Here is a 576,716-nt window from a genome sequence, read left to right on the forward strand (position 1 = left end):
CACTAGTGCATTTAGTTAGCCAGATAATGCATGTGCATTTCCAAATTGATCTGCAAATTATTCTTTCTTCTAACTATAAACCTATCTCACTAACCTTATAGATGGGGCAAAAGTGGAACGCTGGGTCTGAATGGCCCTTCCTGAACTTTGGATCCAGGTCAGTATAAGAATTTATTAGCTTGGGCCTAACTATACAATAGACAATCAGGAAAGCAGATAAGAAATGTGGATTGGGTTCTGCACTGGGACTAACTCTCTGCAGGCCAAGCCATCTTTGGCCATGTCTACATCTAAAATTTTGCAGCGCTGGTTGTTACAGCTGTATTAGTACAGCTGTATAGGGCCAGCGCTGCAGAGTGGCCACACTTACAGCAACCAGCGCTGCAAGTGGTGTTAGATGTGACCACACTGCAGCGCTGTTGAGTGGCTTCAAGGGGGGTTCAGGGAACGCGAGAGCAAGCCGGGGAAGGAGACCAGCTTGATTACCAGAGGCTTCCTCAGGTATGCTGGGATACCTGCTTATTCCACGGAGGTCAAGAAAAGCGCTGGTAAGTGTCTATACTTGATTACCAGCGCTGGATCACCAGCGCTGGATCCTCTACACCCGAGACAAAACGGGAGTACGGCCAGCGCTGCAAACAGGGAGTTGCAGCGCTGGTGGTGCCCTGCAGATGTGTACACCTCCTAAGTTGCAGCGCTGTAACTCCCTCACCAGCGCTGCAACTTTCTGATGTAGACAAGCCCTTTAGGTGTTTTACTTTAGTCACAAATAAATAAATAATTCTCTTAAAACGAGTGAGTATGATAGGTTTGGGCTACTTGGACTTAGGGTATTTATTATTGAAATTAATGGCACAACAATAGGAGTGGGAGGTATTCCAATAAAGACTTTTGATTTGCACACCAAAGATACAAAGAAAACTGAATATTTACATTTATATTTTAATCTCTGATCAGAAATCCAGGGTATGGTAATGACTTAGTACTAAGTTGTTAGTTCCTTTTTCAATTCTCTTCCATGCACACCAATACACAGAACCTCTCCTCATATATATTTTCCACTGCCTCCTCCCTGCCCCCCCCCCCACACTTTATATTCTTTTCTCTTCTCCAGTTGCAGAGGGAGTGGAATGAAGGATTTACAGCTTTTTTTTTTTTAAGGTTTAGTTATAAAATGCAATTTGGGCATCAGGATTTAATGGGATAGACTTTGGTTACCAGGTTCCCTTCCCAGCTCCCTCCACCTAATCTGGATTTGAGAGGGGTGGGAGTGGGGATGAGAGAGAGGGAGACTAGTGCTGGGGAATGAATGGAGCAATGCAGGGAAGGGACGGTTTTGACCGGCAGTAACCCTGGAGCACACAGGAGCTGGGGACAGAAAAAGGGCAGAGAAGGTGCATATGCTGGGCAGGGACACTGACCTGGCTAAAGGATCTGATGGGAGCTGTGGCAAATGGAGTGCATCCTATTGTTGGGATTCCTTCTGAGACCTCTTTCCACTCAATTTCCCAAGAACTCAGTCTGACTACACTTACCAGCTCCCCGTGTGTCAGGTACATCTGTGCAGACACTGACTCCGTTACACTGTTATATGATCTTGCACAGGGCACTTAGTGTATCTCCAAAGAAAGCACCACAGCACACACAATGCACTGCTCCCTGCTTTATACAAAAGAATAGCAGTTTTCCTTCTGACTCTTTTCCAGAGCATCCTCCTCTCCAAACCCAAGGGTCCTACTTCTCCTCCTGGGTTCAGCAAAAGCCTTTCACTAGCCCAGGGGAAATGTTGTCTGTTACACATCTTGGGCCAGATTCAGATGTCAGGTTCAACACCATTGAAGTCCATGGGGCTACTTGTGGAGTAAGAGTAGCCAATAAGGGTAAGGGCATGTGATCTGACCCTTGTCATTAAGTTATACAGTCTAGTAGTTGACTGAGCACAAGTCAGGAGCCCTGGGTGGTTGCTAATTACTATTTTCACAGTGTCAGTTGTGTGCTGGATGTTCTGTAGATCGGATGGAGATAAGATCCCCCTGTGATAACTTTGAACAAAATGTTCCATGTTTCACAGGACTATTACAATAAGAAAGGGAATTTCCAGTTTATCTGCATTGCTTTAGCAGCTGGAAGCCCCAGTCATGGACCAGAAACCCACTGTACATAGTACAAAGAGAGAGTTTCCGCTCCAGAGAGCTTACAGTCTAAGTATAATGCTAGCTTTGACATTTATTTTTCTTAGAAGTAATGCATGGGACCTACAGGCCTGTATCCTGTAAGACATTAGCTTCAGCAGTTAGCATAATGCTTGAGGCCTAAGAACTTTGGCACAGATAAATGGCCCAATGGTCACCCATGTGTTTTGGAGAACTGGGAACAGAGTGCTTAAGGGTGAAGTTGGTACAATTATACCAGGCAACCACAGGAATATTGAACTGATCCTAGGCTTGGATATTTTAGAATAGAGTCATTGGCAAATGCTTAACCACAAATTTGCCTTTGCAACAATTTAAAGTATATGTTAATAAACTACATTTATTATTATACTAACCTATAGGATAAGGGCACCCCAACATTAGTAAGGTGAGGAAATACAAATAAGGCAGAGGGGAGAAACCCCTATTGAATATGCATTAGGCATAGTGGTATCAGCATAACATATTATGAAAGTTGCATCTCAGCCTGTGCGTTTGGGGAGAGAGAGATGAAGCAGTTGTTGGGAGGTGCCAGGTGGAGTTGGCAATGGTGAAGAGGGAGACGATGGTGATGAGGAAGACCATGACTAACATTTCAGGTTGTTGTAAACATTCATATACTCACACCAGCCTGTGCAGATGGAAATTCGGTACTATTTCTAGCTACTTTGCTGGGCTTGCGTGTTGGTGACTTTGTGAAGCGCATTAATAAAACTACTACAAATTCAGAAGTGTTTTCCTAACTGTGAGTGTTGCAACCGTGCATATCACGGTTCCCAAATGAGCAGTAATGTTAATCATACTGGGCCTGTTCTTGGGACAAAAACCTATTAAACCTCAAGGTGTTAACTGAGAATTTTTAAGAAATCAGTATAACACATACACCAGCCATCGATTTTAAGAAATCAGTATAACACATACACCAGGCAACAACATCTAGCTTGCTCCTGTAACTGTCCTGGCCAATGACAGCAGGAGCAATATCGCACACATTGATTTATCATCACACAGTTCTGTGCCTATTCAGGCCAAGTTTATTTCTTGTATTATAACATGCAGCTCAATGTTCTGTCATGAAGCAGAATATATCCCAGTATTTGCTATCAGTGGAGGAGAAGTTGCCAATGCAGATGCATTGGCAAGTGATTTTTTAAAAAGCTCTAATGCTTTAAGGGGTTTCTCTTCCTGATGCTAACTGTGGAATAAAGAAAACTGATCATACTCCCTTGTGCTGTCACTGTGTCTGATTCTGTGATGCTGTCCTGAATCTGTGCTGCTCCTTCTGCCTGAGTGTGTCATTGTGTGTGTGTCATGAGTGTGTCACTGGACTATAAGGGGAATAGAAAGCTGGCTAGATCGTCGGGCAGCTCAGCAGGTAGTGATCAACTGCTCAATGTCTAATTGGCAGCCAGTATCAAGCAGAGAGCCAAAGGGGTCAGTCCTGGGGCCAGTTTTGTTCAACATCCTCATTAATGATCTGAATGATGGGACAGGTTGCACCCTCAGCAAGTTCGCAGATGGCACTAAGCTTGTGGGAGAGGTAGATATGCTATAATTGAGTTGGGCAAACTACGGCCCATGGGACCGTCCTGCATATCCCTTGAGCTCCTGGCCGGGGGACTAGTCCTCCGCCCCTCCCCTGGATAGGGGTCGGGAGGGCAGTCGGAGACAAGGAGCAGGGGAGTTGGATGGGGTGGGGGTCCCAGGAGGCAGCAGTTAGAGGACAAGGAGCAGGGAGGGTTGGATGGGTTAGAGGTTCTGAGGGGGGCAGTAAGGGAGTGGGAAGTGGGAGGGGCCAGGGGCCAGGCTGTTTGGGGAGGCACAGCCTTCCCTACCAGGCCCTCCATGCAGTTTCGCACCCTGATGTGGCCCTCGGGCAAAAAAGTTTGCCCACCACTGTGCTATAGGGTAGGGATAGGGTCCAGAGTGACCTAGACAAATTGGAGGATTAGGCCAAAAGAAATCTGATGAGGTTCAACAAGGACAAGTGCAGAGTCCTGCTCTTAGGATGGAAGACTCCTATGCACTGCTACAAACTGGAGACCAACACTAAGTGGCAATTCTGCAGAAAAGGGCCTCGGGATTACAGTGGATGAGAAGCTGGATATGAGTCAGCAGTGTGCCCTTGTTGCCAAGAAGGCTAACAGCTTATTGTGCTGCATTAGTAGGAGCATTGCCAGCAGATTGAAGGACGTGATCATTTCCCTCTATTCGGCACTGGTGAGGCCACACCTGGAGTATTTGCGTCCAGTTTTAGGCCCCCCAGTACTGGAGGGATGTGGACAAATTGGAGAGAGTCCAGCAGAGGGCAACAAAAATGATTAGGGGGCTGGGGCACAAGACTTATGAGGAGAGGCTGAGGGAACTGGGCTTATTTGGTCTGCAGAAGGGAAGAGTGAGGGGGGGATTTGATAGCAACCTTCAACTACCTGAAGGGGTGTTCCAAAGAGGATGGCACTCAGCTGTTCTCAGTGGTGGCAGGTGACAGAACAAGGAGCAATGGTCTCAAGTTGCAGTGGGGGAGGTCTAGGTTGGATATTAGGAAAAACATTTTCACTAGGAGAGTGGTGAAGCACTGGAATGGGTTACCTAGGGAGGTAGTGGACTCTCCATCCTTAGAGGTTTTTAAGGCCTGTCTTGACAAAGCCCTGGCTGGGATGATTTAGTTGGGGTTGGTCCTGCTTTGAGCAGGGGGCTAGACTAGATGATCTCCTGAGATCTCTTCCAACCCTAACCTTCTATGATTATACAAAATGGAGAGAGGTGTATGAAATGAAGGTAGAGTTGTAAGACTGGACCCAGCAGGACTGAACCAGCGTTACCCACCCATCATTTCTGATAAAAACTGCATTTTGGGACAGAGAGTGCCCCTTATAGTTAGAAATACAAAGCATTTGAGCACAGCCAACACAGGGATGAGATTTGAGCGTTGCTTGGTGGTTTTCTTTCTTTTGTTTTTTGAAGGGAAAGGACAGTTTGGTTTTTGGTGAATGGAAGGGAGGAAGAGTACAGAAAGACCAAAGACAAAGGAATAGGGTGAGGAGGCTAGACTGTGATTAAGACTATGTCTACACTGCAGACCGTAGAGCAGCACAGCTGTCCCGATGCAGCTGCACTGCTGTAAGTTCTCTCGTGTAGCCGCTCTATGCCAATGGAAGAGAGCTTTCCCACTAGCATAATTAAACCATCCCCAATGAGTAGTGGTAGCTCTGTTGATTAAGAGCTTGACATAGTGCTGTGCACAGTGGCGCTTTTGTCAATGAAACTTATGTCGGTCAGGGGTGTGTTTTTTCACACACTTGACCATCAAACGTTTTGCCAACAAAAATGCTAGTGTAGACAAAGCTTTGAGGGGGAAATGTATGAGTGGCGTAAAGGAAAGGAACGCAGAAAATTCTGCATAATTGGCAGGTGGCCCTAATGGCATTGTCTCCTTTTACTTACACATACACAGTAGATTCATGACCAAAGAGCAGAATGTAGAGATGGAAAAAGCTTATAAAATCCTTCATACCAATGATTCTCATCCAGGGGTATGGAGAAGTCTTCCAAGGGGTACATCAGCTTATCTAGGTATTTGCCTAGTTTTATAACTGGCTACATAAAAAGCACTAGTGAAGTCAGTACAAACTAAAATTTCATATAGACAAATGAGAAAGTAAGCAATTTTTCAGTAATAGGGTGCTGTGACACTTTTCTATGTTTATGTCTGATATTGTAAGCAAATAGTTTTTAAGTGAGGTGAGACATATCAGACTCCTGAAGGTTGAGAACCACTGCTTCAGACCATTTCCACAGCCAATGCAGGATTGTTCTCTGCTTAACATTTTCAAGTGTTTTCCATAGTCAGCACCTGCCTACCTCCAGCCAGTTAACCTTCCTGGCTCTAGCTCTGATTACTTCCAGCAACTGGGATTCTACCACGTTTTCCACAGGGCTGGCCCACAGTCTAGGTCACTGTTGGAATCTCACCACCATTGAAATTAGGTCAGGCTTTTCCATTAGGTCACCTAGTTACCTATCAGGGCAGGATCATTCCCTAAAGCTCCCATTCTTATGACTTGTCAAGTTCAGTTTTACATGTCTCAGGCAATAGGACTTCCACTCTGGATCCTTTCACTAGCTCAGGACTTGTCTGCACTGAGGATTTGCCCTGGTCACAGCCATCGGTAGCTGGCCACCAGCATACCTCTATAAATCCGTATTTGCACTGATGTGTGTGGTTTGCCCCAGTTTCAAGCAGGGTTAAGCTGCACTAGTGTCAATCATGACATTGGCTATATATACTAGGAGTTTGCACAGAGGCAGTTACACTAGCAGCTGTGGCTGGAAATCCCAGCTTAAACAAGGCCTCAGTTCCATCCCATTTATTTCAAAGCCATTCCTCTGTGAACCACCCCAAACACATTTCTTCTCTCCTTCCCCTCACCCCTGTAGTGATTCCTTTCAAACACTGAATGGCTATGAGGACAACACTTCGGTTCCTTCATGTTCTTTGATAAACAAGTCCTTTTGCTTACAGAATAAGCTAATCGCCTGGAGGTTTGGTAAAGCCAGGCCACAGTCTTCCATAGCATTGTCCTCTCTTGAAGGCCCAGTTTGATCTCTGCCAAGCTGTCTTTGCTAAAGGTAACTCCCCTCCTCCCCGCATATTTCTCCTAATTTGTTTTTTATGCAGCATCATTCAGGTTCAATATCCCCACTGATATTTAGATGCAGTAAAAGTGATCAAGGATGATAAATTGCAGCTAGATGGCCAGCTAAACTGTCTGGCCACTAAGTGTTCTGTTAGCCTCAAATTTATTTTACCACAGCACATAATCCTTAAATGAATGCCTCTAACTGTCAATAAATATTTTCAACAGACCTTGCCAGGGATCTGAAAACCTGCAATGGGCCTCCACTAAATCCCCCAGCATCTGTTCGCATGTTCTTATCAAGCACATGCTCCCCTGGTGCAGTGTTCAGGCCCACTGTAGCCCTAAGAGCTGCAGTCTAAAGAGTAAATCCATGCATTCCTGGAAAATGTTAAGTTATTCATGTTGTCAGACAGTGAGGAGAGTTACAGGGTATACCTGCCTCCAGGCATCTCTGTAGGCAGTGAAATTTTCAGAATGGTTTGAACTGAATCCACCCCCTCTCCCCAGGGGCAGTTCCCTATTCTGTGGTGGGCTGACCCTTAACCAAAGAGATGCTCTTTGCCTGTGATCCCTCCCTGCTCCCGCTGGCCTTCTTAACCAGTGTTGGCCAAGCTAGATCCTTATTTTTAGTTGCTTTCTCCCTGAGACCTCTGACTTGCCTTAATGTTCAGATTGTTCTTGACTCACACAGTGTTCTTCCAGAGTGTCTCAGGTAAGAGTTTCCTCTTTCTAGCTACTGGGTTTCCAGATAGATATCTGCTTGCTATTGCTCCTCTCCAACACCTAGGGTGACCAGATGTCCCGATTTTATAGGGACAGTTCCATTTTTTGTGTCTTTTTCTTATATAGGCTCCTATTATTCCCCACCCCTGTCCTGATTTTTCACATTTGCTGTTTGGTCACCCGACCAACACCTGTTCTTTGTCTCAAAGACCCCAGGTACTGACTCGGTCCTTACAGTAGCCCTCACCCTTTGAAGGTGTGGGTGAGAGGGATGAATACTCAACGGTGTTTTTTCTGGCTTCTCTAGCTTCACTTTTCTCCTCATCCAGTAACAGGAACAAGATTTTTTTTTTAAAGAATAATATTTCTTCTCTTTCCCTGTTTTCTAAATGCACCAGCTGCCTTCCCCATCCCTGCCGAAATTCTGATACCTTGCTACTTATCTAAGTATGTTTATAGCTCCCTTGAACTAGACTGGACCTCTCACTCTCTTCCTCCAGATCTCTGGGGATGATTTGCCCAGTCCTGGAGGATAGTGTGTGTGAGTGCCAAACTAACCTTTGGGTGGGGTAGAGTTTACTTCACTGCCCTTCTCCAGGGCCTAAAAAAACCCAACTCCCACAGAAAAGCACACAGAGACCCACAATTCATCACTGGGAATTTTCAGCAAGGATTGCACAGGATCAGCCTCCCATAATCAAGTCCAAAAAGAACAAAATAAATTTACTTAATTATTAAATACCAACTTTATCAAATTGTGTAATGATAAAGAAACATCATAACTTAATTTCTGTAACATAACATGGATACTTTATAACCCACATATATTACCTTCAGCGATACATAAACATAAATAAAGAACACAATATTGAATCTAAACAGGTCAGTCTGCACAGAAATACAGTGAGAAGTAACTGAGTTCCCAAAATCTTAGATTGAGTTCACCTGAGTCTCAGTTACAGTCTTTGATCACCAAAATCTATACAGGCTGCTGGTCAAAAGCACTGCAATAGTAACTTCCCTCCACTTGCTCGTAGAAAACTTCAGCTGGAATCCATGCAGACTTTTCCTCCTCCTCTGCTGAAATCACTCTCTTAGCTAGTTAGCTAACTAATTAACCAATTACTCAGTTTAAATATATAGATTTAAAAAAAAAAACCTGTAACAAGAAAAATACAAAACTGAGACTAGCAAAATATAAATGACTCTTTCCACATCATCACATCTTAAATAAGAGAAGAGTTGGTGAATCATAGTAGTTGAGACCATTTAACTAAAACAGTTTGGCTAAAAGCAAGCAACATTCGAAGTGTACAATTAAAATTAAATAAAATAAATTAGTTTTCCCTCCCAATTTCCTCTTTCCATAACTAACAGTGCCAGGGCTTCCCTGTTGGAGAGTTAACATCACTAAACTGCTGCAAAATGCTGCAGAGTTAGGGAAAACAGCCTGCTTTCTGCTCCTCTGGCTCAGCTTCTCCTAACCCATGCAGGGCACGTGGCCGTTTGTGCTCTCATGGAGTCTGAGTCCAGCTGCGGGGAAACTATTGAGCATACCCAGAACTGCCACACACAATCCAGAAACTTCTGGGTGCGGAGTGCTAATTGTAGATCAGCCTAGCACAGTGGTTTTCAGTTTGTGCTCTGCAGACCCCTGGAGTTCTGCAGATTATGTCTAAGGCATCCGTGAAAGGTGACTATGAAAATAGTTTCAGATCCCAGAAAAGGCATTCTGTTTTTTCCAATCAATCAAAAGTATGTGAATATCCCCTCCTACTGGTCAAAACCCAGAAGTGTTCTTATTACCATAGCAGCCCACAGTTTAGTGCCCTTTCCCACGCTGCATCAAAGGCCATACCCAGCACATGTTGAATTCTAGTTGAATTCTGTTCACTCAATTTTCAGTCTAAGGCTTCTATGGTAGGGGTCCATAGACCAGAGGTTGAAATTCCAAAGGGATCCGGACCTCCATTTGAAATTTTCTGGAAATGGAAAATGTTGCTAGGCCAGTGGTTATCTATCAGCCATCACTCAGGGCAGGTCTACATTACAGCCAGGATTGATGCTCTGAGATCAATCCACTGGTGGTCAATTTAGCGGGTCTAGTGAATACCCGCCAAATCGACAGCAGATTGCTCTCCAGGCAACCCCTGTACTCTACCCCCAATGAGAAGATTAAGGTAAGTTGACGGGAGATTTTCTCCTGTCGATCCCCCACGGTGTAGACCCCACAGTAACTCGACCTAAGGTACGTCAACTCCAGCTACATTATTCACATATCTGGAGTTGCATAGCGTAGGTCGACTTACCACGGTAGTGTACACATAGCCTTAGACACTACTCATTCCCATTCCTCCTTCTCTATAGAGCTCTTAAAGAGATATCTACCATTAGGCACATGCGTTACACCAATGAACGTTCAAACTGAGGCTCAAAATAGACTGCAGTACATTGTTCAAATGAGCATCCACTTGCCCTGGTTCTGTGACTGTATATGTGGCTATCAGACATACCATTTGATGACGGGGTACATTTCTTAAGAGGATGACATGAATTCCATGGAGTATGGAAAGGTAGAATTAAATAGAGATAGAGGATTTATAAAACTGCTATTCTTGTCTACATCCTTAGGTTTTGTAATAGGCTCAGACAGTCCACACTGAGTTCTGAGTGTGGGTAGTGAGAGTCTCTGCTACCCGGTGATGTCACCAAGAGCTGAAATCACAAAAGACCTGGGTTAAGTGGTGGAACATCGAACATGGCATTGCAGAAGGGGCAGTGAGTATCCGACAGCGGCAGCATGCCACCAGTGGCAGGAGAGAAAAGCAGCGGAGAGGCAGCAACAACCAGCCAGTTGCAGAGGCGCACAGCAACCACAGACATGGCTCTATGTATCCCTCCCCCACTGGACCTTCCCTCCTGTGAACCCTGCATCTTCGCTAACCAAGGACTGCCAGTGACAAGTGGGATGCCGTGGAGGAAGACGGGAGTGATGTGTTAAAGGGACATTCATTCGTTGGATTTTCCCATTGCAAGGTAAGAGACTAGGCAAAGGGCACTGCCCAACGCACTGTGGGGTTGGGTTTTTGCTTATGGTGACAGACTTTTGAATGTGGTTGTGATGTTTTCCCAAACTAATGCTTGGTTCTTTTCCCTTGTATTAAAAGTTCTCTTTTGTTACCACAGACTCTGTGCTTGCAAGTGGGGAAATATTGCCTCTTCGAGGTGCCTGTGGTGGGGTCAAGTGTTCCCAAATTACTGGGTGGGGGCTCAAACTGGTTCTATTTTTTATTGTTAAGAGGAACCCCTAGATATTGAACCTAGCCCTTGTTGCTGGCAAAAGGGTTACACTGGATTGCTACACTCCCTGTCACGCATATTAGTGGATATGTGTTGATATTTTGAACTACAAATGAACTTAACACGGTTTCTTCTATTTCAATAAGAGCAAGGCAGAGAGGTATAAATTCAGCTCTTGGAAATACACAGTACAAGGCTGTACTACATACCAGCTCCTCTCTTAAATGACTATCTTGCTCTTCTGAATTCCAACTTTCCTTTGCTATATATAAAATATGCCTTTAATTGTTAGGGTTGCAAAGAGAACCTCAGAAATATGAACCAAGGATAAATTAATGCAGAGACATCTACTGGAGTCTGCAGATTGCCTGGAACAATACCTCTGAGAGATATGAGCTCTCCCATTCTTCTCAGTGAGGTCTTAACTCAGACATTAGTTTACAATGGTGACATTTTAAATTATTTCATTTCTCACGGATTTGCACAATTTGCTCCGACTCTCATTTTGTTGCCACAAGTAGGTGGTATTTAGGGGAATCCATCATTTCCCTCCCCACCCCCAGTTAACATGGAGCCTGACAGAGCCCAGTATGGACACATTCAGCCTCACTGAAGATGGGCCAGTGACATTTCAGAGACTGTGCATTATCATATCTTAAGCATCTGCCTAACATACTGTGTGTGGCATCTCATGCTAACAACTCATTTGGGTGAAGCTTAGAAGAGCCTCACCACCTTTCTCCTCCCTGCAGCCTGACCCCTAGCTGTACAATCAAAAGTTAATATAAATAAATCTACACACTAACTGCGTGTGAAATGTGAAGAACCTCTTGTTATGTGCAGGAAGAAAAGGATCAGGATGGATCTGAAAATGGTACCCCAGCACAGAACTCTTGTTTGCACTTTGGCTATTTACCATTTATTGCTTAACTTTTATCCTCTTAATTACTCACTCCCTTTATCAGTCGCTTGTGTGTGAATAAAATATGGATATTATTAGAATGAGCAAGTTTACTATAAGGAACAGGGGTATGTATTGTATCAGAGGGGTAGCCGTGTTAGTCTGGATCTGTAAAAGCAGCAAAGAATCCTGTGGCACCTTATAGACTTAACAGACATGCATCCGACGAAGTGGGTATTCACCCACAAAAGCTCATGCTCCCAAACATGTTAGTCTATAAGGTGCCACAGGATTCTTTGCTGCTTGGGGTATGTATTATTAATTATTTATTTGTGTTTCCCCGTTGAAGTGCTAGATGCTTGCTAGACATTCAGGAAGGCTCAGTCCATACCCCAAGAAGCTCACAGACTAAGGACAGGCAGGCAGACAAGTAGTTAGCGGTCAGGGTATGGGAGCAATGAAAAGAATTTTCTATACAAATCAGTTACAGGCAGCAAGCAGAAGTGGGTTCTTAAGAAGTTAAAAGCAGGAGAGAATAGGGGCCTGGTGGATGAGTTCAGAGAAATCATAGCGTTCAATAACCAGAGGCCCGCTGGGTCACCTTGTGCATGGCACTTCACTTCCTTGTGTCTGTTTCCACATCTGTAAACCGAGGATAATGATACTGACCTCCTTTGTAAAGCACTTTGAAATCTACTGATGAAAAGTGCTATTTGAGAGCTAGGTATTATTGTTATTTATTATTCTAATAATTATTCTAATGTTATTTATTATTCTAATGTCATGTGGAAGGAAGCATAGTTGGACTATAAGGTGGATAGAAAGCAGGTTAGATTGTCGGGCTCAATAGGTATTGATCAACGGCTTGATGTCTAGCTGGCAGCTGGTATCAAGCAGAGTGCCCCAGGGGACGATTCTGAAACCAGTTTTGTTCAACATCTTTATTAATCATCTGGATGATGGGATTAATTGCACCGTCAGCAAGTTTGCAGATGACACTAAAATGCGGTGAGAGGTAGATATGCTGGAGGGTAGGGATAGGGTCCAGAGTGACCTAGACAAATTGGAGGATTGGGACGAAAGAAATCTGATGAGGTTCAACAAGGACAAGTGCAGAATCCTGCTCTTAGGATGGAGCATTGCCAGCAGATTGAGGGAAGTGATTATTCCCCTCTATTCGGCACTGCTGAGGCCACAGCTGGAGTATTGCGTCCAATTTTGGTCCCCTCACTACAAGAGGGATGTGGACAAATTGGAGAGAGCCCAGCGGAGAGCAACGAAAATGATTAGTGGGCTGGGGCACATGACTTATGAGGAGAGGCTGAGGGAACTGGGGTTATTTAGTCTGCAGAAGAGAAGAATGAGGTGGATTTGATAGCAGCCTTCAACTACCTGAAGGTAGGTTTCAAAGAGGATGGAGCTAGGCTGTTCTCCATGGTGGCAGATGACAGAACAAGGAGCAATGGTCTCAAGTTGCAATGCGGAAGGTCTAGGTTGGATATTAGGAAACACTATTTGACAAGGAGGGTGGTGAAGCACTATTTCATGAGGAGGTGATGGATCTTCATCCTTAGAGATTTTTAAGGCCCGGCTTGACAAAGCCCAACTCCACCAGAGTGGTCCTTTGGGGCCATCTGCCTGTCCCAAGTCAAGATAAAGGAGGAGGGTTGGGTATGGGGCTAGCAACTCCACCTCATAAAAAATCAACCTGCTACAGAAACGCCAACAATAGAGACAACAGAGACTTTTACCCTGGAAAAAGAACAGTCTTCAACTCGAAGATGCATGACGCTGGGTGGTAAAAGCTGTGAGGAAGCCACTAAGCCGATTACCCTTCTTGCAACCAGGAGGATTACCATAGGCACATGGAACGTGAGGACCATGTACGAGTCAGGAAAGATGGTGCAGGTTGCAGCAAAGATGAGGAGCAACAACCTGACCCTATTAGGCATTAGCGAGACAAGATGGATGCAAGCGGGACAGAGACGACTGTTGACAGGAGAGCTGTTGCTGTATTCAGGACATGAAGAGAGCAACGCACCCCACACACAGCGAGTAGGCTTCATGTTGTCCAAGCAGGTACAGAGAGCACTGATTGGTTGGGAGGCACATGGTCCCAGGGTCATCACAGCATCCTTCAGAACTAAAATAAAGAGGATTAAGATGAATGTTGTTCAGTGCTATGCTCCAACTAATGACAGCGAAGAGGAGGACAAAGATTATTTTTACAACAGACTCCAGAAAATATTAGAGATTCTCCCAGACAAAGACATCATCATCCTTATGGGAGACATTAATGCCAAAATTGAACCTGACAACACAGGATACGAACAGGTCATGGGGACCCACGCTCTGGGAGAGATGAGTGAGAATGGAGAGAGATTTGTGGATCTGTGTGCACTTAACAACCTGGTCATAGGAGGTAGCATCTTTCCTCACAAGCGGATTCACAAGAGTACCTGGGTATCACCAGCAGGCATGACAGAAAATCAGATCGATCATGTCTGCATTAGCAAGAAGTTCAGAAGATCCTTGCAGGACGTTAGCGTTAGAAGAAGAGCAGACGCGGTGTCCGACCATCACTTAGTGGTGGCCAGATTGAAGCTGAAGCTGAAAAAGAACTGGATAGACGCGTCAGACAGAAGAGTGAAGTACAACGTCAGCCTTCTGAAGGACCACAGGACCAAGGAAGATTTTGGACTGACGCTGAAGAATAAGTTTTCAGTATTACAGGATCGGTCTGAGGAAGAGGAAGACAGTGTACTAAACAGATGGCAGAAAGTGAGAGAGACACTTAGGTCAGTATGCCAGGAAGTGCTTGGAATTAAGAAACACCAGCAGAAAGAGTGGATCACAACAGAGAACTTGTTCAAGATAGAAGATAGAAAGAAGAAGAAGGCAGCAGTCAATAACAGCAGGACTAGAGCAGCAAAGGCCAAAGCTCAAAAAGAGTATGCTGAAGCCCATAGAGCAGTGAAGAGGAATATCAGGAAGGACAAGAGAGAGTATGTGGATGAACTGGCAGCAGAAGCAGAGCAGGCAGCATACAGCGGTAATATAAAACAGCTGTATGATACTACCAAGCAACTGTCTGGAAAGTTCAGCAAGCCAGAACGTCCCGTTAAAGACAAGCAGGGAAAATCTATAACAGGAATAGAACAACAGATGAACAGATGGGCAGAGCACTTTGAGGAACTCCTGAACAGACCAGCACCACCAAATCCACCAGATATCAACCCAGCCAATGAGGACCTCCCAATTAATTGCGATAAACCAACCAGAGATGAGATCAGAAAAGCCATCACCATGATGAAGAATAGGAAGGCGGCTGGACCTGATGACATCCCAGCAGAGGCCCTGAAAGCAGACCTGGATGCTTCAGTGGAAATGCTGTACCCCCTCTTTGAGGAGATATGGGAAGAAGAAGTGATTCCGGTAGACTGGAAAGAGGGATATCTCATCAAAATCCCCAAGAAAGGAGATCTTAGCAACTGTGCCAATTATAGAGGAATCACACTCCTGTTGGTGCCAGGGAAGGTCTTCAACTGAGTCCTCTTAGAGAGAATGAAGGATGCCGTCGATCCACAGCTACGAGATGAACAGGCAGGTTTCCGGCAGAATAGATCATGCATGGACCAGATAGCAACGCTTCGCATCATAGCCGAGCAGTCTATGGAGTGGAACTCCTCGTTGTACATCAGCTTTGTTGATTATGAGAAAGCATTCGATAGTGTGGATCGAGAGACCCTCTGGAAGCTCCTTCGGCACTACGGCATCCCAGCAAAGGTGGTCAACCTGATCAAGAACTCATATGACGGTATACACTGTAGAGTGATCCATGGAGGGCAGCTTACTAACAGCTTCCAGGTGCAAACTGGAGTCAGGCAAGGATGCTTATTGTCACCACTTCTCTTTCTCCTCGTCATCGATTGGATTATGAAGACATCCACTTATGAGCGTAGGAACGGAATCCAGTGGACGTTGTGGACCCAGCTTGATGACCTGGACTTTGCTGACAACCTTGCACTCCTTTCGCACAGTAAACAGCAGATGCAAGAGAAGACCAACGTAGTGGCAGCCACGTCATCGCAGGTTGGCCTCAACATTCACAAGGACAAGACCAAGATCCTTAGGATTAACTCCATCAGCAATGACCCAGTCACACTGAATGGAAGCCCCCTGGAAGAAGTGCAGTCCTTCATCTACCTAGGTAGCATCATCGACCAGCAAGGTGGCACAGAAGCAGACATCAAAGTAAGGATTGGTAAGGCAAGAGCAGCCTTCTTACAGCTCAAGAACATCTGGAGCTCCAGAGAGCTGTCTTTGGCAATAAAAATTCGACTGTTCAACTCCAATGTGAAATCAGTCCTACTGTATGGAGCTGAAACCTGGAGGACAACCAAAACCACCATCAGGAAGATCCAGACCTTCATTAATAGCTGCCTCAGAAGGATTCTCCAGATCCGCTGGCCAGACACCATCAGTAACATCCACCTCTTGGAGAGGACCTGTCAACTCCCACCAGAGGAAGAAATCAGAAGGAGAAGGTGGGGTTGGATAGGACATACACTACATAAGCAGCCAACTAACATCACCAGACAGGCACTGCGGTGGAACCCCCAAGGCAAGCGGAAAAGAGGCCGTCCAAGAAACACCTGGTGACGCGACCTTCAGGCTGATAGCAAAAAAATGGGCTATACCTGGAACCAGCTAGAGCGAATGGCCCAGGATAGAGGACTCTGGAGATCTGTGGTTGGCGGCCCATACCCCGATTGGGGTGATGGGCATGAGTGAGTGAGTGAGTGGACAAAGCCCTGGCTGGGATGATTTAGTTGGGGTTGGCTTTGAGCAGGAGATTGGACTAGATGACCTCCTGAGGTCCCTTTCCAACCCTGATATTCTATGATTGCCTATATTTCCATGCTTGTCTGTCTGTCTTTCAAGCAGAGCGGAGGGGCTGGAGAGGGAGAAGGAGGGAACGATGTGAAAGTCATCCAAGGAGGACAAGTTAACAAGGATAGATGACTTTGAAGGAGGTGACTAGTAGTTTATATTTCATGCATCAGCAGATAGTGAGCCAGCTGTGGCTGGGATTCAAAAAGTGGAGTGACATGATTAAATCCATAAGCAAATAAAATAACTTTAAAGCTGCATTTTATGTGGACTGCAGTGTGTGTGTTTTAGAGAAAAGAATGTGGTAGCAGTCAGGGCAGGCTACAGTGAGGGCCCAGACAAGGGATTTGGCTGTGGGAATGGAAAAAAACCACACATCTTGGAGATGTTGCAGAGGAATAAATTGCTGAACTTGGACCTCCAGCTGTCAGCCTGAATGACAGGAAGAAAGGGTAATGTCCACAATGATGAAGAAGAGGGGAAGTGGAGAAGGTTTGAGAGGGAAGGTCAGGAGTTTGGTTATGTGCATGCTCAGTTTAATCTGACAGTAAGTGGAAACCACTGAGCCGGAGAGTGAATGACTCCATAGCCCACTGGTTAGGGAAGTGAGAGACCCTGGGTCCAGTCATTCTGCTCCAACCACTCTTTCATTATTTATTCACAGTGGAACAACTTCAACAGGAGAGAATGAGGAAGTCCCACATCAGAATATCCCATGGATTAGTGATCAGAGTACTGTCTTTAAAATCCTTTCTCTCCTCCTTGCAGAGAGGGGAATTGAACCTGGGTCTCCCATCTCCCAGGTGAGTGTTCTAACCAGGGGATAAAAGTTATAAGGTTGGCACTGGTGGCATCACCAGTGGGTGTGGAGCAAGGCAGGCAGCTAACTCATTCCGGAAAGAAGTGGCTCAGGCATCTAAACTGCCTGACTCCAGGCCTGGGTTCCAGGGCTGCCCGGGGGGACAAGTGGGGCAATTTACCTCAGGTCCTGGGTCTTGCAGTGGTCCCCCCACAAGAATATAGCATTCTATAGTATTACAACTTTTTTTTATGGAAGGGGCCCCCAAAATTGCTTTGCCGGGTTCTCATTTGTGGATTGCTAAGCACAGATGCCTGACTCAGGCATCTCCATGAGAGGGGCTGGGCAGGAGCAGGGCTCAGCACATACCCTCGTTGGCTGGCTTAGGTGGCTCCCTGCTTTGTGTGCTGGCTTTTGTGGATCGCATTCTAAGGTGCCTATCACTGCCATTCATTGTACATGGAGCCTTATCTCTTAGCTCAGGCTTTGTGGCTTGCACTGATGTTTCTGTGATTTTTCTAGACACCTAAAACGTAGGCTCAGCGTTGCAACACCTAAGGCCCCTTGTGGTTATAGGCCTATGTAAGTCCCTGATATGTAACTTCTATCTACAGCTCTCAAATTGCATTATAGCCTTAATTAAGTAAATTTTCCAGCATTCCTAGACATTAGCATTGTTCACATTTTACAGAAGAGGAAATTGAGACACTGGGAGATCCAGGTTACATTTTCAAAAGTTGCTTCTGATCTTTGAATGACTCTCACATTTTTCAGAGCTCAACATAAGACACTTAAAGGCAGATTTTCAGAGGAGCTGAATACCTCTTTTTTGATAGTTTTTGTTTGCTGATCTATAGGTATGTCCTGTTTACAAAGAACTGTGATTCCAGATATCTTGACAACAAGCCATTAGGACCTGCCTACAGCAATCTTGTCTGGAACTACCATCACCTTGATCCAACTGTTAGATATGTATACAGCTCTTTTGTACCAAATATGTATACATGATTTACAATTTAATACCCTGAGTCACAGAAGTTTAGTTATAAATCCTCATTTGAGATCACTTATGTGACCTTCAAAGTCATTTAGGCTGGAATTTAACAAATGCCCACTAATTTGGGAGCCTCCATTTTAGAAAGTCCAACTAGGACCTTCCTGTCAAAGGTGTAGAGCAACCTGAGCTCCAGTTAAAGCTGATGCACGATGGAGGTGCTCAATACCTCTGAGGTCTGGATAATAGGTATTTCAAACTGGACCCCCAAATATTTAAGTGCCAAAAGTTAGTGGGAATTTCTGAAAATATGGGCTGCTGCTTCTCTCTGCCTCAATTTCCTCATCCATAGAATGGGGATGATAATAATTCCCCACTATGAGGATTAATTCATCAGCACTTGCAAATTACTTTGTGATCCTGCAGAGAGACTGTGCTTAGATGCCAGGGTACAAGGCACCTTATAAAGATAGGTGGATGAAATGCACTCTAGAAGTCCACATCATCACTATTAACATACAGCCATTCACCTTTCTCTTCTTTTATTCTGAAGCTTTTAATTTATTTATCACTTGCAGTTTATAAAAGAAATTATTCTCGAAAAATTATTATCCTTGCTCCATCTCTCAGATTGGTTTATTTTATCCTGTTGAAACACTTTCCCGTTCAGTTTTTATTCTCATCCTAATCTGCCACCTAGCTGCTGCTCTCTGATTTGCTCCCTATTCTTTTCTCATGCTTAAAATTTAATTGTTTCCTACTGTAACTAGAAGTGGTCTTGAGCCAGTAGTTAATAAAACTAGTTTGAATGTGTCATTGCTACAATAACCAGGCATATGCAAACAAAACACAAGGCACCGTTCATGTCTTCAACATGTGACTGAGAATCTACCATGCTTATTTCTGATTTCATGCATTAAGAAGTTTGGCACACAAGTGTGTTGCACGCTGAGATGTAAACAGCTGGCATGTCTTAATTGGCCTGTAGGGTTTAAGTATTCCTTGTAGTTAGGGAAGACATCTCTTTCTAAGTACAAACAAGTCTGTCAGGAGTTAGTCTCCACACAAGCTAAGACTTCTCCAAAATACTGTTATTGCACGATAGCTCCTGATTTTCATATATATATTCCTTTATACATGGTATCTATGTGTACACCAGGCATGTTGCTTCCTGAAAGTCAGGTAGGCTGTTCCAAATTATTCACATTCAGTGTGCATCTCACCAAAATTACTGGAGCAAATTTGTTTTAAATTGAAACAAGTCTGTGTGTTCTGTCATCTACTGTGTTTTATTTATATATAGGGTCACAGCCTAAACTTTAGACCTACATACTGTTATGTAGCACTCCAGTATCTAGTAAACTTTACTTGCACTTTTTGTTCCATGGTATAAAATAATTTACATAAAAGTCACAGTGGTGCAGTATACAGCTATTGTCCCACAGTCTGCAAAACACACCAGTCTAACCTGCAAATGATATGTAGATCAGTAATTCTCCACTACGGGTCTGGGGACCCCTATGGAGCCTCAAGCAGGTTTCAGGGGGGGCCTCTAAGCAGGACCAGCATTAGACTTGCTGGGGCCCAGGGCAGAAAGCCAAAGCCCCACCACCTGGGGCTGAAGCCCAGGTTCCTGAGCCCCGCCACCCGGGGCTGATGCTGAAGCCTTAGCAAAGTCACTTCGTGGGGGCCCCTGTGGCATGGGGCCCCAGGCAATTGCCCTGCTTGCTACCCCCTAATGCCATCCCTGGCTTTTATATGCAGAAAACCAGGTACTGTGGCACAGGTGTGCTGTGGAGTTTTTATAGCATGTTGGGGGGACCTCTGGCCTGGTCCACACTACAGTGTTAAATCGATTTAAACAGCGTTAAATCGATTTAACGCTGTACCCGTCCACACTACAAGGCACTTTAAATCGATTTTAAGGGCTCTTAAAATCGATTTCTGTACTCCTCCCCAACGAGAGGAGTAACCCTAAAATCGATATTACTATATCGATTTAGGGTTAGTGTGGATGGAAATCGAAGTTATTGGTCTCATTCTTTTACTGAGCTACCCAGAGTGCACCGCTCCGGAAATCGATGGTAGCCTAGGACCATGGACACACACCACCGAATTAATGTGCCCTAGTGTGGACGCGTAAAATTGATTTTTTAAAACCAGTTTTATGAAACCGGTTTTAATAATTTCGATTTTATGCTGTAGTGTAGACGTGGCCTCTGAAAGAAAAAGTTTGGAACCTCTGATGTATAGTTAGTTGATTTTATAGGGCTACTAACCAGCTCCACCTAGTGGCATCTGTGCTTTATTTTTCTTTTTTCAAGTTTTTCATTTGCAGTGTGGATGATCTGCTTTGGATCAAGGACATGGTATGGCCATTAATGAAGGGAAGGAAAGCAAAGACCACAAGTTCTGTTACTTTGGTATATTTCCTTTCATATACTTTCTCCTGTATGTTGGGAGTGAAAAGGCATATTTAGGGCTGACAGAAGCCTGCTGTGGCTCTGAAGAGTTTGTTCTGATAACATTTAATAGAATAAGCATAAGTAGAGCTATGCATGTGTAAGAAATTGCAGAGTAATCATGTTTATGAGAAAAAGAAAAGATAAAGTAACTAAAAAGCTAGAAAAGACTGGTTTGAACTAACACTAAACCTGAACTGATAGGGAGAAGAGTTAATGTGGAAAGGAGATACTAATATATATGTATAGGAAAAGATAACAAAGACATAAATAAGTCTATGTAACAAAGAAAGCTTGAAGCTGTATTGTCTGGTGCTAGAATCGACTATGATGAGATTGTCCCATTGAGTTCCCGCTTGTGGGTAATTGATCACTGCCTGCTAAGTGTTTTGCCTTAATAAAGATTTGTTCCACCTATCTGCTAAGTGAGTGCTCTTTTCCCCATGTGGAACGTCCCCTCTGTCCCCCGAACCGCACTCCCCGCCAACACTCACCATGCTTTGGGTGTTCACAGAGATGCGTGCTTAGCAAGCAAGCAAGGGTCAGTGAGAAAGTGATTACGTTACAAAAGGTGTATTTTACTGAAATGTTTCAGTGCTGTGCATGAATTTAACAATCATGCTTCTGTGCATTGTTCCTTGTGCTTTGGCAGATGCGGCCTTCAGGAACACCCTCACACACACCAGCTGAGCATCCCGGCCAGGGAAGAAAGTGCCCAAGATGGAGCAGTGAAGACATGTTCCGGGAGATACTGCACTTCTCCAATGCAGAGAAAAGGGAATGCAAGGAGTGGAAGGAAGCCAAAAGACAGGACAGAAAAGAAAATAAGGAGTTCTTTAAGGATGCTACTGAGTGCATGATTAAAGCAATGGAGGAGCATACGCAGATGCTGAAGTCCCTAATAATGCTGCAGACTAAGCAGATCTGTGCCCGCACTCCCTTGCAGCACATTCAGAACTCTTTTCCATGCCCCACCAAAACTCCGCCCGCTCAGTCTTTCTGCTTTCTGGGACTTCTCGGTTTCCCTTTCACTGCACCCCCTCGGACAACTTTCAAAATGATAGCTGGACCTACACATAGCTCTGAAAGTGTGCCCTTCCCTGGTGCCTCATTTCCCACCAAGTATCTTTGTGTGTGTGAGTTGTTTCTTGTGCAACAAAAGCAAAGTTTTTGAATGGTAACTCATCTTTATTTGTTTCCTACAAATTGAGATAGCAGCCACTACCAATACATACACAAGAAGTTTAATCATCTAATTACTGGAATGTAAAACCCCAAATTTCACCACTGCTTTCTAGGAAAACTACATGTAATGTAACATTGCAGCCCCAATCACAGAGATATACGTTACTGGTTCTCATTTTCAAAGTGTTGCCTCAAAGCTTCCCTGAATCGAATTGCCCTCCTTTGGGTCCCTCTGATAGCCCTGGTATTGGACTTCTCAAAATAAGCAACCAAGCTGTCTGCCTCAATACTATACTGAGCAAACCTTTCACCCTTAGCATCACAGAGATTATGCAACGTACAGCACGCGGCTATGACCATGGGAATATTATCCTTATAGAGGTCTAACCTGCCATAAAGGCCTCGCCAGCACGCCTTTAATCTGTCAAAGGCACATTCCACTGTCGTCCGGCACCTACTCAGCCTGTTGTTGAACCGCTCCTTACTGCTGTCCAGGTTTCCTGTATAAGGTTTCATGAGCCACCGCTGTAAGGGGTATGCCAGGTCTCCCAGGATCACTATGGGCATTTCAACATCCCCCACTGAAATCTAGTTTGGAAATAAAGTCCCCACTTGTAGATTTCTATACAGGCCAGTGTTCCTGAACAGGGCCGGCTCCAGCTCTTATGCCGCCCCAAGCAGCGAAGTGAAAAAAATAAAAAATAAAATAAAGCCGCGGCACTTCATTCTTTGGCAGCAATTTGGCAGCGGGTCCTTCCCTCCAAGAGGGACTGAGAAACCTGCTGCCAAATTGCTGCCGAAGATCTGGACATGCTGCCCTTTTCCATTGGCCGCCCCAAGCACCTGCTTCCTTCGCTGGTGCCTGGAGCCGGTCCTGTTCCTGCAGATGCATGCCTCATGCACCATCCTGGACCACGCTGCGTTGATGTCGGTGAAATTCCCACAATCATCCACAAGCACCTGCAACACCATGAAGAAGTATCCCTTCCTATTGATGTACTCCGTTGCTAGGTAGTCTGGTGCCAAAATTGGAATGTGTGTGCCATCTATTGTCCCTCTCACCATGAGAGGCATAAAATTAATTACATAAATTACACGGGGGTCTATGCAGAGGAACAAGGCAGTGACCATGCATGAGGGGAGAAATGTCACCCTAGTGTTATGATTCCCGGGTTATCATGAAGGAAAGCCTACAGTGTTCTGGTATAGACTGGACCACAGCCAAGGTCGGGGATCCTGCAGCATAAGCAGCTCTCAGGAGCAGGGACTTAGACTAGGAGACCTAGAGAGACCAGTGGGTTTTAAATGGGACGGTAGTGGCTAACCTAACCATTCATAGCATACAGTTAACACATGCGGGAAGTATTTTATTCCCAATAATTTATTTAAACAGATCACTGACCTGCTGCCCACGTACCATGCCAGGAAAGTGATTGAGACTTTGACCTTCTCTCCGAATATAATTAAGGACTGGCAGAGTACCACAACCGCTCCTGAGCATACTGGAGTTACAATGCCTCCTATGCCAGAATTAAAGCAAAATGATGAACCATGCCCACAAATGGAAGCACGATCTGAAAATGACTTAGTGATAAATCATGAATATCAAATGATGTATAATAATGTACAGTACCAACTGATACTGTAGAATTTAATCAATTTGGCATTACTACAGCAGCTCTGTCATGCAAAATATGTGCCCTTCTATATGCAAGTGATAGCAAAAGTGGTGCAAAATTGGAGGTGGTGGTGGGGTGGAATTGAAGGAAATTTGGTCGCCTGAGAAGGGAAACAGTCAGGGGAAGAGAGATAAGAGATATAGGAACAGTACTAGGAGATAGGGCAGTGGTTGCCAAACTTTTCAGGGTTACAGTCCCCTGTACCACTCTCTGCATTCCCCCCACACTGGAGCTGGGGCCAGGCTCCCAAGGTGTGTGGGGGGGATGCAAACAGGGGTAAGTGGGCCACAGCTGGGGCCACAGCTGGAGGTGGGTCTGCTGCTGGGAACACAAATGCAGTCAGGGGTGGAGGTTGGGGGTGGGGCCAGGGGCAGGGCTGGGAGCCAGGGCTGCTGCTGTGGGTGGAGCCAGAGCAGAGTTGAGAACAAAGGGGAGCTAGGTGGCATTCCTTCCCCACTCCCTGTGGGGGTTGGATGGCATTCCCTCCCCTCTGTGGGGGCTGACCTGGGCCCTGCTGTAGCCCTCTGTATGTTCCTTTGGGCTCTCCTAGCTGGGTGCATCCCACAGTTTGGGGACCTCTGAGCTAGGGGGTTGCAAACATCAACATGGATATCACAGTATTGTGGGAGGAAAATCAGAAAATGAAAGTTCAGTTACAATACCTGTTAACCAAGCTAAACAAACAACACAATGAGGATATAAGGGAGGATTGAAAGGGTAACAAGACAGCTGTTTAGGGAAAGCAGCAAAGAATCCTGTGGCACCTTATAGACTAACAGACGTTTTGGAGCATGAGCTTTCGTGGGTGAATACCCACTTCCTCAGATGCATGTCTGTTTAGGGAAGTGGAAACAGCAATCAGTGAAATGGGAAAAATCATGAACCATCCTAATATATCAAAGGCAGTTACTATTTATAGTATGGCAGCTGCTTAATAGAGTAACTCCTCACTTAACGTTGTAGTTATGTTCCTGAAAAATGTGACTTTTAAGCGAAATGAAGTTAAGCTAATCCAATTTCTCCATAAGAATTAATGTAAATGAGGGGGTTAGGGACGTGGAGGAGTCAGAGGGTGAGATATTTCCCTTACTGCTAAAGGATGAACAAGCAATTGGCTGAGCCCTCAAGGATTAACTCTCTACAAGGCAGCAGGAATGGAGGAATGCATTTCCCCTTTAAGTACACTGCCTTGTTAATTAGATCAGCTTGCTGAGACTGCAGCTGCTGCAAGCTCCCTCCATCCTGAGTTCTAGTGTGTCTCTCCTGCTCTATGGAAGATGGGGTAAGCAGGGTGCAGGGGGGAGGGTGACAACCCTGATATTAGCCCCCCTCTTCCTTCTCTTTCCTCCCCCACACAGCAAGCAGGAATCTTGGGGAGCAGCTCCAAGGCAGAAGGCAGGAGCAGCACATGGCAGTGTGGGGAGAAAGCTACAATTGCTAGTCTGCTGGGCAGCTGCTGCACAGGAAACTTAGGGGAGAGGGGAGCTGATGGAGGGCTTCTGGTCCACCCAGGGCCAGTGCAAGGATGTTTCGTGCCCTAGGCGAAACTTCTACCTTGCGCCCTTCCCCCTGCACGCCCCCTCCCTGAGGCATTAAAAGAATTTGTTCTGATAACATTTAACAGTGCAGGCATAAGCAGAGCTGCATATTTGTAAGAAATTGCAAAGTAATCATGTTTGTGAGAAAAAGAAAGGTAAAGTAACTAAAAAGCTAGAAAAGACTGCTCTGAACTAACAGTAAACCTGTACTGACAGGGGAGGAGAGTTAGTCTCTCATTTCCAGGTTAATATACATGTATAAAAAGATAGCAAAAAGTTATAAATAAGTGTGTAATGAAGATAGGTTGAAGCTCTATTGTCAGATGCTGGAGGCTACTGTGATGAGATCATACTGATGAGCTTCCCAATTGTGCATAATTGATCACTATTTACTGAGTCACATGCGTCTGACAAACGAAAGCTTATGCTCCCATATGTCTGTTAGTTTATAAGATGCCGCAGGACTCTTTGTTGCTATTTGCTGAGTGTTTTGCCTTAATAAAGATTTGTTAGACATATCTTCTGAGTAAGTGAATCTCAATCTCAATCTTCTTTCTCCCCTCTATGCTGGACAAGACCATCATTACGGATGTGTCCCTAAGTTGAGGAGCCCTAGGGACAGAGCCCTACAAATCTGTGGATATCTGTTTTATATCCAGATGCAGATATCTGCAGACCATGTTTGAGGATCGCGGATCGGATGTTGATACAAATTTTGTATCAGCGCAGGGCTCTACATATGGGCAACCACACTGCACAAGAAACGCTGATAATTTGAGAGGCCAGAATGCACATCAATATCCACACATTACAGGTAGCAAGGAACACATGCGAGTCCTTTGTTCTGCTCATCTGCTCTCACCATATCCTGATAATGTCAGACAATACTGCAACAATCATCTTCTACATCAACAAGCAGGGGGAAGCAAGATCATCCTTCCAGTGTGCAGGAGCAGTCCATCTCTGAAATTGATTAATTCTAATCCTGTCTTCCACATTGCTTGCAACCGTTCCAAGCTTAATGTCATCTGCACATTTTATAAGCATACATTCCATTAGCCAAGACATTAATGAAAATATTGAATAATGCTGGACCCAGGACAGACCGCTCCAAGACTCCACTAGATATGTTCTCCCACTATGACAGTAAAGCATTAATTAGTATTTGTTGAGAAGTTGCAACCACTTATGCACTCATTTTATAGTAATTTAATCTATATCATATTTCTCTCGTTTCCTTTTGAGCATGTCATGTGAAATTGTGTCAAAAGCCTTATTAACGTCCTAATATATCACATCTACTGCTTCACCCCATCCAGTATTCCAGTTGTCCTGACTAAAAGAAAATGAGATGTACTGAACAAAGAACAGAATCCATTTTCCAAGAGATATACAATCTATGCATATGAATAGATACAATTAGTGACACCAAATTATCATGTATCAGAGGGGTAGCCGTGTTACTCTGGAGCTGTAAAAAGTGACAAAGAGTCCTGTGGCACCTTATAGACTAACAGAAGTATTGGAGCTTAAGCTTTTGTGGGTGAATACTCACTTCCCCGAAATGGGTATTCACCCACGTAAGCTTATGCTCCAATACTGCTGTTAGTTTATAAGGTGCCACAGGACTCTTTGTCGCTTTTTACAAATTATCATGGGGAGTCTGAAAGTCATTTAATGACAGGGACAGTTTATGACCACATACCTACTTTCTGCAAGAGTGCCACAGAATTCTTCTTGCAGTAGCCCGTTAGGATTTTTGTGATTGATGTATAATGTGGGGGGAGCTTTTTATTAATTGCTGTTGTTAATGAATTATTATTAAATTATTATATTTTATAGTCTGGTACTGCCCAGGGCCCTCAGTCCAGGATTCAGATAAGTAACAAAAAAAATCTGGGGTTTTAGTTCTGGCCCACTTGCCGTGGTTATACCTGGTACCCTCCACATCCCCAGAATTGGCTGCATTTCAGGCACTGTGGGATTCTTTGACATGAAAGACGTTACATAAATATATCAAGTATCAGAGGAGTAGCTGTGTTAGTCTGGATCTCTAAAAAGCAACAAAGAATCCTGTGGCACCTTATAGACCAACAGAAGTATTGGAGCATAAGCTTTTGAGGGTGAATACCCACTTTGTCAGGCTTTTTACATAAATGTATATTAATTATAAGTTTGATTTCACACAATTGACAGTTTTGTCATTTTCTTAAAAGCTGGAGATCTCAATATTGGGGGAAAAAACAACTCCTTTAGTTTTAATGTTTTGCAGCACACTTTGAATTACCCAAATACATGTTATTTGCAGACGGTCCCTTAGCGCCCTGCTCGTCTATCGCTCAGCTCAGCACCACCACACCTCTCCCTAACTAAAATCCCATCCCACCTCCTATACTCTCGCGAGACTTCGAGATTTCACGAAATCTCCCAGCAGGCCTTGTTCTTTCTTTTCCCCGGTGCGGGCGGTCCCTGAGGTGAGTCTGTTACGGCTGGTGCGCTCGGCTGTCCCGGATCCGGTTTCAATCCCTCGCCCCTCGGCGCCATCCTGCCCTGGGAGTTCCGGAGCCGGCACCGGGCGGCGAGGGGACGGGCTCAGCCGCCTGTTGGCACCGATATTTCCGTGCCCGGGGGCCGCCACAGGGAGGACGAGGGAGGGGGAGCAAAATGGCGGACTCTGAGAGCCCCCGCAGGGAGGCTTCGAATGACCCGGATGTGCCAGCTCGAGTGAGGAGCTGGGGTGGGGATGCGGATGCGGGGCGACAGAGTCCGTATGTCGGGGCCAGACTTCGCGGTGAGGGGCTCGGACGTGGCGGTGAGCGGGGGACTGGGCCGGCTCACTGCAGCGGGGGGGGGAGTTGGGGGACTGGGCCGGCTCACTGCAGCGGGGAGGGGGGGGAGTTGGGGGACTGGGCCGGCTCACTGCAGCTGGGTGGGGGGGGAGTTGGGGGACTGGGCTGGCTCACTGCAGCCGGACGCGCGTTCTGTACGTGGCTCGCTAATCGCTGCCCCTGCCTCTCCCAGTAGAGTGTGGGTAAGAGCCCTAGTTACCGATGGGCTGAGCAGGGAAGAGAGGCTGTTGCATGCCGAAAGGAACCCACTCGCTGCCTGGGCTATTTGCATGCTCGTTCTTCTGCCCGCGCTCATTGTTGTAGTATCTTTATTTAAATATTCTTTAATAAACTTTTAAATCTGAGCACCGGTGCCCTGTGCACTGGGGCTAAAATGTAAAAGCAATGGCTAGATTTCTCTCTGAAACTGTTTAGGATTAATGTTTTCGGTAACGAGTTATAATTATGAGTTCTCTCTGTGGGTGCATGTATGTATATATGGTTTATATAACGATTTTTCAGTATGGAAATCCAAAGAATGATTCTATGTAAAACACGTACATATGTATGTGTGATCTTCTAGACGTCCTGATAGATGAAGGATGTTTTACTGTTGTGTTGCAACAGGCCACACACAATGTGAACGGTTTGTGAAAGGAGTAGGCTTTAAGATCAAATGTATAGTGTGTTCATCCTCTGCTAAACGGTACAAGAACTGTTCTTAAAAACAGCTTTCATGAGAAGGTTGTGGCTGCAGTGATGACTTTCTTAGGACACCTTTGGATTAATCATGAAAATAAAAGTGATTTCTGAGCAGCTGCTTCTTTCTATCTCAGCCAAACTAAGAAATAACAGCGTATTGGACATACATGTGATAGGACTTTGAAATCTAACTCTTAATTACTGTTTTCCACAGTTAAGCTCTGAAAATGGTCCGCTACTCACTTGATCCAGAGAATCCCACCAAATGTAAGTGATTTTTCAAGTATTGGTGGCACTTCTCAGGAATCAATCAGTTTCTGTAATTTCAAAATGTTATTTTGTGTTTCCATAGCATGCAAATCAAGGGGTTCTAACCTTCGAGTCCACTTCAAGGTAAGCAGAGTGTATGTTTGGCATTATTTTTTTTTTGAGACTATAAGCAGTAGAAAAAACAATTTTAGAAGAAAATGCATTCTCCCTTTATATTTCATGAATTCATTAAAGTTACTACTTATACAAGTACAGTAGTATAAAGTAGTGTTAGCACATGGGTAGTTTTACTGTGTAAAACAATGGTCTCTTTTGGCCTTGGAATCTATTAAATCTATTTGTAGTGGTTGTGTTCATAAATATAGAAACAAGACAGTCTGTGTCCCAAGGAGTTTGCTGCCTAACAGATTATACAGCACAGTGGGAAAAGTAGTTGCTCATAAGGGGAACATAGGAATTGATATATATCAGGTCAGATCAGTGTTTCATCTAGTCCTATTTTTTTTTCAGCCAATGGAAAAGTGCTCAAACATGTTGGTTTTAATGCTTTGTTGTTTGTATGCTTAGGGATAGAGATGTCTGAGGAGTTCTGTTACATTTCATTAAATTATTTTTGACTGTTAGTAAAGACCATTATGCCAATCTTACCATGTCATACTGACCATCAGAGAAAAATATTTGAATAATTGCTGTGTAATATCTGCCTACATATGAAAGGGTGCATCTTTTCATAGATTCATAGACTCTAGGACTGGAAGGGACCTCGAGAGGTCATCGAGTCCAGTCCCCTGCCCTCATGGCAGGACCAAATATTGTCTAGACCATCCCTAATAGACATTTATCTAACCTACTCTTAAATATCTCCAGAGATGGAGATTCCACAACTTCCCTAGGCAATCTATTCCAGTGTTTAACTACCCTGACAGTTAGGAACTTTTTCCTAATGTCCAACCTAAATCTCCCTTGCTGCAGTTTAAGCCCATTGCTTCTTGTTCTATCATTGGAGGCTAAGGTGAACAAGTTTTCTCCCTCCTCCTGATGACACCCTTTTAGATAGCAGTTTTTCAGGTGTCGTGTCCCCTCTGTCTTCTCTTTTCCAAACTAAACAAACCCAATTCCTTCAGCCTTCCTTCATAGGTCATGTTCTCAAGACCTTTCATCATTCTTGTTGCTCTTCTCTGGACCCTCTCCAAATTCTCCACATCTTTCTTGAAATGCGGTGCCCAGAACTGGACACAATACTCCAGCTGAGGTCTGACCAGCGCAGAGTAAAGCGGAAGAATGACTTCTCGTGTCTTGTTTACAACACACCTGTTAATGCATCCCAGAATCACGTTTGCTTTTTTTGCAACAGTATCACACTGTTGACTCATATTAAGCTTGTGGTCTACTATGACCCCTAGATCTCTTTCTGCCATACTCCTTCCTAGACAGTCTCTTCCCATTCTGTATGTGTGAAACTGATTGTTCCTTCCTAAGTGGAGCACTTTGCATTTATCTTTATTGAACTTCATCCTGTTTACCTCAGACCATTTCTCCAGTTTGTCCAGATCATTTTGAATTTTGACCCTGTCCTCCAAAGCAGTTGCAATCCCTCCCAGTTTGGTATCGTCCGCAAACTTAATAAGCGTACTTTCTATGCCAGCATCTAAATCATTGATGAAGATATTGAACAGAACCGGTCCCAAAACAGACCCGTGCGGAACCCCATTTGTTATACCTTTCCAGCAGGATTGGGAGCCATTGACAACTACTCTCTGAGTACGGTTATCCAGCCAGTTATGCACCCACCTTATAGTAGCCCCATCTAAATTGTACTTTCCTAGTTTATCTATAAGAATATCATGCGAGACCGTATTTTACTGTTGGACAAACAGTGTTGTGTGGCTGCAGTGATGACTTTCTTAGGACACCTTTGGATTAATCATGAAAAGAAAATGGAGTTCTGAGCAGCTACTTTTTCAGAGGTTAAATTTCGTCTATCATGCATCTGCTTTCATTTGATAGCTATTAATTAATCTCCCTCTTTTCAGTTTTCTTATATGGCTTTGAAATTAATGACTCTTTTTTTGTTTCCTTGATTTTTCTTGTTTTTGGTACAGTTCTGAGAATAGCCTTTACCGGCTATTTGGCTCTGAAGTAGTGGATGAAATAGTATTAAATTAGCCCAATCCCCACCATAATACAAGAGTGTATTATGTCAGTATTTTGTGTCTGAAGTAGCTGAATATTTGTAATTTTTTATGCCCTTGATTTTGGCAAACATTGTCTGAATATCAGTAGTGGGGTAATTAATAGGAAGTGTAGTCAAGGGTTTGGTTACTGCTACTTGAAAGATCTGGTCTCCCCCCCTACCCCCCCCCCCCCCGACCTCAAGGAGCAGGTAGATTATATGAGAACCACAAAACTGTCAGTTGAAGTGGCGAGTGGATGGGGCTTATGGGTGCAGGAAGCACAACATTCAAAGTTAGTCCATGATTATGGAATTCACTGCCAGACAGATGATGTCTGCTAACCTCATTGAATTCAGAACTAAATAAAAAATAATCTTTCTTTGCATTCATTAAGGTCTGCAGTCACAAATTAAGCAACAAAACATAAAACTAATCAGCTATTTTCCTTTCTCTGCTGAGAAGCAAGAGAAATATTATTTCTATTTTTAAATAAACTGTTATAATGAGGGTGGCCTAAGTTGTGCCTAAATAGAAGAATACTTAAATTGTCAGTAAAAAAAAACTTCAATTATTTAATTTATAGAAAATTAATTGATAATTTTCTCCAAGGATAATTAACAGTGTGTTCATTTTCATCACTTTGAGAAACCATGGAAGAGGTATGTAAGTATCCATGAATGTACAATGTTTTGTTTTGTTGCTAGAACACTCGTGAGACAGCTCAAGCTATCAAGGGCATGCATATCCGGAAAGCCACTAAATACTTAAAGGATGTGACCCTAAAAAAGCAGTGTGTTCCCTTCCGTCGTTACAATGGTGGAGTTGGCAGGTGCGCTCAGGTAAGAGTCAGACTGAAATTTGGAAAGACTCTTTGAATAATTGATTCTCATGGTAGAAGGGGGCTAGGTTGCATTGTATGTATCCCACCACGGATGACAAGCAAAAAATGGTTTATTTAGATCAGGAGTGGGAAAACTTTTTGGCCCGAGGGCCACATCTGGGTATGGATTTGTATGGCGGGTCATGAATGCTCACAAAATTAGGGGTTGTGCTGTGTGAAGGGGGGTTTCGGGCTCTGGGCTGAGGCCAGAAATGAGTTCAGGGTGCAGGAGGATGCCCCAGTCTGGGATGGAGGGGTTTGGAGGGCAGGAGAGGGAACAGGGCTGGGTTGGGGTCTGGGAGGGGGTTAGAGTGCAGGCTCTGGGTGGTGCTGTTGCTTCTGGAAGCTGCTTGAAGTGAGCATCTCCCCCTGTCCAGCTCCCTGTGGATCCTGGCTATGTGAGCTGCGGGGGAAGCACTTGGGGTGGGGACAGTGTGCAGAGCCCACTGGCTGCCCCCTACATGTGGGAGCCAGAGGGGGAAATGCTGCTGCTTCTGGGAGCCATGCAGAGTGGGGCAAGCCACTGATCCCGCTCCCCGGCAAAAACTCAAGGGCTGGATGAAAACACCTGGAGGGCCAGATGCAGCCCTTGGGCCATAGTTTTCCCACCCCTGATTTAGATCATAAGCAAAAAATAAGTATGAGTCCAGTTTATTCTAATGAATGTAAACCTCCATATAACTTCACATAGTTGGCAGCCTTTGCTTAGAAGGTCCAGGGTAGCAGTCATTAGCGATACTGTGAGTCAGAACCGATGTGTTCAGACATGCATTGGGAAGGCTGACATTATAGCACTCATATCTTTTAAAAACAAAACAAAAAATAAGCCCACAAAGTCAACTTGGGCATGTATGTAAAATGAGAAGACAGATGTATTTTGGTTGATGCTGAACACTGTTAAAGGGGAATGGAGAGTTTGTGGTGGGCTAGTTGCGTTTGGAAAGCACGAAATTATCAACCTGACTACATAAAGAATGAATACAGTCATTTTGGTGTGTTAGCTAAAAAAGCAGAAAGGGATTTCATCCTATATTTTTGGGTAAGAATTGCTTGTAGAGTCATGTGCATTTGTGGTTGCTATGATGACTTTCTTAGGACACCTTTGGATTAACCATGAAAAGAAATGTGTATTCTGAGCAACCTTTGTAAAAGAAAGGTGATTGTTTTTGTTTTGAGTAAAATTAAAACTAAACTCTTAAACGTTCCAGGCCAAGCAGTGGGGCTGGACACAGGGACGTTGGCCTAAAAAGAGTGCAGAGTTCCTACTGCACATGCTCAAAAATGCTGAGAGTAATGCTGAACTCAAGGTACGTTAAAAATGCAAATAGACATGTACAGTTTAACACAGTGGTCCCCAAACTGTGGGTCATGTTATTTGGAGGAATGGGGGGAGGGGGTGCAGTGGGACCTGGACCAGCCTCTTGGTGGGGCGGGGTGGGGGCGTGTGGCTCGGCTGCATCTTGGCTGCTGGCCCTAGCTCCTGGCTACAGGTCTGCCCCTGGCTTGGGGCGGCATAGGGGGAGATGTGGACACATTCCATTATTGTTAAGGGGGAATGCGAGAGGAAAGGTTTGGGTACCACTGATTTAAAGCAGCTCAAAACCTTGGATCCAAATACTCTAAATGGTGGTTAAAAAATCTGAAAGGTCAGGGGAGCCTGGAGAGCTTTGAGTTGTCTACTGAGGCATGGATCTGGGGTTTTGGTTTGGCACCATATCTCTTAAAATATTTAAATTTATGCACATCTTTGGAGCACAAAACATGGTGGGAAGTCTTATAAATTATACCTAGTTCATACACTAAATTATCAACTTGACTACATAAAGAATGAATACATGTGTCAAAAATGAGTCTTTTAAGATCCACCGTTAGGTCCATGTTTTTTTGCAGGGGTGGGGGTTACACATGGAAAACTTGCATTTTGTTTATAATGTAACACTAAATTGTAGTGATCTGTGGTGGCAGTGATGACTATCTTAGGACACCTTTCGAATAACAATGAAACAAACTTCATTTCTGAGCCATCATAATGATTTTGAATATTTTTTTATAAAAGGCAGTCTGAAATTTTTAGGCTTCCTGGGCTATTAGTTGACTCTTCAACTTATAAATGCCTAAAAATGCTGTGTACTTTTGTGAGATTTGCCATGATACATGGGAACATATGCTAGTTTAATAACTTTCCAGTTTTCATGTTCTGCCATTTTTTGGTACAAATAAAAATATTTTGTTCATAGAGGAAAATAAACCTAGAATAAATCTTACATGTTTCTGTTGCATTTTTTCAGGGTCTTGATGTGGATTCTCTGGTAATTGAGCACATCCAGGTCAATAAGGCCCCCAAAATGCGCAGGCGTACCTACAGAGCTCATGGTCGTATCAACCCCTACATGAGCTCCCCCTGTCATATTGAGATGATCCTCACTGAGAAGGAGCAGATTGTTCCAAAGCCAGAAGAGGAAGTTGCTCAGAAGAAAAAGGTAAGAAAAGTTTAGTAGTGGTATTATTGAGTGGTTTTGCTCTGAACTTGTGTATTACAGACTTGTTCATTTGTCAGTGTGTTTTAAACATATCTGAATTTTTTAACTTGCATTTTTCAGATTAAATTGTTGCTATTATGATTATCTTAAGACACCTTTGGAAATAACCATGGGAAAAAAATGCATTCTAAGCAACCTTAATAGTGTTATAATGTAAATGTAGTGTTCAGAATATGAAAGGATGCTCTATAAATAAGTTCACTGAAAGGAATGGCTTTCATTTGTAGGCTTTCCAGTCCCTGATTAAAAAAATAATACTTATACTGTATATTCTCGTTCAATAGCCCATTCGTTTATAAGCCGCACACCCCTCCCACCCCACCCCAAATGGATAGGTAAAAACTGTATGACCCTTTCATAAGCTGACCTTATATTTCAGGGGTTGGAAAACTTTGGCTCACGGTCTGTCAGGGTAAGCCACTGGTGGGTTGGGATGTTTTGTTTACCTGGAGTGTTCACAGGCACGGAGCCCCCAGCTCCCTGTGGCCATGGTTTGCTGTTCCCAGCCAGTGGGAGTTGTGGGAAGTGGTGCTACTTCCCGCAGCTCCCATTGCCTGGGAACAGCGATCCATGGCCACAGGGAGCTGAGGGGCTCCATGCCTGCAGATGCTCCAGGTAAACAAAATGACAATGTATTAGATATTCAATAATTCCATAGTGTTTTTAAAATTATCAAATTTTGGTGTAGACCTGTTTATAAGCTGACCTCCGCTCTTTGAGGTGTCACTTCTTTACCAAAAATATTCGGCTTATGAAGAGCATATACGGTAATTGTTCCTGAAGAAAAATTCACATGATAACGTCAAGGTAAAAAGAGTTGTTCCATTATATTAAAATGGGCTATTAAAATAGCCACACTAAGAGGAAAACTGGTGAAATAGTACACACTTAAGGCGGTCCCATTTCTAAGGTTTCCAAACTCTTATGTGAAACTGAGAATGACAATGGCCTAATTGTAGGCTATGTTGTAGCTGTGTTGATCCCCAGATAGTACGCAAGGTGGGTGAGTTAATACCTTTTATTGGTCTAACTTCTGTTGAGAGAGCCCTTGACCCCAGGAAGTCTAATGCGAACCCTGGCGATCCCATTAAAATGGGGTTGTGACCTGCTTTGGGCTCTGGAGTCAGTTCGAGAACCGCTTAAGTAGTTAGCACATGTATTAAGGGATGACTCAAGGTGAAATGGTCTTTTAGAATACCCATGTAGTTATAGGACAAAAGGGGGGGGGGTTGTAATAACCATAAATTCAGTGTATTTATTGAGACCATGATTTTTAGTGTCTAGCAGACTTACGGATTTAAACTCCCATGCTTGTCTTTCAAAAGTGTTTCGCAGGTTTTCTTTGAGGATGAGGACGGATAGGTCACATATAGAGTGGTGATATAATCTGCTTGGTAGATGCAGATTTTCATTCTTTCCTTTTTATTTTTCAGATCTCTCAAAAGAAGCTGAAGAAGCAAAAACTTATGGCTCGGGAGTAAATCTGACATAAGATGTACATAAATAAAAAAGAAAATGGATATTATCATGTGTGCTTCTTTTCCTGAGTAATTAACTTTTCCAGGGTTTTTGCTTTGTTGAACATAACTTATTTGTAATATTTAACTGGGATTTTTTTACCTATTTAAATATTTTGCATGTTACTATTTGAGATTGTTCAAATCTTTAAACATGTGCTGCTTTCCCTACTTTTTCCTAAGCAGTTATTTGTAAATTATCTCCAGAATTTGAAAATTCTGTTTGGATTATCAGATATGGCCTTCATGAGAAGACACATCACAAAAGTTTCAGTAAAATCAACTGGGGTAGTGTAAACTTTTTACACAAGTGTTTTGACTGCTTTTTAATTAACTTATCTTTGAAAGTTGTGCAATGTCCAGAGCCATGCCTGTTCTTTCATTTCTACCCCTACTACATCACTTTGGAAACAATATTGTTTTAGCTTTCATAAAGGAGAACAGTAGATACATAGCATTGGATTGAATAACTTGTAGTTGTTTTAGGTGAGGCAGGAAATTAGTTTAGCAGATACTGAATTTATTACTGAAAGATGGCTATACATTACAGTAGATTTTAATCTTTCGTTGTATCAACAGTTTGTCCCATCAGTTTTTCAGTCCCGCTCTGCGGGAAGACCGCTTTTAGGAGGTGACTGATGCCCATTTGATCCTTGGCATCTGGGGAGTACATAGGTACATTATGATGGTTTTCTGTGTGGATAGCTCGTCCACCATGAGCATGGACTGAGTCCAGCCATTCATTTCACCTAGGCTGCTAAACAGTTCTCATTAGTTATGTTGGTCACCATTGACTAGGGCTGGATTTGAGGTGATAATAGTTGAAAGGCTTCCAGTCCCCTGATCACTCTTGTCCCTGGTGTATTTGTATTCTTCTCTGAATAAATTAATTTGCCTGTTAACCTGCGGGGTTACTCTAAATAGCACCATCTTTCATGTAGCAAAGTTTGAGGAGTATATTTGATCTAAAAACCCTGTGCTCAAACTGATATTCTGAGTTGTACTGAAGTAATTGTGTGGACAAAATTGAACTGATTGCTATTAGATCTATTTCTTCTACAAAATATAAAAATTACAAGTCAGTGTTTAAGGTGAAATCCTCATTTTAAAGCAGAGATAGGCAACTTTAAGGTAGTAAAGGGCCAAAAAATCCACTAAAACCCTTTGGTGGACTATATAATCAGTATTGATTTATTTTTAGTTTATTGCATAACTCAAATGTTCTACAGTGTATAGCATGTTTGCATACAGCTAACCAGTATAAAATCAAAGCTTTTTCTTAAATACAGCACTACCTTTAAATTAAGAAAAAATGTAAGCGTCTTTCACTAAACTCAGTATGCAGAAGAGCAGGGGATTAATAAATGAAAATAGTAAATGTTTTTTCTTTGCTGCTTATTACAGTATTTTACAGTGTGAAACGTGAGGGTGAGCCTCAATGTATATATCAGTTTAGTGTATCTAACTCATTAAGATGGGAGTGTGTTTTCATTTGTCAGTCAGTTCCTTTTCTTTGACTTCAGATGATTCAGTGTAGAGAATTTACTTTCAAAGATGTAAGTGCTTCCAAACATAGAACACAATTTCAGCAACCAGTTTTTCAGATTTGGGAAACAGGACTCAAAGCAGTTTCCAAAACTGAATATCACTTCCATTGGCTGCAATCAAGAAAAGTTCAGCTTGCAGTTACTGTTCCAGTTCAGAAGGCTGGTCATTAACAACAGCTGCAAATGGATCATTAAAGGATCAGGTAAGGCTGAAAACTTATAAAATTTGTTGATACTAAGCATCATTTCAACATCAGTAGTGTTCCTGCTAAACTGACTTGCATTCGTGCCATGCTGGGCAAAAGTGGGTAAAATGGGCAAAATCCAAATGCAACAAGTGAGTCTTTTCAAAAGTCCAACTTTGCTTCTGAAACTATCCAGGTGATCAGTGAGGTCTGGTCCATGCCTTGCAATGGCAGATTCAAATAATTCAGAGGTTGGGTTGTCAATAAAAAATGCCATATTAAAAAGAAAAATGGAATATTCCAGCTCTTCCAAGAACAACTGGGTGTCAAAACTTGCAGTGTTTTTCAGAAGGGCACTTACCTCTTTGAAGCACAAATAATCTCTCAAAAAGCATTTCCTACAAATCTGTCATGATGCAGTGATCTGTTGTTACTTCCAATCAAGTTTGTAACTTTCACAACCCCATTCATGACATGATCTGAGTTGAGCAATTTTTCTACACAACCCCACTGCTTTGATACATGTTGAACCCTGATCTTTCGTTCACTCACAGCAGGTGCTCCATCTGTAACAACAGCCAACAACTTTTAAAAAATCTGCAACCGCCTCAGCTACATCAAAAATAGCTGGACCCTTTGTTGTGTGCAATACTGCTTACACCATCAGGGCCTGTATCAGGCATGTGCATCCCTGGTCAATGTCCTGGACCCTGGGCAGCAGGCAGAGCCACGGGCTGTTCCTGAGCATCCTGATCCCCCACCGAGGGCAGGTGGGCAGGGCCAGCTTTAGGCCGATTTTCCCCAAGTTGGGCCCCGTGCCAAAGAGGACCTTGTGCCCTAAAGAAGAGCGCCTAACTTTTTAATTTTTACTCACCTGGCGGAGGTCTGGGACTTTGGTGGAGAGTCCTTCACTCTCTGGGGGTGGGTCCTTCAGTGCCGTGGAAGACCTGGAGCGAGAGAAGGAAGTGCTCCTGCACTTTTGCATTTTGAAAGGGTGGTAACCCTATTCCCATTTCCCAAGCATTGAACAGCACTACTGATAATGGGGCTAATGATATTGACCACCTTTAGAAAAGTGCTTTAAGACAGAGGTGGTTAAACCAGTCCACGGACAGTTCCCTCTAAGGTGCATGCGTGGGCGACTGCACAGAGAGACTGAAGGGCTACCCACTTAATTAGTGGAGCCATGCAGGCATGGCTCTATTAAGTTAGGTGGCTGGACCCTGGAGAAGATGCACAAGGGAGGTGAGGTGGTGGTCTTTGGGGGAATATGGGGTAGATGGGAGGGGGCATTGGGGTGAGACTAGGGGGTAGAGGGAATTTGGGATGTGCAGGGCTGCAGTGGCCAGAGAAAAAGGCGACTTTTCCTAGCTCCAGGGCTGTGGCTGACAGGGAGAGACCCCTCTTCTTCCCAGCCCCAGCCCAGGGGCTGCTGTGGTGGGGGGGAGAGGGCACATGCTTTTCATTATAATGGTAAGACTGCTAATATTAAAATATCAGTGGTGTGCTTTTATTTGTTTTTTTTAATAGCCTTTATCCAAAGTGCTTTACAATAGTTAGCTAACAGTACAAATGTTTGGAAAGATCATTAAGAGATCTGCTGAGACCCTCAGGAATTTTCAAGTGGTTTGTGGGGAAAAAGAGAACCACTGCTTTAAGACATACGGCTGAAAAGGGCCTTCGAGCTCGGTGTTGGCTCTGTGGGTTTTCAGCGAATCTAGTAATACCTGTGTTCTCTGCAAGCAGAAGTTTTTGCTGCTCAAGGTGAGCACGTGGACCTCCCCTTCCCCCCCCCCCCCGAAAAAAGTCTTGTGATGCAACCAAAATCATTTCATGGGCTTAGCAAAATCCCCTGGCACGTGTTGCCCGTGAGCTACTGCTCTAGCTTTGCACACTCAGAGGTAGGTGACTCCTGTTTGAAAGAGCCAACTCTCCCCACCCCCGGCTCCCCTCCTTTGGCTTCTAATGCTTTGCCTCTGGTGTCATGGCGGTTGGAGTCAACTCCCACCCCTTAGTTTTGAGCACGTGACCAACGATGCTCCTTTTCCCATTGGCGCCGGGCCAGTACGTCATCAATCCCGTCCGGAAGGCGGAAGTGAAGAGGCGGCTTCCGGCGCGGCGTCGGTCCACAGCTCGGGTGGTGCCGTTGGTGCTTGGTTACGGTTGGGTCGTTGCGGGAGGAGGAGCCGGCAGGTGGGTCCGTTACGGTTAGGGAATTCTTTCCCCCCCCGCTCTTAAGGGGGGGTGTTCCATCTATCTCCTCGCGCCTCCTGCTGGGCGTCGCGCGCCGCCCCTGCGGGTAGGGGGCAGCTGTTCCCCGAGGGGAGCTGGTGGCTGCCCCTGGTGAAGGGCGAACCCGCAGCCGCCACCCCCCCCCCCCCGCTTGTCCCCGGACTGATCCTCTCCTACCCTGCCTGCGTTCCAAGACCCCCTCATGTCTGGTGCCCTGGACACCTCCCCGCCGCGTGTGCCCTTGGGCTTGGTGGAGGCAGTGAAAGACGGGAGGCCCTTCCTTTCCCTATGCCCAGGGTTGCCTCTGGCCTGGTGGAGGTGGCTGGGCCCCTGGGGTTCTTGCGCTCACCATTTCCCTCCAGCTCCTGGAAATAAATCCTTTCAGGAATCTGTGTGTCATAAACGGGAAAAGAGTTCCAGTTTTTGTTGCTTGGTTTAAATCCTTTGTGATGGGGTACCCCTGAAAGGCTGCCTGTCATTCAGAGACTATTGCTTTTCCATATAAAAACTTCTCACTCAACAATTCCAGCTTTGTGGCTGCAAAATGAACACACTTTTATGTAAAAAGAATACAGACCTTGGAAACCATCTGGCTATTGACATGTCATGTGTGCCAGTTCTGGTCTTTGCTGGAAGACTTGGGGAGAAGAGGTATCTTGACATACATTGTTTGCTTGCATAACTTAATGGGAGAGTTAGGATCGATTGAAGTTTTAACAAAGATTTCCTATCCACAATGTTAAATAGATTTTATGAAAACAAAGAATTTAACACTAACTAAAATCCCTTCCCCTCTCCATTGCTCAGCCTTCACTTTCTTATTCGCTTGTTTCAAGAAATCTCCATTCTTAGTCTCTTAGCACCTGAATTTCTAATGCAAAGAAATAAGCAGGAAAACTTTCAGGTTCCCTTTATACAACATGAAGAGGCAGAACTGGATGACTAGTTTAAGATCTTCATTATCTTGACTGAAGTTTTTTCTTAAGTCCTTATTTTAAGTTACATACCTTGAATACTGTATATGGTTCAGCTTTACCAAGAGGATGTTCCTGCTCCCAGTGAAGTCAATGTGAGTTTTGCTGTGGTCCTTAGGCAAAGCAGAATTGGACAACACAAAGGCAATTTCAGATAGTTCAGGTCCAAAAGTTTGGGTAAATGTTTACAAAAATTAACATGAATTTCTAAATAATTTCACTAGTTCTGAATGTTTTAATGAAAAGAGTATTTAGCTGAGGGCTGATATTTTTTCCCCCCTCGTGCATTGTTTGCAACCCAAACACTGTATTATAGAAACAAATCCACTGCTTCTATTGTTTAAGCTGTTCAAAGGATGAAGAGCAAGCGGCAGACATGTTGATGTAAATTACAGACTTAGTGATTTCTTAAACCGCTGCAAAGTTTTTTATAAGTAAGATTTTTTTAAGACTTTTAAAAAAAATTTTAGTCCCTTGGTTTTCAATGCTATTTAATTGCCTCTTATATCAACAGATTCTGTCAGAGGATTGGAAAGAACTATGGTGTGCATTCCTTGTATCGTCATTCCAGTTCTGCTCTGGGTCTATAAGAAATTCCTTGAGCCATATGTCTACCCTATAATTTCACCTTTCATTAAGGGCATATGGCCTAGGAAAGCTGTGCAGGGAACACTGGCCACCAAACAAGGCCAAGGAGACAGTACTGGAACTAGTCTGGGGACTTCAACCACAAACCTAGGCCCAACCGATGATTCTGGAATGTATAAGGTAAGCAATATATTCTAAAGCATGTTGGAGGGAGGGATGGAGGTAGCTAAGCAAGGAATACCCAAGTAGAGCACCCTATAACAATCCAACCTGGAAGTCACAAGGACATGGTGGATTATTTTGGAGGAAATTCACATATGACAGAAAAGAGTGTGACTGTATAACCAGGTACAGTTTACTTAAGTAGGGAGAACAATTGCGCCAAATCAACCTCTGAGACCTCTTAGAACAACAGAATCATCCTAGAATGGCATGCTCTATCCCAGCTATAGCTAATAGTTCTGCTTAAGAGCTTTTCTGATTCCTTACTTTTCCACTACAAAAAATTGAGTAATTAAATCCTAAATGACAATTCATCTGATGCATTAAGCAGAACAGAAGCCAGTTTCTTGTGCTGGCTCTGCAGTCCCAGTAAACAATTGTGTTTACTGACAAACATGTTTCAGGTGGTTTTTTATATAACATGGTAACCTTTTTTTTTAACCATAATTACACTTTAATATCCAAAGAAATGGGCATAAACTCTTCCCCCCCCCCGCCTTTTAAAAAGTAAGAATTGTATATAAGGCTTTACCTAACTTCTTTAAATTTCACTCTGTTAGTGTCCGAGGGGTAGCTGTGTTAGTGTGAATCTGTAAAAAGCAGCAGAGAGTCCTGTGGCACCTTAAAGACTAACAGACGTATTGGAGCATAAGCTTTCATGGGTGAATGTCCACTTCATCAGACACATGTAATGGAAATTTCCAGAGGCAGGTAAAAATATGCAGGCAAGAATCAGTCTGGAGATAATGAGGTTAGTTCAATCAGGGAGGGTGAGACCCTCTTCTAGCAATTGAGGTGTGAACACCAAGGGAGGAGAAGCTGCTTTTGTAGCTGGCTAGCCATTCACAGTCTTTGTTTAATCCTGAGCTGATAGTGTCAAACTTGCAAATGAACTGAAGCTCAGCAGTTTCTCTTTGAAGTCTGATCCTGAAGTTTTTTTGGCTGTAAGATGACTACCTTTACAGCTGCTATTGTGTGGCCAGGGAGGCTGAAGTGTTCTTCTACAGGTTTTTGTATATTGCCATTCCTAATATCTGACTTGTGTCCATTTATCCTTTTATGTAGGGACTGTCCAGTTTGGCCGACGTACATAGCAGAGGGGCATTGCTGGCACATGCTTGTGCTCTAATACATCTGTTAGTGCAAATTTCTCAGACCTGAGGCAGATGTTCTGAACTCCTCTCTTCATTCTTTCCTCCCCAACTAAACTCTAGGCTTCTGAATGTAGTGAATGTTTTTCTTTGATATTGGTTCATGGTCTATCTCTTACTTCCAATTTCAGATTGAAAGCAATGGGGTCACAAATGGAATCACTGCAACGAGACCAACGGAAGTTTCTGACAAGAAGACTGATTAAAGGAACTTGTTCATTAGGAACTTTTCTTTGTTGTACAATGTGAACTGGTGATACTGTTCCCACTTTGAGATTTGGTGGCCCTTCTACCTGAAAGGAAGCATGAATTGTTTATAGCAGAGGGTTTCCTCTGCCGCTGAAATGGGTGAATTTAGCAGCTTTCTCTTTAAGATGTTTGTTTTAAATTATTCTTATTCCTTACTACATGTTCCTCACTGAAATTCTTTGCAGCTGTTATGCAGTTCAGATAAGGTTAGATATCCTAGATTAATTTATTTTTATCAATAAATGAAGCTTTACATGGTAAATGTGTCAGATTCTTATAGTTGTCTTGTAAAACACATGGATTTTAGATGCATTACAACAGTTCCTGAAACTTGGACTTTATTGTAGCTCATTACTCTGCTCTCAGCCTCATGCAAAAGGTTAGGGTTTCATCCAATATAGTTCGATGGAGTAACGTGCAATCTCTTGCTCTAAGAGCTATAACTCTCCCATCCCTGCTAAAGATGTTATGGATTGTATTGAGGACACCAACGTGTTTCTTGGCAATGCTATGAAGAAAATTTATAAATGGAGATCTCCACCTGGTAACCAATAAGCTAGAATAGGTGCAATATTTACAGGATTTGTTTAGTTTACTGGAAGCAGAAGGCAAGCCCTGAGGAATGGCAGGGACGTAGCATGAGAGAATTACTATGTTGTGTGTAAGCTGCAGTAGTTGTCAGAACTGTAAAATTCAGAATGAGTTCAGAAAAATCTGGTTAACCTGCTTGTGTAACTTAATTAAAACAAACTGGCATTTTATTAAAACATTTTTTCTTATAAAAATGTTTCTAGTTTTTTCTTCCTATTTTAAAATTTAGTTCTTGGAATGGAAAAGTCTCAAAGCTTGAGAATATCATATAGACCAGGACCCCAACACCAGGATGGCATCTGAACTGCTTGCTTTATTTGTGATTGACTTCCTGACTTCTCATCCCATGCCAGGTCTGGCCCCCAATAGAAAAAGCTGCTTTCTGTCCTGCTCTGCTCCTTAAGTCAAGCAGAGAGATTTGAATCTATACCTTCTACCACAGGAGCTTGATCTGCATAATGTGTAAAAATACCACTTATGAAGAACCAGCAAGTCCACATAGAAGTCAATAACTTTTCATGTATAGGCAGGTCCAAATGCAGCATATTATCCTTCCATGGGTTGATTCAAGACTCTAGTTGGGTGCCCATATCTTGTAATGAGCGTTCTTACTACATGGGGTGCAGGTGGTGTTATCTCTGATCGTTCTGGTGAAGGGTAGGGGCCCAGGCAGAGACAGATGCATCCTGGAGGTGTATGCCTGGCTGCGAGGATGGCGTCGCCAGAGGGCTTTGGCTTTCTTGACCATGGGATGTTGTTTTGAGAAGAACTGCTGAGCCATTACACACACACAATCTATTTCCCCATATTAAGTATCCTCACATCTTCTTGTCAAAGAGTCTGAAATGGGCCATCTTGATTATCACTACAAAAGTTTTTTTTCTCCTGATAATTGCTCATCTTAATTAATTAGCCTCTTAGAGTTGATAGGGGAACTCCCACTTCATTGATTTGAGATCTATCATACCATTCTCTGACTAGAAGGGAAAACCTATAATGGCAGCAGTCGTAAAAAAGACCCAGTTTGGGTCTCATCTATCTTTGAGTTATGAAGAATAAGTATTAAGGTTCTAACAACCAACAAGAATGCCCTTTTATGTAGAAATCCATGATTAAATCGAATCTTCCTCACTAGTGGTTTAAATCAAAGCCACCCTGCCTAGGGTTTGTCTTCATCACCAGCTAAACTGGCGCTACTCTGATTGATGCAACGGTGTCGATTTAGTGGGTCTGGTGAAGATGCGATAATTTGATGGGAGAGCGCTCTCCTGGTGACTTCCATACTCTACCTACCTGAGGGGTAGAAGCTATGTTGACAGGAGAGCATCAACGTAGCACAGAGTAGACACCGCTGTAAGTCGAACTAAGCTATGTCGCCTTAAGTTATGTAACTTAACTGGCGCAATTTAGATCAACTTTCCTCGTTAGTGTTGACCATGCTCCAGCCATCTGTTGGGAAAATAACACAGCATGGCACAGATCATCCAACAAGTGTATTGGAGACAATTTTTTATTTCAGAATGTGGAGAAAGGGGAGAGGCTGTTCTAGATTTGATTTTAACAGATAGGAAGGAACTCACTGAGAATTTGAAAGTGGAAGGCAGCTTAGCTGAAAGTGATCATGAAATGATAGAGTTCCCAATTCTAAGAAATGGTAGGAGAGAAAACAGCACAATGAAGATGATGGATTTCAAGAAGGCAGACTTTAGCAAACTCAGGGAGTTGGCAGTTTTTCAAGGAGACAGTATTAAGGGCACAACAGCAAACTATCCCACTGCATAGGAATGAGAGGAAGTATGGAATGAGACCACCCTGGCTTAACCAGGAGATCTTCTCTGAGTGTACCAGCTCCAAACCATCTCTCTCCTCCCTATTCCTAGGGAGTGACTGCTAACTACCTCCCACAGTCCCCAAACACTCCTCCTACTACAACAAATTACAGTCTCCACCCCAAATCACTTACTATTGCATAAATAAACAATAATTTATATATTGTGCTTATGTTCTAAGGCAGATTATGTTGCTTTGTCATATATTGTCTGCCTGTAGCAAGGTTAAAATACTATTGCTTACATTTGCATTACTCGAATTTTATATATAATGTTGTGCACACAGATAACAGGATTCGGCTCATGACACTATGAGGGCTTTCATCTTCAGTGGAAGAATGAGATACTTAATTGAATAGATATTGATGACACAATAGAAAACCTTAAAATTCCATGCTAGATAGCTATATACACACACATATACTGGATGTTGCCAGAAGCAGGGTAAGTGATCTGATAACCTAAGAGTCTGATGTAGTATGCCAAATCCTATGTTCCTATTGCTGTAACAGTTGCTTTTCTTTCAACATTTTATATTTATCTGAGTTCCCCTTAATTGAAAGTACTGTACTAATATCAGAAAATGAAATTAGGCCAAGACATTAGGGAATATCTCAGAATATCTCAACAGGTAATGAGAAAAGCCTCTGGCTATAAGCAGAATTAATCAGAAGGATAACAACTGCAATATTATAGTTCTGTTTCTAGTCTTATAGGAAAGTGGTGTCATATGAATCCATGAATAGACCCAAGTTCTGTGAGTCAAGGTTATAAATGTCCCAATGTAAAGGGGGATTTAAATGTAAATAATTATTTAAAAACTAAAATCTAAACGGGTCAAATAGACATTGACTGATAGAGTCATACCACATTGGATTGTAAACATATCAGATCTTATAAGCTAAGCATGGATGCAGTTAGTTAGCAATTAAATATCAGACAACCAAAGAAAACCCAAATCCTGCAGGTAGTAGTGTATGTGATGCAGTAGGTAATATCTGCAGTGTTTTTGTAACCGTATTGGTCCCAGAATATTAGAGACACAAAGTGGGTGAAGTAATCTCTTTTATTGGATCAATTTCTGTTAGTGAAAGAGACAAAAACTTTTGAGCTTACACAGAGCTCTTCAGGTCTGGAAAAGGTACTCGGAGTGTCACAGTTAAATACGTGGTGGAAGCTCGAAAGCTTGTTTCTTACCCCAGCAGAAGTTGGCCCAATAAAAAGATATTATCTCATCCATCTTGGCTAAGTAGGTGATAGTCTAGTGGTTTTGGAGGAGACCTAAAATTGGGACTCCAACCACACGAGATCATTAAGATCCCATAGTACTTTTTGCATGTTTGCCAAGTTTATATTAATTCTGATGTCATGACTAAATTAGCTATATTCTACCTACTTAAATTCCCCTGTAGAATCAAGGGGATACAATTTTTTTCTTTCCATCCTAAAATATTGTTATGCACTGTTAAACAACTGCTATGTTCCACTCCTGAGGCAATGGCATTTATTAGTGGATGAAGCAATCCACAGTTATAGTTTGAGTATTTGAGAATCATTTAACTAACAAGAACAGGAGTACTTATGGTACCTTAGAGACTAACAAATTTATTTCAGTCTCTAAGGTGCCAGAAGTACTCCTGTTCTTTTTACGGATACAGACTAACATGGCTGCTACTCTGAAACCTTTTAACTAACAGGTACTAAGTGAATGTAACTTATCATCATGGATCTTATTATCTGGGATCTCACTCTACTCTTGGGAGTATTTATTAAACGAAACACACCTTGGCTATAGGATGACCAGAGGTCTCAATTTTATAGGGACAGTCCCGATTTTGGGGTTCTTTTTCTTATATAGACTCCTATTACCCCCCACCCCCTCTCCCAATTTTTCACACTTGCTGTCTGGTCAGCCTACTTGGTTGCTCTCCTGCCAGCATCGATACTGCTGCTTCTTGAGGATGGTTAAATTATGCTGAGGAGAGAGCTCTCTCCCATTGGCATAGTGTGGCTACATGGGAGACCTTACAGTGGTGCAGCTGCAGCTGCATAGCTGTGCCGCTGTAAGATCTGTAGTGTAGACGCAGCCCAAGCCCCTGTGCCTCAGCTCCCTATCTGTAAAATCAGGATAACGGCACTTTCCTACCTCACAGGGCTGTTGTGATTGTGAAGTGCTCTGGTACTATAGTGCTGAGAGCTGTGTAAGTACTTTAGATAGAAGATTCGATAGTCTTTCTTAAAACTCCAGCTCCTGGAACCACATGGTAAATGAGAATATTGGCATTTGTTTAATAGAAAGTTTCTAGTAAACTTTTCATGGTTGTGAAAGAAAAACATGAAAATGTAGATTCTGAGGCCAGAAGGGACCATTATGATCATCTAGTTTAACCTCTTATATAACCCAGGCCATAGCCCTGCATTAATTCCTGTTTGAAATAGAACCCATCTTTTAGAAAACACCTAATCTTGACTTTAAAATTGCCAGCAATAGAGAATCCACCACAAGCCTTGGTAACTTTCTCTGTTAAAAAGTCCAATATGAACACTAACAGTTTCAAAAAACAGAATGCTAATAAAACAAGTGTATTCTTTAAATCTAATGAACCCATTCTCTTGGGCTTGTCTTAGTATTTTTTAACACATCAGGTTGTTAATACTGCCTCTATCTTGTTAGGTTTTTATACCAGGCCTCTCTGGATGACTTGTGCTGTCTTATATACCTTGAACATTAAATGCAAGTTTAAAATTCAGGCCTGAGCCTTTCCCTTTTCTCTCGGCTTATGCCTCTGTTGCAGGTACAGAGGATGCCCGAGGCAAGCAACAGTGGTTCATTGCCCAGAGTGCGTAGCGCCAATAAACACACTACGGTGGAGAAGCAAGAAAAGTTTATTTGAGATCTCAAAGCGGTGCAAGGAGACGAACGCCTCAAATCATGCCCACCTACACAAGCGGCTTTTCCCTTTTTAAAGCTTTTTTTCCCTCTTTCTCCCCCCCCTTCCTCCTCCTGTAGCAGTTAAGTAAGCACAGGTGCATTAAGTAATCTTGGCCGTGGCAGCTTGTTAGTAAGTTTTCCTTCTGCAAGTTATCTTGTCCTTCTGCTAAAGGTGCACAGGCCTTATCACCACTGCTTTAGACCGGTTTTAGCTGTGCTGCAACTGATAACTTACTGTTACTCATTTAATTTCACAGCTGCTAGCTTTCTAGATCAAGCAGAGTTCCACAGGGAGGAGCTTTAGTTCACTGAGGCCTAGATTTATGCCTAGTGACACCAACACCTCTACCCTGTGACTTAATAACCAACCCTTAATCAACCTTTAAAGCATCTTATATTAAGGGTAAATTACACCACATCCCGGAGATAAACTTTAAGGCACCGGGAGTAAGTCAGCACACTCTGTGACACAGCAACACTCAGAACAGAGCAAGAAAACACAGCTGCATAGCGTGGTAGGAAAAGGTCAGGTCGTGCCCCTGAGGCCAGGACAGTCCTCTCCCCCCACTACAAGGGAGACATGCCAGTTTCAAGCCCCTCTCTTGCCCTCCAATGAATGGTAACGGGGGTACATTTCCTCCCCTTGTGGGCACTACCTGGGGCAGGTCCGGCCCCTCCCACTTCGGCGTCGCGCTCTGCAGGCGATGGGCAACTTGCGCCACCCGCTCCCACGTAGAGTCCCCCACAGAACTACATTTCCCAGCATGCTCCTCCTCGCCGGTCGTTGGCCGCGGACGGACGCAGCCGGGGGAGGGGAAGCTGCTGCGGTGACGACGTGGAAAGATGGACGAGGCCTGATCCCGGCAGAGCCAAGGGGTGTGTGGGGCGTCCGGAGAGCCAGCCCGCCCGCCAGCCAGCCGCGCGGGGAGGGGAGCGACAGCCGCTGCCCCTCACCCCCTCCCGCAGGAGCCAGGTGAGTCTCCGCCCTCCCCCCCCCCCCGGTGCGGGGCTGAGCATCTCTGGGGAGAGGGGGTGGTGCCTGGAGGGGAGGCTTGGGGTTGGCTGGGGCTCGAGCCGCGGGGCTGGCGGTTGGTTGTGTCGGGCGGGGGTCGCTGCTGCCCGGGCGATGGCGGTTTGGGAGGGGCGGGGGGAGTAGGACTGGGTGTTGCGAGGGAAGGGTGGGGATGGGGGGTGGCAGGTGGAGGGAGAATTGGTGTAGCGCCGGTGTAGAGTCCGAGTCTGCTCCCTGTAGCAGTGTTCTCTGGTGTAGCTACTTCCTACAGAGAGCAGCGTCTCACCCTCTGTAGGGTGCGTGAAACCGCTCGCTGTAGGAGTTTGCTACCTGTAGTAGGGAGGGGGAGTGCAGGTTGTTACCATTCACCGTTTCTGATACATATGGTTGTTCTTATGTGCTGGCTTGTCCTAATTTGCTAAAACTTGACTGCGGTGTGGGACGGAAGCATAAAGTGTTCAGCTTCCAAACGAGCCTGCCTGGATTCATTGTAGTGGGACGCGGGACACATGGATAATTTCAACTCTTAATTTCATTAGGGTTCGCCTTCAATATACTTCTATGCTTGTGCGATCTCTCACCGTTGTAGTTCATCAACTCAGCAGGGAGCAATCCCCTTGTCCTATTGCCTTGACTGAGAAAGGTTTCTGATCAAAGGGAGTGTAGATTCCAGCAAGCTCCTGGGGTAATGTTTCATTAGAGATGAAAAGGTTGTTCAGAAAGAGATTTTGAAGTCGGTATGGTAAAGATGAGCCAGAGTGGTTTGTTTCCGTGCAGCTATATTTTATTCCCCAGGGGCTGGGTAGAAAGGGCAGAGAGAAGTATTTTGGATTTCCACTTTCCATTACTGAACGCCATCTATGCTCACCTGAAACTTTTCCTGGCAGAAACAATTCCTGTCTATTTATTACAGGTCAAAATATGGCTGCCATCACACAGAGGCATTGGTGGTGGTGGTGGTAGTCATGAGAAGAGGGACAAAAAGTCCTTTCCCTCTCCCAAACAGTCCCATGCATGTGGAAGCCATAATGTTGCTGCTGCCTAAATACACTGATGGGTAGGGGCAGAAGGCACGGCCAGCTGTACTGAGTACCCCAGAGAAGCCATGCGCTGTGCGGAATGTATGCTGCTACATCTATTCTATACTGGTGAGGGCAACCCTCACTCCACTGTGCTCCTGGTGGCCCCAGGGCTTCCCCTGGCTTCCACCAGCACAAACGTGCCTGCTACCACCACTGCTTGAAGATGTATCACCTTCTCCTCCTCCACCCCATTGCTCAAGCTTTAGAGCCATAACTGAGCCTGCAGTTGGTGAAGTGCTGATGATCTCTGTAAAACATGACAGAGGATTATTATAACTGTTACTACTGAGGATCTCAAACTCAGACAAACCTAGTGGGGAGGCAAAGAGTTTTAGTGAAAAACTGATGTGGTGTTTTCGGTGAGGTGAACAGCTCTTTAGAGGTTCGCGCTTCTCCCATGAACACACAAATGAGCCAGTGAAGCAGCCTAGCAAAATAAACCTATCCTGCTACTTACATTAGGAGCATAATACTGCAGCTGACAGAATCTGATATAAACAAGTATCACACAGATCTCTCTATCATTCCCAGAGCTTTCGGCTCAGCTCGCACATGCCCGGCCCAGTCACACTCCCCACTTTCATCTGTCTTCTCTCACTCAGCACAAAATGAAATACACACAAGATGACATTTGGAAAGATGAGAGTTTCAGTTGATGAACCTGCCAGGTAATAGCTGCTGCTGGAAATACAGCAGGGGAGTATACCAGAGAGGCCTTTGGAGAATTTACAGGGGGAATCCAGAAAGTTTATAACTTGGGAATCTGCAAAAAGTACAGGGACCTGAGAGCTAGGATTTCCACTGACCTGGTGTGTAACCTTGGGCAAGTCACATCACCTTGTGTGCCTCCAGTTTCTCCTCTCAACTTTCTCCTCCTCTGGTCCAGGGGAAGCACAGTGTGATCGAGGGGGATACCTCTGGTATGAGTGTGACAGAGCACAGCATGAGAAAGTTCAGAGGTAACAAACCTTTATGGATGATTGATGCCCTGTCACAATTTGTTACCGTTGTGAAATCTCCATTGTAAATGTGGACACAAGTACAGAGAGGTATTTTTCAAAATATATAACCTTTATTATTGTAACAAGGTACATAAACAAGAACATTTTAGTTTTCATTTCAACAGTTTTTAAAAAACAAACATCTGGACATATTTAGAGATACAGTTATTACCACTCTTTACTGAAATGTACAATAATGTTATAATTCTACTTCTCATTTATATTTCAGCAGTGTTGTTTGAAGAAAACAAAAATACTTCTCTTAACTAAATCATTATACAATATACATTTTAGTTAAATAACTGAACTATGCACACTTGTTGCATCTGTACTCTTTCTTCTCATTAGTCAGCTTTTCTTCATTGATTCCCTCTGGAAGGCAGGGCACATGTGCCCACCTCTTACAGGAGTTGCACTGCACCTTTGATAAATAATAGATTAGAAAATGAAATCATAAAGCTACCAATTGTACAGATAATTTCAACTAACTGGTAAAAGTTACAAAATAATATTCTTTCCACATAGTCATATCTTGAGTGATGATTCTATCAGCAGCAGTGGAAAAAATTGCTACTGTGGAATTATTACAAGAATCGTGATCCTTAGGCAGGTTATTACGTTGGAACAATATGCAGCTGGCTACATCTTCGGCCATGTGCCTTGTTCTTGTATCGCACATAAAACTATTCTTAACCATTTTGTGTTTCTTACCATCATGTCATCTTTATTTAATTTTTTATTGCAAGTCACATAGTTGCAGTATAAGCAGTAGTCCTGTACACACTCTGAAAAAATCAATGAAATGTTGTCAAATGATGGTTACATTGTGACCAAAACTGTAAACAGAAATCTTGATTTATTCATTAGTGTCAGTTACGCCAAAAAATTAACTGATTTGCAAATACTTTTCCTTTTTGGGAGGTCATAGTTACATTTTGTTTGGAGCCCCCGTCTATGAGTCTCCAAATTTTGGTTTACTGTTCGTGGCTATAAAGATATCCAAACAGATTTAACTGCTTTATCAATAGCAACAATTCACTCCTGCCACATTTTTAACATTACTTATAGACATTATTCATACAGATTCACCATTAGAGAACCAAATCTGTACGTGTATTAAGATAACTCTTTGTGATATGACTTCATTCCACTCTTTCAGTTATCTTCCTATATGCTATGGGCCCATTAAGTATATCTAACAAATTTATTACCTGACTCTTTCATTAAAAGAATTGCTATTTTTCTTCTAAATGTAGTTAGAGCCTCTTGTGTGGTTTCTACACTACTTATGTCTTTATACTGTAAATATGTTTCTGCAAACTAATAACACTTCTAATTAGAGAAAAATCACAATCATATATCATTAACAATCAATACTAAACATTTGGCACTGAAAACCTTTAGGATTAGTGGTCCACAGTTGTGCTCATCACTTTGTCTTTTGTTTTCTACTATTTTGGTTTTCCAATTCCCTGACAGTTTTGCAGTTAGTTGGTGGAGGAAAGACCTGAAATTTGAAGGAAGTACAGTAGCTGACTGTATAAGAGGGATTTGATTTTTCTTGCAATTTCTGTACATGTTTTGTAACCCTTTCTTTCTCTACTTGCAATGATTGAATGATCACATGTATGCACTTGGTTTCCTATAATTGTATCTGAGTCTTATGCTACCTATATCACTTGCTTTGCTGTGGCCAGTATTGCTACTAACCTCATGACCCAAGCTAAATGCTAGTGTTTTGTGCCCACTTTCAAAGAAGTAGTTAGCTGTGCTCAAATCTCCCAGATTCACTCATTGTCCATTATTAAGCACAGTCAGCACAAGTGCATGGTGTTTCCATTTCTCTTTGTTGCTATCTGGAGAATATTATCCTCATTGTAATAGTTTTAAAAAAAAATTATTACCAACTCTTTGGTTTCCATTAGTGTTATCTATAAGTGAACATGAATCAACATATGTTATTGGAAATATGATAATTACAACAATTTTCTAATGATTTTTGCATGCAGATCTTATCATTTGTAATGTGTCACTAACACATAAGAGAAAATCATATTGTCAGTTCCTACAATACAATAGTGCAGACTATATTCCTTATATTTACATTGCCAACAGAATAACACAGTCTTCACACTAGCATTTTATTTTCTAAACTGCAGTCCTCAGAATTTCAAGACTTACATTACAGTTCCATTTTCATTTTCCATGTGTTGAAGTTATTAAAAACCCAGTATAACAGGAAATTATGTCACTGGTACACAGCAGTATTTGAATCCTATGTATAATATATTAAGTGCAGACAATCCCAAAATATAAATAATGGAAACCATCTTACCACAATAACCCAGTGATTTGGAGCATTGAAAGGAAGCAATGCTATATCACTTTGCAGAATTCCACTCTGTGATCATTGAAAAAAGAATAAAAAATGCAGTAATACTTGCCTGTGAAGCAAAGCAGTTAGTGTGGATTACATTGTATTTCCGAATTTCAGGACATGCTTACTATTACACATTCCCCAAAATAGCATAGTATGATGAGGTCAGGCCTGATGGCTATAGGAGAGTGGTGGAAGGCAGGTATATTAACCCCAGGATAAACAGACCCCTTTTCCCTTGGTAACTGAGCAGGGGTTACTCCATGTTAATTGGGAAACCTGGGGCCAATCAAGGGGCTTGTTAAGAGTCTCCGCTCCAGCCAGCTAGGGGTGCATGATAGGAGCTGTGGGAGAAAGGTGCTGTGGAAAGCTGGGCGTGCAGACGCTGATAAGCACCAGGAAGGAAACATCACTGGTACAGAGACAAAGGGCAGGGGAAACGCTGCCCAACAAGGCCAACAGCCCTTCCAAGCCCTGGAGGTCTGAGGGAAGAGTCCCCACCAGAGGGGAGAGACTGAACTGGGTGTCTGGTCTGTTGCCACCATATGCAGAGAGGCTACCACAGACTAAGAGCCTCCCCTCCTGCTCTCTCTCTCCCCCAGTCTGTTCCCCTCCTCTCCCCCTCCCTCAAGGAGGCTGAGAGGAACCCTGCCCAGGCAAGGTGTGCACAACAAGCCCAGGGGCATGGGGAAATTCTGAGGGAGAGAGGAATACCCCAGCCCACTGCTAAGCGGAAGCAAGGAACCCACCAAGGAACAGAATGAGCTCTGCCCTAATAGTTTTTTACTGTTTCTTAAGACTGTGCTTAATTGCCTTCCTGAAAATGGGAATTGTCCATGTTGAGCATGAAAGGTTGTTAACATTTACCTTCTCCATTTTCATTTGGCTTGCTCTGCCTGACAGAATGGTAGTAGCAACTACCGAGGAGATGGTTTGTACCTGTTAACACTCAAGGAAGTTGTTAATGTGGCACACAAAAAACACAATAGAATTCATAAAAAGAAAAAAAAAAAGGGCATGGAAAAGATCCTTACTGTTACAAAAAACATGTGTAAGATAGTTGACAAATCTTGTTTTTGAGACCGCATGTGGTCTGTTGTACTTAGTTTAAAAACTAACTAAGCAGTGCATATACTTGTGTTGATATCATGGTCTTACTGAGCTGTATATCAAAACGAATGTGGCTCTATACATGTTACGGATTGTATCTCGGGTATATACCTCAAATTACTTCTGAGTACATGTTTGGCAGCAGTAAGTACAGTGAGATGCAGCATTTAGAGGTTTGTATTCACAATTTCAGGGTCTGTGTGGTTAAATGTGTCTTAGCACATATTCATCTGATAGTTTGATTATTGATATAATTGTGATTTCCATGTAGCATCACAATAAGTGGCCTCCCTTGTGCTTGCTTTCTCAATCACACAATGCAAGTACGCATCAATAACCTACAACAGATGTTGAAAGAATAGTTAACATTTGAAAACATCTGAGTAATCAATCCGGTCACCTTCCATGTTTACAGCTATTTCAACTTACCTCATCAGTCAGCCATCTTTCTAGCATCAGGTCACAAAATGCAGTGTCATACAAACTGATTTTTCTTACTTTGGCCTCCAGTCTGTCTGTAATCTTGTGGGTCAGTACAAATTTTACTAGGGGAAAAAAAATAACGCATATTACATGCATGGTAACACAATTACTTTTTCCTCTGTTTGCCCATCCTTATTGCAGCCTTTATTACATGGAAACTATTGACATGCTTCATAAATGGAAGTGTGTTAACATATTCTTTAAAAACACATGTGTGGTAAGCAATTACCTTTGAGAAACCATTCTTTGTCTTCCTCCTCCTCCATAGGCATGTCATCAACATCACTTGAATGACTGCTTGAAACTTCTGCCACTACACACTCCTCTTCTTCCGTGTCTGTGATCTCCACCTTTATCATGTGCTGTCGTGAGGCTTGTGATATGCATTGCCTCCCATTTCTCCTACCTCTTCTGAGGCGACTGTTTTCACAGTGTCATCCACAGCAGTTTCCATGTCCATGTTTTCTTGTGATCTGTTTTCAGCAGCTAATGTTGGAGGCTCTTTAAATAGTTTTAAGTGGGATATACTGTACATAGATTCTAAGTTTCTAATGAGATGGTTTCTAATTTAACCTTTTTACCCTCTACAGTGGTAACTTTGTATGGTCCACAGTAGGTAGGTCGTAGTGGCCCGCCCTTTCTTGTTTTCCTTCTCGCATTCAGTAACATGACGCTGTCCCCAACTTTGAATGTTATTTTCCCATGTTTACAAGTCTTAGTTTTGGTATACTGTATTTGTTGCTTTTCTTGTGCTTTAGAAATATTACTAGTAGCCAGTTCAATGTCAGCATCACATCTAGATTTCATATTTATGCTGTTATCTTTGTAGTACTCCTCACCGAGTTCCTCAAAATCTGTTGGCTTTGTAAACAAATGGAGAGGTTGTGTTTGTAAAATGAACACTCACAGAATAACATATGCACCTGAAAGCTGATGGTCCTTAAAGACACTTACTGTGTAACTGTGTGAGACTTGGTCTGGGAATGTTGCTTCAAAGCCATACAGTAGTCAAAAGTGACATTTTGGAGGTTATGTTTGCTTTTGATTGCAAAGAAAATAAAATGTCACCAAGCAATTCCTCCCAGTTACTCCCAGTGTCATCAACCAGCTTCCGCAATGCTCTGTAACAAATAGTGATGGATTATTTGTGGTGGAGGGGAAAGGACTGTCTTTACTGAGAGAAATTATATGCAATCCAAAAGGCATAAAGAGGCCATCCTAGTTCATTGATATGATTTTTTTTCTTGAAATATAAGACCAGTGGATGTGCAATATACTAAAATTTTGAAGCAAATTGTAGCTTCTGTCATGGTGCATTCTCCTTGCTATTAATACTGTAATTTTCCCAGCCCTAAAGTTACCTTTCGATGGATTTGTTTGTGTTTTCAGCCAGTCCAATGGTTTGTGGGTGGTATGGGCTGATGTAGCGACATTGTATTCCCAATTTTTTGCAAATTTCTAGGTTATACTGAAAGAAAAAAGCTATGTCATAAACTTTCCTTTGGACAGGTTTGGTGGCTAAAAAGAGACCAAAGAATAAAATGTTATAGCCGCTCCGATGAGGTGACCAGCAGTAATCCTTGCCAAAGTTGAATGGGAGTTTAATAGAAACTTGTCAGTAAAAATGCCCATAAAGAAAACTCACAAGGGCAATGAAGCCCATGTTCACTGTCAGCTGTCTGTGATCTGAAAGCGTGATTGAAGACATAGTAAAAAAACAACCTTAGAAATAAGTATTTACCTCATTAATGAATTCTGACCCATGGTCTGTCAATATATGCTGTGGCCATCCAAATCGCTGAATAATTTTTTACATTTTCTTTGACATCTCAGATGCTGACTTATTTCGAAAGGGAAATGCTTCAACCCATCTTGTAAGATAGTCTGTGGCTGTCCGTATATACATCAGTGTCCCTTCTTTGTTGCCAGTAATGGCCCTATTAAATCCATTCCCACCAATTCAAAGGGCCGAATGACCTGTATGTAAGGGAACCGGTTGGAGTCATATTTTGGATTTCTCTTATTTCATATTCTCAGTAAGCCCATAAGTAGCAAGCATACTGATCACTATGGTGTGGGTTCCACAACTACACTGTCAGAATCTAATTTCCATTTGTAAAAACAGAACAAAAAGAAATAAACAGAAGGAAGTCAACAAAAAAGTAATACAGGAATACTTCTAAGAAAAATAATACAACAATAAACCTGCAGAAATATGGCAGTGCAAGGAGCAATAGAGCTCCTGTTGTGCCACTCTCATGCATTGCATTCGGTGGGAATTAAAGGCCTCATTGTGTAGCAGTGGTAAAAATGGATAATGATAAGCAATTATGTTTGACTCTCTATTTATAAGATTTCTTAACAGTTTTTAAGGGAAGAGAATGAGACTAGATATCATGTATATGGAGTCCACACTAAGAATGTTCCTAATACTTTGACACAGGAAGGAAGGTAAAAGGAAATTCTGAAGAAATTTAGTAGATGTCTGAGTCGAAAACTCACCCTTACGCTTTTCAAGGTGGTATCCAGATTTAATTCCTTTCCCACTTTCTGGCAACACAGACATCATGAAACCTAGTTTAGATGAAATAATTGGATCACATTAAAATTCTTGTATGAAAATATTATTGCAAGGGAAGGGATTGTACATTTTGCAGCAAATGTATAATTACTGTTTTTTTGCAATGTAAATGTAAAATTTTTATTTAAAATACAAAGTAAATATTTCAGGATTTAGTTTTATTTTGGAACAGAGCCAATCGGCGATGTCTTTTGTCATCTCAGGCCAATAGTATCTTGTGCCATTGTTGTTTGGACTATTTCTTGATGTCCACCCCGTGGACTCTCATGATACTGTTCAAAGAGTTGTAGGACTTGTGTCCACAATGACAATCTTTCTTCCTTTGGCAGAATGAAAAAGTGGCCCCTCTGATAATCAGAGAAGATGGAGATGTGATGATGACACATCATGTGATGATGCTTAAGCAATGATCAGATATTTTCAAAGTCATAGATTCATTATAAGGCATATGCATATACAAGATATCTGAATACTGAATGGGTCGTTCTGCCTTTGGTAAGGGGTGGGTGGGTGGCATTTCAATATATGACAATGAGTAGATGTTAAATAAAAATTTTAAACGAGAAGTCATTGCTCTGTGAACATTTATGGACTGTTGTTTGTAGGATACACTGGATAACATACTTAAGAAATATAAAATTTAGGCTTTTTGGTAATATTTATATTTCATACTCTTTTGTCATATAACTGAGAAATACCTTGTTACAGTGCCTACATATGTAGGTGCGACAGAGTGCTAAGTAAGAAACCCTGAGTCGGCACTCTGTTCCCAGCACCTCCAATCAGGCATATGAGGCAGACCTGTGCCTAATTTGTGGGTGGGGCAGGGCAGAAAGGCCAATTAAGCCATTAGCCAGAGCCCACAAATAGGCACAGGAAGGAAGAGAAAAGGGAGGAAAGCAGGCAGTGAGAACGAGAGAGAGATTGCTCTCCCTTTGCCTGTAAAGGTGCTAAGTATGCTGTGAAGGTGGTAGGACTAGGGTTACCAACTTTCTACTCTCACAGAACCAAACACCCTTGCCCTGCCCCTCCTCTGAGGCTCCACCCCTGCTGGGCCCCTTCTTCAAGGCCTTTCCCCTGCTCACTACATCACCCCTCCCTCTGTTGCTTGCTCTTGCCCACCCTCACTGGGCTCAAATTTTCAGTGGGGTGCAGGAGGGGGTACAAGCTCTGGGCTAGGGGTGTGAGTTCTGGGGTGAGGCCAGAAATGAGGGGTTCAAGATGGGGGGGGGCTCTGGGCTGGGGAAGGGGGTGGGATGTGTGTGGGGGTGCAGGCTCTGGGGTGGAGCTGGAGATGAGGGGTTTAGAATGCAGGAGGGTGCTCCAGGCTGGGGCTAAGGGGTTTGGAGGGTGGGAGGAGGATCAGGGCTGGGGTAAGGGGTTGGGGTGCAGGAGGGAGTGAGGAGTGCAGGTTTGGGGCGGTGCATACCTCAGGCGGTTTCCAGAAGCAGCAGCATGTCCCCCCTCCAGCTCCTATAAGGGGGTGCAGCCAGATGGCTCTACACGCTGCCCCATCCACGGGTGCCACCCCTCTGTCCCTCCCCACGGTTGCTTGGGAGCTTCAGAGCCGGTGACTGCGGAAGGGGCAGAGCGGTGCACAGAGCCACCTGCTACGTAGGAGCAAGAATGGAGGGACATGTCACTGCTTCTGGGAGGCATGCGGAGCCACAGAAGGCAGGGAGCCTGCCTTAGCCATGCTGTGCTACTAACTGAACTCTTACCGGCCCGGTCAGTGTTGCTGATCAGAGCTGCCAGGGTCAGTTTTTGACTGGCTGTTGCGGTAGAAAACTGGATAGCTGGCAGCTGTAGGTGGGACTCAATTATAAATAAACTGCACGGGGTGTTGAACCAGAACAAGGATCGATGCATGGTTTGTATACCGAGACAGAAGTGGGACCAAGGAGGCCCTGGTGCAGTAGGCAAAGGAAATTTTCTCAGAAATGTGAAGAAAATTAATCCTGGTCCCAGTGAAGGTAAATTTAACACTTCAAGTAATCCCAGTGTTGGGAGATCAGGACCATCATGTATATGCTGAAGATTCTATTGTGTTCTTTGTATTTATTACATGAGGAAAAGAATTGCTTACCTTCCAAAGAAAAGTTGGAAGCAAATCGACACAGTTTAAGTCTTCATGCTTTATTCATTCCTTCTGGATATGTGCTACTCCTTTTATATGCCAATACCTGTGCAATTTTTTCCTCAAAAGATTTCACTGAGAAGAGAACATTACACACTGTTAACTTTCACAACATTGCAAACATCAAAAATCTATGCATATAATAATCAGTTTATTTTGTAGATATAACATGAAAATTGCAGACACATACATAAGGAAAGCCGAACTCAACGAACTCCACAATGCAGCGTCAGTCATAGGCCAATCACAAGGTCTACATAAATAAATTTGAGCTATGTGCATAAGTTCAAAGTATTTCTGGTATACAAAGTCTGGCAGCATTTGATCCATGGAAATCACATTTCATTTGAAATAATGAGATCACCTGTAACATTTTATCAGAGTGAAATCATTGTAACTCAGGATACAGCACAAGAATGAGAATTTTGAAAAAGGCACAAGTAGCAGTGTTTGCAGACACTGTTCAATATATTGAGAAATCAACGAAAACCCTCTTCTTATCCACCTTATCTGCCATACTGATGTTTCCTAGTTCCTTTCCTAGTCAATGTGTTTTTGAAAAATCAGTTATCTGAAATACATAAACCCATGTAACACACATTTATGTATCATGATAACAGGCATGAAAAACCTTTAAAAAGCAAAAGCATGCATTTGTACAACATCTCATAATCATATGACAGTCCTTAATTAAGGGGTTCAGGGTCACAGCCTTATGTGTATGATGTCTATTACTCAAGAAATCATAAGTCACATATTAGCTGTATGACCAGATGTTAGTCAACATCCTCACAGTATCTATTAGACAGCACTTGATACCAAACACATTTTTGGAGTAGAGAGGACCAAGCCCACATTCCTTATCTTTTCAGGACTCTTTAAAACACTTTGCAAGTGGAATTTCATGGCTATTGTATGAAAACCCCTTAATGAAAGTCTGAGCATTTAAAAAGAAATCTTTATTAGTCCCTTTCCACTGCATAGTAGGTCATCCAGTCTATTAGTTCAGAAACATTGAATGCACACAAAATATTGAGAGTAGTGAAAAGCATTATAAATATTATGTGAAATACATATGAATTCCTTTTGAAAGCAAGCTCATAGGCAGAAAATCTACCCTTGTGCTTTATACAGACTTCCATTTTTGTCACTGTTACCTTTTTGCTCCATACGTGTGTGTATCACCAGAAAAATTACACTCAGAGCCGTGATGCTCACATGTTACCTCATTGCGCTCTCATTTAATTTGAGACATTTTTCTTGAACTTTGTCCTCACAGTTAAAACTGAACTTGTCTTGTGGTGTTCTCATTAAATTTTTAGCAGTGAGGAAAAGGCCTATGTCTGCATATGTAGACACAAGATATACTATACACACCTGGATTATTCTTCAGTGGCTGATATCAGATCCTTCTTCTTCTCAGTTTGCTGATCTGAGCTGAAGTGTCTGTCTTCCCAGAGTGAGGCCCCCTCATGTCATTGTCCCCCTTTTATATCTTCCCCCCCCCCCTTCTTTTGCTGTGATCTGAGTCAAAACAGTTCCCATTTTGTAGAGTTATCTCTGAGAGGTTTCTGTTGCACGCGGTTCCTGGGATAAGCCCTATGCTTCTGTGCATTTCCTCAATAAGCCACTCACATTGTCTGGCCTCATCCAACATAGCACATTTGAAATGCAGAGACATGATCAATATTCCCAGCTTCAGATACAAAAATGATACATGCATACAAATTGGATAAACACATTCAGTAGGTCAAATGTTATCAATGATCTTGTGTAAAGTATATCTTAGCTATGTCTTATCTATATCACAAGCATATTTTCATGAAGAACATGGAGTATAATCAGCAAAGAATCCTGTGGCACTTTATAGACTAACAGATGTTTTGGAGCATGAGCTTTCGCGGGTGAATACCTACTTTGTCAGATGCATGTAGTGGAAATTTCCAGGGGCAGGTGTGTGTGTGTGTGTGTGTGTGTGTGTGTGTGTATATATATATGCAAGCAAGCTAGAGATAACGAGGTTAGTTCAATCAGGTAGGATGAGGCCCTGTTCTAACAGTTGAGGTGTGAAAACCAAGGGAGGAGAAACTGGTTTTGTAGTTGGCAAGCCATTCACAGTCTTTGTTTAATCCTGAGCTGATGGTGTCAAATTTGCAGATGAACTGAAGCTCAGGCCTTGTCTACACTACAAAGTTGCAGCGCTGGTGAGGGAGTTACAGCGCTGCAACTTAGGATGTGTACACACCTGCAGGGCATTACCAGCGCTGCAACTCCCTGTTTGCAGCGCTGGCCGTACACCCGGTCGTGCCTCGGGTGTAGAGGATCCAGCGCTGGTCATCAGGTGTAGACACTCACCAGCGTTTTTGTTGACCTCCGTGGAATAAGCAGGTATCCCAGCATACCTGAGGAAGCCTCTCTGGTAATTAAGCAAACTCCACTGCCCTCCAAGCAGGTCTCCTTCCCCGCGGTGTGCTCTGGCGTTCCCCGACCCCCCCTCCAAGCAGGTCTCCTTCCCCGCGGTGTGCTCTGGCGTTCCCCGACCCCCCCCTCCAAGCAGGTATCCAGCCCCGCGGTGTGCAACAGCGCTGCAGCGTGGCCACATCTAACACCACTTGCAGCGCTGGTTGCTGTAAGTGTGGCCACTCGGCAGCGCTGGCCCTATACCGCTGTACTAATACAGCTGTAACAACCAGCGCTGCAAAATTGTAGATGTAGACATACCCTCAGCAGTGTAGAGCAAGGAAGTTTTCAGCTCATCAAGATATTGTGGTGAAAGGGGCTGCTTGTTCGAATGGCTAATGGAGCATGGGAATATTCTGTGCTGCCAAAGCATTAGTTGAACTGTTGCACAGGTAAAATGGGAAAAGGCCCTGGAGGCCTATTGAATTAATAAGAACAGAAACTGAACTGTGGACAAGACAATCATGACAATTGCCAGGGTGAATAAAAATCAGTGATTTTTAAAAAAAATTCCGATTTTTTAATTTAAATCGGATTTTTGTGATAAAATGCTTTTTGAGGAAAAAACCTATCTAAAGATATCTTTGAGTTATAATTTATCTTAGTTAAAACTATATCATAATGGAATAGGGATTATAAATACTAATTCTATAGTATGAGAGAATATATTCATGTAATGTTTAAGAAAAGTTTTGTAAATGAGTTCCAATAGTTCATGGATTAGGGACCCAATCTTATGGGGTTCCAGGGGCTTCTGTATAGATTATATAGGTTAATCTTTCCATCTACCCAATGGAACTCAGTTTTAAGACTAGAAGATATCATCAGAGATGCTTAGTTTTGCAATTCTCAAACTGTGGATTTCTGTTTCCAGAGGTAACATGCTTGTTAACAGTAAAAATGTTTTTAAATAAATAAATAAATATATATAAGTGAGAAATAAGACCTCAACCCTATTGTTCCTTTGCAAATTTGTGTACACAGAGTCAATCCCTTACCTCTCTCTAAAAGTGTGAAGTTTCAAAAAGTTCAATGAGTAGAAGATTGTTAGGGACGGAATAGATCTGGACAAGGAGAAGAAGTCTGGAGATAAATGAGAGAAGGCAGTAGAAACATAAGTGAAACTGTTTGAGCGGCATGTTCCAGAAGTCTTGAGGTCTTTCTGAGTGTAGCCTTCATTGATTTGAGATCTACTGTACCATTCTCTCACTAGAAGGGAAAACCTATAAAGGCAGCAAGCCATAAGAGAGACCCAGTTTGGGTCTTATCTATCTCTGAGTTGTGAAGAATACGTATTAAGGTTCTAACAACCAACAAGAATGCCCTTTTATGTAGAAATCCATCATTACATTGAATCTTCCTGACTAGTTATTTAAATCATGATTTAAATCAATTTGATTTAAATCAAATCCACTTTGACAGTTGCACAGACCCCTAACTACACTGCTTTCAGCATTTCACCACCTCTCCTGCTACTGCTGGAAAAGTGCATGAAGTTGGTTTGTAATGATTATCTCTAGCACAAGTTAGCAGCATCTACTAAGGGAAGAGAGTTTTCATTGAGATTCCTTCATCTTTCTTACTTGTTAATGGTGCCAGAAAGTCTCCCCCACCCCTTGGTCAAAAAAAACCAAAACCAAACTAAGCCTACATGCAAGAGTGGAGCACTGCAGAAGTTCAGTGTGTCAGACAAGTCCGCAGACAGCACTGATCAGGGGAACCATGACATTCACAGCTTTGCTGGAAAAGCAGTGGCATCAAGGACATGTGGGATGGGAGAGGGGTTCCTTTAGCTCTGATGAGCTGCCATAGACCTTGGGTTGTGACTTCTAGTTATTTTTGTGACACATTCTTTTCCCAATTTGCCGCATGTGGGAGTGAGCAGAAAGCAAATAGTGTAGTCTATCTAGTTTGAGATAAGCTGAAGCTCTGAATTGTACAGCCTTACAGCTGACAGTCAGTGTTCTTGTTAAAGCTTTACAGGGCCAAAATCCCTTTCTGTTGTAAACATCTCCCTACTTTGTCTTTTTAATGCCTATGGAACTCAGCAAACTGTTGTGTAGTGCACAGATCACCTGACAGTTCATTTCACTCTTAAGGGAGCCGGGCTGTAAAATTGTTCAGCATAAATGATACTGGTATTCCTCACCTCGAAGTGAGTTAAAAATTAGAGTAAGTCATTGCAGAGACTTCACTTCCAAAATCTAGAAGTGTTAGAAATGGAAGAAGAACAGCAACTAAAACTTGTGGATAATGAAACAAGTCACACCATGTCCGAAGGGGGCTAGATAGATGCTTTACTGATCACACAAAGTGATGTGGTCCCTGCTTGTGAAGAATTTTAGAGTCTAACTTCAAAATATGATGAGTCGGGCTGTGTAGAAAGGGGTGTTGGGGTGTGTACCAAGGGGCTGGGTTAAGAAAGCACAGAAGTTACAGCAATACAGTCATGTAGTCAGTCCTTGAGGCATTTATTCGTCTTGGTTCATTTAGACTATTTTTTTTTTAACTAATAATAATTATCTGTCTTCTTGTGAGAATAGTGAATCTTGAGAGTTTTTACTTGATGGATCACAATGAAGGACATTCCATATTTGAGGGTGTATGTGACTAAAGCATTGTTATGGTGAGAAGCAGACAAATGGAGCGTAGAAGCTGGCCTCGGTGGTGGAGTAGAAGTTTCAAGGATGCGTAAGGTGTGATGAGACTTGGTTGGCTATTTAGGCAGGGACAATTATACAGAAGCTTGTAGGCAAAGGCAAGAAGTTAAAACTTTATGCAATAGACTCGGGAGAGCCAGTAAACTATATACTTAGGCTCTGATTCTGCAAGCACTTACACATGTAACTATGCACCTGAGTAGTTTAAAGGAAGACGGTCAATTGTACTATTCTGTGAGATCTACTCTTGTTAGCTGTTTGGGATAGGGGCCATGTTTGTGTAGTACCTAACACAATGGATCCTGATCAAGGCATCTAGGTGCTATGGCAATACGAATAATCACAAGAAATTCTGAGTGAGATAATATGGTCATACTGGATGAGTACGATAATGTGAAGGAAAATACGAATGTCTGAACTGAGACCTCTAAATGCTCTTCTGGGCCTTCTGCTACCTGGGGAATTCTTTGTATTGTAACCTGCCACTGACTTGATGGCAAGGCTTGCATTAGGATTATATGATCATAAAATAGAATGCACTAGTGAATATAGAATGGTTATTCATTAACTGCATAATGTTTCCAGATGAAATGTGCTCCATAAAGTATAATTCTCAGAGTACCAATATGCTCACTTAGTGAATCAATACTTCGACGTCTTAATATAACTGCTTGATTAATGCTGAATACACAGTATTTAGAGACATCTTTTATTTTCTCATTTTTTGTATGCTCTATCTACCTTGCTTAAAGGAAAGGAACATCCGTTTGGCTCATTCTAGCAGTCTTCAAGTTCCAAAAGTAAGAAACACTTCTTATTATGTATAAACTGAAATTTTGATTAACTTCTGCATTTTAACTAAAGCTAGCACTTATTAATTTACTATGCCCTGGTCTACACTACAAGTTTAAGTAGAATTTAGCAGCGTTGGATTGATTTAACCCTGCACCCATCCACATGATGAAGCCATTTTTGTTGACTTAAAGGGCTCTTAAAATCGATTTCTGTACTCCTCCCTGACGAGGGGATTAGTGCTGAAATTGACAACCCTGGATCAAATTTGGGGTAGCGTGGATGCAATTTGACGGTATTGTGCTCTAGGAGCTACCCCAGAGTGCTCCATTGTCCTCTGGACAGCACTTTGGACTAGCACTAGCCAGTTACACATGAAAAGCCCTGGAAACTTTTGAATTTTATTTCCTGTTTGGCCAGCGTGGTGAACTCAGCAGCTCAGGTGACCATGCCGTCCACCCAGAATGCTTCTACGCTCCTCCTATCATCTCCGTCTCTGAGGTTATCTCAGATTAAAAGGTGAAAAAAAATGCCCTCACGATGACATGTTTTCCCAGCTCATGCAGTCCTCCTGCACTGATAGGGCACAGCGTAATGCATGGAGGCATTCAGCGGCAGAGGTCAGGAAGGAATTGCTGTATTTGCTTAATAGCAAAAGTATCGTGCCTCACTGGCGATCCTGCCTGAGCCAGGTCGCTGTGTCACATGCGCTACGCGCTGTGTCAGCCTTGGGCAGGGGCATGACCGTTTTGTGAGTAGAGAGGCCATAGATATAGACATTGTATTAGGTAGCTTCTGTAGCTAGAGAAAACATTCCTGTCCATTCGGCAAAGTCTGTGGCAAAAAAAAGAGAAGCCCCATAGTCTAGTGATTATCATGTTCACCTAACACGTGAAACATCCTTAGTTCGAAACTGAGCGGAAACAGGTCACTGTTCCTTTTTCTGACTCCCCTCCTGCATTTTTACTCTTAGAACAGACCACGCTGTGAAATTTTACTTTGAATTATATCAATTATGAGTTAAATAATAGTGGTAGGTATGACCTCACGGTGCTGCTGGCTGGGAGAGCAGCCTGAGGCAGAAGCCTCCAGCTCGCATGATATTTGAGGCAGGACTGAAGCTCCATGAGGCGAAACTTAGAGGAGGATGACCTGGAGTCACTCCCATTCGGTGCTATAAGAGGAGGATAGCCATATCTGTCCAGGCACCCCGATTGACCTCACCGAGGTCTGCCAGCTGAGTGGGTCCAGTGGACGGGACCCCGGAAAAAAGGCGTGAAATGATTGTCTGCCATTGCTTTCACGGAAAGAGAGAGGGAGGGGGACCTGACAACATGTACTCAAAACCACCCACAACAGTTTTTGCCCCGTCAGGCATTGGGAGCTTAACCCAGTATTCCAATGGGCAGCGGAGACTGTGGGCATTGTGGGATAACTACCCACAGTGCACTGCTCTGTAAGTTGATGCTAGCTGTGGTAGTGAGGATGCATTCCGCCGACTTAATGCTCTTAGTGTGGACATATGCAATAGACTGTATAAAATCAAAGTAAAAAAAATCAACTTCTATAAATTGACCTAATTTTGTAGTGTAGACCTACCCTATGTTTGGCAGCCACTTCAAATGTGGAAAAGTTAGTCTCTTATTAATAACAGTATTGCCTAGAGGCTCCAATCAGGGATGTGGTGGTACTGTTCTAGGTGATGTACAAACACACAGTACAATCTCTGCCCTTACCCTTCTTCCATCACTTCAGTTGTAAGAGATACAGTCAAAAATATACAATTTATATGCAATCTTTACATACATACCTGAACTTTTCCACCTAATGTATAATAATCAGCTGTTCCTGTTTGTCCCTCAGTCTTGCCCTCATTAGTTGACTGAAATCTTGTAGGTCTCTGACTAGAAGTGCAAGCCTAGTGTAAGAGTGCTGATCCAGTATTGCATTAGATTGGATGTTAGTTTATAATCATTATATGTTTAATATGCTAATAGAATTGCATCAAAACACGTGGCTTGGAGGCTAGATCCAGCCTTCATGTTGGAATGATAGACTCAAATTCAGATTGGTATTGGTGTGACCACTATGGTACAGTGTCCATGTCTGGTGTCTACAATTCAAGAAGGATCTTAATAGATTGGAGAGAGTTAAAAGAAGAGCCACGAGAATGACTGAAGGATTGGAAAACATGCCTTATAGTGATAGACCCAAGGAGCACAATCTATTTAGCATAACAAAGGGAAGGTTAAGAGGTGATTTAATCACTTAAGAACCTACACGGGAAACAGAAATTTGATAGTAGGCCGACTGTTCAATGTATCAGCCAAAAGGGAGCACCAAGCCCCAGCCACAGCTCTGTTGGCCCGCAGCTCAGCTTTGCTGTCATGTCCTCTCTGTCCCCTGGCCAGCTCCACCTCTAGCCCCAGTTCCACCCCCATCCCCAGTTCCACCCCAACCTCTGCCTTGAAACTAAGCTCCTCTGCTGAGGAAGCCTTGGCTGTGCAGTAATGGAGTGAGGGCACAGACAGATTCCATTACTGATAAAGGGAGGCACAACAGGAGAAGTTTGGGCCCACTGCTCTAAACATTGCTGCTGTGGCAAAGCTTGCGTGCATCCTCTGCCTCTGCTCTGCAGAGGGTGTTTACCAGTAATAACAACAAAGCTTAAGAGGGAAGAGGAAGATGGGGGAGAAAGAATGGGCCTGGGCATGTTTGGTGATGGCAGTGGCTGCGGGCCTGACCAAAGGACCCAAGTAAATATAGTGAAGGAGCAGAAAAGCCCTTTCCTTTTTTTTTTAAAGGAGGAAATGAAGACATGCTATTTGAGGGATACTCTACTAGAAAATTTTGCTGCTTGATGTCAGTACACAGACTGTTGAAGCAGGGCACATACAAAACTGTGGAAAGATCTTGCATGTATTGCTCCAGTATGTTTATAATTTATGGGAAGAAAAATTATTTACCTTTGCATTTATATAGATGTCAAATATTCAAAGTTTCAATAAGTAATACTAAAAAAATGTTGTGGAAGGGATTTTAAACCTCATGCTAAAGGCTTAAGCCAATCTTTAACTATTAGAGATCAGGATGGGACCTGGTCTGTCTGCTGTGGGGTTTTTACACCTTCCTCTGAGGCATCTGGTTCTGGCCACGTTTGGAGACAGTATACTGGACTAGCTGGGACCTTGAGTCTGGTCCAGTGTGACACTTCTTGTGTAGGTTAAGTTAGCTGGTTGGAGGCCAGCATTAAAGAAACGAAACCAGAAGCTAAAAGCATAAAGCAACAGATTTATGTTTGTATTTCTTTGTCCTGACACTGGTAATAATGATTGCTGTATTAATTTAAATGTCTTGTTAATTATATTGGTTTTGCTTTTATATTTTTTTTTTGAAAAAATAATAAAATTAAACAATTGTAATTTTATGAAGAAACTGACAATACCTTTTTACTTCTGCAAGGAGTCTTGCATCTATTTCATGTATTTGGGGAAACCTTATATAATATATTCCATCAGTTATTTATGTGTGTGGTGGGCAGCATCTCTCTTTGAGTTTGTCCTGCTGCAGTATGTGCCATGCCAGTATCTTTGCAAATGAAAGAGATTGGTGTTTCTGTTTTTATCTTTTATTTTGTATCGATTTCAAAACTAGTATTACTCTAGCAGTGAAAGTCTCTTAGTAGGAGGTATTGCCATGGTGATAGTTTAGAGAAGTTCATGGGCAAGTGACACAAACACAATAAAAATCCCATTACTGTTAAGTGAAATCATTCAAGATGCTGATCATCTCCTAATATCACTTATGCATATAAACTCTTACCTTGTTGCCACCCAACCAGCGTGCAGGATTCCACAATAGCACCTCTTAACCCAGAGGATGACAAACCAGTTTGCAAATATAAACAGTTATACATTCTGTACAGGGATCATTTTAGCACCCCTGAAGTGCACCCACTTCTGAAATGAAACATAGCAGGCGTTTAACAGTGCACTGGTTTAGGGCAGGACATGAATAGCATTTCCATTTGAAACTTCATGGGGAGTGTAGGTAGGCAGAATATAATTATCAGAGTTAACCTGCAGTGCCTTAACTGAATTCTGACATGCATACTCTTATTAAAGATCCATGAGATTCTTAATGAGGTTAAGACCTTGTTTTCCATCTCATATGAAAGATGGCACCTCCAGTAAAACACAGCGCCATGAACGTATGCTGGGCATTGGTTCAATGTGGAGTCAGAGGAAAGAGTGCCCTTACTGATTGCCAGTGTCTCTTTCTGCATCACCTATCCAGAGGTGTTCCTTGAAAGTCTCTTCTCCAAGTATGGACCCAGCTTTATTTAGCTTAGTTTGTGGAATTGTATGAAATTTCAAAGCTATGTCTATAAGGGTGGGGTGTTTTGTTAAATACTAATTCAGCTCTTAGAATGGTCTGGATTTCTGACTGACTGAGTTTAGTTTTATTGAGTCTTCATATGTTTCCTTTTTAATCCAAATATCTTCTTCTAAGCTTCAGTTGCACTTGGCTAGTTTCTTACTCCTCTAGTAGATTAATTAGTTAACGTTTGTAAAAATGGAAAAGCATAATTGGCAGTCTGGAAGAATGAAGTTCTCCCTTTATACACAGAACAGGTACAGCCCAGCCAATGACAGCGTGATTATTTCCCCATATAACCTACAGTGTGCTGCTACCTAGTTCTTCAGGTATCACCTCTGAAAAGGAGTTAATTCTTTATGAACATTTGGTCTTAGACCTTTCCACTAACAACTGGATTAGGGCTAACCAACTCACTTCACATAGGTCAGCCAATAGCTGTGAGACACTAATGACACTAGGGAGCTTGTCACCTGGTCTAGATTTAAATTATTCACCTAGAAGTGATGATGATATCTGTGACCGTGATGTGGTTTTGAACATAGAGAAAGGGAAAATGATCAGTGTTTCACAGGAACTTAGTTACCTGATTCCCATTCTTGCCAATGGCAGTCACATACCCAAGGGTTCGTCTACATTGCATGCAGCTTTCGGTGGTGCATAGCATGTGTATATATATCCCCTAGCACGGATATAAATAGCAGTGTAGACTGTGAGGCATGGCTTAGGTAGGTAAAGACACCCCGAAAGTGTGGGTATGTACTCGAGTACATATCCTATACAGCTTTCTACTTGCCCAAGCTATTCCTCCCCATCTACATTGCTATTTTTAGCAGTGTAGTGTCCCTCTGCCTCTCTGCTGCTTTCTTTGTTGCCTCCCTGTAGCTGGAGACTTTCCCCACAGCAGGGAAAGATTCTGGCAGTGGGGAAAGGCTCTGGCAGGGAAGCAGCAGTGAGGAAAATTTTAACCTTTTCCCATTTGATTACCCCCCCTCCCCTTGCCAGAGCCTTTTCTTGCCTCAGGGAAAGGCTTCTACTACAGGTTGCTGCTGAAGCCATTCTCTTTCACCTCTCCTGTGCTAGAGACTTTCACTGCCATGGGTAGCTACACAGTGCAATGTGATCGCAGACTGCTTTTCATTGCTGCGTGTAGAGACACGTACATCCTACATCTCTTCCAATATTGTAGTGTAGATGTACCCTGAGTATCTGTGCATGACTTTGAAAACGCTAAATTTTTGAATAGTGGTCTAACTAATGTGCCTGCTTAAATTGTAAATTTCCTGCTACTTTCCCTTTTGCTTTCAGCTGTTGTGTCAATGTGTTCTCTCTCTGACCACAGCTAATGAAAAATTCAGTGGAGAAGACTTGGAATGTAAGCCAATCAGTTTTTTAAAATTTGGATATTAACTATATCTTACTGTCCTAAACTGCTGAAAGCAAACTATTCCAGCCTGCTCCTGTGCTCTTCAGTTTTATGTATTTTCAGCAGCTGTTGTAGTTATGGAACTAGAGATTTATGGGTTTCTAGTTTAGTAAATTCTGTATATCCCTTACACGTGTCAAAGATGTGTATTCCTGTTACTAGGATTTAAATATTTCCTCTTTCTTTTTTGTAGGCTTCTGTTGAAGGAATGAAGCTTTAAAAAGGAACTTACAAAATAAGAAAATGGGTGCAAACAGTAGCAGCATTTGTGAGCTCCCAGAAAATGAGTACTTAAAAAGATTATCGGGAGCTGAGGCTGTCTCTGAGAATGACCCATTCTGGAATCAGCTGCTTTCTTTTAACTTTACTGCCCCAACAAGCAGGTAAGAGGATGCGTGCTGAAGGACTGAACATTTATGACAAATACATTAGCAATGGTGCCAAATAACTCTGAATGCAAAATAGATTTGTTTTTCCTCTCTTTTTGGGAGACGGTAAGCATGTGGAAAGTCCACCTGAGCATGGGCTGTTGCAGTACCATTCTACCATATTCTCTCATTCTTGCAGCTTCTTTTCCTCCTCATTGCTGCTGTAATTAGTCTTCATTCTGCTCACAGCCAAGAAAGGTCAGCAATAGGTTTAGAACACTGTTTTTCTAAATAGACCATTGGAAATGCTGAAGAACAGATGGTGCCCCCTTGGCAGGACCTATAGCTTCCAGCTCAAGCAAATTAAAGCAATGATGAGGTTATGGGGTTCATCCTGCCAGTGCTGAGCCCCTTAAACTCCCATTGAATTTAATGGGAGCTGAGGGTATTCAGCATCTCAGGTGATTAGGCTGTAAGTTTGTTACTGGATAGGGTTCTTTATAGTTTGTGTTCTTGTGACATACCAGGATATAATCCAGACTAATGAGTAGATAGCAACAGAGAGTCCTGTGGCACCTTTCAGACTAACAGATGTATTTGGAACATAAGCTTTTGTAGGTGAATACCCACTTTGTCAGACGCATGACCCACGAAAGCTTATGCTCCAATACATCTGTTAGTCTGAAAGGTGCCACCGGACTCTGTTGCATTTTACAGATCCAGACTAACAGGGCTACCCCTCTGACTAATGAGTAGCTGTCTCACTCCTGTCTTGTAAAAGGCTCCCCCAGGCTACAATGCTTTGCTGCTGTAGCCTCCAGCCTGGACAGCTCATAAATGGTCTCCAGCATGTCAGTCCCTCCCAGCTATGTCGGGGTGTGTTTTGCCAGCCAGCCAGCCACAACTCAGCTTTTACCAGCCTTGGTTATGCTGCAGGGTGATCCCATCACATCCTTGGTTCTAGATTTTCCCCCAGAAATGTATGTCCTGTACTTCACAGCTCTCTCCTGGACAGTACAAATAACTGAGTCTGTTATTTATTCAAGGGAATAATATGCACACAACAAGTGGAGTTACCCAGACACTTTAACTTGAACATACTGGATTAGATAAAACTGTAAAAGAAATTAACTACAAACAGGGAGATTTTAAGTGACTCCAAATAATGAGGCATAGAAGTGAGAAATAATTACAAGAAAAATAGAGCGAGAATGCTTACTGGTGCCTAATTTAACAGATTACATTGGATTCAAAACAAAGCTTTCTCACCACATGCTTTCAGCAGTCTTACTGACCAAACTCTTTAGGTCAGGACCCCTGCCCCAGAGTCCAACAGCTGCTTCTTTTGTCTTTTCATGTGCAGTAAATGCAATGTCAGAAAGAATGGGGGCGGAGAGGGTCTCTTGGGGTATTTATTCTCCCTATCAGTCCCCGCCCCCCCCACAGCCCACCCACTGGCAGTCCTGCCGATCAGCACCTCCTTCTCCCTCCCCCACCCCGATCAGCTGTTTCATGGCTTGCAGGAGGCTCTGGCGGGGAGAGGGGAGGAGCGAGCCCACTGCAGGCTTCGAGGAGGAGGCAGGAAGGAGTGGAGTGGAGGCAGGGCCTGTGGCAGAGCCAGGGGTTGAGCAGTGTGCACCCCGCGGCACATTGGAAAGTGGGCGCATGTACCTCCAGCCCTGGAGTCAGTGCCTATACAAGGAGCTGCATATTAACTTCTGAAGAGCCACACGTGGCTCCAGAGCCACAGGTTGGCCACCCCTGGTGTAGGGTGTGAGTACAAGGGAGTATTCATCACAGTTGTGTCCTAGCACTTAATCATGAAAAAATATTTTGATCTTTAGTGGCATTTTAAAATTTAAAGTTTCTTTTTGCTGGACAACTGGGAGCAGGGCAAAAAGTCTATCCTGGCTTTAGGGTAACAGTACAAAGCTTGGCTCTGCTGTTCTTCACTACTCCTATTTCAGACTTGTGGAGAATCACAGATGTATTGAAAGTGAATCCAGCCCTTTGGGTTCACATTTAGTCCCCAACACAAGGCCAATTGCTTTTTGTCTTCTGTCCATCTCTTTTTGCCTATTTTTAAGCATGTTTTTACCAATGCAACTGAAAGGATTGTCTCATCTCCACAAATATAAAAGATCTTGTCATGAGCTGTCTAACTGCATCTCAATCATACCATTGATCAGACACTTTCCTGGCTTCATGTTTGAGTAGCTTCCAAAGCCAGTTCCTTGTCATACTCAGTCCAGTGGAACACAATCTTATTTCAGGCTTTTCTGTGTATTTCTGTAAACTACTTGTGCTTATATACAAATGTATATATAAAAAGTCTAAATACGAAGGTGGGTGAACTTGAGTGCCTTGTATTGCATGAGGAAATTGATATAATAGGCATCACGAAACTTGGCAGGATAAGGATAATTATTGGGACATAGTAATACCAGAGTACAAAACGTATCAGAAGGACAGAACAGGTCGTGCTGGGTGAGGGTGTGGCACTGTATGTGAAAGAAAGCATAGAGTCAAATGAAGTAAAAATCTTAAATGAGCCAAACTGTACCATAGAATCTCTATGGATAGTAATTCAGTAATTCCCTTCTGCTTGAATAATGAGAATATAGCAGAAAGGATATACTACTGACCACCTAATCAGGATGGTGATAGTGATGGAAATCTTCAGATGATTATTTTATAAAAATAAAAAAATCAATAATAATGGGGGATTTCAGCTATCCCCCATATTGACCTGGTACATGTCACCTCAGGATGAGATGCAGAGATAAAGTTTCTCGACACCTTAAATGATGGCTTCATGGAGTAGATAGTCCTGGAACCCACAAGAGGAGAGGCAATTCTTGATTTAGTCCTAAGTGGAGCACAGGATCTAGTCCAAGAGGTGACTATAGCTGAACCGCTTGGTAATAATGACCATAGTATAATAAAATTTAACATCTCTGTGGGGGAGGGAAACCAATTTAGCCCACCATAGTAGCATTTAACTTCAGAAGGGGAACTACACAAGAATGAGGAAGTTAGGGAAACAGAAATTAAAAGTTATAGTGGCAAAAGTGAAATCCCTGCAAGCTGCATGGTAACTTTTTAAAGGCACCATAATAGAGGCTCAATTTAAATGTATACCCCAAATTAAAAAAACATAATGAGAGGAGCAAAAAAGTGCTACTGTGGCTAAACAACAAAGTAATAGAAGCTGTTAAAGTGGAAGTTAAATCCTTTTAAGGAAAAAAGAAAGGAGCATAAACTCTGGCAAGTGACTTGTAAAAATATAATTAGGAAGGTCAGAAAAGAATTAGAAGAACAGCTAACCAAAAACTCCAAAAGTTACAGCAAAACTTTTTTTTTTAAAGTACATCAGAAGCAAGAACCTGCTAAGCAACCAGTGGGGCCACTGGACAATCGATATGTTAAAGGAGCACTTGAGGATGATAAGGCCATTGTGGAGAAACTAAATGAATTCTTTGCATCGGTCTTCAGGGCTGAGGATGTGAGGGAAATTCACAAACCTGAGCCATTCTTTCTGGGTGACAAATCTGAGGAACTGCTGTGGATTGAGGTGTCATTAGAGGACGTTTTGGAACAAGTTGATACATTAAACAGAAATAAGTCACCAGGACCTGATGGTATTCATCCAAGGGTTCTGAAGGAACTCAAATGTGAAATTGCAGAACTACCAACTGTGATATGTAACCTATCACTTAAATCAGCTTCTGAACCAGATGACTGGAGGATAGCTAATGTGACACTTTTATTTAAAAGGCTCCAAAGGTGATCCCGGCAGTTACAGGCTGATAAACCTACCTTCAGTACCAGGCAAATTGATTGAAACTATAATGAAGAACAGAATTATCAGACACATAGATAAACACAATTTGTTGGGGAAGAGTCAACATGGCTTTTGTAAAGGGAAATCATGCCTCACCAATCTACAAGAATTCTTTGAGAGGGTCAACAAGAATGTGGACAAGGGGGATCCATTGGATATAATATACTTAAATTTTCAGAAAGCCTTTGACAAGGTCCCTTACCCAAGGCTCTTAAGCAATGTAAGCTGTCATGGGATAAGAGGGAAGGTTTTCTCCTGGATCAGTAACTGGTTAAAAGATAGGAAACCAAGGGTAGGAATAAAAGGTCAGTTTTCAGAATGGAGAGAGGTCAATAGTGGTGTCCCCCAAGTATCTGTATCAGTATCAGTACTGTTCAACATATTCATAAATGATCTGGGAAAAGAGGTAAACAGTGTGGTTGCAAAATTTGCAGGTGATACAGAACTACTCAAGATAGTTAAATCCAAAGCAGACTGAAGAGTTACAAAGGAATCGCACAAAACTGGGTGATTTGGTAACAAAATGGCAGATGAAGTTCAATATTGATAAATGAAAAGTAATGCACATTGGAAAACATAATCCCAACTGTACATATAAAATAGTGAGGTCTAAATTAGCTGTTATTAGTTAAAAAAGAGATCTTGGATTCATTGTGCATAGTTTTCTGAAAACATCCACTCAATGTGCAGTGGCAGTAAAAAAATCTAACAATGTTGGGAATCGTTAAGAAAGGCATAGATGAGAAGGCAGAAAATTTCATATTGCCTCTATATAAATCCATGATCTGCATGCAATATTTAAGATGTGGGCATATCTGCCCATCTCAAAAACGATACATTGGAATTCAAAAAGGTACAGAAAAAGGCAACAAAAATGATATTTGGGTTATGAAACAGCTTCCATATGAGGAGAGCTTAATAAAACGGGGACTTTTCAGCTTGGAAAGAGACGATTGAAGGGTGATATAATAGAGGTCTATAAAATCATGACTGATGTGGAGAAAGTAAATAAGGAAGTGTTATTTACTCATAAAACAAGAACTAAATGATATAGGTCAGTTTAAAACAAACAAAAGGAAGTATTTCCTCACACAACGCACAATCAAGCTGTGGAACTCTTTACCAGAGGATGTTGTGAAGGTCAAGAATATAACAGGGTTCAAAAAAAAACTAAATAAATTAATAGATGGGTCCATCAATGGCTATTAGCCAGGCTGGCCTGGGATAGTGTCCCTAGCCTCTGTTTGCTGGGAGCTGGGAATGGGCGACAGAATGGATCACTTGATGATTACCTGTTCTGTTCATTCCCTCTGGGGCATCTGGCATTGGCCACTGCTGGAAGACAGGATAATGGGCTAGATGGACCATTGGTCTGATCCAGTATGGCCATGCTTATGTTCTTGCTTTTTCCTCAGTAATGATTAATCTGGGTAGATTATTAGTGCACTGTCATAAATTTGGTTTTTCTTCTTGGCATGTTTTAATAATGATGCACCCATGATAGGATGCATGTGGTCTAGATTCTCCTTGAAGGTGTCTTACTTTATATCACTTTAAGGGTGAGAGGAGGGCCTGAAAGCTATGTCAGCCTCACAGAACAATGGTGCATCCTGACTGCCTCTTCCCCCTTTTCTGGGGTAATACAGTCTAGCTACCTAGCAGTGGGAATTTGTGCAGTATTTTTCAAAGTGTTTTGGGGTAACTTTGTCCATCTACCACTTAACCAAGGCTCTCACTATACTCATCTTCTGCATCACTGCATCTGCCCTCCTCCATCCACTCCGACAGGCTCTCCATCCTTGTTATCATCATCCCACTAAAGTTCCCAAGAGTTCTACCTACACCCTCCCACATTCTTACCACCATATCAAATCCAGAAACCACATTCACAGCCTTCTCGGCCTCCACCTCCTTACCGATGATGACATTTGGCACAACTCCACCCTTTCCACCTCCCACATCTTTCCCCATCACCGTCTCTTCCCCTCTCATGTCACCTTTCCTAACCTCATGCACATCTTCCCACTTGCTCTTCCCTTTCTCTTGCTGTCTCTGAAATGCCTGCTCCATCTCTAAAGAGATCTCCATTATTGATGATGTCGTCTTATCTTTCTCCCTCTAGTTCCTGACTCTCTGAGACCTGGATCCCTTTTGTTTTGTCTGACACTGCCTCTGCAACTTCCTTCTTATGAAGGCCTGTCCTTCTCTCACATTGCCTATACTGGATCAGACTTGCTGCTTCCAGCCCCTTCCTCCTCTTGGTTCTCACTCTTTCCCCTTTTGAACAGCGCTGCCTCTGACTCACCTCTCCATGTTGCTGTCATCTTCTGTCCACCCAGCTCTGCCCACTGATCCTCTTATTTTTGGTTCTTTTCTCTCTGTTCCTCACATCACAATCTCTTATGCATATTCTCGGTAACTTCCATGTTGATGATCCATCCAGTCCCCCATGGTTGCACATTTCCTTGTCCTAAGCTCTTCATTCGACCTTAGTCTTGGCTCAACTCTCCTGGTCACTCAAAGGGCTGTTCACTTGATTTGGTCTTGCCAAGCATTGCTCTGTCCCTGATTTCTCTGTTGCTGAGTTTGAAGATAGCAGGCTCTCTCTTAATTAGTGGAAGCATTGTCTGCTCCGAAGAAGTAATGCATCTGAAGCAACTACATCCAAACTATTTTATTGGCTATGCTGAGTGCACCAAACTGTTTGCAGTCTAAGATGACACATTTAGCTTTTACATGTTTTCACTGAAAACGTGCTGTATCCATTCTGGACTAATTTTTTCTGTCATCTTGAAAATACTTTTATTAATAAGGAGCTATTTTTCAAGTGAATTATAGAGAGAGTTTTGCTAATCTTCAAATATTAAGTTTTAAACATGAATGACAGACTGAATAAAGATGGGAAGATATTATATTAGAAATGTTAGTAAAATATAGATGTGATGTTACATCAGTCCAAACCTTATTTACTGTAGCTTCTAGGTGGTGGTTAGCTGTAAACTTGATGTTCCAAGGACTGGTATAAGACAGGTATGGGGTGCCTATTTGGAATTTTCAGTAGGGTTTCTTACAGTTGGCAGGTGGATTGAGCCTCGTGCCTGGGTGTAGGTGACAGTTCAGCCAACTGGGAGATGGATCATTTCAATGGTATTTGGTATGTGGGAGTTGGTCTTCAAGTGGATGTTCAGATGAGAAAAGTGGAGGAATTAGCATCCTGAAGGCATGCATTGTGGTCTTATCTAGAAAGATAAGGGAATGTTCTGTCTTCTGCGGAGAGGAGGGTTGAATGAGGGAATATCCAGGAGCCTAATGGAGGATCTAAAGGAGGGATATGAAGGGGTTGGTTTGCTTGTAGATGATCATAAGGGTTTGGGAGGTGGGAAGCGTAGTGAGAAGGAAGAATAAAGTTGTGACAAACTCACTTCTGTACTTTCGTGGTGCAATTGAATGAGGAAAAGCATACTTGTTTGCTAAGTATTAAGGGCTAGGTGCAATTGAATGAGGAAAAGCATACTAGTTTGCTAAGTATTAAGGGCTATGTACATAGTGTTAAAATTATATTGTGACTTTAGTATATTGTTTTAATATTTTGAAAATATTAAACAGTATATTGATTGATGGAGAAATGTTTTGTTTTTTTTTTCCTTGAGGGAAGTCTGTCTCTTGGGGTCTATTCAGCAACCTTTACTTGAGTGAATGTCACAGTGTCAGGCCCTGTCAATGTTTTGGTTCTGTATGAAAATCTGGAGTGATCGGATCAGGAATGGAGACTGATGTGAAGAATTCAGCGTACTGAACACCAGATGGTGCTCTTGCATGACAACTAGAATAGATATGTATTTTTAGAGACATAGTTCTGTCTTCTATGTGGCTTAATAATTAGGGGGAAACATGAGTGTTTCTAGTTAAGCTGTGCCTAAGAAGTTCTGCTGTTTTACAGATGGTGTCAAACATTGTTCCCTGCATGCCACCTTAATCCAGTGGCTGAGCTGGATAATCTTACTCACATGAGCAAAATAAGAGTTCAACTGTCATTGTAAAAATGCAAGGTCAACCTTGTTAAGAAATCAGGTGTTAACCATGCTTTATTACAGAGGGTATTAAATATAGCTATTCCTGTTCACCCCAGGGAATCAGTCGTTTTCAACAATGGCTTGAAGGGGTCAGGTTTGTCACTTGTCAAACATGGCAGATATTTTTTAGTTTATTCTAGAATTATACCTCTTCATTTTAGTCTTTTGCAGAATTGGATGGTTTATCAGTAGATGCTAGTTTTCAGGCTTTAATGAAAAACATATCAATGCTAAGTTGAGGTAACTAATGGTGACTCTTCAGGGGGATAGTTTTTCATAAGTGGTGTCAGGTTAAATTGGGCAAGCTCTTACAAAGTTCAAGTGGATGCCATCTCCCATGAGGATGTATATGTGATGTTAGCGTTGGCTTTTTTAGGTTTAGTCCTCTAGCTAGTAATGTCAGGAATGGGGAAGCTTAAGGGGAGTTTTCTTCTCTCTTCCTGACCTCTGAAACTTCCTGGGTGTTGGGGCCAACAAACTCTTATCTGTTACCTGCTCCAGTTGCTTCCTCCTCCCTCCCTCCCCCTCCACCAGCTATGTGTGCTTTTTGCCTCTTAGTCATAGGAGGAAGTACACTCTGGGTGATGCAACATGCCATCTGTGAGGAAAGTGGGTGATATCACCGTTGCTATAAGAAATATTATGTGTACCTTTGATTGTTATGATGGGGTTCTGCCATGTAGTGCTAAGGAGACAAGTGTGTAATAGCCAGAAGAAGAAACTGAAAGGGAAACTGCTCGCTACCTGCAGCCCCTTTGGCATGAGTGATAAGCAGCAGGGGCAAATGTGTGACTCACTCTGTACGAGTGACATTTGGCAGCTATTGCCAGTGGGACCTCAGCAGAGTTTATGGGTGATGAAAGGTGGGCACTGCATGTGTATGTGGTATTATAGGGGAGCAAGCAGTGACCTCTGTTAGGTTGCCCAACGCTTTCCATTATAGAGCATTCTGCATCCTTATTTTTGAGGCGCTCTAATACTTCTGTTTGTAGTCTGACTGTGGGTATTCATCAGGTGGACTCTCCTCAGGCTATAGAAGTGCCTTTTCTTTATCCCATGAAATTCCCTTTGTTTCAGCCCCGTTGTCATATACATCATGATAATCTTTAATTGCATGATCACGTGACTTTTTTTCCTAACGGACTCCTGGCTCGTTCAGTTCACAGGATGGACACACAAGGAGGCTGAATTAAGGTTGCATAAATTTGGCATTTCCTAACTTTCAGTTGCTTGACGTTGCAGCCTAAATAATGTTTTTGTGTGCAGAAAAACTGTTAACAGTCTGTAGGCCTTTATCTAGCTTTGCCTGGTTTTAGGCCAAGAGCCATGGGACATGACATGTGATGTGTGAGCTTTGCTCTCAAGTCAGGCACAGCAATGCATTGCTGAGGGGAATGTGGCCTTATTTTTAGTACTGTTGTTAGTTACAAAGCTTTCATGATGGAAACCTAAAACAGAATTAATTAAAGCATAACTTGCTGAAAATCATATGCTTAATACTTACCGTTCCACTTTGTTCTTTCCCTTGAGTTTTAGAAATGGCTGGTTGAAGAATAGTGTGCATGATTCTTAATGGAAAGACATAAAATGAACAACGCTTATGTTGCCTTAATATGGTACGTTTTTAAAATTGGTACAATAAATTATATGTAGCTTTTCATTCGACGTCTTTCTTATGAATAGTCCATTAAAGTCAGCATTCCCACAGTATGAATTTACTGAATGGGCTGATTCTTCTCAGTTTTGTGAATGATGGCAAGGGAAAAGCTTTGCTTAGTCAAGGGAAAAAGGACCAACACGGCTACAATAACACTGCATAAGGGAAAAAGCTGTCAGGAAAGCTTCCTCTTCTCCCCCTTTCCCCCCGGGTGGTTGTCTACTACAGTTGGGGTCTTATTTATGCCTTATGAAGACTCATCCAGTGTTGTAACGTGTGTAACTGCAACTTGTATGGGTGGTATTCTGACTGATGCTTTGAGCCACAGTGATTTTTTTTTTTAAGTAGAAATTCTTTTTCTGATGCTTTGACGTCATTAAATTAAAAGGAGAGTGGCTTCTTGAAAGAAGAATATTACAACCTGTCAATCTTTTCACATGGTCAGGCAGCAATTTTTACTCAGTCTCTGTTACTGTGATGCTTTTGCTGAAGTCTGTGGGCCAGATTCTGGGTCAGTTACACTGGTATAAATCCAAAATAACTGAGTTGAAACGAACTTTAGTTACTGTAGATTAAATGCATTGATGAGTGCTCTAACCACTTCTGGACTGGAATTATGCTATAATAATTGAGAACAGAATCTGGCCCTCTACTAATATTAATCTAGAGACGAGACCAAGCTGAATATAAAAACCTAAAAGGAATGATAACCATCAATTTTGGGCAATAAATTGCCTATCTTAGACCTTTCCCCAATCTTTGCTTTTTAAAAAGACTATTTCTTACTGGAAATTACTCATCAGTGAAAGAAACTCCTTGTGCTATAAGAAGTGATTACAGAAAGAGTAACACAAAATAAATTCCAAAAAAATAAAAACATAAATATTAGAAGGTGCTAATAGATTAAAAAGCCAGTTCAACAAAGCAAAACAAAATTCTGGATTGTCCAAACAAAATACTATGGATGAATAGTGATTAGTGTAATACAAGAGTCACTCAATCCGGATAATGGCTCATAATAAGAGTGAGAAATAATGGATATGTTTGGTTCACTGGCAGTTCTGAAAAATAATAATAATAAAATCATGTTTGGGCCTTTTAAACTGGTTTTAATAAAAGTTAAGGAAATTTGGAAACAAAGGGTGAGATTCACAAGGGAAATGAGCACATTTCAAAAGGGGTAATTGTCTCCTACCCACCATTAACTCAGTAGCCCAGTGGTTAGGGCACTCGCCCAGGATGTGGGAGGAAGGACTGGAACTTGGCTGTCTTCCCTCCCAGATTAGTGCCCGAACTACCAGGCTGTAGTCATTCTCTTGCTCTCTGACTTAATGAGTATTTAATTGTTTATACCAAGTGGAGCAGCTTTCACAGGAGAGAGTGAGGGCTTGTCTACACTGGCACTTTTACAGTGCTGCAAATTCCTTGCTATGGGGTATGAAAACCCACCTCCCTGAGCCCTGCAACTTTCAGCGCAGTAACGTGCCAGTATAGACGGTGCACCAGCACTAGGAGCTGCGCCCTTCATCGAGGTGTTTGTTTTTTTTTTTAGAGCACTGGGAGAGCTCTCTCTCAGTGCTGTGCCGAAACTACACCAGCCACATTAAAGCGCTGCCGCGGCAGCACTTTAACGTTGCCATTGTAGACAAGCCCTGAGACTTACCCAGAATACATTCCTAAAGCCTTGGTTAGGGCACTCACCTGAGAGGTGGGAGACAAGAGTTCAAGTCCCTGCCTCACGTCAGGCAAAAGGGAGTTTAGAACTTGGGTCACCAACGTCCTGGATGAGTGCTCTAACCGCTCGACCGTTGGATAAAATGAGGTCGTCATCCTCTTCGGTTTTGTGAATGGGACCTCAGGCTTTGTTAATCTAGCCAGAAACATCAAAATGTGTCATTTCAGAAATGAAAAAAACGAACCATGTCACAGTTCAGGGCTGCTGCCCCTATATTCTACCTCTATAGTCCAGCAAGGGCACCTACTCTCAGGTTTGCGGCTCCTCTGGTTGTCACCTCTCTTGGGTGGTGACTTGTCTTACCTCCTTCTGTCCAGAGTATTTCTAGGCTGCACAGCTTCCTGATTGTACTGTGAATTGCTTTCCTCCTCAGCAACAGTTAATAGTGCAGTTATCATAGTTATAAGTTACCACACAGTATTTCCTCTGCAAGTCTACTTTATTCTTAAGGTAAAAAAGCGTTACAGAGAAAACATTAATAAAAGAATCTACACACGTGCAGTTGTTCAACATTCTACCCAAAGAGTTCCCTTTATGGTCACCAGTTCATCACAGTCTTATGGGATCTCAGTAGGCCAATTCATCCATTTCTTCCCTAAGGATTGAGGCCCTCAATGGACTAGAGGTCTTGTCTGTGGCTGGTTCAGGAAGAAGACTCTGAGCAAGTTTAAAATCAATTTGGCTATTTCTCCAAAAATGCTTTCTTTGTTGGTTGGTCTGTGTAGAAAGCAGTCTGAAGTAGTTACTTACCTCTCCAGGGAGGTGGCTTCAAAGGGCTGATAATAGAGGAAATATATTAGCATCCCCCTCCTACTGGAGAAAATACAGACAATGTACAAGAATATATACACAATTGCATTTTGAATGCAATGGACCTCAATGGTATTGACCCTAATTCAGTAAGGTTTAACTTAACTCAGTAAACTTTATCTTAATTCCATAGGGTTTGATCAGGATATTGTCAGTCTGTCACAAACCATTTCAACATTTCTGATTTTTTTTGGCCAAACTTAATTGCTGAATCTGACACAAATTCATGAAAAGTTTTGGTTGATACAAAATTTTGCATTGCAGCAGATTAGTTTCATCTAAAAAATGTTGTCCAACTCTACTCGACATCCACTGCACTCTCTCACTTATGAGTTGTGAAAGGTTGACCTTGCCTTCCTATAATGTTTCTGAAATGCCTTTTGCTTTTTATGTGAACATATTAAATTAAAGCTCCCACCCTTCAAAAAACCCAAAATGTATGCAATGGTAAATTGTGCAGTGAATTCGAGTGGGTTTTTGCATGTTCAATGCACCGCTAAATTAGCTTCCCAAGCACGTATAAATCAACCTACATTTGCTTTGAATGTTGCTTAAAGTGCTACTGTTGTTTTTTAAAAATAAAGTACTGTGAAAATAAATTACCCCGCTCCCCACCCAGAAAGTGTTCACAACTTGGTAAAATCAAAACCACTGGAAGGTCCAAAGGCACTATCGAAAGGTAATATATTTTATTGGACCACCTTCAGTTGGTGAGAGACAGCTTTCTATCACAGAAGTTCTCTCACAGTAAAAGATACTATCTCACCCACCTTGTCTCTCCTTAGTAATACTGTGAAAGAACAGTGGTCATTGTACATGCTGCTGTTTGCTCATTACTAGCCATAGGCAGTTCTCCTTGAGCAAGGCTGGCTGAGAACAGTGCATGAATATTGGCATAGCATGTACTTTGGAATCACAAGCCTCAGTGCTCTTCCCCCCCACACTCTCAAAGTCCTGTTGACATGTTGGTGCTTGCTCTAAGCAGTATCAATCTATGGAGACTGTCTGGCTCAGTAAAAATTCATATTAACTGACCTGTTTTGCTAGAAGTAAAATATACAATTTGTTAATGATTAGTGTATGTATTGTTTGCCTCTTCCTCTTCAGTACGGTGTTAACACCTATTATATCCATATAGTGGACTTCTCTCTATTTATATCTGCCCATGTAATGTTAATCAGAATTAATTGAGAACTTCTTCACCTTGCGTTTATGACTTTGATACCCTGACTTTGAGGTAGTTGTTTTAGGCCTTGGCTCCACTTGAGAGTTACAGAGCAATAAAGCAGCCCCGGGCGCCCTAGTTCACTCCCCGTCCACACTGGCAAGGCACGTAGAGTGCTCTAACTCCGCAGCTACAGCGCTGCGGGTTCTCCACCTTGGCGAGTGGAATAACGTTTGCTGAGCCCCTGCTGGAGCGCTGCGGCGCCAGTGTGAACGAGGTGTTGCGTTACTGCGCTGTGATCAGCCTCCGGAAACGTCCAATAATCCCCTTAAGTCAAGCGTCCACTCTTGTCATTGTTGTGAAATCGGCTGCAGGAATGCGGAAATGCCCTTTCAAAGCTCCGTTTGGCGGGCTGCTTATCGGCTCAGAGAAAAGCTTTGAGTGAGTGTTTTAATAATAAGGATGTAACTTGGTAAAACAAGAATGAAAAAGTGTCTCTAGGACAATATTCTTAAATAAAGATGTAAATAAATTCTTCAAAAATTAACCTAGAAAAATATTCATATCCAGATTAATAACATAACTGATTTCAGTTAAATTTAAATATTGTTTGAGAATAGTCCGTGGAAAGCAATCCAGCTGTGACAGTGGATGCAGTGGTGTTGTAGCGATGTTGGTCCCACAATATTAGCAAGACAAGGTGGGTGAGGTAAGATCTTTTATTGGACCAACTTCTGTTGGTGAGAGAGAGAAGCTCTGTGCAAGCTCGAAAGTTTATCTTCAGCTCTGGGAAACTTACTCAGACCTTGTCTATACTACAGGTTACTTGGGTATAATTTACATTGCCCACGAAAGCTTATGCTCAAATAAATTTGTTAGTGTCTAAGGTGCCACAAGTACCCCTGTTCTTTTTGCTGATACAGACTAACACGGCTGCTCCTCTGAAACCTGTTGTAACTTATTGTAATTTATGTGATTTTTAAACCACGTGCTCCTGAGCAACATAAGTTATACCTACCTAAGTGCTGGTGTAGACAGCGTCTCCTGCTGACACAGCTACCGCCTCTGTTGGTGGCAGGAGTTAAGTTTCCTGTTAGCTTAAAGCGTCTCCACCACAAGCGCTACCGTGGCACTGTAAGTGCTGTAGTGTAGATGTAGCCTCAGGCTATCTCTGCACTGCACTTTTGTCATTTAAAACTTTTGTCGGTCAGGGGTGTGGGAAAAAAAACCACACACACACCCTGACCGACAAAAGTTTTAATGACAAAAAGTGTCTCATTGAGGGTGGTTTTATTTTGCCAACAGGAGATCTATCTCCTGCCAGCAAAGAGTGGCTACACTGTGTACCTTACAGCGGCATGGCTGTGCCACTGTAAAGTAGGCAGTATACATATATAGCTTCGGAAAGTTACACCTAAATGCAAGTTGGAACAGATTGTTTAGCATAAGTGGTTAACATATTTCAAGGCACCATTCAAGTTGAAGTGGTCCATTTACACCTCTCTAGTCATAGGGAAGAAAGGAGTAAGGAGGAGTAGCTGGCAGGAGGTTGTCAGTGGGTTATTGATTGTTTGTAATAAACCATAAATCGAGTGTTTCTATTCAGTCCATGATTTTTAGTGTCTAGTAAAGTTATAAATTTAAGATAATCTTTTGAAAGGGGTATTGTGCAAGTTTCCTTTGAGGATGAGGCCCAATAGGTCAGATATAGAGTGATAGCTTTGTGAAAAGTGATGGTGGAATCTAGCTTAGGTTCCTTTCATTCTGTGACAAACGTAGAGAGACTCTCAAAAGTTTACCTAATAAAGTTGAGGGCTCTTTGATTGTTCTTGTGTGTGTGTATAATGGCTTGGCTACACTCCAAATCCAAAGCGCTGCCGTGGCAGCGCTTTGAAGTGTGAGTGTGGTCGCTGCACCAGCGCTAGGAGAGAGCTCTCCCAGCACTGCAGGTAATCCACCTCCCCATGGGGATTAGCTTGCAGCGTCGGGAGCTGCGCTCCCAGTGCTGGGGCACTGTTTACATTGGCGCTTTACAGTGCTGTAGCTTGTTGCGCTCAGGGGTGTGTTTTTTCACACCCCCGAGCGAGAAAATTGCAGCGTTGTAAAGTGCCAGTGTAGCCAAGGCCCAAGACACATCTTCCTGGGATGAATTATTGCTTCAAACACACTTGATAGGTAGGTAGAGTGTATATTGCAACTCCTTTTGTGATTCTGGTTCATAGGTTACTTCTCAAATTTGTTCTCATGCATGGGTGAGTAATCTTCTGAATTACATGACTTTAAGCATATATTGAATACATCAAATCATAAATACTTTTTGAGAAAAGTCCTACCTGACAATAAGGCTGCCATTACTTTATGGGGAGACGTTTTTGGCAGGGTAGAGAGATTGGAATTCTTGAACTGCGGTCTGGATCAATCCACTAAATGAACTTTACTTCTTGAAAAATATTCTATCGTTGTTCATCAGTACTGGAAAACGGTTTGAAGTCTAACACTGCTACTCTGTGGATTAATGAAAGGATCCATGCTTAAGATAAGTTTCCATCTTTATATTCATTCATTAACTAAACAGCATCTCCGCGGGGACTGTGGTGCAAAGCAAATCCAATAGCTAGTGCTAGTGTTGTTGCTCTCATGTCACCTCATGAATCTTGGCTGATGACATGCAGAGACATTTTCTGCATAAGTGGTTAATATAGTCTATCTTCTGTCTTCATAACAGAAAAATTATTCAGGCAACTTTTTCCGCTTCTTGCATGTATTTTTTCCCCTCTGCTTAAGTTTAGCTGACTGTTACAGTTTACTTTGCATTTCCTGTTAAGCTTTGCCTCAGCTTCCTAAAATGGGCTGATTTTTTAGGTGTACACTGCACCCTCTTCATAAGGCATCCTTGAGGGCCTAATAATAATGTTGAGTCGTAAAGGAATAGTGTTACAATATTTGGGCACGGTAGCAATGCTGTACTTGTGGTGGAGGCACTTCCATTATAACCTTCCCCCTGGGTGCTTGTAACTCTTGTGCAGAGATTTTGCAGGCATGTTTTTACTTAAAGTGTAAAATTTTAAAATGGCAAAATACAATTCTGTGTTTTTCTTCTTGTTGTCTGAACTTGAGGAAATAGGGTGTGCCTGGTTTTCAAGATTTTAACTCTATATTTTATTCTCAGTGGAAAATGACTAAAGAGTTAGAGAAGTCCATGGTGTCTAACCGTTTTGACCAAAGAAGGAAGTTTGTCTGGTTCTGCAGAATGGTGGTAGTTTGAATTTTTTCAGTTTTGCTTTTCAAAATAACTAGGGAACAAAAACTAGTTAAAAGTGTTACGGTTGCAAAGACAAACATTCAGAAATTAGGAAATACAAGAGGTACGGTTATGAGATTATTGTCCCTTCATACTGAAAGTTTCAATCCTGGAGCAATTAAAAAAGCTAAATTAACCAGGTAATCTGAGTTACAAGAGTCTTTGGTATCTTTTAAAGCACCCCTATTTAAAAAAACAAACAAAAAAACCCACTCCTCCCTCCCTTTTTGTTGGATTCAGATTATATTGCATTCAAGGAGACCCCTCAAAGTGTAGTTAGAGTGCAATAAACATTCTCCCAGTCTGTCAGTGTCAGGAAGGAATACATCCTGATGACAAGCAGCCAGCTGGACAGATTTTTAGATAGAAGATTGAGAGAAGTCCCTGTTTCATTCAGACCCAGTAAATTGTAATGTCTGTAGGCGTTGATTCTGTTTTCCATTTTTATACCATTTGTCTTCAATTACAGCTGTGTTTCTAGAGCTGAAATAAGAGACCACCCCAGAGTTAAAATTTTAACATTTCAAAAAATATGTATTGGCAAGTAAATTTAGTCTTTCTGAAATTCAGCTACAGAAGCTACTATAAAGCAGGCGGCAGTGCAAATTTGCGTTTCTCTGTGTCAAACAAGCATAAACTAAAATTGAGGAGGGAGAGTATGAGACATTGTGCAAGATGACTGCTTTCTCTCTCATGCATGCAGTCAATTCACTGTGCTGCAAAATAGTCCAATGCACAGGATAATCTGCTGATTTTTTTTTTTTAATTAAATTTAGATGGCTCATCTCACTGGTGAAGTTACTCCGTCTTGGAGCATAAACACTGGCTTTACTACTGATAACCTTTTAAATAACTCCTTTGACTGATGATCCTACCAATACCCTATTCATTGGCTTTCATACAAAATTTATATTCGCAGCCGGGTCGGAGGGGCTGCCCATGCTGGGCGCTGGCTCCTGCAAGTGGCAACCTGACATGCTGCTGCTTTCACTGCTGTGGTTCTTGGCTGGTCGCAGACCATGGCCCTGCTGGTTTCGCTCATTGTTACTAGAGCCCTGCAGCTCCTTGGATATCTGAATCCATGGATATAAATTTTGTATCCGTGCAGGGATCTAACAGCCTGGTCTAAGCATCTTTAATTACTTTGATTTTGTTTGTCAGATTGCTTTATAGGAAAACACTCGCTAATATTTAGTAGAGATGGGGAGTGACTTAGCAAATTGATTATGATAAGACTTAATGCTTATTAAGGCTGTATACTAGGGTTACTAGGACAGAGAGATTTGCGGTAAACTTGGACACCGTCCTTGACTTCACTATGCCTTAGTTTCCCCATCTGTAAATTGGTGACAATGATATTCACTCACCTTTGAAGTGCCGTGAGATGTAGATGAAGGGTGCTGGAAGTACTTATTAAATGTTATGTAGCATTTCTCATCTTCAGATATTAAACTGGCTTGAGTGTATTTGTATTGTGAGAACTGCTAGAAAAATGCCGCTTAAAACAGTTGTCATTTCTACAGTTCAAACTCTGAATTAATTGCCTCTGCACAGAGACTGTAGATGCCTTCTTTGACATCCTGGGGTTTGGACCACTAAAACATTCCCAAATGAGTGCCCGCAAACTAAGGAAAACCCCTGTGTGGAAGCTGAGCTTCCTTTTTTAATTCAGTCCGAGCCACACTGGTAGCTGAGCCCCCAAGAAGGCAGAAACACCTGTGGGCAGCAGAAATACATTTGATGTGAATGTAGCCTTGAGTGTTGTGCAATTTGAGACCGTAATCTTGTCAGGAAGAGAGTGTGCAGCTAGTCTGTGTGTGCAGGTGGAGGAGACAAGGAAGTGAGAGTAAATCATCCATTTGGAACATGGAAGGGCTCTTCAGGATGTAAGAGGCTTCACTAGGAATCGCTGAAGTGATTTTTGAAGTTGATGGATATAGACGGGTTTGGCTTATCCTTAGCTGTACCTGAATGTTTACTATTTAGGAGTGTGTGACCCGGACATCATGCGCTGCCAGCGGGCAGGGGGCACAGTGTGTGCATATGGTTTTATAGGGATCTCTTGGGTCAGAGATCCCTATAAAACCATAATAATTCACGGAAGGGTGGCAGTGTGATCTCTGAGAGCCAGTAGCCCACTGGTCATCATAGTCATTGCAAAATGTAGGGATGGATAATATATTTAAGGCGTGATGTATCTATACAGGAAATTATGTTCTTAAGATTTTGAAGTTAAGGCAGGTCACCAGAAAGTGACATATATCAGCTGGGGATCTGACCCATGGCAGGCACAGACAAGGCTTCCTCACGTTAAAAGCAGGTGGTAGCAAGGTGCCTCACAACTCTGGGTATCTCCGGGAAGCATCACAGAGTGGATTTCTGCTTGTGATCATCCAGTAAATGAAAATGTATACATCTAGGAACAAAGAATGTAGACTATGCTTATAAGATGGAGGACTCTATTCTGGGAAGCAATGACTCTGAAAAAGATTTGGGGGCAGTGGTGTATAATCCTCTGAACATGAGCTCTGAGTGACACTGTGGCCAATAGAACCAATGCAACCCTGGGATTCATATAAAGAGGAATCTCGAATAGGAATTGAGAGGTTATTTTACCTCTGTGCTTGGAACTAATGCGTCCACTGCTGGAATACTGTGTCCAGATCTGGTATCACACTCCAAGAAGGATGTTGATACATCGGATGCAGTTCAGAGAAGAGCCAGGAGAATGATTAAAGGATTACACAACATGCTTTATAGTGATAGACTCAAAGAACTCAATCTATTTAGCTTAACAAAGAGAAGGTTAAACGGTGACTCAATTACAGTCTATAAGTACCTACATGGGGAATAAATGTGTAACTATAGGCTCTTCAGTCTAGCAGAGAAATGTATAACATGATCCAATGGCTGGAAACTGAAGCTAGGCATAAATTTTTAATGGCGAGAGTAATTAACCATGGGGAAAATTTACCAAGGGTCGTAGTGAAGTCTCCATCATTGACCATTTAAAATCATGATTGGATGTCTTTCTGAAAGATATTCTCTAGGAATTGTTTTGGAGATGTTCTGTGCTATACAGAAGGTCAGACTAGATGACCACAATGGTCCTTCTGGCCTTACAATCTATGGATCTTTCCTGCCCACTGGCCTCCCATTTTTCTCTCCTACTCCCACAAATATACTGCCATATTAAATGCTATGGCATTTAGTGAAGTGAAGTTTGGGGAAGTTTTTGGGGGATATAGATTTCTCCAGGCTTCGTTTTTGTCATTGCGCACAACCCAGCTGTGGAACTGAGTGCTCACTGCAGAAGCATTTGGGCCCAAGGTTTCTGCAAATATGGCTCTTACTTTGTCAAATTGTAGATGAAAGGGAGTACTTTTTCAGTCAACATATAATTAGTCTGTGGAATTTATTACCACAAGATGTCACTGAGACCAAGATTTCAGTAAGATTGGATGTTTATATGGATAACCAGAATATGTCCAGAGTTGCTATAGTTAATGGGTGGAATAAGAGTATTTGTAAGGGATATTTCAGGGTTTAAGACAAAAACTAACCCGTACGGATTAAGATTAGACCTTCATGGGGGCAAACTGTCTCACATCTTTCCACTGTACTGTAAAGGGTTATTGCATTTTCCTGTGAACTGTCTGCTTCTGACCACTGTCAAAGACGGAGTTCTGGACTGGATGGATCGTGGATCTGATGCAGCATAGCAGTTCCTATGGAATCTCAATCTGGAGGTCTTCTTGGAGTATGGTGATTGGTTTGGCTAATCCATTCAGTCCTATTTTTCTGTAGTTCTTTTGCCTGATTTGAGGGTGAGTGGGAGAGCCAGACCTCCCAGGAACTAATCTGTTTCATATTTAACCCACTGGAGAGGTTTGGGCTTCTGGATGCACCTCTCTTGGTTTTACAGGGAGGAATTCTATTGAGAACATGTGGGATGATATATAATTACTATATAAGAGTACAAACTGGGAAAACATTGTGAGCAAAATATCTCACAAGTAGAGGAGATTTGAGCTTTTAAGAAGGCTCTTGAGTCACTTTCTGCCAGAGAGAGAGTGCACTCCTGTCTTTGGTTGCCTCTGACTGCAAAAGAGATTGGCAACTAGATTAGTTTATGCTTGGTGATTCCTGAAACCATTAAAGTCAGTCTTTCCCCTAATTTCCCATTGTAAAGACTTTTTGAACGTAAATACTTTCCACTTTCATAACAGTTTCTGTCCAGGGACCTCAGAGTATTTTGCAAACACTAAGGATTGAATCCTCACTTTTCCCAGGCTTGCTAATACACCTGCATTGGCAGGTGATATTGGAATTTACTAACCTGCTCACCCTCCACATCCCTTTGGTAACCTGTGTTTCAGATAAGTAGAGGGAGGCTGCCTGCTTACCTTCTATATCAGTAGGGCAAAGATGTATAGGAAATGCACTAGGGAAAAGATGAACAAAATTGAGAAAATCTGCGGAGGCGAGAGAACTAGGTGAGGGTGTGTGCTGGAGCTGAGAGATAAAGTGCAGTAGGAAGAAATTAGTGCATGGAAGTCTTTGGGGCTGTGGAGAGAGAATGAAAATATGTTTCAAGACAGATGAAGCTTAGAAGAGGCAGAAACATAAGAGAATGAAAAAGCATAGTTTTCTATTCAACCCCTTTATGGTAAAGCAAACAAAAGCTCTCTAGATTTTTCCTCAGCCTTGGGCTAATATGATATCCTCCCCCTGGCCCAAATCCATTTAGGATGTTTGTGCCACCCTCATTTTCATTTTGAACAACTGACCACAATGCTCACTCCTGTATTGCTATGCCCATTTTATAGATGACAGCTTCAAATCACTAGAATTGTTTACACCAGCAATAAATTTGGCCTTGAGAGGATAAGTGTCTTGCCCAAGGATATTTGAGTGAGCTGGTGACAGAGCAAGAAGCAGAAATCTAGTCTCTTAACTGTCCTCTTCACTTGCGAGACTCAGTTCTGCCTCTAAAAATCTCTTGGTGCTTAGTGAAAATTCATGCTGTGATATTTACCTGATATGTATTCAGAAGGTGACAACTTGAAAAACAAAACCCCATTTCATAGTTACACTTGGTAAAATATGTCTAGCTCTTTTTGATGAGATAATAGGCAGTTACCTATAGACTGTCAGCTTGTCAGAAAACTCATTGAACTGCAAGTTATCCTAGGCTGGGGGTTTTGAAAATGGAAGTTTAATAGACTCCAGCTTTTCTACTGATTGTAGCATGTTACTTTGTACCAGGTTTCTTAAAACAGACAAGCTGGACCTGGAAGTGTAAAAGACATTTCCCCACCCAAAAAAACATATTGGCTTTGTATACATAGTGAAATACTTCTGTGATGGATTGTATTTACTGAGGGGCAGCCTATCTTAAATGCTCAATTACTGAGGGACAATCTACACTCATTGCTATATTTCCTTTCCACAAGCTACTCTCAGTATAACCTTTTATGAGTGATGTAGCTGAATATTTGGATGCTAATATCTAAACTGTATCATTAAATTTATTAACCTTAATTTGGGTTATTGCAGATTATGTACTACACCTCTACCTCAATATAATGCTGTCCTTGGGAGCCAAAAAATCTTACCGCATTATAGGTGAAACTATGTTATATTGAACTTGCTTTGATCCACCGGAGTGTGCAGCCCCACCCCCCTGGAGCACTGCTTTACCGCGTTATATCCAAATTCATGTTATATTGGGTGGTGTTATATCGAGGTAGCGGTGTATATGTATTTTATGACTTTTAAACCAAAATTTGTACTTTGGGATAAGTTAAGCATTATACCCAAATGTATAAACACTCTTTAACCTGTGTATTATATAATTTTAACGTTAGCTTTCATAAAAAATTTTAAATCTGTTCTTTTCAATGGAGTTTGTCAGGTTAATAACACTAAATTGGAAAAGGGAAAATTTACATTCTGTTAAGGAATCTTGTCTTCCCTTGGTACATATTGGCAGGATCCTTAAATATCTAATATAGAAGCAGTATGGAGGTGTCCTATTTAACGTGGTCTTGGGCAAGATGCCTGCATACTGTTTTTGTTTTTCCTGTGTCTAAAATGCAAATACTTGATTTACTTCACAAGGATTATACGAGGATTAGTTAATTTGTACAGTGCTTTTCAGGCCTATACATACACCACCACATGTATTTTATAGGGTTCACATAGTTGGGATTATTTTAAGGTTGTTTGATTCCTTTCCCTCTTCCTCCCTCTCCCCCTCCCTTTGCATTATAAAACCTTTGTAAGTAGATGTTTTGATATAGATATATCATCTGGCAGTTAGTGAACTTGTAAAAATCCTATCCTCTTGGCATATACATGATTTACAATTGCATCTGTTGTAACCACATGCAATAATTATTGAAACTGGGCTACAGTATTAAGTCTGAATTTAAATGTTTGCTTATGGAGGCACTTTCAGTTTTAGAAAAGGGTTAGAGTCTTGCTTTTATATCCACTCATGATGCAATGATATTCCTACTACAAAAGCAAACTTTTTCTACAAATTGAAACTGTAGACCTATATTTATTTTCAGGGGCTTATTCCAAAACAAGCCTGGGATGAGTGAAGTTTACGACATCGAAATGATGTTCCCACTTTAAATATGAATTGTTTGACAGAGTGAGATGAATGCTAATTGTCCATTGTATGGCCACACTACTTCAAATAGCGCGCACAGTCTATGTGAGTGAAGTAAATGGAGTAACTAAAATTACAAGGTCATAGGAATTGCAGTACTGCACTATAACAAATACATTTAAATGCAGTAATTGTATTCTACAAGCGGCAGGCATCTATAGGCTCAGGGATTGTTATTGCTCATATAACTAAATGCTTCCTTTCTTTGTCTTCAGTGCTGAGTTAAAGCTGTTGGAAGAAGCCACCATCTCAATCTTCAAGTCTTTAGGTGAGAGAGATTATTTTGATGGCTTCACATATTTCTTTGTTTGTTGTCAACTTTTCTGATAAATCACTGTTCATGTAAACTTCTGTGTCTATATTTATTTAATTTCGCTCATCTGCATTTTGGTAGTGAGATTTTTAAAATCATATTTGTCTTCCAAGTGGAAGATGAAAACAAATTCTTCTAATTTGTGCTGTTTAAATGTAACATTGTCACATTCTGTGTTACCAACAGAAGGAAGTGACTTGGGCACAATTATTTTAGTAATTGAACAGACTTCTTTTAAATGATGATTTTTAAAGCATTGCCTCTTTAGAAGTAGAATATCTGTGGGCAGATATGGAGTATAGCATGTGACACCTGTCATGTGGAATTGACACTGGAATTAGAAGATGAGTGCATATCCTGCTTCTCATTCTGAGTTATAATTTGATTCCCTGGATGTTTTAAGTTTTAACTTGCAATGTTAACTCTGTTCATTACATTATGGAAACTTCTAAAATATTGAAAGGATAGCAATGCTGATAGAGAGAGATTATGCAGGGCGGAACCAGGGATGGTAGAACAGTGAGGAATGAAGTGATATTATTGTCACAATCAGGCACACTTTCCTGATAGTGAGATCTATTGAGCTTTGGAATAGTCTCCTGAAAGAAATAGTGTGGCTCCATTGTTCAGAATGTTTTAAATTTAGGTTGGAAAATGCAGTGTAGTGAACAATCTTGCAATAGCAGAAACATGGACAGGAGCCATCTTTAACTATAGACTGTTTTAAAAAAAAAAACTATAAAAAAATAGCCTCTGTGTGTGTGTGTGTGTGTGTTAAATACATAAAATGTGCAATGAAGAGTAATTCCTGCTCTATATATCGTGTGTTTGAATTAATTATCATCATTTAAATTACAAATGTACTCTAATCTTTTCAATCCCTCATCTAGTTGAGAACAATCCTCGAACAGGAAATCTTGGGGCATTGATTAAAGTCTTCCTTTCTAGAACCAAAGAGTTAAAAATTTCGGCGGAATGTCAAAAGTAAGTTGGCAGTGAAATGCCAGGAGTTCCCTTTTATGTTTTAAATGTTCAACTTGTTGATAGCTGTTGGGTAATGCAACGATGGCTGCTCCATAAATACCTTAATCGGCAAGGTGAAAATTCAGGTTCTCTTAAAGTTTATTTTTGTTTTTAAAAGAAACTACTGTAATTTCAGAGGAACAAGTATCTTGTGTATTTCAAGCACTGGGATTGGAGTATAATATGTAAAGTTGTGCCATTACAGAAGAACAGAAATTTTCCATTTGCATTGCTTGTGTGAGTGGATCTAAATGTTGCAACAAACATATGTTTATATAATTTTGGATTAATCTCTGCCCTTCCCACTCTGCAGTCCTAGGCGCTGCTATCCCATTTCTTTCTGTGGATGTCTGTGCATGACAGACAATAAAAATGCTGTGCAAATACTCCTTTCCTAGGTTTATAGTCTGTGACTCAAAATTTCTTGGAATGTAAATAAAATTTAAGAGAACAACTGATGCTCTAGGGATTTTGTTTTCCTTAACCTGTAGTAGCAGTGGTGCTCATGCCATGCTACTGGCTGCTTATTTTGCAAAATAAACATTTATTTTTCAACTGAGATGCTTTTTTAAGGCATATTATAAATCATCTGATAAAGCTTTTTAGCTGATCTAAATTTATTTTAAAATCAGTGCATTATTACTAGAATACTTGAAACTCTGATGAGGCCAGAATAGAAAATGATATAAAATTACACTACTTTCAAATCGTATGATCAGATTGCCTTTCTAATCCTCTTCGCTCCCGGTGAGGGATGAAAACTTCAAGAAGTTACACTTTCAGAAATATAGTTTTCCAGGAAACTTTCCAAAGGTTTTTTTTCCCCCTGGAAATTTCTTTCCTGGCAGGGGAAGGAGGAGTTTGCAGACATTTTGAGGCCAACTCCTCTTCTAATCTAGGGATCCATTGAGAGAGAATCTCTATTATGTCCAGAGGAAATATAGCATCATTTTGGATGCTGCTGTGTTGGCCCCTCAGCCCCTTGACAGCGTGGCTTCAGCAGGAGCTGCATATATTGCTGTTGACTGGGTCCCCCTGAAGCTGCACGTAGGTACCCAGAGGGACATAATACAGTTCCCTGCCGGATTGCCTTCATGCCTAGAAATCTGGGGACAAAGTTGTGAAGAGTAACTGGACTTACTGCTGTTGCTCCTGAAATTCACTGAACGTCTTCCATCTCGAGTGTCATCCGAATAATATTTGTGCACGTAAAGGGATAAGATTGGAGATAAATTTCCATGCAGAAAGAGTGAGATTTAAAGAGGTCTCAATCCATTTGAGACTGCCCTGTAGTACGTAGCAGTGGGTCCCCAGACTTTTTACCTCACACCCCCCCTTTCCCCTGTCCAGTTGGGCCAGGAGTGGGTCCACAGCTATGGGAATGGAGGACACGGACAGGGATAAGGGGGCTGAGGCTGGGAGCGGAACTTTGGCCAGGGGCTGACCCAGCAGCCGCTGCCCCTAGCGCAGGTGCCGGGGGCTGAGGCTGGGGCCCCAACCATGCTCTCCTGCATGTTCCTCCATGCCCCCCTAGGGGTGCCCCACAGATTGGGGACCTCTGAGGTATAGAGATAAAAAAAGATAATAGGCTAGCTAGTTAATTTCCTGAAGAGAATGGCACTTAATGGTAACTGTGATGCTTTTAATAATAGTACTAAACTATATGTAGCAAGAAGTCTGCGTCTTCTTGAAAAGAAACTTTTTTTTTTAAATAAATTTTCTTTGCTATTGAGTGTCCACATTTTAGTCACTTGAGACTTGCCTTTGCCTCATATGGGCTACAGGAATCTTTCCATTCACTGTTACACACACCTAGTCACGACTATTGCGAAACATTAATAAGTAAAACGTTATTGACTCTTGTTTACTTTTCTGTTTCTCTTCTAGCCATCTTTTTATTTGGCAGGCCCACAATGCATTGTTCATTATCTGCTGTTTGTTAAAAGTGTTCATATGTCAGATGTCAGAAGAGGAACTGCAACTTCATTTTACTTACGAGGAGAGAATGCCAGGCTCATATGGTAGGTATTGAATATTATCGTGGAAACAAGCAATGCTCCATAGATGTGAATTTGTTGAAAAACGTTCTTTATTATTACTATAGCGCCCAGTTCAGCTTCAAGTCCAAACGTCACTTCAAAATTTGAAATAGTAAAGTAATTATGCTATATACCGAGGTGTTCATCAGCCATGGAAAAACCAGTTGGAGAAACTTTGAACCTGAGGAGCGCCTGAAAGCGTGTCTAGTGGGATTTTCAAAAGCACTCAGCATGGGCCTACCTCTGCTCTCACTGGAGATGAAAGCCATCTGATCAGAAGACTGCATCATCCATATTTGTGCTCCAAGAGCCCAACACCAAAGTATAAGTCCTGCCTCATCAGAGGACAAGGTTCCAAGCCTAGTAGAAGGGGGGAGGGAGGATGGGTGGAAAATAGGGGAATTCGGGAGAAATATCATCTGCCTTGTTGAGTACAGGGAGATGGTGAGAACCAAAAAGTCGTTTGCAAATATTCCTGGGATCAGCTCTGCATATTGTGCATCCATGATAGGAAAAAATTATTTTATAGTCGCTCAGGAAATTGCATGTTCTGTAATTTGGGGGAATTTGAAAACATTTGGTTTTCTTAAACTGGCCACTCATCGAGTTCACTAACATCTAGAGATCTTTTTCCTTAAATATTTGTGAGAATTGTGTATTTGATCCTCTTTGATATTACTAAGATGAAGCGAAGCAAAAATGTTGTCCTGTAAGGGATCTGTCCTAAATGTTTAGATCCATTATTTCTAATTTCTAGTGTCCTGCAGGATGCCTGCTGGCTTAGTAGCAATGCTTTGGACTTTTATATAAGACACCTGCATTTGATTCCCACTGTTGATGATTGTGCTCCCTAGTGCTTTAAAGAATGCACCAACAAAACCTTTGTCCCCCTCTGCCTATGCTGATGTGCTATGATCTCTGTCAAGATCACAAGTTAAATAGAAATAATTTTTGTCAGGACTTGGAAGGAAAGCCTCTAGGGATAGACACTCTGATGTGCCCTTCAGACTACAACTGCTGGAATCTCTTCCTGCAGTTGTATCTGAAATTCCTCCTCACTGTCTGTGTATTGTATCTTTCATCTTTTTTTATTTTTTTAAAGGAATGTACAATTTTATATGTAAAAGACAATATTTCATAAAAACCAGCAGCCAAAGTGAATAAAGGGCTTTTACTAATATATTAAGCGGAAAGAGCAGCTCTATGGATACAGTAGAACCATAAAGAAATGATGCAGGTAAAATTCACTTGTGGATAATAGTTGAATTCCATTTAAAAAACCAAATTGTCTGACTCAACAAGAAAAATACAGAAAAGTGAATGTAAGCTGAAAATTAGGAACAGCCTCCTCACAGTGAAACCAGTTAGAGTATGTTTCTCAAATGCGGCCACCAGAGGCTTTTCTTGCGGCCACAGCCTCCTGGGCAGTGATGGGGGAGAGGTGGAAAACAGTGGCCCCTCCCCTGGCGCTGCCCGCAGGGATTTGGGCCCTGCCCTCCTCTGCAGCCACAAATGCCAGAGGAGCAGGTAGCTGGTATGAATTTCCCAGGGGTGGTGGGGCTCGGGCTTCTGGCTTCAGCCCTGGGGTGACAGGTGCCAGACTGCAGCCGCAGGGCTTTAGGCTCCATCCCCCAGCGGGGAGGCTTCGGACTCCAGCCCTGGGCTCACAACCACCCCCATCACCTCTGGCCCCCACTGCCTCCCTACCCACCTCTCCATCCATGGCTTAATTTGTCCCCTGGCTTGCCGGGGCTGTGCAAGTCTGCTGTGAAAAGCAATATTTGTATGTTTGTTGATATCACTTTTCACTGCCTCCCAGCTAGCTAATAAGTCTGCTGTGAAAAGTGATACATACAAATATACATATATAATTTTTCATAGCAGCAGCCTTACTAGCTAGCAAGTCTTAAGAAAAAAAGAAGTATAAAAAGCATAAGAAACAACAAAATAGACAAGAATGTACACAGCACCTTATTTTGTTTCTATTCTGTTTAGGTCCAGAAAAGAATAGAGACAACTGCACATTATTTTTATTACTGAGTCTGCAAAAAACCCTACATAAATAAATTACAGTGATTTGGATATGTGCATATTTATTTGTTTTTCCTAAAGTTAATTAAGTATTTTAGGAAAAATTGTCAGAGCGGCCACCAGCAAGAGTTGGTGGCCGTGCTGTAAGGCCATCAAAATTTTTCTTGTGAGAACCCCTAGAGACTGTGGAATAGTCTTCCAGGTGAAGTGATGGAAGCCCAGTGCAAGGAGTGTTTAAATTTAAGATGGGCAAAAGACTGCACTGATAGGAAGATGGACTTCATGATCTCTTATATACAATCTCTTACAATTTTTCAGTGGTTCTGTTGCAAAAGTAGTAATAGAGTCATAAATGCATTTGATAATGCAACAGTTGGTTAGTGTAATATAAATGTTGAGGTATTATTATTTATATAGCAGTCACAGAACATGTTGTGTTGACAAATATCAGTTTCCTGCCCCAGACAGCTTAAAATGGACATAATTTTCATTGCAGAAGTAAGGAAATGAAGAGCTGAGCTTGCTTTAGCAACCTGAATAGTTACTTTCTCCTTATTACTTGCTGATGTGTATTACAAAAAGTCTTTTAAAAACATGAACACTGTGTATCCATTCCATTTACAATTATAAAAATATTCTTCATTATAATGCTTCATTTGCTGAGGATGGTTTTGAATAGTGTTGTCATCCTGAAATGAGACATTATTCTAGAGTGCGCACACAGGGAGGCAGAGTGAAGGTTAGTGCGCAAACCTTGCCTCTCAATTTCCTGGCTTTACAATAAAGTTTTGGTTAAGGTTCTAATCATATGTGGCTTATTGAATAAAACCAATTACTTTGCTTTCTTCAGCATGGATGGCTGGTGTCAGAATTCTAATACAATGTGTGTGGGTTATGGAAAAAAGAACTCACAAGCATCTGAATATGGGCTTCCTTCAAACAGTCAGCCCAGGCAAGGGCCTGTGTCTTGGAGTGCAGAATAATTGTTTGTGCATAGACTAGTGAAAACCATTCATTAAAATCTATTTAACTCCTTGGCGCCTGCTGTTCCTCTGGGGAAACCAGACTTCTGGTGCCAGAAGATTAACAGCTACGTGTTGAAATAGTTTAATGTCTTTAAGCTGTGATGAGTAATCTCTAAGAATGAGGTCAGCTAGCTGATACATTAAACAAGCAGTGCCTGATTATAATAAACTATTACTGCAGAGTGAACGTGGGTTTTCACCTGGTAAAGAAATATTGCTTAGTTGTCTAATACAGCATAGTAACAACACACAGGGAAATGCCACATGAGAAAAGTGACATTTAAGTGCTTTATTTTACCATCAGAACCACCATAATCTTTTTATTCTTAACAACGAGGGAATTCCATATTCTACAGTATTCAGAATAACTAATATCACTGAGCTATATGTCTGTAATAGATGTCTAGATATCTGTACAGTACTTAGTATTTAGCACCATTTGACTGTAATTCATAAAGATATTTATGAAGTTCAAGTATAAGTTTGTGCATATGGAGCAGTATAGACAAAGTTACTTAGCAATCATCTTAGATTAGTAGATTGTTAGTTGAATGCTATAAATTAAGAGGGTAACTGTGTGTGGTCTGTTGGTTAGAGCAGGGGACCGGATTTTTGAAAATCTGGGTTCCTTTTCAACTGTGTCACTGCTTTGCTGTGTACTTGGGCCAGTTTCTTCTGTGCCTCAGGTTCCGCCTCTGTAAAATGGGGTTATTTCCTACAAACCTCCCTGGAGTACTGGTTTATTGGAGGATCCTAAACAGTTTTACACAGTATTATGATTATACATCTAATATTGTAGTAGGCTGATGGATTTTTACAGTCTGTAAATTTAGGATATTGGAAAAATAAATGACTGAAGTGTCACCAAAGAATATAATAATTTAAAAAAGCTGTTGTATTTTGACCTAGTAAAGAGAGAGGAAAAAATTAAATGAATTTAAGGTCCCTTGTATAACTATACCAACAGTAGCTTCCCAAAGTAATTTTTTCCTTCCTGGTACCTTAGAGTTCCCCCTAGTGTCACAAAGTATATGCTGATTTATTATTGCATTTTGTATTTGCTCATTTACTTAGCACTACATACGATGAACTGTTTTCTTGTTAAAAAGAAACAGTTTGGCTTTTCAGCTGCTGCACTAGGCTATTGGTATTTCTCCCTCTTTCAGATGGCAGTGCGTTTGGGCAAATCTTATGAAATATATTTAATAAAAGTACAAATAATCTGTACATAAATGAAGACATTAGTTCCATATCTGGGTTCTGAGGAGGTTATCAGCTTTAGCTTTGTTATGGCTTATGAAGGACCTTTAGCATTACAGCCTGATGTACAGTTGGTCTTTTGTTATTCCTTATTGATTGTGCACACATGGCCCACATGGACTCCTTCTGCCCACAAAAATAACTTTATTTAATCAATAGAAATTATTGTTGAAAACTTAATTGTAATCCACTTGCAAAGAATCACCTTCTGTGGTCATTCAAAATAATCCATGCTTCCTGTGACTCCAGCCCTTATGTGTCAGTCACCTTGACATTGAGAGAGTAGCTACCTCTTTTCAGGGTCACCTTGGCAGAATTCTTCCAAGGTCCCCTAAAAGCCACTCTGTAAGTCAATATTGTGTACAGTCTGCTTTCCTACTCTCTCTTTTTTAGCATCTGTTCTCTAGTGTTTCTAGCCAGAGGCCCGTATTTGAGTAAAGCACCCTTTGATTTTAATGTGGCTAACTTAGATACCTGGGATCTTGGCACAAACTGAGAACATACTATTGCAGTGCATCACAGTCCTGCTAGAATGAACTAAAACATAACACCTTCTGCTAGAATGAACTAAAACATAACACCTTCTGCAAGATTTCCGCCATTTTTAAAGGAAAAGGATTGTACAATGTATTAGAGTGATGATGTGTGGGAAAATACTGAGTGCCCAATGGCAACAATATCTTTTATAAATATGTAAGCATTTTGTGTTTGGCAGTTCATTGATGGCACAGTTTTTACAGCAAACTATTAGTTAGAGGATAGTCGTGTCTCATCTGAAAGATGGTACCAACTCATTTTATGTATAGTGTGTAATCTATGCAAGTGAGTCCAGCTTGTGCTTTCTCAGCGGACTATATTTTAGGTTTAAAGAGCTTCATATTGTTGCATTTAGCATCAATTAAAGTGCCCAGTGGCAACTTTTGTGGTCCAAAAAGTGTATGAGGAGAAAGGCTGTTAGAGCATACTGTTGCAATTACAATGCTAGGCTTATAATGAGCAATGTTATAGAACCAAACAGAAGAGGGAAATTGAAACATAACAGTGGCATTTGTCCCCCTTCTATGGCTAGACCACATCAGGCAGGGCTCAGCAACCTACGGAACGCATGCCACCTTTGGCACGCAAGCTGATTTTGCCTGGCACGTGGCTGCCAACCGGGGTCCTGGACGCTGGCCCCGCTCAGCGCGTGGCCGGCTGAGTGAACGGAACCCCAGGCTAGCAGGAGGCTGAGTGGGGCCAGGACCCCATACCGGCAGCAGGCGCGCCTCCTGGCTCCCCCCTCACTGCACTCGGGTTCTGCGGCTCCCAGGAGTGCGAGCCACCAGGGTGCAGGGCCCTGAGCCTGCTGCGGGAGGGGCAGTGGCGGCTCACGCTCTTGGGAGCTGCAAAGCCCGAGCATGATGAGGAGAGAGCCGGGGGGCACATGGGGACTGTCGCCCGCATGCATTTGCTGCAGGAACCTCCACCCCCAGGGGCAGGCACTGGGCCACAGTCCGGGCAGGCGTGCCCCCTGGCTTCCCCCTCACCGCGCTCGGGTTCTGCAGTTCCCGGAAATGTGAGCCACCACTACCCCTCCTGCAGCTCCCCCCTTCCGGCTGCCTCAGCACTCCATGTGGAGTTTTGCCTTTACATGGAGCCAGCGTCTGACCGACATGGGCATGGTAAGGGGAGTACGAGGGTGTAGTTAGGGAGCTGGGGGAGGGTTGGATGGATTGGGAGTTCTGGGGGTCCTGTCAGGGTGGGGAGTGGTTGGATGGGGTGTGGGAGACCTGGGGCTCTGTCTGAGGTGGGGGTGTGGATAGGGTTGGGGTGGTCAGGGGAGAGGTAGGGGGTAGGGTCCTAGAGGGAAAGTTGGGGGGAGGTCTCAGGAGGAGTCAGTTAGGGGACAAGGAGCAGGGAGGCTTAGGTAGCGGGTAGGGCTCAGGGGGGCAATTAGGGGCAGGGGTCCCAGGAGGGGGCAGTCAGGGGACAAGGAGCGGGGGGGTTCTGACCGGGGCAATCGGGGTGGGAAATGGGAGGGAGTGGATGAGGGCGGAGCTGGGGCAGGGCTTTTCCCTCTTTTTTAGTTGTTGAAATATGGTAACCCTAGGCAAGGGGGAAGCCGGGTCTGCATGGGGGCTGGCACCCGCACACATCCACTGCAGCCTGCAGGAGCACCCGGGGGAGTGCCGGGCCACAGCCTGGGGAAGAGGGACGGGGGGGCACAGCTGTTCCCCGCTAGCGACGCCGCTGCCTTTTCAGGGCTGCTTCCTCCCTGCACCATGCCGGCTCCTCTATGGCCGGGGCTCGCTACTGCGGCACGTGGGACGCTCTGGCTCTCCAGTGCCTCCGGAAGGTGGCTCCTCCCTGCTGAGCTGCTGCAGCGGTCCAAGCCCAGCAAAACCAGTGAGTGGACTCAGGTCGGGGGCCACCTGGGTGGAGTGGGGAAGGCTTGTGGGGGCGGGAGGGCTGTGCACCCTCCAGAGGAGTTCAGGGGGTGAAACCTGGTCTGGGAAGCAGCCCTTGGGCATGGCTGGCCTCTGGGCAGGCTGGCCCCTGGGGTCTATAAAGGCTCATTGAGATTTGCCCCTCAATGAACCAATGTGCAAGTGGTGGTGGTGGGCGGGGGAGGTGCAAGGTGGAAGTTTCGCCTAGGGCACAAAATATCCTTGCACCGGCCCTGCCGCAGGGGGGGATGTGCATCCCAGATTAAGAACCACTGCACTAAACTGATAAGATCTTCATTTTAATTTAATTTTAAATGAAACTTCTTAAACATTTTAAAAAACTTGTTTACTTTACATAAAACAATAATTTATAGAGAGAGAACTTCTAAAAATGTTAAAATGTATTACCAGCACGCGAAACTTTAAATTAGAGTGAATAAATGAAGACTCGGCACACCACTTCTGAAATGTTGCTGACCCCTGACATAGAGTCTGTTACTGCACTCAGAAATTTCTATCTAATGCACTTGGTTATTTAGTACAAACAGAAGAGGCTCATGTTTCTAAGCCCAGAGGTCCTGGGTTCAATCTATGCAGATGACCTAGTCACTGGTGTTATTACTTAATGTTGTGGTGACCATAAAATTCAATCCTATATTATATTTTAAGAGTAAAATGAAATAAATATTATCCATTAGTTTAACGAGATTCTAAACTCGGTTGCTAATAATAATAATTTATTTTTCCTTTTGTTATCTGTGCCATGGCGTACTAGCCACTAAACATTCTACTTGGAATTAAATTCTAACATTGTATAGGGAATTGGATGACTTGTGAACTAATAATGGGGTAGTGAGTTTTTCATCTGTAGAGGTGAAATATTGGCACCATTGGAAGTGAGTTACAAAACTCCAGTTGACTTTAGTGGGATAGAGTATTCACCCTATGTTGCTGTTCTGTCTGGCCTGGAATTTTAAGTGAAAGTAGTTGATATCTGGTGGCTGTCCAGCATCCTGTGGAAATGAGTTGACTTCATTTGTTCTTTGTTGACAGCAGGTTAACCATATCTCAAAATCTTCTATCACATTTGTAGCTCCTTATTGTCAGTCTTAGCAGAGAAGCAGAGGACTGAACAGACGCATCTGAACCTAGAGAGTTAATCTTTCATCAATCAGATGCATTAGTGAAGTTTTCGCTGCCTGTACCGTGCTATTTCTATGGGTAGAAAATTTATCTTCATGGCCTTCAATCCAGTGCCATTCATGCACACAAAATTCATTTGACATAGATGTGTGTTGGTTTGTCCCCCCTAAGGATGCCACCCGATATGCTGAGATACCACTGAGCCTATCTGTTATGCCAGCCTGAGTATCTTTTTTTATCTGTCTTGCTGAGCCAAGCAATTCTATTAAGCCTCTGCCAGCGTGCACACAGGGAGGGCCACACCAAACTGCAGAATAAAACAGACACTGAGATCAGTTCTGTGAAGGCTCAGCTTAAGGGACTTGCCCCCAGCACTCAGGTGTCCACTTCCCTTGGGGTGCAGACCCAAAGATATATTATGAAATCCACCACCTCCCTCAGTGTGGAGGAAGGTATGCACAGCCTCTTAACCCCCCCCCCCGCTTTCCCCCGTATTGTGAATTGTATGATTTGTATAACAATTGTATTATAAACAAGAAATAAGTTTATTAACTACAAAAGGTGAATTTTAAGTGACTATAAGAGATAACAGACAGAACAAAGCAGATTACTGAGCAACTAAAATGAAATACGCAAGCTAAGCTTAATATACTTAAGAAACAGGTTACAAAATGTAATTTCTCACGCTAGATATTGTCACAGGTAGATAACAGAAAGACAGCTGCCCTGGCCTGCATCTGGAGATTTCAGGTATTTCCACTCACAGACTGGATGCCCTCCCAGCCTGGGTTCAGTCCGTTTCCCCTCAGTTCAGTTCTTGCTTCCAGGTGCTTTTTCAGTATCTCTTTGGGTGGGGAGGCAGAGGAGAACCATGATGATGTCACTCCCCTGCCTTATATAGCTCCTGTGTATGGCGGGAACCCTTTGTCTCCCAGTGGAAGAATACTGGCATTCCAAGGAGTGTGTCCAGTACCAGATGAGTCAGACCCATGTCTCTGCAGGGGTGTGGCAGCCATTACTTTTCAGCTGTCTGGAGCTTCCATAGGAAGACTAAGCTCTTTCACAGTCCATTGTCTCTGCTAATGGCCCATTAGCCCTGTCTGGCTTTTTCATTGTTGTACCTGAAGGGCTGATTGGGGGTGACACCCAAAGTAACACATTTATAATACAGATACATAGTTAGCTTTCGTAATGTCAGATACAGAAATGGCATACACATTGGATAATCACGTCCAGTACATCATAACCTTTCCAGTGATACCTTATAAGAGCCATCTTATCTAAAGTATATCTCAGTTATGTCAGATCCATATTTTCATAAAGAATATGGAAGGAAACCTCACAATATGTACCAACATAACCATAAATCCATTAAAAAAAAATTGGAGATATACCTATCTCCTAGAACTGGAAGGGACTTTGAAAAGTCATTGAGTCCAGCCCCCTGCCTTCACTAGCAGGACCAAGTATTGATTTTTGCCCCAGATCCCTAAGTGTCCACCTCAAGGATTGAACTCGCACCCCTGGGTTTAGCAGGCCAGTTCTCAAACGACTGAGCTATCCCTCCCCCCATGTAGCCCATTCCCTGACCTGCAGCAGAAACTCTTATTCTTTCTATATTAGCCAGTTACAGTTCATTGAGCTGCTAATCATAACTCTAAAATATTACAGTAAATGCAGAACCACACGCCCCTTCCCACTGCAACTACTCATGGAATGTGGCTGAGAATTTCAAGTGAAAAGACAGGAAATTAAAAGCTACAGTTTCTCCGAAAACACACTTGATCTTTTGCATATGTAATGCTTTCTGTTACTGCATATTTCCACACAAACAATTGTTTAATGGAAAAAAACCATTTTTTTTCAGCCATTAGAGGAATACTGAAACTTTCAGTAATCACACAGTGGAACTTAAGCATTGAAATTGCCAATGTGGAATCATGACTCAAGAAAATGCAGCCTGATGATACTGTGTCAGTTCAAGCAGATCAGACTGTGACCCAGAGAACAGCAGATTTCACAGCTTTTCTGGGGGTCTTTTTTACAGTAAACCAAATGGAAACATCTTCTCCCTCCCCCTCCGCCCGGGCATCAACAAAACACAGATTACTTTAAAAAAGAGCCATGGAAAACTATCTCTCTGCTTGCAGACCTTACCCATCAAGTTGACAACATGGCTGCTTTTTGCTTCATTTTATATTTACATTTTTGCATACAGGGGATTTTAAAGAAGTATTGTAATTATTTAGTCCTATTTCATATTTTATTACTTATTTTTAGACTTTCATCTGGGACTGCTGGAGGGGGAAGCCTGTGGGGTCTGGGGAGAAGCAGGCAGTAGCAGGGATTGAGGCTGCCTCCTGATTAGCTCCCTCACCAGTGACCTTCAGGCTGCAGCTAGCTGAGGCTGTGGTTTATCCTGTATGAGCTTCCTCAGATTTCACATGCTGCTGCCAGTGTAGGGGCAAGAAAGTTGCTCTACAAGGTGGCAGACACTCAGTGTGCATGCATACAGCTGGGAACAGACAGCCCAAGGAAATGACTAACCAGTCAGACACATGCCCGGTTGCCCAGCAGCTCAGGTTGAGCGTGAATTCTACAGCAACGTTCCCACTCCCTGTTGATGCATGCATGTGTGAGCTGTAGCAAGGAAACTTCTTGGATTGGTTGATTGAGTCAAACAACATATTTTCAAAATTGCAGCCATCATTTAGTGGAGCTGATAGGTTTTTTGGGGCCAAGAGGACAGTGCTAAATATTAATAAATAAAAGTGATTTGGACCATGTCTTTTTATGTAGTATAACAAGTACAGGCTAATGCTTTTCTTAACTTGTCCGCTGTTAATTGCAACCTTGCAGGTACTGTAGACATGATGTGAGTAAGTGACTATGTAGGGACCAGGTACAATTGAGTTGTAATCTGGGCTCTGTCATTGACTGGGTCTGCACTCGATTTGTCTTCCCAAAATTTTCCACCATTGCTACCACTCATGGTAACAACAGTAGGAGCACTAATGCACATCATCAACCAGCTGCTGCAGCAGCCCAGAGCAAGTGTAGAGAAAACAGTGGTTAAAATCCTGATGGTTGGTTGTCAGTGCTTTGTCTATGTAAGCTCTCAACCTTTCCAGACCACTATACCCCTTGCAGGAGTCTGATTTTTGTCTAGCATACCCCAAGTTTCACCTCACTTAAAAATTACTTGCTTGCAAAATCAGACCTAAAAATACAACAGTGTCATAGCACAGAATTACTGAAAAATTGTATCCTTTCTCATTTTTACCATATAATTATAAAATAAATCAATTGGAATATAAATATTGTACTTACATTTTGGTGTATGGTATATAGAGCAATATAAACAAGTCATTGAATGAAATTTGTTTGTACTGACTTCGCTAGTGCTTTTTATGGAGCCCAGGTGTAGGCAACCTATGGCACGAGCGTTGAAGGTGGCACTTGAGCTGATTTTCAGTGGCACTCACACTGCCCGGGTCCTGGCCACCAGTCCAGGGGACTCTGCATTTTAATTTAATTTTAAATGAAGCTTCTTAAACATTATGAAATCTTATTTACTTTACATACAACAATAGTTTAGTTATAAATTATAGACTTATAGAAGGAGACCTTTTACAAAGGTTAAAATGCGTTACTGGCACGCGAAACCTTAAATTAGAGTACATAAATGAAGACTCAGCACAGCACTTCTGAAAGATTGCCGACCCCTGATTTAGCCTACTGTAAAACTAGGCAAATATCTAGATGAGTTGATGTATCCCCTGGAAGACCTTTGCGTACCCCTAGGGATACACGTACTCCTGGTTGAGAATCACTGACCTAGTGCTCTTTCTGTGGCTGCCACTGTTGGAGCTGCACCAGTATTAGTAACAATATAGCACACTAAGAAAAATGCCTAATTGGCTTTGGGCAAGTCAGTTAGCCTCTCCAGTGTCTGTTTTTGCCATCTGCATCATGGGTGGCATTGAAAATATTAAGTGCTAAGTATTATAATAAAATAACTCATATTTTGAAGACATTATATAGCCAGTTGGTTAAATGGTGTTTCAGCCTTAAGTCTGAATTTTTTCATCTTTGTGTTATTGCTTATTACTTTAGCACTGTTACTTAGACTAGAAGATGTACCTCTGATTTCCATCCATGCAAATTGGTTCTAATCTTATCTGGATTCACCCATCCCTTGTTTGATTTGAGAGGGTATATCTCTCCTTTTAATCAAGCATCTAATCTGTTAATATGAATGAGTAGGGCGTATATTGTGTCTATCCTGCTATTGAAAAAACATTGTTTATGAAAATACACAGTGTTCCATTTTTATAGCTCTCTCTCACATTATAGATTTGTCATGCATCCATTTCATTGTCTCGGCAAGACAAGAATGCATATGTCCCAGTCTGGAAAAGGATACATAAATTGTTTTAGCTGAGTGCCATTGGTTACCGTTATTAACTAAAAAGTAGTAACGTCTTGCATAATTCGTGAACATGCTAGAGGCAGATGTGTATCCTTTAAGTTCAGTGGAGTAGAAAAAATGAAATCTTCATGTTTTGTATCACATTGAACTCTACCTAACAAAATGCGTTTACGACATGATGGAAAGATTCTTCTGATGTGCACTTGATCTTACTTTTATTTCCAATTGGTGAGAGGAATTTTTAGAATACTTTTCTAAGTTTTGGTCAGTTTAGCAATTTTGCAGCGTTAACATTTCCAAGATTCATAAAGTTAGGTAATTCCAAACTGAAACTTCTTAGATTACATTACCTAGGGTTCATTTTTGACTGTGGTTTTAAATCCAAGGTTAAGTATGCTCATTTACTAATTCTTGTTTGTTGCTAACAGGAGCTACATTGTGTTACTCATGGGGGATTCCATATAAAGGAAACCATGTTTCCCTGATAAAAAACTGATTTCCTTTAGAATGTGCAGTTCACTAGGTGACAATTTTAATGTGTTTTTAATAAACCAATTGTGGAAAGAAATAATTTTGCTTTATTGTTAGTAGTCCCTATAGTATGCTTCTTAAAGTTGAGTCCTGAAATTAGGAGCAAACTCAGGTTAAACAGAATAGCACTACTATAATTTGATTAAGTTGTGCTTATTGTAAGACATGTTTAATTGAACATATGAAGTATACCAAGGTTTGGGTCATTATTTTAATGCTCTGCTGCTCATTATCTGATATGCTGAAGGACAAGATTTGCCTGCTATGAAGCATTAAAAATAGAAAAATGTGAGTAAATTATGTTCCTAAGTATCTTTCTGTAATATGCAATGTTAAATTAAACATAGATGCACCTGCTGACTCAGGAATATATCTGAAACTTGCTTAGAGCTGTGACACTTTAATCTCTGATGGTTTGTAATCGAGTTTTGCTCCATAAGAGAACTTTTTTAAAATTATGCTGCAACATTCCCTGAAGGGCCATTGAGATTCAAAGGGGAGAAATGACTAGAAAAAGTGAAACTCACTACTAATCTTAATCACCCAAACTGAGTGAAATCAAACAGTTAGTAAGGAGTGGATGTTTAAGCACTCAGGAATCAGATTGACTGGACATAATTTTTAATTAGCTCAGGCTTTTAGTGTTCTTTGGGTTGGGGACTGTCTCTTTTAATTCTTTATTCAGGGCCTAGCATAATGGCATCCTGGTCCATGACTGAAACTTGTCAGAGCTACAATAATACACTTAATAAATAATAACTAGTTGCCACTGTGGCCTTGTTTGCCCACAGTTTTTGTACCATTGCTATCAGTTAGAGATGTGATCTTTCTACTGAAATACTTGTACCAATACAACTCCTGGTGTAGATGCAATTGTCAGTATAAATATAAAAGTGCCTTATACCATGATAGCTCATTAACCTTCCCTACAGAAATAACCGTATTGGTAAAAGGGACCTTTATTCAGATATAACTGTGACCAGAATAGGGGAGATTGGGAGTTGTACATCTTTGACTACACCAGTATGATTAGTATGTAGGCAAGGCACCAACATGCTTTGAGCTTAACACTGATATTGACATTATATCATTAACATTATATCATTTTATTTGCCTGGTTGCTTCCATGCCAGTAATTTGATACCTAACTTTTAAGAAGTTTCAGTGTGAGTTGAATCTGTGGTTTCTTTTCTTAGTTTGAAATTCCAGAGACAAACAGTGTTTCCTTTTATTCTGTTTCAGGAGTGGAATGTGAAGACCTGATAGAAGAGTTGCTGTGTTGCCTCATTCAGCTCATTGTTGAAATTCCCCTTCTGTAAGTACTTTTTACAGGATCTGTGTTTGAAACTTGTGTTCTGTGAAGGGAATGTGTTCATCATGATTCCCAAACTTACTGTTCAAAAAATAATTACTTTATTTGAGCGTTAGCCAATTGCAAGACCATCGTGTCTCATATAAATAGTGATATATTGCCCTCTGGATCTGATCTGAAGTATTTTACTGCCCTAGATAAACTGTAGGCATGCAGCCCTCCTCAATCTATCTATTCTGCCCTATTTCATTTTACTTTGTAGTTTCATTTCAGACCCTGCACACTACCTCTGGGAGTACACAGAAAGCACAGCTATTACACTCTGAAAAGGTGCTATGTACACCTATTTCTGGTGGGAACAGCTGCACTAATTGTTACTAAAACCTGAAACTTCTGAGTGACAAAATTGTACTTGTGCCTGCTGGCAGCATAAGGACACAACAAAGTGTGAGAGAATGGCTTTTTGCCTCCTGTACTTATGCAGGGTTCTGGGTTTTTCAATTAAAATTATGTTGCTCTTTTTAATCTAAAAGGTAATGGCGATAAGCTCTATTTCCAAACTGCAGCTGACTTGAAGTTTGAATAACAGAGAAATGATTGAGCAGACTGTTTCTATAGATCTCCAGAAATCAAACAGATTTTGTACCATGTTTATGTGGTGCTGCATTTTCACAGTTTCTACCATGTAAAAAACATACATTGATTACCTGTTCAGTCTGGGAGATGTACCCTGAAATATCCTTAACTAGGGACAGTCTTTTTGTTCTGTGTTTGTACAGTCCTAGCACAGTGGGGTCCTGGCCCAGGACTGGGACTCCTAGGCACTAGGATAATACAAATTATAGGTTCTTTATCTTCTAACCTCATTTTTCTGGAATGGTACTTGCTTTCTTTAATTCAAAATAATGTGTTCCCCACACCAGTCTCTCTCAATTTTAAACTTCATTTTTCCAGTATAAATTTTAAAAAGGCAGTTTTGGTCAACATTAACTTTTCATGTGTGTGATCACTTGGTAGCTTGTGCCTAAAATACGTATTGCCCAAATTGAATGTAGTCAATTCTGAAAGAACTTCAGTGGGATTCGTGTTTCTAACTTTTCTTAGATTATCTGTCACTGTATGCACTTCACTTTGTTGTTGCAGACTCAGGACTTGTCTTCACTACTGGGGTAGGTCGACCTAAATTACACTACGTTATTCATGAAGCTGGGGTCCACGTAGCTTAGGTTGACTTATCCCGATGTCTTCACTGTTCTGAATTGACAGGAGATGCTCTCCATCGACTTCCCTTACTCTTCTCTGAGAGCTGGAGTACTAGGGTCGACCAGAGAGTGCTCTGCCATTGATTTAGCAGGTGTTCACTAGACCCACTAAATCGATCCCTGCTGCAGCGTCGATCTCCCTGTAGTGGAGACCAGCCTTAGCGTTTACACTGCTAATTACTCCTCTGGTTGGAAAGCTGACAAATCTGTTTGCTGCCCTGATAAAGATACAACTGTTTCTGAAATGTTGTGCTCATTAAATAGAATTCTGTCTGCAGTACACATTGTCACTGTTTAATGAATTAATGGTATGATTTAGAGTGTCGGTCTGCAAAGCAAAGAGGCATTGTCAGAGGCTTCCTGAAACTGTTACACTTTTTGTTCGGAACTGATTAGAGGAAATACTAAGAGGTGGTAGGGCTGACACATGGAGACATTCATAAATCCTATATCTTTTTGTTGGAAGGCAGTCCAATGTCATATATTGTGTGGAGCGCAATGCCATGTATTCTGTCATTCTAGGTGAAAACACATTCTACAACCAAAGTTGACGTAACCCTTTTTAACAGTTGGACTCTAGTGTCAGCGTTTCCACATTTTCTGTGAATATACCTGTTGGGTATAGTAGTAGTTGAAAGCCACAACTGCACCAACAGCAATATAAAAAAAAAGATGCAGTGGGTTGGTGGAGTCTTTACATACTTCCAAAAAAACCACTTAGCTCTGTGGGAATAGGGGTGCCAGGTGTCTGGTTTTCAACCGGAACACCTGGTCAAAAAGGGACCATGGCATCTCTGGTCAGAATTACCGATTGAGCCGTTAAAAGTATGGTTGGCATGAGGCTGGCAGGCTCCCTACTGGGAAGCAGCCAGCATGTGTGGCCAATGGGAGTTACGGGGATGGCGCCTGCGGGTGGGGGCAGTGCGCAGAGACACCTGGCTGTGCCTCTGCCTAGAATCCAGAGAGACATGCTGGCCGCTTCCCGGGAGCTGCCTGAGGTAAGTGCCACCCAGAGCCTGCACCCCTCCCTCCCTCCCACACCATAGCCCTAAGCCCCCTCCCACATCCGAACTCCCTTCTGGTGCCCGCACCCCTTCCTGCACCACAACCCCCTGCCCTAGCCCTGAGCTTCCAAACCCAAACTCCCTCCTGGAGCCAGCATCCCCTCCTGTGCTCCAGCTCTGAGCCCCCTCCCAGACTCTGAACCCCTTGGCCCCAGCCTGGAGCCTCCTACTGCATCACAAACCTCTTATTCCTGGCCCCAGCCCAGAGCCCGCACCCCCAGCCAGAGCCCTTTCCGCCCTGCTACACAGCAACCCCCTGCCTCAGCCCAGAGCCCTCTCCTGCACCCTGAACCCCTCATTTCTGGCCCTACCCCAGAACCCGTACTCCCTCCCACCCTCCACCCCCCTGCTTCAGCCTGGAGCCCCCTCCCACACTCTGAACCCCTTGACCTCACCACCAAGCCCAGAGCCCCCTTCTGAACTCCAAACCTCTCATCCCCAGCCCCACCCCAGAGCCTGCACTGGGAGACCCTCCCCCGCACCCCAACATCCGTCCCAGCCCAGAAACTTCTCCCACACCCTGAATCCCTCATTTCTGGCTCCACCCCAGATCCCGCACCCCCAGCTGGAGCACTCACCCCCTCCCGCACCCCAACCCCCATCCTGGAGCCCCCTCCTGCACCATGAACCCCTCATTTCTGGCCACACCCTGGAACCCGCACCCCTTCCCACACCCCAACCCCTGCTCCAGCCTGGTGAAAATGAGCTAGTGAAGATGGGGGAGAGTGAGCAATGGAGGGATGGGGAATGGAGTGAGTGTGTTGCAGGCCTCACAGAAGGGGTGGGTCAGAGGCAGGACCTCGGGGAAGGGGCGCAGTAAGGGTATTCGGTTTTATGTGATTAGAAGGTTGGCAAGCCTATGTGAGAAACATTATAGTTTAGTTTCTCTTTAGGTATGTCTACTCTGCAATTAAAAATCTGTGGCTGGGCCATGTCAGCTGACTTGGGCTCGCAGGGCTGTTTTATAGCGGTGTAGATATTTGAGCTCTGGGACCCTCCCACCTCACAGGGTCCTGGAGCTCAGGCTCCAGGCTAAGCTCAAATGTCTACACTCCAGTTAAACAGCCCCTTTGCTTAAGCCCCATGAGCTTGAGTCAGCTGGCACGGGCCAGCTGCGAGTGTCTAATTGCAGTGTAAACTTACATTTTTTATATTGATACTCTTGGCTCTGTGAGTAATACATATGCAAAATATTTTTTCTTATAGATCACAGGTTTTCAAACTTTTTTTGCTGAGGCCCTCCCCCACCTTGAAAATATTTCAGGTGGTGGCAACCTCCTTCCTCCATACTATACCATACTATCCTTACTTTTGTGCTGTTGGTGGTGCTGCCATTATAGCTGGGCACCCAGCCAGCAGCTGCTTCTCTCTGGCCACCCAGCTCTGAAGGCAGTGCAGCTGTAAGGGTGGCAGTACCCTCATACAATAGCCTTGCGACTCCCTTGTGGGTCGGGACTTCCTATTTGAGAAATGCTGAGCTAGATTTTTTTAAGCCAAAATATTCCTCAGATAGTATGTTAAGATGCTGATGGTTTTGACACATCTTAAGTACAAATATGGATACTTAAGAAAATGTTTGTTTTGTTTACTTTTAACAATGTAAAACTGCTCCAGCCAACAAGTTCTTTTGCAGGTCATTTGGTGGAGGGGAATGCATGGAAAACTGCTCTCTGTAGTACACAATAAAAAAAGAAAATTCTCACTGAGGATTCGCTCTTAGTTTAGTCTTTTCAAACTCAACTGTTGCTGAAGGTTGTCTTCCTAGTAGCTATAATGTTATCCAGAAGGGGCCCAGAACTGCAAACTGTGTTGTGCTCTTTTTCAGAAAGATATTGTAGCGTTGAAAGATTTATTTTTTTTTGGATTATGGTAATTTCAGCTTTTTATCTAACTCATCAGTTTCTTTGCCAGTTAAATTTTTCTCTTCCTGCAAGCCAGATTTACCAAATCATTTTTATCCCTATTTTGGGCATAAGAGTGTAATTATTGCCTTGATAGAAATAAATCTAGAAAATCCACAAATTTGTATGTGAATTTTGGGAAGGCCAAGCCTTTTCAGTCCAGAGATTGTCTAAATGGACTCAGTTACATGTTCAGTCTTACTGTGACTTGTGTGGCCTTCCAATAGCAGAGGAGTTGGGGCCCATTCCACTAAAGGGTGGGCAGCTTCTCAACTTATATTCTTAATGTCTCTGTAGTTGTGGTCTGTAAACCTGCTTTTGGATTTAAAGTTTCACTTCCATAGGCCATCAGTGTTCCAATGGGGAGTCCAGATTGGAAGCTCTGCGCAGTAGAGCATCCATTAGTAGCAATCAGTATACCTCCAGAGGACTGTCACTGCTATCTAGTATCCTACTCTGGGGTTCTGAAGAGGCAATTTCATGAAGAAAAGGTTACTTACTGGTGACTGCTCTCTGAATGTATCCCATCTTTAGATCCTTACTTATACTGCATTCCTCCCCTCAGTAAAAGATTTTAATGAACTGTCTTGAAGAAGCTGACGGATAGTTATATAGTAGCCTCCTTGTTTCCAGAATGCAGGACTGGAGTAACATTTTCATGTCCCCCAGCTGCTTCACTACTTAAATGGTTCTGTGCCTCTCCTAGCAGGACATTTGACTCCTACAGAGGCAGTACATTCCTCCTAGTTGCCGGAAAGTAAGTTTGTTTTCTCTGTGACTGCATCATTTCAGTGTGTGTCAACGCAAATTATCTCTTGGAGAACCCATTATTCAGTAGAGAACCAGCCTGCTGTGAAGGGAGCTGTTCAGGAGCAGAGAGAACACTTGAATTACAGATCATGGTGAAATTATGATTGTAAAACAAACTGGGGAAAACTTCTTCACAGAGCTTCAGTCTTGGGTATCCCAGAGAGGTTCAGTTTGAATCAGATGTGGATGACTGAACAGACACTCTGAGGGCATGTAGGAGAGGAGTATGAAAATTGCAAATGGGCAGCGTAGCCTCCCAATTTTTTTGATTGATTTATTTATTTAGAAAGTTTTTATAGGTTTACAAATCATTGCCGTGTATCTTTCAGGAACAAAAAGATAATCATTAGAACCATGAGCTTTTGTTTAAAGAAATGTTTTACACTAATGTAATGATCAGATCTCTCTCCTTAAGGTGTTATCTACTTACAGAGTGAGCCTCTTTATGCTACGAGAATGTGATGTTTCCCGTGATTTTACTAATCGAGTGAAACTTCTGATTATACATTTATCAAACCAACCATATCTATCAAATGTTAATATTCAAAAACATTGGAGAGATTTGCTGGGTTTTGGTGCAGGCAAATGTACTTTTGTTTGAGTATTGAGTAAATGGCAACAAATATCTATTTGTCCTCTATTTTGGTGGATACATAATTGGTATTTTAATTTTTCCATAACAACTTACCAGAGTTTTATTAACCATTCCTCTATGACTGAATTTTTTTTTCCTAGTAGTCTAACAACTACTAGCAGATGAGAGATTAATTCTCTATTTCTTTTTGTGTGACCATTTCTACCGGGAAGCCCCAAGAGGATTAGAAAAAGATAATTTGGAATAGATGGCCAACAGTTTGGTTATGAATTGCATCCCAAGACCACTCTCTAATAACTGGACATGTCCACCATATGTGCATGAAATCTCCTCCTTCACAACAGTTTCTCCAACGTTTAACCCCATTAAATCTCTCTCTCTCTCTCGTAACCTGACTAGTGTGAAGTACCACTGAAACAGTATCTTAAGGAAATTTTGCTACAGATTGAGGTTGCTGGTCTTCTTTTTCCCATAAAATTCCATTCCGCTGGGGTAATTTGTCTATCCAGATCCTTTTTCTAGGGTGTCATATATGGCCGTCTTTTGTTAGGAAATTTGTATGCAGAGATTGATATAAATTAGTTATTTATTTTGTTTCCTAATTGACCAGACACCACCGTTTCTATTAAGTTAGCTTTCTGTAGAAAACAACTTTTCTAGAAAGTTGAGAGCCATAATTCCTAACTTAAAGGTACTGATACCATGTAGGAGTGGGCTGATTTAAAGTTAATTTTGATTTCTAAATAATTTAGAAAAGCTTTTTTCAGCCTAGCCTAGGGTTAATAATGTGTGTGCTCCAGCAAAAGACAAAACAGAAATCTGTACACATCTCATCTCAAGCATACAAAAGCCTCCCATGAAATGTAATTGAAGAAACAAAATGTTTTGAGCCTTGTCTGGAAAGGATCCAGAGATGTACTTTGGGGTATACTATGAGAGAACCTTTCAGAGTTGTAGCTGTGAATGGAGGAAGCCCCATTTTCTTGAAATTAGTATCTACCTGAGGACTGCTTGCTGCCCTGTGCCTCATCATGGAAGTTGCCATCAGCTGGGTTGGAGCAGGTGGCATAAGGATCATAGGACAGCACCCTTTATTATTTATGGCTTACTAATGAGACCTTGAATTACCCTTGCTGAATAATAGGCAGCCAGTGTCATTCACAAAACACTAAGTGGAAAAGCTTTTAACATTTAAAACTTATAATTTTAAAACATTAATATGGTTTAAAGAACATTATTGCTCTTTAAAAATCAGCACTGTGTAATCCCAGTAAGAGACAAGTTATTGTTCAATGCTGTTTGATTTATGGATGCTTCAGGTTGCAGATGTTGGTCTTCCTTTGGTCTTGTTACTGTGAGCACCCAAAGGTGTGCATTAACAAGTATTACTACACAGGCTGTTGTATAGCACTGCTTAAATATGTCATCCAATATGCTTTGTGTAGCAACTGTTACAAACATTTTGTTGTAAGATGGAGTTCCAAAAACAGTAAATTATAGAGGCATCTTTCAGCAGCTTGTTAGGAATTGGTATATGTAACAGAACATCTGGATGTTATTAGTACATTTTCACTTCATTAAGAACTATAAGTACGTGTTGGGAAAAGAATGAAATACTCTGATCCAGTTACACCATTGTTAAGCAGCACCCTGTAGTGCCACTGTAGGTTAGTGAACATTTCCATTACATTTTCTTATTTTCTGTGGTTTTGTTTTTTTTTTAAACCCTGCTGTTGGCTAAAATCTTCCAAATTTGAAAATAATTAGGACCATTTTCAGGTTAAAGGTTTAGGATGCTCTTTGCATTTCCTGGTACTTAAAAATGAAATGTAGCAACTGGCAGGTTCACAGCGTGATCCAGATCCAGAATCTTTTGAGAGAGTTATTGCAAAATTATAGTGTGTATAATAGCATTTATGTAGCACTTTATAATTTCATGGGACTGTACAAACCCTCCTCCCCCCCATAAATAAACAATAAAAAATAAAATTCCTTTTTTTCCCCTCACTAATTGTATGAAAGGGAGGAAGTTAAGCTTGCTTTTTCCTCCTTTACATTTTGAAAAGGTTGCTATATTGGATGCTAGTTTTGATACTCTCCAAAAATAATTTAAATACTTCAGTTTAGATAGAGAGCTACTCAAGAGACTTTACCAACATCATGATATTTGAAAATTGTTTGACCATAACCCTTTATTTAGGAAAATCTCTCTTAATTATAAAGGGAAAAAATCCTCCTAGTCTGTCTCATCTTTTGAATATAACCAAAATGTCCAAATCATGAGAGAGTTAGATTGTTCAGAACACAACCATCAGCATGCTGATTTCATACCTCCTTCCCAGGTCACCATGGTTTACCAATAACCTACTATAAAAACAGATAACAAAAGGCTAGAGTATTCGTGGTAGTGGTCTGGTAATTAATATGTAACGCATTTCTGTGATGCTGTGTCACAGGCTTGCCTGGCCTTTTAAGGAAAGCTGGGCTTAGCCTTGCCTGTGACCTAGCAGCTATCCCTCAGCTTCACCGGTGATCTAGCAATGTACTGATACTTAGTGATCCCAGCTGAGTGTGATGGAGCTTAATTATGATGCCAGATCTCAGCTTCAAGGGATGAGAGTGGGGACAACTTAAATAAAGCTGTGAACTCAGTAAAGAGGAGGGACCCTGGAAGGAGGAATAAGGGCAGTTCCCCCTCTGGGACAGGCCTAGGGAAGCCAAGCTGAAAGACCCACAGGGAGCAGGGTCGGCTTCTGTGGGGGAGCTCTGAGATAGGGCCTGCAAAAAGCAGAGAAACTTCTGAAGGAAACTGCTGGAGTCCCCAGAGAAAGTAGGCAGTGGGGGAAAAACCTGCTGGGAGGATGCAACATAGAAGAAGCAGAGAGTATCAATATAGCCTGAAAGGGGCAAAACAATTATTTTAATTCATTATAATTGGACCCTCTGTTACCCTGGAAATGACTTGGCAGGAGGGCTGAGTCACAGAAGACTTGAACAGGACAGGCCATTGTAGGGCAAAGGAAGTGGCCACCAGGAAGGGGCACTAGAGGCAAAGTCCCCTGCAATATAGCTCCCTGATGTCAGGTGGCACTACAGTGGTAAGAACAACCTATTACCCATGGCCACGTTGGGGAATAAGAAGTCTTCTCTGTCAACAACAGTTAAATCCCAACCTGTGGATACGTTCCAGGTGGTAGTAAGCAGTTCGCTCAACTTGGAATGACTCCAGAGGCATATCTCTTTGGCTATGAGGAATTTTTATTTTTCTGAAGAAAACTCTGATTAGATTCAGTGTGACCTTGCTGGAACTTGGCATTGCAACCTAAGGTTAAAAAGAACAGCTGCATCATCATCCCATAATGAATTTCAGTCATTGTCCCAGTGAAGGTCCCAACAATACTGCAAGTGATATGCCTGATGTAAACCCAGACCCAGTGCCCATACTGGATGTAGAAAGCCTCCATGAAAAGCGTGGGCTGTTTTCTGAAAGGGGATAGCCAATGTACCCATTGGTAATTCTCAACCAGGCTTGTTGTTTGGCTCCTTCAGAAACCAGCTCTGGGCACTAGTGTCTTGGCAGCCAGTCAGCTATTTTAAAAGTCCCTCTTTTGGAAATATATTTGAGAAATTGGTAACTGTCTGTTTCCAACATCTGACATCCTCAAAACCTTTGACCCTCCTTTGATTAGGCTTCAGACTGGAATCATCACTGGAATTGCATGGAAATTACACCAATTACTGTGGTCAACCTCCCCTTTGGGAACCTAAGTCAAACAGCTTTAAAAAGTCTTCATCTTTTAGCATCTTTTGACATCATATTGCTGTCACAGCTACATAACTTAGCAAGAGTGGATGGAATTTTGTAAAATCATGCCATTCATTCCCTTCTGATCTGTCCCAAGGAGTGATGGCCCTTTCCGAGGGCTCTTGGCTATCTGGTCCATCAGAGCTTAGTCTTGTCACCTCTTCTATTCAAACATCAGTATGAAGCCTCTTGGGGTGAATGTGAAATGATAAGGCTTACAGTTGCACTCGTACTTCAGTGATACGCAGCCTTGTCTCCTTTTGTCTGATCCAGAGAGTATCATCACCAAGTTTGTCTAATGCATGACAAAAGTTTACTCTTCCTATTGTTTCATATTGAGTAGTTTAGTACTGTGTGCCATTTAACATTAACGCACTATAGTTCTAAATGCATATGGTGGTCATCCTGTAGAGGATGAAGCCTGATCTTCTTTATTTAGCCTGCATTTCTTATCAAGGATGTTGAAAATGTCATTCAGAATTCAGTTTCCTTTTGTAGTAACTTTAATGTGTGATCATATATGGCAAGGTATTTAGGCATTTGTCTTAAGTCTTCTCTTACGTTAATGACAATATCTCAAATTTGGTTACAGCTAACATTTTCAGGAAAACCTGTCTTGTTGGTATGAAGGATCAGTTGAAGCATTTAAAAATGCTTCCATAGTGCTTTATATAGGGTTTTAATGAAATTCTCTCTTAAACTATCTCATCCTGGTAAAAATAGGTATTTCCCAGAGGGAAAAACTAAGGTACAGAGAAGCTGAGATTTATGCTCACCACACAAGTAGTCAGAGATGATCTGGGAATAGAACAAATAAATCTTGATTCCCAGTTCACTGCCCTGTTCATTAGACACTCTCCCTTCCTGTCTATGGAGATGGGAGAACTAGATGGGAATATTTCCTGTTCTTTCGTTTGAGAGAGAGTAGTAGAAAAGGCCAGTGGGTGCCCTTTGCTTTCAATTCATATTTCTTGAGTGCATATTCGAGAAATTTCTCAAATGTTTCTATTGCCAGTGTGTGTGTTTGCCATCATTAGGTATAAATTTGGAAGTGATTCCAAGAGGAAAGATTATGTTCACTTTGACCCGTTGTACTTGCATTTGGAGACCAATAATCAGCTTCTCTACTTCTTTTCAGTGTTCAAAACTGATCTATTCTCTGTGGTGACTCTTCTTTCACCTTTCTGGTGGGCCCCGAGGAAGCATTCTAATAAAATCTGGTTCTTGTATGATTTGAAATTTTTTGTAACTCAGCCCTTTTGGCGACCATCCTTAATTAGAAAATTAATTATACTTTAACCTTTTGATACTTAGAGGGTCCTAAATTGGTGTGGTGAAAGTCCAAGAAAATAATTAAAAGGTAGGGAGAGAGAGTTTGGGGTTCTTTGAGTGATATCTTTTGGGTGTTCCACTGTGTGTGGCAGCACCTCCATGCCTGGGATTGGAGATCTTTCTCAGCAGTGCCCTTCGGACTGCAAATGTGCACCTCCCCCCTCCCATGCTGTGAGCGGGATGTATACATAGTGCTGCGCAGTCTGACCGGCTCCAGTTCCTTCTCCTAACCCGTTTGGTCTGGGATGGAATCCACAGCAGAGCCTGCTTCTCCTGTTCCCTCAGTAGTTAGCGCCTTACTTTTTAGATGTAGTGTAGTTAGTATTTTCTTCTTTCTTTTTTATTTCTATTGTAAAAAAACCAAACCCAATTTTTTTGTTTTTCTTTACCTTTAAAGTTATGTCATAGCTTAGGTTTCATTTCCTCACTGCCCTTCCTGACTGGGAAGCTTTTTTCCCCTCACCCTTATGCTCAGGTTCCCTGGGTTTAAGAGGCACATCTCCTGCGAGGCTACCTTCCAGTAACGGATGACCACCTGCATTGTATTCGCTGTCTTGAAGACGGACACGTTCCACAAAAATGTTCTCACTGCCACAACCAGGGCCAGAAATGACTGGGACATTTGCTTGAAACGTCTCATCATGGAGAAATCACTGGGGCCTGCATCAGACCTGGGCCTGGACTCTCTTCCTGTGAGGTCCTCGTGTTCTGCCAGGATGAGGGTTGAGGGGAATGAGGATCAGTAGATGAAGACAGAGTCGTCCCTTTCTCACTTGGGTGAGAAGAAACAGACTTCCTCCTCACATTTTGAGGCACAGTCCACTAGAACACCGTCCCCTGCAAGGTCAGTTGCCTCAACAGCATCTGACAGGGGACATAGCTCTAGGGCCCACCCAAGTACCTCTGGTATCAGAATATAGAAATGGGATAAAGACTTTAACCTGGCAGTCCTACAGCGCTTGGCACAGTCAATCGCCTCTGGAGATTGAGACAAGCCGACTGCAGGAGCTATGGCACTGGCATCCTTTTTGGCACTGAGCAAGCCCTTAGAGCCAGCCAGGTCATCGGAGCCAGTCAAGTCTCCATCTACTGACACCTTAGGGGAATACATCACTCCTTTGGTACCGAGTCATACATTGGCACCAATGGTGCTCCCGCCCTTCCAGTAGACTTTAGTTAGTCTAAAGATCTCCTGGTAGCAGACACTCCTGAGTCACCTCTTCTTCGACATGACCTTGCCCCACTTCCACCTCCTCCAGGCTCACAACACTCCTCTTTTTCTCCTCCGAGTATGACACATCCCTTCCCCAGTGATCAGGAGGAGCAGGCTCCTCCTACATTACATTTCTTTTCCTGATGAGGCTATCATGCCTCCACCCCCTGCATCTGCCAGTAATTTCAGACATTTTCAAAGTTTGTTCTGAAGGATTGCAGATTCCCTGCAGAGTCCTTTGGAATTCAAGGAAGTCAAGGGTCAGCAGCATTACATTGCTTGATATTCTCGACGCATCTTCTTCCTCCAAGATCGTACTACTAATCAATGAAGCTCTTCTCGACTCTGCAAAAGTTCTCTGGCAGACCCCAGCGTCCATCCCTATGACTTGCAAATGCACCAACAAAAAGCACTGCATTCCAGCAAAAGATGCTGAATTGCTATTCTCTCACCCTACCCCAAATATTCTGGTGGTCAATGAGAGAGGCAAAAGAGAGGCCATCATTACCAATCCTGTGCTAGCCATCTAGAGAGAGCTTGGAAATGCCTAGACTTATTTGTACACAAGGCATATCCCTCAGCTGTGCTCCGGTTTTGAATCTTGAACTATGAGGCTCTGATGGCTAAGTATAACTGCTTAAAATCTAAATTGAAGGAACTCTGTCATGATCTCCTGGAGGCCGCAATTCCAGTCCCTAATGTTGGAAGGACACCTCCTAGCCTGTACAGCCTTACAAGCCTCATTACATTCTGCAGACATCATTGCCCAGTCCATTGCAGCTCCTGTAGTCATGAGGCGTGCATCACGGCTTCATCTCTTAGGTTTTCCTGAAGAGGTCCAAACCACTGTGGAAGACTTACCTTTTGAGGCCAAAAATTATTCTCGGAGCACATGGATGATTCCCTGCACTCTCTTTAAGACTCTCGAGTTACACTTCAATCACTTGGCATTCTATACACCTGCAGCAGAGAGACATCTCAGAAAGTACTATTTCTCCTCTCGCTCCCAACCACCGCAATATACTCCTCAATGGTGGTATGACTGCAGCGCTGTAAACAAAGGCGTCTCTCCAAGCATAGTACACCCACTCTTCAGGGACTACCTCTCATTCACCCCCCCGAAGCAACAATGTTGAAGGTGTGGTCAAGGCACCGAGAAGCCTTTCCCACTTCCAGTCATTCCCACCATCTTTGACATCCCACCAGTTGGCAATGGACTAGCTCAGTTTCTCCCATTATAGAGACTAATCACCTTGGACAAGTGGGTTCTAGAAATAATCAAGGAAGGACACTTCATCCCCTTCCTATCTATCCTGCCTGCTACCCTCTCTCTCCATTCTTCATCAGGGACCCTTCTCATGAACTCATTCTATGGGGAGAAATAAATCATCTTCTGCAGGTGAGAGCCATAGAACCAGTCCTTTTCCAACACGGGGGACAAGGTTTCTACTCCCATTATTTCTTCATTGAGAAGAAATCTGGCAGCTGGTGACCCATCCTGGACCTTTGCAATCTAAACAAGTTTGTCAAACTGCAATATTTCAAGATTGTTACCCTCTCCCTGTTACCCTCTCTCTATTATCCCAACGCTGGAACAGGGGGTCTGGTTCTTGGCCCTCAGCTTCCAAAACTTTGATATCGCAATACACTCTGCCCGCAGATGATTTCTCCAGTTGTCATGGGTGATGACCACTACCAGTACAAGGTGCTGCTTTTTGGTCTATCTACGGCCCCTTGGGTGTTCTCCAAGGTCCTGGCAGTCGTCACTGCCTACCTAAGAAAACAAGGTGTCATCATCTTTCCATACTTGGACCACTGTCTCCTCAAGGGCCCATCTGAAACCAATGCTCCCTGAGCCGTCCACATAACAATGGACCTGTTTACGAAGCTAGGCATCCTCCTGAACCTAGAAAAGTCCACTTTAACACCAGTACAGCACCTGGAATTCATTGGCACACAATTGGGCACATACAAGCCAGAGCCTTCCTACTGCCTCGCAGATTGTCGGCCATACTAGATCTGGTATCCAATGTATGGTTCTGCCCCCAGATGTCTGCAAGAATGTGCCTCCAACTTCTAGGCCACATGGGAGTGGCCACTTCCGTGATCAGGCACATAAGACTTCACATGCTGTGTCTTCAGGCATGGCTCCGTACAGTATGTCTCTCCCCACAAACACAGCCTCCACAAACTCTTATCCATGCCAATAAGTCAAGGACTCACTACTTTGGTGGGCACAGCCCAAAAACGTCTGTGTCCGAGTTCCTTCCTACAGCCGTCACCGATTATGATCCTAACCACTGATGCCTCCCTAATCGCTTGGGGAGTGCATCTATATGAACACGTAGTGCAGGGAAGATGGTCATCCACCAGATCCACCTTACAAATCAACCTCCTAGAGCTATGAGTGGTCTGCAATGCCTGCTGATATTTCCTACCTCTTCTCATACCATAAGAGTGATGACGGACAATCTTGCCTGCATGTATTACATCAAGAAGCATGGCACAGCAAAGTCCCACTCCTCATGGTTGAAGATGATTAAACTGTGGGACCGGTGTGTCCAGAACAACATCTCCATTTCAGCCTCATACCTCCCGGCTACCAGAACACCACTGGCGACATACACAGCAGGACATTCTCACATGGTCATGAGTGGGAGCTGGATAAGCAAGCAGTTCATCCCATTTTCAGCCAATGGGGCCATCCCACCGTAGATCTCTTGGCCACTCAACACAACGTCTGCTGCCCTCAATTCTGTTCCAAGGTGGGACTGGGGTGTGGATTGCTTGGAGACACATTCCTAATAACCTGGCATGCGCCATTGCTTTATGCTTTCCCTCTCTTTCCCTTCCTATTCTAAGTGCTTCGCAAAATACAGAAGGGCCGAGCTCATGTCATACTAATAGCTTCAACATGGCCATGAAAAGTCTGGTATACTTATCTTCTACGCATGAGGCATGATGGTATACTGACTGATCTCTTTCCACCTAACACTGTGGCTTCTCTCACAGGATGCATCCTCCATCCCAATCGACAGATGCTCCACCTCAGAGTCTGGCTCCTCTGTGGTTCCAGGATCTGGAAATAACCTGCTCAGACATAGTCAAACAGATACTTTTGAATAGCAGGTGTGACACAACGCGATGCACTTACATTCGTAAGTGAACTAGATTCACTGCTGGTGCGCCCCAGCCTTCCAATTAGAGGCATTGCTTTATAATCACCTACAGTGGAGGACCCATAGGGACATCACTCGAAGAAGAGAGGGTTACTCACCTGTGGAGTAACTGAAGTTCTTCGAAATGTGTGTTCCTATAGTTGCTCCACTACCCGCCCTCCTCCCCTCTGATTCGGAGCCAAAAACATAAGCTCTGTGTCAGATAAGGAACTGGGCACGGTCGAACTGCACAGTGCTATATATATATACATCCTGCGCACAGCACAAGAGAGGGAGGTGCGCATGTGCGGTCCAATAAGTACTGCTGGTGAAGCTCTCCGATCCCAAGCACAGGGGCACTGCCGCACCATAGGGAGAAGCATCTCAAAGAACCTCAATTAGTGTACAGGGGGAATAATCCTTTTTTCTGGAGGGGAAAAAAACAAAACACAACAACAAACCCTAACACAGGAGGAAGCCAGAGTCAGGAATAACATAGGTGTAACTTGATTAGCCAGATGTGCTGTGTGTATGAACTGACTGCCTCATGTTTTTTACCTTTTCTGTGTGCACTCAAGATTTTCTTTGAAAAGTTAAAAAAGATTGCTGCTAGAGTCATTGGGGCCTTTAGAAACACTTGAGTTAAGAACTTGCCCTCAGGACTGGCAGGCATTGGGCTCTCAAACCTCAAGCAGTGTTACTGAGCAGGTAACTTAAGAACAGCAGCTTGGAATAATGGAATACAGGGTTTTCATTGGAATTAGGAGAAAAGATTTAATTTAGATATTCTGTCCATGCTCTTCTGCAAGCTGAAAGTAAGGAACATACACTTAAACATCCCTTAATTATGGCAACACTGGGGATATGGGCTTGAATAAAAAAGAACATGGGACTAACACGTATAGTAACTCCAGTTACTGAATTTTATTATTTTTGCTTCTGAACAGTTAAATAATGTGAAAAGAAGCTTTTTAGAAAGTGGCATAATATATTACACTAACATCTTAGAACTTTCTTATTATTCAGATTAAAAAAAAAAGAGGAGGAAGGGACTTCCTAATTTCTCCTCAAACTTGCATTTCCACATTTAGTTTTGCCATGGGAAAAAAGTGCTAATTCATGGAAAAAATGAGTTGGAGACAGTTATATTGCTGGACTTTTTAATAGAAAAGAATTATAGGTAGAATATATAAAAATGTATATAATTTGAAATCTTAAATTCTCTGGGTATTTTTAAAACCTTTTTCTGTATTCTCCCAGTGAAAATACATGAGTGTCCTGGATTTTATGGTGGTTTCTGTAGCCAGGGCAAATCAGCCTCCCTGTTCATTCTGTCAATGTGTGTGCGAGTGAGAATCAATCTCCATATACCCTTCAGCCCTGGGGAAAGTGCACATTTGAATGTATTCTATTTTTATGGTCATTAAAAAAGCCAAACATAGTATGTTCTACATAGATGCCTCCTGTAAAGAGCCCTGGATATCTAATCCCTGTATGATGTAATGGGTTGCATAGTGCTCTAATTGGGACTGATGTAGATGAGAGTTACTATGCAGCACAATCTGGCGAGAACTTGGTAGCAGCTCCTAGCTCGGCATTGCTTCTGGCTTAGATAAATTTGCGGTGGAACTGGATCACAGTGTAATGTCTGATCTTGGATCTTATCAACATTTTCACTGCCTAACTTTCTGAGTAATGGGCAAAAAGTCAGGTGATTCACAGAAACTAAAACTAATTAAACTAGAGCCAGCAATTTTAAAGGAAGAATGTTATTAAAGCAGAAATATCTTGCCAATGTGTGCAATAAAAATGTGTGGATTAAAATGTTTTAAGGAAAATGTTAGTCTGTAAATAACCTTCCTGTAAAACGTGCTTCAGTGTTGGATGTAGCATAGTTGAGTGGACTGTGTATGAGACTGGGAGCCAGGAAAGTAATTTCACTTCTGCTATTAACTCTTTGACTTTGAGCAAATATTAACCTCTCGATTAATGTGTTTAATATTGACTACTGCTGGGATATTATGAGATTTGATTACTGAATATCTATGCAATATTGTATATGTTTTAAGTATTTAATAATGGCCATTCCTTATGATTTATAGTAATGCAAATTATTGGCAGGGCCGCCCAGAGGATTCAGGGGACTTGCGGTCCTCGGCAGCAGGGGGCCCCGCTTCGGTGGTATTTCAGTGGCAGGAGGTCCTTCCACTTTGAGACCCGCCGACGAAGTGCCTCGAAGACCCATGGTGGGAGTCCCCACCGACGAATTACCACCGAAGACCCAGCTCTTCAACGATAGGTCCTGGGGCGGAAGGACTCCCCGCTGTGGGTCTTTGGGGCACTTCAGCGGCGGGTCCTGGTGCAGAAGGACCCCCTGCCGCCAAATTACTGCCAAAGACCTGGAGCGGAAGAAGCTTCGGGGGTCTGGGCCACGCAAGAGTTTTGTGGGGCCCCGGAGCAAGTGAAGGACCTTGTTCCAGGGCCCCAAGGTCTGGGGCAAATTGCCCCACTTGCCCCCCCTCTGGGCGGCCCTGATTATTGCCAGTCTTTGAAATAGTACACTTGAGAATACCAAAAATTCTTAGGTGTAATAAACATCACATTTACTTTTTTCATAGAGAGAGAACTTGTGCAATTTTTAAATTGGATTGTTTCCAGTGTAATCTTGAGGCTAATTAGCAGAGCAATGGCTTTTAGTCCAGGCTGCTTTTAAATTCAATTGTCCATTACATTCAGTCCACTAGAGCATGACTTTTTTTTTTTAGTCATCATTATCTGAAAGAGCCTGACTTTACACTATAATTAATTGTTAAAGGAAGGAAAAATGTCACAGTATCTTTGACATTAAACTGTATATAGGTCAAGGCATAGGTCTACCATAATGTAAAGATTCTAGTTTTCAGAGAATAGTAACTATGGCAAAATTTTCAAAGTGACTAGTGACAGACCAGCCAAGTGCTATGCATTTTTTGGTGGTAGCACATCATGTGAGAGACTCATCGTTCCCCTCATGAAATACTTGTTGGCATACGGGAATGTCCATTGGTCTGGGAGTTAGAAGATCTTTGGTTCACATCTCACTCCTCTTACTAAGTGGTATTAATGTTCCTGTGAAGTTCACATCCAGGGCTTTAACTGTAGATAAATTTCCATGATCTGGGACATGGGTAGCCAAGTTGTTGCTGAAGATCTACAAATGGTTTAAATTGATCATTGTCAGTTAGCTGTGACACGGTGATAATTCCTCTCTTCATCTAATTCCTCCACATCAAATTTTTGCTTCTGATTTTAAGGGTAGGATTGCTCCATAGAATTGCCTCTACATGGAAGAATGGATGGAAACAGGACTTTCTAGCCAAGTTTGACCAAGCTTGCCTCACAACCATTGTTGTGGGAGCTCTGGAGCCATCAAATCTACAATAATTTGATCCTACAATGCCTGAAAGGGGGAGAGGGTACACCAATTCTCGTTCAGTCTGAACACAAAGTGGGGTCTGTACTGTCTTATCTAAAAGGCACAAAGATGCCTCCCTTAACAAAAAGGAGATATGATAACTTTCCAGCCTGGAAAAATGAAATCCTCCCAGAGATTGTGGGGGAGCTGTAATTTGTTCAAAGCCGGTCTAGGTTTCTTACCTGTGCCCCAAAGGGACTTGATGAAAATATTACTGAATTCCTTAAAATGAGTTTGAGAACAGAAATAGAGAGATCCCTCAGGACATACTGAAAATGAATGTCCTTCCCAGAATTATATATGTTAAGTTGACCCCTACAAACTCAGGGTTAATGAACTCCATCTCCCGAAGTCATTAGCCACATTGTCAGTCACTGGTTCTACATTTATATTAGGGATGTCCTGAATATTATTGGGAATCAGCATTCCCAAAGATTTCATGTAAGAGGATTGCCACCAATTTGAAAAAAGACATTTTTGGGCTTATTTGTTAATGCTTAAGATTTCTGATCTATCTCAGTTAATTTTATATTCTGTGAGATGTCCAAACTTATTAATTGTACTTAAGAGGTTAGGAATAGTAACCTTGGACTTTAAGATACAAATACAAGAGCATCATGAACACAGAGCATAATTCTGTGCTCTGTTTAGCCCTCCATGATACCTTTAAATATGTTGATTTGCTCACATGGCAATGGTTAAAGGTTCTAGAGCGTAATCAAACAGAAGAGGAGAAAGGGGACAATTCTGCTTAGTATCTCTCAGTAATAGAAACGGGGAAAAATAATACCATTGGTTACTACCATGGAAGTCGAATTAGATTATAAAAGCTTAATCCAAGCAATAGATTGGTAGCCAAATTTGGATTTGGTAACCAAACACATGAAAATGATAGTCCTAGGCTAGTGGTCACCAACCGGTCGATCACGATCAACTGATCAATCCTGGAGCCTCTACCAGTCAGTCGTGATCTCCGTCCACTAAAAGTCCGGTGACACAGCGGGGCTCAGGCAGGCTGTCTGCCTGCCCTGGCCCCACGCCACTCCCAGAAGTGGCTAGCTGCTGGCATGTCTCTGCGGCCTCCCAGCACCATCCCCACCATCCCAGCAGCTCCCATAGGCTGGGAGCCAGCCAATGGGAGCTGAGGGGGGCAGCGCTCGTGAGCACGGGCAGCACATGGAGACCCATTGCCTCCCCACCACCAGGGACGCAGAGATGTGCCAGCAGCCAACCACTTCTGGGAGTGGCATGGGGCTCTGGCAGGCAGGCAGCCTGGATCCCGGCTGGTAGGAGCTGCTCAGCCCACTACCAGTCTGGGGTCCTGGCTGCTGGTCCTGTACAGCCTACTGCTGGTCTGGGATTCTGGCTGCCAGACCCTTGCCAGCCAGAGTCCCAGCCACAGGCCCCGCTCAGCCCGCTGCCGGCCTACGTGAATAGAACTCCAGACCAGCAGCGGGCTGAGCGGGCCGGCAGTGTAAGATCCACATTTTAATTTAATTTTAAATGAAGCTTCTTAAACATTTTGAAAACCTTGTTTATTTTACAGTACACCAATAGTTTAGTTATATAATATATAGACTTATAGAGAGAGACCTTCTAAAAAACATTAAAATGTATTACTGGCGCGCGAAACCTTAAATTAAAGTGAATAAATGAAGACTCGGCACACCACTTTTGAAAGGTTGCTGACCTCTCCTCTAGCTGTAGGATTACCCAGCCTCTGCACATTCTGTAAACCTGAATCAGCCATATATGTATGAAGCACCTGATGAGTATTAATGTTCTTATATGGAGATAGAGAAGATTTATCAAAGACCTGGTCTAGAAGTTTAATGTCTCCAGCTTTACCAACAATATCGTGGGCCATGTAATTTATACTTATGAAAAAATTTGGGATCATCCTGATTTGGTGCATAGAGGTTAGCAAAGATGATTATAGAATTGCCAATTTCAGCCTTGAGGACAATAAATCTGCCTTCACTGTCAGACCTTGTGCTCAGAATATTAACATTCAACTTTGTATGTATTCAGTATGGCAGTGCCTCTTGCTTTAGAATTAAAGCTACTAGAAACTGAGAGGCCTACCTGATCTCTATTCAGTTTACAAGCTACAAGTTCTGTCAGATCTGTCTCTTGGAACACGGCCATGCCAACATTCTCGTTTTTAAGCATTGAGTATATTTTTTTCCTTTTAATAGGATTATTAAACCCCTTTATATTCTAGGAGACTTATTTAATTATGGGAGCCATCGTTGTTAAAATATACCGGATAAAACATAGTCACTTCATGAATAAATGAGAAATGGCACATTTTCCCAAGCAGCATACAGTTAAGCAGCAAAAGTTATATAATCCAGTGGTGGGTGTTACTTCACACAACATTTTCTACAGGAGTGGGAAGGAACTTATCTGCATGGGAGGGTAGTAGAAGGGGACAGAAAGAGGAATTAAGTAAGTTCTTTTTTTTTTTTTTTAAACCGAACACCCTGGAAAAGATAGTGGTGTGAGAAAAACACAGTAGTACCCTACAATCAGAAGTATCTGTTTAAACTGTCCAAAATTATCCACTTGACACCCAGAGGGGCAGTTGGATAAGGTGAAACTTGGGTATTCCCACATTCCCTGGGGCCCCAAACGTTACAACTATAATAATCATCTGTTACTAATAGAACATTGATACACTGGTCCATAAGGAAGCACCATCTAATAAAACCATGATATGTAATTACTAATTAAGTGATTTTACATCAATGCTCCTTTCCCATAAATTAAGGCAATAGGAAGTAAATTGTTGATAGCACTTCAACCCCACTCAGAGAGAGAAAAAAGAAAATAAACTAACATATCAGTATCAACCTAGCACTCATCAGCTTGTTTAGAGCAGACATATCAGAGCTCAGAGAGCAATACATAAATTCCATATGATTGGGTCATTCCCTAGATGTCTCCTCCTGTGAAAGAGGAGTTTGCAGATTTTTGAGATATTTTTCTGCCTCCTAAGGAGAACTGAATGATGATGTCTTGCCATTCGTATGATTGGAGCATTGCCAGATATTTAATAAAATAGTTAAAGTCCATCGTCCTGGCCAATTGTTTTGCTTGGTTAAAAGCTGACCTCATTGCAACCATATCATGGGCATAATCATGAAAGAGCTGTATTTTAGTTGCTGGTTCTCCCCATACTAGCTCTTTCTTTTCTCTGGATTTTTGCAATATAAGCTTCAGGAATTTCACAGTCAGTGCTCTAGGCTGACTTCTTAGACCTGACTTAGGGACAAGGGCCCACTGTGCCTGTTTTCTATCAAAACAAAAATCTACCGGCAGATGCAACGTATGTAGCAATTTAGGGACAAATTCAGAGTGTTTACCTTTCTCAGTTCCTTCAGGGACATCCACAAACCTGATGTTACATCGTTGTTAGTGGTTTTCTAGATCTATTAGCTTGGTCTTAATCATCTTGATATAATTATAGTTCTTCATAACCTGCAAATTGTTTTCTTTGAAGTCATCTTCCACTTCAGAAACTCTTGTGTTCTGCTTCACCCGTCCATCTGAATCTCTGTAATGATGGTCTGTAGGTTGGAAACTGTAGATTTAATTTCAACAGTATTTGTGGCCACCTGTTGTGCGACAGTCATCAGCTTCGTTCCATCAGGCTCAGGCACTATCTTGTTCGTAGAAGTGGGGGAGGCAGATCTTTGGGGTTTTTTTGGTGCTTTTGGAATCAGGAAGATTTGAGCTACAGGGCATCTTGGGGGTTTCAGTACTCTGGTGCAATATTTCTTGGGGTTAGATGTTGTGTTTTAGGGGACAATGTTTGGGGATTCCCTGTAGGCCTCTTTAGAGCTCAAGCAGCCTGCATCCACATTGGTCTCAGTGCCCTCTGTTGTCCCTAAATATTTCTTGTATCAGAGCTGGCCTCTCAGTTTTCTTTGTTCACTTTTAAAACAAATGCATATGTCATGGTATAAACCCCCACTTTGAACCTTAGTGTCCAAAAGATGGGGTACCAGCATGAATTTATCTAAGCTCAATTACCAGCTTAGTACTTGTAGCACTGCCACCAACCAGGAATTCCAGTGCCTGGTACACTCTGGTTCCCCCTCTGGTTCCCCCAAAACCTTGCCCGGGGACCCCTAAGACCCAGTCCCTCTGGATCTTAACACAAGGAAAGTAAACCCTTCCCCTCACCGTTGCCTCTCCCAGGCTTCTCCTCCTTGTGTTACCCTGGAAGATCACTGTGATTCAAACTCCTTGAATCTTAAAACAGAGAGGACAATCCACCTTCCCACCTCCTTCTCTCTCCCCCTCCCAGACTCTCCCTGAGAGAGAGAGAGTAATCCTAACACAGAGAGAAATTAAACTTTCTCTTTCCCTTCCCTCCTTTCTCCCCACCAATTCCCTGGTGGATCCAGACCCAGTCTCCTGGGGTCTCACCAGAATAAAAAAACAATCAGGTTCTTTAACAAAAAAAGCTTTTAATTAAAGAAAGACAAAGATAATTTTTACTGTTTTAAAATTTAAGATGGAATATGTTACAGGGTCTTTCAGCTATAGACACTGGGAATACCCTCCCAGCCTAAGTATACAAGTACAAATTAAAACCCTTTCAGCAAAATAAAAATGTGAACTCCTTCCAGCCAAATAGACATTTGCAAATAAAGAAAACAAACATAAGCCTAACTCACCTTATCTGCCTAGTGCTTACTATTCTGGACATATAAGAGACTGTGTCAAAGAGATTGGAGAGAAACCTGGTTGCACGTCTGGTCTCTCTGAGCCCCCAGAGTGAACAACAACCAAAATCTAACAGCACACACAAAAACTTCCCTCCCTCAAGATTTGAAAGTATCCTGTCCTCTGACTGGTCCTCTGGTCAGGTGACAGCCAGGCTCACTGATCTTGTTAACCCTTTATAGGTAAAAGAGATCTGAAGTACTTCTGTTCTATTAACTCTTACTTATCTGTTTATGACAGCATATGAAGTGCAAATGTCAGAGCAGTTTTTAAAAATATGTGCATTATTTTAGTGAGCAACTAAACTTGGTGAAAATTAAAAATTTTAGCCTGTGTATTTTGGGTAGTTAATTGTGATGGTTTTTTTTTGTTTTTGTTTTTAAAATACAGCCTCCTCTTTTTTTGGCGGGGTGGGGAGGCTTTTTTGGAAATAGGCATAGATTGGATACAGGCCCAATGTGCTAAGCATTGTATAAACAGGAATGTAGAGCATTTTCTCATAATGTAAAAGTCAGTTTGTAAGTAGAAACAATAGCTTAATCCTTATGACTATTCTCTCTTCTCCCTGCAGAGACATAACATACAGCATTTCCCTGGAAGCTGTGACGACACTTGTTGTCTTCCTTTCCTGCCAATTATTTCACAAGGAAATTCTGCGAGAGAGTGTCATTCATAAATACCTGATGCGTGGCCGATGGTACGTCACATTACAGTGCTGCATTCGACACAGAGAAAAGCAAATAGTTTTTCATGCTGTTGATAAACTTCTGTTTTGTGTTCATAGATTGTTGTACTTGTAGACAGTGTCAGGAGAGGAACATGTAATAAGTTTATTGCATTATTCTGCCACTTTAAAAAAACAAACCAAAACATTGCCAAATGTTAGTGAAATGTTTCACATTTAAGGTTCTCCACACCCTGGTTTCAGTACAGCTTTATTTTGGATCCCATTTGCCCGTATAACTTGATATATATCCTTTATAAATTTTATTCATTACTTAAAACTTTTATTTTAAAAGAAATAATTTTTTATTTTTTTAATCTGTGGGTTTTTTCTATAGTATTCCTCTCTCTAGTACCTGAGTGCATCAAAAATGCTTCTGAAATTATTCCCTGTTAGATAAGGAAGTATGAACCCTATTTGTATAGATGGGGAAGTGAAAGACAAAGGCTTAGGGTACGTCCAGACTACCCGCCGTATCGGCGGGTTAAAATCGATTGCTCGGGGATCGATATATCGATCCCCGAGCGCGCTTATATCGATTCCGGAACTCCATCAACCCGATCGGAGTTCCGGAATCGACACGGAGAGCCGCGGACATCGATCCCGCGCCGTCTGGACGGGTGAGTAATCCGATCTTAGATATTCGACTTCAGCTACGTTATTCACGTAGCTGAAGTTGCATATCTAAGATCGATTTCCCCCCCCGAGTCTGGACGAGCCCTTAGTTAGGCCCTGATCTTGTAAACACTGAATCATGTACTTAACTTTACTTACATTACTAGTCTCATTAGCTTTGGAGAATTTAGGTAATTAATTCTGAATTGTTTTTAAACATATTATGGTGGTTTCCCTTGCTTTAATTCATTTAGTTCCAACAACTCTCTTCTCTACCACTAAGAGTCACTGAGGTGAGGTCATGTGTTTCAGTAATCAATGTAAACTGGTCCCAACTAGTTTCATAACTAACTATAAATGTTGGAGAAAATACAGTCTCCCCGTTTTGTGTAGTCAAGATGCAGAGGAATAATGGAATAAGTACTGTATATTTCCTTTCACTGAATAAAAATGTTCTTCTTGGGGGGCAAAATATGATGGAGCAAATTGAAGGGACACGATCAGTTTAAAAATCGTACTGAAAACAAACATAAGTTTGTAGGCCCCAGTCCTGCAAGTGATTCCATACAGTGCTCTGCTGAAGTCAGTGGTGCTCTGCAGGAGTCCACTTGTGCAGAGCTGCTTGTTGCAGGATCACTAGATTACTGATAACATCATAGATTATTAAAAGTGAAAGAATATTTAAAAAATCCTACTTTCCTGAGTGCTATTTATGCTCTAGCTTTAAACTGTAAGAGAAACAAAAAATAAACGCTGGCAATATTAGCTGTAGATCAGGGGCAGGCAACCTATGGCACGCATGCCAAAGGCGGCACGCGAGCTGTTTTTAGCAGCACTCACAATGCCTGGGTCCTGGCCACTGGTCTAGGGGGCTCTGTATTTTAATTTAATTTTAAATGAAGCTTCTTAAACATTTTAAAAACTTTATTTACTTTACATAAAACAATAGTTTAGTTATATATTATGGACTTATAGAAAGAGACCTTCTAAAACGTTAAAATGTATTACCAGCACGCAAAACCTTAAATTAGAGTGAATAAATGAAGACTTGGCGCAGCACTTCTGAAAGGTTGCTGACCCCTGCTGTAGACAGTAATTCTCCTATAGACCTGCTGTTGCTGCTTGCTCCTTTTTATATACCTGATGGAGTGCTTGGCGCACATGTACAGCAATGGGCAAATCAACATAAGTGTCAGGATGGATAAAAATCAATGAATTTTTTAATCCCCTTCCCCGATTTTTTTAAATTTAAATTAAATAGAGATTTATTATTTAAAAATAGATCTATTAAAATTAAATTTGCAACTGACAACGTATGTTAAGACCTAAATTTATAATCTATTACAGTCATTGAAATTAAATACAAAAAACAAAGCAGTACATATTTGCTGCGAAGTTTCCAAGAGAGTCAAGCACTGAACTGATGGAAATCACTGCCTAAGCATGGGCAACCAGAGTTTGCTAAGGTGCTAAATCAGCTTTTGAAAGCAGTAACCTCATCTGCAGCTGCATAGAGAATATTTTCTTCATTTCAGGGTATTGAACTAGTTTATTCAAAGTTAATAAACCAAATGGGAGTTGAAAAAGCAAGACAGCTTGTTTTTCTCTTCCAATCTATGGATAAAAAACAATGTGAGAGGATGAGTGCTACTAATTCTGTAATCTTTAAGGATGTGGTGATCAGAAACAAACAGTGCAGTTCACTAACTACAAATACTTCCTTGGGTTACAAAAATTAATTTTAGATGAAAAATATGTTTTCATAAACGTTTTTCATATGTATTCAGCACATTTAAGGCAGTTTTATTTAATAAAAAAATGGTTTTTTGTGTATTTTCAAATTAATTTGATTTTCCATCCAAATAGAGCTTGACTCATATCACAAGTAAAATATTAGTCAACTAGTAAAAAGTTAAGCTATATAATTGCTTGAATAAATGAGTATACAGTGTATGCTCCTGGGTAGCAAGAAACAACACTAAATTTAGTGTAAACGTTCTATGTAGTTGCAAATCAAACATTTTAATGGTTATCAACCAGTGAGATTCAACCTGTCTTTGGGAAAATAACTAAAATGTAGAAATGCAAAACACAATTAAAATCAATTACTTAAATCATGGTTTCTTGCTTGTTGATTAAAATCAGTGTTTTAAATTGCTTTGGTTTAAATCAGTCCACTCTAATACATGTTAATGTCCTTAAGATGGAGAAAGTGATCAGCATCAGGAGAGGCTCTTTAAACAAGTGTCTGCAACCCTGGCTACTGTTTACATTCTGGAGAACAAAAGGAGGCATCAAACCTATAACTTTGTCAAGTTGCATACCTCACTAAGTTTCCTTATTAAAGAGAAGAATGATGGTCTTGTGGATGAAGCACTCGGCGGTGAGCGGAGATACCTGGGATCTATTCCTGGCTGTCTCTGCCACTCTATTCCAGTCTTTATCAATCTCAAATATTTCTGTAGAACCCATTGCCCTAGCACTTAAATAATAATAATCTGCCATAATTTCTACTTCCTTGGTTTTATGTTTAAGTAGTGAATATTGGGAAACCACTCTGAAGATGCAAGGCTCTAAGAATGTTACGACATTTATTTTTTTTCTCTTAAGTCACTATACTACAGGAAAAATTATATTAAACATACTTATGTCTTATATAACCTTAGGCAAGATACTTAATTTCATTGTGCCTCAGCTTCCCCCTCTGTAAAACAGAGATGTTTACGGAATAAAGCCTCTGTGGATTAGGTAATGTCAGCAGAGATCTCTAAGTTGCTTGGATAGAATGCACTATAGAGGTGCTAAATATTGCAGTTCTGAGTTTTTATTCACATGCTTAATACCTGCCCTCTTGTGCAAATGTATTTATATTAATCTCTCTTTTAAGTTCTAGTGCAGTTACCAATGTAGTTACTTCATGTACTTTGATAAATATTAGATTTTTTTCTTTTCAGTCTCCCATACACCAGCAGGCTTGTGAAAACATTATTATATAACTTCATTAGACAAGAGAGAAGCCCTCCCCCAGGTTCTCATGTCTTCCAGCAGCAGACAGATGGAGGAGGATTGCTTTATGGTTTTGCATCAGGGGTGGCAAGTAAGTCTTACCTTTCCTCTAAACAGCTATTCGAATCTGTAGTTTGTGTAATAAGTTTTTTTAATACATGCAATTCATTTCCTTTTGCAGCGATAATATCTGTACCTGTGATTGTGGGGACTTAGCCAGTAGCAGATAGGAGTGAGCAGGAGCAGGGCCCAGCAGCAGAGAGGAGGACTTTTTTTGCAGGTTTTAATAGGTTTGAGGACAGATCTGGAAGGTGGAGCCGGAACTGGGCAAAATTAGAAATATTTCAGAATCTCTGCCACTCTCAAGTATTCAAGTCGTTATCAATCTTGAATATTTCTATAGACTCCATCGCCATAGCACTTAAATAATAATAATCTGCCATAATTTCTACCTCTTTGGCTTTGTTTAAGCAGTGAATATTGAGAAACCACTCTGAAGATGTAAGACTCTAAGAGTTATGGCAGTTACTGTTTTCTTTTGAATTACTGTACTACAGGAAGAATTACATTAAATATATTAAGTGTAATAACAAGGGAAAGCTTCTCCCAAGACGTGATACGAATCATTCTTTTAAGCCATCCTTTTCTGGATGTCTGCTATAGTTTGAAGTAATCTTGTCTCTGCAAAGATTGCAGATAAGTCTTAACTGCATCATTGCACGTGGTAGGAGGGTTGTCACATGCATTTAATTTTCATTTTCCTCTTGTTTAGAAGTGTATTGAAGAAAAAATGAATTAGAAATAATTGTCTGTACTTCTGCCAAATTACACATTGCAAGATACGTAAAATGGTGACCATAAACTGATTGACCCTTTAACATCTCTGATTGTTTAATCTAGGATTATACATTCTTTTTGGTTGAATAGGAAGCAACAAACGTACATAATTATCTATTTGTTGTACTTGCTTGATGGAGCTGGAGAGATAGTGGCCTCGTCAGTTTTGCAACACTTTATCTGTGCCTCCACTGTGGGCACTATGTGGCTCTGTAACCCATACTGTAAACCTAGAATACAGCAATTTTAAAGGTTTTTTCCATCACTGTAACAGGTTTTTCCCTGAGCAACAGTAGCATTCTTCCCTTGACCTAGTCGAATCTGCGCTGATGATTAGTTCAACATAGCTATTGCACTCAGGACTGTGGAGCTATGTTAACCTAAGTTTGAAGTGTGGACCAGACTTATGCTCCAAGATGTCCGGATTCTAGAAGGTTAGTTAGTTACTTTCATCACAGGCACGGTATATAAACTGAGTACCATGTAGCTTGTTGTGGTTTGGTCTTCTGCTTAAAAACAGAGGTACTGTCTGAGACGATACTAAAGGTCCTATGTCATCTTCCTGAGAGTAGGGGTTTTTTCTACTGTCCTTGATAACAGTTTTCATCTGTCTTACTTTTGTGCGGAGTTCTGGCTTGTTGTTGCCCTCGTCAACCCACAAGGGGGGCTTGTATTTCTGTATATGTGTGTTCAGTGTATAGTATGCAAAGTCCTTTGAGATGAGTAGTGCTCCTTAATGGGAAGAAGAGAATATATCTACTATGTTAAATAAACATTGTACATTCCTTTTTTTTATTCTGACCAGTTAAACGATTACTCTGTGCAAGTGTGTTGGTACTGGAATGTAGACTTTCTGTTTTATTCTTTTGTGCAATCCATTCAGTGACAGCTTCTCTAAGGAGTATTAAAGTTCAGACCCTGAGTGATTTGGCAGGAAATACTTTACAGTCCAACTGGGAATGTGTATCTGGATCTCCTCATGGAGGCAGTAAAAGAGCATGTCTTTATAACACAGTGCATAGTGCTGTTTACACACACAGAGATATAGTCACACACATCTTTTTATCTGTTACCCCAGATTTCTTTTCTAATTTCAAATTCTGTTTACAGTTTTCTAATAGGGAAATATGCAGACACTGACAGCATTTGAATTGTGCCCAAAATCTGTCATAAAGCAGTTGTTTCCCTTGCAATATAATTTGACACTTCTTTTTTAAATAACCGAACATTTATGTATACATATATTGGTCATAAAATTAATGTTATTCTGACGGTCCTGACACCCAGTCCCTGTACTACCCACTAATCCACTCTTCTTCCTCTTATTTCAGTCTTAGAAGGATATAGTGATAACTACTTTAAAACTGTTTAAAAGGTGAGTTTCTGTGTGGTTTGTGATCTTGTTTACAACATGGAAAACCACCTTTACTTGATTCCTACTGTTCCTCCCAGTCTTTTTGTTTTTCTCCATGTCTTCCTCCATAGTCCCAGGCCTTTCAGTCATGCTCCAATATCTGCCCACTTCAAAGGGACAGCAGCTACCATGGACAAATTACGTAACCCTCCATACCTAGACCCCCCCACCTCCGAGCCTCACCCCCTGCACCTCCACTCTGCCTCTGCTGCATCTGGACTCCCTGTGAGCCCCTCCCCCTGCACTCAGATCACCTGCCACCGAGTCCCCCCTTGAATTTGCACCCCGATTTTGAATTTGCACCCTGCAACTGGGCTACCCCACCGAGCCTTCACCTCCCCCCCACACTGAGCCCCAACGAGCTGCACCTGGACCCCGCCCCACCAAGGCCCACTCTCCCAGCATCAGTATTCCCTCTAAGCTGTGTCCCCATGCAAAAGTCAATCAAGTGCCACACACTGGATTAGTCAAACCATGCACAGCAGTGATGTGTTCAGGTGCCCCTCCCACCACTGCCCTGCTGCCGTGCTGCTCCTGCCCTCCGCTTTGGAGCCCCTGGCTAGCTGCTCCAGGGACCCTTTTGCTTGCTGTGCAGAGAGGGGCAAGGGGAAGGGGTGCTGATGTCGGGGTGTCCTCTCCCCCCGCCTCGCCTCCTCTCATGTTCCCCATCTTCACAGAGCAGGTTAAAAACAAATACAAGGAAGTTATTCTTTACGCAGCGCACAGTCAACTTGTGGAACTCCTTGCCTGAAGAGGTTGTGAAGGCTAGGACTATAACAGCGTTTAAAAGAGAACTGGATAAATTCATGGTGGTTAAGTCCATTAATGGCTATTAGCCAGGATGTGTAAGGAATGGTGTCCCTAGCCTCTGTTTGTCAGTGGGTGGAGTTGGATGGCTGGAGAGAGGTCACTTGATCATTACCTGTTAGGTCCACTCCCTCTGGGGCACCTGGCATTGGCCACTGTCAGTGGACAGGGTACTGGGCTAGATGGACCTTTGGTCTGACCTCGTATGGCCGTTCTTATGTTCTTATTGTATGTGAGAAGGTAGACATGGCTTGGGAATTAGATGCGGCTGCTGCAGTCTGTATGAGCCTTCACTGGTGAGTGCCTCTCTGCACGGTCACTCATACGCTTCCGCAGCAGCCAGCGCGTCTTTCACTCACACGTGCACACACACACACGTGCACACACTCTGTCTCTTTCACGCTAACCTCCCAGTGCACGTGTGTGTTCTTGGTTTTGTTGTTACTTGATACTTCCTGCAATGCACATATATTCTCTGTAATTTTATTCTTTCAAGGTGTTGTTGTTTTAGTTTTTTGACTGGTCTTTGCATTTCATAATTTATTTCTCTCTTATGCTTAAATTTAATTCTTGGAGTACTGAGTTCTAAAATTCCTAACCTGTGTTAACTGGAGTAATTATCCCTGTGGTAACTTAAAAATATATATATATTGTGTGTGTATATATTATATCGATATATTATTACGTTTTTTGTTTCTACCGGTGGTGCACATCCACGCATTACCTTGATATTGGTGCACATAACAAAATTCATTCTGCCCATGGGTGGAAAAAATTAGAGGGAACATTGCCCAGCACCTGGACTCACCCCTGCTGAGCTGTATTTCCCCCCTCCTCCTTCCCCCCCTGAGACCCTCCCGCCACCAAGTCCCAACCCCCAATCACTTGGACTCCCCTGCACCTGGAATCTTCATCCAGATCTCACACCCATTCAGACCCTTCACCAAGCTGCCTGCACCCAGATTGCCCCACAATGAACCCTCACCCCCACACGAAACTTCTCTACACTTTGATCCTACTGGGCTAAGCCTACTTGCCCCACACCTGGATTGGGGGCCAAGTCTGGGCATGCATGGAAGACTGTCCCTCTCGCTTGTTGTTCTCGTGCGCCTGGCGCGGAGGGGCAGGGCCCCAGGCTGTTTCTGGGGCAGTGCACTGTCAAGAGTCAGGTGCAGCCTCACTGCAGAGTCTGTATCCTGGGGTGGGTGGGGGCCCTGCAGAGTGATCTCCCATCTCTGTACAGCCAGTGGCCTGTGCTCCCCACTGCCATGGTGGAGCCTCCACATTTAATTATTGACAAATAAAATATGCAGAATTTTGCAGAATTTGAAAATATTGTGCACAGATTTTTTTTTTTTTGGGTGCAGAATTTTTTGTTTATTGGTGCAAAATTCCCTCAGGAGTAAACAAGTACAGCACTTGTGTAGACTTGGCCTGTGTGCAATGGATGGGATTGCAGGAATACAGGAAAGTTAAGCATCACAAATTACAGTATTTGTGTACCCTCAAATCAGTGATATAGAGAATACAGCAATCTGCTTGCCTTGTTCCAATCTATTCAGATTGCCACTGTTACAGATTCTTTTTCACACACAGCTGTTATGACATGGTGCCTCTATGTGAATCCCTTTTTACTACTTTCCTTATCAAGTTCAAATTTTTTGTCCTCATCTCTGAAGTGCCGCACTCATGTGCTCTGTTCTCATCTTCTCCTATGCCTCTCTCCCCCCTTCACTTTTCCTAAACAAAATTTCTAACAGCTCCCTTGGTGTCCTCCCACACTAGTTTTCATGCTGCTTCTTTCATTGTCATTGTTGTATCTCATGATGAATCAGTCTTCATTTAAAATGTTCTTAAAACGCTATTTTCATAGACTCTAGAACTGGAAGGGACCTCGAGAGGTCATCGAGTCCAGTCCCCTGCCCTCATGGCAGGACCAAATACTGTCTAGACCATCCCTAATAGACATTTATCTAACCTACTCTTAAATATCTCCAGAGATGGAGATTCCACAACTTCCCTAGGCAATCTATTCCAGTGTTTAACTACCCTGACAGTTAGGAACTTTTTCCTAATGTCCAACCTAAATCTCCCTTGCTGCAGTTTAAGCCCATTGCTTCTTGTTCTATCATTGGAGGCTAAGGTGAACAAGTTTTCTCCCTCCTCCTGATGACACCCTTTTAGATACCTGAAAACTGCTGTCATGTCCCCTCTCAGTCTTCTCTTTTCCAAACTAAACAAACCCAATTCCTTCAGCCTTCCTTCATAGGTCATGTTCTCAAGACCTTTAATCATTCTCATTGCTCTTCTCTGGACCCTCTCCAATTTCTCCACATCTTTCTTGAAATGCGGTGCCCAGAACTGGACACAATACTCCAGTTGAGGCCTAACCAGCGCAGAGTAAAGCCGAAGAATGACTTCTCGTGTCTTGTTTACAACACACCTGTTAATGCATCCCAGAATCACGTTTGCTTTTTTTGCAACTAACTGTCTGTTAGTTTATAAGGTGCCACAGGATTCTTTGCTGCTTTTACAGATCCAGACTAACACGGCTACCCCTCTGATACTTTTTTGCAACAGTATCACACTGTTGACTCATATTAAGCTTGTGATCCACTATGACCCCTAGATCTCTTTCTGCCATACTCCTTCCTAGACAGTCTCCTCCCATTCTGTATGTGTGAAACTGATTGTTCCTTCCTAAGTGAAGCACTTTGCATTTCTCTTTATTGAACTTCATCCTGTTTACCTCAGACCATTTCTCCAATTTGTTCAGATCATTTTGAATTTTGACCCTGTCCTCCAAAGCAGTCGCAATCCCTCCCAGTTTGGTATCGTCCGCAAACTTAAAAGCATACTTTCTATGCCAACATCTAAATCGTTGATGAAAATATTGAACAGAGCCGGTCCCAAAACAGACCCTGCGGAACCCCATTTGTTATACCTTTCCAGCAGGATTGGGAGCCATTAATAACTACTTCTCTGAGTACAGTTATCCAGCCAGTTATGCACCCACCTTATAGTAGCCCCATCTAAATTGTACTTTCCTAGTTGATCTATAAGAATATCATGCGAGACCGTATCAAATGCCTTACTAAAGTCTAGGTATATCACATCCACCGCTTCTCCCTTATCCACAAGACTCGTTATCCTATCAAAGAATGCTGTCAGATTAGTTTGACACGATTTGTTCTTTACAAATCCATGCTGGCTATTCCTTATCACCTTACCACCTTCCAAGTGTTTGCAGATGATTTCTTTAATTACTTGCTCCATTATCTTCCCTGGCACAGAAGTTAAACTAACTGGTCTGTAGTTTCCTGGGTTGTTTTTATTTCCCTTTTTATAGATGGGCACAATATTTGCCCTTTTCCAGTCTTCTGGAATCTCCCCGTCTCCCATGATTTCCCAAAGATAATAGCTAGAGGCTCAGATACCTCCTCTATTAACTCCTTGAGTATTCTAGGATGCATTTCATTTCCATGAAACCATTGAAGATCCACCCCAGAAAAAAAAAAAAAGTACTTGTCTTGTCCTTTTTCTTTTAAAGTGTTGCTCTAGTTTACTTGTGGTGCAATTCTGCAACAAAAAATTAAAAATTCTGCACATAATATTTTAAAATTCTGCAAAATTCTGCATATTTTATTTGTCAAAATAACACAATATAATCACACCAGTTTCGATTATTTTGCCCATTTTTTTCAAAATACCTGTCAGCAAATATGTCTGTAACAATACAGATAACAAAAAAGATTCAGGAGCTGTTTTTTGACAAATAGATTCTATACTAGGTATATTAATACAGAACTCTGAGTAATAATTTATTTAACCTACAAAACAGAACCATATTTCCCACACCCCCAGAAGCAGTGCAAAGGCTTGGGGGATCGGGGGTAACAGAGGAGCTGAGGAAGAGGGAAGTAAATTGCTGGGAAGGAGTCTGGGTGTGAACTTGGAGGGTTGTTGGGTGTGGGTGGGAAAAGTATGGAACAGGTTTTTTGGGGGTGGTGGGGAGGGATTGTTACGGAGCTTCCCCCATGCAGACCCTGGCTGATCCCTAGCCTCTCCCATTCAGTCAGGCACATCTGCCTCTGTCCCATGTGTGTGTCTCCCCTCACCCAGCCACTCCCCTGTCCCTATGTCTCCCTGTCCCCCCTCCCCCATCCCATTGTGTCTCTGTGCCCTCACCCAGGCATTCTCCTGTTCCTGTGTCTCCCCGTACCCTATCCCGATGTCTCTGTGCCCCCACCGATCCTCTCTGTGTACCTGTACCCCTTCCCCCATCCTCATGTCTCTGTGCCCCCATCCAGCCACTGCCCTGTACCCCTTCTGCCATCCCAGTGTGTCTCTGTGCCACCACCCTGTGTCCCTGTACCCTTCCCCCCCCGTCCCCATATGTCTCTGTACCTCCCTCCCACCTGTGGCCCTGTGCCTCCACTCCCATTCAGCCCCTGCCCCAGTCTGTCCTCCCCAACTAGCCCTTATGAGCCCCTGGCTGATCCCCCAGAAGTCCCACACTGTCTGTCTCCCCATAGCCCCTGACTGCTGACCTGGCCCCCTGTGAAGAAGGCAGCTCTCTCTCTTCCCTCGCTGGTGGGGAGCTGCAGCTTTGTTCTATCACCACAGCACCCTCTGGTGGGCAAAAGGCGGAAGATGATTTAGTTGGGGGATTAGTCCTGCTTTGAGCAGAGGGTTGGACTAGATGACCTCCTGAGGTCCCTTCCAACCCTGATATTCTATGATTCTATACAGAAGTTATTTTCTTCGGGGAGCTGCTGCCATACTTGCACCACAGCACCCTGTCGTGGGCAAAAGGCGGAATTGCAGCAACATTTTGGCAGAAGCTTTTTTCTGTGCAAAAACTTAGAAATCTGTGGGGCTTATTAATTATACGCATGCGCAATAGTGCAGAATTCCCCCAGGAGTATCTTGTATTAATACGTGAGTCAGCTAGTGCTTTGTGTGCCAGAATTTATTCTTTGTCATTTTAGAATATTAAATTTCTTTGGGGTATGGATCATAAGGGAAAATAAGAGGCAATGTAGCGTTCATGTAAATTACATGTTGATCAGTTTCTGACACTTCTGAGTTAAGCCCTGTGTGCTCCTCTGTTTTACACAGCATCAAATACATTGGCAGGGCACAATAAATAAGGATTTTGAAAATGTAAGCAGAAGTTTGCTGGCATGTAAAATTTAAAAAGGTTGTAGAAGAGTTTTTAAATTAAGAGCTGGAGAAATACTGACAGAGACGTCCCTTAAAGAAAGATCTGTTAATGGGGATTCTCCATATCTGAGTAAGGAAGAGCGTATAGAAGTTCATAAAGCACAGGTAGGAACTGAAGGGAAACAGTCAAATGAAAAGAGTCCCATTCAATTACATTACTTAATGGCAGACAGCTAAAAAGTGACATATTTTATAAGTACTTGTATACAAATGCTGTAAGTTTAAATACTAAAATGGTGAAACCTGAGTACCTGGTATTAAAAAGAGATCAAACTAGCTAGAGACATAAAGGATAACAAGAAAACATTTTACAAATACATTAGAAGCAAGAGGAAGACCCTGGACAGGGTAGGCCATTACTCAGTGAAGGGGGAAACAACAGAAAATATGGAAATGGCAGAGGTGCTTAATGACTTTTGTTTCGGTTTCACCAAGAAGGTTGGTGGTGATTGGACGTCTACCATAGTGAACACCAGTGAAAATGAGGTAGGATCAGAAGAGGCTAAAATGGGGAAAGAACAAGTTAAAAATTATTTAGACAAATTAGATGTCTTCAGGTCACCAGGATGTGATGAAGTGCATCCTAGAATACTCAAGGAGCTGACCGAGGAGATATCTGAGCCATTAGTGATTTATCTTTGAAAAGTCTTGGACGATAGAAGAGATTCCAAAAGGGCGAATATAGTGCCAATCCATAAAAAGGGAAATAAGAACAACCCGGGGAATTACAGACCAGTCATCTTAACTTCTGTACTCGGAAAGATAATAGAGCAAATAATTAAGCAATCAGTTTGCAAACGTCTAGAAGATAATAAGGTAATAAGTAACAGCATGGATTTGTCAGGAACAGATCATGTCAAACCAACCTGATAGCATTCCTTGATGGGGTAACAAGCCTTGTGTATGTGGGGGAAGTGGTGGATGTGGTGTATCTTGACTTTAGTCAAACTTTTGATACTGTTTCGCATGACCTTCTCATAAACAAATGAGGGAAATGCAACCTAGATGGAGCTACTATAAGGTAGGTGCAAAACTGGTTGGAATACCATTCCCAGAGAGTGGTTATCAGTGGTTCACAGTCATGGTGGAAGGACATAATGAGTGGGGTCCTGCAGGGATCAGTTCTGGGTATGGTTCTGTTCAATATCTTCATTAATAATTTAGATAATGGCAGACAGAGTACAATTATAAAGTTTATGGAGGATACCAGGCTGGGAGGGGTTGCAAGTTCTTTGGCGGATAGAATTAAAATTCAAAATGATCTGGGCAAACTGGAGAAGTGGTCTGAAGCTAGCTGAAGTAAATGGTCTGAAGTAAACACTATGTCATATCCATACAGAAAGCTACTAAAAGGATCAGCCTCCATCGCCTAGTTGTTAAATTTTCTAACAAGTACTTTTGTGCTTTCTCCCATGCTGCCCTTCACACTTGGGAAAAGCTCCGTGTAAACATTCACAAAACTGATTGATTATCCTCCTTAAAATCCACCTTTTCCATGACGTCTGCAAAAATCTTGGCAGTGGTTAGGCTGCTGGTGTGCTGAGATCACTGCCTATAGTGCTGACCAATACTGTCTCATTGTTTCCTTGTGCTATGCTGTCTGTCTGTCTGTCTGTCCATTTGTGGTCTGTTGTCTTATATGTTATGCTTGTGGGGACAGGCATTTTTTTTTTGTTCTGTGTTTGTATAGCACTTAACACAGTGATGTCTTGATCTGTGATGGGTTGGAAACCTTTCAGCAGTGGTGTGCTGAGTCTTCATGTATACCGGGGGTAGGCAACCTATGGCACGTGTGCCGAAGGCGGCACGTGAGCTGATTTTCAGTGGCACTTACACTGCCCAGGTCCAGGTCACCAGTTCGGGGGGCTCTGCATTTTAATTTAATTTTAAATGAAGCTTCTTAAACATTTTAAAAACCTTATTTATTTTACATACAACAATAGTTTAGTTATTATATTATAGACTTATAGAAAGAGACCTTCTAAAAACGTTACAATGTATTACTGGCACCCTCCTCATGTCCCTAACCCCCTGCAAACCATATTCAGCATGGTGGGTGCTGTGACAGGCAGCATGGTGGGTGGTGTGCACCAGCAATCCCAAGCAGAGGTGAGAATGTAGTGCTTAAAACTTTAGGGGAGCAAGGGGAGTTAGTTCTACATCATAAGTTTAGCTTTCCATACTGAATAGACTGGCAAGGGCACCTCAGTGTGTGTTATCTGCAGCTGCTGCTATTGTGGCATTCAGTGTCTCTCCTTCCATTCCCATGGAATGTCTGAACCAGGTGAGGAGGAGAAAGAAGAGGACTCAGGATGACATGTTGAATGAGATCCTGCAAGCCTGTGCTGCACCGGGCTGTGAGCATAGGGCCTGGAGGATGAACGTTGAAGATAGCCTGGAGATGTAAAACGGTGGAGAAAAGCAAGGCGCAGGAAAAGGATTGGCCCAGTGGCTAATTTGCTATTGGCTTGATGCCAATGTATCTTGCATCAACAGAGCGCTATCTTTTGTGCATGTCTTGAATGGATGTCTGTGCGTATTTGCAATATGGTTCCCTGCAATATAGTCCAATTGCAATATTGTCTGTATGAACTAAAATGTTTGTTCTTCTCTTCAGCAATGTTAGTTCCTAGTGAACAAAGTTTTTTGTGGAGGAATAAAAAAGTTCTAAAATACTGGAAAATAACACATTGAATGTGGAAGCCTTCATTATATCCTTAATCTATGCTGTTGGTCCTAGAGATTGCAGCTGTGTTTCCTATCCATTGTGCACTTTCTTCATGAGTCCTCCAACATGTAGCTCCAATAAAGGGTGAGCTAAGGTTTTTACGAGGGCTTTGATTCTGAAAATTCCTGGCTTGGTTGGATTAGGATAAACCCTTCACATGATCATAGCAAACATATTTATTTTGTATTTAATGTTTTAAAAGAGCCAGCTCTAATTAAATGTGTTCTGCCAAACTTGAATTTTCAACACAAATATGAGATTTTTACATAACCTCTGATAAATGACTATTTTTCCTTTTGAACAAGCCATCGAAAACATTTTTTTCCTTATTTCTGTGAAAGAGTTTCCCAGCCAAATTAGAAGGCCAAAGTAGTGATCCTGTGCTTAGCAAAATAACAGTGTAGTGGTAAAACTAACTATTTAACTATTGCAGATTTATTTTATGCCCTCCTCCTGAAACCAGTGATTATTGATGAGTAGATTTGGGATTTTTTTTTCAGTGGCTGCAGCTGGGGGATGGTTGGTGTGTGGTAGTTATAATGTATAGCAACGATCATTATTTTTCATGACAGTTGGGTTAGCTTGTCAGTTTCCTCTCAAGTTCAAGTGAGTGGCATTTTCCAGAATGACTCATTTGGGGGAAAGAAAAACACTATTAACAGTAAAAGAATGTGGCACCTAGGAACAGACATCTTGTTGAAAAGAATGGATTTCCACTTAAAAAAATATATTTTTGAGTTATAGGGAAGTTTAACTAGTATCCCAACAGGAATTTGTTTTCACCTTCCAGTAATTTAACTCTCTTGTTGATTTGGAAATGATATACGGCCAGGTCTTTGCTACAAACTTTTGCTGGCATAACTGTGCCAGTCAGGGGTGTGCTGAGGGGTTATTTGTGACTGACACAGCTCTGTATAACATATTTTGATGGGAAGGAGAAAAGGGAAAGAAGCTTGGGCTATGCTAGCAAAAGCGCAGTTTTACAAATATAAGCTGTGTCCACACTAGAAGTATTTTGCTGATATAATGGTAGAGATGCCCTGGCAAAGCCTTCCCAGCGGTATAGACCGAGCCTAACAAAAACAGCTTTAAAGCTGGAGTTAACAAAACCAAGATGTACAGCTGTAATGGTTTTAAACTGTTTTTCACCTTTTAAGATGATAGTCTTGTTTTAAACTATTGCGTAATTAACCGTGCCGGCTTTTAAAATGCTTATTTGCAATTATGTTTAAATGTTTTATAACTTCAAATGTTTTCTAGAAAGGCCCAGTCCTGCTCCCACTGAAGTCAAGAGGAGTTTAGCCATCAATTTTAGTGGTAACAGGCTGAGGCGCTAAAAAGTGAAATCTATTTCTGAAGTATTATAGTTGTACTATAATTTTACCTGGTAGTTACCAACATCTAATCAGAGGTATTTAATTTTAAAGAAGTATAAATTTAAAGAGGAGTGTGGCAAGGAGAATGGTTGGATAGATGGAAGAGGCTGGAAGGAAGTATATATGAACCTTTTTCTTTCTCTCTCTCTCTCTCTCTCTCTCAGTTCCTTCCAGCCTGCCTCATTTCCCAGTTCTATAAAGTGGAACAGATGGAGAAGCATGCAACTGAGGCAGTGGTCTGAGGGAGGCAGGCTGAATGGCAAAGAGCCATGCTTCCTAGCTCCATTCCCTACTTCTCTGTAGCTCAGCTGCAGTCTGTCAGGTCATTCTTTATTACAGGCTGTTTATTTAAGGCGTGATCATCTTGCAAGGTGCTGAGTACACTGATCCAGCAAAGCACTTAAGCATGTGTCTTTATACAGCTAGCTAGTCCCCAGATCCTGCGTTTCTTTCTTCACCCCATGTATACCCCTTTTTCCCCCAACTTCTCATAGGGTTCATCAGTGACACCGCTGATCTGATGGACTTGCTACAGTTTAGTGAGCAGGGTTTCCATCTGGTAAACCATAAGAAGTTTGCCAGACAGAGAAGATATCTCTATATGGCAGAGATCCAAACTCTGCCTGTTGCACAAACTTGCCTTTTTGTCCCGCCTCTAACGGCAACACAGCTGAGATGTTGCCACTTTTCCTCTGAACAGTGTGTGTGGCAAATTTGGAGACTAAATTCAATGAACGAACTGTGGAAAAAAGGGGATTTGAATCCTACATCAAGTGAGAAGTTCAATACAATCTTAACTCTACAGTTGCTCCTGACACTTCCATAATAATCTTAAAATCTTGTTTGTTACAATAGCTTAATGTGCTTACATCTTTCCTGGTTTCATTAGTGTTTTGAAGCTATTTGTTCAGCATAATGAAAATTTGTAATCGGTGGATGTGCACATGGTAATAAGATCTCAACTTCAATGTAGTAAAATAACTTTCACTTTCCAACTAGAGTGCATATTAGTTCACAAAATAACATACCAATCTCATTTATTGGAATAACTTATTTTGGATCTTAACAACTATAACACAAAACACTTAATCAGTTCAATGTAAGTCCATTTATTTCAGACAGGAACATAAACTACTATTAATTTTTTTTATTAAACAGCTGTTGTTATACGTTACATAAGGCCTAATATGTGTCCTTGGAGTATATGTAGGTTTGTAATTCACTCAGGCTCTGCTGACAGCTTGTATATGGCAATAGAGCTACTCAAAACAGCTGCAGCTGGCATTCATTTTGAAGCCATATTATATTTATAATATAGAAGGCCAGATTCTCCAATCCATTTAATTCACTTTGCACCTCATAAGTGGCATAAAGTAAAACTTGAAAGAATGGAGAGTGACTTTGGAAAATGCCCACTATGTTGCCGCCTCCTGCATGAACATCCCCCACACCCTTCTTGGTAAGAGCACTGTGGGGATGGTGATGAAATTTAAAGGCCTATTCAGAAGGCAATCTTGCTCTTACTACTACAGGACCTCCCTTCTCTCTACTGGCTGGTCTCTGAAAACTCCTAGGAGAGCCCTTGAGTGAAGTATCTGGATGGATGTTCACATTTAGTATAGTGGCCCAAGAAAATTGGGGAAAATCTTAAATATTTCTCTTTCTCCCCTCTGGAGGATAAGGGAGCAGGCAGCTCAGGAGTCTTGTTTTTTCATCTTCTTGAGAGAGTTGTGGAATGAGCAAGCAGAGAAAAACATCATCCCTCCTCTTCCTGTTCAACCCCTGTCTCCACAACATAAGCATATCTTGCTGAAGTTGTGGTGTGGAGGAGGTATATTGAAACTGTCAAGTCTCTGGAACTACTTATTTAGGTCTAGTCCTTGTCATAATAGAGTATATCACCAGCATATAAGGTCTGGTTTACACTAGAAAAATTTAAACTGGTTAAAGCATTGTGATGATTATAATACACTGTTTAAACACTCAAAAATCCTCAGTTTATAGTTGTCTAGTAAGTGGGTAGAGCAGACTACTTTTCAGCAGGTGTGATAACCACTTAAAGGATAATTGGAACAGTCTGAATCAACTTAGTACCAGTGTGGATGCAGACTAAAGTAGTCTTCCTCCTAATATCCAACTCACAGGGCACCAGTGATTTTAGACAAATCTCCCTGAATGCACTGCTTTGGGAAACTGAGATGGAAATTGTGGGATGGATTGGCACATTGATCAACTTGAGAAAGGAATCATTTACTGAAAACCATGTTAGCTATTCTCCCCTCAGTATACTGTGGGGGAGTTGTAAAAGGTCCTTGTCTACACTGGTAAAGGAGCCATGTGAAAATTCTGTTTAAGCATATACAGTTCTGATCTTAAAGTGGGTAGGCCCCACTGTAGTTAATGAGCAATAGAACCAACCATTCTTGTATAAGATGTGCCATGTATGCCCCTCTAGGCAAACTACTCGGATGACAATGTGGGGTTAAGGGACCTAAACAAAGTAGGTCATGATCCTGTAATGCAGGGGTCGGCAACCTTTCAGAATTGCTGTGCCGAGTCTTCATTTATTCACTCTAATTTAAGGTTTCGCGTGCCGGTAATACATTTTAACTTTTTTAGAAGGTCTCTTTCTATAAGTCTATATTATATAACTAAACTATTGTATGTAAAGTAAACAAGGTTTTCAAAATGTTTAAGAAGCATCATTTAAAATTAAATTAAAGTGCTGATCTTACACCGCCAGCCTGCTCAGCTTGCTGCCAGCCTGGGGTTCTATTCACTTAGGCCGGCAGCGGGCTGAGCAGGGCCTGTGGGCGGGACCCCAGACCTTGGTGCGAGAGGTTCAGGGGTCAGGGCAGAGGGCTGGGGTGTGTAGAGGGTGTAGGGCAGAAGGCTGGGTGTGTGTGGGGGGGTCAAGGGTCAGGGAAGAGGGCTGGGTGTGTGGGGGAGTGTAAGGCAGAAGGCTGGGTGTGGGGAGGGTTCAAGGGTCACAGCAAAGGGCTGGGTCTGTGGTGGGGTGCAGGGCAGAAGGCTGAATGTGTGTGTGGGGAGTGCAGGGCAGAGGGCTGGGGCTGTGGGGGTGCTGGGCAGAGGGCTGGGTGTGTGTGGGGGGGTTCAGGGCAGAGGGATGGGGCTGTGGGGATGCAGGGCAGAAGGCTGTGTGTGTGAGGGGGTTCAAGGGTCAGGGCAGAGGACTAGGGGGCATGGGGGCTGCAGGGCATAAAGCTGAGTGTGTGTGGGGGTCAGGGCTGGGGGGTGTGGAGGGTGGAGGGCAGAAGGCTGGGTGTGGGGGGGTTTGAAGGTCAGAGCAGAGGGCTGGGGGGTATGGGAGCTGCAGGGCAGAATGCTGAGTGTAGGGGGGGTCAGGGCAGAGGGCTGGAGGGTGTGGGGGGTGCAGGGGCAGAATGCTGAGTGTAGCGGGGGTCAGAGCAGAGGGCTGGAGGGTGTGGGGGGTATAGGACAGAGGACTGAGTGTGGGGGGTGGTCAGGACAGAGGGCTGGAGGTGTAGGGGGGTGTAGGACAGAGGGCTGTGTATGTGTGGGGGTCAGGGCAGAGAGCTGGAGGTTGGGGGGGTGCAGGGCAGAATGCTGAGTGTGGGGGGGTCAGGGCAGAGGGCTGGAGGGTGTGGGGGGTGCAGGGCAGAATGCTAAGTGTGGGGAGGTCAGGGCAGAGGGCTGGAGGTGTGGGGAGGTGTAGGACAGAGGGCTGAGTGTGTAGGGGGGTCGGCAGAGGGTTGGAGGTGTGTGGGGTGTAGGACAGGGCTGAGTGTGTGGGGGGGTCGGTAGAGGGCTGGAGGTGTGGGGGGGTGTAGGACAGAGGGCTGTGTGGGGGGTCAGGGCAGGGGGCTGGAGGTGTGGGGGGGTGTACGACAGGGCTGAGTGTAGGGGGAGTCAGGGCAGAGGGCTGGAGGTGTGGGGGGGTGTAGGACAGAGGGCTGAGTGTGTGGGGGGGGTCAGAGCAGAGGGCTGGAGGGTGTGGGGGGTGTAGGACAGAGGGCTGTGGGGGGGGGTCAAGGCAGAGGGCTGGAGATGTGGGGGGGTGTAGGACAGAGGGCTGAGTGTGTGTGGGGGTCAGGGCAGAGGGCTGGAGGTGTGGGAGGGTGTAGGACAGAGGGCTGTGGGGGGGGTCAGGGCAGAGGGCGGTGTGGGGGGGTGTAGGACAGGGCTGAGTGTAGGGGGGGTCAGGGCAGAGGGCTGAGTGTAGGGGGGGTGTCGAACAGGGCTGAGTGTGTGGGGGGATGCAGGGCAGAGGGCTGGAGGTGTGGGGGGATGCAGGGCAGAGGGCTGGAGGTGTGGGGGGATGCAGGGCAAAGGGCTGAGTGTGTGGGGGAGTCAGGGCAGAGGGCTGAGTGTGTGTGGGGGTCAGGGCAGAGGGCTGGAGGTGTGGGAGGGTGTAGGACAGAGGGCTGTGGGGGGGGTCAGGGCAGAGGGCGGTGTGGGGGGGTGTAGGACAGGGCTGAGTGTAGGGGGGGTGTAGGACAGAGGGCTGAGTGTAGGGGGGGTGTAGGACAGAGGGCTGAGTGTAGGGGGGGTGTAGAACAGGGCTGAGTGTGTGGGGGGATGCAGGGCAGAGGGCTGGAGGTGTGGGGGGATGCAGGGCAAAGGGCTGAGTGTGTGTGGGGGTCAGGGCAGAGGGCTGGAGGTGGGGGGGGATGCAGGGCAGAGGGCTGAGTGTGTGTGGGGGTCAGGGCAGAGGGCTGGAGGTGGGGGGGATGCAGGGCAGAGGGCTGAGTGTGTGTGGGGGTCAGGGCAGAGGGCTGGAGGTGTGGGGGGTCAGAGCAGAGGGCTGGAGGGTGTGGGGGGTGTAGGACAGAGGGCTGTGGGGGGGGTCAAGGCAGAGGGCTGGAGATGTGGGGGGGTGTAGGACAGAGGGCTGTGGGGGGGGGTCAAGGCAGAGGGCTGGAGATGTGGGGGGGTGTAGGACAGAGGGCTGAGTGTTTGTGGGGGTCAGGGCAGAGGGCTGGAGGTGTGGGGGGGTATAGGACAGGGCTGAGTGTAGGGGGGGTCAGGGCAGAGGGCTGAGTGTAGGGGGGGTGTAGAACAGGGCTGAGTGTGTGTGGGGGTCAGGGCAGAGGGCTGGAGGTGTGGGGGGATGCAGGGCAAAGGGCTTAGTGTGTGGGTGGATGCAGGGCAGAGGGCTGGAGGTGTGGGGGGATGCAGGGCAGAGGGCTGAGTGTGGGGGGGGTCAGGGCAGAGGGCTGGAGGTGTGGGGGGATGCAGGGCAGAGGGCTGAGTGTGGGGGGGTCAGGGCAGAGGGCTGGAGGTGTGGGGGGATGCAGGGCAAAGGGCTGAGTGTGTGGGGGGATGCAGGGCAGAGGGCTGGAGGTGTGGGGGGATGCAGGGCAAAGGGCTGAGCGTGTGGGGGGATGCAGGGCAGAGGGCTGGAGGTGTGGGGGGATGCAGGGCAGAGGGCTGAGTGTGGGGGGGGTCAGGGCAGAGGGCTGGAGGTGTGGGGGGATGCAGGGCAGAGGGCTGAGTGTGGGGGGGTCAGGGCAGAGGGCTGGAGGTGTGGGGGGATGCAGGGCAGAGGGCTGGAGGTGTGGGGGGATGCAGGGCAGAGGGCTGTGTGTGGGGGGGGTCAGGGCAGAGGGCTGGAGGTGTGGGGGGATGCAGGGCAGAGGGCTGGAGGTGTGGGGGGTCAGGGCAAAGGGCTGGCGGGTGCTTGGCTCACGTGGGTGCTCCCAGCCCCCTGCCCTGAGCAGCTCATGGTGGGGGGCTGGAAGGGATGTGCCCTGTTCCACCCCCTTCCCCAAGGCTCCGTCCCTACCTCTCTCTGCCTCCTCTACGGAGCTGCCTGCACGCTGCCGCTCTTCCCCCTCCCCCTTGCTAGGGCCATCAACTGATTGGCGCAGGAGAGGGGGCGGGGCAGGAAAGCACCACGTTGGAGGAAGAAGCAGGGAAGGGGGAAGCTTGGCTGCCGCAGAACCAAGCTTCTGCCTCCTGCCCCCGCAGGGGAGACGGGTGGGCGGGGGCGCTGAGTGGGACTGATGGCCGTAAGCACGGCAGGCGACTGCGTGCCACTCAAAATCAGCTTGCGTGCCATGTTTGGCACGCGTGCCGCAGGTTGCCCACCCCTGCTGTAATGTGATGCACATAAACACACCCGTGTGCCCGTGCAGCATCCCAGTGACATTGAATGGGATCACCTTGTGAAGTGTGTGGGGTAGAGCTTTTAACTCTGTTGCAGAGGAATCTGCTCCAATCAGTTTTTTGCCAAAAACATTAGTTTTCTCATGGAAAAAGTTGAATACCAAAGGGCATTTCCTGATAATGTTTTTCATAATCTGTAATTTCTAGTAATGGAGGAAATAAGAACACACCTCCTTCATTGCTCATTTGCCTACCATACTGGGAGCAATGAAAAATACATTATATTTAACACTTACAAAAAAACAAATGTGTGATCAACAGTTGTCAGAGAATCAATAATCTCGCATTTCAGTTCCATCTCAACTAGATGGAAGATGAGGCAAGGTGTAGGCTAAACACAAGAAGATATGTTTAGTCCTATAATGCATGCATGCAATTTCATATGAATTCGTGTGTTAGGAGTCATGTCTCTAACTAACCCATAGCAGGCACCAATACATTACTCATATGTGCCTTGGAGAATGTTCATGATTTCATGAATTTCAGATGTTTAATTAAAAAACAACAACAACAAAACCCACACCTTTTCTGCACATCCCTTAGTCACTGGGGATGAGAATGGGACAAAAGTGGGAAGCAGGTTACCACCGTTGCAGAAATCATAATTTGTGCATTTAAAGAAATGTTCCATTTCCATGGAGAGTGTGTCCATGTAGTCTGTCATGTACCTCACATCAAGACTGGGGGTGCGTTTGCTGCAATTATCCCTTTGATCAGCTGCAGCCACTTTGCATGCCTGAGCAGATGTATATTTTGGTGAGTGTTTGCCTTTCACATCTGAATATACATTTATGTTCAGGATGTATTTTCTAAATGGTATTTTGCCTATTGAGGACAATTATCATGAAAATGTTTAGTATAAGTATTATTGATCAAATAGACCATATCAACATCTATAAATGTATTTTTCAACAGTTTCTGCTTAGAATTGATCAACTGCTGGTGCATGGAGCATGGTATAATGTACTTCATTAAACTAAAATACCAAACCTCAATACCTAGGACATTACTTAATCACATATAAAAAATTAATTTAATGATAGAATGTTTTAGGAACTACAGAAAGCCCTAAAAGCATCTGAAATCACTGTTTAACTGTTTTATCATTTATATGTAACTGAGTAAATTTCCTTACAAATTTATTTAAAAAACAAATAATTTAGCTTCTGGAATTCATTCCAGATTGAAATTTCCCCCCCAGCAGAGGTTTATAATGGAAATGCTAACACAATTGTAACTATACCCACATGAATACAGTCACTATGATTCTGTGCCTTGAAGTCATCCCTTTCCTACATGGTTTTAAGATATTTAATTTGATTTTTTGCTAAGATTTAGCAGATTTTTATGCATTAAAAAAATTACTGATCTTGGAGTCTGCAGTTGTTCCTTTATATGAGAGATTCAGCTTTTAATATTAAATGTAATTACTTATTTTTTTAAAGAAATGGAGAAAAAAGTGTACTCCTTTATTACACTGTGAAATGTTAATCTATTTTATCCTGTGAGAGTAGTTGTTGCATTTCTGCAGGATTTTGATATCAGATGTGTGTCTGTTTCAGGATTCATGTTGTTCTCTCGATCCCAATATAAATGAAAGGGATAGAGGTCAGATTTCTCCCAAGTGGCTGAGGGTTTGTCTACACTGCAGTTAAAAACTCATAGCTGGCCCGTGCCAGCTAACTTGGCCTCATGGGGCTAGGCTGAGGGGCTGTTTAATAACGGTGTAGATGTTTGGGCTCGGGCAGGAGCCCGGGCTCTAGGACTCTGTGGGGTGGGAGGCTCCCAGAGCTTGGGCTGCAGCCTGAGCCCAAATATCTACTCTGCAAATTAAACAGCCCCTTAGCCCGAGCCCTGCGAGCCCAAGACAGCTGGCATAGACTAGCTGCAGGTGTCTAACTGCAATGTAGACTTACCCTGAAACTTTATGTATTTTTTTTTTCAAGCCATTAGAAAACCTTGTTCCATCCTCTGCAGACGTGTTTCATGATGTTTGGCTATTGCGTTGAGAATCACTTGATATCTAGGTGATTAAATGGCACTTTGTGAAAGACTATGGGTCTCTGTGCACTATTGAAAAACACTTAACAGTGAAGGCTCAAATAAGTTTTACAATAATTGCTGTTAATTTCCTGCAAAGAATTATGGCAAACATTGAAATGGAAGTTGTAATAAAGTGTATCCAATGAGACAAATATTGTGTTACCAAACAGACGGTCTGATCCTGCTCTCATTGAAGCCAGTTGCAAAAATTTCCATTCACTTCAACAGTGCAGTATCAAGCCAAGGTATAGGAAAATGGATTAAATATTTTATTTTCATAGTAAATTATTATACTATCTGTAAGAAGAAAAATTCAATGCTAGTCATAGCTTTTTATGAGACTCTGGGTAAGAGATACGAAAAATAAAGAGTAGCAATAAATAGGCAATTTTCAAAATGTTAAGCGGCTAGCCATGGAATGCCCCAAGGATACATACTATATTAATATAGATACATTAGTAAACTGTGTTTATTAATATGGGGAAAAAGATGCCATCAGAATTGCTCTTCCCCTGGGGCATCTCTGCTCAATATTTTTGGCATCACACTTTACAAACTAATAGCTGCAGAACAAAAAAATCCCCGACAACTATTTTCAAAGCTGCATATCTGTAACAAAAATAGAACCAGTAAAGTAAATCAAGGTAGTTAAGCAAGGATTCCTTTGGGTTGGCAATTGTCTCTTTGGAGAAAAAATAGTTGTTGTAGGTAAGAGAAATTTTTTTCCTCTTGTAAACACATTTAAAACCATTGATCCGAAGGATATTGCTAGGATGTCATATGTCAGGGTTGGCCAGACTGGCTCGTGAGCCTACTCAGGGTTTCAGCCCCACTCCTGCTGAAGCCATGAGCCCCGGCAGGCACATCCCACTGTGCTGAAGCCCTGAGACCCCTACTCCCTGCAGGGCTGAAGCCCTAAGCCCCAGCAGGTGTACCCCAACTCTTGAACTTCTGAAGATTGTTGCATGAAGCTCACAGGGTCAGTAACTTTGGCCACCTCTGTCATATGCAGTAAAACAGGAAAGGAAAAAAGACAATTTAAGGTGGGAAGAATATTACCAATACAAGTTTAAAAAATTGGTGAATGGAGCTAAATAAAATATATAGCCTGCAGATCTACCAGTTACAGTCTAAGAAGATTGTCCCAGTGAATAACCACAGAATCATAGAAATGTAGGGCTGGAAGGGACCTCAGGATGTCAAGTCCAGCCCCCTGCACTGTAGTAGGACTGAGTAAGCCTAGACTATCCCAGACAGGTGTTTGGAGCTTTTTAAGATTAGTTGGACATTGATGGGGATTCCATAGCCTTCTGTGGAAGCCTATTTCGTGTTTAACTATCCTTATAGTTAGAAAGTTTTTCCTAATATCTAACCTAAATCTCCCTTGCTATGGATTAATCCCACTACTGCTTGTCCCCCATTCAGTAAACATGGAGAACAGTTGATCTGTGTCCTCTTTGTAACAACCCTTAATGTATCTGAGAACTGTCATATTTTTTTCCAGACTAAACGTGCCCAGTTTTTTAAACCTTTCCTCATAGGTCTGGTTTTCTAAACTTTTATAGTTTTTGTGGCTCTTTTTCCAATCTCTCCTCATCTTTCCTAAAGTGTGGTGCCCAGAATTGGACACAGTACTCCAGCTGTGGCCTCACCAGTGCTGAGTAGAGTCAGCCAGTTACCTCCCATATCTTACATATGATATTCCTGTTAATACGTCCTAGAATATTAGGCTTTTTCACAGCTGCAGCACGTTGTTGACTCATATTTAAATTTGTGATCCACTGTAACACCCAGATCCTTTTCAGCAGTACTGCCACCTCTCCTGTTGTTCCGCATTTTGTACTTATGCATTTGGTTTTTCCTTCCTAAGTAAAGTACTTTGCATTTATCTTAAATGAATTTCATTTTCCTGATTTCAGACAAGTTCTCTAATTTGTCAAGGTTATTTTGAATTGTAATCCTGTCCTCCAAAATGCTTGCAACATCTCCGAGCTTGGTGTCATCTGGAAATTTTATAAGGTTGCTGAGCAAGTGATTGACAGTCTGCTTTCATTACGGGAATATACCCAGCCATGAGAGAATGGGATAAGTGTATAGACTGAAGATTACTAGCTCTCAAAGACTGTCCCTTCTGTCTCAATTTTTCCCGCACTGGGAAGGCTCTTCCTGAGATTCTGCAGTCCATGAGACAGAGAATCAGAAACATGGGATAAGAATATCTATGTACTCAAGGGACTTATATGGCCCTTATCACTGTAATATCTGAGTATCTCACAAATATTTAGTTAATTTATTCTCTCAACACTGCTGTGAGGTAGGGAAGTTTTGTTTATCCCTGTTTTGCAATCGGGAACTGAGGCACAGAAAGATTAAGTGACTTACTCGAGTTCACATAGCTTGCCTTTGGTAGAATAGGAATTGAATTCAGGTCTACAGATTCCCAGTCCACAACATTAACAGCAAGGCCATGCTTCTTCTCGTGGTAGGAACCCAAATAAAGTGTTCAGTGAGTAGGGTGCAGATAATCTCTGTTTGGTGATGAGCTTTGAAAACTCCACCTGTAGGAACTGTGTTGTCCTTGAACTCTAGCTTCTGTGGCTCTGTTTTAAAGGGAAAAAGGGAATCTCCCCTTCAGGAAGAAATTTCCTTTTGGACCAAAGCCTTGGATTTGGCATGAAAATACCTTCACCTCAGAGGTTGCCATCTTGTGATCGCCAGGCAGCAGCTACGGTGTCCTTTTGCAGGCATGCTATTCACTCTCAAATGGGCAAAGATATAGAGCTGCCTGTTAGCGGTGTCATCTGACTCAGGTTCCCAAATCCCACATCCGGTAGGGAGTAAAATTTTTCAAGACGGTAACTCTTAAATTTAGGAGAAAACTGGCCTGTTCTTCTGGGAATAGCACTTCATCTGACTCATCACCAGAGGGTGCCAGAGCTAAAGGCTCTGCTCCCAAGATTTTCCTACACAGAAAGAAAAAGAATAGTAAAAATAATAGAATTTTTTGTGTCTGGTTCTTTTTCATCTTTATTGTCATTTAATTCATTTTCATCCTCATCTTCCTGGGCATTGCCAAAGGAGGAGAAAGTTAGGAAATCTGTTCAATCTAAGTCCAAAAGGGGAAAAAACAAAGTTAAGAGGAAAGTCCGGATCTTCTTCACAGGAGGAAAATGAACTCTTAATCTCAGAGTCTGAATTGCGGGATGAAGTGAAGTAGGGGGATCTTTTCTCCTACTAAATCATTTGAGATGTTACAAAAGGTGATTACACTTGAGTATTCTGTCAGATGAGCCCATTAGAAAAAGATTCTAAGAGGAAAAAGAGAGGATGGGTACAGAAATTACAAAAAACTGTTTTCCAACTGGTTCAAAATTTGAACCACTCATTTCCCTTCCTGTCTTTTTGGCATAAGTCTTTGAGACCAAATGGAGAACACCAGCACAGTCTGTCAGATTGTTCCAGTGTGCCAAGTAATTCTACAATATGCACCGTAGCAAAGCAGATTTTGTGCCTCTCCTGAAAGAGGATGGAGCAGTTTCAGCACTAGACAGACACTATACTGATGGAAGAGGACTTTTTCCCAAAAGAACCCAGTGACCACAGAATGAAAATATAACAGTGCCAAAAGTCTTCCTCTCTGAGGACTTCTGCTGTGGCAACATATTTGCAAGAGCAGTGCTGGCCTGGACTAACAGTTTGGCAGTCAGACTGCTAAAAAAAGGCTAAGAGATCATTGCAATTAGGTTTGAAGTTAAAGAAAATCTCTAGGGCTAGGGCATTCATAGCTGATGCAGTCAGGGATACTTTGATGTTTTCAGCACATGCCATAGCCACCAACATACCAGATGGCACCTCTGGTTATGAGCCTGGAAAGGAAATATACAGGCCAAAATCATGTTAGCGGCTTGGAACTATATAGGAAGTTCATTCTTGGGGAGCTGTTAGACAAAGTGGTGGCGGAATCCTCAGGTAAATAAAATAAGAGCTTACATCCGGAACACCCGGAAAATCTGGAAAAGGGGGTAGCCAGCCTTATTATAGGTCTAAATAGTTTTTTATATGGAAGGAAACTACAGCAGAAGCAAGTGGAACAAGTCTAAGCCTGGAAAGGGGAGAGACCAATCTTCCCACAATGAAAATTCCAACACTAGAAAAAAAATGCCTGACTGCTGTCTGGTGAGCAGCTCCTAGAGGAGAGACTATTAAAATTCAAGGACCTATAATCTCCCACTGTGTTGGACAGATGAGTTCTATATGTGGTTCAACAAGGGAATGCCATAGGATTTTCCAGCATTCCAATCTGTTGTTTTCTCCCTTCTCCAGTATCTTCTGCTCCGCATAAGAGCTGAAATATGTTAATTGTCATGAATGATTTTTTGTAAAGTGGTGCAATATAGAGAATATCTGAAGCAGAGATCATCTCTGGCCACTATTCAATCTTGTTTCTGGTACTCATGAGATCCAGGGAGGACAGAGCCGTGGTGGACTTAAAATACCTGAAAAAGTTCATAAGGAGGACCAGATTCAAGATGGAGACTCCCATCAGGGAGGTATGAGGTTCAAGGGATTTACAAAAGGAAGCATCATCGTTGATGTGATGTGTGGAGGCCCATCTACTGGCTATCAGGGCCTTATATATCAAGCAATGTGATGGCTGAGTGCCTGAGCAGAGAAAAATTGATAAGTCAGAGTGGACTCTTCACAACAAATCCTTCTGATTGATCATAAAAAATTTGGAGTTCCGATTCTGGATCTTTGTGCATCCAAGGCAAACTGGAAGGTTCACCAATATTTAGTAAGAAAAAGGGTACCAAGAGCCCAGGCCATAGATGCTCTAATGCTCAAGTGGCCAGAAGGCTTACTTTATGGTTTTCATTCAGTCCCCGTCATCACCAGGGTAATACAGAAGAACAGAAAGGAGGAAGCAGAAGTGATCTTACTGGTCCCTCAATGACACCCATCACAAGTTCTTTGACATGCTACACTCCTCCTCATCCTCTAAAATAGCCCTCCCTATTAATGAGGCTCTCCTGGACCATGCAAAAGCCATATGGCAGACCCCAGCATCAGTGGTGCCTAGCTGCAGGCAGGCCAACAAAAAGTATTGTGCCTCAGCTAGGGTGACAGAATTCCTCTTCTCCCACCTAACTCCGTCGTGGTGGACGCTGTAAACTTTTGTGGCCATCTACACCAAATGAGGTCCACTCTGTACGACAGGGATTGGAAATGTTTGGACCTCTTTGGGAGGAAAGCCTATTCCTCAGCCATGCTATAGTTTCCAATTGCCAATTACAAAGCCCTCGCAGCAAAATTTGACTCTGTCAACTATTCAAAACTTAATTTTATTGATCAGCTGCCTGAGTCGCACCACGATCAGTTCAGAGTCATCGTTCAGGAGAGTCAGCCAAGACAATGCTACAGTCTACTCTCGATGCAGCAACACAGTGGCCAGGTCTATCTCCACTGTGATAGTTATGCAGAGCGCATCATGGCTATGTCTGTTGGGTCTCCCTAAAGAGGTGCAGTCAACTGTTGAATACCTTCCCTTTGAAGGCACAAAGCTGTTCACAGAGAAGATGGATACCTTTCTTCATACCCTAAAAGAATCTAGGGCCACTCTCTGCTTGCTGGGCATCTACACGCCAGGACAAAAGAGAAAATTTAGTCCACTGCCCCAGCACAAACCACACACCTCCCACTACTGAGTGTGTTTTGACCAATAAAGTTAGTGGATTCGAAATTTGTTTTTCACTAAGAATTGAACAGTGCTTTAGAACAAGCACATGCCAACCACTGCAGATGGCAACCTTCAAACTTGTAATTATTGCACACACTGTATAAAGTTAGATTTTGACAATCCCTGCATTTTGTAGGCTTGACATTTTTGCTAACAATTTTTTCTCATTAGGAGGCAGATTGCAGAAAAGGAAGAAAGACTTTATAAAAGGTAATTTATACTTCTCTCTGGTAGTGTGGGTGTAGTGCTAGACATAATTCCTTATGAAGTGTGGTGTTCATTATGTAAATCATTATTGTATCCTTTCTCAAGCGTAGGAAGGGACATCATAATCTGCAAGAATGCCAAATGCTTTTGGCCAGAATTGAACATGATCCATCATCCATAAATTATAATCATGCATGTGGGCGACTCATCATTAAACTCTGTCTGTGTGAGAAATGTGGGAGGTAATAAAAGCTTGCGCCATAATGGTTAATATATTGAATATGTGTGTTCACAATTTTGTTCTGAATGTGTTTTTGGGTCCCTTTTAACTACAGCACTGATGTCTTAAATGAAAATTTTAGTCAATCAGTTAATGGAGCAGCAATTAAACATTACAGCATGTATTTCTTTCTTGCATATCTGCACCTAATACTGATCAGTCCACCTAGAGTGGCTTGCAGAAACTACTTGAATATCTAAGCCTGGTTTACACATGGTTTTGGTACCAATTTAATTATTTTCATTAGTAGCGTGAGACTTTCTGCTGAAGTAGATGAATTGGAAATCCGGACTGTGATGTACTCATATTGGTATAAACAGGGTCGGCTCCAGCATTTTTGCCGCCCCAAACGGTGGGTGCGGGGGGGGGGGGGGGGCCATGATCGGTGGTACTTCGGCCAGAGCTCTACTGGGGCAACTCGGCGGCAGGTCCTTCCCTCCGAGAGGGACTGAGGGACCCTCTGCCGAAGAGCCGGACTTTCCTCCCCAAGCACCTGCTTGCTGTGCTGGTGCCTGGAGCTGGCCCTGGGTATAAAGATGTTTTATACTGATATTGTAGTTTATCATCTTTCCCTTAAGGAAATAAGCTGTAACAGTGAAAGCACCCTTATATGGCTCTAACCATGTCTATTCTTAGTGTTGTGGGATCCTGGTTCATGACTAGGGCTTATAGATGCTACACTAATACAAATTAATAATTACAATGTATTGTTTTGATTATACCTGTATTGTTAGTGTTACATTATCTTTAGATTATCTTACTGGATCAATAACTGATTTACAGAGCGTCAGTATCGTAGCATCTGAGTATCTCATAATCTTTTATTGTATTTTTTTTCACATCATACACGTGTAATGTTCTGGACATACATCAAGTCAGTTTTGGGCGCACTATAAAAACACTCAATTAAAATATGACAAGATGCTTCGGGGCTGGATAAATCTTTTGTTCCTTGGATTAATTCACATTTTAATATATAATATTGGCGCAAGTGGATTTGTGTGTAAACAAAGGAAGGATACCAGGATCCTGTCCCGGAGAAGGGATTTTCTGCTTCTGAAAGAGAGAGAAATTGGTTGTCACAAGACTTCACATGTACAAAATTTGCAATCTTCAGGGAGAGAGTAGTCTGAGTCAGATTATTCGTGCCATGGATGGAGAAGGATGAAGTGGATCAGTTTAATTCTTCTTTTAAAAACAAATGCACCTAAAGCTTCTGAAAGGTGTATCTATGAATACATTGAAATAAATTATTTGACTGCTCGACCAATAAATAACTTGTAAGTTTATCAGACCAGTTTGGGTTTTGGGACATGATTGTAAGCTTCTGATATACACTTTCATAAAAGTCAGTGGCAAGTCCCTTTGAAAAAGAAAAGCTTTTGGAAAATATGAGATCTTGTGTTGAAAATTAAGGCACAAGCTATTCCTCATCTGAAGCCTATGGGTCTTTTCATTAATTTTTCAATGCTGACTGGAAGATGTACCTAATTTACTTGCCTTTTGGGGAAACTATAATATTTATTATTGAACAATCAGGTCTTGTCTTGGAAAATCTTGTGGCATGTTGAGAGCTAATGAAATTATATGTGACGAAGCTGAAAGGAGAAAGTTTTCAGTCTTACTAAAAATCCTATTTTTTTGATTGGTTCAGTTTCCATCCTGGCTTCAAAGTTGTTCATGCATTCACATATTACCTCTAAATTGGACACTGGCTGTTTTATGGAGCTGATTGTTTCTGTGCCTTGCTGATTATAATATTTCTGTTAATATGACCCATCTTTTTAATGGATTTTCATGCTTGCATTCATTTCTGCTTCAGAGCGAACTCTCAAAATTATTGTCATTGAAAGTTTCCATATCCATGGTGCTCTCCAAAATGTGGGTCTCTTCTACTCTTGTGGATCCATCCATAAATTGAGACTGGAACTCACTCACTCTTTCTCTAATGTTTCTCTAGAATCATTACAGGTTCTTAAAACCATTTGGAATCATGTACAAATAGTAGCTGTCTATAGCTTCTGCAAGATTAGTCTGTCAGCTGACTTGTACCATAGCCTCATGCTACTCTGCTTTTGTTTATATGAATAGCAATCTGGTAACTTGGACAGTTTATTTTACATGGCCTCTGTTCCATAGTCTTAATTCAGGATTTTTTTCTGGAAACCAGTCTTTCAGTCCCCAATTCAGCAAGGTATGTCAGCAGGTACAGAACTGTAAGCGTGGAAGTAGTAACATTAGAGACTATTCAGTGCTTGAAGTTACACTTGAAGTACCTTGCTGAATTACAGCTTCGATGAAGATGACTCGTGGTATGTTTATTGCTCTGTTGACTAAGTGACTTGCCCACGGTTGCACAGAAAGTCACAGAACCAGAAAATTAATCCATAGCTCCTGAATCTCAGTCCAGTGCCTTAAACCAAAATACCAAATATAGCACCTTCAATCCAAGGGCATCTAAATGTTTGACAGATAAGCCTGAATACACTTGTTGGGTATATTCTCCATTTTATAGATGGTGGGGAAAGAGAGGAAACAAAAAGGTTATGACCTGACTAAGATTACACAGTGAGTTGGCATTAGAACCAGCAATAGAATCCCAGAGTCCTAACTCCTAGTGCCATGTTGTAACCATTAGACCTTATTTCAAGATCTATAAAACATACTGCTGCGTGTGTAATAACTTACTATATAAGGTCCCCGTTTGAAGAACTAAAATGGTTAACTTGTAGGAGTGGCAATATTTTACATTTTAAGTGAAGTATAATATTTGGGTAATCAATTCATTTTTTCCCCTTCAGGGATGTTGGTAACATTACTATCTCAGAAAAACTTTTATTATGAGGTGTAAAAACCAGTCACGTCAAATGTAATTCTAATAGATGAAAATACAATTAAACATTTTAGCGTATGGCTCTTTAAATTTATGGAGTTGAAGTTGTTTGTTAAAAGTGACTAAATAAACAACCAACCTCAGTAAATGTGATTACAGGAGGTAAAAGGAACCAGCCAAGCAGAAGACAAAATGAAAGGAGAGCTGGAAGTTTGGAAATGTGCGAGTCAGTCAGGAAGTAGTCATGCCAAGACTTGGAGGCTGGAGCCTTGGTCTAGTCTCTCTGGTGCCAGTGATGTACAGGGGTCGGTCACAAGACCTTGCTATCTTAACTCACCCTGTCAGTTCTCTACACTGCAGCTGGAGATGGCTTATTAGACCGAGGATGTAAGTACTTGAAGAGCTTGGCAATGATACCAGTTTGTCTGGTTTTCATGAAGTTAACTGAAACTGACAATTGCACAAATATTAAGTGGACACTAGGACAAAATGCAGTATTTTCACAAATATTAAAATATTCATATCCAGCTACACAAAACCATTTATTCATTAAAAATCAGTGCTCTGTAAAAGCAACCACCACAGATTTTGAAGGCCTACAAAGGTTCTATATAATATACTGAAGGGTTTGTGTGGACAGGCTTTCAAAACAGTTCTGGCACAAGATAGAATTTAGCTAAAAACAGAAACATTCAGTTTATGAAAAGAAAGTGGATCAGGTAACTAGGAGAGCAGTGTGCAGTCTTTCAGTCTCGAAGACAATACTGTAACTTGAAGCAACACCCAGTGCCTGGTCTAGTCTGGTAGGGAATCAAAATTGTGGTAAGCTAGTAATTTCTGTTTCTCTAAGTGTAGGCTTAGAAATACCGTAAACAATATAATCTAAGACTGAGTCATAGAAAATACCCCATGTGTACTTCCAAACATCTCTCTCAGAGAGCTAACACCAGAGCTTTAATGACAACCGTCATTATGAAACTTTTATGAAGAGGAGACGCCAAAGGCATCCCTTGCCCTGTGGTAACAATTTGTGGACAGTGAAGGAAAGACAAGACCTTTAGGAGGTCTTGAGGTCTGAGAATGTATGTGAAAAAATGTTAAGACAAATATGACTTCAACACTATGGGGAAGTCCTATGGGGAAAATGCAAATCCTTCTATACAGTTAGACCTTACTCTTGATTAACATATTTAAGTGCAATTGGCAAATATTAAATTATTGCCCAGAACCAAAACTTTCTTTGTATTATTTTCTAACTCAAGTTTTAACTGCTGAAGTTGGTGAACATTAGCACACACTTTCCATGTTTTCAATGTTATGCTATTTTTCTTCTGTATTTTTGTTCATGTAAAATATATATAAAAATAATGCTTAGAATCAGATTCCATTTGGTCTAAGGGTCTGTACCCTACGGAGTTTTACATATTTAAATATGCCGCTGCAAATTCATTGAATGTTACCTCCCTTCTCTCTGCCCTCTACACCTGCCACCCACCCCAAAAGAAGGATTTTAATAGGATTTAGATGGATCAGAGGATTGGTAATGGGATATCATGTTTTACACCTCCATGTCACTGGTTTCAATCCAGCCTGGTTGACTAGTGACAGAAAGTTATGATCTGATGTCTGTGGCGTTGATTTCAGTTCTTAGAGCCAAGCCAGAGGCAGCTGTTAAAGAAAACAACCTATCGGCACTGGCAATAATTTAAATTCTTCTTGAAGAATCAACAGGGAGACCAAGGACTAGACTTCTCACTCAGTCTTAGAGGTAATCCCATGCAGTCAAGGTTGAGGCAAGTTGTCAAACTGTAGCGAAGATTGCACTCATTTGACCATGATATGCCTGTTCTAGGAATAGGTCCTCAGTCTGCAGGCCAATCACTTTTGCACCTTTGTCAGAACCAAAATCTCTCACACATACACACAAGTGCCATTTCCATCAACTTATTATTTGTATTACAGGCAGAACTAGTAGTGATTTCCATAGGCAGGGTTACCTGATACCTGGCATATCAGGGTCCCCTGGGCACGAGGATGTACCATTTGCTATCCCCACGAAAATCTACCCAAACTTGGCAAAATTATAAGCTTCTGAAAAATAGCTGTTTGCACATGCTCGGTTGAGGTTTGTTAGCTGGGAGAACCACATGAAGCATACTGTGCCCCTAGAGTTCACTGAGCATGCTCCAACCTCAGGGCTGCAGGAGCTTGGTAATTGCTCTTTCTGGTTAGTTGGGAACCTGTGGCTCCAGGCAGCAGAACTGAGACCATGGAGACTGTCTTTTCTGTACTCTTAATACCCCCTGCTGGTACCTGGTGTCATGGAAGAGGAAGTTGCCTGTGTGGAATATAGAGGGGTAAGGAGGAGAAGGGGAACAGGGTCAAGAGAATTAAGGCTGCACAAGCATTCTTAATTTTGGCATTTTGTAACGCATGAGTACTTGACTGTGGCACCTCAACCTCTTTTAGTATAGGTATTTTGCAGTGGATAGGCACTGCAGCGTAAGGGAAAGGGAGGGTTGTGCAGATTTGTTTTCAGCTGTGTCTTTAATCTTAGGGAAATCCATCAAATGCTTGCATAGGATCGAATAATTTTTCTGAGGCAGAATTCAGTTGCAGTGAGTGGGACTTCCTAGTAAGCAAAATTTGCTCACATGGAAGCCTTTCTACTGGTATTGCACTTGGATGCCCTTGAGATGGCTTTCAAAGATACTGTGTTTCATTTCCAGCTTTTCTGTCCAGTGATGTGAGAGAGCATCACTGTTTGAAGCAGGTATTGGTGCGTCCCAGGCTGTCCAGCAAGGACTGCTATAGTGAAATTCATCCATTAATTTACCCATGAAGGTCAACATAGTTTCTCAGCATCTTCCTCTTAAACCATGTGAAAAAAGATTCGCCACAAACTATTTTGGTTATAGGCTGACTTTGTCAATTGTCTGTCTGCCTTTTAAAAGTTTTTTGCAGTGTTGTTGTAGCCATGTGGATTCCAGGATGTTAGTGAGACAAGGTGGGTGAGGTAATATCTTGTTTGAGCTAACTTCTGTTTGGTGAAAGAGACAAGTACCTTTCCCAGTCCAAAAGAAGAGCTTTGTATAGGTTGAAAGCTTGTCTCTTTCACCCACAGAAGTTGGTTCAATAAAAGATATTACCTCACCCACCTTGTCTCGTTAATAAGTTACACTTGCTTGGTGGGAAGCCTGTTGGCAGTACTTCGGGAATCCTGCTTTCTTTCTTAGTGGAGACTAGAGCTTTTGCTGAGGGGAAGGCTCGTCTCCATTAAAGCATGCTGACTTACCCTACTTCTAGAGTATCCTGTATCAACCTATGCATTGAGAGTAACTAGTGGTGGTCATAAAAAGATGTTACATCTGCCCTCTCAAATGGGAACTGATGCAGTTCGCTGTGAATTTGTGATTTAGATAACAACATGCTTGGAGCACTGTAGGCCCACATTGTACCTTAAATAATTTGGGGGCAAGGGAATTGGGATAAATCCAGACCATCCTCTGAAGTAAGCCGAGGTTCTAAAACTTTTACCTGTGTGTAATTTAATAACAAGAGAGCAGACTTTCAGTACTGCTCAGCATCCAGCAGCGTTTGTTGTTCTGCAAATTTTAGGAAGATGATTGCTTGAAAATCCAGCCCAAACGGGGGCTGCTTGCTCTTGAAATCTGGTCCCACTTGTGGATGCTGAGCACTTTTGAAAATGTGGACCCAAAGAATTTTTAGTTTTCACTCTGAAGATTTAGAAAGATTCAAAATATTCCCTTAACTTTAGGAAGCCAAGTTATTTCAAAACATAAAACCTTGATACCTGATTTCAATTCATCACATTTCTCTAGCTATCTTTGATATGTTTACACTGGAATTGCTGTTGGGTGTAGTATAACATGATCACTGTGGTTATGTCCTAGACAGCTGCACGTTAATCTATTATCTCTCTCATAATTATTAAGCTACACTATTTGTAGTTGCCTTAGTGTAATAAAATCACGTAGGATAGTTGTATTCTGCTTTCCATAGCTGCCTTTTCTTGAGTGCTACTTAGTGAAACGAACAGGTTTATTATACTGTTACCTCCTTCCTTCCTCCAGTATATAGTCTCCACCCACACCCCCTCATCTATAGTCTTTTGTCATATGCTAAGATTGTGCACTCTTAGGGCAGACATTGGCTTTTTTCTTTATTACATGTGTAGAGATTGCCTAGCATTGGGGCTCCAGTTCCTGATAAGGACCTATAGATTCCACTGCAAATAATAAAACAATGTAATGGAGAGAAATTTGGCTTGCTATTTTTTGTTTTAACCAAAAATTTCTCTGGTGTTAATAGATTAAGTAAAATTGTCCTTTGAATTTTGAAATATACCAACAGTAGATCTGAAGTTATCTAGGGTCATTTAAAATATATCTTACACTTTGGTCATTAAATCATTTAAAAATCTTTCTGTAGCAATCCAATCCACATGACCTGTCACTTTAAATACCTTCTTAAATGAAAGTAAATGTGAAAAAAACAGATTTGACTTTAGTACCAATACTTCACAGTGTTTGCTAGAGAAAATAAGTAGCCTTTTTAAATATAGTTGGATTTTCTTCTGTCCTTCCCCTTGCCTCTGCTTTAAACACAAATTGGTGAAGGTGAATTTGGAAGGTAAAAGACTTGCAAATATTAGATATCAAGAACCTATTATAAAAACATTTCCTGACGTTTTACTGGGAAACAAGTTATTTATAGGTTATTATATACCATTACTCAGTTTACATGTTTGGATCCTTTTTCTTGTAAATTTATTGTCTGTACTTTTCCTCCTTTGTCCAGTCTCTGAGGCATATGTTGTTTTTGGTAGTATTTTTCTCCATCAGACCAACTGGATCATTTTGTTTTCACAATCAATACTACAAATAAATGCTGCTGTATTTTTTTGCTAGGAGCAATTTTTGGACGTTTTTCTATGTTTCTCTCTGATAACCATTGACAGATCATATTATTGATTCTAAATGTAGTTACACATAGCCACAATGTGCCCTCCCTCCCTGCCACTCCAAACCAAACCAAACCAAACAAAAAAAATGAAAAGGAGGAGTCACAAAGTAGGACACTGCGTAGAAGCCTGGGGAGTTCTCTATAAATTTTCCTCTTTCTTATGTCTCATTTTGTGGTTTTCTTTTTGGCTTGGGGTTTGCTGTTCTGAGACGTGATAGCTGATTGAGTCAGTTATTATGTAATTGAATCCAAAACTAGGTGGACTGCAGTCTTTCCCACATTTCTCTTAGGCTTTTAATCTCTATCAGCCCCACTTTCCCAGGTTTCTAAGGTTTAAAGCAGTCTTAATGCTGTGATATTATGTTTTTGTATAATGTTGTAAAACTTTCTTTATTATTTGTTTTTTGGTAGTAGCCATGGGCCTCAATTAAGGATCTTTGTGCTAGGCATTGTACAAATTTGTAACAAAAAGATAGTCCCTGCCACAAAGATCTTATTGCGTATAAGATGAGAGACAATAGGTGGATCCAACAAACAGATGGGGGAGCACAAAGAAACCATGACAAGATTGTGTGGTGTGATAAGCAATGGTCTAGCACATTAGCTGTTTCACCTTTGATGTATTTTTCTTCCTGTTACTATTAATTGTAAACTAAGATACAAAAAGATGAAACTAATTTAGGCCCAGTTCAACAAAGACACACAAGCATGTGTATAGTCCCTACATTGATGAATTAGGTCCTTTTTTGGAAAGAACAGCTGTTGTTACTCATCCTGTTGTCTTTTTGACTACACTGATTGAGGGTAAGTTGATGTTTTCACTGTTTGTTCCATATTCAGTTTTATAATTTGATAGTTTAAAAACTTTTTGAGTTGGAGTTTGTCCGATGCAGTTTTTTCAGATGGGTATCACATGATATGCCCACTACTCTGAAGTATGCTCTAGATAGGAAATGTGTTGGGGTTTGGGATTGTTACGGTATCTCTTGCATGACATTACGACTAGAATGAGGATCATCCTTCTCTGTGACTATGTGTAAACCAGAGATACAGGTCATGTTTAAAAATGGGTTAACTAACATGTTTTAAGTTACATCTTTAAGCACTAATATCGTCAGAAGGCCACAGTGGCAGCATGGAGAGTACTGAAGATCAGACCTCCCTTTCCTCCATAACAGGTTTCAGCTCCTTCTGGGGGATTCCCAAGTGTTCCCAGGCCAGCCAGAGATATTATCCCTCTAGCATGTCCTGGGTTGGCCTGAAGGCCTTCTGCCAACAAGTGAAATTGGACCAAAGAATTAACAGCCCAAAGAGACTATACTAGTATGTGCTGCATGCAGAGAAGAAGGAGGACCGAGGTACACCAGTTTGAGGCCCCCACAATGCCAGAGAAATGATTAAGTGAGATATACCCGAATAATCCTTGCAAGTGACCAACACCCACATGCTGCAAAGGAAGATGAAAATCCCACAAGGTCACTGCCAGTTTGACCTGGAGGAAAATTTATTCTCAGCCCCACATATGACAGTCAGTTAGACCCCAAGCATCTGAGAAAGAACCAGACAGCCAAGCACCTGAGAAAGGGAGAGAGAGAGAATGCTTGGTGCCCGTAAGAGCTCTGACCCTCCCCATCCAATGTCCCATCTCCAGCCATGGCCATGCCTGATGCTTCAGAGGAAGGGTATTTGAAAAATACTCTCAATTCATTAGTTGGGGAGGGTGGGAAATCCCTTTCTGGCCCTTGCATGTGGTCTTCTGAAACTCTGAAGTTGAGTTCTTAGACATGAAGGGAATGTGAGCTCAGGGCTGCCAAACCCTGCCCCCTACCATCACAAACAACCCTGTCATACAATCACACACACATTTGTCCAACTCTGATTAAGTTGTTAATCCTCTTGACTCCTTTTGGGAGGCTGTTCCAGAATCTCCCCCTTTGATGGCTAGAAACGTCTTCTAATTTCCAGCCTGAATTAGTCCCTGGACAGTTTATATCCATTTGTTTTTGTGCCATCATTGTTGTTTAGCTCTATCGTCTCTGGTATTCAGCCCCCTAATGTATCTAGAGAGAGAACAATCATATCCCCTCTAAGTAGGGTGACCAGATGTCCCGATTTTATAGGGACAGTCCTGATTTTTGGGTCTTTTTCTTGTATAGGCTCTTATTACTCCCCACTCCCTGTCCCGATTTTTCACACTTGCTGTCTGGTCATCCTACCTCTTAGCCTTCTTTTTGTTAGACTAAAGCCAAGGTCTTCCAGTCTCCTATCAAAAGATAGGCTTTCCATTCCCCTAGTCATCCTAATAGCTGTTTTTTGCATCTGTTCCAGTTTAAATTTGTCTTGAGCATGGATGACCAGAACTGTACACAGTATTTCAAATGTTGTCTTACCAGTGCCTTGTAGAAATGCATTAGTAGTTCTCTTTCTCTACTGGAAATGCCTGGCCTAATAGATCCTATGACTGCGTGCGCCTTTTTTGGAACCACATTACAGTCGTGGGTTATAGTCATCTTGTGATTGACCCAAACAGCCAGGTCCCTCTCCTCCTCTGTCACTTCCAGCTAATGAGCCCCACCTTGTAGCAGAAATTCTTATTATTATACCATACATGCATGACCTTGAACTTTGTACTAATGAATTTCATCCCATTTCTGTCATTCCGGTCTTCAAGTTCATTCAGATCTTCCATTATATTATTTTGATCCTTCCATTTATTGATGATGACTTCCAATGTTGTGTCACCAGCAACTTTCATTAGCACACTCCTAGTATTTGTGCCAAGGTCATTAATAAAAATATTGAATAAAATTGGATCCAAGACTGATCCTTGAGGAACTCCACTAGTAATCTTCCTCCAGTCCAATAGTTCATTTCTCAGCACAGCCTGTTGTCTTCTTCCTAACTGTGGCCACCTAGCACCGTTCCAAAGGAGTTAAATACAATAGTGTTTAAAAATGTTTTTGTTTGGGCTGTAGATTAATCACAGTTAATGCATGTGATTAACTCAAAAAATTAATTGCGATAAAAAAAATAATTGTAATTAATCGCACTGTTAAACAATAGAATGCAATTGAAATTTATTAAATAATTGTGGGTGTTTTTCTACATTTTTAAATATATCGATTTCAGTTACAACACAATACAAATTGTATAGTGCTCACTTCATATTAATTTTGCACTGTAAAATTGACAAAATAGTATTTTTTCAGTTCACCTCATACAAGTACTGTAGTGCAATCTTTGTCATGAAAGTGCAACTTACAAATGTAGATTTTTATAACTTCACTCAAAAGCAAAACAATATAAAACTTTAGAGCCTACAAGTCCACTCAGTCCTACTTTTTGTTCCACCAATTGCTAAGAGAAACAAGTTAGTTACATTTATGGGAAATAATGCTGCCCACTCTTATTTACAATGTCACATGAAAGTGAGAACAGTCATTCGCATGGCACTGTTGTAACTGGTGTCGCAATATATTTATGTGCCAGATACACTAAAGGTTCATATGCCTCTTCATGTGTTAATTAAATTTGTGACTGAACTCCTTGGGAGAGAATTGTATGTCTCCTTCTCTGTTTTACCCGCGTTCTGTTATGTGTAATAGCAGTCTCGGATGATGACCCAGCACACATTCGTTTTTAAGAACAGTTTTACTCCAAATGTAACAAAATGCAAAGAAGATACCAATGTGAAATTTCTAAAGACAGCTACAGCATTCGATTCAAGTTTTAAGAATCTGAAATGCCTTCCAAAATCTGAGAGGGATGAGGTGTTTAGATGTTTTCAGAAGTCTTAAAAGAGCAACTTTCTGATGTGCACACTACAGAACCCAAACTAACAAAAAAGAAAATCAACCTTCTGGTGATGGCATCTGACTTAGGCGATGAAAATGAACATGTGTCAATCCACACTGCTTTGGATCGTTATTGAGCAGAACCTGTCATCAGCATGGATGCATGTCCTCTGGAATGGTGGTTGAAACATAGAGACATATGAATATTTAGTACATCTGGCACATAAATATCTTGCAACGCTGGCTACAACAGTGCCATACAAACACCTGTTGTCACTTTCAGGTGGCATTGTAAACAAGAAGCAGGCACCATTATCTTTTGCTAATATAAACAAACTTCTTTAAGCAATTGGCTGAACAAGAAGTAGGACTGATTGGACTTGTAGGTTCTAAAGTTTACATTATTTTATTTTTGAATGTAGGTTTTTTTCCCTTTTTCTTTACATATTTCTACATTTGTAAGTTGAATTTTCATGATAAAGAGATTGCACTGCAGTAGTTATTAGGTGAATTGAAAAATTCTATTTTTGTTTTTTACAGTGTAAATATTTGTAATAAATATGAAGTGAACAATGTACACTTCGTATTCTGTTGTAATTGAAATCAATATATTTGAAAGCTCAGAAAACATCTCAAAATATTTAAATAAATGATATTCTATTATTGTTTAACAGCACAATTAATCATGATAAAAAATTTTAATCGCTTGACAGCCTTAGTTTTTGTAAAATGTGCTATTTGACTTTGATGAGGCTGCACCTAGAATGTGTATAATTGTGTATCTCAAGTTCCAGGAAGAGGTTGACCATTTGGAGGGAACTCAGACATCTGATTAAAAATTATTACTGACTGGGAAGGACTGACCAATTATCTTTATTCATTTAGTGAAAAAACGATGTTTGATTCTTTACAGACAAAACCAAGGTTCCTGTCTTGAAAAGCCTATTTTAAATTAGGTATTGTAATGAAATAAGGACAAATCATTGAGGACAGTGAGGAAGGAGAAAAGGTAGATGATGAAGGAAAATGAATGCAGCTATTGAGAGTGTACGCTTTACAAATAATTATGCTCATTTGTTTTGTCAAATGTATTGTTTATTATTTGTATTGCTATAGCACCTTGGAGCCTTTGTCATTGACCAGGACCCCATTGTGCAAGGTGCTGTATAAACACAGAACAAATGGAAAGTCCTTGCCCAAGGGGGTTTACAACGTAAATACAACTCAAAAGACAACAGATGGATATAAACAGACAAGGGAGTACAAGTAAACAATGAGGCAGTATAGGTCAGCATGGTACGCAGTGATCTCTACACACTAGCAGTTTATTTGTGATTTTTTTCATTGTGATGTTTGAGGTCACAGAGTGCTGGAGCTAGGATTAATCATAGGAAACAAAATGAAAAGTGACTGTAAAAGAAATGACTTAAAAGGAAAACCCTGTATGTGTAGTTTGCCTAAACAACAAAAGAGACAATGACTGTCTACCTTTATTCAAGGGGTCTGAACAGGAAAGGATGGGGGCTGTTATGGTATTACAGAGAGAGAATTACCTGTAGGAGTAAATGGATGAAGTTGAAGTTTATTAGATTATGGAACATTCTTCCTAAAGTTATTCAAGCTTCGTTGCCGTTGACTTAAAATTAGACTGGACCAAATAGCAGAATGTATTGTAGGGAATGCTTCTGCATTGGGAAGGGGAAAGATCATTTCTTGAAAAGCTGCTTCCAGAATATGTTAATGACATCAGAGCCTTGGTCTCTTCAAACACATTCATTCTTCTTAGTAACACCTTTTTCAGTAGTAATATACCCACACGTTGAAAAATCCACTCATCCAAGGATCTCTGAGTGCCATGATTTTCTGTATAATCTGAACTCTCATTTTAAATATGTTAAATTTTCTGCCCATTGTGATTGAGAGAATCTTCCAGTTGTAAATGAAGTGTAAATTGACGCTCTCCCACCTTGTTCAGATAGTTTCATTGTCTCTGCTGCTTCTCACAGCTTTTCCATGCTGCAGCTGCATTGGGTTATTGGGAACCATATGGACAGCAGTGAATCAGGTGACTCTTACTGTGCTGTTCCCAGGAAAGTTAGGATCAAAAGTGGGGACAGGCAATAGATTTCTAACTTCATAGTTTGACCTATTAGAAGTTTTTAGTTTGTTTCCCTTGGCAGCAGGGAAAGAGTACTTTTTTCTGCTTTTGAATGGTAGTATGTGTTAAAGAACTTTGATCCAAGAAAAATCTTCTGTATCAATAACCAAATTTCCTGTTGACAGTCAAATATTTGCATGTGACCCAATATTAATGGACTTGTTATGCTGATTTGATCAAAAGAATGGACACTGTGAAAAGTAGCTTTTCTGCAAATTGTCCGTTTAAAAAACCAAATCCCTTAATGTGCACTTGAAGTGAGATTTTTTTTAATTAATCTAGACCCAGAGAATTACATTTTTACAATGGTGTGTGGAGATTTAGTAATGCCACCCTTATTAATATCTTATGAGAGTCTCCTATTAAAGTTCATGAAAATCATGAGACCAAAATATTGCGCACACAGTACTTCAGATTTCAGAGTAAATGTTTGCTTGATATGATTCCGCTTATTAATGGTCCTGCTACCTCCATTTGATATGGACGTACATTGATATGTACAGTTATTGTGAGTGTTTATATTCCAAAAGGTAAAAACAAAATAAAGATTTGCTGGTATTTAGGTTTCATCTCAAAACCATTTAAAACTTTGCAAAAATTTCTTTAAATTCAGTATTTCTCTTGCATTCATTCTTGTTACACTGTGTCGATGTCTTAAAAATATGCCAGTCTACAAGTATTTGATAACTGAATTTACTTTGCCGGATTCTGAATATGCTAGAAACTAGCCTTTCATAATTAGTTTTAAAATGCTCTTTCTTTTATGTTGCAAGCTAGTTTTGGTTAATTATCTTATCCAAATGCTAGGCAGTGGATTAGCTAACACTTATGATTGCACAAAGCATATTAAATATGGCTGAAAATTAGAAATTCTGTTGCTGCTATTATTTTATATTAGTATTATTTTATATAGTGCCACATATATTGTCAGATTTTAAGATATGTTATTCTATTAAACCGTCTAAATATTTAAAAAAACTGTTGTCCCTCTGAAGTGTTATAATTTCACTGCATGAAAACTAGAATGCATGAAGGCTATAGCTATTCCTGTCTTAATTTGTGAGGCCTTGCTCTTAATTACTTTGTTTCATTGGATGAAGTAATCCCTCTGTATAGTTTGTATAACAGTGTGTTAAACTTATAAAAAGCAGTAAGGTAATTTTGAGGTCAAAGATTTTTGACCTATAAGATCACTATGCAGATTAAATTACCCCATGTTTCCTTTGTTTCAGCGTTGCCAGTTTCTCTCTAGGCTGAGTCTTTCAGAGACTTGTAATGGGAGTTTCCTAATTTTATTTGGCTGCAATGGTATCCAAATCGTTAATCAACAGGACAGGGTTAGGCTGGTGCTCCCCAATTTTAGCTTTATTTTAGTTCTTTAAAGTCTGTCTTAGGACTTAAAATTTTTCTAAGAAATTATAAAAACTTTGCTTTGATTTAAGACTGGGGTTCTCAAACCTTTTCATTATGGGAACCACAATTTGATACAGAGATGGCCTTGTGGATCTGTCCTCTCTCATTAGTGATTCCATGGACCACTTTTTCCTTTCCCATTTGTTATCACATAACATCCCTGTGGCCACTAGTGAAATTGCTTACAGGGAAAAGTAATATTAGGAAAATGTTTATGTATTTTTAGCTTTTGTCTAATACAATATAGCAGCTTGGAACAAGAATGAGAGCACCACGTCAACAGCCAGCTCTCCACAGGCCACTAGCAAGTGCTTCTTAGCCCACAATTTGAGAACCATTGATCTAAGAAATTTGGTATGCATGCTGCATATTAAACAAATACCCTGAAGTTCCTAAAGCTGCTGTCTGGACATAATAATTAAATATTAGTTCTATTGATTATTTTTTTTAAGAACAGTTAGTCATCGTTCTTGGTGGAAGAAGGACTTGTTAGCATTAGGTGAGTGTTTGAGGAAACTCCTTTTTGCTATTTTCCTTCACAATCAACTTTTACTTTCACAGTAAGCTTTTTGGGATGCAACAGAAAACAGCTGCCTGTATTCCAAAAGTTTCACCAAATGGTGGGATGTGACATGGAACTAGTTCTTGAGCTGTTGACGTGTTCAACTAGATGCCTGTTCATTTTTCCCCCCCAAGTCCAATCTGTAAATATTCTTCTTCTTTCTAGTTGGTAGCTAGGGATATGATTGCCAGGTTGGAAATGTTTAAAATGAGACCAAAACAAGTCACCAGCATTTCTAGGCCCTGCTGTCTCTAAAATTCCTACATCTCCTTCAGCCAAAAAGTGGCCAGAGGCTGCCAAATAAATCTGCTTTATGCAAGGCTCTGATGAAGGCTCTCAGAAAAAGTCTGATGGCCAGAAGCTGGCACTTAGTCAATTTTTTTTTTAAACCAATAAACTCAACTGCAGAGTGGAGAATGTGTAGTAGAGGTTGAGGCTGCTGGGAAGAAATGGATGTGCTATTCTGTCAGGCTCCAGTGATGAGAAGAATGAGCAATCCAAAAAGATTGTCAGCATAAATTAAAATAAAATGTTATGCTTTGACTTAAAATGATGGATAATCAATTTAATGGAAAATTGTTTGAGACTTTGGAAGCTGTGTAATTGACTGACCCATGTAAGTTCACTGAAAGTTTGTCTTGCATTCTGTCATAAATGTGGAGACTGATAATGTGTGGCTGAATGTTACAGGATCCTGCTCTGTAAGATTTTGATAATGAAGTAATATGGTGCCAGAACGTAAATCTTGAGCGTAGCAGTAGATGTTGGAACATGAATGGATTCTTGCAGCAACTAGGGAAAAAAATTCTAAAAGAATTTGAAAATTCCCCTCCCATATTTCTTTTCCAGTCAGAAACATGAAATAAACAACAAAGGAAATACATGCTGATTTAGTTCTTATTCCAGGAAGAAGGCTCAGAAGTGGCCGTTTTATCCCCTACTAAACTAAAGGTCATGAAATAGAAAAAGACATTCATTCTGAGACCATTAACTACTGAGTAGTTTAATCGCTATCCCAGGAAGAGCCCCAAACTCAATAGAACTGGTGCAATGAGGCCACTAATTTCCAGAGGGTGAAAACTTGTGGAAATATTGTGTATGTTGAAGTAATGTATGGTTCTAACGTGCGAGTCAGCTAAAATTAAATCAGTGCAACATTTTATATTGAATCTAAATATTTTAAAGTAGGCTCTCCATTCTGCCATCCCCATCCCCTATTCAAATGTAAAATCTTTCACCTTGAAACCAAGCCATTAACATTTTTCTTTAATCACATGAAAGCATGAATGTGTGCAGCAAAGTTTAAAACTTAACTGAGTGGAAGTACAAACATGCACATCGCCCAGATGTGTCCTATTTTTCCTGGATAATGGAAATTAGATCTTTAGCACTGAATTTCTTTAGTTTTCTGCTTATATAAAAGACTATGTAGGATGTTGAATGGAGGTTCCTTATTGTCATAAAATCTCATTTCATATATTTGATACTGTTCCATAAATTGTCATGCTAAATTAAAATCCCAAATTTGTTTTCACTGATACGGAAGGTGTTTCCAGGTAGTTCATAAAAGCCCTGAAATTCTCTGCTGAACAAATGTACCCTGCATCCCGAAGGTTTCTTCCCTTCTTATTCAAAGCATACCCGCATAGAAAGGGAGCTTCAGATTCTTTTATTAATTTATTTAACTGATGATCTTGAAGACAGGAATTGAAGCAATAAGGCCAAGGTTTTAGTAGGAGCAAATAATTAAGCAGTCAGTTTGCAAATACCTAGAAGATAATAAGGCAAGGGTCAGCAACGTTCAGCACAAGGCCCATCAGGGTAATCGGCTGGTGGGCTGTGAGACATTTTGTTCACGTTGACTGTCTGCAGGCATGGATCCCCGCAGCTCCTAGTGGCTGCGGTTTGCTGTTACTGGCCAATGAGAACTGTGGGAAGTGGCACAGGCCGCAGGGATATGCTAGCCGCCACTTCCCACAGCTCCCATTGACCGGGAACGGCAAACAGTGGCCACTGGGAGCTGTGGGGGGCCGTGCCTGCAGACACTCAACGTAAACAAAATTTCTTGTGGCCTGCCAGCAGATTACCCTGATGGGTCCCGTGCCAAAGGTTGCTGATGCCGGTAATAAGGTGATAAGTAACTGTGGATTTGTCAAGAACAAATCATGTCAGACCAACCTAATAGCTTTCGTTGACAGGGTAACAAACCTTGTGGATAGCAGGGTAGCAGTAGATGTGGTATATCTTGACTTTATTAAGGCTTTTAATACAATCTCACATGACCGTCTTTGACAGTGTGCTGAGTATGGAGGGCTTAATCAGCACTCTGCCACTCCAGCCCCAATCAAGGGGAATGGACTAGAGCTCGTTGAACGGCCCTGTGCCTGCCTAGCAATAAGAAACAGCTGCCAGCCTAATTAGCCAGAGGCTGTAAAGGTTGTGAGGAAGGAAGCTAGAGCAGGAGGAGGGAAGAGAAAGGCCAGGCACAAAGGTGGGGCCCTCTAGTCTGCCGCTGGCCAGGCCTGCTGCTGGCAGTTTGGCTGTGAAAAACCTGTGCATCAATAGTGAGGTGTGTGTGTGTGTGGATGGGGAACAACTGTAAATAAACAGCACTGGTGTTTGCATCAACCTGAGGTGTCCCTGACTGATTTGTGAGGGAAGCAGGGGCAGAAACCAGAGGGGCCCAGCTTACACCTCTTTACACCTCATAAACAAACTAGTGAAATAGAGCCTAGATGGAGCTACTATAAGGTGAGTGCATAACTGGTAAGAAAACAGTTTCCAGAGAGTAGTTATCAGTGGTTCACAGTCAAGCTGGAAGGGTATATCGAGTGGTGTCCCGCAGATATCAGTTCTGGGTCTGGTTCTGTTCTGTATCTCATCAATGATTTAGATAATGGCATAGAGAGGACACTTATAAAGTTTGTGGATGATTCCAAGCTGGGAGGGGTTGCAAGTGCTTTGGAGGATAGAATTAAAATTCAAAATGATCTGGACAAGCTGGAGAAATGGTTTGAAGTAAATAGGATGAAATTCAATAACGACAAATGCAAAGTACTCCACTTAGGAAGGAACAATCAGTTGTACATATATAAAATGGGAAATGACTGCCTAGGAAGGAGTAGTGCGGAAAGGGATCGGGGGGAGGAGGGTGTCAGTGGATCACAAGCTAAATATGAGTCAGCAATGTTAACACTGTTGCAAAAAAAAGCAGACATCGTTCTGTGATGTATTAGCAGCAGTGTTGTAAGCAAGACACAAGAAGTAATTCTTCTGCTTTACTCCGTGCTGATAGGACCTCAGCTGGAATATTGTGTCTGGTTCTCGGCACCACATTTCAGGGAGGGTGTGGACAAATTGGAGACGGTCCAAAAGAGAGCAACAAAAATGATTAGAAGTCTAGAAAATATGATCTATGAGGAAAAATTGGGTTTGTTTAGTCTGGAGTAGAGGGGGGACATGATGGTAGTTTTCAAGTACATAAAAGATTGGAGAAATTTGTTCTCCTTAACCTTTGAGGATAGGACAAGGAGCAGTGGACTTAAATTGTGGCAAGGGCGGTTTAGGTTGGACATTAGGAGAAACTTCCTAACTGTCAGGGTAGTTATGCACTAGCATAAATTGCCTAGGGGGGTTGTGGAATCTCCGTCATTGGAGGTTTCCAAGAGCAGGCTGGACAAACAACTGTTAGGGACAGTCTAGATATTACTTAGTCCTGCCACGAGTGCAGGGAACTGGGCTAGATGACCTCTCGGAGTGCCTTTCTGTCCTGTGATTCTGTGATTGTATTATCTCATGAGGGAATCAGAAGATATGACCTTGTTGGGTTTGTAAGCAAAACTCTCATCAGTATTTTGGATATAAACATAAAATGGCTGCTTAACACTGGAAAAAAGCAAGGAAAAGACGTTTGATTACATGCTATGTTTAACATTAAACTGATACTTTTAGATAATGTTTTCATCTCTTAGCTGAGAGAGCCGAAAAGCAAGTTAACAAGAGCAACCTCAGGCTCTGCAATATTCAAGAGACAAAGGGCTCTGTTATTAAGATATAGAATGTGGACACCGTTATAGCACCTCTTGCCAGGATTATGGATATTCACTCAGAGGGGGAGTTCTAGTTTGGAGACCCGACATGTAGAAAAGGCCTTTGACCCCACATGCTCAGAAAGGCCTTTGAAGCCTCCCCTGAGCATCCTAGGCAGCTACCTGTTTGGAAGAGTAACTCTTTCCTGACTGGAAGATCTCAAAGCCCTTAAGGACAGAACCAGCTTCTGGTTCAATTTTAAAGAAGTCTCCCTAGGAACAGTGTTTGTAGCTGGTGCCTCAATGAATGCAATGAGATTCTCAGCCCAAGCCGTGGCTTCCAGTTCAGTAGCAAGGTGCCACCTATGGTTCCGTCCCTGAAAGGTGGACACTCACTCTAAGCAGGTCCTATGCTCGGCCAACTTTACAGGTTCCTTTCTCTTTGGAGAAGAGCTGGAGAACGTGGTGGCAGACAATATGGAAAAATCCAAACAGTCTCTCCCTGCCCCAATAAGTATCCCTAGGAGAGGGTACAAACCGGCTTTCAGATAGAGACAGTCCTTTGCTCGCCCTAACAGAGGCACCAGTGAACGATAACAGATTCTCTGAGGAAAAACAGTGGCATTGAGGTGCAGGGAGACAATCTAGAGCAGTGGTTCTCAGACTTTTGTACTGGTGACCCCTTTCACATACCAAGCCTCTGAGTATGACCTCCTTATAAATTAAAAACATTTTTTGTATATTTAATACCATTATAAATGCTGGAGGCCAAGCAGGGTTTAGGGTGGAGGCTGACATCTCATGACCCCCCATGTAATAACCTTGTGACCCCCCTGAGGGGTCCCGACCCCCAGTTTGAGAACCCCTGATCTAGAGGGACCTCACTCCTCCACCCCCCACTTTGTCATCAAATTTACTTGATGACAAAGATCATATCCACCCAGAACTGAAGCTAGGAGGCAGAATTTCTCCATTCCTAGAGGAATGGTTTTCATCAACCACAGTCAAATGGACCAGGGAGGTAGTCAGCTAGGGGTCCTCCCTTGAGCTGAGGGCTCCATCACATCCATTTTTCATCCAGTCATCCAGTTCCAAGGACCCTGCAAAACACAATCGGATCCAGAATGAAATAACTCATCTTCTGGATATGGGAGTGGTGGAGAATGTTCCTTCGGAAGAAAGGTTCTCTGAGTTCTACTCCCTCTTTCTTCATTGTGCAGAATTCTTGACGTCAAAAGTCTCATTCTTGGCCATGGTCTAAATGCTGTCATCTCTGTCAAGGGAGGATTTACTGACTTTTGTAGGTCTACCAGATGCATATCTCCATATCCCTATCAGATTGTGCAACCACAGATTTGAGGTTTGCTCATGATGGGAACCTTTATCAGTACTGCACACTTCTGTTCAGCCTGTCCTGGGTCCCCAAGGTTTTTACAAAGATGTTGGTAATGATAATAGCCAGACTCAGGTCACAGAGAGCCTATCCTATCCCCTTTCCTGGTCAACGTTCTGATCAGAGCTCCATCGCGATTAGTACTGCACAGGGCCACATCTTGGATGTTGAATCTCCTTTAGGTACACGGCTTCATCAACAATGCCAGGAAAAGTTCTTTGGTTCTGTCCACCAGAATAATCCATCTGGGGGCAGAAATAGACACCTTGGTAGCAAGGATCTACCCATCATAAGAAAGATTTCAGGAAATCCTGAAATTTATCATCTTGCTCAAGAGCCACAGGAGACTCTACCATAGCATTATGCTTCCAACTGCTATGACTTCTGGTGTCGTGCATAGGGATCGCTTCATGGACACAGTCACTCATCAGATGTCTTCAAGCCTTCATTTTAAGGGTGTGGGAACACTCCCAGGATTGCAGGAAAAATCAACTCCTTACAGTGGAGGTCAATCCGTGACAACGTTTGCAAAACCATGCCCATCTGCCTTCCACATTAGTTAGTCTTCACAACTGGTGCCAGTCTGGAGGGCTGGCGAGCTCACTTGGAGACCTAGGGTCTCTAGAGCCAGGATGAAAAATCTCAGAGTATAAACTTCTAGGGTTGAGAGTGGTCGAATTAGCTCTGCAAAGGTTCCAGCCCACCCTAAGGTGAAACCATGTCCTGATTCAATCAGAAACTATTATTGTGATCACATATTTAAACAACCAAGCGGGAACAATGAGTCTGACACTACACTCAGAAGCACTGGAAATATTGAAGCAGGTGGAACAGTTCCTCCTTTCCCTCAGAATGATCCACATCAAAGAAGATCTGGACCAAAAGGCAGATTGGTTCAGAAGGCTCAGTTTAACAACTCAGTTATTCCTGAATCAAGAGGTTTTCAGTCTCATCTGTCAGATGATTAGTCTCCTTTCAACTGACCTGTTTGTGAATCATACAAATGCAAAGAGGCTGAAATACTTCACAAAGGAGGCAGACCCCTGTGTGCCTTATCATACAGTTGGGCGTGAGACCTATTTTGCCTGTTCCCTTGCTTTCCGCTACTGCGGAAGGTGGTTCAGAAAATAAGACAAGAACGGGTAACTAATTCTTATAATTCCTTATTGGCCAAGAAGACCTTGGTTTTCAGACCTGATAGAGCTGAAACCGGAATCCCCACTCCAGCTTCCATGGAGACTGAACATTCTCTCAGAAGGTCCTCTTCTTCATCTGGAACTGAAACTGCTTCAACTAACAGCTTGATTATTGAAAGGGAATCACTGTGAGGCATGTCTGTCCTCCACGGTCATCAGGACATTGCTTTCATCTAAGAGGGTATCAATACTAAAAGCATATTCCTCTATCTGGACCACATTCTGTAACTGGTGCCAAGAATACAGTGCTGATCCCAGAGTTCCTGGAATTCTAGCCATTCTGAATTTTCTCCAAGAAGGCCTAAACAGAGGCCTTCCTCCCAGCACCATTGCATGTAAGGTCCACTTTTTAGTATGCTATTTGTAGGATTTTCGAGCACCCAGGCATACAGTCCACAGGTAGCCAGGTTCCTTTGAGCAGTCTGACTAGCCACATCTGTGGTCAAACTACTTTCCAAAATGGGACCTACCTCTAGTTTTGAGGGCACTGACAAGCCATCCCTATGAACCTTTGCTTTCAGTGTTAGCTTTTTATTTATCCATTAAAACTTATTTCTTAGTAGCTGTCACATCCACCAGGTGAATGTCTGAATTGGCAGCCTTATCTATACAGAAGCCTTGTTGTGTTTTCCAGGAGGACAAGGTGGTTCTTAGGACACCAGAGTCCTTTCTTTCTAAGGTGAATTCTTCCTTCCACACTTCCCAAGAGGTTGTGCTTCCTTCATTTTATCCAAAACTACGATAGCCAACTGAAAAGGCATAGCTCACCTTAGATTTCGGAAGAGTGTTGAAAATCTTTCTCAAGTGTGCAAAATCCACGAGAAGATCGGACTTCCTATTTGCATCCTTCCACCTAAAGTGCTAGGGATATGGAGTTTCCAAATCCTCCTCCACTCAGTGGATTAGACAAATCATCAGAGGTTCCTGCCCCAGAAGGAATCAAGGCTAACTCCATGAGATCCTTAGTAGCCTCATGGTTGGCACGAGCAAGTTCGTCCACCTCAGAAATTTGCGAAGTGGTCCCTTGTTCTACAGCTAATGACTTCATTAAGCATTACAAAGTGGAATTTTGTCTTCTGCAGAGGCCTTCTTTGGCAGGAAGGTGATGAGGTGGCAAACTGGAAATAACATAGAACTTTGAGCAGTCTATATTAAAGGAGGGGTACTTATTTACTGAACTCTATTAGGGATGGTTATGAAAACATCTGCTCTCTGCTCAATATTTCCCCAATATCCAGAATTGAGGGAGAAGCTGGGCTACAGAATGGAAAATTTCTTACTGATGATTTCCTTTCTGCCAGCAGCATCTCCCAGAATCTACCCACCTAAGTGGCTTGTGAGCCAAAGGTCAAATATGAAGTGGAATTGTTACCATAGGATAGTTTTTCCTTAGTCTCATGTGCAGTTATTTCATTGTCTGGAATATTTTGTAAGTACTGATATTATGCAGGATTTACAGCTTTGGGAATAACTTATCTGGTGGCAAATGGGGCATGGCCTGAATGTGCAGAGTCAAAGCACTGATCTGCCTCCATGAAGCTGCAGAGAGAGAGCAGCAGCACAGAAGCTCAGAATTGTGGGAGATACTGCTTGCAGAAATGAAATTATCAGTAAGAAATTTTCCATTGTCTGAGCTGCCAGAGGAAAAAACGATTAATGTTTAAGATCAAAACAACATGTTCTCTCCAGACTCTTCTGTGTATTTGCCAAAACAAAATAATTTTTTTTAAATTTGTTGGCAATTTTATTGTTTAGAGGACAGAAATACAGGTAATAGGGTATCCTGTCGTTGAATGCATCAATAGAATCATATGAGAGAATTTCAATTATAGAATTCACTGCAAATATTCTTACGTGCAACATTAAGGCATAAATGTAAATAAAACACCCAAAATGTGCTTATTGAAAACACATGGAGAAATAATTTTTTGTGGCTGTGGGTTTGTTGTTTTTATAGACTGACAACTAGGGTAGTTGAAGCAAAGCCTTTTGTGTTAACTAATATACAGATCTTCAACAGGAAAAGGGTATTTTAGAGGCTGAGTCGCAGCTAGTGTTTGTCATGGAAACGGCCTTTAAGAAAACGTCAATCTAATTCTCATATTCTGGATCTTCGTAAGACAACTAATAGCAAATAAACTTTAAAGTGAAGATAATATTTAAAAATAAATCCAAACATGGTATGAAAATGCGCAGTTAAGTCATACAAACAACTTTCACTCTCTGCTGTAGTGAGTGTAGTATTTTACTGATGAACAGACCAATATCCAGATTAACCCTTTATTATGAACAGAACTAAATATGGAATAATATAGCAAACTTTCTACTACTCTGTCAAGTATCAGAGGGGTAGCCGTGTTAGTCTGGATCTGTAAAAGCGGCAAAGAGTTCTGTGGCACCTTATAGACTAACAAACATATTGGAGCATGAGCTTTCGTGGGTGAATACCCATTTCATCAGATGCAACTACTCTACTACTACTCCTTGTATCTGCAGCCTGGGACTTCCCCGTCCTGGGCTTTCTTGTTTCTTGTTTCTGCTCAGCAGGAATGGGTAATTGGGAAACCAAAGACTGCATGAAGAGTGTGTGTGTGACACAATCCAATAATAATATAGTACTGAATAGTGAATAATTATATTTATGGCCCCCAATTAGATTCAACTCTTTTTTTTTTTTTTAAAGATGCATTTTTTCCTTTTGGGAGGGGCAGGTTGTCACTACAGGGCAGAGTTAAGGTTATTTGGGTGCCTTAGTTGTGTATTTCCATACCTTTTATGTTTGAATTTCTTTAAAATTTAATCTTAGCTTTGCATTTCTTGGGTTTGCAGTGCTTACTTTGGGGATAATTGCAAAATCCCTTTGTAGTTCTACCATTAACTTACTGATGTACTGATGTTACATGTACACTCTCTCTCTCACTCAATTTTAATTCCAGTTTAACAAATTTGATATGAAAACTTTGTTGTCTCAAAATTATTAAATTATTACCTGACCCTAAATAAAAAAGACAAAGACAATGTTACAATTTGCTATTCTGATGATTTGAGGATATGGAATGTCCCTTAAATCTCTTTCTTTTACTTGTAGGGCCAGGTTAGTTTTAGGAATCAGAACTCGCTAATTAATATTTTCTCTTAAAATTTTGAGAACCGGTGTAAAGAACTATTTAACCTTTGACTGACGTATCTTGCCAGCCAGTGTTTTGAAAATGTCTGTTACAGCATATATGTGTTACATACAGTTCATCCTCTTGACAGCCCACACATTAACAGGATACCTTCCATATTTATTGGTCCTTGACAACCTTTTCTCTTTCACCAAATGTAGCATTCTTGATGTTCACCCTGTATGTCCGTCACCCTCATGACAAATGCACTGAACATTTAAGGTGGATATGAGACTGGTTTTGTTCCTATATTTAATTTTATATAGCCACTGTATCTGCTTTTCCAGCCTTTCCAAACTATTTTTGATTAGCTATTTATTTCAATATTTTGAGTTCATGATAATCCAGAAGGAATAGCTTAAGGTTTTCTGCTGGTTTAGGAGCAACCACTCATAACAGTCAGTGCCAACTTTTGAGATGCCTCGTGGCTCTGAAGTGAATGTTATATATCTCTTTTAGGATAATATTGCTCTTTCAGAATGAGAGAGTTGCCAACTGAGAGAGACAGCTTCAGGAGGATAGTCAGGTCATGAGTTTGGCTATGTACCTCCTTTTCCTAAATTCAGGGGAAAGGTGTAGTAATGGCTGATGCTATTACAGATGGTGGAAAATAAAAATGCTGGTTTAGCTGAGAATAATGAATGCATAATAGTTGTGGTTTAAAAGGGGGAAAATGTATTACAGTCTGATTCATTTAATGAGTGAAGATAAGATAAATGATTGTCAGGTTTTTTTAACCTTTGCAAAATGTGGCCAGCCAAATTACACTTCCAAATGGCTCTAATGTGAGTTAAAGGTATACTTCAGTGTTGAGGTTGAGCAGCATTTTTTATTCAGCTGCATTGTTTCAATTTGGGAGCAACTGATCAAAAATTTACTGATAAAGGGTGATTCATGTAACATGACTGTTTTAGTGAAGTATTTAATTATAATTGCTCTTCATTAAGGGGTCTCCTTCAAACTAATTAATGCTGAATGGCATTATTTCTCTTCCTTTTGGCATTGTAATAATTTCTTTGCAGTGAGCATGAGGAAGTGGGTGTTGATTTATTACAGAAGCTGAATGTATAACTATGTTTGAAGAAAAGTGCCATTCAGGTGGCTTGAGTTTAAACAAGGCCAACTATAGTTTAAGCTGTTTTTGGTGGACTTTAGCAAGGTGTTTGACACAGCCCCATATGACATTCTTATAAGTAAGCTGGCAAAACGTGGGCTCGGTGGAACTACCATTAAGTGGATATGTAATTGGATAAACAACTGCAAATAAAGAATAACTATTAATGGAATGATGTCAGATTGGAAGGAGATCTCAAAAGTGGAGTTCCACAGGGATCTGTTCTGGGTCTGGTGGTGTTTGACATATTAATAATGATCTGGATGTAGGAGTAGAGAGCATACTGATCACATTTTCAGATGACACAAAGCTGGGGGGATTGCAAACACTTTGGAGGTTAGAGCTAAAGTTAAAAAAGATCTTGATAAATTGGAGAACTGGGTTATAGACAAGAAAATGGAATTCAACAAAGACAAATATAAAGTGCTACTTTTAGGGAAATAAAACCAAATACACAGATACAGAATGGAGGATTACTGGCTTGGCACCAGCACTGCTGAGAAGGATCTGGGAGTTGGGTGGATCAAAACTCCAATAGCAGTCAACAATGCAATGCTGTTGCAAAAAAAATAAAGGCAATTTTTTGTTACATTAACAAGAGACATAGCATGCAAGTCAGAGGAGGTGATAGTACTGTGTAAGTCGACACTAGTTAGGCCTCAGCTGGAATACAGTGTCCAGTTTTGGTCACCAATGTATAGAAAGGGTGTAGAAAAACTGGAAAGGATCCATAGGCAAGTGACAAAGATGATCAAACAGACGGAATGCAAGCCATATGAGCAAAGGCTGAAGGAACTGGGTCTCTTTAGTTTGAAAAAGAGGAGACTGGGGGGTGGGGGGACATGATAGTGGTCTTCAAATACTAGGAAGAGTGCCTTTAAAAAAAAGGAAGAAAAATTGTTCTCTCTTGCCATAGAAGGCAGGATAAGAGGCAATGAGTTCAAAGTACAGCACAGCAAATTAAATCTCAGCAAAAAGTTCCTCACTGGAAGAACAGTAGGACAATGGAACAACTACATATGCTAGTCATGGAATCTCGTTCACTGGAGACTTTCAAAAGGAGGCTGGATAGCCATCTGTCTTGGATGATTTAGGCACACAACAAATCCTGTATCTTTGCAGGGAGTTAAACAAGCTGACCCTTACGGTGCCTTCTAAGCCTTTTGTTCTATGATTCTATCAGGTAGAGTACGTTTCTGCTTTAAATTCAAAAGGATCCATATAGGCTCTCATGTCCAATGTGTCTAGAGTCTGAAAGAAGACTAAATTGCCTTAAATTGTTTCTTTAAATTGGAGAAATACATTGTATTTATTGTAAATTAAAATTTTAGTTAACAGGTGATCAGTAAGAATTCCTAATGCTGGGATTGTTCCTTTCATGATCCTGAGTAATGAGTTTCAAGATTTTGCTGATCAAGCAGTTTCTGTCATACAATGTGTGGAAACAGGGAAGTGCTGGGAGATGTATTGAGTGCTAAACAGGGATGTAGTCATCAGTTAATCATCAGTACTTTAATAAGAAGTGGGCATTCAAGTATACTGGTTTAAGGTATTATTAACACATTTAATTTAAAACTAAACTATGATATGCAAATTAGCACTCTTAAGCATCCAAAGCTTGGAAAATATGGAAATTAAACTTAACGCATAATCTTAACTCTTTTACAGAAACTCTACAGCTACATGATGACATACTATTTTGTATAAGATAATTTCTACTATCTTAGATATACATGTATATTTATAGTAACGTGATTGTGTAATTAAAGACTGTATCATAGTAGCTTAAAGCAAGGGGCTAGAGTTAAGGTCCTTTGCTTTTCTTTCTTCTGAGTGCTTAATTGTGATAGCATTGCATTAATATAATTTTTTGTAATTAATTACTTACGGGGTTTTGTTTGAATGGGGAAGCTACCACTTTACTAAGAGGTACCAATCAATAAAGGTGACTGGTTCCCAACAGAATTACTAGTAAATTGTGTACTTTAAGCTTAACAGAAGCCAATTGGTCAAAGGTAAACTATTGTCTGCTAGTTTTGCAGGCTAAATTTGTATTTCCATAACTTCATGTGTTCTGTATAATCCATTAAAAATGCCTAAAGGTAGCATAAGTGTTTTCCACTGAAGTATTAGATTTTCTCAAGTTTCATTCATTTATTCTAAATCCTAACTTAAAAATCAAAGGGTGGATCTGATTAAAACAGAACTGAGGTTAACTATTGTTAATTTTGCCTAGTCCTCATTAAGAACATTGTTTGAAATTTGGAAGACATGACATATGTCCACAACGAAGTGTACAGTGCTGTTGTCTTTTGCATAACTGTAAATCTGGCTATTAAAGTTTAACAAGTTGTAGCAATTGTTATGTTCCCTGGTGATGAGCTAATTGTGTTTCTCCTAAAACAGATGAATTGTTTAAGAACACCTTACTAGATGCACAAAAAGCCACAATCGAAGAAGAAGCCTCTATTGGTTAAAAAACCAACCTGCTTTAGAGAGGAAGTGAAGGAAGCTATAGAATTAAAAAAATAAAATAAAATAAAAAGGAAGAAAGGGAAATTTGATGATAATAATAAATATAAATTAGAATCTAGGAATTGTAAAAAAAAACTGCTTAGGCAAGCAGAGATAAGGACAATACGATGTAGTTTTTAAAAGTATATTAGAAACAAACAAAAAAAATCCCAACAATGGTTTTGGTCCATTACTAGATGGAAATGGTAAAATTGTCATAAATAATTCAGAAAAGTTCTGTTCTGTATTTGGGGGGAAAAACATGTGAAGTAGTTATATTATGTGATAACACCCTTTCCATTCCACTGGTGTCTTAGGTGGATGTTAAACAGTAGCTACTAAAGTTAGACATTTTAAAATCAGTAGATCTGGATAACTTGCATATGAGAGTTTTAAAAGAGCTGGCTGAGGAGTTTGCTGCACTGTTAATGTTGGGTTTTCAATAAGTCTTGGAACAGTGGGAAAGTTCCTGAAGACTGGAAGAACGCTAATGTTGTGCCAATATTTAAGAAGAGTAAATGGGATGACCTGGGTAATTATAGGTTTGTCAGCCTGAGATTGATCTCAGGCAAAATAATGGAGTAGTTGATACGGTACTCGATTTAATCAAGAATTAAAGAAAGATAATATAATTAATACCAATCAATATCAGTTGAGTGGGCGTTGAATGACCATCACCAGCCATTGACCAGCAGGGGAATAGTAAACAAGGGATTTACAATTCAATGACAGTTGTGCAAGCACCACACAATGGGGACTGCTCAACTTTATGATTAAGTTGCACAAGTCCACACCAGGGGGATTGCTCAGCCCTGTGACTTAACAAAGCCCGCCAGGCATGCCTGAGCTAGTGTCTTCCTGGCACATAGACTGAAGATGTGAAAGAGGGGAAAGTGGCATCATGCTTTGGGCCTTTCTCCTCCCCCGCCTACACTGGAAGCAACAAGAATGCTGGGAAAACAAAGACTTGACCTGAGGAGACTGGTCCCAGGCTTAAAGGGGAACCCTGTGTACTAAGAACTGTAACACCTCATGGGGTGACAAAACTGCTTGATCCAAATACTGCCTAGTCTAATAAGGTTTAAGATTTAGACTGTGTGCTTACCTTTTATTTTCTTTGGTAACTATCTCTGACCTATTGTGCCTACCAATTATAATTTTAAATATTTTTTTATACTTAATAAATCTGTTTTATATTTTACCTAAAACAGTGTGTTTTGGCTGAAGTACTTTGGAAATCTCAGCTCAGGTTACAAAGGATGATGTGTGCCCTCTCCACATAGAGGGAGGGGCGCACTAGGTAATTAACTTATACTGGTCAGGCTTCTGACCAGGGCAAGACGGTAAAGTTGTGGAGTCCAAGGCTAGGGGCTTGGGAGATTTGGTGGTGCCTTTCTCTGTGTGTTTCGTGAGTGGCTCAAGCAGCATTCTTACAATCTAGCTGAGTGTGGGGCTCCACATGCGGTTGTGCTGAGTGATAACAACACCTGAAGGTGTTTGCTGCTTGTCACTAGCAAAGCATTGTGAGAGAAAGCCCAGGCTGGAGAGTTAAGGGGCACAGCGGTACACCAGTTCCAGGTTGTACTCTGGGGATCCTGTCACAATGACACAAATACGGGGAGTTGTAAATAACGAAGAGGACTGGTCACTGATACAGAGTGATCTGCATTACTTGTAGTGGGCACAACCAAACAACATGCATTTTAATAAGGCTAAATGTAAATTGTATGCACTTGGGAACAAAGAATGGGGCATGCTATCCTGCGAAGCAGTGACTCTGAAAAAGATCGGGTGTTGTGCTGGATAATCAGCTAAGTGTGACCTCCCAGTGCGATGCTGTAACTGAAAGGGCTAATGCAATCCTTGGATGGAAAAACTGGAACCTTGAGTAGGAGTAGAAAGGTTATTTTACTTCTCTGGATTTTGCACTGGTGTGACCTCGTCTGGAACACCACGTCCAGTTCTGGTGTCTCCAATTCAAGAAGGATGTTGATATGTTGGAAGGGGTTCAGAGAGGATCCACGAGAGTGAGTAAAGGCTTAAAAAGCATGCTTTATGGTGAGAGACTCCAAGAGCTAAATCTGTTTAGCTTTACAAAGAAAAGGTTAAGAGGTGACTTCGTTACAGTCTATAAGTACCTGCATGGGGAACAGATATTTAATAATGGGCTCTTCAGTGTAGCAGTGAAGGGTATAATACCGTCCACTAGCTGGAAGTTGAAGCTAGACAAATTCAGACTGGAAATAAGCCGTACATTTTTACAGTGAGAGTAATTAACCATTGGAACAACTTACCAGTGGTCATGGTAGATTCTCCATCACTACAAATTTTTAAATCAAGATTGGATGCTTTTCTAAAAGATCTGCACCAGGAATGATTTTAGGGAAGTTCTATGGCCTCTATTATATAGGAGGTCAGATTAGATCAGGGATCAGCAACCTCTGGCACGTGGCTCGCCAGGGTAAGCCCCCTGGCGAACCGGGCCGGTTTGTTTACCTGCCACGTCCGCAGGTTTGGCCAATCGCGGCTACCTCTGGCCACGATTCTCCGCTCCAGGCCAATGGGGGCTGCGGGAAGCGGCGCGGGCCAAGGGATGTGCTGGCTGCCACTTCCTGCAGCCCTCATTGGCCTGGAGTGGCGAATCGCAGCCCGTGGGAGCTGCGATTGGCTGACCCTGCAGATGCAGCAGGTAAACAAACCGGCCCGGCCCACCAAGGGGCTTACCCTGGTGGGCCATGTGCCAAAGGTTGCCGATCCTGGATTAGATGATCACAGTGATCCTTCTGGCCTTGGAATCTATTATAATATTCTGGGTTTAATAAAACACATTAAGAAATGCAGCATGTTGGAATCAATTTGCATTTTTAAAGGCGATTATCTCATTACAAAAATATTATACACATTTGTCTTCCTCTCCCTGTGCACCATGTCAGCGTCCCCTTCTTGAATCCCCTCACAGGCTTTGTGTCTTTTATCACATCAGGTTTAATCTCTTTACCTTCAGAGCCTTGCACCATTATGGCTCTGCCTCTTTCTCCTGATTGCACTTTCATCTCCTCCTGCACTATTGCCTCTTACACTTCCAGCAGCCTCCCTGTTCTCATCTGCTAAATGCTCTCCCCGCTACTCCTTTGAAATGTGCTTTCATGAATTCTTCCACCATCAAATTCATGATCAGTGTTGTCACTTTGTCTCTCTCAGGATGAACTGTTCTTCTCTGTATTGTAGATGTACTTTGGGGTAGACCAAAAGAAACATCTTACTCATTTGTAAAGATGGGTATGCCCTGAAAGCACGCCATAAATATTTAATAACATTTGCTAAGAGGAGTCTCTTCTTCAATTCTTCCCTTTAGCTGGCCTGTGGACAGTATTCACATTGGGTGGAGTAGGAAGTAAACCAGCACCACAGCAGGAACAGTCATCACCATTAGCTAATCAGAGCCTTCTGCTTCTGCTTGTGCTAGCTAATTTGACTGATGCTCCAGATACACCGAACCCATACAGACAAGCTATTATGTCCTTCAAGAACACACAAGGTTTGTACCTTTTCTTAATCTTCTAGTGTGAATTGAAGCAACTGAGGCATTGTGTTATCCTGGTTTCTTAACCATTGCTCTTACCAAGGTGTGCTAGAATAATCCTGTAAACCTAGGAAATGTACAGAAAGAGAGTTCCTCTTCCACAGATCCTGTGAACTTCCTGACCTGGCATGTCTCAGCCCATGAAACTTAAGACACTGTGGCGGGGGGAGGGGTGGTTTAAACACTGAAAGGTACTGTGCAATTCAGTTTTGGAAAATGGAGTTTCTATAGCTTGCTTTCTTGCAAAGTTTTAAAGACCTTTTCTCTTCTGCATAGCTCTGGAACTTCATAAGATAGAAATAGCAATAGGAAGGTGAGGGGGTGGGAACCAGGGGGCAAGTCAGGTAGCCAGAAGGATCCTGTTGGCTTTAGGAATGCTATAGGGCATTGGGGGATCAGGGCAGCCTGAACCATACTTAATTGTTTAGTTTTATATGTGTAGATGTGAACTTGTTTGTAGCTGAGCTGGTTTGACAGTTAAAGTTTTATACTCCTGAAACTTGAAGCATTGAAGGGATGAGCTTGAAACTAGTTTGCTCATTTAAGCAGGAAACTTTAATCAGCTCAGCTGGACCCAGAGCTGCTTTCATTCTCCAGAAAAGCTCTTAGTCCTGAGAGAGTCCTTGGGCTTCCGCTGCCCTCATTTCATAATGGTGGTGGTAGTGGCTAGTTGTAGTGTATGTGTAATTTATTTAGACTAATTTTTAAGTGTTGAGAAACAATGTATCTGCATTGAACAATTAGAACAGATGAATTCTGCTCTTCCCAATGTTAACCATACAATTCTTCAGATTAAATTTATTCCTGTGGAAAAACTGGGAGGCAGGGAAAACAAAAGGGAATGACAACACTGTTTACCCCTTTTTCCAGATCACCTATTCAACATATTCATAAATGATCTGGAAAAAGGGTAAACAGTGAGGTGGCAACATTTGAAGATGATACAAAACTACTCAAAATAGTTAAGTCCCAAGCAGACTGTGAAGAGCTGCAAAAGGATCGCACAAAACTGGGTAATTGGGCAACAAAATTGCAGATGAAATTCAATGTTGATAAATGCAAAATAATGTACATTGGAAAACATAATCCCAACTATACATATAAAATATAAATTAGCTGTTACCACTCAAGAAAGAGATTTTGGAGTCCATTGTGAATAGTTCTGTTCATTCGCTCTGGGGCACCTGGTTTTGGCCGGAAGACAGGATACTGAGCTATATGGACCTTTGGTCTGTTCCAATACGGCTGTTCTATGTTCTTAACAAGAATTATAATGGAAGCCTTGTTGCGACTTTAACTATATATAGGCTCTGAATATAATATGAGAATTAACTTAAAATATCTTATCTAATTTCTTGGGGATGAAACCAATAGTGTTCTAGAGAAATTACTCTGAAACCTGTAGAATTTAATAAAAAGTAACTACATCTTTTCTACAGAATTTTTAAAACCATTCTGTGGAATATAATACAGATGATATCCCTGCTATTGAAGTCCATAAATAGGTTTTGAAAGATTATCTGTCTTTATTAAATTCTTTAGGGCTCTTCTTCCATAATGTTTTTAAAAGATTTTTTTGCTAGTTTTTGTCAATTTTTAAAAAGGTTTGTAAGTCTCTCTCCAGCAAAACAGGTAAAAAAATGTTGCAACTCTTAGTGGGTTTGTTTAGTAATTCACACAGCTCGAGCCTTGAGACATGTAGAATTCTCAGCTGACTATAGCATCTAAGTGCTCCTTTAGTAGAGTATGTTGAATTAATCTACTTCACCATCTCTAGCTGCACATACATTTTAAAATTAAATCTAGCAGTTGTTTTGGATTAATGGAATGCACACTGACAATGGTTTAGAAGCTTTTCTGGGAATATGGAAGGAAAAGGAAGAGAAGAGTAGTGGCTTTTTTTAAAATAGGGGAGTGTTTTTGATGCATAGGAGTTTTTGCTGCAGACGCTGCACAGATATAAAGGTTGATTAAGAAAAGTTGAAAAGCATAGTAGAGAAGGGCAAGACTGCTCATTTAAAGGTTAAATTTGTATTGGCTTGCAATTCTTTTCCACAGGAGCACAGCTGGTGAGAATGTTAGTCGCCACTGTTCTTTATGGTGATATAATATGTATTATTTGATCATTATCTTGCTTTTATGCAAAATAGAGCATTCACATGCAAAGTATTAGCTGTTCTCCAGCACCGCTAATATGCTAACTCATGTCCTGGGGAGATTAAAAGTAGATTTTGAAGTTTTGAACACTTTGGAAACTCTATAGCTGATACGGTTACATTAACAAAGTTAAAACTGCTCAGTCCAGTTTTCAGCTTTTGAAAACTTATGGAAAGTAATCAACAAACCTGCCCAGACTCACACAATGTGCTTGCTTCCTACACTCACCATGGTGATCACAATTAAAAAAAAAAAAAGACAACAAAATAAACACCCCCTCCTCCATAGGTTTTCCATTCTGTCTTAAAAATTACTCTGTGCAGAAGAGCAAGTGTTATCTTGAAAGGCTGCTTTAATTTTTCCTGGTGCTCCGGACAGCTTACCTTCTCTGAAAATAAAGCTATGTCCAATTGACTTATTGCAGCATTCTGGAAGCTCATAAAGCAAGAAATATCTTTCTCTACTTACATGTTTTTTTATTTCAAAGGGACATTTTTGAGCTGCTTATGTCTCAAATACACTTGAAAAGTCACATAATTAGTTCCACAAACATCATAGAAACAAATAGAAACCAGTTTTCAACCAGTTTTACTGTTACTTTCATAATATTCTGTTCTGGTTCCATTTCTACCTTCATCCTAAGTTATGCCATACAGACCACAGCCACCTGACACGATTTTCAAGGAGTTAAACTGTGCTTAGCTAATGTGATTTGAAACATCACTTAGCTAATTTAAAACAACACACACCTTTCTTTCTAGTCTAACCAAGGCCTATATTATGGCCATTGAACATAGGTTACTTAGGATATGTCTACACTTAAAATGCTACAGCTTCAATACTGTAATTCTTGAGTGTAGACACTCACCACAGCAATGGAAGGGGTTCTCCCATTGCTGTAGTTACTCCACTTTCCTAAGAGGCAGCAGCTAAACTGAGAGAATTCTTCCGTTGACCTAGCACTGTCTGCACAGAGGGTTAGGTCGGCATAGCTAAGTCTCTTAGGGGTATGGATTTTTCACAACTCTCAGAGACGTAGCTAAGCCAATGTAAGTTTTCAATGTAGACTAGCCCTTTGAAGGACTAAAACTAACTAGCAAATACAGATCTGATACTCCTAGAGCACTGTAAACTAAACCCTGAAGTTGGGTCATTTTGGGACTGGAAACAAATGTAGTCCTTCATGTTCCCTTGGAATTCTAGCTGTCAAGGAAAGCCCTGTAGCTGCACCGTTACCCAGCATTTCCTGAGATGCCTTCTTTTCTTACCTTAAGAGTCATGGAGGGGAAGAAAGGGTGACAAGGCAGCTTTGTTACAGGCATGACTGACTGTGAGTTGGAGGGAGGAGCGAGAAAGATTAATATGGGTATAAGGAAGGGTCACCAGTTCTCATGTGGGAGAACAATTGTAACTTTTATGTAACAACTGACATTTTATGAGACTTGATTAAGGTTTATTGGCACCAGTAAAAGTTGAACCAAGACTGACTAAAGATTATTTCTGCAGGTATTTAGCTCCAGTTCTTTCTGTGGTGCTTGTGTCAGACATGAAAGTGTCTGTAAAACAAACAGAAACCTAGGCGGTAAATGGTTTTTTTTTTTCTTTTTTTTAAAACAAATATGTTTTTGGTTTCTTTATTCCAGATAGCACTGCTTTTCCTTCACCAAGTCCACATGCTTTCCAGATTAATTTTAACAGTTTGTACACAGCTTTGTGTGAACAGCAGAAATCTGATCAAGCAACTCTCCTTTTATACATATTACTGCATCAGAACAGCAATGTTCGGACATATATGTTGGCTCGCACTGATATGGAAAATCTTGTAAGTATCGTACTGCATATTTAATACTTAATATTTGGCAATTGGTGTTGATTTGTGGAGGTTTGTGTATGGTTGTGTAATGTTATTCAATACTTGTTCATATTATTATGCTCAGCATGTGACTGGATTAAGAGATAGCACTGATAAGAGTATAAATCTCTGGAATGTTGGCAAAATTTATAGGGAAACATAATATATTTAAAATGGGGGGTGGGAGGGAGAGGAGATTGGATAGAATAAGAGTAGCATGGGTGGGCCAAGATGGGAGGAGAGTTAGGACCGTAGGTGTTTAGTGGCCTGTGATATACAGGAGGTGTGGCTACATGATCTGGTGGTCCCTTTGCAACTTAAGCTCTATGACTCTGATATTTTTAACAGGGTTCCAAAAATGCATTTGCAAACTTGCATGTGCAAAACCCTGCATTTGCACAGACAGATTCAGTGTCAACATGCAGCTCAGCATGTGCTCGTATAATCAGACGTTGTTATAGGCCTATATAAATTTGGCCCTTAGTGACATGATGGTCTTCCATTCTTTTTTTATATATAAATATCATTAGTTGGTATTTTTTAATGAATAATGTGAAGAGAAATCAAAAGGAAAACTTTGAATTCTTATGAATTAAACTGTGTTCCAAGCTTTCATTAGCCAGGAAACTATTAGTCATTATATATCTAAATGTGTTACAGTGTCAACAGGTAAAAAATTGTGACTATTAGTTAAAAGTGTGATGAATTGTCCACTCTTCTTATGGTATTTCATAGAATAAGGAGCATAGCTTTGACAGTGGCCTCCAAACTGTTGGTGAGTTGTTATTTAACTGGGATAGCCTTTCCTCTCAGTCTTCATCTGACCATGGTAAAGCCACTTCTGCTTAAATTGCATCTTCTGAAGCCACTTACTAGCTTTATCCCTCTCCTGTTTCAGGTGTCCTAACTACGGGAGCATGAGAAGGTGGTGTCCACCCAGAACAGCTATTCTAAGATCACCATCTTTTCTCTTCTGCTCTTCCCTCCCCTGCCCTGTTTGTGTATGCACACAACCCATATTAAAATTGAGGAACAGACCTCTTTTGCTCTTTCCCCCCCTCTTTGTTAAGGATCAGTAGTGAGCAAAATGCTGTGATCTTCACTCCAGGATCTTAAACTATTCCTGCCTAATGATCCTTATTGGACAATTTCTCCTCATCCCGTCACACACCACAGTTGGTTTGATATAGCCCAAATCTGTTGACCTTCAGAGTATGCTCAAGAAACTTGATCAGTTTTATTATTTCCAGTTAATTATACTCAGACTGCAGAGCTAAGTAAGTTTTAAACAGCAAAGTGTAACTACTTTGCGTATTAATGTGATGAAAGTTGACCTGCTCTGGAGTACAGAAATAAAACAGGCAATTCTAAAGGTTCTGGGAGGGAGGCTAACAAAGTTTAGTTAGAAATGTTATGGCAGCAAAAACTTTCTTACTGCTTTGAATTGAGGTCATGACTTGGACTGATCTGGAACTTTTTTCAACAAAACATTTTTTAGTCAGGAAAATGCTGTGTCAAAATGGAAATATTTTGTGGAAACATTTTGTTGAGGAGGTTTCTTGGATCTAGGATTGGAGTGAGGATTAAAAGAGAGACCTTCCCCAGAATACCGAATAGCCAGGTGATTAGGACACTAACCTGAGATGTTGGAGAGACCTAGATTCAAGTCCCTGCTCTGCGCGATTCGGCTATTGGCTATTCTGGGGTTGAAGAAGTGTATCGCGCTCTCTTGTTTTTTCATGAAAAATTTCAAAAGGTCTGTCTCATTCCAATGCAAAGCTGAAACAAACGCCCAAACCTTGAGTTTTTTTATGAAATTAAATTTTTGTTTTCCAGCAGCCAGTTGTGGCTAATGGCCAGTGTGATCCTACCTGATCTGTGGTTCTGTAATATGACAGTTTACAGAACATCACTTTTTTAATATAATGCGGACATGCTGGCAATCTTTTATGCAAATCTTATTTTATAAAAATTCTTGTAAAGATGGAATTGGATGTCTCAGGGATTGGTAAAAGAAAAGAGAGCCTTTCATAGTTAGATAACCTAACAACCTAGGCTGGATTTTAGCTAGCATCTGAAGGCTGTTTGGGGACCTGTATGAAATGTGTTTGGTCTCAGTCTGATTCCTAGTGGACAGATAAGGACAGGATGAAAATTAACACTCATAGGCACACTTGTTGGCAAATTCAGGAAGGAGGCCAGCTACTGAACTGCCAGTGAAGACTGAACTCCTCTCTATCCCCCCATAGATGAACAGTGTAGGTCAGGGCTGAGACACTCTGGTGGATGAGTTCTGTGGATCTATAGCAGCATTAAGTTTCCAGGCTGTCAATATGACAGTAAGGCACTAAGTGTACTAGTTTTCTGTCTCTGGAGGGAAATATTCATAAGTTTGGGGGGTTTTGCTACTTTTTGCTGGGTTTTTTTAGTTATTGTATTTGGTATATTGTGAACTTCAGACCTTTCCTTAGGGATTATGAGAGTCAACAGTGCAGCACTGTTGCAAAAAAAGCAAAGATCTTTCTGGGATGTATTAGCAGGAGTGTTATAAGCAAGACACAAGAAATAATTCTTCCATTCTACTTTGCATTGATAAGGCCTCAAACTGGAGCATTGTATCCAGTTCTAGGTGCCACGTTTCAGGAAAGATGTGGACAAATTGGAGAAAGTCCAGAGGAGAGCAACAAAGGTGATTAAAGGTCTAGAAGACAAGACCTGTGAGGGAAGATTGAAAAAAGTGGGGTTGTTTTGTCTGGAGAAGAGAAGACGGGCGGGGGTGGGGAGAGGAGGCAGGGGGTAATATGACAGCATAGAAGGTTTTTACAAGGAGGAGGATGAAAAATTGTTCTTGTTAACCTCTTTGGTTAGGACAAGAAGCAATGGGCTTAAATTGCTGTAAGGGAGGTTTAGGAAAAACTTCCTTACTGTGAGGGTAGTAAAGCACTGGAATAAATTGCCCGGGGAGGCTATGAAATTCTATCCCCATCATTGGAGGTTTTTAAGAGCAGGTTAGACAAACACCTGTGAGGGATGCTCTAGTTATTACTGTAGTTCTGCCTTGAGTGCAGAGGTCTGGACTAGATGACTTATTGACGTCCCTTTCAATCCTACACTTTTATGATTGTATGATATTATTACTCCTTATTTAATATTACTTTGGGTCCATCTTTGGGTCCAGTGATCACAACAACAAAAGAAAAATTACACTTTATTTGCCACATCAAAACATCTGGTAATTCCCACCCCTCGTCTTCTTTTTAATACCCTTTCTTTGCCCAGGAAACATCACTGGCAGACTTACCAGTGTGATTTCCTTATTTTTGAGATTGATTTTTTGGACATCTGTCTCTGCTCTCTCATAACTTTTTAGTTACATTTTTTAATTAGTCCTGTATGTGTTAAACTATTTTAGATGAACTCATTTCCTAATTTAATTGTGTGTGAGCCTGCTTTTATCTATTAAGGGCTCTTTTTTTTTTTTCTAATCCCAAGTCATGATCATTCAGCTACAAGGTGGTGAATTGTGCTTACCTTGTATTAAAACACACTATGGTAATGCTAGCTTTACTTATATAAAAAACTTTATTTGTAAGAATATGACTCTCTTCTTTCTATAACAACAATCTGCTCACAAGAATAGTTCACTCATTTAATTATAACAATTTCTAGATCATCTCAGTGCATCAATGAGGGATTAGAAGTAATTTTTTAATGGTGAATTCTTTTTGTAAAAATGTCAGCTGGTTGAAGACTGCTCAGCGACAAGAAATGTAAGAAGTAGGCCCAGTAGAGATGATTTAGAGGGCAAAATGTGTGCAAGATGGGCCCATGGTGCAAAATAAATGGTTTATTACGTTTTCGCAGTTTATTTCATGTTTTGTAGAAGTAAAGGAGTTTATTCAATGAATATCAGTACCACATATACAGTAGAGTAGTATAAGACAAGATCTTTGAATGAAAGGAGCATGTTAATATCTTATTTTTAAATAATGGATTTATAAGCATAAATATATTTCATATAGAACATTTTTAATTAACTAGTATGTGAAAATGCATTTATTGAGAAATCTGGAAGTAGAATTTTGGTTATGCTTAAATGCAAGAGATCTCAACTGCACTTAAAATATTTTGTCAGTGTTTTGTGGAAACATCTTGGGTTCATGACCTTTCATCTAATCACATGCAGGTTTTTGTCAGAACCATGCCTGTTTCCTGGTAGGCTGCTGGGGACACCGGGCTTCCAGGTTCTGTGGCTCCAGGGCAGCTGTGCCATGTGGACTGCCTCGTGCATATAGTGATTTAGCAATTATTATTATTTTTATTATTAATGATGATAATAATATTTCGGTACGACCCACTGTGTGCCCGGTTCTGTCCACACACACAGATGCACACGTATAAAGATGGTCATTTCCCTGAAGTGCTTACAAACTAAAACATGATGTAGTATGTGAAGGGGAAAAGAGAGAGAGACAAAAATATTTATTTTAATTACCACATTAATCCCCATTTAATACCTGCAACCTAGCCAAAATTAGTTGGCTAATTTCTTATAAAAAATTATAGAACTGGCCCTTGAAGAGAGTTTGGAGAGGGAAATGGTATGAGTACAGCTGATGGAGAATTTTCCGACAAAATAAAGCTTCATCAGAAGATACTGATTCATCAAACCCAAAATGTTTTGTGGAAACATCTGGGTTCATGACCTTTCATCTAATCACATGCAGGTTTTTGTCAGAAACCTGCCTGTTTCCTGGTAGGCTGCTGGGGACACCAGGCTTCCAGGTTCTGTGGCTCCAGGGCAGCCGTGCCATGTGGACTGCGTCAGGATGGGGACTGTGGAATCCTGCACCCTACCCCCAGGTTGGACTGCATGGTTGGACTGCCCCAGAACTGTAAACCCTGGGAGCCCTAGAAGCTACTGACTGAAACTGATATGATTCTTGTCAATTTCACAACTGCAGCAGTAATACTGATCAGATACATGTTAATTTCAGTAGCAACTGGCAGGGTCCTGGGGGCTATATTTAGTTTTGCAAAGGCCATGTGTCAGTGTTTCAGAACAAAAATGTTTCAGAATTTCTGGTTCACAGGAAATTTCAAAATATCAAGTTTTGCAGTGAACCAGAAATCTCAAGGTTCAGATGATTCCACTTATGAATCATTTCAGGTTCAATATGCAAAGGGCAGCATGGAAGAGGGCACAACAGCAGTTGTTCGGGAAGCAAATGGGTGTTAAGTCTGACCTAATTCCCAGAGCAGAGGAGGCTTGGGCAAAATGCTGAGAGATAAGGGTATATACGTAAGGAAGGGCACAGATATGAAAAGCCTTGAAGGTGAGGACAAGCAAGTTAAGTTTGCAGTGAATTGGGGAACCTGTGAAGGGCTTCAAAGAGAAGGTGACATGAGTTGAATGATGATAAAGAAATCTGATTGTAGAAGCTGTGTTATAAATGGAGTGTGGGGTGGAAACAGGGGCATCTGGTTTATTTCCAAATTACTGCAGATTGAGCTGATATACAATATTTCACTCAGTGTCAGTAAGGGTGCTTTTAGTTCAGTTATCCCTGCACCTTTAGTGCCTTGGGTGCTTCTTGAACATTGAATACACTTCTCCAGCTACGGTTTATGAACTAACATCCTTTCAAATAGAGATAATACATATCTTGAGCAGCTCTGAAGCAACATGTGTCCCAGATGTGCTTGGTACGGTGTTATTCAGCACTAACAAGATTGCTTGACAAGTATTATAAGGCCCTATAACTTGCATGGCAATGTATTAAATTTTGATTAGTAATAAATATTAGTATTTTACTGTAATAAATCCTACAAGACTAAAAAGCTGATGTTCCCCCTTTTCTCCACTCAGCAGCCATCCAAGAAACTAAGTATATACCCACAGGGTAGACTTCAAAAAGCTTTTTGTTGTTTTCACTGCAAAGCAAAATTGTAAAAGAACCTCTGCAGTAGTTTTATATTGCTTTATGCTGTGCAAAGAGAATTATCATCTATTGGAGTTTATAACAGTCCTAGCACTAGGAAAGGATTTGGATTTGAACGTATGCAATGCAAAGCCATGTGCAATATACATACAGTAGAACCTCAGAGTTGTGAACACCAGAGTTATGAACTGACCTGTCAGCCACATGCCTCATTTGGAACCAGAAGTACACAATCAGGCCGCAGAGACCAAACACCCACCCCCACCCTCACACACAACTACTGTACAGCACAGTACTGTGTTAAATGTAAACTACTACAAGAATAAAGGAAAGTTTAAACAAAAATGTTTGACAAGGTAAAAAAACTGTTTCAGTGCTTGTTTCGTTTAAATTAAGATGGTTAACATCAGCATTTTTCTTCTGCATTGTAAAGCTTTAAAGCTGTATGAAGTCAATGTTCTGTTGTAAACTTCATCATAATCTTTTGTTCAGAGTACCGAACGTTTCAAAGTTACGAACAGCCTCCATTCCAACCTGTTTGTAACTCTGAGTTTCTACTGTATTTTAGTTGGAAGCAATTGGAGCTATGGGCTCAGGCAGTAAGCCTTGTGTGAGGTAGTTTTGAATTTTTTTTTCTTTTTCAGTTGAAAAACTTGTGAAAGACAGAACAAGCCAGTACAAAATAATAATACTGTAGAGTTGTAGGCTTCAAGTCAGAAAAACCAGTCTCTTTAGTCATTATCTGCTTTTCTTATGCTTAAAAATATCAAAGTAGGGATGATCTAGATGGCAGTGTTCTGCGCTACCATCCAGGAGAACTGGGTCCTCTAACCTTGTTCTCCTGGCTTCAAGGCAGGAGTTCCTGGGAATGCAACAGAGAGCGAGTGAGCACACATTGATTCTGATTGGAGCTGGGAGATGAGTATCTCTCATTCCTTAACAGAAATGCTGACTTTCTAATGAAGGAATTGTAGTGATGTCTAATGCTGATGAGAGTTGTGTCCATTTCAGCCATAACAATGGTGCTTATTGTATATAGGGATAGATGGAAATGAAGAGCTCAAGGATATGAGGAAAACCGCTTCCCACCGAGGGATGGGCGAAATAAATATCTTTTATTTTTAGCACAGATATTGTGCTATCTGTAATTCAAATGTTATTAAAAAAGTGGTCTTTGTCTTAGTGATCGTGTAGTTTAGAGAAAAAATCTCAATCCCTACAATTGCAGAATGTAGAAAAATTTATTCTTCTTAACAGCAAAGAAGTGGCTGTCTGAAATCCCTAACTTCTGAATTTGTAGAGAGAGATTTTTGGTTCTAATGATGGAAAAAAGTGTTTTTAAAAAATCTCATTCTTTCCTGTGGTGTTATCTTGATCCTGGTTAACGTGCCCCAGAAAAGGTATGTGCCAGAAGCACATAAAGACAAACCCACTGGTTTTATAAGAAACTGTAAAAATGTCTTTAATGTATCTAGCCAAAACAAACTGTTTTGGAACTTGGTGATTATAACAGAACATTTCTGGTAATTTTAGAGGCATATGATGCATTCAGAGTACTGGCTGGTCACCAGAAAAGGTCTCACATGATTCATTCTGCTATGTTCGGTTTGTTTTTTAAAACGTCAAGCTAAGTCTTTAAGCATCTATAATCTCTTGGGAAGAGTTTTCTGTGCCTCATTCAGTCTTGGAAATAAGAATTTTCTGAAGTCCTTTTACTATATTATTTTGTGATTTTAGAAATCATGGGAAGGGGAAATTTTACTGAGCCAGTGTAAAGCTAATATTCAAAGAGATGGTGAAGAGACAGTGTTTACGTCTGGATTAAGTTTAGGCTGGAGTTTGGGGACAAATCAAGACTAGAGTTCAGGTACTAATTCTGTGGCAATGAAATCTTGTCAGCTCGTCTTTCAGGGCTTTGGCTCAAGCTGGCCATCTTGGTGGAAATGTTGCAAGATCTTGGGCTGAACTCTCATAGGAGTGGGAACACTGAAATGCAGGCATTATATGAATTAAAATAGGAAAAAACAGGTTTTTACTGGTTTTGGATCCAACCCAGATTGGTTTTCAGATCTGGGGATTCTAATTTGATCACCTCCAGCCCTTGAAATTCAAAGAGGTTTGGATTCAAGTGTCAGTTTTGGCCCTCCTCTGATTTTTACAATGATTCTGAATAGTGCAGTACAAACACTGTCTAGCTATGATGGATGGAACATAACCATTTCAAACCTTTGTAAAACGTTGTGAGGAAGATGATTGAGCCCCATGTATTATAGCCAGGCAAACTGTGTTTCAACTGAGTTAGCTGTGAACTGGTATAAATTTGGTTCAGCAAACAGTTTTTCTGTCCGATGGGAGATGGAATTTTCAGAACCTTATAGTAACTGGTGTGGCTAGGAATTCCATTTATTAGGAATTAAAATTCAGTGTCTCACTACAAGAAAGAATATGTTTAGACTATTAATGACTCTCACAGAGACATAAAAAGCAGATGGAAGGTGTTTGAGCATTTTACATCAGTAGTTAGGGGTGGCTGTTTCAGGAGGGGAAGGAAGCTGTGATATTATGAAAGGACAGGGTGACACAAGTAGGGTTTAAAACCTGTTGTGTTGTTTGTGATATTTGAAAGGCTAAACTAATGTATTCATATTTTTCCCCTCAAGGTTTTGCCAATTCTTGAGATTCTCTATCATGTTGAAGAAAGGAATTCACACCATGTTTACATGGCTCTTATAATTTTGTTGATCCTTACAGAGGATGATGGCTTCAATCGATCCATTCATGAAGTGGTGAGTTACTGTTATGGTAAATAACTCTTAGAAAATAAAAATCATTTAGATGTTTATCTGAATAGAAATAAGCTTGCATGTTTTACTGCCTACTCCACTAGGACAATAATTGTCTCTTCAGCAGAACTGGTTTACAGATTAAATTTGCTCTTCAAGATTTGAGGATATATACTCATTTCCTACAGAACTAATTAAAACAGGGTTACAAGCTTCCTTTCAAGAATCTTTGTTTAGTGATGTGTACAAATGATTTTCCTGCCAGTAGGATAACTTTGTTCTTCTCTGTTGTTTCCTCTTTCCAACTAAGCATGGAAGTAGGCAGGCAGGTTACCTCAAGGATGCTGTTTGCCAAGGGAGAAAAAGAAATAGAATGATAGGTAAACAGTCTTATGCTTTCACAGCAACCTTACTTAAGCAGCATTTATTCCAACTGAAGGGACTTTATTGGGAGTTTTTATTTCTCAAACTGACTGTAACTTCCTTACTTGGCATCTCCAGTCTGTTTTTCGGCCAGATTAATATCTATTTTATATTAGCCGTATAACATGGTCCAAATTCTGATTAGATTTCATTTGGCCTTGACCAACCGTGCTGGAGCTTGTAAAACTATCATAAAGTAGAAGAAGTTTATACTAATTTTATCTGATTTTTGGCTCAGACATGCAAAGTATCTCTTGGGATTATGTGATGCATTGGTTCATACAGGAGATGTGAAAAGCTGAAAGCAAGTGTTCAGGTAGTTAAACAGAATCTTTCTCGCAGGTAAGTTTGTCCTGTCTTAGCAGGAATGTGACTTTTTCTCCAGGGTATCAAAGTGATAGAGGCTTGTAAAAACCCAAGAGAGAGAATTTTGGTCACAAATTTCTGTAGTTTCATAGGAGATTATGTAGGTCTATATGTAGAAAACAGGAGGACTTTGTGTGTATGTGAAGTTTCTTGAGACTAATAAGCAACTTTTGGGATGAAAATCGATGGCAAATATGCAAACTGCTGAAGCCAACATTTCTCTGGAGACTTTTCCTTCCGCCCCACACACCATGGGTGTATATATTTGGATGCAGTGTCTGTAGATTTAGTATCTCCTTAACGTTCAAGTTTTTTGCTCATGAATTGAGTTTATTGAACTATTGAGATACAGTATGCCCACCACCGCCACCATCACTTCCTTGCCTCATCTTTCTTCATTTATTTTAAAGGCTTTAAACATGCTCTGTCAACAGATCTCTCATTGTTTAGGCAAACAGGGCAGATTTTCCTAAAATGGCCAGTGTTGGTTAAGCCATGGGGTGAGAGCATAATTCACTTTCTGTGTCCATTTAATCCTTGTCCTCACTGCTGAGATTGCCAACATGGGTGTAATGGTGGCTTTATAATGTGAGTGATATTTACGATCTCCCTTTACTTAAAAAAAGTATTTGCCCTCCTTTTTCCTGCCAGTTTTCACATGCTTGCTCTTCTCTGCCTCTGTTTTCTTTTCTTTTCCATATTTTCTCTTTCAGTATTTTCTTTGCTTCCTTATTTTATGCCTTTGTTTCCCCCTTCAGCAGAGGATGCTTGGTGGGATATCCTTTGGTGGTTCCAGGCAGCCAGGACATACATATTTTTGTTCCTTAAATGAGTCCTATGGGAATGGGGGAGAGAATCCTGGACCTGTGGGCTGCTGCCTGAGCCCATAGTCCTGTGCATGTGAACTGCTCATGTGACCAGCTTCTCGCTGCATCTGGGAAGAGGGCCAAAAATGGATGACTTTCAAGGAGCTGCATGCTGCTGTATCAACAGCTGAAGGAACACATTGGCATTGAGTTAGAGGGCAAACCTGGGGGTCATCCAACCTTTTCCACTCTCCTTTGTTCCTTTCCTCTGTGCAGGCCTCTTTTCTACCCCTTCTTTCACACCCCATGAGTGGTCTGTACTTCCCTCTGTGCAAAAGGCCTAAAGTTGAACAAAATGCACCTTTGCTACTCCTGTAGCATTGCTTACATTGAACTCCAGGGCTTTTGTTTCCCCTTGCACTCCAAAACTTCGTCACAGAGATGAAGTGCAATGAAGAGGAGAAGAGGTTGGGTATCTCCTGCCCTCACCCAGAGAATTCAGCTATGGGTGTGCAGGAGAGGTCCCTGTCTAGACTACAACACTGCTTTAGCAGCCATGACATACTTGACTAGAAGTGGGTCAAGGACTATGACCCTGAGCCTCCAGGATTCCTGTGTTTCAAGAAAATTCCCCTCCAGTTATTTGCTTTACCCAGGACTCTGGGCAAACAGCATTTTCTGATTCTCTTGTTTCATTTCTAATTCTGAACATCCCTGAACTTTGTGGAAGAGGGGAAGAAAAGGAGGATTTCAAAATCCAGATCTGAATATTGCAGGTTAAGCCCAACTCTGTTCGGATGGACAGTTTGTGAAAGGATCTTCCTGATACCACTTCCTGAGGACCCACTCACCTGTGTATAGCTGCCAGAAGAAAATAAAAGGACAGATAAAGCCATGCTTTTTCTTTTCCTCTGGAAATCAGGTGTAGGAAGGCATTGGTGTATCTGACACCAGTTTACATCCTTTTCAGTGCTTTTAGGTGTGTATTCTCACTGTGAAAGGTGTGGGACTAGCTTCTAAATAGATTAGTTTTGTATAGTGTTAATTACTGAATTAGTTTAATTAAATGTCTTAAATCTCAAACACACAACTCCCCAAATGCTGAGAGACTCTCATAGGGAAGAAAAAAAACTTATCAATGGAGAGAAGGGAACTATCTAAATCAGGCTGTAAAATACGAATGTCTCGCACCAGTCATACAACCTGAATGAAGCTCTTATTCACTGTAAGTATTTATTGCATTTTAGCAATTTCAGCAGGAAGCTTCTTCCATCACTTGGCTGAAGTCTGAGAAAATAAGAGCATAATTTAATGTATTTTGAGTCGACCTGTTTTTCTCTGTGCTGATGCATATCCTGTAATGTTCTTATAACAGTCATTACTGTGTGATCCATTTATGGGCATATTTTCCTTTGTGGTATTACACCCACATTTATTTATTTATTGATTTTTAAGATTAATTTTAGTAAGCACAGTTTTATAAATCTCTGTGATTATACAGACTAGTAAAGAGCCCAGGAAACCACAGAAACTCTTCTAACTGCTAAAGGGTTTTTATTTAAAATAAATGTGGTCTTAGCTGCCTTGAAGAGGTGATCAAAAACATAGATCTTGTTCCTGCAACTGACTCCGTGCAGGCCGACCCCCAGGGCTCGCACAGAACCCAGTTTACTTCAGTAGTAACAGTGCAGTAAACTGGTAAATCTGGAGTTCCCTAACTGGAATGGGTCTTTGGTACATTGATCCCCTCCCACCCATCCCCAACCCCCAGCAATATGAAATCATAATTTAACTGAGATCTTCAAATGAGATGCAGTGTCACAAAACTTTTATGGTATTCTTTTCCTACAGGCAGCTGTATTTATTTTTAAATGTTATTTTATTTCCAAAGTGCCACAGTACTCTTAAAATTACCTCTTCAATGAATTTGTGCTGCCCATTAGCAAATGCTTCTGTAACTCTTCATAAAACTGTACCAATACTAACGAACACCTTCTTATAGCTCTCTAAATTAACATTCCCCAAACTGTGGGTTGTGGCCTCAGAGGAGTTGTGAGACATTGCAGGGAAATAAAGGAACCACGGGAAAGCCACAATGTCCCAGTTGAGCTGGCTCCTGTCCCGCAGGCTGGCTGGGCTTGGCTCCCTGCTCTGGGCATTGTGACCTGGCCTCTAGTGCATAAGGTTTGCATTGCCACTCACTCTGGGTATGTCTTCATTACCCAGATGGATCGGGGGGCAGCAATTGACCCAGCGGGGATCAATTTATTGCATCTAGTTAGATGCGATAAATCGACCCCCAAACGCTCTCCTGTCGACTCCTGTACTCCAGCTTGGTGAGAGGCACAGACGGAGTCGACGGGGGAGCGGCAGCAGTCGACTCACCACAGTGAAGATGCCACGGTAAATTGATCTAAGTACATCGACTTCAGCTACGTTATTCATGTAGCTGAAGTTGCGTAACTTAGATCGATTCTTCCTCCCTTTCCCCCCCATGTAGACTGGGCCTCAAATTTGACCCAGACACACCTCTTTCCTCTGCCCCCTACCCCACCACGGGGGGCTGAGCTAAACCTGAGTGGTGCTGTGACACTGTTATCCAGTAATAATAACTGGAAATACATTGTGTATGTTGCAGTTGAAAATTTTAACACTGAGTCAGTCTTCCTCAGATTCTGAAGAAATGCCTCATAATTGGAGCTGTGGGAAATTCTGAGGTTTCAATTCTCAGAGTTTCATGCAAACGCATTTTCGAAGTTCTGTTCTCTTGGGTCTACAGCCTTGGTTTCGCTTTGAGAAGTCAGAGCTACACTCAAGTCAAAATTTGCAGACTTTTCTCTAGGTGTTGTGTGCAAAGCTTCAGGTTTTATTTTCATTTTCAGTGCAAATCCATAAATCGTACCAGATTTGTTTGAAACTGGATCCGCATTCTCTTTTAAATTGTTTGACCCTTAGCAAAACTTTCTTAAAACCTTAACTAAATTTTGAATTTATGAAATCTTAAAACCTGGTAAATTTAATGTGTTTTGGGATTTTGTTGTGAGCATTTCATGCTGCTTACTTAGTCATGTTGCTTTTTGTGAGATTGTTTGCTAAAGAATAGTTGAACAATGCAAGAAAGCATACATGGTTGGGCTAGTAACTGCCTCTGTTTTGTAGCTCGTTGTCATTTTGATAAGAGATGTATTTTCTGTCATGACCACTCTTTCTGTCCATTAATTTGTAAGCTTCAGTGAGAATATAGAGGCAGACATGTCATAATTTATCTGATTAAATCTTAATTTAAAGTTCTTGTTTTTTACTGAGAGTTTGTGGATTTTTTTTTTGATGAAGCTACTTTGAAGCTGAACAGTCATGTAATGAAATTTGTTGTGTGTGAAAATAACACGTTTTGTCAAGCATAGACACAGAAAACCAATGCATTTTTAACGTAGAAACCCAGCATTGGAGGAATGTGCTAGAGCGTGGATCTCAATTACCCTCTTCTTTGCAAAGAATAATTTGCCTTTCCGGGGCTAGTCAGATAAGTTGTTCACTAAACATAATGGTAATTTCCTCAGTTTGGTAGAGCTCCTTGGGGAATAAGGGAAAATCATGGGTGAATACCTACATCAAGTAGTTTGTAATGAAACTATGGACTGTTATTGAAGCAGAACAATTCAAAACGAAGTGATTGACTTTATGGCAAGGAAACTGCTTGATTACATGCTGATGTGGCTCAGCAAAGCAAAATACTATGCTGTAATAATGAACTGCACTCCCAACATTAGTCACAGTGAAACGATGTCTTTTACAGTAAGATTTGTTAACAATGAGAGTGGTTGTATCCAAGTAAAGGAACACTTTATCTGTTTCCGGTCAGTGGATGACTCTGCTGGAAAAGGCCTAATAAAACTGTTTATGAACATTTTGAATGAGAATAAAATAAAGCTTCAGGATTGCCATGGCCAAGAGTACAACAGCAGTGTGAACATGAAGGGAAGAAACAGTGGTGTCAAGGCAAGAATCCTTATGCTGAATCCTAGAGCTTTCTTCATGCCTTGTGGCTGCCATTCCCTCAACTTGGTTGTGTCAGATGTAGCAGCAGCATCATTAGATTCAATATCTCTCTTCGGGAGTACTGCAAAGTGTATACATTGTGTTTTCAGCATCAACTATCAGGTGGAAGTTCCTCACGGACAATGTTACAAATCTGACTGTAAAGCTGCTAAGTGATGCTTGCTTGGAGAGCCGCATTGACAGCGTAAAGCCAGTGAAGTACCAAGTGACTGAGGTTTACTACACCCTGATGGAACTGGCACAGTCGAGTAAAGCCAAGGTCAGAATCCAAACCGATGCACAAAGCCTGGCAAACCAGATCACCTCACTTTACATTTCTGGTTTCAATTGTGGTTTGACATGATATCCTGTTCCAAGCAAACATTTGTAAGCTGAGCATTACAAACTCAGTCAATGGACATTGTGACCGCTACTACTTTAATGAGAAACTGCCTTGATTTCATTGTGGCCTACAGAGACAATGGATTTGAAGACACCATCACTGCTGCCAAAGAAATGGTGGAAAACCTAGGAGTTGAGCCTGTCTTCAAGGAAAGTCGTATTCTCCTAAAGAATAGTCAGTTTGGCTATGAGGGCAGAGATGAGAAGATGGGAAGCTCGGGAAAAAAAATTCAAGAGGGATATATTTTTTTTTTTGAACGCTCATTGATACTACTCTAGTGTCCATCAAAGAAGGGTTTGGACAAATGAAGCACCACAAAAAGACCTGGAGCGGTTTTGTATGACCATAGTAAGCTGCTGGCACACAGGAAAACACTCTTGAATAATTGTATGGGCCTTCACCAGATGCTGACACATGGGGAATGTTCAGACATCAGTGATAAAGATGTCTGTGTTGAATTAGACAACACTTCAAGTTCTCCAATTCATTCATGATGCAGAGCTCAAGGATGCTTTTCCTAATGTGTGGATAGCTTTGAGGATTCTGTTCATGCTGCCAGCCACTCATGAGTGGTGAGTGCAGCTTTTCGAAGCTCAGGCTCATTAAAACATATCTTCGATCGATGATAGCTGGCAAGAGACTGACATCGCTTGCTATTTTATCGCTTGAAAATACCATTGGCCAGTCTTTGGATCTCTGTGACACTGTGCTTCAATTCACAAGGGCAAAGGCGAGAAAAGCGACCTTTAGCACTAAAGGGCTAGGATTAACTGTCTAAGGCTGTTACCTACTGTAATACTATTTAACACTGGTCTACCTAGTGTTGGTGCACAGTTCAATTTCTTGACGTTAGTACATTTCAGTTATTCTTAAAATTAAGAAGTTTCTGTAAGCTTAGAGGACATTATTTTTATTTGCTTATATATGGTAGGAGTAAATAAAGGTTTACAGATCCTAGCATGCCAATTTTTTGTCTTCTGTGATGGGGTAAATCATGCATGCAAATCATACATCAAAGTCATGAAATGAGCTACAAATGCAAAAAAAAAAAAAGTATCCAAAAGTTTAACAGATGGGGAGGTGGGGCACAGAAGACGTTCCTCACCTGGGGAGTGATTCAGTCTAGGGTTGGCCCTGAATAGGTCTATTTTATACAATTTATCATGGTGTCTTTTTTCAATCTCTCATTATTAGTCCTCCCTACAGATACCATGGCGTTCATTTTCTGTGTGTAGTTCTCGTTTTCCAAAACTTCATGCATACCTTGCTTTAATGTTATAGCCCTGTCAATTTAATCTCAAACTAGTGGAAATGGCCACATAAAGCCTTAAATTTTACCTTTCCCTCATCCATTCATATACACTGCATCTGAAAATCTTTTTGTGGTACTTTCATTCTTCCCATTGGGTTCCTCAGCCTTCTTTATGCTTCCAATAAATATTAATTTCCCTTTAGTCTCCCTCCTTTAGAGTTTCTGAGCCTCTTCAGCATAAAATGCCTACCGGAAATGTTCACACTTAATCGCATCCGTAGCACCATCATCACTTTGTCCAGCACTACACAACTGTGCAACATAACATGAGGTCATGTGGGTTTTCCCCAATGTAGATTGCAATTGTTGCCTTCCCTTTCCTCCAATGTGGGAAATTAGAAGGTGCTGACAGAAGATGGCCTGCTCTTAACTACTGCTTCATTCTTTATTTGTTTTTGTGTCCTGTAGCATGGTCATGAAGGTTTATTTTTCAGGATTTTCTTGAAGTTCTACTCAAGTTTTCTGAACCATGTTAATATGTATTTTTTACTCACTTTTTCCTACTTAGTGACAAATCATCCTTTCCTTTTTACGGTATGCATTATCTTTACTTCTGTTTCACAAACTACAGTCTACCCCTTTTCTTCCTCCTCACTTATCCTGGGATACCTATCTCCTCTGTGTGTCTTCCATGTTCTGAACTACTATTAGTCTGACAAAGTGGGTATTCACCCACGAGGGCTCATGCTCCAATACTTCTGTTAGTTTATAAGGTGCCACAGGACTCTTTGTTGCTTTTTACAGGTCCAGACTAACACAACTACCCCTCTGATATTAGTCTGATGATGACCATTTCTTGCTTAGTCTAACCATGTTATTTCCTTGCTTCATTCTTTGAGCAGCTTGTTCTCATTACTGATTATGCTTACCTTGCATTTCTATCAGTGATAGCTGCATCTTTTATGACTTACTCATACAATAAGATTCACTATTTGTTAGCCAGATAGCATTCTTTAACATTTCCATTATGACTTTTGCAGCACATGGTTATTGAAAATGTGTCCCTGTTTTAGTGATCAATCACTTATTTTGTTTCCATATATGAAAGGAATCTCCTGTATCCAAGGCTGCAGTTTAAGTATTAACACACCACAATTATATTACTAGCACTACGTTTTCCTTTCCTGGCCGTACCTTTTCTAATTGTATCTAGTCTGTGATGGTATTTGTGGCATCGCTATTGTTGAATTGCTCTATATGGTGGTCTACAAAGTGTAAATGTATTAAACAGACAAGAATGTTTGCCTCCTAGAGGTTAGTCTAAAAGGCATTAGATGGTACAATGCAGAACAGTACAAACAGGGCCATCTAAGGAAGTGCATAGTCTATGTAGTGGGACTACATTATGAAAGAGATGGATCTTTAGGAAATTTTTGAAAGAGGTCTGAAGAGGGCCAAATTAGAGTGCTATTTCAGGCATATTTTATTGCATGAAAGAGAACATTAATTTGGGTGCAGACCAACAAGACATGGAAACAGTTAGAGAACAGTGAGTGCAGCACAGAAAGCAGATGGTGGTGTAAGAGGAAATAAATGCAAAGAGGGTAGGCAAGTGAGGAACTGCAGAGCCTTGAAAAATTAAAACATTCCTCTAAACAGTCATTTCTATTAACTTGATTCTTTCGCTTGGACTTTCAGTTGGAATCTGTTGACTAACATGTAGATAAAATGGATCACCTACTTCTTGATCGTTTATAATGTAATTTTGTATAGAACCCCATAACGTGTTCAGGGTAATACAACATTATCTGTCCTAGTATCAGTGACCCAATTAGTGCCCCTAGTATATGTGTCAGAGCTGCACTTCAGGTGCTCTGCAAAGGAGCCCTGTTCATAACCAAATCCCGAAAGCACATGCCTCAGTGTCTGTAAAATAGGTAAAACTAGTGGAGTAGATTGCACTGTGGACAGGGATCAGAGGGCTGGCCTGTACTGGAGGAGGTTGGTGCCTCAGGACGAGTTAGGCAAAGAGAGCAATGTGCATCATACAGTAGTAGGAGGAAGATACAGAGCTCAGTTGTGCAACAAAAGCAGAATTGTTTCATTGGCTTAAAATTGTGCACAGTTTTTCTACTTTGAAACACAAGAACAAATGTATATAAACTGGCCATCAACAAGTTTAGGCTTGAAATTCGATGAATGTTTCTAACCATCAGAGGAGTGAAGTTCCGGAACAGTCTTCCATGGGAGTCATGGTGGCAGAAAAACTAACTGGCTTCAAGACTGAGCTTAATAAGTTTATGGAAGAGATGGTATGTTTCTCTCTCTCAAAAAAAAAAAAAAAAAAAAAAAAAAAGAGTGAGAGAAAATTACTTACCTTCACAGCAACAGAATTATAACTATCTCACTCACCCCACATTTCCTAAATGTTTAAGGAGTTTGCCTTAGGAGGTCATATGTTGACTTTTAGAGTGATTATAGCATACGTTTTTAGGGATGGTGTTTTATATTTGGCTTTCATAGGGTAACTCTTACTTTCCCTTGTGGTTTGGAATTGGCAAGAATATCCTTAATGTCTTAGGTACTGGCATCTGGTGAATATTCAAAGAGGAAGTGGGAACCATGGCTAGCTAACAGAACTAAACCCCATTGATAAGAGATGCCTGGCTTGACTTGTACTTACAGTTTGAGACGTAAGGGTGCAAGTTCTGTGAGATGTCATTTGTCACTGTTCATGGTAACTGCACCTGTATTCCTTCTACATGGTTCAACAAGGCACCCACTCTAGACTCCTGGCTCCTCAGCCGTCACTTCTCTTGGGCAATGACTCGTGTTTCTCTGCCCCTGACTAGGGTTTTTCTGGGCTGCACAGTTCCCTGTCTGTACTGTGTTATTCCCAGCAATCTGAGTGCCCCCTGTGTATATAAAAATAGAAACAACACTAAAAATCTTTCTTCCTTCGCAGGCTGTAGAAGAAGTTAACTTGATTAGTTCATGGAGTTTCGTGCATGGAAGTATAGAGAGTACATGTAAAGACATACCGAGGAAAAGCTCTGGTCACTAACTGGAAAAAGGATGCTGCTTTAAAATACACACATACATTTTGAAAGATAAAACTCTTTTGCTGTTTGACATCCATTTGGAATTTGACCAGCAGAGTTCTACTGTCTTATAATGGCATTAGTGATGTCCCAAACTTTCACTCCAGGAAATGTAGGAAAATTCAAAGAAAAGAGAAGATTGGTGAATTCAGAAAGATGGATAAGAAGGGAGAATGAGAAGAGTCATCCTTTTAATATATTCTTTCTAAAAAATCCAGTCTTTTTCTTCGTCCCTCCCCAAAGAAATGTCTAAATTAAAAACAAAATAATGACTGTGTGTTGGTCTTTGGTTTTAAAGCCACTTGCACAGCCCTGACAATCTTTTTATAGTACTGATCACATATCCTATTGCTATTCTGTTGCATGAAAACTATCCTATGTTTGGGACTTAAAAAAATTACCATATTAAAAACTTGGGATTGTGAGTAAATGCTACCAATGCACAACTTATTTGTTTGGGGAGGAGAGAGTAGGTTGGTTTTTGTTTTTATAAAACAAAGAAAATGAGCAGTGGCAAAATACATAGTATTTAGCAGCCATGCATGGTCCTCAGTGTTTGTAAATTTGCAGACGACACACAGATTATGGGAGTGGTAAATACTGAAAAGGACAGGTCACTGATGCAGAGCAATCTGCATTGCTTGGTAAACTGGGCAAAAGCAAACAAAATGTATTTTAATATGGCTAAATGTAAATGTCTATATCTAGGAACAAAGAGTGTAGACCTTTCTTACAGGAAGGGAGGTTCCTCTTTTGGGAAGCAGGGACTGGAAAAGATTTAGGGATCATGATGGATAATCAGCGGAACATGAGCTCCCAATGTGACACTGTGGCCAAAAGAGGTAAAGTAATCCTAGGATGCAAGAGGAATCTTGAGTAGGAGTAGAGAGGTTATTTTACCTCTGCATTTGGCACTGCTGCTATCGGTGCTGAAATACTGTGTCAAGTTTTGTATCCACAGTTCAAGAAGGAATGTTGATAAATTGGAGAGGATTCGAAGAAGAGCCATGAGAATGATTAAAAGATTAGAAAAACATGCCTCATAGTGATAAATTGAGCTCTTTTAGTCTATTTTATTTAACACAATGAAAGTTAAGGGGTAGCTTGATTGCACTCTGTAAGTATCTACATGTGGAACAAATATTTAATAATGGGCTCGCCAATCTAGCAGAGAAAAGTATAACACAATCCAATGTCTGGAAATTGAAGCTAGACAAATTCAAACTGGAAATAGGACGTAAATTTTTAACAGTGACAGTTACTAGCCATTGGAGCAGCTTAACCAGGGTTGTGGTGGATTGTGCCATTATTGAGGATTTTTAAATCAAGATTGGATGTTTTTTAAAAGATCTGTTCTAGGAATTATTTTGGGGAAGTTCTATGAACTGAAGGTCAGATTAGATGATCAGAATGGTACCTTCTGCCCTTGGAATCTGTAAATCTGTGATGCAGCAATATATTTATGAGCAAAATATTCTGATTACTGCGTAAATTAGTCATTTATTTTTGGAAAAGATGTGGTTTGTTAAGTCTAGCTTTATTGGATAGAAAATATTAAGAAGGTTTTGTCTTAAGGCTTATCCTAGCTAAATCGGTACTATTGGCAACTCTGAGTTTTGGTGTTAGTGCAAGTACAAAATAAAGGAGGAGAGGTATCCAGGAGGTGCCTTGGTTTGGCATCTGGAAGAATGAGTAAAATAGTACATTAATCAAACAATTGGACTTAAAGGGTTTTACTTAAGAGGAGTGGGGGAGATACTTGCAGAGCAACAATAATGAAAGAGACCTCGGGCGATAATGAGCAGGAAATTGAATATGAGCCTCCTATGTGTCGATTATTTTTTTATTTTTTTTGAAAGATGGGGAGTTGATTTCATTTTGATCAGCCTGCAAATACATTGTGTTATGGACCAGGAAATTTATAAGAAGTCACTGTTGAGACTGCACCTAAAATATACCATAAGTTTCTCTGCACTTTGGTACTTAAAAAGTCTTTAAATTGGAAGTATGAAAAATTACAAGAACAAAAAATGTAAAGTGTGGCCAGGCGGAGACTAAAATAACTCGGGGAGGGGCGGGAGGAATATATGATTTATTTGGAGAGCATAAATCCTGACAGAAAGGAAATACCCGTGATAGTCCAGTGGAGTATAACTAATTAGAATTGGGATGAGATTGGGTAAAGAGGAAGATGTAGGCTGAAAATTAAGAAAAATTTCCTAGCATTGAGATCTTTTAGGCTGTAGAATAATGTTCCAAGGGAATTGATGGGAAGTTCAATTGTTTTAGTCACTGAAAACTGGACTGGACAAAAAGCACTTGAGAATGTACTGTATAGGAATAATCCTGTATTGGCAGTAGAGTGGGCAATATGTTTCTTTCCATCCCTAATACAATTATGTGATTCATAATTTCCATACTAAAGCTATGAAACAAATTGGATAAAAGTTGAAACACTGGCTTCCAGTGTATTACAGTAACTCCTTGCTTAATGTTATAGTTATGTTCCTGAAAAATGCTGAGTGAATCCAATTTCCCCGTAAGAATTCATGCAAATTGGGGTGGGGGAGTTAGGTTCCAGGGAAATTTTTTTCACCAGACAAAGGACACACACCCCCCCCCCCCCGTGACTGGTGTAAAAAGCCGATGCCCATCAGCTCCTCACGGTAGCTGTGCAGGTGCGAAACCCACATCAGCGACAAGTGTCGCATCTGTAAAGGCTTCAAACCTCGGACAAAAAAGGGAAAAGGACATACGTCTCTGGGCACTCCGTAAGGAGTCTGCGCTGGCCCCGGCACTGGAACCATCCAGATCAGACTTCGCTCCCAGCACCATCTTTGGACTGATGCCAGTCCCCCTTCCCCCCACCGGAAAGAAAGCAAAGAAAGGCCTGCAGAGGATAATCTCCTACATCCCATAAAGGGAAAGCTAGGGCCAGAGGGGAGCAAAGACCCAACAGGGGCAGGTCCTCACTTCCAAGTGGGAGTCGGGCCCCAGCTCAGGTGGAGTGGGTTAGCCCATACAGAGACGTGCCTGCCACCCCAGATAGAAGCGTGGGCACTCAGCACCTGGACATGCTGTCGAAGCCTTACGCCCTGCAGGCTACTCAGGGCATCCTAGTCCTACCAGTGCCTCCCACAGTGGCTACAGCGATGCCCCATTCCAGTGGTAAACCTGCCATGACCACCCTCCTTCCTCCTTCCCCACTGTCAGAGTTTCCAGCAAGAAGGAACTGAGGGTGGGGGGAACCACCAGCGCCCCTTATACTGAGTCATACAGGCACCACTCCAGAGGGCACCAGAGCCAGTCCCCAACAGATACCGCTGAGGGGAAACCTTCCAGCACCAGTGCATATGATGAACACACACACCTACAATGGAATGGACATGAGCAACACATCTCGAAGAACACCAGTTACAAAAAGGTAACTGTCTTTTCCATTCCATTAATGGTTGAATAGTTCAGGAGCTAGGAGTCCTGCAGGTCTCCACTAGATATGTCCTCCCAGTATGACAGTGAATCATTGATAACTGCTCTTTGAATATGTTTTTTCAACCAGTTGTGCACATACTTCTTCGTAGTAATTTCATCTACACCATGTTTTCCTAGTTTTCTTATGAGAATGTCATGTGGGATTATCAAAATCTTTAGTAACATCAAGATAAATCATGTTATCTGCTTATACGTATCCAGTTGGCCAGTAACTCTGTCAAAGAAGGAAATGGTGTGACTATCAGAGATGCTGCCTACAGTTTCTTCCACTATCTTGGGTGAGAAGTGTGAGTGCTACATACATCTAAAAATCAAGCCAGACATTTATTATTTAAATACCCATTGTGACAGACTGACAATATCTTGAAGAAATTTTATGGAATTAAGATAACCTTTATTGAGTTAAGTTACACCTTGCTGAGTTTGGATTAACATCTTTTGAGGTAAATCGTATTAAAAATACAACTGTGTATGTGTTGCTGTCACATTATATGTACCTTCTGTGGTAGGGAGAGGGGATGCTAATAAACTTCCTCCATTATTAGAAGTTCCTTTGCAGTTCCCCTGGAGAGAGATGTGTATATACTAATTCAACCTGGATTTTCCAGAGACCATCAGACAAAGAACAGACTTTTGGGTAAAAACCTTCATTTTCAGCTGACTCGGGGCCTTCTTTCTGGTCCAGCAAATGGACAGGACCCCTGATCCACAGAGGCTCCCAATCCTTAAGGGAGGACAGGAAGAACTTGGCCTACTGAGGCTTCGTAAGACTGTGTGCTTGTTCTAAGCTGAATCTTTGATGAACTTATTACCACAAGGATGCCCTTACGGTGGGTTATTAAAAGACTGCAGTTGTCAGAGCCCCTGTGAGAGTTGCTATGAACTCTGATAAGTTTATTAACATATATGTAGGTTCTTCTATTCTTTTTTAATGTCTTTTTCTGTAATGCTTTGTACCTTAAGAATAGAGTAGGCTTGCTTAGAAAGAACAGTGTTATAAATTATATCTGTTACTTGGGTCTGAAGAGAAAGCAAGCAGGAGGCCTAGGAAACCTATCTGTGCTGGGAATTACACAGTAGAGGCAAGGGAATAGGGCAGTCTGGGGGTACGTCTTCACTACCCGCCGTATCGGCGAGTAGCAATCGATTGCTCAGGGATCGATATATTGCGTCTCATCTAGACGCGATATATCGATGCCCGAACGCGCTTATATCGATTCCGTAACTCCTCCAACCCGAATGGAGTTGCGGAATCGACAGGGGGAGCCGCGTACATCGATCCTGCGCCGTGAGGACAGTGAGTAATTCGATCTTAGATACTTCGACTTCAGCTACGTGAAGTTGCGTATCTAAGATCGATTTTCCCCCGTAGTGTAGACCAGCCCTGGGAGTAGCCGGTCAGAAGGGGGAGAGATGTGCATCTCCACTCGAGAGGCAAGAGCTGGGGAGCTGAAAGCCTGAGAGTTAGATACTCTTGCTGAACCATTGAGTGAAAATACCAGTGCATTTGCCCCGAACTCTGACATCCACGTTTAGAGAGGTACATTCTTGCAGACTAACGTATGTCCTGGGATTACTATATCACCAGAGAATAATGAGCTCTATCTATTGAGGCATGGCCAATGCATTTATTTTCAAATGCATTTGCCCTGTAATAGTGTGGAATTACAATGCCATGATTTCTGGTATATCAAATTGCCGTTATATCCTACGTCACCCATTACACTAGTGTACTTTTTAATAACGACCTCCTATACTTTTTTGCTTTGGTTCCAAATGTTGTGGCAGATTTTTTGCAGAGTTAACAACCTTAGGGCTGCATTTCTCCAGAATCCCCTGTAGACTTCAGAACACAGGCTGCACTCTTTTTCTCGTAATTGTATATGTTAGGACTTCTGATTCACAAGACATTTTGTAACTTTTTTTAAAACATTCTGGAGTTTCACCAACTGCATTTTATTTTCTGAAACCTGGACGCTTCCTTTATAAAACGTTTTAAAGCCTTTCCCATATGACACTGTCTCTTGCTTTAGGTACCTCTTATAACTCCTGTTTGAAAGCCGGGGTGTATATGCAGGTCCTTGATCCACCCCATTAATCCCAGAGAGGAAGTGAATGTGAAGATGCCAGAACCTGAAGTAGTACCAGGTGTCACCTCCTCTCTTTGTCTGTGTATTGTAGTGACCACCCCTTCAGATCTTTGTTTCTTTCTGAGGATAGTGGCTGCCACCTCCCCATCCTTCTCTCTTCTGGAGGAAATATTTCCCTCTAAGTCTGTTACCCTAGAGGCTGTAAAAGTCAGCAGACCAGAGGACAGTTATTCATTGCTGCTTCTTTGGAATGGGTAAAGCTGTTTGCCATCTGAAGAGCCTTTACTTGGAAAAGAGAGAGTATTGGTCTGTCTTGGTGCTATCCAAAGGACAGATGAGAAGATGAACACAATCAGCCTGGAAGACAAGTTTCCCACCCTGCTATACCTTATGCTGGGGTTGGGCTCCACCCAATACAGTGAAAGTAGTTGTTAGGCTGGATTGGCTTTTAGGGAAGTCAACCAGTAGTAGTATCCCTCACTTTGAAGTAGGGTGTGGAACTTGGATACAGCTTGGATTCCCAGAAGAATAGCTGAAGACTCAGGAGTCACTGAAGTTCTGATACATTGGCAAAATATTCTAGTCCTGATGTACTTGGTCCATACCCGTCCAATTTGAGCTCTGCCAAGGGCTTTTAATTTGACTCTTAAGCTAGAAGTTTAATTATCGGAAGGAAGTGAATACTTGTGCATGGGGTGCAGTACAGTTGCACAAAATGTTATTTTTAAAAGGGGTGTTTGAGTCTGAAAGCTTTCTATTCAACACTTGATAAATGAGGGTCTGGTTCTGGAAATGTGGAAGGGGAACCTAGCTAACAAAATGAATCATAACAATTCCCTTACACTCCAACTGAAGAAGCAAAAGATAGCCATTGTCTCTGCTGTTCCTCTGACGTAGGCCTCTCCATGAACTCTTATCTCATAACTTGTAAATTGTACTCTGTCAGGATGCACATAGATTGAATTCCCTTTCTGAGGATATAAAATGGTGCAAAAAACTCAGTGAATCTGAGACCGACTGCCTTGAAAACTACATCTGCCACGAGGGTTTACTTATAATACTTACTCCTGAGGGAATTCTGTGCCAAAAAAATAAAAATTCTGTGCACAATATATAAAAATTCTGCAAATTTCTGCAAGTTTTATTGGTCAATAAATAAATGCAGAGGCTCCAACATGGCAGTGAGGAGCACAGGCGACTGGCTGCATGAAGGTGAGAGATCACCCGGCAGCCCCCCAACCCCCAGGACACGGACTCAGCGGTGAGACTGCACCCCACTCTGACACAGCATAAGGCCTGGGCCTGCTTCAGAAACACTCTGCGGCTCTGCCCAGGTATACCAGGTATGGGACAGGTAGGCTTAACCAGGCAGGATTCAAGTGTGGAGGGGCTCAGTGAGGGGTAAATGTGTCACGGGTTTTGAAATTCCGTCCATGCTAAGCGGATGTTTGGAGTTTTGTACTGGCTTTGTTAACAAGAGTCAGTTCCTTGCCTCATTTTATTGCTAATGTTGATTTAAACCTGCAACAAATGACCATTCGGAGGGCTGACAGATCTGTCCCTTAACAGGGTGGCTGTTTAATAAAAGTGAAGCAGAACAGTACCCTGTTAGTTTGAGGGTATTTTTGAATGGTCTCAAGACAGGAGGTTTGCTAATACATTTTTAAACTATTGCATAGGTTTTATTGTATATGCATTTTCATATTATACTTTTTTGTAAATCTCATATATTGCATTGAAACTTAACTCATACTAATATCTTTCATTTACGTAGAGTAAAATCTCTATATGAAACCACCCTTATTAGACAGTTTCCTGTTTCACTACTGTTCCCAAAGTATTCCCAGATGCACTGAGTACAGTTCTTCTCCACCTTTAGGGAGCTACCTCCATTATAAATTTATTTGTATTGCCCATAGAACCTAGGAGCTCTAGTCATGGTAAGCGTCCGATCTTTGCTGGTCTCTTAAATAATCTTTCAAGACAGGTTTCACTTTGCATAAGAACATAAGAACGGCCATACTGGGTCAGACCAAAGGTCCATCTAGCCCAGTATCCTGTCTTCCTACAGTGGCCAATGCCAGGTGCCCCAGAGGGAATGAACAGAACAGGTAATCATCAAGTGATCCATTCCCTGTCGCTCATTCCCAGCTTCTGGGAAACAGAGGCTAGGGACACCATTTTGCCCATCCTGGCTAATAGCCATTGATGGACCTATCCTCCATGAACTTATCTAGTTCTTTTTGGAACCCTGTTACAGTCTTGGCCTTCACAACATCCTCTGGCAGCAAAGAGTTCCACAGGTTGACTGTATGTATGTTGTGTGAAGAAATGCTTCCTTTGGTTTGTTTTAATTGCCTATTAATTTCATTTGGTGTCCCCTAGTTCTTGTGTTATGAGAAGGAGTAAACAACACTTCCTTATTTACTTTCTCCACACATATGTGCACGTGTGTGTGTGTGTGTTCACTCATACTAGTTCAGCACACCAGTAATTTTTTATTCACATATCTCCTCTTTGTGCCATTTTCACATGAGCTGCAAAACAAAGTTAATAAGATCTGCAAGTTGGATACTACTGCAGTATCCTTTGAAACTCTAGAACACAATAAAGTTTAGTGTATTGAACTTGGAGGGTAATTTATTTGTCTCAAGGGAAGCAAGAGCGCAGAGAACTGCATGATTTTATGTCATCTCATTCACAGTTGAAATGTGGTGTTGAAAGCTATTTTTTCTCCTCATTGCAGATATTGAAAAATATCACTTGGTACTCAGAGCGTGTTCTAACCGAGATTTCACTGGGGAGTCTCCTAATACTGGTGGTGATAAGAACCATTCAGTACAACATGACAAGGACAAGGGTAAGAGGTATATTTAGAACTTACGCATGTAGTGTATATATGTGGTTTTTATCAGCTGGCGTTCAGTTCCAAACAGTGGTAAAAAACAAAAGTGAACCTTTTTGCAGCAAATGAGCACCTAAACACAGTGGGGGAGGCAGAAAAAAAGTCAGTACTCAGGTACAGTACGAGATGCTTCTGAATGTGTAAAGCAATTTCTGTGATATCATTCAGTTCAGCTGCTTTGATTACTAACATACAAAGTCCAGTCACAGTAGTAGCTGCATGGTTCCTGAAATAAGTAATAGATTTCTGGTCAGAGAAAAAAAATATCAACATACCATATAATTAAATTATATGTGGGATTTTTCCCCTATATTAAATTATCCAGAAGTACAGATTTGGGTTCCTTGTTATTTGATAGTATAGTTTTATAAACAGGTGTGGAAATTGAGGTGGAAAAAAATTACTTCTACTTTTTTTCTGAAAAGAAGTTCATTTTTTTCTTATGAGTATAATTGAGAGATCTGTGGCAAAGCATGGTTGTTTCAGATACGTTCCCCATCATGCATTATTTCACTTCTGACTTCCCTAAATTCCATTAGGTTATATTTTGTGGATCTTCGAATTAGGGGAACTTCAAGTGTATCTCTCTAATGTGCGTAGCAGATATGTAAACTACATTAAAGACTTCTGTACGTTTCTTTCATTGCTGAAAATGTTGAGAAGTTTTTGCAATAAAATTAACTAAAACATGGTATTCTTTGTACTAGATCAAAGAATTTAAAACCAAATTGTTTTCACACCAAACAAATAGATGAGATAATTATATGGTAATAATACTAATACCACCCCCATTAACAACTTAAAACAGACTTAACTGGCTGTAATTTCTATTTCATGAGATAACAGACACAATGAGATGGAAGGAAAGGAAGCTGATACTGGTTGCAGAGTTTATATTGGATTAAATGTAAGCAATACTTTGTCAAGTAAGATTTATAAACAGGAATAAGGGTTTGCGAGCCATTTAACCAGTAAATGGTTTCTTGTAAATAGGCTGCATTTTCATATTAAATTCCAAATATTTATCAGATTTACCTCTGGTTTAAGTTAGAGCTTTACAGAATATTCAGCTGGAACCAGAAACTCTCCCCCCACAACCGCTCACCCCCATTCTTTCCTCCCTCTCCCTCCCCCTCCCCCCTTTTTTTGAGTCATGGCTAAGTTCTGGCAAACAATGCTCAATGAATCTTCTTGCTCACAAGAGGAACTTTATAGTTTGAACGTGGGAGCACAGGAATTCTATCTAGCCTGGTTCCAGGCAGGTGACATAGGAAATGGAATTTTGAATCTATGTCTGATTTCAGCCTACTATATTGATTGCCATAATATACAGATTCCCCAGGCACTGGCAGAATGAGTATTAGAAGGAGCCAGAGGCCACTCCATGTTTACATCAGTTAGACTGGAAGATACTTGGAATTTATATGTGGCACTAGGGGTCTGTGTTACTCTTAGGGAGAATAAATGCACATTTTAGTCCTGAGTAGGGAAGAGGAACTCTTAATGAAGGAAATGATTAAACAAATCATGCTTCATGTTGTAGAGGGGTTGGTCAAACATATGACTAGAGATAAAGCCTGGGAGTGGAGAATGTAATTTTCTGCAAAAGGTAAGGATACAATGAGCAACTCCTACCACTTTTAATATCTATTACAGCAAATTAATCCTTCCAATATGCTTCTTAAGATTTATTCTCTTCCCTTGAAGAATAGCACAATCCATGTTTACTTGCCTCTCCCCTGTGAGCAGGATCAGTAAATATGGCATAAGTCATAGGACTGTGGATTCCACCGTTTTGTCGGTGCTATGCAGTTCTCTGACTTTGAGTGAGCCAATGTTTAAACATTTATCTGGAAAGGTGTCAGTTAAAATGGGCTTCAGAAACTCCAACTATAGAGGAGCAGAACTTATGAAGTACCATATCAGTGGTAGTTGTGGAGAAGTTGAATGTTTTGAAATAATTAATATAAAGGTCAAAGAGTATAGGGCAAAAAGGATTGGATAAGGTTGGAGATAATTGGGGCAAAGGAAAGGAGAGAGAATTTAAAAGCAGTAGAGACTATTTTCTCTACCGTTTATCAGTTATATTTATGATCCCATTGTATATCAACTTTGATTTTAAAATATATACAAGAGACCACCCTTATTAAGCAAATTCATGTCTAAAGAGACCATTATTAAAGCATCTCTAAATATACAAAGTGCAATTCTGCTCCACCTTCATTAGAAGACCACCTCTGTTAAGCAATGGATGTTTGTAAGTCCTTGGAGTGGTTTCTTATGACAGGTCTCAGTGTATATGAAAAGGACAGTTTGATGTGTTTTTTCCCTCTCTTTTCCAACAGGACAAATACCTTCATACAAATTGTCTGGCAGCCTTAGCAAATATGTCAGCACAGTTCCGCTCACTTCATCAGTATGCTGCTCAGAGAATCATCAGGTAAATATAAGCCTTTTAAAAATATTTAAACTGGTCTTCCAGATAAATTCAGAGGGAGAGGGACTTGAATTTTCTATGACTGAATAGATATAAGTGAAATTGGAATTAAATTACACCAGATAAATCTTATTTCCCTTTATGGTCTGAGTTACATTTTGAGTTAGTGAAAAATATTATAAATCTTTATCAAAGAAACTTTTGATATTTTTCTGTTCTCCATAGAGCAGCCATAGCGATTGCTTTTAAACTGGAATATTTTTCAGTCACTTGTTCTGTTATGACAAAAATGCAATGGGTCATAGTTCTCCAGAACATTGCTAACTGGACTTTCAGCTTAGTATATTTCTGCCTTTATTTTTAATGTAGACAAAACATGGCCATTCCTTTGTGATGGGGTGTTGTGCACTTTTTGAATGGTCAAGTTCACTGCCTTTCTTGTAACAAGTCGGTTAATCTCAGCTTGTGTTCTAATAAAAAGGATACTGTTTTCATAGGCCTGGTCTACACTTGTGGGGGGAGGGGGAGTGTCGATCTAAGATACGCAACTTCAGCTATGAGAATAGCGTAGCTGAAGTCGACATATCGGATCAATTTAGAATCACTTACTTTGCATCCTTGCGGCGCGGGATCAACGGCCGCCACTCCTCCGTTGACTTTGCTTCTGCCTCTCACCGAGCTGGAGTTCAGCAGTCGATGGGAGAGCAATAGGGGATTGATTTATCATAGCTACACTACACGCGATAAATCAATCCCTGATGGATCGATTGTTACCCACCGATCCAGTGGGTAGTGTAGATGTACCCATAGAGTCTTAGATATAGAAGATGGGAAGGACCAAGTTCCAGAGGCCACCATGTAGGTGCAGGTACTGGCATGGGATGTGCCCACTTTATTTTAGCAGCTCATCTACTCAGTGCTCCAAAGGAAACCAAAAAGGTCCATGACATTACATCCTGGGGGAAAATTTTACAGTGCTTGACAAATACAGATTTTATGCCAAAAATAAGTTCAAAATATCACACATTTCTTTGATAAGTGTGTATGTACTTTGTAAAAGTCTAGACTAACAAGAAGTACAGTATTTTAAAAAAATATTGGTTTTGTGGGAGCGATTTCTGTGATGGTCCTACCTGCTCTTGAGGTGCTCACATCTATGTATGCCATCATCATCTCCCTGCTTGACACAAGTCATCTATTTACACACAATGGCTGCAGCCTACAGTACATGTTCAACTTAAATCTGAGCTCTCTTCCTTACATTCTTTACCAAGTGTGTAACTCTAATTGTTGCCTATATTTGATACTGTCTTAAATAACTCCTGTGCTGCTATTCCTGGTCTCTACATCCAACTTTCTTACATATTACCCTTCATGGTTTCCAAGTCCAACTTTCGAAGTATCAGCCTGTGAAATGTGAAATAATAATGAGGCTCATGGATGCCTTTGAAAGCAAGCATATATCACCTCAATCCTTGGAAAACTTGCAGACTTTTTACCCATTTCAGAATATGATATTTACAGCCTCTTCCATATTCTGTACAGAATTGCCTTTCCTATACTCCCAGTCTCTCTCTCCATCCCTTCCACTCTCCAATCCCTCTGGATTTCAAACATTTGTCACTGTCTCTCTACCAGTCACTCTCCCTGCACTCCACCAAAATCTTCTCTGCAGTGATCACTGGATCTTTCCTGCATGCTCTTCCCACTATCCAGGCAGCAGATTGACTCCCTGACATTTCTCAGATCCTATCTCAAGGCCCAGGCAAGGACATGTAATCAAATAATCTTACATGCTTCATACACAACAATTCACTATGAAGCTTGGGTTTTTTGTATCCAGTGCATCCATCTTGCCATATAAACTGCTCTGATATATTAACCTACTTGTTTTTATTTGGATGTGAAGACTAGTTGCTCTGTATTCTAATATGACAGGTGTGATACAAAATTACATTGTATTTCTCCTTCACGCATACAGAACTGTTTTGTATTTAAAGCCATGATGCTTAATGATGGAAAAAACAGCAAAATCTCTGTCATATTTAAATTAAATGCAGCAAATTGCATGTTGCACAATATTCTTGCATTGTATAAGGAACTAGTAAAGCCACATTTGAAATAGTTTGTCTAATTCTACTCATGCTAGAATAAAAATCGGAGTTGGAGCAACCAAAATAATACTAAAACCGAGGAGATTTGTTAGTCTCTAAGGTACCACAAGGGCTCCTTGTTGTTTTTGCTGATACATACTAACATGGCTACCACTCTGAAACCTGTCAAAATAATATTGGCATTCATAGAATTTCATAGAATACCGGGGTTGAAAGGGACCTCAGGAGGTCATCTAGCCTAACCTGCTGCTCAAGGCAGGACCAATCCCCAGACAGATTTTTGCCCCAATTCCTTAAATGGCCCCCTCAAGGATTGAGCTCTCAATCCTGGGTTTAGCAGGCTGATGCTCAAACTACTGAGCTATCCCTCCCCCTATTCAAAACCTTAGTTCTTCAAAAGAGTAGTCTCTTAGGAATAGGAATCATTTTTTGTTCTGTGTTTGTACAGTGCTTAACACACTGGGGTCCTGGTCCAAGTCTGGGGCTCTTGGGTGCTACTGCAATACAAATAATAACAATAAGGTCAAAACCACTAGAGACTGGACTTGCAGTCCTTATTCAGGCTTCAGTAGAAGTTATATCTGAGTAACAACTGCAGGACCATGCCTAAAGGTAGCAAGTTGGTGATCTTTCGGGGCAGGTGGAAAAATCAAGGAATCTGAGAACTCATTGCATTTACAGAATTCTTCACTACAGATTGTGCGGATTGTTCGCTAAGTGAGAGGTGGTGGTTATTCCAGTGGTGCCTGTGGGGTCCTGTCAGCATGGAGGCCATGCTTTGCTGGGTTGAAACACAGACGAAAAAGTGATTGCATTATCTAGCTTAGGACAGGACACAAGTGACAGTGCTCAACACTAGGAGGGAAGAGGAAATGAAGACAAGGGTAACAGTAATAATGTAATGTTTTTACATAGTCTTAATTTGTCGAGACAGGCAGGGCTTAATTTCTCAGAGACTATTGTCTGGAGCTCCCCGTGTCCCACCTCAATTCAGGGATCTTGGCTTCAGCTGCAGGGTGGGGCTCAGGCCTTTAGCCACACAGGGAGGCACCAGGATTGGGGTTTCAGCCATGCGGGCTGCCTCGGGGCTTCAGCGGCTCCCGCAGGTTTGAAAATGTTTACCGGAGCTCCACTCTGAATTTAAGCCCTGCTGGCAGGTTTTTGTCTAAACTGTTAAAAACTTACTGTCATGGGGATTCCAAAACCTGCCTGAGACACCTATATACTTACCTGTCTTTATAGTTAGAAAACTTTTTCCTAATATCTAACCTAAATCTCCCTTGCTTCAGATTAAGCCAATCACTTCCCGTTCTACCTTTAGTGGACATTGAGAATAATTGATCACCATCCTCTTTATAACAACTCTTCACATATTTGAAGACTATTATCGGGTTCCCCTTTAGTCTTCTTTTCTCAAAACTAAACAAGCCCAGTTTTACTAACCTTTCCCCATAGGTCAGGTTTTCTAAAGCTTTATCATTTTTGTTGCACTCCTCTGGACTCTCTCTCCAGTTTGTCCATTCCTAAAGCATGGTGCCTGGAACTGGGCACAGTACTCCAGCTGAGACCTCACCAGTGCCAAATAGAGTGGGAGAATTACCTCCAATGTCCTACATATGGCACTTGTGTTAACATATCCCAGAATGGTATTACACTCTTTTTTGCAACTGCATCACATTGTTGGCTTATATTCAATTTGTGATCCATTATAACCCCCAAATTCTTTTCAGAAGTACTACTGCCTAGCCAGTTACTCACTATTTTGTAGTTATGCATTTGATTTTGCCTTCCTCAGCATGTGTAGTACTTTGCACTTGTCTTTATTGAATTTCATCTGGTTGATTTCAGACAAGTTCTTCAATTTGTCAAGGTGGTTCTGAATCCTGATTTTTGTCCCCCAAAGGGCTTACAACCTCTCACAGATTGATGTCATCTGCGAATTTTATTAGCATACTCTCCACTCCGTTATCGAAGTCAAAAATGAAAATATTTAGTAGTAATGGACCCAGAAGTGAGTTCTGCGGGACTCCACAAAGATACATCTTCAGAGATTGACAGCAAATCATTGCTAACTATTCTTTGAGTACAGTCTTTCCACCGATGATGCACCCACCTTTGGTCTATTTGAAATACTGTTATTTCCCTAGGTTGCTTATAAGATTGTCATGTGGGATTATGTCAAAAGCCTTACTCCAATCAAAATATCATTTCTATGGTTTCTCCCTATCCACTAGGCCAGTAACCCTGTCAAAAAAGAAAATTAGGTTGGTTTGGCATGATTATTAAAAATCCAGGTTGGCTATTACTTATTGCCCTATTATCATTTAGGTGCTTACAAATTGATTAATAACACTGCTCTACAGGAAAAATGCTTCTGAAATAAATGTAGTCCAACTTCACTAATTCTGGGTCACTGAGAATGAAAATGATGCTTAAAATTGTTGATTGACTCTAGATTTCAAGATATGCTATTGGGTCAGTATATACGACCCTTGACTTGGGAATGGCGGAGGATAAGTGAGTTATAAAGGGAAGGGATCTCAATTTAAACAAGAAATGTCTAAAATATATCTTTGACTGGATCTATGAATAAATCTGACTAGGTTTGGACAGTACTTGCTTTTTAGGCAAAACAATGAATGATGCAATCTGAAGCTGGTATTGCATCATACATGATATGAATTGCATCATGTTATTCCTAGAAGTCATGGATGATGCAATCATAAGGACGCTTACATCACTCTGCTGAACAAATTGCCCTATATCAACTCTAGAAATCATTCAGTGTCATGCTCTCTTACTTGTCAGTGTTTGATTTTGCAAAGGGACACATTTCTGTTTAGCCAAAGTGAGCAGAGATGCCTCGTACTTGTGTGAACAGTGCAGATAACTTCTGCTATGTTTGTGGTGAAGTGACTTTTGCATCACAAAAGCACAGTATAACCACTATGGTTAAGAAAGCCTATCACCTTTCTTTTGGCTGCCAAATTGGAAATCAGGACAAGAGGTGGGCCCCACACATATGCTGCAAGACTTGTGCAACAAATCTTCGCCAGTGGTTGAACAGGAAAAGGAAATCTATGCCTTTTGCAGTGCCAATGATTTGGAGAGAGCCAACAGACCATACCAGCAATTTTTACTTCTGCATGGTGCCTCCAGTTGGGAAAGATGTGTCAAAGAAGAAAAAGTGGACTGTGCATTATCCAAACATTCCATCAGCTATACGCCCAATACCTCACGGAGAAGGACTGCCGGTTCCTGATGCACCAGAATCATTCTCACTTGAGTCAGACGAGGAAGAGGAAGAGGATGAAACTTCTGGTCCTGAACCATCAATGTCACAGGACCCACATTTTCTCCCATCCTCCTCCTCTGAACCACACCTCATAACACAAGGTAAACTGAAAGCCCTTGTCAGGGATTTGGAACTACCCAAGAGTAAGGCAGAGCTGTTGGGCTCCAGACTACAGCAATGGAATCTCCTGGCAGGCTGTCAGGGCAAATGGAGCCCATCAATGCTTGCAGACTATTGCTGGACAGTGACAAGAGATGCTCCATTTAATGAATACAAGAGACAAGCCAAGAAGCACCAAGTAGATACTGAATAGGACTAAACTATGTACAGAATAGTTTTTTGCCTTTTGTTTCATAATAAATTTTATTTATATAACCCTTTTGCTGATTTTTAAAGTGTTACATAAACAGGACAGGTGAAATATTATCATGTAAAGCAACCATAAACACCATGAAAAGACCTAGGTTTATAATTTATGATTAAAACTCTACTATCTACACAATATACGTAGACGTAAAATGTAAAAACTTAAATATCTTAGAAACAGTAGCCAATCAGTTGTTTTAATTGTCATATTTGAATTCAGCACATAATAAATATCACATTTTATCTCTGAAGCAGACGACTTCTCAAATTGTAGACCAGTGTAATTTGTTCCAGAATCTTTGCAGGTATTGAAGTTAGGCTGACTGGTCTATAATCCTCCAGGTCCTCTTTATTCTGCATTTTAAAGATAGGTACTGTGTTTGCCTTTCTCCAGTCCTTTGGGACCTCACCCATCCTCCATGAGTTCTCTAAGATAGTTGCTGACTGTTCCGAGATTGCTTCAGCTAGGTCCTTAAGTATCCTAGAGTGAATTTAGTCAGGTCCCACGGACTTGAATACATCTAAATATTTTTTTAACCTGTCCCTTCCATATTTGGCGTGAGTTACTATTAATTGTGTTATGTATCTGGTCACAACCTTTTTAGTGAAGACTGATGGAATATAAACAGAAAACACCTCAGTCTTCCTGATGTCATCTATTATTACCTCTCCTTTTCTGCTACACTTTCCTTTGTCTTTCCCTTATTCCTAATGTATTTATAGAACATCTTCTTAGTGCCTCTTATGTCCCTTGCTACATGTAACTCACTTCGTGCCATAGCCTTTCTGATTTTCTCCCTACATGCTTGTGCTGTTCTTTTGTACGCCTCCTTAGCAGTGTGTCCACGTTTCCACTTTTTGTAGGATTTCTTTTTGATTTTCATTATTAAAGAGATGCTGATGGAGCCATATTGGCCTCTTACCATTCTTCCTATCTTTCTTTTGCGCTGGGATAGTTTGCTGTTACACATCTGTCCAGAATATGGACCCTGAACTTCAGAAAAGCAGACTTTGACACCCTCAGGGAACTGATGGGCAAATAGAATAACATGAGGGGGAAAGGAGTCCAAGAGAGCTGGCTGTATTTTAAAGAATTCTTATTGAGATTGCAGGAACAAACCATCTTGATGTGTAGAAAGAATAGTAAATATGGCAGGCGACCAGCTTGGCTTAACAGTGAAATCCTTGCTGATCTTAAACACAAAAAAGAAGCTTACAAGAAGTGGAAGCTTGGACAAATGACAAGGGAGGGGTATAAAAATATTGCTCAGGCATGCAGGAGTGAAATCAGGAAGGCCAAATCACAATTGGAATTGCAGCTAGCAAGGAATGTTAAAAGAGTAACAAGAAGGGTTTCTACAGGTATGTTAGCAACAAAAAGGTCAAGGAAAGTGTGGGCCCCTTACTGAATGGGAGGGAGGCAACCTAGTGACAGAGGATGTGGAAAAAGCTAATGTACGCAGTGCTTGTTTGCCTCTGTCTTCACAAACAAGGTCAGTTCCCAGACTACTGCACTGGGCAACACAATATGAGGAGGAGGTGACCAGTCCTCTGTGGAGAAAGAAGTGGTTCAGGACTCTTTAGAAAAGCTGGACGAGCACAAGTCCATGGAGCCGGATGCACTGCATCTGAGGGTGCTAACAGAGTGGGCGGATGTGATTGCAGAGCCATTGGACATTATTTTTGAAAACTTATGGCGATCAGGGGAGGTCCCAGATGGCTGGAAAAAGGCTAATGTAGTGCCCATCTTTTAAAAAGAGGAGGAGGAGGATCCAGGGAACTACAGGCCAGTCAGCCTTACCTCAGTCCTTGGAAAAATCATGGAGCAGATCCTCAAGGAATCAATTTTGAAGCACTTTGAGGAGAAGAAAGTGATCGGGAACAGTCAGCATGGATTCACCAAGGGCAAGTCATGCCTGACTAACTTAAGTGCCTTCTGTGATGAGATAACTGGGTCTGTGGATGAGGGGAAAACAGTGGACATGTTATTCCTTGACTTTAGCAAAGCTTTTGATACGGTCTCCCATAGCATTCTTGCCAGCAAGTTAGAAGAATGGGCTGGATAAATGGACTATAAGGTGGATAGAAAGCTGACTAGATCATCGGGCAGCGATCAATGGCTCCATGTCTAGTTGGCAGTCGATATCAAGTGGAGTGCCCCAAGGGTCAGTCCTGTGGCCGGTTTTGTTCAATATCTTCATTAATAGAGCCTCAGCAAGTTTGCAGATGACACTAAACTGGGAGGAGTGGTAGATATGGTGGAGGGTAGGGATAGGATACAGAGGGACCTAGACAAATTAAGGGATTGGGCCAAAAGAAATCTGATGCAGTTCAACAAGGACAAGTGCAGAGTCCTGCACTTAGGGTGGAAGATCCAATGCACTGCTACAGACTAGGGACCGAGCGGCTAGGCAGCAGTTCTGCAGAAAAGGACCTAGGGGTTACAGTGGACAAGAAGCTGGATATGAGTCGACAGTGTGCCCTTGTTGCCGAGAAGGCTAATGGCATTTTGGGCTGTATAAGTAGGAGCATTGCCAGCAGATCGAGGAACGTGATCATTCCCCTCTATTTGGCATTGGTGAGGCCTCATTTGGAGTACTGTATCCAGTTTTTGGCCCCACACTACAAGAAGGATGTGGAAAAATTGGAAAGAGTCAAGCAGAGAGCAACAAAAATGATAGGGGGCTGGAGCACATGACTTATGAGGAGAGGCTGAGGGAACTGGGGTTATTTAGTCAGCAGAAGAGAAGAATGAGGGGGGATTTTTATAGCTGCTTTCAACTACCTGAAAGAGGGTTCCAAAGAGGATGGATCTAGACTGTTCTCAGTGGTGGCAGATGATAGAACAAGGAGTAATGGTCTCAAGTTGCAGTGGGGGAGGTTTAGGTTGGATATTAGGAAAAACGTTTTCACTAGAAGAGTGGTGGAGCACTGGAATGGGTTACCTGGGAAGGTGGTGGAATCTCCTTCCTTAGAGGTTTTTAAGGTCAGGCTTGACAAAGCCCTGTCTGGGATGATTTAGTTGGTGATTTGTCCTGCTTTGAGCAGGGGGTTGGACTAGATGACCTCCTGAGGTCCCTTCCAACCCTGATATTCTATGATTCTATGTCTATGAGAATCTGCCAGCTCTCCTGAACCCCTTTTATCCTTAGATTTTTTTTCCGAGGGGACCTGACCTTACCAGGTCTCTGAGTTTGTTAAAGCCTCCTTGTTGAAGTCCATTGTCTTTATTCTGCTGCTGTCACTCTTTCCTTTCCCTAGAATCATGAAGTGTATCATTTCATGCTCACTTTCACTCAAATTGACTTTCACCTCAGATTCGCAACCAGTTCCTCCCTGTTAGTCAGAATCAAGTCTAAGATGGGTGTCCCTTGGTTATTTCCTCCACTTCTGAAACAATAAATTGTTCCTGGTACATTCCAATAACCATTTTGTATTTTCCCACATTACTTTTCCAACAGATGTTTGGGTAGTTACAGTCCCCCATTATAATACCAGGTCTTGTGTTTTGGACGTTTATATGTTCTAAAAATGCCTCATCCACCACCTCCTCCTGATCTGGTGATCTGTAGTAGACTCTTATGATGACATCATCCCTGTTTTTTCCCCTTTTACTTTCAGCCAGACTTTCAGCTAGTTTGCCTCTCACCTCCCTCTGGACCACAGAACAAGTATATATATATATATTCTTGATGATTAATGCAACACTTCCTCTTTTTTTCCCTGTCTATTCTTCCTAAACAAACTATCCCCCAAATACCAATAATTCCAGTCATGAAATTTATCCCACCAAATCTCAGTGATGCCAGTTAAGTCCTAATTTAGCTTATGCCCTAATACTTGCATTTCTTCCCGTGTCTTCCTCATGCTCCTTCCATTTTTGTATAGACATCTAAGTCACTGAACAGATTCCCCCACTGTTTTCCCTCTCGCTGCTCCTGTGGCTCAATTGTAATTTTCCATTCTCAACTCCAGCATCTAGTCCTTTATTAAGGTCACTCTTTTTTGTATATACCTGTGTACTTTTGTCTTCTGGTCCCTTTGAACCTAGATTAAAGCCTTCCTCACTAGATTGGTGGTTCAGGATACATCTACACAGCAATTAAACACCCTTGGCTGGCTAGGGTCAGCTGACTTGGGCTCCTGGGGCTTGAGTTGTGGGGCTGTACAATTACTGTGAAGACGACTGGGTTTGAGTTGGAGCCCAAGCTCTGGTACTCTGCAAGGCGTGGACCGTTAGTGTCATCTCCAGGATATATGTGTTTCTGCCTGGGCCCCTACCCTTAATTGTGAGGATGGCAAGAATACAATCTGCACCCCCCCCCTCTCCTTCACCTTTGCTCACAGAGCCCTGTAGTCATTGCTGATATGCTCTGGGTCATAGGTAGTATCATTAGTTCTCACATGTATGAGCAGCATGGGGTAGTGGTCAGAAGGATGAACCTCGGCAACCTTTCTGTAATGTCTCGAACATGGGCTCCAGGCAGGCAGCACACCACCCAGACGTCATGTCAGGTCAGTAGATAAGATGCCTCCATTCCCCTCAGAAGGGAGTCCACAATCACAAACATCTTATTTCTTCTCCTCTTTGAGTGTGGAGTCAATGAGTCTCCTAGCCTCAGCGCAGGTGGCTCCTTTTCCCCAACCTTTAGGGTGCTCCTCTCCTCTTGTTGCCAGTACTGTATATAGGTTCTTGACCTCAATGGATCAGGGTGTTTGCCCAATGTGACCAGCAGGTAATCTCATCGCAGAGTAGCCTGTTCTTCATCCTCTGGTCCCTCTGTGCTCTGTGTGTCATATTGTATCACATGTATATCATAAAAGTTAAATAGTCGTAGGGGTACTCTTTCTGTTCATCTCTCTTTTCATACCCCACAATCGAATAGCCACTGTGATTAAACTGTTTCAGCACCCAGTGGACCCAACTGCTCCATGTTCTCTAATAAGAATAAAGCAGAATTATATTTATATCTGGATTCTTATTCTGAACCCATCGGAATACGAATGTCTCTCTGAAGGGAAATTAAGAAACTTGTCGTACCCATAATAAAAAGGTGCCCTGAATGAGGGCCACAGGAAAGCCCTAAAAAGCAGATAATACTTTACAACTACGTATTTTTTATTTTAGGATATGCAATTTTAAAATAAAATAGCTAATAGCTTAGCCATACAACAGAATGTACATAGTAATAATTCAAGTCTCACCAGATGCTCTAATAATTCCTTCTTTAATGTGAGAAGTAAATTCTGTTTCCATGCAAGCTTTTTCCTAATTCTCTTCTGAGCAGAGACTGCCAATTTTTTTTTAAATTTTGAAGACTATTGTCCATTAAAGACTGAGAATATCTAATATAGTGCATGTAGGATCTCAATAAGATGTAACTTTATAACATCAGAAAATTTACATCACATTCCTGTAAACATCAGACTTGACAGATTTGTGTAAATATTTTCATTATGTTCAGCTGCTGGAAAATAAACAGCTAGAGATAAAATAACCCACAAGAACTGAAAACAAAGAGGTACGGTGCAGATTGAGAAGTGATGTTTGATGCCTTGAGTATATGTATAGAGTTTGAATATTAATTTGGTTTTGTTTTATAGCAGTCTTTTGAAGTAAATCAGTCTTATAAGGACCAATCCTGCAATGTGCTTGGAACTTTCAATTCCCATTTCTTTCAGGAGGACTTGAAGGATATCTGCACCTTACAGGATCTAAAGCAGAAAGTAACTTCAGGGTAGCTTAATGTGTCTCATCAGTTCCTCAGAGGTGAATTGTATTAACGTGTTTTTTGGGGCATGTCTTTTTTACTCCAAACCCTAACTTTCTTTAAAAAGAATCTTTGTATTTAGAAGTGGAAGATGTTTTGAAGAAGAGCAGAACATTTTCCTTTCAAGTTTTGCACCCTGAAAAGTGCTGTTGATTGTGGGTAGCCCAATTTTACTGCATTCTGCCCTGTTTGTCCATTACGATGCCTATATGAAACAGGAAAGTTTATTCAATTAGTACAGTACATGTTTTCTGTTGAGAAGTAAAAACATTTGTGCGGCAGCAAGATGCATGTGATCTGAGCTGCTTATTAGGGGCCTTGTTGGATTTAGAATCCTGAAATTAATAGTCTAAAAATATGGTGGGAGATGAGAAATCTCTGGTTAATAAAGTTTCCAAACAGTGACATTACCAAAACATAATTATTAGTTCAGAACTCATTAGGCTGCTGGCACAGGAAGATAAACAAATGGGTATACCACACTGCTTTACCCAATGTGAGCATTCCAGTCTTCCTGCCTATTTATTTTTTTCTTGGTCACTATGCTAGAGGGAAACTTTTTTTAAAATATGGCTTCCTGTTTCATATAGTCATAGTATTCGACAAACAGGGCAGAAATGCAGTAAAATTGGGCTACTCACAATCAACAGCACTTTTCAGGGAGGAAAACTTAAAAGGAAAATGTTCTGCCCTTCAAATAAACGCAGCCATGTATTGCATGTGGGTGTATGCACACCAGAGCTAGAGAACTTTACCTAGCTGCACCTCTGGGGACGGCACTCATGACCTGTGGTCATATTCCCTCCCCTGGCCATATAAGAGCAGCACCACCTCCGACCCTCTTAGTTCCTTCTCACCATCCATGGCGAGAGTTGGAGCTCTGTGTGGCATGTTCATGTCACACTTTCACTCTTCTTTCTTAGCAATTTTCTTGTATATGGTAATAGTAGTACCTTAGGTTTAGTTTAAGTGTTAACAGAGTAGTTGGCTGCCCTGTATAGTGTCCTCACCAGGTTTCAAGCATTGTCCATTGTGGAGGGGGGGTCACTCCCAACAGTAGTGCCCACACAAGGTGCTTGTTGTAGCTTGGCGAGGGACACGTTAAAGAGAGTGCTCCATCTGCAACTCATTTACAAAGAGGACTCAGGTGACGAGAAACTTGTGGTTGAAGCAGAACCTTCTGGAGCAGGCCATGAGGCCTGCTTCGTCACCGAGGCCCTTGTCTATCAGCAGTTGCCTTCAGATCTGGCAAGTGATGCCTCCCCGCATTTGGGATCTGATATTCTCCCCAAGAGGAAGAGGTCATTCACCCTCCTCTGGTGTGGCGAGGAAGAGGTCCCATAAAATAAGTCTGAACCATTCTAGGGCTTTGGGAGACTCCTCTTCCTCTTCTAGGATGAATGCTGACCAACACCGTACTCCCTCTGGCATGTGAGATGGAGCAAGTCTGTCCAAGATCTGAAAGGGCCCGTATCATTGACTCTGGTTCTGGCCACAAGGCATCCACTAAGTCCAATACCAATGATGTCACCCACTGTGCTGTCTCCATTCCTTTGGCATGCCAGATGGCATCAGATCTGCTTTGCCTCTCAATCCCAGACTCTCTGCTGGTTCAGGAGTTCTCCGGTGCTATGGCTTCTACCAGCTAATCCTATATTGTGTCCTTGGCATCTTCTGCCCATGTTGCAGAGTTGATGGGTCCATCAGCACTGCAGCTCACGTCACCTGGGCCACAGACTGTGGATTCAAGGCCGGGCCCAACACCGAAGGCCCACTTAATACTCATGCTTCCCGTCATTGAGTTTGATACTGGCCTTGGTGCTGATACCTCTCCTGACACCAAGTGGGAATGTCTCATTCAGTGCTGCTGGTGCTGATTCCCCACTCCTCTTCAGCACTAATATCACCTCCTTATTGGGCTTCAGATGAGTCTGACTGGTTATTTGCCCCATCGGAGCTGGCTCCTCTGTTGTCACCACAGAACCTCCAGGATTCCTCAAGATCCAGTTCAAGGTTACCCTCCTTCTCCTCATTGGCTAGGCACCAATCCTTGGTTCGCTGTCGGTATTGAGATTGGCATGTGTCCTGCAGTCAAGACAAGGGCTCTTGGCCCAGTGTGTACTGGCCACCAGTGCCTTATTTGTATGCCCTATGGCCTCTTTGCAATCCCTAGGACGCTCCTCAGTCCCTGAGGTCCCACTCCAATGCAAGATCACTGGTTCTGACAGTGACGCCTGCTTTCCTGTCATCTCAGCTGCAAGTGACCACTGAGTCATTTCCCCTGGACCAATGGGGCTCTTCCAACCAGATCCTGTGGTACAAGAGAAGGATCTGTCACTGTTGCAGCAAACCACTTCCTCATCCTCTCTGGATGACTCTACTGTGCCTTCATCGTCCTCTCCCTCAGTGCCCACGGACTTTAAGTCATGTAAGGATCCCCTGAAGCATATGGCTACAATCTTGGGTATCCAAGCGGAATTCTTGCAGGAGAATATGCATAAGCTGCTGGATATTCTCCAACCATCATCTCCAGAGAGAATAACCCTCTTGATAAATGAGGCTCTCCTGGAGCCTACAAAAGCCCTCTGGAATGCCTGTGCTTCATTGCTCCCTGCTGCAAAGCATTCAGAGAAATAATGTTTTTCTCCCACGCAAGTGTTTGCGGATTTCTACTCTCACCTGGCCCCTAACTCCCTGATGGTGACTGCAGCAAATGACAGAGCTCGGCCGAGAAGTTATAAATCCACCCCCAAGGACAGAAAGTGCAAGAGGATGGACGTGATGGGCAAAAACAGCAATGAGCATCCCCAAGTTAACTAATGTGGGTTAGCAAACCTGAGTTAAGAATGTACCTGTGTTTTCAGTGTAGGCATACCCTTAGTTGCAAGAATGCACATGTTGTGTTGTGTGTCAGAGGAATGCAGAAACAATACATGAAAGTCTCGAGGTAATAATTAAAAAAAGAAACATATGCTGGCAGTATTAGTAGCTTGTTGACCTAGTTCAGCCATGAGGAGTTTGATAAGCTGATCAGCTATTCCATTATTGGGAGGTCACTGCAATTAATAAAAAGTAATGTAGCAAAAATGAGGATTCTATTGTTAAAATAGGGGAAAGATAAGACATTGAAAGGGGGCACAAATGTCTCCTGCAAATGTCTTTGCAAAGTAAAATGTAATTAAATTAATTAGTGAGTGAGTGACAGAGGAAAGACTTGAACAAATACCATTTATCTGATCCTGTCTTGCATATTCTCCTATCAGGTGGAAAACAATCTACAAATTCCTTCTGTTCTCCCTTTTTACAGAAGTAGTTAGCCTTATGTCTACCCCTCTCGATCATGCTAGAATAATTTACCAAGATATTCCAGTCTTTGATGGCAAGAAAGAACTTCCAAATAGAATAGCTTACGTTATATTTGCTTTGAAAATTGGCATTTAAACAACTGGCAGTTACTTTTAAACTTTTGGGAGAGGGTTAAATAAAGCTTAGGCTTGTATCCAGTCTTCAGCTTTTAACCTAAGGGAGATCTGAGACCTAACATCTCCTGTGTGGTGAGGTGCCAGCGTTTGTTCACTGGTCTTCAGTGAAGAGGGGGCTAACTCCAACTCAGCTTTCCACTCCCCTTGTGCTGGTTGCCTAGGCCTAGGTCTGTAAGAGTGAATGCGTAGGATACAGAGGAGAGAGACTACCTGACTCCATAGAGTTTAACCCCAACTTGGGCATCTTCTGACTCTGTTCTGCTGGATAGGCTGTTTTATTTGTTGTGAACATTCAATTTCTTACTTCAAGGACAGACCTTGAGGAAGATGATTGACTGACTGACTGTCTTTTGTTTTCTAGTTTTTGCTGCTGAGCAATTCTGTACTCTCTTGAGCCCCCAAAACTGGTGACATTAGGTTTCTCTCTTGTTAAACAGTTCTAGGAAGGAGAGTGGAAGAACTACCAGCAGTATGCATGTCCTGTAGACACTATACTTTCTCTCAGTTTAAGGAAAGCACAGTAGCATAGTTCAAAAGTGGTTACCATGTGTCCCATTATTTTACTTGGGATGTGTCTAATCTGCAGCATAGTGCTCTGAAAATGTAAATCCTGCATGTTAATGCATCATTTCCATTTAAAAAAAAATTAGGCGACCGTGTATGGTAATGATTGCCTTACACAGGGTTTTCTCTGAGCTTTAGAGAAAGAAAACCAAAAAAAAAAAGACATTTCAGTAGAATGTTAGAAACTATTCTGTTGTTCCAGTAGAACCTTAAAAACAACAGTCATTCCTGACCAGATCTTCTCAGTCTGTTCTAAGTTAAACATATTTATAAAACTATGAGCCACATTCTGTAACAAAGAAAGAAAGAGAGAGAAATTCAGGATAAGTGACGATTTGCTTCAGCCTGTCTGTCATCTCCAGTTGGGTGGTAGTTTGATTGTTGACTATTTCTGCAAGCATCAGTGAGGAGTTCTGTCACATAGCGCATGTGGTCTTAGTTCATGTCTGACACACAATGATTCCTGTTATAAATGTTCTTTTTGGGAGTGAAAATCTGATCTAAATTAGGAAATGAATATTGAGGCTTTAGGAATCATCTCTTTCCAGCTTAATTAAAGACTGTGTTACTGTTTCTGTGTAAAGAATAACACACAGTAAAATATTCAACTGCTTGTAAAACATGATATGTCTTGTGAGATTTGTTCTCTGCTCTTCACACTTTATTAATGGCATTATTTTTATTGCAACATTGCAGTACAGAGAGGGATATAATCACTGTGTCTAGGGATTATGGAGAGTGTGGGTAGTACAGGATCAGGATAGGTATGTGTGAGGAAGTAGCTGCTGAAGAGGAAATAAAAGAGGGTGGTAGAATTGCCAAATAAACTGTATCAGTCAGAGTCTAAGTGCCATAGCTTCCATCCCAAAGAAACCTACTCTGCCCCCAGGAATCTATAATTCTGACTCTGATGTCAACTTTATCCTAAGGATCCTGGCTGAGGATGGAATCTTGGAGCGATCTCAAATGAGAGAAGTCTGGATCTGTCTGTCCAGTTAAGCACTTCATCTAAGATATCTACTAACTCCATATGCTTATGTCTCAACTTGCCAAGTCCCCAAAGATGGAACGTTAGCTTTTAAAATCGCTAATGCAGATTTAAATGAAGGGTGAAGCTATAGCTGCAGAGGAAGGAAGCTTGAAATGAGGTAGGATTTGACAATTACAACGTGCATCAAGTTTTCTATAAGTCTTTTATGATTCAGCATTTCTAAAGCTAGTAGTCTACAGTGAATGTGAGAAATAACAGCAGGCTTTGTGTAGTGAAAACAAGTCTGAAATGAATGACTAACCTCGCAATGAGGTCATGTGAAGAGGTGTTACTGACTCATTAACTACTTTTTGGGTCCACAAGTGGATCTCTCCCCAAAGTCAGTGTGTATGTGTTAGGGCAAAGCTGGGAGGATGCTGGTAAAAGGGGTGATGGCTTAGAAAAACAGCTCTAAAGACTTGACAGGTTACAGTTGGAAGGCCTTCTTTTAGAAGCCAACTGGCTCATGCAAATACTTGTTCTCGTGACTGAGATTTCAGGTTCATACAGACTGCAAATTTGCAGCTTTGCACAAAAATGCTAGTGTCTATTAAATACCAGTGTATTAAGAAATTCCTTTAATCCTCTGTAGAATTTATGAATTATCACAAGTGTCTAACCGAAGCATATAAGTATAATACATTTCAAAGGTAGCATTCCAGTAGTAATATTCCTTAAGCTGCCCTGGATACATTCCTTCTAAATAGCCGGTCCATCTGCATGATTAAACATTTTTTGTGCTTTGTCTTTAACATTGGTACCATGTAAAACACCGCCTCCTGGCTCTTTCATATTTTTCTTCATATGGGTCATCAACTCCTTATGTCTGGTTCTAATCTACAAATCCTTTTGTTCAGAAAGGTAAGTGGACCCTATATAATGGAGAATCCTTCTTCTCGTAAATGTATGACTAGCATTTCAGTCTACCAAGGACAGCCAATGAATCACCAAATCTGTATCCATTTTCCATATTCCTCCATAATAAATGCTAGTAGTATGGAAATAATACCCATCTGATAAAACTTTTGTTTGTAGTTCATCATTAATCACATCATTAAATAAGAACATAAGAGTGGTCATACTGGATCAGAACAATGGTCCATCTATCTCAGTATCCGCTCTCTTACTATGGCCAATGCCAGATGCTTCAGAGGGAATGAACAGAACAGGGTAATTGCAAGTGATCCATCTGGAATCGTCCAGTCCCAGCTTCTGGCAGCTGGAGATGTAAGGACACTTGTATTCATGATCATCTTGGCTAATAGCCATTGATCGACGTATCCTCCAGGAATTTATATGATTTTCTTTTGAACCCAGTTATGGTTTTGGCCATCACAACATTCCTTTGACACTGCCTTGTGTAAAGAAGTACTTCTTTTTGTTTGTTTTAAACCTACTGCCTGTTACATTCCTTAAATAGGGATCTGCTGTGACAGAATGTTTCTTTAAGGTTGTGGGAACTCATGCTCATTATACATTAGCACAAGTTATTCCTTTTTCTGGAATTTAAATAATATTTTGCAGTGCTATAGGTCTTTTCCTCCCAGGACTTTTCAGTCATCATTAATTAAGCCTCACTACACCCCCTGTATGGCAGATAAAAATAAAGAGCTCAGGAAAGTGCTCTCCCATAGAGTGGGGTGTGTAAGTTGTTTAACAATATACAGAGAAATTACCTGATAATTTAGGATAAGAAGTGAAGAAAAATCCAGTATTCAACTGAAATTGTAGGGAGAGTGTATATAAGGAGAATATAATTACCATAGATTGGCCAGCAGACTAGGAATTAATACTCCAATTTTTTACAAAAAAAAAAAAAGTAAAAATTCAGAAACTACCATGGAATCTTTTCATGATCACAAACTGCCGGGGCCTTGATTTTACTTCTCATCCAGAAGAGAGCATTTCCAGCAGTGCCTTCTACCTTCATGCCAGGGCACTGGTTTCGTGCTGATTCCAAATAAAGTTACTACCTACTGAATTCTCAACACCAATTTTTGCAGTATTTGAATTGACCTGACTGTGCATGTGGGACTGCTGAGGCAGAATAGCAAAAAAGAGCTTGATACACCAACAAATATGCACTAAACTTTTATATCACTCTCAATGCTTAGATACCACTGCCAGTATGTATTAGTTGCAAGATGGAGGAGTATTATACGTAAATGAGCATTATGGTCAGAAATTTTATTTACCATACTGCAATGCCTCTTTCCAAGGCAGCATATACAACTTCAAGTCATCATGGTTTTATGCCAACTCCAGTAGCTGGAGGAAAGTGTTTATAGCACGTATATGAGCAAAATGACTCTTATGTGAATTGATAGTTTATAAAGCAGGGAAAAAATTGACTCTGTTTTGTAGTTGTATCATTAAACTTGAGCCTATGCCAATGTGAGATTATTTGTTTCCATAATAACAAAAGTACTCCATTTTGGGGAAGGGAGAACAAGACAAGCCTGAAAAACAGAAATGTAACAAATTAAGATGAAATGTAGCATTAATCTAATATGTGAAGATGTGGAACAATCCAGCATTTGCCCCTAGGCAATTGATTGGATGATCTAATAGGTCGTCATCATCCATATCCTCCTTGGGTCTACATGGTGTGCATTTTTACGGTCACTCTTTGGGAAAGTCTGAGTAAGTGACTGGTGGGTCACATTCTCGATACATATGTGTATAGTTTGGATGCCACAAACACTTGGGCATGTCCACAAACACTGTGGACTTTTGCAGTTCCTTTATCAAATCGTTTTAGCTGGGTTTTCCCACTGGGTCTCATGGTGGCATGATGACTGTCATTTAAAAAGATAAATGATTAGACCTTTAAGCTCTTTCTAACTCTTCATGTAGCAGACAGTGTTGTGTAGTGTATATTTTTCAGACTCTGCTGCAGAAACAATATGACCTAAATATTTAATCAGGCTTTGCAGAATTGGCTTTTTTTCATGACTCCAGATTAATCTAGCTTCTCTGAGCTAATATGCTTGGCATGCATGTCTTGAAGACTTAAAATCAAAACCTTACTTTTTCTTAGTAATTTTAAAGATTTATAACCTTCATAAAATCTCTCTGCCATTTGTTGAGAGCCAGATTATGAACTACAATAACTGAAATGTTAATCAATATTTGGAATTATTTCTTTTTTGAATACATCTGGATGTGCTGCTTTAGACTTTCTTGTGTTAACAGAAGGGGTGAAGCACAATATTCACAAACTGAAACACACTTTCTATGCCACATCTCAGTCATTTGGTGAGTTTGGGTCTGTGTACTCATAAGGACATTGGCTCAGTACAGTTTGCATTTGAGTCTTCTGTATATTTGTTATAAAACTTTAGCTGACTTGAGTAGAGGAAATATCTACTTTTGATTACTTCAACTCTTTGGAGGGATAGAAATGTAAATAAATAAGACGTTAAGCTGTTCTGTAGACTTTGTTGGATGCTGGGACCCAGGTCTTTAAATCTATCCTTGAAGTTTGACAAGAAAAGTCGTATAAGAATGTCACATGTTTAGCATTTTTGTATTTTTTCCTTCATATTTCTTGGGGCTCTAAAATATCTGTGTGATATTTTAAAAGTATAGGATTCAGGATAAAAATCTTAAATGACTTCTTCCAAATGAAAACCCAGCTCACACGATACAAATTGCACAACTTCCTTCATCCGACCACACTGTCTCACTAAGCCAGTTCCTGTGCTGTAGCCTATCTTTCCTTGTAACAGGGTGACAAGGTTTTCTGTTGACCCACCCTGTTAGCAGGTACTGGAGCACTGCATAAAGCTGCTGACTGATTCTGTTAACTGTTGTGACAAAGGAGGCTCATTAACTCTGCCTTGGATATAAGAGAAGTAGGACTTTTTGGTCACGGGGAGTTGGGGTTTAGAACTGAGAGGGCATCTTCATTGAAACTCTAGGAGCAGCCAGACTTAGGAGAAAGCTTAGTCTAAGGTTTATGTTTTCTTGTTTTGAGCTCCCACTAAAAGCTATGACCCAGAAAGAGGCTAAACAGAGTAAAGTGTGTGTAGATGCTGTCCAGAGAAGGGTGAGAATACCACTTACTTACTTACAACCCCCTAACACTTGCAGAACTTCAGTGAATGACACTGGCTAAAAACTGGAGAGAAGATATTAAATTTGTGCCCTTGAGATACTTCTATACAGTCACAGGGGTAGAGAGCTCATTTCAGAATTAAGAAATTTTTATCTTCAGAGTATCATGAAAATTCCTTTCAGCAAGAGAGACTGAGTAGATACAACTAGGCTTCAAGACAAAACAAAAAAACCTTCCCTGCCTCACAATAGCCTCACAATATAACCCTTGGCCTTCACAACATCCTCTGGCAAAGAGTTCCATGCTGGTTGGGATTTTGTAGACATTATGGAGAATAAACCTTTCTTTGCCTCCTTCAAAGCCACAATACACAATAAAAGTTGTTTGTTTTTTAACTCTTGGAAGTATTAATTTGTTTATTTGATAAATACCACAATCCAGTGCAGAAGTGTGCAATGTATAAAGTTGGCACAGATAACTTAAAAAATGCTGCCTGGTAGGTGTGATGGCTTAGTTAATAGTGTGAGCAACCTTAAGGTCTTGGTTCTGTGGGTTGAGAGTTTAGCTGAAATGCCAGCAGCTCGTTATAGAGAAGCACTAATGTGGATAAAGAGTTTTCTCTCTCTCCCAATCCCCCCAGGGAGAGTATATCTTTGGAGGAGAGCACAGGCAGCTTCTTTGTGGGTGTGGGAGGGAGAAATATGGTGAAGTAGGAGGGCTCATTGAAAGTTTAGTTGGAGAAAACCTACCGTATTAAGTCATCTTGTCCATCTCCATTCTAATATGGAATTGTTCTTTACAGTATACGCCCATGTGTTTTTGCACCCCAAAGACTACTCCATTTAGGGCCCATTAGAGTCAATTCTTGCAATCCAAACTAAAGAAAATAAATACCCTACGGTCTAAAATTTCATTGCAACTCTTTTTCCTCTTAGAAGTAGTTATGTTTTAGATAAAATTTTGAATTCTCAGAAACAGTCTCGACTTCCAGTAGGATCTAGTAGAGTGGTGTTCAGATGGTGTTTGTGGCAGAAGTTCTGAGGAGTCCATACAGACACAGTCCCTGCCTTTGCTGAAACACTGCATGAAGAGGGACTGTTTATCCTCTGCTTACTGCTAGTGATGCAGTGAAATTTTTTTAAAAGAATTGGGAGGAAGCGTAGGACTTGGTGTGAGAAGGCAATAATCCTGTAGCCATTGTGACGCTTTGTGGTTCAAAGCAGACCAGTAAGGGTCTGTGTCACTGCCTGCCCTGACACTAGTAGCATGCTCACAGCACCATAGCCTCACCCTGGCTTCCACAAACTTTGGTTACTCCTTCTAAGGTGACTCTCCCATCCCAGATTTCCCCAGAACAGTCTGCCCTTGAGTTTCCAGCCCTCTCCTGGAACACTGTCAGAAGTTCAGTTTCTGTGTTAAACTGTGTTTCTGTGTTAAAGAGACGGTAAAGCATGTCATTAATTTAACTGGGGTTTAACAAACAGTCTCATTTGGGTTTATATTACGTAAGAATATAAGAATAGCCATACTGGGTCAGACCAAAGGTCCATTTAGCCCAGTATCCTGTCTTCCGACAGTGGCCAATGCCAGGTGCCCCAGAGGGAATGAACAGAACAGGTAATCATCAAGTGATCGATCTCCTGTTGCCCATTCCCAGCTTCTGGCAAATAGAAGCTAGGGACACCATCCCTGCTCATCCTGGCTAATAGCCATTGATAGACCTATCCTCCATGAATTTATCTAGTGCTTTTTTGAACCCTGTTATAGCTTTGGCCTTCACAACATCCTCTGGCAAAAAGTTGCACGCGTTGACTGTGCATTATGTGAAAAAATACTTCCTTTTGTTTCATTTAAACCTGCTGCCTATTAATTTCATTTGGTAGCCCCTAGTTCTTGTGTTATGAGAAGGAGTAAATAACACTTCCTTATTTACTTCCTTCACACCAGTCATGATTTTATAGACCTCTGTCATATCCCCTCTTAGTCATCTCTTTTCCAGGCTGAAAAGTCAGTCTTTTTAATCTCTTCTCATACGGCAGCTGTCTCATACTCCTAATCATTTTTGTTGCCCTCTTCTGAACCTTTTCCAAGTCCAATATATCTTTTTTGAGATGGGATGGCCACATCTGCACACAGTATTCAAGATGTGGACATACCATGGATCTATATAGAGACGATATCATATTTTCTGTATTATTATCTACTTCTTTCTTAATGATTCCCAACATTCTGTTTGCTTTTTTGAATGCCACTGAACATTAGTGGATATTTTCACATAACTATCCACAATGACTCCAAGATCTCTTTCTTGAATGGTAACAGCTAATTTATGCCCCATCATTTTATATGTATAGTTTGGGATTATGTTTTCCAATGTGCATTACTTTGCATTTATCAACACTGAATTTCATCTGCCATTCTGTTGCCCAGTCACTAAGTTTTGAGAGATCCTTCTGTAGCTCTTTGCAGTCTGCCTGGACTTAATTATCTTGGGTAATTTTTGTATTAAAAATAAAACAAGTGTATTAATCAGAAGGACATAGATTTAAGTGATAGCAAGTATAAGTCATAAAGATAGAAAGGGTTACAAGTAAGCAAAAGCAAAATATGCTCCTAAGATTAAAACCTGATTTAACAATGTGGAGTCTTTTTTTATTCAAGAAAAAGGAGTGTTTCTCACCAAGTCTCTTTTCAGGCAGTGGATCACTAATTCTGGCTAGGATCCTTTACTGAGTCCAAAGTGTTCAGTTTTTCTCTCTCTTCAGGTAAAAGAACAACTTAGGGGTTTGCTCCCCCTCTCTTTATAGAACAGTAAGCCTTTGAAATGTATTCTTAAATCAAGTTCCTTTTCTCCTGCTGGGAGGAGATGCCATGTAGTCTGGTGAAGACTTCATGCTGGTTCCTCCCTTGCTGGTAATAGATGAGTGGTTGCAACCTCCTTTTAGCTTGATGGCTTTGTTTACTTTTTATGTAAATGCATGTCCAGTGTCTCTCGATTTACCTTGGAGACACATTCAAGCAGGTGGAACCACATTCCTTTGTCTGGAGAGGGGGTGGGTACAAGGTGTCCTATTTGGGACACATTTTAAGAACATAATGTTAGCACACGTTTGTAACTTTGCATATGTTATCCATACATACACCGTGCAATAATATTAATGATCAGTGAATTGTGAGTTTTTTCCAGTGATAAATTACATGCCCCTTTGGTTACGTATCATAACTGTGTGCCAGTTGGCATTGGGGTGCTTTTAGGATCACAGGATAAGGGGGATATCAAGAGGATAGTAAAAATACACTTATGCTTCTCACGTGTCTAGTGACTATAAGATAGGCTGGGGAGGCCCCTAAAATCTTCTGCTGGAGCTTTATGGAATGGGGAGGCAGTGGGTAATAGCAGTGACTGTTGCATGCTTCCTCCTCATCTCACATATGTCTCTGGGCCAGATTAAAAGAGGCCACAAGCAGGGGAGAGAGCGTTGCGGTAGATGTCAGAACTGTAGGTCAGAGATGGTAAATAAACCTCCAGCTAGAGCAGACAGGCATATCCAGGTGATGGAAGATTGCTTCAACTAACTCTGCTGCAGCCTGAACTTTTTAGGTACATTTTGGTTTAAAAGGCAACTACTGTTTTTGCAGTTAGCATATTATTAATTCTTTTCACCTTGATTTTAGTGTCTGTTAGATTCCTGTCTTCCCTTTCCTTCTATTTTCTGCAGCATTGCAGAACTACTAACTATAGTGTATAACCTATTGCTTAAATCAGCCTCTGTACCAGATAACTGGAGGATAGCTAATGTAATACCGATTTTTCAGTAAGGCTTCTGAGGCCATCCTGGCAGTTACAGGCCAGTAAACCTAACTACAGTACCAGCAGATTGCTTGAAACTGTAGAAAAGAAGAGAATTATCAGACACAGATGAACATGATATATTGTGAAAGAGTCAACACAGCTTTTCTAAAGGGAAGTCATGCCTCACCAATCTGTTAGAATTCTTTGAGGGTGTCAACCAACATGTGAACAAGGATGATCCAGTGGATATAGTGTACTTGATAAAGTCCCTCACTAAAGGCTCTTAAGCAAAGTAAGCAGTCGTGATAAGAGGGAAGGTCCTGTTATGAATAAGTAACTGGTTAAAACATAGGAAACAAAGGGTAGGAATAAATAGTCTGTTTTCACAGTGGAGAGAGGTAAATAGAGTGGTTCCCCCAAAGATCTGTACTGGGATCTGTGCTGTTTAACATATTCATAAATAATCTGGGGAAAGAGGTAAAAAAGTGAGGTGGCAAAGTTTGCAGACAATACAAAATTATTCAAGAGTGTTAAGTCCAAAGCAGACTGCCAAGAATTACAAAGGGATCTCATAAAACTAGATGACTGAGCAATAAAATGGCAGATGAAATTCAGTGTTGATAAATGCAAAGTAATGCATATTGGAAAACATAATCCCAACTATACAGACAAAGTAATGGGATCTAAGTTAACTATTACCATTCAAGAAAGGGACCTTGGAGTCATCGTGGATAGTTCTCTGAAAATGTCTGCTCAATGTGCAGCACCAGTTGGAAAAGTGAAAAATATTAGGAATGGGATAGATAATAAGACAATAAATATCATGGTGCCATTATATAAATCCTTGGTACACCCACACCGTGACTACTGTGTACAGTTCTGGTCACTCAAAGATGATGTATAGATTAGAATTAGAAAAAGTGGAAAGAATAGCAACAAAAATGATGAATGATATGGAACAGCTTCCATATGAGGAGAGATTAAAAAGACTAGGAGTGTTCATTTTAGAAAAGAGATGACTAGAGAGAGATATGATGGAGGTCTATATAATTAGGATTGGTGTGAAGAAAATGAATAAAGAAGTCTTATTTACCCCTTCACATAACCAAGAACCCCCAATGCAATTAACAGGCAGCACGTTTAAACAAACAAAAGGCAATATTTCTTCACACAACACAGAGTCAATTTGTGGAACTAGTTGCCAGGGGATGTTATGAAGGTCAAAAGTATAACTGGGTTCAAAAAAGAATTAGATATGTTCATGGAGGACAGGTCCATCAATGGCTATTAGCCGAGATGGTCAGGGCTTCATCCCCATTCTCTGGGTGTCTCTAAGCCTCTGATTGCCAGAAGATGGGGCTGGATGACAGGGGTGGATCACTTGATAATTGTTCTGTTCTGTTCATTCCCTCTGAATCTTCTGGCATTAGTCACTGTCAAATAACAGGATTCTGGGCTATATTGACTGTTGGTCTGATCCAGTATGGCCATTCTTATGTTCCTGTCACTTTGGTCTCTGAAATAGTAATGCTAATCTCTTATTTACATTACTTTCTCTATGCACATTTCATTTTCTTTTGGTTTGTCATTGTAAGGTCTTGGGCAGGGGTGGGCAAACTTTTTGGCCCAACGGGCACATCTGGGTGGGGAAATTGAATGCAGGATCATGAATGTAGGGCTGGGGCAGAGGGTTGGGGTGCGGGGTGTGGGAGGGGGTGGAGTGTGCAGGAAGGAGCTTGAGGCAAGGGGTTGGGGCAGAGAAGGGATGTGGGGTGTACAGGGGGGCTCAGGGAAGGGAGTTGGGGTGCGGGATGGGGCTCAGGGCAGGGATGCAGGGAGGGGTGCGGGAGGGGGCTCAGGGCAGGGGGTTGAGGTGCAGGCAGAGTGCGGCAGGGGCCTCAGAGCAGGGAGTTAGGGTGCAGGGTGCAGAAAGGGTTCAGGGTGCAGGCTCTGGCCAGGTGCTGCTTACCTGGAGTGGCTCTGGGGTGGCAGAGGCACGCACCGGGGCCAGAGCAGGCTCCTTGGCCCTGTGCCGCTCCCGGAAGCGGCCAGCATCGCATCCCTGTGGCCCCTGGGGGACGGGGGCACAGAGGGCTCCAAGCACTGTCCTCACCTGTGGGTACGTCCCCCGAAGCTCCCATTGGCCGCGGTTCCCCATTTCCAGCCCATGGGAGCTGCGGGGGGGCGGTGTGTGCAGGCGAGGACAGCACACAGAGCCCTCTGCTCCCCCTCCCACAGGGGCCGTAGGAACGTGGTGCCGGCCACTTCCGAGAGCGGCATGGGGCCAGGGTAGGCAGGGAGCTATGACGGGCCAAATCCAGCCCGTGGGCTGTAGTTTGCCCACCTCTGGTCTTGGGTCTTATTTTGATTCTTACAGAGAAGTAATTATTCCAGATCATTAAGAATTTGATATCTTTAGATTTAATGGAGCAGATGAGAATATTTTATTACTAATAACTTCTCAGATTTATGCATCATATAACCCTGGAAATATTTATATGGTGAGAAGACACTAGAGATGTTTTACTATTTTCATTATCTCAGAAAATGGCAAAGTTTCATCTTTTAAGTAAGAACAACTGTTTTTTATGGGGTAACTCCAGACCTCACTTAATGATTTCCCAGGCTACAGTTACCCAGAGGTTCCAAATTTGAACTATTGGAAGTTGATATTGATTCCTTAACATTTTACTATCAAATCTCAAGATACTCAGTTTGATGCTTTACTATTTAAAAGAGGAAAATGCACAAAACTAATTTGCTGTGCTTGTGCCTCTTTTTCTTTTTAAAGGATTTTAATAATAAATTGCAAATACAAAATAGGCATTGCTTTAAAATGAAAATAGTCAATCCAATAAAATTATTAAAAAGAACAAAATTTTCCATTGCATTTGATTGTAGTTTGAATGCCCATTGGAACACTAGTTTTTAGACTCTGGTTAAGATCCATGTTTAAACTGGTATTGGCTCTAGCTTCCAAATTTCACTGTTGTTTTTCTTTACATACACACACACTGAGAGAGTTATGCCTTGGTTATATACCGAGTTGGCCCAGTTTAATCTGAAGTCGTTTTTAAAAACTGATTTAGTTAAACTGGTGCAAAACAGTGTGGACATTCTTTAATTCAGTTTAATTTATATTACTCTTATATTTAAATTTACATTAATAGCTTAAATCAATTCAATGCTAAATTCAGTTAAATCCGTATAAGCCAGGTTTATATGATTGAGTGTTTATTCAGCAGTTTATAGGTTAAACTGGTTCAGCTTTGAATATAGATAAGGCCTTGCCATGCTATTTGGAACCATGGAAGTTGGGATAGCAGAGCAGTGCTGCCCACAGAAAGAGTCCCACAGCCACCTATTTATTTATTTATTTATTTATATTGCAGTGGTGCCCAGAGATCCCAATCAGAAATGAGGCTCTGCTGTGCCAGGAACTGTACAAACATACAAAGACATGGCCCATATTTTGAAGAATTTATAATCTAAACTGCAATCTGGTTCAGGGGAGGTTTGTACATTGAGAATATGACTATGCTTCAGAGTTAACTTGGGCTGTTCCTTGGGTGTTGTCCCTAACTTCTCTCCAGTCCACACGCACAAACCTCTCCTGAATTTGGTGGTGCTTTAAACCCAAGCTCACTGGCCCAGCTGGTGATATAGGCTAGAGCTCCGGTACTGCTTTCGCTTGAGCTAGTAACCCCACACGCTTTGCACTGAATATGCATGTTAAATCACTCAAGTGCTGATAATCCTCCAGTGCTTTTGCACAATCCCTCCGTGTGCTCAGAGAGATAGACAAGTTCTGTGTCAATTCACTAGGAAGGAACCATAGAGCAACTCAGCTTACCACAGGCGATGTGCCTGCAGAAGTCCTAGCAACACACACTGGTGAGTGCAGCACCAGAGAGGACACGTAACTTGGGTACAACTTTGCAGTATGGCTGCTCACACATGGGTTAGGCTAACACGGGGATCCCCCCTCACCCGCAGCGTGTAGCGTCCCTGCTCCTTTGCCCATTTCTAGGTGCTTCCTGACGCTGAACAGCTGTTTGGCGGTGCTTAGCGCTTTCCAGGAGGAAGAGGGGAAGAACGGGGAGCTGCATGCACAGGGAAGGAGGCGGAGAAGAAGCAGGGCAGGGGCAGGGATTTGGGGAAGGAGTTGGAATAGGGGGAAGGAGGGGGTGGAGTTGGGGTGGGGACTTGGGGGAAGGGGTTGGAATGGGGGCGGGGAAGAAGTGTGAAGAGGCGGGGCAGTGGTGAGGCCTCATGGAAGGAGTGGAGTGGGGACGGGGCTGTGGGGGGGCTTTTGTATCTTTATATGAAAAGGTGTCAGTGATGCGGCCCTCAGGCCAATGTACTAGTCCTCATGTGGCCTTTGTGGTGGTCTGATTTTGAGATCCCTGAGCTAACACATGTGATTGGCACATGGGTCTGAGCACTTGAATTAAATCTGCAATGAAAACACAACCTGAGTTGTACTTTATTGGTCCTTTTGAATGGTACTACCCCTCGCTACTTCTGTACACTGCAACATATGTGCTAGGGACAGGAAGACTGGCTATATGCCCATAAAGTGCCAGATTTGATTGTAAGCCATTTGAGGTAGGGACCATATCTATCTTCTATGAAATGTCTAGCACGCTTTTGGGGGATATTAAATAATTATAGTATGTAGCCCCATAAGGTTGTGGTCTAGTGTCCAGACTGAAAACCACTCTAGCACTTTGAGTGCTGAATTGCTGGGTGGGGGGGGGGGGGGCAGTAATAACAGTAGTTACTCTTTCTTTCTCCATCTAGTGTGCCCTGTAACAGAGGTCAGAATTTTACTCTCAGAACTTTAAACCAAAATAAAAGTAATTGGGTAAATAATCTTCAATTCTTCAGTAGAATACATGGAATACTATTCAGCATTTTATGCTGGGACCAAGTTTTTTCCTAAGATTTCCCCTTTTTTTAAATATTAGCATGAGCTAAAAGATAATTTAAGGAATTTTCTGGGCAATGTGCCACTTTCTGTACCCTGAGCAGATTGTCTGAGTCTTCTCTTTGGTCACTGCGTGTGTATGATCTAATCTGTCCGGTGCATACACTACTCCCTTACTATACAGTAACTGTAATGATATACATTTTTTGTGGATCTAAAGTGTGTACACATGGTAGTGTGAGAGCAGTACAGTATATTGCAGGTGAACTGTTCTATTGATCAGCTTGTCCTCCAGTAAATTCATGAGTTCGAGGACATTGTGTGAAACAGCATTGACACATACTGTATGAACTTTGACTCAAGAGTGATCAACATATTTTCAGGGTTTCTGTCCACATGTTGTATTATTAACACTAAAGCCAAACATCTCAGAGTGATTTCCCCAAACCTCTCGCCATCTGCCAACTCTAAGACAGAAGTGTATATTTCTTGAAAATAAATCCAAGCGGTTTCTCATGGAAGGACTGACCAACCCTGTTCTAATAACTAGAAATAACTGATAGGCTGTCTCCACTGCTGGAATTTTAGGGTGCATAAGTACTTCAAAGTAATGATTCAGTAATTCTACATGACTTTTTCACTTCTCAGGGGTAAGATGTCATTTTCTATGAAGCCAGTTAAATTCTATAAATATTCTCATTTTTTTCTGGTAACATTGTAAACCAGGTCCGCAGGCTCATGTGTTCATCTTCAAGCCAAGTTAAAAGTTAGCTTAAAATTTTATTTCTTTTTTTTGTGTGTTTACAAGCCTTCAAACTTGGCAGACTCCCCAGCATATGACCACAGACTATCAGTTCTTTCTGCCTTTCTAATTTTTTGTTGTTTTAGTTTGAACTGCTACTTTGCTCTGTTTGGCATCTTCTGCTAAGTGTCGGCACAAAACCTCTTTGCACATAAAACATTAATTGGCTTTCTTAAAGGAAAATTCCTCTTTCTGTTTTTCTCCCTTTACCCTTGTCTTTCAGTTATGCCTGCCGCCACTTGCGGAGATATGTATATGTCTTGGACAAACTGTATTTCCCTCACTCTCACTGCTCTACGCTGCAGCATTGCTTCTCGACCCTCAGTGACAATGGAGAGGAACTTTTGTCTTTAACTTGTTCTCACATTCTCAGATCCTATGCTTCCAGGTTATTAACCTCTGCTCTGCATTTATTGCATGCTGCATGCTGTGTGTGACTGATCTTTGCATGCTTAAGTGAACAGATGTAAAACATGAAATGGTCAAGTGGGTTATTTGTATCTTTAATATCATACAACTAATGGCATCCTGAATATTCATCATAACAAGTGTGGTATAAATAGAGGACCTATGGTTAGGTTTTGTGGCACACGACATAGTGTCTGTCTCCATAAGTCGAGCACAAGCTTTCATAAGTTGTGTGCAGCCTTTGGAAGCTTTAGATTTTTACAGTAGATATAAATTATGTTAATATTCTTCCAAAATTCCATAATATTTAAAATATAAGACTCATGGGCTATAATATTCAAACTACTGCATAATTATGTATTTGCTTTGCACTGCAGAGCTGGTATAGCGATGCATCTGTCTTAAACACAAGCCTGATTCCTGTTGTTGCAGATATTCTTTACAGCAATGTTGGTTTAGGGAATGGAGATAGAGCCTCCTCTCTTTTATTGCACCTTACTTCATTTCAGTTTCATGATCGCTCACACCTGAGAGCTGCCATTTTTTGACATATCGTAGATTAGATTAGATATAATGGGGAGAGTAATGAATAGCCATCAATGCCAAATAACAATAGACAGTCACCAGAATTGTTAGATCATACATAAAAACAGTAAAATAGAAAAAAAAATTAAAATCTCTACTAAGAAGGATAAAACATAAGGGTTTTTTTTAATAAAAATAGTTCTATGCATACTATCCTGTTTACTAGGTAGATAATTTAATGTATTATCCAAGATGCCGAGAGTTTTAGGAAAGCAAGGAAAAAATTGCATGACAAAATTTACCAGAACATGGAAAGAATCCAGAATGGAAATGCAGCTTCCCAGCAAAGCAAGCATACAATAGCAACAGACCACACAGTAAACATAAGTAAAACCAGCTTGATTATTCAGGGAAAAAGAAACTGTGGCATACAAGTTGAAATAGTTCTGTTTGTATGAATTTTATAGTAGTCCATAATGATGGGGAATCATGCCAAAGAATCCTAACAGGCAATGAAAATCTAGCAATCCCAGAAGCAATCACCAACTAATTAGGAAGAGAAGACACTATTTTAAAAAAATGTAAAGAATACAAAGGCATTGCTTAAAAGTAATAGTAATAATAATGAAGAAAAATTCACAGGCTAAATGTTATGCTGTGCTGGGGACTGAAATCATGTACATATAATGACATGGTTTAATATAAAATTATTCTGTGTATTCATTTGTTAGTTCTATATCTGTATTATTAGTAAATATATGTATTGTGGTAGTGCCCAAATGACCCATTTTGGCTTGAGGCCCCTGATTATAGTTTATGAACTAAAAATGCTAATTAATCTGCAGAACTCTAGAAAATCTATTAAAGTGAATATTGTTGAGCCAAGTTTTATTTAGGGTTTGGGGTATATATTTATTAAGCATTAGTTTTAAATTAAAGTAAGAAACCACTGAAAAACAAAAGAAACTAGTTTGTTCCACCTGGAGATAGAATTCCTCACCTCTAACCCCAAGCTACTACTGCAGCCACCACTTAGTACCATAGGGATATTTCCAAGACTCCTGCAATTAAGATGCAGGGGCAGAAAGATTACTTACGCTTGTGCTGGCAATTACAAGGATGGGTGGAAGAGTGGAGCACACACCCAACAGAAAATGCTCAGATAATACAGTGATGTGGGGCAATATAAAAACCTATGTAGAATAGAAGGAACCTTTCAGTCAGCACTCAGCACAACTGTAGAGCTCTTCTAAAATGGTGCAGTCAAAATGATCCAACACTGAGTGCTGGGATCATGAAAATCATCAGTGGTTCTTTCCAGTAAGTATACTTATGAATTACAATGTGTTGGGAAGGCCAAAAAATCTTGTGTTTTGTTTACAAAATGTGTGCACCTTTTTCCCTTCTAAACATATGTTCTTGAAAATAAATAAATACAAAAAGTGACAATAGCCCAGCACTTAAAGTAGCTTTACAATAACAAAGCATATAATTATGGATAGTGGAAGGAAAGAGCTTTGGTACTGGAATACTGTAAATAATGAATACATTTTTATAAACTATCAACTAACTTGACATTATTCTTTTATGAAATGTGACTTGTACACCAGTTGAGAGGTATCAGAATATATCACTCCAAGAAGTTTTGAGAATGTGATTTTCAGTTTAAAAAGCTATCTTTTTACAAGACAAACTGCGGTTGTTTAAACCAGAAATACTTCAAATAAAAAACAGTGCTCATGAAAATATTCAACTGCCTTTTTTGTGCTAGCTGTTTCTTTTTTATATGGATAATTAATGATTTGGGAATGGAAACCCTATCAATATGTGGGCTTTTCGCAGCTAAAAGTAAAACTCTGTATAAATCTGTAGATAAAAAAAATCAAGTTCTATGTGGTGGATATAAAAGGAGTTGAAGAAAAGCATCTAAAACTTAGGTGTTCTTACCGACAGTGTGGGTTCATGCACACATTCTGTACAAACATTACTGTAGTATTCATTATCGATACCTTTATCCTATCTTAGAGGTAGCAAATATTATTTATACTCCAAAAATCAGAAGTGAGCACAGAAAGCAATGAATTACACCAGTTCATTAACGCTGAGCCCAGCAGAACTCCCGCTGTGCTGTAGTACAGTTCCTACTGCGCTGCAGCACTGTGGTCCTCATTCCAGCAAAACTCTCACTGAAATATGTGGGACTTTTCCTTGAGTAAGGACAATAGAATCAGACTCCAAAAACTGTACAAATAGTGTGTTAATCTTCGGAAGCCGTGTATCTGCTCCTGTGAGGTGGTGTTCCCTCCATAGCACCACATGGGATCAGGCATTTTATTTGCGTATGTACTGTGAAGAGTAATACCATTTTAATTTTTTAAAAATGGAGAGGGGGAGAACATACGTCAAAGAAAAAAAGAGGGGGAGAAGGAAGGGCAACAGGGAACCTTTAGAGGTGACAGAGTTAAGAAAAATTAACACAGTTCATGCCTGCTCTTACTCATTGCAAGTTACGTTTAATTTTTTTTAAATGTACTTTAGTTGGTGGCTATTGAACACTATTTTCACATTTTGAGACTGGTAACTTGTAAAAGTTTCTGGTGACCTGTTGTTTCTTGGATCTGTAAACATGTTTATACCACATTTGTTGAACAACAAACACTGGTTAAAATGAATGGGCTTTTAAAAGAAGAAAAGGTGGGGATGGATGTATTTGGTTATCACTTTATTGCCTGAGCACTGTCAGCCTGTGGTACCTGTTCTCGAGCCATTTAAAGAGGAGAATGCAGTTTCAGCTCTGTCTTAATGACAGTGTCACTGTGGGGACACACACATTGTTTTTTTGTTATACCATACATTCATGTAGCATAAATACTTGAAGCTGGGATCACAGTCTTTAGATTTGTTTGATACTGGCTTAATTCTGTTGTGGCTGTACTATTTATTGATTTCCATGGTATTTCTAACTCATGAAATATATTAACTTCAACCTTTATGGTTTCCTTTTGGATTACATATTCATTGTGTGATGTTCTATTAGTCTTGCATACTTCACTTTCTATTTCAAACCTCTCTGAGCTCCAGTCATCCCTAGAGAATAACTCTAGAAAGTGAAACAGACTCCGTGATGTATGTATTAGCAAAAGGCAGCTAACAAGATAATGGTTTTGGGGATGCTAAACAAATTAAGGACAGTTTTTTATTTTCTGTGCGGGAGGAAGAGAGAGAGAGAAAACGAACAGGAAATAGGTTTTTGATGAGCCTGGTAAACTGAGTAAGCAAATTCATGAAGCAATAGAGCAGCTGTTCTCAAACTGTGGCTTGGGACTCCAAAGTGGATCACAATCCCATTTTAATAGGGTTGCTTGGACTAGTATTAGACTCACTGAGGCCTGGGGCTGGGGCTGAAGTAGAAGCCCGAGCCTCACCACCAGGGGGCTGAAGCCAAAGCCCAAGGGCTTCCGCCGGGGCAGCAGGGCTAAGGCTGTGGCTACCGCCTGACACAGAGGTGGTGGTGTGTAGTAATCTTTGTTGTCAGAAGAGGTTCACAGTGCAATGAAGTTTGAGAACCGCTGTAATAGAGTGAAAGAAAAAATTGCTGGAATTTATTTGAGTTGAGCTTTTGCTAGAGGAAGAAAAGGAAAGGAATATGTTGTCAAAATTTTAGTCTTAGCTATTGTGAATATTGTTTGTAATTTTATTTTGGGTTTGTATCACCATAGGAACCACACAGTAAGATTATGTAGGCCCTTTTTTTGGAGGCAAGCCCCAGTCCTGCGGAGACTTAACTATATGCTTAACTTTGCAGACCTGGGAAGTCCTAGTGCTACTGATGTCAGTGGGAATTATTCACTTCCATAAATTAAAGCACGTGTGCAGTCATTGCAGTTCTATGTTTTGTATCAAGACAAAAAATCACAGAGCCTTGTACTGTCGGAATTCAATCCCAATGTCTGATTAGAAGGAATTAAACAGAAGGAAAAGTCATTATAACTCCAGAATAAAAAACAATAACTTAAGAAGATCATGGTAGGAGTAAGAAGTCAGGTGTAAATTTTCAAAAATGACTAGTGATTTTAGGTACCCAACTTGAGACTGCATCAGCACTCTGAACATCAAGTCCCTTTAAGTTATCAAGTTGGGCATCCAAAATCTTTAGACACTTTTTAAAATGTAGATTTTTTTTTAAAGTGCAAAGTGCTCAGTTAGGCAAGAAACTGAGCATTCACTTTTACATCAGTGGGACTCGACTGAGCATTGAGGGAGATCACACTTTACAGGAGTGCACAGCATTTTGCTGATCAAGCCATCAATGAGAAATAAACTAAACTAATAGTTTGGGCTCATAAGATCGCAGTAGCAATGCTGCAGTTATAGTTGAAATGATGTGTGTATTTTAAGTTTGTATCCCAAGCAAAATAATGAAATGGCTGTTACAGGACTAAACAGAGAATTAAGAGAGTGCTATAATTAATGTCAATCAGCATGGGTTTATGGAAAATAGAGCTTGTCAAACCATCTTTTTTGGATGAGATTACACATTTGCTTGCTATAATAGACTTCTGTAAGGTATTTGACTTGGTACCACGTAACATTCTGAACTATACAAAATTAGAACCATACAAAGTGAACATTAGAGAGAGCAATTGGGTGAGGTAATATCTTTCTTTGGACCAACTTCTGTTGGTGAGAAATACAAGCTTTCGCGCTTACACAGAGCTCTTCTTCAGATCATGTATAAGCTCAAAGGCTTGACTCTCTCACCATCAGAAGTTGGTCCAATAAAAGATACTCACCGACCTTGTCTCTCTGATATCCAGGGACCAGCACAGCTACACCAATACTGCCTAAAAATCAGCCTGGCACATGAAATGAATTACAAACTGGCTAACCAATCTCAAAATTTAATTGTAACAATAAATTGAGAATTATCACTGAGCAGGTGTGTTTCTGATGGAGTCCTGTAAGGGTCAGTTCTTGTCCCTTTGCTATTTGATATTTTTATCAATGACCTGGAAGAAAACATAAAATCATTACTGATCAAGTTTGTAGATAGTACAAAGATTGGGAGAGTAGTAAATAATGAAGGTGACTGATTAATGACATAGACCTATCTGGGTTGCTTGGTGTCACAGGGTCCGCACACGCTTCCACCCTCTTGTGCCTGTGCCCTGTGTTGGCTGGTTAAATAAATAGTCCTCTCCTTTTTTGGTGTCTTTATTTACAGTGCAGCAGTGCAAGCCCTCTTTGTTCCCCCAACAGTTATCTGCATTTAGACCCTCCCCACCTGCTGGCCCACGAGGCTCCTTTCCTTGCGGGGGGAGACAGTGATATAGCCCTCCTGTCTCTTCCCAGGCTAGCCTCCAGGCTGAGCTTTCCTCAGGGCTTTTATAGCCCTCCCATCCTCAGCCCAGCTGCCGGCATTTAACTCCAGTCGTTGCTGTGAGTCAGTCCCCATTAGGGCCTGCAGCCCGGCCCTCTGCTGGCTACCCGAGCCGTGCACTTGGCCTCCTTACCAAACAGCAGGGCTTAGCCAGCATTTTAGCCTGGCATTCAAGGGGTTTACTCCTGTCACACTTGGTAAGCATAATGCAAGCAAACAATATGTGTTGCGATATGGTCAAATGTAAGGTCACGCATTTAGGAGCAAAGAGTGCAGGCTATATACTTACGGGATGGGGAACTCTATCCTGGGAAGCAATAATGGAAAAAGACTTGGGGGTCATGTAGGATAAACAAGAGTTCCCTGGACGATGGTGTAGCTGAAAGGGCTAATGTGATCCTTGGATGTGTGAACAGGGGAATTTCACATGGGAGTAGAAAGGTTACATTATCTCTATATTTGATACTGGTGCAATCATTGCTGGAGTACTGTGCCCAGTTCTGGTATCCACACTTCAAGAAGAATGTTGAAAAATTGGAGAGAGTTCAGAGAAGAGCCATGAGAATGATTAAAGGATTGGAAAGCATGCCTTAGAGCAGTAGTGCACAAACTTTTCCAGTCACACGCCCTTCCCCCTTATTATTAACAGAATCTATCTGTGCCCCTCTTCCCCCATTAGTGCACAGCCAAGGTTTCCTCAGCAGCAGAGCTGGGGATGGGAGAGAAGCTGGCCTGGGAGCGGAGAGGGAATGAGGGCAGAGCTGGGCTGCAGATGGAGGCAAAGCAGGGTTGGTGTTGGAGTGGGACTGGGGCTGGATCTGGCGTGGAGGCAGAGCAGGGCTGGAGGCTGAATGGGGTTCTGGGTGGTGCTTGTCTTTTATATTCCTTTTTGTTTTTATATATTATCTATATGTAAAAAAACCTAGAGCTTGGGTAGATGCTATTAAATACAAATATAAATCCAATTATTATTCTTTTGAAGGCTGGTCTGTTCTACACATATGGTAGATGGTTTAGATTTGCCAGTTTGTTTAGTATTCAGAGTAGTTTGAAGTAGAAATTAGTCCAAATTACTAATGCAGTGAAGGGAGCATTGTGGTATTTGCATAAATTTTGCTGTCTGCCGTGCAAATTAATGTCTGAGTATGAGACATATTAGCATGGTCTAGAAACCCATATTTCTTGTGTTCTCTGGGCAAAGGCTTTGCATCCTGTTGAGAATGCTATGGAGATCCAATGGGATTAAGATTCTTCATGGACCTATATAGCATACACTTAGTGTGCTGTAGTATACATTTTATAATATTGTGTCTGGAATCCCGTAGTTGCTGACTTTATCATTATGCCCAGTTCTACCCTTAGTTGTGTACCTGGGGCTCCCATTGGCTTTAATGAGGACACAATGTGATCTGGAGGATAGAATTTTCTTCTTAATTTGTAAATGGAGTAATCTAAGATACAGAATATAATAAATTTGGCGTTTTTTATTTGGTTGGTTGGGTTGGTTTTTGCATAAAGAAAGATTAAAATGCTGAAATAAAATGTGAAGGAACAAAGAGCAAACCCTGCTTCCTCTGTGGAAATTAGGTTAATTTCCATACAAACTGAAGACAATGTAAATTTAATTACTGTATTCTTCAAGGCCTGAGACTTTTTAAAAAAGAATGCCATGGTGGTTTTACAGATGGAAAAAACTTGCACAACTGCAAGTACATTAGTAAGAATCATAAGACTGACCAAATCTGTATTGATTTTCCCAGCAATCCAGAAGTTTGTATGTATTTGTTGAACGATTCCTTTTACTGACTTCTTAGAATATACATATTCCCATGGATTGTAACAAATATAAAATGAATAGTCTGCTGCAGAGATAGTATGTACATGGATTAGTAACTGTTCTCCTACTAGAAGGGTTATTTAAATTTAAAATATTTTATCTATTGTAAAGTCACCTTCTTCCTTTAATAGTATGCCTGTGAATGGATATTTGCTTGTATAGCTTTTATAAATCTTGAGATTGATGAAATCTGTAAAGAAACTTCTTTTAGAAAAATTTTAGTCCCTGACTACACTAGAAATATAACCACCTTAAAGACCTTGGATACACCATGGTCTGACCTCGCTCTTTTTTTAAAATAAGGTTAAGATCCATCCTATCCCAAAGAGTGAAACCTTGTATGTAACCTGCCTAGCGGATATTCTTGTAACAAAGTTCTTTGACATGGTTGTGTTTGTAATATGGACAATGGTTATCTGCTGAAATTACCTGATCTTTGTATTTTTGGGCTGAGTAAATGGAGGTTATGATTTCACTGCTGTCTTATGCTTTTTGTGTCTATTTTGCTGTATTTTAGCAGGAGATCATTTTTATTAGCTTTAATTAGCTGTTTTCAATACCTTCGCACTGAATCTGCTAATATCAATCATAATACTAGTGTATGATGCACATGTATGCTTTTTATTTACTTGTTTGAACTGAAATCCACTTGAGTGAATATATTTTGGATTGGTCTTATAATGCATTCATCACTGATGCCCCATTTACATCGAAACTAATGCCAAGTAAAGGAATCTATTTGTTTAATGAATAAAAAACAGTGGACTGAACTAATAACTGGAGGTGATTCATTTGTTTTGCAAAAGTTTAGATCAGAGAGACGAGGTGGGTGAGGTAATTTCTTTTATTTGATGAACTTCAGTTGGTGAAAGAGACCAGCTTTTTTGAAAGCAAAGCAATTGTCTGGTTTCAACCACAGTTGTTATTTGGGCACGTAGTGCGCTGTATGAGGTAGACCACATGCTGTGATAGGCATGCATAGGACCTATGAGATACATCATAATGTTTCCATCCTCTGATTACCTTGTCCAGACCTGAAGAGCTCTGTGCAGCTCTAATGCTCGTCTCTTTCACCAACAGCGGTTGATCCAATAAAAACTATTACCTCACCCACCTTGTCTCTCGAATATCTTGGAACCAACACAGCAACAGCAACACAGAAAACAACAAAGTTTAAAACAGTAAAACTTGGGAAATAATATTTTGATTGTGACTAATGAGCCAACAGAGAGAGAAGAAATTATTGTTTATAATGGGACCCTATGTAGATATTAACTTTCTTTCCGTGATGCATTAAACAGTAGCTCAAAAACAAAAGCTACAGCTGAAACATAGAGGACGTTCTCCATAAGGTTATCTTAACTTTAAAAAAGGTAAAATTTTGAGTCTAAGCTATTCTCATGTCTTTATATAAAGGGGTTCTTTTCTAATGGAATTATAATGGTGAAATATAAGCTGTAGAATGCCATTGTTTTAAGTGTGTTTCTATAATGTGTGGTCTTTATGGCCTGTATTTAATTCTGTAACTTTATTAGGTTTTTTAATTGAGGACAGTAATACACTTGGCATGTGAAAATGAGAGAGAAGAGAAACAATAATTCGGAGAATGTTAATGTAATATTAGAGTACATAACTACCCACGTGTGACCCAGGTATGCCCAGAGCAGCCCTCACTGGAAATGCCAAGGTCAGGGCAGGCTGCAAAAGGGAGAACAGATACTCCCAGGACTGGTGGGTAACACTAAAGTTAATCTCCCCAACCAGTCACAAACTGTGCTTCTGATCCCCTACACTGGTTATCAAGAAGCAAAAAAAGAAATCGCACTGCCCCCTTTATTGCATTCCAGTTCTCTGGCTCCTAATCAGTGTGTAGGTCCAGTACAGTGAGGAGTTATTTAAAAAACTCTGCTCACTATACAAAATGTTCTTCTGACCTCAAAGGGTCAGCCACATTACCAGGTCAGTATAGGTTTGGCTCTTACCCAAAATACCACGCTGCCAGCCAATCCTTTAGTCTCTAAAATGAAAGGTTCATTATAAAGAAAAAAGAAAGAACAAGAAGAGGAGGTTAAATGGTAAAGCAGTCACATATATACAGAGACTTCAAAGTCCTTATATCAGGTTCTTAGCAGTATTGGTGAGTTTGCTGGCTTGAAAGTCCCTCTGGAAGACTCCACAGCTTGGATGGAAGTCCTTTGCTCAGACTAGAGCTTCGTTTATAGAAAGGTTATTCCAGAGGTAAGAAGCAGGAATGATGAAGACATAATGAAGAAGATGCAGCTGCCTTTTATAGTCTTTTGCCATACAGTTTCTATTTTCTTTGTTCCAAATACAAGGTGCCCAGCACATGGCCTGGAAGCCTTAGGGCTTCGCTACACTTGCAGGTGTGCAGTGCTGGGAGTTACAGCTGTCTTCGTACAGCTGCGAAGGGAAAGCGCTGGAATGTGGCCACACTGACAGCTACCAACGCTGCAGTGTGGCCACATTTGCAGCATTTGCAGCGGTGTTGGGAGTGGTGCATTATGAGCAGCTATCCCACAGAGCATTTTGGCACCGTGGGTTGTAGGAAGGGGACGGAAGAGTGCGGGTCATTCTGCTTCCTGTCCTAATGCCCCGTGATGCATCGCTTCACATCCCAGCAGTCTCTGTTTTTCCGTCCACGTTTGGCGCCATTGTGACTCTCCCAGTGGTTTCTATGCAGCGCAATTTCTGTGGGAAATGGAGCCCAAACTGCTGAGGAATATGCTAACGAGTGTCGCCAGCACATCATGTTTGGCAGTTGAGCTAGTCCTTAAGTTCCAAAGTGGTGAGGAGTCCGACGATGATAGCGAGTTGCCTGACACATACGACATGACATTGCTTGTGGCATTCACGGAAATGCTCAGCACCATGGAACGCCGCTTTTGGGCTCGGGAAACAAGCACTGAGTGGTGGGATCACATCGTCATGGAAGTCTGGGATGATGAGCAGTGGCTGCAGAACTTTCGGGTGAGAAAAGCCACTTTTATGGAACTGTGTGAGGAACTCGCCCCCACCCTGCGGCGCAAGGACACGAGATTGAGATCTGCCCTGCTGATGGAGAAGCGGGTGGCTATTGCAGTCTGGAAGCTGGCAACTCCAGACAGCTACTGATCGGTCGGGAACCAGTTTGGAGTGGGAAAGTCGACCGTTGGAATCGTTTAATGCAAGTTTGCACGGCCATTAATCGCATCCTGCTAAGAAGAACTGTGACTCTGGGGAACGTGCAGGACATTGTGGATGGCTTTGCACAAATGGGTTTCCCTAACTGTGGAGGGGTGATAGATGGGACGCATATTCCTATTCTGTCACCACCCCACCTAGCATCCAAGTACGTTAATCGGAAGGGGTATTTCTCTGTGGTTCTCCAGGCGCTTGTGGATCACCGTGGGCATTTCATTGACATTAACACAGGCTGGCCTGGAAAGGTGCATAATGCACGTATCTTTCGGAACACTGGCCTGTTCCAGAAGATGCAGGCAGGGACTTTTTCCCCAGACCAGAAGATCACAGTAGGGGACGTTGAAATGCCCATTGTGATCCTTGAAGACCCTGCTTACCCGTTAATGCCTTGGCTCATGAAACTGTATACAGGGAAGCTTGACAGGAGCAAGGACTGGTTCAACTACAGGCTGAGCCGGTGCCGAATGACTGTGGAGTGTGCTTTTGGCCGTTTAAAAGGTCTCTGGAGATCTCTGTATGGGAGATTAGACTTGGGGGAAAGCAGCATCCCTGCGGTTATATCCACGTGCTGTACCTTCCCTAATATTTGTGAAGGGAAGGGTGAAACATTCAGTCAGGCATGGACCTCCGAGGTTCAATGCCTGGAGGCTGAATTTGCACAGCCAGAGAGCAGGGCTACTGGAGAGGCCCAACACAGGGCTTCAAGGATTAAGGATGCCTTGAGGGAGGAATTTGAGGCTGAAAACCAACAGTAATGTTTGGTGCCTTGCACGGGAGTGAAGTGCAGTGGTTACAATGTTAGCAGGAATCTGTTTTTCCTAAGCTGATTTGCAGTGCCTGTTTCTTTCCTGGGCTAAGGTATCTTTGACTTTCTGCAATAATAAAGACTGTTTTCAAAGCCAAGAATTCATTTATTGAAAAGAAAATAACTTTATTGACAGACACACAACATTTTGGGAACCTAAAAGGGCAGGCAGATGTGGTGGGGAACTGTACAGTCACAGGTTTGAATATGTCCTGTCTGGAGTGCTGTGCAATGACTGCTGCACTTCAGGATGCCTATACTGCATGGTGATAGGGGTTGAGTGCAGAGGGTAAGGGTCGTAGTTCTCAGGGCTGGTTGGTGAACATACAGGTGTTGGAGGCAGCTGGTGGAGGTAAGAACCTGGAGCTGGGGAAGGGGGTTTGGAGCTGACATTGGAGCACAAGGGAAAGAGCTTTGGGACGGCGGGGGCGGGGGTGTGCGGCATGGTAGTGCTCTGCCTGCATGGCTACAAGCGCCTGGATAGAGTCCACTTGGCACGCCAGGATGCTTATCAGCTGCTTTGTGCTTTTCTTCCTGGCCGCTGTGTTTCTCTGGCGGATCCTGATTTCCTTTTCCCTCCAGTCCTGCAGTTTTTTATTCTCTCTAGCAGAGTGATCCGTAACTGCTTGCAGCAGGTCGTCTTTGCTTTTTCGCAGCTTCTTCCGGAGGTTTTGGAGTCTTTGAGCTGTTGATAACACAGGCAGCTGAGAAATCAAGGTCACTTGTGGAAAGGCAAAAAAGGCAACAGTGAACAGAGGCAGCATTGTTTATATCTCAGACAGTTATTCCCACACAGTGAAGGAGCTTACAGTCTTCACTATCGCATAATTTTCCCATACCAAAGAGAGCGCACATAACCCACAGGAGCTCCGAAGTGGTGAGTAAGGGGGACTGATTGCTTCAAGGCTGTGCAGGGGTTTCTGTGCGTTGGGGAAAGTAAACAGCTGCAGGGGGCACCTACACTGAACACTCTCCCAACATTTTCCACAGGAGTTTATCCTGGAAAATATCTCACTGCAGCGGGTCACCTGGGAAGAGCGGGAGGGTCTTCTACAGCAATGCGGATTCCTCCCTGGCTCCTGTGCCGCTTGCCTGTGTGCAGCAATGGTCCCCCCACCCCTCGCGGCACAGTGGCGTGGACGCATTCGCCTGATTGAGACAAGGACCACAGTGGCTCTCCCTATAAACTTGCTCAAGTGCATTGCTGACGCTCTGGCTGAAACTTTTGAAGAGATTATCGAGGCCGATTACCGCAACGTGATAGACCACATCAATGGGCTGTTCCACATCTAGGCATGCATGCATGCAGCCCTAACCCTCCCTCCTCTCCCGAAACATTTCCATCCTGAAAGTAAAAGCCGCTTACTGGGAACCCGCTCCTCTGCTTGTCCTTCACCAAGTACTGGCTGCTGCGACTGGCTACCTTCCTCCTGGCTTGAGAAGAGCTCTTGGCTGCATGACTCCAGGGTGTCTCCCCCTACCCCAGTACCCTCACTCTCGGTTTCCTCCTCCCCCCCCCGCTCTGAAGTGTCCATCGTGGTCCTCAGATTGGCAGTAGGGTCACCCCCAAGTATCAGGTGGCAGGTCTTGGGGGCAGCGCCGGAGCGGCGGTTTCCCTCGCGGGCTTTGCAATAGGCACTCTGCAGCTCCTTCACTTTAACCCTGCACTGCACCGCGTCCTGGTCATGGCCCCTTTCCAGCATGGCCCTTGAGATCTGCCCATAGGTATCGTAATTCCTACAGCTGGAACGCAGCTGTGACTGCACAGCTTCCTCCCCCCCAAACACTGATGAGGTCCAGCAACTCAGCATTGCTCCATACTGGGGCTCGTTTGGCACGTGAAGTCATGGTCACCTGGAAAGATTCACTGATTGCTCTGCACACCTGGCTGAGCAAACAGGAAGGGGATTTTTAAAATTCCTGGGGCATGTAAAGGGCGGGTCACCTGAGGCCAGGGCAGTAGAGTTCAACCTGGTGAGCACAGTGGCTGAGCAGGCATTCTGGGATAACTCCAAATACCTCTGGAGACCAATAAAAGCGCTTTTGGTGGCCACACTGGCGGAGCAGCGCTGCATCACCAGCGCTGCAGTCGTTATTCCCCAGGCAGAGGTGGAGTACATGCAGCGCTGTAGCCAGGGAGATACAACGCTGTATGTGCCTTGCAAGTGTGGACAGTAAGTTGCAAGCGCTGTAAAGCCACCACCAGCGCTGCAACTCTCCAGTGTAGCCAAGACCTTAGAGTTCTATCCATAGGCAGGCCCTTGCATGCCTTGCTCAGTCATAAAGTGTAGCCCCTGGCCTTTCCAATGGGTTCATTGTACAGTTGCTGTTTCGTGATGGGCCATCAAGCAGGCAAGGCAGTGCTGATGCCAGTCTGTCTGGGGGTGTCACCCAGATGCACAGCACAAATTTGGAACTACAGACATACCATACATATAACTTACTATACACACACATATACAAGATTACCATACTTGGCAAATTATAACATTTTTGCAAATACCTTACACAGCATATCTGGCACAACTCATTGCTATTTTACAATATTCATAATATCCTAAAGTATCCCCCAAATTCCATACAGAGTCACACCATGTTCATCCAATTTCTGGCCCACTAGGCTGTGTTTTGTTTTGTGTTTAGCTGCTGCTCAGTTTATCATCATGTACTTCCTGAAAAGGGGATTACATGAGACCGCTGGGTCATCATAGATTAAGGGTTGGAAGGGACCTCAGAAGGTCATCTAGTCAACCCCCTGCTCAAAGCAGGACCAATCTCCAGACAGATTTTTACCCCAGTTCCTTAAATGGCCCCCTCAAGGTTTGAACTCACAACCCTGGGTTTAGCAGGCCAATGCTCAAACCACTGAGCTATCTCTTCCCCCCCCGCCCCACCCTGCCCCATAAACAATTCTAAACAATGCTAGAGTTCTTGAGTATTCCCATACTCAGAGATTTTACTAAATATTTTTAATTGGTCTGATAAATTAAAGTTAACCACTGTCCTTGAAAATTGGCGGGGGGAGGGGCGGGGAGGGAGTGTTTGTTTGGGAAGGAGAAGTTCTGTCCTTGGTCCCCTTCTCTTCTCTCTCTCATAGTTTCGTCTGTCTTCTCTGTTCCAGCAACTCTCAGTTTACCTTTCCTCCTCTGACCTTACCCCTTCCTTTCAACCTCTCACCTCTTCCTGGACATCCTAGCACCTGTTTAAACTCAATTTGGGGAACTCTGAGTTGCTCCTCTTCTCTCCGAAACCTTCTCTTCTTCCTCTCTTTTCTGTTGTTGCTAACACAACCATCTTCCCCCATCACCCAGGCTCTAAACTTCAGTGTCATTTTTGACTTCTCCTCTGACCATCAGAGGAGGCAGGGAACTTTAGAGTATTATGTCCCCAGGCCCCCAGTCCAACAGCCTTATTCACGCAGGAGTCCTGCTGACATGCATTCAGCTACAGGATTGGAGTCCTAATGTCACTGCCTGCTTGAATATTCAGTTAAACATTTTCAAATCAAAATAAATGTTTTGTGTAACTAAATATATTCATTAATCATTGCAGCTTTAATTACAAATAGGGTCATGGCTAATAGCAATACAGATCCAGTGCTAATATTGCCTTTCTATATGGTTGCACTGATCTGTGAGGGCGCTAATGCAAGAGTTTAGTTCTGCTGAGACATGGGCCAGTATACTCATTTTAATTATACTGATTTTCTTTATGCAAGAAAACCCATCTCCCACAAAGATTTGTTTGTCTTGTCTGCCTCTTTCTTTAGGTTATGTCTGATGGCAAACCACAAAATAAAAATGTATGCAAATTTTGCTGCAGCCTTTCCTCTCTCTATCTTTTCATTTAGTATTTGTTGTAGGACATTCCTTAGATTCATACTTTTTTTTTTTTTTGAGGCCAGAAGAGACCATTGTCATCATTTAACCTGATCTCCAGCAAAACAGAGGCCATAGAACTTCCCTGAATCAGTTCCTGTTTGATCTAGGGCATATCTATTAGAAAAACATCCAGTCTTGATCTAAAACATTTCCATTGATGGAGAATTCACCACAACCCTGGATAAGTTGTTCCAATGGTTAATTAGTCTCCTTGTAAAATTAGCACCTTATTTCCACTCTGTCTACCTTCAGCTTCCAGACATTGAATGTTAGTATATGTTTAGCTGTTAGATTATCAAATTTCTGTTCCTTTTATAGATATGTATAGGCTGTGATCAAGTCACCCCTTAACTTTCTCTTGGATAAGCTAAATAGACGGAACTCCTTGAAGCCTATCACCATAATGCACATTTTCCAATCCATTAATCGTTCTTGTGGCTCTTCTTTGAACCCTCTTCAGTTTTTCGGCATCCTCCTTGAAGTCTGATGCTAGAACTGAACACAGTATTTTAGTAGTGGTTGTACCATCAAAATGGTTATTGTTTGCATGTATCCCTCTTACAAAGCGATCAAGATTGTTCCATATCAGTGACCTGTGTTTGTCATTATTTGCTACTTTCCAATCTTTGTTCCACGGCAAATTTTATCAATAATGATTTTGGGGGGGTTTCCAGGGCATTGATAAAAATATTAAATGGTATAATGCCAAGAATTTATCTCTATGATTGACCAATAGAAACATACCTACTTGATCATGATTCTCCATTTACAATTACATTTTGAGGCATATTTGTAGCCAGTATTTAATCCATTTAGAGTATGGCATGTTGAATTTCTGTGACTTTAATTTCTTAATAAAAATGTCATGTGGAACCAAGCCAGATACCTTACAGAAGTCTTAGGTATATTACATCCAAAATGTATATTATATTAAGTGTCTAACTTTAGTAGCTGCTTTTTAACATTCTCTTTAGTTACTGTTGTAATGGAAAGTGTTTCATCATAAGATATAAATACATCATCTCTTTTTACCAAATACAGAACTGAAATATTTATTGACCACTTCTACCTTTTCTGCATTATTGATTTTTGTACCATTTCTAGTGTGGAACCAATACCATCATTAGGACTTGTTTGTTCTTTATATACTTTAAAAACTCCTTATTTTCTTTAGCTCTGTTAGCTCTTGATTTCTGCTTGTGTTCTTTTGCTTCCTTTATCAATATTCTGTAATTCCTAGCTTCTAATTTATATTCATTGCTATCAACAAAAAATAGCTGTTTTCATGTCCCTTCTAAGACAGGTTGTTGCTTCCCTTCTTTCTTAATTGTGGCATTGGGTGTCAAGTAAAATGTTTTTAAACAGTTTCCAATTATCAGTGACAGTTGTCTTTTTAAAATTATTTATCCCAGCTGATTTGGTTCATTATTGTTTTAATCCTTTTGAAATTGATCCTTTTAAAGCACCATATATATATTTTACTGGTTTGGACTTTACATTTGTTATACATAAACAAAATAATCAAGTCATGATCACTTGCAGCTATTCAACCACTAATTTTTAGTTTTGCTATGAAGAGGAATTGATCTGTCAAGATCAGGTCTAATATACAGTTCCGTCATGTTGGATTCAACACTTTGAGTTAGGAAATTGCCATAAAAATTTTTAGGAATTCTAAGGACACTTTAGGACTGGCAGCATGAAACTTTGAGGTCTCCCGTGATAACTCAGCTTTTTTTTTCTCCTACACGTTATAGTTGGTTTTCCTGTTCTCTAGTGTGATTTTGGAGGTCCATTGATTCATTAAAACATTGATCCATAAGAATGCTTATGAAAGGATGTGGTAAGGAGGTCCCTGTGTATTTGAGCTTTAACCGTTTTGAACTTGGGTACATTAATTATAATGATGGAAAACCCTACACTATCATCATCTCATTTAGTCTATCCACCCTGACCAGAAGGATTTTTTCCTACTATATATTTTTCCGTTGTTGTGTCCAGTCTAGTTTTAAATAGGCAGAAGTAGAAATGTGATTAAGGCATATGAATGGGAATTAGGAGATCTTTTTGTGACTCTGCCACAGATAAATGGGAATAACAATACAACCTTTAGGTGGTGCTCTGAGGCTAAATTAATATTTTACCAGTTGCTGTCAGATGCTCAGAGAGAGGCTGCTACACAACGTGCAAATTATTATTCTCTAATTTATTAAGTGTCTAGAGTGATGAGGCTCCCCCACACTTCCCTGTTCCACACTCCTTGAGACAAGTATTCAGCATTTATTCCTGATATTCAGCCTACATTTTCCTTCGCCTAATTTCATCGCATCCCAGGAATTCTGTGAAATTAATAGTTAGCTCACTTTATCACACACCCACCAATGCTTCAAAAGTAGAAATTGGTAGGGGAGGTTTCAGCAGCTAATCTCCTAACTAAATTCTTTGAGCTTTTAAATTTTATGAAGAAAAAGGAAAATCAGACAAGACGGAATTCTCTCTCTAACTCTGCTGTTCCTTTCCCTCTCCTCACTCATCCTCCTCTATTTTCTGGGGTGGGGTGGGGTATTTATTTTTCCATATGTTCTCGATGTCTGTGCAGGATTAATATTGTGCATGTTTCCATTCTCACATGTTGAAGAAATACATTACCCAAAACCCTGCTGCCTTATTCTGTGTTTTGTATTTAAATTCCCTTTGCAGCCAAAGCAGCTCATTGGGGTTTCCCAGAAAGGCTGCTTGTGGTGGAAGCCCTTCTTCCTTCCAGAGCTGTTTTCTTCCTCTTCATGAAATGAACTGTATCTTTCAAAATAGACGAGGTACTTGAGTGCAGTGAGTCCAAGTGCAGATTAAACAGACACTTCTAGATCAGTTTAAACCAATGATGCTGTCTGCACAGCACTAGATGGTGCTGACGACACTACTGAATTAGCAGTATTAATGGCAGCAGGAGTAACACTGCATTCCCCAGTGCAGGTAAACAACCAGTTTTCAAAGCCAAGCTTTAAACAAGCTGAAAATCTGTCCTCAAATGAGCAATTTGCTGTATAAATACATCATCTGGATTTGGGAAGGGAAAAGGAACTGTGCTGCTGTGTATTCCATTATCCTAGATCTTATTTTTGTTTTCTTATTCACTTTCAGTAGTCTTGTAGACTGAGGGTCTATTCCAGGGGTCAGCAACCTTTTTTAACATTTTTAGGTCTCTTTCTATAAGTCCATAATATATAACTAAACTATTGTTGTATGTAAAGTAAATAAGATTTTTAAAATGTTTAAGAAGCTTCATTTAAAATTAAATTTAAAATGCAGAGGCCCCCGAACCTGAGTGCCGCTGAAAATCAGGTCACGTGGTGCCTTCAGGCACGTGTGCCATAGGTTGCCTACCCCTCCTCTGTTCCGAGTGTTTCCAATTGTAAAGGTTGTAGATTGCTGGGAGGCTGATAGGAGGCCTAAGCAGGTAGATATCTTGATAAAAGACTGCAGATGGATCCACTTGAGGGGAAAAGAGGATGAGAGATTCCAGAGGCTAGGAAAGTGGTTGCTTTCTTCTGTACTTTTCTCTGGGATGCAGATTTTCACTGCCTTCAGATCTATTGAATTATTCTTAATGCTATATAGGTATTGATCACCACCTATAATTATCACAAAGGATTAGTATTTCTTAATCTTATTTACTGCTATATGTATATCAGACTAATTGAGAGAGGTGTGGTTCAGTGATAGTTTCATCCTGGGGCTTGCACTCAGGAAGCCATATTTCTAACATCAGCCCTGATCCTGATTCCCTCTGGTCTTGGGCATGTTACTTCATTATTCTGCTTCAGTTTCTCCATCTGTAACATAGGGAGGACAATATATAACTATCATAAAGGTAGCTGTGAGGATTAATGACTGATAAGGAATTTGAATGCGAAGTGTTATAGAAATCAAGCTATTAACACTATTCCTGAAATGACACAGACTGAAGAGATGTTGGGAACTGATAGGACATTGAATTGAATGTTAAAAGAAAAGGTAAGGTGTGGCTGTGAAAAACTAATTCATTCCTCTTGACTCCCTCAGAAGAGTATTGCAAAAATCTCTTGCCTTTTGCTGAGGTTTTTGGATAACAATAATCAGGATGTTAGTGTGAGGATATATTGTTAGTGTAAAAGATACTGAGGGCCTGGCTACACTGGAGAGTTGCAGCGCTGGTGGTGGCTTTACAGCGCTGCAACTCACTCACCGTCCACACTTGCAAGGCACATACAGCGCTGTATCTTCCTGGCTACAGCGCTGCATGTACTCCACCTCTGCCTGGGGAATAACGACTGCAGCGCTGGTGATGCAGCACTGCTCCGCCAGTGTGGCTGCCAAAAGCACTGTTGTTGGTCTCCAGAGGTATTCGAAGGTATCCCAGAATGCCTGTTCAGCCACTCTGCTCATCAGTTCAAACTCTACTGCCCTGGCCTCAAGTGACCTGCCCTTTAACTCTTATTTTAAGCAAATAAAGAACAAAGAAGACTTACTCAACCTCTGATCAACACTTTTGCAGAGAGAAAAGTTTTGAATTCTCTCTGCTCTTCAAAGCACTAAACCTCAGTCTCTCAGATCCCAAAAAGATTCTGTATCTATAGTATATTAACCCAGGAAATATTCTGCCTCTTGCATACTATTTTATGAAACTAGCTATATAAATGTGACATTTGAACAGAGTAGGCTCTGCCGCTGCACCCTGGTGCCTATCAAGAGAGAATACGAAGCATTCCCCAATTCTAACACCACCACTTCAGTGTTAGTGGGTGTCACTAGCTTTTATTTACCCTGTTTTGTGGTGTTGGTTTTATACTCACTAATAAATAGCTAAATAATATTGGTGATTTTTGTGAAATCTTAGGTCAGCTCTAAATCCTTATGAATGCTCTGAAAATGAGCCAGCAGGAGCTGATAAAAGAATGTACAACAGCAGACGTCTTCTACTTATGGCAAATCATGTCACCTCTTGGATATAGTCGACTGCACCAAGAAAAAAAGGTTTTTACAACTATGACCATCCAGAGCTGTGGGTGCATGTAGAAGAACTATAAAATAAAACATACAAATTAGGACACAAACCAATCCGAACTCTCCAACCATCCAGCTAAAACTCACTCAGTGCAAAATTCCAGAAAAACCTGGGGAGTGGCAGGGGAATATATGAGCTTAACAAATTCAAGTTCTGATGAACCAGTGTGAGGAAGCGGATTCGAAAACTGAGGTGGATTCTCTGGAAATGCTCTCTGCAATCAATCTAGCTTATATTATGCCTATTACCATACTATCTGAGTGCTTTATCTCCCGTTCCCCTCCCTTTTAAATCCAGGACTTAGTAGTTTAAGCAACTGAGAATATTTCAACAGACATGATATTACACAATTATAGAGCTATTGTCATCTGCAAATTGAAAGCACTGCAGCCTCAGATTGTGTCACTGTATTTTCTGATTGTCTAACAGGCTTGTTGAACCAGAGGAGCCCTGTGGTACCCTCCAAAAGAGGGATTTTTGGGGCAGTGCTACCATGTGGATTCTTTCAGAGATAAAAGAATGGAGCCACTCAAGCCACTCTGTCCTTGCCAAGAACTGCAGCCTTGTGGTCGCTGGTATCAGGGCCGGCTTTATGACCCGCGGAGCCTGACTGGAATACTCCGTGGTGGTCCGGGGCTTCAGCGGGATTTTGGCAGCGGGGGGTCCACTCTGGGTCTTCTGTGGCACCAGAAGACCCCCGGAATGGACCCCGCCACCACTGAAATGCTGCCTTAAGCGCAAGCATGGGGCCCTCTTCAGCTTGGGGCCCGATTCCAGGGAATCGGCCTAAAACCAGCCCCGACTGATATCAAAGGCAACTGAGAGATCTCAAAGAATCTGCATGGACATTTGTTTACCTCAAACCGGCTATAATTGACCAGGGAGACCAGTGTTGTCTGTGAGCCATATCCAGAACTAAAACATGGTTGACTTTAAAATGTCTTTTGAGTTTCTCTCTGACCTTGTGGTGGTGGCACGTCACACTTTCAGAATAGTTATAGCCATTGAAGAGAAGCAAAAGTGTCTGTACTTTGTCTCTGTGTGTAAAATATAATATATGGGGAGATTGAAAATAAAAGTGGTGAATGGATTTGAGGGTAAAAGTAGTACGCTAACTGTCTGAGAGACATAGAAAGGTTAGAAATTATAATAAACAGGTTGAGGAGCTTCATAAAGCAGGGATCCAGACAGTAATAAATTGTATGATTTGTGAGTTAGTAAATGTATAGTATAAGTAGGGCAATATAACACTTGTCAAGGCCAGAGGCTGAACACTTCCAGGCTGTACACAGTTCTGCTCCTGCATTCTTCTAGGCCAAGATTTTCAAAAGTGACTAGCAATTTTGGAGGTCTCCATTTTTTAAATACTCAACTCAACTTACAGGAGTTCTGATTGTCAGAAAGTGCTGAGCACTAACCCTAGTCTTTTATTTCCTACTGCTATCGATGTCAGGGCCTTCCCTCTGCCTTCACCTTCAGTTTACATCCTCCTACATTCACTGCCATGCTTCCTTACATAACTGCCCTGTATGCCTGGAATGACCTCTCATCTGCATCATTCAGGCAACTTTCCTCCTTCATATCCCTCCATCAAACATATGGTGCGTATGTTAAACAGACGATTTCTTGGCTTTCTGTTGTGCAACACTATTCCTTGCTTTTCCACTTCCTTGACTACATCCTGTCTCCTTATGCCTTGCTTCCCTTAGATTGTAAGATGCTCAGGGCAGGGACTTGTCTTTCTGTGTCTTTAAAGCACCATGCACATCTCTGTGTTAACATTAGACAAGGCAGTACAGTATCATGATGTCTTTGTGTTTATAATAAATATACAGCATAAAGATTACATTCACTATTAAATGTGTTCAGAATGTTGAGATTAATAGTCATGTTCTACTCAGTGTCCAGGAACATACCCATACATCTGAAAACGAAGCTGAACCTGTCAGTTTAATGTGACTGAGAGCTGAAGGCTAGATTTAAACTCTGCTTGAAAGGCCAGTGTTTTATCCATCAAACCACCCATCTTCTAAATCATCTATTAACCTTAATGAAAATAAATTTTGATTTAATTTTTGGGGGGTGCAATAGGGTAAAGTTTTAGAATCTGAAAAATTAACAGATAGATATCCTGGTGAAGGGACCTACATACAAGAAGTGAGAGTACGAAGCGGTCAACTGCCTGTGAATTATTTTTACGATAATGTAATAGATCAGGTTAAGCACACAAAACCCCATAATTCTTGGCCACTGTGTCACTTTGATACTGTATTATGTACAGTGTTCAGCTTTGATCAGCTCACCTAGAGAATGATTTACAGTAGCAGAGACCATCAAAGTCTTGAAGGGCAAAAAACAGTTTAGAGGTACGCAGGATTTACATATGAAGTCAGATTGTTGACGTTCTTTAGCCTGAAGAGAGAGAATAAGTGGTGTACAAAATAGTGAAGGGTATAGTGAGGACACTCAACAAAGGAATACCAGTGGCACTAAAGAGCAGTCTCTTTAAAATACATACCTTCTAAAGTAGTACTTTCATCTATGTAATTAACCTGAACCAGTAAAATCACTGCCAAGGAACTCATACAAATTCAGACTGAAAATAAGGTGCCCCTTTTTAACTGTAAGGGTAACTAACCACTGGTAATTTGCAAGGGTTAGATTCTCTATTACTAGCACTTTTTAAATCAAGATCGGATGTTTTTCTAAAAGATAGGCTCAAATGCAAATAGGAATTAATTCAGGGAAGTTTTATGACCTGTATTATGCGGGTCAGATTAGATGATCAAAGTGGTCCTTTCTGGGCTTGTCTATGAATCTGTACAGTAATGGACTGCATAATTTACATTTTTCTTCAGACTTAATACATCTGTTTAGCATCTTGTGGTACTAGGTACACCGAGTAGTACATGCAAAATAACTTATTTGGGGAATACACAGTGCTTACCCTAATTAGTAAAGATTAAGCACAGGACTTTTAAAAGATCCACAGTGACTTAGAAGCATAAGGGAATGTCCTTAGTGGGACTTTTTATGATGATGTAAGTAACTTATATGATTTTGAAATTTCCACCCAAAATATAAGAAGTTAAAAATAATCGAAAACAATGCAGACATACATAGCCCCTCTAAATTCACAGAGGAATTACCTATGTAATTCAGTTCCTCATCCTCTGAATTGCACCAGAAATCTCTGCTGCTCCTTGAAAAGAAAACGTATAGTACGGGAGTCCTGACTAAATTAGCAAAATACATATCTTTATTAACTTAGGGTTTTTTAATGTACTAGAACATTAACAAACTGAAACATAAAAAGTAGGGGGAAATGTAAAAGATACTACATGTACCCAAGGTTGTGGAAAATAAGTATATTGCATTGAGATAGTGAGCTTGAAGACTTAATTGTTATGGATACACATGAGCAGAATTTAAGTTGCACATACAGTCTTAACTTTGATTTCCCAGGCTTTTGAATATTTAAACATAACTTAACTTTCTTTCTCCATATTTTGTAGTATGGAATTCAGAGTTCTTTCTCATGTACCGAAGATTTAAAGCATATATTACCCGTGCAACTGATGTGCATTGTACTTTTCTTTACATCTCCCAATTCAAGGAAATATTATGGACAGTTTCTTTTAATTTAATAGTCTAGCTAACTGGAAGAAGAGGGTCGCTTGTGAATTCTTATTATAGTAAACATTTTCTGATTTTTGTGTTCTTTTTCAGTTTGTTTTCTTTGTTGTCTAAAAAACACAACAAAGTTTTGGAGCAAGCCACACAAACCTTGAGAGGTTCCCTCAGTTCAGATGACTCTCCACTTCCTGATTACGTGAGTATTGAATTTAATGTTTTAGTGAACTTCTCAAAATAGAAGCAGCAACATCCCTAAATCTGCAAAAGTTTATCAAAGTGTGTGACAGTGAGGCAACCACCAACACCAAAATATAGGAACCTCTCAAAATGACATCATGTCTGAAACTTTGTGAGAAAATGAAAAATATACTTACAAATGGCAAAACAAAACCACAGCTGTTCAAAGCTAAGAAACCTTCCATAGCCTGTCAGCTTGCAATTTTCAAGACAGTGCAATCAGATGCATTTGGGAGATATAGTTAAAACCATACTTAAAAAAAAAAAACAAAAAAAACTTTGGCATCTACCAATATTTTAAAAGGCCTAAAATATTATGCAGATCTGCTCTTGAAACAAACCCTAATACATATTTGAAACAGCAGTGCCCAATATATGACTGAAGTTGTAGACCAAACTGGTGTTTTCTGAACATGCGTACACATGCACTTCTAAGGATGGCTTCTCATCTGGTCTAAGCCAATATCTGCAGATGGGACAACAATTTGAAAATTGATTACATGACTGTCAGAAAACTTCTTGTTTACTATACTGTTAATTTATACAACAAAGAAACTTCCTCCCATGTCTTAAATGGTATTATTTATACATTCTTTTCAAATGTGACTGGTTTATATTGGTTTACATTGGTACATTTTATTTTATAAATCTATGCAACAATGTTTTTCCTAATTTATAAATTGCTATGTGTTTGATCATGGAAATATAACCATATTTTACCTTGAGTTTTAGTAAGCGTTTCAGGAAACCAAACGCTGAGGGATTACAAACTGTACAACTCCATCTTCACATATTTCAAGCTTTTAAAAGCTTATGTACCTTTTAGAAGATCTTTTATTATTATTATTATTATTATTATTATTATTATTATTATCTTAGAACCTAGGAGCTCCAGTCATGGATCAGAATCCAATGGTAGGCACTGTACAAATAGAAAAAAAAAAAGATAATCCTTGCCCTACAAATCCTAAGTATAAGACAAGAGACAACTGATGAATACAGGCAGACTAATAGGGGAATACACGGAAACAATATTGGTCAGCACAATAGGCTGTGGTCTCAACACACTAGCTAATATCTATTAAAACTATTACTTTTTATCTAGCAGGTTATATTTTGAGGGCTCAAAATGGTTAATTTAACTAGCAACATCGCTTGACTCACATATCCAGGGTTGGCTCCAAGTATTTTGCCACCCCAAGCACAGCAGGCATGCTGCCTTCTGCGGCTTGCCTGCAGAGGGTCCGAAGCTGCGGGACCAGCGGCCCCTCTGCAGGCATGCCACCAAAGGCAGCGTACCTGCTGCCCTCATGGCGACTGGCAGAGCGCCCCAAATGGCTTGCCGCCCCAAGCACGCTCTTGGCGTGCTGGTGCCTGGAGCTGGCCCTGCGCATATCCTGGCCAGAGTTGTTTATATGCAATACACAAACAATACCATTTTGCTATTCAAAAGCAGAGTGCTGGCTAAGGTTATTGAGTAAACAATCACCATTTTTTCCTATTTAGTCTTGCTACCTGTGATGTGATATATTTCAGAGTAAGTTCTTACAACACCAGTGATTTTATACTCTCCAATTTATGTCTGTTGTGCTTTTGAGAAGTAAAACTCTAACCTTTAACATATCAACTGATTTGTAACTCAAAACATGGTGTTAAACAAACAAAACAGAAAGTCACCTCTTAGCATAAGGAAAGAAACGTATCATGTGTTTTATTAAAAGAGAATATAACATAAGTCTAAAAGCTCTTTCAGTTCCGTAAGCATGGACAAACAAATGTCCTTTAGACTTTGCAAGGGTCTCAAAGGGTTGGTGCTCTTCATAAATGGTACTCTTTCCTTTGGGTCAGTTTTGAACCCATGTCCCAGTGTGCTCTAAGGGGGCACTACACTGCTAGAGGTGCCATTTTAAACCATTCCTGAGCACTTATCGTTACACATCTCAGATAGTTTTTTGTAGGGATAATTAACCTCAGTGCCTTGTCAAATTCCAACTTTGGGCAATTACAGCTCTACATATTCAAAGGCCTCTTTCAGTTACAGGAGTCTTCATGACCCGTCCTAAAATCTTGAATAGAGTTGCTTTGACTGATTTCAGCCCAGAATTGGCTGTGTTTCAGTGGCAGTGGCACAATCATTCTCTCGCTATCAAACCCATCTCACTGAAATGTAGTGGAGTTTAAATAGCTAATGTATGTAAAGCACTTTGAGATATTTGAATGAAAATCTGTATAGAAGGACAAAATATTTTACCGCTTGCACACATTCTTAACCAATGAATTATAGCTGTAATGGCCTCATCTCGTTGCTTGGAAGGTGGTAACTGTGCTGTCATGGAAAAGGGTGCTGATTTTAAGAAGAGACCCTTGGAATTCTGTCCTTTCCTTCCTCCCCCCCACCCCCAACCCAAGATAGGGGAAAGAGATGGTTGTGATTGGAAGCCTGGGGGATTACATCTAGTTTTTAAGATTAAAGATCTTTTTTATCTTTAGAATTCTCCCCCAAGTCTTGTGAAATAGTTGATTTTAGGTAGAAGTTGAAAAACTCACTAAGGAACAAAATTTAAATTGAAAAATAATTTTTTATTCTACTAAGTTGACATGCATCACTTGTGCATAGTCAGTGCACATTTAGTCATGCTGGTTTGTTCAATGTCTACATTAATTTTAACAGCAGTTATATGCAAAACTGGGATAGGGGCCTTATGGCAGCAGGTGCTTTACTTGCTGCTTATTAGTATTTGGCCTTAGATGTTGAGTGGCAAGTTGAAGGCCTTTTGGAGCAGACTTCTGGAAGTACCCAACACCCATAATTGGTGTCAGACTTCCAGAAGTTCTCAGCACTCAGAGGTACCTGGCTGCTGAATTCTTTTGAAAATCTGCCCCTTTATTTTCACACTAGCCAACTACCAGCACTGAAAATTTAAGCCACTGATCTTCTATATGGCTTGGTTATCCACAAACAGCCAAGGTAAATTGGTAACTGGCCACATGGGGAAACTTCTGTAACTCAGTTGAGTTTAAAATTTGACATTTATATTTGGGAGGTAGAAAATAAGTGGATGTTTTCCAAAGTGAACCCTAGAAATACATCCTCATACACATATCAATTAGGTGCTGGAGTTCTAAATTGTCCCATCTTTGGGGATGTCACCTAAATATAATTTCAAAGGCAATTAAAAGCTTGTCAGTGGCCTGAAGTACCCTTTAGCAATTAAACCTCTGGCTTATTTATATAGCATTTGGAAATCCCTCAGATGAAAGGTGCTGTACAAGTACAAATTTTTATTTTTTTTCATCCCACAAGATCTATAGAGTAGCTACACAGTTGGTCAATACATACTTTTACTAAACATTTATTTCTTGGATACATTTTAAAGTCAGTCTCAAGAAATTCCTAGTGTTTTAGAGCACTCTGGTGCTGTATATTGAAGGTCATGTGACCAAATCATATGAACTGTGCAAGAAAGTTCCTTTGCAACGCATCTTTCATATAGGGGTCATATGACCCCATCTTTGAAAATACAAAATGCTCTCATGATCCATCCTCCAAAGTACAGTCCAAAATGTGACGTTTCTGCATTAGTTAAGGGTTAGAATTGATCTACTTTTATAGTCAATAAGGAAAGTTTAAACGATATGAGCAAAGTAGCCCTGCATTTTGAGCCCAGTAGCAAAGCCTGATGGATTTGTGAGAACTGCTGATCAAAGCTGAATTTTTCCTGGCCAATTCCCCGTCTAGTGAATTATTTCTTACCTGCTGTGCAGCGCTAATGTTATTTGGAAGCCCAGGATTCTACAAATGTCACTGCATTTCCTCCTCCTTTGTTAATAATCTAAATAAAACTTTGTAATTGCTTGATGAGATGTTTCTTTCAATTCTTTTTCTTTCTCAGCTTGTGCTCTATAATGGTGGTAAATGAAGTCCACTATTTAGATTCTTCTTTGATTTATCCTTGATTTATATGGTAAATAGAAAGCAGCTGTCTATTTAAGCATCTAATTCTTGAAACCCTTAGGCCCCTCAAGCATCATCTGGAAATAATGTAGCTTGTAAAACAAAGCTAAGAAGAAAAAGCAAAGTTTGTTTTATGTGGGATGAATGACTTCAGTTGAGGTCCTTCTAATTCGGCCATTATGAGGGTTATTAAAAAGCAGTATTACAAAAGTGGTTTCAACAAAAAGAATTTTTTGTAACTTCTATCTTGTTATTACAGTTGATTATAGTCAAAGCTGAAAGTACTTTATTAATAGTCCTTCATTTCAGTTCCCCCAACTGAGAACCAAAGGATCCTGTAATCTTGGTCTCTTATATATGGGTGGATGTTAAATGGTTCCCTTATTTCATTTAATTCCTTAAAACAAATAGTGTGTTAGAAGTCAAATCTACATATTTGTCTTGTATGTCTTGGCATCTGTAAAGTCTAGATGAAGAAAGGTCTCTGAACAGAAATATTATTAGTTATCTTTTAAACAAGGTGAAACAACATAGAAAGCTACATATTTTATTCAGGATTTAATGACGTTGCTGTTGATAAAAAATGACTGTACTTGAGAATTAGACAAGCTTTATCTTCAGCATGTGTGATTTAATTTCAGTTTTATTTAACTGCTGAAGCAAAATTAATGCTCTATAATATAGATTATTTCACCCTACCATGCCACCATATCTCCTGTCCTGTCTTTGTCCTTTAGGAATAAATTTCTGTGGTGTTCTCTCAGCTGTGATCTCTTTAAACAATCACTTGATCTGTTAGCTGAGATTGCCAACAGTTGTATCAATTGAGGTGGTGGTTTTTGTGACCTGAACAAATGAGGAGTTAATCTGTCTACCAAACTGCCAACATATGAGACTTTCAGTCACTCAGTCTGGACAATATAAAAACTGTAACTAAGAGAGTGTAATGTTTTGGCACCATGTAAAGTCTTATATGTTTACATGGGTACAGCCTATAGGCAGCAGCTGTACCTAACAAAAGTTTGGTTATAGAGCTATATTAAGGTAGAACAGACTTTACTTGTGATATTCTCAGCATCTAAAGAAGAACTGCATCACAATTGGCAATAAGCATTTCTTGCAAAGGTGAGCTGCCTATCATTAAATGAATAGATTGAATAATGAGAAATAGAACTAAGAAAACAGTCTTCTGTGCTACCATCAAGTAACTTTAGTAGTGTTTTAGAGGTGAAACTAAACCAGTTAGCCATCCAGCTAGTAAGATATAGTTGTTAATGTCTAGACCAGTGATGGGCAGCCTGAGCCCACCAGGATAATAAACGAGACAGTTTGTTTACATTGACCATCCATAGGCACGGCCGCCCACAGATCCCAGTGGCCGTGGTTTGCCATTTCTGGCCAATGGGATCTGTGGGAAGCAGTGGCCAACACGTTCCTAAGGCCCGCACCGCTTCGTGCAGCTCCAGTTGGCCGGGAACAGCGAACCACGTCACTGGGAGCTGGGGGCAGCCATACCTGCAGAGGGTCAGTGTAAACAAACTGTCTCGCAGCCTGCCAGTGGATTACCCTGATGGACTGCAGATTGCCCACCACTGGTCTAGACAGTAGTCTGTCGATATACTGTCTAGCAGTAGTTACACAGTGACTGTATATTGCATTAGAGTTCCTTAATTGTATCCTTTATTATGCTAGCAGTAGAAGTTGAGTCATTTTTTGCTGAAGGAGAAAAGGCTTCTCATCATTGTGCAGTATATGCCTAATATATACAAAATTATAAAAAAGAAAGTAATCTTCCTGGCATAGTGTTTACTCAAGAGTCATATTTAAAATCTATTGTTTAGCTCTGTTCTTTCCATTGAAGCTCTGTCGGCTTCTTTCCAGAAATATTTTCCTGTATAGTTTCTTCCATTTTTACTTGTCAAGGTCCCTACTTAATTTAAGCTTTTCAGGGTTTGATTTACCAAAATGATAGTATTTAGTTACATAATGTTAATGAATGAATAGCATTGTTTAGTATTCACTTACTCCTAAATGTTTGAGTCCTTGAATTTTAGACCTTTTAGTGGCTGCACTTAATAAGCTTTTCTACTGTAATTATGAAATAAAATGACTTGTTATTATTGGAAGTTGCAGAACATAAAACAATATCAGATATTTGTGATTTTTTTTTAACTTGGCAATGTCTGTTTAAGGTATGCAAAATCTAGCAATTTAGACCCCCTCTCCTGTGATGGTTACCCAGTTTTGCACTAAATTATTTGTAAATTCTTAGGCCAGAAGGGACCACTGTGATCATCTAGTCTGAGCTCCTGTGTAGCAGAAGCCATGGAACTTCCCCAAAATAATTCCTAGAGAATATATTTTAGAAAAATATCCAATCTTTATTTAAAAACTGTCAGTGATAAAAAATCCACAGTGACTCTTGGTAAATTGTTCCAATGGTTAATTTACCCTCACTGTCAAATTTACACTGTATTTTTAGTTTGAATTTGTCTAGCTTCAACGTCCAGCTGTTGGGTTGTATTATACCTTTCTCTACTAGATTAAAGAACCCATTATTAAATAATTGTTCCACATCTAGTTACTTATAGACTGTAATCAAGTCACTCCTTAATCTTCTCTTTGTTAACTGAAATAGATTGAGCTCCTTTAGTCTACAAGTATATGGCATATTTTTTAATCCTTTAATCCTTCTCATGGCTCTTCTCTGAACTCACTCCAATTTATCAACATCCTTCTTGAATTGTTGGCACCAGAAATGGACACAGGATTCCAGCAGTGGTCTCACGAGTGCCAAATACAGAGGTAAAATAACCTCTCTACTCCTACTTGAAATTCCCATTTATGTATCTAAGGATCATGTTATCTCTTTGGGCCACAGCTTCACACTGGGAGTTCAATGTTCAGAGTCACTGTTTCCCACCATAGAGTCCTGCATTCTGTAAGTATGGCCTACCCTCTTTGTTTGTAGAGTGTGGCAGAGCTCCGACCTTGTCCCCGTCGGTCCCACGCTTCTAGGTGGTTTATGCTAGCCTCAGTGGCTCACTCGACCCTCCATGTAGCCCTTCTCTCTCTAGGGCCAGGGTTACAGTCTGCTGAGCCCTTTTCATCATAAGCCAGCAAGGAGGTTGGTGAGAGAACTCCCACCGTCTCTGTTGTCCCTCGGGACTTTTTTCAGAACAGTTTAGCCTCCTGTCCTGACAGGGGCCTGTCTTCTCCTCCCAGGAGGTGTTTCTGTAGTGGCAGATTGGGGGGAATCCGGGCCAGCCCGCAACCCCAGGTTCCAGCCCAGGGATCCTAGTGGCAGCAGCTGTCGGCAGCCGACCTTTCACTGCCAGAGTTGCTACATTTCCCTGGGCCACTTCCCCACAGCTCTCCCGCTTCTCTCTTCTTCATCCTTACCTTAGGGCTCTCTTACCGATGGCTTGAGGGTGTCTTCATTAACCAGCCCTTCAACCACACTTCCTCTCCTCTGACTCCCTGGCTTTCCCCAGCCTGACTAGAGTGAACCCTTTTATAATACAAAAGGGCCTTAATTAGAGTCGGGTGTTCACCTTACCTTAATGGCCTCACCTGACTCTTTGCAGGTTAATTGGAGTTAGATGTTCTCATTAGCCTGGAGTAGCCGCTGCTCTGGTCAGTCAGAAACAGAAAACTGTTCAGTGGCCTTCTACTACTTTGTTGTACCCAACTGGCCTGGGTCTATAACAAGAGATGTAGGTTTACATTTAGCCATATTAAAATGCATATTGTTTGCTTGCTCCCAGTTTACCAAGCGATGCAGATTGCTCTGAATTAGAGACCTGTCAGAGACCTTTTCTTCATTATTTACCATTCCCCCAATTTTTGTGTCATATGCAAACTTTATCAGTCATGATTTTATTTTTCTTCCAGGTCATTGATAAAAAATATTAAATAGAATAGGGCCAAGAACCAATGCCTGTGGAACCCCACTGGAAACAAACTTGCTGAATGACAATTCCCCATTTACAGTTTCATTTTGAGACCTATCAGTTAGTCATTTCTTAATCCATTTAATGTGTGCCAAGTTAATTTTATATTATTTTAGCTTTTTAATCAAAATGTGTGATATCAAATCTAACACCTTGCAAAAGTCTAAGTATATTACATCAACATGATTACTTTTATCAGCCAGTCTTGCAAGTTCATCAAAAAAAATATCAAGTTTTGGTATGATGGGATCCATTTTCCATAAATACATGTTGATTTGCATGAATTACATTACCTTCCTTTAGTTCTTTCTTAATTGAGTCCTGTATCAGCTACTCTATTTTCTTGCACAGGATTGATGTCAGGCTAACAAGCCTGTAATTACCTGGGTCGTTCCATTACCCTTTTTAAAAATTGGCACAACATTACCTTTCTTCCAGTCTTCTGGAATTTCCCAAATGCTCCAAGACTTATTGAAAATCATATTAATAGTCCAGTGACCTCTAAGCCAGCTCTTTTAAAACTCTTGGATGCAAGTTATTTGGACCTGTTGCTTTAAAAATGTCTAACTTTAGATAGTTTCTGTTTAACATCCTCCAGAGATACTAGTGGAATGGATTGAGTCTTGTCTTATCACCATATGATGAGACTATATCATGTTTTTTTCCGCAAATACAGAGCAGAAATATTTATTCCACATTTCTGCCTTTTCTGTATTATTATTGATAATTCTACCATTTCCATCTAGTAATGGACTAATATCATTGTCAGGATTCTTTTAGTTCCTAATATATTTTAAAACCGCCTTTTTACGGTCCTTTAATGTGCTAGCCATAGATTTCTCCGTGTGTCCCTTGTCAATTTTCTGCAGTTCCTAACTTCTTATTTATATTCATTACTATCAACTTCCCCTTTCTTCCATTTGTTGTATATTATTTTTTTAATTTGTACAGCTGCCTTCATTTCCCCCTAAACCAGATGTGTTTTTAAACCAGCATGGCCTTCTTCCTCAATTGTAGAATTGTGGCTTTTGAGGCATCTAGTAAGGTGTCCTTAAATGATTCCCAATTATCATTTACATTTTTCTGATTAAATTCTTCCTGCCATCTGATTTAGCTCGTAATTGTTTTCAGCTTTGTGAAATTGGCCCTTTGAAAGCACCAAGTATATAAATTACTGGTCTGTCCTTCATTGTGCTTGCACATTATAAATAGGATCAAGTCATGATCACTTGTACTTAAGCTACCACTTATTTCTAGTTCTGCTATCAGTTCGAGGTGGAAGTCAAATTCAAACAGCTTAATGGGCCAAATCAGAGGTTCCGGATAATCTCCATCCAAGAATATTAAAGGAACTGGTACATGAAATTGCAAACCCAATAGCAAGTATTCTTAATGAATCTGTAAACTTGGAGGTGGTACCCTATGACTGGAGAATCACTAATATGGTACCTTTTTTAAAAGAAATGAAAAAAGTGGTCTGTTAAACTACAGGCCCATAAGTTTGACCTCAACTGTATGCAATGTCTTGGAACAAATTTTGAAAGAAAAAGTAGTTAAGAACATCAAGATAACCAGCAATTGGGATAAAATACAACATTGTTTTTATAAAAGGTAGATTGTGCCACCAGATGAACCTAATCTCTTTGAGAAGATAACCGATTTTCTACACAAAGGAAATGCAGTGGATCTAATCTACATCGATTTCAGTAAGGCATTTGATACAGTTCCACATGGGAAACTGTTAGTTAAATTGGAGAAGCAGGGGATTAATATGAGAATTGAAAGGTGGGCAAGGAACTGGTTAAAGAGGAGACTATAATGGATCATATTGAAAGGTGAATTATCAGGCTTGAGGGAGGTCAGTACTGGAGTTCGACAAGGATAGGTCTTGGGACAAAGCTTATTCAACATTTTCATTAATGACCATGGCACAAAAGTGGGAGTGTGCTAATAAAATTTGCAAATGACACAAAATGGAGAGGTATTGCCGATATGGAGGAGGATCAGAATATCATACAAGAAGATTTGGATGACCTTTAAAACTGGAATCATAGAAATGGGATGAAATTTAATAGTGCAGAGTGCAAGGTAATGCACTTAAAGACTAACAACAAGAATTTTTGCTGTAAACTGGGGACATATAAATTGGAAGTGACAAAGGAGAGGAAAGGCTTGGGTGTATTGGGCGAGCACAGGATGACTATGAGCCGTTGATGTGATGTGGCCATGAAAAAAGGATAATGCAGTCCTAGGATGCATCAGGCAAGGTATTTCCATTAGAGATAAGGAAGTGTTAGTACCATTATACAAAGCACTGGTGAGACCTCATCTGGAATACTGTGCAATTCTGGTCTCCCATGCTTAAGAGAGGTGAATTCAAGCAACTGGTGCAGAGAAAGTCATCTAGGATGATCAGAGGAATGGAAAACCTACCTTACAAGAGGAGACTTAAGGAGCTTCGCTTGTTTAGCCTAACCAAATGAAAACTGAAGGGAAATATAATTGCTCTCTCTAAATACATTGGCAAGATAAACACAAGGGAGGGAGAGGAGTTATTTAAGTTAAGGGCCAATGTTGGCACAAGAACAAATGGATATAAACTGTCCATCAAGAAGTTTAGGCTTGAAATTACATGAACGTTTCTAACCATCAGAGTAGTGAAGTTGTGGAATGGCTTTTCAAGGGGACAGAAATTCTGTTTTCAGAACTGAGTTTGATAAGTTTATGGAGGAGATGGTATAATGAGATTGCCTACAATGGCATGTGACCCTGTTGCAATTGCTAGTAGCAAATATCTCCATCAGCCAGATATGGGACAATAGATTGGGAGGACTCTAAGGTACTACTGTGAATTCTTTCTCAGGTCCCAGGTCTGACTGGTGGGTCTCACTGACATGCTCAGGGTCTAACTGATCATTGTATTATGGGGTGGGAAAAGAATTTCCCCCCAGGTCAATTTAGTAGAGACCGTGGTGGGTTTTGCCTTCCTCTGCAGCATGGGACAAAGGTCACTTGCTAGTTTGAAGTAAACGGTGGATTCTCTATAACTTGAAGTCTTTATGGTTTGAGGACTTCAGTAACTCAGCTAGTCTATTACAGGCATGGGTGGCTGAGGTTCTGTGGCCTGCGATGTGCAGAAGGTCAAACTAGAGGATCGCCATTGTCTCTTCTGGCCTTAAAGTCTATAAATTCCTCTTTACCGATTAAGACAAGGTTTAATTATAGAATTCTCCTGTGTTGGTTGCAACACTTTTTGACTTAGGAAATTGTCATCTATAATGTTTAGAAATTCCAAGGATGTTTTAGTATTGGCAGCATGAGATCTCTACCATATGCCACTCAAACTGAAGTCCCCCATGATCACACAGGTTTTTTCCCCCTACACTTATAGATAGGTGTGTAAGGAGGCAGTTATCCTGTTCCCTAATGTGATTTGGCGGTCTGTAGCAGACACCTTAGTGCCCCATCTTGTGCTTTATCTGTTAGAACATTGATCCATAAACATTCAAGATCATTTTCTTGTGAGTTATCAGTGACTCGGAAACAGGTAATGCCATTTTTGAGAGTGCCACTTCCTCTCCCCTTTTGCGCACTCAGTCCTTTCTAAATAGGTAACTTATAACCATTGATCTTAACATTCCAATCATTCAAATCATACCAGCAGGTTTCAATGATACCAACTAGATAGAATTTCTGCTCATAAATGAGCAATTCCAATTCCTCTTGTTCGTTACCCATGCTCCTAGCACTGATGTATTAGCAATTCAGGTATTTCTTCTCTTTGTGTCCTTTGATTCCTTGATTAATTTTATTCTCTGCATTTCTGTATTGAGTACTTGTATTTTCCCTCTTTTTACCCTCTCTTTAGCTATTAGTTTAATCCCCTTCTGACTATTCTGGTTGCTCTCTGGATCTTGACAACCTACACTGTTAGCATATAAATGGAATTGCCATTTAACATCAGACTCTTTTTAGGGTGCTCTTCCCTCCACTGTGAATGCTGAGCTGCAGGCTATAAATATATTTTCTAAGTATTACTCATCCTCTCCCCCAGATGAATTATGTTTTAGCATGAGAGAAAATTACTCCTACCTAATTCCACAATTTTCATATAATCAAAAGGTAGCAATTTTTGGGTAGACTTTAATAACAGTCTAACTTAAGAGCCAGAATGAGCTCCTTTATTAAGTGCCAAATTTTGCAGTTCCTTCTGAATTCTTACTCAGCACCTCCCTTTGAAGTCTTTATTAAGTAAAGACTGCATGATTTACCCCTGAACAAAAAGAACAAATTAACCTAAAATTATGTGACAAAATGCTGGTATGGTTCAAACTGTTTAAACTACTGATTATTTGTACAGAAGACTGCAGTATGTTTTCTTTGGGGATTTTTATTTTTATTTTTTGCAGTTGCTCTTCACATTGTTTTTTGTTTAGTGACAAGTTTGTAGTTGAAGGATTTTTGGACAATTTTAAGTTCAAGAAAATACGTTTGGTGTATAACACGAGGAATTTCGTGAAAGTCTAATGTGCCATATGATCTATGTTTCATTCACTAGATATATCTTATGTTACGTAGAAATTGAGTTGTTTACAAACCAGGCATCAGGTTTAAAGTTATTTCAGTATCAACATTTGCTTTAAGGATATTCTGTGTAGTAGGAATGTTTCATGAACTTCTGGTCAAAAGAGCTGCATCCTTTGGATTTATGAGGCATGAAAATAAACTTTTTAAAATGGTGAGAACAATTAGCAATAGCAATTAGACTACATATATAATATTAATACCCATTGAAGTATAAAGATGCAATAACTCTACAATTTTTTGAAGAGACTTAAATAGTAAATGTGTGTGTTTTATTTTCCATTGAAATGTGGTGGTTATTGTTCCTTAGATTTCATTTTCATAATTCTAGAGAAAAAGGTATAGAAGATTTTTACTTTTATTTACACTCAGAAGAAATATATTGGGGAAGCAATTCATGTGAACATAATTAAAGGTGAAAGTGATTGGTTAGCTAAATAAATTGTGGAATAATTTCTTTAGAAACTACTGAGGCCATGGCTACACTGGAGAGTTGCAGCGCTGGTGAGGGGGTTACAGCGCTGCAACTTAGGATGTGGCCACACTTGCAAAACACGGCCAGCGCTGCAACTCCCTGGTTGCAGCGCTGGCTGTACACCCGCTCGTGCCTCGGGTCTAGCGATTCCACCGCTGGTGATCCAGCGCTGGTCAGCAAGTGTGGACCCCACCAGCGCTTTTATTGACCTCCGGGGTATAAGGAGGTATCCCAGCATACCTTTTAAGCCTCTCTGGTAATCCTGCACACTCCACTGCCCTGGGCTCAGCTGACCTCACCTTTAAATGCCCCGGGAATTTTAAAAATCCCCTTCCTGTTTGCTCAGCCAGGTGTGGAGTGCAATCAATCAATCAATCAGCGACCATGCCTCCACGCCCCAGACAAGCCCCAGCATGGAACAGTTCTGAGCTGCAGGACCTCATCAGTGTTTGGGGTGAGGAAGCTGTGCAAGCACAGCTGCGCTCCAGCCGGAGAAATTATGATACCTGTGGGCAGATATCACAGTCCTTGCTGATAAGGGGCCATGAACGGGACGCGTTGCAGTGCAGGGTAAAAATTAAGGAGCTGCGCAGTGCTTACTGCAAAGCCCATGAGGGAAATCGCCGCTCAGGAGCTGCCCCCATGACCTGCCATTTTTACAAGGAGCTGGATGCCATACTTGGGTGTGACCCCACTGCCAATCCTAGGAGCACGATGGAGAGTTCAGAGCAGGGAGAAGTGGGGGAGGGTGTAGAGGAAGCCGAGAGTGGGGCTACTGGGGTGGAGGGAGACACCCCGGAGTCCCAGGAGGCATGCAGCCAGGAGCTCTTCTCAAGCCAGGAGGAGGCTAGCCAGTCACAGCAGCTGGAAGTTGTTGGTGAAGAAGCAGCAGAGGAGCGTGTTCCGGGTAAGCAGATTTTATGTTTTGGGAGAGGACGGTTTGGGTTATGGCTGCCTGCATGCATGCCTAAACGTGGAATAGCCCATTGATTTGCTCTATCACGTCTCTGTAATCGGCCTCGGTAATCTCTTGAAAACTTGCAGCCAGAGCGTGGGCAATTTGCTTTCGCAAGTTTATAGGGAGAGCCACCGTGGTCCTTGTCCCGGTCAGGCTAACTCGTCCGATCCACTGTGCAGCGCGGGGTGAGGGGACCATGGCTGCACACAGGCAAGCTGCATAGGGGCCAAGGCGGAATCCACATTGCTGTAGAAGACCCTCCCTCTCTTCCCAGGTAACACGCAGCAGTGATATATCTGGCAGTAGGAAATCCTGTTGAGAATTTAGGGATACTTCAGTGCAGGGCGCCAGGTTCGCCCCCTCCCCCCCCCCGCCAGCAGGTCGTGAGCACCGTGTTGCGTTCCGGCCCCCTCCCCCCCACCAGCAGGTCGCCAGCACTGCGGTGCGTTTCGGTCTACCCCCCCCCCCCCCGCCAGCAGGTAGCCAGCACCGCGGTGCGTTCCGGTCTCCCCCCCACCCCCCGCCAGCAGGTAACCAGCACCGCGGTGCATTTCCCCCCCCCCCACCAGCAGGCCGGCAGTTCCACGGACCGCCCCCCCCGCCAGCAGCTCGCCAGCTTCATGTTCCCTACTGTCCCCTGTGCAGGCCACCAGCTCCCTCCTCTACCCAGTGCAGATAAACCCCAGTGACCCATCGGTCAGTTCCCCCTCCCAGGTGAAGTCGGGGCAGAAACACTCACCCCATTGCTCGCCATGCCTTCGCTTCCCTGGCCTCTCTGTGTTATGTTAGGTATGTGGGAATGATGCTACAAAAAGTCTACAAACTCCTTCACTGTGTGATAATAAACAATGTAGCCTCTGTGTATTACATGTTTCTATCTATGTTTTTTTTAGTGACCTTGACTAATGTAGCCGAATCACCGGCCTCACGTCGGTTGCAGAACTTGAGAAAAAATCCGCGAAAATCAAAAGAAGAATTGATCAAAGCAGTTATGAATCACTACAACAGAGAAAGTAGGAAGACGCAGGAATGGAGAGAAAAAATGTATGAGTGGAGGCAAACACAAAGCAGGAGAAAGGAATTGGCTACCAAAAAAACCTCAAAGCACATGATAAGCCTCCTGGCTCGCCAAACTGACTCTTTCAAGTCTCTCGTAGCCATGCAGGCAGATCTGTACCGTGGTAACCCACGACCCTCCCAAAGCTCTCTTTCTTGTTCCCCAGTATTTGCACAAAACACCTTTCTCCAGCGGCCAGTTTCTTATTACCCCCAGCTGCCCCCAACACCTGTACGATCACCTACCAGCCCTGATAACTACAATCTTTACCCTGTGCACTCCACCCCCATTACTCTGCAGCATAGTAATCCTGAAGTGCAGTAGACATTGAATAGCAATCCAAACAGGACATATTCAAACCTCTGAATGTACAGTCCACCACCCTAACCCCCCTGGCCTTTTATGTACTGTACTTTGAATAAAGGATTTTATTGCTTTTACAATACTTTTTATTATTGCAGAGAGTGGTAAATACTGTACCCCAAGGTAGAAAGGAGCACAGCAAACATTACTGTTGGCTCTCAGCATCAAATTGCTCCCTTAAGGCATTCCTAATCCTTGAAGCCCTTTCCTGGGCCTCTCTAGTAGCCCTGCTCTCTGGCTGTGCAAATTCAGCCTCTAGGCGTCGAACCTCGGAGGTCCATTCCTCACTGAATCTTTCACCCTTCCCTTCACAAATATTATGGAGGGTACAGCACGCGGATATAATAGCGGAGATGCTGCTTTCCCCCAAATCTAGCTTCCCATAAAGACACCTCCAGCGGGCTTTCAAACGGCCAAAAGCACACTCCACAGTCATTCTGCACCGGCTTAGCCTGTAGTTGAACCGGTCCTTGCTCCTGTCAAGCTTCCCTGTATACAGTTTCATGAGCCAAGGCATTAAGGGGTAAGCGAGGTCTCCAAGGATCACAGTGGGCATTTCGATGTCCCCTACTGTGATCTTGCGGTCTGGGAAAAAAGTCCCGGCCCTCATCTTCCTGAATAGGGCACTGTTCTGAAAGATGCATGCATCATGCACCTTTCCAGGCCATCCTGAGTAGATGTCAGTGAAACGCCCACGGTGATCCACAAGCACTTGCAGAACCATGGAGAAATACCCCCTTGCGATTAACGTACTCTGATGCCAGGTGGGGTGGTGACAGAATAGGAATATGCGTCCCATCTATTGCCCCTCCACAGTTAGGGAAACCCATTTCTGCAAAGCCATCCACAATGTCCTGCATGTTCCCCAGAGTCACGGTTCTTCTTAGCAGGGTGCAATTAATGGCTGTGCAAACTTGCATCAGCACCATTCCAATGGTAGACTTTCCCACTCCAAACTGGTTCGCCACCGATCGGTAGCAGTCTGGAGTTGCCAGCTTCCAGATTGCAATAGCCACCTGCTTCTCCACTAGCAGGGCAGCTCTCAATCTCGTGTCCCTGCACCGCAGGGTAGGGGCGAGCTCAGCACACAGTCCCATGAAAGTGGCTTTTCTCATCCGAAAGTTCTGCAGCCACTGCTCGTCATCCCAGGATTGCAGGACGATGTGATCCCACCACTGAGTGCTGGTTTCCCGAGCCCAAAGGCGCCGTTTCACGGTGCTGAGCACGTCTGTTACTGCCACAAGCAATTGAGTGTCAGGCGTTTCAATATCGTCAGACTCCTCACTGTCACTTTGCAGCTGAAGGAATAGCTCCACTGCCATGTGTGATGTGCTGGCAACATTCATCAGCAAGGTCCTCAGCAGCTCAGGCTCCATTTGTAACGGAAATCTCAGAAATCGCGCTGCAGACTCACAATGCCGCCAAACTGCTCGGAATGTGCAGCAAAGCACCACGGGGCGTTGGAACAGGAAGCAGAAAGAGCCGCACACTTCTTTCCCCTTCCCACAACCCACAGCGCCAAAATGGGACCAGGTCTCTGTGGGATAACTGCCCACAATGCACCACTCCCAACAGCGCTGCAAGTGCTGCAAATGTGGCCACACTGCAGCGCTGGTAGCTGTCAGTGTGGCCACACTGCAGCGCTGGCCCTACACAGCTGTACGAACACAGCTGTAACTACCAGCGCTGCAGAACTGTAAGTGTAGCCATGGCCTGAGTGTTCTCACATTGGACCCCAAAAAATCCCATTAAAAGGTACATTTTTGTGCACTGCCTTACACATCAATATTATAGTTGCCTGGGTTTAAAAAAGTGGATTTAGAACACTGAGGCAGTCCAGTGTTTAAAAAACCCAAGATGATTCTGTTTAAACTCTTGAGAGAAGGCACCGCCATTGTGGGGGAAGAGAATCTTCATAGGCTTTCTCTTTGTAAATTCAATTTACTGCTGGCTTGCAAGTGAAGGTGCTGACCTTTGTCAATAAGCCTCTGACTTGATTAATTTCTGTTAGTAAAGAATTTTTAATTCCTTGGATACAAATGCTATCCAAGTATTCATGTTCATGTTCCCCAACAAGCTTGTTACTCATTTTTACTTATTGATTGGTCTTTGACAAGTTTCTCCACTGCCATCCAAGAGAGAATTTATAGTAATAGACCTATAGATGAAAGCATCAGTGTAGGAGAGTCTGAATGCAACAGCCAGTTGCCAACAGCTGTTGGTTGAGAATATTTTAGTTGTCTGTGGTGTGACCTATTCCTCAGCCGGAATGGGTTGCTTCGGACGTTTTCTAAAAGGCTGATCAGTCTTTGTGGGGTTGAGCTTTATCAAGGATTCATGGGTAGTGAGAAATTCTGTATTCAATAGTTCTCCAAAATAGGGCTAAGTGTTTGCAGGAGTAGTTCCTAATTCTTCCAGCGTTTCTGGAAAGAGTCAGATTATTTATATGTATATTGCATCAGTTTAGTAAAACAGAGTGTTAACAGTCATGAAGCAGAGTTTGGAACAAAAAAATTAACCTTTAGAAAGCCGAAAGTATGTTTCCTTATTTTACAGATGTCTAAATACTTCTCTTTATAAACATACAAAGATGGGGGGAGAGGAAGTAGGTGACAGAGACACTGAAAGGCATATATATTACCTTTTCAAGCTTTTGTTAAAATAAATTCTTAAAAATTTGAAATATTTTGTTATCTTTTCTATATGAGATATTGGTGAAATTTCATAGCACAAAAGACCTTGCCCCCTTATTACTAATTACTCTTAGCTTTCCTTTAATCCCTATTTTATGGCCTATAGCGACTAACCAACAGAGTCTTTGAACTCTTCTAGTTGGATGACTGGCATTTTTAAACAATATCTGTATGCATTGAAAAGGAGTTACTCTGTTGTGTAAGGAGAGTAAAACAAGTTCTCTGGTGTTTCCTTCACTATCAAGTTGTATTATGGGGAGTGATTTGACTGGAAGTTGTGTGCAGTGAAGAGACCTCTCTCTAGAAGAAGTGGCCAGAAACAGAAAATAAGAAAGAGCTGCAGGTAAATGAGAGTTAGTAACATAGAGACAGAAAATATTCTGTGGTAGACTGAATGCTTAGGGCATGGATAAAAGAATACGTAAAGCCTTTCACATGTGGGTTGCTTGTTCAAATCCAGCCCACCTTGGAAGTGACCAGAAGTTACAATCTGATGACCATTTGATGGCCAACATGAAAATATTTGGTTTGACACCAAACATGCCCACATCACAAAAACCACCAGCATCACAACTGGCACTGACTGGCAAAACTCTGTCGCTAGGCATTTACACTATTTAAACCATACAAGGGATCTGATTGCCTTGTTAGCTAGCTAAGCAGAGATGCCAAGGATTCACTGGGACATGGAAGCTGAACTAACCACTCACTCTTAAAGCTGGTCTCGCCATTTGAAGATTTCAGTGCTAGGTACAAGAATGGTGGACAAGGTATAAATATTTGTAGGGATGGAGAGATGTATTGGTTGGATAAATTATAGTTCCTTTTCCTGCAAGGTCCAGCAGAGCTATGCACTGTACCAACAGCACAGTAACAGACATAAGGAAAACGTGCACTGCTCTCCATGAAGAAAGTTTTGGTCTCATATCTTCCAGCAGCAATCAATGTATCAAAATTTAGGAGAGCAGGGGGTAGAAACTAAACCCAACATGTAGATATTTGCTGGAATTATTCAGCTGTTCTTTTCTGTTTTTTCCTGGCCTCTTTTAAACAAACAAACAAAAAATTATCACCATTTCTTAAACTCTGTCACAGTTGGTAGGCCTGCAAATATATTCACCTTGATAGTAACCTGATATCTTGGTTGTTTGAGTGCCTGTGAGGGGAGGATTTTGTGTGTGAAAATATTTTGTAAACTCTGAGGTTCACGGTAGGTTGGATGTCCTAAAAAATAAAATAAAAGTAAGAATACTTGTAAACTCATTGGTTCTAAGGTTGTTGGTGTTTTTTTAATGGTACTCATCCCTGTAATATCACAGTGAGTGCACGTGCACTGGTTTGTTCGGTTTTTACTGGTAGTCAAATAGTTGTTTTCATGTAACTTTATAAAATTTCAATCCAAGCAGTAATCTGTTTAAAAAAATATAATGGTTTCATTTGAGGCTACAGGAAACATGGTCCATCACTACACATTCTTATCCCCTGGAACAACATTGCACACCGTCCCATTGAGAGCTATTAGTAGTGCTTCTCACATGAACGTCTGGTGCTAGTAGGATTTGCAGCATTACATGTGAACTATAGTTAATGTGTAAATGCTGGACTTGCTTGTAGTGTGAATGGCCAAGGGAACAGGTATAGAGGAGGACTATGGCCAAGGTTTGAGACAGAGGGAGGGAAATGTACTTAAAGGATCAGGCAAAATGGAAAAGATTGAAAGAATGAAGGAGTGGGAGAAGAAAGGGGAAGAAAGAGGAAAATGGAGAAGATAAGCAGAAATACAAGAAGACAAAACATCCCACCAAAGCCAGGTACTTTTGTCAGTTACATAGAAGCCCCGCTGCTTCAAGTGGAAAGCCAGGTAATTGATTGGAAAGTGGCTCACCCAGCAGAGGATTAAATCACCTGACCCAAGGGACAATATAAAGAAACAGAAAATGGGACATTTTAAAAAAATGTGTTCCTCTGTTTTTAGTCATCTGTGGACATTGTCTTCCTTTGACAAACCCACGAAAAGAACCCTACCAATATACTCATGTAAGAATTTACAGATAGGACCATTTTTAGGAGAAGCTAATCTTCATTCCCACTGCCCTTCTTAATGATACAGTTTCCCAAACATTGCAAGGACATGCTTCAGGTTTGTTTGTTTGCTCATTAAATTCTATCACATTTCTCATTTCTTTATGGTTTTATGTTCTAAATGAGGTATTAGAATAAGTTGTGCATTTCATGTGCTCAGTTCTTCTGCAAAATGAATTATTGCAAATACAGCAACTACTGAGCAACCCTGAAATGGGGACAAAGTAATGATTTTAAACAATTCTTTTGGAACTGGATAATAATTATAAGTGTCCCAGAATGACTGCAAGCACATGAATGTGATGTTCTGCATTCATAAGAGTAACTAGAATCCCCAGCTGGAATTTTCAGATCCCACTGAAATTCCATGGGAGTTGGATACCTAATTTCTTTAGGCTCCTTTAAAATCCCAGGCTGAATTTTGAAATAGTGCTTTACCTTTTCAAAATGCTACAAATACTATAAATTGTTCCTCACATCACCCCAATAAGGTAGGTAAATATTATTGCCCTCTTTTTAACTATGGGGAAGGTGAAGCATCATATTTGAGATAAGTATTATGTAATTAGACTGAATTGGGATGTATATACCCATTGGGCCAGAGTTAAGGTTGTGATTTCAACCTTTAATTTCTCATTTCCTGACTTTTGAGTGTTTTATCATGCAACTTAAATGTTTCCTTAACTTCATTTTTTTGCATGTAATTATAAATAACTGCTCATTGTCTCATTAATTCTTAGGTTGCCTGAGACTTCATAAAAGCACAAATATTTTCTAAAGCTAAACAAAATAAAAGGAGAAAGGATTTCAAAAGATGATTGGCCTGATTCTCACTTTTTTACACTGATTTTGTGCTGTGAAACTTCAGGTATAAAACCAATGGAACAAAGTGGAGACTCAGGTCCAAGAGCTTTTAAAACATGCATAAAGAGAATAGACTTTATTTTACTTCAAGTGATTTAATTCTGTCATATTCTTCTCCCCTGAACGTTTGGGAGTTGTATGTGATTGACCGACTGTTGGTAATGCTACTTCAAAAACAGAGTCGAGGCAAATAAGATTTTTATTACCCTTCAGATATGTTACTGGAATGTAGTGGAGCTTTTCCAAAATTGCTGCTGTTCATATTTAGACTTGAGCTGAAGCTTAGAGAGCTGTAGACTTCAACAGAAGTCTATGACATCTATTTCAAAGACACCCTGTTTTACGACATCTATTTCAAAGACACCCTGTTTTACTGCATCTCTTTGATTGATGCAAATATGGGATAGTGTGTACAGAATCTGTTCCACATGAGCACGTCTGTGTATGTTAACCTAGACATCAGAACTTAGACAATCTCTTCTTTGCTCTCAAAAAAAAGTAAATCTCCCTTTCTCTCCTACAGAATTGGATACAAATTAAAGTCTTTCCAGTTATATTTCCAAACTTTTATTACAATAGCAATTATTTTCTGCATTATAGGTAAACACCAAAGTTTAAATTGCAGTTGCTTAGGGCATGGCTTTGAGTTGCTCACCAGCAACCTGCCTCCACCCTGTAAAAAAATATATATTTTTTTTTCACAAAATCATCCACTGTTGCCAGCACTTGCCTGGAGAAAAACAAAAACTGTTTACTGAATCAGTAATTGTGAGTTTTCCCATTCTCACATTGTTCTTTCAACTTGCTGTGTATCAAAACCATGGAGAGACTCATGTTACATTGCCCTGGGAAAAAGCATAATTGAATTTTCCTGAAATATAAAGTCCAGTTTTTCTTCATAAAGTTATCTCACCTTGCTCTTGACTCCTATTATCTGTTAATTAAGGTTAATCAGAAAACTTAGCCTTGAGCTGTTGCTCTTAATTTGTAGGCAAATAATTATCACTGCTGACTGGGTTTCTGTTTAAGGCAATTAAATGACGCCAGTATGGATGTGCAGTATATATGGTCTACCTCTCTATTGTCTCATACAAACATCACTGTGCTACCCTACTTACATCTGTCAGTTCTATATTTTCTGAAACGTACTGCTTAGAATACGTTTCATATCCAAAACAGATGGTTCTTCGGAAATACTCTAAGATATTTTTTTGCACTTGATTGATATGACAATAACTTTATTTAAATGAAGAGATTTTAATTAAATATGGGGGCGGGAAATGTCAATTAAGACTATATAGTGCAGGATCAGTATAAATATCTCATTATTTTTTCATCCTGGCAAATAGGGATGTAATGGAACTGACATTTGAAAGCTGTTCTTATATCCTGCCTTTTGGAATCATATTGTGAAAAGTCCATTTTTCAGCATCATTTAATAATGCTGTCAGATGTTTGCTCCCAGTGCATTAGGCAGGAAGTTGAGTAGCGTCATCAGCTCCTGTGTTTATCAGAAATCATGCAGTGCTCTTATCCAGTGTCTAGGGGAATGCACTACGAAAGAAAAAAATGAAAAAGGAATGTAATAAAAGACAACATTTAATCTAAAAGTTGCCCTGCTCATTTGGCTTCCCTGCTATCAGCTCTCAGAAGTCTGTCTCCTGTCTCCTTCCTGTTTGCACTTTCCTTAATCTGTGAAGAGGTTCTTGGAGTTTCTTTTTGTTGTTATTTATGTTGCTTTTATATATATATTTCATACTAATCTATCAAGGCAGAGACTGGTGTGTGTGTGTGTGTGTGTGTGTGTGTGTGTGTGTGTGTGTGTGTGTGTGTGTGTGTGTGTGTGTGTGTGTGTGTGTGTGTGTGTGTGTGTACGTACACCAAGCTGCCTTGATAGATTAGTAGATGATGATGAAAACTGTAATTAGCATTAGGTTCATTTTAAAGAGAAAATAAGATATAGAAATAAACCCACTTTGGCGATTCTTTTAAAAGGCTTTACCTATGTGCACTTTAGGCTGCAGACCACTTCAAAGGCTAATATTGCCGTTTTGCTTCACAATACAGTATGTTTCTAACATCTGTGTCTGTCCAACTGTATTTTCTAAATATTTAATAATTTAACAACACTTAACAAATTAAGGTAGGTGCAGCGTGTATGCCAAAGTGTTGCACTGCTGAATTAACTTTCTGACCATGTTGTGGTTCCTCAGTTTATTAGAAGAAATAAAAGCACCTCTCATGATTTAGCTTCAGTTGCAGGATAAAATGATGGCTGTAAAGTAGCATATTTTTGCTCTTACAGTCTGGGCGTCTTGTACCATAATTCCTATCAAGTGCTTGTTATCTGGACCTGAACTCCTTGTAGTGCACTGCTAATATTTACAGAAACTGCACCTTCATTTAAAAGCTTTCTTGTGTATCCACTGTACCTTCCATGTGAAATGAAACTGTCTAAATTATAGTTCTGTTTTCAATATTGTTTAGTATTTTCAGGAGGCCTTTTATCAGAAGGTAATTGTGACGGGTTCAGTCACAGAGATCCCCTTCGGACTGTCACCTGATGTGCTGAAATTACATCTGAGCCCGTTTTCCCTGCCAGCTTGTGACTTCCAGAACCCTGTTTTGTTGAGCCAGACACACTAGACTGCTGCAAACACAGATCCATGGTCTGGTCCATGCCCCCAAAGCTGCAGATTTAACTTAAAACAGCTCAGCAGGTTACTTGTCTCCAATACCCAGACATCCAGTTGCCGATGGGATCCAAACCCCAGATAAACCCATTTTACTCTGTATAAAGCTTATGCAGGGTAAATTAATAAATTGTCTGCCCGCTATAACACTGATAGAGAGATATGCACAGCTGTTTGCTCCCCTGGGCATTAATCACTTACTCTGGGTTTATTAATAAACAAACGTGATTTTATTAAGTATAAAAAGTTGGATTTAAGTGGTTTCAAGTAATAATAGACAGAAGAAAGTAAGTCACAAAGGAAAATAAGACAAACGTGGAAGTCTAAGCCTAATACATTAAGAAACTGATTACAGGTAATATCTCACCCTCAAGGATATTCCAATAAGTTTCTTTCACAGACTAAACTCCTTCTTAGTCTGGGCCCAATCCTTTCCGCTGGTCCAGTCTTTGTTAGATCCAGCAAACATCTCAGGTAGTAAGCAGGGGTTTTCTCATGACTCCCTTTGTCCTGATCCACCCCCTTTTATAGCTTTGGCACAAGGTGAGAATCTTCTGTCTCTCTGGGTCCCCAACCCTCCTTCTAATGGAAAAGTACCAGATTTAAGATGGATTCCAGTTCAGGTGACATGGTCACATGTCACACTGTTAGACCCCTGGTCTCCATTACCTGTGGACTGGCTCACACATACACAGGAAGGTTTGCAGATAGATAAACCATTTACAATGAATTGTCCTAGTCAGTGGGAGTCATTAAGATTCTAAATCACCATTAATAGCCCACACTTTGCATAATTAAAATAGGACCTCAGAGTTATACTTTATATTTCTAGCTTCAGATACAAGAATGATACATGCATACAAATAAACCTCTATCCCGATATAATGTGACACGAAATTAGGATATAATGCGGTAAAGTGTGCTCGGGATGGGGTGGGACGGGGGCTGTGCACTCTGGTGGATCAAAGCAAGTTCGATATAACGTGGTTTCACCTATAACACGGTAAGATTTTTTGGCTCCCAAGGACAGCATTATATTGAGGTAGAGGTGTAGGAGAAATATGTTCAGTAGGTTATAACCTTTGTTATGATACCTTTCAAGAGACCTTTTGCATAAAACATATTCCAGTTACATCATATTCACACTTACAAGCATATTTTCGTAAAACGTATGGAGTGCAACATCACAGCAATGTTGCTTTATTCATTTGCCCACTGCAACGTTGATATATAGACTAAAGTGGTAGAAAAGCAGCTACTGAAAAAGAAGTCCTTAGGGTAGTTTGTATTATCAGTTAACTTTTAATTTGTGAAATTATTTTTAGGGAATCAGGATCACAAGCAACTATAAACTGTACTCAGTCATTTGGGCTACAACAAAGAGGTGGTGAAGTCCAGTGGTCAGAGCTCTGGACATGGACTCAGCAAACCTGGGTTCTATTCTCAGCTCTTAGCTAGCAATAAATAAATTGCAATGATTTGGACATGTATATGTGCATATTTATTTGGTTTTTCTAAAGCTAGTTAAGTATTTTAGGAAAAAGTATGTGAGCGGCCACCAGCAAGAATGGGTGGCCGCATTTTGAGTTCACCCAAAAATTTGTCCTGAGTTCCCTGGTTCTAGACAGTCTCAGAGCAAGAAAATTTTCATTTGTTTTTCTGGCGTCAAAAAAATTTCATAAAGGTTTGAAACTTCTGTTTTGTGAACTCGGTCTGACTTATTTATGCCACATACAATCACTTCAAAAATAATTTTCACCCTAAAGACAAAAACACTTAAAGGCTTTTTGGCTGCTGTGTGAAATCTGATAACTAATGTCTCTTAGGGTACTGAGACAGCATGCATTACAAGTGACAGAAGCTATCAAGCTACTAGTACTTCATATAAGATATTCTGTTTGCTATTTCTGTTGTTACTTCACGTTATAGAAACAGATAGATGCTGCATCACAAAAATACTTGTTCTTGTCTAACTGATCTACTTACATAGACCCCCATTATCCTTATAACATAGTATTTTAGTCCATTTAGTGATAATAACTATCTTTCTTCTCACCTTATATGAGAAATAACTTTGATTAGTCACTGTATAGTATTATGTATGTGTGACTTACTAAGAGAAAAGCTCAATCAAAGAAATGAGTTTTATTTAGATTAGTCCTGAAAGTGTTGAGGTCCATAGTCATTCTTACCTCCTGTGGGGAGTACATTCCATAGTCTCCAGCTTCTGTGAAACTTCCATTTCCTACACTCATACATTTTTTCCCCCAAATTCAAAATGGATTGACAGTTCAGTTGTGTAGTGGAATGTAGTTGGCATGGAAGGTCAGATAGTATCTGCTACTTAGGCCAATTCAATGAAGGACTTCAAATAGCAGGACAGTGATCTTAAAATTGTACTCTGCAGTCAATGAGGAGCTAGGCCAGAGAATCTGAAGCCTGACTCAGAGGAGTCCAGGATACTGGAAGTTGATAGGTGGTTGTGTTTTTGCTTGCTTCTCAAGTAAGCATGTTTAGACAGTAGTCCATCAGGTCTCTAACTGTTATGTTTCACATCCTAAATGTTTTACAGTAGACATTTTACAGTTGCTAAGCTATGTATGTAGAACTTGAATCTGAAACCATTGTGTAGCACTTGTGTAGGGTCATTTAAGTTATTGGCCTCATCAGTGGCTAGGCAGTTGGTTCTTTCTGTGATGTAGTTTACTAATCCATGAAAAGAATCTGCCAGTTATTTATATACCACCAGAAGCTTTATTTGTTGGTGTATAAGAGGAAAGTGGGATCAAACATATAACAGTTTTCCTGTTGCAAAAGCCTCAGACAATGAGGATAGAGTATGTTCAATACAAAGATGGACTAGTGGCTGGACATCATCATGGAAATATGTCACAGAATTGGTGGATTGTAAGAAGCTTTTTAGAGGAGGATGTCAAAAGAGTTTTGATTGCTTGGGACGCTATTTTATCATGAATAAAGAAAGCAACTGTTTAGAACTGTTTACTGGGACTAGTTTTAAAGTTCATGGGTTGAAAAGGAGAAGGCAGAGATGTGTCCAGGCATCAAGTTATGGATTAACTGGAAATTGAAGGGACACATAGCAGCTGATGTAGTAAATTGTATAAAAAGTACAGGTCAATTCATTTGACTTGCAGCGATGTGCTGTCCTGATGACAGAAGGTATGCACAGTGTTTGCGCAGTATGAACAGCTCAAAGAAGGGATTTGACTATTTATTATATAGAGAAAAAAAGTTAGTCATGTAAGGAATGATGAGATCAAACGCTCTGATACATTTTGTGAGAAGAGAAAGGCTGGCTGCGTCAGTTAAGATAATCTGTCATTGCTAAAGGTCATCTGCAGGAGACTCCAGTTCCAATTCAGATTTGTTACGATGCACTGGAGGAACAGTATGCCTTTTGGCATGGACTTCATCTTCCAACATGCATTGTAATTGCAGACTACCCACTTTACTTGAGCGGGAGTTCAACTTGGGTGTCATAAATCCTCACAGACAATTTTTGATTGAGCATTCTTGTCAGCATCTGTGGCTGTTAAACCCTCTCAAAGGGTTAGCAAAACTAACGTTGTTGGGGTCATCACCTTGCCAGTTTCCATTTGGCACATATTTTACTTTGGGTAAGGCTGGTTGCTGGCTGTTTTCTCTGGTATGGAACACAGATTGTGTTCTCTTCCCCCAGTTTTTCCCTTGCCGTTCTGAGTGACAGCTGTAGTTTTAAAAAGCTTGTGTCTTCCATCCCTGAAAGAGTTTTTCTGTCTGATGAAGAGTGACAGTATACATTGCTTGTTGAAGAATCTAATTTATCATGGTAGGATATAGGAGGTGTACACAATGGAGAAGGCAGCTGGACATCACTTCTTAAAAATGGCATTTTTTAATAATCGAATGACAGAAGGCAAATGATAGTGAAAGAGCCATAGTCCCAAGGATATTAAATTCATGTGGATGATGATTGATTCTTATTAACTTTGCTCCCAAAGTGACAATCCCGTTTTCAATTCTGAGTAATGCACATAGCACTCTGATTTAATCTTTTTTTGATGGTATATTTGTTTGCAAGCCATGTAATTTTTCTCTTAACAATGAAGTCCCCTTCTTTCTCCCCACGACAACTCAGCATTGTGGCTGAAAACTACTCAGGTTTTGAGGCATGAGAACCACAAAGTATTATATGTGCCAGTAAATTAGCTACACAAAGATAACAGAGCTGTATCACTAAATGACTGGCTTTGAAGGCCATTTGTGCATTAACTTTAAAAGCAGCTTTCTTGCGCACTTCCTTCTTTCCCCCAGCCCCCTATCCCTTTGGCAAAGCCACATAATTTTGTTAAAGGTTTTATTTTCTGCTGAAAATGCAGGAAATTCAGACAACCCTCTTGGAAGCTTCCCAAAGCTAATACAAACAAGATACATATGCTTCTCTTAAAGTAACTAAAAATAAAGTAAATGATTTGAAACCAGTTAACTTTATAAATTCCCCTCCGAAGAGGAAAAGGAAGTTTACATAATGAGAGCTGTGATTGTGGATGCTGTTAAATGATGTTATCAAACTAAAATTCCCCCAAGTGCCAACTTGTCTATTGGATGTAAAATAGCGCATTGATACCAGAGTTTCTGGTAGTTAAATTAGAAGTAGACAAGGAAGAACCAACTGCTAAATATCTGAAAACCTAATAATTTGCATTTATGAAGCTAGCTGCATTAAAATGTGGTGGTGAATTAGCCAAGGACATCCATCAAATATCAGTCTGGGTTTTCTATGGATAAAGGTGGATCCTAGCTACCAATTATCAAATTTCATTTGTTTGAGTATCTCTGGTGAGAGCAGAGTTTGGTTCAGGAGAAGATAGTTAATAGAAAAATGCCAGAGCTCTTTATCATAGAATAGAATCTCAGGAAATCATCTAGTTCAATCCTCTGCTTAAAGCAGGACAAATCCTCAGACTTTTTTTTTTTTTTTTTAACCCCAGTTCCCTAAATGGCCCCCTCAGGGATTGAGCTCACAGTCCTGGGTTTAGCAGGCCAATGCTCAAACCACTGAGCTATCCTTCCCCCCCCGAATAATCCTGGGTTTATTTTCAAGAAACAGCTGCTAGCTTGGAGTTAATACAACATACTCATATGCCTTTTGGTATATGTAATGGACATTTCCTTGTACTTTCCATTGTTGGCAATACCCACTTAGAACTGTATCTACATTATAATGGAAATGATCATGGTATGGTTCAGGCTGCAGATTTAAGTTTAATAGGAGTTGTAAATTTTTGTTTTGTAAAAATCTCATGTTGTTTACAATGTTGCATGCAAATAGCAATGTTAAAGGAACTTTAAGGTTGCAAAATTGAGCACTAAAAAGTTAGGAAAGTCCAGAACTAAGGTTGCTTAAAACACCTCTGATAATATGAGGGGGTATTATTATTCCAATTTTACAGATGGGGCACTGTGGCATGCAGGGTTCCACAGCCCCCGGAGCCCCAGCTCTGAAGCCGGGAGCAGCGCAGGGCTGAAGCCAGCGCCCCCCTCACACACACATACCTCGCCTCAGCCAGGAACGGCGTGCGGTTGAAGCTGGTGCCCCACCTTCCCTCCCCCCAGAGCTGAAGCCACCTCCCCCCGTTTAAGCTGGGAGCCACACTGGGACCCCGCCCCTGCCCGTACACAGCCCCTAACTACCCCCTGAACTACTCCCCCTGCCTGCACACAGCCACAGCTACCCCTTCCCTGCATCCTGAGCTACACCCTGCCCATACACAGCCCCTAGCTACCCTCTCCCTGCACCCTGAGCTGTTTTCAAACCTTTTGAACTGAGTCCCCCCCTTTGAGTTATATTTTTGATTGCAGTCCCCCACAGCCGAGACAGGCTGGGTGGCCTCCTGAGTGAGTCAGGGGGTGGAGGTGGTGTTCCTTCCCTGGACCCTGCTGTGTGGAGTTGGCTTGAGCCACACCAGCCCTTTGCTCCCCCCCCCCGAAGTAAAACTATGCCTATGCCCAAGAGTCTGCCCCCCCCGGAGCCCAGAGGGCCCTGTCACCCCCCCGCCTGGCCCTGGCGTTTTTATAGCATATTGAGGGACCTCAGCAAGAAAAAGGTTGAGAACCCTTGGTATAGAGACAGGAAGGTCAAAAGCGTCCACTGATTTGGGATGCCCAATTTGATGTGGGCCTGATTTTTCAGAGCACTTCGCATTATATAGCACTTTATAAATTCAAAATACTGCTCTCTTTTATTTCACTTGCAGCTCAGGCTTCTCTTCCCTCCCTTCACCTACTGGCTCCCAGTCTCAGGCTCCTGACCCAGCTATTTCCAGTCTCTCCCTCAGGCTCCATGTCAGTGTACCTCCCTCCCAATCTCTTGTCCCTTCTGCATTCAAGTTTAGCATCATGATGGAGGAGTGTGTGTCCCCGGTGTCGGTTCTGGTGCCTGGCACCACAGTGACCCACTCCACCTGAGAGTTGCAATTGCAGGGAAAGTCACTTTCAGCCCTTAGAGCTCTGAGATGGAGCATATTTATTCACTCTGTTGGGATGGCACAAGTACAGTCTAGTCAGCACGTGGGAGCTGGGAAGGGATGGCGAATGCTCAGAGCGGATGGAAAATTTCAGCCTGAGCAGGTAAAGTTTAGCAAAGTTATAAGCAACTGAAAACTGGGTCTTTGTAATGAAAGCTTCAGACGACCTTAAGTATAGAAGTTGCTAACTGCACCTCCTATAAGATATCCTTCTTGATTTTGTTCTCTCTGTTTTAGGGCTGTCCATTAATCACAGTTAATGCATGCAATTAATGCAAAAGAAATTAAGTAGATTTAAAAAATAGTTGCAATTAATCTCAGTTTTAATCGCACTGTTAAACAAGAATAGAATACCAATTTAAATTTATTATAAATATTTGTGGATGTTTTTCTACATTTTCAAATATATTGATTTCAGTTACAACAGAGAATATAGAGTTCACCGTGCTCACTGTATATTTTTATTACAAATATTTGCACTGTAAAAAAAGATAAAAGAAATAGTATTTTTCAGTTCACCTCAGACGTACTGTAGTGCAATCTCTTTATCATGAAAGTGCAATACATAACTGCACTCAAAATCAAAACAATGTAAAACTTTAGAGCCTACAAGTCGAAGCATGAAGGGGCATAGGAATGTTTAGCATGTCTGGCACATAAGTGTTTTGCAACACTGGCTACAACAGTGCCATGCGAACACCTGTTCTCATTTTCAGGTGACATTGTAAATAAGAAGCATCTGCATCTCAACTATCCACTTCAAAACATTTTTGAGAATTTGGTGGAGGTCCCAAGGTGCCTCCCCCAGACCTGTGTGCTGCAACAACCTGTCAATTTGATTTCCACAGTTCACACCAGCCTGCAGATATCAGCCAGAAGCTAGGGTATATGGAGAGCTCTGCAAATCTGTGGATATCCACTTTATATCCACGGACCTTGTTTGCGATCACGTATCGGACGAGGATACAAGTTTTGTATCCAGATTCACTACCCTAATCTAGAAGTTCTCCACGTGAAAACATAGTTCCTTAATGGTTTCAAAATGTTGAAATGACCTGTTCGGAAGATGTAAAAGAGACACAATTAAATAGCAGAAAAACAAATGGCAGAGATTCCAAATCTGGTGTGACAGTAGACATGTTATGGCTATATCCTTGCCTTTGCCACCGATGCTGGACTATATACTAGAATTTTAAAAACCAGGATTATCCTCAAGTTCACTGAGAGTACATCTCGCAGCCATTACAGCTTTTAACATTCATTAATATAGCTCCTTCTACATAATATCTGTGTAGAAAGTTACAGATAGAAATCTGAAATATGACATCTAACACTGTTCCCCCCATTCATTGATTATACTTGGAATTAAAATGTGGGGTCCATCCATTAAATACTAAAGTAACCTGAGACATTGTTACTGAGGAGTCACTTCATGTTCTTTAAGCTGTTTGATGCAGACTGTGTGCTTAGCCTTCCACAAGGTCAACAGACATTCAGTATTCACCCATCCTATAACAAAAAGGATTTTCAGAGATATTCGAAACCTCTACCCTGAAGTTTGAGATCCTACTCCATCTTTGGACGTTAACCTAGTGCTGAGACGCCTCTCTGGATCCCTTTTGAACCCATAGTGACCTGCTCATTCATGCATGTTTCTATGAAGGCTGCCTTTCTTGTGGCCATCATATCCCCTCAAAGAGTGAAGGAAATAGGGGCTTTTATGGCGTAACCCCCTTTACAGTTTTCTTCAGAGATAGTCACTTTCAGACTGCATTCAAAGTTCCTACGTAAAATACCTTCATCCTTCCACCTGAATCAGCCTATTCATCTTCCATTGTTCTTCGCCAAACCGCATGGGAATAAAAGGGAGGCGAAGTTTCACACACTAGATGTTAGAAGGGTATGAGCCTTGTATCTCGAAAGGACCAAACCCTTCAGGAAATTACTAAGGCTGTTCCTTTCAGTTGTGGCGTGATCTAAGGGATCAGCCATATCTAAATAAAGACTTTCAAAATCTATTTCCAAATGCATTAACCTTTGTTATCATCAACATGACCTGCAACCCTCACCGGGAACTTGAACGCACTCCACACAATCACTTTCCATCTCTGTAGCTTTCTTGAACAATATACCGATCACAGACATTTGGAGAGCAGGGACCTGGGGATCCACTCACACATTCACGTAACATTACACAGTCATTCAGCATCTGATGCAATACTGGGACTGACTGTTTTATCTCAGTAACGAATCCAACTCCAAATCCACATCTTTCTAACAAGAAGCACTGTTCTACAGTCACCTAAATTGCAGCACCTATTGGGATGTTACTAGAAGAAGTAGCTAGCTAGCTACCACTCTGTGCAGTAAGTGAGGTTCTGTGAGTGGTTTCCCCCCACGGGTTCTCCATTACCTACCCTCCTCCCATCTGCTTCAGAGTTTCTAGACACAAGCTCTGCAGTAGAGAAGGAACTGAAGACAGTTTGGCCACACAGCTCTATATAGCTGCCGAATATGGCGTGAGACAGGGAAAGCACATGTGCAGCTCAAACAGGCACTGCTACTAAAAATCTCTGATCCTAGGCTCAGGGACACAGATATCTCTAAAGTGTGGAGCAATCATAGGGACACACATCTTGAGGAACCTCAGTTACTACACAGGATGAATAACCTTCTCTTTAGCCTGTACCTCAAGACTAGCCAGCTACTCTGGGCTGGAAGCACCACCACATTTGAACGAGAGGGTTTTGTGTGTGGATGGGAGCTGGGTTAAGGGCAACACTTGAGTAAGAGCCCACGTTAGCTCAGCAGCGAAGACAAGCCCTGCGTGACTGCTGAAGGCTAACTGAAGTAAAAATGTAGTTGGCAAGTTGGTATAGGCTGAAAATGAACAGAGAATGGTTTCATCTAGAAATCTAGTATTCTTTAAAAGAACACTCTTCTCTCACATTCTGGAGCTTAGCACAAGCTGTATTTCAGCCTGTGAGATGGATTAATCAATCAGTGTCTCTTTGGATAAGGGAATGAACTCTCATAAATGACTGAAATTCTGATCTTATGTGACTAAAATTTCCCATCTAAAGTTAAATTAGAATCGTAGGAAAGGAACCAAGAAACAAAGTACCAGTAGTTTGTCTCAGTTCCTGTTGGATCCTTAAGTAGATCCTTAGTAGTATTTTTGGGGGTGAGGGGGGTGGGGAGCAAGAACAAAAAACCTACAAGGTAGGTCTAGACTGGCAAGGGAGACATCTTTTTCCTCAGAAATTGACTTTGGAATCAAAAAACTTTAGTGGTTGGCAGTTCACTCTCACTCACCATAGAATTTTTTAAGGTTTTTTTTAAGTGTTTAATATAAAATTAAAAAGACGAGCAATCAATAAATATTATGGCCAGAATATTAAAATATGGAAGCCAAAAGTTAGGCACTTAACTAAATGCGAGCAGATTTCCAAATGCATTGAGCTCTGTGTCTTCCACTTACTGAAAATCAGTCTACTTTTGTTCAGATGTCTAAAAATAGATTTAAGGAGCCTAGCTTTGGGTACCCAGTTTTGAATGTTTAGGCAGGTATTAATGTCATTTTAAGCAGTACACATTTGAACAATCATACTGCAGCTGGTGTTTTAAGGAACCAGACTTATGGGCCAAATGGCTTTAAACACTCCAGGATTGCATTGAATCCCCTGGAACGCAGTGCCTGGAGTGTTGTCCTGCTATTCATGAAATGGATTGTGTTAAGAAATAAGGAATTTGGTGATTTAGGATGGATGACGACTGGACCATCTAGGTTTGTCCACCAGTTTTTCTAATCTTTGCACCCTCATTTGTATCTTTTTCCTCAGTGATTATCTAGCTTGCTCATATATTGTGTTATCCTCCCATTTCTGTATCTGTCAGTTGCCTCTGTTTTCATTCTCTTCTCTTTTGGAGTCTCGTTTGCCTGTTCCTTTCTCTCTCTCTACACAAGAAGAACAGGCTGCAAAGAGCAGCACCAGGATCAGGGGACTCCAAAGTTGATCTTTCAGCCACCTTTTCACAGCACCGGCTGAATTGTGCCTCAGGCAGTTTGGCCTTAGCCAGGGTTCTAGTTAAAAAGTAAATATTTGCCAACAAATTTACCAAAGTTATTCCCTATCCTGAGTAAAAGGAAAAACCTGTGGTACATAAGGTTACCGCTCTGTGGGCTCTGTTGGCAAATGCTAACGGCAACTGTTGTTCCTACTTTCAGTGACCTATTTTAATATCCAGTCACAAGCATTTGCAAAGTGATTCTGTGCACTCTGAGAGTTTCACATCCTATTTCACTGGTAGATTATTTAAAAATAATCAAATCTCTTTTCTGATCTTTTTGTGTGAAAGGGCCCTACATAAATCTGATTTCACCAAGCATGTTTGGCAGCACAAATAAGGGTCATGGTCTAGTTGAGCCCTATGCATCTGAGATGTATACTGGTATCCTAATGAGTAATTAACAGTCAGCAAATGTGGGAACAAACTGAATTATGAAGAACTTGCAGAACTTGCACTCAGCCCTTTAGGCACTGTGGAAACCTCACTAATTCAAACTAGTGTCTTGTTTGGATTCACCATTACCACACAACAGCCAGACTGGTTGGCACATTTGCATAATTGTTTTCTTTTTCTTATGGATAGCATCTAATCTACTCAAGAAAAAAGCTCCTAAAATTTTGTTGTTTCTAGCCGTCATCTGACACACACGCTCTGTGTTTCACTTGTGGTGAAATTGGTCTGAAAGTTATTACACAAGGTGATAAAAACTTTTTTCTTTAACTATGAAATGTTTTTATAACCTTGTTTATATCTTTCCTGACGCCACATCTAGATGCAGAGGTGCCTTAGCTTGATACAAGTGATGCAAAGCAACAAAAGTGCAATATTTTATCAGCTCTGACAGCATGTCTGCCTTCTCCCATCCAAATGCTGTCCTTGGCTTTTAACTTGGTTTTTTTCCTCTTTGTAGAAATTTAAGATTTAAAGCTATTCGGAATGCTTTAATCAGAAATTATAGCAGCAAATTTGCAAATAGTATGTGCGGAATAATAGGATTATCAACCATTCTTTTCTTTAACGTTAGTTTATATAGCTCATTCTACATAATATCTATGTAGAAAGTTACAGATAGAAATCTGAAATATGACATCTAACACTGCTCCCCCTATTTGTTAATTATACTTGGAATTAAAATGTGTGGGGAAGGTCCATCCATTAAATTCTAAAGTAATCTGAGACGTTATTGCTGAGGAGTTACTTCATGTTCTTTTAGCTGTTTGATGCAGACTGTGTGCTTAGCAGTGAACAGGTTTGTTTTTCATTAAACATCATGCTGGTAGATACTAATATTTTTCTGTTTAAAATAGCTTTACTTCCCGTGTTTTAGGTGAGCATTTTTTATTTAAAAAAAAACTTTACTTGTGAGAATTAGGTGTGTGTCTAAGTCGGGTTTCAGGCAGCAGGATATATCTGCTATAGTAAGATCTACTTTCTTTCCATCCTGAACCCAAGGGTGCCGGTGTTTTGGAGAGGGCTTGAGGGTTACAATTCTGCCATGAAATTTGCTTTTGACTCAAAGCTTAGCAAACCAAATCCTTGACCCGGAAAATTTTTTAGTGACTGCTTTGGGATGCTTGATAGTTCATCAGTTTGGTAATGGGATGGGATACAAGGCTTTTCACCTCTTTGCTAATTAATTCAGTCCAGGTTGGTAGTGATTTAATGTTACCATGCAATAGCCATTTAGTGATTTTTACCTTGTTAAAGTCTTAGACAATTGGAGTCTTACTATCAGCTTTAACTATTTGCTTTAGGAATTTGTGTGGGTTCTATTACTGTCGTATCAGAGTGCCTCATGGTCTTTAATGTATTTATCCTCACAACACCGCTGTTGGTAGGGAAGTGCTGTTATCCCCATTTTGCAGATGGGAACTTGGGCACAGAGAGGTTAAGTGACTTGCCCAGGGTCAAACAGGGGGTCTGTGGTGGGACAGGGAATTGAACTCATATATCCCAAGTCCCAGCTAGTGTCCTAACTGCTGGATTATCCTTCCTCTTCTCCCCATTTCAGTGGGAGTAGAGTTAAACAAGCAAGGAGAGCTTTTGAAAATCCTACTGTAATACTTGATTTATCCTCCCATCATTCAAAAAATGTTGAAACAAATTCAAACCTAATTAAGCAGGTACAACTCAGCTGATGTCACGGGAGATGCACCTTACTTAGTCAGGTCTGAATTTTTCACTATAACTCATCTGAACTAATTACTCCATTTTCACTAAAATGCACTTTGTTACTCAAAACCTGGTACTGGGACTATTACAGAAAGAGCACATCTTGTCCAGAACGCCGGGAGTGCTTTCTGTCATACAACACTATGATCTCTTCGGCTGATTAAATAGCCGTAGTGATCATCTCTACAGTGAGTTTCTGCCAGGATTCTACTGGCCACCATACAAAAGGCCTTCAAGATGGGTGACACCAAAGCAGTAAAAATATGGGATATCCTCAGGACTGGAACAAGAACCATAACCCCCCTTCAAAAGAAATCTCTTGCATTAGAATTAAAAAGTCAAAACAGTTGGCATGCTGAGGATAAAAATGAATTTGAACATGTGCACAGTACAATGTTATTCCAACAAGCATTTCATAAGGACTCCATAATTTAGGCCTGCTTTGTATACATGGGAGACAAAGCACACATGAAAGACTGGAGTCTATCTGATCTACATTGCTTAGTTCACTGCAGAACAAAGTGGGGGCGGGGACATTGTTGCACAGGGAACTTGAAGCTGTGGAGGAGATGAAGGTGGGGGAAAAGAGGTAGACATATCTTCACTCCCAGTATAGAGAAGCTGCAGGGAGACTAACTTCTCTCCACTGTTGATAGGAAATAGCTGCTGTAGGATGGAACGAGGGTCGTCCTTACCCATACACAAAGTACGCAGCTGTGTAGGACACCAGGGAATTTGAGGCACCACATTTCCTAGTGCCATGCATAGCTGTGTGCTGCTCCAGCCCCTGCTCTGCCTCTTGCCAATGGCCCCTACCCTAGCCCAGCCTCTTCCAGCCCCTGCTCCGCTCCATCCCCGCCCCCACTCTCCTGAGGACTGCTGCAGGGAACGGGCCTGCACTCACCACATGGTAAGTAGAGTGACCTGAACCCTGCCTACTCCACTCCTCTGGCTCCCAGCCGTGCTGCTGGCGAGTTCTAGGGGGCGGTTCCCCCTTCCCTCCAAGGCTGGGAGCCGGGGGAGCAGAGCGGAGCGGGCTGGGGCTAGGGGGCAGTTTCCCCATTTTCCCCCAGCCCTCTCCCCGTGGAGGCCGGGAGCCAGCCCTGCACCCACCCCCACCCCCCCGGGACAGGCATGCATGGAAGTCATGAATTCCTTTTCCCACACTTGTCTTCCCCCAAGTGGAAAAGTGGCAACTTTTCTTCTCCTCAGCCTTGGCAAAGGAGGCAGTGTTAACTGATTTGTGATAATTGCTGCAATCTGACAGGATTTTAAAAAGTGGTATTCCTTTATACTGGAAAGAAACTTTACTATTTGCAGATTGAGAGTCCAGTAAAATGCATTGGAATGATTTTCACTCCCCACGCTGTCAGCAGAGTTCAGTTATGAAATAGGGAAATGCTACTGGGTAGTTAATGGCTTTTTCTGAAATGTAGAAGGCAAAACCAATGCTAGGCTCATGAGCTAATACTCTTAATCTTGTGTTCAGGATAATAAGAGAGGCTGAAACCATCTTGGGGTGATTTTGCTCTCCCTTACCAGGTCTGTAAAGTGTCTTGATCATCAGTGTCAAATGCTGCTAAGAAGTTGAACAATATGAGCAGGGAGGTTTGCCCATTGTCCACAGCCAAGAGAGGACTATTATCCAATGTAAAGACTGTATGCCATATCCTGGTGTGAAGGCCCAGTGAGAGGGATCCAGGATGTTGTCAGGTGGGGTTGGAGATGGAATTTTGCTAGCTTCTCTGAGATCTTGCTTAGAATGGAAGGTTGGATTATGGGTGGTCATTGTCTGGATTGGTTGTCAAATACATTAAGTGCAATTGATCTAAAGTATGTGGCCTAGTGCACTACCAGTGATTCAACTTCAGTAACCTAGAGTCCCAAAATAATGTGCAATAGACAAGTTTGGAGAAGGAGTGTGTTTTGGTCCAGATTGTCTTCCTACTTTTGGTTTCTTTCTCTTTTTCCCTGCCATCTTTTGTTTTCCTTCTTGCTCGCTTTTTCTGGCTGTCTGTTTACTCTTTCTCCTTTTTGTTTTCCACAATGAATGCTGAACAGAAAATAAAAAGCAGTGCACCTGTACTGAACTGCATTTACGTGCAGCACCTGCTAGGAGTGGAAATTGACTAAAATCAAATAACTTCAGTGAATTTAACTGGCTGCAGTTGCTGTGGTTAAAATTCTTTGGGGCAGGAGCATTCTGCAAAGTGGGCGCTAGAGTCCATTGACCTTTAAGGTAAAAGTTTGGATGTTAAAGGAGAAAACATAGCTATGTTACCAGACAAGCAAGAATGCAAGACTTTTTCACTATGGATGAGACATCAGCCAGCTAACAGCTACATTAGTAATAATACCTGAGTACTATAATTTCTGCCGAATATATAATGGAAGGGGCATGCTAACCTTTTGTTTGTTCCTTAAGGCACAAGACCTGAATGTGATTGAAGAAGTGATCAGAATGATGTTAGAGATTATCAATTCCTGCTTGACAAATTCTCTCCATCACAACCCCAACTTGGTGTATGCACTGCTTTACAAGCGGGATCTGTTTGAACAGTTTCGAACTCACCCTTCCTTCCAGGACATAATGCAAAATATAGACCTGGTAAGTAATATTTATTAATCACTTGCAAGCAGTAAAACAAGCCTCTTGAACACATTGTTAGCTGAATATGCTTTTGAGAGAAGTGATGATTTTTTTCACGTTTATATATCCCTTTCTTTTGCTAGATATTTTTAGACTCTATTAAAAATATTGAGCTTCTAAATCATGATTGTAGCTAAGAGAGGCGTGGAACTTGGAATGTTCTCAACTCCTCTGCCTTCCTTCAGTCTCTGGGATTCTACCATGAACCATACTGGATTCCATCCTTACTTAGCAAACACCATGACTTGTGCTATGAGATTTGGGGAGCCCACTGATGAGGATTTCCCCAAACTGCAACAAATCCTCTTCTGGAAGGAACTCCCTCCAAGTAGTTGCCTTTCAGTTTTCTAAAGGAGGCCAATGGCAGCCACTCCCGTCCCCCTCTGCAAGGGCACACCACAAGGACCCTCTTTCTTCAGACAAGCAGAAATTTCTTTTCCTACAGTAATCTCTCTTAATACTCCAGTGATGGAAATGGAATTAAAAACTAGCATAGGAGAGTTTCTCCTTCAGCTAACTGCAGGCAGGCAGTGTACCCTACCTGCACTTGTGTTGCTTTGACCTACAGAAGAGTCTGGTGAGTAGGAGTTTAGGAAAAGTATACAACAGAACTCTTAGCCCTAATTTCTCTCCTGCCACTCTCAAGTGGACCTGTGCTGGTTATTAGAAAGGATGAACTTCACTTTCTCTGTAGGTTTCAGAGTGGTAGCCTTGTTAGGCTGTATCCAGTGTTTGAAATGAGCCACCTTGATTACATTGGCCTTATTAGCACTACAAAAATGATTTTTCCTCCCTTGGTATTCACCTCTTTTTGTCAACTGTTGAGAATAGCCCACTTCCACCTTAATTGAATAGGCTCGTTAGCACTTGGTAAGGCAACTTCCATATTTTCATATGCAATGTATTTATACCTGCCTACTGTATTTTCTACTCCATACATCTGATGAACTGGGTTTTAGCCCACAAAAGCTTATGCCCAAATAAATTTGTTGGGCTTTAAGGTGCCACAAGGACTTCATTGTTTTTACTTTCTCTGTAGGGAGCCATGTTAGATCCTCATATGTATCTCCATACATAGCAGGCTGCTGTGATGGGGGAGTGATATACTGATATTTTAATTTAATATCACCAATGGTTTTTCTTCTTTACTAGAAGAGCCAAATTAGCATTAACAGCCTTATTTAGAAACTTATATGGTAATTCACCACATTTCAAATCCATCGCCCTCTTTCAGTTTGTGTAACCAAATGAGTGGATGAGTTATGCATCTGACGAAGTGGGTATTCACCCACGAAAGCTCATGCTCCAAAACGTCTGTTAGTCTATAAGGTGCCACAGGATTCTTTGCTGCTTTTACAGATCCAGACTAACCCGGCTACCCCTCTGACAAATGAGTGGGTATAGATTAGCAAATGGTACAGATTCATACTGGCCCTGATCATAGCAAGGGAGGACAGAGGATTAGTTGATTTAAAAAACAAAACAAAACAAAAACTATATTCTGCAAGAGCACTTGGCATTCATAAAAATTAGGCCAGAGTCCGTGGTATAGGAGGCAGCTGCTGTGCAGCCTTCTCTATCCAATCTTTTCCCTGGACCTGCAGCATTCCACTTTTGTGTCATTGTATCTGCTGCATACAATGGGGAACACACATGACCCACTGAAGCTTTAACTGCAATTAAGTGCTTTTTTTCTCATCTGCACCATATCTAAACCTGAGCATAATTGTTATCTTTCTATGGAAAAGTAAATGAAATAGAAACCATGAGTGTTTGCATATAAAACAAAACTTGTTTTCATTTTTCCCTTCAGTTTTAATTAAAGGTCTTTATAATTACAGATTGCTGTGTACCAAAATATTTTTCTTCTCCCACTTCTCTCTTAATTGCGCAATGCTGATATCCATTCCGTGTGCTCCTTTGATATTTGAGGTCACTAATCAGAAGGGGTGCACTAAAATTGTTAAAGCAGTTCTTGTCATATGAGACATTTCAATTACTGCATTTAAATACCCATAGTAATTCCAGGAGCTCCCTTTGACTTCAATAGGCATTCTACATGCACAGCATGGATTCCAAGATTAGGCTCCTAATGATCAGGACTTTACTGTGATTTTGTCCTACTACGAGCAATGGATTCAAGATGCTGGAGCCTTAAGCTCTACAGCACGTTATATTTCTTGCTGCAGTGGGTACCTAATTTTTCATGTGACATTACTAAAAGCCTGTTTGTGAGTCGTATATTGGTTTACTTTCTTTAAAATACTGGATGAGATTGACACGCTTCTAAAGATCCATAAGCAAAGCCATTTTTATCCTTATCTGAAGTGGCTGAATTGCTGTTCTTTCTCTTCCACTCACTGTTCTCATTTTGCTGCCTGCCAAAGATTTTTGAGGGGTAGAGTTCAGACCTCAAAATGCCCCAGGGTCTTTCGCAGCTACAGTGTTCAGATGATCTAATGATGCAGGATTGGCTAGGAGAGGTGACCTACAATACTTCATTGGCAGGTTGTGGGAAGGGGAACAATGTTCCATCTAGACAAACACTAACTGAATAACCAACTAACCTTCACAGTTCCCCAGTGAAGTGGGTAGCCTCTCTACTTATTTTATCAAGAGGTTTGACTTGTCTGTAACCATGCGAGTCAGAGGCAGAGCCAAGAATAGAGCCCTGGCATTGCTCTAGGCTACGCCTTCTGTGGAAGACAAAGGCGTTCTTCCCCATGTAACAGTTAAATGTGGATTTACTAATGTAACCATTTAAACAAAACCCTTTAATGTTAGGATATAGGATAATGCCAGGCAGGTTCTGAAGCCTTCTAACTATTTAAAGCCTTCCAAGGGAGTGTCTTGAAGTTTTAAATAACCTCTTTGTTAGGAAAACAAAGATGTCAAAAATTTTATTTTTAAAATATACCTGTCACCAGCTAGCAGGTGGTGAGAGCTGTCAGCTTTTCCATCTGAATAAATGATTGGACTCAATAGACTCCTCTCCTCACCCCCAATCCAGAAGTAGTGCCTGCACAGTTGCCATTCCCTGGAGAACAGAATCAGTCTTTTTTAGATTGCAGTTGCTAAAGCATATGGACAAGTCCTCCCAACACCTTCAAGAGAGTAGTAAGGAGTATTACCCCCACTTTACAGATGAAAACACTGAGGCAATGAGGTTAAGTATTTGTCTAAGACCACAGAAGGCATAATCATCTGAATAGAGCCCAAGTGTCCCTGACTCCCAGAACTGTGCTCATGCCGCTACATTTTCCTTCTCTGCTCTGTGGACTTGATCCTGCCAGTATATGGTTCTCAGGGTGCTGCAGAGTGCATGGAGTCCTGTGGGAGGATGCTGACCACCCCAGGGAGTGGCACACAATCTAAAGCCCATCTTTGTTCAGGGATTCCCCATGCAGCAGGAAACAGCCCCGCCTCCCTGGAAAGTTGGGGCCACGGATGATCTGATGGCTCTGCAACACTGCAGATTGGGATTCCATCTGGGGTGTGTCTCTGACTGGCTATGGTAGGGACACCATAGACTGGCCAGCCTTCAGACATGCCTCTCCTCCAGCAAGGCTGCCTGTATTCAGGTCTTTGTGCTTGTGATGCAGCTGCCAGGTCCCTGGCTACATGATGGCCCCTAAACTTCCAGGTGTAGGGATATTTGGCAGGGGGGGGGGCATCTTCCTCATGCCTTCTAAATCACTCGTCTAACTCTGCAGAAATTGTGATGCCAAATGCCGACTCCACCCATCACCACTCCTGTCTGACCCTTACCACATGGCAAACATGTGTAGCTCTCCACACCAGGTGCCACTGGGGACTCCTGCTAGAAGGGGTGCTGCACTCATCAGACCTCATTCGTGCAGTAGCACTGTTCCTTGCACAACTGGCAGGATCAGGAGTCATCAGCAAAATCCTGCTTACAGAGTGAAATCATTCTCCCTTTACACTGGACGTAGGATTTTTCCCACCCTAAACTGTTAAGCAGCATGCCAGCGTTCAGTGCAGAAAGTAGATGATGATTTATCCAATGTGAAAAATCTAAAGTTTTTCATACAGTTGTTACCCTTAAAAACTTACTCAGCTGCCTTAGATAACTCATAACTTTGCCTCAGTATTTGAAGTATTCAAGTTATTCCCTAGAGGTAATATTGCAGCTACTGATGTAACCTCTATATTTATGGCAAGTGTTTAAGGGTAACCAGAGTATAAAGCACTTTCCAGTGTAAATTGGACATTAGTTATATTTCCCTTCTCTGTATTTTTTACAAACAAACTAGTAATCACCATCACTGTGTAACTAGGAACACATAGGCACACTTAACACTGTAAACAGTAGACTGAAATCAAAATACCTTCCATTTCCTATTAATTTACTTTTAATTTTAGAAAGTCATCTTATTGGGATATTGTGTATCTTGTTGAGCTAAATGGGATATTCTTGCTCTGGCTCATCTAGCACAGAGGAATGGTATGATTTCTATTCTGGCTTACTACTCAAACCCCATAGTGCAGACTGTGTACCTGTCTTTATTCTGCAAATGATCTCTAATTTGGTAAACAGCCTCATATGTCCCAGGAGTTTGGTAGAGGCTCCTAACAGGTAATTGCTAGGGCTGGACCTGTGCCAGGAATGTCATGGAGCGGCATTGACTTCATTACTTTCACGACTGTTGTGAGAGTTGGATGGATGTGATAAGTAGTTGAACAAACTTCATTAGGAACTGCTAAAATCCTTGTTTGATAGGTAGGCTGATAGCGAGCAGGAGCTCAGCAGCAAGAGTGTGATGATGCAGAAGATCAGTGTTTCCTAGTGAGAACTTTAATTCCCCAGTGTGTCTCATGGCTCCCATCTCCGTCCCCAGTTAGAGACTTCCAAATGAGGAGATTTGGCTTGGCTCTAATATGGCAGTTTCTATTTTGGGGCCTGTTATTACAGAACTTACAGTGTTCATGAGCACTATTTTCCATTAAAAATGGAATGCAAAGGTTATTTTCAGCAGAGAGTCCTGTGGCACCTTATAGACTAACAGATGTATTGGAGCATGAGCTTTCGTGGGTGAATACCCACTTCGTCTCATGCATCCGACGAAGTGGGCATTCACCCACTTCGTCTCATGCTCCAATATGTCTGTTAGTCTATAAGGTGCCACAGGACTCTTTGCTGCTTTTACAGATCCAGACTAACACGGCTACCCTTCTGAAGGTTATTTTCGGTATCAAACACTGTAAATGGCTTGCAGGGTTTCTTTTGTTCAATTAGGGTTTTTTTAACTACATTTCCATGATTTTCTAAAAATGTCTGCTGGAAAATTTGCAGCCTTGCTAACTACAAGAGTCTGTTGAAATATTCCCAATGAAAGGTTTTTCATGATGATTTGCCTGGTTTTGAGTTTGTAAAACTTACCCAGTACTGTAGTATTCTTATAATATTTAATAATTTTCCGTGAAAGGATCATTTGAAAATGGTCCCAGAGTCCAAGGAAGGTTCTCAGATTCTTTAGTGAACCTACTTTTTGTTTTAAGGTTCTGCCAGGTGTGTTTACTGTTACTTTGGGTTTGTTGTTGAACCTTTTGGACAGTTCTCATGGCTGATGCCTGAAAGCCACTTTTGTTGGGGCTAAAGAGCTAGTCAGAGGGTCTGTTTCACCTGTGCTGCAGGCCAGTAGGGGCCAACAGCAGTCACCATACTCTACCCAAGTGTTGCTTGTATGTATTGATCTATGTCTTGCTAAGGAATCTGCTTAGGTGAGGTGCTGATGCTTATTGTCTGTTCTCATGAGAGGTTTGTTTTGTCCCCTTCTTCCTTTGATTTGCTTGTGGGTTTGGCATGTTACTCAGTGTGATGGCCCATGCTGCAAATCTAAAATAGCAAACCTCGGAATATATACACACCTTTCTGTTTTCACCATTTTAAAAAAGTCACAATTTTTGCATATATTGCAGGCTATTTTCCTCTTTCACAGAGTTAACCTTGAAAATTGTGGGCCGAGAAGGCAGCAATGAATCCTGCTGTTGTTTTTATCTATTAAAGAAAGTTAAGTTGTGAGTTTGCTAGTTAGACAGACAACGGTGCTGCACTGCAAAGGCTCACAGGCTCTGCATCACTTCAGCTTAACCTGAAATAGAATCCAAGCCGAGGAAATGCAGAGATGAGTAGATATGTTTTTAGAAGCTTTGGTTTTAAATACGCATTTTATAAATATTTATTTATTTCAAAATGTCAGATGACATCAGCAGACAGGCAAAATATTAGACATTTTGAATTCTCTGCCATTTCTTAAAATACACCAAAACACCTTTATCATAAATTATACTTGCATTCTTGTTGTGTGACATGAAAAGAGGAACTAAAGATGCAGCTCTACTGGGAAATTGACCAATTGGACAAAAATTGTTTAGGCACTATTGTCAACCAGGCCAAATTGCTTTCTGTAATAGGAGAGGGAAGCAGTTTTGCCCTGACTACACTGGTCGCCAAAGATTATTCAATCCCTTTTAAAGGTTGGGCCAGGGTGGAGGAGCAACCTTTTACCATGAGTCGTCTTCCTCCTGTAGACAGGATGCTTGTATATTTGAATTTGTAGGGCTTTAAATAATTCAGAGGGACCAGCTTTGGTTGCCCATTGTCATCTTTGTAGTTAACTTACTGTTTCCATCAGACCAGTTGCTCAAATGATTAGCAAGAACAATCACTTCCAAGATAGCAAAATGGACACTATGAAATATGTAAGTCCTCAATACGTGGAAACTGTGCTTCTTTTCGTCTCAATCCCTCCTTACAAAAGGTAGTAAAACTGTGTGTTTACCTTCAGGGTTTAAAATAACTATGATAAAACTGAAGCGCTTTCAATTTCACATGCCTTCTTTTAAGTGAGCATGAGTTTGAGTTGAGGTTTCAGTTAATATTCAGGATTTATTTAAATATAGTAATTTAGGAGTGGGATATAGTTGAGGATCTTGACCACTGAAAAATACTGTAAAAGCTGTTTTATCCAGCATGTTTGGGGAATGTGGGGGAGCCAATAAGTGAAAAATGCCGATTAACTAAGAGGGAGGGAGCTTTGGTGCGGGAGAGAGCATGGGATGTGGGACGGGATGCAGGGTGCCGGATCTGGGGGAGCGCTCACCTCAGACAGCTCCCCGCCAGCAGCAGCTTGTCCCGGCTGCTCCTGGGCAAAGGCACAGCAAGTATCTCTGCGCATTGCCTCTGCCTGCAGGCACTGCCCCCGCAGCTCCCATTGGCCATGGATCCCAGCCAATGGGAGCTGTGGAGCTAGTGCTCGGGCGGGATGGGGGCAGTACGCAGAGCTGCCTGCCACACCTTCACCTAGGTTCCCACTTGTGGGGAGTTGCCCGAGGTGAGCACCCCCTCCCGGATCCAGCACCCTGCATTCCTTCCTTTGCCCCAAACCCCCACCCACACCCACACCCACACTCCCTCCCAGAGCCCATGCTCCATGCCCTTTGCTGCGCCCCAACCCCCTGCCAGCCCTGCACCAACCGGACTATAAACCAGAATTTCAGTTAAGATCAGAAATGCTGGCTTATAGAGCTTTCTGGTTGGTGAAGTGCCGGATAAAATAACTTTTACTGGTCTTAGCTTTTATTGAAGAACTCTTAATTCTAAAAATGATTTTTCTGTCTGTAATGAATTATTTGTATCTGATTTTCCCAAGAGTATATTCCTTTTTTTTCTTAGACAAAAAAACAAACTAAACCACCCCCGAGAACATCTTACCATAATACGTCTCCAAGTTTGTTTGGACTAATAAACTGTATAAAATCAAGTATTAGGAGTAGCCGTGTTTGTCTGCATAAGCTTTCATGGATAAAAAACCTCACTTCTTCATCTTTTACCAAATAAATCTGTTAGTCTTTAAGGTGCTACCAGACGCCTTGTTGTTTTTGTATAAAATCAGTTACCTTGTGTTACAGCAGAGAAGTGGCTTGGAGAAAGAAAGGTGGTGTTCGTCTCTCCGTGGTTTTCTTCACCCATACAGGTTGAATATTGAACAATACCATACCACTGTTGTTGGTTTCTTAAGCATTCACCTCAACACAAGATATACCTATTCATTTCTCTGAGAAGCTGCCATCAACACAGGCCTTGGCTACGCTATAGAGTTGCAGCACTGGTGAGGGGGTTACAGCGCTGCAACTTAGGATGTGTACACACTTGCACAGCACGGCCAGCGCTGCAACTCCCTGGTTGCAGCACTGGCTGTACACCCGGTCGAGCCTCGGGTGTAGAGGATCCAGCGCTGGTGATCCAGCGCTGGTCAGCAAGTGTAGACACCCACCAGCGTTTTTATTGACCTCCGTGGCATAAGCAGGTATCCCAGCATACCTTAGAAGCCTCTCTGGTAATCAAGCAAACTCCACTGTCCTGGGCTCACCTGACCCCTCCTTTAAATGCCCCGGGAATTTTAAAAATCCCCTTCCTGTTTGCTCAGCCAGGTGTGGAGTGCAATTAATCAATCAATCAATCAATCAGCGACCATGTCTCCACGCACCAAACGAGCCCCAGCATGGACCAATGCAGAGCTGCAGGACCTCATAAGTGTTTGGGGAGAGGAAGCTGTGCAAGCACAGCTGCGCTCCAGAAGGAGAAATTATGATACCTATGGGCAGATATCACAGTCCTTGCTGAGAAGGGGCCGTGAACGGGACGCGTTGCAGTGCAGGGTCAAAATAAAAGAGCTGAGGAGTGCTTACTGCAAAGCTCGTGAGGGAAAACGCCGCTCAGGAGCTGCCTCCACAACCTGCCGTTTTTACCAGGAGCTGGATGCCATACTTGGGTGTGACCCCACTGCCAATCCGAGGAGCACGATGGAGAGTTCAGAGCAGGGAGAAGTGGGGGAGGGTGTAGAGGAAGCCGAGAGTGAGGCTACTGGCGTGGAGGGAGACACCCCGGAGTCCCAGGAGGCATGCAGCCAGGAGCTCTTCTCAAGCCAGGAGGAGGCTAGCCAGTCGCAGCAGCAGGAAGTTGATGGTGAGGAAGAAACTGAGGATCGTGCTCGGGGTAAGCAGATTTTTATGTTTTGGGAGAGGAGGGTTTGGGTTATGGCTGCCTGCATGCATGCCTAAACGTGGAATAGCCCATTGATTTGCTCTATCACGTCTCTGTAATCGGCCTCGGTAATCTCTTGAAAAGCTGCAGCAAGAGCGTTTGCAATTTGCTTTCTCAAGTTGATCGGGAGAGCCACCGTGGTCCCTGTCCCGGTCAGGCTAACTCGTCCGATCCACTGTGCAGCGAGGGGTGGGGGGACCATGGCTGCACACAGGCAAGCTGCATAGGGGCCAGGGCGGTATCCACATTGCTGTAGAAGACCCTCCCTCTCTTCCCAGGTAACACGCAGCAGTGATATGTCTGGCAGTAGGAAACCCTGTTGAGAATTTAGGGATACTTGAGTCCAGGGCGCCAGGTTCGCGTTTCCCCAGCCCATTGCGCTCTGTTGTTAAGCCCCCCCCTCCTAGCACGTAGCCAGCCACGCGGTGTGCTCTGGTGTTGCCCACCCCCCTCCCAGCACGTAGCTAGCCCCGCGGTGTGCTCCGGTGTTATGCACCCCCCTCCCAGCAGGCATCCAGCACCGCGGTGCGCTCCAGTGTTCCCCACCCCCCTCCCAGCATGTAGCTAGCCCCGCGGTGTGCTCCGGTGTTATGCATCCCCCTCCAAGCAGCCATCCAGCACCGCGGTGCGTTCCCCCCCACCACCAGCAGGACGGCGTGAACGTGTACCAAAGCCCAACTCCCCCACCCCCTCAGCAGCTCGCCACCTTCCTGTTCACTACTGTCCCCTGTTCAGGATACCAGCTACCTCCTGTACCCATTGCAGATAAACCCCAGTGACCCATCGGTCAATTCCCACTCCCAAGGGGAACTCAGGGGAAAACCACTCACCCCATTGCTTGTCATGACTTTAGCCTGCCCTGCCCTCTCTGTGTTATGTGAGGTATGTGAGAAGGATGCCACCAAAAGTCTAAAAAGTCCTTCACTGTGTGATAATAAACAATGTAGCCTCTGTGTATAACATGGTTCTATCTCTCTTTTTTCTAGTGACCTTGACTAATGCAGCCGGATCACCAGCCTCACATAGATTGCAGAACTTGAGACGAAATCCCAGAAAATTAAAAGAGGAATTGATCAAATCAGTTATGAGTCACTACAACAGAGAAAGTAGGAAGACACAGGAATGGAGAGCGAAAATATATGAATGGAGACAGAGTGTACATGAATGGAGGCAAACAGAAAGCAGGAGAAAGGAATTGTCTGCCAAAAAACCCACAAAGCAGATGATAAGCCTCCTGGCTCGCCAAACTGACTCTTTCGAGTCTCTCGTAGCAATGCAGACAAATATGTACCGTTGTAACCCACAGCCCTCCCAAAGCCCTCTTTCTTGTTCCCCAGTATTTCCACAAAACAACTTTCTCCAGCAGCCAGTTTCTTATTACCCCCAGCTGCCCCCAACACCTGTACGATCACCTACCAGCCCTGATAACTACAATTCTTACCCTGTTCACTCCACCCCCATTACCCTGCAGCATAGTAATCCTGAAGTGCAGCAAACATTGAATAGTGATCAAAATAGGACATATTCAAACCTGTGAATGTACAGTCCACCACCCCGACCCCCTTGCCTGTTATGTACTGTATGTTGAATAAAGGATTTTTTTTTCTTTTTCACTACATTATATTATTGCTGGAAGTGGTAAATATTATACCCCAAGGTACAGCAAAGCACATCAAATGCACCAAACATTACTGTTGGCTCTCAGCATCAAATTGCTCCCTTAAAGCATCTCTAATCCTTGAAGCCCTTTCCTGGGCCTCCCTATTAGCCCTGCTCTGTGGCTGAGCAAACTCATCCTCTAGGCGTCGAACCTCGGAGGTCCATTCCTCACTGAATCTTTCACCCTTCCCTTCACAAATATTATGGAGGGTACAGCACGCGGATATAACACTGGTGATGCTGCTTTCCCCCAAATCTAGCTTCCCATAAAGACACCTCTAGCGGGCTTTCAAACTTCCAAAAGCACACTCCACAGTCATTCTGCACCGGCTCAGCCTGTAGTTGAACCGGTCCTTGCTCCTGTCAAGCTTCCCTGTATACGGTTTCATGAGCCATGGCATTAAGGGGTAAGCGAGGTCTCCAAGTATCACAGTGGGCATTTCGACGTCCCCTACTATAATCTTGCGGTCTGGGAAAAAAGTCCCGGCCCTCAGCCTCCTGAACAGGGAACTGTTCCGAAAGATGCGTGCATCGTGCACCTTTCCAGGCCATCCTGAGTAAATGTCAGTGAAACGCCCACGGTGATCCACAAGCGCTTGCAGAACCACGGAGAAATACCCCTTGCGATTAACGTACTCTGATGCCAGGTGGGGTGGTGACAGAATAGGAATATGCGTCCCATCTATTGCCCCTCCACAGTTAGGGAAACCCATTTCTGCAAAGCCATCCACAATGTCCTGCACGTTCCCAAGAGTCATAGTTCTTCTTAGCAGGGTGCGATTAATGGCTGTGCAAACTTGCATCAGCACCATTCCAACTGTTGACTTTCCCACTCCAAACTGGTTCGCCACCGATCGGAAGCAGTCTGGAGTTGCCAGCTTCCAGATTGCAATAGCCACCCGCTTCTCCACTGGCAGGGCAGCTCTCAATCTCGTGTCCCTGCACCGCAGGGTAGGGGCGAGCTCAGCACACAGTGCCATGAAAGTGGCTTTTCTCATCCGAAAGTTCTGCAGCCACTGCTCGTCATCCCAGGATTGCAGGACGATGTGATCCCACCACTGAGTGCTGGTTTCCTGAGCCCAAAGGCGCCATTCCACGATGCTGAGCACGTCTGTTGCTGCCACAAGCAATTTAGTGTCTTCTCCGTCAGGCGATTCAATATCATCGTCTGACTCCTCACTGTCACTCTCACTTTGCAGCTGAAGGAATAGCTCCACTGCCATGCGTGATGTGCTGGCAACATTCATCAGCAAGGTCCTCAGTAGCTCAGACTCCATTTATAACAAAAACCGCAGAAATCGCGCTGCAGACTCACAATGCCGCCAAACTGCTCGGAATGTGCAGCAAAGCACCACGGGGCGTTGGAACAGGAAGCGGAAAGACCCGCACACTTCCTTCCCCTTCCCACAAGCCACAGCGCCAAAATGGGACGAGGTGCTCTGTGGGATAGCTGCCCACAATGCACCACTCCCAACAGCGCTGCAAGTGCTGTAAATGTGGCCACACTGCAGCACTGGTTGCTGTAAGTGTGGCCACTCTGCAGCGCTGACCCTACGCAGCTGTACTAACACAGCTGTAACTACCAGCGCTGCAAAACTGTAAGTGTAGCCATACCCTCAGACTTGAGCTATGTGGCTTGAAATACTTTGGATACAATGCCTTGTATGCATAGTATCTCCTTTTGCATGTGCATGTCCTTTTTTTGTAAACCCAACAGTTCACTTGGGAGGTTTTAATATTTGAATCAAAAGTGGTATTACTCAGCTATGCCATCTAATCGATAATTGTAAAGTCCTAATACCAAAACAATTGTATATTTTTATCTTTATATATCTGTTTATTTAGATTTCAGTCTTAAACTCCACACCAAAGAATACCCATCCAAAGCTCTGTTTGCCTTGACATACATTGAAAGCGCAATATAAAAGATAAAAGTAAAATATGACCAAAGCAGCAGCTCTTCCTCCCACTCACCTCTATATGAAATACAAGATTGCTTACCCATAGATTCTTTTCCTCAGTGTTTTACACAAAATGGTGCACCCAGTACCAAGATTGCCCACAATTCCTTCAACAGAAATCGTTTTGAGTGGAGTGATTTTATATAACTTGACTAGATGCATGAGGTAACTTTTTTGTTCAGTGAAGCCACAAACTACAGATATTAAAACATTTTATTGTATTTAGGCCAGACATATCAAGATTAAGTGTATTGATATCCACTTTATCAAGTGTTCACATGCTCCCAGTTTTTTTAGGTATTTCCCATTATTTAATTAAACTCCCATTTTAGCCAATGAACTGTTAGCATTATTTACTTGACAGAACATTTCAAACATAATAATTTCATGTCCTTTGCATAACACATTGTTTAAGGACAAGATATTTATGTGTGGTGTAGAAGATATGTCTGTTGGTTTGATGGGACTGCCTAAAAGTTAAAAGATTTTGTAGCTTTATAATGACATTTTCAAACCACATTTTTAACTGTATTATTTAAACCATTGCTTAAATTCTCTTGTGAAAGGATCCCTACCGTGATTGTAATATAATATTTTTGTATTTAATTTGTTTTGTACTTTGCAATTTCCAGAGAAGGTTACTCTGCAAACCTGGCAAATCTACCTGTTCTAAAAGGAGGCAGAGTTTACAGGCTCAGGGTAAAGGAGTGCCTAATTTGAATCTCAAAGTATTCAAACCATCAGCTGTCTTTGTTCTACTAACAGCAGCCCAGTTGTGAGGCATAATTAGGTTAATGGTTCCTGGCTCCAGCTGTGTGTCTCGCTCAACAGAACAAAGGCAGCTCCACTGAGATTTTTTAATACAGTACACTTCTTTTTTTAAACTTGGAGATGATTAACAAAGGTTACTTCAGTGTGTTAGGGTTGTAAAGCTTCAGATGCATAATGTGGAATTACTGCTTTTCTAAGATGACACACACGGTTTCACCCATCTAGACTGCATCCCCACGTAACAGGAACATGAACACCGACGTATTTGCATATGGAATATGTACACTGATTTGGGTATTTGCATATGGAGATAGTCCATCAGACATCCAGCTACTCACTTATGCATGCAGACTTGCAGTATTTCTGTAGGCCCAGTGAGTACGTGCAGTTGTGCTCTGGGAGTTGGGTTCTGAATTATCCCACTTCTTTGTGGAACTTCAGGCAGTATCTTGTGTCCTTGTCCAGAATTTCTCCTCTCTGCGCTCTTGTACGCTGTACAGTGCTTCATGGTTGCCACCATCTTCCAGATGAACTAATGTCATTTGCAAGGTGCGTTAGGTTCTTTGAGGATGAAAGGAGATAGAGAAATGTAGGATTATGGAATTATTGTTCCATGTTATTCCAGATCAGGAACTAGGGCCGTACCACCTGCTTCTACTGAAACCTGAGGGTGAATGATAGGGGTGAAGCCCTGACTGACAGGGGCAAGCTGGACCAGAGAAGGGAGAATAAAATATGGTGTGAACCCAGCCTGGCCTGGCCTGGCCAGTCGGTTGCATGAGGTGTTCAGAGCCTCGGGGGAGCAGCAACAGGAAGGAGGAACAAACAGGATAGACATGTGGGGAACCTGGGTGCATGCTTAGTTTTAATCACTGTGGTTTGGGTGCCCCTGAAGTCCCAACCTAGTGTTGCCAACTCTCCCAGTTTTATCACCATATTTCATGATTTTTTTAAATCCCCAGTTCTTGGAGTCGTGATTACATGCAGACCTCAGTTTCCATTTTTTAAAACAAAAGTACATTTCTGGCCATCATGGTGGAGAAAATCTTGAAAAGTTGGACCGTAAAGGCTCAAAATGTAGAGGTGCACACGTGAAATTTAAAAATAAATTCTGATTTGGGGGGACCTGAGTCGTGATATTTGGACACTTGGGGTTGGCAGTACTGCCAGCCCCCTGTCTATGGTCTGTGATTTGTGTGGGTTTTGGATCACTTCCTCCACACTCCACCTTTATTAACACTGAGTCCCAAACCCCGTACTCCCTGGGCGCCTTGTTTCTCTGCTCACTCTTCCTCTGGTTTAGCTATGTTGATGAGTTTATTCTATTTTTCTTTAACCCCAATAATCACCCCCTCCTTGGGGCTCAGCCAGCTATAGCTAGAGAGGCAGGGAGCCAGTGCAGTTGTTTTTTCAGTGATTGTTCTCAGTGTATGGGTCTGGGAAGAGTGCTCATTTCCCAATTTTCCAAGAGCAGCAAAATCTCAAGCCAGCACCAAGATACTACTTTGAATGTGAGAGCTGGCATCTCTGAATACTTGGGTCCAACTGTGATGGAAGCATTAATCTATCCCATTTTCTGAAATTGACGCTTTGCTTCAACCACAAGTTATTGGTTCTGAGGCAGGAATCACTGGATAACATTTTATGCTCTGTGTTATACTAGAGGTTGGACTGCCAAAGAAAGATTGTTCCCAACAATGCTTTTTCTAATGCTTTCTCCAGTCTATTTTTGAAATCTTTTTTAGCAATGTGACATCCACTGTGAAGTGTTAGGTAGTCGTGAATTTGTTTCAGTAGAAACTGACTCATTACAAGCCTGTTTCAGTCAAATATTACCCAAAAGTTTTCTTGTATATGTAACAGTGGAAGAAATAAATCTGGTATTACACAGATTTCTGTTGTTTAGGAAACTTTCTACTTGTACACATTAGTAACGTAATATATATATGAACGGAATGTCAACATATGTTGATACTGGCACGAGAAATTGTAAATCTATTAATTGAATTGCATTGCTAAATAAACTGTATTAAATTAATCAGCCATCAACCCTGACCCTTGAAGAATGTTGATAATTTTTATTAACTTGTCATAAATCAGCACATTTCTTGATGGTGGCATAAGTAATTACGAGTGCTTTGAAAAGAACAGTTTGAGGAAATTCTGATCAAGGGAAGGAGAGAAAATGATCGTTTCATTTGTAAATTGGTAAAATTATCTCTTTCTTGCACTTGTTTATATGTTATCACTTTCTGTTTCAGGTGATCAGCTTTTTCAGCTCACGGTTAGAGCAAGCTGGAGCCCAGCTGTCAGTGGAGAGAGTTCTGGAAATTATCAAGCAAGGAGCTGTTGCATTGCCCAAAGACAGACTAAGAGTAAGTGCTGGCAAAGACCTAGTCAATTCAAATGTAGTGTTTCAATTAATTATGTCAAAATGTCATTTTTCTTTTGAGATTAGGTCATATGGTACTGCATTATGGATTGTAGTATGTTTGTTTTAATTTAAAATACCTCATTAGTTTGGACTGTAAGCTTATGTTTTGTGTGTGTGTGTGTGTGTGTGTGTGTATGTGTGTGTGTGTGTGTAAAATGTGTTTTCGTGATTTGCTAATGAATTTTGGTGCCTATGATTTGGAGAAATTAGAACACGGCTGGAATGTGGGGTTTTCTCATAATGTCTCAGAAATGGAGTCTTTTCTCTCTGACCACAGTGTAGAAATTCTCAAGCAGGCCGGGGCGTGCTGGCCACCCTTCCGGAAGCCCCCATTGGCCTGGAGAGGCGAACTGCGGCCAGTGGGAGCTGCGATCGGCCAAACCTGCGGACGCGGCAGGTAAACAAACCGGCCTGGTCCGCCAGGGGCTTTCCCTGAACAAGCAGCAGCCCTAGTTTGAGAACCACTGCATTAGACAACACTCGCTCCCAAATACTGACTTTATTATTGTTGCCCCTTTGCTGACCAAAGGCCAGATCAGAGCAGGCCAGTTTCCGGAGCAGATATCAGTGATGCAGAATCAAGGTTTTCCTTAATGTGTGAGTGTTTGTTTGTAAAATATACACAAGCCTCATTTCCTCAAGTGGCTGGTAACAAACAGTAGCCCAAGCAACTGTCTCTTGCATAAATCTCAGGGCAGGCCCCTCAGCCCTGTCCCTCAGAAGAAGCTGTTTTGTGCCTCTGTCTCTCTCTGTCCATGGCACCTCATAGCTCTTCTTGCTCTAGCCCCTGACTTTTTCATCTGGGAAACTCCTAGCCCAGGGCTAGAGTAGATGCCTGAAGGGCAGCCTGAGCATCTGCCCTCTTTCTGTGCAGCAGTTCTGTGCTATAAAGGAACCTCAGAGCTTCAACTACCAGACAAAGGCCATGTCTACATCTAAAATTTTGCAGCGCTGGTTGTTACAGCTGTATTAGTACAGCTGTATAGGGCCAGCGCTGCAGAGTGGCCACACTTACAGCAACCAGCGCTGCAAGTGGTGTTAGATGTGGCCACACTGCAGCGCTGTTGGGCGGCTTCAAGGGGGGTTCGGGGAACGCGAGAGCAAACCGGGAAAGGAGACCAGCTTCGCCGCGGTTTGCTCTCGCGTTCCCCGAACCACCCTGCAAACCGCAGGGAAGGAGACCTGCTTGCTCGGGGGTTCGGGGAACGAGAGAGCAAACCGGGAAAGGAGACCAGCTTCGCCGCGGTTTGCTCTCGCGTTCCCCGAACCACCCTGCAAACCGCAGGGAAGGAGACCTGCTTGCTCGGGGGTTCGGGGAACGAGAGAGCAAACCGGGAAAGGAGACCAGCTTCGCCGCGGTTTGCTCTCGCGTTCCCCGAACCACCCTGCAAACCGCAGGGAAGGAGACCTGCTTGCTCGGGGGTTCGGGGAACGAGAGAGCAAACCGGGAAAGGAGACCAGCTTTGCCGCGGTTTGCTCTCGCGTTCCCCGAACCCCCCTGCAAACCGCAGGGAAGGAGACCTGCTTGTTCGGGGAATGAGAGAGCAAACCGGGAAAGGAGACCAGCTTCGCCGCGGTTTGCTCTCGCGTTCCCCGAACCACCCTGCAAACCTCAGGGAAGGAGACCTGCTTGTTCGGGGAACGAGAGAGCAAACCGGGAAAGGAGACCAGCTTCGCCGCGGTTTGCTCTCGCGTTCCCCGAACCACCCTGCAAACCGCAGGGAAGGAGACCTGCTTGCTCGGGGGTTCGGGGAACGAGAGAGCAAACCGGGAAAGGAGACCAGCTTCGCCGCGGTTTGCTCTCGCGTTCCCCGAACCACCCTGCAAACCTCAGGGAAGGAGACCTGCTTGTTCGGGGTTTGGGGAACGCGAGAGCAAGCCGGGGAAGGAGACCAGCTTGATTACCAGAGGCTTCCTCAGGTATGCTGGGATACCTGCTTATTCCACGGAGGTCAAGAAAAGCGCTGGTAAGTGTCTATACTTGATTACCAGCGCTGGATCCTCTACACCCGAGACAAAACGGGAGTACGGCCAGCGCTGCAAACAGGGAGTTGCAGCGCTGGTGGTGCCCTGCAGATGTGTACACCTCCTAAGTTGCAGCGCTGTAACTCCCTCACCAGCGCTGCAACTTTCTGATGTAGACAAGCCCAAAGAAGAGTGCCTTAATCCTATAATACCATGAATGACTCCTCTCTGGGTATGGTCACTGCATGCCATGGTTAGCTCTATCTATAGGGAGTTTCATCTTGAGTGCTCAAACATCAGCAATCCCCAATGTTGAGTGAGGTTGATGAACAGTAAACAGGCCATGGGGTGAAAGGATGAGAACTGAAGCCGTTCTTTCACTCACTGATTCAAGGCAGACATGCATCCTGGTAGCTCAATTCAGGGTTTGTTTTATTTATTAAAAAAGTAAGGAAAATATCTAAAAATAGTGAATGTTCTTGACAGTTATTGTGGGTTTAGTGGAAGAAATAACTTCAGATGAATTAGCTTTACTAGTACTTAGATTTTGAGCATATTGTTGGAGCCATGGTTAAAATATGAAAAAACGTAAACCAAAAAAAAGCACTTGCAGCCATGATCCTGATCTGCACAATGGTGCTTATGAGTTTCACTTCACTCCATGCCACTCCTTGTCACTTTCACACTGGGAAGTGGCGTGTGACTGACAGGACCATATACCTGTAGCTCAAATGCAAATCTCAAATTGCTAATTCAATTGACCTTTTTAGGTAAATATGTGAAAAATCATCCCTTGAATCTTTTTGGCAAATGCATGCCAAGAACTGGAAGCTCTGTGTCTTAGTATCCGTACAAGAAGCAACCTCACTGCTGTTTAAGATAAACATAGTGTAATTAACATTATTTTAAATCATGTGTTTTTAGCCATATACTGTGTAAGTCAGGGAAAGTCCATGCCGAGTAATTAACCTTTGAGAAGATTCCTGCATAAACAGAGATAAAGGGCAGGTGCTGAAATCGAGAGCTGGTTATTTCTCTTTCAGCCTGAGAGAGAAGATAAATGAAGCTAATAAGCTGGGACTGATGTGGAAACCACAGCTCATAGATAGAGCTGTCTCCTTTGCAGACAAGCAGCCCACAATCCAGGCTCCCTTTTTTATTGCAGAAGCTTATTAAGAGCAATTTAAAGATCATGGCGATAGGTGAAAATTGGCCTTAGCGTGTGTGTGTGTGTGTGTGTGTGTGTGTGTCTCTCTCTCTTAAATTCACAAGTTGTCTTTTCTTCCTTTCAGTGAATTATCTGTAGTTTGAGGATTAGGAGCGTGAGAGAAGTGAGACTGTGTCTGGAGTCTGGGATTTATCTCAGGATTTTCAATGGGAGTTAGCCAGCAGATAACTGCTATTTTACAATAAGTGGGAAAATTTGTTCTGACTGCCAGATATTAACTGGAAGCTGACATTTGGGTTCATGGAGTGAACACACTCGAGTGACCACATTTCTTGCTTTTGAAAGAAATTTCCCACTGGCTAAGCCATTTAAACTAAAAACGTTTTATTTTTACAAACACTTGCTTAAGTTGGATTTCCGCCCTGCCCGATTTTTTCCACTGTGTGTTGATTTGTATTTGCTGCTTTTTTCTGTTTCTTTATAATCTCTCACTGTGCTCGACAGAAGCAATTATGCTCTTATACACCGCCTCTTTGATATGAGTCAAGCATTTAACAGTCATTAAAACTTCTTCTAGTTTTATGAGCAATAAAATTCACTCAACAAAATGTAAAAGGAAAAAAACCTTTTTCCATCCAGTCTCTGGGTCCTGACTGAACAAAAAACCAGGGTTTGAATGTTCAGGGCACGTCTCAGGATATGACAACAAAGTATTTTGGAGCGAGCCTCCCAAGCCAGGTCGCTTCTGAGTCTGAACTCCATCCCATGCCTCAATTTCAAGGCACCATCTATACAGCTATTTTTAGGGAACTGGCATGAGCCCTGCTAGGCCAAGTCTATCAACTTGGGCTGGGCGGCTCGCTCCAAAATCCCTGTGTAAACATACCCTCTGAGGTTTGCTCTTCTCTTAGCTGAGCAGTTCCAGGTCCTTCCACTCCAGTTTGTTACATAGGAAGCAAGCCCTTAGTCACCAGACAGAAGGGGATAGGGAGGGAATGGAAAATTGGAGACAGGATTGTTCCTGAGTACTGCCTAATAGCTGTGCAGCCTTGGCATGCCTTCCAGCTGGTTGCAGGAGTACAGTCAACCCCAAAAGTTTATCCATCCATAGACAGAAAATGAAATCGATATAATTAAAATAAACCATGGCTTTGGGCCAAGGTAGTAATGGAGGACTCCGTCTTCTGGCCTTTAAATTGTAAGGCTTGTCTGCACTGCAGTGTTATCTCAAGTTATAGCTCAAGAGTTGCCCCTAACTTGACTCTTGTCCATGCACAACCCCCCTTAATTTGAATGCAGTGGTGCTTTTCACTGAGTTGACTGGCCCAAGAGAGGGGGTATAGACTTAAGCTAGAGTGAGCACAACTTTTCTGCTAATGACATAACCACTGCAGCATTGTTACAGGCTAGCATGACTCAACTGCCTCTAGTTCTCCAATGTTTTCCCACAAGTCCCCCCATGTGCTCAGAAAGGACAGACAACTTCTCCCACAATATAATGTGAAAGAATTCATAGAGCAGCTTAGCTTATTGCAGTCCTAAAAATCATGGCATGTGCCCTGAGAAATGTTAGCGGCATGCACAAGTGGGTGTAGCGCTAGTGTGGCTGTTGCAACTCAAGTGTGTTTTCACAGTGTGGCTACTCTCACTTTGAGCTAAGCTCACTTGAGAGGTGTAACTGGAATGTAAATAACTCAAGTTAGCTCCACAGTGAAGACATATCCTTTGAGGAAAGTGTCTTTGACCTCCCAGAAGCTGGCAGGAGGAAGCGCCTGAATTTACAATGCAGAGGGCAGGCAATTTGCTGGTTCTGCTGCTGACTTCTCAGAAGCCTGGAAGGGTTCTGTTCTCTCCTCCGGGGTGATCAGAAGGGCGTTGGCATCTTTTGTTCACTTCCTTGCCCCTTTATGAGGCTCATAAGCAGGAGCGGCGCCAGGGTTTTTGGCACCCTAGGCACAGGGCCAGCTCACCGGTCCCGCAGCTCCGGTGGACCTGCCACAGGCGTGCCTGCAGATGCTCCACTGGAGCCGCGGGACCAGCGGACCCTCCACCGGAGCAGTCTGCCGCTCTTCCAAATCCTGGCGCCCTAGGCGACTGCCTAGGTCGCTTAAATGGAAGCGCCGGCCCTGCTCATAGGTACTGCCTGAGCTCATGCAGATTGAGAGGAGTGCCATTCAGCAAATAAATACTGGCTGCATAAATCTTGTGCAGTATGAAATCAACCCCCACATTGGTGTCACTTGCAAATAATTGACATATATTGGCAACTGCAGTTTGATACTAGAGTCATCCTCGGTCTGCCATTGCACTGTGATTCTCAGATACTGGCCTTGGCCTGTAGAACATTTTTTCATCTAAGGCTGGTTAGACAGCTTGGCCCTTTGTTTGAATGCCGACACTGCCACAGTTATGCTTGCCTTTTCTATCTTCCCACTATATTACCGCAACATGCTCTTCAGTGTTTATTGTACATCTGGTGCAAAATGCAAAGACCCACATCTTGAGTACATTGAGTCACCAGTGCTCCATGCTCTGGATTGACCACCTATTTGCATTTGGGTCCAAGATCCAAGGATCTCTCAAAGCTAGGTGACTGGGCAACAAAATGACAGATGAAATTCAGTATTAATAAATGCAAAGTAATGCACACTGGAAAATACAATCCCAACTATACGTATAAAATGATGGGGTCTAAATTAGCTGTTACCACTCAAAAGAGAGATCTTGGTGTCATTGTGGGTAGTCTCTGAAAACGTCCACTCAGTGTGCAGTGGCAGTCAAAAAAGCAAACAGAATGTTGAGAATCATTAAGAAAGGGATAAATAATAAGATAGAAATTATCATATTGCCTCTATAAAAATCCATGGTATGCCCACATCTTGAATACTGTGTGCCGATGTGGTCACCCCATCTCTAAAAAGATAAATTGGAATTGGAAAGGGTTCGGAAAAGGGCAACAAAAATTATTAGGGGTACGAAATGGCTTTCGTATGAGGAGAGATTAATATGGCTGGGACTTTTCAGCTTGGAGAAGTGACGATTAAGGTGGGTATATGATAGAGGTCTGTGAAATCATGACTTGTGTGGAGAGAGTAAATAAGTAAGTGTTATTTACTACTACTCCTAACACAAGAACTAGGGGTCACCACATGAAATTAATAGGCATCAGGTTTAAAGCAAACCAAAGGAAGTATTTCTTCATACAACGCACAGTCAACCTATGGAACTCTTTGCCAGAGGATGTTGTGAAGGCCAAGGCTATAACAGGGTTCAAAAAAGCACTAGATAAATTCATGGAGGATGGGTCCATCAATGACTATTAGCCAGGATGGGCAGGGATGATGTCCCTAGCCTCTTTTTGCCCGAAGCTCGAAATGGATAATAGCGAATAGGTCACTTGATGATCACCTGATCTGTCCATTCTGTCTGGGGCACCTGGCATTGGTCACTGTTGGAAGACAGGATACTGGACCTTTGGTCTGACCCAGTATGGCCGTCCTTATGTAATTCAGGGTGTTGTTCAGCCTTACATGAGTGGTTTAGGGTGCAACTACATGAGAGATCATCCCTCACTCTGTGAGCTATGACACCAGTTAAGATCAGCTGGATTGCTCTTGCTGATGATTAATGGAGTTTCATTGTAGGAGTCCTTGCAACAACAGGGCATTCTCCAGTGAGTCTCCCAGTGCTTGGAGGTCATGCTGCTGTGCTGTGCCAGAACAAGACTTCGGCGAGCTGCGGGGCACAGTGCAAGGCACATTTATTTACACAGGCCTTTAATTAAGCCATTGCAGACATACGGTTTACTAACTTAAATGGGTTGTCTCTGCCTGTGACTGTTTTATGTTTGTTTTAATTGTTGTAATAGTGCCCAGCTGCCATGGACACTGGGCACTGCATAGGAATATGTAAATTAATGCCACATGGCATTGCAAAGGAAAAAATGGCAGATTAATGCTGGAAACTAGGGACTCTGGGACATAGTGCTGGGTGAGGGAGACAGAAAACTTCCTAAAATAAATTCATCAGATTTTTCTCCATATTTATGTTTTTCTGCTCCAAAAGGTCAAGGATCTGACAATACTGAAAACTGACTGTGTCTAATACATCCTTAGATCTGACATTATGCAGGCAGCTGTAATGCAAACTTCCCTTTACTAGCCCACAGCTGCTGTTAACCCTTAAGCTAAGGAATATCAAACTGGAATGAGGAATGTAGGATGTATTTTTGGCAAACTGCTTTTGTGGCTCTCCAGAACTGATGCTAAAAACAATATGTAGTGATTTTATTGGGGTCACATGGACCATGAATAAAAATGAAAACACGGTTCTAATGTACATCTGCAGACCAAAGCAATGCAACTCAGACGTTGGGCTGAATGTCATTGTTTCATAGTGAAAGAGACTAAGGCCTACAACGGCACCTACAACTTAGGTTCTTCTTCGAGTGATTGCTCACATCCATTCCAGTTAGGTGTGCGCGCCGCGCGTGCACGTTCGTCGGAAACTTTTTTACCCTAGCAACTCCAGTGGGCCGGCAGGTCGCCCCCTGGAGTGGCGCCGCCATGGCGCCCAATATATATCCCTGCCGGCCCGCCCGCTCCTCAGTTCCTTCTTACCGCCGTGTCGGTCGTTGGAACTGTGGAGCGCGGCATAGCTGTCCTCCACGTCCCTAGCTCTCCTAGTTATCTATCGTTATCTCTAGTTTCATTATAGTTGTTAATTAGTTTGTTAAGTTGATAGTTAAGTTAATTAGTTGTAAAGTACTTCTATCGCCGGGGGCTTAGCCCTTCCCGGCACCCGGCACCGGGCTCATGCCTGGTTCGCCGGGCTTCAAGCAGTGTGCGGCCTGCAAGAAGCCCATGCCTACCAGCGATCCCCACGAAGCGTGCCTGAAGTGCCTCGGGGAATCGCACAGATCCGACAAGTGCCGCATCTGTAAGGCCTTTAAGCCGAGGACAAAGAAGGAGAGGGATCAAAGGCTCCGAACTCTCCTAATGGAGGCGGCACTTGACCCGACGGCTTCGCAGGCCGTGGTATCAGCACCGGCACCGGATCGCTCCGGCACCGAGAAGACTCCTCGGCACCGACCCTCTCCGGCACTGGAGCCAGAGCCAAGGCCGTCGAAGTCTAATACTCCGGCCAGGCAGACCCGGCTAGAGCGCCCGGCCTCGACATCGGCCGCGGCGCCGCCGGCACCGTCAGCACCGTTGACTCCGGGCCCGGCGGGTCCGTTGAGTCCGGTGCCGCCGAGCTCCCCCATGAGATCTGGGGTTGAGATAGTGGTCCCGTCCACACCGGAGACCTTCGCCTCGGCTCGGGACCTTATTGCCCTGACGGAGCCTACTCGGCTGCCACCCCCGGTACCTCCGGTGCGGGTCGTGTCCAGAGGCAAGCCCATGATGTCGGCACCGCCCAGAGACAGTCGTTCCCGATCCAGGTCCCGACGTCTTGGGCGCTCCAGATCCCGACGCCGCTCGCAGTCCCGGCACCGCTCCCCTCAGCGGTACCGGTCGCACTCGCGGCACCGGTCGGCATCGAGAAGGTCGCGGTCAGGCTCCAGTCGACACCGGCACCGCGACTCCAGGAGCAGGTCCCGACGCTACTCGCCGCACCGGTCGACCTCCCGGCACCGAGCTGGTGGCAGGTCCCGGTCCCGGTCTCGCTCGACCTCCCGGCACCGAGCTGGTGGCAGGTCCCGGTCGACCTCCCGGCACCGAGCTGGTAGCAGGTCCCGGCACCGAAGCGGCGCCCGGCACCGAAGCGGCGCCCGGCACCGATCAGGATCACGGCACCGATCAGGATCACGGCACCGTGACAGATCCCGGTCCCGGTCCCGATCCCGGCACCGGTATGACTCCCGGTACCGGTCCCCGGCACCGAGACGATCCTCCGTGCCGGCCCGCGCAGACCCGTACCATCCAGGGTCGGCCCCACCGTGGCCCTCGAGACAGCCGTCCGTATCCTCCCAGACGGACAGCGGCTATGCGCTGGGCACCGACCGGCAGGCGGCGCTGTTTGGTGATCCGCCGCTGCAGGACCAAGGCCCACAACAGTGGGGATTCTGGACACCCTGGGCGTACCATCAGGCCCAGGGCCCCCAGCAGCTCCCTCCTAGGCCGGCGACTGCGGAGCGTAGGGCCCCGGAAGCCTCGTTGTCTCGCCCCCCTCCCTCCCCGGAAGGGGAGGAAGGGTCCAAGCAGCAGGACTCCGCTGTGGCTCCGGAGGCAGAGGCGAGGGCTGAGGAAGACCCTCAGTTAGACACTCTCGGGCCGGGGGTCTCATCATCCTCCTCCCCGGATGAGGCGGTGGCGGGTACCTCCTCCAACAGTCCCCCCCCGCTGGATCTCAGGGCGCACCAAGACCTCCTCAGGCGATTGGCTCAAAATCTGAGTCTGCAGGCGGAGGAGGTCTCGGAGATAGAGGATCCAATTGTAACCATCATCTCCTCTGATGCTCCCACCAGGGTCGCCCTGCCCTTTATACGAACCATCCAGGCCAACGCCAACACCATCTGGCAGTCTCCGGCCTCCATCCCTCCGACAGCAAAAGGCGTCGAGAGGAAGTACATGGCCCCTTCCAGGGGATACGAATATCTCCATGTACACCCGACCCCGTGTTCACTGGTGGTTCAATCGGTGAACGATAGGGAGCGTCATGGCCAGGAGGCTCCGGCCCCCAAATCAAGAGAGGCCAGGCGGATGGACCTCCTTGGCCGTAAGGTGTATTCGGCTGGGGCGCTGCAGCTCAGGGTCTCCAACCAGCAGGCCCTGCTGAGCAGATATGCCTTTGATTCCTGGGTGGCAGTGGACAAATTTAAGGAGCTGCTGCCACAGGATGCTCGCCAAGAGTTTACGGCCATCTTGGACGAAGGCAAGAAGGTCGCACGCACGGCCTTGCAAGCCTCCTTGGACGCTGCGGACTCGGCTGCCCGTACCCTTGCGTCAGGTGTTACGATGCGTCGCATCTCCTGGCTGCAGGTTTCCGGCCTTCCGCCGGAGCTCCAGCATACTATACAGGACCTTCCTTTCGAAGGCCAGGGCCTATTTTCTGACAAAACAGACCCCAGACTCAAGAGTCTGAAAGATAACCGAGTCGTTATGCGGTCCCTCGGGATGCACACTCCCGTGACGCAGCGTAGACCCTTCCGGCCGCAACAACAACAACAACAACAACGCAGGCCGTTTTCCCAGTTCCGCCAGCGGCAGGACCTTTACAGGCGCCGCGGCAGGAACGGGAGGCGCAGGCAGTCGGGGAACCAAGGGGGGCAGAACCAAGGCTCCTCAAAACCCCCGCCTGGTCCTAAACCTTCATTTTGAAGGTGCGCTCGAGGGCGCAGTAACAGTTTCCCCTATGGATCCTTCCCCCCCGTTTTCCAACCGCCTTTCGTTTTTCCTCCCGGCGTGGTCCCAAATAACATCGGACCGCTGGGTCTTAAGCGTGGTGCAGACGGGATACCGCCTGCAGTTTGTTTCGTTTCCTCCTTCCCGCCCTCCTTCCTCGTCCCTCTTCAGGGACCCCTCTCACGAGCAATTCCTTCGGCAGGAGGTGCAGACGCTCCTCAGCAAAGGAGCTATAGAGGCGGTTCCGGAAAACGAGAAAGGCAAGGGGTTTTATTCCCGCTACTTTCTGATCCCCAAGGCCAAGGGGGGCCTCAGGCCTATCCTCGACCTGCGAGAGCTCAACAAATACCTCGTGAAGTTGAAGTTCCGCATGGTATCCCTGGGGACCATTATTCCATCCCTGGATCCGGGAGACTGGTACGCCGCCCTCGACATGCAGGACGCGTATTTCCACATTGCCATTTGGCCGCGCCACAGACGCTTTCTCCGCTTCGTTGTGGGGGCTCTTCATTATCAATTTGCAGTCCTCCCGTTCGGCCTGTCCACGGCCCCGAGGGTGTTTACAAAATGCATGGCAGTTGTCGTGGCGCATCTTCGGCGCAACCGTGTCCACGTGTTCCCTTATCTGGACGATTGGTTGATTCGGGGCACGTCGGAACAGCAGGTGACCAGCCATGTCCGCGTGATCACCGGCATGTTTGCGAGTCTGGGCCTGTTGATAAACACAGACAAGTCCACCCTGAGGCCCTCTCAGAAGGTGGAATTTATCGGGGCCGTCCTGGACGCCACTGTGGGCAGGGCCTCGCTGCCTCTGCAGCGGTTCCAGACCATGGCGGCGATCGTTCAACGCTTGCGGTCAGCCCCGTTGACGTCAGTGAGGACATGTCTAACCCTGTTAGGCCACATGGCGGCGTGCACCTTTGTGACCGACTACGCTCGGCTCCGCATGAGACCTCTCCAGCTGTGGCTTATCAGTCATTACAGGCCGGCAAGGCAACCGTTAGACATGTTACTCACAATCCCCCAGAAGGTCTTAGATTCCCTCGGCTGGTGGTTGGACCAGTCCGTATTGTGTGCGGGTCTTCCCTTTCACCCGTCTCAGCCCTCGGTATCCCTGACAACGGATGCCTCAGATCTAGGCTGGGGGGCCCACCTAGGGACCCTGCGGACGCAGGGCCTGTGGTCTCAGGAGGAGGTGGGGCTACACATCAACATGAGGGAGTTGAGAGCGGTCCGCCTTGCTTGCCAAACGTTTTGTCATCAGCTTCAGGGTCGTTGTGTAGCCGTGTTCACGGACAACACGACGACCATGTATTATATCAACAAGCAGGGCGGCACCAGGTCCTCCTCCCTGTGCCTCGAGGCGATACGACTCTGGGACTTTTGCGTAGCCCACTCCATTCACCTCAGGGCTTCCTTCCTTCCCGGAGTACGGAACACGCTGGCGGATCGATTGAGCAGATCCTTCCTGTCACACGAGTGGTCCCTTCGCCCGGACGTCGCTCTCTCCATTTTCCGGAGGTGGGGTTATCCCCGAGTGGACCTCTTTGCGTCCAAGGGGAACAGGAAGTGCCAAGCGTTCTGCTCCTTTCAGGGCAGGGAGCCGGGGTCGATAGCGGATGCCTTCCTCATCCAGTGGTCGACCCACCTGTACTAGGCGTTTCCTCCGTTCCCTCTGGTTCACAAGGTCCTCCTGAAGGTGCGCAGAGACAGGGCTCGTGTGATCATGGTGGCCCCGGCATGGCCCAGACAGCACTGGTACACCATGCTGCTGGACTTGGCCGTAGCCGACCCAGTTCCTCTGCCCCTTCATCCGGACCTGATTACCCAGGACCACGGGTCTCTCTGTCACCCAGACCTGCAGTCGCTGCACCTAGCGGCGTGGCTCCTGCGTGGCTAACTGGTTCCGAGCTGCGCTGCTCCACGCCCGTGAGAGAGGTGCTCTTGAGCAGCAGGAAACCGTCCACAAGAGCCACGTATTCGGCGAAATGGAAACGCTTCTCCTGTTGGTGCGTAGAGAAAAATCTCCGCCCTATGGAAGTTTCGGTAACCGAAATCTTAGACTATGTTTGGTCCCTCAAAGAGCAAGGTCTGGCCTTATCGTCGTTGCGAGTCCATCTAGCAGCTATCTCCACCTTTCACCCGGGTGCGGACGGTCGCTCCGTTTTTTCTCACCCGACGGTGTCGAGATTCCTTAAAGGGCTGGAACGGTTATTCCCTAACGTCCGTCCCCCTGCTCCAACCTGGGATCTTAACCTGGTGTTGTCCCGGCTCATGGGGCCCCCCTTTGAGCCGTTAGCTACTTGCTCCCTGCTTTACCTCTCTTGGAAGGCTGCCTTTCTAGTAGCTATCACCTCAGCTAGACGGGTGTCGGAACTCCGAGCCCTTGTGGTAGACCCCCCATACACGGTCTTCCACAAAGACAAGGTGCAGCTTAGACCGCACCCTGCCTTTCTACCCAAGGTGGTCTCAACCTTCCACGTCAGCCAAGAGATTTTCCTCCCGGTTTTTTTCCCAAAACCTCACTCCTCAGGCAGGGAGCAGCAGCTCCACTCGCTGGATGTCCGTAGAGCTCTCGCGTTCTACATAGAGAGGACCAAACCCTTCCGCAAATCCCCCCAGCTTTTCGTGGCGGTAGCGGACCGTATGAAAGGGCTTCCTATCTCCTCCCAGAGGTTATCCTCGTGGGTTACGTCCTGTATCAGGACCTGTTATGACTTGGCCCATGTCCCTACGGGCCGTGTGACTGCGCATTCTACCAGGGCGCAGGCGTCGTCGCTGGCTTTCCTCGCCCGTGTACCCATCCAGGAAATCTGTCGGGCAGCGACCTGGTCATCGGTCCACACCTTTGCTTCCCACTACGCCCTGGTACAGCAGTCGAGAGAGGATGCGGCCTTCGGAACTGCAGTGCTCCATGCCGCGACTTCTCACTCCGACCCCACCGCCTAGGTATGGCTTGGGAGTCACCTAACTGGAATGGATGTGAGCAATCACTCGAAGAAGAAAAGACGGTTACTCACCTTTGTAACTGTTGTTCTTCGAGATGTGTTGCTCACATCCATTCCACACCCGCCCTCCTTCCCCACTGTCGGAGTAGCCGGCAAGAAGGAACTGAGGAGCGGGCGGGCCGGCAGGGATATATATTGGGCGCCATGGCGGTGCCACTCCAGGGGGCGACCTGCCGGCCCACTGGAGTTGCTAGGGTAAAAAAGTTTCCGACGAACGTGCACGCGCGGCGCGCACACCTAACTGGAATGGATGTGAGCAACACATCTCGAAGAACAACAGTTACAAAGGTGAGTAACCGTCTTTTCTCACAGCCGTGTGACATAGTTGAGTCAACCTAACCCCCATTGTAGCAGACAGAAGAATTCTTCTGTCATAGCTCACCATCTCTCGAGGGGATGGATTTACTGCAGTGACAGAAAAATCCCTTCTATTGCTGTAGTAAGTGCCTATGCTACAGCAGAGAAGCTGCAGCTGTGCCACTGTGACGCTTGTAGTGTAGACATACCCCTAGAGATGTCACTTTCTCACTTCTGAGCTTTTTAGAAGCAGTAAAGAATAATTCATGTTCCTTTTGAAAGCATTCATACCCAGAGGTCATATTCTCACAGGCTTTTGGCAGAGAAAAATGTGCTGCCTGTCCCTCAACAAATATGCTTTGGGACAGTCAGGTGTTCCAGGAACAGTTATGTGAAGTGTTGTGACAGGACTTGTGACAGTAGGTGGCCCCATTGAGGATGGTCCCCAAGGGCTTGTCTACGCACAAACTTGCACTGGTTTAATTAAATAGCCTTAGTTAAAGTGGTGAAAACCCTTGTGTGGACACTCTTATTTAATAGTGGCTTATTTCCATTTAGTTTAAACCTGTTCCTAATTGCCTTAAACTAAGGGTATGTTTACACTAGCTCTTTTGTCAGTCAGGGGTGTGAAAAAACCACATCCCTGACCAATGTAAATTTCACTGACAAAAGCACCGCCACAAACAGCGCCATGTCGGCGGGAGATGCTCTCCACTGCCATAGCTACCACCACTGTTTGTGGCCAATGGAAGAGCTCTCTCCTGTCGGCATAAAGCGGCTGCACAGGCTGTGCTGCTGCAAGGTCTGTAGTGTAGACATAGCCTAAATTGAAATAAGAGCCCACACAGGGATTTACACCAGTTTAACGAAACTGGTTTATAATCATAGGGCTTGGTTTAGTTAGTTTTAAGGGGAGTTATTAGTTTAGTTTAGTATCAGAGGGGTAGCTGTATTAGTCTGGATCTGTAAAAAGCAACAAAGAGTCCTGTGGCACCTTATAGACTAACAGACGTATTGGAACGTAAGCTTTTGTGGGTGAATACCCACTTTGTCAGATGGGTATTCACCCTGTTAGTCTATAAGGTGCCATAGGACTCTTTGTCACTAGTTTAGTTAAGTTCATTAGTTTAAGGGGAGTTAGTTTAGTTTAATTACTTAGTTTAAGGGGAGTTATTCTGGAATAGCTATTCCTGATTAACTCCATGTGTGGACACTCTTATTTTGGAATGAGAGTGCCTCAGGCCAGGTCTACACTACAGGTTCTACAACAGCACAGCTATGGCACCGTAACACAGGTATAAATAACAGCATAAATGGTGAGGCACTGCTTAAGTGAATGGAGTAAAGGCACACCAGATCCTGCAAGGCTCTCTACATGCCCAGTCAGTGCCGCCCCCATCTGTCCTGCTGCCTCCCCAATGCTGGAACCTTTCTCTGCTTCAGGGAAAGGCTCTGGCAGTGGGGAAAGACTCTGGCAGAGGGGGAGACAACGGGGAATGGCTATGTCAGCTCCCCGCTGCTGGAGCCTTTCCCTGCCATAGAGAGCTGCTGGAGCCTTTCTCCGCTGCCTCCTGCCTGCCTATCAGAGCCTTTCCCCATTGCTAGAGTCTTTCCCTGTGATGCTTCTCTTCATACCCTTGCTAGGGAGGCGAGCAGTGTGTGTGCTCTACGCGGTGCTGTAAGTATAGACATAGCCTACGGCACTATATCAACTTCGCTATGGCAAGTGCACGAAAATAATTCTTCAGCAGCAGTTTTCAGATCCGCAATGATTTGAAAAATGGGTTGACCTCAGAGTGCTCTCAAAAACCCATTGCTGAAACTTCCTTCATCTAAAAGGTATTTCAGCAGGCTCTGAAGAGATGAAACTATGGCCTGTTTCTATGTACATACAATATATATAATGCAAATGCTGCAGATGAGGGGGAATTGAGGTAGTGATCACAACTACTAACAAAACTGTTTTCCAAGCCATGTTTCCAGTATAAGTTGTAAGAATGCATATAAGTTGTAAGCTTTAAGGAAAGTGAAATAAATGTATACTGAGACTATTTGGAATGTAGTTCAGTTTGAAACATTCAGTAAGTGAGAAGCTTCATATTACTGAACCTCTAGACTTTTAAAATGTTTGCTTAATATGGTGAGTCATTTGTAAAGCATATTGATATAAAAAGATTGTTTTTGTGTTAGAATTTTTAAATCTAAAAAGCAACGAAAATGCCCAGTACAAATTACTGCTCCTCTAAACCTATATATGGAATTGTAAATGTTGCACATTCCAATATTTGGCTTCCTTTGGTGATGTAAGAAAAGTACTTTTGCACATAAGGTCCTAGTTACAGTCAAGTTATCAGTCAAAAGATTTCCAGGTCTAGCAGCAGTAGTGTATACCATGGCATCCACAACCTCTGTGTGGCACTCCCAACGAGAGTTAGTTAATGTTGTAACTGATACCATATTTATACATTACTTTCAAGATTGTTTGAAAAGGGGATGTGCAGTCCACCTCTCCCCAGGTGTCTTTTGGATATGAAAATTCTAGAATATATATTTTTATTAAATTATTTTTATAGGCTTATGTGCAAAAATAACCCTCTAGTGGCTTTAGGAAACACATTTAAAAAATGTGGCTGTTCTTGAGAACCCAAATAACTTAGGTTTGCTTTTATATTGCAGCTGTCAGTCATTTCTGGAATTAAAACAGGATTTTCGCTTAAATTTGTTTCAAGGGCCTGCTGTGGATTCTTCCAGTAGTGGTGGTGGAGAAACCTAGTAAATGGGAGGTGGGGTGCCAAGGGGAGAAATAAAAAGCAACTTATTGGCATTGCTAACCAAGGCTAGTAAGAAACAGCAATTTTAATTTACTTGTACTCCTGGCACAAAGTCAAAACTGTAGTAATGCTTTTCTGACACCTCCCTATCAAAGAGTAATATAAACATCACTACAGCATCAGCATAGGAAAATATGCATTAGCAAGCTCTTGAGTCTCTGCTCTTTAAACTCTTTCCCATGTAATATTAGATTCTCACTGTAAACGAGCCAGAATGTTTTCCAGCAGAAAATAATAATCATGCCTTCAACTTGGAAAGAGCACTCCATAAAACTTTTTCTTTGTAGATCAAGAGTAAACAGAGAACTTCAGCTCTGTTTCCCTCCTAAAACGTGCATTCCTATTTCTTAGCATTTTAAAGATTCGTGGTTGAACTACTGGCCCTATTTAAGTCAGTGGGGCCAGGATTTTGCCCTGTAGTTTTAAATGCTATGAACCGTTACTATTATTTTAATAATAGGAAACAAAGACTTTTCCAACTCCTAGTAAAGTTAACAGGAGTCTTCCGTGGGAGTAGATCAAGCCCCCAAATGGTATGGTGAATTGACTGCAGGGCTGGGATTCAGGTCTCCTGGGTTCTTTACTTGGCTCTTCCATTGGCTCATTGTGAAACTGTGAGTTTCAATCCCTTGGTTTCCCTGTTTGTAAAACAAGTTTAATTCTTGCCTACTTCACAAATCGAGGCCTGTTCTTTGTAAGGTGTTTTAAGATACTTAGATAAGTGATGCTATTTAAGCATGTGTTGTTCATTTTTATTATGACCACTATTTTGTAATAGTGGCACTGGTGCAATATTTTACCATAATATTTCACAATGAACATATATACATGTTGCTTTTCTAATCACGTGTCACTGTGGAGCAAACTTAGCAACAGTCATTTGCATTGCTGTCGCCTAGAGTAGGTGACCAATCTTACTCCCTGTATCAGCAGGGACTGAGGATGCTGTATAGCGATCGTGTTTGTTCTTTAGTAGAGGCAGGCATCCATCACCCTGATCAACAGGCCGATTAGAGAGCACTTGTTGGATTCGTGTCCCTTCTGCTTTGGCCTTATCCCTTCTCAGATAACTATTGAATCAGTAAATATTTCATTGTTATCCAGTCACATCATTACTCTTATACACTTGCTGTTCCCTCAGTTACCATTATCTGCTTTTAAATCCACACCTCTGTCCACCTTGCCATGCGTCTGGGGTCACAGGACTGATATCCTAGAACACCAACATGTTTTTCTTGTATGTATGTAAGTGGAGCAGCAAGGTGGAATTTAGGAGACCCCAGTGCTTCAAAAACGTTGCCAGTTTCACTTTTCTGCTCTGCAAGCTAATGGAGCTGAACAGCAGGGTTATGGAAGCAAAGTAATGTTGGGTGGGTGGGAAAAGATGGAATTAGTGGCATGGCTAATGAGGAAATCTCAGCGTGAGGGAGCTGTGGGTGAGTCTTGAGTACTATATTATCATGTTTCTCTCCCAGTCTAACTGTTGGGTGCCTGAGTGTTGAAGTTGCTGGTAAATCACATACTCCATAGAACCTGCCTAAGGAATCATCTCATTTGCATTGCATTATGCTTACAATGAAGGAGTGCTGACACGTATTCATTTTGCTTTGGCTAGTAATCTCAGAAGCTGTTTATAAATTTCTGTCCTTCAGCAGAGGTTTTCAGTTAAGTCACCCAGTTTACAATACACTATAACTTGTAGTATTGCTTTTCATTCTCATACCACAGCCAATGAGCTATGTTTTTTGCTGAAGAGAGAAGAAAATACACTTCCTATTTTCAATATCTTAAGTCTTGAATTGTGTGTGGACGGAGGTAGGGGAAGGAGAGAGATCACATATATGTAACGTATATAGCACTAACTGCTTTAACCAAAGGGTATTAGTAATACTTAGCATTTAGATACTCCTTTCTATCTTCAGAATGCGTTGCAAGCATAACTAAACCTCCCAGTGTCCAGGTAAGGTAAATAGTATCTTCCCCATTTTACAGATGGGGAATCTGAAGTACAGAGAATTTAAGTTACTTGACTAAGGCCACAGAAGGGAGTTGGTGTCTCCTGGAGTTCCTAGCTCTGTATTCTAAGCTTACACCACGCTGCTCTCTCCAAGGTGCATTCTGGTATTCATGCACCTTGCTTACAACCAGGGTTTGAATGGTAAATACTTAACATGGAGAACTTTCCTTTTTTTAATGTATCCACCCTGTGTTTATCAAACACAGAAGCATCCCTTCAGTTTGAACCTCAAGTTCAATATACCTTAGATCCCAGCAAATCAGTGCATGATTATATCATGATAAAGTGTAAAATGAATCAGATGGGCAAAATTTTCCTTTGAACTGAAGAATTTCTCCTATGGTTACTAGAGCAATAGAAGATGCAGGGAAAATGAGTTCTGACATTTGGGCTAAGAGCAAGCATATAATAATTCTCTGACTTGCCTGGTTTCCGTTTTTAATATTTTGTTGTTCATCAGTGAAATTGTGCTCTTCCTTGTAAACTCTGGAACTTATAGCATTTTTCCCTGTTACTGTGACATCTGTTTGTGAGGGTGTAGCTAATCAACTGCAGGCTCCACTGCTAATCTAAGCCTGCAAGCCACTTGAAAAGTTAGCCAGTATTTTGTAATGAAGGCCTGAAGTTATTATTTGAGCTATTTTTTTCTTTTATCTTCCCTTCAGGGGTCATCAGACTTGCAATTTATTTTTTTTACAAGCTCAGGCTTTGGACTTTTAAAAGTTAAATCTCTACATGTCGAGCTACATGAATTTCCTGTAAAAATGTTTGAGTTGTGAATTCAATTTGTAATAATATAAAAATGAACAAACATTCAGTTTAGCTCTGTTTTGAAAGATGTTCTTTAAATGTACTGTCATATCTAAAAACATACCACAGCTTGCCTAGCATGTTGAAGAGTTTGAGTTACTTTGCAGGTAGATCTAATATTTACTGTTAATGTTATGCTGTAAAATGATCACATATACTAGTTATGATAACTTTAAAAAAGAAAAGCACTCTGACAGGGTTTACTTAGATTAAAACCAGAAACTCCAAAATGCTAGAGAAATTGCTCAACTTTGCAAGCAATGTAGCTGGTCAATTCCTTTGAAAATTTTCCCTAGTCACTCTCTTGCCAAAATATATCCATACTTGAATTATTTATTTTCTGTACTTGTATTTCTCCAGTTAAAATACATAAATAAAATAAAAATCTAAACTCATTTTAAATACAGAGTAGCTTTTAGGGCTTGGCTTTAAAATGTATAAACAGTAAAGACAGTTAAAAGCCATATACCAGTGTGTGTTTTATACAATCATGTGTTTCCACGTCAGTGGCTTAAAGCATAGTATAGGAGGTGTACTATAGCCATTTCATTTTTTAAGGGGATACCACATGTTGATGAAGTACTATCATGTTGTGCTTCAGTAAGAGTTCTAAATGGAATCTGGCAGTTCCAATGTTTGCATGGTGCTATTTGGCTCAGCAGTGATAAGCAATAGACTGTCTGGCTCCTTCAAGGAGTCTTTCAGTAATGTCTGAGCACTCGACAGTTCCGAAACCCTCTGGCTGACTTTCCCCTGTGGACCGTTCATTTATCAGGAAATGAAATTGGTTACAGGATTTCTCACATTGCCAAACCTCACTGACGAAATCTGGTTTGTTCCTAATTTCAGAAGTAGCAAGAACACATTAACTGTTTACTTTTGTTAGGTTCTTTATGACTTTGCTAAGAAGACTCCATATCCTTTTTAACTTTAAATATTGTGTGAGGTTGCTGACATACATTCTCACTATATAAACTTATTGAAGATAGTGAACTAATAATTTGAACCCTTACGTTCAGGTTCTTTGCATTATAGTTAGAAATGATATTCAACCAATTCTCAGTTTTATCATACCTGAATGCTTTTAACTTGTGATTCAGTGTGATGGCAAAATAGGCATATTCTTCATGTCACTAATCAACTTGTGCATAAAGTAGAAGGAACAAAATTGAGAGAAGCATACGTTTGAAAAACACAGATAATGTTTTATTGTTTACTGGGAAGTTTAAGTTTTAAAATAGATAATCTAGTTTACGTGATCTTGGCCACAACTGGGCCAGATCATTTTTTAAAAAAAATTTATTCTGATGTACTGACCATGAAAAGTATAAACAGGATATGGTAATCTTTGGATGCACTTTACTTTTAACTTTGCATTTTACTTTTATTTACAAACCATTTGCCCCCTACTGGCTACAAACAATTTTTTAAAGGTATTTGGGGTATCATGATCTTTTATTATGTATATAGTTTCCATAGATTATACTAAACCTGTAAAATCAGATATACATATAAAAAGTCAAGTTAAATTAATAAAATAAAATTAAAGTACATCTTTTACTGGGAAATATCACATTATACTCAGATTTAAGGAGCAAAGAATCCTGTGGCACCTTATAGACTAACAGACGTTTTGGAGCATGAGCTTTCGTGGGTGAATACCCACTTCCTCAGATGCATGTAATGGAAATATCCAGGGGCAGGTATATATATGTGTGCTAGCAAGCAAGCTAGAGATAACGAGGTCAGTTCAATCGGGGGGGGGGGGAGGAATGAGGCCCTGTTCTAGCAGTTGAGGTGTGAAAACCAAGAGAGGAGAAACTGATTCTGTAATTGGCAAGCCATTCACAGTCTTTGTTCAATCCTGAGCTGATGGTGTCAAATTTGCAGATGAACTGAAGCTCAGCAGTTTCTCTTTGAAGTCTGGTCCTGAAGTTTTTTTGCTGCAGGATGGCCACCTTAAAAAAAACTTCAGGACCAGACTTCAAAGAGAAACTGCTGAGCTTCAGTTCATCTGCAAATTTGACACCATCAGCTCAGGATTGAACAAAGACTGTGAATGGCTTGCCAATTACAGAACCAGTTTCTCCTCTCTTGGTTTTCACACCTCAACTGCTAGAACAGGGTCTCATCCCCCCTGATTGAAATGACCTCGTTATCTCTAGCTTGCTTGCTAGCACACATATATATATACCTGCCCCTGGATATTTCCATTACATGCATCTGAGGAAGTGGGTATTCACCCACGAAAGCTCATGCTCCAAAACGTCTGTTAGTCTATAAGGTGCCACAGGATTCTTTGCTGCTTTTACAGATCCAGACTAACACGGCTACCCTCTGATATCAGATTTAAGGGTTGCTCTGTAGTTTATGTAGCACTTCTGTGTGGCACTTACTGCTGCTCTGAACATAAATCTATAATCTGGCAGATCGCAGTGAGGAGGGAGAGTCATTGATACAAAAGTTACTGGGAACAATGTTGCAACTATCTAGGAGACAGCATCTCTCTCTCAAGACTATGAAGGCTTTGTCTGCTAAACAGCTAAGTGAGCTATTGTCATTCTTCTGTTGCAATACTGTTTTTGTGTTTGAGGACAGATAGAGGAATGATCACCAGCAAGTTGTCTGGCGGTCAGAGTTGAGTCCTCTTTCCCTATCACTCAAATCATTTCAGTTTGTGTAACAGAATATTACAATAGGAGCATTTCTGTTGTGACATCAATGTGTTCTAATGCAGTCGCTGTATCCTCTTATGTATGGAATTAACAGGCCCAGAGGTAAAGCACAGTGCACATATGGTAATTATTATGATTGGAAGTGGTTCCCGCATTAATTGATGGTAGTAGCAACTAAAAACAGCCTTATTTAATTTTCATCCATTCTTATGACAAGATCCTGTAAACAGGATCCTTTGCAGTCTTATCATTATAGCTTTTTCTCTTTTTCATTTAGAATGGATCACAAGGAAAATATTTTAGAGTTCTTTAAGCTCAGCCTTTGTCAGTGTTTTGAATCCTTCTTTCATTAACAAATAGTTACTGAAAAGAGCTACCCAGCAACCTGCTATAGAGAATTGGATGTCTTGTCTACCACCTTCTGAGATTGACGTGGTGTCACGAGACCAGTCCTTGGCTGGTGCCAACTAGTGGCCTTGCTCATAGTCTGGACCCTGCAGGGACAAGCCGTTGCAAAAGAGAATTAAAAAATGATTCTTTCTCATCAAGTGAAGCCTTGTCACTGATGTAATTGAGAATCATAAAAATCATACATTTTCAAAGCTGTGTCTGAGGCTAAAATTGTACTTACAAGTCTTACAAAGGTAGCCATTTTGTTTTTATTATGATTGTATAAACAAAACGTTCCTGCTAACAAGCAACATTCTTAAAACACATACACAGTGTAGAGAACATGCGACTGAAAAGTTCAAACAGAGACTTCGTTCATCTTTTTTTCCCCTAGATACTCAAGCAAGAAAGTAAATAAAAGCCCTAAGTGCTTGCATTTGGCATCCTTCCTGTTACAAATGAAAGAATTAATGGTGAAAGGTGCCCCAGAAAACAAATGTCATTAGTCTTTCACCCATGGGTTCCTACATTCAAATACAGACTTGCCTCACAAGTGGAAAAATATTTGGTGGGCTCATAATGATCCCAAATGGATAGCTGCCATCATAAAACCACAATAGACCTTATTACTATTTGATCTGTAAGGACACTAACCTTTCCTCCTCCTCACAGTACAGTTCTGTCTTAACACCTGCAAAATATAGGCAGTTGAGAATGGACAGGTCCGGGGGCAGTAGGTTATAGTAATATAAGTATACAGTATGCATAAACATTATGGGAAAGATCTTCGAAGGCAAGGGTAACACTTCCATGGACTTCAGTGGAAGTCAGTAAGGCTGATTTTGCAAATCCCACCTTGTGTATATCTTGATTGCCTCCTTCTGCCCTACCCTTCATGAGCTGCTTTTATTCTTTGATTGTAAATTCTTTGAGGGCAGGGACAGTGTATTTCCTGTTCAAAGATGTCACTTTGCACATTGTAGGAATTACTGGTATGCAAATAAATGTTTGATGTGATTGGCAGTCCTTTGATGTGATTGGCAGAGGCCAAAGACTGGAATGGAATAGGTTGTTGCACAAAAGCATTGAAATGCATTAGCAGGGCTGGGTTTCAGGTGACACTTCAGGACTGAGATGTGTCAGTTTTATTCCAGAACAGAGTGTCTACATGGGGGATTTATTCCAGGATTGCTACATTATCCTGGAATAGTTATTCTGGAATAGCCGTGTGAGTCAGTTCCCTTCAGACAGACATGGTCTAAGTGTATCTTTTGACATCACTGTTGATGCTTCACATGCTACCTGTTGAGGCATGAAATACAAGCACTCAGACACTGCTGTGATAAGTGCAGTATAAAAGCCTGTATAGAATTGAATAGAAAAAACAGTGCAAATTAACTAACCTGTGATTGGCCCATAAAAACAAATTCTAACTTTTCAAATAATATTAAAACTTTTTAGTGTTCTACATCCAGTGGCCGAACTATTTGCTTGATTCTGGAGCTTTTTGTGATACTGGAGTTGGAGCTGGGAGTGTTTACAGTTTTGTTGTGCCGCTTGGTACATTGACTGTTACTGTAGCTGCTAATTTCCAATATTTTAAAACCAGTAGGGCTGTGCCAATGGTCTGTCTAGTCCAGTGTCCTGTCTTGGACAGTGATCAGTACCAGACACATCAGAGGAAAGAGTAGAACTCCCATAATGAGCAATCATGCAATAATTTGCCCATGGAGGATCTTACCTCCTCACCACTAGGCAGTTAACATTTGGTTTATGTGCTCAAATGTGTGGGGTGGCGGATGCTATAAAAATGCAAAATCGATATCATGAAAATTTCCATGTATCAGAACTTGATTATTTAATAATAATAATTAATAATGCATAGCTTATCCTGTGGTGAGCTTAGCAATAGTTGTCCTGCCACTGGAAGAGCCATTTCATTGGTTCTCTCTCCCTCAATCAAAAGGTAGCAAGCTTAGCCTTGAAAAGGGAAGGTTCAGTGCCTCATGACTCCTTCCGTTGAGTGTCATTGACTGGCTCCAGAGGGACTCTTCATCCATAAGGAAGAAGGCTGCACTGCGGGGATGTAAAGTGAGGGGATGTGGAGGGAAGGCTTGATCTGCAGGACTGTCAGGGACATTGTCAGGGTGGGGGTGGAGGGGCGTTTTCATATTTCCACCAACAAAGTTTTGTTTTCCTTCCTATTGAAGAACAGCCACTGATTGAGCAGTCCTAGCAAAAGCCAAGGCTTTGTGTTTGTTCTTAAGCTGTCATGATGAATGTGTGACCCGACCTTTAAAATTAGATGTTTTGAAAACCTTGTGGAGGAGGGGGCAGCCCGTTAAATACAAATTCCCGTCTTTAAAGGGAGTTTGAATGACCAAGAGAAATAAAGCAAATGTTTCTCTTTCTCTCTTTACACAAGCTACAGTCTAGACTAGACTTCTCATTGTAGTATGAAGTTCCACAACGAGATCGGCTGGAAATGAGTAAGGCAATAGAAAATCTGATTTTCTAGGCAGGCCTTGGGATGGCATAGCTTGTAAGTCAGTCTGCCTTGTTTGGCATTGATGCAGTAAAAAAAAAAAAAACAAAAAAAAACTAGTAGTTTAAGTAGGCCCTAAAAGTTCCTTCAACGCTGAAGAAAGATAGGAAGGTCTGACTTCACAGAAATGCAGTGATGAGCAAAAGACCTGATATACTACACACAAAGCATAGCATACTGTGTGGCCCATTGCAGTTTAGTTCCTCTTGGTTATCTGGCCCCAGTTGTATTAGATATGTTGCTTTGGTTAGGCATTGACTTAAAGAAACCGATGCAAAAACAAAAAAGATACTGTAAGATACAGAACAAAAGAAAACACTAAAGTAAATTATTTGACGTTAGAGGACTTTGTTCAAACAGGAAAATGGAGCATGAACAAGTCCCAAGTATTCACAAAATTGCTCTGACTTTGCAGGCCATTTAACCCCCGTGTCATTTAAACCATGTTTATTTTTAAGGATGATTCAAATATTTTTAAGAGCACATAAAAGGAATGTCACTATCCAGGACTTCAAAGCTCCCCTGGCTTTGCAACAAATTGTCAATAATCCAAAACTATCAAGCTAAACAAGCCCAGAACACCCTGTCCCTTACAAGCACTGTGGGGGAGAGCCCCTCTCTTACAAATCTTAGGAGCCACACAGTTGAGGAAGGTGACATCTCCCATGGATCCTTTCTTCCCGTGACACTTTTCTCTAGCTAAGCTAGTTCACCGTGCACTGTGCAGCCTCCCTTTGCTACACCCACTATTAGTGTAGTGAAAAGCCCTGTGCCAAATGCACTGCGCATGCATGACATGTTATTTCCAAAGGATTTGTAACTCAGGTCAAATCAAAGGAAAATTTCACAAGAATGCTCAAAGGCATTTCCTTTCAGTGAGAGCTACCTCCTTACCATGTGTTAACTTTTTACCCTCAGTTTTTTGGGTTGAAGAGCTTTTCAAAAAAATCTCATTTTTAATAATAATTTATATTATTGTATTTTATTATAATAAAGTTGGTGTTTTCTTTTCAGTCTTGTATTTAAAAATGGCTGAAATACTTTTTTCCAGACTTCAAAAAATAATATTAATAATTGAGCCGAGGCCAAGTCTAGAAAACTTTAGTCCAGAAGCTGCAAGATTTAGAAAATTATGAGCAACTGAATACAAGGTTAGAATGGAAACTATCATACAACCCTAACTACCATTCACTAACTCTCCTGCTATGACATTGTTAATGTTGAAAATGCCTTCTATATCAGTCTTTTCAGTTAAACTTCCAATAACATTTGGCATATTGAATAATATAATGTGTGGAACAGAGCTGCCTGGGCTGACAGATGGACTAGATAATAGAGTAGAAAATAAGACTTTTTCTGTGATTAGACAAATTTTCACTCCAGTGTTTTTGTTTAAATTAGGAAGCCTAAAATAAAGTTGAGATATGGCTTACGATTTCTAGGCAAGATTACAACTTTTGTTGCAATTTTGGTTTGTTTAACCACTAAGAACAATACAAATATCTTTCCTCTGAATGCTTAAGTAGAGATAAATTTTAGAATATTTACAGTAACCACCCAAAAAAAGAAAATAAGGAACAAATGTGCTTTGTTGAATGATAGTTGCTTCAACTGCATTCCAGTCAATGGGTTAAATTTTATAATAACTTTCAGTACAAGTTGCAAATGCTTTTATCAAGCTGATTTTGTTCTTTTTTAGAAAGGTTGTTTTTGTTGACTTCTTTCTTTAAGCCAGCTATGGGGTTCACTTTTTCAACTATTCTAGCAGTAGTAATAAAGATTCTGTAATTAGAATTTAGGGGGTAGTTTGTTTAGTGCTCCATAACTCTCCTCTAGCTATGCAATGGAGCTGGGATGAAGTGCTTATAGTGAACTTTGAATCGATGTGAATTTAGCCTGTGATTAAGGTCCATACATTTGAAGCGTCAGCCCATGATGCAGGTTTGCAAACAGGAGCTGAGGTCCTTGATCATGTTCACACACTTCTCCCTTGTCCCAACAAACTCTATGAATTCTGATGGCCCAAATAGCCAGTTTCTATCCCTCTGCCCTTGAGTCAGGTGGCAGTCTCATTGTTTTTAGGGGTGACAGCTGCTGCATTCCACAAGGCACCAAAGTTCTACTGGAGGAGTAAGCAGGGAAACACCATGAGTTTCACTGGATGTATCCCCAAATTCCTATTAACACACCTGCTAGAGAATCTATGGGAGTTGGCTTGCCACAGCAAGAGTTTAAGCTAAGACGTGTTGTGTCTGTTCCAGTTCAGCAAAGATCCAGATATGGCAGAGGGAATGTTTCCCAAGTCTTGTTGCTGTAAGGTGCAGACTACCCCTATACAGAGCCACTTTTTATGGGTAGGGTAATGGGACTCATCTCACTGAAGAGCCTGCTGCGCAAGTACAGTCAACTGGCATACCCAAAGACCAAGGCAGGCAATCTCCTGGCTAAAGAACAGGGCAAGTGGAGAGGGAGCCCAGCCCTCAAATTCGATCTCTTACTCAAGGTGAGAAGGGTGAAACCCTGGTGGCAGATGTAGTCCCAAGCCATGTGGACCAAACAACTGGGTACTGTTTATGAACTCCTCACTAACTGATCTCATTACAGTTTGTTTGCAATGTTTGCCACCGTGTCGATCCCAGGATATTAGAGAGCCAAGGTGGGAGAGGTAATATCTTTTATTGAACCAACTTCTGTTGGTGAGAGGGACAACAAAAGTTGGTCCAATAAAAGATACTAGCTCACCCTCCTTATCTCTCATTAGGGTTTGCACAGCTCTGTTCTTCAATGCTAACAGCAGCAAAAACTAGTTGTTGTCAGCAAGGTAGCAGAAGTGACTTGCATACACATAGAGAGCAGATTTGTGGAGTAATAAAGGGCCACAGTAATTCTTTTACCAAAACTGCTCTTTAAAAATCAGCAGCAGTAGGAAACAGCATCCTATGAACCACTTCCCTCATGCCATAGACATAAGATCTATGGGATAAGGGGACACATGGACTCTAAGCTCACTTAGGGTGAGTGGATATAGAGAAATTCCATCCTAGTGCAGCAAAACAGAAGGCCCAAATCGTTCCCATGCATTATCACAATGTGAAAAGAGCCTCTGTTTCCAGTGAAACCGTCACATAGCGTGCAGCTATTGTGTCAATAAAAAAATAGCTTCCCTATAAGCTTCCACTATACAAACCGATAAGTATGGGGAGATACGATGGAGAGCAATTCACTTGTAAGAGTGATCCAGTCACCAACTCAAGACCCTCCTGTACTCTGCTACTCACAAATGATGCAGTCACACAAACACAGATAAGTTTAAATGCCCTCCACCCTAAGCTAATGCATATTCTCCCTGTCTGTCTGTCTGTCTCTCTCGTTTATTCTCTCACTCAAAGTCTCTTTTCCACTATGTATTGAAGTTGCAGAGTCTTTGCTGTCATTACACTTCTATATTTTTCTTCTGAATACAAATTAATTTGATTTCCTACATTTTAGTGGGGGGCCTGCTTATCTCAAAGCACGATTCTCTGTTTGCTGAGCCTCTAGTTCAGAAGGGAGTATGTCAGTCATAGTGTACATTTTCCAGTTCACAAAGATTACAGAGCCAAAGGTCTGCAGACTGAATAGGGATGTTAGTCTGCATGTCCTGAACTTAAGACAGATAAGGGTCCACTTCCTAGGCTGCCCTGATCAGAAAGTTAACAGTTGGTGACAGTAAGTCTGTCTCTGTTCTTAAGTAATTGTTATCATTTTGTAATATTTACAGGTCTGGCTCCCTCAGATTAAAATGTAGAAAATCAAAAAGAACTTCTTCCTTCAGAGACATACACCACTGCTTTCTCCTAGACACTTTTTTTTAAGGGGGAGGATGTTGCAGGCTTGGCACGCCATGCAGGCGACATACTGTGGGGGCGGGGGTGGGGGAAGAGGATATCAGTTCTGTCTTCATCTCTGTGGGCTACTACTATGTAAAAGTAAAACTACAAAGTGAGTTGCACGGAGCCCTGTGATGCAGAAGTAAATCTGCTGTAAAAGCCAGCAATAAAAAGACAAATGGAGAACTTGTTCAACTTGGCTCTGCCATGGTGGGGTGGGGACAGAGATTGTATTTCTCCACTCAGTGCGTGAAACCAAGATTAGTTGGGGTTTGGGACCTGGATGGAGTGACATCAGGGATAGTTGCCCAAAGCAATGTCATTTGGCTGATTGAACCTTATGGATAGTGTCATAGCTTTACACCAACTTCCAGTGAAAGCACATCTGGGACCTCGTCACTAGAAAACTATGCAAACTGAATCACTGTGCTCCTCCTCTTGCCACCCTCGAGGACTTGGGAACATTACAGCTTTTACACAGCTAAAAAGAAAAAATTGTAAACGTCTGTTTTAACCTCCTAGACTTTTATTTTTTGGGAAGCTCATCTACTGAGTCCCTGGAGTTTGATGTCTGCTTTATTCCCTGCCTCTGTGGGGGAAACGGGAAGCCTCCATAACTAAATCCTGGGATAATGGTGAAGTCTCCAAAAAAAATCATGGAATCATAGGACTGGAAGGGACCTCGAGAGATCATCTAATCCAGTCCCCTGCACTCAAGGCATGGCTACGTATTATCTAGACCATCCCTGACTGTTTATCTAACATGTTTGTCTAACGTGCTCTTAAAAATCTCCAATGATGGAGATCCCACAACCTCCCTAGGCAGTTTATTCCTGTGGTTAACCACCCTGACAGTTAGGAAGTTTTTCCTAATGTCCAACGTAAACCTCCCTTGCTGCAGTTTAAATGGTAACTTTCAAAAGAAAACTCCATAAATGTGTTACCTAAGGCAGTAGTTCCCCCAGGAATTGAAATTAGGGGGAGGTGTTTGAATTTACAGGGGGGGTGTCAGGGCCAATGAAATATATAAAAGACATATGAATAAAGTAAATGTTTTGTTAGGATAATGCAAATTTAACATAAGGATAATGCAAGTTAGACATAACAGGCCTAGATTTCTAAAGAATGTATAATTTTTTTTTAAATGTATTTAATTTAAATTGACTTTTGAAAAGTAAGCCATCATGGGATAAGAGGGAAGTCCTCTCATGGATCAGTAACTGGTTAAAATATGGGAAACAAAGGGTAGGAATAAATTATCAGTTTTCAGAATAGAGAAAGACAAATAGTGGTATCCCTGAGGGGTTTGTACTGGGACCATTACTGTTCAACATATTCATAAATGATCTGGGAAAATGGATAAACAGTGAGGTGACAAAATTTTCAGATGATACAAAACTATTCAAGATAGTTAAGTCCCAGGCAGACTATGAAGAGTTACAAAGGGATCTCTCAAAAGTGGGAGACTGGGCAACAAAATGCCAGATGAAATTCAATGTTGATAAATGCAAAGTAATGCACATTGGAAAACAGTCTCAACTATGCACACAAAATGAAGGAGTCTGAATTAGCTGTTACCACTCAAGAAAGAGATCTTGGGAATCATTGTGGATAGTTCTCTGAAAACATCCACTCAATGTGCAGCGGCAGCCAAAAAAGCAAACAGAATGTTGAGAATCATTAAGAAAGGGATAGATAATAAGACAGAAAGTATCATAGTGCCTCTATATAAATCCATGGTATGTGTACACCTTGAATACTGTGCAGATCTCGTCACTCCATCCCAAAACAGAGATATTGGAAATGGAAAAGGTACAGAGATGAGCAACTGAAATGATCAGGGGTACGAAACAGGAGGAGAAATTAAAATGACTGGGAATTTTAAGCTTAGAAAAGAGATGACTAAGGGGGGATATGATAGAGGTCAATCAGCACAGGCTAAGTACAGTTTTACTGACCTTTACTCATACAATAAGAACAACATTTCATTTCCCACCCCACACCCCTTGCATTCAAGTGCTTTGTAACCCAACCCCAGCCAAAATCTATCACTTGGGCAACACAGCTCTGTTTGCTGGATACCTAGGTAGATTAGGTGTGAATGTAAATACAATCTGGTCCTAAAGCTTTTCCCCTCAGCCTCCAGCTCATCACTAGCTGTCAGGGAGAGCTCATTTAGACTTTGCTTACAAATCATCATTTGAAATTATTACGTTGGCCAACATCACTTAAATGAATGCACTGACATTGTCATAAAAAACAGCTGTATAAGGAAGCTGGTCTATGTTCATACTTTTGAAACCTATTATACTTTTTCAGATCTGTGTATTTTATCATACACTGTATATGCTTTTAAAGTGTGTGCTAATGTTTCAATTTCAATTCAAATTTCCAAACAGTCACTAAATTGGCATGTTTCAGAGTAGCAGCGGTGTTAGTCTGTATCCTCAGAAAGAACAGGCGTACGTGTGGCACCTTAGAAACTAACACATTTATTTGAGCATAAGCTTTCATGGGCTACAGTCCACTTCATCGGATGCATAGAATGGAACATATAGTGAGGATATATATATACACACATACAGAGAACATGAAAAGGTGGGAGTTGCCCAACCAGCTCTAAGAGGCTCATTAATTAAGATGAGCTATTCTCAGGAGAAGAAAAAAAACTTTTGTAGTGATCATCAAGATGACTCATTTAAGATAGTTTGATAAGAAGGTGTGAGGATACTTAACATGGGGAAATAGATTCAATGTGTGTAATGGCTCAGCCATTCCCAGTCTCTATTTAAGCCTAAATCGATTGTATCTAGTTTGCATATTAATTCAAGTTCAGCTGTTTCTCGTTGGAGTTTGTTTTTGAAGCTTTTCTGTTGCAAAATTGCCACCTTTAAATCTGTTACGGAATGGCCAGAGAGGTTGAAGTGTTCTCCTACTGGTGTTTGAATGTTATAATTCTCAATGTCTGATTCGCGTCCCATTTATTCTTTTGCAGAGACAGTCTGGTTTGGCCAGTGTACTTGGCAGAGGAGCATTGCTGGCACATGATGGCATATATCACATTGGTAGATGTGCAGGTGAACGAGCCCCTGATGTCATGGCTGATGTGATTAGGTCCTATGATCGTGTCATTTGAATAGATATGTGGACAGAGTTGGCATTGGGCTTTTTTGCAAGGATAGGTTCCTGGGTTAGTGTTTTTATTGTGTGGTGTGTGGTTGTTGGTGAGTATTTGCTTCAGGTTGGGGGAGCTGTCTGTAAGCGAGGACAGGTCTATCTCCCAAGATCTGAGAGAGTGAGGGATCATCTTTCAGGATAGGTTGTAGATCTTTGATGATGCTCTGGAGAGGTTTTAGTTGAGGGCTAGTGGCGTTCTGTTATTTTCTATGTTGGGCCTATCTTGTAGTAGGTGACTTCTGGGTACTCTTCTGGCTCTGTCAATCTGTTTTTTCACTTCAGCAGGTGGGCATTGTAGTTTTAAGAATGCTTGATAGAGATCCTATAGGTGTTTGTCTCTGTCTGAGGGATTGAAGCAAATGCAGTTGTAGCTTAGAGCTTGGCTGAAGACAATGGATTGTGTAGTGTGTCCTGGATGGAAGCTGGAGGCATGTAGGTAAGTACAGTGGTCAGTAGGTTTCTGGTATAGGGTGGTGTTTATGTGACCATCACTTATCAGCACAGTTGTGTCAAGGAAATGGATCGCTTGTGTGGATTGATCTAGGCTGAGGTTGATGGTGGGAGGAAAGTTGTTGAAATCATGGTGGAATGCCTCAAGGGCGTCTTTTCCATGGGTCCAGATGAAGATGTCATCAGTGTAGAGTAGGGACATTAGGGGACGAGAGCTAAGGAAGCGTTGTTCTAAATCAGTCATAAAAATGTTGGCATATTGTGGGGCCATGCGGGTACCCATAGCAGTGCTGCTGACCTGAAGGTATATATTGTCCCCAAATGTGAAATAGTTGTGGATGAAGACAAAGTCGCAAAGTTCAGCCTCCAGGTTTGGCATGTAACTAGTTCACAAAACTGGGGGGGTGTTGGGGAAATTCAGGGGAGGTGTCGGGAAATCACTGATCTAAAGTGTAGTTTATACTCCCAACTCCCTTTACCACTTCCGTTTCATTACGGGCACCAATCAGAAATAGGGGAAAGAAACACCAGAGGTTTCACAGGTGATTGGTGACTCTTCTTCATGATAAACAAAAAAGACACAATTTAATCGGAGTACAACAAACATTTCTCTTTTCTCCTCCCTAGAGAAAACTTCTGCAACCATAACAGTACCCAGAAAAAGAATTTGAAAATACAATAATGCTCCAAATTGTCCTGTTTGTAAATAACGCTTTAATAATGAGCCAGATCGGAATTTGCATTCCTACTTCCTGGCATATCTGAAGCACCTATCAGGAGCAGTAATCCATGCCCTGTTCTGGCTTATTGCTTAAACATAAAATGTTCGTCATGTTCTTGAAGCTTAATTGTTTCTTTTGTTGCTATGGAATGTAATAAACAAGCAGTATGATTATTTTATATTGCTGATCAGAACTCCCCGGTTCAGTCCTAGTCTGAATTTTATTTGCGCAGTTGTTGGATTACAGTATCTGAACGGGGGGGAGAGAGGAGGGTAGGTCAGCTTGTAATGAGAGCTTTTATCTGATTGTGCTCTTGTAGTAAAACATCACTCTTGTTATGGGGGAGCACTAGATGCGGGGCTTGTCTGTTAACATGGGTGGAGCAAGTTTAGAAGATGGTATCTCTAGCACAAAACAGTTCCACAGTAAACAACATTCCTTCTCTTTTATACCATTCATCTTTCAAAATCAAAATAGCAGTGAAAGCGTCATCACTTTGCTGTTGTGACTTTGAAGATACAAGTACAGTAGCTCTCTTTATATGAAGTTTATTTCCTATATTTTCATTAACGTGTGGATGGCTATAAAATTTATGTACAGGACATTGCAGTACATCCTCTTCTCGGAATGAATAACTAAATACAATGAGTGAATTCATTATTCAGCTGTTTCTGGCTCTCAGAACCTTGTTGTGTGTGTTTTACATTTAGAGATCCCTTTAAAACTTTTTGCGATTCTTTTTCTAGGCAGTTTAATTTTTCATAGGTAAGATTTATAACAAATCTGCTTAACAAGAGATAAAAGCATGTGATTAACTTTTGAGAAGATAATTGGCACCTTACTGTCCCTGACAAGACAATTGGAATATCTTTGTCATTGTTTGTAATATTGCATATTTTATGAGAGGTACAGAGTGAAGACATAACTGTAATTTTATCCATGGTATCCAGAGTGCATAGTTCTGTATATTGCTGGTGCCATTCTGTACACATATCCTCCAGGAACAGTATCCCCTGCTGAGGCATATAGGATAGCTGTCTAGATTTTTTCCAGAATGCACTGTGTGGCTGGTGTAAGTGCAGATGCAGAGAAACAGATGACACGTGGGTGTGTTGTAGAAAGCTGCTGTGGAGACACGATTCAGTTCTGTTTCCAGGCCAGATGAGTTTCATGCGCTCATTGCCAAAACATGGCTGTATTTGTAGTCTAGACAGGGTTTAATTGGATGGTACTTCCATCACAGTCCATTGTGGCCATTCCTAGCTCAGCAAGAGAGACTACTGCAGTGCAGTGCTCATTTCCCAAAAAACCCAAGGGTGCTATGTTCTAACACCCAGCAATTAGAAGGACAGACCCAGAAACTGAGCGCAGTGGTAGTAACCATGCAAAGATTAAAACATTAAGCTTGGGACAAAGTGAAAGCACTCTCACAGGAGTTGTTTAACCCTTTCCTTTGTGGTATCAGTTGCAACCTTCAAAGAGCATTTACCTGTTTATAAACTGTCATAATTTGAACATCAAAGTTCATGTTGTTGTACAAGGCTTGGACTGGACTGACTTTTTCTTCCTATGTACTAATAGATAATTAGTTTGTGCTGGATGCAACTCCCCTGAGAAAGCGAGCACCAGTCCCTTTATTGATGTTCACTTGCTTTAATAGCCATAAAATTGTGTTAAAAATCTACCTCGATGCTCATTTACACTCGATGCTCAAGTCCCTTAGGATTGAATGTGGTATCAGTGTTGCAGTATGGTCCCAGCCCATTTTTTTCATCTGTTATATTGGACATTTGTTCATGTTAGCATTGCACTTTGTCTGTCTAAAGTATTTATATGGCTCCCATCATCATACTGTATCTAAGTGCCTCATAATCTTTAATGCAGTTATCCTCACAACACTCGTCGGAGGTAGGAAAGTCCTCTTGTCTCCATATTACAGATTGGAACTGAGACAGACACACGCTAAGTAACTTCCCCAAGGTTACGGAGGAAGTTTGCTGTGAAACTAGGAATTGAAACCAGGAATCTTGAATCCCAAGGAAGCCCCTTAATGTGCAAATCTGTGTTGTGTATTCTGCACTCATTCGCCAAGTCAAATTCTCAATGTCAGTGCAAGCTCCAAACACAGAATACACAATAGAGAATCTACTGTGTGAGGAGTCAAAAGAAGATTTTTGCCCTGCGTTATATAGGTAAGTTCTTGGATTCAAAGCCAATCTTGTTATCTCTGACATGCTCCTCTGTAAATGTGCTCCTTCTGAAACCAAGCAGAAATATACCTCTATAAGCACAGAAGCACACACTGTGTAAAACCCTGGAAACCTCTGGCAAATCCTGAACTGTCCAATATTCCTTTTGTTTTGTATTTGCCCATTGTATAAATGCTAGCACTGCACATGTGAAACTATGGACTGAGGGCACTCTTAGCTTTGTCCAGGGCACTGAACTACAGTTACAGAAACGCCTGTGCTACTAATAAGTGTTGATCCACTGTGCTCAGGAACCCCAATCCCACTTTATGTAAACCCATGTGTAACACCAACAGACCCCGGTCATTGAGGGGTGGGATTGAACCAGGGACCTCTGGAGCTTACTGCATGAGCCTCTACCACATGTGCTGAAAGCTATATGCCTGGTAGCTAAGGCTGTAGAGCAGACTCATTTTATCTCTCTCAGTGGTCTCTGTGCCACTAGATGGAGCAGAACACCACGCCCAGGAGGTGTGTGGGTTACACAAAGTAATTTTTTCAATTTCCTATCTCTGGCATTATGATCTAGTTGCAATTTGGATTGAGAACAAATCCCGTTGGTATTCCAAGTCTAGACCTTTGAGGGGTTTTTCCCCTCTTTACCCGGCCTGCTTTGTGCACTTGGGATTCATGATTTCCTTAAGTCAATTTCTATTTTTTGAGTTTAGATGTAGCATATTTGAAAGGGAGCAGGTTTTAAACATGATCCGTTTACAAAAGCCAGAGATGAAAGACTTAGAAATCACTTTCTTTTTTTTTTTTAAAGATACAAGATTAATTTTGAACCATGTAAAAACACAGTATTTCTAGCCTGTATTATGTTGTTTAGCTTCCATTTTAATCCCTACACCTTGATCAGGGCTGGTCTTAAAACACATTTGTACTCAGAACAATAAAGTTATGAAAGGACTCTGCTTCCTGTGTATTCTGCAGAACACACAGGTCCTCTGGTTATAAAGTAAACTGCATGGAATTCATTTAAAATGTAACTAGAAGACGTTAAAACACTTGACAGATGGGAGTTCCTTAAGGTGAAATCCTGGCCTTAGTAACTTCAATAGGGGCAGGGTTTCACTCTTGGAGCAGGTCTACACTTAAAACACTGCAGCAGATGAAGACACTACTGTGCCAACAGGAGAGCTTCTCCCCTCGGCATAGTTAATCCACTCACATCACTTGCAGGTTTAAACTAGTGTAAATGGTGTAGTCTCTGTAACTTGAAGAGTTTAAATCGTGATTTGAGGACTTTAGTAACTCAGCCACAGGTTAGGGGTCTATTACAGAAGTGGGTGAATAAGGTTCTGTGGCCCGCAATGTGCAGGAGGTCAGGCTAGATTATCGTGATGGTCCCTTCTGACCTTAAAGTCTACAAGTCTGAGATGCAGTAGCTGTGTCGACGGAAGAACAGGCAAGTCTGAAGGCCTGATTCTATAGTCTTATACAGGCACAGCTCTTCCTGACTTTAGTGTGGGTTGTGCCTGAATAAGATTTGCAGAGTTTGTAAACCAGGAGCCATATTTTTGTACATTTGATCAAGTTACAAATATCAACAACTTGTCTGTATATTTGACAGTAAATCTATAGTTGCTTATGTGATATAAACAGTTCAAATTTATAATCAGAATAGTTTCTCCAAACACACTGCTTTTTCATTGTTGTGAAAAGCTTTACCCAGCATTCTACAGCTGTATGAGTTCTGAATGAAGAGCAAGAAGTTTGAGCTGTAAACTCATTTACCTTTTCTTTTACACTGACAAAAATAGCATTTGCTCATTACGAAATATGTGTTCTCTGCAAATCCCTAGTTAGGAAACAATATACATCCATTTCATGTCAATAAAGGTTATCTCTGTTAGTCCAATAGGCTCATCTCCATTTCTGCGGTTTGCAGTGATCTATTTTAATGCTAGAGAGAAACAGGTCTAGGGATTATTCTGTTTTTCAGTTTTTAATTTCCCAAATTCAGAAACATCCAAAGGATTTTACTTATCTGTCTGAGTAGTCTAACAGTTATTGGTATCACAAATGCTGCAGCAGAGTCAGAAGCTGGAACCATTTTATATAATTTTTTCAGTGGTTTGCTTGTTTGTTTATTCAAGTGGGTTTAAAAAATCCCCTGACTTATTTCCCAGGGTTTCAGTCGTGAAAACTTTCCTCAGCACTTTATGCTGTCATGAAGTTATTCATTATCATCTGCAGCAGCACCACCACTGTATTCTCCTCATTACAAGATAAAGACTACACATGTATCTTCAGGAAAACCTGTTATGGACCCAAACAGATCTTGCAATGGCTGACAATATTTTTCTTCTCTTTGTGGCTGTGGTTCTTCTTTTACAATCTACTGATTTCCATTCTTCGGGTATTTACACCTCTTTCAGGCTTATCGTCTTATAACATGTCACCCTTATTCCTACTGTACCTGCTTCTTCAACACTTAGCTCAGAGGTGGGCAAACTATGGCCCGCGGGCCACATCCAGCCAACGGGACTGCCCTGCCTGGCCCTTGAGCTCCATGCTGGGGAGGCTAGCCCCTGGCCCCTCCCCTGCAGTCTCCCTTCCCCCACTGCCTCAACTCACCATGCCGCCAGTACTCTGGGCAGCAGGGCTGCGAGCTCCTACTGGGCAGCGCGGTGGCGTGACTCTCTCCGGCTGGGCAGCATGGCTGCCAGACATGCTGCTCTGAGCAGCATGGTATGGGGGCGGGGAGCGGGAGGGTTGGAAAGGGGCAGGGAGTCCCAGGGGGCAGGCAGGGACAGGGGGCGGTTGGATGGGGCAGAGGGTCAGGGGACAGGGAGCAGTTGGATAGGCGTGGGAGTCCCGGGGGGCCTGTCAGAGGGTGGGGGTGTGGATAGGGGTTGGGGCAGTCAGGACAGGGAGCAAGGGGAATTGGATAGGTGGTGGGGTCCCCAGGGGACAGTTGGGGCAGGGTTCCCAGGAGGGGGAGGTCAGGGGACAGGGAGCAGGCGGGGGTTCGAGGTTCTGAGGGGGGTAGTCAGGGGGCAGGAAGTGGGAGGGGGCGGATACGGGGTAGGGGCCAGGCTGTTTGGGGAGGCACAGTCTTCCCTACCCGGCCCGCCATACAGTTTAGGAACCTGATGTGCCCCTGAGGCCAAAAAGTTTACTCACCCATGACTTAGCTGAACAGTTGGCCAAGCAATCATTCATCATTTGGTCCATTCCTGTGTGGCTTCAGGAAGGATACTATCAGTGACCTAAACTTATTGAAACATTTTGTCTCTTCAGATTGTAAATTCTACAGGGCAGGGAGTGTTGTACCTGGATTTGTAAAGGGCTATGTAAACTTACATGTTTTATTAGAGCTAACAGTAAATATGTGGCATAATTACAGTTACTTCACTTAAGATGAGCATGGGTTACCTGGACAATTGACTTACCCCACAAAAATACCATTTTCCCAAACTGATTTTCTGTACAGTCCATGCTATTGTTCAAACTACATCTCTACCCCGATATGACACAAATTCAGATATAGCACGGTAAAGCAGCGCTCCGGGGGGCAGTGCTGTGCACTCCGGCGGATCAAAGCAAGTTCGATATAACACGGTTCCACCTATAAGGCAGTAAGATTTTTTGGCTCCTGAGGACAGCGTTCTATCTGAGTAGAGGTGTCTATAAAATATTTAACCCAGGCAGACGTTTTCCAAGCCTTCCCTTTTTTTCACTCTTCGGTTTCCCTTTGTTCCTCATTCTCTAGACAGACTTCCCACTTGCAGCTTCCCTCCCTCCGTGATCATCCTCACCCAGCCCACACACAGAGATCCTTGCATAAAATCTACAAATCTTGCTTTGCCTAGTACATTTCCTGTGGCTTCCTCTGTCTCTCGCAACACGCGTTTTTCATAGTTGGTATCTATTCTGTAAATCTGAAAAAAATATTCTGAGGCAGATGTGGTGCACACCACACAGACACTTAACTGAACCACGTCAGATAGACTCTCTGTCAGCAGCAAAAAGAGAAATGATGCAAATATTGCTAGTGGAACCAAAGAGAGAGGAACACGATGGCCTCCCCAGAAAGAACTGAAGTACCATTTTCAGGGATATAATCTGGTATCCTAAAACTGCAGATGAGAAATGTCCTTCCAGAAATTATGGAAAACCAGACACCTCCTAAGCACATAGTCATCTTTTACATCTCAGGGAATGGGTACAAAGTACAGCTGTTGCATCACTTTGATTGGTCAGCTATTAGTTTGGCACAAATTGAGACTGTTGGGATAAAGCCCTGGAAAAGACCTCTTAGGTTTTTCTGAGCTGTTTAGCTGGTGGTCTTGTACAGATGAAATCTTTAACACCTTGTATATTGGCATATTTGTGGGGAACTGATATGTTATAAGAACAGATAAGCCTCTATTTCATTCCAGTACATTAATTAGCCATGTAAGGATACATTTTCATTGTGATGCATGTAACATTAGCAGTAAGGCTTCACTATCATGCTGAATCTTTAGCTAATTCTTTTTGCTAGTTTTGATGAATTGCTAATGCAGAGTCTGATCACACAGCTGCTCCCCACTCAGCACTCCTATTAGCAGAACCAATATCAAGCCCGTAATTTGACAATATGCCACAGGGCTGCTAAATGAAACTAAGGGTACAATTTTCAAAAGCACCTATGTCCCATATTCAAACTGATTTAAGAGTTTCAATTTCCCTGAAAGTCAACCGGAGTTTGGCTGCTAAGTGCCTAAGTCTCTTTTTAAAATGGGACTTAGGTTAATGTTTTCAAAAGCACCTAAATGACTTAGGAGCCTGCATCTCTTGCAGTTTCTCTCTAGAAACGATATACAGATACAATATTTGAGAAACGGAAGTGTCTCCAATGTCATGTAAGTAACCCATACTTTGATACTCTGCCTTTCCTCTGTTACTGCCCCAGTCCATTTGACTGGGCCAGCTTTTCATCCAAAGCAATATGTAGGCTACCATGAGACCACTTATACCAATCTACTCAGTCTTAGACCAGTTCCATCTGCCATTGCCTTTATGTTTTGTTTCTAAATGGAGATCATCCACTGGCCTGACATTGAGTCCTAAATCATAACTTCTTTTTTTTTAAATGTACTGAGGAGGTATTAAGTATCAGAGGGTAGCCGTGTTAGTCTGGATCTGTAAAAGCAGCAAAGAATCCTGTGGCACCTTATAGACTAACAGACGTTTTGGAGCATGAGCTTTCGTGGGTGAATACCCACTTCCTCAGATGCATGATTTCATGCATCTGAGGAAGTGGGTATTCACCCACGAAAGCTCATGCTCCAAAACGTCTGTTAGTCTATAAGGTGCCACAGGATTCTTTGCTTCTTGAGGAGGTATTGAATTTTAAATGGCATTAGCCCCTCTGGAGCAATGCCGGGGAAGTCAGCTACTCGTGATGCTGTCTTTCTCATTTTTAGATGCAGGAGAAAAATCTCGTTGAACTTTTGTGGTAGCAAAGTTATTGCAGTTTATTTCTACATCTGTTCATTTGGATTTCCTGTGGTTTTTCATCGAGTCGTATGATAGCTCAGACAGTCTGTAGCTCCTGGTCTGTCTAGTTATACCGCTGCTCCAACCAGTGGTAGGTTGATTCATCTGAGCTGATAAACTTGCTGTCTGCATTGAAGGCTGCAGTTGAAATCCTAGCATTGACCTTTAAAATTCAAAGCAACTGAATGTCTTTAGGATTGTTTCTGTTTTAAACTAGCTTGGGTTTATTGGATTGTCTTTGCTTAATGTGGTAGTGGCTACCTACAAATGCACAGAATGCACAGACTTATTTAGGGCAGGACAGCAAGTTCAAAGACTGATAGCAAAGGGGAAGGTGAATAATAATTGTTGTGTGTTCTACAGGCTTTCTCTTAGTCGAAGGGTGTAGCTGTTAGCCAGCTGAGAAAAAGCACAAGTGAATAGAGCTCAGGAGAAAGAACTAGGTACTAGTTTGTCCCTGGACGAGATTTTCAAAAGTTATTAGTGATTTTGGATGCATCCATTTTTGGGTGCAAAAACTGAAGTGTCCTAGTCTCAGCACCAGATTTTCAGAAAGCACCAAGCATCCACCCTCTGAAAATCAGGACACTTTGAAGTAATTCATCTTGAGTATCCAGAAATTGAACCATGCAGAATCAACAGCCATTTTTTAAAAATCTTGGCTTCCATGTTTGTTTTTCCGGTATTCAGTCAAATTAAACAGAACATAGAAGAAAATAGTTTCCCAGATAGTCTGAATAGCAGTATGTGGAATTTTGCTGACTATCGTACAAAGCTCTCTGTGTGTCTGTCGTTATGTTAGTGAATTTGTTTTTCTCGTGAGTGTTCTCACTTGTGACATGAGGTAGTTTTACAGCTTTCCTGGAATGCTGGTTTAGTACTGTCTCTCAGACCTATACTCCACTTGTCAAAGGATCCAGTTCATCCGTTTGGAAGTAGTACGTGTAAAAATAAATTGCACACGGTTGCAGACTGTACTTTGAACTACAGTATGTCAAAATTGTTAAACATTTATATCAACTGTCTGACCTTTTAGGGGATACTTAATCCCTGCTGTCATTTTAAACTGTTCTTAAATCAATCTAGTGAGTCAGGAGCAGCTCGTGTAAGAGAAGGCTTTACCTTAATATTTACCATAAATGTTCGATAAACAACCCCGACTTTTTTAAATGGAGCAATACAGGATTATTTTTCTTTCTTAAATATAAATATAAAAAGATGCTAGAATGGTAAATCTGGAGATTGGAGACCTTTGTTATCCACAGAACTAGGACAACATGGACAGTCCCCACCCTGGCCCTCCAGCATGCCTCAGGATTGAACTGGAGGGGGCCTCCATTAGGAACAAGATGGCTCAGTCTCCACACATGTTCAGTTCTTGGCCTCTTTGTTGAAACTGCCAGAAAGAGTGTCAGTTATGATAGCTTTCTGTGCATGATGTGGATACCTTTTCACATTAGGCCACCAATTAGTTTGACGCAGTCCACTAAACAGCCATGGATAATTATACTTCCCTTACGGAGGCCGGATTTGAATTAGTGAGCTAGAAGTGAAAAGCTTCATATCTCATCATCAACCCAGTGAGCCATCCAGTGTCCACTGCTTAGGTATTTAATCAAAGTTTGGTTACAGCTGTCATTACTTATACTCATTTTATGAAGACATAATGAAAATTGCATGCCGTAACTACAAACCATAGAGACACTGACAAAAAACATAGATATCTAAAAATCTCATCATTGACATCTAAATTTTCAAGCCAAACCTGAAAAGTTTTCAAGAAAAAAGTTCAGCATGACAATGAGACAAATGTGATTGCAATGGGTTATAATTCTAATCCTTAAATGGGTTATTTAATTGCTATAGTAGTCACAGTTGATGACAGCACTGATCAGTTTGAAGAAAGTCTTGATGAGAAGATCAACACAAGACAGCTATTGGCAGAAAAATTTAACACAATCAGGAATATTCTACACTTTCCTTTCAACTGAAAGAAAGTGGTACAGGGAAAGCTGAACATCTCAGGCATTGCTGTTGATATATCTTAAGCCATGACTTGGGGAGGGGGGGGAATATTGATATAGTTTTGTTTACCTCAGTAGAAGCATTTATAATATTTTCTGTTCTTATCCTTTCATTCCAAAGGCTCCCAAACCACTTTAATAACATACATACTCAACACTGAAGCCCAACCATCTCTGGCATGGCAGATGGCAGCCATTTAAGGAGTTGTCTATATTAGGAAATTTAATCATGCTTTAAATATGAGTTTTAAGCATTGAGTTAGCTGATGCAAAACTGAACATGATTTGGCCTTGTCTACACTGCCCACAAAATCAAGAAATAATTAGGGGGAGTGGAGAGAATCAGCAGGATGGAAATTTGGAGGAAGGTAATCCTTAGGATGAGAGATCAACATACCAGAAGAATCCTTGAGACACAGGATGCCAGGGATAAAGTAGATGAGGAAGACTTGAGAATTTGGATGTCAAGAGGGAAGGCAACACGGGATTGGTAAAAAAGTGAGGGGTGCTAATGGGCAAGAGATTAAGGGGGTAGTAGGACATGGAGGAGGCCAGTAGGTTTTGGGAGTGGGTGGGGAAGGGGTAACACTTCAGGGAACTGAGGATGGCATGAAAATTGGGGATACCAACTGAGAGTGAAGGAATTCCCAGGAATCCTGAGGGTAGAAAGGAAAAGAGAAGTGCCAGGAAGACTGTAGTAAAGAAGAGGAATGGGGGATGCCAGTAGTTGAAAGGAAACCTTGGGGAGCATCAAGGGAGGATGAAGAGGGGATGTGAGGCAGATGCCAGGTCAATGTGAAGTTCACCAAGAAAGCTCATGGGGGGATATCTATGGGAAGACATGAAAATAGGCACAGCAGAGGTTGTAAGCAAGCAGAACGTGGGTTGGGGATGATGGATGAAAGACAGAGCATTTGGAATTGAGGAAGGGGAGAGTGAAGTGGGAAAAGAAACACTGGGAAGAAGAAGTCTGGAATGCTTAGCTGAAGGAAGAAGAAAATTTTGGGTTAGCACAGACTGAAAGGATGTAGTAAGGAGGAGAGATTTCTGGGGCCTAGTGATGGCATTGGACAAAGTAGAAAGTGGATAATAAGTGGAGGAAACAGGAAGGAGAGGAGAGAGACGAGGATGAGAGATGAAAAGATTTGGACTGAACAGACTGGGAGGAGTAGAAGAGATTGGGGAGATTTAAGAGGAGATTGTTGGGGAGAGGAGGTGGAGGGAATGAGATTGGCCTGAGGCTGTGGGAGGGATTTGAGGAGGAAGCTGCTCTGCCACAGATTTCCTGAGTGAGCAAGTCACATAGGCCATGTCTACACTACAAAATTTTGTCAACATTTGTTACGTTGGCTTACAGCCATCGCAGTTTTTATATTGCTTGTGTGTGTACGCACTACGCACCTTGTTTCAGCAGTGTGCGTCCACCAGGAGCAATTGTATCAACACAGAGTACAGAGTACCGTGGGGAAGTAGCCCACTGTGCAACTCGCCACCATCCAGCTCAGAGTGTTTTGGGAAGTTCTTGCAATGCCTCAAGGGATCGAAACAGGTCACTCGGGGTGACTGGGAGTGTGAGGTCAACTTTACATAAGGTAGTATTCTCCATCCCATAATTTCAGCTAAGTCCCGTAATATTTCGCACCTCTTTTCAAAATCCCTGCAAAACTGCGTGTCCCTTCTCACTGTCTGCCATCTGTGACAGAAGCATAGAGCCTGCACGGCTCTGGACTATTGTCATGGGCGTCACAAGCACAAGGTGCCTGATCCTGCAGTATTTGCAGAGCTGCAAGAGGTGCTGTAGGAAACATGACAATTCCTTGGAGGCTAGATTGCTGGGGGACATAGAAAGAAACAATTCAAGATTGTTGATGGCCCTCACAGAGCAGCTGGAGATGGTGGAGTACTGGTTCTGGGTCTGAGAAACAAGCACTGACTGGTGGGATAGCAATATCATGCAAGTTTGGGATGACAATCAGTGGCTGCAGAACTTTCGGATACACAAGACACATTCCTGGACTGTGTGCCAGACTCACTCCAGCACAGGAACACCAAAATGAGAGCTTTAGTGACAGTTGAGAAGCAAGTGACGATTACACTGTGGAAACTTGCAATACCAGGTTGCTACCGGTCAGCTGGGATTCAATTTGGAGTCAGGAAATCCATTGCAGAGGCCATTATCATGCAAGTGTGCAGGGCCTTTAATTGCCTCCTGCTATGCAGGACTGAGACTCGCAGCAGCGTGGAGGACATAGTGGAGGGATTTGCAGCAAAGGGCTTACCGAACTGCAATGAGGCGATAGATGGCATTCATATCCCTATTTTAGCACCAGACACTTTGTCACAGAGTACATCAACAGAAACAGCCGTGGATCAGCGGGAATGCTTTACTGACATCAATGTGGGCTGGTCAGGAAGGGTGATTTACACACGCATCTTTAAGAGCTCAAGACTGTTCAGAAAGCTGCAAGCAAGGACTTTCTTTCCTGACCAGCAGATTACCACTGAGGATGTTGAAATGCTAATAGTCACCCTGGGAGATCCAGCCTACCCCTAGCTCCCATGGTTCATAAGCCATACGCTGGCCACCTTGACAGCACCAAGGAGCCCTTCAACTCCTGGCTCAGCAGGTGCAGAATGACAGTTGAATGTGCCTTTGGTCATTTGAGGAGTCGCTGGCATTGTTTACTACAAGACTGGACCTCACTGAAAAAAAATATCCCAGTGGTTATAACTACCTGCTGTGTCCTGCATAATATCTGTGAAGCAAAGAGGAAAAGTTTCTACCGGGATGGAGGTGGAGCAGCTGTCTATCTGAATTTGAATTATTAGAAGTATTCAGCAAGGAGCTATAAGGCTCAGGGAGGCTTTGAAAGACCATTTTAACAGTGAGCCAGAGTAGTGTGTGTTGCTATAGTATGCTATACCTGGCCTTGCTCCTTTGCAGCTAGGTATGAATCTTTTAGTGCTGTATAACATTGTTAATGCACTATTAATGTTGTGTGTGAATGATGTTATGGGTGCTGTTACAAAATGAAGTAACCGGAAATTGATGGGTGTCAGACCTGCTCAGCACCAGGCAGCATATGTTGTGAACTAGTAAAAATGAATTTTGTTCCAAAAAATAAAACTTTATTCTGTAATAAAATTTTATTCTGTAACCTGATTTAAATGTTTTTTTAAACTTAATAAATTAATGAAACATAACTTATAAATGGGAAGGAACACACATTTCCATTTCAGGTACACATACACTAACTGTGGCTTTCACAGGTAAGTATATGTGAAATGTCCCCCGCGGTGGAGTGGTAAGGGTAATGCATGAACTTCTGCTACCACATGGAACGTTTGGGCAGGGGGGAAGCATAGGGAGATCCTGATATAGAGGTCCTGCAGAGGGAAGCAAGCATGGGACTGTTGAACCTATCGCTCTACCAGAGTCTGCAGCATCTCAATTTGTTGGCTGAGAAGTGCAGTCATCTCCTACTGCATGTCCCTCTCTTTTTCCAGTATCTTTCTCCTCTCCACTCTATCCTCCTCCATCCTATCTGAATGAGTGATCTTCCAGGGCCTAGTCTAATTCTCTGATGCAGCACTGGCTTTCAGGATCTCCTGGAACATGTCATCCCAAGTCCTCTTCTTTCTCCTCCTTATCTGACTCTGGCGTTCCATGGATGTGGAGAGAGAGACCAGAAGGCCCCAGTGGCAGCGGCTGCAGATACAACATGCAGAGGTACCATTATCAGGAGGAAATCGAAACTTAGGATACTGAACTCACTCCCTTGAGCCCCACAAATTATGAGTACTAGTCTTGCTTCTCTTTGGGAGTGATACATCACAGAGCCAGTCATAGCACCAGTCATGGTGAGAGGGTGGGGGTGCGGAAATGGAAGACTTGCTCACAGGCATGAATATATTTGTATAGGGCAGTGGAACTGAAAACTGGCACCGTTTTCCACAGGCCATGGTGATGTTAGATGATATCTCGCTCCTGATAACAGGCTGCTTGTGTCCCGATGCCACCTGGGCCCATATGCTGCTTTCCTGTGTACTGCAGTAGTGCCTGCTGGAGTAACTGCTGAGTGACATGGGAAAGTGTTACCTGAAATTGGGCCAGCAAGTAAGCTTAGGGATTACTAATGACCCACCAGAGTTTGGCAGAGAGCAGCATGTTATATTATATTGATAGCTAAGCTCAAGGGGAGGGGGTTACATTCACACTCGCATACTCACACTCCCAGGACAGGCATGGCACTAGAGATGTCAGGATCCTTCAAGGTAAGTGTCCCATAGCACAGCGATAGGAGTAAGTCTTCCCGAGGTACAAAGGAATGCAACGCAGCAAGCCACTGGCCAGCTGGTCCAGGCGAAGGGCCTTCACAGGAGGTACAAGCTTGTGAGTGCACTCCTGAGCACATGGCCCCTTCCCCTTTTAAGGACCTGCTCCTCGTGGCCTGCGACTAGACATGACTTGGCTGCCTCTGGTTGGTCACATCCCACCTCACACAGTGTCCATGCATTGGGTGTGTGAGTGCTGCCTAATTAGAGTCCCAGACACCTTGTCTACGGGGGAGCTCCTCTGATCTTCCAGCTGTTCAACCAGCCCATTCATCCCACAGGCATTCCAGGAGGGAGGGGGAAGGAGAAAGCCACTTCACAGGTATTCAGAGAGGGAGAGGAGACAAGGGGGTGGGGGGGAGTGTAACAGACCTTTTGAGCATGCAGGTTATACATAGCATACAGATCACTGGTGCTCCTACAACATCCATCACAGAGGAAGAAACAAAGCAGCTCTTCCCAGAGACCTTCGGCAGAGGATTGCAGAGTACCTCCATGAAAGTTTCCTCGAGATCTCTATGGAGGATTCACGGAACATTCCAGTGCACATAAACTAACTGCTCCATGCGGCTCCCTCTGCCTAACTCTAGAGGGGAATGAAAAGCAGATCGCACCGCCACCTCTCTTGGTTGTTTCACTGCCTCTTCTACCACAAGTAAAAAAGGGCAAATCAGCAGATGTGTTCAGCTGCTTCGTGGGTTCCATCTCTGTAATTTCAAAGCAAAATGCATACTTACCAGAGGTTCCTTTCCCTACATCAGGTTTACCTATGCTCAACTGCTGGGCCTGGCTGGACTGCAGTGGGCTCAAAAACATGTCCTGGCTCATTGTGCAGCTGGATTTCCTGGTCTTGTCTCCCAAGCCCCTCCTCCTCTTCCACCTCTTCTCATTGCTGTTTGCAGCAGGGGGCGTGAGACTCATGGCACTTTGCAGTGGTGGTGCGGTCTCCACCAAGGATGGCATGCAGCTCTTTGCAAAGGTGGCAGGTCTGTGGCTCCTCACCAGATGAGTTATTGGCCTCCGTGGCCGCCTGGTACATCTGCCACAGCTCTTTGGCTTTCACAGGGCCCTGCTGCTGGTCCCTGTTGTAGCCCTTCTCCTGCATCCTCCAAGCAATCTGCTCATAGATATCCACCATTCTATGGCCAAATCAGAGCTGTGCCTGCACAGCCTCTTCTCCCCAGAGGCATAGGAGATGCAATACATCTTGTCTACTCCAGGCAGCAGCACATCTGGAGCATGTAGCCGGCATGATCAGCTGGGTGGTTGCACTGAACAGTAGAGAGAGCTGCTAGGTGTGCTTGCCAAGCTGGACAACCAGGAAAAGGAGTTCCAAAAATGCACAGAGTTTTAAAGAGGAGGGGCAGCTTCCTGTATACCTGACCCCTGGGCCACGGAGTTCACAACAATACCAGAGCGGTCAGCATGGGACATTACAGGACAGCTCCTGCAGGCCAGTAATAGTCAACATATGTAACACAGTGTCTACCCTGACGCTCCATCAACCTAATTACATCAACCCTGACTCTACACGCTCGAGGAAGTGGTGTTATTAAGTTGGTCCAGCAGGGCACTTACATCGGTGTGAGTTAAATTTAAGTGTAGAAACATTCACTGCTAGGTTGATGTAAGCTGCCTTGTGTTGACCTAACCATGTAGTGTAGACCAGGCCTTAGTCTCTCTGTGGCTCGATTCCCCATCTGCAAAATGGGGATAATACTGTCCAGCTAACAGGGGTATTGGGGAGAAAACTATGCCAGAGACTGTGGGGCACTCGAGTACTCCATATTGGGGACCATATAAGTACCGAAGATACTGTATCTTAGGCCTTATCTATACTAAGATCAGAACTGAACAGTGTTTAGGATTGTAGCTCTCTCCATCCTGATCCCACTGAGAGCAGAGCCATAGTGTGCCAGTCTCGAAGAGGGTGTCAGCACATTCTGACAAAGTGCAGCACACAGCGAGGTGGGATTGGCATTGCTTTGAATATACTAAACCTGACACATTATACAAGCCCAAGGGTATGGCTCTGAGTGGAGCTCTGGGAGGGCTGTTCACTTTTCTGTCCATCTACAAAATGTTCCTAATACAACACGCTTCAAGCCAAAGTCCGGACTAATTTGTGGCTTGTTGGGATCACAGTATAGGATGGCACTGCTTGCATCAAACTACTATATGACATTTACTATATGACAACACAGGGAAATATCTGAAATCATGATTTCCATGTTTTTGTTGCTCCCTAGAGCACAAATAAACAAGATGAATACATGTAAATAACCCTGAAAGCCAAGTGACCAAGAGAACTCCATTCAGTAGAGAGAAATTCCGGTGGGAAGAGACTGTTGGACCAACACGAGGAAGCACTGACAGTCTGAGCTAGAGAAAGGTGATAAGGTTCCCTTCATTATTAATGAGCAAAGAAGCTTCTAAGCCATTGCCATACTTGTTCTAATCGTGTTGCACCATGGCAGTTTATTCTTAGCCTTAGCCACATCCTTATAAATAATGAAATGGGCCCTGTTTTATATTACCCCAATGATTACAGTAATGTGGCTTTTATCTGCATCCTTGCAAGGCTGTTGACACAAGCAACATTTAGAAGCAGATAAAATGAATGAATTGCACAATATAAAAATAGGGTCGGCTCTTCCAAAAAAAAAACAAAACACCGATGCCTATTGATAGTCTGCTAATAGCTGCCTTGTTAGGAACTGTATATGCTGGCTTTTGGGTGGGCTGACTTCCTGTGCTGTACATTACACTATAGGAGAGAAAAGAGACTGGAGACTGTGGACACAGACTAACTGAGGACAGGCTGCATGGCACATCCATGCTATGTTAATTCTGGAAAGTGTTTTACCCACAGATGGTACAGCAGAGCCCCAGACATTGTGGAAATGATTGCATGCAGTGTAGTTGTAACTATGTTGGTCCCAGGATATTAGAGAGACAAGGTGGGTGAGATAATACACCTCTACCTTGATATAACACACGACCCAATATAACATGAATTCGGATATAACGTGGTAAAGTAGTGCTCCGGGGGGGCAGGGCTGTGCACTCCGGTGGATCAAAACAAGTTCAATATAACGCAGTTTCACCTATAACACGGTAAGATTTTTTGGCTCCCGAGGACAGCGTTATATCGGGGTAGAGGTGTATCTTTTAGTGGATCAACTTCTGTTGGTGAGAGAAACAAGCTTTCAAGCCACACACAGGTCGTCTTCAAGTCTAGGAAAGGTAGTCAAAGCATCACTCTGCCTTGAATGGTCCCTTACAATATGTCCTAACTACTTACGCTAAATGATCTGTTCCACCTTGCATTTACTGTGACCCTGAGTACCTGTCCCAGACCTGAAGAAGACCTGAGTATGCCTCAAAAGCTTTCTCTCACCAGCAGAAGTTAGTCCAATAACAGATATTACCTCACCTATCTTGTCTCTCTAATTGTGGAAATGATACAGTTTGGCCAGTAATCTGGGGGAGGAGGAGTTATCGATGTGTAAGGATAACACGGTAATAAGGCACTCAGATGGGAATAGTATGAGAACTTAGATTATAGAATGGAATACATGTTTAATGCATTTCAGCTGTAGGCCTCAAATGGCTTTACAAACAATTTAATTAAGCCTCACAGCAGCCCTGTAAAGCATCTCTCGCTAAAGATGGGGAAACTGAGGCACAGGAAATTAATGACTTGCCCAAAGCCATAAAGTGAGTTAGTGGCAAAGCTAGGAATAGTGTCCAGGAGTCCAGGCACCCAGCCCCTGTAATCTAATCACGCTTCTTTCCTCAGACCATACTTCCTGGAAGGAGAGAGCTAGCTTCTGTACTGGAGACATCTGTGTATAGAACAGTCGTTAAAAATTGGAGAAATGTCAGTTTATCAGAACATTCCTGAAATCAAATCATAAAGTGTCATACACATTCCTGAGGCCTGTCAAAATGAGTCTCATCCCAAGTTGCTGTGGACCATTATAGCATCATGCATTTTTGTATTGACTGAAATAGCCAGGTCTCCATGTGCATGGACAGCAGTGTTGACGGGGGGCTTCTGTGTCTTACAGTTTTCCTTTTCACAGCTTTTCATGTTTATAAGGTTCCATTTGCTTAGCATTAGTTAATGGCCCATCTCATGTGTGACTCTTGGAGATCTACTGAGCAGCCAGAGCGAGGTGTGTAACCAGCAGCAAAGGGCTTAATACAGCACGTGTCAATGTAGCATACATTTAAAAGGGAAACTCTGCTGGTCTCTTTATCCTCCTTGTTCAATGTATTTTCCTTTCAGGTCTGATGGTTCAGTTCCCTTAGAGCTCTTTTTATCACCACACCTTACTTGAGCTCTGATGCAGTCTCCCAGTTTCCAAACTGATGCAAACCCTCACTCAACAGACTTTTGTTTCTTGTTGCAGAAATTCCCAGAACTAAAGTTTAAGTATGTGGAGGAGGAGCAGCCTGAAGAATTCTTCATCCCCTATGTCTGGTCTCTGGTGTACAATTCTGCTGTGGCCCTGTACTGGAACCCACAGGACATCCAGCTTTTTACTATGGACTCTGGCTGAGGGAGAGCCAGCTCTGCTCTGTCTTATTACAGGCGAAGAAACTCAAAACTGCGTGTGAATATGTGACCCCTCCCAGCGTGCACCTCTAAACCCCAAGCTTAGTGAGAATGAAGCTTGCTACTATTGTACAGAGCGACTTTGACATTTTGGTACCAGACTGCAGCAGACACACTAGGAGCAGATTGTGGTGTGGGAGAGAAACTGGCAAGCTTGGTTGGAAACTTTTATTTCTATTTCATAAAACCTAGAGCTTATCCAAGGAAAATGAGGCCTTAGACATGCAGTGTGATGTTACCACCACCAAGAAAACTGATAGCTTTTAAAGCTGAAACAGGGAAAAGAGAAAATAGAGGGTGTTAGTTGATTTGGAAGTGGCATTTATATTCTTATTACCTTTGACTTCTTTGAGTCAAAGTCTTTGAACACAACCATTTTCTACAATGGACTTTTCATCTCACCAGTACCATGTCTCCTCTCATGGCCCTTTATTTTGGTGACATTGTAATGTCTACAGTCTCTAAAATATCCATATTAATGCCATCTGAGTGAACTAGGCCGCATTTTAATCAAATGATGTTTCTAGACAGAGAGGATACTGTGGTATGTGGGGGAGGGTTTTCAACTGGGAGACTTTTCTTTTGAAGAGCTATCAAAACACTTTTGATGGTTTAATACTCTTTGTGGGGCTTGAATCACTAGCTTCCAAAGGAAAGTCCCTCACAGACTCACATTATGGTACTTGTGCACAAAAGCTTTTCCTGGAAATTGACCACATAAACAAATCTCCAGAGAAAAGTGTTTAAGTTTATAAAAGTAGAGCTATACCACATAAAAAGTTTGTGCACTTTCAGCAGCGTCTGATGGGAATCCCTGGTGAAGCTTTATATTTAAAATCCCCTTTTTGCTGCTAAAGGGATTATAGCAGAGGTGTGGATTTAACAGAATGTGGAACGCTTCAAAATGAATGTTTTTGATGTATTCTTTTCTAGTGTATCTAGTGTAATGAAAACAATTAAAATACTCTCTCTGCAGGTAGAAAGCCAAAAGAAATAGGTGGACATTATTTTAGCAGAGTGTCTTTTCCCCCCCTGCATATCAAGGATCTGTTTGTCTCTGGGACAAGCTCCTGACAGTGTTCACTTCCACATGCTCACAGAAATTCCTGCTACACCTTGGGCTGCTTGGCGGAAGTCTCTGTCACTAAATCAAGTGTACTGCATGCCAAAATATAAAGATAAGGGAGTTTGTTCTTACACATATATGGCAAATCCCTCAATACACTGCCTGACCCAGCATGTTCTGATTACGGACTCGGAGGATAGTGCACATTCGCTTTCTCACACAATCCTCTGAGTGGCTTTAAACAGAGTTTCCTGTGCTCGTTTTTGTTTTGGTGAAGAAGCTGGCATTGTCCTTTTTTTTTTTTACCTGCTTGTTTGGAAGCAAAGTCCTTTTGGACAAATGGAACTGCTGGGTTTTCAAAAAACTCTTTTCCCTATGTAATTAAAACTGTACAAAGAGCCGTGCATAGCATAGGCATTCCTAGTGCTTTCGAGCAGCGGGAGTTTTGGGAAGAGGCAACATGAAGACAGGAGTTGCGACTCTTTTGAGTGTAAAATATAGGAAACAATTGAACTGTGACTGAAGATATGGGTGTTTGTGCTACATTTTGGGGTGGTTTGTTTTTTTTACCTCTCTGAACAAAAGTCGAAGGGGAATGAAGGCTTCTGTGTTTGTTGTAGTGATTTGTAATTTTACCTTTAAATAAAGGACTAGAGTGTTTGTGAGCCAGGAGAGGTGCACAGCCCTTAGAACGGTCATTCTAACGGTGCACTTTGAAACTGCGGATTCTGAGACTAACTGGATGGTTCAGTTCTTCAAGTGACTTAACCACACTGAGAGTCTGGTCTTGCCAAGTAAAGCGCATCCTCCAACCCCAGTGATTTCAGTGTAGCTGGGGACATCCAGGACCTCCCGGTTATTGGCTGGTGTGTCAACTTTTGAGATAATCCGATTTTCTTTAAAAGAACTTTGTATAAGCATAAAGCAGCAATCTGATATAGACAGGTCAGACAAGACACTGAGTCAGTGGATGAAGGAGTCACGTAATAATTTCAGTGTGTCCTCAGAATGACATTGCATTAACGTAAACGAGAAGCGTGCTGGTTCCAATGCCATCCTTTTCTTGTGCAGTTAATTTAAATGCAGTGCGTATGGAGCCAGCAGGTCTGTAACAGCGGGAGCCAGAATCCAGAGTTGAAGCAGTAGAGCAGGCCAAGGTTTATAGTGGAATCCGTCCTAGTATGATTGATTCTTTCAAGTTTCCGAACATTATACAGGTATAGAAATGTCTTGGAATCTGCAGTCTGTTGCATTCACAAATACTCCATTTTCCTTCTGATCTGTAAAGTATCACCTGAGGGATCCTTTTCGTTATTTTTGTGTGAAAGTTTTATTATGTAGTAATAAAAAAAAAACAAAAAACTAAACACAGACTGTTGTTCTATTTGTTTTGCATAGTAACTACATACTGCATGTAACACTTGGCCCCAGAGGGTTTGGATTTTCTTTTGAGACTTAACATGCATGCGGTTTTATAACATTATCAGTGGTTTCCAATACAGAGAACTAGAGTTAATTTTACTAAATAGGAGATCATTTAAATCCTGCATTTAATATGAGAAATTAAATTGTGGTTATTCTTTCCTATTGCTCCTGGACACACAGTTTCAATAGATGACCTCTCCCCTCCTTGCTGTCTTTTTACCAGAATCTCAAGCCATATCTACACTACAGAGTTAAGTCGACTTAAGTTTTGTCAAAGATCATAAGTTGCATTAGTAACATCGGTGGAGCACGTCCACACAACACTCCTTGTGTCAGCCGAGGGTGTCCACAGTCATTGCTCTTGCAAGGACAGAGAGAGTGTTGCATCGTGGCTAGCTATCTCACTGTGCGACTGGTCCCCCTTTGCCACTGGGAGCTCTGGGAACGGTGGGATCGCCGCCAAGGTTGGTGTGCTGCTTCTTATAAAAGTGGCATGTCTTCATCGCTGCATCAGAGTGCCAGTTGGCCTCCCTTGCCTTCTGGTACACCTGCATCAGCTCCTTGACTTTACCATGACACTGCTGTGTGCCCCTTTCATGCCCATTCTCCTGCGTGCTACTAGCAATCAGCCCATAGATAGGGAAATTCCTACCGCTGGTGTGAAGCTGTGACTGCACAGCATCCTCTCCCCGTATAGCTATGCTGTTTCTGGACAAGTGCTTTTCATATACTGGATTAGGTTTATATGGTTTTATTGCAAATGAATTCTTTCAAGTATCCATGCTTAAAAGTGGAAGGCATTGTAACCACCCACGCACTGTACATTCACTTGTAAGCACTCAGATAAATGAAAGTGTCATTATCAGTCAATCGCTCCAAGTCACAAATCAAATACACTCCAGAATAGCCAAGCTGGGACAATTTGAATGAAAGATTTAAAGAGAGAGAGATTTTAAATGCTGCTGAAACACTGCATTAATCCTTCATCATCACTTTAAAAACTGCCTTAAAATTAATCCAGAATGAACGAGACTTGGCAAGGCTGATGAAATGTTCAGTTGTACATGACGTTTTCACTGAATGGTTTGGCAAACTCAATGGCAGACTTCGATCTTTCTTAAATTAATATTTGTGCTGTTCAAAGGTGCCAGATTTGACAGCTCTGGGGAAAATGAGAGCCCTCTATTTCAGTGGTTTTCAAACTTTTTTTCTGGTGACCCAGTTGAAGAAAATTGTTGATGCCTGTGACCCAATGGAGCTGGGGATGAGAGTTTTGGGGTGTGGGAGGGGCTCAGGGCTGGGGTGCGGGGATGGAGGGCTGCAGGGTGAGGCCAGAAATGAGGGGTTCAGGCTGTGGCAGGGAGTTGCGGTGCGGAAGGGAGTCGGGGCTCTGGGCTTTGGGTTTAGGCTCTGGGGTGGAGTTTGGGGTGAAGGGGGCTCTGGGTTTAGGAGGCTATGGGTTGGGGCAGGAGGTTGGGGTGTGGGAGAGGGTCAAGGCTCTGGGGAGGGCTGGGGATGAGGTGTTTGGGGTGCAGGAGGGGGTTCTGGATTTGGGAGGGCTTGGCTGGGGCAAGAGGTTGGGGTGCAGGAGAGGGTCAGGGCTCTGGGTTGGGGGGTGCTGGCTGTGGGGTGAAGCTGGGGATGAGGGGCTTGGGGTGTAGGAGAGGGCTCCAGGTTGGGGGGGCTCTGGGCTGAGGCAGGGGGTCAGGACTCTAGTCTGGGGCCGGAGATGAGGGGTTTGGCAGTTCAGGAGGGGCTCCAGGTTTGAGGAGGGGGCTCAGGGCTGGGACAAGGGGTTGGGGTGTGGGGTTGGGTCCTGCCTGTCCTGGCACCGCAGACTGTGCTGTGCCCCGGAAGCAGCCAGCAGCAGGTCCGGCTCTTAGGTGGAAGCGCGCAAACAGCTCCACACCGCTCTCGCCCATAGGCACATATGTATGACACTTTATGGTTTGTTTTCAGGAATGTTCTGATAAACTGACTTATTTCTCCAATTTTTAAAGATTGTCCTATACGCAGATGTCTCCAGTACAGAAGGAGCCGGCCAATGGGAATGCAGAGCCAGTGCTCGGGTGGGGGCAGCTCGTGGAGCCCCATGGCCCTCCCACCTAGGAGCCGGACCTGCTGCTGGCCGCTTCCGGGACACAGCGCAGGGTCAAAACGGGTTGGAACTAGCCTGGCTTAACGAGGCAGCACTGCTGATGGAACTTTTAACTGCCCGGTCAGCGGTGCTGACCAGAGCTGCTGCGACCCATCTGGGTTACGACCCGCAGTTTGAAAACCACTGTTCTGTTTAGTCAGAGAGCAGCTTCAGACTGAGCAACAGCAGAATAAGATTGACTACACGCGTAGAATATTCAAGTGTGATTGTCTGACTCCTCCCAGGACTCTATGAAATCCTCGTGGTCCCCACTTCTAGCCTACAGCTCCACCCTAGAAAGATCTCCACTAGCAATGAGAAGATAGTTCAATCTATCCATGCCCAGTAATTTCTTGGCTTATTTAACGCTACATGCCAGCAAGGCTGCTACTGATCTATGATGAGGATGCTGCTCTTACCTGGACCAAGACCACCAACCTGAGGCACCAAAGAGTTGTCAGACGATTTTCATTCACTACCAACCTGGTCTGGATTCAAACTGTGACCTAAGAATAGCAAATGATCTTACCAGTTAATGCTTTTCATCCCAAAGTGTTTTATCAAGCAGTGTGCAAACTGAGGGGTCGCTCCATCCTGGACTGAACATCAGAGCAGTGAAGAGTGCCATGCAACCTTCAACCAGCACAAGGGGGCAGGACCTTACATTTACATTCATTTGAAAGCTCCGATCTCCTACTCCCCAGCCTTTACATTACATACATATGAAGACTTTAATTTTAAAAATCAGTCACTTAAGAGCTGACTGTGGAAGTGGCACTTGAACATTTATACTCTCAATACCAGGGGCGGTTTACACATTCTTCAGTACTGTAATGTTATAGGCTGCTTAGGATGCTAGGTGATCTACATCGCTGTGTTAAACATGCCCATTCATTGTTTTTGCAAAACTTGCACTTTTTGCTTTGGAGCCATTCCTCATTCCATTCTGTAAACACCTTGGCAGCAGGAGTCTAATTTGTATTCCCCCCGCCCCTCATTGCAAAAACATCCATTATGCTCCATCCCCTCAGCAGGACTGGACAGGAGAGCAGCACCACATCCCCTAACATCCCCCTCTGAACACTTCTAACCTATTGCAGCAAATTTGAAAAAAGACTGGAGAGACAGAAATGAAGCCACACTGAGGAAATGCAGGGAAGGAAACAACTTACCTTGGCATTTGTGTCGCCCATGCTTAATGTTACCAGTTTCTGTAGTCCTCTGCTACTGTGCAGGGTGATTGCAAATTCAGTTTGCAGGTTGCTGCTTATTTTTTATTTATATGTGTTATACAAGCATTTAGAGGCCTCAACAGGGATCGAGACCCCCTTGTCATATACACAATAAATACCATTTAAGTAGATAACACAGACAAAGGGTGGGAGAAAGGAAGGATTTTCTCTCTTTTATAGATGGGGAAATTGAGGCACAGAACAACTAATTGGTTTGCTCAAGGTCAAAGAGAGGAAGCCTGTTTCGCAGCCAGGAATTTAATCCAGATCTCCAAAGTCCTTAACCGCAAGATCGCCCTTCATTTTATTAACGCATTGACTTGCCCATCAGCTTTAAGGGGGAACAGGGGTTTTGTCTATGTACTGTAACTATCTTGGTTTTATAGAATCCTAGAAATATAGGGCTGGAAAGAACCTTGAGAGGTAGTTTAGTCCAGCCCCCTGTACTGAGGCAGGATCAAGTAAATCCTAGACCATCCATAGCTCTAATTTATTTGTCTAACCTGTTCTTAAAAACCTCAAATGAAGGGATTCCACAACCTGCTGCTCTTGTCATTGTATTTGTGACACGCACACACAGTGTATCTGTGTCTCACGCACGCACACATACTCCAACCATTCCCTCTTATATAGCTTCTCTTTGTCTCAATTGTTTGTTTAAAGAATAATCAGCCCACCAAGATGGGAGATGAACCTGTGCCCTAAGCAAGACTGGAATAAATTCTCATGGAAGCCATCTAGTCTGTTCTCCATGCACAGGCTCAGACCCTGCGTGCTGTAGCACTCTGAGCTACTAGCCTGGGGAAGAGCCTAGGTGCCAGGAAATCCTGGTAAACCAGCTCCTTGGCTACATTGTGATTCCTGGGGTGAAGTGCCTTCAGCACATTAGAAGTTCAGATTGCACTAGAAAACCATCTACCCGCAGGTCTGCGGACAAACCTCACCCGAAGGGCTTCCCTAATTTGCCACGTGAACTGCAGGACCAGTTCAAACGGTGCTGCCAAACTTGCAGCCATTGGGTCCCAAGCCAACAGGGATAGGTTGAAAGGATAGCCAGACATTTCCTATTCATGCATCAGTGCTGTGTAGTGTGGTGTAGGAGCTCTGAACTGCGGATACATTCAGCCCCCTGGCGAGTCAGGATGTCTCTCGCTTTATCTTAGCCCCACCTGGCACATGTTGCAGATTTCCCCCTTCTCCTGTTGAGCATGGACCTTCCATCCATTATTCCCCTGTCATCCACCCCCAATGTACACTGGCGCGGTAGTCCTCAACCTTTTTGTGCTGCAGCCCCTTTTTTCATATCAGGGCCCTGACCCTCTCCCCTTTATTGGTATGGAAAGGCAGGACAGTCTGAACCCTTGATGCCTCTTTGTGGCTGTGGGGCTGAGAACATCTGCACTAGTGTCAAGCAAGCTTGTGTCTATACTGTCTAGGCGGGAATTAAAATCTAAGGAGTTTATTCCAGGCACTTGAAGCAGTAAAGGAGGTAGCAGAGTGAGCAGCATGTGAGGGAGTTGTTCCTGTTCGAATCCACGGTGCACGTGCCTGGGAAACAAAGTAGGTTGTTGAGGCTGCTATTGGAAAATACGCACAGCAACTACGCCTTTTTGCTCTGAATTTCCCTGAATCCATTTATGAATTTATTTTAATTCAGACTATATCTGTTTTCTAGATCGTTCTGAATTATCTAGCTCTTTGAGCTCTTGCTCATGTCCATTCCAATGTAGGAGTGTGCTTGCCTAGTGTCCCTGTCCTCCCCTGTTCTGGGCCTGAAACTCTTGCAAATCCTGCAACGCTCCCACACATGGGCCTCACCCCGACACTTGAGGCAATGGAATGTAAGTCACTAACTGGCATCGGCTTACGACATGACACACATGGCTTGAAGGCACACCCCAGTGCAGGGAAAGGGCTAACCCTAGTAAACAGGGTCCACTACTAACTAACTACCTGAAACTTGAACGTTAGATAAATCAGCAAAGTCCACGGAGATAGGTACTTGCAGGAAAACACAAGGACAAGCAGCAGTTCCAGCAACCAGCACGGGCAGTAAGAGGGAACTGGGGAAGCGGTGGGGCCCTATATATCAGCACTATGAGGGCATGACTCCAGGTGGCACCAGAGCCGCCCTAACGGATACCACTGAGAGCAAAACTTTCCGGTGGCAGTGCTCGGGGCGTACAGACTTACATTGGAATGGACATGAGTAGGGTGACCAGATGTCCCGACTTTATAGGGACAGTCCTGATTTTTGGGTCCTTTTCTTATATAGGCTCCTATTACCCCCCACATTTGCTGTCTGGTCACTCTAGACATGAGCAACACCTGGGAAGTAACCAGTTTTTTAGTGCCCTGAGTGTGCTTCCACTGCTTCCATAGAACAGGGGAGGAGCATGCGGCAGGAGAGGGCCACTGTGTGCGTCACTTTCTCAGTGATGGAAACAACTGAATCCATAGGCAACCAGCTAAAGGGGAAGACGTGACCTCCCCACATGTCTCCTCCCTGCCCCGTCCCCAGCCCAGGACCCATGTCCCACATTACCTGAGGGGGGGAGAGGCTCTGTCCTCCCCTGTGCCGGCTCCCCGCCCCCCCCCAGCCCGGCACAGTCACGCAGCCAGGCCCTGGTGGGGAGTGAGACGGAGTCACTCCTGGTCACTGCTCTGACTATGCAGCTAAGCCAGCTGCCTGGGAGAGAACCGGGCTGGGGAGGGGTGGCTGGCTCATTGCCCAGGCTCAGCTTCTGGGGACAGAGGCCGACTCTGAGCATGCTGTAGGGAGCTACAACCGTGAGCAGAGCAACCCAGACGTCAAGAATTGTGGGAGGTGCTGCTATCAGTAAGAAATTTTCCAGTCCAGTACCTTGGCATTGGCCCTGGGGTGCACAGCAGCTCTCTCCAAATCTCTGACAATACAGGGGCATGGGAATCAGGCTGCCAGGGCTTCCCTCACCCCACCTAGTCACTGCCCCTGGAATCCCTAGAAAGAGGAGTCCTCCTCAGCATTACGGGGGTCTTGGAGAATTAATGTGTCTTCCCTTCCACCCAGGTGAATCTTCCCTAGCCTTCACCGTCCTGCTTCTGGTCGTCCCATTCCCCAGCCATAGCTCCCTGCCCTTCTAGAGGAGGCTTTGATGTATCTGGGTTGCTGGGATGGATGGTAGCTGGTACTACCTCACCCCACCCCACACACACATCTGTGAGCCTCATATTAGCTCCAAATGAACAAAATAAAAGTTAACATCAAAAAGAGCCTTCTAGGCAGCATGAGGAGCTGGAGCATCTCTAGGGAACAGCATGTAGGGACCCAGTGAGGCCAAGGTTTGAGAATTCAGAGTACATAATGGATCACCTCAGTCATTTCCCAAGCCAATAGGAATTAAAGATAGTTCAGAGTCACTAGAAAGAGACTTTTCCTTCATGAGCAGTAAAGTCTTGGTTTTCGCCTGTGACTTCCAATGTTATGTGCAGGCCCAAACCAAAACCCTGGATCCAAACTGTGGGGAATGGTGTATGCAGACGCTACCCATCTGGGCAGTCTGTGGGGCTCGGAACTGCTGCTCATTCTATAGGAGGAAAGCCCCACCCCTGGAATCCTTCCTGGGTTTCCACTGGATATGCCTGCCAGAGGGAGTGGTCTGAGCCCTGCCTGGCCACTTGGCCCATCTGTGGCATTACAGACGACTGTGCAATGTGGTGGCGACATAGCTAAAAAGTTCTTAATTTACAAGGGTAAACAGAGCTGCAATGGTGCAGCCTTAGCCATCTGCTTTCCTAGAGGGGCTGCCTGCCCTAAAGGCTGAGTCATTTGAATTCCTAGGAGAGAGAGACTTCCTTCTTGCGGGTGGGAATGTAGCATATGGGGTTACAGCAGAGAACCCCTTAATGCTTAGCCATGTGTTTGCCTCGTGGATTGTTCCTGCTCCTGTAATGTCATCTAAAAGTCAGACAGTGAGCTAGCATCCCAATAAGGGGAGCATTATGTGGAATTCTGAACAGGCATTCCTCACTTGTGACAGTGCACACAGATTATGGCTTGGAGCTCAGATGTGGGAAACATCTTCCTTTTATTTTGCCCTTTGGCTGGTGACGTTTCCAGCAACTTTATCCCCGGTTAGAAATGAATGTCCCCTCTGTTCATTTACAAAATTAAGTTACTACAAAAAAAGAACAAAAGAACTTTATTAAACACTGGGAGATTTAAACGGGAAACATCTGTCTACTTCCTGCTGCTGCTGTTTGCATCCCATAAGCCGATGTTCCATGACATCCTTGGAGATGCTTCTCTTCTTAAAAAGGATCTTCAGTCTGAAAAAGCAAGAGACGTACTATATGATGGCACGGTCATTACAGTAACTATGCACTGGGATGCCTGGGGTTGATCTCATGGCTAATCCGTCTCCATGCAAACACTGAGTGAGCCCAATCCTCTTCTGTTTTTATTGCTCATGAACTCAGACAAATACGGTAATTTCCTGCTGCCTTTGTTTTACACACACCAGGAGAGAAACCACTTCAGAGGCAAGCTGTAGTCATTAGCCATGAGAACTCAGGGCTTGGCCCTGTGGAGTGCTGAGCCACCTTCCAGTCTACTGAAGTCAACAGAGACAACTAACAAAATCATCCAAAGCCCAAGATTTGGTAGTGATGGGGGACTTCAACTATCCAGATATACGTTGGGAAAATAACACCGCGGGGCACAGACTATCTAATAAGTTCCTGGACTGCATTGCAGACAACTTTTTATTTCAGAAAGTTGAAAAAGCTACTAGGGGGGAAGCTGTTCTAGACTTGATTTTAACAAATAGGGAGGAACTTGTTGAGAATTTGAAAGTAGAAGGAAGCTTGGGTGAAAGTGATCATGAAATCATAGAATTTGCAATTCTAAGGAAGGGTAGAAGGGAGTACAGCAGAATAGAGACAATGGATTTCAGGAAGGCGGATTTTGGTAAGCTCAGAGAGCTGATAGGTAAGGTCCCATGGGAATTAAGACTGAGGGGAAAAACAACTGAGGAAAGTTGGCAGTTTTTCAAAGGGACACTATTAAGGGCCCAAAAGCAAATTATTCCGATGGTTAGGAAAGATAGAAAATGTGGCAAAAGACCACTTTGGCTTAACCACGAGATCTTGCATGACCTACAAAATAGAAAGGCGTCATATAAAAAATGGAAACTAGGTCAGATTACAAAGGATGAATATAGGCAAATAACACAGGAATGCAGAGGCAAGATTAGAAAGGCAAAGGCACAAAATGAACTCAAACTAGCTATGGGAATAAAGGGAAACAAGAAGACTTTTTATCAATACATTAGAAGCAAGAGGAAGACCAAGGACAGGGTAGGCCCACTGCTCAATGAGGAGGGGGAAACAGTAACGGGAGACTTGGATATGGCAGAGATGCTTAATGACTTCTTTGTTTCAGTCTTCACTGAGAAGTCTGAAGGAATATCTAGTATAGTGAATGCTTATGGGAAGAGGGTAGGTTTAGAAGAGAAAATAAAAAAAGAGCAAGTAAAAAATCACTTAGAAAAGTTAGATGCCTGCAAGTCACCAGGGCCTGATGAAATGCATCCTAGAATACTCAAGGAGTTAATAGAAGAGGTATCTGAGCCTCTAGCTATTATCTTTGGGAAATCACGGGAGACGGGGGAGATTGCAGAAGACTGGAAGGGGGCAAATGTAGTGCCCATCTATAAAAAGGGAAATAAAAACAACCCAGGAAATTACAGACCAGTTAGTTTAACTTCTGTGCCAGGGAAGATAATGGAGCAGGTAATCAAAGAAATCATCTGCAAACACTTGGAAGGTGGTAAGGTGATAGGGAATAGCCAGCATGGATTTGTAAAGAACAAATCGTGTCAAACTAATTTGATAGCGTTCTTTGATAGGATAACGAGCCTTGTGGATAAGGGAGAAGCGGTGGATGTGATATACCTAGACTTTAGTAAGGCATTTGATACAGTCTCGCATGATATTCTTATAGATAAACTAGGAAAGTACAATTTAGATTGGGCTACTATAAGGTGGGTGCATAACTGGCTGGATAACCGTACTCAGAGAGTAGTTGTTAATGGCTCCCAATCCTGCTGGAAAGGTATAACAAGTGGGGTTCCGCAGGGGTCTGTTTTGGGAACGGCTCTGTTCAATATCTTCATCAACGATTTAGATGTTGGCATAGAATGTACGCTTATTAAGTTTGCGGACGATACCAAACTGGGAGGGATTGCAACTGCTTTGGAGGACAGGGTCAAAATTCAAAACAATCTGGACAAATTGGAGAAATGGTCTGAGGTAAACAGGATGAAGTTCAATAAAGATAAATGCAAAGTGCTCCACTTAGGAAGGAACAATCAGTTTCACACATACAGAATGGGAAGACACTGTCTAGGAAGGAGTATGGCAGAAAGAGATCTAGGGGTCATAGTGGACCACAAGCTTAATATGAGTCAACAGTGTGATACTGTTGCAAAAAAAGCAAACGTGATTCTGGGATGCATTAACAGGTGTGTTGTAAACAAGACACGAGAAGTCATTCTTCCGCTTTACTCTGCGCTGGTTAGGCCTCAACTGGAGTATTGTGTCCAGTTCTGGGCACCGCATTTCAAGAAAGATGTGAAGAAATTGGAGAGGGTCCAGAGAAGAGCAACAAGAATGATGAAAGGTCTTGAGAACATGACCTATGAAGGAAGGCTGAAGGAATTGGGTTTGTTTAGTTTGGAAAAGAGAAGACTGAGAGGGGACATGATAGCAGTTTTCAGGTATCTAAAAGGGTGTCATCAGGAGGAGGGAGAAAACTTGTTCACCTTAGCCTCCAATGATAGAACAAGAAGCAATGGGCTTAAACTGCAGCAAGGGAGATTTAAGTTGGACATTAGGAAAAAGTTCCTAACTGTCAGGGTAGTTAAACACTGGAATAGATTGCCTAGGGAAGTTGTGGAATCTCCATCTCTGGAGATATTTAAGAGTAGGTTAGATAAATGTCTATTAGGGATGGTCGAGACAGTATTTGGTCCTGCCATGAGGGCAGGGGACTGGACTCGATGACCTCTCAAGGTCCCTTCCAGTCCTAGAGTCTGAGTCTATGAGGGGCATGGCCCTGCCCCCTTCTTCCTGCCGGTAATGTTGGGGTGTGCTCTCTGCCATGAGTCCATGCCTCCAACCACCCAGCTTCAACACTCTCCATTCTGCCCAAAACAGGTGCCCTGAGCTAAGAGCCAAGCCCCTCTGCTGAGCCCCTACCACCAGCTCCTCGCTTTGCCAGGAGGAGCAAGGCCAGGAATCATCTCAGATGTGGGGGGAACGTGCCAGGGCAGACAGTAGCTCTCCCATGCTGTTAGCAGGGTGTGGATGAGGAAGGAGTGCCAGGCAAAGCAGGTGACCAGTTTCAAATCTCCATCCATTCTTGTTAGGGTGACCAGATAGCAAGGATGACAAATTGGGACAGGAGGTAGGGGTAATTGGCACCTATATAAGACAAAGCCCCAAATATCAGGACTCTCCCTATAAAACTGGGACATCTGGTCACCCTAATTCCTGTATAATCTCCCTCCAGCCTATTGCTGAAACCTGGCGGATTTGCATCATCCAGAGCTTTACAATGGGAGATGCTGAAGAGGAACCCAGGGGCTGCAGAGAGTTAGAGATTGGTGCTACAGATTCTGGCATTTCCCCCTCTTGCTCAGTATTGACCCAATGCCCAAGACTTGCAGTAGGGGACATTGCGCTTGGTGGAGGCGGCATCTCTTAGAGGGAGAGGTAAATTAGCGATCCTGACTGTGTTCATAATAAAACTCCTATAGCCCTTTTCAGAAGAGATGTGGTACTAACCCCAGAATCCTGGCCAGCTCCCTCCACCATCCGTAATTTATATTCCACCTCCATTCATTCCACCTGCACTTTGTTAAAAGATCCTATGCCTGATTAGTATTGTTGAGGCAGAGGGGCTGACACAGTGTACCCCAGAGCCGGTTGCATTTCCGTGGTGGGGGAGTGATCTTTACATAGACATCGGTAAAGTGCTGTGGGAACCTTCAGGCAATATTACTGTTGTTCCTAAATAGAGCTGCGTGAATAATTCACAATGCCCTTGTCAAGCGCTTTGAGATCTACCAATGAAAAGTGCTTGCTGCTATTATTATTATTAATTCATTCCGGAAATTTTGCCTCTTGTTCTCTTCCTGAGTAGTCCATGAGCAGAGCATGATTTTATTTCTTGGAAATGATTTCCTGACAATTGCTTGGGCTGTAGCTGGTCTGCGAGTGGCAGCTTGTTGCAAATATTTGTTCTGAAATTTGAGCTCATGGTATTTTTTCTCTTTCCCGACCAAATGAGAGTAATTCTTCGAATCAGGTTTCTGATAGTGGCAATTCATTGTTGTTGTTGTTGTTCATGATTATCATGATTTAGTTGGTGTTGGTCCTGCTTTGAGCAGGGAGTTGGACTAGATGACCTCCTGAGGTCCCTTCCAACCCTGATATTCTATGATTGATTTATCTTATTATCTAATAGCACCAAAAGGAGTGTGGCATACTTCAGAGAAGATGGTCCTGTCTACATTAAGAATATTCATATTGGAGTAAACTGCAATGGTGTAAACCCTGCTTTACGCTGGTGCTACACATCTGCAGTTCCATTGTGCAGCACTGTAACTATAATGTTATAGTTATGCCAGTAGAAATGCCGTTAATGTAAGCAGAGCCTTAGAAAAATCAGTGGTCGCTGCCAGTCCCATCTTCACTAAAGGTACCACAATGAGCAGCAGTGATAAACAGGAGTAGATATATGGATGCAAAGGAAGAAAAATAGCTAATTTAATTGGCTTACACAGTTTTGGTGTAAAGTATTGGATTGACATCTCTGAAAACTGAAGTCCTCTCCTTCCAGGACAAGCATGGCCTAGGTGTTGATGAGGCAAGATTCCTATATGTTGCCTGGCTAATGTGCTTCAGCCCTGCTCTAGAGAGAACCCTGTCTGAAAGTGCCCATGTAGCTCTGTTTCTGCTCAGGCCTTAGTCATTCTGCTAGAACTCCCCCAAGGGTGAACAATTCATGTCTGAATGGTGTGGATCCACCATCTCATTTCATAGCCAAGCAATAAATTGGGTCAGATTTGAACCAAAGAGTTTGGAGACTCCACCTCCCATTGCCAACTTCTCTGACTTTTCAAGGGGTGGAGGGAGCCAAAACCCACTGAAATCAATGAGAGGATTTCCATGGACGTCAGTGGACTTTGGATTAGAACCCATAGCCCTCCAGTTTCTCTGTAGATTTCATGCAGGTTTTACAGTACAAGGAGTTACTCTTTTCGGACCACTACCTGAAATGTTCTGCTGAGTGGTGGGCCTTAACTGATCAAAACTTGCCACCCTTCAGATCAGTGTATTTTAAACCTAGTGGAGAGCATTAGGAGCCCAGCCTCACTATGATGTGTGTCTGTTCAGTGCTTCTCCATCCCATGCACAGTTGGTTTAGAACGATACGCCTGACTTCCAAGTAAAGCTTAGGAATAATTCCGTGTATAAAATAAGCTGTTGTCAAAATAGGTGGGTAAATAGTAACTATTTATGGAATGTTTGCCCTGAGCTTCAGCAGACTTTAACTGTACATACAGCCTGTGGTGAGAGGGGGAGACTATAAATAAGCCATTGCTTTGCGTGAGGCTTTGTAAAACAGGCTGAAGAAATGATGGAAATATAATTGGCCAATGAGAATTCCATACCTGGCTGGTTTCCATTATGCTGTCATGTGTCAGTGTTGTTCAATTTGTCCTGCTTGCCTTTAGATACCCGCGGGCTGTGTGGAAAAGGCAGGCCCCATTTACTGGCTAAATCACCTCCTACCTCCCAGGCCTTGTGTCCAGATCCTTCAGTTCTGTTTAGGACTCTTAACACTTCAGCTGAAAGGGGTCTTGCCTAATTGGGACGAGTAGGAGTAGGTTCAGGTCAGGCTGCCAGAGAGCACCATCAACCAACCAAGCGCACTTGGGCCCTCCTAACCGCTGCCTGCACACTGCTTTATGGAACTAGGCTGAAAATAGCTTTCAGCACCAGTTCTCCCTGAACCAAACGTGGAAATGGCTAATATTCTAGTGCAGTGTTTTCAGCTGTGTTTCACAGTGCGTCTCTCAGGCATAGGGAGGAGTTTTCTGTGATTGGTGCAGCGTTGCCAGCTCTCATGATTTTATTGCATGACTCCCAATATTTGGTACTTCCTCTTCAAGCCCCCAGCTCCTGGAGTCATATGATTAGGTGCAAATCTCAGCTTTCATTAAAATAAAAAGTAAGTTTCTAGCTCTCAGGGTTGTAGAGAAAAGCTTGAAGATGTGAATCCTAAAGACTGTGACACAAGAAGACAAAAAGAGCCCCAGAGGCACTCTGGCTTAGAAACCACATGATTTGAAAAAAACAAAAAACTCCTGCTATTTTGTGGGCTAGCTCATGGTTTTTGAACTCATTTTACAATGTGCCACTGAGCAGCATGTTCTCAACAAAGCAGGAACGTCTCGGTCTGAGTGACATGCTTTAGTTTATTATATCAACAACACAGTGTATTATACTGGATTTAGTGTCTACCATACTGCAGTCAAGGAGCTTTCTTCGAATTACATTGCCCCAGCAGAGTCACAACCACCGCTTGGTCCAACAGCCTCCATTGCCTGATGACAAATATCATCTCTGGAAAGGGTCAGTTCTGCAGAGAGGAGAGGAAGGTTGGACTTGAGGGTTTATATCAGCCCATGGCATCAGGGGCATCTGAAGTAATGAGGCAAAGGATGCCACATTGTCAAAACAAAAAAACGAAACAAACAAAAACTCCATCGTGGTTGGCTTATTCCCTGAAGCCCAGAGGCTTTATCCTCCTAGATAATGGAGGCACACATGTGCTCATCATTAAGAATATGGTTTGGTCCATGAAAGTCACAGGTTCCGTGACTTCACCAGACCTCTGTGACTTCTTTGGCTTCAGCTGTCAGTGGCTGGAGCCAAGGCTGTGTGCCCCTCCCATGGCTGGAGCTGGAGCTGTGTGTACCCACCCCGCTGCAGCAGGGCTTGGGCTGCCAGTCCCTCCCTATGGGACTCCAGCTGTCATTCCTTCTCCCCCAACCCCTTTCCTCCAGTTACTTTTAGTAAAAGTCTCAGACAGGTCACTGACTCCTTTGAATTTTTGTTTATTGCCCAGGACCTGTCCATGACTTTTACCTTAATGGTGACAAAACCTTAACCTTAGTCATCATGCATGTCAATGTCTGATCTTCCTTTGAATCCTCTTGGCTTTAAATATAACTTGTGGCAGTGAGTTCCATAGGTTAACTGCATGTTATAACAGACTATTTCCTTTTATTGGTTTAATATTCCTTGCCTGTCAGTTCTTGAATTTCTCCTTATTCACGTCTTATGAAAGAGGTATGGAAGAGGACAGAGTTTATTTTTTTTTACCCCTTTTAGTATATTGTACACCTCAATCACATCCCTGCTTATTTGTTCAATGAGCTCTCCTCATTCTAACTCAGAAGAGACCACTGTGGTCATCTGACCTCCTGTATAACACAGGCCATAAACCTTCCCCAAAACAATTCTCAGAGCAGATCTTTTAGGAAAAACATCCAATCTTAATTTGAAAATGTTCAGTGATGGAGAATCCACCACAACCCTTAGTGAATTGTTCCAATGGTTAATTACTCTCACGATTAAAAATTAGCACCATATTCCCAGGCTGAATTTGTCTAGCTTCAACGTCCAGCCAATGGATCGTGTTCTACCTTCCTCTGCTAGATTGAGGAGCCCATTATTAAATATTTGTTCTCCATGCAGGTACTTACAGACTATAATCAAGTCACTCCTCAACCTTCTCTTTGTTAAGCTAAAGAGAGTGAGCTCTGTCCAGCACTATAAGGCAGGTTTTCTAATCCTTAATCATTCTTGTGGCTCTTCTCTGAACCCTCTCCATCTTCTCAACATCCTTCTTGAATTATGGGCACCAGAATTGGACACAGTATTTCAGCAGTGCCAAAGACAGAGGTAAAATAACTTCTCTACTGCTACTTGAGATTCCCCTGTTCATGCATCCCAGGATCGCATTAGCTCTTTTGGCCACAGCGTCACACTGGGAGCTCATGTTAAGCTGTTTATCCACCAACCCCCAAAGCTTTTTCAGAGTCACTGCTCTCCAGGATAGATCCCCCATCCTGTAAGTATGGCCTATGTTCTTTGTCTGCATTTAAATTTAGCTGTGTTAAAACATACATTGTTTGCTTGCTCCCAGTTTACAAATGATCCAGATCGCTCTGAATCAGTGACCTGTCCTCTTCATTATTTACCACTTCTCCAATGTCTGTGTCATCTGCAAACCTTATCAGTGATGATTTTATATTTCTTGCCAAGCCAGGGATAAAAATGTTAAATAGCATAAGCCAAGTGCCAATCCCTGCGGGACCCCCCGAAACAAACCTGCTTGATGACAATTCTCTGTTTACATTTTTGAGACCTATCAGTTAGCCAGTTTTTAATCCATTTAATGTGTGTCAGGTTAATTTTATATAATTCTAGTTTTTTAATCAAATCGTCATGCAGTGCCAAGCCAAATACCTTACAGAAATCTAACTATATTACAGCAACACTGTTACCTTTATCAACCAAACTTGTAATCTCATCAAAACAAGATATCAAGTTAGTTTGACAGGATCTATTTGCCATAAATTCATGTCGATTTGCATTAATTACATTACCCACCTTTAGTTCTTTATCATTTGAGTCCCAATTAATAAAGCCATCAAGCCTCTAATCACTTTTATTACCCCCTTTCTGGACCCCTTTGATTTCTGCTGTATATTTTGGGAAGTGAAATGACCAGGGCTGTATGCAGTATTCCAGGCAGATTCTTGCCATTGCTTTATATAATGAGACACTGTTTAAAGACAGCCTGCATTAAACAGTTTGCCTGGTAACACAAAAATCTGAGCAGTTTGTACTGGATAATAGGGTAGAGCATCTTCCTCTTCTGTCACTGATTTCAATCCCACCCAGGTCAGTAGTGACCAACAGTTATTACGGGGGCCAATGTTTGATCTAGTGTTTGTATTCCACTAGGGCACAGTCTACTTGCTTGTGTTTAGTTGCTTGGGCTTTGTAAACTCCTTTGTACTGCTGGGAGGGAGAGCAGACCCAAGTGAGGTGGATCCACAGTGCAATTTTCTCTCTGAAGCAAGGCAGTTTGCTAGCACCTTTAAACCAGCTGAAGAGTCCTTGGCGTCTGCTCTCCTGCGAGTTTCTCCCAACCAAAACATGAAGTGAAAATTAATTTTAAATTATTTTCCTTCCCCTAAATCGAATCTTGCAGGCGCCAATTGCCATTTGAAGGATCAACCTTTCCACCTCAAAGTCTGTAATCAATAAATTATTGACCTAAAGAACATCCATAAACTTGAGCCTGTCTTTATCTTTTGCTCCCCTTACTTAAAGAATACATGTAGGGGTGGGAATGAGGAGGATGGAAGTCTACATAATCTCACGGCTGAGGAGCTCGTAAACGCAGGCATCCACAGCAGTCGGGGAGATATGTGAGCATCTTCAAAGCCACACTATTTTCCATGTCCTTTGGGCAATTTCAGATCAAGTTTGTAAAAGTGGAATTTTAATCGCTGACATGTTTTGTGTGTTTTTTCCTTCTGCTGCAGAGCAGAGTTCTGAGCGGACTATATTCCCGCAAACCAAATTAGATGAATAATTTTAAAGGATTTATCCTTTTTTTACACATAAGTACCATAAAAAGACATGATGCTGGCAGTATTCCCAGGCTGTGATTTCATCTCACAATGTTTGGAGCGTTTCTTACAGCCCCACGTTCTTTGGTCATCATTATAGTGTAAGAATCTCAGCTTGCTGGTTTTTGTTGTTTGTTGTTATTTTAAAATAAGTTTCTAGCCTTTGTCGTTGTGGAGAGCAGCTTGAAAATATGACCCACGAAGTTTCCAACAGCAGAGGCAAATAAAAAGAAACTTTGCTGTATTATGTTTAAAAACTCATGATTTATGAGCTGATCTCAGGATTTTGGGGGGCCTGATTCATGATTTTTGATTGATTGGGGTTAGCCAATACTGCACAGGATCCTTTTGTGTACATTTTTGTTACTTATTGATGGGAGGAAAGTTTTCAGTTGACATTTCTATTCACAGAGAGATAGCACTAACTTTAAGTCTAAAACACGTTTTCTTTTTGTACTAAGGAAAACATCAAGAAAGAACAAAACCCAAGTCTCCCACGGAGAACATACAGTGTATGTCCGTCTCCTCTTGTCTCTGTGCAGTAGCTCTGAGAAGAGGGACTAGCTGCTGAGTTTTGCAGACAGAGAGGGCTTTCAAAGATTTAAAGGTGCAGTACACAGAAGACTAAGGCATTTCAATTGCGTAGCTATAGCCACCATTGTTAACGGGAGCAGCTTTGCATGGCTTAAGACACAAAAAAAAAACCAAAACCCCTTCTTATAGTGGAACGGTGTGTTGAGATAAGAATTGGCCCATTACACTATGATGCAAAATCTTCTATTTCCATCTCTTTGGACAATAATGTTGTCAGACTGATTGAATCTTCCTAGATCAGGGCTGGACAATCTATGGCTCGGGGGCCACATCTGGCCCTTCAGACATTTTAATTCAGCCCTCGAGCTCCTGCCAGGGAGTGAGGTCTGGGGCTTGCCCCGTTCTGGCATCTAGCCTGGGGCTTGCCCTGCTCCACACATGCTATGGCTCCACGTGGCTCCCAGAAGCAGTGGCAAGTGCCCACTCTGGCTCCTATGCATAGGGTCAGCCAATGGGCTCCGCAGCTCCTATTGGCTGGGAAGCACTGCCAGGGGGAGCTTCAGGGGTGGTGCCTGCAGACAGGGCAGTGTGCCGAATCACCTGGCTGAGACTCCGCATAGGAGCTGGAGAGGGGACATGCCACTGCTTCTGGGAGCTGCTTGAGGTAAGCGCCGTCTGGCATTTGCACCCCTGATGCCCTCCCTCACCCCTACTCCTGCCCTGATCCCCTTCCCGCCCTCCGAACCCCTTGGTTCCAACCTGGAGCAACCTCCTGCACCCCCAACCCCTCATCTCCAGCCCCCCTGAGCCTGTACCCCCAGCCAGAGACTTCATCCCCTTCACACTCCATCCCCCGGCCCCAGCCTAGAGCCCCCACCTGCGCCCTCAACTCCTTATTTCTGGCCCCACCTCGGAGCCTGTACCCCCAGCCGGAGCCCTCAGCCCCTCCCACACCCCGATGCCCAATTGCGTGAGCATTCATGGCCCACCATACAATTTCCATACCCAAATGTGGCCCTTCGGCCAAAAAGTTTGCCCACCCCTGTCCTAGATGCCTCAGGATGAAAGGAAATGAGAATGTGCCTTTTCTGGCCCTTTTGAAGGAGACCTAGAACTATTGTTTAGTTTTTGTCTTTTAAAAAGAAATTGATTTTGCTGCTTGTGTTTTTTGCCTTAGAAACACCCGGAATTTCAAGTCTCTTCTTCCCTAGCTTTGCTTGAGGTTTCACTGGTGATTTGTGTGTTTTCCTGACCCCTACGTGCAAAGAGCATAGAAAGTTTACCAAAGATGCCTTTTCTCCCAACTGTTCATACAGCTGTTTGACTTAGGCCAGTTGTGCACTAGAAACTTTTCCTGCTACGGTAATATCAGTTTGGTGTGTGATTTTCGTGTGTGTGACATTTCTATGCTGGTAAAAGCCCTAGTGTTGGCTTTTGCCTTCAAGGTTTCAGCCTATGACGGGTCAGCAACCTTCACACACATCTGATCCTGACTGGCTGGAGATCGGGTGGCTCCATGTAGTTATCAGACCCAGCTAGGGAAGAGCTGGGGATTTTCCCAAAGAGCTAATTGGAGACAGAGGAGAGGAGGTGGAAACAGCCTGAAAGAAGGTTGAGAAGCAGAAAGCGGAGATAGGCTACACCCAGGGTGAGCTGTAAGCTTAAATAGAGGTAGAAACCCTGATGAGTGGAGCCTTCCTGAACCCCTGAGTAAGGCGAGAAGCATGCCAGCCCCTGAACAGTGGGGTTGATGGACGATGCCCAAGAATCTGGGGTGAGGCATGGGGACAGACGAGGAGTGGAGGTGCACCTGTGAGGAAGGGTCGGGCAATCATGAAAATCCAAAATACCTAAAAAGGGCACAAAGCTGCATTTTTTTCCCTCTTTGCAGGTCGCCTTCAATAAGTCCATGATCCTGCCAAGTAGTTTGCGTTCTCAGCTTCCCCCCACGTGCTAAGTGTTTCTTAGACCAGTGGTTCTCAACATTTTCCGACTACCCCTTTCAGGAGTCTGAAACATGAGCCCCATCGCCTGGGCTGCAAGCACGTAACAGTTTAGTGGGGCCCTGGGCAATTATCCTGCTTGCTACCCCCTAACACTGACCCTGCACTTGTGAACCCCCTAAACCTATTCTGCTACCCCCCTGGGGGTCACAACCCTCAGGCTGAGACACACTGATCTAGATGAGCTGACAGACCCCCTGGAAGAATTCTGCGAACACTCAGTGGTATGTGTACTCCTGGTTGAGAACCACTGTCTTAGACATTTCAGGCAACCATTCATCCCCAGCAGAGCTCCGAAACTGTCCTGCCCTCAAATCCTCAGCTGTTGGGGCCTGTAGTTTCTCCCTGTCTGCTCGCACACTTCCTACTGAGCACACAAAGCACCGTGAGGCTTTATAGGCATCATTAACTGTTAGGGCCTTGCGGGGACTTGACATGAATCCTCATACAACCATCACAGCCACGCACAAAAAACTGAAGCCAGCCACCCATGTTATCCATCTATGAATATGCACGCGGCGCATGGGTGTGTGTTACCATATGCATCTGAGTGTGTAAGAGTGCGTGCGTTGACCCAATACATCAAACATAGGTTAGTCTCTGACTAACTATGAGGGCTGATTTCATCCATTTTTACAACTGTTACAGACCCGTAATAAATCAAAGGAAATGCAACTGTGTCCTTTAATATTGAACTCTACCGGGCCTTTATAGTTCTGTTGGGAATCACGGGTATTTCACAGGCACAGACTTGATACTGCTCACTTAAAGTAACTGATGATTAAAGGTGCCAGTTTGACAGGTCTGTGCATTGCCAGTCATATGAATAGGCAACATGTAGGGAATTTCCAGGATACTTCCTTGCAAACACTATTATTAGGTGCATATTTCAAGAGGCGAGTATTGTCAGAGCAAGGAGGCAGCTGAGGTAATTCTAATGAACAGCAGGCAAGGTTTGTACAAGGAATTTATATTTGTAGGCCATTCCGGGAAAGGTTGAACTTAATTTCTCAATAGCTTTACACCTTCCGGGTTGGGAAGGGCAACATTTTTCTTCTGGCAAACATCAAGGAATGTCTCCCAGCCAAATACATTGTCTGTTATAATAGATGTGCCAAATAGGTTGGAACGTCATGCGAGGACTTCAGGCAGTGTCAGCAAATTCAACAGAGTTGAAGCTTTCCTTAAATAAATAGGAGCTGATCCAAAGTTTGCTAACGTCAGTGGCAAAGCTCCCATTGACTTTAGTGAGATTTGGCTCAGGTTTGTTTGTATTCCTTTATGATGGGGGGAGGAGGGGCAAAACCCTCCGGATATGAAACAAGGCAGGGCTGTGTGCCTGCGTCTGCAGACAGACAGACTGGAGGAAAATTGGGAGGCGTCCGCTTTGCCAGTCATCTCAATGAGGTGTAAGCTCTGAAGCGTAATGATGAATCACTTAAATGCCAACATTAATTGATCACACAGCAGAAGCATCCAGATATGCTGTGGATTGGGATTGGAAGAAGGAAATTGAGTAGGATACTACCTCTTTCCCCTCCCATTTGTGTCAGAATGGCCGAGCAACATGCTATGTACTGCAGCTGCTTTTAGGAGTAGGGAATTACAAAGACTCAAGGGCTATTGAGAACTGTAGTCTCTTTTTACAGAAAGTATGAAAAGCTGCTTGGATTGTGACTGAAAGTATCAGTAGGCATACCTTCAGCTAGACTCCCAGCAGCTTCTTCTGAGCTTTGGTAGCTCTTAGTTCCAAACATGCAATGAATTGAAAGAGTTTGAGTCCTGTCCCCAAGTGCTAAACCCCAAAAGGAAGAACTGTAGAGAACTTAAGCTGCTGAAGACACCATACCTCATCTTTCTGAAAGTGTTTTGGGAATGTTGCTAATACAGATATATTCTCTCTTGAGTTCCATAGAACTTTCCCATAGGGACAGGTTTAGCTGACACCCATTGCTCATGGATATATTCTCTCTTAAATTCTAGAAGTTGGTTTAAAAATCCAATAGAATGAAGAGCATTCTCATTAAATGCTATGAGCCAGGTCCTCTGCTGGTTTAAATTGGGGCTACTCTGATATGCACCAGCTATGGAGCTTGATCTAGAAGAGAAGAAGCATGGTCCAGTGGTTCAGGTAGTAGCCTGGGACTGGGAAACACGAGAAAGCAACTTTGTCTCTGTGCTTCAAGTTCTGCATCTGTAAAATGGGGATAATAGTACCACTCTATCTTGTTGTGAAGATAAATACATTGAAGATCGTGAAGCACTCAGATATTAGTGATGGAGGCCACATAAGTGTAATCAATAGAATAATTAAGTGTGTGCGTGAGGCATAGCCATTTTCATGTAATATTTTGTTTTACTGCTTGCAATTTATGAACACACACAATCCTATTCACGTAGCCATATGCAGTTATTATAGCATGCAGAAGTGTTCACAATCAGATATTAAATATGAAGTAGTGAGTGAGCATGAATAGTAAAAGGATGGGTTGAAAAAGGGCAAATTTATCTTGTAGTTACTTGGGCTAGACATGTGCACATCTGGCTCGGATAATGGTTTGCTTATAAAATGTGCAGATGACACCAACCTGAGAGGGCCTGCAAGCACTTTGGAGAACAGGATTAGAATTCAAAATGACCTTAATAAATTGGAGAACTGGTATGAAACCAACAAGAGAAAATCAGTAAAGACAAGTGCAAAGTACTGCACTTAAGAAGGAAAAATCAAATGCAGAACTATAACATGGGGAGATGGTAGTACTGCTGAAAAGGATCTGGGGGCTACGGTGGATCACACATTGACTAAGAATCAACAGTGTGATGCAGTTGCAAAAAGGCTGATGTCATTCTGGGTATATTAATAGGCACTGGAAAAAAATCTCAGCTGGAGTATTTTGTGCAGTTGTGGGCACCACACATTAAAAAGGATGTGGACTAATTGGACACAAGGAAAGCAACAAAAATTATGAAAGGTTTAGAAAACCTGACCTATGAGGAAAGGTTAAAAACTGGGCATGTTTAGCCTTGCGAAAAGACGACTTGGGGAGGGCATATGAGAACAATCTTCATATATGTTAAGGGTCTGGATGTTTTAAAGACGACAATGATAAATTGTTCTCTATGTCCATTGAAGGTAGGTCAAGAAGTAATGGGCTTAATTTTCAGCAAGGGAGATTTAGGTTCGATATTAGGGGAAACTTTCTAACTAGAAGGGTGGAAGAGGCTTACAAGGGACTCTGTGGAATCCCTGTCATTGGATGTTTTATTAGGAACAAGTTAGACAAACACCTGTCAGGGATGGTCGAGTTTCTTTTGTCCTGCTTCAGCTTAGGGGGTTGAACTTGATGACTTCTCAAGGTTCTATCCAGCCCTACATCTCTGAGTCTATGACTCTGTGGTATGGTACAATTATATGTATATAATGATCATCATTGATCCGCCCATAGTGGACATTGAGCCTAAAGGAAGGATGTGAGTGTAATGGTGAATACCTCTTATGGCACTGAACAATGAGTTATAGTCATGACATTTTGGGATCAGGAATGCCCTGAAGCCCTGGGGAAATCTGCATTTGCCTGAGATTTGTGATGTGGACCCACCTCTGTTTGTTGTGAACATTGGATTTGTCATTAAGATGTACAGTCTGGCTGATGGATGGGGAGCTGATTTGGATGCATCCATGTCAGATTGTTAATAACACTAATCTGCACGGGGAGGCAGAGCTGGGGGAAAGCTAATAACTATCTAGAAGCCATTTTCAACAGCAAACTGAAGGCTTCCGTGAAGACAATAAAATAAGCCATCCCCAAATCACCTTCATTAACAGCACTTTCCAAGTCATTCACAAGTATCAACAGCACATCAGTAAGTGATTGATGCCGGGGAAACCCAGGCAGATTAGGGGCCATCAAGGCCTCACGCTGTACATATCCTATCAATGCAGATAGAATCCATTAAGGTGATCATGACTGGATATCACAAATGGTCTCTGTTTTGGCTATTTGTTGCACTTGGGCCAATTTTAGGGGTTGTAAAGTATTGGTGATTAGAGCCCAGGACTGGAAGACAGGAAGGCTGGAGTCGCTGTCTGGTTCTGCCACTGGTCTGGGAGCCAGGATTCCCAGGCTTTATTACTGGTTCTGCCACTGTTAGCTCAGACAAGTGATTTAAATTCTCTGGCCCAGTCTGGAATATGGGTGTAATAGTATCAGCTGTGAGACTGAAGCAGTGCATGTAAAGTGCTGTGAGATCCTTGAGTGCAAGGTGCAATGTAGATTCAAAGTATTACTTACATAAAACCTCCCTTTTGTGGGGCTAATTTCTAGCTTTTGCATCAGGAGTACAAACTGAGTCACAGAGAACCTGTTTCTAGGCAGAGGATATTCCAGACTCTGAGCATTCCAGCTCTGGCTGACCCAGTCTGGTATTCTACATTATTCAGTTTACGTGTAGTGGAACATGTCTAGTTTCAGCAACCTCACGGTATTCTCAGTCTATCCAGTTTTCCAGGTGTAGTCCGGACAGTGAGGACAAGAAGTCACTAGTGCACATGACTGGAATTGTAGCCCAATGTAGTTGGAGCTTAGCAGAAACAGAAAGTGGGCGCAGTGTGCTAAGTATAATGAGGCCATTGATGATGGATTTACCTCCTCTATTACCTCGTGCAGTGTCTATGTCTGTTTATGTTGTGGCTACAAGCATTAGACAAGGGTAGATTAGCTGTGTTTGTGCAGCTGCCGAGCTCACTGTTGTGATGTTACCATGCGCTGTGCTGTTGTATAAATCTGTCCTCCCTTTTAAATTAAAACAAAGTATTCCTTCCTTTTCTGCTGTGAAAGTCAGAACAGAGAATTGCGAGCGTGTATTCTCCAAATACTTAGAAAACCTAGTAAACCCTGCGTTACAGAGAGGCCCATACCAAAACTCCAGAGCCAAGCACCTCCTGCACACTGGGGTCAAAGTCTCAAATCTGGACCTACATTTTGAAAAGGCTACATAGCTTCTCTCCAGCTTCTGCCAACCATAGGGCCTGCATATAGACAAGTATTGTGGAACCAAAGAATTCCATGACTCATTCCATAGCTGTTGTACTGGATTTCCTAACCAGCTCTGAAAGATATAATGAAACATTAGAGAACAAAAAAGAGTCTTCCTCAGTTATTGCCCCAAAACACTGAGGGTTTGTCTCCACTTGAAACGCAACTGCAGCACCATAGTGCTTGTGTAGACAGGCTTGCCTACACTTACATTTTATGGCGCTCTAACTTGCTGGCTCAGGAGTGTGAAAAATCAACCCCCTGAGCACAGCAAGTCTGAGTGCTTTAAAGTGCTAGTGTAGACAGGCTCCGAGTGCTGGGAGCTAATCCCCTCATGGAGGTGGATTACCAGGAGTGCTGGGAGAGCTAACTCCCAGCGCTCGCACGCGACCACACTTGGGGAGCGTTCCTGCGGCAGCGCTTTGAAGCTTCCAGTGTAGACATACCCTAGCTGTGCTGATGGGAAGCATTCTCCTCTTGGCATAGGTAATCCTCCTCCCTGAGAGGTAGTAGCTAGGTCAATGGAAGAATTCTTCCATCAGCCTCATGCTGTCTACACTGGGGGTTAGGTTGGTTTAACTAGGCCACTCGGGGAAGGATTTTTCACACCCCTGAGTGACGTAGCTGGACTGACCAAACTTTTTAGTGTAGACTAGGCCTGAGAGAGAGCAACATCCTCTAGTCCTTACACTCTGGGCTGAGCTACACTGAAAATTAACATCGGCATGACAATGTCTCTTAGGGGAGTGACAAATCGACGCCTGCCAGGCGTAGTTAAGCCGACCCAACCCCCAGTGTGGACAGTGCTAGGCCGACAAAAGAATTCTTCTGTTTACCTACCTACTTCCTCTTGCGGAGGTGGATTATGTACAGCAGTGGGCGAACCCCTCCCGTCACTGTAGGAAGTGTCTACGCTGAAGTCCCGCTGTAGCATTTTAAGTGTAGACATAGCCTTAGATGACATCACTTGTGTTCTGTCCCCACCCGCCGTGCAGCTTCTGATAGGAAGGGCTGGAAGTTGCCTTTTGAAATGCTGCTGATTTGAGAATCTCAAATAAGCACTTTCTGAAATGTTGGTGTGAGGATAATGTTTAGTATTTTTATTTGTAGCATTTGCCACAGATCTCTTCACCTTCAGAAGAAACGTTAGGAGCCCTCTCTTTGTATTAGCTTTCCCTCACTTCACTAATCGCCCTACAGGTGGCAGAAGGGGCCAGGGTGAGAAGGAGTTTGTACCAAACACAATTTCACTGATAGGGTGAAGAAGACAGTCCAAGGCCTTGGCTACAATTGTGAGCTGAAGCACATTAAATCAGACCCAGGCACCCTAACTCCTGAGGTGTCCACACTGGCAAGGCATGTAGAGTGCCTGGACTCCGTGTCTGGAGCATCCCTGGTAATCCACCTCCACGAGCAGCATAGAGCAGGGGTTCTCAAACCGGGAGTTGGGACCCCTCAGGGGGTCGCGAGGTTATTGCGTGGGGGGTTGTGAGCTGTCAGCCTCCACCCCAAACCCTGCTTGCCTCCAGCATTTATAAAGGTGTTAAATATATAAAAAAGTGTTTTTAATTTATTTGAGGGAGGTTGCACTCAGAGGCTTGCTATGTGAAAGGGATCACCAGGACAAAAGTTTGAGAACCACTAGCATAAAGCTTGCTGCACCCCGGCTGGAGTGGCGCGGTGCCAGTGTGGACACCCTGGTCTATTAATGTGCTCTGATCGGCCTCCAGGAAATATCCCACAATGCCTGTTCTAGCCACTCTGGTCATCACTTTTGAAGTCTACTGCCCTGCCCTCAGGTGACCAACTGTCAGACCCGCCCTTTAAATTCTCTCGGAATTTTGAAAGTCCGCTTCCTGTTTGCTCTCAGCACATCTTTCCAGGTGACCATGCCTCCATGCGCCAGGTGATCCCCAGTATAGAGCAATGGCAAGGTGCTGGACCTCATCAGTGTTTGGAAGGAGGAAGCTCTCCAGTCCCAGCCATAGGAATTATGATACTTATGGGCAGATATCAAGGGCCATGATAGAAAGGGGCCATGACCAGGACACAGTGCAGTTCAACAAGGCAGGAGAAGGAAGGCGTGAGCGAGGGTGCCAAGGAGGAGGGGGCCATTGGGGTGTAACAGCAGGAGACCAAAAGAAGGGTCCAGCAGGAGAATGCGGATCACCAGCAACAAACCATGGAGCAAACCCCCATCCCCATACATTTTAGCTAACCTGAAATGCAGCACTCATTGCACAGCACTCCAGACAGAAAGGCTGCATATGATAACAGGACCTTCGCAAATCTGTGATTGTTCCGTTCCCCACCACTGCCCCTTGCCTTCTCCCACCCAGCACAGATGTGTCATGCCATGTGTGTTTCTCCAGCAGTTGTGTTTCTTTTCAATAAGTGAATGTTTTGGTTTTGGAAACATGCTTTAGCGTTAAGTAAAAGATAGTGTAGCCCGGGAAAGCAACATGCTTATCACTGCATCCTAAGAGCAAACACAGATGCCTACTAGCATTGGAACCACTGCACTTCGCTCCCGTGCAGAGAGACCAAACCTTACTGGTGACTTCCAGCATCAAATTGCTGCCTCAAGGCATCCCTAATCCTTACAGCCCCGCGCTGGACCCCTCTAATAGCCCTGGTCTCTGGCTGTTCAAATTCAGCCTCCAGGCACTGAGCCTCAGCCGTCCAGCCCGGAGTGAAGCTTTCACCCTTCCCTTCACAAACGTTATGGAGAGTACAGCACACGGCTATAACCATAGGGATGTTGTCATCGGCCAGGTCCAAAAGCACACTCAACAGTCATTCTGCACCGGCTCAGCTTGTTGTTGAACCGCTCCTTGCTGCTGTCAAGGCTCCCTGTGTATGAGCCATGGCATTAAAGGGTAGACAAGGTCTTCAAGGATCACAATGGGCATTTCGACTTCCCCTACGGTGAGCTTCTGGTCCCAGAAGAAAGTCCCAGCTTGCTGCTTCCTGAACAGGCCAGTGTTCTGAAAGATATGTGTATCTTGCACCTTTCCAGGCCAGCCTGCGTTAATGTCCGTGAAACCCACGGTGATCCTGGAGACCCATCAAGAAATACCTCTTCCAATTTATGTACTCGGTGGCGAGGTGGTCTGGTGCCAGAATTGGAATATGACTGCCGTCTATCACCCCTCTGCAGTTAGGGAAACACATTTGTGCAAAGCCATCCACAATGTCACGCACATTGCCCAGAATCACAGTTCTTCTGAGCAAGATGCAATTAATTGCCCTGCACATTTGCATCAACACGATTCCAACGGTAGACTTGCCCACTACTAATTGGTTAGCAACCGATTGGTAGCTATCTGGAGTAGCCAGCTTCCAGACTGCAATTGCCATGCACCTCTCCACTGGCAGGACAGCTCTCAATCTCGCGTCCTTGCGCCACAGGGTAGGGGCGAGCTCAGCATAAAGTCCCATAAAAGTGGCTTTCCTCATCCGAAAGTTCTGCAGCCACTGCTCGTCATCCCAGACATGCATGAAGATGTGATCCCACCACTCAGTGCTTGTTTCCCAAGCCCAAAAGCGGCGTTCCATGGTGGTGACCGTGTCTACGAGTGCCACAAGCAATCTCGTGTTGTATGCGTTATGCATGGCGACATCATCGTCAGACTCCTCGCTGTCACTTTGGAGCTTAAGGAGTAACTCGACTGTAATTCGTGACGTGCTGGTGAGACCCATCAACATATTCCTCAGCGGTTCGGGATCCATTCCCGCAGACCGAAAGGGAAGACAGAGCATGCAATACAAAAATCGTTGGAAGATGGTGCCAAATGTGGATGGAAACACAGGGATTGCTGAAATGCGAAGCAATGAATCATGGGGCATTGAGACAGGACCCAGGATGCCCCGCGTTTCCCCTCCTCCTTCTCACAAGCCTCAGCACCAGAATGGGAAGAGGTGCTCTGTGGGGATAGCTGCCTATAATGCACCACTCCCAATGCCGCTGCAAGTGCCACAAATGTAGCCACGCCACTGCACTTGCAGCTGACAGTATGAGTACATGGCAGTGCATTCCCTGCTGCTGTCTACGCGGGCTGGTTTAACTCCTAGCACTCTACATCTGCAAGTGTAGCCATGCTCTAAGTGTCAGAATGTTGTGTACCTCACTGGGTTCCCCCTTGGAGCCAGTCTACAAAGGACATGAGTCTGTTACAGTCCCAGCTGGAAAGTGTTAGGTCAAACTGTAGCAGATCACGTTTTCAGCTCTGGAGATCCTGGTTCAATCCCTAGTGTGTTGGCCAAGATAGCAAACATCTGATTTGCTTAATACAATTTTATAACACTGCAGACACCACCATGATTGGGCATGTTAGAGAGGGACACTCAAGGAAGTGTCAGGTCTGTCATTGCCTTGCCATGTAATTGCATCATTTCATAGAAACTTTTCGTTCTTTGTACCATCCCAGCCATTTGCAAAGCTCATCTCACTTCAGAGTTTGGACACCCATCTCCACCCAAATTTGAGGGGGGTTGGATGTATCCACTTAGCTGTAAAGATGAGATCATTTAGTGTGGTTCCTGTAAGCATCCATTTTTTAAAACCTCGCTGAGACTCTTTAGTAGGTTCCTTAAGTAATTGTACTGCTTGGCATTTCTCCCAGTGCCTTTCATCAGAGCATGTCAAAGGAATGAATATAGCGTCTCAATAGACCCATGCTTTAGGGAAGTGGTGTTATTACCATTTCACAGAAGGAGAAACTGAGGAACAGGGAGGTGAGTTGGCCAATGTCATACATGAAGTCTGTGTCAATGTTCGGAATAGCACCCCGGTCTTCCGAGTCACAGTTCAATCCTTTAGCCATAAGATTATCCTTCCTCCTCCTCAACTTCCTGCAATACAGACCTTGGTTTATAAATGATGTCAGATGTAAACCTGACAATTTTCTCAGGGCATGTCTTTACCGAAGAGTTTTGCACTGGGGTAGTTACATCAATTCTAACCAGGGTAATCCACCCCAGTATCATATATCTGCACCATAGCAGCTACACTGGTGTAGGTACACCAGTACAAATAGCCCCAGCGTAGACAGATTTGTAGTGTTCACTTAGCTTGAGGATCAGATGTATCCTCAGATTCAGTGCTGAAGACAAAGGAACAGAGTGGAAGAGCTTAGTTTATTCAATAGTTCCTGTCCTGAATGTTGCCAACAGGAAATGGATTTCCCTTAAAGCAATCACTGTTACTGACTAGTTTGCTGGAGTGACTTGAGTGGTAATTGTGTTGCTCTAATATTCAAATATTTAAATAGTTTCCAAGTAAAATAAGAAATCCACCCTACAGATTTCTGTGGTGAGCTTTCACTTTGAACAATGGATTATCTGCATGGGAATGCCTTGTTTATTGTACAGCATTTCCAGATGTTTTACTGTTGTGCGCAGTGCACCGAGATGTGTTGACTATCGTATTAGAGATCTATGTGTGTGCATCTTGTAAGCCAGAAATATCATGTGAAATATCATTTGCGCTGGTTTATATGTAGTTCTGCTACTATACATGGGACACTTCCCATTCAGGACTTGATCTTGAGACTTATAACTCCCAGTGACTTCAGCCTCAGGACCTTGATATTTATTTTCCACTCTTTACCCATTGAGGGCCTGTCACATTTCCAGCAGAATTCTCAAGACATTGTCCTGGAACGGCAGCCAATGCATGGAGCATGGAGCCAATGCATGGAGCATTCTTATGCATGTCATGCATGAAGCATTCTTTTTAGTGCTACACAAGAAAGAGTATCCAAGATCAATCATCCAATGTTAAAATAGTGCAGAAAACCATACTGTTTGCTTCCCAAACCTTGCATGACAGCCTGGGTTCCAAGGCTTAAATTGGGCTTGGTCACCTGGAGCTGCAGATGATCATGAAAAAGAAGAAGAGAGAGAGACCTCACTAAGGGCATGCCTACACAACACACTTAAGTTGACCTATGTTAGGTTGACTTAGAGCCACCGCAGTAATTACTGCAGTGGTTCATGGCTGCTTCAATTTTCATGGTAGCCCAGTGATGCTGTCTCTCAACACCAGCAGCGTGTTGCTACCGTGAATGCTCAGCAGCAGCCAGTCTTCATACCCACTGCTGAGTACTGTCAGGAGCATCCTCACCCCAGAAAACCCTGGAAGACCCCACACCTCCAGCATGCAGGAGACACCCGTGTGGCTATAGGAGACAGAGTGAAGGGACCCGGGAGTGTGGAGATCTGCCCTTCCAGCGAGGGTGTGTAATCAAGGGGGGTTTGTCTGCCAGGGGAAATTACATCCTGTTCAAACAAAACCCTGTAGAGTTGTGGTAATTAACAGGATGATAAATGCAACTTAGCATAGAGGGGCCCTATTGTGTATCATTAATGTCATACCAGCTGGTTGTGGGTGACCCTTGGGTCTACAGGACCAGCTGATAGGATGTTAACCACGATAGCCCCTTGCCTACATGAGGCATTTAACATTGTGTTTGTTACCACAGCTCCTCTAGAACATGTTCCTACATCATGTAATACCTCAGGGTAGAGAAACCCAGGCTGCCTGCAGGAGAGACACAAACCGACTGCTGCCCTGGGAGAGTGGGGATGCTGCAGTCATGGTCTGAACATGGGCTCCCGAAGAAATGATGCCATAGGAAACAGTTGGGGCTGGGTTAATCCACTCCACATGGAGGCCTGCAATGTACTACCCCAGCAGATTCATTAAGGGCGTGGCAATGAGGAACAAACCCCAGGCTTCGCTGCTGGAGTGGTGTCAGCAGGGCCCTGCCCTGAGCACCAGGTTTCAGAGTGAGACTCATGCTGTCTGCAGACTCAGGGTGATGTCACTGCATTGGTTACACCCGGGTCATGTTTTTCAGCTTTTCTTTGCAACCAGGAAGGCTAAAACATATTTTTTGTTGCGCTTCTATCACCATCACATGATTCCAGGATCTAGGGGCCAGGGCATGTCCCTAATGTGCCTATATCTTAATCCAGCCTTGGAAACAATATGACTTTGCAGTGTACTGAACCAAAGCCATTCCACTAAAGTGTTGTACCAAGCGAGGTGGAAGGAATACTGCTAAATCTGTGACTCCACAGAATGTGCTCCCAGTGAACCCGTTCCTTTACCTGGCAATCTGACATCACAGATGTCCTCTCCATGCTTCCAGATGGTGTAGAGGACCAAGTCTGGCCAACAAATACATTCAGCTCTGTGAGCCAGAAGGTTGTATGAAAAAGTGTCTGTTACGAGGGCAGATCTTAGAAAAGACACTTTGTTGATGTTAAATGTTCTTTAAGGATTCCACGAGGGCCAGATTCTACCATACTTTACTCCAGGGTAGTTCACTGAGAGTACTCACAGAATAAGGTAATACTCACTGTCAACAAGGGTACCTAAGACCTCCTCTATATATAGTTTTTGGACTGATGTAACTATATCGGTTTAACCAGTATAGCAATACCAGTACAACCCCTAGTGCAGAAACAACCATCCCAGTATAAAAGTTCCTTCTACCAGTCTACTGTATTTCCCTCACAAAATAGGACTAGCTATACCAGAACAAGCACATTTATACCGGTGTAACTGTGTCCACACTAGGAAGGTTCTACTGCTTTATACTGTTACAGTTAATATGGTACAACTATGTTTACACAGAACTGGTGAAAATCACTTTGCTGTTTACACAGAGAGATGTACTGTATACAAACACCTTCTTTTTTTTTTATCATAATAGCTATTCCTGGCTCTGTGACCTTCAATGAGTCACTTAATCTCACTGTGCCTCATTTTGTTACTATCTGGAAAATAGCCTATGAATCTAGAGAGCTATATTAAATTCTAGGCATTATTTAAATATATTCTTTGGCGGTAACTAGAAAAGTCTCCTCCCACCCCGCAATATTCTGTCTCCATTTAGAAAGGACAGTCCCTATTCCCCCCCACAAAATATTCATAATTTTCATTTTCATTCATCCAAAAATCTCTTCTAGTTGCCTATAGTTAGAAGGTACATTTTTGTTTGTCTCACCAAAAAACACAAGTTTTAGCAGGGATGTATTAGCAGAGCTAAGTGCAAGCTCCAAGGAAAGCCAGCCTCAGAAATCCATGTAAATGGGCAGGTGGTGAAAATCTCTAAACAGAAGCCACATACAAGGGTTAGTGAGATGGGAAAACGAGGGCCTAATCAATCCGTTGATGCAAACATGGGTTCCTGAATCCGTTCTAAACCAAATAGAGCCACATGTTAATTCCGCTAACTATGGCGTTGCATTGCACATTACTAGTCTCCTGTTAGCTGTAATTTGATGACAGTAATACTCCGAGTACAACGTGCTTAAGCATATGGATCATCTCCCACTTGAATTCAATTTCTGCTCTTTATCGCAATGCGCTGTGAAGTGGGGATTGCTGGAGTCGGGGCTCTCAAGGTGTGTGGTTTGGGGGGAGGGACACTAATGCGAGTAAAGCACTCGGGAATCAAGTTGTGAAAAGCTTAAAGGCAACAACGCAGAAAGGCCCTTTTGTGTCTTTTTGGCATGGCCACGATTGCGCTATCAGTTTAGGGTGCTTACTGCCTATTACAACTGCTTACAGCATCAGGGGTTCCAGTTAATTAAGGCTCGTTGTGGAGTTGACAGGAACAATAATAATCTGGATTAACTCATCAGTGGCAAAACACTAAGTGTCTAAAGCAGAGCGAAAGGGCTCAGCATAAAGAGCAGTTGCCCAGGATAATGAGGACAAACATGAGATTACTCTTAGGCAGGCAGAGGAGAGGAAAGGAGACACTGTGCAGCAGGATGGGGGACAGGTTTTATACAGTTCTGTGCACACTGTTCTGATTTTATCTCTCTTATATTCCCCGCAGAGTACATGAGATGGTCATTAGTATTTCTTTGTGTTGCAGTGGTGCCTGGAGGCATAGGCGGTGGTTACTGTAGGCTGGGGGAGGCTGTGCCTCCTCAAACAGCCCGGTATGGCTTTGCCCATGCTCTGCCCCCAGGCTCCTTGCTACACTTCCCGGCACTTTGCCCTGGCCCAGGCTGGCTGGGGCTGGGACTGGCTGGCCTGCCTCCCACAGGGACTCGGGGTGGCAGGCGCTAGGGCTGCACTGCCCACCTGGCACTTGGACCCCGCCACTCCAGCACTCCAGGGCTGAGGGTGCGGCCGCCTGGTGCTCCAGGACTGATTGCCTGGTGCACCGGAAGCGCTGTGACTATACTGATGCACCTGCGCTGCTGTAACGCATCTGATGAAGATGCTCTATGCCGATGGGAGAGAGTTCTCCTGTCATCATAATAAAACCACCGTCCTGATCGGCAGAAGCTGTGTTGTGGAGGAAGCTGTCCTGCTGACATAGCACTGTGCACTCAAGCACTTATGTCAGCGTAACTTACGTTGCTCAGGAGGGTGGTTTATTCACACCCCTGAGCGACATAAATTATGCCAGCATAAGCTGTAGTGTAGACATAGCCTTACAGTTAAACAAAAGAAAGTCGCACAGCATTCATGGCAGCTGTATTGTCGCTGGCCTAGGATACTCTCATGCTCTCATTGCTACTTCTCTTGTCCTTCCTCTCCTTTTCTCCCCTCCCCTTTCTTATCTTCACTGTTGAGTCTTACCTTGGCTTCAGTTATGCCTTGATCCTTCAAATGGCCCTGCATGGGCTGACCCTCGCATTCACAGGACACCTCAGTATTTTCAGTGAGTCTCTGTGTGGGCACAAAGGTCTGTCCATACAGAGCAGCTTGCAGGACCATGGCTTTAGATCGTAAATTTATCACAGCAGGAACTCTCTTTCTGCTCTGTATTTGTCCAGCGCCTGGTGCAACATAATTCTGACCTGATGAGGACCAGGAGATGCTACTGTAATTCAGATACATTAATACATCAGGTGTAAGGAGACAGTCTTGTCTCAGTTCTGAGATGTCTGCTGGGTTTATAGGGAACACCATAAGAAACTTGTAATCTATTATGGCAATAGGGTCATATATGTACCTAGGTAGGTAGATATTGAGGTGATTGGTGGTCTAGTGGCAAGGCTGAGAGAAGGTGATGTGTTCAAAGTGGATGTTAAGGAAAGGGGAGATGACAGATGAGCTAGGCAAGATAGAAAGATGGTGATTAGACTGATGTGCTTGTTATGGAAAGGGGAGAAGATAGCTAAGGTATGGTTTTGTGAAAATCATGAATTTGAGTAAAGCCTGTGAAATCTTGGAAAAAGTTGTAAAAACACATTTGATTAGGCCTCCAAACCAAGTAGCATTGCAACCTAGCACGCAGAGTTGCAAAGCCACTCAGGTTCAGTTTGTCCGCCTCTCTGACTCCATCGATGGATGGGCAAATGAGGCAAACCTGAGTGGTGCTGCAACCCCATGCACTGGGTCCCAATGCCCATAGCGGGTAGCCAGGCCTAGCCCCATGTGACCGGAGCCACCATTGAGGTGAGCTCACGCTCCAAGGTGCTTCTCCTCTTTTGCTGACTTATCATTTTTTTCCTGCACCTCTGCCATGAAATTTACTAAAAATTTCCATGCCAAAATCATCGCCTTAGTGATAGATGGTCTATAGGTAAGTTAGAGAGATACATGTTAAGAAAAGAAGAATTGGCCCATGTAATGAACATATTACACATGCTTTTTTCTTTTCAAAATATTCAGAAATGTGGAGAAAATTAGGTGCATAAATTTAAAGCAACTGTTTCATGGCTGATAGGTAGCAAATCACATCATTTCTAAGTGACCAAGGCATATTATGAGGGGTGCTGTTGTTTCCACACAAGTGAACAAGTGAACTTGAAGAGTACCTCCAATGTGGTAGATGCAATCTTACTTTTCTATAGCATCCAGGACGCTACCCTTCTTTTTTTCTTCTGCAAAGAAAGAAGTCAAAATTCCTTCCACAGGGTCATAAGGCATGCTCACTCTACTGATATCGGGTTGTCCCCTCCAAGTGTGAAAGTTCCGTTCCTGCACTTGCAAAGAAAGCAGAGTATAGCAGTTGCTCTCCACCACAGCTCTGAGAGAAGAATCTTGTCCATAGTGGATGCTAACACTAAAATAAAAAGACCACTCCCACATCATATTTGAGCTCTTTTATCAGCCTGTATAGCGTCTCAGCACAGTAAAAGATTTGTCCCATCGCTGATGATGGGTTATTATTACTTGGAGTGACTTCTCTTCACAACTCTGGTGCCACAGAGCTGAAACATAGTAGTGATTGATCTTCTCCATCACTACTTCATTTTTTAGGGGAGGCTTGAAAAAGATTCTTTCTGAAGTGTGAAGATCCAGATTGTGTGTCTTGTCTATCATCCAAAAAGGGAGCACCGGGATCAATAGACAAACCTCCAAAATGTGCAGTGTTCTAGGTGGATGGTGACCAAAGATGTATCTGAATATGAATTTCAGGTGTGAGCCTGGGAAAGTCCCTTTTTTAATCTCTTAATGGAAGAGTCTAGTTCATAATAGGTGAAACTGGAAAGATAGCTAGCGATGGAACGGTGGTGACATGCAACAGATGTGCCATGTACTCTTTCCTGCCTGAAGACGGCAGGAATTTCATGTGCCTGAAGTACCAATTTAGTGGCTGTGTTGGAAGAAAAGTTCTTGGATTCGAGGAGCTGTGAATGAGAGAAGCTGAGGAGTTCCTAGACAGCTTGTTTCAGGAACCACCAGCACACCAGGTTCAAGGAAGAATGGAGCTGGCCACCAAGGATTTGGAGTGAGAGGAAGTCAGAAAGGAAGCCTAGCAGTTCATAACCACTAGTGGCAAGAGATCCCATGACAGTATTCTATATGGCTGGAGACAGACTGGCATGCTATGGCCACCAGAGAGCAGAGTAGGGGTCCCCAACATGGTGCCCGCAGGCACCATGGCACCTGCCGGGGCATCTATGTGTGCCCGCTTACTGGCCACCAGACAAACATCTGCTGAAATGCCACTGAGAAGCAGCAACGTCAAGAAGCACTGCTGCTGAAATCCCGCTGATTTTCTGCAGCATTTCGGCGGTGATGCCTCTTGATGACGCTGCTTCTTGGCGGAATTTAGACGGTGATGCTTCTTGTCATTGCAGCTTCTCGGCAGCATTTTGGTGTCTGCTTGTCTAGTGGCCACACTCCTCGGTGGCTAGTCGTCCGGCGCTCACCACACGGAAAGGTTGGGGACCACTGGATAGAGGATCAGGAGGAATTCCAGACAGCTAGAAGTTTTAAATCGATACCATGTCCTCAATGTGGAAACTTTTGAAGATACCTCTTGAGATCCAGTAGGTCCAAGGGAATGGAGAAATGTACAAGACACGCGTGGATGTCAGCTCAGCCCAACCTGTAAGAAAATCAAGTTTGCCCACAAAGAATTTTCCAAGCATCCAAGGCAGATGGACTTTTCCTTTTGGAGACTCAATATTCAGAAGAACCAAAAGAAATTCTGCAACGGACAGGTGGTCAACAGGATGATATGCTGCCTTCCCAGAGCCAAGACATGAGATATCACTCTAAGATTGGATAGGCTTCTGAATTTGACAGCCCAGGATCCATTGGTGATGGTTCATTTAGGTAATAATGACAATATGTCATGGGATATCTTCCAGATAGTAGATGACTTCAGGGAACACAGAAGCATGCTGAAGAAGAATGTCCAAGCAATCTTCTCTAAGATCCTCACTGTCCCACAAGCGAAGGAACCACTGGCTAGGTAAGTGGTGGTGGGTTTTAGTTTTGTGGAATGTTGGTCTGGCTTCTATAGGAAGAGGGGGCTATACAGTTGGGATGGCCTCCATCTCAGTAGAAGGGGAATCAATCTCCTGGGGACAGGCTGGCTAGAGTAGTGTGAAGAGTGTTAAACTATTCATTTAAACAAAAGAGGAGGGTAAAAAGAGGTAACATATGAGCACTCAGCACAAAATAAAGATGTTGAGAACAAAATTAATCAAGGAACCAAAGGACACGAAGAGAAGAAATACTTGAATTGCTTATACGCTAGGAGCATGGGTAACAAACAGAGGAATTGGAATTGCTCCTTTATTAGCATAAATTCAATCTAGCTGGTATTACTGAAACCTGTTGGGATGAGTCAAATGTTAAGATCAATGGTTATAACCTATTTAGGAAGGATAGAGTGCGCAAAAGGGGAGAGGGAGTGGCACTCTGTCAAAAATGACATTACCTGTTTCCTAATCACTGATTACTTGGAAGAAAATGATCTTGAATGCTTATGGATCAATTTCTAACTGATAAAGCACAAGATGGGGCACTAACTGGTGTCTGCTACAGACCGCCGAATCACATTAGGGAACAGGATAACTGCCTCCTTACACACCTATCTATAAGTGTGGGGGAAAAAAACCTGTGTGATCATGGGGGAGTTCAGTTTGAGTGGCATACGGTAGAGATCTTAACTGCCAATTCTAAAACATCCTTGGAATTTCTAAACATTATAGATGTCAATTTCCTGACTCAAAAAGTGTTGCAGCAAACACGGGGGGATTCTATATTAGACCTTGTCCTAACAGATAAATAGGAACTGATCACAGAACTAAAAATTAATGGTAGCTTAGGTACTTGTGATCATGACTTGATCACATTTATAACATGCGAGCAGAATGAAGTCCAGACCAGTAATATATATACTTGGTGCTTTAATAGAGCCAATTTCACAAAGCTGAAAACAATTATGAGACAAATCAGCTGGGAGGAAGAACTTAATCAGAAAAAAAATGTGAATGATAATTGGGAATAATTTAAGGATACCTTACTAAGTGCCCCAAAAGCCTTAGTCTAGGAAGAAGGCTGTCTTGATTAAAAAACTGATCTGGTTTAGAGGGGGAGTGAAGGCAGCTATAAAAAATGAATATATAACCAATGGAAGAAAGAGGAAGTTTATAATAATGAATGACCTGAAAGAAAACATAAAATCTTCACTGATAAAGTTTGCAGATGACCCAAAAAGTAGGCGAGTGGTAAATAATGAAGAGGACAGGTCACTGATTCAGAGCAATCTGGATTGCTTAGTAAACTGGGTGCAAGCAAACAACATATGTTTTAATACAACTAATTGTAAATGTTAACATCTAGGAACAATGAACGTAGGCCATACTTACAGGATGGGACACTCTGAAAAAGATTTGGGGTCATGGTGGATAATCAGCTGAACATGAGCTCCCAATGTGATGCTGTGGACAAAAGAGCTAATGTGATCCTGGAATGCGTGAACAGGCGAATCTCAAATAGGTGAATAGAGGTTATTTTACCTCTGTATTTGGCGCTGGCACGACTGCTGATGGAATACCGTGTCCAGTTCTGCCCATAATTCAAGAGGGAGGTTGATAAATTGGAGTGAGTTCAGAGAAGAGCCACAAGAATGAGTAAAGGATTAGAAAACCTGCCTTATAGTGATAGACTCAAGGAACTCAATCTGTTTAGTTTAACAAGGAGAAGGTTAAGGGGTGACTTGATTACAGTCTATAAGCATCTACATGGGAAACAAATATTTAACAATGGGCTCTTCAATCTAGCAGAGAAGGTTAGAACATGATTCAATAGCTGGAAGATGAAGCTAGACAAATTCAGACTGGAAATAAGGCGTAAATTTTTGACAGTGAGGGAGAGTAACCATTGAAACAATTTACCAAAGGTCATGGTGGATTCTTAATCAATGACCATTTTTTAAATCGAGAATGGATATTTTTCTGAAAAATCTGCTCTAGGAATTATTTTGGGGAAGGTTTAAGATCTACGTTACACAGGTCAGACTGGATGATCACAGTGGTCCCTTCCAGCCTTGGAATCTCTGAATCTATGATAAGGTCTATGGCATAGACCACAAAATCTTATTTTGGGGGGTTATGTGGTGTATGTGCTAGCTGTTAGCATAGGATTGTATTTCAACCGGCACCGGTAGGGTGACCAGATGTCCTGATTTTATGGGGACAAGTCCCAGTATTTGGGGCTTTGTCTTATACAGTCACTCCTCACTTAAAGTTGTCCCAGTTAACTTTGTTTCACTGTTACGTTGCTGATCAATTTGGGAACCGGCTCGTTTAAAGTTGTGCAATGCTCCCTTATAACATTGTTTGGCAGCCGCCTGCTTTGTCCCCTGCTTGCAGGAAGAGCAGCCCTTTGCAGCTAGCTGGTAGGGGCTTGGAACCAGGGTGGACTGGAAGCCCCCTATCAGCTCCCCACTCCCCAAAGTTCCCTGTGTGGCAGCAGCCCAGCAGGCTATCAATTGCCAACAGTTCAGCTGTCCCTCCCCTCACTGCCATGTGCTGCTCCTCACCTCTGCCTTGGAGCTGTTCCTGGGAGCCTCCTGCTTGCTGTGCAGGGAAGGGGGAAAGAGGAGGGCCAATGTCAAGGTGTCCCCCTCCTCCCTACTGCCCCCCACTTTCTCCATATAGAGCAGGGTGGGGACAGGACAGGGCTCAGGACCAAGAGAGCTTGCTGGCCGCAACTGCTGTCCCAATTTCCTGGTTTTTTTAAAGGCAATGTACTTAGAGTGGGGTCAGCATACTTAAAGGGGCAATGTGCATCTCTCTTTCTGCCACACACAGGGTGTCTCTGTCTCTGTCTGCCATGCTGTCTCTCCTCCCTCCATTTGTGTTGCCTTGTACAGTGTGAGGCTACATTAACAACAACGTGTTATCCCTTGAGGCTCAGCCAAATGCTAGTTCATCATTTAGCAGTAAGGCATTCCCTGAGAAATAAAATTTCCCTGGAACCTAATCCACCCTATTTACCTTAATTCTTATGGGGAAATTGGATTTGCTTAACATCGTTTCACTTAGTTGCATTTTTCAGAAACATAACTACAACGTTAAGCGAGGAGTTACTGTATTGGTGCCCATTACCGCCACCCCCATCCCGATTTTTCACACTTGCTGTCTGGTCACCCTAGGCACAGGGCACACTGTACACAGCCTTCTGCTTCCCAAAAAAGACACATGGCATCTTTCATCAGCAGGTGATGCACAGAACCTGTACTTGGATTCATGCACAATATGGGGAGGTAGAACACCCTGAACACAGTCCTGGTCGCAGGGGCGTATCTATAATGGTACAAGTGGTGCAGTTACACCAGGACCCATGAGGTTGTGGGGGCCAACCAGCAGAGAGCACCCACAGTTTGCCTAGAGGCAGACTATACAGCCACCATCTCCAGAGGCTCTGAGGAGCAGGAAGTGGCCACCAGCCCGGCTGCCACGAAGCACTCCTGCCTGTCTGCAGCCGCTCCTGTTGCAGGTACGGTTCCAGCTATGGTGCTGAGCAGCTTGGGGTGGTTCCTGGCAGCACTGCACTGCTGGGGCTTAGGCCACAAATGCACGTGGCTCTAGGTTTCTGCCTGGCCTACACCTGCCACGCTGGACTTGCACTGCGGCCGATGCTTCAGCAGCCTGAAACTCACCTGGAAAGGTGTGTGGGAGGGGTAGGGAGTTGCTGGGGGTCAGGTGGCGGGTAGTTGAGGGAGGAGGCTGGTGATGCAGAGTGTAGGGGATCAGGTGGGGGTGCAGGCTGGGATGCCTAGTGGTGTAGAGTGTAGAGGATCAGGCCGCAGTGCAGGCTGGGATGGGATGGGAGTATGGAATGCACGGGGGGGCACACAGAGGGTGCCCAGGCCCCTTGTGCTTGAGCTGAGCAGCTACAAGAGGAGGGTGAATGGGGTCCCTGGCCCTGTGGGCAGAGAGAACCTGGGGAGGTTGCTAAGCACTGGGCCTCATTTGGTACTTCTGTGCAGTGAATCAATGTGGCATAGGCAGTTCCAGTATTATTATTAATCCTGAGGCACTTCCATGGCACCTTTCCAACATTAACTAACATTAACAGCGTTGTCCTGGCAAAGGGATCTTTAGGCTCTTCCTTAAACCAAGACTTTAGATCTTGGTTTCTAGTTTCCATGCTTTGCATTGTTTTCAGAGATACTCAGAGGCACCTGTGGGAACATGCTATGCAGCCCAAGGGTTAAATATCCAGGGCCTTACTTACGGCAGGACAATAGCATTAGGCAGGAACCAGAGAAAGGGGAGGTGGATAACTCAGCTGCCTCAGGAGCATTGTGTCTCCAAGGCACTTTTGTTCTCCAGGATCAAAAGGCTGTGTGGTCCAGTGACTAGGCACTGCACTGGGAGCCAGGAGACCTAGATTCTACTTTTGGCTTTGCTGCTGATCTGATGAATGACCTTAGGCAAGCCACCTCCCATCTCTCTGCTTCTGTTTCCCTTTCCCCCCTTTGTCTGCCTTGTCTATGTAGATTGTGAGCTGTTTGCAGCAGGGATTGTCCCTCACTAAGGCTCTGCACCGCACCTCACTGTCAGCTGGGGCCTCTCCTACAATTAATAATCCTCTTCCACTGGAGGGGTGTCCTTTTTAGATGTAGCATGCTCCCTCTTGGGCACTCAGGCAGCTCTGCTGGCTGCCATGTAATGGGGCAGAGCCAGGGGGTGGGCGGGGATAACAGACACACAGCCCCTACTCTCCCTCCCCTCAATTCCCAGAGCCGCGATCAGGGAGGTCTTGTGCTGTCTCACTGGGAAGGAGGGGTACACCATGTAAGATGAAGGCCCCATCTACTCCTTAGCTTTTACTGAGTCCTTACTCAGTAAGGAGCGTTTTGTCTGAGAAGAAAGGTGATAAGTACCTGAGAAGTAAGCCCTGGGTTGTAATTAGAATCAAACACAAGTATCCTGATTGTTCCTGCTTCCAAAAATTGTATTTTAACAGGTCTTTTTAATCAAAATGCGGCTCTGCAAAGGTATCAGGACAGAGTACACAGCAGTACAAATTTCACTAATCAGCCTAGGTCTCTCTGTCTGTGGTACTTGTATGTCCCCCGATGCCATGGCACCTGAGCACCTTACAGTCTTTAACATCGTTACACTCACAACACCCCTGGGAGGCAGGGAAGTGCTATTTTACAGATGTCCATTATGCTACATTTATACCATGCTCATCACCAGTGGCTCCTGTTGTTTGTTGTGTCCCTTTCTATTTCCTCTCTTCTTTTCCCAAGGCGGGATCATGGGTTATCTGGTTTTGTATATGAAGGCTGGCATTGTTAAAGGAGTCTGGTGGCCACCTGCTAATGAAATTAGGCCTCTTTTTATAAATCCCACCCAAAAACTGGAACAGACCGAAACAGTAGGGGTGAAATCCTGGCTCTGTTGACATCAATGGCAAAACTCTCATTGACTTTAGTAGGGCCAGGACTTTATCCAAAGGATCCAGAAAAAAAGAGAATCCAGAGCTGGTATCCAAGCTAATGTGTCATGTTAAATCATTGTTCCTGAATGGAATTCCAGCAGTGTTAGACACAAAATGGTGGTTGATGCAAGATCTGAGCAGCTTGATATTTCATGTCTGATTTAAAAAAATTGTTTGTAGTATTGTTATAGCCGTGTTGGTTCCAGGAGACCAGAGACACAAGGTAGGTGAGGAAGTATATTTTATTGGACCAACTTTTGTTGGTGGGTGAGACAAGCTTTTGAGCTTCACAGAGCTCTTCCTCTGGTCTGGCGATGGTAACCAGAGAGTCCAAGCTAAATACAAGATGGGACAGAATGGGCATAAGGGGTTCACACATTGTGGGAGCCCACTTAAAAGGAAGTGGGCAATTAACACTTCTGCAATCCTTGGACAATGGAGGGTTAGAAGGCTGTAGGATGCATCAAAAATTGTTGTAATGTGTCATAAAACCAGTTTCTCTGTTAAGTTCCTGGTTTTTGGTGACTGGCAGAGTTATGAATTTACATTTCCAGGCTTGTCTTTTGCATATGTTGTGCATGTTTCCTTTGAAGGTGAGCACTGAGAGGTCAAACATTGAGGCCTGGTCTACACTACGCGTTTATACCGAATTTAGCAGAGTTAAACCAATTTAACCCTGCACCCATCCACACAACGAAGCCTTTTATATCGATATAAAACTATTTCTGTACTCCTCCCCAATGAGGGGAGTAGCGCTGAAATCGGTATTGCCATGTCGGATTAGGGTTAGTGTGGTATTGGTCTCCGGGTGGTATCCCACAGTGCACCATTGTGACCGCTTTGGAAAGCCATCTGAACTTGGATGCACTGGCCAGGTAGACAGGAAAAGCCCCACGAACTTTTGAATTTCATTTCCTGTTTGGCCAGCACGGAGAGCTCACCAGCACAGGTAACAATGCAGTCTCCTGAGAATCGAAAAGAGCTCCAGCATGGACCGCGCGAAAGGTACTGGATCTGATCGCTGTATGGGGAGAGGATTTCATGCTAACAGAACTCCGTTCCAAAAGATGAAATGAAAAAACATTTGAAAAAATTTCCAAGGCCATGATGCAGAGAGGCCTCACCAGGGACTCAGTACAGTGCCGTGTAAAAGTTAAGGAGCTCAGACAAGCCTACCAGAAAACCAAAGAAGCAAACAGAAGGTCTGGTGCAGGGCCGAAAACATGTCACTTCTACGCTGAGCTGCATGCAGTTCTTGGGGGGTCCGCCACCACTACCCCACCCCTGTCCATGGATTCCGAGGTGGGGGTGGTAATCTCAGCCATGGCTGAGGATTCTGCGGACGGGGAAGATGAGGAGGAGGAAGAGGAGGACAAGCTTGCCGAGAGCACACAGCACTCTGTTCTCCCCAACAGCCAGGAGCTTTTTCTCACCCTGACGGAATTACCCTCCCAGCCCTCCCAAGTCACTATCCCACACAATGAAGCCATGGAAGGGACCTCTGGTGAGCGTACCTTTGTAAATATAAAACATGGTTTAAAAGCAAGCATTTTTTAATGATTAATTTGCCCTGAGGACGTGGGATGCATTCACGGCCAGTAAAGTTACTGGAAAAGTGTTAATATGTCTGGGGATGGAGCGGAAATCCTCCAGGGACATCTCCATGAAGCTCTCCTGGAGGTACTCCAAAAGCCTTTGCAGAAGGTTTCTGGGCAGGGCAGCCTTATTCCATCCTCCATGGTAGGACACTTGACCACGCTATGCATGTAGCAAGTAATCTGGTATCATTGCATGACAAAGCCTAGCTGCGTATGGTCCCGGTGTTTGCTGGCATTGAAGCAACATCCATTCTTTATCTCGCTGTGTTATCCTCAGGAGAGTGATATCGTTCATGGTAACCTGGTTAAAATTCCAGAATTTAATTAAGAGGACAGAGATGGCCATTCCTACTGGGCTGTTTGCCTGTTGCTTAAAAGAAATCCTTTCTTGCAGGTAGCCAAGCGGGGAAGGGGGGTGGGTGATTGGCGCTGAGCTTTTTCGCGTTTGGCTAGCAGGGATCTTCCCTGCTACTAGCCACGCGGTAGGGGTGTGTGTGTGTGTTTTGCAGTGATCTTCCATGATACCAGCCACATGGTGGGAGGAGGGGTAAAGCGATCATCCCAGAGAATTGGATGGGAGAGGATGGTTTCTGCTGCTGCATGTTAACAGGAAAGAAGCAGCAGAGAACGGGCTTTGCTTGCTATTTGGGAAAGGAGGGTGCTGGATATATGAAGGCTACAGAAGACAATGGCTTACCATGGCCGCATGCAAGCTGAATTCTGCTGCCTGGACCTGCGTCTGCGAGATCTCTAACACCAGAGCTGCAGGCACTTAATATTAAGATGCAAAATGCGACCTTGTAGTCAAATCACATGTGCTATGTAAGATGAATTTTGTTGTTCACCATGAAAGGGCTTGGCTACACTGGAGAGTTGCAGCACTGGTGGTGGGTTTACAGTGCTGCAACTTAGTCACCGTCCACACCTGCAAGGCACATCCAGCACTGCAACTCCCTGGCTGCAGCGCTGGCTGTACACCTGGTCTGCTTGGGGTATAACAATTGCAGCGCCGGTGATGCAGGGCTGCTCGTCAAGTGTGGCCACCAAAAGCGCTGTTATTGGCCTCCAGAGTATTCGGAGGTATCCCAGAATGCCTGCTCAGCCACTCTGCTCATCAGTTCGAACTCTATTGCCCTGGCCTCAGGTGACCCGCCCTTTAAATGCCCTTGGAATTTTAAAAATCCCCTTCTTGTTTGCTCAGCCAGGTGTGGAGTGCTTATCTAAAAAACAAACATAGCACTTGTTTGCCCAAGCAGAGGCAGGCAGGGAATGTCTACAGCTGCTAGTGTTTGCTTGAGGAGAGAAACAGCATGGCGGGGAGAGGAGGGGAGGATGGGGAGGGAGTCCGTCGGAGAAGCTGCTTATCTGGTCTGAAGCCTTTTTGCATTTAAGAGTGATTGAGAGAGGGGTAGGGGAAATGGACGGAATTTGGAAGGCAGGGAGCTGTCACAGTGTCTGCTCCAAAAATCCACTCTCTCTTCCCTCCATGCTCCCTGTCACACTCCACCCCACCCCCCCTCTTTTGAAAAGCACGTTGCAGCCACTTGAACGCTGGGATAGCTGCCCATAATGCACCACTCCCAACAGCGCTGCAAATGTGGCCACACTGCAGCTCTTTCCCTACACAGCTGTATGAAGACAGCTGTAACTCCCAGCGCTGCACACCTGCAAGTGTAGCCAAGCCCAAAGAGAATAAGCATTGTTCTGTAAAATGTATCTTTTTAAATACTTCTCTCTCTTTTTTCCCTCTCTCATGCAGCTGCAAATTTTTCAAGCCTCTCTACTCCATCCCGATGGCTATCTCAGATAAGGCGGCGGAAAAAAAAGACGCGAGACGAAATGTTCTCGGAAATCATGGAAGTGACCCGCAATGAAAGAGCTCATCTGAATGAGTGGAAGGACGTGGTATCAAATTACAGGAAAGATGCCAGTGAACGTGAGGACAGGAGGGATGCTCGAGATGAGAGGTGGCGGCAAGAAGATTAGAGGTGTAGGCAGGAAGATCAGCGGTGGAGGGATGCAACTCGGGGGCTGCTGCGTGATCAAACTGACATGCTCCGGCGAATGGTGGAGCTTCAGGAACAGCAGCAGGATCACAGAGTGCTGCTGCAGCCCCTGTGTAACCACCCTCACCATGTTCCACATCCTCCTCACCCAGACGTGTAAGAACACGTCGAGGGAGGCTCCGTGCACCTGCCCACTCCACCCCCATGGACAGCCCAACCAAAAGGCTGTCATTACTTTGAAATATTTTTAGTGGCCTTTTCCTTCCCTCCTATTCTCCTCCCAAACCACACCCGGGATACCTTGTCAGTTCTCTCCCTCTTTTTATAATGAATTAATAAAGAATACATGATTTTTAAACGATAGTGACTTTATTTCCTTAAGCAAGCTGTAATCAAAGGGGGAGGGTGGGTTGTTTACAGGGAATGAGTCAATCAAGGGGGGGTGTTCATCAAGGGGAAACAAACACAGCAGTCACACCATACCCTGGCCTGTGATGAAACTCATTTTCAAAGCTTCTCTGATGCGCACCGCTTCCTGGTATGCTCTTCTAATCGCCCTGGTGTCTGGCTGCGCGTAATCAGCGGCCAGGTGATTTGCCTCAGCCTCCCATCCCACCATAAAGGTCTCCCCCTTACTCTCACAGAGATTGTGGAGCACACAGCAAGCAGCAATAACAAAGGGGACATTGGTTTGGCTGAGGTCTGACTGAGTCAGTAATGTGCGCCAGCACGCCTTTAAATGGCCAAATGCACATTCTACCACCATTCTGCACTTGCTCAGCCCGTAGCTGAACAACTCCTGACTACTGTCCAGGCTGCCTGTGTATGGCTTCATGAGCCATGGCATCAAGGGGTAGGCTGGGTCCCCCAGGATAACTACAGGCATTTCAACATCCCCAACTGTTACTTTCTGGTCTGGGAAGTAATTCCCTTGCTGCAGCCGTTTAAACAGAGAAGTGTTCCTGAAGACGCGAGCGTCATGAACTCTTCCTGGCCATCCCACGTGGATGTTGGTGAAACATCCCTTGTGATCCACCAGTGCTTGCAGCACCATTGAAAAGTACCCCTTGCGGTTTACGTACTGGGTGCCCTGGTGCTCCGGTGCCAAGATAGGGATATGGGTTCCATCTATCACCCCACCACAGTTAGGGAATCCCATTGCAGCAAAGCCATCCACTATGACCTGCACGTTTCCCAGAGTCACAACCTTTCGTAGCAGCAGCTTAGTGATTGCTTTGGCTACTTGCATCACAGCAGCCCCCACAGTAGATTTTGCCACTCCAAATTGATTCCCGACTGACCGGTAGCTGTCTGGTGTTGCAAGCTTCCAGAGGGCTATTGCCACTCGCTTCTCAACTGTGAAGGCTGTTCTCATCTTGGCATTCTGGCATTTCAGGGCAGGGGAAAGCAAGTCGCAAAGTTCCATGAAAGTGCCGTTATGCATGCGAAAGTTTGCAGCCACTGGGAATCGTCCCAAACCTGCAAAACTATGCGGTCCCACCAGTCTGTGCTTGTTTCCCAGGCTCAAAATTGGCGTTCAATGGCTAGAACATGCCCCATTACCAGCAGGATCTCCAAAGCGCAGGGGCCCGCGGTTTGAGAGAATTCTGTGTCCATGTCCTCATCACTCTCGTTGCCGCGCTGCCATAGCCGCCGCCTCCTCGCCTGTTTTTCAGGTCCTGGTTCAGCATAGACTGCACGAGAATGCGCGAAGTGTTTACAGCATCCATGATTGTTGTCTTGAGCTCAGCAGGGTCCATGCTTGCTGTGCTATGGTGTTTGCACAGTTCACCCAGGAAAAAAGACGCAAAATGGTTGTCTGCTGCTTTCACAGAGGGAGGGATGAGGCTTGTCATAAACGGATAGTTAAGAGTTAATGGAACAGAAGTGCTTCATATCTCTTTTGCCTGGAAAGGTTTAACAAGAACAGTGAGCCTGGCTGTCACCTGACCAGAGGACCAATCAGAGGACAGGATACTTTCAAATCTTGAGGGAGGGAAGTTTTTGTGTGTGCTGTTAGTTTTGGTTGTTGTTCATTCTGGGGGCTCAGAGGGATCAGACGTGCAACCAGGTTTCTCTCCAATCTCTCCGATACAGGCTCTTATAAGTTCAGACTAGTGAGTACTAGGTAGATAAAGCGAGTTAGGCTTATGGTTGTTTTCTTATTTTGCAAATGTGTATTTGGTTGGAAGAAGTTCAAATGTGTATTTGGCTGAAAGGAGTTCAAATTGGTATTTTGCTGAAAAGATTTTAATTTGTACTTGCATACTTAGGCTGGGAGAGTGTTCTCAGTGTCTATAGCTGAAAGACCCTGTATCTATTCCATTTTTTTAAAATTTACAAAGATAATTTTTACTGTTTTTTCTTTCTTTAATTAAAAGCTTTTCTTGTTTAAGAACCTGATTGTTGTTTTTTTTCTGGTGAGACTCCAGGGGACTGGGTCTGGATTCACCAGGGAATTGGTGGGGAGAAAGGAGGGAAGAGGGAGAAAGAGGCTGATTTCTCTCTGTGCCAGGATCACTTTCTCTCAGGAAGAGTCTGGGAGGGGGAAAGAGAAGGAGGGAGGAAGGTGAATTGTCCTCTCTGTTTTGTGATTCAAGGAGTTTGAATCACATAGTGATCTTCCAGGGTAACCCAGGGAGGGGAAGCCTGGGAGAGGCAACGGTGAGGGAAAGGGTTTTCTTTCCTTGTGTTAAGATCCAGAGGGTCTGGGTCTTGGGGTTCCCCGGGCAAGGTTTTGGGGGGACCAGAGTGTACCAGGCCCTGTAATTCCTGGTTGGTGGCAGCGCTACAGGTCCTAAGCTGGTAATTGAGCTTAGAGGAATTCATGCTGGTACCCCATCTCTTGGACGCTAAGGTTCAGAGTGGGGAATTGTACCATGACAAGGCTGTACCCAGAACCACTCGCGACAATGTTTTTTGCCCTATCAGGCACTGGGATCTCAAGCCAGAATTCCAAGGGTGGGGGAGACTGCGGGAACGATGGGATAGCTACCCACAGTGCAACGCTCCGGAAATCAACACCAGCCTTGGTACATGGACGCACACCGCCGAATTAATGTGCTTAGTGTGGCCACGTGCACTCGACTTTATACAATCTGTTTTTAAAAAATCGGTTTCTGTAAAATCAGTATAATCCCGTAGTGTAGACATACCCTGAGTCATAGCCCACTTTGTGACAAGTGTTTTCTCACAAGTGAGAGGACGTTTTTGTCTTTTATCATTTTTCTGTGTGAATTCATTTGAGAGTGAGAATTCATTGTCTGGTTTCACCCATATATTTGTTATTGGGGCATTTGATGCATTTGATAAGGTACACCATATGTTGTGATAGGCATGCGTAAGACCAATGGATAATGGATGGTGAGTGGAGCCCCCCTTTGGAGAGACTAGCCCCTTGCTCTGCCCCTTCTGCCTGTGTGCACATATATCCGTGGCCAGAGCCCCAAGACCACCCCACCCAGAGGAGCCCTGAGCTCTTCCACCCCCCCCCCCCGACTGGAGGAGCCCTGAGATGGCCAGAGGCCCGAAGAGCCCCAGGCTGGCCGGAGGCCTGAGTGCCCACCCCCGGCTGGAGTAGCCCAAGGTTGGCCAAAGCTCCAAGCCCCCGCACCTGCGTGGAGGTGCCCTGAGTCTCTCCCCCCCTGCCACGACCTTCCCGGAGGAGCCCTGGGCCAGCCGCTGCCACTGTGAACCTCCCCTCTACAGACCCCAAACTTCCCTAGGATAAAGCCTATCACTTTCATCTCGAAGGAGCTTTTGATATGTCCCATGCAGGTTCCGGGGCGGCTGAGGAGGTGGTATTTGCTACGTGGCCTCCTGAGTTCATCACTAATCTCTCTGAAGTCCAGAGAGATTAATGATGAACCCAGGAAGCTGAATAGCACATACTACTGCCTCAGTCATCCCACCTGCATGGGGCATAATAAAGCAAAAGCTTCCCCCACCAAACCTTGCAACTGGGGGGTCCAGAGGCAGCAGCAATACCACGAGAGGCTGAGCCTCCCCTGGCCTATTATACCCTCTGACCATGCAATGGATCTTGAAAGGTGTGTTGCAGAGGATACTGGTCCTGGTAGCAGTGGTGGAATGTCTGCAGGTTTTACATCTGTTGTTCTGGCAAGGTTTGGTGCCACTCTGAGTTAAGAACATAAGAACGGCCATACTGGGTCAGACCAAAGGTCCATCTAGACCAATATCCTGTTTTCTGAAAGTGGCCAATGCCAAGTGCCCCAGAGAGAATGAACAGAACAGGTAATCATCAAGTGATCCATCCCCTGTCGCCTGTTCCCAGCTTCTGGCAAACAGAGGCTAGGGACACCATCCTTGCCCATTCTGGCTAATAGCCATTGATAGACCTATCCTTCATGAATTTATCTAGTTCTGTTTTGAACCCTGTTATAGTCTTGGCCTTCACAACATCCTCTGGCAAACAGTTCCACAGGTTGATTGTGTGTTTTGTGAAGAAAGACTTCCTTTTGTTTGTTTTAAACCTGCTGCCTATTAACTGCATTGAGTGACCCCTAGTTCTTGTGTTAGGAGAAGTAAATAACACTTCTTTATTTACTTTCTCCACACCAGTCATGATTTTATAGACCTCTATCATATCCTCCCTTAGTTGCCTGTTTTCCAAGCTGAAAAGTTCCAGTCTTATTAATCTGTCTTCCTATGGAAGCTGTTCCGTACCCCTAATCATTTTTGTTTCCCTTTTCTGTACCTTTTCCAATTCAAATATATATATTTTGAGATGGAGCGACCAGATCTGTATGCAGTATTCAAGATGTGGGAGCAGATGATATTTTTCTGCCTTATTTTCTATCCCTTTCCTAATGATTCCCAATATTCTGTTAGCTTTTTTGACTGCCACTTCACACTGAGCAGATGTTTTCAGGGAACTATCCACAATGACTCCAAGATGTCTTTCTTGAGTGGTAAAAGCTAATTTAGATCCCAACATTTTATATGTATAGTTGGGATTATGTTTTCCAATGTGCATTACTCTGCATTTGTCAACACTGAATTGCATCTACCGTTTTGTTGCCCAGTCACTTTTTCGTGAGGTCCCTTTATAACTGTTCGCAGTCTACTTTGAATGTAATTCTCTGGGGTAGTTTTATATCCTGTGCAAAATTCGCCACCTCCCTCTTTACCCCTTTTTCCAGATCATTAATAAATATGTTGAATAGGACTGGTCCCAGTACAGACCCCTGGGGGACACCACTATTTACCTCTCCCTATTCTGAAAACTGACCATTTATTCCTACTTTTTGTTTCCTATCTTTTAACCAGTTACTGATCCATGGGAGGGTTTTCCCTCTTATCCCATGACAGCTTATTTTGTTTAAGAGCCTTTGGTGAGGGACCTTGTCATAGGCTTTCAGAAAATCTAAGTACACTGTATCCACTGGATCCCCCTTGTCCACACGCTAGTTGCTCCCCTCAACAAATTGTAGTAGATTGGTGAGGCATGATTTCCCTTTACAAAAACCATGTTGACTCTTCCCCAACAAATCATGTTCATCTATGTGTTTGATAAGTCTGCTTGATAATTCTGCTCTTTACTATAGTTTCAACCAATTTGCCCAGTACCGAAGTTAGGCTTCCCAGCCTGTAATTGCCGGGCTTGTCTCTAGAGCCTTTTTTTAGAAACTGGCATCACATTAGCTATCCTCCAGTCATCTGGTATGGAAGCTAATTTAAATGATAGATTATAATACCACAGTTAATAGTTCTGCAATTTTACATTTGAGTTCCTTCAGAACTCTTGGGTAAATACCATCTGGTCTTGGTGACTTATTTCTGTTTAATGTGTCAGTTTTTTCCAAAACCTCCTATAATGACACACCAGTCTGGGACAGTTCCTCAGATTTGTCACCTAAAAAGAATGGCTCAGCTTTGGGAATCTCCCTCACATCCACAGCCATGAAGACCAATGCAAAGAATTCATTTAGTTTCTCCAGTTGATGTGTCCTGGTCCATGAGTTTGGCAAGGTTGGGTTTTTTTTGTTTTTTTTTTTGGAGAGGGGGAGGAAGGGAGGGTGGATCTGAGGGCTAGAAGAGGGGTTTTGTGAAAGATTTATTTCAGAATTGTCCTCATCGAGTATGGGTTATAATTGTTTGATGATACCCTGTATGCAGTACCGGGTTTACCATGGCGCCACTCTATGGGTTTACCATGGGTTACTCCACTTCCTGCTGCCCTGTGAGTGGGATGTGGAGAAGGGGCATGGTATTGGGAAGAGAAGGAGGCAGGGGAAGCGGGGGCAGGGGGAAAGAGGCAGTGGGGAAGGAAGTGGATGGGATGAGGAGGAGATGGAACAGTGGGGAAGTGGCATGGGATGGGGAAGAGAAGGGGATGGGGCAAATGGGGGTAAGGGAGAAGCTGGAGCCCAGTATGCAAATCCCTTTGGCAGCAGCTGGGACTCCCCTGTTAAGCATGCCCATCAAACCCCTACCCTGACAAGCCCCACTTCCCCTGCATCTGTACCACCGCGATAAGCCCCCGCCATACACCCTCCCCACTAGGCCCCAACCACCTACACCAAGACTTCCCCCAATGAACCACATCTCCCCTGCACCCAGACCACCACCGTCCACTCCCAGCTGAGCTCCAACCACTTTCACTTGGTCCCCCCTGCAGACTCCTATTGCCTCTGCACCTGGAACCTCCCTGTGCATCCAAATCCCCCACAGAGCTGCCTGCACACAGAACCCTCTTACCTCCATCTGGATCCCCCTCCCCACACACACACTAAGTTCGTCTGCTGGATCCTGCTGCCCGCTGAGCCTTCCTTCCCACATCTGGTGTGCCTGGCACAGGGTGTTTCTGTGGCAGGCATGGCCCTGTGTCAGGGTCAGGTTCAGCCTCACTGCCAAGTCCCTGTCCAGGGGGTGGGGGAGGCTGCAGGGTATTCTTCCACCTCCATGCAGCTGGTGGCCTGTGCTCCCCACTGCCATGGTGGAGCTTCCACATTTATTTATTCTAAAAAATATAACTGCAGAATTTAAAAATATTATACACAGAATTTGATGCAGAATTCCCTCAGGAATATGGGTCACCGTACAGCTGTGATGGTGAGACTGTGAAGGGGGTGGACAGCAGGGGATCTGTGGGTGGGGGAGCTGGGCATGGGGTATGGTGTGCAGGGTGCTGTGTAGTTGTGGTGGGAGAGGTCTCTGGGCAGGGGGTGCTGGACATTGGGCATTCGGATCTGTCGGGGAGGTCTCTGGGTAAGTGGGCGCTGGGCATAGGGATCTGTGGGCGAAGTGTCTGGTGAGGGAATGCTGGGCACGGGGGCAGTGTAGAAGGGGCATGCTGGCAGCGCAGGACTGGGCAGACCAGTGTGCATCTAGCAGTTGTGGGTTTGCAAACCGTGCCCTTGTGCTGGGCTGAGTGAGGCCACTCCCACTGCGCTGCTCCTCATTGCCCTCAGCCGTCCCCTTGCTCTGCGGACCGCCCCCCATCACATGCCCTATTTCCCCAATGGGGGCCCACAAATATGTTTGACACCAGGCCCACAGAAAGTTAATCCGGCCTTGCACATATGGCTTCCAGGATGACGTATTGCATGACGAGCAGGTGTACAGTCAGTGGAGGGTTTTTTTATTGGAATATTTGATTGGCTCATTCCATGATGTCCACCACTTTTCTGGTGGAGTGTGCTTGTTCAGCAAGGCAGTTTTTAAGTGTTAAGGTGTGTTTCCTGGACTGTCTCTTTGAAGCATATTCTGTGGTATCTGCGTGCCTGGCTGTAGATAACAAATTCTTGGTATGTCTAGGAGGTTACCAGATCTGTGGAGGCAGGTCTGGTAATCTGTGGGTTTCTTGTATGTATTGTCTGTAGTGTTCCATTGTTGAAACTGTTCGTGGTGTCCAAGAAGTTGATGCTAATGTGGGAGTATTGTACAGAGTTCGATGGATGGGTGGTGGTTATTGCAGTTGAGGTGGAAAGCTAAGGGGAAGTTTAGGTCATTGGTCCAGAAGATGAAAAGATCATTGATGTATCTCAGGTATATCATTGGTTTCCTGGTGCATTTTTCCAGAAATTCTTCTTCAAGATGGCGGGCATATTGGGGAACCATCCTAGTACGCACAGCTGTTCCGATGGTTTGGACAAAGTGTTTCTTGTTAAAAGTAAAGTTGTTACAAGTGAAGATGAAATGGATGAGTATGGTGAAGCATTTGGGGTGGATTTTTGAGTTGTCTTAAAGATATTTCAGGCAGGCAGTGATGAAAAATGATCAAACAACTAAGTGACTGAATAGAGAGACTCTTTTTTCCTCTAATTAATAAACTCTGCTCTAATAAATAACTTCTCTTTAAGTAATACATCTCAGTGAAGGAAATTATACTCACTGGGATTTGGTCCCAGATGTCTGACGGGGATATACTACATGGATGGAAGGAAAAAACAACAAAAAGATCAAAAAAATCTATATTCCAGCTATCAGACATAATTTAAAGTGATTCCAAACATCTACATTTCACTCCCTGTAGACAAAACAAGGTGTAACATATATCACTTCGGAAGCACTTCAGATGACTGAGAGAACTTTACAATGAACACATTTCCTTGAATAAAGGCCAAATCTCCCTTCCCTTACGCATGCAAAAAGTCTCATTGAAGCCAACAGGATCTGGCCCTCAACTGGGCCCAGTCCTGCAAGGCAGGGAGCACTTCTTTTGCAGTCAGCACCTGGCAGGAGGTGCTCATCTCAGGAGCAAAAGAAGGTCCCTAAAAGTGTGTATGTGTGTGGGCATCATAAAAGCCCCTTGTGGTATCCCTTCCCCTGAGCCACCACCGCCCTCCCTGGCCCCCTACCTTGTCCTTTCCCCTGAGGCCCCACCCTCGCACCCGCCTTTCCCCCAAGGCCCCGCTCCTGTACCACCTCTTCCCCCAAGACCCCTCCTCTCCAGCGCCTCCTCCCTGTTGCTCGCCTTTACAACCCGTAAAAAGTGGGAGGGCATAGCCCCGTGTTCTAGTGCCCCTGGCTCAGCTCCTTACAGGATCAGACCCATTGTGTTTAAAGAAGAAATGATAACCTGTGTGGATTCCTTATATTGCACATAGTCAAGTCAGTGTGAGGTTCAATCCCCTTTGTCCTATGAGAGTCCCATTAAATGGAACTTTGCCTTGTCTGTGTCCTACAGCATTGTGGCTATTAGGTATAATATTTGTATGTATGGCTATGCAGCTAGCTTCACATTGGTCTAACGGGGAGCCCTACAGAGATCCATGAAGCTACTTGCATAAGTACTATCTGGCAGGAATGAGGGTTACATAACTGGCCCCTATGTGAACACCGTGACTGTAACTTGATTCATTCAAAACCAGCACTGCCCTAGTGGTTGCATTGGCATTTTACGTAATTATCAACCTTGGGCCTATAGACAGCTGTCAAAAACAGTAGATTTGCAGTGGTTAGAATTCCCAGTGCATTGGGGCGAAGGATCTTCCCTTGGAAGAGGTGCCATGAAAAGCAATTTCCTTTTCCAGGGGTATATGCTAAAACTTCAGAAATTCTGTAAGGTGCCTGACATCCCTTGCCCTGGAAAGCACTGTACATGCAGAGCATCTTGCCTGGTCATTCTTTAATATGGAGGCAGGTGTGGATTTTAACCAAAGCTCTCTAATGGAGATTAAACAGCTCCACAAACAGCTGCTATGTGGTGATAATAAGTGGAGACTGGATAAAGTTATCAATTCAGATTGAGCAGGGGAAGTTCTGCTAATGCACTTGAACAACAAAAGTGTACAGATGGCAACTGAAATACTTAGAGAACTTCTTAAGAAAAATCTAGCCGAGTCTAACAAACAAATATCCTTTCTACAGCCGGCAACTCAGCGAGGAAGATCCTTGTCTGAACTGCTTTTATGAAAATCCTTGCCATCAGGGAGCTACCTGAAATGTGAGAGGTGAAATTGTCAGTGGCATTGGGAGGGTCTCATTGCTGCCTTACTGCAGTGAGTGAAAGAGTAAAGCGTGCACTTGCAGACTGTCCTTTCAAGGGGCAGTATCTAGGGTGACCAGACAGCAGGTGTGAAAAATCAGGACGGGGGGGAGGTGGTAATAGGAGCCGATATAAGGAAAAAGACCCAAAAATGAGACTGTCCCTATAAAATCAGGACAGCTGGTCACCCTAGGCAGTGTCACTATTTGTTAAAGGAAAATCCAATTACATTCCCTTCACTTGTGGAAAAAATCTTCATACAATACCTTACCATCAACTGGTATGGGTCGTTTGCACTGCAGTATTATTGTATCTGTTCATGGAGGTCTCTGTGGGCCAAATTGTAGTTACACTGGTGTTATAATGTAGTCTGTGCAGGTACCCTGGATTTACATCAGAATATAGCCCATGCTTGCTTGATAGCTTTGAAACAATGCACATGCCTTCCAGTTATTTAAAATGCACAACAAGATCAACATCAATGTCATGAGCAAGAATAAATGATGTGTTATCCTGCTAGGGTCTATAGCTTGGCTTGTAATTTATTGAAGACACAGACCTCAGAGTTGTGCTACATTGTAACTGTTTGTGCCTTTAGACTCTCAGCTTGCTGGGTCAGGGACTTGTTTGGCATCTGTTGATTTTTATGAGGCTGTATAAATAATTGTTAGGTTAGAGTGACCCTGTGGTTAAAATGACTGTGAGCGTGCTTCAATGTCAAAGAACCTGTTCTTTTGATAGAAAGTCATTAACTGACAACAAAGTATTTATTTTTATTCCGATGAATCCAACATGATGTATTTATTGGCATCGCTTCTTATTTACTCCCCTGCCCCCACAGGTTTCACCTCCAGTTGCCTTGAACACTCAGATTTTTTAGAATTAGATGCACACACTTGGGTGCCCACATATGTACAACCGTAGCATTTTTGCGTGAATATTCACGCTATGCGTGTATGTCAGGTATTTGTGCATGCTCAAAGCCAACAAAGGACCCAGCTGGTAAGTTATGTATGCAAATACATGAGTTACACAAGCACATGGAGGGTTTACATGTATAAAACACTGGCAAGTGTGTGTTGTGTCCCACTCCAGGGAGGTGTTTAAGAGGATCAGAACCTACTTCTGCTACAACTGGTGGAGGTACTCCATTAGTTCAAGCAGAAGAGGGCAAGAGGCCAGTGCTATTAGTGCAAATGTGATGGCTGCCATCTTGGCTGACACAGGAGGTACTGAAATGGGGACTTCCAGAGCTAAAATCATGGGCTGCTACAGCTTGGCTATTTAGCTGGGACTGTAACAGATACTTATCCTCTGAGGATTGAGCACAGAGGATGTTACAGTACCTGTAACACACCAGTGGTTTATACCAGCGCAGAGGATCTTGTTTTTAAGTCCTATTTGTAACCCATCAGGGACTCATTCATTACACATGGATAAACGGGTCTACATTTAGCTGTGCATTCCTACCTTTGGAAATGTCCCCCCTGTTCTCTAGAACCCTTTTCTCATTTGGTCTCCTAGAACAACTTCTCCTACTCACCCGCACTGGATTTTATAGGGGGGTTTCCCCCATTTGCTGCCTCTCATTGTGTCCTGTGGCAGAGTGCAGTGTCACCTGTACCAGCATGAGACAGAACTCTGATGCCTCAGGAGACAGCTTATTTTGCTACAGCGTTTCTCAAACCCTGAGGCTCTGACCATTCCGTGAGTGGTTGTAGCGGTGCTGGCCCCGGGATATTAGAGACACAAGGTGAGGAGGTAATATCTTTTTTAAAAAGTTGTTCCAATAAAAGGTATTGCCTCACCCACCTTATCTCGCCAATAAAACGATAGACAAATAACATAGGCCAGTATTTCCAAATCTAGGGTTGAAATGCTGACTCCATTTAATTAATAGGGGCTTTGTCATTGAAATTCTGGCCTCAGTGAAATCACTCTGAGCGGCCTAGGTTATGCACCTAAATAGATAGATACAGATATAGATAGATTTGATTTTCAAAGGTATTGCGTTTCCCCAACGTCCATTAAAGAGGCCCAAACTTGACAACCTTTTGTATCAAATGCAAACAGCATTAATTCAACAGAGCTTTGGGGGAAGGCTGAGGGTGATGGTTTGTTTTGCTGCTTTGATTTATTGGCTAGCTGAATTAAATTATTTATATTTTATCTGTGATGCAGCGTGGCTGTCATTTGCCACTGTAAATCCAGCTTGTGATTAGGACACATACAACTTGTAGGGGCATTTTAAAATTGTGATTTAAATTTAAATTAAAAAGGTCAATGGGAGATGTAGGTGCTCCAGCCCTCTGAAAATCTGGCAACTTACTTAGGTGCCTTAAAAGGGATGTAGAGGTACATAACTTCAAGCCTCCAGGTCTGACCAATGGGAGTGTTCATTTTTCCTTTAGCAGTACTGTGATTACTCTGGAATAAAGTCATGTCCATAATCGAATGTCCACACAGGGGAGTTACACCAGCTATAGGGAAATAATTACTCTGCTATAACTACATTGGTCAATTTCCCCATACAGATAAAGGCCCTTTCCCCAGCATCCTGTTTAAAAACAAATGGTTTGGGTTACTTTTTGGCACATAGAGAAGAAATGTTTTGACAATGTTAGGGCAAGCCTTGCCCTAGACTGGCAGAGGAGCTCTTACTTCACGTGGGGCACTGGGATCAGTTTACAATCACTATACCCATCACAGCTGCCCTCAGATTGGTCCTATTGGTAGAAGGCTCCATATGAGACTAACATATCAGGACAATCTGATCTTTATCATAAAGAATTTTAAATCTTTGTAGTTTAGGAGTTTAGAGCTATTTTTCAGAATAGCTTTGAGACTCCTTTCACTGAAGATGAATTGGATATTAGTGTTCAACTTGCCTGATTTGTATATTGTGACAAAGTTACTCCTCTACCTTGGTGGGTCCTGCGCTTATTGGCAGATTTGCTCACCTCACAGATTCACCCTGTGGGTCAGGAAACATCCCGGAGACCTTCTCCTCTGGTAGAAGCCACAGTCCAGGTCAATTCCTCCTGTGTTTGATCAGGAGATGGGAGGTTTGGAGGGAACCCAGGCCCACCCTCTACTCCTGGTTCCAGCCCAGAGCGCTGTGGACTGCAGCTGTCTAGAGTGCCTCCTGGAACAGTTGTGCGACAGCTACAATGTCCTGGGCTACTTCCCCATGGCCTCCTCCCAACACCCCTTTTTTCCTCACCACCGGACCTTCCTCCTGATGTCTGATAACGCTTGTACTTCTCAGTCCTCCAGCACTATGCCTGCTCACTCTCAGCTTCTTGCATGCCTTTTGTTCCCAGTTACTCACACACACTTCCTCTCCCCTGACTCCCTTTGGCCTGACTAGAGTGAGCCCTTTTATAGCATCAGAGGGGCCTTAATTAGAGTCAGGTGCTTAACTGCCTAACCTGACTCTTAGCAGGTTAATTGGAGTCAGGTGTTCTTATGAGCCTGGAGCAGCCCCTGCTCTGGTCACTTAGGCAACAGAAAACTGCTTATCCAGTGGCCAGTATATCTCCATTCTACTACTCTGCTGTTCCCAACTGACCTGGGTCTGTCATAATATCTATAACAATATATTCAATGGCCTTGTCCTGCAAAGCTTGACTCAGATAAGAATGGGGCTACATGTGTGAGTAAAGACTACTTGCCTTGCCCGTATAAACATAATTCATAACACAAACCATTCAGAATGAAACTTTTAAAAATACCCCTTAAAGAAAAGCTTGATGCCAAATCAATAAAAACACCGTTTGCAAGAACAGCTGTCCCACCTACAACTTAGGAAAGGCTGCAGTGTGTCAATTTCTAGTTCAGCCCACCAATATTCCATATATCCACAAAGACGTGTTCACAGGCTGATGCTCAGTTTTTCACACTGGTCCATTTAATGGCTCCTTTTTGTGGGACACATTAACAAAAAATGTTAGATCTAAAAAAATGACAAGTATATTGAAAAGAACAATCAGCCTCTTATAATTAGGATTATAGTGCTGATATAAATTTTGTGGCAAATATTTCACCAGCATGTTACCAACAGTATTTCTCTATGCTCAGGGTCTAACTGGTTGCCATATTTAGGGTTGAGAAGGAATTTCCCCCCAGATCAGATTGGGGGACCCTGGTTTTTTTCGCCTTCCTCTGCAGCATGGGAAATAGGTCACTTGCAGGTTTAAATTAGTGTAAATAGTGGAGTCTCTGTAATGTGAAGTCTTTAAATCATGACTTGAAGACTTCAGTAACTCAGCCAGCGGTTATGGGTCTATTACAGGAGTGGGTGCGTGAGATTCTGTGGCCTGAAATGTGCAGGAGGTCAGACTAGATAATCATAATGGCCACTTCTGATGTTAGTCTATGAGAGTGTGTGTTTATTAGCAAATTGGATACTTAACCTGTCATCTCTGGTGCTATGTTATATAATTGGGAAATCAGAATAACACCAAACTCAGAAAAATTAGCATAACTGTTTAGTTCTTGCTGCTGTAGCTACTCCCTGGTAACTGTTCACCAAACCCTAATTCAGTATATTACAGAACTCCCATTAAGAACATAAGAACAGCCATACTGGATCAGACCAATGGTCCATCTAGCCCAGTATCCTATCTTCCAACAGTGGCCAATGCCGGTTGCTTCAGAGGGAATGAACAGAAAAGGCAATCATCAAGTGAGCCATCTTCTGTTGCTCATTCCCAGCTTCTGGCAAACAGAGGCTAGGGACACTTCAGAGCATGGTTTTGCATCCCTGCCCATCCTAGCTAATAGCCATTGATGGACCTATCCTCCATGAACTTATTTAGTTCTTTTTTGAACCCTGCTTTAGTCTTGGCCTTCACAGCATCCTCTGACAAGGAGTTCCACGGGTTGACTGTACGTTATGTGAAAAAAACACTTCCTTTTTTTGTTTTAAATCTGCTGTCCATTAATTTAATTTAATGACCCCTAGTTCTTGTGTTATGAGAAGGAGTAAATAACACTTCCTTATTTACTTTCTCCAGACCAGTCATGATTGTATAGACTCATAGACTCAAGGGTCAGAAAGGACCAGTGTGATCATCTAGTCTGACCTCCTGCACAAAGCAGGCCACAGAACTCTACCCATGCACTTCTATAACAAACCCCTAAACTATGTCCGAGTTACTGAAGTCTTCAAATTGTGGTTTGAAGACCTCAAGCTGCAGAGAATCCACCAGCAAGTGACCCATGGCGAAAAACCTCCAGGGCCTCTGCCAATCTGCCCCGGAGGAAAATTCCTTCCCGACCCCAAATATGGCGATCAGCTAAACCCTGAGCATGTGGGCAAGACTCACCAGCCAGCACTCAGGAAAGAATTCTCTGCAGTAACTCAGATCCCATCCCATCCAACATCCCATCACCAACCACTGGGCATACTTATCTGCTGATAATCAAAGATCAATTGCCAAAATTAAGCTATCCCATCATACCATCCCTTCCATAAACTTATCAAGCTTAGTCTTAAAGCCAGATATGTCTTTTGCCCCACTACTCCCCTTGGAAGGCTGTTCCAGAACTTCACTCCTCTAATGGTTAGAAACCTTCGTCTAATTTCAAGTCTAAACTTCCTAGTGTCCAGTTTATACCCATTTGTTCTTGTGTCTACATTGGTACTAAGCTTAAATAATTCCTCTTCCTCCCTAATGTTAATCCGTCTGATATATTTATAAAGAGCAAGCATATCCCCCCTCAGCCTTCTTTTGGCTAGACTAAACAAGCCAAGCTCTTTGAGTCTCCTTTCAAATGACAGGTTTTCCATTCCTCGGATCATCCTAGCAGCCCGTCTCTGAACCTGTTCCAGTTTGAATTCATCCTTCTTAAACATGAGAGACCAGAACTGCACACAGTATTCCAGGTGAGGTCTCACCAGTACCTTATATAACAGTACTAACACCTCCTTATCTTTGCTGGAAATACCTCGTCCGATGCATCCTAAAACCGCATTAGCTTTTTTAACGGCCATATCACATTGGCGGCTCATAATCATCCTGCGATCAACCAATACTCCAAGGTCCTTCTCCTCCTCTGTTGCTTCCAACTGATGCGTCCCCAATGTAGATCTAAAATTCTTATTATTAATCCCTAAGTGCATGACCTTGCACTTTTCACTATTAAATTTCATCCTATTACTATTACTCCAGTTTACAAGGTCATCCAAATCTTCCTGTATGATATCCTGGTCCTTCTCCGTGTTAGCAATACCCCCCAGCTTTGTGTCATCTGCAAACTTTATTAGCACATTCCTGCTTTTTGTGCCAAGGTCAGTAATAAAAAGGTTAAATAAGATTGGTCCAAGAACCGATCCTTGAGAAACTCCACTAGTAACCTCCTTCCAGCCTACGACCCGTTGTAGTCTCCCCTTTAACCAGTTCCTTATCCACCTTTCAATTTTCATATTGATCCCCATCTTTTCCAATTTAACTAATAATTCCCCATGTGGAACCGTGTCAAATGCCTTACTGAAATCGAGGTAAATTAGGTCTACTGCATTTCCTTTGTCTAAATAATCTGTCACCTTCTCAAAGAAGGAAATCAGGTTGGTTTGGCATGATCTACCCTTAGTAAAACCATGTTGTATTTGTCCCAATTACCATTGACCTCAATGTCCTTAACTACTTTCTCCTTCAAAATTTTTTCCAAGACCTTATATACTACAGATGTCAAACTAACAGGCCTATAGTTACTCGGATCACTTTTTTTCCCTTTCTTAAAGATAGGAACTACGTTAGTAATTCTCCAATCATATGGTACAACCCCTGAGTTTACCAATTCATTAAAAATTCTCGCTAATGGGCTTGCAATTTCATGCGCCAGTTCCTTTAATATTCTTGGATGAAGATTGTCTGGGCCCTCCGATTTTGTCCCATTAAGCTGTTCAAGTTTGGCTTCTACCTCAGATGTGGTAATATCCACCTCTATATCCTCATTCCCGTTTGTCATCCTTCCATTATCCCTAAGCTCCTTATTAAAGACTGAGGCAAAGTACTTATTTAGATATTGGGCCATGCCTAGGTTATCTTTAACCTCCTTTCCATCCTCAGTGTTTAGCCATTCCACTTCTTCTTTCTTTGTTTTCTTCTTATTTATATGGCTATAGAACCTTTTACTACTGGTTTTAATTCCCTTTGCAAGGTCCAACTCTACTTGGCTTTTAGCCTTTCTCACTTTATCCCTACATGTTCTGACCTCACTAAGGTAGCTTTCCTTGCTAATCCCACCCTTCTTCCACTCCTTGTAAGCTTTCTGCTTTTTCTTAATCACCTCTCTGAGATGCTTGCTCATCCAGCTTGGTCTACAACTCCTGCCTATGGTTTTTTCCCCCTTTCTTGGGATGCAGGCTTCTGATAGTTTCTGCAGCTGTGACTTAAAGTAATTCCAGGCCTCCTCCACATTTAGATCCACAAGTTCTTCAGTTCAGTCCACTTCCCTAACTAATTTCCTTAATTCTTTAATGTTAGCCCTTTTGAAGTAAAAAACCCTAGTCCCAGATCTATTTTTGTTTATCCTTCCATCTAGTTTGAACTGAATTAGCTCATGATCACTTGAACCAAGGTTGTCCCCTACAACCATTTCTTCTATGAGGTCCTCACTACTCACCAAAACCAAATCTAAAATGTCATCCCCTCTTGTTGGTTCTTCAACTACTTGGTGAAGAAATCCATCTGCTATCATATCCCCTCTGTCATCTCTTTTCCAAGCTGAAAAGTTCCAGTCTCATTAATTTCCTCTGATACAGAAGCTGTTCCATACTCCTAACTGAGTTTTGCATGAGTAGAAAGTGAAGGTCTGATCCTGCAAACACCAAGCTTCCTGTCGTGAGATTACTACTCATCACAGGACATACTATGCCTAGCGGTAAGTGGTCTGAGAAAGAACTGCAGAATTTGGCTCAGTAGTAGGGCCCATTCCTATGAATTACTGAAGACAATGGGAGGTGGGAATTCTCAGCACCTTGCAGGGTTAGGACCCTACCTTCCTTTCAGGTCAAGAGTGGAGTGAGAGAATATCTCCTATTAGGGAAAATAGGGTGGAGAGTGTTCATTGTGCCACAGGACTGGGTGCAATGTTTGTACCAAAGTACTGCCATTTTTTCCATTACATACATTCAAAGATTTCAGGCCCTTTGAATACTGAGCTGATTTAAAAGAGGAACCTAACACGTGCAGTGTTTACCGTGACCGTGGGTATGTCTATAATGCAAAGAAAAACCAGTGGCCCTGAGTCTCCACGCCTGGTGAGGGGAGAGGGTCTCAGAGAATAGGCTCCAGCATGAGCGGGAATGTATATGCTGCTATATTTAGCTCCATAGCCTGGGCCCTGCAAGCCCTAGTGAGTTGACCTGAGCTCTGAAACTCAGTGTCGTGGGGTTTTCTTTGCAGTGTGGACATACTCTGTATGTCCTCATTTTTCATGTCACATGGGTCACCTGAAATGTCCTGGGTTTTAATATTCTCAGTCAAAACATTCTGTTTTTTTTTATAGTTACCCAATATTTATTCAAAACCAAGTTGAATTTGCTCTCTGATTATCGGGAATAAACAACCCAATGAAAGGAGTGTTCAGCTCCAAGGAGCAGTATGTAGGGTGAAGAGATATTATCAAAGCTGTTCTTCGGCTCAAAATAAACTCTAATGACACTCCTTCGTGGTTTTATGACAAACTTGTTCAAAACAAATCGGATTCTTTTGATAAAATTCTTTTTGAGGGGAAAAACCTATCTAAAGATAGTTTTAATTAAGATATATTATAGCTCAAAAATATCTCATCATGGAATAGGGATTATAAATTCTAATTCTATAGTATGAGACAATATATTCATGTAATGTTTAAGAAAAGTTTTGTAAATAGTCCAATAGTTCATGGATTAGGGACCCAATCTTATGGGGTTCCACAGGCTTCTGTATAGATTATTTAGGTGAATCTTTCCATCTATCCAATGGGACTCAGTGCTCTGTCTAGAACAGGGGTCGGCAACCTTTCAGAGGTGGTGTGCTGAGTCTTCATTTATTTAAGGTTTCGTGTGCCAGTAATACATTTTAACATTTTTAGAAGGTCTCTTTCTATAAGTCTATAATATATAACTAAACTATTGTTATATGTAAAGTAAATAAGGTTTTTAAAATGTTTAAGAAGTTTCATTTAAAATTAAATTAAAATGCAGAGCCTCCCGGACCGGTGGCCAGGACCCAGACAGTGTGAGTGCCACTGAAAATCAGCTTGCTTGCTGCCTTTGGCATGCGTGCCATAGGTTGCCTACCCCTGGTCCAGAAGATACCATGAGAGATGCTTAGTTTTGCAGTTTTCAAACTTGTGGATTTGTGTCTCCAGAGAGAACATGCTTGTTAACAGCAAAAATGTTTTAAAATAAATAATATTTAGAGGTGAGAAATAACAGACCTCAACCCTATTGTCCCTCTGCAAATTTGTGTACACAGAGTCAATCTGTTACCTCTCTCTGAAAGTGCAAAGTTTCAAAAAGTTCAATGAGTAGAAGATTGTTAGGTGCGGAATAGATCTGGACAAGGAGAAGAAATCTGGAGATAAATGTGAGAAGCGAGGGACATATACTTGTTTTGTTAAAATATTATGTTTGCTTTTGAAGAAAAAAATCCAAAATACTTAACATTGTTGTTTTAGTTAAATAAAACAATTTAAATGTCTGTCTGGTGTTGTTCTCCTCCTAATACAGCATGGCAAGAAAGTCCTCCAGATATTAATGATTAACGTGTTGAATTGGAGGTAGTTCACCTCCCAGTGACTTCATAAATATCTGCTTCAATTACCTTTGGTAAATGAAATAACAAAACAATCATTCATTTTCTGATATAGCTGTAAAACTAATCTGAAAAGTTTTCAAAATAAATCACTGTTTAAAAATGTATCATGTGTACCTCCTAAAAATGAAACCTACATCTATCTCTGAGTTGTGAAGAATATGTATTAAGGTTATAACAACCAGCAAGAATGCACTTTTATGTAGAAAACCACGATTAAATCAAGTCTTCTTGACTAGTGATTTAAATCAAATCCACCCTGATGACTTCAGTTAAAAAATCCTCCACTCTGCCAAATCTGCACGTTTCACTGAGCCAGAAGCTGGCATCAGTGTCCACTTTTTTTCCAAAGCGCACTTTTCATGAGTATTTCATGACCCTAAAAAACGTCACAAGAAAAATGTGCCCCTTGTTGGTTTTGCAAACATGGTCACCTTAGCAATGCTGTCAATAACAAACAAATGTTCATGGAAGCAGACAGCAGGTGAGTTAGTCAGTGGTGGACTCTGGAATCCCGCACTCTGTAGAGAGAGTCTTGGTAGGTCTGTTGTAGCCCACCTTCCAGCCCACTAGGAGTGTCTGTGCTGAGGAGGAGGAGACTGAGCTGCATGAGTCCCTGGGGTACACAGGCTGGGAAAGGCAAAGAGTTAGGCCCTGAGGAATGTTGGGTTTTCTAGAGAGGAGAATTCTGGGAGCCAGTCCCACGGTGAGCAGACAAGGTCTCCCAGGGAGGCCATGTGAAATCGTCCTGGAGCTGTGTGTGCCAAAGAGCCACAGTGCCAAGCCTGATTGAAGACAGCACAAGTGTGAATGCTGGGCATAAGAGTTAGTCTTATGCAGGAAAAGCCAATGTGGATGCATTCAATTGTGTTAGCTTGAGTTCAGCTACAGAACTCGGGGTAGCTCTGTAATCCAGACAAACACAAGGAGTGTCTGTGGTGAGGAAGGGCTGACTGAGCTGTCTGAAACACAGTACATGGAGGTTGGAGATGTAAGTCATCATACTAGGTGGAGAGGCCTACCTGCCATCTGAGAGCTATTATTTCAGGCTGGCTGCACACTCAGGCAGACTCCTCTGTATTGGTTGCATTGGGTTCCTGTTTGGGAGCTTTTCTTCAAATCCATAAAGGCGAAAGACATTTTTTTAATGAAACTTTAGATTCTGGATCACTGTTATGACGCAACCTTAAAAATCTTCATAACTGGGTTATAAACAGTGCCCTGATCATAAATATATGTGACTCTTAGACAAGACAAAAATAACTCATCTATGACAGAGTGGGTATGTCAATATCAAATTATGACGTCCAGTTTTGGACCTTGTCTTCCATTTTGTGTGCTGACTTCCATTGTGTGTTCTGTGTTGAAAAGCCAGCCTGACTTTGATGAGGTCAGTCTGTTCTGCTGCATTCCAGAGAGGTGCCTGGACTTAGAAAGGGGCTTGATGCCTGCTTGAGTGACTGTGACTAAGAAGCCATCACTTTGACTGTCTCTTGACTGCTGGCCCAATTCCCTGGAACAATATACTGTCTACACCAGGGGTCGGCAGCCTTTCAGAAGTAGTGTGCCGAGTCTTCATTCATTCACTCTAATTTAAGATTTCAAGTGCCAATAATACATGTTAATGTTTTTAGAAGGTCTCTTTCTATAAGTCTATAATATATAACTAAACTATTGTTGTATGTGAAGTAAATAAGATTTTTAAAATGTTTAAGAAGCTTCATTTAAAATTAAATAAAATGCAGAGCCCCCCCGACCAGTGGCCAGAATCCAGGCACTGTGAGTGCCACTGAAAATCAGCTCACGTGCCGCCTTCAGCACCTGTGCCATAGGTTGCCTACCCCTGGTCTACACAGTAGCGTCACTGAGGAAAGAAACTGGATTTTTTCAGAAAGGGGACAGTGACTGTATTTATGAAGGAGTAATTTTGCTGTGGAGGTGATCCTTCCACTGCCACATGTAAGAAGAGCTGTCTGAAGAGAGAGAAGACAGGATGGACTCTGCCTAGCCTGAAAGGCTGACAAGGCCTCAGCAGGCCCAGCCCACAACATTTTGGCACCTGAGGCAGGGAGCTCAGTGATCCCATGCCTGCTCGCTTGGGCCAAAACTTTGAAAGGTCTCAAATCTGCCTTCTTCCTGTTCTACTCCTCTCATGGTACTGGACTAAATGACCTCTTGAGGTCCCTTCAAGTTCTGTGATTCTATCTGGAAGATTTAAAGGCATGTTGGCAGGCTTCAGAAGTTACTGTGTCCAAATGAGATCCAAAGAAACCTTACAGAAGCCTGCAGAATACGCAAAATCTGGATACAGCAGAGCATGCTGTCAGCCCCCTCTTCAGTATGGATGTGTTGTCTCCAAAGGGCAGACTGCATCTTTAGCTGGGAGGCCAGGCCCCAAAACTGCATATAGGGAAGTGTAGGTTCCATATGCAGCACCTCTAGATTCAAGCTGTGGGCAACTGTGAACTGCTGTATTTTGGCCTTGAGCCTACAGACCCCTGCATATTCTATTGCAAGGTGCATAGGTTTGCTGAACTCCAGCAAAGTTAAGTGCTATGTGTAGTCCATCCAGCTGCGCCACAGACTCAAGACTCTTACTGGCCTGCTCTCTTATTTGCAAGAGAGCGGATTTAACCAAGGATGGTGGAGATGAAGGTGGAGAACGACTGTGTGAGGAAACATGGATTTAAACCCTATCCATGCTAACGAAGGGTTTAGCTCTAATCTCTTTCTGGCACCCAACTCCTGCTACTAAATAGGAATAAATTGGTGGCCGCACAGTGTACTCTCATTAATAGGATCAGGTTCTCCTGTGCTCCCTAAGCACTGAGATCAAAGCCAATGGGAGTCTTTCATTAATTTAAGTGGCTCTTGGATCCAGTCCCGTGCCATGCTTATCACTTTTTAGCTTGGACTGTGCTGGATCAAGCTTTTTATGCGATGGTCTTGGCCAGATGCTGGGATCTTTAGATGATGCACCACATGCTGGGAACTGGATTTTATGTCAGGTCAGTCAAGATGGAGCCATGAATTTCGGGATCTTTATTTTCTGCATGTGACATCTTGTAACTCAAAGATAAGAATAGCTCTGGGTCTGATGGTAGACTGTGGTGGGATGCATTAGGGTCCCATATAGCCCTTGGGAAAGTCCTGACTTAATTTTTCTACTCTAGGCCTTCATTCCTGTGCTTTCTTTTTATATCTGTTTTGGAAATGTTTGAGGCTCACGTTTAATAATTTTAAAGGCATCAGTCTTGTGCTTTGCTAACTGTGATTGTAGTGTGTTAGTAAACACTGGCAATAGCGAAGATATTTATTTAGTTGTTGTTTTGAAAGCGTGGGTATGATATAGAAAAATGTATCAAATTACAGAAGATTGCTTTCCTCCTACAGATGAGTGGCGGCAAAATTGGTCACTTGATTCCAAAAGACTGAGAGGAAGGTGACAGTAAGTACTCAAATGTCATGGCAACAACAAATGTTAGAACTGTAAGGAAATCAACATCTTCAGCATGCAATTCTGATTGTTCTTCAGACTAATCCTACTCAGGCAGTTTAGCATCAATATCTGCCTTCAGTGGGAGCAGTGTTACGTAAGAAAGCATTATGACTATTATTAATACAGCATCATAAGTGCACGTAGTGCTTTTCAGTAAGAAAATATTAAATATCCATATGCCCAAGATAATTTAGCTTGAACAAAACCGTTTGATTGACTGGGGGCAGTACTACTCCCTTTAGATTCAATGGCAAAACTCCCATTGCCTTCACTGGGAGCAAGATGGGGGGTCAATTCTGGCCCAGTCCAGCTGCCATTGAACTCATTGGAGAGATTCCCATTGACTTCAAGGGGAAGTTGAATAAGGCCCTTACTGATTTACTGTGTGATCCCCGTCCTGATGTCAGTAACTGGATAACTTCACTCTCTGGTTTTAGGGGTTAGGATCAGATTAAACAATCATTTATTAATTGTTAATATTATTAGTTATTTGTATTGCAATAGCAGTAGGAACTTTGCACTAGGCACTGTAGAAACACAGAACAAAAAGACAGTCCCTGCCTCCAAGAGCTTACAATCAAATTTGTATTTTAAATAGTACAACTGTTGCTAAATACTAATAATACTAAAGATGTATGGTTGTCTGTTGTATCCAAAGATGACATCATGGCATCACACATTCTCATGTGGCTAGATAATCTGATTTGCGAGGAGCAAGATCACTAACAGATATCACACAGGAATGTGCAAACTCCCACTGAAGACTTAGCATGCGGCTTGGCCCTGTTTTCAAATTTTTTTTTTTTTTTTTGGATCTGTCTTCCTCAAAGTATTTACAACCTTTATTGACACTTGCTCTCCATTCAGATCTGTCTGTGGCTACATCTTCAAAGTTATCAATATTTATGCATCACAAGGTGAGATTCTGCCTAAGGAGATCTTGAAGTGTTTTCATTGACCACCCCTCTTGCTCTTTCTGAGTTTCAGTTTGTAATAGAAAATGTTTTTCAAGTGTCTGTCATCACCCATTCTGATAATGCGACCTGTCCATGTAAGCTTAGCTTTGATGATCATTGCCACGATGCAATTTTTCCCCTCCCGTTTCAAGGATGTTAATGTTTGAGACTTTGTCTCACCAGGGGATCTTCAGAATAGAATAGAGACAGTGCATGTGAAATTTTTCAAGGTTTTTAATGTGTCTGCAGTAAACTGTCTATGTTGCTGTCAGGGTTCCCTCCCCACTCTGAACTCTGGGATACAGATGTGGGGACCCACATGAAAGACCCCCTAAGCTTATATTCCACCATCTTAGGTTAAAAACTTCCCCCAAGGCACAAATTCCTTGCACTGGGATGGTATCGTTGCCACCACCAAGTGAGTTAGACAAAGATTCAGGAAAAGGACCACTTGGAGTTCCTGTTTCTCCAAAATATCCCCCCAAGTCCCTTCACCCCCTTTCCTGGGGAGGCTTGAGAACAATATATCAACCAAATAGGTACCCAAGGTGAGCACAGACCAGTACCTTGGGTTTTTAGGACATTAAAAACCTAATCAGATTCTTAAAAACCGAACTTTACTATAAAGAAAAAAGTAAAAGAAGCACCTCTGTAAAATCAGAATGGAAGGTAATTTTACAGGGTAATCAGATTCAAAACACAGAGGATTCCCCTCTAGGCAAAACTTTAAGGTTACACAAATTCACAAGCTAAAATAAAAGATAATCTAACGCATTTCCTTCCTATTACTTACAATTTGCAATCTTAGATGCTTAGTTGAGGTTTGGCTTTAGGAGATGTATTTTCCCTGCCCTGGTTCCTCACTGACCCAGAAAGAACACAAAAAAAACCCCAAACAAAAACCTTCCTCCACAGATTTGAAAGTATCTTTTCCCCTCATTGGTTGTTTTGGTCAGGTGCCAACCAGGTTATTTGAGCTTCTTAACCCTTTACAGGTAAAGGAGGGATTTTATGCTACCCTTAGCTGTATGTTTATGACAGTTTCCCACTGATGTAAAAGGGATGCTTTCAATGCTATATTGCATATCACCAGATTTGTTTTATGGAGTGCTGGTTGAGTATCCTATGGCAGAGTCTTCTCGCCTTTCATATTCTATTTGATATTTCTTGATCCAGGGAACCATTTCTTGACATAAGTACTTCCAAGGCACATAAACCATTTCTTATATCTAATGGGGTGAAGCAAGGATGTGTGCTGGCACCAGCCCTTTTGGGTCTCTTCTTTGCAGCCAGTCTGAATTATGCAATGGACAGCCTTCAAAAGGGCATCTACAGAAGGTACAGAGCAGGATGGAGAACTCCTCAATCTCTGAAGGTTTACTGCAAAGACAGAAGTTCTTGAGGCACTCAGATGTGAAGTCCTTTTTGTGGATGATGGTGCTTTACTTAGTCATAGTGAAAGGGACCAACAGTTTATCCTTGTCTGGTTCTCATCAGCAATAAACAGTTTGGATTTACCATCAGCCTGGAAAAAAAAACTTCCAACCAGCTCCATCAACTATTACCTCTGAGCTAAACATCACCATTGATGGTATAAAACTTAAGATCGTCAACCACTTCAAATACTGAAAATATCATGTAGTTATACTAGCTAAAATAAACCTTTATATGGTTAATAAACCACCATGCTTCACTACATAAGTCAACCACTAATGGCTTGGGGGTAGAAATAATCTGTCCTTTTAGGAATGATATTGGATGCTTGTCCCTTATGGGGTTTTTACACTTTCCTCTGAAGCATTTGGTACTGGCCATTACAAGAGACAGGTTACCAAGCTAGATAGACTCTGGTATAGCAATTCCTCTGTGTGTGTGTGTGTGTGTGTGTGTGTGTGTGTGTGTGTGTGTGTGTGTGTGTGTGTGTGTGTGTGTGTGTGTGTTTAATGGTCTTTAAAAACACCTTTAATAATGTGATGCCACATAATACAGTGTTAATTGATTCAGTAAAGGTACTAGACAGTCACTGTAAAACAGATGTGTGGGCAGTATTTACTAATTGTATTTGCTGAAGTAAAAAAATGTTATGCCTCCTAAGTACTGTGCAACAAATTTAGGGTTGTAAAGAATATTCTGCAGCAGAGGCTTACGTTGTCTTTCCATTCCCAGATAAGATACATGGCAGCGAAGGCTGAGACAATGCAGACTTTTACAACATGGTATCTCTTGCCTCACATTTAATGTTCATCACGTAGTCAGGAAACCCAGGGAAAAATAAACAAATCAGGCCTGTGCACCCTGAAATAAAGACTTAGAGAGGGTAAAAGGTTTAATTAAAAAAAAATCTTTGCAGATATTTTCACATCTCCGAATAGGTCTTTGGTCTTTAGCTTACAGTCCTTTATGAGAACATCTAGCAAAATATCAGGCGTTCTCAGTTATTTGTATTATTTGTGTGCGTGCTATTGTCAGTTGGCATGCATGTGTACTCTCTCTATGTTGAACCAGCTCTGCAGATAGCTGGCTCAGTAGTCCTGGATAGCATTACCCAGAAAGACTACAGACCAGGTTTATTATCAACAAAGCATGGTACTAGTACCTTGGGTCAATGATTGTAGGTACACTGATAACATATGCCCGTGACAATGGACTCAGCTCAATCAGCAGCAGGACTTTCTGCTGCCTGCTAGGCTGGACAAAGATGACTCTTCTATGATTCCTCTTTTACACATTGCTATAAACAAGTTATGTATTACACTCCTAATAGGATGACCAGACAGCAAATGTGAAAAATCAGGACAGGAAGTAGGGGGTAATAGGAGCCTATATAAGAAAAAGACCCAAAAATCGGGACTGTCCCTATAAAATCGGGACATCTGGTCACCTAACTCCTAATGTGTTACTAATGTGTAACTGACCCTATACTGTGTACCTGCTGGTTCGAACAAAACATCTCCATCTATTATCCTGTCATCCCGACCTTATCTTATGAGGGGTACAGGTGTCCCTGTGCCATCTTCAGGGAGTATGTTTATACTGTAACTTTATCTTGGGGTGTAGTTGCACTAGCCTTCTGGAATGTATTTACGTGAATACCTAGTGCCTACTACTTCTTTGGCATACCTGTGTTTTAAATGCCAGCCATGTTTTTGCCACGTTCATATATCAGACAGTGAACTCGTAAGCAGGCATTTGATCTATGACAAGGACCTGACATTTGCTCATAGCCAGGTCAGGCCTCAGGCCCTGCACCAGGCCCTGTTCTCCAGGCCCTCACTTTCTACCACAACAGTAAGAGCTAGAGGGCCCAGCTGTGATCTAGGGCCCATTGTGTGGGCATTGTACATACCCATACTATGAGACAGGTGTGATGATTCTCGAGGCACTCAGGACTGAGTCACCTTGTCTTGTCCCTCGTCTCCCCACCCTTCAGCGTGATGGAGTCTCGCCTGTGCCTGGCTGGGTGTCAGCTCCCTGACACTACCAGCCTTTTAGCCACTCAAACACTCTCCTCTGGGCTATGCCAGCCCTGTCTTCACTTCGTAGGTTAATAGCAAGTGCACCCCAGTCCCTTTGAATGGTTCCCCTGTGATATCTAGCCCGGTCACTACCTAACCATGGAAATTCTAAATCCTTTGCACCCAAAAGTGCAGTGTATCCCAGTTCACCACTTTTACCTTAAACCACTGCTCCTGTAAGCCACACAGCACTTCTGAGCACTTATAATCAAACAGAAGTAGGTTTATTTAGGAAAGATTTAACTTTCCTAAAAGTGAGAGAAAGCAATGGAAAGAACTGGTTACAATACAAAAAAAAAATGTGAACCTGGATCTAAACTTATTAATAGTTCCCTGTTCTATCTAACAAAGTAGGTTTTCCCCCTAGAGTTCAGTCTGTTGCAGAACTGGCTGGTTTCACAAGAACCAGAATCCAAACATTGATGAAAAACCCCTTGTGGAGTATGTCGGGGGAGCGTTCTTCAGTGAATGGCTGCAAAGTGCTTCTTCATCCTCTGTGTTATACTGAAACCAGACTTTTGTTTCAGGTTGAATCCCTCTCTCATTGTAAAGTTCCTTTTTTACATTCATGTGGTTTTGATTGTTTGCAGTTGCCTCTGATGTTTTCCCATTCAAAGTTCCAGTATTGCGCAAGATTCAACAACTAAGCCTTGCTCTGCAATGCTGGCTAAACACAGTGAGGTGACAACTCCCCCTGCATGAATGGGCCATAACTGAGACACACTAGCCCCTAGTGACTAATTTTTACTCCAAGTCTGTAAAGCATAGTTTCAGTATAAATATATTATTCCTTAAATATTACTTGTACATACATCTCGCAGTGATTATGAATCTTGACAAGTTACAAGCTTTCTGTAGATAGCTAACATGTGACACATTAGGGATAAATATCTTGTAAGATGGTTGTGGGGTGTAGTGAGTTTGTAAGGTCTGAGGTGAGAGCTGGTTGCAAACAATAGGGGACACATTGTCCAGGGGTCTCTGTGTCACAGCAAGTCTGCCCTGAAGAACATACAATCTGTGTGGAAAGTATCACTCTCCCCATTTTATAGCTGGTAAACTGAGGCACAGTGACTTGCCCAGCGGCAGGGGCTCAATGAAAGGAAAGGTCCAGGGGATCCAATACCCCGCCCATGTCTTGGCCATAGATATAGATGCTACTACAAATTCATGGTTCCTGTCTCTCCGATGGGAGGGGAGGGGTATAGGTCCTGGACAGTCTCTTGCAGGGCTAGTTCTGGAGATGGAGAAGAAGCAGCAATTGAAGCTGTCAGGGACCAGCTTGGCCTGGAGTTGTGTATGTGTGGGGATCCTCCTAGGGCTCTGGACCCTGGAACAGGGCTACTGGAATAATTTGTATAGTGGGGGTGGTAAGAGCCATTGAACCAAACTGTAAACCCTGGATATGATGGAAATCACTTCAAGTCAGCCGCATCCCTAGTTCTAGAACCTATGCCCTGGAACCTTCCAGACCTGCCCTCCACCCCAAACCCTGGGCCACCATACCCTCATGTGGACGCCTCCATCTGTTCCACTTTGGGGCCCACTCCAGAAGGAGAAATGGTGGCTTGGTGATGACAGACATGTGCTACAGAGCAGTGTACACCTCTGCTACTTGGCAGGTAACCTGGGACGCCTCCTCAGGAAAATTCTGGTTATGTCACACAGGAAGTCTGTAGGTGAGCAGCCAAGAACCAATCCTGGATCTCCCAAGCCTGTACCTTATTCACAAGACCAGCTTTCCTCTTCTGCTGCTTAGGTTGTATCAAATCTGATACACGCTTTCCCCATTGCTCACACTGGAGTGCATTACAAGAAGAGTACTGTGTGATAGAAGGTGTCTCTCACCTCTTGCATGAGATACGACACCGTCTGTCTCAGATATACAACTTATCAGTGAGTGCATCATGGCTGGTATAGTGGCCATTTCTAGAGTCCTGTAATCCTACAACAACTAGCTATTCCAGAAAGGGACTAAGGGAAAACCCCTTATGAAAGGTGTTACATACAGATCTATTTTTTATAGCTATGCAATTTGTATCTCGAGAAATGCCATCTATCCCAGGGGTTTTCATTGCTGGTTTTTAGAAATCTTTCTCTTGTATTTGTCATTTGTACCACCTAAAGTTCTAGTGAGATGTCCCAAGACAAGCAGAGCCAGGCGACAAAGGCTGTATTTGCATAGGAGACCTCACCCCAGTATGGAACCAATGCCCCAGTGCGGTGCTAAGGAACGCAGCACTACCGGTGAGACATAAATTTAAGCTCCTGACTATTGTGGTCATTAAAATCCCATCTTACATTTACAAGCCCCTTGCAGTTTCAACTGAATACAGTATTCTTTTCTTCTTGTCCTATGTGTTCTTGGGCACTGTTAAATGGCTGTTGCAAGACCGCTCCAGAGATGGCTGCACTTCAGTGCTTTTGTGGTCTAGAATAGTTCTCAACCTGTGGTCCGCTCGCCCCTGGGGAGCCATCTGCAGACTAGATCTAAGGGAGTCCATGAAAGGTTGTTGTTACCACAGAATGGTGGTTACGCTCCTGGGGTCCACAGACTTTGTCTAAAATCTCCAAAGGGATTTCCACCTCTATTTAAAAACTTTTAGGGCTCTGCAAGTGAAAAAAGGGTTGAGAACTACTTGTCTCACTGATAGGAAATTGCACTGGGAGTCAGAAGATCTAGTTTCTGTTCCTAGCTCTGGCACGACTTGACTGTGCAGCTTCCCTGTTCTGTACCTCAGTTTACCCCACGTGTAAAAAGATAACCATTCCTTGCAAAGCACTTAGAAAGCTACATCTAAAACATGCTATCTATTCTGATGATTAGATTTGTACAAATAGCATCATTTGTAAAGTACTTTGAAATCCATGTGGTTGAGTGATGCTATATAACACTTAGACCAGGGATTGGCAACCTCTAGCATGTGGCTCTCCAGGGTAAGCACCCTGGCAGGCCGGGCCAGTTTGTTTACCTGCTGCATCCGCAGGTTCACCCAATTGCAGCTCCCACTGGCCGCCGTTCGGCGTTTCAGGCCAATGGGGGCTGTGGGAAGCGGCACGGGCCAAGGGGTGTGCTGGCCACAGCTTCCCGCCTCCCCCATTAGCCTGGAGTGGCAAACCACGGCCCGTAGGAGCTGCTATCGGCCGAACCTGGGGATGCGGCAGGTAAACAAACAGGCCCGGCCCGCCGGGGTGCTTACCCTGGCGAGCCGCGTGCGAGAGGTTGCCGGCCCCTGGCTTAGACCATTCTACATTCTTATTCTGAGATAACTCTCACAACTATATTAGGCTTGTTTTGTGCTTCTGAGGCTCAGGAGGCCATGCCTTTCTGTTTCCATTGGCCACAAGTGATTCCTGTGAGCTGAACTGCTATCCAGAATGGCAGACCAATCGCCAATTCAAGGATCTATTCGACAGTGTCACAATTCTGCAAGATGAAGCCACAGTTATTCTATCCGGCTATTTTTCATGTACATCTGTGTGAAAGACATTGTTGCTGGGTTTACCATTCACAACATTGCTCTCATTAGGTTTTTTTAGCGCGGACTGAGTTTAGCCATTAATGTAATACCAAATTTTGGGCTCAGGAAAGATGATCGGAGACAGCTTGGGGGGCGTCACTGAACTGTCACAACAAACATTTTGTTGCTGATATCCAAAGAAACAAACATTTCCTGCCAGGTGGAGCCAGAGTTATGCCTCTATGTTTGTTCTCCTGGAACAACCCTATAATCAGTGATGTATTATTTTAGAAAAATAAGATCAAATGCAGATATCAGTTCCCTTAAGCTACTTTTGACCCAGTGCTTCTGTCTATTTTTGAGTGCTTGTGATGGAAGCAGTACACATTAGGAAGTGCTGTAGCCTTGAAATAAAACAGTACATCTCAATGAACACTAGAGAAATGGTTCTGAATGCCTATAGAGTAAACGGTTACCTGACAACCGAAATCTGAATGTGAAAACAATGAGATATAGAAATGTACTGTCCTTGGACCATGTGTTACAAACAAATCCCAGAATGGAGGGAGACAGCCTAGTTTTTTTAAATATATACGTATATTCATAGAATAATCTGTGCAAAAACGTACTGTACCTTCCTTTCCCTAATACTTGTAAAGCTTACCTCAAAACAGCTTTTTCTACCAAAAACATCTATATTGGAAAGTCCTATTGCCTTGATGAGCTGTTCATTTTCTACATGATCCTGAAAAAAATCTAACTATTACATTTTGCTATAGAAATCAATTTGGGCAAACCTCTGCCCCCTTTTGATTGCTAATTTAGATCATCATTTTCTTGTACTGAGTGTTCCCAAATAAAATCTTAATTTGGCCAGGACAGGTCAAGCAATAAGAGGCTTTTCTTTTTCAGTGCCAAGAAAGGTCAGTCAAATTATTGTTGGCTCTTAGTAGCATTCCCACAAGCTATTGAATTCTTTACCTGCAGCTGAGATACAAAATTATTTCCTGACTTTTGAAAATTTCAGCAAGGACCAAGTGATTACAAAGGCCTTCTAACCAATAACCTCCAGGCACCAGTGTTAGCAAAGGGTTGGGACATCAGGCCAAATTCATCCAAAGTGTAACTCAGTGAAGTCAGTTACTTTAGACCAGAGATTAATTTGGCCTATAGGAATTAGCTTTTGTGAAGCTGGGGCCTGTCATATGAGGTGTTGAGCACCATCAACTCTTACTGACATCAGAGGAAGGTATGGAAGGCTCTCAGGTACAACAGTGATGGGTGACAGTATAAAACCCTATGATTGATAGATCGAGGGCATGCAGAACCTCACAGGATTGGGTCCATAGATTTGGGATAAAAATTTCAAAGGCATCCAAGTGACAGAGCTTAAGTTCTATGTAATGGACTTAGGTACTTGTGAACCTAAGCCCAAGAGGCTCATAAGTGCCTAAGGGCTTGTCTACATGGACAATAGCTATGCCAGTCAATTTCCCCAGGTAGATGAGCCCATAGGCACTTTTGAAAATGGAACTTAGTCCCATACTCTACCCATGATCCACACAGCCAAATGAATACAAGTGGCAGTCGGTAACCACCATATTCCATTGTTAAACTTCAGCCAAGGTCTACAGATAGTTCAGAAGGTTTAGTTTTGTGCAGCAGCGGAGAAGAGTCATTCAGAATACTCCCTGGTGTGGGGAGAAGTCCAAGACGGGCTTATGTGGGATCCATGCGCCCCTATGCCCCCACACAGCATGGCATTCTCCTGTGAATCTCCTTTCAGCCTCCAGCTACATAAAGTACAAGAATAAAAACATTCTTAATGGCTTGTCACATTGAAGAATGTGCATCTGCACCAGCACAGTTCCTTGTAGTCAAGAGCTGCAGGAAGCACTGAGGGGAATGGGGCCTACACAGGTGCAAATAGGTCATGGACTCATGCATCTTTGACTAAAATATCACTACTAATTTCTGCCCTGTTAAATTTAAAACTGCCTCTGCTCTCTAGCACTGCCAAAATGCCAGTGCTTTACACAGAAGAAACAGAATGCCTGGCCACCGGCTTCCCAGTAATACCGTATGCTACCAGTGCCTCATGAAGGGGATGCAGTTCTACTGAGGTCTTTCCTTGGGAAGGGGAAGTGTTCATGGCTGCCTGAGGGGGTGGGGCAAGTGGGTCAATTTGCCCCAGGCCCCGGGCCACGCAGGGGCCCCCATGAGAGTTTTTCGGGGTCCCTGGAGTGGGGTCCTTCACTGTCTCTGGGGGCCCTGGAAAACTCTCGCTCCCGGAGCTCCTTCCGCTCCAGGTCTTTGGCAGCAATTCGGTGGCGGGGGGGATCCTTCCGCTCCAGGACCCGCCACTGAAGTGCCCCGAAGACTCGTGGCAGGGGGTCCTTCCACCCCAGGACCCGCCGCCGAAGTGCCGGGTCTTCGGTGGCAATTCGGTGGGGGGCGGGGAGCGCCGCTGAAGACCCCAGGCCCCCTGAATCCTCTGGGCAGCCCTGGAAGTGTTCATTTCCTCTCCGCTAGAATCTGCACCCTTAGTGCTGGTTCCATGTTGCAATCGAGTCTCAATGTTGGCAGCCCCATTTTTGTCTCTCTGAAGTGGGGGTGCCAGTGAGATCAACATGAGCAGACTGAGGTCATAAGCAAGCACCATCTATGTACATTTAACACCTGGCTCCATCTACTGAAGCAGGACCTAGCTTTATTATCTCTCTGCTGGAACCTGATCTTGAAAGGTGCTGGGTCCCTCCTATGAGGTGCCAAGTACTCTCAACTGATTTCAGTGGAGTTGAGGATGCTCAGCACCATGAAGGATTAAGCCCTTTGTCTCCAGCCACATTAACTAACAGTGTTTTAGGTGCTGGGTTATTTTGGTGTTCCCTCTGAAATATTCCTATTGCCCATGAAGCAATGACACCAGAATTAAGTGGCACTGCTTTATACTTCTGTTTTTCAGTGGCCTTCTGGAAACCAGTAAATAAATCATAATTACTATTGTTATCTATTATTTGTTTGTGGTAGCACTCAGATTATGGTGGGTGATTTCCAGACATTCAAGAAGGGATGGACTCCGCTCCAGAGACTGTAGCACATGAGCAAACACACAGATAGCTCAATAGAGGCAGGGAAGGGAAACAACACAAAGGAACAGAAAAGAGGGAAATCATTTGGGTAAATCTGATTCTAGGTTCCAATTCTGCACACCCTTACTTGGATGAGTAGTTCCACTCGTGTGTAATAGTTAATGAGACTCATCTGACTAGGGGTTTGCAGGATTGGGCCTTAGTCAGGGATTGATACAGAAATACTCCTCTGGGGCCAAGGCTGGCTGGTATTTGCACTGATGTGTGGGCCAGAAAAGTTGCGGACTGAAGAGGGAAAAATTCTGGCTCTCCGCAAATAAGCAGAGGAAGATCCACTCTGCAGATACTCTAGGAGTTGGGCCCTAGATGGGCACTGAAAAAGAGAGGTTAGGTCACATGACTGGCACTTCTAGTGCATCCATACCCTAACCTCAGTATGGCCTCACTCCTCTCTGTGCCTTGCAGATTATTCCTGCAGAAATGAGCTGTACGCAGGGATCCAGCGTATGGGGACACAGTATTGCCAGACAATTAACATGGTTTGTACTGTGTTAATATACGTCTGTTTGGGGTGAAAAAACAGAGAGCCAGAATCTGGCTTTTAGTTTCCAGTATCTAGTGTTTTATCCATCATATTGTGAACTTCTTTAGAAAGGGTAAAAAAATCCCATTGTAATTAGACTTGGTTTTGCTTTGGCAACGCAAATACAATTTTACTATGTTTTACATTGGCAATAAAAAATGTATGAAAGACTAAGTGTGAATTACAATATTTAGTTAGGAGACAACTGATTACTAATAGTGGCAATTTTCACCTAGTTTAATTTTAAAGGGACACCCTCAACTAGGTAAAAACTATAAGTATGTTTCTTAACCAAAAAAAAAAAAAAATCAGTTTTCTGATTCACTTTGTGCATTTGGCAGCACTTTCTGTATAGTCAATTTCACTTCATAATCAGTAAATCCACTTCCTCTGTTTGCATGGGTCTTTCCGAGAGCAAGAGACAGGAGAGTGAGACTGAAAAAAAAAAATAGGAAAATGTGATTGTAAAAACCACAGGAATTGACAGGTAGTGCAGATCTGACCTGCAGTCCCCCTGAAACTACTATTAACTCAGTTTTGAAACTCAAAGTGTTCCTTTAATTCCCCAGATTATTATATAACATAGACCATATATTTCTTTATGAAACTAAGCCAACCCTGTAAGAAATTATTGGATTTAATGTTTTCATCATCAAATGACAGAAAGAGATGGTGATACATGCCCCCTCTACATGCCATTTCCCACGAGGACTAAAAAAGATCATCATTCTTTATTTTATGATCAACGGGTCATTCATTTATATCTGCTTTAAAGCCACAGGAGACCTTTTGCCAATCACTAATAGAAACTAAATAAACACAGCCAAACAGTGTCATCTATCTGTGCAGTGAGTAATTATGAGGGATTCCTCTTTAAATAGATGTTTAAGTAAATATAGAAATATCATTTTACCAATGCTGGCTCAAGAGGAGTTGTTGGAGGAATTACAAAAACGGGACACCTCACTTAAATATGTGCATATCTCAAGAGCATATATGACGGTACATGGTTATTAAGCACATAGCAGAGAGACTCATACTTAATCTTTTTATATACTTAAAAAAAAAACCAACATCAGCTGATAGATTTTATATATTTTTTTTATTTCAGAAGCTTCATTCATAAAAGTTCCTCATTAGAGGTGTCCACTATAATGTACAAAATAATTTATTTTTCAGGAAGGGTGGTGGGGACATTTTTTATATAGCACATTACAAGCTTGTGCAATATGAAGTAATGCTGTAATGCAGCTGTATGTACTTATTATATCCTGTCTACGCGTGGTCATTAATGATCCCATAACACCTTTTTTTTGCAAGCATAGGGGTGTTACCCTGGTGTCCTGGCCAAATTCCAACTCACGGAATTTCATTTTGCCTACCTAAATTCCGCCTGCAATTTCAATAGGATATAGTTTTCTTCATTTCTTCCCCTAAACTGGAGTGTAATGCTGCTGTAGGCTGTTAAACAGCTCTCCAGAGGTGGCTGCATTTCAGCAATGTGTGGAGCAATTCTCACCTATAATTTAGCAGTTTGTAGTTAATGTTTGTACAATGCCCTAAAGCTGTAAAACCCATTTTAAGTGCTTTTATTATTATTTTTAATAAAACACATAGGAATCTTTTGAAATAGAAGACTGTATCATATGCAATACACATCTTGTAAACTGTGTGTGAAAGTTATTATTATCTACACCCATGTTACCTTCACAGCGATATCCCCTCTGCTACAACATAAAAGACAAATAAAGACACCAGTAAATCCTGGGTTCTGGTCTCTGATTGACACTGTCATTTTTATGCTAAAAGTGTCCACTAATTTTGTGTGCCCAACAGTCAATAGGAGGAATGGATGATCAGCCACTCTGAAAATCAGGCCCTGAATGTCTCAAGATGGGCACCTAAAATTAGTGAATACTAATGTAAGTAGTGGAAAATGTACGATTTAGCCTCTCTGCCTCAGTTTCTCCACATGTAAAATGGGGATAATAACTGTGATCTATCTTCACCACAGGCATGGGCTTATTAGTCCATGATTTAAAACACTGTATGAGTTTTATTAGTATAATAAGTATTAGTATTATACCCATCCATAGAAACTGCATGGTAAAAGAAGAAATGATTTGGAAGGAGTTAGGGACCAACTATTCTAAGAGCCATATTCTCTTAGGTACATGGACTAATTTCTGCATTAAATAAGGGGTCGCTTGATCCTCTGCTCCATCACTCTGGTTCATGCTGGTATAACTCCGCTGAAGCCAGTGGAGGCAAAAAATGAGCATAATGAAATGGAGAATCAGGCTCAGGAAGCTTGATGCAGCATCAGTTCTTTTGTACTTTGTAAATCCCATTGAAGGGATGACAGGATGCGCTCACAGCACTGGAGCTAATGGCAGCCCAGCAGCAAAGCTGGATATGCTGCCTTTAGTGGAGCACCCTGGAAGCATGGCCAGGGATCTGCAGGGTTTGAGCATAGGTTTCCTATATATTACTGGCTTTTGCACTTTTTCCTGTTACTCCTGGGGGAAATTCCTAACAAGCCCTTCCCACCTCCCCCAAAAAACGGTTCCATACTCCTCCCACCCCCACCCAACAACCCTCCAAGTTCATTCTCAGTCTCCTGCCCAGTAATTACTTCCCTCTCCCTCAGCTCCTCTGTTACCCCTGCAGTGCTTCTGAGGGGTGAGGAAAATATGTTTCTGTATAGTAGTTTAAATGAATTATTACTCAACATTCTGTATTAATATGCCCAGTAAGGAACCTGTTTGTCAAAAAACATTTCCTGAATCTTTTTTGTTGTCTGTATTGTTACAGGCATACTTGCTGACAGCTATTTTGAAATAAACTACTAAAATATTTGAAACTGGTGTGATTATATTGTGTTATTTTGACAAAATATGCAGAATTTTTCAGAATTTTAAAATATTGTGTGCAGAATTTTTAATTTTTTGGTGCAGAATTTCCCCAGGAGTAATGTTCTATGCAGTGTCCCCTGCCTCTACTGCCAAGTCTTATGGACCAGGAGGGAAGACACAGCCAAACATGGGCCCTTTAAGATGCAGCTGCAATCCGGTTGGGAGGGAGGGACCAGAAGTGAGTATTCATTTCCTGGGACCCATTGTACAATGAGGGAGACATCAACAGGACAAACAGTTATTTTTCTCTCCTGCTGACAAGAGCTCACCTTAACTGATCACTCTCCTTATAATGTGTATGTTAACACCCATTTTTTCATGTTCCTTATGTATATATATCTCTTCCTTCTGTATTTTCCATTACATGCATCCGATGAAGTGAGCTGTAGCCCATGAAAGCTTATGCTACAATAAATTTGTTAGTCTCTAAGGTGCCACAAGTACTCCTATTCTATTAACAGGCTAGTAACAAGTAAGTGGGGGACCTGATCCCACCTTCCTATGTTTTAAGAGCATCTGATCTCTTGACTAATTTGCACCCTTCCACATGTTTAAAGCAGGAGGAGAACATAAAGGAATATAAGAAGCTACCCATGTGTCCTGGTGATACACCAAACAAACACCCTATACTCTATGGTAAGAAATGGCAGGTGAGTTATTGAGTGCTTTACCTTTTGGATGGCCAGTGCCAGGTTCATACCAGCAGTGATGTTAATTACTTTTGCCTGTATCAGACAGTCTGTGCCTTAATTGAATTTTTCCTATCTGTTCTAGAGAACAGATTAAGTACCTTGGACGGTAATGGAACTGAGAGGCCAAGTATCATTATGGATACACATAATGGTACAGGATTTCTACATGTTGCTACATTCCTTTGAAACCATGTTGTCTAATTAAAGATTTTTTCTTTTTTTGGTTTCGCTCTTAGTTATGCCATCTTTGGATCACAAAATACAGTGAACTACGAAGGTGTTGTTATATCCATTTACAGATGGTTACACTGAGGCAGGGGATCTACCTTAATGGAAAAGTGATATAGTTTAATAGAGATTAAACCAGTAATTTTACAGAAATCTCTCTAAAATCTATAGAATTTATTTTTTTACATGAGAGCCTTTCAACGGTTTCTTGAAACAGGGATGTTGTTTTCTACGAAATTCTACAGAATTGTCCCCAAAACAACAAAAACCATACAGGGAAGTTATCATTTTCTATTAAATTCCCTGGGAGTTTTCTATACAGCCAAGATCACTTAGACCCCAGTTCTGAAAACACTTCAGTATGTGCTTAATTTTAAACATGTGAATAATTGAAGTCAATGAGACTATACATGTGAGTAAAATTACACGTTTGCAGGATTGGGCCCTCAGTGAGTCAATGACAGCGGTAAGCCTAGGAGCACAGAACTGACCACACCCTGCGTGTCACACAGGCCCTGGGTCAAACATCTAAACTGTGGATGGGCAGGGCAGGCCACCCAGAGGATTCAGTGGGCCTGGAGCAAAGCAATTTTGGGTGCCCCTTCCATTAAAACAAAAGTTGCAATACTATAGAATATTATAGTCTCATGGGGACCCCTGTGGGGCCTAAGGCAAATTGCCCCACTTGCCCCCAGGCAGCCCTGGTGCAGGGCTGAACATATTTATAAATGAGACTATGGTGCAAATGACCAAAGGTCGTTGGCGAAGGGCTTTTGAGCCTGTTTCCCCTTCCTGTTGCCTTCTCTTCACCCTTCTCTCCTGCCACTTCCTTATTCACAGCCCTTGACCTTTCTTTTCTTCCCTTTTCATCTGCCTCTGCCCCTCTCATCTGTTTCCCTTTCTCGTGTCCGATCCAGCTCTGCCTGTTCGTGTCCAGCTTTCCTCAAAATAGATATCCCCTTCCCTCCAGCTCGCCCCCCCTTTTTTCTCTCTTCCCCAGTCTTCTCTTTTCCCCTTCCCCATTCACGGTTTTTCTTTCGCTCTCCCCCCCCATTCACTCTTTTCTCTCACTACCGCCCCCCCGCCCGGAGCGCTTTGCCCCGGGCGGCGCCCCGCCTCTCCTGCTGACTTGCCACCTGCGCTGCCGCCGGCGGGGGCTGGGAGGGGAGCGTGGACCGACGCGGCGCCAGCTCCGCTGCAGCGCGGGGGCCCGGCCGAGCCGCAGGCTGGCGCGGCGCCGCCCCGAACGCCCCGGCCCCGCTGCGGGACTTGGCCGGGCGCTGAGCAATCGGCTGGCGGCCGCAGGGCTGAGCACCCGCCGCCTGACTCATGGGTGCCGCTGTGCATGTGGCAAGGCGGGGGCTGGCTGCGTGCGGAGCGACGGAGCCGCCCTGCAGGGTCATCGCCGCCTGCCGCGCCGCGCCGCCCGGCAGCCAGGGAATCCCCGTCCCGCCCTGCCCTGTCTGCGCCCCGGCTCCGAGTCCAGCCAGGCAATAACCCGGCAGGGAGCGCACAGCGCGCACGCACAGCCAGGCCGGGCCGGGGCCGGGGCCGGGGCAGACACACACAGACACACACTGCGAGAGAGAGATCCAGGCCCGGCCGGGGCAGGGACAGAGACACACACAGCCTGGCCGGGGAAGGGAAAAATACCCCACAACACACACACACACAGACAGACAGCCTGGCTGGGACACACGTTCACATACCCAGCCTGACTGTGGCATGGACACACACAAACACACACACCCAGCTTGGCCTGGGCAGGGACACACACACACATACACACAAACAGAGCCTGTCCCCGATGGACATACACACACATGCAGAGCCTGTCCCCGGCATGGACACACACAAACACTCAGCCTGGGCCAGGCACGGACACACACAAATACACACAGCCTGTCCCGGGCATGGACAGAGACACACAAGCTGGCTGGGGCATGGACAGAGGCACACACAAATGGCCTAGCAGGGACAAAGTCACACAAACACACATGGCCCAGCTGGGGCAGGGACAGAGGGAGACACACAGCCCGGCTGGGGCAACACACACCCCATCCTGGCTGGGGCATGGACAGAGAGAGTCACACACACAGTCTGGCTGGGGCTTGGACAGAGCCTGGCTGGACGGTAGATGGATGGATGATAGAGACACACACACACACACACACACAGCCGGAGGTAGGGGAGAGAGACACACACACCCATCCTCCCTGGAAGATGGTCACAGACGGACACACAGCCTGGCTAGGGAGTGGACATACACACTCTGCCAGCCCAGCCAGCGGACTGGACAGGCAGAGTGAGACACACACACACAGCCCTGTGGAGAAATGGACAAACACAGAGCTGTTCTTTGTCAGGGTTATTGACGGACAGACAGACACATACATCCCCTGCCAGGGGAATGGACTGGCAGATGGACAGCTTGGCCAGGAGGCTGGATAGACAGACAAACACAGCCTGGCTGGGGGATGGACAGACAGACACACACACAACCCATCCAGGAAATGGACAGGCAGACACACACACACACAAGGAGCCTGGCCAGGGCAGAGATTGACAGGCAGACAAACACACACCCTAAGCCCTACCAGGGGACAGACAAGCGAACACCTAGCCCAGCTGGGGAATAGACAGACATACACACACAGCCCCACCGGGGGAATGGACAGACAGACACACCCAGCCTGACCAGGGAATGGACAGACAGGCATGTGTATGCGCGCACACCCACACACCCCTTCTGGCAAATGGACAGACACACATATCCTCTGCCCATCAGGGGAATGGACAGACAGACACACACACCGTGAGCCTGGCCAGGGGATGGACAGATAGACACAGCCTAGCTGGGGGATGGGCAGACAGACACATACACACTCACATACACAACCATCCCCGCCAGGGAATGGACAGACGTATAGACAGCTCGACCAGGGAGTGGACAGACACAGCCTTTCTAGTCAGGGAACGGGCACACACACTCCCTTCCCACTCAGGGAATGGGAATACACATACATACACCTCAACCAGGGAATGGACATACACCCACATCCCAGCCTGGGAATAGGGATACGCACACAATCCCATCCCAGCCTGGGGATAGGGACAGGCACACACATAACCCCAGTCCAGTACAGCAATAGGGACATACACACACCATCTCCGTCAGGGAATAGCCAGGAAATGGCCGCGTAGACACTTTCTAGTCAGGGGACACATAGAGGGAATGTACACACACATACAAACTATCCCAGCCAGGGAATATGTTCTCACAAACACACTCTCTCCAGGTGGGAGGTGTATAGACACACACCAACCAAGAAATGTGCAATCACACACACCTACACATCAGCCTGGGAATAAACACGCCAGCCTGACAGTGCACAAACACTGTTTGTCTTTCTCTATGATACACACACACCAGTCACCACAAAGCCACACACAGCTTTACACCAGTCAGGTCATGTTTTCACATACACACATACATCCCTTTTCCTTCATAAACATTTTTCTGTAGTTTCTAGCATTGTTTGATAAATATTAGAAACGGTCCCCAACTGATCCCCCAAACTCAAACATCATCAACTTTGGAAAGAAAAATATATCCATCTCCAATTGACTTTATAAGATGGAACTGAATTGTAGTGCCTATTTCAAACTCTTCTGGAACTTTGGGTAACTTCATACTCAGATCCAAGTTCTCAGACTTGGGCCCATTTCTGTTAGATGGAGCTGAACCAGAGCATTAGATCTGAACTCTCTCGTGCTTTGAGCCCATTGTAAAATTCTGACAACATGTTGTTTAACCCACCCTGCTACTATAAGGCTTTGTTTGGCTTATCACACCCTCCCAGGAATTTTACAAGTAAAATCATTGTGTTGGAGGGGAAGGGGGAGAGCTGCTGTTAGTTCTTCTGCCAAAAAAGGCTGCTCTTAACTTCCAAAAGAGTGGGCAAGAGTTTATTTCTAAAACACCTGATTCTTTTTTCTGTATGCACCCTGTTCAAGCTGAAACTGGACTGACCGGTGTCAGATGTCACATGGAGCGGGGCAGCAGTGGCTGGTAGGTAAGCTCCATTCCACTTGTTGCAATTTTATCTGACCAGCTCAGAACTGATGGTGCCACTTCCCAGCCCTACTGTCATAAACAAGGCTACATCCTAGCAATCACTAAGCTAAAATCCTCGGGGGATCTTGTCAGCAGAGTTCTGTGTACAGAGCTAGCACTTAAAATGATACTGATGTATAGAAAATACTGGCGTCTTTACCAGCTTCCAAAGCTCCAAAATGGGCATCCTAGTCTAGTCTAGCCTTTAAGTAAAAAACAATGGCCAACATGCATATTAACCCATCGCTTTACTAGTTTGCCAGAAGAAAAGAACAGGAGTACTTGTGGCACCTTAGAGACTAACAAATTTATTTCAGCATAAGTTTTCGTGGTGGCACAAGTACTCCTGTTCTTTTTTGCGGATACAGACTAACACGGCTGCTACTCTGAAACCTGTTGGTTTGCCAGAGCTTTCCTGTTTTTTGCTTTGTTTTGTTTAGTTTAGTTTTTTTACTGTTGTGGTGGTGGTCATATTGTGTCATTCTTTAAATAGTCCTTATTAGAACAACATTAGGGTCTTCAAGAAACTTGATAATCCACTGGAAATATATGTGCAGAAAATAAACAGGTATCGAAAACTCCACCCCCCCCCCACAAATAATGGGGTGCCTGACGCACCTAGAAGCAGGTGTATAGACATGATATATGTATATTCTATTGCATACCTGATTTATGGGTTCAGTTATAGACTCATAGACTCATAGACTCTAGGACTGGAAGGGACCTCGAGATGTCATCGAGTCCAGTCCCCTGCCTCATGGCAGGACCAAATACTGTCGGGACCATCCCTGATAGACATTTATCTAACCTACTCTTAAATATCTCCAGCGATGGAGATTCCACAACTTCCCTAGGCAATCTATTCCAGTGTTTAACTACCCTGACAGTTAGGAACTTTTTCCTAATGTCCAACCTAAATCTCCCTTACTGCAGTTTAAGCCCATTGCTTCTTGTTCTATCATTGGAGGCTAAGGTGAACAAGTTTTCTCCCTCCTCCTGATGACACCCTTTTAGATACCTGAAAACTGCTATCATGTCCCCTCTCAGTCTTCTCTTTTCCAAACTAAACAAACCCAATTCCTTCAGCCTTCCTTCATAGGTCATGTTCTCAAGACCTTTCATCATTCTTGTTGCTCTTCTCTGGACCCTCTCCAATTTTCTCCACATCTTTCTTGAAATGCGGTGCCCAGAACTGGACACAATACTCCAGTTGAGGCCTAACCAGCGCAGAGTAAAGCGGAAGAATGACTTCTCGTGTCTTGTTTACAACACACCTGTTAATGCATCCCAGAATCATGTTTGCTTTTTTTGCAACAGTATCACACTGTTGACTCATATTAAGCTTGTGGTCCACTATGACCCCTAGATCTCTTTCTGCCATACTCCTTCCTAGACAGTCTCTTCCCATTCTGTATGTGTGAAACTGATTGTTCCTTCCTAAGTGGAGCACTTTGCATTTATCTTTATTGAACTTCATCCTGTTTACCTCAGACCACTTCTCCAATTTGTCCAGATCATTTTGAATTTTGACCCTGTTATTGCAGCAGCATGTGAAAATTAAGTACTTGCAAGCACCAAGGGCCAGCTGGACATATAACTGGCCCTACGTACAGACCAAATATCCTATTGGTGTAATTGCTCACATAAATGAAGCATGCATTTTAATTTGCATATTTTCATGCATTCAGATGCTCCTAGGAATTTGAAACACAGGCGCACAGCTTAAGTTCCATTTTAAAAAAATGTATATTAACTGCTTTTTTTAAAATGCCGTTGCAATTTTAATAATCTGTGCCTTTCTCCTGGGTTCCAGTGGGACACAACATTTGCGGTGTCTTTAAAGGTGAACAAATAAAGAGTTTGCTACAAGTTAAGAAATGTTAAAATTCCAAGAGGAAAAATGGTCTGTGGCTGTTGCTTCAACAGAATGTCATTAGTGCCGCATTCTAACAAAATTACCTCCCTCATTTTGATCCTGTGAGGTACCAAGTAGCCCCAAAGCGTTTTGCAGAGCTGAGCCCAATGATCTTGAGCTATCTAAACTGCAGACTTCCTAGCACATCACAAGTACCATAAGCACAAGGAGTGATGATAATAATAAAATAATAATGATAATAAATAATAAATACTTTGCACGTAATGACAATAAGGGTTGAAGTTTTGAATGGGATGGTTCTTTTAAGCATCTGTCTAAGGTGCTTGTGATATCATTCAGTTTGGCAGGAATTCTACAGCTCGGATTTCGTAAGATCTTTAAGAGGTGGTAATTGTCTCACTTTTTCTTTAAATGCAGTGTTAATTACATTTTTAAACAATGACTATAAATGTCTTAAGTTTTTTTTTAAAGTGTTCTTGGCATGATGTATAATTTTTTTTAGGCTTTGCAGTTCACCTTTAACTTCCATCACTATAGAATCAAAGTGGCAGCTTCTGATTTATTTATTTATTTGTATTTGATGGATTTTAATTTTTAATGTGATTTTTTTTCTTGGAAGTTAGATGTGGCGACTATCATAAAGTCTAGTTACAGAGCAGCTTCCTTTCGGCCTTTGGTTTGAATATGTGTGCTTCTCGACTCTTGATGTTAGAATGTAATTTTGTTTTTGGTTTAATTAACATGTTTAATTATATCAACAACACAACAAGTAAGGAAAAAAGGTAGACAATGTATGTGTGATATACTTTGGGGCTCATGGCCTCTTTGGATCTGAAATCACATCCATGGTGAAAAAATCAATATTGAGACATTATGGACCTATTCCCACAGTCCATATTTAGGCAATATTTCCATTTTCTCTTAAGTAAGGACAGCAAGACTGGCCCCTCTATGCATTAATCATTCAAATCATAATGCATGGCTTTCTCCAGATATGCACTGTGTGTATGTGAGTTAGGCCAACACTAAGTGCTTCTGAAAGATCCCATCTTTAATTTCCTTTTCACTAGTTATGCATTTTATTTAGTTTTTGCAACTTGGATAATAGAAACAGGATAGTCAGTTTCATGTTTGTTTGTACGACCCGATCCAGCATTTCTTGTCCACCTAAAACTCCAGTGGATTTAAGCTTCAGTCAGTGGAGGTTTCTGATGACTATGGGCTTGTCTACACTGGCAATTAACAGCGCTGCAACTTTCTTGCTCAGGGGTGTGAAAAGACACCCCCCTGAGCGCAGCAATTGCAGCGCTGTAGAGCTTGTGCCCTGCTGGCAGCTATACCCCTTGTTGAGGTGGTTTTTAAGCCGCAACCACACAAAGCACGTTAAAGCACTTTTAGCGTTGCCAGTGTAGATTAGGCCTGTGTTGTCTACATCACAGAGTTCTGCTGGCATAGCTGCATGGACAGAAATCCCTGGTGTAGATGCAGCTATACTAGCAAAGCTGTGGTTTACTATACTGACACAAAGCACAGTTTTTCAGGTATAGTTTTGTCCACATTAGGATCATTTTACTGATCTAGTATATGGCAGTGGTTCTCAACCTATTTACCATTGTGGGCTGCATACTCAGCTCTCTATTTGTTATGTGGGCTGCATCGACTGCAATATATTTATACTACCTGTATGGCCCTGAGGATGTCACATGGGCTGCAGTTGTGTGGTGATTGGGCTGAGGGTTGAGAAACGGTGGTATATGTTATTCCTATATCGGTAAAGTGTTGCTCATATACTCATGAATGTAATGAATTTTCTGTCAGTTTCATCTCAGATTCTCATGCCATATTTTCCACTCAAATATTGTGGGGCTGTTAAATTCCAAGTGGGCTATTTTCATTGTAATTAAGCTAACTGGGAGCTTTTCCTGAAAACATTTCTATTGGACTTAGGTTTTATAAAACCTACATGTAGGACAAATGAGACCTGTCCGTGCCTTTTTAGTACATTTGCACATTATGGACGAATACAACTGCAACCCCCCCTTTACCCAAAACAACAACAACAAACAACGAAAAACTGATGAAAATTAATTACTGTGATTGGCAGAATTTTGTTTGTCAAAATCATACCAGGTCTACACCAGACATTTTTGCTGGTAAATAGTGTCAGCTAGGGGGTATGTTCAGGCCTAAGCAATATGGACAAATTTTCAGTGATTTTTTTTTTTATTTTAAACTTAAAAGTAATTTGTAATTACTTGAGGACAAGAAATTCAGACATGTAATTTTAAAAAAATTATTTGCGCTACTATAAGTTAAATGTTGTCCATGTTTAATTTTGATTAAAAAGCATGCTCCCGGCATCAGATCTCATTTGCCAAATTTCAGTCACAGTGGTTCTCAATCTTTTTATAATGGTGAGCCCTTTCACACAGCAAGCCTCTGAGTGCGACCTCCCCCCCCCACATTAAAAATTGGGATTTATAATTTAATTTAATTTTAATTTAATTTAACTGTGGCTCCAGCTGTCAGCCCCGCTGACCTCCAGTTTGAGAACTCCTGGTCTAGAGAAACTTTCTGGGTCAGATTAGGAGAAAGCAGTGGTAATGCTGGGCAGTCCTACATGAACATAGGAATTCTCTTAGGGGAACAGACAAGCAGTCCATACAGAGCTTGATCCTGGCTTTTTTACTCAGGCTAAACTCCCCAGTCAATGGGAATTTTGCCTGAGAAAGGACTGCAATCAGACTCCTAGTTCAATATCTCACATCCAACAATGACTAATGCTTTGTGTTTCAGAGGAAGAAAAACGTGCTCCATAATACATCTGGCTATGCCACTGCAATAAATATACAAAAGACATGTAAATAATGTTAAGGTTATGACCTATAGTGTTAAAAGGAAGGAACTCCAAAGCTATAACCACACCTGCCAACAATAGGAAAATGAGAAGACTGAGATTTTCCTCTTGCCTGCATGACATTCTCCCATCCTCTCTCCAGTTTCTTCTCTCTGCCATTGGGGGTGGGGCGGAATGTCAACATTGTTATTAATGAGGAAATTTAAATCTCCACCTGCCTTTAAGTTGTTCTAGACAGTGGTAAAACAAAGTAACTCTCTTCTTTCTGGGCAACTTGAATGTGCTCCATCTCTTGCCTCCATCCAGCATCAGCCAGTGCTGTGCTGACATTTAAGGTCCTGAGATTTTGAAGCCATATCTAAGGACCTAAGAAATATCCCTAAAGCCTGAGGCCTTGGCTACACTCACACTTTACAGCGCTGCAACTGGGGTGTGAAAAAACACCCCCCTGAGCGCTGCAAGATACAGCGCTGTAAAGCGTCAGTGTAATCAGGGCAGCAGCGCTGGCAGCGCGGCTCCCAGCGCTGCACGCTACACCCCTAAGGGATGTGGTTTACATGCAGCGCTGGGAGAGCTCTCTCCCAGCGCTGCCGCTCTGACACATTTACACTTCAAAGCACTGCCGCGGCAGCGCTCGCTGCCAGGGCAGCGCTTTGAAATTCCAAATGTAGCCATACCCTGAGAGACTCATGCCAAAAATCTTGAGATTAGCCAGCGAGGCTTATGACTGAAGCATGGTACTTAACTCATTGACACTCCACCCTTCACTTGTCCCTTTGGGCATAGGTGTTGCAGCGTGATGTTTCATACTAGGAGGTCTAGTTTCCAAAAGGCAGCATTCATGTTGGGTCTGTATTCTAGCTGCTCATGGAGCATCTTGCCCAACCTCCATAGTGCTGCTAGCATAAGGTACTTCTGTCAGTGCTGTGTAAGTAATATGAACAGGGAGAAGGTGCTTTGGGACCACAGACAGATCAGGAGGTTTGTGTGAGAACAGAAAGATCACATTCCTCCACTTCTAAGCCTTACCCTAGATGCTAGAGGATTTGGGTGAATAAGCATAGGGGTGAGTCTCACCACGCTGGCCAATCACGATGCCCAAAATGGCAAAGTTCTAGATATACACGTTATCCACAGCCTGGATCTGGCCCAGAATTTTCCAAAATATTACTACTAGTTGGAAAATGTAGAAAAGGCACTTGGCAAATGTAATAATTTTTTTTTAATGGTTTTGTGTTACACAATTCTAAATACAATTCTGAAAATGGGAACCCTCTGTTTTTCAAACATGTGTAGCTTAAAAAACGCCCATAGAATTTTTAAATGTTCTGTTCACTTAAAAATCTCTCTTGTTGCAAGCTCTTAACTGGACTTATTATAAGGGCTGAAATATAGTGAATATAACAATAAAGTGTGCAGAGTAGATAATGTGACACCGTTATTGCACCAAAAAAAACAGTGAATAATTCTTTTCCATTCAGAATACATACTACACATTTGCATAGTATCTTCCACAGAGGATTCCACAGAGCCTCACAAACTATATACATGCACATTCAGAAATGCAGCCATCTCTGGGTTGGATCCTCCCAAGAAGGAACCTGATATTTATAACATGTTTGTTGGTCCAACAAAAGGGATCACACTTTCTTTCTTTTACTCTGTGAATCAGATCTTCCATTTGCCTCCATTTTCTGATTCTCTTCTTTGTATTTGACTTTACTCTCTTTTTCTCCTCCCTCAGCTCCTGTCTCCCAATCCACCTATCACCGTCTTCCACAATATAGTCTGTGTGCACCACTCCCTCGATTCGCCTCTGCTGAAATCCTATTCTGCACTGTCATTGTTTCTCAACCTGATTAACTTAAATCCCTTTTCTTTGACCTTCCTAATCTCCAGCTCCTTAGACGCCATGGGCCAAATTCAAGGCGCAATGTGCTTGCTTCCTCCAGGGCTGAATATGGCCTCCACAGGGCTGCCAGCACAGACTGATTGTTAGTGCTCTGTGAGTAATATGGGCAGGGAGAAGGTGCAGTGGTGCCACAAACAGATCGGGAGATTTGTGTGAAAACAAGGACAATATCCCGTGATGACTTCAGTCCTCCTATTCAAATGTACAAAGAAATATAATCATATCACCTCATCCTGAGATAATTCCACTGGCTCCTCATTCAGGTCAGGATCACTATAAAAATGTCCTCCTTGTTATTAAAATCTTCCATGGTCTTGCCCCAGGCTACATCATAGATATTCAGAGATGATGAGGCCAGAAGGAATCACTGTGATCATTTGACCTCCTATATAACAGAAGTCATAAGACTTACTTGAATTAATTCCTGTTCGAATTACAGTATGTTTTAGAAAAACAGACAATCTTGATTTAAAAATTACCAGTGGTGGAGAATCCACCACATCCCTGCAAGTTGTTCCACAGATGAATTACCCTGTGTGAAAAGTTTGCACTTTATTTCCAGGCTGAGGCTTGTTCTGCAATACCAACTTATGATGGTATAACTCCATCGCTCAGGGTGTGGATTTTCCTGAGCGATGGAGTTATACCAACCTAATTCCTGGTGTAGACAGTATTATGTCGATGGGAGGGCTTCTCCCGTCAACATAGCTACCACCTCTCAGGAAGGTGGACTATCTATGCCAGGGGTGGGCAAACTTTTTGGCCCGAGGGCTGCATCGGGTTTCAGAAATTGTATGGAGGGCCGGTTAGGGGTGGGGGTCTTGGCCTGGCCCTCACCTCCTATCTGCCCCCAACCCCCGGGACTTCTGCCCCATCCACCTCCCCATTCCCTGATGGGCCCCCACCCCAGGACCCCTGCCACATACACACACCCACTTCCTGTCCCCTGACCACTGCCAGATCCCCGCCACCCCATCCAACCCCTCCTCTCATTCCTGACAGGCCCCCCCAGAGCCCTACCCCATCCAACCACCCCTTATCCCTGGCCCGAGAACCCCTGCCTCTGACTGCCCCCTGCTGCCCCATCGAACCCCACCTCCTTCCTGACTGCCCCCCTGGGACTCCCTGCCCCCATTCAACCCCTTATTCCCCCCTGACCACCCCGACCCCTGTCTACACTCCTGCCCCCTGTCTACTCCTCCAAACTCCCCTGCCCTCTATCCAACCCCCCTGCTCCCTGCCCCCTTACCGCGCTGCCTGGAGCATCAGTGGCTGGTGGTACTACAGCTGCGCCGCCCGGCTGGAGCTGGGCCACACCACCGTCACTGCCCCCACCACGCAGCACAGAGCACTGGGTCAAGCCAGGCTCTGCAGCTGCGCTGCCCTAGGACCTCACAGCCCTGCCGCCCAGAGCATTGCGCCGGCAGCGGAGCGAGTGAGCTGAGGCTGCAGGGGAGGGGGGACAGCAGGGCAGGGGCCAGGGTGAGCCTTGCAGGACTGGAGCTCAGGAGCCAGGCAGGACGGTCCCATGGGCTGTAGTTTACCCGCCCTGATCTATGCCAACGGCCGAAGCTCTACCATCAGCATAGATAACATCTTCACTAAGTGCTAGAGCAGCACATCTGCACTGCAGCGCTGTAAGGCCATGTCTTCTACACTACAGAATTATGTTAACCTAACTTATGTTGGCATATAACCACCACAGGGATGAAATCACACGTGTATGTGCACATTCAGCTTCTTGTGTCAGCGGAGCACGTCCTCACCAGGAGCCCTTGTATCGATTGTATTGTCAGCATGGGGACTTGTGGGATGGCTCCTGAAAGCCAGTAACAGCCAAGGTAAATAAAGCAGTGTCTACACTGACACTGCGTTAACCTAATTACATGGACCGTGACTCTGTGCTGCTCGGTGAGATGGTGTTACTAAATCGTCACAGAGAGGCACTTACATTGGCCAAAGCTGAATTTAAGTGAAGACTCTTCCAGGGCTAGGTTGACGTAAGGCAGCTTACGTTGACTTAACAGTGTAGTGTAGCCCAGGCATAAGTGTAGACCAGCTCTGAATTTGTCAAGCTTCAACTTCCAGCCACTGAAGGGCTTTGGTGGGGAGGGGGGAAATAGCTCAGTGGTTTGAGCATTGGCCTGCTAAACCCAGCATTGTGAGTTCAATCTTTGAGGGGGGCCATTTACAAATTTGGGGATTGTTCCTGCTTTGAGTAGGGGGTTGGACTAGATGACCTCCTGAGGTCCCTTCCAACCCTAATAATCTATGAATATTGTTCTACCTTTGTCCAATAGGCTAAAGAGCACATTATCAAATTTCTGTTCCTCTTGTAGCGATTTACAGACAGTGAACAAGTCAACCTTTACCTTTCTCTTTGTTAAGCTAAACAGATTGTTTGAGCTCCTTGAGTCTAGCACCACAAGACAATTGTTCTTGTAGCTCTTCTCTGAACCATCTCCAATCTGTCAATATCCATCTAGAAACTTGTTTCTCTCTCTCTCTCTTTCTTTGCACCTTTCCCAACCTTCTCCACTCATCTAGACCTGGCCTTTTCTCTATGCCTTCTTGCCATTGTTGGTACAAGAGCAGCACCTGTCACCTGGAACTGTCCTCCTGTGTATCTGTGCATGAGTGACTGCCCATCTAATCTGAAAATGGGTGTGGAGCAAAATTCTTCTCTGAAGTTGCATTCCAGTTGATGTACATGAGGAAAGAATTTAGACTATCTCTTATTGGACCAATTTCTGTTGGTGAAAGAGATAATCTTTCAAGCTTACACAGAGCTTTTCTTCAGGTTTATCAACAGAAGCTGGCCCAACAAATAAAAGATATTACTTCACCCACCTTGTCTCTAATATCTTGGGACCAACATGGCTACAACACTGAAAATATCTATTCATCTATCACTCACCTCTGGTATCAGCACATCGACTCTCTGTCCCTCTTCATTTCTCTCTCTCCCTGCTATCATTTGCTATTTAATTTTTTAAGTGTTTTGAAATACACTTTGCATGACAGGCTCTCTACCAAATACAGTTGTCTTGTACCTTGTAAGCAGGGATCAAAGTTGGGAACAAAAGGGTGGTGGAACTCTCCTCATTCTGCTTTTGCCCTGGAGGCTGCTGCTGCACCAGCCCCTTCTCATTCCCTTGGTGCATAGCTCATGCCCTCTCTGTCCCTTAGCTGTGCTTACTAAGGGCGTGTCTAAACACAGTTTTTGTGATAAGTACAACCCCCCAGTTGTGTGCATAGTTATACCAGTGTAAAGGTACTTATATTGGTATGGCTAACTCCCATAGATTTAAATTAAAGGCATTAAGGCGAATAACTGTATAGATATAAGCACCTTTATACCGGTCTACCTCCATCCACATTTGGGGACTGTACTGCTTATACCATTGATCTGATTCTAAACTGACATAGTTAAAGCAGTACAAAAACTGTGTAGACAAACCTGAAGAAGGTACCTAAAGGACGTAGGCTTGTGTCTGACTTTAAACATATGCTTAAATGCTTTGCTGGATTGGAGGCTAAGAGCTCTAGGGTAAAATTAGAAGCAATGAGATTAAATTAAGGAAAGAAAAATTTATCCTGGCTGGGAGGAGCAGGAAGAAGTAATCAGGAAAAAAAAACTATCCCAGTGACGAGACATAGCAGGTTGTAGAATAACCTCACAAGTGAAAATGTCACTTGGGCCAGTTGCAGCTAAACTGGACAATATACTGGCAAATGTGCTGGATGGGATAGGTTTGTATTAGTCTGAGTGGATGGATAAAGTGTCCTAATAGGCCTTTTCCATATCTAATTTCTGTGGTGTCCAGTCACACTGGATAAGTACCTTAGCTCAAAATGCAAAGCCCCCAGGTAGTTTCCAGCATCAACATTCAAATTATCATATTAGCCTATAGATTTAACACCCAGTGAGGGCAGGTTCAGACTTCTCTTATACCTATTGTTTGCCTTTCTTGCAGACTAAGGAAGACAACTTTCCATCAAGTCACATTTAGAAGGTTTTCTTTGCAGCCATAAGGTCTATTTGCTATTTAAATGAGAGCTTCAGAGACTGAGGAGTACCAGAAAAGTGCCAAAAATGGCATTCTAGCCCTCTGAGGTTCACTCTGAACCTTGCTTGCAAGCTCCTGAAAATAAAAGTTTATAGCAGAAGAAAGGGACACAAGCGTAACTGTTGTTAATCTGCATGGAGTGCCACTAGAGTACATGAAATCTCCATCATTTTCCTTCTTGCCTTCCTCTCTTCAGACAGACTTGTTCCTGCCTACATATTGTTAATTATTTGTAAGATCACCAAGATCTATTCCCAAAAGAGAAAAAACAACAGGCATTTGTTATTGATCCAATCCTCACTCAGAAAGTGCATGAAGAGGGATCATCTTTGTCTGCATATGTCTGGTCATAATGATGTCAGGAAAAGGTTTTACTCCCTCGTTTTATCTTTTGTGTGTGTGTCTTTGCTGCGTCTCGCACCCTGGTGCTGTTAGAAAAGCAATTAGCTTAATAGTGCCCTGGCTCCAACTGTCTGTCAAATGCTGAATTGCAATGCAAATTAATTCCAGTTTATCACTCACCTTTAACTTTTCAAAGACAATTGGGTAACAGAAAGGTCTCCAGAAACCTCCATGTGAATGGTGTCTGGAAAAAAGGATACAGTTTTTATTTGTATTTGATTTCTCTTGCATTATCAAATGTATGTGTCCCTATTCTTGATGATGGATTTAATTTGTATGTTCAAATTACTTTTTCTTCCTCTTGTTAAAAAAAAAAATGAAGTTGGGAAAGCAGATTAAAACTCACCTGCAGATTACATGGTTGAGAACTTTTTGTTTTTTAAGCCAAACACTGTTTATTTAAATCAGACAAGTAGGCCCTTTAAAGTCCACGGGATAATTTATCTCATTCCCTGGAGTTACATCACAGCTGAGTTTCACATGATGGGACCACTCCCAAGAGTAAATTGAGCAGACACTGATGACCCCCACTACCATTACCTGAATGACACTTGTCATTTCCCTTGTATTTCAATGTCTGTTTTCTTGCTTCCTGATTACTTATCTTCCAGAAGAGGAGATACTTGGTTCACATCTACTTGCCAATAAACAAATACAGTAAAACCTGGGTATAGTTGATATTAACATATACTGTGGCTTTAATGGGCCTATTTGTGTGATTTAAATAAACTGGTTTGGCCTAACAAATCTGATTTCATACAGTAACCATTCCAAAAAAAGAGAGCACATACTTTTTTATTCCTTCCATTTTAGACATGTGCCCACTTCCATAAAGATACATACATCTAGGCTTCAGGAAAACTAAAACATAGAACTAATGATTGGAAGAGGCATAATGGCGGGGGACAACTCTGTTTTTAAGATAAATAGTGAAAAAAATAAGTTAAAAAACACAGAATATTTGCAAATTTTAACAGGTTATAGAGTTAAAATTTTTCTTTGTAACATTTAATTTAGCTATATAGGGATAAGTAAATAGTCAATTTTTTTCCAAAGAGTACAATAATTTTCACCTGCAGAGCTCAAGGTACTTTACCAAGGAAGACAAGTATTTGTATCCCCATTTCACAGATGGGGAAACTGAGGTGCAGACAAGTTGAGGTTCCAACTGAAGCTAATGGCAAAGTGATTTGCCCTAGGTCACATAGTGAATCAGTAGAAGAGCCAGAAGAAGTACCCAAGTCACCTGAGTTCCAGTCTTGTGCTCTGTCCATTGGACCACACTGTCCTGGCATTGCTTATTCCTAGTTACTATTCTTGTCACTCTGATTTGTATATATATACCTTTACCCCGATATAACGCAGTCCTCGGGAGCCAAAAAATCTTACCGTGTTATATCAAACTTGCTTTGATCTTGAGCATTTCCGTTATTAATGGCAAATCAAGCTGGGTAGACAAGGCTGTGCCTCCCCAAACTACCTGGCTCTGCCCCCTATCCAACCTCCACCTACTTCCCGCCCCCTGACTGCTGTCTCAGAACCCCCAACCCGTCCAACCCCCGCCCGCTCCTTGTCCCCTGACTATCCCCTCCAGAGACCCCCCTGCCCCTGACCACCCCTCCCAAGCCCCCACCCCCTATCTAAGCCCCCCTGCTCCTTGTCCCCTGACCATCCTCTCCAGAGATCACCCCCAGGACCCCAACCCCTACCTAACCTCCCTGCTCCCTGTCCCCAACTGCCCTGACCCCTATCCACACCCCCGCCCCCTGACAGGTCCCCCCCGGGACTCCCATGCCCTATCCAACGCCCCCGCTCCTCATCCCCTTACCGCCCTGCCCTGAGAACCTCCAAACCATCCAACACCCCCTGCTCCCTGTCCCCTGACCGTCCCCTAAGACCCTCTGCCCCTTATCCAACCCCTCAGCCCCGGCCCAGCACCATAACATGCCGCTCAGAGCAGCATGTCGGAGCCAGACATGTTGACGTGCTGATCCGCCAGAGTGCGCAGCCCCGCCCCCCAGAGCACTGCTTTACCGCGTAACATCCAAATTCGTGTTATATCAGGTTGCGTTATATCGGGGTAGAGGTGTAGTAATTTCTGGATTACTATCACCAAAATAACTAATAATGCAAACCTAAGTCACAACAGGAAATGTCATGATTACAAAGGAAAGATTATACACCTTCCTCACTATGAACAAATTATTTGAAGCCATCTCATTTATAATAGTTTGGGCAGCTTTTGACATAAAAGAAGCGTATAATGCACATGGTAATCTAATGTGGTCTTTCAGCATCAGCAGAAAAGAGGCAAAGTATCTCTTTTTCAGGTTGTCATATGTACCACAGTGAAAAGGTTTTGAGAGTCTATACATTGCTATAGTAAAAAGAGGAGACAGGTTAAAAAATAAGGTCACGTCGGAGGCTTGTGAAAGAGATATTAAAATACAGAAATGTAATTTATTTTCAATTTTTCAAGTCTCCAAGTTGACCATTTAAAAAAAAAATGCACTGTACTAAAGTGTGTAGCAAACTGAAAAGCGGACGCCCTGGCTGTCGCCCTGGCCCTGGCCATTAATCCTTTGTTACTTTAAGGTTAGATTACTACAGTGCACTCCCCAAGGGGCTGCATCTTTCAGACATTGCAGAATGTGGTGGCCCACTTGTTTAGCAAGCTTACCTTTACATCTGGAATATAATAGTAATGCCTATGTATTGATTTGTATTCCTGTAGCCCCTAGGATGCCTAGTCATGGAACCTGCTGGGCTCTGTACAAACACAGAACAAAAAGACAGTCTAACTGAGTTCAGGGTGACATTTCTGATGTCTAACTTCCCATTATCTCCCCCATAAAGCCCTAAATCAATCTCAATAAATTCTTCACCCACATGCCCTTAGCAAATAAAACATGGGCAAATAAAATATTTGTCTTTTATTATCACCAGTCACATGGATACAGGATAGGTGAGTAGATTTTATTCCCAGGACAGTATGTTTTCCCTACAATTTTGCAAGCCAGCCCTAAAGATCTGGCTTCTAACTACCATAGGCCTTGATCCTGTCAGTAACACAAACAACTTTTATGCATGTGAGTAGTTAGTATTGAGTCCTGACATGTGTATTTGCAGGATAGGGCCTACATTTGATCTTGCATTCCTTGTGCATCCAAAGCACCTGGAGAAGTCAATTCCAGGAATGCAGTGCATCTACAGTATGTACATTCTAGGACTTTTTAGAATAATAAGTCTTGGGCTGTCTGTGTTTTATGGGTTTTGTCTTGTTTATTTCACTGCAATTACTTTGGAATTAGGTTTGTTTATAGCAGCTAGCGTTCAGAGCATGTGATTTTGGAAACTTGGTTCTGTTTCCAACTCTATAACTGATTTACCGTATGACCTTAAGCAACTCACTTGTTGGTCTTGTTCTGGACTCAGACAACACTTATGCGTATGAATAATCCCAGTAAGGCCAAAGGACTACTTACCTGTGTCAGTGTGTGCAGGATTGTGGTTCTCAGGATTAAAGCATAGCACATGCACATACACATACAAGTTATTTAACCGCTGTATCCCAGTTTACCCCTCTGCAAAACTGGCATAATAATGCTGACTTCACAGGGGTGCCCAAAGGCTTAATTTAGTAAAAATTTAAGGTCCTTTGAAGCATGGTACCATATAGTGCAAAGTGTTATTATGATGTTTTATTAATATATGTATCTCATTTGCCTCACCTGTAAGAAGAGATAGTAACACTTACCCACCATTGGCCTCCGATGACAAGTGTTGTGCAAGTGCAAAGTGTTTTTATTACGTTGTATGTGTCTTTGGCTATACAAATTAACTTTAACTGATGGTTTCGTTCATAGATTTTTTTTAATATTTGCAATTTAGTTATTTATTGTACACAACCATGGTCCTAGGGAGGTGAGCAAACTATGGTGGCCCGCGGGACCGTCCTGCCCAGCCCTTGAGCTCCCAGCCAGGGAGGCTAGTCCCTGGCCCCTCCCCTGCTATTCCGCCTCCCCCGGAGCCTCAGCTCACTGTGCCGCCAGCGCTCTGGGCGGCAGGGCTGTGAGGCTGCCGGGCAGCGTGGTGGCATGGCTGAGTCCGGCCAGGTGGTGCAGCTGCCAGTCCTGCTGCTCTGAGCAGCATGGTAAGGGGGTGGGGAGTGGGGGATTGGATGAGTGTGGGAGTCCTGGAGGGCCTGTCAGGGGGCAGGGGTGTGGAGGGGTTGGGGAAGTCAGGGGACAGGGAGCGGGAGGGGGCAGGTGGATAAGAGGTGGAGCCCTGGGGAGGCGGTTAGGGGCGGGGAATCCTAGGAGGGGGCAGTCAGGGGACAAGGAGCAGGGGGGGTTGGATGGGTTGGAGGTTCTGAGGGGGCAGTCAGAGGGTGGGAAGTGGGAGGGGGCCAGGCTGTTAGGGGAGACACAGCCTTCTGTACCCACCCTCCATACACTTTTGGAACCCCAATGTGGCCCTCAGGCCAAAAAGTTTGCCTACCTCTGGTCTTAGGCCTCCATCCTGAAGTCAGGCACAGGGCCTCTGAACAGTCACAGGGACTGACACTGAACAATCTGATTCCAGGATTTAGCATTGGCTTTCCCTGGGTATTTTCCAAACCCCCTTTTATCACCCATCTGAAAAGCATCTTTTATGCAGGAACCTCTTGTATTCATTATACATTTTCCTTACGAAGGGCCCAACCCCCTGCTCCACCTGCACCCTATTAAAAACAAATCTGCCACTCACTTCAATGCAAAAGGAGCCACAAATAACAGCAATAATCTAGCATTCAGAAAAACAAAAATGCCAAGAATGAGAGTGCAAACTTTTTGAGTGCGAATGAAAACCGTCAACGCCCCCCCTCCAAAAAAAAAAAATTCTCTCCAGCTACCCCTAACAGCAGCATCTCACTGAGAAACAGCCTCTCGAGTTAATCTCCATGAGCAATCACTTCCTTGGTGCACTGTGTCTTGATCACTTTTTTAAAAAGATCATGGATGTCTTGGTTGAATGTGATGTGAATTCTATACACTTCCCCTGCCCGCTCTCCTCCTCTCCCTCCAGAGTTCAGAAATTTAAAAAAAAAAAAAAAAGCTTTTGGAAACCCGAGCTGTTGTTTGCGCAACACAATCACTTTTTTTTTTTTAAAGCGACTGGGTGTCTAGACGCCCACGTGATTGGGGGCCGGGGCTGGGCAGCGATGCTGCGCACTGCGAGTCACCGAGGCAAAGCAGCGAGGAGGCGGGGGAGGAGGAGGCTGTTGGCTGGCTAGAGAGAAGAGCTGGCGGATGGCAGCAGCAGCAGCAGCAGCCCAGACGCAGAGGCACAGAGACCATGGGCACTGCTAGGTAATAGCCACCTCCATTTGGAACCCCCCCTCCTCTTCGCAGGCCTCCCCCTCCAAAGGACAAGGAACTCCCCCCTCTCTCCTAGGGGAAGAAAGAAGGTGTGCGTGGGGGAGACAGGATCGTCTGCACCGAGATCACTGTGAAGGAAGAAGGGAGTGGAAAAAAGGAGGGGAAGGAGGGAGAAAAAAGCAAAGCAAACCAGGCGAGCCAAGCGAAAGGAGCTGCCTTTTTTTTTTTTTTCTCCTTCTTCTGCTGTGTGTGTTGGTAGCCGATGCAAAGGCTGGAAAGGCTGCCTTGGAGGAGGGGAGCTGCAGCCAGAAGAGAAGCAAGAAGAGCTAAAGGCTGCCCTAGCATTTACTAGAGAGAGAGCGAGACAGCAGAGAGACTGGGGGGGCTGGTGATCATTTCAGCTCCTGTCAGTATAGGATCATCCCCTGTCACTTCTCACCCGTCCGTCGCATTTATTTTTTAAGGGCTGGGTGGGAGGAGAGGTGGGGGCAACTGTATTTTTAAAAAAAACTGTCCCTAGCTCCTGGTCTTGCTGAAAGACAGACAGCGAGGGAGCGGATCAAGCCTTTTGGAAGGAAAGACAGACTCCTCACTTTTTTAAATACATAGATCTGTATTAGCAACCGCCTCGAGGATTTTTGCGTGGATTAAAATCTTTGATAAGAAGAAGGGGGAAAAAAGCATCAGGACGAGCTGGGCTTTTTTTTTTTAAAGGATGTAACCCTCTTGGATGCATTTTTATTTTTAAAAACATTTTGATTATTAATTCAAACGTCCAAATTTTAGGGTTTTTTTTAAATGCTACGTTATTTTGGCTCTTTTAAAAAAAATCTTCCCTATGTTATAGAAATTCCTTTTTTCCCAATCCCCCCCAAACCCTTTTTTGATGGAATCTGTGGATATGTTATTACTAAGGAAATAGTTTTTGGTGTTTTTTAAAAATCTTGTGCCTTCGTTTTGCAACAAAAAAAATTGGGGGGTGGGGAAGACCTTTATTATTTCTTTTTCTTTTTTATTTAAAACAGTCATCCTCGACTGAAACCAAATGTGATCTAAAGGTTTTGCAATTGCTTTGACAGACCGGCAACGCGAGAAGATCTGTTATTCCCTTATCTGTTTTTGGGGCATGTTTTCTGCAATTCTTCTGTTACACTGAACATTGATTCCCCCTTCTCCCCCATGTCTTTCAGTTATATTTTTCCCTGTTCCTATATAGAGGTGGAAAATTCTAAATATAAATTGTAAGATTTTCAGTGGATTTTTTGAAGGATTTAAGAGAGACAGAGGAAACCCCCCCAACCCTTTAAGAGACTGGCATATGTTACAGATTGCTTTGGCTCTTCCACCACCACCACCGCCGCCACCAACCCTCCTCCCCACTGCATCCCTATCATTTCAGGCTGCTTGTGTTTGCTGCCTGGACACGGATCCCGGATTCTTCATGATTTGCGGACGACATGCTCGTTTTTTAGCCGGGAAACCTTCTTCTCGTCCCGCATGTTCAGGACCAAACGATCGGTGCTCGTCCGGCGACTCTGGAGGAGCCGTGCGCCCGGCGGCGGGGAGGAAGAGGAAGGTGAGCCCGGTGAAACAGCAGCGGACAGCCGGGCGCATGGCGCTGGAGGCGGCCGGGGCTGCTGCATGGGCAAGTCGGGGAAAATCAGCAAGGCTCACCTCGGCTCGGAGGCGGAATTGAAAGCGCTGACCCACGCGGTCCTGAAGAGGCTGAAGGAGAAACAACTGGAGGTGCTCTTGCAAGCGGTGGAGTCCAGAGGGGGCGCGCGGACCTCCTGCCTCCTCCTGCCCGGCAAGGTGGACTCCAAGCTGGGTCAGCATTGGTACTCTCTCCCTTTGCTGCTGTGTAAAGTATTCAGGTGGCCAGATCTCAGGCATTGCTCGGAAGTGAAGCGGTTATGTTGCTGTGAATCTTATGGAAAAACTCACCCGGAGCTGGTCTGCTGCAATCCCCACCACCTCAGCAGGCTCTGTGAACTAGGTATGGCTGAAGGCACACACAAACTCCAGGGGTGGTGTGGGTGGGTTGGGGGGCGAACGGGGGGGACTGTTGTATGAACAGAAAACCGGAGAGAGAGAGAGAGTACAAAATTGGTTCTTAGGATGGTCCGATGATCAATTATATTGTCTGTGTTTGTGGCACACATAATGGCCGAGGCTTCCCACTTTTACTCCGGCAACATTCCCACGTAATCCTATGGAAGTGTTGTCTGAGTTAGGGTTGCAGTTTGTGCCTGCCTCTCTTCTGGCACGGCGGGTTTTCTTTTTTGTCAACGCCGTGTGTGAATCCATACCTGCAGTAAAACAAAAGATGTGGTTCACTACTGTATTTGTGGAGAAGGCTGTGTACAAAAAGGGAAATGTGTAGGTGCCTTGAACCTTTCAAATGATATTCAGAAGATAATTTTGCCTTATGCAGGGCTGATGTTTTGCTGAGAGGTCCCAGGGAACAATCCTAATCTAGGTCTGCTTTGCTTTAGAAAATGAACCCCTTGAGCTAATGTTTAACATAATTTCCAGCCAGTCTGGGATTTATAAAGCAGCCCAACACTGGAAGTTAGTGGTTCACAAATCCTCCACCACCCCTTAACAAGAGAACGCATAATTTATGGGTTCCAGTTTGTCCGATGCAAGCATGCTTCCCTCTCCTGCAGTCGGCAGACTTCGCTTTCCAAATAAGACCCAGAAAAGTTTCACAGCGTTTGATCCGCTAGTGGCCAAAAAGAAAAAGGAAAGTTTTCAAATGCCATTTTCTTTTGTTAATGGAAATGGGTTTCTTTTTGGCACGTTTAACTCCAATGTTACCTACCCGATAGCCTAAAAGAGCGATCCCTGACTTGCATTCCACCCCCCGCCCGTGTTTAAACGTTGCAATTACTTGTAAACTTTGCTTAGTTGGTGTAGAATAGAAATCATCCAGTTCTGAGTAGTGGCTGGGGTTGTGGGAGGGGGAGAGAGAGAGGTAAACGGCAGCACTTGATTTTTTTTTCTTGCCATTTCTTTTTTCCCTTTTCTGTGAAATGTTAAATGTGTGTGCAGCTAGCAAGGATTATCTGGCAGTCTGGATCAGTTTGGTGATTTCCAGTGCTGGAGTGTTTTAGCCGAGCCAAGGAGGCCCAGATCAGACAGCCAGAGTAGCAGATAGCAGGGAGACTGGCGCCAGGCGGCCCCTTTTGTTTATCTGACAGCTAAATATCAAGGCAATCACCGCCTAGCTGCCCTGCCTCCAACCCCCAGAGCTAAGACAAACAGTTTTGCTAAAAGAATGCCACTGTTATCATAAGTTCCTATCTTTTTTTCTCATGGCTCTGCCTTTATTTTCTCTGTGCTTTTCTAATTCCAGAGTCTCCCCCTCCACCCTACTCCAGATATCCAATGGATTTTCTCAAACCAACTGGTAAGTAGACCTTTAAAAGTAGGCTACTGTCTTCAGATAAAAGGGAAAACATGCCTTTCTCAGGGGCAATGTCTCCTTCCTTTGTTATAATTCTTACGCATTTCACTTTTTGGCTGTTTCTGTGGGATTTTTGCCCCTTTGCCACCCCAATGATTTAGTGTATGATTTGGCTAAGAAAACCTCTAGTTTTAAAACCCAGAACTATAGTAGGTAGTCCATTTACATTGTTGCCTTTTCTAGATGTACTTGCACCAAGTAACTTGAACACTCAGGATGGGCATGCACATAAAAATAACGTGAATCAGTAGGTTTTGCCAACGGTGCTTCGTGAATATCTGCAAGAAATATAAAGTCGTCCTTATTCAGTTTACAGTTGTAGGTAGTAAATGGAGAATGCATGACTTGTCAACTCACTGTATTTGAATTCTAATGAACTTAGATTGGTACAAGGTACAGCAAAGGGTTCTAGGAACATTAATTTTTGTTGAATAAGGATACAAATAAGCGTTGGCAAATGTGGTTGTAGAAATCTTCCGTTTACAAAAAAATAATCTGTAATTAAGCATTACCAAATTAAAAATATATGGAGGGGAGCTAAAAGTTTCTAACACAGCTCTTCATGCGTCTTGCTTGTAATTGAATGGCATTGTGCCAGGGCAGAAGCCCATTTGAGGCTGGCACCAAGCTCTGTTGCGGTTGTCTGCATAAACTTCTGGTTGGCAGCAAGCTCGCCCTGTGTTAGATAAATAGGACTGGCACTGTGGAAGGAGACAGGTTTAGCGAAAATCGGAAATGGGGCTGAAATCAGGGCGGTGCAGAGCTCCACCAAGCCTCTTCATATCTTTCTGAAGATGAATGAATGGCTCTAAAGTGTTGATTATACCATAGTTGTCTTTCTGGTTGTGTCCTAAAGTCATGCACCACCATATGTAAACTTAGTACGTTACTTTTAAAAAGGGAGTTTAAAATAGCTTTGTTCCTGGGTTTGTTCCAGTTTCAGGACAGTTTTTCTAAAATAGCTGATTTTCTAAAATTATTGCTATTCAGTTTGTTGGAGTTGGCTGGTTTCTGAAGTTCAAGAAATGTTAAAACCCCGAGGGGCTTGCTTGATAGGTTTCACTTTTCTTTTTTAAAGTGTCTTTCAATAAATGCTATTAAAAGTGTGTGTGTGGGGGGGTAGTGTAAGTTATGAGGATATTTTAGAAACCTGGGAAATGGGCATAGGGCACCATCCAGATGATGAGTGTCTCTTGTGATGTCAACTCCCATTGAAGTTAAGGTACCTAGCACCTCATAGGAAAGTACTTAAGTGTCTTCAGTACTGGACCCTTTTAACCAGGTTCATTATATCCACTGTAAACTCTGATTAACATAAGGAGTTTTCTCTTGCAATGTGGAAACAGGCACAGCTGCTTAATAAATGAATGGGTTACAAAGCATATAAGATTTTGCCTGAGTATTAAAGAACACTAGAAAAATGTTCACTAATTAATGAGGAGATATCCGTGCTATTGTAGCCTACTTCCCTTACAAGTGCTTTACTTTACTAGTTGCTTTGACTTTAAAAGATTGTTTCTTTACACAGGCAAAGAGTCTACTGAGTAGTAAAGAATTTTGCTATTCGAGAAAGAGAAATGAATAACAGAATGGTCCCATAGAAACTTCACATGCTTAGATTTGCATATGTAATTTCCCCCTGATAATGATTTTTTGCATAGGGCATAAACTAATTTTGTAAAGTGTTCAGGAGGATAACAGCCAATCTAAAGCTATAGGAAAGAAGGGTTAATGATTGCCTTCAGCTTCCTGGAAAGATGTTAGGATAAATCTGTTAGCAGGGTTTAAATATCCAATCTACCTTTGCCAGGACCTCATTTTCAGTTAGTGGAGTGATATATTTATTCATTAGCAAGTGTTGACATAAGGTAGCAAAATGTGTGTAAACAGAAAAGCCGCAGAACATGAATGTGCCATTTCGAAAGGAAAAGTTCTTCGGATCAGCCAATAGGAAGTGATTAATGCTGCCAATCGGAAACTCAGAAACAACTGGTTACTCACCAAAAAGTTTAATTAAAAAAAAAAAATCCATTTGGCAGTTGAGCTCTGAATAATGTAATACATGGAACAATGACAGAGACAAACAGAAGTCTATAAGTCTGTCATTGCAGGTGGTTGTTACAACTACTGGCTTCTTTTTTTTTTTCTTTTGCTTCCTCTTTCATCAAAGCTGTTATGGATAGAATGAGATGGAGAACTTAATGTCTGTATCATTGCTGCCTCCTGTGGCAGACAGAACGGTGCTGGGATCCTAGGTGTCCCACATTCCTATATTTCCAAGTGTTGTGTCAAATATTATTTGCATTAGTCTGGTTAAGTGAGAGAGAGGAATATTAGCTTACAATGGAAAGATGTTCAGTCTGAACCATTTTAAGCAAGGAGGAGTCCTGTCCTCACTGTTCACCACCTTTGGGAAAATAGGAACAGAATATTGTAGACTGTCCAGGCATGGCAAAGCCATTTTACTAGCACAGTTAAAACGTTAGCAAAGATCTTTCCACTTACACGTTGACAATCTAGAAGAACTATCTGCAGCTGCTGCTAAGGAGAAGTGTATCTAACGGTAACCTGGACATCTCACATTGGCATGAAGCATGGTAGTACCAGTAATAATACTTAGGCACTTCTGGCTAGGTCCTGCAATCCTTCACACAAACACACAATTCCAACACAAGTGAGGGGGACTAATGCATGAGGAGGGGTTGCAGGATCAGGCCTTTACCTAGCGCCGCTTACGCAAGTATCTAAAAGCTTTAATAAACATGAATGAAGTTTCCTAGCTCCCCTGTAAATTAGCTTATTAATGCAAAAACTGTACAGATGGGTCAGCTAAGAGTCAGGAACGTTAGGTAACTTAGCCAAGGCCACACAGAACGTCTCTAACAAATCTGGGAACAGACTCCAAGATGACATGCAGATTTGCTGTGATTTAAATGTTTTTCACTATTTCTTTTAGACCAGTGGTCCCCAACCTTTTCGTCTGGCGGGTGCCAGACGAAGAACCGTGGCGGCAGTCGAGCATCTGCCAAAATGCCGCCGAATTTCTGCGGCATTTTGGCAGCGGCGCCTCTCGATGATGTCGCTTGTCGGCAGCAAGCAGCGTCATCAAGAGACGTCACCGCTGAAATGCTGCAGAAATTTGGCGGCAACGCCTCTTGATGACGCCGTTTGTCAGCGACAAGCAGCGTCATTGAGGGGCGTCGCTGCCGAAATGCTATAGAAATTTGGCGGCATTTCAGCGGATGCTCGACTGCTGGCCAGGATGCAGGCGCATTTAGATGCAGGCACCGCTTTGGGGACCCCTGTCTTGTCCTTATTAAGAGCCTGAATCTTTCCCATTAGCTTCAGTGGTAGTGTTATCTGGGTTAGGACTGCAGATTCAGACCCCAAATGAAAATGCTCACTGGGGATGGGAGGTTGTCAGAGATGTCTTTGACTGATCAGGTATGCAGAATTTTAGAGGCAATGTGATGGGGGTTCAGTAGAATGAACTCTAAAATAGAGAGGCCGACATACTGTTTATCTAAAACACCCCAGTTGCTGTTCCATGCTGATGAGCTTTAGCAGAGTGAAATGCATGTCCATGGTTTGCATCCATGAGCTGGGTACCCCTGACTCTTTTCCAAAAGCTATCACCTGTGCTTGGATATTGGTGGTCCCGCGTGCATGTTACTACTCGGAATGCTCTTCTGGCTCATAGCTAATTTATACTAGTTCTCGTATTTGAGTTTGTGAAGGCGGCTGGGCCCGCGATTTAACAGTGTGTATTAAAAGATCCTATCCCTTTTCTCTTATTTCCTTTCACTCGCACAAAGGCTGTGTGTCAGGCTGACCTGTCTTTACTGGCTGAGGCTGGCTGGGTATGTTCCCTCTGGAGGCTGTCACAGAGGTCTTACAAGAGCAATATGAAGTGCTTTCCCCCAGCTTCCCCTAGGGGGTGAGCATGACCGAATTCCGGGGTAATTTAGCTCTGGCTCTAACTCTGCACCTCCCTCCCCTCTCCATGAGGGAGTATATAATCTGGGCACCAGACTGGATGGTCGTCCACTGACTTCTGTTTGCAGGGGAGAGTTAGGATCTCTCCTGTGTCTGTCACCTGCATATTAGGATGCAAAAAACTACTCAGGCTTAGCATCTAAGGCCCGTGGATTGCTCCTGGTCCTCAAGTGTTGTTGATTTTAATGGGAATTGAAGGTGTAGCAGGAGACACTGCACACCTCTCAGGGCTAGTCATTACACTGTTGATGTGAAGAGCATGATTTAATGTCCTTTGGAAATAGCTCACTTTACAAAGAAATCTGGGATGAAAGGGCTAACATGTAGCAACTTCAAATGAACGACTCAGTCTTGGAGCATTTCACTGGTATCAAAAAAATATTTTAAAACGACAGTGCTCCATGCCAGCCAGAAAGCTTGGATGAGGCCTGGATGATGCTAAGCATGCAAGGCTCAACTGGCCAAGGGTTAACGCAAGGAACAGGAAAGGATCATCATGCCTTTTGCATTGCCTGTGCCTGCTGGGGTGTAAGAGGGAGCATCAGCAGTGCATTCAGTAATGGCTTATTCTAAAGCGAGGCCTGTGACCCAGCACTGTTCTCGGTTTAAATGAATTGATAAAAGGAATTTTCTATTGGATATTAGGGAGTGGTATCAATTGATGTCTGGAGAGGGACCAAATCAGTGGGCAAAGCTATGCTCAAGCAAAAGTCCAGGCTTTAGGGAGGGTCTGAATAAGGCGTGATTTCTAATGTACAACCTTGATGAAGAAACAGAGAGCTGTTCTTTGTGTTTGAATTCAAAGTGTAGGGTTACTTTATCTCCACAGCAATTTTATGGTGAGGATTGTGTTTTTTTAAGTTAGAAGAAGTGGACATATTGCTATGACAGTCTCCTGCTGTCTTGAGGAGTAGATCCCATCTTGCTCTCGGGTCAAATATAACCAGATTCTTCTGCTAGCAATGCAGAGACATTTTTAAGTAACTTGGGATCTATTCCTCAAGACTGCAGGAGACTGTCATAGCAATATGTCCACTTCATCAAGGTTGCACATTAGAAATCAAGCGTCAATTGATCCCACTGCCTAATATCCAATAGAAAATTCCTTTTATCAATTCACATAGAGGCAGATTGGAGCTGGATATGAAGCACTAGGTCTGTAGTACAAACCAGTACCATATTTTTGACATCTGCATTCAGAAAGGTGTGAATGTGTTGAGGGAAAGCATCAGCAAAAGCATTTGAGAGTGATCTCAAGGGAAAGATACGAGGGAGTCATCTGTTCAGATATACAAGTGGACAGGATTAAAAAAAAGCATATTTCCTTAAAATATAGAAAAAAAACTCAAAAACATTTAGAAAGTGTATAGTGTACAGTATTTCACAAGTAAGTCCATTTCCTGTCTCCCTATTGTTTTCAGTTTGATTAAGTGTATCCTGTTAAACTGTATATTCCTGTTATGGATTATACTTTACTCCGATAACATGAGATTATACCTACACACATGTTTTTTCCTTAGGTTTTCAGTAGTGAGTGCTTGGGGGAAAAAAATGTGGGGGACAAAAAACTCTAGCCATTTGGTGCTGTGGGCCTTGCTTTAAGAGATGGTTTGTAGCTGAAATGATGATGCAATTTAGGGTGCCCTAATTTTGCGTAACCAATTGCGGCAACTTGCCAGCAGCCTGAGGGTTGCATGTACACTTAGATTTTTTTCTTGACTGCAAATGCCTTCAACCACAGTATTTCCTTATGTTTGCATCTTCCCTGAGAGATGATTAAAAATTGCATGTGTGGGTTCGTCTGCAGTAAAAAGGTTGGTCAATGTTGACCTCATGCTGCCATTACAGAAAGGGGGCAGTTTTTGGACACCAGGGGGCCAAACTTTGCCCCTCTCTGAATTGAATACTTCTAAATGTCAAGAGGAATAGCTAATGAGACAGATTCCTTTCATCATAAAAGCCCCTTCAGTGGTGCATGGAAAGAATTTGGTCCAGGCAGGCCTTTTTGGTGCATACACAACACGCTGAGGAAGCCAAGTAATTTCCAGTCAGTGGAAGGGAAAATGTATAGGAGTTCTTAATGAAACTAGCAAAAAAGACAGGAACAAAGGAGTAAAGTTGACATTGGACTATTTGTGACAAAAGTGGAGTATTTTTTTCTCTCTTTCAAGTTTAATATTTCCACCTGGCCAACCTAGTTGTGTACTAGATTCAAAGTACAAAGCAGCCGTTTAAACTCTTTCGGAGCTCAAAAGATGGGAGACCTGATTTCATTAACCTGTGACTTGGACAAAAAGATTTCAGCCCTTATGTAATTTTTGCATGCACTGAGTAATGATTAAGTGGTAATGTAGAGTTTAGACAAGGGTGATGAGTATAGGGCGGATATATGATGAGGAATGGCAGTGTCTGTGCAGACAATTAGTAATAGATTCCTGTTGAACATTTTGGAATGTGTGTTCTGTTCTTGACATTGTTTACAGGGTGCTAAGAAACTAACGTATACTAATTTCTTATTTTTTTCCTCTGCTGCAGCAGATTGTCCAGACTCTGTGCCTTCCTCCACTGAAACAGGGGGAACTAATTGTCTAGCCCCTGGGGGGCTTTCAGGTAAGACATTATCCGTGGTATGCGTTACTCACTCAGGACTCTTTACTCCTAGTGCACCTAAAGCTCCTTTTGGTTTTAGGCTGTGAATGAAGTAAGAATGGTGCTGGGACAGTGTAAGAGTACAGGTCACTTAGGCTGGAATTTTCAAAGGGGGAATTAGGTTCCCAGTGCCCACTCATTTTCAGCAAGAATTGGGCACCTGGGGATGAACGGATGGATGGACCATGTGGGGAAAATTGAAATTTGGTGATGGTTCACTACAGGGTATAGATTATTTATGGAGAAGTGAGCAGGTGAATTACAACTGTATCCTTATTGAAAAATTCAAGGTCAGTCCCAGCCCATGTCTTATTTACACAGGTGGTCCCTTTGGTTTCAGTGGGGCTAATTGTATAGATAAGGAGAACAGTATTTGACTGGTGGTCTTGAATCTTTGTGGGTTTTTGTTTGGTTAGCATAACTAGTTTCTGCACAGCCTTCTGGCTACAGTACATTCAATAATGGCATCAGTGGCGTGTACAGTATTATACCCTTACATGAGGACAGCTGATCTCGTAGGTGTTTTCATTCCAGCCATTGTGTTCTTGTATGATACTAGGCAATGGTTGCCTGCATCCTGTCTAGAATAGGTTAGCAATCAGCTGAGAAATATTAGGGCAATTGTATATACATTTTATACATCAGGGGCTATAGTGTATTTCCTTCTGCATGAGACTGGCCGGGTGGATACAGAGGGCACATGGGAGCCCATGCACAACGAGCAGGTATGTAGAGTATGGCTCTCAGATCTGGGGAACGTGGTAGGGTGGCTGGCTAGTAACATGGCATGATCTGGGGAGATCTGTTGTGGTGTCTCTGCACAAGGATTGCTGTGTTGAGGGGAGAACATTTGACTGCACCTTCTGTACAAGTGCATGAAAGGACATTTCCCATTGCCCTGCTCTCAGCACCCATCAGACCTTTTTCGCCTGATTTTCAGAGGTGCTGTGTCTCCACCGCTGGGCACTTCAATGAGAGCTGCAAATCAGGCCTTTCACAGGTATAATACATTTTTCACCTCCTTCCTTTCCCCACTACAGCTTTGCCTTTCTTCAAGAGGCATGGCTGAGTCCTAAATGCAGTTACTAATACTATGGCTTGTATTGTGATCACCAACCATAATTCGTCGGAAAATTCATACCTGCGTGGCCTAGTGTAGGTTGGAAGATACTTTCCTCTGTCAGTGAGTCTCAGTGATTTATGATTTGTGGAGCGTTTACTCAGTTCATTGCCCGGATATGGGAATTTTAGAAATATATAGGTTGCTGGTTGCTGCTGGTGTGTGTGTGTCTTCCTTCTCTCCAGGAATTGCATTTGGTGTGGATGTCTTTAAGTGAGTCTTGTTTGTTTTTCTTTCAGTGTAATATATACCCTGCCTGTTATTTGAGAGGGAAGCATGTTGTTTGTTCAAAGGCCCTAATGAGAATTAATCAAAGAAAGGGGGAGAAGGGCAACTTGTGGTTGGTCTCTCTTTTTTTTTTTTTGCTATTGGTGGCTGTAACTTTAGGGAGGGGGGGTAAGGGTTAGAGAAGGGAGACTGGAAAGAGAACAGAAACAAGAAATAAAATAACACAATAAGGATGTTAGATCATTATTTTTTTCCTCGTGAAATATGTGGGGTGGGTGGGGAAGGATTGAGTTCCACAGGATACCACATGAAATAAGTAAAGGAAGTACTAGCTTTTAAAGGAGGGCTTTCTGAAAGGTTTGTGTTATTGATAACATCTCGTCTGTCTAGTCTGCTCCTGAAGGGACGGAGGGAGGTGGGGGTTTGGGCTGCAGGAAATAACATAACTTGCCTATGAATGCCTTCTTAAGGAGTTTGCTATGGAAGTTTAATTTCATAGCACAGCAAGAGCTGGCAAAGGTACTCTACATGGGAAAGGTTTGTTAATATATTCTCTCTCACAGCTTCCGGAAGAAGGCACTGTTCCTTTTGGGGTGGTTTTTATTTTTTTTATTTTTTGGGGGGTCTTGGGTTATCAAAAGTTTTCCAAACCTTTCCCAGAATAGGGGAAACTTTTACGATCATTATCCACTCTTTCCCCCCACCAGTGTAATTGTAGCCATTTAGTTTAATGAGGAGCCGATAGGAGTGTTGACTCACGAAGGGATACGGTTAGCTACACAAACCATGAAACAAAGCCGAATGCCTCCACATGAAAGAGCATTTGCTTTGAATTTGCTCTGATTTACTGGCAACTCAGTTCCACACACAGAAGTGCAGCTCTGAAAATTCCCAACTGGAGAGACCCAGTCAGGCAAGGAAAATAAACCGCACTTTGCAGCAGTTCTCTAAAGCTAACTTTCCCTTTTCTTTTTCCACAAACTTTGGTAGCAGAACAGTGTATTTGAACAGGGCTTTAATGAGCTATTGTCAAGGTGCACTTGGAGTGTTTTATTTCTGTCTGAAGGGGAAAAGCTGTATCTTATCTCCATTTAAACAGACGGTTGTGTCAGATGCCATACATAAAGCTCATCTTGTTTTCACTCTTTAGAACTGGTGAGTTATCTGGTGAGTTGCTTTATGACTTTATCCCAAAAGGATGTTTCACTGGATTAAAAAAAGCCCCAAATTGACGCGCATCTGATTAGATTGTTCTGATTGTCCAACTGCACAGCATTGGGATTGGATGGATAAGGATTGTGCTTTGGCCCCAAAGGCCCTAACATGAGGAGTCACTCTGGCCACCACCGAGGAGCAGCCACCTCTGGGGTGGAAATTGGCAGCTGTTAAACAGTGCTCAGTCACACTGTACACAGCAGTTGCAGAATAGGGAAATGAAAACTGAACCAGTTGAAGGTTAAAAGGTGGGATATAGGAAGGCGGAAATGCAGTTGCCACAGATGAAATTTGAGAATTGGGCCAGGACCCTGCACTTAACATCCCTATTTCTGGGGAGTGGGGGCGCTGCCGTGGCATTTTTAGAGGCTGGGGTGTTGCAAGAACGATAATAAAACAGAAGCATTAAAAAATGCTCATCCAATCCTCCCGAAGAATGCTGAAAGCTGGATCCTTTCTTTTAAGGCGTCTCAGTTTCAGCTACAGAATATATATTTCATTCTTCTTCAGGAGGCAGAGGGCAATTTCATGGATGAATGGCAGAGGTACCAGGGTAGCAGAGCTGAAAGGATGTGGGAGGATGACCAGTGTGGAATGATGAGGGTAATATACTAAGAGCTTCTACAAGTGTTTTCCCCTTGAAATAACCAATCTGAGCCTCTCTTTCACTTGCTCTGTTTTCTGTTTTTCTTCCTGGCCTAGGCTGTGCTGCAGTGAGCCAGCTTAATGAATGGGGCTCAGTTCGGGGTGGGAGGAAGGTCGGGAGCCTGGAGCCAGGGACTTGATTCTTTTGGCAGGGGAAGAAAAAAAAAAAAGGAGCTGAATGTGAAAATGTAATCCCATGAGGGTCGGCACAAAGGAACTAGTTCCTCCTGAAATGCACAGAGGTGACCTTTAATTCACTGGTGCTGCCCTTTCATGTTGTATGTGGCACTTTAAAAGGAGCAAGCTTAAGAGTGGGGTATAGGCGAGGTTTGGGAAAGGGGAGGAGGGAACTCTGACAGCACAGCCCTACTAAACCGCTGGGACCTAGTTAACTTTGTTTAAAAATATATATATATATTTCCAAAGGTTAAAATCCGAACAGAGAAGCCCATGGAGCCTACATGCGGCTTGGCTCAATTTTAGTGCAGTAATCCATTACTCCCAAGGAAAAACACGCTAGTCTTCTCTCTCTCTCCCCACTCAGTCACTCTCTTTCTCCCTCTCCTTTTAGTCTCTGTCTCTTGTTTTGTTTTGGTTTGTTTTTTGTTTGTTTTGCCTCTTTCCTTTGCTGACTCTCTCTGGCCCAGTTCATTATTCCTTGCTTAAGAAATCTCCCACCGGACTCGGAGATGTTCCTGTCTGTGCAGTTCTGAACTGGACCTTCTTTCTTTTAAACTACACCAGTTAACAAAAACATACTGTAGATAAAAAGGAAAATAATTTCCTTAAATAACGGGGGCCAGGCTGTTTTTCAAATGTATCAGATCTTCTTCAGGAGATGTGTAGTTTGTGATTGTGCTTCAGTTTCTAACAAACAGGCTACAGTCACATAGCTCAGCGTCTGCTCAGGAAGAGAAGTCCTCAAAGGGCCTCAGAACTGCCACTTCATGTGTGAAATATGATGAGCTGGCTTGTGCCCTGATCATCATTGCTTTTTGTTAAGGAGTATTAATAAACTATCAGACTCGATGGGTTACACAGATTGCAGTCCCAAATGGAGGTGTCTTTGATGACATATGCTAATTTTGGACTGGATCTAGAGCCTGTGGAAGTCGATGGGAGTGTTGTTTGTTGTCTTTTTGGGGTTTGGGATCAGGCCCTTGATGCGTGAAAACTCCTTGGATTGTGCTATTGAGACCTTCCATCAGGCTGTTCTGAAAGGGAGGCGCATAACACTGTTGTAGCTTAAAACAAGCGTAACCTCTTTTCATTCTGAATTAACGCATACTTTTGTTTAAGACAGAAGCTGAAGTGACAGGAAGCAACATAGAGAAAATTGACAGTGCTTTTTAATCCCTATTCCCTCACCCTTTCACCTCAAAATCTCATCTTATTTTAATAGAACACTTTAATTCAAGTTTGATTCATCTTTACTACAAAAGCTCCAATGTGCAGCTGACTGACATTTCATTATGAAATAGTGGATGGGCCTGGAATGTTTCACTATGACTTTGATCCCTTCTGGTATCTGTGTCAGCCTAGGAGAAGCACCTTTTTTAAATCTAGAACTATTCACAATAGAAGCACGATTATTTGGCTGGATCTACAGTCTTGTCCCATCCCCTGCCAGCCCCCCCCCCCCCCCCCCCCCCCCCCCCCCGCCAATTAGATGAGAGTAGCAGGGTTCTGAAGATTTGTCTGGAGAAATCCTGACTGTGCCCCCCCCCCCCTTCCCTCAAGCACACAGTTTATAACTGCCTATGAAATGCCTTTATTTACAAATTGGCATCCTATTATAATCAGAAATTGAGAAATCTTCCTGTGTAAGTGGGATTGTATATTTGTCTCTGGGATAAACAATAAATTGTGCTTTAAAGAAAAAAAAAGTAATTTATGCTCAGTTTATTTGAGCACATGCACTCTTTCTGTTTTAAATCTCACAGTGCATTGCAAATTTTCCTTAGCACTACTGACGGCACTAGCTTGTACTTGTGTATTAAATAGCTTACCTAAAAACTCGCTCCCGTGCTCAAAAGGACAAGGTTATCAGGGGTTAATGCTAAGATGACAGCATTGAAGTCTTTGGAGCAAACCAGGCCGCCTGCCAGACTAGGAGCCTTGCAGCCTCACACATCATCTGACCATGGCAGAATGTAGCCAGGCCAGTGAAGTGGAGTGAGACTGGGACTTGGCAAGGTCTCCATGTAGCTTTTGGCCTCTGACACTCCATTCTAGCTCTTCCTTGTGTTAGACCCTTTCTTCCATAAGCAGGCTGGGCTTTTTAAGGCAGAATCTCATCAGGCAGAGGAAATGGGAACAGAGCTGAGTATGTGCTTGTGCGTGCCTGCATGACCCTTGTTCATGGATTTGACTATATGTGCTATCAGTTTTATCTCAGTGAAATTCTATAGGGGTATTCCAGAAGAATCTCCATTTAAAATTGTGTCTTGAAAACAACTAACAATAAAAAAAAAAAAATGAAATGCAGTCAGAGTGGGCTTTTCTCAGGTGTTTGGGGAAAAACATTCCCTATGTCAGACTTCCCTCTTGTTAAGCAAAATTAGTTTCATTTCAGCAAAGGAGAATACATTACTGTTGTCTGCTGCAGCTATTTCCAATGCATGCAGTTCAAACTGCAGTTTTATTTTTTCAAGACTATTGTGTTTTAAGTGTTTTCACTGCTGCTGACTAATGATTTTCTGAGCCATTATTTCTGTACAACAATCTGACAGTTTAGGGGAAAATAATACATGTTAAAGTTTAGCGTCAGTGATGTGAGTGTGTGTTCATCTGTATGTTTGTCTTCGATTAACTCAGATGGGTATTCTCCTGCAGAATAAAATGTACCGCCTGAATGTGGTGGGAAACCCGATAATTTGGGACTTTTAAAATTAGACAGGATAAAAAGATTAGTAAATGCCCCATAGGAAGCAATCCTGCATTGTCAGGTAGCTCGACTAAAGCGTTTCCATCTATGATCCTTTAACTGTTACACTGCAGGAACAAATAGCATTAACCACACGCATTTATCTAATAGTGGGAGATTTAAAAAAAAGAGACAGAGAGATGATGTTGCTTCTGCACGTGGGTGCTGAGAATGCAACCAATGGATGATCTTAAATACATCCCACAGGAAGGGGTAGGTGGGGAGAATGGCCAGTGAGTGGCATAGTGGTAGATACTGGAGCCCTATCGCTAAATCCCCCTGCACGCTGGGGTTCCCCACTCAGTTTCGGTGGGGTCTGAGAAATCCTGTCCCACTTCCTGTCCCTTCTCGAGCAAAATTGGTGGGTCACGGTGAAGGTGTGCAGTAGTGAAGGAGGTGAGATTTGACCCCAAGTACAGAAATTTAAGACCCAGATTTTCAGAAGTGTCCATTGCTTTTGGATGTCTCCAGATTTTCAGGGTCTAACTTGAGACATCCAGGCCTGATTTCTCAGAGGTGCTGAGCATCCGCAACTCCTTTTTACTTCATTTGGAGTTGTGGGGGCTCAGCATTTCTGAACATCAGGCCCAAGGTATCTCAAGTCGGTGTCTGAAACTGAGGCAACCGGAGCTAGTGGACACTTCTGAAAATGTGCTTGTGGCTTACGTGTTTCAGCTCTAAGGGCTTTCTTCATGAGCGATCAATACAGCGAAAAGGATACGTTCTGTATCAGTTCTCCCTGAAGAAGACACCTTACCACAGACAGTTCTTCCTGACTGTATCCTCTGCTGCACGTATTTCAGACATTCACATGTTCGTTCCATTACACTGAACTGTGTGGCCTGACCTGCTCCTCACAGCCTGTCGCTTGACCATTAACTAAGGTTATTGCAGGGTTATCAGCCCTCCCTATCAGCTCCACAGCCATTCTGACTCCTGAAGGCTTGGAGAGACACTGATATTGACCTCTCTCTCCCTTTGACCAAATGGGGGGCCGGTCAGTCTTATCTGCTATGTGACAGGGTGGTTTCAAAAGATGAATGTGGAATTCCTGCTGGTGCCTTCGTGTAGTGACCTCGGAGTGAGCTGTGTAAAAGAATACGGTAACGGGCCACTCAGAGGTCACTGCCAGCTGTACCATCTTTCTTAAGTAGGATTGAATGACCCGCGCAGCAGCCTGGCTGCCTGCCTACTGTCACAAAGTAGCTTCCTTTCCAGTTTATTTTGAGCTCTAAGATATTATTAACTCCTGATACACAGTCTGGATTTAGTTGTAACACACAAAGAAAGCAAAGTTCAAGTTTACCTTCTTCACTTTTTGCCTAAATATCTTTTGTTTCTCTTGCCATCCCCCCTCCTCTTTGTGCATAGACTGTTTGCTACGGGCTTGTTTAACATGGAAACTGGGGAATAAGTTATGTCATGGCTGCTGTTGAGGAATCATGTAGTATAAACAAGAATATGGCCCAATCTTGTGTGGTACTGAGGTCTGTGGGAAAGGAGCATCGGCGCCTCGCAGGATTTCCGGCCTTTGGCTTTTGATTACACTTTTTAAATCGATGATGTCTTGGGTATAGTCTTGAAATGTTGTTGGCTGTTGAGTTGTAGGGAATGGTGGAGTGACCTCATTACCAGTAATCAGGTGTCTTCTCCTGCCGGTATAGACCCGTTTGCAAGAAAATCCAAACAAGGATTTCACTGCAGAGATTCTCACTCATTGTCCAGTGGAGGATGGGGTGAAGGGTTTGTCCACCTGCTCCTTCAACGTCGTAAATCCCAGTGGATCTACAGGATGCCAGGGTCATCTGGGTAAAGGCCTTCTACCCCTTCAGTGGCTCTGGCCCCAGGCAACCTATTCTCAACTCCTTGGATTCTCTATTGGTGACCCTGACAGGTGGTAGTGGCAGGGGAAATCTTTGGTAAAGTTAAACCTGGGACTGTATTAACTTGTGTAACTAACTACCACTGGAGTGGGGGATAGCCAGTGATCATCCCATCTACCCGGACTCCAACCTTTTCTCCACGGGGACTCTGGAGAGCACAAAGAGCTTTGCACGTGGTTTGAGGAGGGCAGGGAATGGTGCCATGGAGATGCCAGACTGCTTCCCTTCTCCAGTCCCACATTCAGGAGAGAGCTATGTGCAAAATAGTTCTACATGAGTTCGATCTATCCCAAAGTTTGTAATATCTAGGTTCCCTGGGAACACTGGCCCACATTCCGGTAGGGTTGACTCAGCTCTTCGTTCTTCTGAGCTCCATTTAGAGAGTTTTGAAGGAGAGTTCTCTGTGGATGAGACCAGAAAAATATGCCCCTGTGTCCTTGACCAAAATACATATTCTACCTCTGGTGAAGTGCTCTTGTGACAGGCGGTTATTGCTTTTGTATCCTAGACTGCCTGCAATTCAGTGTGATACGGGAAGATGGTAGCACGACAGTAATTAATGTTGAGATGGGGGTCGTTCATCAGGCATGTTTCATTCAGTGATCAAGATTCAGCTCAGAGTGCAGGTCAGCTTCCAACAGCAAAGGCCCACAAAGAAGCAGAATATAGTAACTCCTCACTTAACGTTGTAATTATGTTCCTGAAAAATGTGATTTTAAGCGAAACGATGTTAAGTGAATCCAATTTCCCCATAAGAATTAATGTAAATGAGGGGGTTAGATTCCAGGGGAACTTTTTTCACCAGACAAAAGACTATATTATATACACACACACACAATATAAGTTTTAAACAAACAATTTAATACTGGTACACAGTAGTGATGGTTGTGAAGCTTGGTTGAGGTGGAGGAGTCAGAGGGTGGGATATTTCCCTTACTGCTAAATGATGAACTAGCAATTGGCTGAGCCCTCAAGGGTTAACTCTCTCTCTCCCTCTACAAGGCAGCGGGAATGGAGGGAGATATGTACATTTCCCCCTTTAAGTATACTGCCTTGTTAATTAGATCAGCTTGCTGAGACCACAGCTGCTTCAAGCTCCCTCCTGCCTGAGCCCTGGTGTGTCCCCCCCTGCTCTATGGAAGATGGTGTAAGTGGGGAGCAGGGGGGAGGGGACATCCTGACATTAGCCCTCCCTCTTCCTCTCCCTCTCCCCCCAGCAAGCAGAAGTCTCGGGGAGCAGCTCCAAGGCAGAGGGCAGGAGCAGGGAGAGAGACAGCTGCAATTGCTAGCCTGCTGGGCAGCTGCTGCACAGGGAACTTAGGGGAGCAGGGAGCTGATGGGGGGCTGCTGGTCCACCCTGGTTCCAAGTCCAGACCAGCTAGCTGCAACGGGCTGCTCTTCCAGTGGACAAAGCAGGCAGCTGCCAAATGATGTTAGAAGGGAGCATTGCGTAACTTTAAATGACCATGTTCTCTAATTGATCAGCAATGTAACAAAACAGCGTTAACTGGGACGACTTTAAGAGAGGAATTACTGTACCTCTCCCTCTGGGTGTATCTTGGCTTAGGAGGGAAAGACTGGCGAAGAGAGGCATAATTCATACCCCCATATACCAGCTTTGGTTGGTCTAGTCTTATGGTTGGTCTAGCCCAGAGCTTAATTTCTGCCAGTACTGAGCCCCGGCATCTCTGGGCGTGGCAGTTCATAGTCCCGGCATCTCTGGGCTTGCCGCTTCAGTTATGAAAATTAAAAAATTGCTTGAGCACTGACACTTTATTGCTTGAGTCCCTGCACCTCTTTCCTACAAATTAAGCACTGCTTTTGCCTCAAAGTGCTGTACCCAGTCGGAGAACCATTTTCTGCAGAGTTGTTTTGGGTAGGAGTTTAAATATGTGATGATAACTTTCACCCTGTTAATTAACAGGAAACATTGGGACAAGACAGGAAATTGCATCATTTTTTATGAGGAAAGAGCCAAGAAAAAAATGGAAAGAAAAGAAAACATAGTTATTAATGAAAGGAGAGAAGAGGGGAAGGAAAACAAAAGGAAAGGAAAACAAAAAAGAACCCTTTTCCCCCAGTGATCAGAAAGTTCTTGCGGTGCCCGAGTTTCAGAGAGAGGCTTGTTGGAGTACTCTGTTTTATTTTTATTATGTTGAAAAATATTTTAATAGCAGGGTCACCTTTGCTTGAACGCTAAAAACTCAGCCTCGTTGCTCAATTTATTGAAGAATCTTTTCATAACTTTTCTCAGCTTCCTTCCCCAAACTGCCAGGCCGAGGAAGCTCTTGGCTTGGAAGCTAATTTTGGTTTGGCTGCTTAGCCCTCAAAATTGGTCCCCACCCAGTGTCATTATCTTGGTTTTAACTTGCAAAAAAAAAAGAGCAAAACTTTATAAGAGTTTGCACAGCCCTTTCTTTACCCTTTTAATCTTGCTGCACAAAAAGCATTGCAGCTTCAGCTTCCTAAATGCTGTGTCTTTAGCATTTGCACTTCAAATCTGCGCTGTTTTCCTTATTTTAAATAACATCAAACCATTACACCTTTTTGAAAAGTTCGTTGGGAGTCCTCTCTGAGATCTTCCTAGTGCATTAACTAAGACAAAAAATGAATGCCTTTTAGAGCTGGCTTGGTGGAGCTGACTTCAGCTGTTCGCATGTTTGTGAAGAGCCAGTACAAGTCAGGCCTTCCTTTAATAAAAATAAAAATAAAAAAAAATGTGGCTCATAGGGGGCTGATGATATTCTGGCTTTGATCCTGCAGGTCTTTGGGTTGTCATCTTCCAGACACAAGTGTGAATGGAGGCATAGGCTTCAATGCTAGGTATTGTCCTCTAAACTGAGTGTTTGTCTCTGTTCCCCCTGCATGTCTGCTGCCTTAACTTGCAAGTGCTCAAGGTGAAAGGGTTGGGATCTGGGTAGTGAATGAGCACCTCTGAGGAGATACAGGTCAAGCCACCCTTCCCCACGCTGATCAGGCTCTGAGCTCTGACTCCAGATGTAATTTGCTTGCCATGCTCTCACTGATGCAGAATTGGCTTCCCTGTGCACTCCCTCTCCCATTGAACTCTTTTTGCCTTGTTCTTACACACACACACACACACTCACACGCTGCACCTGTGCTATACAGGACCAAGCTCTCCGCACACACGCAATGAGTGACATGCTGATAGCGATGACTGTAAATTGGTTGGGATGACACATTGCTGGGTGTGAGGGTGCCATTGTGTCTAATTTTACTAACCTCCCAATTTCATATGCATCAGTAGGACTTTTGGCTAGACTGATATCACTTCCATTGATTGCCTACACACAAAGCTGCAACCTAACTAGTTCACTGAGTTATCTTATTCTTATTCAAATAGAGGCTATTACAGGAGAGGCGGAGCTCATTCCTGGCTTCTTCTTGTTTCGTTTTGTTTTCATAACACAATGAGAGCCTCGGGTTGTAATTGTCAGTGTGTAAAGCATTGCTGAGAATTCAGCCAGGGTGACTTGTCAAAACACAACACTGACGCCAGAGCAGTGATGCAGGCAGGTTGAATGCAGGCCGAAGTGGTTTTGCAGGAGAGCTTTGTTGTCGATTTATTTTTTTTATTTAATCTGTTGGCACAATTCTGAAACACCAACTTCAGTTTAATCCCTTGTGTCATCTTGTTTCAGTTCAGCCGGTGTGTGTGTGTGTGTGTGTGTGTGTGTGAGAGAGAGAGAGAATATAGTTCTCCATATATGCAATTACTCCTATCAAGCCTCTCTAGAAAGCAGCATGTTAAACCCTGTGGGAGCTGGGTAGATATAGATTATTCAGGTATGTCCTCAGGAGCCTTTGTGTCTCCGTGGTTGGTTGATAAATTGCAGGCCCACAGAAAAATAATGCTGATTTTTCTGAGGATTTTTGCTAATAAAGAGGGAAGCATATTTTGTCTTAAATTAATACTTCCAAACTGCTCACATTGGAGAACATTCAAAATATTATGTGTATGTACATACATGTACATCATAAGCAAATATGGGACTAAGAATAGTAATCTTCTTTTGGTGGTAAAGATGTTGTTTGTAGAGTGTCGCTGCCAGAGTAGGTTAAATGAGAGCTAACTTTTAGAAAAGAGCAGTATGCCAGCATTCAATGGAGTAAAATAACTTGGAGCCTTCCGTTCTCATCATGCCTTTTTAAGGCAGACCTCCCATCACCATGGATCTGGTCAGCCCTTACCATCTTTTAAAAGCATACAAAGACACCTGGTGTTACCAGTGCTGTCATAATAAAATGTTCATTAGCTTCTGAAGCAACCTTATTTATGCCTGACAAACCCAGGTGCTGGGGAGGTGGTGAATGTTTCAAACAGTCTTCACTTTATAATTGGTAAAGTTGGCTCTGGACTGAATGACTTTAAGTGATGAAACTGATGCCTTTAATTTGTAGATACTAAAATTCCAGAGCATTGCTGCTCAGTGTGAGTCTTTCCAAGTTGGATAATGTATAGTGTAGTCTAATGGACAACCCAGTGGTGATTTTTTTCTATTTGCACTTTGAGTAACCAGGTTTTACATTCCAGGCAGGTATAGTGGTTATCTGCATGTTTCAGGAACACTGATAGGACTGCATTTTGAAGATCTGGAGAACACTAACTAAAATCAGAGTCCCCCGAAAATAAGAGCTCCACACAACCAGAGAGATTTTTGCCCTGCTAGCAGGGGACTTAATGCCCATCTGATACTATTCTATTGGATATAAGTGTTTTATTTGTGCAATACCATGTTGGACAGAGGAAATAAATGCATAAGATCATACTTCAAGCAGTGATGCAGGAATTAAATAGCAGAAGTCTTGTTTGGAAAACTAGCTGGGAGCCTGAAGTTTACATCACCAGGCTTGAACTGGTGAATTAATTTTCTTTGTAAACTAGGCTGAGGCTTTTTAGCTCACGATAAGGAACAAACTCATAAATCTTAATGCAGTGCGAAGTGGCCTGTAGTTTTTCTATTCTTTTCCACTGCCTTGCAGAGTAAGTATGGAAAATGGATCCTTTAATATCACAGGGCTCAATCCTAGAACCATTACTCATGCCTGTAGTGATTACTCAGGTGAGTAAAGATCACTGGCTTGTGTAAACTGTTGCGGGAGGGGGCCCAAGAACGGTAGAGCCTCACCCATAACGCCTCCATTCTTTTATAGTGTAGTCAGTGCATTTGGGAATGTGCAGTGTGAATGGTGGGGGATGTGGAGGGAGATGGAAAGGGAACACCAGTATAACAGTGAAGTACCAGGCCCTGTAAATGCCCTGGAAGATCCTTGGTGCAGTGCCTAATTGACTCTGGAAGGCAGGGGATTCAATGTAAGGTACTGTAGCTCAGCTGCTTGTGATAACTGGAGTGATGGTAACAAACAGGCCACCCTTCCCCCATCCATTTTCTTTCTTCGTCACAGACAGATAATGTTGAGATGAGTTGGAAGATACAAATTCTGCACTGTGTCTTTGCTGCTGAGGAAGGGAGATGTAAAATAGCTGGGGCTGGAACAATTTTATTTTTGGTGTGTTACTTTTGTGCACTTTGTGGACAGTCTAAACTACAAAGTACTGTCCGCACCTGTTTCTGTGAGGTGCATGGGTAAGCAAGGAGTCTGCATGGTCTGCTCGATTCAGGTCCCATCTCTACCCCAGCTACAGCGGAACCAGGAGACCCAGTTACAATCCTGTTGTCCTCTGACCTAGTTACAGCATAGTTAAAAATTATAAGCTAGATGGCACCCAACTGTGTCCCCAGAGCCAGGCTGAAGTCTTGGAGTGCCTCTGGCTTCAGCCTAGTTAACAAGACATGGTTAGGTTTTGTCTAGATTGCAACTTTTAATTGTGTGGTAACTAGGTCAGGGACAACCGGGCTGTAACTGGGTGCCCCAACTGGATTAGAAATGGCGTTTTTAAATGGGATTGAGAGCCAGGAACTCCTGAGTTCTGACTCAGGTGCTTCCACTGACTCACTGTGTAGCCTCGGGCAAATCACTTAAACCACTGTCTGGCTCAGTTCCCCCATCTGTAAAAGGTGGATCCTGGCACTTACCTATTTCGCAGGAATGTTCGGAGGATTAATTAGTTAATGAATGTAATGCACTGTCTAATTGCTAATCCAGAGAGTAAGGTGGGAAGTGATGGGATGGAGTGGGGAAGGGACAGATAAGCAGCTTCTTGCTTGTGACCCTAGTCTGAACATTTTGAAATGTCCTTCACTGTTGCTTTTGGCTATTAAATTTCATTCTTAACCTGGAGTTACCAGGATTGCATTTGGAGAGTGGGATGGACAGGACGACAGAGGGAGGGGATGGTGTGGGTGGAACAGACCACCAGAACATATTTTGTGGGCCTGAATGCGTGTGCATGTGTGTGTGAGAGAGCTTTGCTGCATGCGCTTTGGAATAGGAGTGATTAGATTATGAAGGCAGACAGAAGTAATGATTAACTTTTTCAGTCTGCATGCTGTCTCCAGTCTGGCGCTTGGTGTTGTTTTTCCCCCTAAGTAGGCCCTGGCCCTGAGTCGACAGGGTATTAGGTTGTAAAGAAAGACAGAAAGAATGAAAGCGAGGGGAGGGGTGGGGAAGGGGGGTGATTTTTCCATCAGATCCGGGAATGGAATTTATTGGCTGGAATGCAGTAAATGTTCAAAATGCCATCCCATCTAAACAGTTTTCATAATTGTTATGGAAGTGGGGGGGGGGGGTCGGGGCATGAGGGAATGAAAAGAACTTTTGTTTCTAACTGTATTTTTCCACATCTTATATCCGTATAAGAAACATTTCCCTACTCTCTAGAAAAATAGTGTTTTAAGCAAGGGTGGAGATATATATTTTTTTTTTTGGTAAATGTCTGTTTTTGGTCTTGTAATAACTTTGGGGAGAACTATAGGTCAGTGTGCTGCAGAGAGTGGGGTTTAAATTTTTTTTTCATTTTTGTGTGTGTGTGTGTGTGTGGAATGCATTTAGGAAAAAACTGTAATACACGTCTGGGTATTAAATATCCATTTGGAAATACAAGGCTCCTATGCATTGATATTTTTATTAAGTCCTTTACAAGCCTCTTAACGTGTAACCCGCATAGCTACATGTTGTCCCTGGAAAGGAGAAAAAGTTCAGAGCTACAACTTTTGCTGAGCCCCTGTCTCTCCTTGCTCCAAGGTGCAATAAGGAGATCACACTTCCTGCAGAATGATAAGGTGACTGGGCTACAGCAGTGTTGTGACCTGGGTTTTATTGTTAGACTCTTTCTTGGATTTGATTTGATTTGATTTTTATTTACTGGAAAAGGTTTACAGTCTTCATCCTGCAAGTCCTACTCCAGGAAAGCTTTCATTCTGGAAGTCCTTGGGCATAAAGATTGCTTACCCTGGTTTTCTGCCAGGCTACCTCCATTGGCTTTGATGGAGTTATTCCTGAATTACATTGGTATGATTGAAAAGGAAGATAAAACCTATTGACATCTATGGTAATACAGGCGGGAGTAAGTATACACAGGGAAATATGTTTTGGCAAGATCGAGTTGCAGGCGTGGTTCTCTTTGGTGAGCGATCGGAAGTCGCCAGCCCCATCTGTGCCTTCTCCGTGCTCTTAAGAGCTTAGGCTCAAATAGGGGTTGGAGATAGGCAGAAAAAGTATGTGTTTCACGAGGCATGGATTTATGCAAATGAGTCGCTAACCTGTGTTTTCCCCTCTTGGGCCATGCAACTAAGGGCTTGTCTACATCAGAAAGTTGCAGCGCTGGTGAGGGAGTTACAGCGCTGCAACTTTGAAGGTGTACACATCTGCAGGGCACCACCAGCGCTGCAACTCCCTGTTTGCAGCGCTGGCCGTACTCCCGTTTTGTCTCGGGTGTAGAGGATCCAGCGCTGGTGATCCAGCGCTGGTAATCCAATGTAGACAGTTACCAGCGCTTTTCTTGACCTCCGTGGAAGGAGGAAGCCTCTGGTAATCAAGCTGGTTTCCTTTCCCGGTTTGCTCTCTCGGTCCCGGAGCCACCCAGCAAACCGCAGGGAAGGAGACCTGCTTGCTCGGGGTTCCGGGACCGAGAGAGCAAACCGGGAAAGGAGACCAGCTTCGCCGCGGTTTGCTCTCGCGTTCCCGGAGCCACCCAGCAAACCGCAGGGAAGGAGACCTGCTTGCTCGGGGTTCCGGGACCGAGAGAGCAAACCGGGAACGCCGCGGTTTGCTCTCTCGGTCCCGGAGCCACCCAGCAAACCGCAGGGAAGGAGACCTGCTTGCTCGGGGTTCCGGGACCGAGAGAGCAAACCGGGAAAGGAAACCAGCTTCGCCGCGGTTTGCTCTCTCGGTCCCGGAACCCCGAGCAAGCAGGTCTCCTTCCCTGCGGTTTGCTGGCTGGCTCCGGGACCGAGAGAGCAAACCGCGGCGTTCCCGGTTTGCTCTCTCGGTCCCGGAACCCCGAGCAAGCAGGTCTCCTTCCCTGCGGTTTGCTGGGTGGCTCCGGGACCGAGAGAGCAAACCGCGGCATTCCCGGTTTGCTCTCTCGGTCCCGGAACCCCGAGCAAGCAGGTCTCCTTCCCTGCGGTTTGCTGGGTGGCTCCGGGACCGAGAGAGCAAACCGCGGCGTTCCCGGTTTGCTCTCTCGGTCCCGGAACCCCGAGCAAGCAGGTCTCCTTCCCTGCGGTTTGCTGGGTGGCTCCGGGACCGAGAGAGCAAACCGCGGCGTTCCCGGTTTGCTCTCTCGGTCCCGGAACCCCGAGCAAGCAGGTCTCCTTCCCTGCGGTTTGCTGGCTGGCTCCGGGACCGAGAGAGCAAACCGCGGGGAAGCTGGTTTCCTTTCCCGGTTTGCTCTCTCGTCCCGGAACACCCCTTGAAGCCGCCCAACAGCGCTGCAGTGTGGCCACATCTAACACCACTTGCAGCGCTGGTTGCTGTAAGTGTGGCCACTCTGCAGCGCTGGCCCTATACAGCTGTACTAATACAGCTGTAACAACCAGCGCTGCAAAATTTTAGATGTAGACATGGCCTAAGTGAGTAACTTGGCAGTGCAACAGCAGCACTCCCGTGCTGGCTTAGGTTCCCTGCATGTCAAGGGAAACCACTGAAATCTTGCTGATTCTCCTTAAAACAAGACAACCCCCGGTTGTACCTGGTATCTGAAAAGCCTGGGTCGAGGCAAGAGGGGCAGGGGTGAGGGTTTCAGACTACACAGTGTGGGTTGGGATCTGCGGCAGACAGATTATTGTTCTTACCAGAATAAAATCACACATCTAAAATGAATTTTGAAGGATTTATAGCGAATTACCTGAAAAGACACCACATGGGAGCAATGTAAGTGCAATATATGAGGGACATGGAGAGGGGGGAGAGAGAGGTTGAGGTATGTGGGAGAAACTGAGACTACGTCTACACTACAGGATAAATTTGAATTAGCTTAAGACGATTTTATAAAACAGATATTATAAAGTCGATTGTGCGCGTCCACACTAGGCACATTAATTCGGTGGTGTGCATCCATGGTCCGAGGCTAGCATCGATTTCTGGAGCAGTGCACTGTGGGTAGCTACTGTAAAATAATGAGGCCAATAACGTCGATTTGCGTCCACACTAACCCTAATCCGATATAGTAATATCGATTTTAGCGTTACTCCTCTCGTTTTGTAGAAGTACAGAAATCGATTTAAAGAGCCCTTTAAATCGATATAAAGAGCAGTGTAGTGTGGACGGGTGCAGCGTTAAATCGATTTAACGCTGTTAAAATCAGTTTAACAGCGTAGTGTAGACCAGGCCTGAAAGATCTTGGGGAGAGAGGCAGAAATAAGAGATGGGGCCGGAGAAGAGAGAACCTGTCTTCAGAATAACTTGGGAATGTTTTGTTATTGCAGTCCAAGATTAAGTGCTGCCACTTTCTCAAGCCAGGTCTATCCTAAGAGTAGCTGGGATAGCAATACCGGCGTCTTGTACCAGCAAAACGCTTCTAGTGTGTATGCAGCTTATACCAGCAAAACTGAGTTTTTCCAAGCTTATTCTAGTACCCGTCCCCCCGCCCTCCATCCCCAAAAGCAATCATAGGACACACCTCATCACACCGCTGACCAACATAGCAAAGCCAGCAAAAGTTTGCAGTGCAGACCTTGACCCTAAGTCAAGTCTCCTTCCTTTACATGGGGCTCATTATAGTGCAAGATACCCACTCACTGAGAGACAGGGGCAGAATCTGATGCTACAGATATAGATATATAATCTCCTGAAGTTGATAAGCCTGTCAGTTTACAAAGATATGGATCAGATCAAATAGTTTTGAGCAAGAGCACTTCATGGAAAGTAGAACAGCTGAACCAATGATACTGGAGAAAAGTGAGCGTGTCGTTTATACTATTTCTTTGACAGGGTCTGAAAAGAGAAAATTTGCCACAGCTAAAATAGTTTATTTGCCGCATAGGTTTCCCATTCAGCTGTAGCAGAATGATACTAATAGGACTTTGGTGTGTGCATCCCCCCTAGCCTTTCTTGTTTGTCTGCTCAGCTAGTCAACGGTTTGACATAAAAGCCTATGCAGCAGTGGTTTTCAACCGTTTTTTTCATTTTTGGACCCCTTTGGAAATTTAGACATAGTCTGCAGACCGCAGCTGGAAAGCCACTGCGATACAGAACAGAACCAAAGTGTATGGTAGGAGCTTCTTTTCTGTTGTCTGAAACCCTATCAGATATTTTTTAAAGTCTTTATTAAAGGAGTTTTCTCTCTCCTTCTCTCTCACCACCACTGACATCCCCCTCCACGTTTGTTGTTCTTATCCAAACACAGGGTTCATTCCTGTTTAGTGGGTGGCGGGGTAAGATTCCCACTCCTGCATCCCAGAGTTAAAATAAAACTTTTGGAAAGAAGAAGATTCCTGGATTTTTGGGGGTTAGAAAAAGAGAGACAAGTAAAGAAAGTTCTTGAAATTAAAACTTCAAAAATAATTAGGCTGACTGTATACTAAACAACAGCAAAGAGGCCCATTTACTGTAAATATTATGAATGGATTTGGCTGACTCCAGGATCCCCACCCTTCCTCTAAGGCTTTTCTCTGAGTTAAGTTGAAATTCGGCCTTCAGACAGCACAGTACTCTATAATTTGCATGGCTGATGAGGCACAAAGCCTGGGACAGAGGAAGCTGGAGTCAGCTGGCTCCTTTCTAACCACTGGAGACAGGCAGACATGCATTTTTGGTGTGTGTGTTTTTCTTCTAGCTCCAAACACACTCTTACAAGGACTGGTGGCTGCTGCCTTGCTGGCTTTTAAAGAAAATTTAAGGGGGCATAAAAGAGTTTTCTCTTCTTGGGTAATTTTTAGCACTAGTAATTGATTAATCATCATCATCAGACAGTAACAATGACTAGTTGTACATTTATGAATCAAATTTTTTGTTTGGCAGAGTGAGAGAACCCTGCAGATTTCAGTTTCAGTTCTGTTCTTGTCTGTTCTTGTCCCCTGCCCCTTCCCTCCCCTCTCTTTAATTTGTATATTTAAAAAGTAGATTAAAAAGCTGGCACTGAGAATGTAGGGCAGTGTCTGACCCGTAATGTGTTTCGGGTTTTTTTAATCATCCTGCATTTTTCAGGCTTTAATTTCCTGTGTTGAAGACACACTTCTGGGGCCCTGTTCCGCTGTTGAAAGTGGTAGCGTTCAAAGAGAGCTGGCCCATGTGGTGACACTGTTATAGTTCAGGATGTCTCAGTGTTTCCAGTGTCTGATGTCTAGGGCCGTTAGATAGAACTCTGAGGAACTCATTGACCTCAGCCCGAGGGCCTCACAGGAACATTTTTTTTTTTTTTTTGAATCAGTGTTCACCCAGCCCACACTTGAATTAATCCATTGAGTTTTTGGATTTGAATGAAAGACTTAAAGAGGGAAACTCAGCCCAAACCACTATGTTTGAGGGTGAAACACTGGGGGACACCACAGAGTTTCAGATACTCTCCACCCGTAATCATATCTCAGAAGTCACGCTGGCTTTGACTGAAACTTGGTTGCGGTTTCACCATAATGTTTGTCAGCCTTGGTGACCATTAGAACAACCTTTGGGCAAGTTTCAGGTTTGCATCTTCTAAACCGGGCAAATTTCACTTCGTTTTGTTGTGGAAGTATTGCACAGACCTGATAATAATTAACAAGGGTATGAACCAGGATCACAGCTCTGATTTGGGAAGTTCGTTCGTCTCCAGATCTGCACTTGGTGCCTGACCCCTTACTCCATAATGGCTTGACCCAAAACCTTAATCTGAACATCCTCATTAAACTTTAAAAGTTCAGAGCTGAATCTCAACAGCTTGGCCCAGCTCTAGAAACCAAACTATCATAAAAGCTTCACATTCTGAGGGCAAAATCCTGTAGTCTTTCCTCAAGACAGAACTCTGAAATCAAATGGGAGTTTTGCATGCATAGGAATTTCAGGCTTAGTGTTTTAACAGGAGAACAAAAGGATTTTTTACACACTAAAAGATTTTAAGTTAAAAAAAAAGCGACACGTAGATTGGAAAATTTTTTTTTCCATTTTATGTTCCCTGAATATGAAAGAGAGCAGAGATATATTTGTCTGGGCAGATGGGCATCTCGTTAAATAAGGAAAAATTCCTAAGGCACTTTAGCTTGCAGAGTTACTGTATATGCTGAGTAATAAGAGCTGCCTAATTAGACATAGACACACATTTACGGACTAGCCTGTCAATCCACGGATTAAGGACTCCATAAGTACCCATTGACACGATAGACTGTAATGGCTCCTAAAGAGATGTTATGGTCTATCGTGTCAATAATCCACCGATTAAGGGCTCCCTAAGTATGTGTTGACACGACAGACAGTAGCAGCTCCTTTAGAGTCTATTGTTTAGTGATTCAGTTTCCATGATGCCCCGTTGGGAGCTGGTGATCACTACAGTTTGGGAGTTTATGGACATATCAAGATTGGGTTGGGTTTATTATCGTCTGTGAAAACCACAGCAACAATAACAACAGAAATTTAACACATCATACTCCTAAATTAGCCTTTCAGAAATGACTTGTGCCATCAAGAGTTAGAGCTGTCTTCACTGCCCTTGGGTATAATGGGGTGTACAAGAGATGGGGTAGGAAGCCTTTGAGAGCAAACTCTTTTCTTGGATGTGTGTGTGTGGAGCCTCCACTAAAATCATTGGGGGGCACCAATATACCATTCAAAAGGCAGGATTTGGATTCTTTGATTTTGCCATTGCTAGACAAATCAGATGCTTGACCCGACACTGTTAACCTGAAAATCATTTACATGGGAACATTTTGTGCCTCCTGTTTTTACAATTAGCCCATCCCACCACCTCCAAAATTACTAGAAAGATCGGAAAGGAACAGAAATGCTCTTTTTTTACCCAAGGTCACTCGGTACATTAGCCAGCATTGTGTGTATAGACAGTTTCACTCTTTCATCGTTCATGGTTATTTACACTTTCCGCTGCATGTTACGTCATGGCCATGCACTTCTCTTGGCGCACTCTTTTCCCCGGATTCTGCAAAAGGCTGTTTGCCATTAAGAGCATCAGCAAAATTGAGACTGAAGAGGCAGCAGGCAGAGAGGGGTGGACAGATAGGCGAGAGAGGTGGGAGATGACCATGTTTGGTGAGGTTGCTCGCTGGCCTTGTTGAAAGAACTTACAAACACGGGCAGGACAGCAGAAAAAACCCTTATAATGGTTTAAAAATCAAACCTTGGGGACATCCTATTTAAAGGTCTCTCAGTGCGAAAGTGGGATATTTTAGACTAGGCTGATTTCAGTGAATTCAGGCAACCCTCTCTTTTATATAAGTGCAACATAGAATGTATTTGGAACAGGCGTGTGCATGAGAACATGAAGTACATTCAATTAGATTGACGCCATATTGGGCACTCTTCTTTGGGTGGGGTGAGATCGGTTGGGAACTCATCCTTTTTTATTCTGCCCTCCATGGCTGTCTCTTGAGCTGGTCTGTCTGTCTGGCCAGGAAAAGCTGGTCATGGTGTAGAGTTCATGAATGCCACTCCCAGGGTCAGCCGAAGGGGATTACTTGAGAATGACAAGATGCTTCCAGCCTGGGGAGGAGCAGACTGAGCTTCATCTCAATCTTGGACCCGCTGGGAGGGTAACACATTGTGCTTATACTAGTCCAGCCAATTTTTTTAAAGCTCATATTAGCTTTCTGTGTGCTATAAGGGAGGAAGACAGATATGGGAGGGAGCATTGTTTAATGGAGCCATTCTCAGCATTTTCCATAGCCCATCCCCCCATGTTACAACAGAAAGTTTTGGGGGCTGGCTCCCATATAGCCAGAAAGAAAGGCAAGATGATCACAACCCCCTGAAACTTGTTTGTGGCTTCCAGGTTAAAGACCCCTAATATAGTGTCTATAGAGGTGGACTGGGAATTGGGAATCAGGACTCCTGGGTTCTAGGCCCAAATTTGCTACGGATTTAAAGTCTGTAGTGGATAAGTTAGCCTTTCTGTGCCTTAAGTATGGGGGTAATATCAGTGTGTCTGAGATGGCCAGTAAACTCTGCACCGATGATTCTGATAGAGGCACTGGGAAACTAGCAGCTCTTCCTCATCAACTTTTTATCATTTCAGGGTACATTGTTCAATAAAATATATTGAATTTGGCACATGTTTCATATTAAATCCAACCACAGTAGCATGGAGAAGGGAAGGAAGGGATAAAAACACCTGAAGCCTTGAAAATGTAGAAGGGTCTCAAGGAAAACTTTAGGGTCACATATAGATTGTTAAAACTAAGAAATCTAAATATTGTTTAAAATAGTTCTATAACTTGAAATATAATAAAGACTTTAATGCAAACAGCACAGTGAAAAAAGCCAACAAAGGTCATTTTAAAACTTGATCGCAAACAGATTCACACTGCTAATTTGAGGCAGGAGGTATTATTACAAAAATCTTACAATTTTAAAATAAATTCAGACAATCAAATAGAGGGAGTAGGGACTAAAATAGTGTATCCTTTGCAAGACTCACTGTTTCTACAGAAGTGAATTGAGTAGCGAGAAAAGTTACCTTAGTCAAAATAATAATTAAAAAAAAATAGGTATTTTCCCACCATCTTTGTGAACTTTGCATGGAAACAAAAATGAGACCTTAACATTTAAAGACAGATTTTCCACTCATAGAGAGCATACATTTCCTATTTCATTCGTGTATATAAGGAAATATATCAACCTTGTGTCCAAACAAAGAGAGCTTACCTCTGTGTTTCCCTGCAAACAAAATATGTTAAGAAAAATAAACTATTAGTCTGTTTGCATTGCCTAGAGTGCCCAGGAGCTTAGTGCTGGCAAGTCCTGATTCCAGAACGAAGAGTTTAAAGTCAAACACAGGCGTGTGGAAGGAAGTAGCATTCTCCATGTTTTACATATGGGCACCGAGGCTCAGAAAGAATAAATGACTTGCCCAAGGTTACACAGGAAGTTTGTGTCAGAGCTGGGAATTGAACTTAACTTTTCTGAATCCAAAGGCAGTTATTTAACCATACACTAGTCTTTTTCTTTAGATAGGTCTGCACAGCCAGCCTCTGAGCCTGGATCCACAGGCATGGGCTTACAGAACCTGTGCTACTGGACTTATAATACTTGTGTGGATAGTGCTTTTAAGTTGCAGCTTGGGCACTAAAGCCTGGGGGAAGTGAGGTGGACTTCAGACCCTGCATTCCAGCCTCAGCAGCAGTGGTCACACTGCTGTTTTTAAGGTTGTAGCACAAGGCCAAGTCTGTTGACCCGGGCTTGGAAGTTCGCTACTATGCTTGTAGACATAGACATAGCTGTGAATGTTCTAGCCCTTGTTGAGAGCACAGATGCCATTTTCTTTTTAAGGTACAACAAGGTTTAGCTATATATGGGCAGGGATTACAATCCCCAGAAATTTAAAAAAAAAAAGAAAAATACTAGTATAGTTTAGTCCCAAAAAATTTTCAAAACCCTATTTTTCAACAAAACCCCAACATTTTGAGAAAAATTTAAATGAAAACTTTGTTTTCCTTGATTTTTACAGAGGGAAACCTCCCAGATTTCCCCATCAGCTCTAAAAATTAGTGATAACATTTTATGTAAGTCCTCCCCTTTAGAATCCTGGGAAAACCCAACACAGGCATGTGTTGATCTTAAAACAATGTTCTAGTGCAGCAGTGCCCAAACTATGGGCAGTTGGGGTCACCCCACCAGTAGGTGGGGTCACAGCAATCCAAAGTATCTTTACGCCCCGCTAGCATTGATAGTGAGTGGGAGATCACGCTGTGCAGAGGTCACCATTCTGTAGAGAAAAATGGTGTCCACCGTACAGCGTGAACTCACATGTATGTGAATTCACATGTATGATGCATATGTGAAGTCAGGCTGTGTGGAGGATGTCATGTTTGGGATTGATGGAAATAATAAATCGGAAAATGGGGTCATGCAGGCAAAAAGTTTGGGAAACACTAGTCTAGTGTTTCATTCTTTCTGTGAAGGTTGGGCATTGTTAAGACTCTCACTTGCATCTTCACACCAATCTCCTTGGTTTCAACAGCTTTAATTTCTCTTGACTGTCATTCCTGTTTTTTTTCAGATCTTTTGGGTTTCCTCTCTAGATCTAATATCTTCATGGAAAGTGAGCTGAATTCCCCCTTTCACCAGGAGAGTGAAATTGAACTTTTATAAACCTTGTGTACCACAAGGATACACAGAGATATTTGGACCCATAACTTATAGAAATTAGGAGCCTAAATACCTTTGTGGATCTGGGCCTATGGATATTCTCAAGCATAGCTTTTATAGTGGTGGCTAAAGAAGCCATGGATTTGGGTATGTGCAAGAACAGACAACAGGGGGGACTACAAAGAGGTAAAAAAAACCTTGTAAATTTTAGCTCGGTTTTGTGTCCCAGGAGTGGCTGAGCCAATGTATTTGTCTAGAGTTGTCTCCTCCATTCCTTCTGCTTGCATTTAAGGGACATGTTAACAGCAAGGGAAAAAATGAAAGCATCCCCTCTGAAAGCTCAGAAATAATATATAAATATATATATAATATATAAATCTGTTCTGGTGTAAAGTTAAAGAACATTTTTTAAAACACAAACTCTTTATGGAATGTTATTGAAGTTGGACAGGGGCTAATAACGTGTGTACAGTTTTTAGAAAATACAATATCAGTATTAGTTGTGGTTAACCAGGAATCGAGAGCAGGACTGGATGTCCTCAGGGTTAGCTTCTATTCTTGACTCTGCCATTGAGATTCACCAGGCAGCCTTAGGTAACTCACAGAGTCCTACATTTTCAAGAGTGGCCACTTGCGTTTAGCTGTGTGTATCTTTTCTTTGGGAGCCTCAGCACAAAATCAGTGGCCACTGTTTAAGAATGTGACCCTAATTATTCTGTGCCTTCCTTTCCTCATCAGTAAAGACGGGACATGCTTGGGGAGATCCTTGGCCGTAAGCTGCTATGTAAAAACTAGTAATAATGATTAATATACATAAAGGTAGGGAGTAAGCGCCTCTGGACAGAGACTGTGTTTTGTTCTCTGTTGTCCTGGATCCTGATTGGGCCCCCTGGGCACTCTGTGATACAGATCATAGTAATCAGTGACAGCAGAAAATTGAAGGGTGCTTAATACCGAAATAATAATGTTGTGCATCCACAGTGTGCTGGGAGCTCCCCTGACATTCAGTAAGGGATGATCCCTGCTCTGAGGAGCTTGCAGTCTAGAGCTTTTAACTCCGAACAAGGACCCCAAAGTATATCTCAGCCATTGCTTATGGCACCACTCAAATGGAGCTAGCTCTGGCAATCAGCTGATGCACAGAGCACACTGAGGGGAGGGGGAAAGTTAATTGGTTCAGTCCTATAACAATATGGGCGAGGGATAGCTCAGTGGTTTGAGCATTGGCATACTAAACCCAGGGCTGTGAGTTCATTCTTTGAGGGGGCCATTTTGGGATCTGGGGCAAAAAAATCTGTCTGGGGATTGGTCCTGCTTTGAGTAGCAGGTTGGACTCAATGATCTCCTGAGGTCCCTCCCAAACCTGATATTCTGTGATTCTATAATATTTGCCAAGTATGTATTAGCAGGAAGGCCTAGTTCTAGGTTCTAACATGCTTACAAGTGGTGGGAAGAGAGGAGTGTCTGAACTCCAGGGCTTTGCATTGGCACATCATAGAGCTGGGGCCAGAGTTTCAAAAGAACTCAGCTCCCAGCCTACTGAACTTTCTTGTGAAAACTAGCTACTTATTTTGATGCTTCGGTGGAAGCTGAGACCTGTGCATACCTGGCCCTTATGGACCATTTGGGAGGTTCCAATCTAAGGTTTTGTCAGGGCCATCTGTAGTGAGGCAACATGGTCTGGACTGTGGGTCACAGCAGATCTGGATTCTGTTTGTGTGGCCTGGGGCAAATCTGTGCCTCTGTTTCCCCATCTGTAATAATGGAGATAATTATATTTACCTTTGAGATCCTTAGCTGTTAAGTGCGCCGTATTATAGTTTGCAGGCACTTTGGAGAAGGGACCATCTCTTCATTATATCTTTGTACAGCACCTTCCACAGTGGGGCTCCTGGCCACTGCCACAATGCACAGAATAAGTGAATGTTTCTGTGAAAACCTTTAGTGAACTTCTCCACATAATCTGCCTTTTTTTCCCCTCACCCCTTCGCACTCCTTTCTTGGCCACACCACCCAAAGGCCATACCTAGGTTTCTAACAAGAAACACTGCCTTTTAGCAGCAGCCCCAAGAAAGTGTGTGGAAGGGAGGAAAAATCAGCCCACAGCTACAAACAGCATAATTGTGAAAGAGCATCGTTGGTGATTTGGTAACTTGCCCAGCAGCAAGGACTCATCCTGTTTATCTGAGCACTACCTATTTATTGTCATGGCTTCAGGGATAGACATCCAGTCAACAGCGTAGTCCCTCAAACGGAAGACACTTTGACATGTTTATACTGTGTTTTGGCACTAACTCGTTAAAAAAAAAATCCTGATTACCGAAAACTTGTCCGCGAGGTCTGGTCACCCCATGTCATTGAAAAGCCATGGGGGATTCATTCATGAACTTCCAGTCTTCTATAAAGGGCTGTTCATTCATAGCCAGGGCAGTTCTTTTTTTATGCACTGGCAATTAAATAACTCTTTGTAAGCGGCAATGAGCTACTTGTTAAGTGGTCTTCACTAACGTAAGTGCAAACATGAGGTGAAATAGCCCTTTTCCCCCCGCCTTCTGACAGGGGTGATTTTTTTATGGTAAAGAAAATAAAAACTTAAAGAAATTTCAGTGAGATTCGACATGTTCAATACTTGTTGTTCCAAAATCTCCTTAACTGGAGTAAAACAAGAATTGTGAGCTCCACGTATCTGATAAGTTAAGATTTGGGTTTTTGTTTTTGTTTTTTTTTCCACTCTGGCTTTGCTTTCGTGACTCTTAAAAAACACAGGTCATTTTTAAAAATGTATACACATACAAAAAAATAATAATTAAAAAAATCCCATGTGCTCTGAAGTGTGTAGTAGGCTGGATTCTCACCTCCGTTACACCAATATAAATCTGGAGTGAAATCCATGGGACCTAATTCTGATCTAACATGGTTTTACAACAGAATCAGTTTCAGTGATCAGAATCTGGTCTTCAGCCAAGTTACTTTCAGATTTGCACAAGTTCCATGAACTGGTCTGTGATTAACATAATCTAACTGTCTTTACTCAGGCAAAATTCCTGCAGCCTGGGTAGGGATGGTAGGATCTGGCCCTTAAGGCAACACCACGAGGCGTTGTTGTAAAAAGAAGAGCACGATCTAAGGAGTCTGTGGAAAGAGATCTCCACATCCTATCTGTGCCATGAGATTTAGCTTTAAGGGCTATGCAGAGAGGAGGGAGGGAGAGACACACACAGACAGCCTGCAGTTTATCTGGGCTAAGCAATTAACATAATCTGAAAACTTCTTTCAGTGAGGTCTGTCTGTAAATTGCTGGGTAGACTGGTGGGCTGGGAAGATGAAAGGGAAGAAAGCAGTCTGAGAGATTTTCTTTCACGCAATAGGGTGTAAGGACCTTCTACCCAGATACGTTTCCTGGTTCTTTTTACTCCTCCCGCGCAATTTCCTCTTCACCCACCCCTTAATTTTTCCTTTATGGGGAGCGAGTGCTTTTCCTGTCTCTTCGCACAGGACAGTAGTGGAGTGTAACTTTCACAGACTCATTCCCCTCAGAAGTGCATATGCTGAGGTAGTTGCAGAAGGTTAGGGTAAAGGTAATTTGATACCCGGCTCAGTTCTTCCCAACCCCACTACGACCTCCTCTTCCCCCGCCCTTCTCTCACTCAGCTTTTTTTTCCCCTGCTTGCTACTTATTTGGTGCCAGGTTTCAGTGGATTGAGTTATATGAAACAAAGTATTGTGAGGCCCCAAAGGGGGAGGTTGAAAGACCCATCGTGGCACACCTAAAAGTAGGCCCAATGAAGCTGGTAGACTCGCACGGTTATTTCCCTTTTACATAGCCCCATAAATGCACTGCACCAACCGTTCCAGCCCCCCCCCCCATCATGTTTTTGGTGAGTAGGTTGACAACAACTTATCCTTCTAGTTTCCAAACGTGCAGTTGGGCCCATTTTTAGTAGCTGCTTCCAGCAACCGGAGAAATATTTTTCTCGCTGGCATAGAAGTGAGGAAATTAAAAGTGTGTGGCTGGATTTATATTTTAAAAGCACAGTACTGTATTCTAAACGGACTCCAAAGACTTAAAAATGCCTGTGTTGGGGAAACAGGCATATTAATAGTTAGTAAAAAGCAGAAAAAATACAGCAACTGGACTGGCTAATTTAACCACTCTACTCTCCTTCTGTCATTGTTTCTTCAGGATTTTATTGTGCTATATTAAGGTGCTACACAGGTTTGTTGGGAAGAACTATCAGGCATTGTATCACTTGTAGTGGAATGAGTTTAGGGGATGTTGTAGTTTTCAGAGAATAAATAAGGAAATGTTATTTACTCCTCATAACACAAGAACTAGTGGTCACCAAACAAAATTAATAGGCAGCGGGTTTAAAACAAACAAAAGGAAGTATTTCTTCACACAATGCACAATCAACCTGTGGAAGTCTTTGTCAGAGGATGTTGTGAAGTCCAAGACTGTAACAGAGTTCAAACAAGAACTTGATAAATTCATGGAGGATAGGTCTATCAATGGCTGTTAGCCAGGATGGGCAGGGATGGTGTCCCTAGCCTGTGTTTGCCAGAAGCTGGAAATGGGCAACGGGATGGATCGCTTGATGATTACCTGTTCTGTTCATTCCCTCTGGGGCATCTGGCGTTGGCCACTGTTGGAAGACGGGATACTGGGCTAGATGGACCTTTGGTCTGACCCAGTATGGCCGTTCTTCTGTTGTATGTAAGAAATCTTTACGTGTGTGTGTATGTAGATTTATTTTGGGAAAGTAATATTACTTTCTAGCTTTCAGCTCTGAACTTGCTTTTTGTTTCTTTATTTTTTGTTTAAATAAAATATTAGCGATTAATAGGTCCCAGGTCTTAACATATCTATAAAAAGCTGGAATGATATTAGTGAAGCAGCACAGAGATGATGGACCTAGCTAGTGCTGTTATGAGAGTCATAAGATACCCCCATTTCCCCTTCCTTTTCTGTCCTTTCATCCCATCTCAACCCCCATAGCAGCAACTGTGGCTTAGCTACTAGCAGGAGGAATAGATTGAAAGAGGAGGGAAGGTCTAAAAGAACTTTTTTTTTTCTTTTCTTTTCTTTTTTCTTTTTTGTTAACAAATGCAAGACTTCCGGTCTCCACCCTGCCACCACAAGCCACAGTCTAACTGCAGTTCAGTCAGATTTATAGTTCATCTGACGTCTGAATCGTAGCATTTATTACCAGGGTTCCAGCTATAGGCGTAAATAGACTCTGTAAATTATAGCAGATGATCTGTTATGCCCTCCATTCCTGTTAAGCAATGTTTAACTTGCCTTTTATGTCTCCCCTTTTGGAGGGGAAAAATTATATATCAACAAAGCTTGTCTAGGCTTAAAGCCTTTGAAAGCAAAGTGATCTATGGAGTGTGTGAGGCTGTGGGTACCTTAGCCCTCATCCTGGCTTACCCACACTTCACATAGAAAAAAAATCTCTGCGGCTGATTAGCAGCTCCAGTATTATGTTATCCACGTTGATTTACTGTTGCTTAAATTGATTCGCTGCAATGAGGGTTTGAGGGTGGGGAAGAAATCAGTTACTGTATATGCCGATAAGTTTTCATCTTCCAGAACATTTCATGGGGTATGTCTTCACTGCAGAGTTAACTCAGGTGGTAGGCAGAGTGATCTGAGCACCCAGGTTAGCCTGACCTAGATGCCTTTAGGGTCACCCCTGAGTTACTGTGTCTTCACTGATGCTGCACACACCTGCATGTCTTGCTAGGACATCTGATGGCACATCCTATGCTTCTCTGTGCTCTAGTAAATCGAGCCTCTCTGTGATTCTTTCCCAGTGAATTGTGGGAAGGCATTGGAGGACTATCAGCACATGAGTGGTTTTAGCCTGTGTCCTCACTGCAAAGTGGGTGAGTTATCAGCCCAAGTGAAAGTAAGGTACCACTGCACTCGGGGCGAGAGATTTTTGTGTGTGTGGCTGGAACAGGGGGGATTATGGGCAGCACCTTTAGTAAGAATCTGGGATAGCAGCAGTGAAGACAGACTCATGGACATCAGCTAACTACTGCCTACAAACACCCCCTGCAAGGTGGAATATTTCACCCTCGTTTTAGAGCTGAGGAAACTGAGGCAGAAAAGACCAGCTACTAGCATGGCTGCAGAAGACATGGGAATTGGAGAACATTAGAATGGCAGGAGTTAATTGGTGCTCACCCCTTTACTTAAACCACTAAGTCAGACCTCTCTTTCCATGGGCCTCTCTACACAGAAAAGTTGTGCCACTTTAAACTATATCAGCGTAGTTGAAGAGATACAGTCCACTCATGTAGATGCAGAAACACTGATATAAAGGGACTTACACCAATGTAGTTTATTCCTGTTTAGGAAGTTGAATAAGCTATATCGGTGTAAGGAACCTTCATACTGGTATAACTGTGTCCAATTTCTACTGTTATAACTGTTTCAGTAAAAAATTTCACCAAAAATAGTCATATTGGTACAAAATCTGGGTGTAGATCTCTCTCTTACTCTCTCTTTATGGTCAAAAGGCCAGTTTTTCATCTGCACAAAGTGCCTAAATCCATTTGAAAATCTGCCCCAAAGAGACTGAGAGTAGAGCTGGGAGTCAGATTCTGTTCCTGGCTTTCCCAAAAGCTCACTATGTGACTTTGGCAAAATCATTTAGGATAAAATTTTCAAAAGCACCTGAGTGACTTAGGAACCAAATAGCCCTATGACATAGGATCCTAAGGCAAAATCCTCAAAGGTATTTAGGTGCCTCACTTCTCTGGTGCCCTCTGAGAATATGGGCCTACATCCTTTTGACAATGGGACTTAGGCTCCAGGTCTTGGCTACAAATAATGATAATAATCACAGGTCATGGAAATGCGTTGTCAGAGCTATGGGAAGAGGACAATCTGTAAGTGCTCAGGATTTATAAGGTTATGTTATTTTTTTCTGTTGTAATAAAGCTCTTTCCCCCTCCCCCCCCTCTCTATAGATTCCCAAGTTCTTCAGGGGCCAGGGGATCGGTCACACTGGTGCGTGGTGGCATACTGGGAAGAGAAAACGCGTGTGGGCCGGCTATATTCTGTCCAAGAGCCCTCCCTGGATATCTTCTATGATCTACCTCAGGGGAACGGCTTCTGTCTTGGACAGCTCAATTCAGACAACAAAAGCCAGCTGGTGCAGAAAGTCCGCAGCAAAATTGGCTATGGCATCCAGCTGACTAAGGAAGTGGACGGCGTGTGGGTATACAACCGCAGTAGTTACCCTATCTTTATCAAGTCGGCCACACTGGACAACCCCGACTCCAGGACGTTGCTGGTTCACAAAGTTTTCCCAGGATTTTCCATCAAGGCTTTTGACTATGAGAAGGCGTACAGCTTACAGAGGCCTAACGACCATGAGTTCATGCAGCAGCCATGGACCGGATTTACTGTTCAGATCAGCTTTGTGAAAGGCTGGGGCCAGTGCTACACAAGACAGTTTATCAGCAGTTGCCCATGCTGGTTGGAGGTTATTTTTAATAACCGATGACTTGAGACAGAGTGGACTCATGACATTATAACTACTTTGCTGCTAATATTTCCTTCTGAGTGCTTGCTTTTCATGCAAACTTTTTTGTTTGTTTGTTTTGTGTTTTGTGTTTTTTTTCCCCCTCGTCTGTTTTGAGAAATAGCTTATGGAAAGATTTTTGCCTTGGTATTTTGATAAATATATATTTTTTTTAATGTGTGAATGACCAATAACTCAGAAGGGGGAGGAGAAGATGTCAGAGGGGATTACATAAAATAATCATTTAATGCCTCTGAAATTATTACCCTAAGCGATTGGTGGAATTCAGTCACACGCTGTTTGTTACAGCTCCTGCATAAAAAGGGTTTGTACGTATGTTTTTGACACATCAGAGGTCTTCTGCTGCCAGACGTCTCGTCGTCCCCCTTGTCCTGCGGCGTGCGTGCACACACAGGGCCATCTTGCTGCAGCTTCTGCCTAGAGCAGTGGCACATGCCCGCTGCTACTTGTTGAAGCTCAGCACCTTCACTCCTGTGATAGGAAGCCAAGTTCCCCCTCAGTGGCGACCACCCTGCATTGTCCCTGACGCAGAATAAATGTATGTGCCGGTGCACCCAGGAGGCATCAGGAGCCAACGCAGCAAAGTATCATTCAGTCCTTGCTCCTCTTTTTTTTTTTCCCTTCTTCTTTCATGTATGCTTGTTGCTTTATTTAAAGATCACGTCTTGTCACTGTTATGCCAACAGTCCATGGTGGCAGCATGGGTTTTGGAAGACGCATGCCCACACTTTGAGTGCTTTTATTGTTTTATTGATACTATGAGGAAAAAAACCATGCATGGCCCATGCTTTTCAATTTGAGCTGAGATGCAACCTTGATGAGAAAACATAAGCCTACAAAAAGAAAGCAAACAAACAACAACAAAATGGGGGTGGGGGGGGGTGGGGAATATATTCATGATCTTTGGTCCATCATAACCTGCTGTGATCAGGTTAGAGCGGTACCAGTTGTATCTAGAAATGCAGTCGCTCTTTCATTTCTTCTTGAATTCATACACTAGTATGATACTTTTACACTGTTCTTAGCTCAATGAGCATGTTTAGACCTTAACATAAGCTATTTTTCTAAATATAAAGGTTTAAATGAACAAGAGAAGCATTCTCATTGGAACTTTAGCATTGTAGTGCTTTGGAAATAAAACAAAAGAAAATTGAAAAAAAAAAGGACTCCTTAAAAAAAAACCTTGAGATTTATTAAAGAAAAAAATGTATTTTATGTTATATATAAATATATTATTACTTGTAAATATAAAGACGTTTTATAAGCATCATTATTTATGTATTGTGCAATGTGTATAAACGAGAAAAATAAGAAAGATGCACTTTGCTTTAATATAAATGCAAATAACAAATGCCAAATTAAAAAACAAAACAAAACACGAGATTGGTGTTTTTTCTATGGGTGTTATCATCCAGATGAATGTTTTTTCTAAAGGAGTTTATGTTCCATTAAAAAATAAAAATGTACACCTGAGCTGACATTGTGCAGAGTGACTCTTTAATGGGTGGGGGTAGGGTAGATGGGAGGGGGGGGAAGCCTACCTGGAGCTGGGTCTAAGTACCCAACTACGGGATCTAGCAGACGTTGCTGTTTAACTAAGGGGGATCGACTCTCACAGTATGGGTGCTGCTCAAGTAGTCAGGTTTCGGAAGGAGTGTGGCAGGTTGGGGACTCGGGAGATATGACATCAATTCCTGGCTCACCTGAAAACTTTGTGTGATTTTGGATAAGTTACTTCATCTGATCTTCGGTGTTGCTGGATTTCTTCCAACGCTGGCCTCAGATGCTACTGGTTATTGCTGCTACTACCCCACCCTGCTTCCCAGTGAGTGGGAGCTGAATCTGGAGGCAGCGCACATGACCAGGCTGGGGAAAAGAATGGACTAGGACAAGGGTAGGGACAACTGGCTCCACCCCCAAGCCCATTCGCCCAGCCCAGACTAGGGTGACCAGACAGCATGTATGAAAAATTGACACAGGTGGGGGGTAATAGGAGACCCAGCAAGGCTCAGGGACGTGCCCTCGGTCACTCAGGAAGGCTATAGAAGTGCAAGGGTCTTGAATCTAATCTCCCAAGTTCTCAGCACCGTAAGCACTGTACCATGTGCTTCTTGTAGTGTTCACAATTTGGAAATATGTCAGCATTACTGGGAGAAAAAACATGCCCCAGGCTGCCCTCCATGGCATCGTGCAATTCCCACTGAAAAGCAGGCAGACCAGTATGCCGTACGATTAGCTAGTTAACTAAGGAGCAAAGGGGTACTTCTTGGAGTGTGGTGTTAGTGGGTGTCAGAGTGCCTCTTATTGCAAGTACCTAAGGTTGTAGTGTTCAGTAACTAGCTTACTGTATCCAGGCCCTAGGTTTTAGCACTGAGACTAGTTATAAGCTTTACAGCAAGAATGCAGGGAAGAAGCTGGTGGGGGAGGGTGGGGGGAGATTACAAACTTTTACATGTGGAGACAAAAAAATTCCAGGGCCAAGTGTTTAGTAAATACACCTTTTATCATAAAGTCTTGCACGCTGGCTAGCTATGGTACTATGAAAATGCATCCATCCCCCTCTAGGCTGGAGGGCACTCACCAGCTAGCACAGCGAACCCTGGGCCATGAAGGGGATGGGAAATTTTAGTCAAAGACGCTGGCATGATGGCTACTATCGTGGACAGTGTTCTGGCATTTTAAGTGTCATGCTCAGCAGGCAGGCCATTCCATTTTTAAGGGCTCTGCTGAGAGAGCCACACGCAATAGTTTTCATAGTAACTCAGCCTTAGTAGCTCCGGAAGGAAGGGCTGAGTCATATTTGACTGCGATGTAGCAGGGCAACGAGGTTGATAAAACTGAGGCAAACCTTGGGATCCTGGCCAGTTTCTGGTGTTTGGCAGCTGGATGCCTCATGTTCTAAGAACTTGGGAAGCAGGTGAACCATGTCTGGTTACCAGGATGTGTTTAGGGCAAGTGGGAAACACATTGTGACAATTGGCTGGTGGGTGACTCACTCTTGCCCATCTCCCTACCACTAGAAGCCATCCCTGCTACCCTTAGCTATACACTGACCAATCTCTTTCTGCCAGTTCACTGCTCAGCCTCTGGCTTAGAGAGCATTCAGGTTACTGGAATGGGAGTGGGCCTGGACAGAATTGCCAGCAGAGATGGGGTATGGGATCAAGCATTAGGGCACTTCCAGGCATTCAGCAGGAAGACGGACGTATTGAGAGGGTATTGACTCATTGTGGGAGGGGAGCAGGGGGAGGGGGGATTATGTTGCTTGGGTGTGTGAAAAGAAAGGAAGACAAGCTGGGGTTGTAAACTGAAGGCAAAGTATGGATTGTGCTGATAAAGGTAACGGTGGTTTTCAGGGAAGGCAATACATGGAGATAGGAAAGAAAATTATGGTAGGGTTGTCACATTTCAGGGCTCTAGGAAAATCCTGTTCCATGTTAGGGCAGTTTCTAACTAACAGCATGTACCATGTTTGGCTGCTGAGCTGACCCTGTTTGGCAGAGGCTTGGTTACAGCTGGGGGGCCAGTCACTGCTTTCTTTGAAAGGGAATTTGGTGCCAAGATGCATTTGAAGCTCAACATTAGTTCTCGTGAAAAGCAGCAGAATCCTGATGCCTGAAGCCCAGACAGATACAACATGAGACTCGGCAGTGCAGGCTCTTAGCAGCGCGGGCTTCCTCCTAGTCACCATCAGTCTCTAGGCCCTCTCAGTTCCCAGCCTTTTTGATGACTCAGCTCTGGACAGAGATGCCAGTTGTGATGGTGTTTTTGGTAACATAGTTTATAAATGCCTAGACTAGGAGAAGCTCTTTAAGCCAGGGACTGTGTTGGCCTATACGTTTGAACAGCATCCCGCATGATGAGGATCTCCTCATGACTGAACCCTCTGGGAAATATAACTCAAATATGTATGTCACTAGAAACTGACTGCACCCTCACTTGGGCTCATTTCACTCTGGCCACCAGCCAGTCATCAAAATAACTGTCTGTCAGGTGCTAGGTTTGAACTGAAGACTAAAAGATAAAAGGCACAGTATCCCATTGGCAGCCCCCAGCCTTTCCTCTTTAAACAGGGTGTCGGTGTCAAAGTTAGTGATTCTTTAAATGCTATTGTTATTCAGCCTGTCTTGCTTGATAGGTTCTTAAGTGACGGCTAAGGGCTTGTCTACACTACCGCGTGGGGTTGATCTTAGGTACACAACTTCAGCTGTGTGGATAACTGTAGCTGAAGTCGACATACTTAGATCTACTTACCACGGTGTCTTCACTGCGGTAAGTCAACAGCTGACACTCTCCCGTCGCCCCACTTGCGCTCCTCGTTCTGGTGGCGTACCGGAGTCAATGGGAGAATGCTCAACAGTCTATTTATCGCATCTATACTAGCTGTGAGAAATCGACCCCCCCCACAGGATTGATCACTGCCCGCCGATCTGACCGGTAGTGTAGCCCTTAGAGGTCAAATGTTGTGGAAACTTCATTGAGACCATAATTCAGTTTGTTTTCTTAGTATTCTCTGCCAACTGATGTGAAATATTCAATTGTCACATCACAGCTTTTGCATGAGCTGCGAATGCTAGTTTTTTGCTAGAGGTTCAAATATATCTGCATGTCTAAGAAATTCATATAGGGCTAGATCCACAAAGGTATTTAGGCTCCTAACTGCCACTTTAGGCACCTATGTCCAACATTTAGCTCCTAAAAAAACCCTGCTCAGCTGCTGCTTAAAATCCCTGGGCAACTAAGGCTCCACTGATAAAGACCCACCCCTCCCCCGCCCAAAACTGCCAGTGAGCATGTGAACAGCTGTGTCAGTCCTAATGTTCAGAACCTCAATCACATTTATGGCTATGGCTACACTACAGCATGTACAGCAGCGCCACGCTACCCATGCAGCGGTGCTGCTGTAGCACTTAGTGTAGACAGCTCGCCCGACGACTTAATTGTTTCAGTCCCTGCGCGCGACGGTAGCTATGTCAGCGGGAGAAGCTCTCCCACCGATATAGCACTGTCCGCACTGGTGGTTAGGATGGTGTAACTTACATCGCTCGCTTGGGAGGAGGGGCACTTAGTTACACCTCTGAGTGACGTAACGTGCACCGATGTAAGTGGTAGTGTAGACATAGCCTTTGCCTGGCTAATGAAAGTCAGCATAGCGCGCACATGGCCTATGTGTCAGAGAGAACCTCAAGCTTCACCTGTCTTGCTGATAGAATAGGTCCCACACAACCCACTGCTGCAGGAGGAGGTGAGCGACACACGCATGCGGACCCCCCCCCACACACACACACAGACACACATTTAGAGCAGACAGGATGTAGGAGACCTGCGTCTAAATCCTCTCTCTGCCTGATACAGAGCAGTGAATCATACATTCACAGGTGCCAAGTCCAGAAGGGACACCTGTGCTCATCAAGGCTGAGCTGTATACACAGCTCATAGAACTGCCTCAAAATAATTCCTAGTGCAGATCTTTTAGCAAAACATGCAGTCTTGATTTTAAAATGGTCATTGATGGCAAATCCACCACAAAACCATGGTAAATGGGTCCAAGGATTAAGTACGCTCCCAATTAATATTTTATGCCTTATTTCCACTGAATTTGTCTAGCTTCACCTTCCAGCCCATGTATCATGTTATACATTGCTCTACATGTAGATACTTATAGACTGTAATCAAGTCACCTGTTGAGCTTCTCGTTAAACTGCACAGATTGAGCTCCCTGAGGCTATCATTATAAGGCATGTTTTCTGATCCTTTACTCTGAGCCTCAGCCCTGTACCCCTCCAGAGTACAAATGTCCTTCTTGAATTGTGGGCACCCGAACTGGGCACCATATTCCAGCAGCAGTTGCACAGGTGCCAAATAGAGCCAAAATAACCTCTCTCCTGCTACTTGAGCTTCCCCTGTTTGTGCCGCCAAGGAGCACATTCGCTCTTTTGGTCACACACCTTATTTGAGCTCATGTCTCCCACTTGACTATGCTAACCACTGGGCTATGGAGTCTTTCTGGTGCTGTTTCTGGCCCAATGGATATTTCATTATTTATACAAAGTGGAACGGCTTCAACAGGAGAAGCTGAACGAGACTAGAAAGCTACATACCAGAGCTGGGCAGAACATTTCCAACCAGCATGAATATTTAGCATTTATGTAGTACTTTTATTTTGAAAGGGAGAAGTCGCATCTTTCAGTGGTTAAAGCCAAGGACTCGCTCTGTGGGACCTTGGACACGCCAGTTTAAAAAAAAAAACCTCTGTGCCTCAGTTTCCCCTTCCACAAAATGAAGACTACCAAAGCCACATAATGCCACGGGTTGATTTATTAATGTTTGTACAACAGTCTGAGCATCTTGGATGAGGTGTGCCAAGAATTATAGAAACTTTATGGACTTTAACTAAATCAGCCTCATGACAATCCTGTGGGGTAGATGCTATCCGTTCCATTTTTACAGACGGGGAAAATGAACCCGAGAAGTTAAGTAACTAGCTCAAGGCCACAGATGGCGTCAGTGTCAGAGTCAACATTAGCTCTCAGGATTGCTGTGCCGTAATTGCAGAGCGCAATAAAATAGGTACAAACCATCTAACTTTTTGCTGATCAGGCACATAAAAAAAATGCTTGAACTGTCAAGCTCCTGAGATTAGAATAGGGTCGATAATGTTTCATGTACCACAGGAGCAGAGCTAGGCTGAAGAAAAAGTGTTTGTTATGAAACTTTTTTTTAAGCCCGGTGCTGCAATCCCAGCAGATTCCCCCAGGCTAAATCAGTTTGGGACTGGACGGGAGTCTGCCAAATTCCTCCCAGGAGCTGCAGGAAGTGGTGTTGGTGGTTCATTAGGCGGTGGCTTCCTTTGAGCCAAATACCAAATTCATGGTCTACCACAGAACTAAGGGGCACTGTGCACTCAAGGAGCCTCCTTGCCCACATGCTCGGGATCTAACTTATCACCATATTTGGGCTCAGGAAGGAATTTTCCCCTGGGGTCACATTGGCAGAGCTCCTGGCGGGATTTCGAGTCCTCTGCTGCATGGGGCATGAGTCACTTGCAGGTTTAAACTACTATAAATGGTGAATTCTCTGTAACTTGAAGTCTTTAAATCATGATCTGAGGACTTCAGTAACTCAGCCAGCGGTTAGGGTCTATTAAAGGAGTGGGTGGGTGATGTTCTGTGGCCTGCAATGTGAAAGAGGTCAGACTAGATGATCATGATGGTCCCTTCTGGCCTTAAAGTCTATGAGACATGAAACTAAGGCCCCCTAACTACTTGTAGTTAACTATCAAGGCTCTGTCCACCGCTCTAATTATGTGTGTCCATCAGACAGCTCCTTAATGACAATACTGACCCTTGTGCATAAGTGAGTGCAGCAGACTACCAGCTTGGAGTGGAAACATTTTAAACTCATTGTGCTCTGGAGTAAATGGTGACCCAAAGTGCAAAGAACTAGTGAATCCAGGCCCTCTGTGAACAAACATTCAGCATTGTTTCTGGAGCTGGTCTATCTGTCTGCACCGATACTCTCTTGCCTTGTACGTACATTGTGTGCTCATTGGGGCAGGCATTGCTCACTGTTCGTACAGCACCTCGCACAGTGGGCTCTTGCTGCATGACTAGAGCCCCTAAGCGCTGTGGCAATACAAACAATAAGTGCTTGACATGATTGTTTGCTGATGGCTTATCTACACAAGAAATTTCCACCCGTTTAATTGAACTCAATTTTAAAACCAATTTAATTAAATCAGTGCAAAGCCCTGTGTAGACACACTGAGCTCAGTTAACGAGTGGTTTCTTGCAGTTTAGTATAAGTTGTAAATCAGGACAGTGCCAATGAAATCAGTGCAGTGACACACCAATTTATTACAAGTATTTATTCGTACGGCAGTAGCGGCTAGTGGTCTCAGCCAGGGATTGTGGTATCGGGGACTGAGCCTTTAAGGGCTGAGGTTTCCAGATAGAGTCTGGGCTGGGCGCTGCAGTAAAAGGCCATGGTGTTGTTTGCATGCCCAGTTAGAACTGGTCACCAAAATCAAGCAAAGCTGCTAAAACATTGTGTTATCAGTGACCACCACAGAAATCAGGGTCCCATTCTGCTAAGCGATTAGACAAATATAACAGAAAGCCCCAAAGACCTTACAATCGACGTATAAGACAAGGGACACATGGATACAGATATCTGCCAGGGGCTTATCTCTGATCTCAAATGTGTCAGTGTACAGCAGAGTCCTTGAGGCAGGCTGTGATCTGAAGTGAACACTGAGTCCAGAGTCCTGGAGGGGGCCTGGCTAACCCAGGCAAAGCTCCCACTGGAGCCAGCGGGAGTGTTACCTGAGCAATGCTGGCTGGCTCAGGCTTTAATAGGGTCCAGATGTCATTCAAGAGCATGTCAGAATAAATTACCTCCAACCTGTGCATAATCCACCCCATTTCCTGATTTAGACTGTGCTTCTGCCTGGACGGCGTCATGTTACATAACACAGTGCAGTGGCTGGAAATCAAAGCTGATTCTCAAGCTGGATATTTGCTGGCAAGTTCCCGATCAGCCCATCCAGTGGTGCAGAAGCTAAAGGATCCACGGCATCTGAGAAGCGATTTGCCAGCTTTTCTAGTTGTTTCAGAATAGCCTGGCACAAACCTGCTGCTGCTTCCTTTGGCCATGCTGCTTGCAGGACTCCTCACACTCCCTAGCCAATGGTACTCAGGGTGGGTGGACCCTTGTACTCCACATGGAACCCCACTGATTTCGTAAGATTCTGCACTTGCATAAGGGGCTACCTGTGTGGAGCACTTCCAGGCTCAGGGTTCTGTAAAGTGCAACCTTCTGCAGGCCAAAAAGTGGGCCAGTTCCTCATGACAGGCCAGGGCAGATTGACAGACAGATATATGTGTCTTTACCTTGAAGCCCCAGGCAGATTTTTGCCCCAGATCCCTAAATGGCCCCCTCAGGGATTGAACTCACAACACTGGGTTTAGGAGGCCAATGCTCAAACCACTGAGCTATCCCTCCCCTTCAACACTGCTTCTTCACCAGTGATGGACCACCCTGTGTGTCCATGTCTCCCACAACCATCTCTGTGCCTATTTCCACACCATTCCCTGCACATGCGCCGCCTATTCAGGTCCAGCTCACCACAGCACTACCCTCTTCTCATTCCTTTTCCTACCTTCTCCCTACTTCTGTGAAGCCCACAAGAAATGAGTCGGCATTACTGCACTGGGCTTCAGTGCATCCATGCCTACTCCATGTCTATTTTGCTTAGATTGCCAGGCCTACCTTTTTGATAAGAAAGTGCTGAGCAAACAACCTCTGAAAACCAGGTGCTTTTAAGGTGTCTCAGGTTGGGTACCCAAAATTACTAGTCACTTCAGAAAATGTATTATTATCACTATTTATTATTTGTAGTATGGTAGTGCCTGGAGGCCCCCAACCATGATCAGGACCCAATTGTGCTCAGTTCTGTTCATACACATTGTAAGCTCATCAGGGTAGGGACTGCCTCTTACTGTCTACCGAGAGAAGACAGAGCAAGAAAGGGATGGGGAAACAGAGTCACAGAAAAGGGGAGTGCAGGGATGAGGTCAGCTTGTGGCTGAAGAACAACTGGCTGAAGCTGAACCCCAGCAAGATAGAGGGGATGCTGGTGAGCAGAGGAAAATTCTCTGAAGAGCTTGCAGCCCGGGGCAGTCTCTGTTGGTTGAAGATACATAGCCACAGTCAGGCAATGGCTAGGCGTGCTCTTCAATTCCTCACTGACGCTGAATGCGCATGTAGCAGAATCCACAAGTAACACTTTACCATGTCTGCTTGGCTAGGAGACTCCTTCACTTCCTGTGAATGAAGATCTGGCTTCTCACCTGCATTACAACAATGATATACCTGGGCATGAAGTCGTCAGCACTTAGGAAACTCTAGCTGTTCAGACCATGCTCCTTAACAACACAAGCTACTGCAAAGGTGTAATACCTCTCCTCCATGGGCGGTGGGTGGAGCCCCACTAAGGGGAAGCTAGCCCCCAGCTCTGCCCCTTTTGCCCCACCCCCAGCAACTGAAGGCCTGACACACCCTGCCCCTCCCCTGTGGCCGGAGGAGCCCTGAGTGCCTCCTTCCCCCCAGAAGAAGGAGCCCTGGGCTGGCCGAAACCGCGAGCATTGCCCCTGCACCTGCCTGGACATGCCCTGAGGGTCCCCACCCCGGTACCTGCCCAGAGATGTTCTGAACCCTCCCGCTCCCGCCTGTCCAGAGGAGCCCAGACCAGCCACAGCCGCGCTTCCCCTCCCCAGACCGCAAGCTGCTGCAGGAAAAAGCCTCTCACTCTGAAGAAACTTTTGATATGCCCCATGCAGGTTCTGAGGTGGCTGAGGAGGCGGTATATGCTACTCAGCTTCTTGGGTTCTCAGTAATCTCCCTGGAGTCCCTGAGGAACCCAGGAAGCTGAATAGCACATACCATCTCCTCAGCCACTCTGGAACCTGCACAGCCACTCTGGAACCTGCATGGACCATAATAAAACAAAAACTTCCTCCCAAAACACCACAATCGGGGGTCTGCTGGCAGCGGCAGTGCCCGGGAGCCAGCGCCTCCCCTGGCCTATCATACCCACCGCCCAAACTGTCCTCCACTGTCCTCCTGTACAATTTTGTATCAGTTGCAAGGTCTCAGTCTTTATCTTCAAAGCCTGAGGCCATGGTATCGAAAAGACCATCTAAATCTCTGAAACAATGATCATGTTCAATAACTGTGCTCCTTTGGAACAACGGAACTAAACTATAATAGTAAAGCTTGTCCATGGCGGAGACAGAACTGTCTCCGGGGCGGTCTGAGACCATGTAAAGAATGGCCACAGGAACTAAGGACCATCACAAACCTCACCACTTTCTGCTCCAAGTGCAAAGTGGGTGTTTCTTTGACCTGGTCTTCTCTTACATAAACACACAGCAATAGGTATTCTTATATTAAAAACCAACAAAAAACCCACCACACCCTACGACAACAAGACACTCCACTGCACATGCATCCCCTTCTGAGGAGAAGGGAAACCCAATAACATGTGACAGATGTTTAACCATATTGCTCAATGCATTACTGAGAGGCCCTCAGCTACCACAGCAATAAACTCAGTATAAGAATCTATGCAGAATAGAAAAAATGTGACTTGCCCAAGAGCACACGGTTGTCCAGTGGCTGAGCCAGGAATAATACCCAGGTCTCCTAATTTCCAGCCCAGTGCTCAGGCTTTTGGGGGCATGGGCTAACTGCATTTTGTAGCTTGTGTAGATAGCACTGATCACATTGTCAGTTCTTAACAAATACACAATCATAACAATAATGAATAATATGTGGCATCATTTAAAAAAAATGTGGACCAAGTTTATGCCAACAAACCAGTTTCTCTCAGAGCAGCCCAGATTTCAGTGGTGCAAGCTCAGTTGCTGTTTACCCACCAAGATTAGGCATTTAGAGATTACCACAGTGTGGTTAGTGGCATCAATTTTTTTGTCTTTTTTTTTTCTTCAAAAGATTACAGAAGCATGACTCTCCACTGAGCCCGTTCCAGGGCTGTGGTGCAAACATCTCTTCTGTGTCATGCCTTTCTCCTAATTCCTCTCATTTCTTAGCAGATGATTTGCTTGACTAGGGGAGAATGTTCTCACTTCCTTTGCAGCCTGTAACTAATGTGTGTGGAAAAAACACACCTAAGGGGTTAAAAAAAACATCCCCAAGGGAACTGATTGAATCAGACCTTCAACTGGGGAAGGCAATCTATCCTCTGACCTGTTAGAGAAAGGGTGGGTCTAACATGCAGGACAGTGATGGGGTGTGAATTTAAGGCAAGCAGGGAGTGCAAAGAGCATTCAGTCAGGACAAGGAGCAGGGACAGCGGCAGTAGATGTGCTTGAGGAAGGGACGGGACAGCTCTCTTGCTGTGCACTGAGGGGAGTATGTTACAGGGCCATGCTGAGGCTGAGGCTGTGTTATAGGGCCAGAGCAAGTGTGGGGACCCCTCTCCACCCCTGTGGTCCCATCCCCTTCTGCCCTTTCTGCCTGTGGCCCTGCCCACAGCCCCACCCCTTTCTGCCCCTTCCTCGAGGTCCCACCCACCCAGGGTCCCCCTCATTCCACCCCTCCCTCAATGCTTTGCTCCTTTCTGCTCCCCTCAAGCCACTGCAGCCTCAAGACTGGAGAAGCTCTGTTCCCACGCCACGGCCCTGGGGCCGCAGCGGGGAGTGAGTGCTTCTCCAGTCCCAGAGCTGCAGCGGGCATCCAGGTGCTGGGGCTTCCCCCACCATTCCCTGCGCTTCTGCAGGGGACCAGGGTCGAGGTGCTGGGGCTTCTCTGGCACTTCTGCTGTTCCAGACCTATAATCTATGTTGTTGCCCTTCTCTTTACTTTTTCCAATTCTAATATATCTTTTTTGAGATGGGGTGACCAGAACTTCACGCAGCATTCAAGGTGTGAGTGTCCCATGGATTTATATTGTGGCATTATGATATTTTTTGTCTTATTATCTATCCCTTTTCAACATTCTGTTACCTTTTTTGATTGCCACTGCACACTGAGCAGATGTTTTCAGAGAACTGTCCATGATGTCTTTCCCGAGTGGTAACAGCTAATTTAGACCCCAGCATTTTGTATGTATAGCTGGCATTATGTTTCCCAATGTGCATTACTTTGCATTTATCACCACTGAATTTCATTTCCATTTTGTTGCCCAGACACCCAGTTTTGTGAGGTCCCTTTGTAACTCTTTCCAGTCAGCTTTGGACTTAACTATCTTGAGTAATTTTGTATCAGCTACAAATTTTGCCTCCTCACCGTTTACCCCTTTTTCCAGGTTATTTATGAATATGTTGAACATTTATGAATATGTCTCCTTCAATAATTCATCCTTCAGGGTCTCCCTCAAAATACGAAAGGTTGGACGAGCTATACTTTCATTTTTTGCTCCATATACCTGTACTTCCCTGTATGTTCAGATGTTTGGTTGTTCTTTCAGCCTGCTGTCCCAACTCTGTGCAGATAGCGGAGATAGTAGGCTCCGATCGAATGACCCAATAAATCCACAGACTCAGTTCATAGCAAAGGAACTCGATCAGGTTTATTGTCAATGAAGCATGGTCCTAGTGTCCAGGATCCATGGTTACAGGTACATTAACATATGTATGCCCATTGCAATGGACTAGCTCCGTTAATGGTCGGACTTTCCATTATCCCCAAGGCCAGCCAAAGACACTCCCTCTGAGACTCCATTTTATACACCAATACAAACAAGTTACGCATTACTCCTGATGTAGCCTGGTATCACCCTCTGACATATTTGGTTGCACCCATTAGCTGGCGCATGTTGGTTTGATCAAAACATCTCTATCCATCATGCTGTCCTCCTGACCTCATCTTTAGGATGGGTTAGAGCGTTCCTGTTATTTTTGGGGAATGTGTTTGGTATTGAGGTGTTCTGGCATCACCTTGCTGGAATGTGTTTGGGTATGTATTCTTATGCCTAGCACAAGAAGAAATTCACAAGTGTTTCTGCAATATCAGACCTGTTCTTGCCAGATTGTGTGAGCAGGGCATGCCTCTTGCTCACAACTTAACTTTGCTTTATATTAGCAAGTTTTGATCATTACTTTAGCCCAGGCCTCAGGCCTCATACCAGGCCTCTAATACAAGGACTTATGTTTCAGGCCATCTTCATACTACACACTGAAAGCCTTTCCACCTGTAACTCAGATCTGGTCCACACCTAAAACCCTGGTTGACCTAACCACATCGCTCAGGGGTGCAAAAAATTCACACCCTGAGAGATGTAGTAAAGCTGGCCTAAACCCAGTATAGACATCCCTAGGAGAATTCTTCTGGCAACCCAGTTATTGCCTCTCATGAGGATGGGTTTACTACTGCAATGGAAAACCCCCTTCTGTTGCTGTAGCACGTCTGTGCTGCTGTAGCACTTATAGAGTAGACATACCCTCAGTGAATGCTAATGGGACATAGTGGTCCAGAGCTAGATGGGACTAGAGTGGGAGTTTGGAGATCTCTATTCAGTTCCCAGCTCTGCCACAGGCTTACTGCGTGACCTTGGATAAATAGCTTCACTTCTCTTTGCCTCAGTTTACACAGCTATCAATTGCAACAGTAATGCTGAAAAATCCATCCTTGTGTATGTAACCCTAGAAAAGAGGGTTTTTCCACAGTATCTTAATAAATCATAAGTAGGAGCCCATCTTGAGCTTGTTTGGACTTAGATACCGTATAGCTGAATTCTTCACTGTAAACAGGTCCTCCACCTACATCTCCCTCTGACTGATTTGCCTTCCAGCCTTCACTGGGGGTAGATGACAACAGCCTGATTCTTCTCTGCTTTGTGAAGCCATTTCCACCAGTGCAAAATCAGAAGGGAGCATTTAGAACCACTTAGCACCTACATAAATGACTGCCCAAAGGGACAAGGAAGGGAACAGTCAGGCCCCACAGATTCTTCATGGGCACCCAAAAAGGATGACTTTGAAATTGTTATTACTAATGGTGCCAGGAAAATGATCTCTTTATCTCCACCAATTTTGTAGTGCTTGGCTTTGGCTGTGTTCACAGCCCCGTTGAGTTTGCTTTCTAAGAACATTTGTGCAAATGGAATTTACTGGTTACAGGGAAAGCAAATGGGAAACTCACACACTTGGGGAATTTGCCATTAGACTCCAGCTTGGTACAGGCAGAAGCAGCCAAAGCAAGGATTGATGCATTGGTAAGGAGGCAGCAAAATGGGGCCCAGCCAGGGCCACTCCTGTCCCCATCAAACTCCTCTGATGCCAGATCAATGCAGGGGAAACCTCCTACACACACTCTGAGGCACTAGAACCATAGGTGCTGGAACTAAGGGTACTGGGGATGCTGCCACACCCCTTGGCTTGAAGTGGTTTCTATCATATACTGGGTTTACAGTTTGGTTCAATGGCTCTCAGCACCTCTCCATACACATTGTTCCAGTGCCCCTGACTAGGACTTAGGTGATACCTCCCTGGCCCTGTGGGCTTGGGAGAAAGTTGCAAAAAGGAGCCAGGCAGAGACTCAGACACCAGGGGCAGAAGCAGCCAAAGCAGGACCTTTGGAGAACTCTCTACAGTTGTGAGTGGACTTTCTCTGCCTTGTGCTGTTTGGTTGTTTGCACCAACCCTTCCCTGGCCTCTCCATCACAGTCTCTTCACCTCGGGGTTGTCATAAACAGATAGTTAAGGGTTAATGTCTCTCTTACCTGTAAAGGGTTAACAAACAGGGACCCCAAACACCTGACCAGAGGACCAATCAGAAGACAAGATACTTTCAAATCTCATGGGAGGGAAGCCTTTGTTTGTGGGTTTGGGTTTGGCTTTGTTCTCTCTGGGTCCTGGATGGGGCTAGAGGTGCAACCAGGTTTCTGCCAATCTCCCTGCTACAGTCTCTTATCTATTCAGAATTGTGAGTAAGAAAAGGCGGTCATAGTCTTTTAATTTGTTTTTTTTTCATTTACATATGTGTACTTGCTGGAAGTAGCTTAAATTGTGTTTCTGCTGGAGAAAGTTTCTTTCTATTGTTTATAGTTGAAAGACCCTGTAACTTTTTACCATCTAAAGTGCAGAGATAAACCATTTTACTTTTTTCTTTCTTTCTTATTAAAAGTTTTGCTTTTAAGACCTGTTTAATTTTTTTCTCCTAGTTAAGGTTCAAGGGAATTGGTGGGGAGAAGGGAAGGATAAATTTTCTCTTTGTGTTATATTCACGCAGCTTGTATTGCCCCTGGGTGAGGGGGAAGGTAACACTCCTCTCGGTGTGGTGATTCAAAAAGTTGAATCAGGCGATCTCCTAGTGTTCCCAGGGCGGGAAGGAGCTGGGAGGAAGAAGGGAGGGGGGAGGGAATGGCTTATTTCCCTTTGTTGTGAGACTCAAGGAATCTGGGTCTTGGGGTCCCCTGGGAAGGTTTTGGGGGGACCAGAGGGTATCAGGCCCTAAAAATTCCTGATTGGTGGCAGCCTATCAGATCTAAGCTGGTAATTAAGCTTAGGGGAATTCATGCTAGTACCCATATTTTGGACGCTAAGGTCCAGAATTGGGAATTATCCTATGACAGGTGTCACTCTTCTTACCCTCTTCTCCCCATTCCTGTCCCCTTCAATGTCCCTCTCCCTTCCGTGTAGGGTGACCAGATGTCCTGATTTTATAGGCACAGTCCTGATATTTGGTGCTTTTGCTTATATAGGCTCCTATTACCCCCCACATCCTGTCCCGATTTTTCACATTTGTTAACTGGTCACCCTGCTTCCCTGTAGCTGATCCCCTCCTGCTAAACTCACCAAAAAAAAAAAAATAATAATAATAATTGTGGCACTAACATGACTTTTGGTGCAATCCCATTGTTTGTTCATCTGGTGCATTCTACTTCTTTCCTCCACCCTGTGTTTGTCTTGTCTAGTTAGCCCGTGAGCTCTTTGGGGCTGGGGCCATCAAACAGGGACTCTGTCTGGACAGTCTCTAGTGCAGTGGGGTCCTGAGCCATGACTGGGGCTCCTCGGTACTACTGTGATACTCATAAATAATATCAAAAATAGCTTGAGCTCCTGGCCATAGATTTATAGACATTAAGGCCAGAAGAGGCCATTAGATCATCTAGTCTGACATCCTGTATATCACAGTCCATTAAATTTCACCCACTGAGCCCCATAATTTGTCTGACTGTAGCCTGCCTTCCAGAAAGGCATCTAGTCTTGAACTGAAGACATACCCCACTTCCCTTGCTAGTTTGTTCCAATGGTTAATCACCCGCATTGTTAAAAATTAGTGCCTTTGAATTTGTCTGGCTTCAGCTTCCAGCCACCGGTTCTAGCTCTGCCTTTCTCCACTAAATTTAGTACTTGGTATTTTCTTCCCATGAAGGTACTTCTACACTGTAGTGAAGTCACTTTTCAATCTTCCTGACGATAAGCTAAACAGACTGAACTCTATAAGTCTGTCACAGTAAGTCATTTTTTTTCTGGGCCTCAAATCATTTTTGCGGCTGTTTTCTGAACGCTCCGATTTTGCAATGTCCTTTTCAAAATGTGGACAGCAGAAATGGACACACTATTCCAGTATCGGCCTCCCCAATGCTGTATGCAGAGGAAAAGGCACCTTCCTGTTCTTACACACTACTCCCCTGTTTATACATCCAAGGGTCACAAACACACACTAGGAGTCCATGGTGCTTTGACTGTCCACCATGACCCAGTGGCAAGTTCTATTGCGTCTCTCACCTGGGCAAAGTTTGGGTATCCCTGATAGACAGCAACAGGAAATTCTTCCCATCGCTAGTGTAAGTTGTCTATTTTAGAGATCACGATCAGTTCTTCCGAAATGTGTTCATACAGACTTTAAAGACAAAAGCTGAGTGCCTTCTAAGGATAATATTCCACGTGACTGAGGTCTAAAGAAGAAATACTACTGTTGTTGCTGCTACTACTGTTTGTAGAACCCACAATCCAATAGACAGACTGTGGCACCCTTTGCTACAAAGCAACAGGGAGGTGAAATGCACTTCCAGTGCAAACTTACCTCAGAGTTTGCTAAAACCACTTCATATTAATCTATGTAATTATGTCCTGGCTCTAAACAACCCCTTCAACAAGTTTAAACACGGGGAGACCTGAAATATACAAAACTGGCATGTTGCATACTGAACATCCCTCAAGCATACGTTTCTCCACTGTGCTCCCCTGGGAGCTGGTTGCCGTATGTCTCACAAAATCCAGCGTGTCCCTACATCTAATTCCAGATTGGGCCATCTACCATCTTTTTCACATTTAAAAATACATGATCCTCTCTGTTTGCCTGATGAAAAGTTGGGCACTAGTTTCATTTTCCACCAGGCCCTCTGGCATGGTTCTATCATATTAAATAGTATTTCAAATTCTTACTTGTCCTCTGAGTGCTTCCCTGCTCCTCCTTCAAATCCCTCCTTAAGCCCTACTTCTTTCCTGACAAGTTCCTCTAAGGATCCCCATGCCTAAGGCATTCCTACAGACCTTCCCTTTGTATCACATTTGTCTGCTTGCCCTTGGTGTCCAAATTGTTGCTCAGCTGAAAAGGAATCCCACCTCCCCTGAAAGAGAGCTATGCCTTGTGCATTGTTCCTTATCAGTGTCACGCACACAAGAACACATTGTATTTAAAATCTCCGTAAAGCAAATATCCAGCTCCAGGATTCAAACCACTCAAGGGACAAACCCCCTTATGAAATGGGGAGATCTGGGCAACTCCATCAAGAGTCTCAGACTCCTGGCTTCATTCACCATTACCTTGTGCAGTCAGCTATACCAGCACAAAGTAGCTGTCAAACATGACCACATCTGAACTGGACTTTGCAGTGGTGCAAATGGTGGCAAAAGTATTGAGACTCTAGTGAATCGGGCTGTCTTTCTCCGAGAGTCTCCTACTAAATAAACCCAATGCATTGCTTTCAGGGTAGATTAGCGTGCTGGTCTCATTTCAAAGAGGTAGTCTTATAAACTGAGGGCTTGTCTTCTTTCTATGGACGTTAAAGCGCCCACAGTAATTTCTGAACAAACAGAGGCTTACCCTGTTCTTTGGCCCCTATTCCTTACCTTGGCTCCTTCCGTCTCACGGCCTGATGCTCACAACTCAGGATGCAAGTTGCATTGCTATCCTCGGGAGTAAATTTAGCCCTGCTGCATGAGAATAAAGCCTTTGCTGTTGTGCAGCAGGATGGTGCACAAACAAGAGAGGAGAAAAATGTATCCACACACACACACACACACTCTGATTTTTCACCAAATGTCCAAATTCAACTAAATCAAAAAATAAAAATATAGTTAAAAATGAAACCAGCTCTGCTGCTCAGCTATTTGCCAATTGGTTGGTGCACTCCATCCCATTTCCATGATGATAGATATGTGTTACACCTATCAGCTGGCTCTGAGGGCCACAGCAGTAAGGGTATGTCTACACTACAAAATTATGTCAACCTAAGTTACGTCAAAGTACAGCCATCTCAGTAATTAAATCGCTTCTGCATGTCCACACTATGCTCCTTGTGCCGGCGCTGCACGGTCTCACCAGGAGCTCATGCACTGATTGAACTGTCAGTGGGGGGCATTGTGGGATGGCTTCTGGAAGCCAGCAGCAGTCGATGTCAGCAATGCGGTGTCTACGCTGACACTGCATCTACTTGTGTCGACCTATGCGCTACGCCCCTCGCGGTGGTGGAGTTATTAAGTCAGCATAGCGGGCGAGTTACGTCGGTGGGAGTGACATTTTAGTGTAGACTCTTACAGAGTCAGGTCGATGTAAGCTGTCTCGTGACAACCTAACTCTGTAGTGTAGACCAGGGCTATGACAACACAAACTTTTTAAAAGAAACGCTCTAGTTCAACCACCAGTAGCTAGGCTAGCTGCAGGGCTCACCGGATAGAATTGTATCACCTGTGTTATGCAGGACGTCAGACAAGATGGTCTGTATAATCCCTTCTGGGCTTAAATCTACGCAGTGCCGCAAGGAAAAAAAATAGTTCCCAAAATTATATATAAAACCATATATAGTGGTGGGAACGGTTAATCCCCTTTGGAGAAATAGCTTTGCTAGTATTGCTGTCCAAGATAGTTGGTATTTATTATCCCTCTGAGCAAAAAGATGCTAATATTGTGTAGATCTGTTTAAAATGTTACACTTCACTGAGATTGCTTCACAACAGGTATTTTTCTTCACGATGGAATGGTCCTTTTGTCTGCATAAAACTTTTCTTATAAATTATGAATAAAAATACGGCTCACTGCATCGAATTGTTGGAAAAAATAGAAAAGGCTGTATGTTTTTTACAGCTATTAGTTCTTTGGATAAGCTAGAGTTCCACTACAGATGACTGCATTATAGAAACACTTATATTTCATAAGTGAAATAATCAACATTTCCATTAAAGATTGCACTAGAGAAAGAGGGCCAGAGGCTGTGAATTGGCCTTGTTCTATTGAAGTCAATGGAGTTAAATCGATTTACACCAACTGAGGGTATGGCCCAGAATCTTTAAAATTAAGTCATAAATAGCTGTTTGTAGACAGCCTATTTCCATTACTGATTTCTGAACGAAAGAAACTGGTTTTGAAACAGTGTCACACTTTTGTCTGCATAAAAGATCCATTAGCATGGAAGGTTTTTGCATACATTGCAGTTTGTTTGTGAAAGTGCACATTTATTAGATTGCAGACTTTAACTTAGCCTGTTTAGCACATACTAAAGTACAGCTCACCTTGTCTTGACAAGAGTTTTAGATGGTGGTAAGTCAAGCTAGCTAACATGCTCTAACAATGCACCTTTAAATCCTCATTGAGGTAAAACCTAAATCCATCTAGTTACACCAGTGCAAATGCTAATATAGCTGCAATACACCCGTGTAGTGTGGAGCTAAGGGTGTGTCTAGGTCAAGGAGAAATTATACCCACACTAGCTTTGATGTAGCGAATGTGCTAAAAATAGAGCATAGTCACTTACTCTTTGATTTGAGATGCTAGGTATGTACTCGGGGCAGTTAGCCCCTCCACCATTTGTGTGGCGGCAATTCAACTCTTTTTTTGGTACACTAGCCTGGTCACAGCTAGTGGGGAGTCTGTCTCCTCACACACCTGCAATCTGGTAAGTTACTACACTGGTAAGATGTAAAAGCAGCAAAGAATCCTGTGGCACCTTATAGACTAACAGATGTTTTGGAGCATGAGCTTTCGTGGGTGACGAAGTGGGTATTCACCCACGCCACAAAAGCTCATGCTCCAAAACGTCTGTTAGTCTATAAGGTGCCACAGGATTCTTTGCTGCTTTTACAGATCCAGACTAACACGGCTACCCCTCTGATACTTGGTAAGATATAGTTACACCAGTGAACACTTCTCTAATGTAGACAGGACCTAAGTCTGGTTATTTCAGTAACAAAAACAGAGGTCCCTAGCGTAAGTGAGAGCGGAATTTGGCTGAGTGGACTTAGCAAGGAGTACAAAAATCATCCGTGAAAAATCCTTATTGGGCTACGTGAAAGTTACTCCACTTGATAGCTGCATTTGGTTAGAGCAGTGAACTGTGTCCTGATCTGAACCTCTTCTCTGCAGCAAAAGCACATCTTGCTGTTACTCAGGAGATGCCACTGATTTTAATGGAGTTATTTAGTGCCAGTGTAAGAACCTGCTAATGCATCACTGAATGTGGCCTATCTGTTCTTTTCCTTAATAGGGAAACATTTGAAAAACGAAAGATTCAGTCAAGTTCAAGGGACAAAAGTTCCACCAACTTCAGTGGAGGCAGGACTGAGCTCTATGGGCTTTTCCTGCAGGAAATTAAACTCAAGGAGGTGAAATGGGATGTGGAAAAATGCAAGTAACAGGCTTGGGGAGGGAAATAAAAGCAAGCTGAGGAAGGATGCTGATGCTGTTAGAGGGCTGTAATACAAAGGGTTGAAAAGGGAGATGGGAGATAAATTAATAGTAACTGGGAAGTGTGACACTATTGCACACAAAGCAGCAAACTTCATTCTGGGTTGTGGCCATGGAGGGCTCATGTGAAACTTTAGTGAGGTTAATACTGATAAAGTCTTACTAAGAGCACAGTGGGTCCTGTATGCACTTCAAGGCTCCCCATTGCAGAAAGCAGATGAACTTCAGAGCAAGTCCAAAGAAGGGCATTGAAAATGACAGAGGGCTTATCCTCTAAAGAGACTGAAGGAAATGGATATGTCCTGCTTGGGAAAGAGGCACCAAAGACAGGATGGGAGTGATAATAGTCTATAAATACTTGAGGGGCAGTAACAAAAAAGAAAGAGGAATACAGCAGAGGAGTTAAAGACAACAAGACAAGGACTGAATGGGCCCAGTACAAAAGCCTGGACTTTAAGAAAGTTATGCAGCCCTCCCCAACACTTTCACACATTTTTAGGAAGTTTGGATCTGGGGCTTGGGGCTTTCTCTGTCTGCAGCTAGAGCAGGGGAAACTGGGATTAGATAGTTGATAAGAATTTTAGTCTGTGAGGTCACTCAGACAGTAGAACTATGTAGCCAGGGACATCACGAGACTTCATTGCATGGGGCGTTCAAGCCATAAATGAAGTGTAACTCTTAGGGAAATATCACTGAAGGCCGCTTGCTGCACTTATGAGCTGTTGAACTAGGGTTGCCAGGTGTCCAGTTTTTGGCTGGAAAGTCCGGTTGAAAGGGGACCTGTGCAGTGTCCGGTCAGCACTGCTGACCAGATACCAACCAACAGTCCTGTTACCGCAGTAACTGGCTTCCACCGCTGGGAGGGCGGGAAGAGCAATTGAAGCTGAGCTGATGGAAAAAAGCTTAATTGGGAGAACTGGCTCCCGGCTCTGGTGGCCAGATAGGTACCAGTGACACCGGGGGAGGGATCCTAACTGCACGCAACATTTGATGAGCAGGGCCGGTGGCCGGGCTCACTACTCACGATGGCTCAGCGGAGCTTCTCAGTGAGAGCCCCGGTGTGGGGGTAGAGGGGATGTAGTGGCCAGTTTTGAAAAACTGGAAAGTTGGCAACCCTGTGTTGGACTGAATGGTCCAGAATGTGCCAATCAGCACTAAGACCTACCAAAGCTCAACTTGCCCCAACTGTGACACAGAGACCCCCTTTGCAAAAGATACTCTGTTCTTTGTAAACAGCTCTCACCTCAGACCTGACAGACAGATGTCTTGCAGGATATTTAACCATAAAGCATAACATGTTAAGGTAGCTACAGAAAGCTCATAACTTGTCAAGAATCATAATCACTGTCAGATGTATATACGGGTAATATTTAAGGAATAAATGTACTTCTATTGAAAGTACGCTATAAGTAGATTAGTCACCTGGATGGTTTCTTAATGGCCCATTTGCGCAAGGAGAAGTTGCCACCCCACCCTGTCTGGCCGTTGATGCAATGGAAGGGTCAATAGTTTAACTCTGAGCAATACTGAGGGCTTGTCTACACTTTAAATATTGCAATGGAGCTGCTGTAGAGTTTCAGTGAAGACACACCTATGCTTACGGGAGGGCTTCTTCCTGGTGGTGTAGGCAATCCATCTCCTCAAGTGCAGTAGCTAATTCAATGGGAGAATTCTCCTGTCAACCTACGACTGTCTACACTGAGGGTTAGGTCAGATTAACTGCATCACTCAGGAGTGTGGGTTACACTCACCTAATTTCCTCACATAGACCAATCTTAAGACTTTGACTGGGAAAACATCAGAGGCAACAACAGTCAAAATCACTCAAAGGTAATAAAGAAACTCTACAACAAGACAGGGGTCCACCCTGTCTATGAACAGAAACAAAAAAGACTTTATAACAAAGTGTGGGGACAGATACTCCACATCCATCACTGAGGAAACCACTTGAAAAGTGTGGGGAACATTTATGAACGTTTGGATCCTGCTTTGTTTGAAACCAGCTAGCTCTGCAAAAGACTGAACTTCTTAGGGGAAAATCTACTTATTTAACTAGGAAAGGTAACAATTAATAAATGTAGACCAGGGTTCACGTTTTGTATTGTAACCACTTGTTTCCACCACTTGCTCGTATTTCTAGTTAAATCTTTAGACTTACCGGTAATTTAATAAATCTTTTTTTTTGTTTTTGTTTTATTGTAAGTGCTCGCAAGTGCTTTGTGGTTTACAGGAGCAGTGGTTTAAGCTAAAACTAGTAAACTGAAGCTAAACTAGTAAGCTAAAACTAGCATTTTTGTGTGCTGAGGATCTGGAAATTCTGTAAGTGGCCAGCGTCCAGGGATGGATGTCAGCATCACAGTGGAATGAGTCAAGAGGACTCAGGGATTGGTGTTAACCTGCAAGGTGAAGTCAAGACTGGCATAGAGCAGAGGAGAGCGTTTGAGCGTTTGAAAGGCGGATTGTGCCAGGTTGCTGACACCCAGCTACCACAAGAAAGACTCCTCCCACTGATGGTGATGGGGGGCTTTGAGAATAGGCAGGAATTTTAGCCCTCAAGCGCCACAATCTCCGAAGATGTGTGCAAAACTGCTATACTAGTTTCTTTTGCATCTGCACTAGTCCTGGTGCCCTGCTGCTCTTCACTTTCCTCCCTTTTTCAGTGGCATAATGGAAAAAGTGAGGAAAGGGGGAGAAACAGGAGGGGAAAAAAAGGAAAATATGAACCGCTGAAAACACAAAAATGTTCAAAAACCGAATAGGTATCAGTAGTAACATTGTGATGTTAAAAGCACAGTGTGAAGTTATAATATATGTGTGTTTTGAGAAGCATATTAGTGTCTTGTCTCTTAGGCCAGCTCAACATCAGTAACTTTTGAGGACATTTCTTTAACAGCAAAAGCCCTTGTGAAGATACAGTTATACCAGCTTATAAAGTTATAAAATCTTATTTTGCTCAGGGAACTTGCTATATCTGGAAACTTTAGTTAGATCAACAGACCTTTTTTAGTGTATGTCTGGCCTCAGATTATAAGCTCTTTAGGGCAGGGAATGTCATTTACTATATGTTGATTAATCAATGTGACGCTGACTAGGCGCTACTTCAATATACATAATTAGACAACAAAACCTTTGCAAACTCATTCTGTTTAACTCTCACACTAGCACAAGGCTAGGGTCATCCAGAAGGTGGTGGTGGAGAAGCTCTGTTATTGCCCTTTTGGAAAAAGAAGTAACTTGCTCAAGATGGGGGTGGGGGAGAAATGGGTGGAGAGCAGAATTAGAACTCAGAGCTTTTGTTGCCACTCTTGGGCCTAAGCCTCTAGATCAGAGGCTCCACAGGCCAGTGATGGGCTATGTAACAGCTCTTGATGGCTGGTTATATTGTGCTTGCTCTCCCATTTGTTTCCAGGCTAAAGAAACAGAACACGGAAGAGGAGGAAATAAAGACTAAAAGGAGATTGAGCAAATAACGATTTTTCAAACAGACCAAAATGCCACAAGACAGGTGAAAATGTGTCTGCACTTTCCGAGGATCACTTGCCCAGGTTAGCATTTGCTGCATTTCTTCCAAGAATGTTCTGTCATCCTGAATGGAGCATCAGAGGGAGGGAGATGTGATTGTGAATAGGGAAACAGGTGTCCATGTGACAATCTAGACATTAAGGATATGATTGGAGTCCTTTGTTTTTGGTTATTACTGAAAATCTCCAAAACAAATTCCCAGAGTTTGAAAAAGCCAGTGTTTGGATTTTTCTGATTTCTCCCCAGATTTTACACCTGCTCAAACTCCCCAGACCTGGCTCCTTGCTTGGAGATCCCCTGTTAGATGGCAACAGAGCGACCTGCACAGAGGGTAATTCTGGCTGGCGGCTGCTGCAGCAGAGCAGTGGGGAGCAGCATGGAGAGGGATGACATGACCCCCTCCTGACCTGGGGCCTTCAGCGTGACCCCAGGGTTTTTTCCCATGGAACATCCCCCGCTCCTATTCAATCTCCCTGCAAATGCTGGGCACCCCCTTTCCCACCTCACCACCTGTTGCCCCTGGAGTATCAGGCATACCTACTTATCTCTTTGTTGCTTTTTTTCTGTCCTCCCAGTCCCCAATATTAACCCTGATATTTACCCAGAAGACCATGAAGTTCATTTTTTGCACTGTCACCCATTTTTTAATTTTTGAAATAAACACTGATAAATTGCTAGGAAAATAAAATAAAATAAAATCCAGAAATGAAAGGCCTCAGATATGATCCATGTTCTCAGCAAGTCTGAGAACCTCCTCCCTTGTCTGCACTTCATCATCCGCTCGGGAAAGCTTGTATACAAACCCAAATTGCAACTGTTCATCCAAATACACCTGAACGTGGGACTGCAATCCAAATTATTTCTTGGTTTTGGTTTTGCAATTCCCAGTGCCTCCCTGATGAGGTTCCACAAACCCATACCCATGACCCCTTTATTTACCCACCTCTAATTTGCATCCCGCCTTCCTACCTCTCCTTGTCCTGGTGAATCTGAAGTGGGGTATAGAGAACACGGGCTGCCTGCTGTTCTTTGCCTGAGAAGCAGCCTCAGACACCAGGCCTATACAGCTCCCCAGCAATGATTTTTGTTGAATCAAGTGAAGCCAGGGTTGTCATTACACTGGGAAAGATCAGAGGGAGGCTATTTCCATTCTCAGGCCACACATCTGCCATTGGCAGTATATGGAGAGACAGAAAAGGCTTCCTGGGTGACCACACTGCAAATTTTAGCCCTTCAGAGCAATTTTCCCTGGCACCTGCCTCACCAGCCAGGCAGGAAATCTTTTCTAAGCGTCATTTTAACCATTTGGTTTTAATTAACAGCATTTAGGAGTCATTTGTCACAGACTGAATTTCCTCCCTTCCCCCACCAGCTGCTAGACTAAATGAAAATTCATTAAATTTCATGTCCCAATACTAATGAAGCCATTTTTTGCTGCTGTCATTATAGTCAGTGCATCAGCTTTATTCCATTAATCAGGAAGGTCATTGCCCATTCTCCTTCATCCAAGACATCCGCCTATGGCTAAGAGAAGGGATTCTCAAATCCTGCCTCAGCTTGAGGTCACTTCTTTGCACAGCAACCAATGTAGCACCCAAACTAGAGGCTACTAAAGGTTTGTTAATTTGTTTTTTTTTGCTGGGGGAATTTAGAGCTTGTGTATGGACTGGAGTGATAGGCCTGGAGACACAAGTCCTCTGTACATCCACAGTCCGGGTACAGAATGGGCAGCAAGTAGTACAAAGTTCTCCACACGGTGCTGCTAAGTGGGCCTCAGCTGTGATCTGGAAGGACCACCTCTCATAATGATAATATTGCACACTTCTCCAGCACCTTCCACAAGAGGCTCTCAGAGTTTTTTACTGACACCGACAAGTTTAGCCTCTTAAAAGTCCTGTTGGGAGGAGGGTAAGTGATTTTAGTGCCAAATGGGCAAACTGAGGTAGAGCATGGTTAAATGGCATATTCCTTTTAACGTGGTGAATTGGAATCCACTCCAGTACATTTTTTTTATCGTCAGTGTCAGTTAGGCCTGCACAGCATACACTATATCCCATCCATAGTGTCTAACTGCCCTGTAGCCTCAAGAAAGAAAATGGAATTGTCAACCCTTGTCTTTGACTTGATACTCTCCTCAACTTCCCCCAATTATCTCTAATAAAAATTTCTGTCGTGCTTTGAATATGCAAAATATTATTTAATACCATTTTGGTAAAGGGTAACTTGAAGAATGAAGGGTTAACTCAATGAGCCTCTCACCTCTGACTTTGACACAGAATCCCATTACAGTGCAGTAGGATAGGACACAACGATCTAGTATCTTGTTAATAAAAAGCCTGATGAAGGAGGGGACAAAAGCCTTAATAAAACTAGTGCTGCCCAGGGGAAATTTAAGGCTGTAGACTAGAGCCGTGCGAGTAATGGATTTCTTTTCGCTGCCATGACCAATTTGGCAAAAATGGCACAAATTCAACAAAATGTTTGTGTCATCAAATCTTAATTTTTCACTCAAAAAAGTTTCAGCTGAAAAACTTGGCCCAGCTTTGCTGTATACACATGGCCTGTCTCCATTCATAGGGTTCAAGGCAGAGTGTTGGTCTGACTCCAATTTCCAGTCTCACTGAAATATGTCTTCTTCAAGTAAGTATTGCTTCACAAAGAAAACCGAAGATGAACAGGGCAGTGTAGATCAGTGGTCTCCAGTGTGCTTCGCTGAAAATAACATTTTGAGCTGATGTGAGATGGCTGATTAGGAAGCAATCTTCTGGGTGCCTCAAAACGCACCTTTAATGTTGAAGTCTGGCCCTTTAAAGGCGTTCATTTCAACAGAGAGAGGTAGCTAGGCCAGCTGAATTGGCATCCTTGTCCTTATCTCCTTCCTTCACCTTATCTACTTCCACTAGAAATTGGATTTGAAATACAGTATGTACCTCTAGTTTGAAGCAGGAAGCTACTGCACCATCTTGCTGCTCAAAATCAGCCTCGGATGAGGGCTGCCGATAACATCACATTGTTTCCTGGAAACCGAAAGCTTGGGCAAGGACTCATAGAAACAACTCCTCGCAGACGCGGAGAAGGCTGAGATCTGAGAGATAAAAGCACTTTGCAGCAATGGGCTCGTAATCTGCTTGCAAAACAGGCCAAGAATCAGTGAGTTGGACTGGGGCCAGCAAGCACCAAGCTCCTCTGTGACACCTCTGAGACACAATAAAACAGAGAGAGAGACACCAATAACCTGAGATGACCCTGAGAAACAGATACAGGCAAGGAGCTGAACAGGAAGGCCAGGTGATGCCTTCATTGAAAGCTTCTGCTCCTGAGCACTCGACTTCAGTTTCTGCATAATTAATAATGCCGAGAAACTTATAAAGTGACTCTAATGCAGTAGCCTGAGCTCCTCAGATCAACAAATGCATCTGGGTCACAGCTGGAAATCCAACCAAACAGAGCAGTGAGATGAGTAAAAAATAGCAATACTAATAAAGTAACCACATTTGATATGAATGATAGCTACCTACAGAAGATATCAGCATCCCTTGCAGAGACACACGCTACTCCACCATATGGGAGCCACTCGGAGGATAGATAGGGTATACCTACGCTGCAAACTTCTTTCAGTGGGGCGTGGAGTGTGTGCTCAGGGAGAACTTCCAACAGGAGTGTAAGTAGCAGCATAGGTGGTGAGGAAGAAATAGAGTGCAGCGAGTACGTACCGAAGTACATGCCCTACATGGTTCTTTACTTGTCCAAGCCAGGCTTCCCCATCTACCCTGGTATTTTTAGCTGGGGAGCATCCTGCTGCCTCTCAACTGTGGGAGCCTTTCCAATTGGAGGAAAAGACTGCAGCAATGGGGAAAGGCTCTGGCAGGCAGAGGGGGTCGAGCATTTCCCTGCTGCCTTTCCCCCGCCAGAGCCTTTCAGCAACACATGTAGCTACAGGCAGCAGTGTAGACCCAGCCTGCTTCTCACTGCAGCGTGATACATACGCTACACCAGAGCCAGCGCTAGGCATAAGCAGACTGATTGCTTAGGGCCCGAAGCAGCTCAAGGGGGCCCCATTTTCACTTTTTTAGTATGTGTTCTGTGTGTTGGCCCCCCAAATATTCCTGCTTAGGGCCTGCCAGTGGGTTAGTACCACCTCTTCCCTACACACAGCCCAAAGTGGCGAGTAGCGTAGCTATAGCTATAGAGCAGAGGTCAAACTTACTGACCGTCCGAGCCGCATTAAACAATCTTCAGAGTTCAAGAGCCAGGGCGCACCTGCTGCAACTCGGGGCTTCAGCCCTGCGGGAAGCACCTGCCAGGGCTCAGGGCTTCAGATGTGTGGCAGAGGCGAAGCGTGGAAGGAACAT

At 42.9% G+C, this 576,716-nt stretch overlaps 4 protein-coding genes and 5 non-coding genes across 15 annotated transcripts; all 9 read left to right on the forward strand.

Annotated features, from left to right (window-relative positions):
* The first annotated feature begins 27,720 nt into the window (after positions 1-27,720).
* On the forward strand, positions 27,721-36,225 carry RPL17 (ribosomal protein L17). 3 transcript variants are annotated; one of them, XM_030566241.1, is made up of 7 exons: positions 27,721-27,780; positions 29,051-29,103; positions 29,189-29,229; positions 31,985-32,119; positions 33,369-33,467; positions 34,449-34,640; positions 36,134-36,225. In XM_030566241.1, exons 2-7 carry the CDS (start codon positions 29,064-29,066, stop codon positions 36,179-36,181), a joined length of 555 nt encoding a protein of 184 aa, XP_030422101.1. In that variant the 5' UTR covers positions 27,721-27,780; positions 29,051-29,063; the 3' UTR covers positions 36,182-36,225. The 3 variants fall into 3 exon arrangements, with proteins under 3 accessions (XP_030422101.1, XP_030422102.1, XP_030422103.1); XM_030566242.1 differs by lacking the exon at positions 27,721-27,780 and adding an exon at positions 27,969-28,118; XM_030566243.1 differs by lacking the exons at positions 27,721-27,780; positions 29,189-29,229.
* LOC115654123 lies at positions 28,886-28,952 on the forward strand. The gene has a single exon (XR_004001107.1). It is a non-coding gene; the product is annotated as a small nucleolar RNA SNORD58 (small nucleolar RNA).
* LOC115654124 lies at positions 30,994-31,060 on the forward strand. The gene has a single exon (XR_004001108.1). It is a non-coding gene; the product is annotated as a small nucleolar RNA SNORD58 (small nucleolar RNA).
* LOC115654122 lies at positions 33,235-33,301 on the forward strand. The gene has a single exon (XR_004001106.1). It is a non-coding gene; the product is annotated as a small nucleolar RNA SNORD58 (small nucleolar RNA).
* LOC115654125 lies at positions 34,120-34,185 on the forward strand. The gene has a single exon (XR_004001109.1). It is a non-coding gene; the product is annotated as a small nucleolar RNA SNORD58 (small nucleolar RNA).
* Positions 34,770-34,836, forward strand: LOC115654127. The gene has a single exon (XR_004001111.1). It is a non-coding gene; the product is annotated as a small nucleolar RNA SNORD58 (small nucleolar RNA).
* Positions 36,226-40,032: 3,807 nt separating the features above from the next.
* C6H18orf32 (chromosome 6 C18orf32 homolog) lies at positions 40,033-44,150 on the forward strand. Its single transcript, XM_030566244.1, has 3 exons — positions 40,033-40,142; positions 41,670-41,923; positions 43,248-44,150. Exons 2-3 carry the CDS (start codon positions 41,696-41,698, stop codon positions 43,320-43,322), a joined length of 303 nt encoding a protein of 100 aa, XP_030422104.1. The 5' UTR covers positions 40,033-40,142; positions 41,670-41,695; the 3' UTR covers positions 43,323-44,150.
* A 5,354-nt stretch (positions 44,151-49,504) lies between these two features.
* On the forward strand, positions 49,505-399,220 carry DYM (dymeclin). 4 transcript variants are annotated; one of them, XM_030565834.1, is made up of 18 exons: positions 49,505-49,690; positions 72,409-72,598; positions 96,066-96,118; positions 97,054-97,147; positions 99,074-99,207; positions 113,316-113,388; positions 137,288-137,413; positions 141,010-141,152; positions 200,380-200,562; positions 204,408-204,586; positions 213,219-213,344; positions 232,059-232,172; positions 234,563-234,657; positions 265,085-265,249; positions 289,672-289,774; positions 328,688-328,870; positions 344,632-344,745; positions 396,588-399,220. In XM_030565834.1, the coding sequence occupies exons 2-18, from the start codon at positions 72,459-72,461 to the stop codon at positions 396,735-396,737; spliced, it is 2,175 nt and encodes a 724-aa protein (XP_030421694.1). In that variant the 5' UTR covers positions 49,505-49,690; positions 72,409-72,458; the 3' UTR covers positions 396,738-399,220. The 4 variants fall into 4 exon arrangements, with proteins under 4 accessions (XP_030421694.1, XP_030421691.1, XP_030421690.1 ...); XM_030565831.1 differs by lacking the exon at positions 265,085-265,249 and adding an exon at positions 66,373-66,420 and having other exon boundaries at positions 49,506-49,690; XM_030565830.1 differs by lacking the exon at positions 265,085-265,249 and having other exon boundaries at positions 49,507-49,690.
* A 106,614-nt stretch (positions 399,221-505,834) lies between these two features.
* SMAD7 (SMAD family member 7) lies at positions 505,835-548,884 on the forward strand. Of its 2 annotated transcripts, none has more exons than XM_030567527.1 (4): positions 505,835-507,063; positions 508,426-508,479; positions 515,068-515,142; positions 546,833-548,884. In XM_030567527.1, exons 1-4 carry the CDS (start codon positions 506,565-506,567, stop codon positions 547,369-547,371), a joined length of 1,167 nt encoding a protein of 388 aa, XP_030423387.1. In that variant the 5' UTR covers positions 505,835-506,564; the 3' UTR covers positions 547,372-548,884. The 2 variants fall into 2 exon arrangements, with proteins under 2 accessions (XP_030423387.1, XP_030423388.1); XM_030567528.1 differs by having other exon boundaries at positions 515,071-515,142.
* Positions 548,885-576,716: the final 27,832 nt, after the last annotated feature.

Source organism: Gopherus evgoodei, chromosome 6 (assembly GCF_007399415.2).
Source record: "Gopherus evgoodei ecotype Sinaloan lineage chromosome 6, rGopEvg1_v1.p, whole genome shotgun sequence".
In the NCBI taxonomy this organism is placed as follows: Eukaryota; Metazoa; Chordata; order Testudines; family Testudinidae; genus Gopherus; species Gopherus evgoodei.

Bases quoted from the DNA above. Each gene is read 5' to 3' on its own strand.
- RPL17 (XM_030566241.1), top strand. From the start codon at position 29,064: ATGGTCCGCTACTCACTTGATCCAGAGAATCCCACCAAAT. The intron at 29,104-29,188 runs GTAAGTGATTTT...GTGTTTCCATAG, and splicing joins TCCAGAGAATCCCACCAAAT to CATGCAAATCAAGGGGTTCT. The intron at 33,468-34,448 runs GTACGTTAAAAA...GCATTTTTTCAG, and splicing joins AGAGTAATGCTGAACTCAAG to GGTCTTGATGTGGATTCTCT.
- SMAD7 (XM_030567527.1), top strand. From the start codon at position 506,565: ATGTTCAGGACCAAACGATCGGTGCTCGTCCGGCGACTCTGGAGGAGC. The intron at 507,064-508,425 runs GTATGGCTGAAG...TTCTAATTCCAG, and splicing joins CAGCAGGCTCTGTGAACTAG to AGTCTCCCCCTCCACCCTAC. The intron at 515,143-546,832 runs GTAAGACATTAT...CCCTCTCTATAG, and splicing joins AGCCCCTGGGGGGCTTTCAG to ATTCCCAAGTTCTTCAGGGG.
- DYM (XM_030565834.1), top strand. From the start codon at position 72,459: ATGGGTGCAAACAGTAGCAGCATTTGTGAGCTCCCAGAAAATGAGTAC. The intron at 99,208-113,315 runs GTAGGTATTGAA...ATTCTGTTTCAG, and splicing joins GAGAATGCCAGGCTCATATG to GAGTGGAATGTGAAGACCTG. The intron at 213,345-232,058 runs GTGAGTTACTGT...TCCTCATTGCAG, and splicing joins ATCGATCCATTCATGAAGTG to ATATTGAAAAATATCACTTG.
- C6H18orf32 (XM_030566244.1), top strand. From the start codon at position 41,696: ATGGTGTGCATTCCTTGTATCGTCATTCCAGTTCTGCTCTGGGTCTAT. The intron at 41,924-43,247 runs GTAAGCAATATA...TTCCAATTTCAG, and splicing joins ATGATTCTGGAATGTATAAG to ATTGAAAGCAATGGGGTCAC.